This window comes from Artibeus jamaicensis, unplaced genomic scaffold (assembly GCF_021234435.1).
Source record: "Artibeus jamaicensis isolate MK-2021 breed Jamaican fruit bat unplaced genomic scaffold, CSHL_Jam_final scaffold_369, whole genome shotgun sequence".
Taxonomy (NCBI): Eukaryota; Metazoa; Chordata; class Mammalia; order Chiroptera; family Phyllostomidae; genus Artibeus; species Artibeus jamaicensis.
The window spans coordinates 23904664-24481379 of NW_026522042.1; the positions used below are offsets into that span (position 1 = coordinate 23904664).

Below are 576716 nucleotides of genomic sequence, written 5' to 3' on the forward strand. Positions count from 1 at the left end.
TTCCTAAGCAGAGCCAGACATTTTGTGAAGGATTGAGCAATCAAAGGTTAGTTAAGACAAATTTCTTGTTTTTAAGAAGGCTACATTTCATTGAGAAAAATATTCTTTAAATGCTCAAGCAATCTACAAATCCAAGACGTGATTGTTATATTGCTTATTATTTTTCTTATCCCTTCTCTGTTGACACAAACTGCCTTTCCATATTTCCTGTCTTATTTTTCTCTAACCTGTCAATCAATAGCTCTCATTCCTTCACATTCTTTACCTGAAATAAAAGGTAGTTACACTTATTCACTGTGGAAAAATAATTTACTTCAGAGAGACCCAAATTCACTAAGCCCTGTAGGCAAGCATAAGTACTTGTCAGTTGAAAAGAATTAACCTTTCTTAAGTCTATTGACAATTATTTTATTTATTTGTTTTTCTCATACAATGAACCTCAGGATATATATGTCTCAGTACCAAAATCCAACACCAACATTAATAAATTACATGCACTTCCAAATAAAAGCTTATCATGGATATTTGTCTGACTTTATGTTTTGCTACAATCCTCCAAAGCCCCATCTATTCATTTTTTCTTCAGCATGGGATCATTTCTATAAATGCTCACAGCCTTAAAGGTTCTCTTTCCCAGACACAGTCATTATTCAAAGTGTAACCCAATAGAATATTTTCGGAACATTGTGCTACTGTCATTCGCCATGCTATTTTAGCTGCTGGTCCTCCTCTGCCTCTCCTTCTCCCCTTGTACCATGTCCCTGGACCAGAGCAAACGTTCTTTTCCTTGGGTTTTCCCAATAAGAAGAAATAATGCTAAGTGTGCATAGTTTTACTCGTTTTGCAACAATTTATCAACAATACAAATGGCAGCATATTGGCATGGAGAATCACCTCAGGGACACATCCACACCCACAACTGCCAGGAGGGCTGCTGCCCCGTGGTAGGTAGGCTTCACCTGCCCTCCAGTGCCGACCTTGGCAATGCCTCTGGGGAGCTATCTTCACTGTGCCTTGTGGAGGGCCTCTGGTCTTGGTCCCAAGATCATATGAAAGCTACTGGATTGGTCACTCAGGTCTCCTCCATGCTCTTGAAGACTTTCTTAACTTGAAGATATTTTCACATTGAATGAATGATTAAGTGCCTATGGCCAGTACCATTACGCTGTCAAAGGAGGCAACCAGCAGGGTGGAATCGGCAGCCACAGCCAGTTAAAGGGCAGGTCACTTACTGGTCAGGTGCAGTGCATTTTTGTTATTTTGGTCATCATGTGCACCTGAACATGATATCCAACATTTGGGCATAAGAGCCAGAGAAGATGTGATGCACTCTGGGAATGGGAGATGCTGTCTACTAGTGCTGGCCTTGGGGGGCGTGTGGGGAGGTGTGCCAGAGAGTCCTGTCAATGGAAGAGTACAAAGCACCCTGGGTAAAGAAAAGAAGACACTCTTCGTACAAGGCAGGAAAAACATGAAGGTCAGATCTGGAGGGATAGGTAAACAAACAAAAAACAGGAAATAAAAGGAAGGCTACAAGATATCAGAGGTTAAGGACAAGGCACAGAAAAAGCAGAGATGGAATGAAATTTGAATTAAAAAATTATTTTTGTTCAATTAGACTTGTCCCAGTTTTTTCCCAATTGCTCTCCCCTGCTGTGCCTACCCCCTCCCATGTCCTTGTGCATGGGTCCTTTATACATCTTCCTTGACTTGACCCTTAATCCCCCACTCTTACTGGTTCATCTGTCGGGAAGCTTAGTATACAGTGTGGGTTAAAAGGGGAGGTCTTAAATTAGCAGGCAGCAAACATATTCCACGTCTTAATTCTGCAACTTAAACAAGTGGGTTCAGTAAAAGCCTGCTTCTGCTTCCTCCTCCCCCAAGTGTGTGAGAAAACTTTAGGGGATTGGCTTGTCTGTTGATGCCTTATGACATTCTGATTAAAAGAGAATTCAGAGGCTATTTGGGTTACTCTCTTGCTTTTAGGCAGATCTCTCTAAACCATCCAAGATTGCTCTTCATGTTAATATGCTGATATTATTACATAAGTAAAAGCAGACAAGTTAAGGCCCCAACAGACATGTGGTGAGGGCATTATCTCTTCTTGAGAATGTCTTATCAGCAAAGTTTCTGGGGCTTGTCTATCCATTTTGATAACATAGATCCTACGATAGACTCTCTGAGACGGATGACACTTATTCTTACCTCCGTCCTCCCCTGGGCTTTCCAACGCTCAGTACATAGCAGGTACTTCAGAAATGTTTGTGGCACAGAGGAAAGACTCAGATGCAGATCCTTGGTGCTCCTGCAGCTGAATAGGTCTGTTAAGAATTGTAACGACACTAGCCATGGAAATCCTCATTGCGCAGGCTCTGCTCTTGGAAAATGGAATCCAGAATGTCCCTTATGAGGAGGGAAAGTGGTTTGCACTTTAAAAATATTACATAGATGTGGGCTGTGGTGAATGAGCAGGTGGAAAAGAAAGAAACAAAGGCTTCTTGGTCAAATCAAACATATTCTGAAGAATGAAAATTAGCAAATTGTGCCTATGACAATGAGTTAATATACAACAATGTTACGGGACAATTTCTATGCTGCTCTACAGCAGAAAGGAGCCTGGACACAGGACGCTGGCTTTTTGCACTAAGTTCCGATGCCAAGTGACTCAGGAGGGAGGGTGGAGACTGTGAATGAGATGAGCTGGACTTTTAAAATTGTTTTTGTTTTTTTCTAGTTTTATTGAGATATACTTTACATATGGTATGCAATGTAATGATTTGATATATGTATATATTATGCAAAGATCACCATGAGAAATTTAGTTAACACTTATCATTTTTCATGTCATTACACCTTTTTTCCCTTGTGATGAAAACTTAAGATCTGCTCTCTTAGCAACTTTCAGATATACAACACCATATCAATAACCATCACCACTATGCCATACATTATATCTCCAGAACTTACTTATCTTACAGCTGGAAGCTTGTACCTTTTGACCACCTATACCCACTTTCCTCATTTACCCACACCCCCATTCCTGCAACCACTAATCTGTTACCTGTTTCTATAAAGTGAAATTCTTTCAGATTCCACATGTAAAGAGTCACAAAGTACAGTAGTCCCCTATTATCTGTGGGGGTATGTTCCAAGACTCTCGGTTGATACCTGAAATGAGGAAATTTTATTGTTTTTCCTATACATATATACATACTCATGATTAAGTTTAATTGATCAGTTAAGCACAGTGAGACATTAACAACCGCCAGTGATAAAATAGATGATTATAACAATATACTGTAATAAGAGTTACGTGAATATAGCCTCTTTCTTTGATGACAGATTTGATAACTGAGATGGCTATTAAGTAGGGAGATGCTGGACAAAGGTATGGTTCATATTCCAGGTGGGACAGAGTGGCCCAGTATGAGACTTTATCGAATTACCCAGGATGGCATGGAGTTTAATACTCAACGATAGTTTAATTCTGGAATTTCCCATTTATTATTTCTGGATGCAGCGGACTATGGGTAACTGGAACCTCAGAAGGTGAAACGCCAGATGGTGGACTCAGGGCAGTTACTATATTGCTCTTCCTCTGTCTGGCTTATTTCACTTAGCATAATGCAGTCAAGACTCATCCATATTACTGCAAGTGATAGGACTTCCTTCCTTTGTATGGCTGAATAATATTCCATTGTGTAGTCTGACAGTTTTTCCGTATCCATTCATTTGTCAATGGACACTTAGGTTGCTTTCATGTCCTGGTTATTGTGAATAATGCTGCAGAAACCTGGGAATACTCCCAAAGAGATACAGAGATCTCTTTGAGATAGTGTTTTCACTTCCTTTAGATAAACACCATGAAGTGGAATTGCTGGCTTGTATGGTAGTTGTATTTTTATTTTTTGAAGCAACTCCATACTCTTTTACATAGTGGTTGTACCATTTATATTCCACCAACAGTGTATAAGGGCACCTTTTCTCCATACCCTCAGCAGAACTTTCACCTCTCGTATTTTCAGAATAGCCACTCTAACAGGTATGAAATGATATCTCATAGTTTTGATTTTCAATCCCCTGATGATTAATGACTAGTTTCATGTACCTTCTGGCCTTTTGTATGTTTTCACTGGGGAAAAAAGTCACCTCAGGCCCTTTGTTCATTTTTAATTGGATTATTTATTTATTTTGCTAAAGAGTTGCATGAGTTTCTTATATAGTTTGGGTATCAACCCTTTATCAGATATGTGGTTTGGAAATATTTTTTCTATCATTTTGTTGGCCATTTCCTTTGCTGTGTGTAAGCGTTTTTAGTGTGATGTAGTCCCACTTGTTTATTTTTGCTTTTATTACTTGGGCTTTAGGTGTAATATCCAAAAAAAAAAAATCCACTGCTAAGACCAATGTCAAGGAGATTTTCCCTTATGCTTTTTTAGGAGTTTTTATGCCTTCAGGTTTTGTATTTAAGTCTTTAATCTACTTCAAGGTAAATTTCGTGAGGAACTGGCTGGTGCTTTTTGATTTTGTGGCGAGGGGATCTTTCTCTGTAAGTCAGGGCAATTGTGCTGGATGTGTGCACATACCAGGCTATAGGAGGTCATGCAAGACACTGACCGGCCCATATCCAAACATCTTTGTATTAGGAAAAGGTGCCCACTCACGGTGGAGGCAGCCCAGTGCTGAGGTGCACAGTCAGGGAAGCAGGGCATGAGCTGTATTTCAGTCCTCACCACTTTGGTCAGTCTCACTTGCACAGGGCCAAACCCGCACTTCCGAGTCTGGTGACCTTGGGGATGGAGCTTACACTTCCCAGGGTTCATCCTGGAGGTCAAGGAGATGGAGGGATGAAAGATTTCTGGGTGTCTGTTTTCTGGTGTTTCCCTGGATACAAGAGAAGAATTTGAGCTTATGTAACTAAACTTAAAAAAATAATTTCTTTAGATTCTTGAATATCCACAGGCAGAATCTTTTAGGGCTTCCCTAAATTTTTGAAAATTTAGATAGCCTTAATAAGCATATGAATATAGAATTCTTTTTAAGAAAAAGATTTCATATTTTCCACCAGTCTCAAAGAAATCTGTAACTCCCAAAGGTTAGAATTACGGGTCCAATTATCTTTTGTAATTTAAAGATTAAACCAATAAACATGAAAGAGAAGAAAAAATCTGACAAGAACCTTTTCTTCACTTTGCTTTAACTGTTATGGTCCAATGAAGGTGATATAAACATGATATGAACTTCACGAACAGCTGTCCACTCAAGGAAACTTGCTCTCCCTACCTGCTTCACACAGTCTGGATGGCAACTCAGGGCCACTTTAATGAATAAGTTATTAAATGAATAAATCTGAAATTCTTCCAAACAGAACAAAAACATTTAAAATATGCAGTTCTGTAGAGATGCTGGCAATTGACCATGTGCCCTGGGCAGACAAAAGGAAGAGCAGCTGCTCTTTGGAGTCAAATGTAGTTCCTGCCCTTGCCATTAATGAACTGGGGGCTGTGGTGGGGGTGCCTCAATGTATCCAATTTCTCATTGGGAAATGGGGTGAACCAAAGGGTCTGCTCACCTCACAGGATCCTTTGACTGGGGAAAAAGTGATACTACATGGCAAGTGCTTTATACAATCTTTGACACATAAGAGCTCTATAAATGTGAGTTGTTTGATAATTTTATTATTATTTTTACTGCAAAAAACAAAGCTATTGGAATCAGATTTGGGAGTTTTATAGTGTTTGGTGGAAGTTCCTTTTCTCAGGGCTAGTGCCATTCTTTGTAATTTTTGAAACAAATGCCCAGATTTCTAAGGTAAGATGTACATCCCCCTTATCACACCTTTGAGATCTGTTAAAATTAATTTAACCTTTAAATCACTTAATAGCTATTAATGAAGTCCAGTAAATGGAATTTAGAAGAACAAATTTTGACAAATGGGGAGAAAGAATAAGGATAAGTTGGCAGAAGGAATAAATCCATTTGGTAAACGAATGCACAAAGATTAAAAGCAATTTTATTTCCGTTGGATTTGGCATTAGGGCCAACTTTAAACTCCTTAGGTTTGGGAAATCCTTTTGAATTTAGAAAGGCGCAGCCAGTGCATTGATATCTGAGTGTCAGAGAAGATGACGCCTGGCTTGGTCCTAAAACTCCCTTCGGGCCCCGGCTGACTCAGTGTGGACCGCATCCTCACAAGGTCCAGGACACTCGTAAGCTCACTGTCCTAGTCATTTTGCTAGTGCTAGTTGAGAGATTGTGCCTAGGTCCTGGATGCATTTATTTTAAAATCTTCTGAGATGTAATTCAGTTACACTCTGGGGAAAGGAATGGAGGTCAGAGTTTACAATAATAATTAGTCAGGTGGCACCAGCAGGCAGTAAGACACTTGTTCTTCCCATGCTGTGCATCATGACCGATGGGCACACGTCTGCTAACAGATATCCACGGGCCTGACCCGAGCCGAGGCTGTATGGTAAGTCTGGGTGAGGTGGATTTCCTTTTGGAGATGTTCCCCAAAAAGAAGAGAAAAAAATATGTATTGCTTTACTAGGAAAATATAATCAAGATAAAATTGGTGTACCTTTTGAACAATAGCCAATACATAGACACTCACAAGCCTCAGTGGTAATATGCAGGCACTAGTACAAGCAACATGAGCTAGAGAACACAGGGGCATGACCGCCTGAACTCTGCATAGGATAGGACTCAAAACTGGAATATGGTGATGGAAGGCACATCTCTTTAACAGGAACAGAGGTGTCAAAGGGAGGCAGAAGAATGTCAGGTTCCCATGGGTCTTCCCAGTGCTATTTCTATTCTATTCTGCTCATTTATTTATGCAAATTATTTATCCCTGTTCCACTGTTGAGATCCAAACGTGACATATATATAATCTTGTCTCACTGCCCAAAAGACGTAAGTATAAGGGTACACACCTACCTCAGAGTGGTCCTCACATTTCAGGCCCCAGGCCACTGTGACTGGTGCAGAGCTGTGCTATCCAATATGGTTGCCCTGGGCAGTCCTGGCCGCACAATTGGACAGTCCTGGATCTCAACAACAGTCTTTTTTTACATTTTTTGAAACAGAGTTGGCAAATAGAGGTCCTTTCTTCATATATGCCAAAGATGGAAGCTATTGAGTACCCTGGGAAATAGATCCTGAAACAGAGATTAGTTTGCTGGAAGGGTTTTTTTGTTTTGTTTTGTTGTGTTTTTCAAGGAAGTGCTCTTGAGATCAATAGCTGTGCAGGAGAAGGGAAAGAAGCATCACTTGGAAAGTAAGCAGTTGGAAATGCTTGGCTGAAATGTACTGTCTGTGAAGGACTTGGCTGACCACGTGGAAGCTCTTTAGTCAAGGCAATTCATGAAGACGGCTGACAGTCAAGGCACCTGGGGGCATAAGTATTCTAGGCATGGAGACAGCATATCACAGAGTTCATACAGAGTCTTAGCACTGCTGAGAGAGAAAGAGGGAAAAACCGAGGAGATCCTGATGGCATTGAGTTCACAATTCTACCCATGTTTGTACTTGCGGAGCTGTCTACAAAAGCCAGTCAGGCTCTTTGTTATATCTGACCTAGTTCAGATCGGGTTTTCTTCATCTTCTGCTAAAGGAATTATGTTTAAGACTATTAAAAATATATCTGCTGGGAAATCCATAAAACAAAGAATGGAAGCATGTCAGAAAATTTAGCCATGGGAATGGGTAAAGGAAGAAAGTAGTAAAATTATTACCGACTGAGCAGACCATGGAGGGTGTTTTATAGACACGGTATAGTTCCAGTTTAGTAACTTGGGCCAGAGGAGGGTTCTTCTTCTTTTTTAAACAATATTTAAAATTTTTATTCTGAAATCTTTCAGACACAAAAGGAATAAAGAATAATATAAAAAGCCCATGCACTGACCACTCGGTTTAAAAAATAAACCGTAAAGAACAGTGCCTAACTGAAAGCTCCCTCTTCCCAATCCTAGTTCTCACTTTTTGCCAAAGGAGATCACTCTCATGTTCGCTGTTCTCATTTTTGTGCATCTTTGTCGACAGACATGTATAGATCCCTACATAATTTTTACTAACCCATTGGTGCTTTTAGGCTTTCAGTTTGTCAAAACACATCTTTCTACAACTTGCTACTTTCAACATAACTCCCCAAAACTCATTGAATTTTCTTTTACTTTATTTTTTGCTTTTTCCCATGCTGGTTTTGTTGGGTATGCAGGTAGTGGTTAGATGATCATATACATTGGATAGTGTTCCCCTTGATATTTCCAGAACCCAAGTGGTACCACACATAGTTATCACAATATTATTGACTATATTTCTTATGCTTTAATTACTTCCCTGTGACTATGTTGTAACTACCAATTTATGCTTCTTAGTTCCTTCACCTCTTTCACTTAGCCCTCAAACCTTGCCCCTCTGGCAACCACCAGTTCTTTCTTAGTACCTACGAATTTGTTTCAATTTAGTTTGTTTGTTTATTTTGTTCTTTAGATCCCACGTATAAGTGAAATCATATGGTATTTGTCTTACTCTGACTGATTTACTTCACTGGGCATACCACCCTCTAGATCTATCCATGCTGTCACGAATGGTAAGATTTAATCCTTTTTCATGGCTAAATAACACTCCATTATATATATATATATATATATATATATATATATATATATATATATATATATATATATATATAATGGAATGCTCCATTACAGTTGTCCCCATTTCCCCCATGATATATATACACACACACATATATATATATAATGTGTGCATACATATAATGTGTGTGTATGTGTGTGTGTGTGTGTGTGTGTGTATATATTTTATATATATATATACACACACTTTTTTTTAGCCACTCATCTATTGATGGGCACTTGGGTTGCTTCCACAGCTTGGCTATTGTAAATGATGCTGCAATGAACGTAGGGGTGCATATATTCTTTTGAATTAGTGTTTGGGGTTTCTTCAGATAAATCCTCAGAAGTGGAATCACAGGGTCATTGGGCAGGTCCATTGTTAATCGTCTGAGGAAAGTCCATACTGTTTTCCATGGTGGCTGTGCCAGGTTCACTAAGGTTCTGGAGGAGGATTCTTTGAGGGAATGCAGTCTCATGACCACCTGTTGGAGTAATATTGGCCTGAAAGTAGAATGGTATTATTGACCAGCTTCTCTTACAAGTTGCTTTTCCCAACAGTGGAAGAAATAATTCAGAGAATTTATCTTATGGCTTCAATTCTGATGAACAAGGGGATTTGATTGCAGAGGAAGAAGTTAGAGAAATCATTGAAGAACGTGCCTTTATTGCTTAGGGGATATTTTGAAAGGTTGGAAAGATAAGATTTGGTAGGACTGGGATAAAACTTTAAAGAAATAGATAATTGCATGTTATGAGAATTGGTCAGGGAAAGGGCTCAAGAGAATTGGGATGCTACCAAAACTCAAACTCTGAGTATGCAGCCCCGACAGCAGGAAATACAGAGGAAGCAACGTTATATTCCCAAGATGAATAGAACCTTTAAGAACTGTGCCAGTGGAACTCAAACCCTTGCCTTTGACTGAATGTTTGTGCCCCTCTCCCCAAGCCATATGCTGAAATCCAATTTTCTCTCTTTTTTTGATGGCTGACTTTAAATATTTTTTATTGTTGCTCCTGTTTTTCCCCAATCACTCTCCCCTGCCTACCCACCCCCCACTCCCACATTCAATCTTCCCTCCCTGTTGTATTTGTCCATGGGTCCTTTATACACATTCCATGACTTTAACCTTCCCCTTCCCCTCTGCTGTCAGTTGTTCTTTATTTCCATGTCTCTGGTTATATTTTGCTTGCTTCTTTGGTTTGTTGATTAGGTTCCATCTATAGATGAGATCATATGGTATTTGTCTTTCACCTCCTGGCTTATTTCACTTAGCATAATGCTCTCCAGTTCCATTCATGCTGTCACTAAGGGTAGGAGCTCCTTCTTTCTTTCTGCTGCATAGTATTCCATTGTATAAATATACCACAGCTTTTTGATCCACTTATTTACTGATGGGCACTTAGGCTGTTTCCAGCACTTGGCTATTGTAAATGACATTGCTATGAACACTGGGGTGCATAGGTTTTTTTGAATTGGTGTTTCCAGATTCTTATGGTATATTCCCAGCAGTGGAATCACCAGGTCAAAAGGCAGTTCAATCTTTAGCTATTTGAGGAAATTCCATACATTTTTCCACAATGTCTGCACTAGTCTGCATTCCCACCAACAGTGCACCAGGGTACCATTTTCTCCACAACGTCACCAGCACTTGCTGTTCGTAGTGAAATCTAATTCTCAATGCGATCATATTTTAAGGTAGGGCCTTTGGGAAATCATTAAGTCATGAAGCTAGAACCCTCCTGAAAGGGATTAGCACCCATAAAAAAGAGGCTTCAGACAGCTCCCTTGTTCATTCTTTCTGGTGAGGACACAGCAAGAAGAACCAGGAAGTGGGTCCTCACTAGACGTGAGATCTACCCACACCTTGATCTTGGGCTGCCCAGCCTCCAGAACTGTTAGAAGTAAATTTCTGTTGTTATAAACTATACAATCTATGACATCTTTGTCATAGTAACCTGAACAGACTAAAAAATACCCCTAAAGACAGTAATAGTGTCCTTCTGATTTCTCTTCAGAAGAGAATGATTACAAAGGGATGGTTTTGTAGTTTGAACATGCACCTGATATAATTGCATTATATTCTGGATGACAATCTAGTTGTAATATCACAATTCTCAATGACTATTTTCTTTTTTATTTGTAGTTTAAGCATAAAGAACCTTCACTGGTATGTGGAGGCTGAAATACAAGATGTATGAATAAATGAAAATGAAACTTTGGCTGTTGTACTTTCTTGGCTCAGACCCTTGCCTTCCAAGGACCAGAAGTAATAATAGCTATGATTTATTGGATACTTACAAAGTTCCAGGCATTGTGCTAAGTTCTTTATGTGACTTATCTCATGTAATCATTACTCAAATTCTCTGCAAGTAGGTATTCATTAATATGGTAAAAATCAGGCCTGGGAAGGTTGGATGACCTGTTCCATGAGGGTAAAAATGAAAGTTATGATGAAGCCAGTGTTCCAGACTGCTGGACCGAAAGCTTGCAAATGAAAAAGGTAAATCATTTTTCATGATCGTTAAAGTACTGTGAAAGAAAGAAATGGTGCTCTTTAGGATAAGAATAGAGTGCAAGGCTGCCAGAACAAAGGTGTCCAGTATGGGCTAAAATGTAACCAACTCTGTGTGTGTGGGCAGGTCTCACTCCTGCAGTGGGACTGCGAGAGCCCAGAGCAAGTGGTTCTTCTTTCTGGTCTACCACAGGGGGTCTGTTTACAACTCCTCTGCCTAGAAGTGAAAACACCCTCATGTACACAAAAGTACTTTGTGCTCTAGAGGTCCAGAATAAAGAAGAGAATCAATCAATAAAGGAATGAATGTGAGAAAACTGTTAATGTAGTTTGCAACAAGATGAGCACTGCATATTTGGAGAATTAGCAGACTTCCATTAGCAATTAGAAGACTTTCATCCTGGGAAGATTCCTAGAAGGGCTTATGATGTGAATGATTTGTCCTCTACTGCTTAGCTTGTCCAAGGTCTTTTTAAAAAAGTTGAGAGCAGGGATTACATTAGGGTGGATATACACCTACCCCAGCAGAGGAGGTCTTAGGTGGTCTTAGCATGTGTGTTTAAGATATGTATCTGTGTATGTTTGTATTTATTTATTTTAAGATAATAGATGCTCAATAAATATTTTTGTTGAAGAATAGGTAAATGTACACTCTGAGAATAAGGTCAAAATGAGTTCCCATATTGATATATCTCCTTTGAAAATTAATTTAGTCATAGAATCCATTAATTGTTATAGTAACAGCCATGATCTCATTCAATGTCCCTTCCTTTAAAAAGCCTTCCTTGATTTCAAAATCTCAGTCAGATCCCTCCTATTTAGTGTTCGTTAAAGCACCCAAACTGTTTGTCTTCATTTTACTTCTCACACTGTGTCATTTATTTCTATTCACTTGAAACCCATATCTGAGCACTGCAGTGGCTGTATCTTGCTGTTCACTATTGTACTTCCAACACCCAGCACAGTGTCCAGCACATAGTAGCTGCCCAATAAAATTATGTTGAGTTATTTCATTCATATATGGAATCTAATGAACAAATAGAACTAACAAGGAAAATGGGGAGAGATTCATTGGAGAGCAGGATGACAGCTAGCGGTGGGGGGTGGAGGGACTGAGCAAAAAGGAAAAGGCTCATGGGCATGGACAACAGTTTGGTGATTGCTGGGGGGTGGGGGGTATGAGGAGACTAAATTGTAATGGAAAAATACAATAAAGAGTAAAATTTAAAAGATAAGAATAGAATAAAAGAGGAGGTAACATCTTTGCTTGGTAGGTCAGATGACAGTGGTTATTGCTGCTGTTCTGGATGTCACAGTTTAAGTGCTTATGGACAAAGAGGAGTATGTTGAGAACAGAAGAATAACCCATTATCAAAGTTAATCCTGAGCTACAGAGGAGACTTAATTCTAAGTTATGTAAAAATGAAATCATTTAGCCCATTGATAAAAGTCTCAGGTCTTGGACAATGACAGCTGTCTGTCTGTCTTCAGATATCATAAAGGTGGTCTCTGAAGAAGTAGATATTCACACACACATATGCACACACTTTTAATGTGGCCTCAGGAGTTTGCCTGAAACCCATGCTGACCTCAGTGATTACTAGAAGGTGAACATTAGAGTTTAGTGTAAAAAATTATTTTTAGTAATTACATGTGCTCCCAAATAGATTGGACTGTTTTTGAAAGTCTTAAAATCTTCAATTAGACAAACATATTAGAGTGAAGATAATTAAGGAATGGTATGAGAGTCAGAAAAGCAGGATACGGCACCAGAGAGTTCTGGCTTGTTGCGGCTTCTCTGAATGTGTGGACTGCTTAGATGGTCTCTGGATTTTTCTAACCCCCACATTCATAAATGATAAATTCATAGAGGAAAACCCATAACTTCTTGGAACCTTTATCATCCGTGTTGCTCTTAAATGGGCTGGGTAGAAAATCTGGCCTTTTATGTCTGACGTACATAGGGTATATCACTGAAACTATGGTGCTCTCTAAACTCGAATGAATAAAAATCTAATAACTTCACTTTTTCAAATGAAAGATGAGAAGTCTAAGCAATTGCCCCACACTTCTAAGTATTTACCTGGATTTATTGGTAACAAAAGCAATTACATATTCTTGGTAACATAAGCCCTATCTAGACACAGTATTAGTATTTATGAAAACAATTTTTTTCTGTATAGCAAAAAAGAAAGTGAACTATTTTTCCCCAGCAAACCAAAATTCAGCAGCTTTTTGACTAGCAAATAATACTGTTACACAGAACTATGAGTATGTAATTCACATTTGTCATCTTGTCCAAACCCCATAAACCTTGATTGAATGGCTGTAAACAGATCTCCTAGGAATAGATGCAGTCCCGGCCAGTTGTCTTGTTCTTTCTCTTTGTTTACTAAGTTTAGGTCATAGCATGAGTGTTTCAATAGACTGAAAAGTTCTTGTCCTTGTCAACATGTAAGATGATAAAATGTTTCAATAATTTATTTTATCATTCATGTGCATGCACATTTATTTTCCTCCAACATCCCACATTCCTCCAACCATCTCACCAAGTCCTAGTGGGAAAGAGAACAACCTAACACCTTTTAGAATCTATGGTGTTTGTGGCGATCACATTATTATTCTTCTACCTTTTATGCGTTCTTTTATAATTACCGAGAATATTGTGTAAGCAGTCACTACGCGTCAGATCCGTTTGACTGAAAGCCACGACCAGACATCAGACAGTCTGGGAGACACTTGTCTTATGCGCATGATGAATAAACATGGCCTAGATTTGGAAGGGATGTCTTCTTCTCAATTACAATCAATACTGCACAAACTCCGTTGCCAATTTTTCTGAACTCATTTTTTTCCCCTTCACATTTCTTTTTAATCTTATTTCTTTCCCACAAATTATGAGGCAAACTGGCTGTGCTGAGGCAATCTTCAGTACCAATAAATCAGGGGTCCCCATAAAACTGTACAATTTCTTGCTGTTGGCTCTTGAAGAAGAAAGTTATTAAATCATTACTCATTTAATATGAATTTTAGGATGCTCTAATACTTCTCACTACATGCTTTGCCTAGTATCGTCATAGTGTAGAAATGTAGATATTGCATAGGAAATCCAGGCAATTTCTTAGTGATTTTCAGGTTTAATACTTGGCCTGCAGTTGCTAATGACAGAATAAATGAGCAGATAATTTTTAAGAATGCTCGTTTTCCTTTAACCGCATCAGCCAGAACCAGGTACCATGCCGCATGGAAAAATACACTGGAGTCCGGGAGTGCAGGTATGCCACACTTGCTGGGGTATCTTACAAACTAGGATTTTCCAGTGCTCATCCCTGCATTCCCATGGCTTGGTGCCACACACAGCACATTGCAAGAGTTTGGTGGTTGATGAGTTTAATGCTTGGTCATTAGCTAGGAGAGGAGAGACACAAAACCATATAGATGAAGGGAGAGCTTCATTTTCTTTGCAAGTGGGTTGACCCTTTGCTTTTTTGAAAGTGATGTGGCTAGTGTGGTGTTGTGGACCACTCTGCCTGGTTTCAGGAGTTGTAACTACTTAGCCCCATGGCTAAGGATGAGTGAGAGACCTCTGGAATGCGAGCCACAGGAGACAAAGCTTAATTAAAGTAGTGAATGGTAATGAATGCTGCCTCAGTTTCCTCCTGGCCCCCAAAGCATGGTCGGAAGTCAATGACAGGTAAGTCTCCTCACAGAGAGAGGGGCAATCTAAGCCACACTGGATCACTTGGGAGGCCATCATGGAAGGACTCGGGGGGGTGGTGTGGGCTGCACAAAGAGCAAGCAATGGACCCTTGCCCCTCGGCTAAGTGTCATAGGCCGAGTCGCCATGTCCTCTGGGAGAAGCACTTCCTGGCTCTAATCCATTGAAGCCTGAAAACCTGATGGGGAGAGGTGCAGCTCCTTGCCTTGCTAGAGTGGATCCAGGGAGAAATCTGGCATCACAAAGAATTCCTAAAAATCCTGTGAAATCTGCTTTGCTAAGGGTGCTTTCATTCATATGTTAAGGGACCAAGCAAGAAATGAGTATGTCTCCCAAAGTTTCTGCAAACCCCCTTTCCAGACAGACTCTGACTCAGACTAAGCCCTCAGATTTATTTGAAATGTTATCTACTATTTGATCCTTGCCACCCTGTATTCCTGTGTATTATAACCCAATAAAGGCTCCTGAAGGAAGGGGCTCGCCACCTTTTTCCTCTGAGAAACCGGCCACCGCTCAAGTCCTTTTTTTCCTCGGAGAAACTGGCCACCTCTCTTCCCCAAGCAGATCATGTCTTGGTAGTGTTTTCTTTCATCCATGGCAGATGGGGGGACTTGCGGGAAAAGCCGCCCCCACAGAGTGGGGTTCCCTGGAGTGGGGTACCTCTAGGCTCTGCAGCTGGGACACAGACTCCCCTGCATGGGAGAGGACACGGTCCTGAGAGCACCTGAGGTGTGATTACCTGACCGCAAGACTTCAAAGTTTTATTGACAGTTCACAGTCAGGAGGACTTAAAGGACAAAAAACACCTGCTCAAGGCTATATTTTTATAAAAATCTTCTCTACCATAAGCTCCAGGGTACATGTGCTTCTCTGTAGACAGCAAGAAAATTTTTCAAAAGTTGACTTTTAGTCTTTAGTCCTCCACAATCCCACTTAGTAAATTGCCGCCCAGAAAACTGCCTGGTGACCTCCTGCATGACTTGTGTTGAGTGGAGAGTCCAAGAAAGCTGAACATTTTCACAGCATTGTGTCCATAGCATGAGGACTTTTACAGCTATAATGTCAACTACATTGATTTGAACATTAAGTAATGTAGTTTAACCAGCTGCACAGCTAGAACCAACCTGTTGGAAGGCTGCAAGGAAAACATTTGAACCCCAAGTATCTCTTGCATTTAGGAACCAGTCCTTAAAAAGCTACTGTTAAGAATTAATTTCTTTGCCTTAAATGTAGTCCTTGTCCTCCAGCTCCCTTTATCAAATAACCCACTCGTATATTAATGTATTAAGTCACTAACACCTTAGGGTTAAAGAGTTGGTTAAATCTATGGACAACAGAAAAAGTAGGGAGATGAGAAACTTAAAGCATGGTAGGAGAACACAAAAACAGTCATATCAAAAACTGATATTTTGCCTGGAATGGCAGCACAAAAACTCATGTCTAAGCAAAAGTTTCAGGTTCTCTTGTTCTCAAAGCTGAATTCCTCTACCTTGTCATTAGGGTGGGAAAATTCTTTGTTGCATAGGTCTGTGTTGTGCATTGAAGGATGTTTAACAATGTCCCAGCCCCCTACTCACCAGATGTCAGCTGCAACTCTCAACCTGGCTGTGACAAGAAAAAATGTCTCCAGAAGTTGCCAAATGTCCCCTGGGGGTGGAGGGGCTCACCTCCAGTTGAAAACCACTGGTCTAGTGTAAATGATCAACTTCTAAATGTTAAGGGTAGAAGTCTGTGTAACTGATTTCTCCCATAGGTGGAGCTCTTGTTCAAGTAAGTGCTTCATTAAAAGGGCAATGGCGACTCTCATAACCAGAAGGAATAACACAGTTCACTGGCAGCTCAATCAACTGCAAAGTGTCCCTTGGTTTTGCCCTACTTCTGAATCAGCAGGAAATGGACAGCATTGGAAAATTCTGGTTTGTAATGTCTGTCATGACCCTCAATGGGCCCGTGAGAAAGGCTGATTTTGAAGGTGCAAGGTGCTAGCTCTCCAGACTTCATCCAGAGAGGCTCCCAGGCTGGGCTGGAGGAATGCCCTGGTTAGCTGAGCATTGCCCAAAGCAGCAGGTCACTGACATGCTTTTCATATTGCAAAACTGTCCTTGTTCCCCTATATAGTTTGTCTCTAAATTGCTTCCATGGTTTTTTTATGTGGTCTGTGGTAGACACCTCATTTCTCTCAGCTTGCAGACATGATATGTCCAGCATTTAGCTCATTTAACAAAAGTTCCCTGTATTTTTAGGCCAATGAGTTGACATTAAGTTAAAGAGTGAAGGTGAGGGGTGTGGAATATGAAGCCCTGTGGTGGGTGGCAACTAACCACTTCTTATAAAACATGTTGTTACCCCAAAAGAGAAGGAATATTCTTTAAGCACACAAAGTGTTGCTAAGCAAGTCTTAAAACTCTCTTTGACATTTTGATGAGATTCCATGGGACTGGTTATACAAATTTCAGTTACCATTTACCAGGTCATGGCAAGGTCACACTACTCAGAAGTAACAAGGATGCACCTTCCAGATGCATGCACATGGCAACCCTAACATTCCCTCCTACCTGTTGAGTGGGTTGACAGGTACAGGGTACAGTGCAGAGTCAGAGCTGACATTATCCTTGTCACTTGCAGCAAAGTGTATAGTGTTAGGACTGGGATGCATTGTAACTGGGAGGTGTTGCCCAGGCCCATTTATTATTTATCATCTTTAACAAATTCCACAAGGACTCCAGTTGGTCAGATAAATGTCCCAAAGGCCAGAGATTTGGGCCTGTAGGAAATTTCTTTAGATTCATTAATTTAACAAGTACTTTTTTGAGGGTCTACTATATATAGATATAAACTTTATTCCATCTTAGGCAATGATGTCGCTCCTAAACACCAGTGCTAAGCATAGCCTTGCCTGGAAGCATGTAAACCCATATGCAGGACACCACCTGGGCCAAGTCTTCTTGTCAACACTCCAGCGTCTCCTCAGAGCCTCTGTGGGACTTATGCCTTTGTCCATAGCAGCAGTGGAGGGCCATGGGCTGGGATGCTCCACCGTTCATTGGGTGAAGAGTTCAAAAAAGCAAGTCATATGTGGTCTTCCCTCATTAACAGCATCCTCCATCAACAGCAGCGACAGAAGTGGGAGTTTTGCAAACTAAGGAGACTGATTCAGGCTGAGGGGCTTCTTTCTGTTTCTATTCTTCCCTGGATGTCTCCCGTAGGCGCTGCTGGCGTGGACCCCTTCTTTTGAGACAGAGATTCTCAGCCCTGGCTGCACATCAGAACTGCATGGGAGAGCTTAAGAAACATTGTTGTCTGGACCCTGTTTTTCAAGATTTCTGATTTCATTAGTCTGGGGTGGGGTTTTCTCCATGGAAAAGAACTAACATTTACATCAGTGGTTCAAAATCCTGGCTGTACATTAAAATCAGCTGGGGACCCTTTAAATATCTTGATGCATGAATCCCATCCCAGAACAATTAAAAATAAATCTATAGGCTAGAGCCCCAGCATCTGTACTTTTTAAGTTCCTCAATGCATCCCAGTGCGTAGGTAAATTTGGGTCCACTGATGCGAGTTCTTTTACTTTCATGTGGAGACAGCCTATACCAACAATGAAAAGGGCAGAAAGGGTCAGTGAAAAAACAGTCTGACTGGGATGGTCCTATGTGCATAAGGTATTTTTTTTCTTTTTTTAAATTTTATTTAGTTATTTTTCAAGTATAGTTTTTTGTCTATTTCTCCCATCCCAGCCCCCCCCCCCCGCCCCGTGCTCCCCACCTTCCCTCCCATTTCCTCCCCACCTCCCGGTCCTCATCTCTGTGTCTTTCATACTTGTTCCTCAAAATCCCTCCCCTTTTTCCCCCTTAAATTCCCTTCCCTCTCCCCTCTGGTCACTGCCCACTTGTTCTCTATTTCAGTGTCTTTGTTTTTATTCTGCTTGCTTGTTTGTTTTCTTGTTTAGCTTCCTGTTAAAGGTGAGATCATATGGCATTTGTCTTTTACCACCTGGCTTATTTCACTCAGCATAATGCTTTCCAGTTCCATCCATGCTGTTGCAAAGGGTAGTAGCTCCTTCTTTCTTTCTGCTGCATAGAATTCCATTGTGTAAATGTACCATAGTTTTTTGACCCATTCATTTACTGATGGGCACCTAGGTTGCTTCCAGCTCTTGGCTATTGTAAATTGTGCTGCTATGAACATTGTGGAATCAAAAGCTAAACACATCTTCTGGAACTCTTGAAAAGAATGTGTGTGTGCATGTACTTGTGTGCATGCATGTTAATATAAGATTGTGCATATGTATATGCCTAGGTGTGTTTGTGAATCTGTGTACATGTATATACATGTCATTTATGCACATACATGTTTGTGTATGTGTATGTGCATGAATGCACACAAGTACATACGTGTGCATGTGTGTAAGTATATATTAAGTTCTGTCTGGAAAAAGTCCAGCAATTGTTAACATAATGAGAACATCCTGTGTGACATCAGTGTAACCCAGCAGACAAGGACAGAGGACTGGAATGCACACGTGTGAACAATGATGACTTTAGTGTACTAGTCAGTGGGTAGATGTCATTGAGTGAACATGAGTACTGTGTGGCTGTCATATTCAAAATGACTGAGCTAGCAGAGTAATGAATTAGCATCATATTTTGCATTAAGCTTGAACATTCCTCTGTGCCAACTGTTCAGATGATTCAGAAGGCCGCAGCTATGGGCAACTGGTGATTGGCGGCTTCGTCACTGCAGTGCACCCACTCCTGCACCACGTCTTGTCCAGAGTTTTTTTGTGAAACTAATGTCTATTAATGCCTCCTCCATGCCAGGGCTGCCAGGGAAAGTAAGGCATGACTGAATCTCTCCTCCTGATTCAGAAACTTGCAATCTCTGGAGGAAATATTGCTTTGAAAGGCCTACCAGAGTCAGGACAAGGAAGAGAAAGGAATGAATTCAGGTTCATGTACCAAAACTTGTCACTTGAGTGACCTTGGAGGAAGTTCAATTCCTTTCTAAGCCCTTGTTGCTCACCTGCTGAAGGTCTCATTTAGATGGGAGAGCCTGTCCTACTGCATTCTCTTCTTCTGTATAATCTCCTCTCTTCTAGAAAATCTTCCCACTGCCTGACCCCATATAATATGCACTTACCTGTGTCCTGAGGATGTGGATTATTTCAGAGCTGACCCTTTTCTGCACCAAATGATACACCCTGTCTTTCTATGCTCTGACCCCTAAGGATCTTATACTTGGAAGTCTCCATTGACAATTGATTTGGCCATGCAACTCTTCACGGGTAAAATGCTAATGAATAATAATGATATATTTTGTTTCCTCCCTAAGCATTAGTGATTGGGAACAAAATGTTCAGAAAATATATTTTCTGGTGGAGGTTGGCAAAACTTTGGGGAAAACCATGGACTCCTCTGTGAAGCTCCTTAACTGACTCCTGCAAGAGAGTTGCCTGTTCTGCCTTTGATGGGCCTGGGTACATTGTCACCTCACTCAGGAAGCTTAGGCCCCACTGCAAGGACTCATGAGTCTTTTTCACACTGCCAGGATTTGTTAATGTAAGAAATTCACTAAGGTCAAAGCCCCAGAATTTTATTCCTCTGAGAATAGTAACTCCTGCATGGGCCAAAAAGTCCCTTCAGTTTTTCCAATAAAATGAAAGACCCATTTTTTCATTTTCACCAATAACTACTGACTTGGATACTTTGAGTATGTCAGCTATCTCCCATGTAGTATAATATTAATTGTTCTCAATTAATGTCTCGATTTGATCACTATCAACTTAAACTGGTCTATCCAACCCTGGACAGCATTGTCCAGTGAGAAATCTCCAGCACGAAACTTCTCAAACCACTTGTGACATGTTTGATCAATCACAGCATCTTCTCTGTATACTGCATGAATCTTTTTTTGCATTCCAGTTATTTTTGTATCTTTCTTGAAACAATAAAGAATAATATGCCAAAAATGTTACATATTTTCTTTCATATTCAATATTAAAATGGCTACACAAAAATTCACCAATTTTAATGTTTCTTTTAAATGCATGCTGATATGACAGCTGTCATAATACAATCTAAAAAAATTGTTTTAATGAAGTTAAAGACAACTAAGTGCCACTAGAACTATCTTACAAAAAAACCACCAAATAAACTTTTTGGCCAACACAATAAATAATTTCCAAAAAAGCCTTTTTTTTTCAGTTGAACTGATTCCAGGGCACTCTGTAAGAAAATAACATTTTTAGAAGCAAACAGCGATATCTCATCTTTTTACTAAGGTGATGGAAAAATACTACTTACCTTAGTTCGTACATCAGACCAGGATCTTGTACCATCTTTTTGATAAAACCTGTGTTATTCCAGCAAGAAATGATTACTCCTTTCTCTGAAATTTCTATCTAAATTTACACCTGAAATTAAGTTTCATTTTAAATAATATATAACTCATCTCATATGAAAGTTATTTGGGTTCTTAATGTATTGTTTTGAAGGAAACTATAAACCCTTAAGGGGAAATCCCATTTCCAGAATGGTGGTGTGCTCCAATGTTGAGCAGATCCAAATGAAGGCAAGAAATGTTTATGTTTGCATGTTAATGTAAGAAGATAGAAATAAACCCCATCACACATATAAAGGGGGAATATTCACACAAAAATGAATTGAATTTGCCATTCATGTCATAACATTTTAAGTGACTGAATCTTTGGGCATTTACAGCAAGGCTTTCTGTGATGTAAAGAAAGCTTTTGTGTTCATTGGAGCAAAAATCAAGGTGTCAGCCAAGCCAAGTTTTTGTCTGGAAGCTTTGAGGGAAAAATCTAATTCCAACTTAGAGTTCTTATTGGTGGCAGAATTCAGTTCCTGTGGTTGAAGGACTGAAGTCCCCATTTCCCTGCTGGCTGTTCACTGGAAACTGCTTTCAGCTACTATAGGCTACCAAGGCTCTTGTCACATGACCCCTTTCACCTTAAGCCAACTGTGGCACGTCTCATACTTCTCATACTTCAAATCACTGACTTCTTTGTCTCCGACCTGAAACTCAGATTTAAAGGGCTCGTGTGATTTAGATCAGGTCTGCCTGGATAATCTCCCATGTTCAAAGTCAATTGTGCCACATAAGATGACTTAATCATGGATGGAAGATCCATCACATTCGCAGACCCTGGGGATTATACAGGGTGTGGACACTAGTGTTGGACATCTTGGGATTTTGCCTACCTTAGATTTCTGCCTATCACATCACTCCTTTGAGAAGCTTTGCTATGAATAAAAAATACTGAGAAAGATAATCTAGAAGGAAGTGGAATTAAGTTTTTGGAAACCATAGTCGAGAACAAACCTTGAAGCCCTGGCTGGTGTAGCTCAGTGGATTGAGCGTGGGCCTGCGAACCAGACAATCAGGGTTCGATTCCCAGTCAGGGCATATACCAGGGTTGCAGGCTGGTTCCCTGCAGGCCAGTTCCCAGCAGGGGACGCACGAAAGGCAACCATACATTGATGTTTCTCTCCCTCTCTCCTTCCCTTCCCCTCTAAAGATAAATAAATAAAATAAAATAAATAAAATTAAATTAAAAAAAAGAACAAACCTTGAGAATATTTACATGCTGGAAAAAAGAGAAGGGCTATAGAAAAGGGATTAAATCTCCAGGAGAGGGAATAACTACAAGAGGAATTGAGAAGATGGGCTCCCAACACAGGATTCAGCTTCAAGGAAGGACAACCTTTGCCTCAGAGGATGGACGAGAGACTCTAAGGGTGGACACAGAGGTGGGAAATGGTAATTGTAGGGGCAGGAATTTGATGGAATATTGTCAGATCACCTTGATGCTTTCTCTTAGAAGTAAGAGACAGAGGAAAAGCAGGGATAGAGATAATAGATAGCACATGGAGGAGGTTGAGAGAGAGGATGTTAGAAATGTGACTTGAGAGGGATGCTCCAGGACACCCATGAATGCTTGAAGGATTAGTAAAGTCATCTAATAAGCAGAGAGATGTTGGAGCTGCCTCACACCTGCCTGTGCGTGCTTATTATGTGCATCTTTTCCCAAACCTGCGTTCAGTGGCATGTCAGTACTTTGCAACTGGCCACAGTGGGGCTATTTATACCTTGGATATTGGCAAACACTACAATTAGGGCTTTTTAAATAGAGCTGATTCTTAAATATGTACTAGTGCTACAAGTGCTATAGAAACTGCCCTTTCGGTTCCAAAGGCATCAGCCTACACTAAATTTCATCTGACTGTAAACTCTAGTTCATTCCACAAACAGGTCATAGGAGCATCTGGACAAGGGACACAGGGAGCATAGCTTACAAAGAGGTGTCCGAGGTTGCTAAAGATTTCATCTCTCAAACCAACTGTATGTGCACTAATAGTGAGGGGGATAATACTAAGGGGGGGGCCTTAGGATCAGGTCTTTTATCTCCACAGAACACTGATTATAGATTCACAAATCCAAATAGGACATTCAACCGGGCTTGACGATACCAGCAGTTCTTAGATGTTGAGATAAATAGAAACATTTCCTTCCTTCCTTCCTTCTCTTCTCCCTCCTTTTTTTTTTCTTCCTCTTTCACAAATGTGAGTTTGTAAGAGGAATGTGGTATTGGGACTTCCCTAAGAAAAGTAGAAAAAAGGCAAAAGAAAAAACTGAAGTAGAAATGGAGCAAGGTGAGCTGCAAAAAAAAAGCAAAGAAAGGTACAAAGGTACTGTCAGAGTTATTAATATAACATGCAAAAAATAGAATAATTTCCAATGATGAAATTAATTAAAGTCTATTTCTTTTACTAATTTCTAAATAGCCAATGGTCTTCCTAAGATCAATAAGGTTAATACACTCTTTGATTCTTTGGTTGATCAGTCATACTCTCAGCGCCTTCAAATACTCACAGGGCAATCTGTAGTATGAACGCTTCTTCAGGAAGAAGCACAGAAAGATCTCTTGATCAGTAACAAGAGACTCTTGTCACACACCCTGCCCACCCTGCAAAACATCCTCTGTAATTCACATTATTCTCTGCTTCAAGCAGCTCTCTAAAAAGAAAATACTGAGTCCAGGGAAAGCCAAAGCAGGCAGAACATTACAGAATTTTGACTTCTGTACAATATTTTAGCCCAATGTTATTTGTGATGAAAGAGGGTACTAGAAAAGTACAACAATAAAAAATGGGGTTTATCACTGACACCCACACTGTTCAAAAGATTCAGGGCCTTTATTTGTTTTTAATCTGAGACAGTTGCCCTTTACCGATTCTTAAAGTCTCACTAAAAAAGGCAACATGAAAAAACCAATTGTAATAATACGAGAATGAATTTTATGTTTTTATAAGTCTACTCAGTGAGATCAGCCTAAAAGTCACACTTAACTAGACTCTTAGAGAGTAAGAAGCTAAAGGAAAGGCTGAATGGCAGAGGGGAGGCTATGTCTTGATTTTCCCCTGTGCCACGATAGTTGGCCTTGGCCTCCCTTGCTCAAGGGACTTTGAGTAACTCAGAAGTATCATGAAGAGTAATTTGGATTCTGTTCTTTCCTTCACATGTCTTATGTGATGGGCTCTCCCCTCCTCTGCTTTATTAAATAATTCACCAATGTTCTCAAAGGTTGCTATGTGTATCCAAGTGGGATGTTTCAGTGGTTGTACAAATTGAAGTTCATTCAGGAGTCTAGACAAATTTAAAAAATGAAGATTGCTTTTTCTGTAGGGCTGTGATTTTATGCAATAGGATCTCTACAGTAGAAACTTATTATACCAGTTTTATGACATTTTAAAAGAAATGTATATATCCTCCCAAAGGTAGACTACCAATCACTGATTCCTCAATTTGCTCTTTTAAAAAGTCTAAGGAGATTATTTAACTTCTGACAGTTAAAGTCATGGGAGGAGTTGAATTGTAAAATTAACTTTGAGTAAATGTTGAATGACATATTATATCAAAATATCCAGATCGGAATAATTTAGAAATTTCTGTATATAAATATAAACATATAACATAAATGTGAAAGTAATTATTGACTTTATCTAAAGATATGTTAAGACCATTTGTTGAAGAGGCTATTTTTACTCTGTTTTGTGCTTCTTCCTCCTTTGTCAAATATTAATTGACCATGGAGACTTGGGTTTATTTCTGGGCTCTCTGTTCTGTTCCATTGGTCTATGTGTCTGTCTTTATGCCAGTACCAGGCTGTTTAGATTACAGTGGCCTTGTAATACAGTTTGATATCAGGCATTGTGATCCCTCTTACTTTGTTCTTCTTTCTCAAAATTGTTACAGTTATTCTGGCTCACTTATGGTTCCATATAAATTTCTGAAATGTTTGTTCTATATCTGTGAAATATGTCATTTGGTACTTTAATAGGGATTGCATTGAATCCATAAATCGCTTTGGCTAGTATGGCCATTTTGATGATGTTAATTCTTCTAATCTATGAGCATGGTACATGCTTCCATTTGTTTGTGTCTTCCTTAATTCTTTCTTCAGTGTCGTGTTGGGGGCTGGGATAAGCCTGAAACAGGCTGATACAATCAGACCTGAAGGTTGCGCCTGAATAACAGGATGCTGCGGTTAGGAGCCATAGAACTCCCCCTCCTGGACATGCGGGTGGCACACCAATCAGTGCCTTGATCACGCGCCCGCCATGCACCCCCCCCGGCCAATCGCAGGCTAGAGCACGCCTTGAAGCCCCCTATCCACTGCACTTCCTCCACTGCCCTCCTCTATATAACTCCCTCCATTTTGAAATAAATTTGCAGCTTGATCAGAATCCTTTGTCTTGCTGCCATTCTTCGCGCCTCCTGTCCCATCCCCCTTCATCCGTTACAGGTATATCGGCGGACCTCGTTGACTGCCTCGCGGGCCGAGGCAGTGTCGTATAGTTTTCTGAGTATAGGTCTTTTACCTCCTTGCTTAGGTTTATTCCTAGGTACTTTATTTTCTTGTTGCTGTATCAAATGGTATTTTTACCGATTTCTATTTCTGATATTTCATTGTTGCTGTACAAAAATGCCTTTGTTTTCTGAATATTGACTTTGTATCCTGCTGTTTTACCAAATTCATTTATTAGGTAGAGTAGTTTTTTGGTGGAGTCTATAGGATTTTCTATGTACACTATCATGTCATCTGCAAACAATGGAATTCTATGCAGCAGAGAGAAAGAAGAAGCTCCTATCCTTTGTGACACACGGATGGAACTAGAGAGCATTATGCTGAGTGAAATAAGCCAGGTGGTGAGGGACAAATACCGTATGACCTCACCTTTAAGTGAAACCCAATCAACAAAACAAACAAGCAAGCAAAACATAACCAGAGACATTGAAATTAAGAACAATCTAACAATAGCCAGAGGGAAGGGGGGAGGGGATGGTGGGGGAAAGTGTTTTCAGGAACTAGTATAAAGGGCACATGGACAAAACCAAGGGGGAGGGTGGGAGCAACAGAAGGAGGTGGGATTGGCTGGGGTGTGGGGGGAGTGGGGAGGCATGCTCGTGACTGTAATTGAACAACAATAAAGTAATTGAAAAATAAAATAAAATTATCTTTAAAGCAGGAAAAAATAAAGATGTTAAGAATCAAAACAAATAATAGATACTAATTTTAGTCATTAATTAAGAGTAAAGAAGATACAAACACTTGGTTTATACTGCTGGAGTACATCCTGACCCAACTTCTAAGAAAGACTTTATGGAAGATAAACTTGGTGAATTCATGTATGTCTAAAAATGTTTTATTAGACACTCTGGTTAAGAATTCTACCTTAGACACTGAAATACAGAACAGGTAGTCAGGGATCAATAGGGAGAGGGGAGGGAATTTCAGGGGAAAATTTTCAGGGGAAAATGGGAGGGAGGTGGGGAGAACTGGGGGCATGGGCTGGGATGGGAGCGAAAGACAGAAAACTGTACTTGAACAACAATTAAATAAAAAAATAAAAATAAATAAAAAAGAATTCTACCTTAAATTCTTCATATTTTATTTTGTATCTTGTGTATATTACTTATTTTTTAAGATGATCTTTTTATTCTTATATAAAATATGGACACTTCTCATTAATTATTCTAGCACTTAGGAGGCCTTTCCAAATGTAAGCCACTTATATTCCTTCATCTTTTGTAATTTTTTTTCTTTGAAAATTCCTCAGCTCTATTTTTGGCCTTACCACCTCTTTTTCTTCCCTTTTCTTTTTTCTCTTTACTGAGTTCTTATTGTTATTAAGTTGATATTGTATTCTATAGCATTATTTTCAGATATTATCTGAATGTTATAAATGAATGACATTGTGTCATTCATGAGTAAAATGATACTATCCTAATGTTAAATTATATTAGATAAAGTTACATGTTTTCAGGTAAATAGAAATCTGGCTGATGTGGTTCATTCAACAAAATACAGTTCTGAATTTTTCTATTAAGTCCTCTGGAGGTAAGAGGTCTGAGAGAGCAATTCCACAATGACACAGAGACCCAGGGTCATTCTCTTTCCCCTAGTGCACACCTGAACACGTACCAATTCCCCTCAGCCTCCAAGGTGGCTGCTCCATCTGCAGGCATTCCTTCCTGTGGGCAGGTCGAGAGTGGAGGGAGGAGTGGAGGAGAAAGGGAAAAGCCATCAAGGGTGCCCTCTACTCTAAATGTTAATAGGGAAGAAATAGAAAATGATGTCGAGTAGGCAATTATCAGTGTTTGCTAGACTTCCCGATTTAATCTCTAAGTCCCCTATGATATCTCCCATAACTATGGTCTCTATTTCTTTTTGTTCTTATAGATTTCCTTAAAAGTATTTTCCAACCCTCTATTGAATTATTTAAAGATCTGAGGAATCATGATTTTAATTTGTTAAAGTTCATCTATACTGGTTTTATGAATGCAAAAATCTTTTTACATTTCTCTGAGGGACTACTGGAAGGATTTATTGATAAAAAGTGTCTTTAGCTATTTGAAATATCTCTCTTTGTTATGGGCCACAATGTTGTATCCTGACCCTTCTCCTTCACGTCTCATGTTTTCCCAAATGTGTGGTTGGGAACTCTGCACGCAGCTGGGGCAGTCAACCAGTAGACTATTGTAAATACAGAACGACAGCCCAGCAGTCCAGTCCCTTCTCCACAAGCCTTGCACCCAGCACACCCCTGCTTAGGCACAGACCCCTGGAGTCCATTCTCTTTTGCTGCACATGGCATTTACTGGAGTGCAGGGCCCTGTGTAAGCAGGATCGGACAGTGAAGAAATGTAATGCTACTTGGAAAATACTATATTTGAGTTCCCTTTTAAAACACAGAATCGTATCCTCCTTGATCATTGGGATCTTTTTGATCAAACTCTTTCAGAAATAAATTAGAGGTAATTCAACTTAGGAAATCAGTGAACTAAAAAGAAAAAAAAAAGGAATGACATTTTGCAACTCCTAATGAAGGCATTTAGAATGAGAGCCAGATTCTGGAAGTGCTTGAGACCCACTTGAAGTTCATTTGGGTATAAATTATGGGGTAGCTGGCTCAGGCAGCACCTCTCATGGACCTAATTTGTACCATCTCAGCATTTGTTGTAATTTGTTTTTCTGAAAGAAGTAGTACTGCTGGAAAAGGAAATGCAACAGAGTTTGATGAAGTCTCTTTTGCAAGTAAAAATGATACTTTCCTATAAAAAAAGAACTATCACATTTTTAAATTACTTGTACATTTAGGTGGCCACATATATATTGTGCTACATATTGTGTTTGATTGCAGCATGATTATGAATAAGAAGGTGACATTGGGGTTGATTTATAATATTAAATAATAAAATCTTTCTGTGCTGGTTTGTTATTTTCTTTTTGTTTGCTCATTTTGTTTTTTGTTTTTGTCTATTGCAAAGTATCTCATGAAAATCTCTTCTGACAACATCATTCCGAATGGACTTCAAAGCTTTTCAGCAATGATAGGAAACCACTTTCTCTCAAGAGTGACTGATCTCACACATGCTATATCAATTTAAGGTTTACATGGAAGAACAATCACCATAACACAGCTTTGGCTTTTTATTTCAAAAGCAGAGAAACTTTTAAAAAGCTTAAGTACAGAAGCTATAAAACCTGATAATATCAGTTATTTAAAATACACTTGAGTTTTATGCTAAGTATTAGCATAATGCAGAAGAAGGGTGGGAGAAGGTGGGGGAAGAGGGAACAGGAGAGACAGATGGGAAGAGGAGACAAAACAACAGAGTTGGAGACCGGTGGGAACAGAGAGGAGATCAATAGATTAGCAAGTGTGAAATTATTTTTGTTACAGGATACTGTCTCCTGGGGCTGAGTTGTGTATGAACAGCATCTTCTGAAGCATTCATTTATTAGCATCTGTTCACACATCCATAATTATTCTTGATTCTTAAATGCAGTGAAGAGTCACAGTAGCATTAGGGCAACTAAGGGAATTTTATTAAAGAGCCGGCACCTAGATCCTTACTTTCTTTTTTTTTTTTAAATAAACTAAACTGCAGACTTAATGAGATATTATTAGTCTTCCCACTAATGTTCTTCTGTGGCCTGTGACACAGCTCACAACTCCACACTGCACTTAGTGTCAATGCGTCCATATTTTCTCCCTGCCCATGATAGTTTCTCTCTCTCTCTGCTTCCAGAAGCCTGATACTTTTGAAGTGTACTTTGCAGACTGTCCTGCCATTTGGATTTTTTGCACGTTTTTTCATGAACAGAATAAGTTTGTGACTTTTTGGTAAGCACACCACAAAGACCATGGCCATTCATAGCGCCCTGTGTCGGGGGGGCAAGATGTCAATATGTCTGCTCACCTCGATCCCTTGGCTAAGGTGGCATCTGCCAAGTCTTTCCATTTTGCAAAAACTCTTTTTGGTAACTAATAAATATCTTGGGGGAGATAATTTGAGACTAGGCAAATACTGTGTTTCTTCTTAAAGTTTTTGCCCATTAGTTTTTAGCATTCACCAGTAGACATTGTTACTGTGGTGTTCTTCTATCCCCACCATCATTTCTGCATTTATCAATTGGAAGAACTTCTCTCATTTATTTATGTATTCAATTGTTTATTTATGTCATTGTGGGCTCAGTGATGCTTATTATATTTCACTTGTTATAATCCAACCTATTATGACTTATTTTGTTGCTAAACTTGTTCCAGCTTTGGACACGGGGACCCCTTTCATTTGGGCTCCTGTGACTTCTGACACACTCCAATCTTTTTTGTGTGTGCACTTCCTTACTTTCTGATACCACAAGATGCTCCAAGTTAATCTTACATTTTCCCTTCCTCATACTTGGAATTGACTACATCAGCAAGGAGTTCTGGCTTCTTTTATAGGAAAATAACATTTAGAATAAAAAATCTGGTCTCCAGGAGTGTTCATTAGTACTGGGAGGTCACTGATTCTGCACTCCATCAGTGGTCCATGCTTTTACCCATAAAATGTTGTCCTGGTTTGTGTGGCTTAACATTAAGTCTTAAAATTATATAGTAAATGTTCCAGCTTTGTTTTCAAAATTATTTTTGTTTTTCTAGTTGCTTTCCCTTTACATGTAAGTTTTAGAATCAGCTTGTCATTATCTATAAAAAAACTCTTGGGGCTTGCATCAGGTTTGCATAGATCAATTTGGAGTGAACTGACAGCTTAAGAATATTGAGTCTTCCAGATTTTCTCTTTTAAAACTTTTATTTCTGTATAAGATTCAAGCCAATGTATGGAAAGCTATTTAAGGAAGCTGAGGTCAGGAAGCAAGCCTATGTACTAAAAACAGACCATAATGTTAGGCAATCCAAGAGTTGGGTAGGAAGTAGTTCACAAACTCATTTTTAAAAAATATGGAGTACTTCAAAAATTTGAGTGTCACAAATTCATTTTTAATTGGATTGAAAAAAAGATTCCATATGGTAGAAGAGTAAAGGAACTAATAGCAGAATTTTGCTCCTCTAATGCCCTTGATAACACCCTTACCAGATGTCCTGCCAAATATGAAATATTTAAAAAATATTCTCCATTCACATAACTAAAACATTTCTCTTTTGCTTTGTAAACATTGAAAGCAGGCTTCCTGATTCTTTTCATTTGTATACTCCCGCCATATATTTTTTGAAGGGAAAAAACTGTAGGATAAGAAAACAAATGAGTAAAATTATTTGACACCAGAAATTCACCATTTGTTTAACCACCTTGGATTTCATTTATCACAGGAATTTTAGAATAATCATTCCCAGTGCATTCATTATGGTTTGGAAACTAAGGAAGGCTAGCATATGGGTTTTTAATCCTGTTTATATATTTGAGATTTTCTAAAATTAATATTTTCAGCTGACATTTTCTTTCAGCTTCATCTTATTACACACAGTTTGGAAGGATGCTTGATGGGGAGATTCTAAGTAAGTTTCTGTGGTGGTTTAGAAATTAGTCTTATGAAGGCAGAGGTCATTCAGAAAAGTTTAACAGTGAAACTCCAAGAAGCGATACACTGAGAAATTCATTTCCAGAAGCCATATTTCCAATGATGACTTTGTAGAAAATTTGTGATGGAGCAAATCATGTTGTGATGTCGTATGTATGTCCTTGTGATTTTGGCTGCTGGTACCTTGGGCCAAAAAATAAAAGGAATATGATTAGCTTTTGAAGGAAAGACACTTTTTTGATAGTGCACTTTACTATTAGTTCATAAAGAATTGCTTATTTAATTTTTCATTTTGGTAAAACACACATAGCATACGATTTACAATCTTAACCATATTCAAGTGTATGGTTCAGTGGTAACAAGTACAGACTATTGTGCTGCCATTACCATCCTGCATTTTCAGGACTCTTTTCGTCTTGAAAAAATGAAGCTTTGTACTACTCACTCAAAAAGTATCTCTTCTTTCCTCCTTCTCCCAGTCCGTGGCAACCATCAGCCTCTCTGTCTCATGCATCTGATCACTTCAGATACCTCATATTAGCGGAATCATGTAGTAGTTGTCTTTTTTAACTGGCTTGTTTTACTTAGCATGATGTTCTTGAGGTTCATCTGCATTGTAGCATGTGTCAGAATTTTCTTTCCTCTTTATGACTGAATAATAGTTCAATGTATGTGTATCACATTCTATTTATGTATCCGTTCATCCATTGATGGATACTTGGGTTGTTTCCATGTTTTAGCTATCAGAAAAATCTTTCAATGAGCATGGGTATACCAATATTTTTTTTGAGATCCTGCTTTCAATTCTTTTGGGTATATACCCAGAAGTGGAATTGCTGCATGGTAATTCTATTTTTAATTTTTTAAGAATTACCATATTATTTTCTACAGTGGCTGTGCCAGTTTACATTTCTACTGAGGAGTTTCAGTTTTTTGGAAAGTGTCCCGTGGGTACCTGAGAAGAATGTATATTCTGTTGTAGAGTATACTCTACACATCTGCTGGATCTAGTTGATTTATTGTGTTGTTCATGCTTCATATTTCCTTAATCATCCTTTGTCTGTTCTTCTATTCATTATTGGAAGTCAGGTACCGAAGTCTCCAACTACTACTGTAGAACTGTCTACTTTTTCTTTCAGTTTTGATAAATTTGCTTCTCATGTTTTGATGATATGTCATTAGGTGTGTAGATGTTTGTAATGGTTATATCGTCTTGATGAATTGAACCTTTTATTAATGTACATCTTTCTTTGTCTCTAGTAAACTTCTACAATTTAAGGTCTATTTTGTCAGATAGCATAGCCACACTTGTTTTCTTATGGTTTCTATTTACATGGAATACCTTTTTCTATTCTTTAAGTTTCAGCCTATTTGTGTCTTCAGATTTAAAGTAGGGGTATAGCAGATGGTAATTAGTTTTATTTATAAAATTAAAAGTCAATAGTATCTCCCTCAGTTTTGAAATTTTACTGCTGCGTGAATTTATAATGATGGATAAATTAATTTCCCTCACTGCTTTAACAAATTAGTGCAAACTTGGTGACTTAAAACGAACACTTTGCCCTGGCTGGTGTAGCTCAGTGGATTGAGCACAGGCCTGTGAACCAAAGGGTTGTGGTTCGATTCTCAGTCAGGGCACATGCCTGGGTTGCAGGCCAGGTCCCCAGTGGGGGGGCCAATGAGAGGCAAACACACGTTGATGTTTCTCTCCTTCTCTTTCTCCTTCCCTTCCCCTCTCTCTAAAAATAATAAAATAAAATATAATAAGAATATTTCATGATGTATAAAAACAGTTTAATAATTAAAAAAAATGAACACTCTTATTAAACACCTTTAAAAGTCCAAAGGACAAAATAGGTCTCATCAGACTAAAATCAAGACGTTAGCCAAGTTGCTTTCCTTCAGGAGGTTCAGTGCAAAGATCTGTTTCTTGCCTTTCCAGTGTCTAGAGTCTGCCTTTATTTCTTTGGTCATGGCCTCCTTCTTCCATCATCATAGCTAACATTGTAGCAATTCAAATCTGTCTCAGACTTTCCTGCTTTCCTCTCTCACTAATAAGCATACTTGTGATATCACTGGGCACACTCAGATAATTCAGGATAATCATCCCACCTGAAAATCAGCAGGTTAGCAACCTTAATTCCCTAAGCAATTTTAATTCAACCTTGAAATATAACATGACTTGCTCAGAGGTTCCAAAGACTAAAATGTGACATCTTTAGAGAACTGTTACCCTGCTTACCATGTAGGGAATATCCGCAGAACATTTCAAGCCTCTGGGTGGCAGTGAAAAAGTACAACTTGGTGTGAAGGGACAGTGGAGTGGAGGGAAGGAGCCAGGTAGTACAGAAACTTTAAGGGCAGGTCAAGGGCCTGGCACTTGACCTACTGGGAAACCACAGAACTCAGGTTCACCAGGTACATCTCTTTTGAAAAAACATAAGGCAACTGATTATGGACTCTAATTACATGTTAAAAATCAGTTCACAGCAGCACCTAGAACAGCATTTGATTGAATACTGGGGAGATGGGGTATGCACGCTATCACTTTGTAGCTCCCTTTGTTCCTCCCTCTCACTCTTAGGAGAGATATCCTTGTAGCTCATCTGAACCACAAATATACTAGAAAGGAAATTCTGAAGATCATAGTTCAGCCTGGCCAAGCTGACTTATTGCAAAGCTATCACAAGGAGAGAGGAGTGAAGGACATATGAAGATTCTTGTTTGAGTGACTGGGATGGATTTGGGGGAGGCAATCATGCCATGAGGTACAGCAAATTACATAGGTAAGACATCCTTTTCTATTTTTTATCCTTAGTTGCTACATGATCCCACAAAGAAAAGTTGGGGGTAAGGGAGGGTAAGAGAATAGAAGGCACACCACTTCAAGATCCATAAGCCTCATTATTGGATGTTGCCTCTTTCCCACTGTTTGCAGTGACTCAACCAGGAGTCCTAGGCAGTAGCCCGGGGTAGCTGAGTGATGACATAATGACAAAGACTTGTAGATTTTGTCTGGAATTATACTGCCTGGTAATAATATTCACACTTCTTGAATTCTTGGCCTCTTGAACACTATAAAAATGGCATCTTCTCTACTCATCTCTCTGGGGTGCATTCCCAGGAAGCTGGAGCTTGTTTTTGAAGAGGGTGGTGGTAGAGGGGATTTAAAGCTGCCGCCTTGGTGTCCTGTTGCATTAGAGGGCACAGATGGGTGCTCCCAGGAGTCATCTACTCACTCCAGACCACAGACAAAGCTTGTATAGTGTGAGAGGGCACGGCTTTGCTTTCCGATGTCATCAGTAGACAGCTAGAAATATACCTGCCCAAAGCACCCCTTTCTTCCTAGCACCCATGCAATTTAATATCTTATATCTTAGGGTAAACAGTGCTTCACAATGCTTCCTCATACATTTGCTCTAAATTATTAAATTTCATGATTTTTAAAACTTTGATTCTGAAATTTAGAAAAATGCTTAAAACCACCATGCATGGAGCATGAACTGGGTGATGTTTTTGGTATACATCTAATTTTTTTTCTCTACAGTCAATCCAGAAGATAGGCATTATCACTCACATTTTGGAAATAAGGAAACTGTCCAGAGTCACACTCTAAGTTAATGGCAGAGTAAGGATTTGCATCGATGTCAGTCTGAATCGGTGAGCATATTTTATCTCCATGACAAACTTTGCATCTAACCCCCAATGTCAGTTCAATGGCTTCACTTTAAAATCAGGTAATGCATACTGATAGCAGTGATAAACTTGCAAATTAATAGACTGTCGTCCTCAAGTACTCTGTTATTGAAAATTGTCATTGAATGTAAGAAAAAAAAACATCACAAACTACTGATGAAAACTAGTGATAAATGGCTAGGAAAGTAATCAGATCCAATTGTCAAGTAATGACAAGGTCTGAAAACCTATTTATTTAATAATTTATTAATTTGCATAAATAAATACATTTATTTAATGAAAAGACAATTTCTTTTGATTTAAATGAAAAGACAATTCTGATATAAACTCTGAGCAAAAAGAATTTTGTGTCTGAGTGGGGGAAAAATATAGGACATAGATTTCATAGTGTATTGTAGGAAATGCCTTTATTCCAAGGGAAAAGCGGGTAAGGTTTTTTGGTAAGATGGAGATTTATAGAATAGGCACCAAGTGGCATAATGTTGACACTTCCAGCCAATCTACTGCACTGTGAATTTCTACAGTTGGAAATGTGGTCTCCCCAGATTTGAGCTGGACAAGCATATGATCCTCTTAGTTTATACTGTATGGCTGGCATACAGTGGTAGAAGCACATGTAATATATAGTAAATTAAAGTCTCATAATGGCCTTATAAAGGCAGGGCACTTTCAAACAGTGCTTTTAGGTTACCAGCATGTAGGTTAGCCAATGCTTGGTATGGTCTGGGTTTGTTGGATAACTTATTCTATTCTCAGACTTTACGCCAGCATTTAAATGATGATGTTGATGATGATGATGATGATGATGATGACAGAGAGAAAGGACAGAAAAGACAGAGGTATGAAAGGGGATTTTATTTACAATAGTAGGCTCTAGGGACAGTATCAGCAAAATAAATTCAGACTTCTGTGCCTTATCTGAATTCCAAATTATACCCATATTTTGACCTCTCATTTTCTTAGTTGATATTCATACTTCTCTTGCTTCTGCGATTCTGAGTATGAACTCATAGCCACACACTTCTAATAATAACCTTCCTGAATATTCGTGCTCTGTGAGCTGGTTGTTTCTCCAGAGCTGGTTTTAGGTCTCCCCGATCAGTTCTAGCTCTATGTCTGGCAGGGTGAAGGGTTGTGAACATTCTTAGGGATCTGATTCTCTGAGGCATGGCAGCTTCTACCAGAACTGGTCCCATCCCTAAAGACATAGTGGCTTGTGCCTTGAATTCACTTAGAAGTTCATTTTAAAAGACAGGAATCCTTTTTCCTTCCTATTGATAAGAGCAATGTTATACATGGCGTTGACACACCCAGGGAAGCTCAGGGAAAATAACAGAAGGCACAGTATAAGCATGTTGACCCCACCCTCATAAGTTTAAGTGTTTTGTTTATTTCTAGAGAAAGTGCTACCTTCCTAAGTTTCAGTACTTTTCTTAATTAAACCTTGCAGGGTAACACAATAACAATAATGAGGCTTCGAGCACCCAAAGGACTAGAAGAAATATCTCTTCATCTTTCAGAGGAAAGCTCAAAGTTAAGGCAAACCACCCGGGGCATTTGCTCTTGGGAACAGAATACAGGATCATTAGAAAAGGCTGTAGGACACCGACCAAGGCTGGAATGTTGTAGGTAAAAAGAATTATGCAAGTGTGTGGACTGAGGGACAGTGGAAAAGCATCGGCATGTGCTGTGTCAGCTTGGTTAGGCAAAACCATACTTCCCTTGTTTCACATTCCCTGGATGGTCTGGGGCTGCACTTGGCCAGACATGAACTGATGCTCTCTTTGAAAGGCAGCAGTTTGAAGGCTCAGGCATTATGCCTGAAGTTGTTGTGACTTCCACATCCTTGCCCTGAGCTTCCCCTTTATAGACCCACACTGATGTCTAGACACACTTGGCTTCACAGGTTGACTGGCTGGTGACTCTCTTCATCATCCAAGTTCTCTCTTTAACCTTCACTTCCCATCTCTTTTCACAGTTGTATAACATCCAATCCCTACAGTAAATACTTAGTCCCACAATGTAAGAGTTTTTCTACATGCTTGGGTGAGCCCTGACTGTTACAGGAAGTGACAAGGGGACTAGATGTTACCATCGGGAGAACTAACCCTACAGAAATTATTCAAGGAAAGCTTTTGCTTATCACTGGGAAAAACAAAAAATAAAACTGGAACATGAGTTCCTAGGTGGTAGTGGGTTTTCATTCATTCATTCATTCGTTCATTCATTCATTTGGTATGTTAGCAGCTCTCAAAAGGTGTCAGGTACTCTAGGTAGTGAAGACACAATTAAACTAAAAGAGGGTCACCGTACAATTCATTGTCCAAACCAGAGCTGTTTGGGAGTGAAGGGACATTATTAATAAGTATACCAGAAAAAAAACAGGCACAAACTGGTACTGTGCCACACAAACCAGTATACAGATAAAAGAAACCTGATACTAGTCTTCATGGTGCTGAGGGTCAAGTCCAAAAAACAAATAATTTAAAAATAATCTCAAACATAAAATGTAAACTTATGAGGATGAGAAGGGCTAAAAAAAGAGGTCGACAGAACAACACATCATAAAGTGACTGACCTATACCAGGTCAGGAAATGCTGTGGATTGCACTGATATTCTGGGTGCTCTCACCTCCTCCTCCTGTTCTTCCTCCTCCTCCTCCTCCTCCTCTTCCTTCTTCTCTTCCCGTCCCTTTTCTCCTCTCTTCCCTCTCTCTTCTCTCTCTCTCTGCCCCCGGTGGATATTATGCAAAAACTAATAGAAAACCAGGTTTGCCAGGCATGTGGGTCATTCACATGGGGAGTCAGCATGCAGGTAAAAATTGACAGAATAAAAATGAGATGTTCACGAGTTGGGGGGTGTCTGGAGAGAAAGAGAGCCCTTCTCTGGAAGTTTATCTGGTGCAAGTAAACATGACCTGACCCCGGGTGATTTTTATCTTTATTCTTTTGTTTTTCGAACAAAGGTTTTGATCTAAATGCCCATCTTAGTCTTTGCTGGCGTTTAGACAAGTTTACTTACTGGTTTTTATTCCCTTTTAGCCTTAGAATACTCATCTGTAAAGCAGTTACCATAATAATACATCTCAACATTGTTTCAAAGATAAAATAGTACAAAGAATGGACATTCTCTGAGAGTGCGTGACACATAATGGGCTTCATATAAATATTACTTCTTGTTGATATTATGATCTTTATTATTATTGGGTCATAAAAGTCCTCAGTGAAATTTTTATACAGTTATTCCTTAAAGATAAATCATTGTTAAAATGCTTTCGTGTTTTTTCATTAATCCCTTATAGATCTAAAACATAGTTATCATCAGAATGTCTAAAATATCATGAAAATGAAGAAAGTAAATTTCCCATATTTCTACATCTTAGAGATAAATACTGTTAACACTTTGATTTATATTCCTTCCATCTTTGTTATGAATTTTTTATGTGGTTGAGTTAAAGTATATAACATATTGTATACACTGAATTTTTAAAGTTTGTTTTTTTCTGACTTAAAAATTATACATGTTTATTATAGAAAAATTAGAAATGCTTACACAATTTATACTGGAAACAAGGAAAATATACAGCTGCTAGTTAATATTTTGAGTATATTTTCTTATAGCCTTCTTTTAATCCTTACCCAAGGACATGTTTTCATTGCCTTTACAGAGAAAGGAAGGGAGAGAGAGGAACAATGATATGAAAGGGAAACATGGATTGGTTGCTTTCTGTATGTTCCCCGACCGGGAATCGTATGCATTCTGATGGGGAATCCAAGCCACAGCACAGGTGTGTGCCCTGACTGGGAATTCAACCCATAAACTTTTGGCTACAGGACAATACTCCTGCTAACAGAGCCACAACGGCCAGGGCTCTCACTGCCTTTCTCTATGTGTTTAAAGAAACATACTTGAAATCATACTGTGTACACGGATATTTAAGCTTCAACAGGGGGCCCTTTATAGGGACTTCATATGAGAAATGTTGTGAAGAACTATTCAGTAACATGTAATATCAGCGCCTCGGTGGGTTTGTTAGATTTTTCCTAATTAAAAATCTCTAATCACTGCTGTCTTCACATGAATTTTAAAGAGGCCCCAAATTATTACTGAAGTAACTTGCATTATACTGTGTATGCATCCCTAATTTTATGAATAAAGAAAATTTTTAGAGCTCTCAACTTAGTGCCCCCAAATAAGCAAGAATTTAGCTAGGGTTAACAAGGGTAGGTACATCATTTGTTCAGATGCCATCAGCCGTGACTGTGGGGTGATTATTAAAAAAACAGATTACCTGTTACTGAGGTAAAGCCGAGGGCAACACTCCAGGGTCAGTTTTCACCCCTGCATTGCAGAATAGATGATAACAGGGGAGCCTTCTCAATTTTAGGTTTGGGATGATTGGTGCAGAAGGGACAACTTGGCAAATCTTTTATACCCTTTACCTCTACTCTCACTGGTCTAAAATAATAAGATAAAAAGATGGTCAGGCAGATGTGGCTGGGTTACTTTCTAGAAAGCATTGTATTTATGTTATGTTCACATAAGTTATGTTGTATTAAGTTATGCTACGTAGACTATATGTTAGATTTACATTTTGATTTACCTCTCATCTATTGAAACTGTTCAAAATGCTTTCTGGGCTGTTTCCATGGCTGCATCCAGAGTACATTTAGTTGGGTAACCTCTCCTTCTATAATGTTCTTATTCAAGCCTCCTTCTTATTGTTGATGAGTTTCCTGGAAGTTTCTGTCCCCAGTAAATTTAATCATAAAGGTACTGCCCCATTTTCAAAATCACATGTAATACCTCAATTGGCATTTCCATGTAGATAAGAAACTATGGTCCAATTTTCTGACTGGTGCCATCCTTACCTTTTTGAGTCAGAAGCAGAAAGTATGTAAGTTTCCATCAGCTTTTCAGTCATTGAAAATTCCCTCATTTTGGAAACATTTGCCCATCAGTTCTGCTTTGCAGATCCACATGAGTCATTACTAATTCATCGATTGACTGATGGATGGATTGATCTTCAGCCAAAAAGATCAGAAAGTGAAGAAAAATGAGGAAGCTGGGAGATGTTTTTCAGGAACTGTTAGCCAGATGTCATTTTAACACTTGAAATCTGAACCCATCCTGCATGATAAGGGGATGGGCTTCAATCCCACTTGTATAAGCTAAGCCTGCCTACTAAAGCAGACACTTGATTGAATCAAAGTGAGCATCTTTTTATTTTCTCCTTGGATGCTCTGGCTAATTGCCTCAGTTCTCCATTCAGTGCATATATTTTGCAGAAATGGTGTTCAAGGTAGTGGATGATGGTAGACCTAATTATCGAGTCTGGTTTTATAAGCAAGCTTCTTTCATCTTGTTCTTCCTTGGAAATCACAAGGTTTGTAAAATTACTGGAAATACATGTCTGAACATGTAACCCTCCCCACCTCTCTCCTCATGATTTCATAAGCAGCTGGTGTTGCCGTGGTAGTTTAACAGAATAAACTTGCTCTTTTGGGGACATCTGTATCCAATATAGACTATCTCTGGCATGCTTGTGTCCCTTCTCTGTGTGTAACATGATGGAAAGCAGGCTCGGAGTCTTGGGCCCTTGCCCCGTGTACTTCTTTGTATCATGAAGTGAACAGCCACTTCCTCTCCAAGTCTCATAAATGCTAGGGGGATTTTCATTTTCCATCAAGAGGATGAGATTTTCTTTTTCCTGTGATCTCAGAAGTCACTGCAGCTGGCACTTTACAGAAAGTGAAGAAAAGGTCTTTAGGCCCTTGATTGTATCATTTGCTCTGCGGCCTCATGATTGTGAAAGCACAGTGAGTCCCAGCTTTTCATTTTGGTTTTCTAAATAAAAACCATAGACATAAAACAGGCCATAATTGATATCCAAAGCTGTACCAGTCTGGGTGATGCCTACAAGATCAAATCAATATCCATGTTCTAGATTTGTCCTCTATTTTCTTTTTTTGAATTTTCCATTCAGAGAAATCAACTTGTAAAAGAGTCTTGGAAGTATAGCTCTGCTTATAAATTCTGATAAGTTATTTGAAATAAGTCACAAATAGATTAACGTATTTTTAACCTGAGCTTATTCCATTTAGAACAAAGGAGTTCACTTAACAGAGAAAGTATTTACCAAAGCCAATGGTCTGTAACAATGGTTCTCAGTGTGGTCCTCAAGCCAGCAGTATGAGCATTCTCTTAAAGTTGGTTACGGATGAAAAGTCTCAGGTCCCGACAAAATCAGAAGATCCAGGCATGGGACCCATCTGTCAGTGTTCTAACAGGCATTCCAGGTTATTGCAATGCAATTTAAAGTTTGAGAACCCCCAATCCCTAAAGACTAATTGATGAAGTGGAATTGAAAATAAAACTAATATGTCTACAGTGTGTTTGTTTAGTGGCAAAATAATTTTAGGGCTGTTTTACTTTTCTTGTGAAGAGTAAGTTGAGTGCTCTTCTGCTTTACCTGTATTGATTTAATTAATTCTCCCAACAATCCCACGTGGTAGGCACTGCTATTCTTACTTTCAAGACCAGGAGGCTAAGATTAAGTACCTGCAGCACAGTCACGCAGCTTAATCAGCATCCAAGTTGGGAAACCTGGTGCTAAGAAATGCTTATCCTACCCTGGATTTGCTAGATCTGGGAAGGGGCTGGACTTTTCATAAGGAACCCAGGGGCCCCCTCTAGGAACCTCAGGAGAGTCTGAGGTTGCACCTATTCCTCACAGGACAAAGAATGCTTCTCAGAAAGCCTAGGATAGAACTTTATGTAGCAAACAGCTATTGCTATCAGATGTTTAGGCAGCTCTGTCTCTGGAATTACACTCAGGTATAGCATAGATTTGTATAGGTAAGTCCATTTCTCAATGTTACAGCTCAGTCTCAGAGGAAACATCTCATATTTTACTTCTGAAGGAACACTTTCCATAAATTTCAATTTCCAAGTCCAGTGTTACTGAGGGCTAGAAAGTTCTGCATCCTTGTGGGGAATAAAGCTCCTGGTCGATTGGATCTCCTGGGGATTATTTCAAGTGTGTAAGCTAAACCTCCTTGTGAGTGTTCAAAAGTGTCTACTTATACTTTTTAAATTAGAGTTTAGCTTCTTTATGCTCTGACCATGTGATAGAAACCTCTGTAAGAAAATAAACTTCCATTTGTCTAGAATAAAACAGATGAAAATTCGAACTTTAAAATTCCTCCTTGATTGTCACCATAAAGCACCATTACAGTGTTTGTGTATTATTGGTAAGAACATTTTATTGTATTATGGATGTATGGTTGAGAAAAAAAATCAGGAAATCAAGTTCACTGTGGGAAAAGCGTGCAGTTGTGATAGAATGAACATTACTCTGTGCTTCCTTCTGTTGTTGCAAATCCATCGTTTGGATGGCTCCTTCTCAGTGGCACCCTTGGACAGCCCAATCACAAAGGCTCTTCTAGCCTTTCAAAAGCTAGTTAGCAGAACCCATGAGCCTGGTCTCACCTTTCTGCCCAACACACACTGAGTAGGTGTTCACCATCTCCTCCACAAGCCCTCGTTAGTTTTGGTCACCTCTCCCACCTTCGGCTGTGGCCTACACCTACTCACCACAGCTGGAGCTGCTCAAATGCCCAGAGCTGCGGACTGAGCACAACCCCTCAGTGTGGCCGGCAGGTCCCTTCTGTCCTCACCGGCAAATATGGCCAGAACCATCAGCAGTGGTTAGAACCTCCATCAGGGTTGCCTGGGCCTCTCACTCCACTGCCACTTCCACCTGCTCTGGGCTTTTCTGTCACCACCATGACATTGCTCTCTTCCATGCTTTTTCCCCATCAGAGGCCAAATCAAAATAGAACAGAAGAGAACACATAGAACAGGAAAAGACTGGAGGTAGCTTCTCAGGGCCAAGAAGACCAAAGCACCTGGTGCCCAATCTTCCCATCCTCCACACAAAGCCCTTACTGACATTAAAGTGCCTCTTTACTGACAGCTTCTTTGAGTAGGAAAGTGATATGTTAATAGTATGGAAAGAAAGGCAAGATTTAAAACATACTGGTAGCTTTATGAACTAAATCGCAAAAGATTAAGTTAACTCTACATTTTCAAGCTGCACTAAGCTAATTGCTTACTCAGTAGGTGAAGAATTACCATTTACCAAGACATACAAGTAGTCAGCAAAGCCTATTCTCGAGCCCAAAGCATGTTAAAATCAAACTTAAGGATTTTTGAAAAAGAGCATCATTTTGGTATGCAGAGATATAGATTATAGATTACTTTAGAATTAAAAGAAAATTCCCACTGGAAGTGGGAGAGATGAGACTACTGAGGAATGAAAGACTAAGCGACCTACCAAGGTCATATAGCTAAGAAAGCATAAAGATAGCATTTCTGATCCGAAGCCTGTTGGTGTCTCCATGATTCCAAGCCATCTCAGGAGATGACAGTAAATGCCTCACTTTGGCCACTGACTTTTGTTCCAATAAAATGATGAAGGAAGCAGTGACAGGAAGCAGCCAGTCACAGGAGATGAGTGTTGATGACAAAGATAGCATTTTCATTGCCACCACTTATACTTGCTTATTGCCCCATCTAAGAAATGGTAGTTGATGAACTATGCTTATCAGTCCTGCTATAATTAAAGAAGACTGATAAAGGGATACACCACCATTGATATTTCTAATGTACATATGTCTGGCACCTGTGTACTTGAGTCAGCAGTTACACACCCTACTCTCAAAGGCTTGCATCCTTGCATGGAGGGGTTCAGCTGACACGTTGTGGAAAAACTTCGCCATGTACATTTAGCAGAGATCAGAAGACAATGGATCCAGGCCCTCACTTATCAAGGTTGGCCACGAGAACATGAAAATATCTGGAATAGCTGTGTCTGTATCACATTCTGAAGATGATAATAGAAGCTCAGTGTCACCAGCAATGCCATCTTTGGATGCATAAATATTTACATCCTCTTTCTTTAAGGCAAATACTATTGTAGTTTTTTTTTTTTAAAGGAAGAGGGGAAGAAAAGGAAATATCTGTGTGCCTTTCAGCTTATCTACAGGGGGCAACTTTTTCCTGGTTCTGAATTTTTACTCATAAACTCTCCCCTCCCTCTTCCCAACAGTCCTCACTTTACTAGACTGGAAGATCAAAGTAGATGCTGAAAATGCTCTCCAGCCATGATTTTAGCAGACTTGTGCTACTGCAAAATATCCTCTGGGCCTGGAAGTGCTCTTCTGTCTCTCTCCTTGAGAAGCAACAATGTGTCAATGGGATTTTAATGTGAATATTGATCTGTGAATCCCACATTTCAAGATCTCTCCCCCAGACCTAGGATAAAGTCTTATGCCTTCCTGCCTATCTTCATGTTTAACACAGGCAGGGATTTAAGACATTTCTAAAGATGAATAGAAAGTGGTCATTGGTAGGTTTGCCATAAGAGGATATTGCCAATGATGGTACTTAAGAACCAAATGGGAAAGCACGACCTTTAGGCCAAAGAGGAAACAATGTTCTCTTTGATACCCCCTTCCTTTTATTAGCATTACCTTACCCTGGAGAGTTCATCGAAGTGAGTTTTTGATTAGACTGATCCTGCTTTAACTATTTCCCAAGAAGTTCACTTGGGACGTAGTTGATACCTGAAAGCATGGTTGGTTTCCGGCTCTATTTCCTGTGCTCAGACTCTACACTGATTTCATATCCTGAAACCAATTGTGGCCAGTTATGGTTTGACCCTATTTATGAAATCATTGGAGGCTCCAGGTTTTACTCCTCTGCAGGAAGACATAATAGTGTAATGGTTTACTGGGCCCGCCGCAACAAAGTACCACACACTGGGTGACTTCGATAACAAAAGTGGATTTTCTTACCATTCCGAATGTTAGAAGTACAGGATCAAGGTGTCCGTCGTTTTTTTTTTAACTCTCTCCAGAGCCGTTTTCTCCTTGTATCTTTAGATGGTGTTCCTTATGCACATGTCTATGTCCCAATTTTCTCTTCTGATAAGGACAGCGGTCATGTCAGATTAGGGCCTGTCCGAATGAACCTGTTTTAACTTAATCACCAGAGTAAATATCCTGAACCAAATACAGTTCATTCTGAGTCACTGGTGGTTGGGACTTCAACACATGAATTTTGTTAAGGAGGATACAATTCAGATAGAACAAGTGGTGTTTGGGTTGAGTCAGAGGAAGGACGATTCTGAATCATCTCTTGCTAACTCCATGATTTTCAAGAAAGAACTCATATAAAAGAGTGCATATTTCTCAGGATGCTAGAGGGATCCGAGAAGAGTTCTTCTATTTCAGTAGCACCACTGGAACTGAGTGATGGTGACAAGATTTGGAGCTTGAGTCGAGAATCATTTACTCTTAGCAGAAGTTGGTATAATTTACTATTATTTGGAATATAAATCCTGTGTACTGCAAAAGGATTGGAGATGGTGTATAACTTCAAACATAATGAAAAAAAAAGAGAAAACAAATAATCATATAAAACTTCAAGAGTGAATAAATGTTACCAGTTACCTGGAGAAAACTAAAGATTGATCCTTAATTATTTTCTGGATTTCCTGGAAACAAACAAAGACAGAGAAATACACTGATATATGTCATTTTCATGGGCTGTTAAAAGAAAGCAGGCAAGCTTGCCTGGAGAGTGAATTTTTTTCTCTGAAACAAAACCCAAGGAAAAAATTTATTGCATGAGACATTTCACAGCAACTTGAGTGAATTAAGAGTGTCAGATGTTGAACAGGGAAAGTGGATTAGAAAATAGATGTCTTCAGATAGGTTTAATGAAATTGATTATTTATAACAAAAAAGCCCTATCACATTTTAATGTTATAAGGGGAACATTTGTCATAATTCATATCTTTTGGGAAATAAAAATTTTAGGAAACCCTCATTTCTTTGCAATGTTTGGAGTACCTGACGGTGTGAGAAAGAAAGGCTGAGATACTAAGTGAGCTACCTTTTCACAGCAGAGGCCAGAGAGGAGTCTTCGGAAGTGAGATCGCCTGTTTAGAGGCGATCTGGTTTGAGAGATGAGAACCATTAAAGTGACTTTTCAATAGAAAATGCAGAGGTTTATCTTTCTTTGCACTTAACTGGTTTTCTTCTCTTCCTCTATTTCCTCCTTCTCCTCCACCCTCTCCTCCTCCTCTTCCTTCCTTCTTCTCTTGGCTCCTGGGAGTTGGATCGGAAGAGGTGGTCAATGACATGACCAAAAACACAAGGGCTGAGCAGCTCCCAGCCTCCAAGATGGGCTCCCAATGAACCCGGACTCCAGGCATTCATGGCTTTTGTAGTTTCCTTCCACCCTGTATCAGAGTCCATCTGTGTGACTAATAGGGTATAGCAGGAGTGACAGTATGTCACTTCGAGGAAAGGTCATTAAAGACACATGGCTTCTGGCTTGCTATCCCTTATCTTCTTTCTGGGGTCACTCACGCTGGGGGGAAATCAGCTGCCAGGTCATGAGCAGCCCCATGGAGAGGCCCATGTGGCAGGGCTTCCTGCCAGTCGTCACTGAACGCAATGGAAAGTGGGTTCTCCAGCCTGGCAAGCCCTCAGATGACTGCAGCGTGGGCTGATATCTTACTGAGAGAACTTGAGCCAGAACCACTCAGCTCAACTACTCTCAAGTTAAGTGAGATAAAGAAGTTGTGATACAGTTCTATGACCCACAGAAACTGTGAGATAATAAATGTTAGTGGCTTTAAGTTGCCAAGTTGGGGGTTGATTTGTGATCTTTAATAGGAAACTAATAATAACATTCAATTGCAAATTGTTTACATTGCTATCTAAAATAGAGCTCTCCACCTCCTTGGGCATTCACTTTCCCCTTTATCTACTTTAGTTTTCTTCATAGTCCTTATCACTACATGATAGCATGTTACGTTTTATTTGTTCATTGTTTGTCTTCCTTTAGGCAAAGAAAGTTCGACAAGGGTAGGGAATTGTCTGTTCATATTGTCAGCACCTAAGAAAGTGCTTGGCCCATGTTGACGTTCAGTCATAATGGTTGAACAGTTTAAGTGGTTAACTAAGTCTTTGATAACTGGTGGCTCACAATGACTGAATTTTGGGAAGAGCAGTGCCACTGGGAGGAACCACAGAAGAGATGGCCAAAGGGGCCTTGCTGAGGGCAGGATCAGCCAGAGTCCAAAGCAGGTTGGTAACGGGAAGTATCAAGCAGTCTCTGTGGCTTTCCAGAAATTTCTTTGGGAAGAAAACTAATAGTGGCGACTCCAGCATTTCTATAAAGAGGTTTTATTGGGAGGCAGATCTGGTCGAAGATGAGTTCCCATTGCCTCTCATGAAAGACTGAGAAAAACTGAGGTGTCCATGAGAAGAGAGTGTCTTGGTGGAGGGTTGGCTGGAGCCGTTCTGTGTACGATCTGCTCAGATTGCCAATGTGGGTAGATGAATGGACTTCCCCTCATGAATGTGACCGATTTTGAGGTTTTTGTCATGCAGATAGCACAGCAAATAATGTCTGACTTTATTTTGTTGTCCCTCCCAATAAAACCAGAGCTTGTTTCAGTTAGCGTGGAGTCCTCTTTGGATTGCTCTGTCTCTCAGTCTGCATCCAATCTGCAAGCTAAGCCTTTTAGTGTTATCTTCAAAACACCCAGAATCTCACCACTTTCCCCAAACCGGATTCAAGCTACTCTCATCTCTCACTTAGACTGTTGCAGTAGTTTTCTAGCAGGTCTCCCTGCTTGTGTCTTGTCACTTAAGTCTTCTTCCTTACAAAACCTGAAGTTACTCTTTAAAATATATAACAAATCGTATCATCCCTTCTGTTTCATAACCTCCAGTCTTCCTTGGAGTAAAAGCCAAATTCTTTGCTATGGCACCAGCTTCCCACGGCTGTCCCATTATCCCTGTCACCCCATCTTCCACTTTTTTTTTTTTGCCCCAGACAATTTGTTCTCCTTTCAGTTTGTGGAACAAACTAGCAGGGTCTTTGCTCCTGCCTCAGGGTCTTTGGACTTACTGTTCCAGCTGCTATTCCTCTCTGAACATTTGCCTGGCTATCCACATCATCTGTTCCCTCACCTCTTCAAGTCTTTTCTATAATATCACCATTTCAGTGAAGACTTTTCCATTACATATTGAAACCTCTCCACTCTGTACTCCCTATTCCCTCTCCCTGTTTTATTCTGCACCATAGAATTTCTCATCTTCATCTAGACATACATTCTCTTCATACACACACACATATGTATACACACATACACAATTCATTTTATTATTTATCTGCCTCCAACACATAAGTGCTTCTCCAAATTTCATTTGAGGATCCTATTAAAATGCAGAGTCTGAATTTTTAATATCCCAAGGGTTGTTGATGCTGCTGGTCTAGGGACCATAATTTGAGAAACAAGTTTCTAGAACTGTGCTCTCCAATATAGCAGTCACTAGTCACATATGCTCATTTCAATGTAAATTTATGAAAATTTATTACAATATAATACTCAGTTCTTCAGTCACAATAGCCACATATCAGAAGCTCACGAACCACAGGTGACCGGTGGTTGCCCTGTCAGCACAGATACAAAACATTTCACTACCACTGGAATTTCAGCTAGATAGCCCTGCTCTAGAACCACTCTGTTCAATATGGTAGTCACTGGCCACAAGGGGTTGTTTAAATTTAAACTAATCAAAATTCAGTAAAATTGAAAAGTCAGTTCTTTATCCACACTAGCCACACATCAGTACTGAATAACCACACATGGCCAGCGGCTGCTGGACAACAGAGATATAGAACATGTCTATCATTGCAGAAAGTCCTGTGGGATAGGACACAGAATATAAGCTCCATAAGAGCAGGGACTTCTGCGTGTCTCGTTCACTGCTCTATCTTCGGTGCTCAAAACAATAGGACCCACAGGTGGGCCTTCAAAAAAACCTTTATACTTTGGTCCTCCCTCAGGAGACGATGTTATCTTGAGGAAGTAATTGTGATCCCTCTTTGCTATGTGTCCAACTGTTACTGCTGGAAGACCATTAATAAACATTCCCTAGACTGACTGTTTAGAGCACTTCCCACTGTCCAGGTCCTGAGGAATGAATGTGCAGCAGGACAGGAAGGTATGCAAGCTGGAAACTGGGCACAGGCGGCCGTTAGCCTCTAGCTTTGTGACTCTAGGCCTCCTTCTTGGTCAGAGACTGCTCAGGGATGCTGCCTTTCACATTTTCACAGAAGAACTGCACAAGTCAGCTTTTGAAGCCAATGCCCCTGGTGTCCCTGAGCTCGTGCAAACTCTAATCTGAACAAATATACATTACAGTCCTTTCTGTCTTCTTAGACATGGCTCCACACTTCCAGACAGGCCACTTTCTAAAAAAAAAATATGCCCTTCATTCTGAAATAATAGCTAAGTATGACCTACATAACCAAGACTTACTTCGACGTCTTTAGAATATATGCCCCCTCCTCAGCCCTTTTATTGCGCCTTCACAGTCAGATCTAACTGCTCTGCAGCGAAGAAAACACTAAGAACACGCACACACAAAAATGTAGCTGTGTTCTTTGGAGATCGTTTCCCTAGAATTCTAGCTGGCTACTTCTGATTATCAATGGTATTCATCCTGCTGTATTTTTCCAGGAAAATAAATCTGGCTAGGGAATTTTAAAAATCAGTACAAAAGACACATTTCACTACTACCACATTGGAAAAAATATTGTGTTTGGCAAAGGAGAGACTTTTGGATGCCATTAATAAATACCCTCATCGTTGGTCCCAGGAACCTGAACTGAGAGAAGAATCTAGGCCATGAAGTCTTGTCTGCATCCTAATTCAGATGGGTTACTTACCCCCTTGGCTTTCTCCTCCAGCGTTTCAATTTCATTGGCTGAGTCAGACATCTTTTTCTGTCCTTATTCCAACATCAGTAGAGTATCTGTGTGCTCTTTTATTCTTTTTAGTTGGCCAGACTGGCAGGATTTAGAATGATTTTGATGAAAACTGAGGGAAGATGCAATATTCAATATTTTTGATAGATGTGACTCCACTGTTGTTTTGCTTTGTTTTTTGCCTTGAAGCTAATGTGTCTCCCAGAGCTAAATCCAATACTTAGCAAGTGAGAATCTCAAGAATGCCAGTAACTTTAATGAGTTGGCATCAATGCCGGGTAGTCCCCGACCAAATGTATGTGTGTCTGTCTATTTAACATCTGTCTACCTACCTATCATCTATCTGTAATATGAGAACTAGGTCACCATTTAAAATATGAATAATGACAATACTTCTAAAGAGCATGGCCCCTTGAGCATTGCTGTTGTCCTATCTTCTAATATACAGCTAAATTGATACTTCCAAACAGGAAGGGAAAAACAGCGGCAGAACCAAACAGTAAATTTGGGACTGTGAAATCCTAACCTAACCTGACCATGTCATGAAAAGTTAAAGGCAGCTCTTTCTCTTTATATCTACAACATGGGCTGGGCAGTTGGTCAGTGTTTCTGAGTTTGGGGTCTGAGGGAGGGGCATTCTCTTTGTACAGAACCACATTGAAGTTCTACTCCCATGGCCTCCTGGTGTTGAGAGGAGGGCTACTATGGACTGATATTACTTTAGAAAGCCCCTTGGAGATGTCCTGAATGCTGGACCAAGGCACATTCAGGGCCACTTGGACATTTTTAATAAAGAAAATGAGAATGAATGAGCTGCCCCTGGGCTAAGTCTTTTGGCAGTCCTCTCTGCCTGGAGGTTAGAGGGGTGGGAGAGATTCTAGGAAGCCTGGCATAGGGCCTGCAGGGTGTTCTACTCTGTGCTCCGACTGTGCGAAGTCAGAAGGACAGTGGCGTAAAGTTTTCCGGAGGTGTCCAGATGGGTGGAAACCTTACCGAAGCTAGCTGCTTGATCCAAACTCCAAGCAGACTCAAACTTATTCAAATACTAACAATGTTTTGAAATAAAATCAGTATCTAGAGGTCTTCTACTGCATGATCTATGTGTTTGGACTCATTACAAGCCCCAGAGGAACAGTATTTATGTAAAGCAGTGGCACTAGCAGGTATACGCATGGCACAGGCAACTTGAGTGTGAAATACCCAATTACAGTCCTTTCCACCGGAGTCGGCACACTTCCCAAATGAAACTTAGTGTTTTAAAAAGTCAACTCTTTGTATTTCTAGTCTATTCCTGGACCTATGGAAACAACGTATTTGGGCGTTAGAAACAAAACAGAATCCATACAAACCCCCGATTCCTGTCCTGTTCTACCCGGGAATAAACACTGGAAAGAACCTTGACACATTTCTCTAACGTGGCTTTTTGAAGTTGCTCAACCACCTGTGCTGAAGTGCTTACCTTCAGTTTTATAATGGTTTTCAAGAGGCTTGCTGATAGCTACTGATCCTTCTCATGAGGGGCTCTGGATGTGAACAGAAACAAAATGTACCTTTGGAGATGAGGCTAAAACAGAACCATGCAGGAAAATGGGGAGGAAGTGGTGAGGGACCAGTGAACAGGTACAAATAGATCAGGGAGTAAAAGGCCCCACTTTGCTTACGGTGATGGGGTAATTAAGACTCTGAGATGGTTTGGGTTCACCTGCCAGCAGTGAGCGGGCTAGCTCAGCAGTCTTTCAGACTGAAGCTTGTTAAACGACCAGTATCCTCTCCCCCAAATCTCCATGTCTCCAGAAAATGCACTCTCACATTCTGACAGTGATATATTCTGGTGGGCATTAGGTTATCCCCTCCAGCAACGTCGTCTGAAAAGCTCTTTTAAATCACCACAGACTTGCCCGCCCCCTGCCTGTGGCACTTCTCCTGAAAATAGGTACCACACAAAAGCGGCCCATCCCCCTAGTGCAACTAAAAAATACAGAGGAAAGAAACACGCAGGACCCAAACCTGGATTTGTATTTCATCAGTGGCGGCAGAGAACCTAATGGGCAATACTCTACAAAAGGAGTTGGGTACATGAAATTTCTCGCTGAAGTCCAGAAAGAGTAACCTTAAAAAAAAAGGTTTAAATGTTGCATTTGCTGTTACCATAAGAATTACCAAGTGTTTCCTCCTTTCAGCCAAAGGAGACGTTCGGTCTCATTTTCCCAAGGCCTTGGTTGGATTCCAGTTCCCACAAAGTGTGACTCTGGGTTCCAAGGCCTGCAGAGCACTGTGCAAAGAGCAGAATAGGTTGCATTGTTTAGAAAATCAGATAAGAAAGGTCCGGTTTCTTCCTGGCCAGAACAAGCTATTGGCTGTGAAGTAGGCATTAGAGCCCCGAGGCCACAGGCCCAGGAAGTTAGGTGAGGGAGGTTAAAGAAACAGGAGCACACCTGAGACAGTGTGGCTTCCCTTTTCATAAAAGCACAAGGAGCCGGCACATCGCAGGATCACCCTGGAGGTTATTTGGCCACCTGCATTTGGGATGGAGCACAGGTTTCAAAAGGGAGGGAGACTCTCCTGTGGCTGTGTGTGTATTTCCTGTGTGCACTATTTTAAAAAGAAACATTACACACAAAAGGCCTCAGGCGATGGTACTGGGGGAAACAATAGCTGCTTGAAAATCGGAGGGGACTCTGGTTTTCATTATGTGAGTGAGAGGTCATTATTTGAATCCTTCTCTCTTTTTCTTTAGATCCACAGCCTCTTGGTCTCCAACCCTCCAGTGGGCCCATGGTCCATTATTCTTTGGGTGTTTTGATATTATAAACGTGGTGGAGGAGAGCCAACCAGAGTCTCCCCGTCCAACTAGCTGACGGCAAGCCTTTGCTGCGTCATTCATAAAGATCAAGTGAATCACCTATTGGCCTGTGGTTGTAAGGAGAGCAAGAGAAATGGTCTGAATCCTGCCCCTATGCTTCTTCTACTGCGACAAGGATCGATTCAGCAAACTGATCTTTTCAGGGGCTTTTCCTAACTGGCAAGGGAGCATGAAAAACCATTTCTCACATTTCTCGATCATCAGGGGGTGGCATTGCATCTGGAGGAATTAATTGTAGAGTTGTAATCCAAAGCATTTGTGCAGGTATCTGGAAGTATGGAAACTGTAATGTTTTACAAAGGCGGTTACATCTACTTTGGTCTCCAGCTCCAAAAGAACGGCTTCAGGGTAAAGTGAAGGCTGTTTACCAGTTGTGACAGTGTTGTCCCTTTACATAGCTTCTCATAAATGAAAAAGCCTATGACAGATCTGTTAAAATTCTCAGTGGAAGCACCCATGAAGAATCCCTTCATGATGTGAAACCTATATTTCTTAAAATTGTTGTTCAGTTACAGTTGTCCCCATTTCTACCCCCAGGGTTCTCCCCCCACCTTGTTGTCTTTGTCCATGTGTCCTTAATACTTACTCCTTGACTTGGGTCAAGTCACGGAATTTTTTTGTTAAACTCCATTTGTAGAGGGAGGCTGCATTCTTTAGCAGTTGGTGGTAAGACTGGAGAAGAAAGAAGTACCAATTAGTGGTTATTCTTTCTAATTGGACATCCTCTCTCCTGTATCTTTTGTGTGATTATCTGGAAGGGAGCTTAATAAGTGTACTGTGACTTGGGGAGACATTTGGGGCTCCGAGGATAATAATGAAAAATAATGAGGATAGTTACCTTTGACTGCAGCCAAACAGGGATTAAGAGCCTTCCTGCTACACTTTCTAATAGCTTTCATTGTTTAGTTTATTGTCACTGTGGGCAGATAATTTCATATTCACAACCCTGATAATATCTGAGGTTTCAAAGAACCCGTCCTCAGTGGGTTTACAAGTACAATCAATTTCTTGGTCATTTTAATGGCTACCTAATCAATCTTACTTGGGCTATGTACTATTTTGCAAATTATTAACATAGTCTAGTTTTTAATAATCAGACAAGGTAAGTTGAGATACCTCAATTATTCTGTTACCATCCTAAGTTCATAACAATTAGAATGATAGAAAAGAGCACCCACGTTGGCTGAAGAATCCGAGGATCACTGAGGGAGGGAGCTGCGGCCATCCTCACCGTGAGCCCGATTCAGGGGAAACCGTGATTCAGGTTCAAAGGCGTGTGGTGTGTTTGGACAGTGGCTATTGCATATGCTGTTTGAGAGGACGGTCAAGCTACTTTGAGGTCCTTAGAGCTTGTCCAGGAAATAATGTTTTGTTGTTATTTTCAGAGAATGTCCTCATCCTTTAAAAATATTATGTGAGTGTGAGTGTGTGTGTGTGTGTGTGTGAGAGAGAGAGAGAAAATATAAGGATTGAACATGAGTCTTAATCTATGGAATAACAGAACCTGCTATTTCCATATGACTAACTCAAGGCCATGACGAGGTTAACTTATAATTAATATTATGATACTGCAAAGCTATGGTAGAAATTGCCTCCTGAACTGTATCAAACATCTCCCTGAGTGTGCTCCCTGTATGCTGGTTTGAATGTGTCAGTGCATCACAGCTTGTGATGCTCACCTGGTTGGAGTTACAAAGTCCAGCTCAGGGGTCTTCTCTGAGAGGAGACCCCAAGCTTCATCCCTCTCTGTACGGTGATGAAAGTGGTTTCTTTGGTAAATGCCACCAGAGGAAGATTCATGGAACCAGCACAGCGCCAGGCACACAGTAGGTTCTTAGTCATTACTTGTCGGATGAGTGAATGAATGTTGTCACTGTTTTTATATTCTTTTTCCCGCCCTCTGACTCATCACTTGATGCCAGTTGATCCGAGTTCGATTGAGAATATCTTTCTTTTTCATCCAGATTCTGTCATCATACCTTGTCAATGAACCTTTGTTAAAGGAGTTGAGGGTTGCTGAGTACCATCTACTCCTTCAGAAGAAAAATGATTGGTATTCCTTGGGAATTCTTTGTTCATGAATATTGATTTCAATTTCAGTCTCTATCATATGTTCATCATCACATGGGCCAGGATGGGTTTCAGGCATGTTGATTTCATCAGTATAAAATTCAGTAGCTCCTCCCTTGACTGTAACGAGAAACATTCCACAATATGGAAATGGCTAGTCTTGGAAATACTTAGGTCAAGATTGTTGTGGTTGTTGTTTTTAATGATTCTTCAAGGCCGTCTTTTAGTACCTAGACGCTGCTGTTCGCTGATACCTGAGCAACAATTTAAACTTCATGGTAGCCTCCATGGGTGGTCCGTGAGACCGGCATCCTCTTTGCAGATATTTCCTGGGATATTTCTGGAGAAGCCACAGGTGTGCCGTTAACAGGCAGGGACTGTTTCATATCTAGTTCTCTAATGGAGAGGTTCTGTTCATCACATGTGATTTCTTTTTTTCTTTCTTTTTGCATTTTTTAAAATATATTTTATTGATCATGCCATTACAGTTGTTCTATTTCGCCCCCTTCATTCCCCTCCACCCTGCACACCCCTCCCCCACCATTCCCCCCTTTTGTTTATGTCCATGTGTCTCAAGTTCTTTAGATTCTATATTTCCCCTATTTTTCTTGCCCTCCCCCTATTTTCTACCTACCATCTATGCTACTTATTTTCTGTACCCTCTCCCCCCTTCTCCTTCTCCCACTCCCCTGTTGCTAACCCTCCATGTGATCTCCATTTCTATGGTTCGCTTCTGATCTAGCTGTCCTCTTAGTTTGTTTTTGTTTTAGGTGTGGTTGTTAATAACTGTGTTTGCTGCCCTTTCACTGTTCATCTTTTTATCTTCTTTTTCTTAGATAAGTCCCTTTAACATTTCATATAATAAGGGCTTGGTGATGATGAACTCCTTGAATTTGATCTTATCTGAGAATCACTTTATCTGTCCTTCCATTCTAAATGAAAGCTTTGCTGGATAGAGCAATCTTGGATATAGATCTTTGCCTTTCATGACTTGGAATACTTCTTTCCAGCCCCTTCTTGCCTGGAAGGTCTCTTTTGAGACATCCACTGACAGTCTGATGGGAACTCCTTTGTAGGTGACTGTCCCCTTATCACATGTGGTTTCAAATGCAAGCTGATCTGCTGACTTGAAACAAAAAAAACAAAGCTTTAAAAAATGGACCTGTGGCTTTGGGAGATGGCGATGCACTCAGGGGAAAGGAGTGATCACAAGGGTGCGTTCCTGGGTGGCGTGTTCCCAATATGAGTGTCTCTGGAAGTGTCTCCTCCCTCACAGCAACGGCTCTGCACACCTGGTGGACACCTTAATGAAATCCGCCTGAGTTGCTGTTGGGCAACCGGAGCTGTGTTTCCGCAAGTGCCAGTGACAGCACCAGCATCCACTGCACACAGCCGGTGACAGGCGCTCCCTTCCCCCTGCCCCGCTCCTCCCTGGAATGTAAGGACAGCTTCTGGTGTAGGGGTCAAGAAGAAGAAACCATTCGGCTCACAGCACGAGGAAAACCAATTTGTTTCACAGATTTTCCAGGTAAATATTTTCACTGCAATATTTACCTAGTCTTTATTCTGTCTCCTTCTACTGTCTATTCAGCATTTTATCAGAATAACTCCTCTTTCAACTAATCATGATTGTCAGCTGTTGAACAAATGAACCGCATTTGGTGACTTCTCTGTGAAAATTTAGAACTGGTAAGCAATGTATTGTATAACTTTCCCCTTAAAAATACTCCATATTTTTGGTTTCATGTTGCATGCTCTTGGACACCAAACTTCTTGAAACTTGTCCTAATTCTGAACACATGTAAAGGAAAAATAAATTTAATTTACTGCTAGCCTTATTCTGAGATCTTGACAGGATGCAGGGGACCACCTCAGGTTAATGTTCCAAGGAAGTTAGCAGCCCTAGTGGTTTATATGAGGGCAATTAAGCAGCTCACATAGGGTGAGGAGAAGGTTGAGCACAAATAGACTTAAAATCGATATATCTTAAAGCCTTTTTACTTGCTAAAGATGAAATTTGCCTTTCATCTGTCAGTACTTGCTTTCTGTCATATTGATTTCTCAGAGCTAAAGGTCTAAGTGAGTAGAGATTTGTCATTTCTCTTTTTCCAACGGACTGATAATTTTTCCTTTTAGGTCAAGTTGCTATATTATTCTTTCAGGTTTTAATGCTCTAAGACTTTTTAATTTTTTAAACTTGTAATAACTAATGGTCAACATAATTTTGAAGATTTCTCCAGTGTCTGTAATCAGTGCCAGGAGAAGTATAATTAGGTGCATAGTTATTTATCCATAATTCTGAAATCCAGAAAGATCTGAAAAAAACAGAAGTTTTAAAAAATGTATGTTTCACACAAATTAATTTGGTGACAGAACCTGACTTAAAGGGATGCAAGCTATGTACAGTTTTCAATAATCTTATGCAGAAATATTAATACATTTAATAAAGGGTGCCATGCCAGACTCTACTAGGTGTGTTACAAAGTACACCCCTGACAGCTTCCTAAAATGTGAAACAATATGAATTCCAAAATATATCTGGCAAGTATAGAATTGAAGGCCTGAACTAAACTGTGATGATAAAGACTTTTCACTTACTTGTTCATTTCCAGCCAAAGTCACTGAGCCAAGGGAAGTGACAAAACCAAGGATGCAACTTTACAGGGACGACGGCCGCAGTGATCTGACTTGCTCTTGACTTTAACATAAGGCAAGTTTCTTGCCCACTTTTCTGTGTCTCGTCTGAACACCAAGCTCCTATGGCCAGGATATTAAATGAGGCTTGACCCAATTACCAACATATTGCTTTATTTCTTGGTGGTAGTAAATTAAGGCTTTCTAGATTCATACAGCACGCAGTGATTTGAACATTAGGATAAAAAAAACAATGAGCATTCAATTTAGCAGAGGCAGGAAGGAAGCAATGTTTTAAAACAGATAAATTTTCTACTGAGGCCTTTTGTTTGGTCTCTAAAAATCTGCTGAGCTATTTCCCCAGTTCCCTCTGTCAGAAATTCACAGCCCAAGGGGAAGCAGAATAGAAAGGAAGACTGGGGGGACGGGGAAAGTGGGAAAGACGGTATGTACTGGGCAGTAAGGATGGCAGTTGTCTTTGTCTCCCAGTTGGAAGACAGTGTAGATGTTGTAGTCAAATGGCGGTGATCGAAATATCTGCACTAGGACTCCCTTTCTCTGATTTGGGGAACCATTTTGGACCTCCCTTCTCATTCTGGGAGTATGAAAACAGCTCACTGGGAAGACCCCAGTGCCAAGGGTTAGGAACAGTCCTTTGTGACTCTCAAATTCTAAAGCTTTAGACAAGGTCACAAGTCACAGAGCAGGGGAATGCTACCTTGAAACCCTTTCATGATTCTAAACTCTATGGCTATCACTAGATATTATCTCCAGCCAGACATTTTATCTATCCACACACCTGGGCCCCTGCCCTATGGCCCTGATTGCACATCTGATTTGTTGATTGTGTTGACTGGAAAGAAGACCGTATTTCCCATGATGCATGAAAGAAATCTCCTGGGCAGGCACCACCTCACTCTATCTCCTTCACAACAGAAGACAAAGGAACGCAGGGAGCCTACAGTGGGAGTGCAGTTGTCGAGCGTTGTGCAAGCTTGGTCTGAAACTGATTCCACATGCTTGCCTTGGAGATGCAGAGGTTCTGGGTTTGGATGGTGGATGCTTTGAGAAAGGAAGGATGGGTGATTTGAACACTGATGAAGGAGGGGCGTGGCCACAGAATAATTTGGGAGAGGTCATGTGTTTATCGACAAAAGGCAACTCAATTTGATGAAAATAAGCAATGGAATTTCTTCTGGCATCCTGATTTCACATGAATGAGGCTAGCAAATGGGTTGCTATCCAAATAGGACCTTTAAAATTCATACTTGGCAATGACTTTAAGGCTCTATTCCAGGGCTCTGGCTGGTAAACCAGCGTCTAAGCTCTATCAATGTGTTCCCTCGTCCATTTGTCTGGCATTTTCAAGCGAACAGTATTGGAACACCTGGAAGACTGCCCTGCATTCTTTGACAGAGAACACGCAGACAGCCACAGGGGAAGGCACACGAAGTGGCAGTCTGCACAATTTAACGTTATGACTTAACCCCAACAGGCTTCATGTGATGAAGTCTGGATGCACACAAAAATAAATAGATGAGAAAAGTAGACATGTGATCGGAATGACAACGAACCGAGGTATCTGTTCCCGTCAGCTGCAGGGCAGATGTGCCTGCTGCAGGCCTTGTGTGCAGGCAGAGGAGTCAGAAAAACCTTACAGGACTGTGCTGCCTGGGGCCTTGTTTCCTAGTTAAAAATCATGAGGGTTTTCCCTCCATTTGAAAGATCAGCTTGACGGGGGGATATGGGCTTTGCTGTGATTAGGGATTTCATGGTGCCACGAAGGGGCTGCTCTAGCAGAGTGGGAGAAGATGCCCAAGAGACCCACTCACCCAAACAACCAGGGGTGGGAGTGATGCTCAGGTTGGAGTGAAGGACTCGCGGGACACTGGTGTTGGCACTTCTGAATCTCCTGAAAGCATCCCTAGAATCTGCACCCTTGGAGGAGGTGGTAGATCATCCGTGTGCTCTATGCCAAGGCACTTTTGTGTATTGACATCTCAGTCCCCTCAGTTCTGAAATGGGCATCAAGCCAAAACTCTTGGGCTGGACGGGCTCTGATTCAGTGCTGGAAACTAAAGCCCAGAGTGGTCAAATGTTTTGTTCAAAATCACAGAGCTGGTCAGTGGCAGAATGCAAATCTCCTCTCTACTGTGTGGCTTGTTGAAAGAGATTCTTTTAAAAGGTTTCAAGGTACTTTGTGTCTACCAGGTGCTGTGACATGAATTTAATAAGAATTTGCTTGGATGTAGGATGGAGGCGTGTGGCTTAGGCCAATTGAGCAGAAGGAGGAGGAGGAGGTATGAGTGGAATTATTATTCTGATAAGTTGATGTAGCTGCTGTTGGAGACAGAGGGCTGGGGGATTGAGGGATGGGGTACAGAATCCCAGAAATGTGATCAGGAAGAGAGAGAAACAGAACCGGGCATCTCCAATGACAAGAAATCAGCTTTCTGAGGTACATCTGTGGTGAGAACAGAAACTGCCTGCAAATGACCTGAACAGCAACACCATTTAGTGTAATAGAACTTGACCCTGCCCACCCCAGCCCCTTCCATGACCTCTGCTGCCCCGGGCAATTAGAAAAAAATAAAAGCCAGATGCCTAAGAACCTTCCTGGGAGAAAGAGCTGTTATGAGTGGGTGTCGGTGCTTACATATGCTGCTTTAGAAAAACACATTTCGCTTTGTTCATGTTTGTCCGAAAACAGCGCCGGATAGGAGCTGTCCCTTCAGAAGAAGGCGGGGTTGGTGTGCTCGATGACGCAGCGCTTGCAGTGGCGCTTCACAAACCGCAAGGCCTCCACGGACACCTCGCAGTCCTGGACGTTGAGCAGCTGGAGGTCGAAGCAGTTGGCCGCCACGATCTGCAGGCCCTGGCCCGTGATGCTCTCGCAGGACTTGAGGCTGAGCCGCTTGAGATTGAAGCAGTTCAGGGCCAGGCACTCCAGGCCCGTGTCAGAGACCAGAGGGCACTTGCCGATGTCCAGGGACTTGAGTTTGGTGCAGTTCTTGGCGAGGTACTCCACGCCGTGGTCCGTTATGCCCTCGCAGCCCCTCGCGTTGAGGTAGCGCAGCTTGCTGCAGTACTTGGCGACATAGCGGATGCCCACGTCGGTGACCCGGCCACAGTGCGCGATGCTGAGGTACCGCAGGCGGGACTCCAGCTTGGCGATCTCCCGCAGGCCGAAGTCGCTGACGAAGCGACAGTCGCTGACGCTCAGCTCCTTGATGGACGTGCAGTAGATCATCAGGTAGCGGAGGCCCTCGTCGGTGAGGCGGACACAACGGCGCAGGTACAGGTGGGTCAGCTGCGTGCAGTGCGCCGCGATGGTGTGCAGGCCTTCGTCCTCCAGCACAAAGCAGTCGGTCATGTCCAGGTAGCGGATGGAAATCTGTTTACCATGCAAGGGGGACAGTTTAATGGAGGCCTCCCGGGTCAAGCTGATGCAGGTCACTTTGGAGCACCCTACACAGAGAGACAGAACACACGTTCAGAGCAACCGCCGGAATAGGGTGGTGGGCTCACCCCTGGATGAGGCAAGACAGATTCCTGCCTTCCTCCCAAGCCAGGTTCCCCATGTTACCCCTTTTTTAATTAACCTTTACAAAGAAGGAGAGCAAGAATGGGTTCTTGTGTTCATTGATTTTTTTAAAGTACTTTGGGGCTTTAGGGGATTCACAGGCTTTAGAATCAGAAAGACGATGGCTCCAGTTCCAGACCATCACTAGTTGCCACACACGAGGCAAATCGAGCCTTTGTCTTAAAATGGGGACAATGACATTCCCTGAAAGGTGACTGTGAAGAAGAAATGAGACATTTGTGTAAATATCTTGCCTTTGTCCTGGAATGTTCTAGAAGGTCAATAAAAGCTGGTTTTCCCCTGCAATGGTCTGCTGCAATGGCTTGGGCACTCTCTGGTCCAAAGAAGTATCATATGTAAAAGAAGCCTTGGCCTTGGCCTTGGTTTGGCAGAAGGAGCTCTGATTGGGAGTCACAGATGTTTCAAGTCTATTTTTATGGCCTCAGGCAAGAGGCTTAACTTTTCTGTCTCAAGACTTTCCTTATAACATGGGACTCAACAGGAGGTGTGCCTCTAGCTTTTGGAAGAGATGAGGTTGCAAAACCAGATAATGGGTGGGGATATGCTCCAAAAACTCTCTGGGAAACGCCTGTAGTTATTAGTCTAACAAGGTGACCATCTGGGGATTCAATTCAACTCTCCTGTGTAGAGAAAGGGTAACTGTGTCATCTGCATTGTTCTAGCCCCTCTGCCAGTCTCCCTGCCCTGCCTTGCCCCTAACCTTCTGGGCTCCTCACAGCTGCCAGAGAGATAGAAAGAACTGCAAACCTGCCACTCTGCTCACAGCCTTCAGATGGCACCCATTTCACTCCCAGTGTAAAATACAAAGCCTCAGAGGCCCGGAAGGACCGGCAGCCTGGGCACCCGACCATATCTCTTTCCTCACTCCTGGGACCCCACCGGCCTTCTTGCTACTTTGCACACTCCTCACACATCTTCCTGCCTCAGGGTCGTGCACTGGACAGGGCTGTCCAAGATCTCCATGGACCCACCCCCACTTTCTTTGGTCTCTGAGCACAGGTCAGTTTACTGGACAATTCCTCCCTCCCCTGCCTGACTCCCTTTCATTTTCAGCACTCTCTATCACTTTGTGACATCCTATATTTATTTGTTCACTTTGGTATTTGCTGTCCCCACTCTGGAATGTCGGCTTCTGAGAAAAAGGACTCGGCTGTTCCCTGCTCTGTCCTTCACACCTGGGTCCTAGCTGGTGCTCACTAGATACCTGCAGAATGAAAGAGTGAATGGCCTGTGGAGTGAACACGGTCTTCTACAGGAAGATCAGACAGGATAATCCAATTTCCAACATTTAAGTGTCCTCAGGACTGCGACCCTGGCTGAGGTATATCTATGCCGAAAAACAGTTGTCTACTTTATTATAATGCATTTCATTTATGTGGAATTATGAAGTCTTCAAAGTGTTTTTATAAACATTTTTTTACCATATTTTAAAAATAATCCATTTTACAGATAAGGAAATTAAGTTCAGGAAGGTATCTTTGGATGCCTCTCTAAACATTGTTTTTAACCCTTCTTCCCCTAAGAACATGTGTGTGTATAAATTATATACACACGTACACTACATATTATATAATTACATATTTATATACCATATGAAACATTTTGTTGTATAATTCAGTTCACTATATATTACCATGTGAAATGTACACAGTATATTTTTAGTATGTGAAGATTAATATGCACAGTCCATATAGTGTATAAACAAATGCATATGTATACATAGTTCATTTCACTACACAGACTGCTCACTTTCTCTCTGCCCTGTCCAAGTCCCTCTGGCAGATCTTAAGCTAGGTGCCTCACCCCCGGCACCTCTGTGCCTTGTTGCTTAAGTATTATCCAAGGCTTCCAAGCAGCTGCACAATAGCACTAACTGGGACTTTCCTCCCACTTCCTGGCAGGCTGCCCAGGAAACTCATGTAAAATTCAGGTCCTGGGAGAAACGAGATTCAAAAGCCACGTGCTACCAACTCAAAAAATTTCAGGAAGGAGTAAAGCATACAATGCAGCATTGGAGAACAAAGATGCAACTCATCGGAGGCTCCCCACACAGTGGGCTCCCTGGTTTTGTAGAAGGTGGTTGGTACTTCTCAACTTTGGCTTTGAAATCTTCCTTCGTTTTGCATTTCTTTTTCTAGATGAACTCTGATCCTGCTTCCACTGAATTTGTATGTCCATAGTGTTGGTTGCCCGTCTATGGTGCCTGTGAAGGCATTATTTCTCAAGAATGTATGATAAACTTTGTTCCTGAATACTTAGTTTTGTTTTGCTATTTTTATACATGTATATTTTAAATACCAAGCAAAATTTGTTGCCCTACAGAAAAATACTAGCTATACTGTATTCGGGCAGAGGAAATACATGCGTTGTTTTTGAAAATTAGTTCCAAATTTAATGAAATCCTAGTTTAGCTCAGTTTTCGTAAAGAAACTATTTTCACATGTTTATTTTCAATAATAATTTAAAATTTTAACTTTAGCTTTAATACTTAAGGATTGGTTGAGTTTGGGTTAAAAAGACATTGGTCCATGACTCAGCAGGTAATACCTGTGGCTAGCTCATGCATTCATACATTACAGGCATAGAGAGAACCTTAAGAAGTCATCCAATTTAACCTTTGTTTTTTAAAGACGAGACGTCCCAGGCTCAGTGAGACCAGGGCAGAGTTTCTCGACTCTTGATCCACTGTTGCTTACATTTCTCTGGAGAACCCCGACTAAACATTTATAAAAGGTAAAATGTGATCATTAAAAAAAACACTATTGCTAGTTATAGTAATTTTTACTGACTTGAAAAGATAGCTTTTGAGGTGGGCATTTTCTGCATTGCTGGAGACCGAAGAGGCAGCCTCATGTCCTCTGGGGCAATTAAGATCCAGACCAGCAATGAGTCTCTAGAGTCAAGCCTATTGCCTTTGAGAAGGTGGCCAGTATCAGAGTCCAGCTGGAAAAACCAAGGAGAACAAGTCACAAGTGAAATCACCTGCGTTGGCCTTCTGGCTGCTCCCTGTATCAATATAACAATTTCCAGATTCCCTCAGAAATGAGGGCGCCTTTCAGAGGTAGTGTTACGTTCATCCTTATGGCTTATTGGATCTTTTAAGTCCATCTACCTGAAAATCCTGCCCCCACCCCATATCTGAAATTTTGTGCTCTTGGTGAGTTACAGGGTCCCCTTGTTTTGTTTTTTATGTGTATATATCACAGGAAGGGTTCTGGGAGACATGTGAGGACCTATACAAATACAGGGTTCAGCACAAATAATGCCTTTTTAAATTACAAAGTCTTTTATTACAAAATCATAAGCATGTAATTCTATAATATAACAATATCACACTGAAGCACACCATATGACATTTTAGGTGAAATATTTAAATTAAAACGATAAATTATCACACCCATATTATTACCTTACCAAACATGCTCAAGCAGGCGTTACTTCTGCTAGACCCTGTATATTTGGATCTGCAAATTAGTCCGATTGGTATCAAGGAAGGGCATCGAATCTTCCATAATGGTTAGTCAAAGAGGCTCCCATTGAGTGAGTGAGGTCCCACTCACTCAAGCTAGAAGCCCAGGAATTTCCATTCTCAAGTAGCCAAAGTAGTTTTTGCATTGAATTTCAACAGGACTCCAAACGACAGGGCACAATTACTTGCAGCCTGTGCTAAGGTTGTATGGGGAGTCCTTTATATGAAGATGGGGATTCCGAAAATAAATAATTTCCTCATCAGAGAAAAGAAAAGAAAATGAGGTGTTTATAAAAGAGGCCCATGATGTCCAGAATCTTAGAATGTTACAGAGTCCAACCTCCTGCTCCCCCTTTTTTAAAAAAACTGAAGATGAAACATATCTAGAGAAAGCTGCAAATTGTCCCAGATCACAAGGTTTTGAAATAAGTTTCCACCACATCACAGTGCTTTCTCTTTCCAGAATTCCTTGGAGGAAAAATGTAAGAAAATCTCTTCGTTTCCTGCTTCTTTATGCCAATGGCTGCTCGCAACTGAACATATGGTTACTATGGTTTTGTACTGAAGCCAGCTGAGGAGGGGAGCAAGGAGTTGCTTGCCAGCGAGGGAAAGAATCTGCACAAAATAATTGACTGTCATCTGAAATATTTTCAGATGTCGGCTTTCGAAAGAGAGAGCAAGCTGAGAGAGCTGGCTTTTACCTCGGGTTTTTTTCAGAGGGTGTCATGTACCTCAAGTGCTTGTAAAGCCCGAATTCTGTTTATTTGCCCATCACCGTGGTTCTTACTTCTTGACCCTCCCCCAACTCTCCCTGCCGCCGCGGCACACGCTGCTCATTTCTTGAACTCCCTGATGCATTTTACACATCTCAGCCCCTCAAATGCTCATCTGTTCACCGGGCAGCAGAGGAGATAAAGGGAGGCTGTGAGTCTGGCCGGATCCACGTCTGGCGCCAAAGTGTGAGTCTGGGTTTTAATTCTTCCTGCCTGAGAGGGGTTTTCGAGCAAAGCAGCCACGCTGGGATTTCCCTCCATGTTTAAAAGAACTAAAAGCCTCACTCAATAGGCCTTACCTTTGGCCTATGTAGTTGAAAGTGTTGCTTAAGAAAAGATACAGAATCAACCCATGGGGGAGGCAAGTGCAGTGAGATATAAGGAGACACTCACCTTCAGCACTGCTCTCAGGCTCGTGGAACATAAACCCAGGGATGTGGGGTGGGTTTAAACTCCCTGTGCCTCTGAGTGAGACACTTGGTCCTTATTTACCTCTGATAGGGTACTCGGTTCCCATTATCTATGGTTGCTCAACTGACTGTGAGAGTACCGGGAGGAAAGATGTTTAAAAGTCATGCTAACTTAAAGTGCCAGATAAAGAGATGCCTCTAAATTCTTCTAAGAAGTTGACATCATTTGATGGAAGAGACAGCTCTGGCCTCCGGGGTCCTGATTACACAGAGCCAGCTTCTCTGGAAGTCGGCTCCTTTCACACCCACCCTCCATCTTTGATGGTTAACCAGAGGCGGCCGCTCCCAAGTGGCAACGGCATCTACTGCCTTGGGAAGGCCTCACTGGTCGGAGATTGCCCTTTACCTGACACATCCAGGTGCTCCAGGTTGGGGCAGAGGGACACCACGTCAAAGACAGCCTCGTTGGAGATATTGTAGCAGCCTGAGACTTCCAGGCGCCTCAGTTCTGGGCAGCGCTGGGCAATGGTGTAAAGCCCTCTGTCCGTGAGCCGCCGGCAGCCACTGACAGTTACGGTTTCCAGCATGAGACAGACGTTGGGTGTGTCCTGGCACAGCCTGCGGGTCAGCACCTTGAGGGCGCGGTCCACGTTGATGGTCTCGCCCGTCAGGCGGATAGTCCTCCAGAGGCGCGGGTCCCAGGCCAGGTTGTACCAGCGGCGGCACACGCGGGCGCAGCGGCACAGCTGGTTGGTGGGCAGGAAGGAGAAGATCTGCACCATGGAGTGGTCCGGGAGCCGCTCTATGCTGGCCTGCTCCTTCTGGGGCTTGGAGGCCAGCCGGATGAGCGGGTGCGTGAGGCGGGTCGGGGGCGGGGAGTGGACCAGGGCCACGGTCTCCCCTGTGATGGAGGACGAGGAGGTGGACGAACCCCTTCCATTCTGAAAGCCGGGCAAGTTCGGTGGACATATCAGGGCTGGGCTGGGCGTGCTCAGTGTGCGCATGCTCAGGTCGGAGTCTGGCAAAGGACAGAGAGCAAAGGGTTAATGGTGGTCCCAGCCCAGCCTCGGAAGGAGGCCGGTGCCCAGTGACACTCTCATTCCACTGATACCCATCCTGGGCAGACCCTGCGGAACCCGTCACCAGAGGCGGGAACTCATGCAAGTTTCACCAGTTCCGGAAAGGGGCTTATCCTCTGTACCGGGGGCGAGGGGTGCTGGGTGGGGGGTGGAGGGAGGTAGGCAAACTTTTCTGTAAGGGGCCAGATATGAAATACTGCAGGCACCGCAGGCCATACGGGCTCCGGCTCTGTGGCAATTACTCAACCCTGCCAGTTGTGCATAAAGCTGCCGTGAACAATATGTAAAAAACAGGAGTGGGAGTTGCAATAAAATTTGTTTTATGAGAACGAACCAGCTGGATTTGGCCTGAGAGTCAGTTCACTGACCTCTGATCTGCACGAAAGGTGATTATCTAAAGGGCACAACTTCAAAGTTTCATTATTTCTATTCTGGGAGTAGCCTTCATATATTATGAACACAAACTGATTTAATTTTTTAATTATATTTTAGTGAGGCAAAAAATATGCTTCATGTATAAACGAGGAGAATGAGTTTCACAGAGGAACTCAGGCCAATGGGGGTAAAACAGTTCCTGTCTTTGCCCTTACCGGGGTCCCTAGTGTCCAGCCCCCCACCTTTTGGTAACTGCATCCCCAACTGTGGGGCCCAGGGTCTGTGGAGAACCCCCTTTTTGGCTAGATTTCAGATGGTGCTTCCAAGCCCTGGATATCTGTGACAATATTTATTTTTCCTTCTTAGTAACAACCCCTTTCCTTTGCACTTGAATAATTTGAGTCATATTTTGTTCCTTGGAACGAGACAGCTCACTTGATGAGGACACAGTGGTGTTTAAGATTATGGGGGGTTATTTTTTTCAGAAAACTATTATAGGGAGTCTGCCATTTCGTATCCCCCCACCTCTCTATGTATGTGTGGGGAAGAATGTGTATCTATAAATATATATTTTACATCATTGGTGGATATATTTATCTAGGAAGTCATTTATTCTCTCTAAATATGTGTATATATCTTACACATCTTACACACACACACACACACACACACATACACAGACAAAAGGACAGTTGTTTTCTCCAAAATATGGATTTTTTCATCTGTGAAGCAGTGAGTTGGACTAGATGATTTCTAAGTCATTTCCAGTTCCAATTATAGCTCTAAAGACTTAAAAATTCTATCCTTGTGTGTTTTTCCACATTTCATACCTTGGGGATTTTCTAACACTTGTTTTTTTCAGAGAACTTCCAGTAATAACATATAACATAAAATTCTAACACCTAAATTTCCACTGATTGCCTATTTGTAGTTTTCATACCCAAATACTTTTTTAATGCAATAATTTTTCCTTTGAATGTACTGCTTTATAACCTAACACTGCAAATGTCCTTCACATGTCCACAACTTTGCTCACGGAGCCTCTTTGAATTATTGTCCGCCTCTACCCACTCTGTCTTCCTCTTGAAACGCAAACACCTTTTGCAACTGAGCACAAAGGCCTCCTTCTCTAAGAACATCCTCCTGATATCTTTGAGAAATAATTAATTCCTTCATTCTTGAATCCCCACCCATTGTTATACAGGCATTTGTAAATGTATCTTTCCCTAATGAGCTTGACTGTACTATTTTGATCAAGGTTGCACCCCTCCCTGTACCCCCACACCCTTTGTCACATGACTTTGCAGCTTCTCCTGGTGATATTGGGCTTGGCCCTCTGACTTGCTTTGGCCAGTGGATTCCAGGGAATGTGATTTTCCCAAAGCCATTGGTATGGTTGGGCTTGCCCTCCGGTGCTTTTCTACCACTATGAGAAAATAAAACATCCTTGGCTAGTCCGCTGATATTAGGATGAGGAGAGTCCCAAGGAGCAGGCAGAATTGGCCCCAACCTGCTGCTGAGAGCCAAGCTCCACCAAGCCCAGCTGGGGGCAACCAATGATGGCACACAGATACATGTGCTAAAATACTGAGTTGGGGACTGATTTGTTACAGAGCATTACTACCTTTTATTACATTAAAAATGTCTTTAAACAAGGACTAAATCCCCTTTTATATGTGCGCTGGCAATATCTGACACGGCTTACGGTACAAACTAGGCGCACATAAATGTCTTTAATTGAATGAAAATACATATTTAAAAACAAATAATTTATAGCTCAGCATGTATTTTTCTTTGGCAGGTAGTATACATACTGCATTTTAAATCATTCACTAGAAAAGAAACATGTACTTTTCCCTTTTGCAATCAGCTCAAATGAATAGTAAAATTTCAAGGAAAAACATAAGTTAGGGATTTCAGAACTGCCATCCAAGCTACCATGGTAGTTGTGAACTCCAAGAACTGCCTCTGAAGTTGAGTTTTTGTCAGGCAGGGACCATTTATTTTGGGCCAGGAGGGAAAGGCAATCTTGGACTTTGAGCTCTGACATTTTAGCAGTCGTGAGGGCTCTGAAATCTCCCCCTCTCCTCCTTAAATTCCATTCATCTTGAAAGAGAAGACATTCGACGGTGCTCCAAGGGGACCAGTATAGCTTGAGTTAGGCCCTGAGGGATGAAATCTATTTATGGAGGAAGTAGAGGTGGAGGCCTAGAACCTGCCTCTTTCAGGGATTCGCTCATCTTCACTCTTTGACGCTCCTGGCCCTAACGGGATAATGGGGGTGCACCCTCAGTGCCTAGCACTGCTGAGAATGCAGTCGTGCTTTCTGCTTTTCTTTTCTTTGTCAACAACCATAGCTTAGTAGTCCTGGAATTCACACTCAGAGAGCAATGGCGGCCCGACACATCTATGAGGAACACTCTGTGCTCGGGAGGACTCAGGAGCACGACAAGAGCTCTGTTGCTCTCCTGGCCAGAGCGCAGTAGCAGGATTCTCAGCAGTCATTCCTGGCTGCTCCACACTCTCACTGAAGTGGGGACACCAGCAGCGGAGGCAGGGGATTTCCACCAGGAGAGCTGCATGTCTCATTTACTAGAGAATACACCAAGATTGTTTTGTTCTTTTCTTCTTACTCTTTAGCAGATCAACAACCCTTAGGGAATTTTTGAAAGGATATGATTTGTCATCATTGAATAAATAGCATTTGAAAATTAAAATTAATAAAGAGTGATGAATCATGTGATGGTCTGAATGTTTATAACCCATGCAAATTCTTACGGAAGTCCTAACCCCTGTGGTGTTACTGGTGGATGGTCGGTTGGGGCCCGGGGAGTCTCCCTGCCTGGCCAAGATGGTCGCAGGGGGAAGCTCTTACACTGAACATATGTAAGGCTAACAAGATAATTGGTAGAGGGAAAAGCGCTCCTCCTCACCTTCCAGAACCAATGGTGTGTGGGACCAGGGAAAGGCAGGCACTTGTGCCATAGAAGTTAAAATGACAGCAGGGGGAGGTTGTGGACCAAAGAGGCCTCTCAGCCTAACCTGGGGAAAGATGGGATTGGTTGGGAGGAGGACCCACCCAGAGCATGAGAAGGCACCTGGACTGTCCCACATCCAAGCTAATATGGTTCCAGGGGAACAAAAAAATGCCCTCTGGCTCTTGCTTGCTCGTGGCTTGCTGCCTAAAGTCTTGCTCTGGAACGGTGCACTGACATGGGCCTTAGCAGCCACGTGGCCCACGGCTTCCAGAAAGGGGTCTCTCTCTCTCCCTGCTCCTCCCACCTGGTTTGCATGCTCTCTGGCCTGGGGGTATGTGACCTTGAGGCCCTAGCAGCTGCATAGCCCATGGCTTCTGGGAAGGAGCCTGAAATGGACAGCAATCGGAACCGACTAAGCTAAGTGGATGCCCACTTAGTGGCCACCGGCCTGCTCCAAAGCACTACACTTTGATTTGGAGCAGAAACTCTGGATACTGGTTTGTGTGTTGGTGTTGCCGAGGAGGTGAGCTTTTAGACAGGAGTCCGCCCGTCTCCCAGGCTGCACAGCACCTGGGTAAAAGCTCTTTCCTTTTGCACCAACATCTGCCTCACAAGTTTGGCTTTTGGGGCGACGGGCAGCCAAGCCTCTGTGTTTTCTGTTTGGTAACAAGGGTGATGGTATCAGAAGGTGGGGCTTTGGGGAGCTGATTAGGTTTACGAGGGTGGGGTCCTCCTCAAGGTGATTAGTGTCCTAATGAAAGAGACCCAGGGAGCTCCCTGTCCCTTCTTCCCTGAGAGAACGCAGTGAGAAGACCGCTGACCGAGGAATCAAGTGTCTCCAGACATCAGGGCTGCCAGCATTTTGATACTGAGCTTCCAGCAACCGGAACTGTGAGAAATAAATTTCTGTTGTTTATAAGCCACCCAGTCTGTGGTATTTTGCTATAGCAGCCCAAATGGACTCAGACAAGTAACAATAATTTACCTAAATATATAATATAAATATTTATATAATATAAAAATTTAATGAGTCTTATGTATATTTGTATTATATATATTTAATATTATATATTTAGTATATATTTATATAAATATAAACATATATATTTACTCCAAATACACACACATATATTTTAATTTAGAAATAAACAGTATTATGAATAAAATATGCATGTCTGCCACACAGCCTTTCTTTGATACTAGGAGCTATTTATTGCCACTAGGTACGATAGATAAAAACAGAAGTGTCTCATATAGAACTATCAAGAGCCCCAGAATATGAATGTCTTTATAGTAGGTAAATAGAGTATGGCTTCACATTCAAAACAAGGATCGCATCCACCTTCCAAGTAGGAGGTTTCATTTGCGCAGGGCATTGCAGAAAGGCCTAGTGCACCCTTTGCACATGTTTTTTTCTCCTACGTCTCTTTCAGAGTGCCGGCAGCTAAGTGGACATTGGCAACAGCTGCTTTTTCTGATAGAGTTTAGAAACAAGGATGCTGATGCTTGATTAGTGGCTATACCCTTGGAGAAGACAGGGTCTAAGACAAGTACTAAAATGATAGAAGAAAGCTGGGGCCCTCCTCCTGGCCTTATCACATTGCAATATAAACAGAAGCAGAAAGAAAAAATACGTATTTAGAATATTTTGGAGGCATGGACTTATTTTCATACCTGAATGCTTATTCCAAGCAGATCTCTAACTCTGTAATTTTTTAGGGCAACATCAGCCTGCATCACTTAGGTGATACATGTTGGGCTAAAAGATGATTTGATTAAAATGCTGAGGGATATTACTGCTGATTTTAATACATTATGTACATTTGTACACATTTATGTAAAACTTGGCCATTATACTACATCTTTCTAGCTCTTCCCCTAGGCAATGGTGAGATGAAAGTCTGTGGCAGGTCCCCACACTGCCAGACGTTATTTTGAGCAGGAAGAGTAACAGGACTTGCAAAATGTGCCAAATGCCTCTATCAAGGACCGAATTCTCTGATGCCACATCAGTGTCCTTAAATCCTGAGAAGGCCTTTTGATAACTGGAGGTGGGAATCGTGATGAGATGGCACAAAGCAGTTTGTTGAGCAGCTTTCCTTGCCTACACCTTCCGTGGTATCCACGTGGCTACAAGGAGAGGTACCACTCGCAAAGCATCCTGGGCAAGACACATTGCTAAGAGGTGCACAAACACGCTCTCAGTCATTTATTTGAAGATAAGATGTCCCTGGAAATGTCAAGAAAAGGAATGCTCAAACTGTTAGGAGAGGAATGTACCTTCATAACTTATAAAATATTTCCAAAAAGGGAAAAGCAAGAGGCCGTTTTATCTACCAGACCACGGTTTTCCCTACAGATAGTCTTTGAGCAAGCTTTTTTCCACAAGAATAAGTACATGAATTCATAATGTAATCTTGTAAAAGGTAGGCTCTAAAAATTTGGTGGTGAAATGGATGGGTGCGTGGAGGGATGGATAGAGACAGACACAGGCGTTAGAGAAAAAAACCTGCAAAATAGGACATGTCTAGGTAACTACAAAGATAAGAACTAGAAAAGAAGTTGCTAGTTATGAATATGTAAGACTCACGGAAGGATAGAGATAAACATGTAAGAATCACAAGGCAGAATGGGAGAATTTAAAGGAGAAATGATCACATAATTTGTCAATAGGATGCAAATTTTGTGGCCTATGTCACTTATTGATATCAAGAAGCTGGGTATATTCAAAAGGCTCAAATAAAACAAATAACATACATACCACTGATATTCGCAGAAAAAAATACAGATGGACTACAAGGAATACACAGGGACACACACTGGGTGGTAAAACTCTGCAATTTGGACTGTTACAGACGCTCTCTACAGTAACAATTTCTTCATTCGTTGGGACATTTAACACACATTGTTACTACTGCTTGAGTGCCCAGTGGGATCTAGGAAGGGAGGAGTGTTTGCATTTGACTGGATTACAAAGCAAATTTCTAGCCCACCTTGCTTTGGCCTCCACCACAGCCCCATTCGAGTACCGCCCCCTAGACTCTGATCTCCAATTTCTTTTTTTTCCTTTAGGGAAAGAGAAGAATGACTCTGTTGACAATGCACTAAAATCACACAAAATCCAGGAGGTAAAAAATAGAAAACCAAAGTGAGGTAGGATCAAGGGTGGCAAGCGGGGATGGCTGGGGTTGGGGAGTGGGCTGGTAAAATGGAGACAACTGTACTTGGACAACAATTAAATACAAAAAATTAAAAAAAGAATAGGAAAGTTTGTACAAGTCTAGGGGGGAAGTCAGTTTTCATTAAGTCTAAGGTGAAGACAATGAATAGAGAATCTCACAGGACTGAAAAACATTTGAACTAAACAGTATTTTTGTTGAGCTTTTGGATTTTCTCGAATCTTTGTTCCACACCACAGAGATATGAAGTCAAATAAACATCATTATACTTTATATTGATATTTTCAACTGCTGTCTAAACGAAGAGAGAGTTGATTCTTTAAAGTAAGAGCTTGTGGCTCCATTAATATTTCAATAATTGAAAACATTTCCAAGTATGTAATCTACACAAAGCCACTATGTTTTGTGTTCTTAAATTACTTTAAATATGCAAACAATACCAAAAAATAGCTGTCTTTTTCTGGGGGAAAACCCTAAAAACTCTTTTTCTCATGGTTTCAGAAGTCCTGGAAATTGTACATCGTTAGTAATTACAGTGCAGTTTAAAAATATTCGAGGCATCTTAGGCACACATGCTCATTAGACACATTTTCTTCTAACTAGACAGCTGCCTGTTTTGTACAAGTTTTTATTTTCAAACCACTGCTGTTTACACTCTAGGAAGTCATATTTACATTACGCTGGCTTTTCAAAGTCAAAATTTGCAAAGCTACTTTGCATGTTCCCTCTCTGATTACCAAAACTTTGGTGCAAGATGCTTTCCATTATAAGTGGTCTTTCTACTCAAGAACTCTTGCCATAAAAAGCAAGGTTTCTTTTCTTAGCTTGAACTCAAGCTTAAAAAAATACATCTATAAAACCCAGCTTGGGAAAAAATACCATCTGAAGGATCTTTTTTCTTTTTGTTTTATTTCAAAATATTTTTTCTTAATGTGGTTCACATTATATACGCACCTAGACCTTATTTAAGGAATTGGTTGCAATAGAGTGGGCATTAACAGAGCCAGGTTATCCCGCATTTTGCCTGGAGGAGTACATTTCAGGACTCCGGGGTTCTTGTTGGCAATGCCATCCAGAAGGTGACAACCACCAGGATCAGATCCTAGACAGGACTCTCTCCAAGAACAAACACCCACTTTGTCAGTCACTTGGACTAGTCCCATGAGGGCAGAGCCATGGCACGTGATCCCTGAGATCTTGAGGACGATGATGATGCTCCTGTAACATCAGAGTACTTGGTCCTGCCCAGTGACTGACTTCATTTATGCCTGACCATCAGATCCTCAGTGCTATCCCATTTCTGACTCTGAACTGAACCAAGGGCATGGATTCTCTTTTGCCCTTTAGCTCCTTTAGCTCACAGAAGTGAACTAGTTATTGCTAAGGAAGCTGTTAAACCACATTTTTCTAAAAGTCATAAATGTAATCAATGAAATGTTTAAATGGCCTGTGTTTGCCACATGCATATGTAGAAAGAAGCTTTCAGGAAATTTATGCCCGATGAACTATCAAGTGGCCTCAGAAACTATATGTAATTCATCAGCCTCCTTCTGGTTTTCTTTTATGTTGAAAGGATAACTTCTCAGCGCCCTCCTTTTGCTCATATGTAACATGGCAAAGGGAGATGATCTTATACTATTTACTTTTTTAATGGAGAGCAGGACGTTTTACCCCTGACACTGAGAGACCCCTCTCTTCCGTGTCACCCTTCTCAAAATGCAAGAGTTGAGCACGTTTTTGGAATCTCTTTCAACATTTATTAACTTTTTTTTTTTAAAGAAAGCAGGCCTTAGGTTCAAGGTCATTTACAGACAGCAGCATTTAGCTAGCATTTAATAACACTATTGTTGCCTGAGGTTTTATTTTTCACTATAATTTATTTTTATTTTAAAAAACCACCCTCTATTTCTGGCAAGTAATACTGGCTTTCCAAGTAAGGCAATGTTGGAATATTTGGTTTCTAAACAGTGATTGAAGTTTACTTTAGAAAAATACTGAGTGAATGAAAATCAGGATGGCCTCCGTAAGTGTCTTAAGTCCAGGAGACGCTGTTCAGGTGGAAAGAACATGGAAGAAGACGTGTGAGCTGGACTCCTGTCTCTGCTCTAGCATGTGCAGTTGCATCCCCTGAGGCAAGCTGATGAGCCCTCCCGAGCCACAGGCTCCCCTTTTGTAAACGGGAAACAGCTCTACGTACTTCTCAGAGTAGTTAGGTGAAATCTGTAAAAGTGGCACTGTCGGTGGAGGCATTCAAGAACAATCGTGCAGTCTCGCTGCGAACGTCGTGGGCCAGAAATTCTGGGCTCTCCTGCTACGGGGCTATGTTTTTAGGGGCATGGCATTGTGGGCTCCCTGGGATAGTCCCGTCTTTATAAGTTTCTTACCGTTGTCCCCAAAACCCTCTGCAATGTTTTTCACATCAGCAGGAGGGGTTGGGGGGAAGGAGGTGGTGGAATAAAAATAAAAATCCATCATGACAGCACAGTGTAGTAACTCTGGGTGAACAATATATGGTCATTGCCCCTACTGGTAAATGGACGTTGTAACTGTGAAAGCCTTTTCTCGTAGTTTATTTAACAAAATCTGTTTCTTTCTACAATGCGGTGCACTGCTCTCTCTTTGGAGTTTCCACTGTTCCTTTCGCAGAACCATTCTTTCTTCTGCTTTTCCTTTCTCCTTCTGGGGTGTTGCTAGCTCACCTTCGCTGTGGTGCATCACTTACTCACACGCTGAAGTCCCCAGGGGTTTCATCCTTCACTCTTCTCTGTTAGCCTCTGGCCTCCCCCTGGGTGGCTCGTGCCCTCACGTGGCTTCCACAACTGCTTATACGTTAATGACTCCCAAATCTTGATTTTCAGTACAGACCACTCTCTCCCCCCATTTTTGTAAGTCTCACAGACATTGAACACATGTATCCAAGTGCCTGCTGGACCAGTGCTGTCTGCTAGGGTAGCCCCTGGTTAGGTGTGGCTATTGGAAATTAGATGTATTACAATGAAATCAACAATTCAGATCCCCAGGTGCACTGGCCACATTTCGGGAGCTCATTGCCACAGGTGGCCAGTGCCTGCTGCGCTAGACAGCACATATAGACAGATTCCACCTCTGTAAAGATCCTACTGGACAATCCTATGCCAGCCCTTCTCCCACAGTTGTATGGGATGTATCTCCAATACAATATATCCAAGGCTGGATGTATCCATATCTTTTGCAAAACAATCTTCTTTCTTACATTCTGTGTTAGTTACTGTTACCAGTATTGCCATTCGTCAAGTCTGCCTGTCTAAGCTACACAACCTGGGAATCATCTTGAATCCTGTGTATTTCTGACCAGTTGCCAAGTCCTTTATTTTGATTAGCTTATTGATCTAATGTTTCCCTCCCTTCTCTGTCTCTGTTGTTACCACTCCAGTTCAAGTTACCATCATCTCTCTCTTTCAACCACTTAACTGAACTGAGACCCCCAACTTTGACTTTCCTTCCCAACCCTCTACCACTCTAATGCAGCCTCTGTCCTGCATTTAGAGAACACTTTCTAAATTATGGTCCAATTTCCCTGCACCAACACCTGGAGTGGCTCATTGGTTTTGTTGTGGGTTGAATTGTGTCCATCACAACAATCTGTTCAAGTCCTAATCCCTGGTGCCTGTGAACGTGACCTTATTTAGAAAGAGGGTCTTTGAAAATGTAATTAAGTTAAATTGAAGTCATATTTGATTCAGGTGGTCCCTAATCCACTCTGTCTGGTGTCCGTATGGGAGGAGAAGGCAGAAACACAGAAACACCCACACCGAGGTTGGAAGGTAGTTCAAGGATGGAGGCAGAGACTGGACTTATGTTGCCGTAAGGCAAGGAATGTCTGGGGTCACCAGGAGCTGAAAGAGGCAAGATAGTATCCTCACGTCCCTACCCCCACTTTCATTTCAGGCCATTAGCCTCCAAAGCTGTGAGACAATAAACTGTTATTTTAAGTGACCTGATTTGTGTTACTTTATAACAGTAGCCCCAGAAGCCAATACACTTCATTTCACACTTTTTTCTTGAATGCTTCCTATATGCCATACATTGTACCTAGGGAATAAAACCCAACTTTTTAGAGTGTGTAGGAGACCTTCCCCCACAATTCACAATCAGAGCACCTGCTGATGCTGTTCCCCTGGCCTAGGATGTCTATTCCTCCAGACTAACTGGTCGATGCTCAGTCCTTTTGCAGGTCCCAGGTAGGAGGTCAGCTTCTGTCAGGACTTCCCAGGGACACCCGGGCTGAGTTATTCTGTTACTATTACTGTTTGCATTGAATTCAATTATGTCAGCATCATAGCCCTTTTCACATAGTGTCTCTACCCCCACTAGACTGCGACTTGAGGCCAGGTTCTGTCTCATTTGTGTTTCATCAGCCCAGAGTCTTACCTGGACTCGGCCACCCAGAGAGCGTTCAACTTTGCTGCGGGACCAAGAATGCATGATGCTTGGTCCTGCAGCAAATCCTTTTCAGGAGCCACTTTGAGGAACCACTTGGAAGAACCAGATGCTTCACGTTGAAGGATTTGAAACATCTCAGTGCTTCATCAACATTTTATTTTTAGGTCTTTTTTTCTCTCTTCCCCTGCACTTAATTTAGGCTGAAAGTAGTACATACACTTAGTTCAATAAGATTGGTCTCCTCAGAGGGTATTTGAAAAACACATGCACACACAAAAACCATCTCTTGCAGCAATATCATCAGCCAAAGGGGCTCAGAGCCAACTTCCTGGTGCTTCTGCTCTCATTACACCTGCTGTTGTAGATTACCTACATCACTGTTCACTCTCAATAACAATAAAACGCAAAAATGCACAATAAATAAAAAGAATAGCGCTTTTACATTGGCCTAGACTTTTAAGACTCTTCCTGTCTAAATTTATACCTAAGATGGAACAGGAACTGTTTCTCCCCCTCCCCAGAACTGATTCATGCATCAGTTGTGGCGGTCAGAACGGGCTTTTCTATCACGGTGCAGGAGAGACAGCAGTGTTTACTCACTGTCCTCCAGAGAGCGCACAGACGGCTTTGCAAAACGAGGGATGTGAGCCAGCTCTTGTCTTGACCAGAGAAGAAACATAGATTTTCGCAAAAAGACTTGCAATCTATAATTTCCAACCTTCACGTTGCACTTTACATGGCAGCCTTAATTATTTTCTATCTTTAATTGTCAGATAGAGCTTTTGCCTCAATTCCCCACAAATAGTTAGGAAACTCCAGCTTTGTATCTTTCAAAGCACAATACCTAGGACAGTATTGAATTCAGATTCTGTAAAGAGAAAGTTGTAAATTTTCAGTTCACTGCAGAAGCAGGCCCCTCAGGGAGTGGCAGTCTATCTCACAAATTCAGCTTTCTAGTAAGAAAAAAAGAAATTGCAGTAAACTTATAAACATGTAAAAGATCAATAATTAATCAGAGTGTTCTTAAAGCAAGCAAATCCTTGATTTCCTTAGCTATTTGAAAATGTAATCCACCATTGTTTAAATAATTTACAATAATTTCTTTTAATGTAAAATATGTATAAAGCATTTATTATCTACCAGACACTGTTCTAAGTACTGTATAAATATTGACTCATAAATACAATACCCTATTGTCATTTTTAAATACTTGAAAAAGCCAACGACCAAATGATGTGGGGGACATTTTATTGTCTCTATATTACCAAAAAGAAAAGGTAACAACTAAAGGAACTTAGTACATTTAAAATTGCTTTATTTACCTGCTGAGAATCTTGGTATCCTGGTGGGTGGATGGACCCCTTTCACTGACCTGGCACACATTTTGCATGGGGAGTCCTCTAGGCCTATTACAGTCCAAGTTCATGATCTCTTCTTGAGAGACCCCGGGGCCACCCCAGACCCTCTATTCAGAAGCATGAAAACTGACTTTCTCAGGCTGCCAGAACTTTACACGGCCAGCTCACATGGCCCCAGTTTGGACGATTTCATTTTCCAAAACTTAAATCACATTCTTTAAAGGAGGCCATCATTTTAAAGGAAAATTAATAATAATGACCTTTCAGAAATTCAGCTGCAGAATAGAATTCAAGCAAAGTGAAATACTTCTGGGGAAGCCTCCTATACCGACTGCATAATTATGTCTCCGTAGAATTAGGGCCTTTCGTCACCTTGCCAGTTTACCCATGTCTCAACCAGTCCTAATTTCTGTGTCATGTATTCTCTTAAGGAAGATATCCATACATTCATATTTATTGAATATATGTCTTAACAACATTTGGATCAAGATTCTGAAAAAGGAAATCTAAAACTCATCTCCTAATCAGAGCATGTGGCACTACTCAGTACTTAAAGCTCTCACTTAGTCCCGAAGTCATTCAAAAAGTGATTCTTGGAATGGAGGGGATGAAGTCTACATGTGATACATTGGAGATCATCTCTACTTAGGATTGTTTTCTGGGCCATCTGTGCTTTTAGTTCCCTTTTTACCCAAAATTTGAGTAAATTTATACTTAGTCCTAAAACAAAGAAAATAGTAGATTCTGGTTCATCATTTATATAGATACACTTGACTCCCCTCATCCCTGGGGGATGTGTTCCAAGACCCCCAGTGGATGTCTAAAACCAAGGATAGCACCGAACTCTCTCCATACTGTGTTTTTCTTAAACATACGTGATAAAGTTCAATTTATAAATGAGGCACAGTAAGAGATGAACAACGATAACTGAGAGTAAGATAAAACAACTATTATAATGTTGTGGACTGCTCTGCCTGGTTTCAGGAATTGTAACTCTACCTCCTCCAATACCCCGTGGCTAAGGATGAGTGAGTGACCTCCGGAATGTGACCACAGGAGACAAAACTTGTCTCTGGTAGCAAATGCTGCGTCAGTTTCCTCCCTGTCCCCAAAGCATGGTCTATGTTGTTGACGGGCAAGTTTCCTCACAGCAAGGAGCAACCTAAGCCAGACATGACCACTTGGGAGGCCATCATGGAAGGACTTGGGGGGGCTGCAACAAAGAGTGAGCAATAGACCCATGCCCCCCGGCTGTGTGACATAGCCTGAGTTCCCAAGTCCCCTGGGAGAAGTGCTACCTGGCTCTAATCCACTTAAGCCTGAATACCTGATGGGGAGAGGTGCAGCTCCTTGCCTTGCCAGAGCGGATCCTGGGGGGGAAAAATCTTGCATCACAAAGAATTCCTGAAAAATCTGTGAAACCTGCTCTACTAAGAGTGCTTTCACTCATATGTTAAGGGTCCAAGCAGGAAACCCTAAAGTTTCTGCAAAACCCCCTTCCTGACAGACAGGGACTCAGACTAAGCCCTCAGATTTCTCTGAAATGCTATCTACTGTTTGATCCTTGCCACCCTGTATTGCTGTGTATTACAACCCAATAAAAGGCTATGAAGGAGGGGGCTCGAGGCCCTTCCCCTTTGAGGGATTGGCCACCTACCTCTCCTCCCCAAGCAGATCACGTCTTGTTTGCTTTCATCCGTGGTGGACGGGGGGGACTTGCGGGAAAAGTCGCCCCCACATTAGAACAACATACTGTTCCAAAAGTTACATAAATGTGGTTTCTCTTTCTGGCAACCAATCTGATAACTGAGATGAGTGTACTCTGCGTGGAGACGCTGGGCAAAGCGATGATTCCCGTACCAGGTGGGATGCAGCAGGACTGCATGAGCTTTCATCCTGCTACCCAGGTTGGCGCACCATTTACAAACACGTATTGCTTATTTCTGAAATTTTCCATTTAGTATTTTTGGACCATGATTGAGCATGGGTAACGGAAAATGTGGAAATGGAAAGTGTGCATTAGGGGACGCTGCTGTGTACCATTCACTAGAATGTTTACCATTGAGTAGGTAACAGATCTGGGAAGCTGTAGTTTGATCTTGCGACTTGGGTCAGGCAGGGTTTGGGGGCTGATGAGCACCTGAGGAGGGCAGCGCATCCCCGCCACCCTCTCATCCCTCCCTCGGCTTCCCCAGCCCTGCTCTCCTCGGTGGGACACTTTGTTTACCTTCATGAATTTAGAGCTGAATTTAAAATACTCCATTTTTCCAGAAAATGTTAACACTCTGACATTTATATTCTGGGCTGGTGGCCTGAGTTTTTCTTAAATTTTTTTGTTGTTGTATTTTTCATTTGGTTTTAGAATATCTCTATTAAATTAGTGAAATCAAAGATTACCAAAGATGAAAAAAACATTTTCAGTTCAGTCTTCAAAGGTTGACTAGATAGAAGCCTTGGGGCAGAAACTGCTTTGGTTCATTCAATATAAACTGTCTTAATAGATATTCCGTAATCTGGGCCAGATTATTTGCAGACTGGCCTCAAAGCAGAAAGTCAGTCCTTTCTGATTAAAAAAAAAAAAATCAGATCTCTTATAATGTTTCAAGAAGGGAAAATAAGATGAAAGCAGCACCCTAGTTTTCAATTTTAAAGAGAAATTTCAATGCCTTATTGTTTTGGAATTAATTGTGGGTCACTTTGAACAACAAAAAAAGCATGATTTATAGCTAAAGAATTGCTTCGTTTGCTTCATGGATCAGGCAAATAAAAAGATGATTATAACAGCATTTTTCAAAATGGTCATTTAGCTTTTTTGGCCATATCAAGAGCCTTATGAAATAATACAGCCCAACATCCAGCGATTGATTGACTGTTACAATACATCGGTACAGCGCAGAGTAGCATAAGCCGCAAAGATGTGGTAGATATTTGTATTTCACATTCCTCTTTGGCCAGTCATGTTAACTAAAGGACATTCCTTTTCTCATTATTAAGAAAGTACTCCACATAAGTATAGTCAAATAGTTATGAAATAGAGATTTTATTTTCTTGGGGAATATTTAGGAACGTCTTGACCAAGATTAATGTGCAAGAGAGCAAATGTGTAGCTGTTAATGAACTTCCTTTTTGTACCTTACATTCCTGAAAATAGTTTTGAACTTTCACCAGAGCTATCCTTTATCCCTGGAAATAGTTTTACTTCTTACAGTTTTAGTGTGTGAAGATCAGAATAAAATTAGAAGTAACCCATTGCAACCATAATCCAACTAAGAGTTAATCATAGCAAGGAACCTCGTTTTTGCTACAAAATCCACAAAGTCTTGGTTTATCATCATTTCTCTCAGACTTTGGCGTTGATGCATAATGAAGATAGTGAACAAAGAGCATTGTGTCTTCACACCAGCACTATGAGTTTTGTATGTTTTAATTGTGAACAAGTACACAGAATACGAGAAAACTGTTGGCTGCAATTTACATTAGATTGATAGATTACCCAGGATGAATAAGATGGCTCAAACCTTAGAACACATATATCAAAACACAAGAATACATGTTTAAAGCAAAGTAGCCATGAAAAATAATGCCTGAAGTAGTTCCATGACTTTAATAATAAAAATTTAAATTATAACTACAATAGAAAACTATGAAAATTTAGAGATATTAATGTATTGTACCTTGAAATATAGGATATACCAAGGGTGTTGTATTTCACAGTGCCAACCTTAAACAAAAAAAATTGTTCCAATGCTTCCCTTCTTTTTTCATAGACTGTAAAAATATAGTCTCCAAAAGTTAAAGAGAAAGCCATTATCCAGACTTCTGATTCCTAAATTCTGAAAAGGTAGAGGATAGCAGTATTTATTCTACTGCTCCTGTACTGGACTTCCTTGAATGAATTAGAAGCACTTTGACCTCTAACCTGTTTTTAAAAAAATTGAATTCGATAGGAAATTTTTAAAAAATTAAAAAACCACTAAGGCAGTTGCTTCATCGTGAAGTTTTATAATAACCTTTAAAGGAGGTTCCCCCAACATATCTATTAATGTTTCTATCTTTCTAAATTAAGGGCTAAAATCATATATAAATAAGCCATATGAATAAATTCTGGGTTACCCTACCCTCTTTGTATTTTTTCTTAAAGATAAGGAAGAATTCTTGCTGGTCAGCAATAACCTGTTTCCATGTGGACAGAAAAGGATAAAACCACATCAACTAAGAAGGTGTTATTTATTGTTCTGAAGAGAAGTGTGTCGGAATATCGAAGGACGAGGAGAGCCTAGTCAGATTTTTCGGTGTTTACACCTAAGCACCCTGCTCCCAACTCCTGTGTTTAGCAGTCTGTGCCCAGTGTGTAAATCTGCAGAGAGAGCGTGAAGGGGGTGGAAAATCAGAGAACAGCCTCAGGTAGGCATCCTTTGTCGGAATCCTTCAACTAAAGAGTTGAGTCAGATCTTTAAAAAAAAAGCATTTCCTTTCCATGATGGGTCCCGTTTTTCACTCATTTATTTCTGAAATGTGGTTAACACATCATTTGAAATGGCCTCTATCCCTCAGCGTATTCATAAAGCTTACCTGGCTTTTAGCCTGCTTGGTTTTCTTCGGGGGCTACCACCCCTGCTCAGAGGGCTACTGCTGTGCCTTTTCTCCCAGCACGTCTGGCGAAAAGCTTTCCAGCCTGGACGTTTGGTGGGCCAGACACTAGTCAATCCCGCAGGACTTGCTCTGCCCTGGTCGCCCAGACAGACCACAGGTGGCAAACACAAGGCCTGCAAGCCGAATCCAGCCCCCACCTTGTTTTATCCTGTCAGGTACCTTGTTTCTACCCCGAGGCAGCACCGAGCTCTCACTTAACTGTTAAGGAGTAGTTACACGTATGCTGTCCTAAAATTACATTCGGCCCTTTGAAGGCAACTGCAAGGCTGACATGGCCCCTGGTGAAAATGAGTTTGACGCTCCTGGCCTAGACCTACCACTTGAAACCTTCTCAATCAACTTTATCACAACTTTGCTGAGGGGCTATACTGTGCCCACCTAGAGATCAGAAGGGCAAGGCACTGATGCAATTCCTGAAGGACTAGCAATGACAACATGGTGTGGATTTCTGAAGACAGCTCCAATAACTTCTCCAAGTTCGGGGGACTTGGTGAAAGAGCTGTACTGAATTGCTGCCTCCCGAACTGTACCAAGCCAACCTGAAAACATTCTGGGGTGGGGAGCAGGGGCACTAAAAAGAAAGCTAGCAAATTCTCGTTTAAAAAGTAAGCGCTCCTGTAATTATGATGTGCCTTGGTGTGTTCCTTCTTGGGTCCAACTTCTTTGGTACTCTCTGAGCTTCCTGGATTTCCTGGAAGTCAATTTCCTTTGCCAGATTGGGGAAATTTTCCTTTATTATTTGTGCAAATAAGTTTTCCACTGGTGGCTGTGCCTTTCCCCCTTCTGGTACCCCTATAATTCGGATATTGGAGCGTTTAAAGATGTCCTGGAGGTTCCTAAGTCTCTCCTCATTTCTTTGAATTCTTGCTTCCTGACTCTTTTCTGTTTGGCCATTATTTGCTTTCTTCTGGTCCACTCCATTGATTTGAGTCCCAGTTTCCACACCTAAAATGAAAGCAAACTAAAAGGACAGCTAGATCAGGAGTGGAAACATAGAAATGAAGATCTCAAGGAGGGTTAGCAACAGGGGAGTGGGAGGAGGAGATGGGGGGAGAAGGTACAGAAAATAAGTAGCATAGACAGTAGATAGAAAATAGATGGGGGGGCAAGAATAGCATGGGAAATATAGAATCTAAAGGACTTGAGACACATGGTCATAAACTAAAGGAGGGTAATGGTAGGGATGGGGGGGTAGGGTGGAGGGGAATGAAGGGGGGAATAGAACAACTGTAACAGCAAAATCAATTAAAAAAAAAAAGTAAGCGCTCCACTCCAGCATGGGATGCTGTGAGTACCCACATTGCTAATTACGGCATAGTTTGGGATTATAAAAGCAGATGGAAGTAGTATATCTCGTGTGGAAAGCTGGGTTGGAGCAACTTCCTCAAGTCATCTGGACACATTTTTCTTTTAATCAAAGCATTGACTTCTTCCTTGTATATTATTCAGTTGTCTTCTGTCAACATAACAGCAGCAAATGGTGAAAATGTGCTGGCTCAAAACATTCAGCCATTTAGATAATAACTGTGTAAACACAGATGCAATGGTGGGCACTTTCTGCAGTGAGGACATTAAGAGCTCTGGGACTTTGCATGTTGGGGCATCTGTGCCTTCTAAGGAAAACAAACTGATAACTTCGTAACTTTAAACATCCTGTACTGTCCCAAATATTAAACATATGCTCTAAGGGGGAGAAAAGCACATGTGGGAGCAAGACAACCGATATAAAACTGTCACTGTGTACTCTACAGGCACAGAGAGGCGGCTAGGAGTGACAAGATGGGAGGCAGCTGCACGGGACTTTTCCCATTCAGAAAACTGGACAAGAGTAGAGAAGCAGGGTCCCTGGGAGTAGGAGTAATTTGGGGTCCGAATTAAATGAAGTTTTCTGGTCATCCTGCAATTACATTCCTTTGATAGTCTACACAAGGCAAGTGAACTCTTTACCGAAGGGTGAGGTTCAGTCCCCCACGCATTTGCATTCTACAACGAGTGAGAGAGGAACCCTAAACAATAAGCCTCTACAATACACAGCGAGGCACGGCAATCACGTGCAGCTTCCGTGTCATTCAGAATGCAAAGCTAATCGTTTACAAAGTCATGGCTGAGTAGTCGGTACCTGGGGCTGGGTAGGACTGAAAAATCCTTCTAGAGGTGGGAGAATGATCTAGGCCTTGGTTCTACTCAAACAGGGTAACACATTGTGTGAAATTTTGTGATATGACCTAACTGAACTCATCAGCTTCTTCCTTGTTCTAACATTCCGTAATTCACTTAGGAAAAATATTGTGGGGAAATAAATTATGACTTACTAATTAAAAGCAGCAACAACAACAAAACAGTAAGAGAGGGAATACTGGTATTTCTGGCCCCATTATGCAGTGAACTGTGTGGCAGAGTACACGGCTTTTAGAAACTGAAGTTGCTAAACTTCACCAAAAACTCTATTTCTGGAGTGGCAACTACGGAACCTGTTCCTGAGTTTTATGATTTTTTTCAACACAGGATTTTGAGGTTAAGTGGGTTTCTACTTGATACTTTATGAAAGGATTTGGATTTTAACTAGAATCCAGGGGTTTCTCCCTTGTAAAGATTCTTAATTTCAATTGAGCCCTTTCCACAAGTTATTCACCTAATTTACCTTTGGATCGTGAAGTAAAATTGTTCTAAAGAAAATTGGAAATCTAATTGGGCCCACGGGTGCAGATGCTGATAAATATTATGAGAAGTTATTGTAAGAGTGATTTTCTCCTTCTTTGAACCAAATTGTTTACATTTTCATGCTTCAATTTCTATAGTCACCGGCTTGTGTTTTTAATTGGTTCATTTATTATTTGATTGGGAATATGCATGGTATATTCCAATGTTTTCTCATAAGATTCTAGAGTTTATACATTTGATTTATTTTCATATGTTGCCTTGACTCCAATAGAGGAACCACAATAACGAGTTTTCTGGGAATTCTGAAGTATTTCACCTAGAAGGTGATAGAATTCTTATTCAGAGGAAGTGATGCTCTTGCTTACTGTCTCCACCTGTCTGTTCTCTCACCCAGGCTGGCTTGGCTGCTAGCACCATGAACAGACCTGATGGGCCCGAACACCAAAAAACTAAGAATTCCCTTCTTTCTTTGCAATTCTTCAGTACAGATCTTAATACAGTGATGCAGGGCCCGCTGTATGAGAAAGGACTGTGTTTGTGATTTAGGAACATGATGAGGATGGCTTCCCTTTTCTGTCCTCAGTAATGGGTTTCTGTCTTTAGAGATGCCCTTCAGTGACCTCAAGTTAAATGACAATGTCTCTGAAACAAGTAAATGCAAAATACTAACAATCACTTATTGCTTCATGTGAATAAATTGATTATATTCTTGTGGGCATAGATGATATAACGTTTACTGTGAGAAGAGTCACTCTTCAAAAGTTCTAATAGCCAGTTAATGTTTCCATCCCCACAGGAAAGTGGCTTTTGAGTTCATACATCACACTTTATACCATTTTCTGTAATTCTCAGTACCGGGGCAAATTCCTACATAAAAGGCCCTGAAACAACATTTGGCGACATTTCCTTAGATATGTATCTTTAAAATAGAATTAAAGATTCATTTTTATCCTCAGTCATTACCATCAATGTTCTTACAATAATAAGCCCATTCAAAGTTCCATCCCTTACCAATTACAATTGTAGGAAGATTCTTACGGGCTCTTGCTAGTTTTTCTTTCTATAAATAAGCTCTTGCTTATTTATCTTGTTGTGTTTTGTTCCTCTTTCTCTTTAGGTCTCTCAGTATCTACTGACAGCGCTGGACTGCATGGCTTCCTCTTCCAGGTCTCTCTCTCTAATACACTGATATGGCTGCTTTCTGGGTCCTCGGAATTGCAGGAGCAAAATCGGGGTTTTTGCACTTTTTGTTTCCTGTATTTTAGCAGGTTATTCAGATCAAAATTTTAAGCTTATAAAAAGTTTATTTTTCAAATCTTTTTATCTGAATGACAATGCCCATGTAAATGATCTTACCTGCTATCGTTTTAATAAGCAGAACCCTCGAAACATGAGTATTTTGGAACATTTAAATTAAAATTACTGTATGGTTGATAGCATGATTGATACATTACGTATGTATATGTATCTTACATACGTTTATATATATCCTACCCAATTTATGTGTATAAAGATATATACATACTCTCATATACTTAAGAAATACATGTGTTCTTACTTTTGAATGTGCTATGAATTATTCATTCCTCTTCAAAAATAAAATCAAACAAAAAATCCCTATAAGAAACAGAAATAGCTGGCTGAAAATAAATACTTGGTAGGAGATGAGCAGGTGCAGTGCAGTGACTTCCCGGCCGAGAAGGAAAGTAAACAGAGGACCTGCCCTGCAGATGCACGTGACATTGGCAGGTTCACAGTAACTGCCGAGCTGCAGCTCCTCTGCAGGTATAATGCAGTGGGAGAGCCGAGAATACACTGAGTTGTATCCAGGAGTCTGCGGAAACTATTTCAGGGGGGGAGTTAAATCCACTGACACATATTTTTAGCCTGAGGCCGAGATCTAAATTTTAACTATGAAAATACTTTTCACATAGCTTCGCCCAGGGACAATTTTGTTGGAATCAATGCATAAATGTTCTTTGAGAATGGTGAGTGCTCAAATCGGACTCCTCATTTCTCTCTTCTTCTGACTGACGCGCAGGGTCTCTTCCTCTTTTCCTCTCTCTGTCGCACACATAAACCTTACGGATCTGTCAATCAGTCTGGCTGCTGGCTGGCATGGCTCTACAACCAGAAATAATGGCTGGCTTTACAGATTACTGTTGCTTATGGCTTCGCCTTCATGTCTTCAAGTAAATCAACAGAATTTCCTAAGTGGTTGGGGAGAAAAAAGGCCAAGCCATTTCTCCTCCACCGGAATTCGGCTGCCGATAGGTTCACTGCTGCCTGAGCAAAAATGTTCTAGCTTGTGAGGTTCCTGGCTGTGGCTGCAACACAGGTTTCAGTCTTTTTTGCTCATACTTCCCATGGTGTGGCCCACCTTCAGAAAACTGGACTATTCACTGTTTCTGGGAGCATGATCTAAACTCTCCCCCACCCAGGTTGTCCCCTCTTCCTTCATGTGAATTTATGTTGTTTTAAAATCTTTTCAGGCTTGATTCAAGTACTGTCTATTTCAGGAACTACTGCCTGGGTCCATCAACATATGATGCAGCATTATAGCACTTTCCATCTTGATTAAGGTATTTTTTTACCTTCCTATTTATTAGGCTGTAACCTCCATGATGATTGGTACCCTGATTATCTTCCTCACAACTATTTTCCTAGCATCTTACAGCAGTGCCTCATTCTTAATAGGTATTCAATAAGTATTTGCTGAATAATAAATACTTATTATTTGCTTAATAAATGGGATGAGTAAAGGCTTTAGGTTTAGCTGAAGTCTTTCTTTTTATCTCTTGCAAGATGAGCGATTGCATAGAAGACTTTAATATATATATTTGTTGAATTTAGAAGTCCCTCAGAAATATTTGTTAAATCAGAAAAAAACTGCATTTTCACATGATAGTGTATAAAGCACTTTTAGGTATAGTATTGTTATGCAGACTTAGTGCCTTGCTGTGGGCAAGTTAGGTGTTTTTCATTTTTCACATTGAGTTACTGAGGCCTACAGAGAAACAGCAAATAGCAGCCCTGGGATAGGACAATGTCTTCTGGTGTTTGTCAACAACAGCAGATGGCAGAGTGAGCTGTCCAGGAAATCTGTGTTTCAAAGGGTCAGAGGAGGAAGCCACTGGCAGGAGTTGTTGCTCCATTAGTCGGCAGGCGCACGGCTGCAGAACTGGGGTCACACGCCTCTCTTGATTTTCCATAGCCAGGGTAAACAGACTGGCTTAAAGGTCTGTTATCTTCACAATAGGTGAGATTCTCCCATCCTGTCAGTGGAACTATGAGATAGGTAATTTCAGAGACGATTTTGCCCACCTTAGGCTCTCCGGACACTCAGATGGTTTAAATCCCAACTTTACAATTAGCCTGGGGCTTCAAAATATGAAAAAGTACCCTAAACACCAGAACTGGATGATCATTTGTTTAGACCACGAAATTTCAAGGATCACAGGTAGCTAAGTTGCAATGTTTGCAAATGAAACATCCCCTAAAGTACAGTGCATCTTTCCATTGTACTTCCAGCTTATATCTAGCACCTTCCTTACTTACTACACTTTAACTTGACATTGTTTTTTTCTGGACAAAAGTTTAAGGATTTTTAAAAGCTTTCTGTGAGAGTTTCAACGTGTGTGTGTGTGTGTGTGTGTGTGTGTGTTTAACTGTGTGCCAACCTCTGCTAGACTGCAAGCTTAAAGGACTTCATCTAACTTTGGTTTCCTGATGGGTCCCCAGCTCCTACAACAGATTGAGCTGACACAAAATATGTGCTCAAAATATGTGTTGAGTGGATGGATTCTAAAATATAGAAAACTATATGCAGGATTTTTCTGTCTTTCCAAGACTTTAAATGGTAAAGGCAGTGACTTAACATCAACAGAGACCACTCTGATCTGTGCAGTCAGGGGCAAAGCAGACATTCGGTCCTTAGTTCCTTCTAGCTTGATACCTGTGTTGGTGGCCAGAGAGCTGTTTCATGCCTGGGGCACATACAATTTAAAAAAATTAAAAAATTTAAAAAAAGTAATTGGTATGTCTCTGACATGAGCAAGAACTTGAAGACACTTAAAAGATTCTACTTTTCTGATGTGGCTGAATGCATGTGGTCAAATTGGGAAGTGATGAATTACTCAATGCTATTGCAGGTCTTTTCAAATGCACTACATCTCAGCTGAAGTATCTAAATGGTAATAGGTTATAGCAAAACCATATAAAAAAGGGTAGATTATGCAGACAAAATAGTAGTAATAATATGGCTGCAATTCGGCTTGATTTCTTTCCCCACAGTTTATAGGTTTTAGCAGTTCTTAGATTCTTCTAATAGTGGAGATTATTTCTAAATATACCTCTAGCAAGTGATTTTATTTTCTCTAAAGTATTACCAAATTTTGTATAAGAAATAAGTTAATAAACCCCTGATCTCCTTATGAATGTGTTTATAGCACATTGTTTATATATTGAAAGGTAAGGTGAATAAGCCAAAATTCTTGTTGAAGTCTCATGTGGATTTCCATTTTCAGATCATCTTCAGAGGATACTGAAGTTGAGCTCTGTCAATGTTCTCTTTCCTTGAAAAGAGATAATGAAGTCTGATACTCCCAAGAATTTTGTCCATTATAAAGTAATGAGAAATCTTCCTCAGATTATGATTGGTCCACCTTCCTCCCACTTCATTTCTTAAATTGGCATGGTTGGATTTTTGTTTATTGTTTGACTTTGCAAATCTTACCCTTGGTTTTTATGCGGGGGAGGCTAATGAATAATCATGTGTTTGTGGAAGGAAAGACTAAATGCACCCTGGAGGTTGAGATGCTCTCGGTAGGGAGCTGTGCACCTGCAGAAATTTACAGGTGCTCTGTTTAGTGCGGGGATTCTCACACTTGACTGTGCAGTGGAATTACTTGGGGAGTTTTAAAAAATGACAGTGATGCCTGGATCGCACCTCTTGAGACTATGATTTAATTGGTTTGGGATACATCCTAGGCACTAGAGGCTTTCAAATCTCCTGGGTGTTCTAACATGGGAAGGGGTTGAAGAAACAGTGATTTAGAGAATGTGAACATCACCCACATGTATTTAATGCAGGTTTCAGCTGCTTCAGGTCACATGTGGCTTCTGCTGCCTTAACTCTAAAAATACCACTGGTGCTCTCATATTCCCTCACTTTGGATCATTAGAAAAATTCCCGTTGCTCAGTGTTTTTTTTAAGAAACATGAGCTCCTGCTTTGCAATGAAGAGGACAAGCCTCCTGATCAACTTCACAAGGAAGGATCTTATCTTAATCTCAGGTGGGGCTATTTGGGGCCACATCAAGATGGTTGGACCGAACACCTTGAGGAATAAATGCTTGGCCTGTTAGTCTTCAACCACTAACACCCACAGGGAAGGGTTTTCATTGGCTTGTAGCCCTCTATTGATAAAGTCCATAGTGTCTGGTACCACCTACTGTCCCTGGGAGGGTGCTGATACACCCTTTACACCCACTTTTCTCTTCTGCTTGTTTGTCATGACTGCCTGTCATGTAGAGAAAGCAGGCCACATGCACACACAGGCATGGACAAAGAAGGAGGTCTAACCAAGGGAAGGAGCTTTGGTATTGCCTGGACTCTAGGCTCCAGAAAAGATCAAAACCAAGTTCGTCCTTTTGCATGAAATAGAGGGAAATTTTCATAAGTGGTAAAATGAACACCAAGAATAAGTTGCAGAAGGTTATTTGTCTTGGACTTCATCTTTTTATTAAGAATTTTCCAAACCTGACCAAGTAGTTCTCTTAAGAACTTAATAGTTTAAAAATGTCACCATGCTAAAGTTAAAATAATGGCCAAAACTCAATGGTTTCAGGAAGGACATTTGTATTAGCAATTTTAGGTGGAATTTATAGGCGGGTCACAGTAACCACTTCAGCAGAATTTGGAAGGCAATATTAATAGGTATGAGTAAGTTCTCGGATGATAACGCAACATAGATTAGATTTAGTTACTATGAATGCACTTTATGAAATCCTTTTAAATTGGCCTCTTGGATTGTCCAGACATGGGGTTTTGATTTAGGAAAAGAGTTCAGGGACATCTGGAGCTGTGGCACCATAATGATGTCAGACACGAGGAGGTTCAACTGTAGAGTTTGGTGTTCGGGTGGCTGGAGAAGCAGGTGGGTGCTCAGTGGGACAGCATGGCGGCCATCGAGGACACAGAATCTCAGAATATGTCACCATTTGCTTTTCGACATTGGCATTCCCCCTCTTTCCACTGGAAAAACACATAAGTATTTCAAATAGTTTCACAGACACTAACACACAGTCGATCCTTCTGAGTTTACCAAAATAACCACGAGCCATCCATCTGAATTCCCACAAAAGTGCTATTTTATGCATGATTATAAGCAGATTCCAGAGTGACAACCGTCATGAGAGGCAGAGTTAGTGTCATACTGAGTGTGTTTAGTATGGTACTTATTAGCTCACTACTTTCAGGGAGACCCCTAAACAAAAGCTAGGAAATGCACGTGGTCAATATTTACATTTGCTAGACACATCGGGCTGGGCTGGAGTCATTTCCAACAACAGCTGTGCAAACGGTTGATGTTGTGGTACATTCTCAGACTTAACTCTCCATTTGGCAATTCCTACATATGTCCAAACACTGAGAATATTTTCGCTTTTAATATGTAGGAGAATCCAATTTGGGATTTAAATGCCAAGGGAAGAGAAATCGTCCCTTCTGCTTTCTGTTTCACATGCTACTTTGTTTTCCTCCTGCGCTGTCCTTCTCAGTGACGGCGTGCTCAGCCACGACTTCCCCTGGAGAAATTCCCAGAGCCAGCTCTTTTGTGCTGTCATAAACAGAAGGGGTGAGGCACTGGCTGGAAATGTAAACTTGGATCAGGCTTCCAAAACACAACAGAACAATTGGTGGTCTTGTCGGGCCCAGTCCTTTAATTGGAAAAAACCATAGCCTTGACTCCGAGGTACTGTTTATAAGGCTTATCCCCACATATAAACGATTTTTAAAAATTATGGGAGACCCACGTTTATAAATGCAATGAGTCTTTGTTTTTTAAAAAAGCAATTTATCTGTCTCTTGAATTGTTAACCATTTTCTTTTTCCTTTTTCCAGCCCAAAGCAAACAAGGAACAGTTTAGCCTTTCCCCCCTCTTTTTAGCAGTGGAGTTTCCCACATTTGTGGAAATTGCAGGAGTCAGTGCATTGAGAGTGCAATGGGTAATCTCACCCTGGGACAACCACCTTCGTGGTCATGGTAACTCCCCGGCCAGGTACGTATAGTTGGGTCTTTTAACTGAAGGTGAGCCACAGGGAAATTGCTGAAGGCAAAGAGGTCTTCATGACACTTTAAATCACTCTGGGGAGAGTGTAATGTTAGATCAGTTAAGTTGCTTTATGAGCCCTGACTCTTGGAAAATGTGTGCTCATGAGTTGGAGGTGCAAGGGGTCCGTGCAGGAGCACATACACGGGCAAACACACATGCAGCTTCCAAAACTTGACTCTATTTGATTAGAAAAGGATTGTCACCTGGGCTCTGTGTACACGGCTTGTACCCTGCGAATTAAGGGATGTGGAGGATCTTTGGTTTATGGGGTGAAAAACCCTACTGGCAGGATGGCCATCCAAAAAGCAGCATCATGAAGGGGCCGAGGAGAAACAACTGAAATTGGGCTCCATCCGAAGACAGCTATAACTTGGGAAATGCACGAGTAACATCCACTGGGAATGCCAGCAGAGAAAAAAGAAAACAGCACACTTTAGGGACAGAAAATGCCCTTTGGACACTGGACTAATGCAGGCCTCTCCAACTTAGTCGCTCTGCCCAGTTTTGCGGCCCTACAGAAAAAGGAGCAAGGTGAATATACACAAGGTCACCCACTTTTCCCTGCACGTGTTCTCACTGTAACAATCCCCATGGCCGCACACGCCTGTGAATGAATACACACATGCGCGCATGGACACACACAAACACATGGAGCTCAAAATGATTTGTTGACAGTCCTTTCGGCTGAGCCCTAGAAACAGTAACCAGGGCCCATATCCAGGCTGCAGTTACTACAGGCTCTTCCCGCTGTTTGCCTGAGTCCTTTGCCTCTCCTTTCGGGCTTGCCTCTGGTAATTAACTTACCCACATTTTAAACAAAAAAAATGTCATTTTTAAGTGTATAACAAATGATAATAGGATTGTTAACTTGCCCAGTTTGGGCTGTATATATGGTCATAGGAAATGAATCAGGTCCTAGAAACACCATGATGTGCATGTATTTTTAACATTTTTGAGGAAAGTCATTGTGGGAACTTGAATATTTCTTTGATCTTCTACCTTTCATTTTGTCACCACTGAAGTGGAAACCGATCTCTGGGTGTGGCAGGTACCCTCTGACATGGGTTCCATGATTTTACCTCCTGTGTAATCACTTCCTCTGAAATTACACCTCCTTTTGAGTATGGACTGGTCCTAGTTATAGCCTCTAATAAATAAAGCTTGGAAAAAGTGACAAGATGTCACTTCTGAGATGGTTATAAGAGACTGTGACATCCCTCTTACTTGTACTTTCTTCCTTTCTTGCATGCTCACACTAATGAAGCAACATGCTATGTGTGAGCTGCCTGATGAAGAGGCCCAAGAAAATGCAGGAGGCCTCTGGCTAACAGCTTGTGAGGAGCTGAACTCTCAGCCCACCACCTGCAAGGAACTGATCCTGCCAACAAGCGTGTGAGTGAGTGCGCAGTGGAACCGTGTCTGCCCAGGTTTGAGATGGCTGAGGCCCAGCTGACACCTCCATAGCTATCTTATGAGTTAAGCAGTGCTTGATTCTTGACACGCAGACACTGTGAGGTAATAAAAGCTGTTGCTTAAGCCATCAAATTTGGGGGTAATTTGTTACACAGCAATCAGTAGCCGATACACCATTCTAAAAAGAGTTTCCATCATTCATTGGTAGACTGAATTTTTTAAAGGTAAACACACACTTGTACAAATTATTACAAGTTTCCTTCCACATTTTTTCTTGCGATGAGAAGTATTATTTTGAATCTCACTACTTTTCTTTTTCTAAAGGAATCTGTTAGATTAACTGTATTTAAAATGGTAAGAATGCTCCCAATGAAATAAGACCGTTTACCCACTGAATTCTGTCTTTTCTCTAGTAACATCTTGAATTTGATATTTTAACTACCTATGTTGAATTCACTTACAAGTAAATTGTGATTTTAGCCCAGTTTTGTTTATTTTTTTAGCAACAAAGTAATAGATAATCAAGAAAAATAATGAGTGATTATTGCCTTCTTTGCGCAAAACTAATTCCGTAAACATTTATTAGGTAGTTAATTCTATTTGAATCTGTATTATACATGTTAGGGGATAACTTGGTATTTATAAACAAAACAGATGATCTTTACTTGAAATAGTCTCTCAAAAATAGATGGGTCTTAGCATTTAATTAGTTTTAAGATTTTAGCCACATACTCTTGTCCTCCGCCACCCACTAAAAAATTGTCTCCAGATGTTCAAGAAATAACCAACAGAAGTGGCAATTTGGCTAGCATTGATCTAGGACTTAAGGAAATATACCCAAGACCACATCTTGGATTGTTGCCAAAATCATTCCAACAAAAGGATGCCTGTCCCCCCACCTAGACAGTGGCGAGTGAGTTCACAGTGCCCAGTTTAGGGTTACAAAAGCCATTTCTTGCAGCACCAAAAACTGGTATGCATATAACTTGTGATGCGAAACCAACCCGTGGGAAACCTTGTTTGGTGAATAATAGCTTTTCTATAGATGGGTTTAAAAACCATTGAGTATCTCATGATCTATGTCAAATAAGAGGGGAACACACTGGTAGTATTTTCTCTTCTGGGAAATACCAAAAACTAAATAAAAGCAGATTAAACCTTAAAACTGTCCAGTTGGGAATCAATACTTGGGAATGTGCATTCTTCTGAATTTCCTGCCCTGTCACAGTGCACTCCATCAGCATCGACCAGGACAGTCACTATGCCAACACTGGCAATGTAGATAAGTACATGCTAACATGTGAATGATAAATGTGAGAAGGATGGTTTTAATTACACTGAAGAAGTTTCCACATGCATCTTATTTCTGCTCTAGAAACCTACCAGCTTCCCCTCAAGGCTTTGATCAAGGAGAAAAAACAGTTCTGGAACCACTGAGTAAGGTTTTCCTCTCATGGGGAGTAGACAGAGACGGATGGACGGCATTAAGTGCCATTTGACTTCACAGGATTCATTGCTAACATCACCTTCCTCAGAGCATTCATATTTTTCTGGTTCTGCATGGAGACTTCTACAAGGCCTGAAATGTGGGTGTTCTAGAAATCTTGGCTGTTTATGAAGAATGGGAAGCTGGTTTGCTTCCTGGTCATGAGAGCAGGCACTTCCTGCCTGGTGTGGCCGCACCTTTCACAAGTCAGATGCCCAGGGAAAGCTCTGCATTCGGACAAGACACCAGTCTGGGGCCCGCAAAGGTGCTTCGTGCCACTCCTGGCCCTGACCCTTCGGGCACGGATGTACTCATCTTTCCCAGGTCACTGAGACCAGCAGCACAGGTGACCTGCAGTGAACACTTCTTGCCTGCCTCGTGGCACCTAATGCTCAATAGCTCCACTTTCTAGAAGAGGCAGAACAGAGACATGCCTGGAATTTAAGTCTCAGTGAAGAATTCTATATAATTTGACAGAGAGTCACATGATCTCTGCAAAAAAGTAAAGGACTGACAAAATGAACTTGCTTGCATTTGGAAACAACGATAACAAATCTGGCAAAAACAATAAAATCATCCTTTTTTGCAAACCATTGTCTTTTTAAAATGGTTTTTAGCTTACTCAGAAAAATAGTGAATCTGGCCCTCAAAAGAACAACTTTTGACAGTGAATATTACTATTAAGTTACCACCTGGCAGCCCTTAGTTAGGGGCTTCCATGCAAAAAGGTAGTGTGGCTTGGTGGTAAAAGTAAAGTTTCTGAAAAACAGATTGCTTGGAAAGTTACTTAACCTCTCTGCTTATTTTATCATCTTAATAATTGGAATAGAAATAGTACCAGCCTCATAAGGATAGTAAGGCGTCAATGCTCATGCAATAGAGATAGGATAGAATAAGTACTCAGTATATGTATTATTTTTATTATTAATGGAAAATATAAAACTTTCCCTGGCATACATGACTTGAAATTTATTTTACTAAGTGAAAATTACAAACCAATCTATTTATATGGTAAGAAATAGTGCTTTTCAAATTCTATGTTGAAGAGCATTTTTTTCCTTCCAATCCATCACAGACCAATACTTCTGCAAAATTAATAAAAATGAATTACTAGAAAAATAACATAAACGTGGGACAAAGATATATTAAAACCTAAGCCTAAATTTCAGAGTCAAATGTTTCGGAGAGCTTCCTCTGGATCTCTGTGCCCGTCTCTTTGCCATCTGGTCACACAGTTCGTAGATGAACACCTGTCTGCTGACCCCACTGGGAGCCACACTGCTGTAAAAGACAGCTGGTTTTCATTGGGACTGCACCTGTTTCTCTGTGAGGGAATTCTTTTCCTCTTCAGGGGGCAGTCCCCTCTAACACAGAGATGCCCAGACTTGGATGGGAAGCTAGATAGGAGAAGAAGCAGAGGAAGCACAGAGTCGATTCTGGGAAATGGTGCCGACAACAACAGCAGTGCCCTGAGCCTCCAGAAGCAGTGGTAGCAGTGATGCCAGAAGCAGCCTGGGAGGCGTAGGCCAGGATCCTGCCGTGACTGAGGTCCACTGCACTTGGCGGGGAGCTCCTGGGATTTGCTCTCAGATTCTCCTGAAGAGTTAGTGATCTATTTAATGTTCTCTTAATGAGTTCTTTCTGCTTAAATTACTCGATACATTTGTACTTCTCAAAACCAAGCACCATGAGTAGTTCACAAGGACTTGAACAACACAGTCAAGAAGATGGGCTGTCCTGACACTTAGCATCCCGTTGACTCTGGCCACCCTGTCTGTGGCTGTTTACAGACACATTTTAGTATTATCTCACTACTAACCCTAGCCCTGCTGATTTCTTTTTCATCTTGTTCCCTATGCAGTAGTCATACATATAAAGACACCCTTCAGTTTAGCTCCAGAACCACACCGAAAATCAATGAACATTTTGTACTGGCAAGTTGATGTGACATGGGCCAGGAGGTAGGCCACCTGTCACATTTCTGAAATAAATTGGACTTCCTGGGGTGTCGCAGAATTTATACTGGGAATTCACTCTTCTGTGGTCTTAAGCAAAAAATGTAGCCCTGCAAAGCTGACTTCCCATGTGGGAGACAGTTCAAGTGACCCTAAAAGATGACAGAGGTCATTTTCTGCTCAGTCCATCAAGACCTTCTTAACCCCTGAGGAGGCACAGCCTGGTGTGAGCTCACTTCAGGCTGTGGACCCTCCAGAGAGTGGCCCAGGGCTTGCGAATGCTCTCTGTCTAGACTCCTTTTAGGGAAGTTTCAGATTTATAAAAGGAGGAGATAAGGTCTGAGGCTTCCTTTCCCCTTCTTAATCCTGGGAAGCTCATTGCTATTCTTAGAGTTTTCCTCTGGCCACTGAGCTTCCCATTTGATTAGCTAGCACATCAGAGTGTTTCCTCTTGTGTGATCTGACAGAAAGTCAAGGATTAAAACATGAACTGCCTGAGATTACGAAGATATGATTTGCATGGTGGTATGGATTCCATATCAAAATGCAATAATTATTAAGAGAGGAAACACCTATTACTGGGAAAAAGCAGGGATCCATGTTTCCACTCAATCTTTGGGTAGGTAGCTAGCTGACAAACAAGTTCTTTTGAGAATGAAGGAGTTCAGGGCAACGGTTCTTGACCGTGGCTGCATATTAAAAGAACACAAGTACCTTGAAAAATGAACCATGTTTAGTCCCACTTCCTAGAGAGTCTGATACTGTAGAGAGTTTTCAATGGATAATCCTTGAAACATAGAACCCTCACCAGTTTCTGCACATGAACCTCAAAATAACAAACTTCTTTCATTCTTTTTTTAATTTTTAAATTATTTTATTGTTGTTCAATTACACTTGTCTGCATTTGCCCCTCCCCACTTCTTCCCCCACCCAAGCCAAATATTATCCTGCATCATTGCTTGAACCTTTATGCTTTAAAGTCAGGTATAGCTGTAGTTCAAATTCCACTTATGTTTGATAAATGTCAGCTTCTATTTCAATTTCCTTAAAATACATAATTCTTTAAAATAAATAATTACAAAATCAAACACAGGTAACACTTTTATTAAGCCAGAAACAAGTTAATTGATTAATGTGAGGCACAAAACCCTGTCCACAGGAGATACATATTTAATGAATTGATGGATGAAAGACTGAGAAGACAGCCTAAACATAATTTCATTTGGTAAACCTTTATGTTCAACAGCAGAGATTTACAATATTTAACCTCTCTGCAAATTTGCTTCCCTAGAGAAAACTAAACTTCTTATAGATAACTGCATATTTCAACTACCTTTTTTCCAAAATTCTGAAAGGTCAATTGTCTTGTGTTAGATCACACAGTCCTCTTGAACTTCCAACTTACAGTAATCCACTCCTACTGAAAGCCACCACTGGGTTCGTCTGACACCAGAGACTGTGCTCATTCATAGTGGCTTCTCTTTAATAACATGTAGACATTGTGCCAAGTATCCAAAAGTTCCCTACTTATTCTATGATTATATTTTGATTATGAAAAGAGAAAGATTTAAAGATTTGAATGAACAATTTTGCTTAGTTTCTTTGCAGAGTTTGTATTGACTTTAAAATATTCAAAGAAAAAATTAGAATAATGTGAATAGTAACAGAGATATTAATTTCCTTCATGTTGCTTGTTAATTTATGTGAAGGGTCCATTTAATCATTTTAAAATTCCATAGAGATTAAAGAGATGCAATAGCAAAAGATGAATAACCTATCTTTGTCATTCTAATTCCTTGTTGTATAGGTCTGTGTAGTTGGCAAGGTAAATAACACTGAATAATAAAATAATTTAAAAAATATTACTTTAGAGCCATCTCATGGTGGGTACTAAAAGATAGATTCTGTAATAGAGGAAATTAACAAGCCAAACAGAAAATTAATTAACATTAATGTCTAGTCTGCAATGATTTCTACATTGTTGAGCCCATCTGCAGTGCTGGTTTTAAAAAAATTTGGAGCTCTTCCTTAACTCCTGTTGATCTAATCACATGGTTGCTGGAGAAGTTGCTGTTTTTTTAATATATCTGCAAAATAGAAGCATTACCATTATAACTAGTTAAGTCTCTGAAAGAATATCAATCTTTCACTCCCATTCATCTCTAAAGGTTCATCCTGCTCTGTGTCTTCACATATGTTCTTGCATGACCTCTTGGCAGACTTTCAGTCCTGGTCCTAAAAAGGGTTTCAGCCTCAAGCAATTGTAGCTTGACCCCCCAGATGCAGACCACAGCCCACTAGCTCCCCAAAGTGCCTGACCACAAGGACAATATGAGCATGAAAGGACCATGTGAATCCTTTAGTTGTTCTTGCAGACAAAATAGAATACTCCACCCTTGAGATTAGCCACATCTTTTTGAGTAAGTTCCAGGGAGATGGCTTTCTTATGGAGTATGAGGAACTGAAGCCATAACTACAATGAAAGCTGTTTATGTAGATGCCATTATTTCCGTAAATAAAATCCCTATACATGTACATGTGGAACCACATGATAAACTTAAAGTGATGTTCTTTAGATGATGTCTATTTGAGCATTTAACCAAAGAAGGAGCCCACTGATGGTGTCTTCTCTCCCAAATCTCCATGTTTCCACACACTCCTCCTGAAGATGGAAGATTTAGCAGCTGCCTGAGACAGCTGCGGTTCAGAACTTAATCCCTAACCTGCAGAGCCTGAAAGTGATCTTCAAATTGTTTATAATTCATTCTCAGATAGTACTCTAACTTCCACATCTTCAAGTCCTTGAGGAATTCTCTAATGCTTAGACCTACTCATTTCCTGTAGGAACCCCATTTCTCCTGGTTGTCTTCCTATTGACCACATGGACATCTGTCCCAACCAAAGCGCCATGCATGCAGGCAACCAAGGTGTGAAGGCAGCCAGGCTGAGCTGTTCTGACCCATTAAATTTGGGAGGAGGTAAAATGTACCTCTCTTTTAGACGAGATTGGGCACGTTCAGGGTGGTATGGCTGTAGACTGTACCTCCCTTTTAATACAGCCATTGAAACCAGTGGTGGTCCTATCCTCCACCTCCTTCCTCTTCAAACTTCCTGTAGCTGATTGATCTTTTTTTCCCCAAGCTGGACAACGTAGAGCTTATTCATCAGTCTGCTGAACTGGTCCTTTTGCAGAAGCACAGATATTATCCAAAAATTTTCTCATATCCTTGTCTTCAACTGTTGTGTCTTGCTAAATCAAAGCAGCTGAATTTGATACAAGTTCAATGTCATTTCCTTCAAGAATATACTCATCTTTCTGGGTGTGAGATACTGAACAAACAACATCTGACCTAATCTCGACCATACAGTTATGTTTTTTGCCCAAGAAATTTCTAATTTCAACAAGAGAACAGTTCTCCTGGAAAATTGTGATGGAGAACTGAGGGTCCATGGACCTCACCTTGTAATGGAAGCCCAGTGTGACACCCTTGATCACTTTCTGTGACTGTACATTGTACAAAATAGGTGTCCAGTGCCTTTCTATTTCCCCACCATCTGTCAACCTGGAGCCTTATTTTTCTTTCCAAAGAAACTGAACTCTATGTTGATGTGTTTGAAGTCTCTCCACAGGGTGCCTCTGGGGCCCTTCACTATAGCTGTTGACATTTTCTGGAATGTCAGCAGTCTGATGGTTGAGAATGGTATTCATCCTCACAGTAGATGCCTGTCCTAGGTATTCTTAATGCCTCCTGACTGACCTGAACCTGGCTACACCAGCTCCAAGAAGTAAAAGCAGAACCTGGGATCCCCACCAGAAACCAGAAAATGTCAATACTTCCAAAAAGCTTCCCAGGTGATTCTAATGAGAGCCAAAGACATGGCCCCCGAGCACCTCTGCTTCCTGTATTCACCCCTCCTCTAATTGCCTCCCCTCGGGTATGGGCCAGGCCTGGTTGACTGCCTTCTGAGAAACAGAATTTAGAGAAAGTGATGGGATGTAGCTTCTGAGATTCAGTTATAAAAGCATGTGACTTCTGTCTTGTCATTCTGTCTTTCCTTCTAGGCCTGCTCTTTCTGATGAAAAGCCCATATGGCAAGAATCTGAGGTCAGCCTCCAGCCCACAGCCAGTGAGGAACTGGGGCCCTCATGCCAACAACCCATGCATGATGAACGGACTATAGTCAACAACCGCCTGAGCAAGGTGGGAAGTGGCCGTGTCTCCAGCTGAGCTTTCAGATGACCAAAGTTCCAGCTGGCACTTTGCAGTCTTGTGAGGGACCCTGAAGCTTAAAAACCCAGCTGACCTGTGCCAGGACCCTGACCCCAGAGACAGTGAAAGAAAAATATGTATTTTTATCTTTACTTGACAAATAAAAAGTATATATTTAAGGTGTTCAACACGATGTTTTAATGTACCAATACATTGTGAAATAATTACGACTATTAACCTAATTAACGTATCTCTCCCCTCTCCTGGCCATGATATTTTTTTGTTGTGGTGCAAACACTTAAGGTCAACCCAATGTGTACTGGTTTAAGTCAGTAGGCCTTGGAGTAATTTGTCACACAGCAATAGATAACTAAAACACACAGTCACTAGTGATAAATGTTTTGGGAAAAAATAAAGCATAAAAGAGCTCTAGAAAGTGATGGGAATGGGAGCGAAGGAAGGAACTGAAATTGTAAATAGTGTTACCAAGGAAGGCCTCATTGAGAAGGTGCCATTAAATAGAGACTTGAGGGAGGTTGGGGAGTGAGTCATGCAGACACCTGCAGGCAGATCCTTCCAGACAGAGGGGCACAGATGTGCAGTGGGGTAGAAGGAAAGATTCTCATGGGTTGGCCCTATGTTGAGTGCTTTACTTGTATTTTCTCAGGCTACCCACACAGAAGCCTAAGAGATAGACATGAGATTATACCCATTTTCAGATGAGAGCTGTCAGGCTTAATACCCCAGGAATACACTACCACAAGATTGGGGGTGGGCATTAAACATGGGGCAGTTGAGCCCATATCTATGCCAGAGAATGCGTATTAGTTTCCTATTGCTGTTATAACAAATTACCACAGACTTAGGGGCTTAAATAATGCAAATTTATTATCCAACAGTCTTGTAGATCAGAAGTTCAACACGATTTCTCACAAGGAGAAGATCAAGGTGTTGGTGGGGCTGCATTCCTTTCTGGAGGTTCAAGGGGAAATCTATTTCTTTGCTTGTTTAGGTTGACAGAATTCAGTTCTTTAGGGTTGTAGGACTTTGTTTTATACAATAGGTTGGAGGTTCCAGCATAATTATGATTATTAAGAGATGATCAAACCTTTTATTTTAGGTGTTATTTCCAAATTTTTTCATTTTTAGCTTAAAATCTCAAGAAATTTCCTTTTGCCATTCTGCTTGCTTCCTTTTCCTGTTCTTATCTCTTAGCAAAGAAGTCCAATGTGACCAGGTTACCAGTGAGGAATTCTGATTAAGTGTTGCACATCATATTGGGATAACCTAGTGTTAGTGATAATATTTGACTCTTCGGGAAGCTGAGTTTGATTTACTTTCAGATGAGCTTATTCAACGAAGGAGAATGCTAAAACGGGCCACCCTGCCACACTGAACAGGGGTGTGCCTCTGAAGCAGCTGAATGAGATGGGAACGTGCAACAGGAAAGGGAGCGACCTTGAGCAGGAATTGCAGCTGGGGAGTGCTGACCTGCAGCAGAAAAAAACCCCGATTCCATGAGTCCATGTGCTTACTCACATGATACAAATGGAACCTCTCCCCTCACTCTCTTCTCTATGTCATGTCCAAGGTGAGGCTGACATGGCTGCTCATTCCCATCTGAGAAAGCTGCTGGGGGACTCCAGCATTTTCTTGTACATGCATGTCAGTGTGTGTTGAGGGAGTGAACTTCTGTATGGTTGTGTGTACACATCTCACAGACATATCTAAAGTGTCTCTATTCCCACGTGCTATATATGGCAGAAAGTTTACACAGTGACCTGCTCTACTAAAATTTCCCGGAGGCGCTGCCAAGTGGCAGACCATCCACTCTCAATTACATCTCATTGTATCTGCTCTCTCGTTCCAGTGCCAATAAGTAGTAAAAACCCAAGAGTGGAAAGCCATTAAAGGGCTGAGAAAAATCCCTAATAATTAAGGATTTCCAGTATTAATCTTTTCCACTTGGAGCATGTGCTTTCCAGCCATCACTTTATTTTTAGGGCCCGTTTTTATTTAAGAAGATGGAGTGTTGATATCTTTTCTTTTACCAGAGAGTATAGAGTTTTAGTCACATAAATCAAGGCAGAAATTTGATGAGTGCCAGGCTAGTCTGATCCGCACGGACTTGGTTTTAAAAATATTTACATGGGAACCTTGGAGAGTGGTGGCTGTGGTCTGTCTTTGCTGACAAAATTCCCCTTACTGCCCACCACTGCTTCTCTGCTGCTCTTACTGTTTCTGGAAGCCCCGTCACTGATCTTCCGAGGCTGGAGTGAGGGCAGGAGCCACTGCTGTGTTATGCTCTAGACCTTAGGGCTGGGTGTTGAGGGCTCAGAAGTGATTACAATGGACAAAATTATAGGATTAGCCCTCAGGTCTTCTGGGGGATGGGGGAGGAACAAACCTTGGCAGAAATAAGGTATCATAAATATCACAGAGCAAGTAGAGAAACTTGATGAGAGAAGCCAGAATGCAGAAATGTAGCCAAAGAACATGGGTTACGTTTCAGTTGGACCAAATCAGTGGATTTGGCAGAACCAGTAGGTTTTTATTTCTTATCACAATCAGACTTCTAGAACATATTAAAGAAAATATTTCCACTATAAGAAATAGAGAGCCACCTTCAACTAGTCTTCAGGTAAGATGGAATCTCCTGGCTGATGTAATGACAACGTTCTTGGTGGCTTAACTTTAGGCTGGCCAAATTCAGGTGTTCTATGAATGGTCTCGGAGAACTGACTGTTCTCCCAGGACCTGGCTCTGATTTCTACAGTGTTGTTTTCAACCACTGAAGGATTCTCTTTACGTGATGGGGAGGATTAACATTTTAAAGTCATGAGATCCTAATAATTCCAAATCTCCTCAGAAAGGAAACCATTTCTGGCTCCAAGCATCCATTCCAGTCCCCAGAAGGCCTCTACTGGGCTAGCAAGCATCATTTGTCCAGCTTCTGTGGAAGAGGTAGAAGCCCCTGATTGGCAGCTCCATCCCACTCCCTTGAGTGGGGATGAGCGGGTCCCGAGAGGAAGGGTCCAAGGAGGGCCAATAGGAACCACAGCCTCCCCTGGAGGCCTGTAGGAGATCCTGGTCCCACAGCAGGAAGACCACCTAGAAAGGAAATGGGAGCTGACCTGGATATAGAACAAGGGCATTCCCTGGAGTGCAGCCTCTCATAGAACCAAAGGGAGAAACATTTGGATTGGTATCAGATTTATTAGAGAGATACAGAAGCAAAGATGATTCTGCAACTGTAACTCCTATACTGCATAGAGCCGAACTCTCCATCAGCACTTCACAAATCTATGGAGGAAGCTAGGAATTGATGACAGGCCTCGAAATCTCAAAATATCTTCTCTCATAAACCCTCACATCCTCACTCAGCATTTTGCTTACCCTATTCTTGGTTTCTGGGTCTCCCTCTCCCTTCTCCCTCCCCACTATGCTCCCACCCCACCAATACATTCTCTCTTTAAAATAGCTCTTTGAAAACAATACACAATAGTACTATTTGGGGAGGACAATTACTTTCAATCCACTTTTACTTAGAGCTGTTTTCACCATAATTGTTGCTGAGATGAAATACCGATCTTTCCATGTTGAGAAAATTAAAAGTGCCTCAAGGGTCAGAGAAAACAATCCTCTAAATACTAGCTTCAGGGAAAATGCCCACATAAATTGACTGCTCCCTTCCTGACACCACAACATGTAATTCTCTAGTTTTCCCAGAAGAATAGATTCCGACCCATTCTTATTATCTTCAAAGATGCCAGCAGTGGGACCCCTCAGCCCAGAAGGCCCACAGTGGCCAAACGATTCTTACAAACAAACAATTGTGTGGATTTTTTTTCTAAGACAAAATCTACATGACCAAGGATGTTATGGGAGAAAAGGCTCCCTTTTCCCAGAAATGGGGCACAAATGGGAGAAATGTAGGTCTTCTTTCAGTTATACAGGGCACGGTGGCAATTCTAAATTTTGTCATATGCGGACACAACGGTGAAGCGCAAAACAGCAATTACAAGGTGAGTGAAGCTGGTGAGTGGTGCAGAGACAAGACGTTTTCCTAACCATTGGTGGAATTAGTTAAATGACTGAAGTCAAGGCCTAATACATGATATGCCTAGCAGAGTAAACAGTAATACATTTATAAGTTAGAAATATATACTTATTGACACATGTGTATACACATATGTGCACATATTCATGCACAGAGCTGTATGTGATCAGCAATATCCAGATGTCAATTTAATGAGAAATGGTTCCTGCATTTGTAAATTTATCTGTGACCTATCTGTTCTGTAGGAAAGACCCAATTTTTGTCTAAACCTAACCTGAGAGTTCAGTTAGAAACTTTAGAAAGATACATTATGGTAAGAAAATATATTCAGAGTGTGTTAAGGCATAGAGAAACACGTATTTTCCAATTCACATATAAATCATATTTAAATCTTACTTAAGTTGAAGATCTTGTAAATTTACATCTGTACCTTTCAGGATAAACTGCCAGTACAAACTGCACACTAAAGCCCCTTCTCTCAGACCTGCAACTTCTCATTCCCTCCCCTTTCTGAAGGCAGGTGGTGTGAGTTATTAACATGTAGCTTTGAATCGAGGGTGCTGTTTATCAACTCAACGACTTTACTTAGGTTCCTCTCTCTGGAAGGACCTGCCCATCAGCTCTGCCCTTCTCCTGACTATCCTGCAAGACTTAACTCAAGTCTACCTCCTACAGAAAGCTTTTCTTGACCGTTACCCAGTCTAAGGAAGATGGTGGCTGGTCCCATAGATAACATTTATCATGTAGACTGATCACACAGACCAATCATAGCAGTGACTGATTACTTGTTGTTCAGCTCCAGCATAGCATCTGTGTACCTTCAGTAATTCTGACAGCATTTCCCCAGACATCCCTCTGTGGTAAGCAGAATAATTGCCCTCAATATATCCACAGGTCAGCCCCTGGAACCTGTGAGTGTTACATTTCATGGCAAGAGGACTTTGCAGATGGAATATGCATATCAAGAAAATGTCTTGACAGTCTCCAAATATTCAAAACTGTCTATAATTGAATGTTGATCTATATGTTCTGATTTTCTCACTTAGTACCTGAGAAGAACTGAGTCTCATTAATGAATATCATCACTCTATGAGTCTTTCACAAACTGTGGGACAGGCTTTCTATACCTAGTGCTATTGAAATTTTGAGTATAATAATCTAGGCAGCATCCCAAGTTTCTTCCCAGTAGATACTAATAACAGCTTTTAGTTATGACAACAGAAAATATTCCAGGCACTGTTCAACATGCCCCGTGGGGCAAGATTCCCCCGGTGGAGGATCTCTGAATTGGGGTATGTATGCTTTCATGTGTCACAGGCAGGATGGAATGAAAGAAGGCTAAGAAGCTCCTGGAATGGCCTAGGCCCAGTGGTTGCCTGTATACTGTGCCTCTAGTCCTGGTGGAGACACTGGGACCTTCGCAGACTCGACCCCTCCACTTCTGGAGTCACTGCGCCCCCTACTCAACATGGGCATTTGGGCTTCTGTGATTTCTGCTCAGCAGCTGACCATGCTCACTGGCTTTCAAAACCTAACTTTAAATGACATTGATGAGGAAGAAGAGGAAAAGGGTCCGTGGTATGTTTTTTAAATCCCAGCATATTAAAAAAAAACATTATATGGAAATATTTCTTAAGCTACATTAGTGGACATTTTACTGGGCCATGTTGTGTATTAATCATATTCTAGTTCATAGCCATAAACAGTATTTTATTACACTAAGTTTCCAGCAACCCACCATATACCCATAAGTATAGTAAGGATGGGCCTATAAAACAATCCCCTAGATAATTTAAAAGTAAAAAAATAGTAAAATCTGAAAAATAGTTCTACTTTAGATTTGATCAAAAGGGTAATCAAGCTACAATATAAAAATGATGTAGCTCTTTTAAAAAGAAAGAAAACAAATGATAAATAATAAGCTAACACTTGGCAGAGGGATCTTGCTCCCTTAGGAGCTGGCTGTTGGAAGTTACTAAAGACAAAGTAGCACAAATGATACATTGGACACTTCCCTGCATCTTTGCAAAGGAAACTAACGGACACGTGAAGGTATGGCCTGTCCTGTATGGACACAAGTACTTCCTAATAAATGCCCTCAGAGAACCCTGCAATTCTGCGATCCCTTGGAGCTACCCACAACTGAAAGGCTTAGGCCGCAAAACCAATGGTTTTCTCCTAAAAACCTTTCTTTCACCCATTGATTCCCCCAAAAGAACCAAAATGCCAGCTAAATGGTTTAGTGTAGAATAATCCTTTATTTTTGCTATCAGTGATGATGTGTTACTTCTGGTTATTTTAACTGAGTATCTAACTCATCTTCAACAAGTTTTATATAGATTTATTTCTATATATCAATACACACGCATATATTTTCTTCGTTTTTCATCTTCTAAGAGTTGTAACGTTGAAATTTGCTATAATTCTCTCAGGGTGTAGTAGAATTTTAATGAGAAAATAGAAATAAAATAAGTCTGGAATATGAAGCCATGAACTTGGAAAGAAATCCAAACTGCCATATTGATGAACACTACATTTTCTTGAGCCCGTGTGCCAGCTTGGAACAATAGTTTAACTTGTCTATTTCCTCAATTTATGGCTTTTGGTCCTTGAAACAGAAACATTTAGAATATATGCATCAAATAATTATATATATATATACAGACATACATCAGAAATTATACGTTATATATTAAAACCCACCCTTTGTAAGCCATCTTTGCATATGTCTGTTAGCAGTTAAAAAAACGTTCAGAACTTTATTGGAGGAAAAAGGAAATCATCCATTTCTGCATAATTAAAACTAAGCTCGAATATGTTTTCTGGTCACAATGCAGTTGTGTTGGTTTCTCACTTTGCTTTGGACCACAAGAAAATAGTCATCACTTTTACCGACTTACTCCTTTGCTAATCACTTTAAACACAGCTCCTTGTTTCTAGAACAAGGTTTGTAAACTGTGTTCCTAAGAGCTCCAGGTTCCCACGCACCACTGCGGGCACAGGGGCTTCCTGTGGAACGAAGGAGAACCTTTGTAGCTGGTTCAGGACTTCTCTATCCAGCAGTGCAGCTTTGAATCAATCTGAATAACAAATGGAATATTTATATTCTTTAGATTTTCCATCAAAGAAATTTCAAAGAAGGACCCACCCCAAGAACCAAGAATTACCAGAGCTTTCAAGTGCCTTGTGGAATGACAGCTTGGACCACAGAATGTGAATTCATTTCACTAAAATCTTCTTCAACCTGGGTCCATATTAAGCCTGATTTTAGGAAAGGATGAGAGAAGAGCAAAAGGGGAGGAAAAAAGGAGAAGAAGGAGAGTTTAAAAAAAAAACAGAACTTGTAGAATGTGAGTGGAACAAGGCATGTGCTTCCTCCGTCACTAAGTCCTGTGGCAACTGGCGAAGGAAGCCTGGTGGATCATTCTCTGGCTGCGGTTCGCAGAGCATCAGGACTGGAAGACATGCCAGGGCACCAGGAGATATTGGAGGAAAATGGTCCCGAGCTGGCAGAGCACTGGAGGGAACCACTGGGATTCCCAGGGATGCTCCGGGAAAGGAAAAGAATCCCAGAAATGTTGTGGGCCTGCCTGTGGAGACACAGAGAGCAGGTGCTGGTGGGCTTCAGCAGGATGTGCATTTTGTTTAACATAAAGGGGAAGGCACGGCTCCCCCTAAAGAAGGCAGGCAGATAACGTCTATCTAAGTTTTCAAGAGGGGGCCACGCACCTTGAAAGAGCTATGAAGGAATGAAATCCCTGTACACTCACAGGATAGACATAGAAAACACACATTGAGCTGTGTAACCAATTTGAGTGGAGAGTCTCAACTGATTGAGGAATAAAGTTGGAACACATTTCTCCCATAGGAAACACCCTGCTGATACCTCATTTTTAGTAGCTTTCAGTCGTGAAGATTTTTCCAGTCCCATTTGTACCCCAGTCTCATGTTCAATTCAAAGCCTTTCCTACCTGTCGCATTCGAGTCTCGAGTGGCTCGCACAGAGGGGGGTCTGCAGTCTCTGCTCTCCCTCCCAGGAAATCCCAGATGGAGTTCAACACTCAGAACCGAAGGCACATCCTCCTCTGATTACCCAAGGTGACTTACAAACGTTTCCCAACACACACAGACACACCCACAGTTTGGGTTGTTTTAGACTCAGAATCCATGATTCTGCTGCTCTTCCTCTACGTTTGATAATACATATGAATTTTTATACTCATGATTTTTTAATAGACTTGGGCAACTTGGTTGGAATAACTCCTAGAAACAATGTACTTTTTAGAAAAAAAACGTATAAAATAGAAATGCAGTGTGCAGGTTAAGAGCACGGGCTCTTGGGCCCTGTTGTCCAGTTCTACCGGGTCGGTCTGAGGGAGAAGCCACTGAGCCCCTCAGGCCTCAGTTTCCTTATCTGCAATCTGGGCATAGTGCTTACACATAATTCAGACGATTGTTGTGAGGGTTAAATAATTTTATAAGTGTTTTGAACAGCAGTTGGCATTCTGAAGTGTTTGTTGCCTGCCATCATTACTATATTTTATGTGTTAATATTTGTTGCCATAATCCTTGCTGGGTTTGAACCCAATTACCACTACGCTTAAGACGACGGGCAAACCTTTAGCACCCCTTTGGCTCAGCAGTACTCTGGTAGGTAAACGAGAGGGATGACTGTCCCTTCTCTCCCTTCTCTGGTTAGGGTTTACAGACCGTGGCTGGGGCAGTGGAAAAAGGGGCACTCATACAGGACATCATGGGAGTGAAACTGGTGAAACCTTTTTTGCAAGGTCACATTGTAACACTGTTTACAATGTAATGTTTGCATGCTTTTAGTCTCAGGAATTTTTATTTTTTGTGATTTATCTGACAAAAATATTTGTATACATGAAAAAACATAAATATACAAGAATGTGTATTGAAGCACTGCTTGTAAAGACCCAAAGCATGCATTCATTAGAAATTGGTTAATTATAAATAATGCTATATTAATTTACAGTAATTAAAAAAGGTGTTTGATACTCACGGAAGTAAACGGCCAAATGAACAAAAGGGTAAGTTGTAAAGCAGTATGTATATTATGACCCCATCATTTAAAAAAAAGGACATAAAAGAAAAGAATGAAAGCAATAAAAATGCATGTGTGTCTTTGTATCTGCACAGACTACGAGTTATAAAACTATTTGGCGGAATTACCAGTGCTTTTATCTTCCTGTGTCGTATTTTAGCAGTGTGACTGTGGGCAAACTATTGAGAATCTCTGAATCTTTGTTCCCTTAACTGTCAAATGGATAATACTGAATTTTCCTTATTATTGTAAGGATTAAGTAAGATAGCGGATTTAAATTCCTTGCCCTAAAGCCAGGCATACTGTAAATGTTTCATAAATGCCAGGTCTCTTCTCTCCACTCCCTGGTAAATTGTTTATTGTAAAAAAGGTAGAAATAAAGTTTCTTGACAATGATTTCCATTTAGCTATGTGAGTAATACAAATTTAATATTGTAAAATAAATTTTTGACAACTCTTACGTTAAATGCATAATTTTTCCTGGGATTATTTTTATTTTAGATGGAATAAAAATGCATGTAACTTAAGGTGGGGAAAAGTGGTTAACTACTTGTAGTATTTTGTAGTTGGCTGGCCCTCTCAGGACAAAGAATACACAAAATTTTTGTGTCCCAACCCATTTATAATCCAGTAATGTAGTGTAAAGTAAGACTGTTACTGTACTCTAAATGCTTATATATTTATATGTTTATTTGCATGAACATATAAATATATACATATGTAGATAAAACTTCTTTTTACCTTAATAGTGGCTATCTTTAAGATGCAAAATTACAGGCAAAATTCTTTCTGTTTTTTGAACTCCTCTATATTTTCTATATTTAAGAAACTTAAAATGTATATTTTGAAATAAAAACGCACAAAAATGTTGCAAATTTTTATTGACTTATATCTAAACTATGTAGAATTCAGCAATAATAAAAAAATAAACCAAGGTCTTTGATAATACTTTTGTTTTTATTTTCTATTAAAATTATGGGGGCAAACTATCCAGCTAAGTGTTTCCCTAATTTGGATGAGGTCAATTGAACTCTGCAAAGGAAGAGAGAACAATGGATTTCGACTTGTTTCTAATATTAGGAAATGCACTGGTCTTATCGCAACAGCGGACTAGTACCCTGGTTTCACTGCAAACAGTTAAACAAAACATGAGTCAAGAAGTTGCTAAGTATTATTTAGAGAAGACGATCTGCTTTTTGTTTTGAGACTTGTCTGGATTTGTTATGATCAGATTAACTAGTGTATTTGTGAGAAACAAATATCTATCACAGTGCTGACTCCAGATGGAACTCAACTAAAAAGTGTGGGAAAATTAACATAATGGGCAATTCTTATAAGAAGCAGGGGCAGTTTGTTGCTACTTTTGTCCAGAATGACCTACTCCATGCTGAAAGCACAAATGTGTAGCAGGTGGATAAGCATGTGGGAAAAATACAGTATTATACTCTTAGCATGTTCAAATTCAAAAGGATTAAAAAATCGTCCAGCTCAAAGTCTCTTTTATAGAAAATACCTGATTTAAACCAGAACTTTTTCTTGAACTTGAACCTGAACCAGATATCCCAGAGTCAAACTTCTTCCTTTTTCCCTTCTCACTAAAGCATGCTAATATAATTAACATTCACAGAAGGTCACATGGCCAACAGGCCTGAGTTTACCTACACAGATTCCACATTCCATTGAATGGGACAGTTAACACAACGGGTAACAGGATGTTTATTAACAAAATGCTTTGGGCATTTGGTTTTTTCATGTTTAAGTTGACCTATTCATTATAGTCAACTCTTAAACATACACACTTATGAGGACAAACACTTGTGAGTGTTGCATGTCTAAATGAGCCTAGCACGCCTGGGCTCCCTATAAATACTTGTCAGATAAATTGATAACAGATGGTTATTTGCTATGTGGATTTCACAGCTCTTCTACCTCTCTCTCTCTTATTTCTGATTCATATTGTGGTGCCAGAACCATTTCTCTCTAAAAGCAGAAAGATGAAATCAGAGTAAGGAGTCTCTCAAGTAGTCCAATTTATCTTATTGAATATTTTGGTCCAATGGTTTGGCAGTGAGGAACTCAGTAAATGTTGATGAAAACAATCTGTTACATCTTTGTCACTGTTCATTAAGAGAATTGAAAGGATCATATATCTGTACGTCATTCAAGAAGATAGCCAATGCTACAGTTGATGTGGAATTTAGAGTTGTGTCCTTAACAAATGCAAGCTCCATACAGCTGCCACATTGATTTTCCTAAAAACCATCACTATAGGAGACATTTCAAGTTCCTGATCATAAACACAAAACCCTCGTGATCGCACCCCTGCTGATACCCTTGATACCCTTAACTTTGTGCCCTGCCCTTTCCTGCTGTGTATTTAAGAATCCAGGGCTCCGAAAGCCTTTACTCTGAAGTGAGCACAAATATAGATGAATGTGGCCAAGGATGTAAAGGGCTCAGACTGCAGGAAGACAGTGTGATATGTTCCTCCAGGAGGTCTTCTCTCAGATACTCCACTTGACCATTTCTATTGCCTCCCTAGGACCAGGACTGAGTCCCACTGCTCTATCCCTCCTACCAGCCCCACCAGCTCCCACTATCCCCTCCCACCAGCCCCCAAAGGTCTCAACTCAAAACCTTTGCCATGTGGCGCCCTTTTCTTGGTAGGCTCTTGGGTCTCTTCCTTCAGCTGGCAACCACTTTCTCATCCTTTAAATCTCCATTCAAGTCATGACCTCCCTAAAAAGACAGAAGTACAGATAGAGACTACACCCTGAGTCCAACCTCCCCAAACCTGCCATGTGCTAGGCCAGATGTCTCTTCTCTATTCTCCGTAGTGCCCAGTGGCTCCACGTGTAACCCCTCATTCACTGTGTTGTCTCGGAGCATAGCACTTCTGAACAGAGTCTGAAACCAGTGCTCCTAGGCTCAGATCCTGTCTCCTTCCCTTGCCAGTGGGTTCAGTGCCTTCATTTGTAAAACAGACGTGATAGCAGAAATTCACTCAGAGAGAGGAGGATGAAGTAAACCAATATACAAAAACCTTTACACCAGTAAGTCCTCATTGAGTATGAGCTATTAATGGTGTTTATTTGTATTTGTTCTTCAGCCTTGATATCTTGGTTCATATTCTCAGGGGAAAATACCTTAATTGTTGTACAGCTCTCCCTGCTCATATCATGCTTGGCTAGTAAGTTCTGTATACGCTGAACTTCTAAGTTACCAGAGTGCAAGAGGGAGTGGAGGGAGGTAGAAGAGGATGAAGGAGGTCAAATATATAGTGACAGAAGGAGACCTGATTTTGGGTGGTGAACACACAATACAATATACAGAGGATGTATTATATAACGACACACTTGAAACCTATACAATTTTATTAAACAATGTCATACCAATAGATTTAATAAAACTTATTTGAAAAATAAGAGAATAATTTTAGAATCATGGAATCCTGGAATTCAAAGTGTGTAAGCATCAACACTTAGTTCCAAGTTCATGGAGCAAGGAAGCACCATGTAGGCGTGGAGAGCCATTTTCCCAGAGAGGGAACAATTAAGCATTTCAGATGATTTTATCCTTGAGTGTAAACATGGCCTCCTTCATCGACACAGTCCTCATAGAGCTTCTGATTAATACTCAAAGGCTTCAAGACCACGCAAGGTATTCACTTGTAGTTTTCAACAGCAAGTGTCAATTACAGGATGTCTGATAAATTCATCCAGAAACGTGAAGAAAAACAGATGTTATTTTCCAAATCTTATCAAACGATTCCCTTTCTCTTTACTCACTAGGGTAGTTTTGGGCCAAATATGATGGAAAAGTCATTTGCCTGCCCCCCAATCATATGCACGCTCCAGAGGGAGGGGCTGTCAGAGTAAGTAAGATATTTGGATTTCCCACACTCTGAGCTCTTCCTTCTCTGGGTGGTTAAAACAAACAAAGTATTTGATTTCCCCATTTTTCTACTGATGAAAGATGACAGATCCAATAGTTGAGCTCATGAATGGAAATCTTGATATTGTATAATTACAATCTTTCTTTCTATTTCCACTGTGACTAATCCAATGTCAGAGAGATGTTCCAAAGTCTACAAAGACAGAGCTAAGGGAGAGAGAGTCTAGCACCAGGACGTTACCTGCCTGCACCCTCGAAGTCCTAGCTGGCTTTGACCTGGAAGAAACAGACCATGTGAGCAGAGGAGAGAGGATGGATCGTGTGTACTTAGCTATTTGTATTCTAGATAACTGTTCATTGTATTTTAGACATATTCTTCACTAGAGAAGAGGGAACTGGTTATATGTCTATCTGTGAATCAAAAATCTTCCTTAGAAGGAGACCACTGGATAGCTTCAGGTAGGAAAAACTGCTGTTTTTTTAGATTATTTATGCATTTATGAAGTTTGCAGGCTCATTTTTTCTATTTTGCTATTTATTTCCTTGACTATAACAATATGCAAGCTCAGATTTGTCCTTAGCTCCCCAAATTCCATCAACTACCTGACTGTTTGAAGGAATTAAGAAGACATGGAAACTATAAGCTGAGGTGCATGACAAGGAACATTTATTCAATTCGTGTAGATTTGACCTGGAGAATTACTGTACACTAAGAGACCCCTGTTGACTAAAATTCTCACTCTTAAAACAAGACAGAAGAGGTGTCATTGTGCTGAAAAGCAGGTTTTAAATGACTGGAATGATCCATTATTCCATCAATTCAAACAGATTTCTGTTGCCGATAAAATGAGTTTTACCCTCATGGAGGTCAGGGGAAGAAGTTCCTAACAGGGGTCCTTCCCATGCTTAGGTGCCAAGTGCGTGCTGCGAGTGATTCTGACTCTGGGCAAGCCTGCACTCCGCTCCGACTCCATTTTCCTTGTAGGCTAAAGCAGGAAAAGAGGCCACTGAGGCGTCATTTCCAAATGGGAAGTACTTGATGGACGAAAAATTCTCTGAGCAGTGGTAAGACTCTCCAAATAGACAAGGGAATGCCAAAAAAAAAAAGGAGCGATCGTGCATTGAGCTGGCAACATGTTCTCCAGGAAATGGCTGGGTGTGTGTGTCCTTGCTGATTACACATATAATAGCTACACAGCAATGCTCTCTATCAAGAAAGACTGCATTTCAAAGCTGTGTTTTCAAAAGGAAAAAGAAAGAGCCCTCTCGTTGAGCCCTTGGAAAGAGGTAGAGCGGTTTCAGACACAGAGAAGAAATGGGGAGTCCCACGGGATGGCCTCAGTCAAACCAGAGGCGAGGAAAGATGCGCAGGCGCACAGGACAGGTTCCAAAGGAAAACCCAGTGCTGACTCACTAGCACTACAACACTTTAAAAAGTGATTCAAGCAAATCAAAAACGCCTCCCTGTTTGGGAGGTTCATCTCTTTTTCTCATTTTGTGAATGGGATCTCTGAGGGGAAACACAAGGTAAGGGTAAGGAATGTAGGTACAGGTAAGACATGCAGATTTTAAGTCACAACCACCGTATCTGAATGCTGAAAGATAATAGAAATGAACTGCCTGCCATCCCTAGCCAACTGCGGAAAAAAGGGTGTGAGAATTAACTGAGAACATGTGTGAAATAACTTGCTAACGGCCCAGCAGTTAAGTTCTGTAAACAGTTAATGATTCCTAATGATAACAATAATTATAACAAATGTCTGGGTTTCAAGAGGCCCTTCTACCTCCTTTATTCTGAAGATGAGGTAGAAACAGTCACAGTATGTACAACTGTGTAAGTGGTCTCCCTGTGGTCTCCTTGTCCCAGGGCTCACTTGCCTGATTGGAAGGTCCTTTCAAAGAGATGTTTCCTCCTCTACAGAAGTTGTGGTCCAAAGGAACCATCGGATACACACCACCCTGCAAGGAAGGACACCAGGGGCCTGGAACATGAGCTTGGTTCTTAGAGTCCGAATGGAGAATCATAGTGCACAGTTTCTTTTCAAAACGACTGCTTTTGACCTGGAATCACATTTGCACACCTCCCTTGAATTTATCAATACAAAAGTTTCAAATATACATGCCTATTGTAACCTGTATTACCTTAATCTCCTTCCATGCTTCTCACCACCCCTCAACATTTATGTAAAGTTTTTCTACATTAAAAAGGAATCATTACTGGTTTAATATAAAACTGTACAACAGTGTTAATTGGTGACACCCTTTTATGACTTAACATATATGAGTATCTAGAAGTCTAAACTTATGAATATCTAAACTGTAATGTCTCAGTGTGGGATTGCTTCTGCTTGAGAAGAGAGGTCCTGAACCAGCCTGCTGGGGTTGGAATCCTCACTCCAGCTCTACTGACCTAGCATGTCAGGCAAGCTGAGCAATCACTCTGTGCCTCAGTATTCTCATCTGGACCATACGAGTACTTCATTCCTGGGAGAACTGACTGAGTTAATACTTACAAGTTTTGAGAACAGGTAAGGCAGAAGCAGGAAGATTTTAAGGGACTTCAAGGTTTTACAGGTAGACTGAATTCAGGGAAGCTGTCTTAATATCAACAGCGTTAATAGTCTCATTACAAGATATAAAAAATTAACACAGAAAAAGTTTGGGTGTTGAGTTAGTAGTGATTTGTTTCTTCTCATTCATTCATCTATTCATATATTGACCAACTGTTTATTAAGCTTCCTCTGAATAGAAGGTCTCTTGCAGATAGCAATGAAAAGAACAAAAGAAAAAAAATTGATACTAAATTTTACTAGGCAGATCAAAGGAGAAATCGTACACTGCATTCATGGTAAAATCAGGTGCGTTTTTGTAAATATTTAAATCACAATCCAAAGGATAAACTATGGGAGGAGGTCAAAGCTAAGGAAGGGTTTTAAATCCATGGAAGAATCACTTCCGTAAACCATATCATCAGTGAAGTTCACTGAACTGCCCGCTACCAGAGCAATAATTTACACTTTGAACCTTAAGAATACCCAAAAATATATTTCATTTTTGCAGCTGCCATCTTGGATTTATATTTCCAGAAGAGGGAATCATGTCAGGAAACATTAAAGCATTAACTTTGGCTTAGTTTCCTTTTAAACAGCGGATTCAGTGTTCCTGAAAGTACCATTTGAAATGACAATGAAATCTCTGGATTTTCTGGAGCAGCAACTCCTCTTTCATGAAACGAGTTTTGGGTTCTCAGCCTCAATAAAATCCTGCAGTTACCTTGGTTGTATTAGAAATCTTAACTTTTGAAGTTCTCCCTTAGTTTAAGCAATTCCATTAAAACAGGCATGCATGCATGCATACTTCATTCACTTTTTGTACCCTTTCTTTTAATTTTGCAATAAGTTATCTTTGATTTCATATTTGAAAAGAAAATAAGTGATGATGTACTGATGTTTAATCCAATTTCAATATGGCCCTTTGCATTTTACTTTATCTGAGTTATTTCAATATTGTTAAGTAATGTTTTATATTTGAGGAATATTCATTGGGCAATATAAACTCTCTCCATTCCTTCAGATGAAGGGTGTTAGCCCTAATTTCCCCAGTGGGCAAGAGGAGATAACTAGGTCTTAGTGAGTCTGCTACTTGGCCAGCAGTCAGAGAGCTGGTTAGCACAGAAAATGGAACTGTAAACACATGTTCAAAATTGTATCAGAATATTGAGTCTACGCTGTCACCCACAATGGGAGCGTACTGTGTTCATGTAACATCAGACTGGGGTAGTATGTGCAGAAAGATGAATTAGAAGCGCTGGGTCAACTCACTGCACCAGGAGAGCACAGAGGTACCTGCTAAGAAGACAAAGGAAATCATCCACACATTTTCCCCCTCAAGTTGAAAAAAATCATTTCTCAGAAGCACCGATTTTTGTGAGTTCACGCAGTGGTTAACTCACAGGAATTAGCACAATGAGGTGCCAAATTGCACAGAGGAGGAGGCAAGAGGCTGCCCATCTTGCAGGATGGCTTTGTGTTTGGAAGCATAGCATAGAAGGCTGGTGGCTAACCTGGACGTCAGGTGCATCCTACTCAAGGGAAGGAGGGAAAAAGAGGGATTCGGAGACCAAGGAAAAAGACATTTTCCTACAGGGTCCCTAGCAATCTGGAGATTCTTATGTTCATGACTCTATTATTTCTAAAGTCGTTTTTTGTTTTTTGGGGGGTGGGGGTTGGAGGTATAAGTGATGGTGTGCAGAAGGTAAAGACACCAGAGGAACTGCTCCCCTTCTGCAGCCCTGATGATTTCTCTTCATTTAGCCCAATTTGTATGCACACTCATGCAAGTAATGCATGCTCATGCACACTGTTGGCTGCCTTCTAGCAGTAGGAGGAGATGGCTGCACCCCACCTGGCATTATCTCGCTGTTCTCAGGCCAGGATTGGGAAGAACCCTGGAGGAGTTGCCCCAAGCCGTCCCAAGGGCTCTGTAGCAGACTCAGAGCAGAACTGACTCCTGAGATGTTACTGCTGGAGTTTGGAGTCTCTTTAACTCATCTCTCAGTGGATTTTCTGGGGTAGCTGCTCTAGAAAGAAGGCAAGACTCCCTACGGCAGCTAAGTGGAAGCAGACCTCCGGTTGAAGCAGTTGAGGTAATACTTCCCCTTCCCTGGCACTTGAACTGAAAGGACTGAAGCAAAATAAAAGGGCAATCTGTATGCAATTAGAAGCTTCTACTGGCAATTGCTTTTTTCCCCTTGTTAAAACAGTAGAAATCCAAATTTTCCACCTTCTTGGGCTGTCCCCCCTTCAGCTCTAAACTGCCACAGTTGGGAGCAATGTCTCTAAGCAGTGCTGGCAAGGGTAGATCCATCAAAGAAAGGTAGGTTTTTAAAATTAAAAAAAAAATTAACATATGGCATTTCTCCAAAGCAGTAGTTACTAAACTTTTTAGCCTAACCTTTGGAAAGTGTGTGTGTGTGTGTGTGTGTGTGTGTGTGTGTGTGTGTATTTGTTGCCCCTGTGCATGCATTCTTCTTTTAAAATTACTGATCTGATACCCTTTGGAAATTTTAACTAAGTTTAAGATTTTAAATCTTAGACTGCTCTTCCCAAAAGAAAATAAACTACATCAATTATTCAGCAATTTGTAATCTCCTGAAATTCTTAAAATCCAGAGGCCCTGCAATCCTCTTCTCCCATTCAGTGTACAGAAAGTTGAAGGGAGCAACGGTGCACATTCATTTGTCCTCTAAGCACTTGCTCTTTGACTCCTTGGGACATGGGACTTGACGCACGGTTTTAGTTCTATGACCAATCAACCCCACAAGAGGAGAAACTCATTTCATTTTATTCATTCAAATGTTTTCTGAATTCCCACTATGTGGTAGGGATACATAAGGAAAAAAGAGGGACAAAATTTCTACCTTTAGCGGACTTTCATCTAGTAGGACAAGATGGTCAGGCAGACAATAAGCCAAGAAACCCATAGATGGTGAGTGTATGTGCACTGAAAGTTAGTTTCAAGGAAGATGCATTGCGTTCTGGGTCTTTGACCAACTTGACTTCTAGCCATACTTAGCTCTGACAACACTAATCATCATAATAATATTAACCAAATAAAAAAAGATTAGGTAATAGATTATCTACAGAGGGTGGTCTTAGTCAGCTCTATCTAAAATTGGCTCAGTTTTCCTTTGCTGGATTCCATCTCAACATGCTTGTCTTGAATGTCAATTGTAAGCAAACATAAATGTCTTGTTAAAACAAGTTTATCTTCATTCAATTTAACTGTGTCCTCTGATTAGCTGTTTGGGACTTAACTAAAGCATATTTATGGCTGTTTTTCCCCTTGATGGTACATTGGCTATATGTGATCAAACCATGTGTCTCTGACTCTTTAAAATGTCCCAGACTTTCTTCTGTGAACTTTGAAAGCACAGGTGCCACACTTCATTTTATCCAATGCATATTGTTAAAGATAAATTCAGTGTTTACTCATTGATGAAAGGATTTTTTTCTGAAAGGATTTACTATTGAGTTTCTAATAAGAACAACTACCTAGTTTTATAAAATAATATTATTTAAAGTCTTTTCATTTAAGTTGAATTTTTATATTTGATTGCATGATGGCTTTAGTCAAGTTGGGCAAGTGCTCTGGACTTGTGCTCTAGATCGAAAGTCTACGTGCTCCCCCAAATTCATATGTTTAAACCTAGTCCCCAATGTTGGTGGGTATTAAGAGGTGATTCGCCTTTGGAAGATGACAAGGTCATGAGAGTGGAACCCTCATGAATGGAATTAGTGCCTTTGCACAAGAATTGCCCAGAGCTCCCTCAGCTCTGCCTCCATGTGTGGACACAGTGAGAAGACGGTATCTATGGTCCAGGGAGTGGGCCCTCACCAGACACTGACTTTTCCAGTGCCTTGCTCTTGGGCTTCCCAGCCTTAGAACTATGAGAAATTTCTGTAGTTTACAAGCTCCCCAGCTTATAGAATATTTGTTATAGCAACCCAAACGAACAAGACAACTTTCATCAAAGAATCAGGGATCTTGTGGCATAAATTAGTGAGTGACATGTTTTAGCCCTAGGCTACTTAATCCTATGTAATTCTGGGCATTTGTTAGAAGACAGGGATGTAAACCAGCAAAGTCTGGAGACTCCAGTGCTTTCTTCTAATGAAGTAGCAGAAGACGCCAAGAGCTCACAAGATGTCCAAGAGGGCGTCCTGCCTAGACAAAGGATGAAGCTTCAGATGACTGCTAGTTTATCTCAATTCTCTTACAGCCACGGTGTTGGTTGACAATAGGCTGAAACTGGACAGAAGCCAGGTCACATCACCCTCTGCTCCATACCTTGCAGGGTTCCTCAGACTAATTGGGACATAATATGTCATATACTGTGACCTCCTATGACCCAGTTCTTACGACTCTTCCTCTTTTCCATTCCAGGCTCCAATGCATCACTTGCCATTGTTCCTGGAAGATGTCAACCACACGCCTGCTTAGAAGCCTGGCACTACCTGTTACCTTCGTTGAAATGCTCTCATCGTGAACATGTACATGGCTTATTCCCTGCCATAGTCCTTTCATGCTGCTATAACAGAATAAAATAGACCAAGTGGCTTATAAACAAGAGAAATTTATTTCTGACAGTTCTAGGGCCTAGAACCCCAAGATCAAGATTTAGTGTCTGGTGAGAGCCTAATTCCTGGCTCAGAGATGGCTCCCTTCTTTTTGTGACCTCACACAGAGGAAGCTGCCAGGGAGCTCTCTGGAGTCCCTTTTCTAAGGATACTAATCTCATTCCTGAGGGCTCCATCTTCATGATGCAGTTACCTTCCAAAGTCCCCCTTCTAATGCCATCACATGAGGGGTTAGGATTTTAATATGTAAATTTGGGGAAGATATAAACATTCAATCTATAGCATTCTTCGTCACCTCATGCAAATATGCTCAAGTGTCACCTTCTTGATGAGGTTTGCCTATGACATCTTAGTAAAAATTGCAGTCTGCTTCCCTCCCACCTTGATCATCCCAATCTCCCTGAGCATGGACTATTTTTGTTTTCCTTTTCTCTCTAGAGTAATCATTGCCTTTCAAAGTACTATATAATGTTCCTTACTTATCATGTCTATTGAGTGTTTTCTACTTTCCTTTGCCAGAATTCATGTCCCAGAATAGCAGGCATATTTATTTTCTTCTCATAGCTGTATCGTACCCCAAAGCTCTGAAAATAATTTCTGGCACATAGTGAGTGTGCAATAAATATTTTATGCATAACTGAATAAATGAAGAAATGAATGAATGAAAAGTTTAGAACATTGTACAGTGATAAGCTATCAGGGCAGAGACTCCCTGGATTTTGTTCACCATGACATCCTCAGCACCTACAACAGTTCCCAGCAACATGTTTTTATGGAGAACAGTGAATGAATGAACATTATTGGGTGGGAGGAGGGGGCTCATAAATCCTACATAAATATTAGTGAGAAAGAAAGGCCTTTGGGCCAGGATTGAGGTACTTTCATGCCCCCAGTTCTTCCCCAAATTCTTTAGCTGGATGCAGGTCATAAAATTACCCAATCCTCTTCTGCAAAAACATCATTCTTTTTAGCCATTGGAGAACTCCAATGGCTTGCCACTCACTACTAAAGAGAAAGTCCTCACAGATGCGGCAGCATGTATTACATGAAGAAACAGCACATGAAAATGATCCATCCAGACAGGATTCTGTTGCTGTACGGGCCCTCTCTGTTCAGGGCGGCTTTCTTCTGTGATTGGAGATCATGGGCTGCGGAGTCAGATTTCCACTCTCAGAAGGTCACTTAGTGTAGACCTCCATTTCTCATAGTTTAAAACAATACCTTGGCTATCATAAACAAAGCAACAAACAACAAATGTTGGAGAGGTTGTGGGGAAAAGGGGACTCTAGTTCACTGTTGGTGGGATTGCAGACTGGTACAACCATTATGGAAAACAGTATGGAATTTTCTCAGAAAAATAAAAATCGACCTGCCTTTTGACCCAGCAATTCCACTGCTAGGATTATATCCTAAGAATCCTAAAACATCAATTTCAAAGAACCTATGCACCACAATGTTCATAGCAGCACAATTTACAATAGCCAAGAGTTGGAGGCAGTCTAGGTGCCCATCAGTAAATGAATGGATCAAAAAATTGTGGTACATATACACAATGGAATTCTATGCTGCAGAGAGAAAGAAGGAGCTACTACCTTTTGCAACAACATGGATGGAACTGGAAAGCATTATGCTGAGTGAAATAGGCCAGGTGCTGAAAGACAAATACCATATGATCTCACCTTTAACAGGAAGCTAAACAAGAAAACAAACAAGCAATCAGAATAAAAACAAAGACACTGAAATAGAGAACAAGGGGACAGTGACCAGAGGGGAGAGGGAAGGGAATTTAAGGGGAAAAAGGGGGAGGAATTTGGAGGAACAAATAGGAAGGACACAGGGACAAGAACTAAGGGGGATGGAAATGGGAGGGAGGTGGGGAACACGGGGTGGGGGGGGTGGGCTGGGATGGGAGAAATAGACAAAAAACTGTACTTGAAAAAAACTAAATAAAATTTAAAAAACAAACAAAAAAACACCTACTTTTCAGGACTGTCATGAAGCTACAAAGGATGTGTCAAATAAAATGCTTAGTAGACATCCCCAAATCCATCACTATAACTTCTATGTCTTTCCAATGCATAACTCTAACATTTCTATTGCGTAGTAATTACATCATATGCATAATAACACGTGGTTACATATTAGGATTTTAAATAAGATTTTGTGTTTTCATCCAAGGTCTAACCATTGCACCACTTTCTTTATTTATTTTATTCCTTCATTTTACGCTGAAACTATAGTAGAAAAATACCATGAGAAATTGGAATTAACACCGAGGCCATTTCATTTCTTTCCTTGGTGCAAATCTAGCTGGTGATAGCCATGAGTGGTTATTAATGCTGGATTCCTTAAAATTTATAGCATTGCATCAGAATATTTACTAAAAGGGCAAAGCAATGACTCATAGGTTACCCACTATTTACATCTGAAAGAAGCTGGTGGTGTATATATCTCTGATACTTGATGACTTATTACCAAGCCAAAGTGACCATTAAAAGATAAAACTGTAGTGTACAATGCGTGGCAGAGTTCCATTACTTGGACATATTTCCTATTGAAATGTGATTAACATTTAGCTTCTGAAATGGAATAAGCAAATTAGTAGCCCAGGAATTTGCAAAATTTTTTCTGTGGCCTACTTAGGTCTTCATAGATACCCCTTGTGTGATGTAAATCTTACTGAGAAAGCACTTCTGTAATCTGCGTACTTCCAAATGCCAGGTTTTCAGCTTCAAGGCTATAAAACATACACACTGTAAGAAGAGGAGGTGGAAGTATGGAAGAACGGGAGACTTTTATACGTCCACGCAGCTTCTCTCTGGCAGAGCTGTGATGGGAACTTCTTGAAAAAGGAGCCAGATGAGGCCGAAGTATACGTGATCGGAGAGCAGTGCACTAGGGTTTTCTGGAGGGTTTCCCGTCCCTCAGATTCAGAGTTAGCAGTACTCATACCCACTTTATGTTGTGTTTTATGGGAAACAAAGATCCTACTTAAAATCAATAAACCACTTATGCTATTTTCAAAAACCAAAAAACACTCCTTTCATATCCATAATGAACAAAACATAAACATTGTCTTTATCTCTTTAGTGAGGGAACTGATACAGTACAGAAGAGAAGGAGAACATACGCATAATGGAGAAGAAATTTCGTAGTAAGATTTCTGGATCAGACGCGCAACTGAGTAATGGCCTACAGGGTGGGTCATTTTTCTGAAAACAGAGGTCATTTGACTTTTACTGGAGAAAAATCTACATGTTAGCATATAACTTCATGGAATCGAGATGTTTAGTCAGTAGTACTTAGCAAGTCAAACGAAGTCACACTTCCTAGGTAAGCACAGCATCCTTGGGTGGGCCTGTTAGAGGACGCTCTTGTAGGACGTCACAATGGCATGTTGCCTTGCTTTGCCTGTTTTCTGAATTTCAGATGACTTTTCTTAACTTTTAGTGTCTTGCTGGGAATTGAAAATAGATTAATAACTACAATGAAGACGATGTTTAACTTACAGATGGCTGTACAGTTTACCATTTTATAATTTATAAAATTACTTAGATGGTGGAAATGATACCTGGATATGTCTGATGCAAGAGGGCATGACTGCTACCTTCTAAGAGGAGATACCAGATCCTACCTATAAGAAGTGTTACCAAAATACATTATTTCAAAGGAAAATGATTATTTTGCTCAAAGTAGTAAATAACATCATGAAAATTTGAGAATGCCCATGAGTTCCTCTCAGACAGCACTGAGAAGTCAATGCAAAGGAGGACAAGTGAAAAATTGAGAGTGATTTCTGGGAAGATAAACAAATAGTCTTTTCAGCGGTACAGCCTTCTTTAGCTTGACCACCGGTCTCTGTGCATTCATAGGGAAAAGTGACGAAACCTGGCCCGACACACTGCAAGCGAAGGCAAAGGTAGGACTGAAAAACCTTGTCTCGTGTGGCCATTGCTTTAGAGAAGAAGCCTGGATCCAGGTTCGCTGAATGAAATTCAGAGGAAAGGTACTGGTTGGTCTAGGACAGCAAAGCCGAATGGAGAATTCACCAGACTCCAAGTTTCTGAACCGGCCACGCCGATGCTCCTGACAGCTCTTTGCCTGGGTCCCTCTCTGGATCCGGAGAGAATTTCTAGAAATACAGGGTGTTGTGCGTCACCCCAGTGTCTGTATTCTTTCACTCTTCTACCTGCAAAAACTTCCTTCGTTGGACTAGCTGTTCTCACGAAGGTTCATCTAAATACCCTGTAGGATAAATTGGCCCAACATGGAATCAAGACGTTTTTAATTATACTTGTGAGAATTAGTCAAAACTCCACTACTTTTGAATTCGTAACTTCCCACTGAGGTATAACAAATGTATTTATTAAGGAACAAGTGATGTTCTTGCTTGATTTATTCTCCAGTAAGTATGATTTCTAGAAACATCCTGTAGACAGATGTAGAGAAATCATATTTTATGATATGACAAGGCTGCTGTTCCCTGACGTTGGTTCCTTGTTCTATGATCCTTTTCTCCACTATTTAGGCTGCATGAAAAGCTTCTTCTATGAACTGCCCTCAGGGAAAGTTATGCAAGAAGAGCTTCAAAATAGGCTTCATAGCAGAGACAACTGTTTTGAAAGTAGGAATAATTTAAATTTGCAAGAAAGGTATGGGACTTTCCTGGGAAAGGAAAAGGTATGGGTTCCACCAACCAGAGCCTGGAGCATAGAGTTTGTACTATGGTTCTGGAGCAGGGAGGGCTGTGTTGACACTGATGGCTGCTTTCTTACCTTGAAGCTGAGAGGGTGCGATGGGAAGGATGGTGGAGGTCCTGACCATGGACCATCTTTTACAAGTCACAATATGGGGCTGCCGTGTTTACAGATAAGTAAATGTTCCTTATCTCCTTCCCTAATGAGAGATGTTACGTATGTCTCTGCCACACCCCCTCTCCCACTGCCACCCCAGGCCCACTTATCCTGCCACGTCACCCACTATCCCCTCAGAGCTTAAGTCATTTTCTGCAAAGGGGAATATCCTTTCTTCCCTCCGTGACAGCAGCCTGGCGTGACAGTGGAACAAGGTTTCTTAGGGTGAGTTCCAGAGAAGACAATTTGGAAAACAGACTTCTAGACTCACCCTGGACATGTAGCCTCCTAGAAATTTTACGAGCTCCGTGTGGGACAGGAGAACGTCTTAGTGTTTCCCTAGAGTATCTGACCAGAGAAAATCCATGAAAACACAGATACCTCCTTCCCTGGAATTACACTGGTGTCCTGTGAGGCTACTGGCTCGTGATTGTACTGTGCAGGGTACCGAACCAGCTCTCTGGCTGTGGGCTCAGTGGATCCTGGGCTTGCCTTCTGATGTGGGTTTTCTCAGAACAGGTATAACGCCACTTAGTCTGGTGGGCAGTATCAGATGAGGGGTGCCATGCAAATTGTTCAGAATCTGGTCCTGTCTGGGTAAAGCACCCTGTCCCTTTCCTCTCCTTCCCTTTTTTATATACAGACTGCCAAGAGCATTTTGACTTGTATCCCCTCCGGTCTGCCTATGTCCTCTTCTGCTGTCACCTTGAGAGGACACCGTTAAACTCCAGGAAGAGTTTAGCGAGTCCTCTGACATGCAGTCTCCCTTAAGCTTCCAAAGCACTTGGTTTCATTGAAGTTAGAAGAATCCTGGAGGTCTTTAGTATAACGAACTACTCCTTTGATTGCTGGCACTGAAAACATTCCTCTCTATATTATCATTATCTGGGTATAAGTCTATATTCTCCATAGACAGAAATTTCCTTGAAGACTGAGACTTTAGATGCATTTACGGTATCCTTGAATTTTATGCATCTAGATTCTACTGGGATCCTGGCCTGAGAACTTTGTGTTTGGGTTTCTCCAGGTATAACGATTGGAGAAAAATATGCCCTGTGAACAAAGGAGTGAGGTAGAGGAGGTGAACAGCAGGGGAAGGGCCCTCTCCTCACATCCCCACTCCCCTACCATCCCACTTGCCCTTGAGGCAAAGTTCATAGGGACCCAAAGCTGGCTCTAAGAACATGTGACTGCTAAATGTAACTTAAAAAAATATTCAGCCTCGCTTGTAATCCAGGACATTTAATTAACCCAATTAGCTATATCTTAGCAGCAGGAATGGAGCCTGGTTTAGTGTGGTCTGGGGCTTTTACATTTGGGTGGCGGGGATGGGGGGTAGGGGGGAGGGGAATGAAAGGGGGGAATAGAACAACTGTAACAGCATAATCAATAAAAAATTTTTAAAAAAATGGAGAGGAGAGCTGGGAAGAGATTGCGGTCTTACTCGATTGTGATGAAGTATCTTCTGCAATTGCTTTGAAGTCTACATAAATGCATTTATAAATGTCTCCTAGGACCTTGGAAGAACCCAGGCGAGTGGGGGCCTTGAAGTGGAAGCCTTATGGGCCTCAGGATAAATCCAGCATTTCTGGGGAGGGTTTTAAACAGGGACAGATGTGGCCAGCGAATATGCTGAATGAGTTCACCTTTGTTCGTTTACCCAATATGTAATTCCCTGGGTATGTCTCCAGATATCAATGATTCAGATTTCGATTTTACTGTAAATTACCAAAATAACAGTATTGTACTAACAGAAGATGGAAAATCTGAGGGCTATCACTTTTCAGGTTCTTTGCATGGAAAATACCCAAGTGCCACATATTCTCATTTTGCTAATAAAACATTAATATTTCAGAAGCAAACCTTGATGTTCAACTTTCCAAAGTTATAATCCCACTGCAGAATAGTAATTCATATCCCTACTTTCAGGAGCACTTCTATGAAAATACAGACCGAGCACGGACTGGCGACCTTATATGCCGACTGGTGAATTTTAAAACAAAGACAGCCAGTGCTATTACGATGAAAATAATTGCATATGATCTGGAATCCTAAATCATTACCATATGTTACTTGGGTGACTCCCAACTTAGAAAATATGTAAAAATGAAGAAAAAACCTTCCATGTTTTATTTTTAACCATTTATTTCTTGAGATGGCATTGAAACCTGAATTTTAAATGCACTTAGAGGTTCAAACTTTCCAAAAATATGAGAAAACTTTTTAAGAGTCTATAAATGTAGTAATTTTTGGCATTAAAAATTTTCATGAATAAATAGCATAGCAAACAAACAAATAAACAAAAAAAATTGCCACTAATAAGCTGCGTTAAAGAAATCAAAGGCAATTATTGTACCACAGAGGGCAAGAGTAGGAAGAAAGGCTTAGGCTGGCTCTAAAGTCTGAAAGGTTAATTTAAGGTTCCTATTAAATAACAATATAAAAATTCACTGTTACTTAATTAGTTGACTAAGGAAACTTGGTAGAGCAGGCTGTATTAAAACCTAATAATCCAGGGCAGTGGCCCAGGCTTCTGAAGGTCATAAATTACCATTTAAATGAAGGGTTTGTTATTAACACAGATCTTTCTCCTACTTCACTTCCGCTATTTCCTTAAAAAGTTGAATACCCAAGGCAAGATACATTCTCAGAAATTGCAACGGATTAGCAAGGTAGGGAAGCTGGCAGGCACAGGCTCCCTCTGCACTGTTCCCGCTGTCTCCACGCCCCGTCTCAGACCCTGCCGAGCTGTTTTCGACTTGGCTGACACATCATTTGGTAAACACGGTGCACAACTCTATCACTCTGTCTAAGATTTATACTCCACCTTCAGCTCGGCATGGTGGGGTTAGGGAGAGACTGACCCGAACACCATGGTTGGCACTGAAGGCCACTGAATACCTCAGAACTTTGAATCTGTGGTTCGCCCAGAACTCCTGACTCCATTTGAGGCACCTTCCTCACTACCTGAGCCTATAGTACAGCGGGTAGAGAAGCCATCTCAACGTGTCCCATCAGTTAGAGAAGGTCCCTGTGGGCGGGGCTTCATATAGTCTGTTCAGGTGATTAAAAACTACCCTTGAAAGCTATACTCCTAAACTGCAACTAAGTTTGTTTCATTTATTCAACCCAACCAGATTACATACAGGACACCAGTTAAAATTAAATTTCAGATAGTAACTCCTTTCTCAGCACTGGTATTTCCTGGATATTCGCACGGAACGTATGTGTAATAAACACATAATGCGTTGTTTTCTTAAGAGTCAGACTTACCTGGGAATCCCATATTTTTATTTCTAAATGTGGAAGACTAACTCAATCTGCCGTTAACATCCTGCTGCAGCAACACGGCACCCACTGCACCAGGTACTCCACCTGTTTTTATCTCCTGCAGTGGCCCCACGAGGCCGTTACTGCCTCCCTTCGACAGGTGTGAAAATGGAAGCACAGAGAAATAAACATTCACTTAAGAAATTAAATATCCTAAACCTGAACACTGCAAGCTTAGGTGGCTTCTCGTCTTGTGGAGGTTTTCCAGAGAAAACAGTTCTGAGCTGCTTGAACACAAGGACAACCGCTTCATCCAGATCCTTAATGATCTTTGGCATGGAGTATTGTTATATACTTTCAGTTTGGAAAATATCCACAGCAGGTGTTACCAATTGCCAGCCGCAAGCCAAAAAACTCACAGAACCCTGAATTTTAAACAAATTCTGGGTGAGCCTTCCAAGATAAACTGGGTACAATGCATGCCGCTTAATATCCAAATTATTTGACTTGCTATTTGTTTAATATAAACTATTTAAACGAGTACCAAAAACAGCCAAAATAAAGATTTCTATTCTAACACAATTCCCGTTACTATGCACCTCTGATGTGTCAGATCTTGTAGAAAGACACATAAAGAAATACTTATTTAAATGCAATATGAGGATGGAGGCAAAAACCAAATATAGTTATAAAAATTGTGTATTTACTCTTACACATTTAAACTTCAGTCATCTTCAAAGTACTCTCCATTTGATGCAGTATTTTCCACTTCTCAAACAGTTTTTAAACTTGTCAATTTTGATGTCTTCTAGTGCTGTCATTTTTTGTTTCACCTCTTCCACATTAGCAAAATGTTTCCCTTTGAGAACTTTTTTCATCCGAGGAAACAAAAACAAAAAAACAGTCACTTGGGGCAAGATCAGGTGAAAAGGGAGGGTTGGGCACTGGGCTTATGCCATTTTTGGTCAAAAACTGCTGAACACTCAGCAGGGTGTGGGCAGGTGCTCTTGTAAATCACCCACCATGAAATGGGCAAATGTGTTAAAGGAGTCTCCAAAAAAATTCACTGAAGCAGAACGCAGCCTCTCATAGCAATGCCAGCTGGTACACCGATACAGATGGGTTCCTGGAACACTCACTTAGCAGGGGAAACCTGTACTACAAGGGGTCTGCCCTCCAGAAGATAATTCCAGTATTTATAGGGTCCTCCCTTGTATACTGAATGCTAGTGTGGGGATGTACACAGCAGCAATATAAATGCAGAGCAGAGCAGAGCTCTCCATCCCATGATGAGGGAATAGCCACAAGCTTTTCATGGAGATGTGACTACACTGAATCTTCAAAAATAAGGAAGTGCTCATGGAGTAGGAAGTTGGAAAAGTTGCTGTAGGTGAAGGTGATGGAATGAAATGGAGACTACCTTGGCTTTCGTCATCATCAAGAGCCAGATCCATCATTCCTTGGGCAAATTCCCAATATTTTTTAAAAAATGAGGCTGTAGGGACAGTATAGAAGGAAGTATTTGATTCTTTGTAATATCAGGAGACTACCAGAAGGAATATTCTCTGCTATCTCAGGTTCTCCACTTTTTAACATTGTTTCCGATGCTGAAATAGACTAGGAACATGATCAGGTTTCAGTGCATGTACAATAGAGCAAGAGAAGTTCATAGAGAACATTGGTGCTACATTTCCTTACTTTGTACTTAGACTGAAATACACAACTCTTAACTACTTTCTGAAAGCATTAAAATCTTTTTTAAAATATTTTTTATTGTTCAATTACAATTGTCCCCATTTTACCCCATTACGTTCCCCTGCTCTACCCACTGCCCACCTTCCACTTTTAAAGCACTGAAGTCTTAAAGCTCATATATTCTCCTATGTTTTCTGAGTTTCTCAACTGGAGACATTCAGTATTAGATGAAAGGTCTTTAAAATATTTTGAAATGTGAATTCTTTCTAGAATTTTCAAATTGTATGTTTGTAGCTAAGGAGTGGAAAAATAAAGATTTTTGCAGAAGTATGAACTAATACAGATATTGGTTTGTCTGACCAAAAATACCACACAATGTTGGCTTTGGTACCATTAATTTTGCATTCAAGAGAAGTCTTATTCTAAGCCTGACTCCATATTAACTAGAAACAAAATGTGAACTGTCTTCAAGCTCCTGTAAAATTTCTCTGGTCACTTTGAAGTTCACCAAAAGCTCCATAAAGAGGCTCAGGTGATGTATCCTAGGCAGACGGTATGAGAACTGGCCCAGGAGTCAACAGAATCTGAACTTGCTTTTGGTTTTGTTTCTTACTTAGGCAAGTCATCCAACCACTGGGTTTCTCCTTTTTTTGCATCTTTATAAAAGGACAATTGAGATCAGCAACTGCTAGGATCCCTTTTAGCTCTAAGAATTCTATGTCTATAACTGAAGTCATTAGAAGAAATTACTTTTACCAATTTGCATTTCAAGTTTTTGGAATAATAAGATTTAGCAAAATTGCAAGTGACCCAGGATAGTATCCAGAGAAAAGGTGATAATTCCTCCTCTGATCCAAAGGCATACGAATTCAGAAATGAGGTAACATGCTGTTCATTAGAATCCCCATATGAGTGCAATCATATGGTATTTGGCTTTCTCTGACTGGCTTATTTCACTTAGCATAATGTTCTCCAGCTCCATGCATGCTGTTGCAAGGGGTGGGGGAGAACCAAACATAAACAATTAGGTAACTTTTAAAATAGAATCTCCAAAGCTTTACATTTGCAATAGGAGCTGGAATAATTGCCACTTCTGACAGAAATATGATGGGCACTCCAAATGTGTGTGTATTCCTTCCTCCTGTTGGCTAACAACCAGTGAAAACCTCATGTAATTCTAAATAAGGAAATGGAAAAGTTGCTCTAGTTAGCACTATAAGATCTATTCAGTATTTTACAACATATGTCGTGTTTTACTGGATGAAGACCTTATACACCCTATACAGTCATATTTTTAACCAAATAAAGATGATTTTACTGGATCAAATTCAGATAATATTAACATTTACAAACAAATTCCAAACTTTCTTTGGTTTCTAATAATCATAGATGAGTGGCTATGACAGTTCTATCAATGTATTTACTCCTGTCAGCAGCCACATTAGCAAGAATAACAATAAAACACAAGAAAACAAACACCGAAAATTGGACTTTCAAGGAATCCATGATAGCCAATGAATTTTAGTTAATAAATGCCAAAATAATTAAATTACTGCAAACTTTCAACTAAATGTTTAGCATTAATTTTGGCTTAAAATAAAAACCTGGGAAGTTGATAATATCTCATGTTCCAAAATTAATACTTGTGATTTCCTAAAATGAAAACATATCACAATGAATTAGGTTCACACTGGAAACTTGCTGACTGGCTCCGACACTTGGAAATTCTTCTAACTTCTCGAAACCTCAGTTTCTCACTTCTACAAACCCTGGCCTATTAATTTTAAAAGTGTCTTCACACTCTGCAAGTTTATGATTCAACATAACAGCTTTCGAAAGAGTAGGGAAAGGATCCTGAAACCATCTTGTTAGTTCGAGTCCAAAGATCTAATGTAGAAAACACCCTGTGTTTCCAACATCAGCCTACGTTACTGGGAACAAGCAATGCTGGTTTTGGGGCGAGCAGTGTTTGTCACCCACGAGGAAGACAATTATTCCTGTTTTAAATCAGCAGATGTTTTATTCTCCTTTGAGTTGCAGTTAGCTGTTTCTTGGAAAATGCAAACATAACTCTGAGGAACAGCAGAGGGCGGCACAATCACAACCAAACCACACAAAGGAAAACCTGGGCATCAGATGGACCCAGTGCCAGCAAGTCCTAGGCCTGCGACTGAGCAAGTGAGCCACAGCCAGGTGAGAGCCAAACATTGCCAAAGTGGATTTGAGGATCTGCCAGCGAAAACGGTTTACATTTCATCTCAGTCCCATTCTCTGCCTTGGGTACCTCAGGAGCATTTCATCACTCTGGGGCACTGAGTTAGACAGAGGCGGCAATATCAGGATAGAGCATTGCCAGCGCAAAAGGCAGGACGGGGGCTGTGTTGGACAGGGAGTCCCTGGAGAGGAGGCAGGCACAGTGTGAGGTTAGACTCTTTGGGGTGGCTCATTTGTTTATGAAAAGGTCTCAGGGGAAGCACAGAAAAGTCTAGTGTGTCACTGGAGGGCGCAGGTCTAGGACCACGAAGGGAGTTCACAGCTGGGCTGGGCTGGGCTGGAGAAACTGAGGGGAGGAGCCTGGAAACATGTGGAGCTGCCCAGGGCTGAGCAGGATGACTTGGGGCATCTCCAGGCAGGCCCCGCTGACTGTGCTTCTTTCCCAGATCGTGAAGATTTACAAGTCTGGTGAGAGGTTGGAGCTGATAACTAAGCATCTACAGTTCTAATGCATTAATTACACTTATAACTATGTCAAGTCGTGTAGAGTCTGATTTACTTCTAGGAAATTAGTATGCGATTATACATGCTTTTAAAACACAAGCTCATTATTTCCATATAGTAGGTTATAATGACTGTGATGAACTCAGAGATCTGTTATTAAAACAAACAGTTATAGTTGTTCCATGTGTGAGAACGGTTAAGGAATTTAAACAGGTTAAAGAACTTGCTAGTGGTTATTCTCTGTTGACACACAGTTGGATTCAGTGAGGTGTCTGGTTGTAGACACCTGTATATTCATCCACTCAAACGCGCAGGGGCCCATGTAGACAAGCATATTTGTGTGCAGAAAAGTAGAAGCTGCCTTACAGGAAACACAGGCATTCTTCTTGTGCAGGTGTATTGGTCCCGTCCAATTATTATGCAGGCAACACAAAGGGTTCCTTGTCAGAGTCGCTTGCCTGGGTTCAAATCTAGCCTCTACCTCTTATTAACTGTGGGGCCTGGGCAACTCACACCATCTCAGTGGCTCTCGAATGTTTCCAGGAAAAGTAGCATTAACATCAGCATCCTCTGGGAACTTGCTAGAAATGCAAATTCTCAGACCCCATCCAGCCCTCCAGAATGAGGGACTCTGGGGGTAGGACCCAGAAATCTTTCTTAATGAGGCCTCTAGGTAACTTCTGATGCACATTAACACCTGAGAACCCTTGTTCTACCTCCATGTGTCTCAGTCTCCTCATGTATGAAAAGTGTATTGTGAGAAATAAATGAAATGGGACAACTGTAATGGCACAATCAAGAAACTATATTAAAAACAAACAAACAAATAAATACAATAATAAAAATACCTGCAGTGTTTAGAACAGGGCATGGTACATGCTAAGCAGTATTAAGTGTTGTCTCATTAACATACAAATCTCAATAGCCATTAATACAATAAAAGAGTAACATCAACTACAGTGTTAATGCTATTAGGAAGTTGAAACAATGGAAGCACTTTGATTTTGCTGAGAGCAAAAGTTAAAATAATTAAACCCACGGAAACACACAATAGAGAAGTATCTAGGCTTTGCAAATGCCAGTAAAACTGTGCTCATCAGAAAGCAGCCAATCACACTCGCTGCCTGGGCCGAGCATGACCTGATGGACATTACTGGGGCAAAATTACTCACACCCCAGACAGGATGACTTTTACTGAGGTAGCCAAAGGAGCTGGCCTTAAGATATCACACCTTCATGATCATTATTAAGATACATGTTCATCAGCTCTGCACTTCTTCATAATTGAGAAGTTAGAGATGAGCTAGTCCAGGGGCTAAAGGACAGGGAAAAATGAAGACCTTCTCAGGCACTTTTCAGCTCATGCCCGCAAATCTCGGAAAAGTTTGTCCTGACTTTGGTGGTTATGAATTTCTTTTAAGTGTGGGAGGTCTTTAATCCTGTTTCCAAATATATAAAACAGGATGGTGATAATGATGATGATGGTGATGATGATGATGATGAAAATATGTTAATGCTCTTTTCCTCATAGGGCTGTGAGGGTCAGATAAGAGGACAAAATGGCAACCACCTGGCAAGTGTCCCCTATGTATTGGTCATTACAGAATTATTCATTTTCATAGCTAATAAAATGACATTTTGAGAAGTTAAGTAGATCGCCCAACATCCCACAGCCAGTAAGGGGCAGAGTGGACTTCCCAGCCTGGTACATGGGCTCCTAGAATGAATGTTCTCCCGGCACAAGGTCTTCCTGAGGGCTTCCATGTTAGAGCAACTTGGGACTGGTCTCCCTTAGGAATTACTAGAGATGTAATTTGCACACAATTATGAAATCAGACAAAAATCTTGACAACAGTTTAGGGAAAGGTGTATCTAGGTAATATAAAGAAAATTATGATTCTAATCGATGAAACTGCCAATGAATTCTTACCTTTGGAAATTAATTCACAATGAAGCTACCTAATTGGAAACCATTTACCCAGGAAATACCACATGCCAGGTCCTATTCAGTGGATGGGAAAGCAAAGTTGAAGGGGCTTCCTTGTCATCAGGGACCTGGCCATTCAGTAAGACAGCAGTTCATTTCTATTATAGCATTTACTACTCCAGACCAACTATATCAAGATTTGGGGGTCTTGGGAGAGAAAGGGATAGTTGTGGTACAGGCATTAGCATTTTCTAAAATTTCCTTAGATGATACTACAGTGCAGCCGGAGCGGAGAACCATGGTAGGGGAAGGGAGCTGTTTTGTTCCTGGACCCCAGGCCAGTCCTGGATGCATTCTCTCTTCAGTGCCCTGTGTGTGGGTTAGGTGCCCCTTCCTGACTGATAATCATTCCTGATGGGAAGGAATCTGGAACTATGACTAGGTATTGTGGAGTGATTCAGTCCTCAAAAATGAAAGCATAAGACTGGGAATTCAGTTGACTGAAAATGGGATAACTCAAATTGCATGCCATGGAAACCCATACATGTCCAGGAGACTAGAAGAACCGAGATCTAAGAGAGCTTTCTTATGAAGAGCTTGGACCTGAAGGTGAGGCGAAGGGCAAAAAATGGCACCTGAACTGTAAGCAGGAGGGAAGGTGGGCAGGGGAATGGAGAGAAAGAGAATTGAGAAACTTGAATGAATTTTTGTGATTCAATACGAAAGTAGAAAAGGTAAGTTAGAATGAAGCCAAGGCAAGTGTAACCAACGGAGTACTCTCAGAGAAGAGAGGAAGGGACGGAATCCAGACTCGGGTGCAGCAGATGCTTCTTTCACTAGAATCAATGAGAGTACCTGAGAGCAGACAGGAGCAGGGCCAGAGAGAGCAGGGGCAGTTCAGTGTGAGCGCAGCCCCATGAGTGCTGGTGCCAACCGGAGACCTGGGCAGTCAACAGCGTTTCTTACATGGTGAAATAACAGTAAAGGTGCTTCTAACATGAAGTATGAGGGACCTTCCAGATATAGGCTGCAGTTCATTCCACAGACAAATACACAAACCGACAAAGACTTTGTTTTCCAGCATTTGTAAGAAATACAAAAAAGATCCTAACATCCTTTGCTCTAGAATAATGTTTATTTTCGCTAAATATCCAGATCTGGTCTATTTCATTCTGGAATTCAATACGGCGCCCAGTTTTACCTTCCAATAAGATTTTGAAAAGGCAAAGCCACAGTTAGGGTTTATCACACATATTTTCCTCATGCTATCATTTAAAACGAACAGCCACAACAAAACCCAGGAGAGCATGATTCTGCATCATTCCTCTTTCTGAAGTAAGGGCTCCCTTTGAAGGTTGCCTTTCCAGAGCTAGAACTGAGATAGGGGTCAAGTGGAGAGTATGTGGGCGGCGGCTGAATGTCTGGTATCCTGGGGCTGGTCAGACCTCCTAACAAAGAATTTTCAGTTTGTGACCTGGTGAATATCAACAAACTCAGTGCTATTGTGGCTTTAACCATGGTGGTTATAAGAGAGTGTCTGACATTCAAAAATGTATTATCTTTTACTAGAGACATCTTTGCCTCCATTGGCCTTTGCTTTACAAAACATCAGATTAGAAGTGAAAAGAAAAAAGGTACAATTTTACTTTGTTTCCAGCTTTTAAATACGTTGAGATCACTCTTGGAATGAAGTACACAAAAGCTTAGCAATAATCATAATGATAACGTAATAGGTGTTTTTTAAACTTTAGATTTCCAAACACCCAGATGTTTGGCCTTTGCTAAAGGTATCCAGATGACTGATCGGGGCTTTTCTGTTTTTATACAGCTACAAGACTTCTTGGAGCCACAAGCTTTTTAGTTGCAACAATGTAATTAGAAATCAAAATTATCCTGCTATCACGTAGGACCCCTGTGAGCAAACTGCGGTCTGCAGGCCAAAGCCAGCCCCCGCCATTGCTTTTAACGCCTCGTCTCTGGCGCCTTTCATGCTGCAGAGGAGACCCCACGGCCGCCACGCTGAAAATATTTACAACCTGGCCCTCCCCAGGAAGAGTTTGCCAATCCTTTTTGTAGGTCGTCTCCTTTCCTTAGCTAATTGGCTTTCTACGATTGCCTTTAGGAAGTTCCCATAAATCGGTATACTTTATGTGTCTATGAATGATACACTCTTCGAGAAACTGCACTGATGATTTTTGGCCATTGTTCGGAAGTGAGCTTCATGGGATTTAATGTTCAGGAGGTCACAGGTTAACTGCTCTTCTCCTTGGAAATCATTACGCATTCGGTTGACAAAATGGCTAACTTTAGTTGCACAGGTAAAGTAATAGCTAATATGTTCTTCACAGCTTCCGTTTTTATATTTCACCCCATGGAAGTTTCAAATGATATATACTGCAATAAATAATCTAAGGAACATTCAAATTCACTTCCATGTCAGGATTTAAGTCTTACTGCATTTTATTATGTATGTAATAATTATTACTAACATGCTTGTTTAATAACGAGTATTAAATTGACATTTAGATACAGAAAGCTCAAGAATAAAGAAGGCATTTTAAATGATGAATTAGATTACTATTTTTCTATATCGTTTAGAAGTTAGTTTTGTAAAAATCCGTTTTTTGGCTTATTATTTAGTAATTTTTTAAAAGAAAGAATTAATTTAGCCATTTTAGTACTCACAATTTATAATAAATCTAAATTAATGAGTATTTACTTAAAGCATATAAATAAGCTTCTCCTGCAAGACATATTACAAAGAAAAAACACAATGTTTTGCCTTCTATTTCAATGTCTAGCTATGAAAAAAATTTAAAGTGATCCTTTCTTTTCATTGGTTTGAAAAACAGGGAAAAAAAGCCAAAGCATATTTCCTGTCTATCAAGTCTTAGATTCTCCTTTAAACATGATCTTGGAGTCTGTTCTAGTATAGGCAGTGCTTTGTCAGAATTTACCTCTCCATACATACTACACACAGGATTTACTGTAGTAATATATAATGCTAGCATTATATATATGTGTATGTATATACATACATATACATATATACATACATACATATATACATACATATATATACATACACATATATATGATGTCTGTCCAGAAAAAGTCCAGCCAATATAATGAGAACTGTGTGTGTGACACTGATGCAACCTGGCAGCCAAGGACTAGCATGCATGAGCAGTGGTGACTTCACTGTTCTAGTCAGTGGGGGCAGTAGATGCTGTTGAGTGAACATGTGTACTGTGTGGCTGTCACATTCAAAATGACTGTGCAAGTTGACAATGGATCTGTATCAAATTTTGTGTTAAGTTTGAACATTCCTCTGTGGAAATTATTTGTGTGAATCAGAAGGCCACAGCTATGGGCAACTGGTGGTTGGCAGCTTCATCACAACAATATGCCCACTCATGCATCATGTTTCCTGCAGTTTTTTAGAGAAACTTCAAATCACCCAGGTGACTCAGCCCGGTTATAGCCCAGATTTGGTGCCCTGAGACTCCTGGCTTTTCCCAAAACTAAAATCACCTTTGAAAGGGAAGAAATTTCAGACCATTGATGAAATTCAAGAAAATACAATGGGGCAGCTGATGGCGATGGGACTGAGGTGTCATTGTCCTGTGTACAATGTTTCTTGCATCTTGTATCTTCTTCAATAAATGTCTCTATTTCTCATATTCCATGGCCGGATACTTCCTAACAGACTTTGCATGCATACACACACACATATACATGTGTATACTAAGTGTGTGCATAAATTATTGAAGATGAGGAACAGTATTAATGCCTGCCACGGCACCAGCTGCTATCACGCAGACCTTCTCTCTGGCTTCTGAGTGCTAGTTTGCTATGAAGGGCGTACAAACACTTGAAGCCACATTGTAAAGACACATACCTTCTTTTGCCCTTATTTCCCAAGTTCAATCTGCTAGTATCCAGTTTCTAAATTCCATTCTCTACTTATTTTTTCATTTATTTAATCCTTACACTAATATACTTACCCTAAACTCGACTTATCCATTACGAACCTAGAAAATTTTACCAGCTGGTCAGGTACTGTGATCCAGACAAAAATATAAATATTTATTTTTTTAAGTTAGCAGAAGTCATGCATTTAGGAAAGAAGGTCTCTCTAACATCACTTGTCCTTTAAAAGCATTTCTGTCTGCTCCCTATTACACATGCTTCCAGCATCAGCAAGGCCTCAGGCACCTGCCTCAGGCACCTCCTCCCATCACTTTTGACCTGAGGAAGGGAGGCCATTCCCAGTTCACAGAGGAGAGCCCTGGGGTGCGGTCAGAGTAAGTAGCTTTGCCTAAAGTTCACAGCAGAATCCAGGACCTGATCGCAGGTCTTTGAGATCTAAGCCCATCAAACTTACCATTACTTCATATTCAATCTTAGACTTCTCTAGAGAACCAAAACCCTACACACAAATTAGAATTTTCTTCTTTCAAACTCTGGTTTTTTGATAAAGATTGATTTGCAATGGAATTACATTTTATTTTCTGACTAGACTGTCAAACATAATTATTTTGTATACAATAACATAATAAAATTATCAACACTTTCAATAGATCACAAACTTCATTGCTTTTATCATTTAAAAAAACGATAGTGGAATGCAAATTCTTTAAATCAGTTTTGAGTTTAAGGGTAACACCTAAAATGAGTCAAATATTTGTGTTGCAGTAGTATAAACAATATTAAACAAAAATTGGGATGAGGATGCTAATACATGGCAGCAAGGAAGATGAGGTATCATTGAGGCACAGTCTTAGATAATTTCTCATTTTACAGATGAGGGAAACGTGGCCGGGAAAGGTCAGAACTACACTCACAGCCTTTAAATCAGATCCAGTGCCCTTGCCATTAAATTGTGCTGCTTTACTGCCATGTTTCTGTCAGGGTTTGGCCATCAAATTAACTACGTAGAAAGGCAAGGCTCTTCCAGGTACCCGAGCCGTAGGACAGTCACAGCACGAGAAAGACCATCGGTCTCCAACAAGAAGAGAAACCCTTCTGCTGATGGGTTTACCGTATCATGGGCTCTCACACACTCACAGCTTCCTCAAATCCACAGTGAAGAAAGGGAAAATAAATTAAACACTTGGTATTTGTGTACCTAAGAACAGAACAGAGTAGTGGATGAATTAAAAGGAAAACAAGTTATTTCGGTAGTGTATTTTTACCAGTTAATTTCTGAGTGTTTTCTGTCAGAGTGATAAGGTCAAGTATAAGAAAATTCTACTAACAGCTTTTATTACAATAACATTTTTGAATATCCAAACGTATTTTAATTCTGCTTTATATCTAAAAGTCTTGAGATAGATGTAGAAAATGTGCATCGGACTGGTGAGAATCCAATAGCACTTTTCACGTACAAACATCTTTTTATACTCTCCCTAGACAGTTTGAAATGAAACATATATTACGAATTAATCTCAAATAAATTACTTTTCTCAACTGCAGCCATTGGCTGTCACCTTACTAAAAACACCATTTAGCCAAAACTCAATATCTAGCTATTTGATTTAGTGCAGGCCGCTGAGGTTTGATGAAAGCAAGAAAGTGTGAAAATTTAAAACCCTTAAAGCAAATACAGAACATTTTATAAGTGATGAAAATCATTGAGTATGAATCTGTATTTTATTGCAATTTTTCACAAAATTGCCCTGTCCTAAACAGTCAAGTGTCTTGACTGAATGGACTTTAATATTCCAAAAATGACCTATCAAGGCAGAGTTTTCCCATCAGCAGCACACAGTTCTCATCACCTTCAAAGACTTCCCACTTCACAGGGATCAATTAGTTCACGGGGCCCTTAATGCTGAGGTTCCACTGTCAATACCCAGTAAGTTCAGGGAAAGCTGCTAACATTGTTATCAAAGGCGCCGATGTCCTAAAACGCTTAATCAGTTTGTCTGTGTAATGAGTCCATGAAGAATTTGGTTTCCGGGGAGGCTGGACAGCTATTCTGCATTGGAACCTTGTTCAAAGTTGCACTTTTACGTTTCCTTCCCTTCGAGGGGCATGTCATTGCATCTCTTCCTTTCCTCATCCCTTTTAAACAATGAGGTAATAGGAGGTAACAATGTTATCAAATGCCAGTTGTTAGAGAGAAAGATTCGAGCACAACCTCCAAACCTGGAGTGAGGAAACGGGTGAAAACACTGGTTGATGGAAACCAAAGGGAAAATCGTAATTTATGAAGAATTCTTACATGTCTAACAAAAAGTCCTGTGTCAGATGAACTATGTATCTGAGAAAGAGTCCAGAGTTGGGAATGACAGGCTCATCAGAAACTGGACTCCTCCGGGGTTGCTTAAGGTCAGGGAAATCAGCAGCCCTTTTAACAGCACCACCAAAAAAGCAGGGCTGCCAGCCCAGTGCTGGGTCGCCACGGTGACATGCCCAGTGGGTGACCCCGGGAGGGTCTTCAGGGGTGTTAACAGAGTATCCTACTGACACAGGCTTCCCCTCCCAAAGTCAGCATCCTCAAGTCTTCTCTTGAAGATCCCTTGTGTATGGTAGCATATTAAAATAATCTTTTATTTTAAAAACATTTTATTTACTTATTTTTGGAGAGAGGGGAAGGAAGAGGGAATGAGAGTGAGAGAAACATCAGTGTGTGGTTGCCTCTCGTGTGGCCCCAGCTGGGGACCTGGGCCACAGCCCAATCATGTGCCCTGACTGGGAATCAAACTGGTGACCCTTTGGTTTGCAGGCTGGTACTCAATCCACTGAGCCACACCAACCAGGGCTAAAGGAATCTTTTATATTTGGTCTTACCAAGTATTTGTTAAACCAATCCAGTCACGGGAGATTTTCATGACTGTATTGTTATGAGCTGAATTGTGTCGCTAGGTTGAAATGCTAACCCTCGGTAGCCCAGAATGTGACTGATTTGAAAGGAGGGTCTTTAAAGAGATGATCAAGTTAAAACGAGTTCTGGCAGAGGTGGGAGTGGAGGGCTCTAATCCAACACTACCAGTGCCTTTTTAAGAAGAAGTCAGGACACAGCCGTGCGCAGAAGGAAAACCATGTGAGGACACAAGGAGAAGGTGGCCACCTGCAAGCCAGGGACAGACGTCTCAGAAGAAACCAACCCTCCTGACACTTGCACCTTACACTCCCAGCCTGCAGAATCATGAGGTTACAAATTCCCGTTGCTTAAGCTACTAAGTCTGTGGTACTTTGTTATGACCAAACTAATCAGTTGCCAGAGCAAACTAATAGCACTGTCAAGATTGTCAATGAATTGTCAAGATTCACTGAACAGAATACCATCGTACAGCAAAAATGTCCCTACACTTGTAGGAGAGTGTGGAAGGTCCACGGCCTATGTCATGGTTGCCTCCTACCATGTCATCAACGGCTACAAACACATGATTAGTAACTGTGAGGATCATTGTTTTTGTATGCTTGTGCATGGAGGTTTAGAGACGCCTTTGCAGTTTGTTTTAATTTTGTTCAAGGATCTTTTCATTGTTGTTGTTAGGAAAAATAGAAAGGGTAAAAATGCAGATGTAATGTCTCCACATCTGCAAGTGCCTACACACTCCGAGAACTATGCTGCACATGGCAAAGTAAAGTAAGGCCTGCTTCTTGATTGCACAGTTGGGAGGAGAGGGAGACGTATTAAATAAATATTGCTGCAATTTATTATTTCATTTCAGTTTTGATAAGTGTTATAAAAGAAAAATATAGTGGCAGCTGAACTATAATTACGTATGACAGCTTTTACTGAACAAATCCAAGGCAGATAAAATAATGTTGGAAATAAAACTTGCAATCTTGCTATTCACATTAATATATTAAAACCTATATTATTCTTTTTAATTTCAAATAAGCTTCATTAATAATCATCATTTAGTGGTACATGTTTATTCACCTTCTTATTTTTGATGAGAGAAAGATCTAGAAAACATTAGGAAATAAGAAATACACTTCAATATAAAATATTTTCCTCTATTATTTTTTCACATAAAATAGAAGTGTGGATCATTATTATCTGATTTCATTACTAATATGTATTTAAATTTAAAGAATCATACCAGAATAGATTGCTATTTGCTAAACTATCCAAAAAACTGTCCTGTGTTTCCAAAGAAATGCTGGGAATCCAGATTCCCATGTGTATGCTGCACATTGGAATGGCATGTCATTTATGACACTGGGGAAAATAGGATTGCAGCTTGGCTAATAAAATATTGTAACAGTCAGATACTCTGTTTCAAATGGGCATGCTAACATTTCTTCATTTATGCAAAATAAAAGTTACTCTCAAGTCATCTGTTTCCACTTTTGCCTTCCCATTTCAGCTTTGTGCCTCAGCTCTCTTTGCTGCCCAGCCGAGTAATCCTGGTCTCCCTCCTCTTTTGTTGCAGCCTGGCTATTGCTCTTCAATGAAACATATAAAGCTGTTTTTATCTTTAAAATGATTTGTGTTCTAGGAGTATAATGCATTTATGTGCATAAATAATTATTTTAATAATACTATTAGTTCTTTGACATAGCAGCACAATTTACAACAGCCAAGAGTTGGAAGCAACCTAGGTGCCCATCAGTAAATGAATGGATCAAAAAATTGTGGTACATATACACAATGGAATTCTATGCAGCAGAGAGAAAGAAGGAGCTACTACCCTTTGCAACAACATGGATGGAACTGGAAAGCATTATGCTGAGTGAAATAAGCCAGGGGTTGAAAGACAAATACCATATGATCTCACCTTTAACAGGAAGCTAAACAACAAAACAAACATGAAGCAGAAAAAAAAGACACTGAAATAGAGAACAAGGGGACAGTGACCAGAGGTGAGAGGGAAGGGAATTTAAGGGGAAAAAAGGGGAGAGATTTGGAGGAACAAATAGGAAGGACACAGGGACGAGAACTAAGGGGGATGGAAATGGGAGGGAGGTGGGGAGCAAGGGGCGGGGGAGGCTGGGATGGGAGAAATAGACAAAAAACTGTACTTGAAAAATAACTAAATAAAATTAAAAAATAATACTATTAGTTCTTTGAGAATCCAGTGATCATGCATCACATAATGTTGATGGCTAATAATTATCAAGGGTTCATTCTGTATGAGGTCCCATGCTAAAATCTTTACATACCTTATTACATTGAACCCACCTAATATCCCTGGATATCAGTGGTCATTGATTCTATTAGTGGCTGTTTTGCTTTTTTTTTTTAGTAGGAAATACATTGTAGGGAGGTAAACAATGAAGATTCTAATCCAGTCCCATTGGATCCCTGATCCCACATCCTGAGTTCCAAGATCACTGACTGATGGAGTGAGTGAGAGGTTCAGTCTAGGAAGAGGCTACAAGCTCTGAAGGACGGTGATTTTCCACAAGAAATTCTCAAGCTCAACATTCAAATAACAATGTGCATAAATTATGCAAGATATATGCACACATCAGCCAGCTTTAAAATACACAGTTCTACAGAAGTCTGTGATATGGAGTCACTGACAGACATTTTTGTTAAATTTACCACTTCACATGATGATGATTATGGGTTGACCACTAGCAAGAAAACATTTGTGCATAGTTAAATCCACAATGGTGGCTTAATATTAAAAAGAGGACAATTCTCTTTTTGAGTTCCACTTAAGGAAAACAGCGGGGTTTGGATTGTTCATTAGGGTAAAATATACCCAATTTTCTTCAGAAATCCAGGGTGGGCAAAATGATATAGTTAATGCAATTAATGCAATGAATTCTGCAGGGCAGCAGTTTTCAGGACAAAACACACCTACACAAGCTCACCAGGTGTGCTGTAATTACAGTGTTCACCGTGAGTCCCCATGATGGGCCAGGCACTACCCAAGCTTTGGCAACACAGCAGAGTTCAAAACCACCCCAGCCCTCGCTCATGTGGAGCATCCAAGGTTTCACTTAACAAAGGAAACATAAGCAAAGGGGGTCACCAGTGGGAACTGGCCACTTGGGAGAAACGTCTCTTAAGTCATAATTTATCAAGCTTAATTTTTTCTTTATGTGTTGGGTATGAATAGAGAAAGAAAATGGACAGAGGCTGTGTCATGTTCCTCATCACTCGCAGGGCTCAGCCACCAACCTTCACTCCAGTGGTTACTGAAGCACTGACTCAGACACCCCATGGGTACCTGGTGGGAAGTTTGCAGGTACAACACAGCACCAGGTGAAGACAGGGAAGGGGCTGGTCCAGGCTGAGTGTGAGGAAAGGACTCCGGAGGAAAGTCCCTGACCATCAGAAGTCCATGGTCACATATGGAAGGATTTACAACTGAAAATATAGTTGAAATAAATTCAGGAGTCCATTTTATTCCACTTAAATAGAAGACAGACGAGTGTAAATGGAACACTTGGCCTAGAGATCTTCAGAATCTGATACTACTTTAAGAAAGCCAATAAAGGAAATCTAAAGACAGATGCCCAGTGTGGACACAACGGGAAGCAGGAACACTTCCACACACAAATTTTAGCTTATTTGGAAAAAGTAAAACAGTAAATTATCCGGTCCTCAGAAGTGCATGAGTAATTTCCAGCACAGATGTGCCCCCTGCAGCTGATAGGCCTGGAGTGGCTGTCTTGTCTCAACAGCCAAATCCTGGGCTGTGGTCACAGACAGAACTGTGAATGGTCTGAGGCCTCTGCACCTAGTAGCCAAGTCTTCACTGTCACCCAGCTGAGGAGCCAAAACGTGATCAGCTCTGGACGAGCTGTGCATCCAGAGTGGAGTGAGTTATAATATCATTTTGCCCAGCCGGGCCCAGCCTCAGACACTACTTCCAAACACTGGCCAAAATACTCTCCCCGAACTCCTGCTAGAAATCTGTCATATTTTGTGATTTCAAGGAGTAAGTGGGAGCTATTTCTAGGAATGATGTTTCAGAGTTTGGAAGCTGCATTTAGGATACCGCTCCAGAAATGTAAAAGAATAATAAAAAAATAAACACCGGTAGTTAGGGACAATGTGATTAAAACCAGTTTGCCACTTAACCTTCTAATCAGGAATGCTGAGTTTTAGTATTATCAGACGGCTCCATTTAAATCCTCTGGCTTATGTTTCATCAGGACGTGCAGGACTCTGCCCACTGGAGACGGCAGAGGCTTTTTCCTCTCCAGCCGGGCTACTTCCTGTTTCCCGTGGGAGCTCACGGGTCCTCCCTCTGCGTGGCCCTCTCCTTCCTGGAACATGCAGGGCGATGGCTGAAGCATAAGCAAGTAGGGACTCTGATGGCAGGGTGAACTCCTCATGCCAACTCTGTGTGTCTCACCGCATCCAAGCGTTCATTTTTTTGTTTCTTATCATGGTATGTACATTTTACTGTTTAGAAAGGGAATCGTGCCATGGCTTTAGAAATGTTTAGAAATGCAAGGTGCTTCCCGGGGCAGTACACACTGAACAGATGGATCCAGACAGGTGGACTCAGGAGGCCACAAGGCAGATCACTGTGCACCGTGCTCTGGGCTGCTTCAGCCCCTTGTGCAAGGGAAGAGCTGCTTCTGGTCAAGCCTGCGCCCCTACTCTTTTTAGTTGTGGCACTGAGAGACGCACTTACCAATCTATGATTGGTTCAGTCTGTCCCAGAGTTCTCCGCTGGGTCAACTTTCTTGAAGAATAGGGGGAGCCTATGTCCAAGTCTGGGGGAAAAGCCTTGTTTTAAACTTGACGTCTCAACTTGGTAATTATCAAAACACCTACACTCTCACATGAGCCCCAGTGTAGAAGATCAGTGCGTGGTGCAGCTCTAATGGTACTTCCCCACTCAAAATCTTCTACTCCTGCTCATCCACTGCTAACTCCCTAATTTTGCAAACTGTTTTAAAACAATGATTGATTAGCATCAGCACTTCCAGCCAAGATGGAGGCATAGGTGGAAATACTGTGCCTTCTTGCACAACCAAAATTAAGGACAACAAAGATTTAGAAACAAAAACACAACCAGAACAGACAGAAAATTGAACTATATGGAAGGAAGTCTGACAAGCATTCAATCGGACCAGTAAGAGGGGCGGAGTTAGTGGCCTGTGAAGAAAGAGGCGGTGGCTGCCAGACCCAGGAGCGCAGGTGGTGCGGGGCTGACCTCGGTCACAAATTCCCTCGCAGATAACTAGACAAAAATGGGCAGTGAGACCAGGCAACTTAGGGCTCTAGTGCCAGGAAATGAAGCCTGAAAGCACCGATTGAAAAGGTGCCAGGAGACACTCCCAACCTCACAGGAGAATTTGTTGGAGAGACCCACAGAATCCTAGAACGTACACCAGCCCACCCACCCGGGAACCAGCATCAGAAGGGCCCAATTTGCTTGTGGGAAGTGGCAGAGGGGACTGAAATCCGAGAGAGAGCTGAACAAACGCCATTGCTTCCTCTTTGACCCTGCCCCCAGTAACAACCCAGCAACTGAGCTGACCTGCCCCAGTAAACACCTAAGCTTCACCCCTCATATATGTAATAGGTGTGAAGAGACCAAAACATTATGGCTCAAGCAAAACAGCTCAAAGCCCCAGAGCCAATACTTCTAAGCGACTCAGAGATAGCCAACCTATCGGATGCACAGTTCAAAACACTGGTGATCAGGACGCTCACAGAACTGTTTGATTTTAGTTGCAAATTAGATTAAAAAATTAAGGCTACACTAAGCGAAATGAAGCAAAATGCACAGGGAACTAACACTGATGGGAAGGAAACTGGGACTCAAATCAATGGAGTGGACCAGAAGGAAGAAAGAAACATCCAACCAGAAAGGAATGAAGAAACAAGAACTCAAAAAAATGAGAAGGAGAGGCTTAGGAACCTCCAGGACATCTTTAAACGTTCCAACATCTGAATTATAGGGGTACCAGAAGGGGAAGAGGAAGAGCAATAAGTGGAAAACTTATTTGAACAAATAATAAAGGAGAACTTGCCCAATATGGCAAAGGAAATATACTTCCAGAAAGTCCAGGAAGCTCAGAGAGTCCCAAAGAAGTTGCACCCAAAGAGGAACACACCAAGGCACATCATCATTACATTAGCCAAGATTAAAATGAAGAAGAGAATCCTAGAAGCAGCAAGAGAAAAGGGGACAGTCACCTACAAAGGAGTGCCCATCAGACTGTCAGCTGATTTCTCAAAAGAGACCTTGCAGGCAAGAAGGGGCTGGAAGAATTATTCCAAGTCATGAAAGACAAGGACCTACAAGATTGCTCTATCCAGCAAAGCTTTTATTTAGAATGGAAGGGCAGATAAAGTGCTTCTCAGATAAGGACAAGTTCAAGAAGTTAATCATCTCCAAGCCCTTATTATATGAAATGTTAAAGGAACTTACCTAAGAAAAAGAAGATAAAAAAGATGAACAGTGAAAGGACAGCAAACTCACAGTTATTAACAACCACACCTAAAACAAAAGCAAACTAAGAGGATAGCTAAAACAGCAGTGGAGCCACAGAAATGGAGATCTAGGAGGTTAGCGACAGGGGAGTGGAGGGGGGAAGGTACAGAGAATAAGTAGCATAGGTGGTGGGAAGAAAATAGATAGGGGGAGGGCGAGAGTAGTGTGGGAAATGTAGAAGCTAAAGAACTTATGACACATGGACATGAACTAAAGGGGGAAATGTGGGTGGGAGGGGGTGCGCAGGGTGGAGGGGAATGAAGGGGGGAAATAGGACAACTGTAATGGCATAATCAGTAAAATAGGTTATTAAAAAATCCAATGATTAATTTATAACTTATTTACACTTTTTCCCAGGCTGTGCCAGAAATTTATGTATTTATTTACTTTTGTATTTACATTTGTCAAAGCTAATTTAACCAGATACATAGGAAGGAGATTTTGAGATGAATTCGCTGCAAATCAGCACATTGAGTGCAAGGGTTTGGGGAGTTAATCTTTCTGCTTTGACTAAAGAAGCAACACACACCAAAGTGGCAGACTTTACATACATTGCAGACTTTACATTACAAAGGTTGGAGACTACAACCTTTGTAGCCTATAAACAAGCAAACTAAATAATTGTTGTAACAAATTAAACTGGTGTGGTTTAAAATTTTAAATATTTTGTTAAATTGTTTGATCTATTGTTAAGTCAATATGTTTTTCTTGGGTTTTGGTTACTACACCTATAGAATATAGGATTGGATCAGATGTCTTAAAGAACTTAATTACTTGTACAATTTGGTTCTGTGATTGCAAAGTTTTAGGCAGGTCAACCTGACAAACAAACGTAAAAGGTTCTACGACAAAAATCAACCTTCACCTTTCTCTCTATTTACTCACAGCCTTCAAAAGTAAGGTGAGTATCTCTCTATCTCCTTCAATACCCAAGTGATTTTTCAATTAAAATATAAATTAATAAAAGTGAAGAAACCTTTTTATATCCATCACATTTAAATGATTAAGTAAATCCCATCAAACAGTCGTTATCATAAAGAACTTAGCTTTTAAAAAAGTCCTATGATTAAATAACCTCTTTTCCCCCTAAATGGATTATTTTTCTCCTGGAATTGATTATGGCTGATACACTCAGTGACCTTAGAAGTCAGATAGGGGCTTTGGGGCCTTGTGTCAACTATTTATAAAGCTTCTCAGTTTTTATAGTGATACAGTTTCTCAAAGACTTTGTGAGTAGGAGTTATGATATGAATCCACAGTGATGACTTTGCCCTTAGACCGCAAGTTAAATCCACAAAAAATTAAAAATCCATAAAAAATAAAGTTATGTCTTAATATGATATTCTAGTATATTTAATAATATATTTTCTTTTAACTCCAGACTGTGGAGTATATGTCACCAAATTCAAAGAGTGGGTTTCTACTCAGGAAGGGTAAAGTTTCAGGATCTAAAAGATACCATCTCTCCTCACTGCCTGCAGATGGTGGCTATGCTGAGGGATTCAGCTGAGCATGCTTCTGTTTAGTTTCTCTCTATGAAGTCATTATGGGTCGATTTGTGTCCCCCCCAGACTCAATTCATATATTGAAGTCCTAACCCCCAGTACCTCAGGATGTGATTGTATTTTTAGATAGGGCCTGTAAAGAGGTCTTAAGGTTAAATGAGGTCAAGGTTAAATACGGTCATTAATGAGGTCATGAATAAGGTTAAGGTCAAATGAGGTCATTAGGGTGAGCCTTACCACAGCATGATTGATGTTCTTGTAATAAGAGATGAGGGCACATACAGGCACAAAAGGGAGACCAAGTGAAAGGGCAGAAGGCGGCCACCTTCCAGCCAAGGTGAGAGACATCAGAACAAAGCACCACTGGCAGCACCTTGACCGAGGACTGCTAGATTCCAGAGTTATGAGAAAATATGTTTCTGTTATTTAAGCCACCTAGTCTGTGGTACTTTGTTAGGGTGGCCTAGCAAACTGATACAGCAAGCAACTGTAAGATTTTCCTTTACACGTGGAGTAGGATAAAAATAATTCAGTGGAAATAAACTATAAGACACACATATCCTGGTATTCACAGACAATACTGAAATGTAAGATCAATTATTTTGCTATTTGGGTTGGAAAAAAGTCACAGATACCGACAAATAATGATGAGAATCTCGTGATGTCTGCTTCAAAAAGAAGAGTTGCCACCATTCTACTGCAGGGCTGACTGTTTCTTCTTTGAGTGATGTAAGAGGTGGGTGTGGAAAATTCTGGTGGGCTGCTGTGAAATGTCAGGTCCTGTCCCCACAGGTGGTGACTCCCACCTGTGTGAGTGCCTGCACCTCTCCTGGAGTGCCAGACTTCCCCCTCACAAAGTGCCCTTCCAATGGTCCAGGGACAAGCATCTGGATATAGGTAATGAAGTGAGAGGCAGGAGCGTGAGAAACTGATGCTGTTAAAAGTCGTTCCCCCTGTTTATGTCTAGGGGAAATAATGGAGCCTTTGGTGAAAGGTAGAGACCACCTGATGAACTTTCCCATCTGAGGCTGCATGGAATGTGCCAAATCCTGAAACAATGGGGGGGTGGGTGCAGAGAGAGGAAAAGAGGGAGAGGGAGGAGAAGGGAGAGAGGGAGGGAAAGAAATATGAGAAGCAAAGAATACACAACTTGGGGTGACATGCAACTGTAGTCCCCAAATTCAGTATGAAATGTGTGGCAAGATAATTTATGCTTGGTTTCATGAAAATTGACTGACTGCCCTTCAACCATTCATCTGCTGAAGCTTTTCTTTTCTTTTAAATATATGGAGAAGATGTCATTTGCAAGAAGAGGGCAACATGATTACGGGAGACACTAAAATAGGGTTTTATCTGACTCAGACCCACTGTTTTGAAGATAAGTATCCATGGAATTGGGGGGGATCAATGCTATCTTTAGTATATTTATAGATAAATATACTAAAATATTTACCAAATATTTTTAAGTGGCTTGTTTTCAAAGTCTGAGCATAAAACTGCTAAGAATCAGTCAGTCCACAGGCATTCAACAAATATCTATTTTGGTTACATATAGGTCAAGGCTCCGAGGATACAGCAAGAACCAGAAGAAGTCTGTGTCTTCAAGGGTCTTACTTTCTCCCAAGGAGTGACAAATAGATCTGAAATCCATCAACAGACTGAACTGTATGATTTCAGATACAGAAAAGGAAGAACTAAAAGGAAAACCTGCAAATACAGGAATTGGTGAAGAATGACTCAGTGGTTCTGTCTGCAGCGCTAATTTAGCTAGGAGGGCTGAAGAAGGCACTTGGAGGAGATATTTAAGCTGAGATGGACAGGGGAGAGCCAAGTAAAACTCTGGGGGAGAGATATTCAAGAAAAAGGAAGAGCCAGTGCAAATACCCTGAGCCAAGGCCAACCTTGTGGCATGACCAGGGAGAAACATGAATGGCTGGGTGGCATTGAACAAATGGAAAGTCAAACATAAGTGTGGACATCTGGACTCAGGTGGGTGAGATCATACAGATCCCCCTTGGCCAGGCAGAGGAACATGGGTTTTACCTTAATTGCATTTGATTTTAAGCAGGATTTGACTTGATCTGGTTCATACTTCTAACACACCCCTCTGGCTGCTGGGTGAAAAATGGACTGTGTCAGGTTAGAGGATAGGGTGGGAGATTCAAAGGGGTGAATCTGACCACCTCTCAGAGTAGGTCATCACAGAGGTGGGGAGCAGTACTCAAATTCAGGGTAGAGTGTGGAGGTAGAGCCAAGTGGACTCATTGACGAATTAAATAGGGAGTGTTAGGGTAAGGTGGGAATTGGAGAAACTTAATCACATGCATGTGGACTTCTGTCATCTTGAAAGCTTTCTTTTTTCTGTTGAGGTAAAATATATACCATCAGCCCTGAGCAGTGTGGCTCAGTTGATTTGGAGCATTGTCCTATAATTGAAAGGACTGTGGTTTCGATTCTTGGTCAGGGCGCATATCCAGGTTGTGGACTCAATCCCTGATCCATACAGGAGGCAACTAATCTTTCTCTTTCACATTGATATTTTTCTCTTTCCCTTCCTCTCTCTCTAAAAGTAATGAAAAAATGTCCTCAAGTGAGGATAAAAAAAGAAAAAAATAATAATACCAGCAGGCTAAGCCTTCTTAATTTGAAATGCTAAACATCTTTGAATTTCATGGGTAGAATGGAAATAAACCTTCTCTTAAAAAGTTGACCAAATGCTTCAACTATATCCAATGTATTAGTAATACCTGGAAAACTAAGCTCTTGCAGGAATATGGAATGGGGTTATTACGGTGATCATGTGTACTGAGAATCGTCTGCACTGTTAAGTAGATACAACAAAAGACAATTTCAGAGGAGACAGTCAAAAACAGAAGGACACCCCTTTCCCACCTTTATCCACACACACTCCAACCCTCCCTTCAATAAACACTTCTAATGCCAGGAAAGAATGCCTAAAACTCTGACTTGCTTTTTTCCACTATAATTCAAGGAGGACTCTGTATCCATTAGTAAACAAAAACCTACAGTGAAGAAAATTCCTTCTACTCTTTTAGAAATGACATGTTTTGTTTTATCTCATCAGAATGGAAGGGACCCAGTAATGTTCTTTCTTGTATGGCACTGAGCACGTCAGCCATGACAACACATTGATGCTGTGTGTATAGACTGCTCATTTACACTGGGGGCTCCTCTGCGCTGAGTGAAGGTCTTGTTCACTCCTGTATTTAACTGGTTGACCAGTGCTGTGAATGTATCAACCATTTATTGCTTATTTTATGAATGAGTCCTAAATACACTGGATTTCCACTAAATAAGAAAACATGTGATCATCTGCAATAAACTCTGGCAAAAGGTACTGTCTCACATGCCATGTTATGCCACAGAGTCCTGTATATGATCACATTGGATTTTCTGTCTAGGAGAGAATGCTCATTTGCAGGCAGGAATGTTAGTCTCCGTCAAGCTGAGCAGGCAAAGTTAGAGGGGAAGTATCTTTAGATCTCTGACACAACCATGTCAGTCTCGTTCTGTCAGAAGATGGGTATCCTTCCAAAATGCTACCAAGCAAGAGAGTGTGGACGAAGCATTTGTTCAAGTTTCTGCTGTTGTTTTGCCTGTGATTTAAAAAATATTTTACCTTAAATTTTTTGAATAGGTAACAATGTCACATATACTGTCAGTGAAAAAAACAAAACAAGATACCCAGCAAAAAGTCTTCTTCCAACACCATCTCCTGTCCAGCAAACGTTTCTCAACATCACTATGGTTGTTGGTTTTTGAGATCCCAGTAACTTTTTCACATGTGCAAATATAAATGATTATTTCCCACTTTTTTTCACAAAATGGTACTTCATTATTAAAAAGTTAATTCACTAGTGCTGAAGGAAGTTTAAGACAACGTAGAGGAATGATCGGATTCATAAATGGAAGAAATTAAATTGGCCCAAAGGAAAAAGGGGAACTGGAGGAAAAGAAAATCATAAAGTGCTTAAGTGATTTTTATTTCCTCTCCACCATCCTTGAGCAGAAGAGAGAGTCTCCACGCAGCACACTGTGAGGGTTCTTGGCAAGCCTGTGGGTGTCTGTGTGCTTGAAGGCATACATGTTTGGTCATCAATCTTTCCAAATAAAAAGCTTAGGGACTGCCAGGAACTTGAAAACAATAGCAGACTGGTGGTTTGCTGTAGCTTGTGGTCAGAAGAATTACATGAAATGGCACCCATGCTCTCTATAGGATGGCCACTTTGCTTTACTCCTCCATCTCAAAGTTCCTATTTTTCTTTGCTACCTCTTTTCTGTCATCTGGGCTCTATTAATGAAGAAATGGGGAGGAACCACAGCAATTATCTGGAAAATTAAATGGAAAAAGTCCAAATTACTTTCCCCTGAAAGTTCCAGGCAAATCTAAAAGCCAATATTCCTATGATTGAGATGACTTGAAGTCTCAGAGCATATAGCTTCTTTCAGAAGCATGAAGCTATATTTTTTAAAACACAGACATCACAAATTTCTTATCTAAATTGCAGGCTATTCTTAAGAACTCTCTTAATTTGTTTTTATTAAAATATAATCTTTTCCAAGTATCCAAAATATAAAAGTTCCACAAATACAGATTTTTAGATCAAGGCTGAAGGGTTGCATGTACTGAACAGGATAAATCCCCGTGAACTTATTTTCACTACTGTTACCTTGTCCAATGCCAAAGTATATGGTTGCACTCTGACAGGCATTTGGCCAGGGGTCCCAGCTTGGGGCTGAAATTCAGTATGCTATTCAGTGTATGCTTGGAGCAAGGCTGTATCAGCTCAGAGAAAAGAAAGTCTATCTTTAACTGGCCACAGGAAGTAATGTCTTTTTGTAATTCTCATAAAGGCTCTGCATGATCTAGCTCAGCCAGGAAGTGAAGCATTTTCAAACCATTTGCAGAAACAAGAGCCATCAACAATCATGTTTATATGGAAGACTAGACATCAGGTTTGTCCTGGATAGTCCTAATTATATCTGTTGATCAACTTAATTATTTCTAGTGTCCCCTCACTCTTAAAAGTGTTTGGAACTAGATGACCTATTATACTGGCCACCCTAGTCTTGTATGTTCTATAACACCTCTGTTTTCACAGAAGGAAGCTTACCAGGCAAAACTGAATCCCTTTAAAAGCTACACTCATGGCAACAGCCAAGATAATCTCTTAGCTGAGTTGTTTGTCTTTTTGAATCTACTTTGTAGTTTAGATTCCTACAAATAATTGTATTCTTAAAAAACCGGCTAACAGAGCATACTGCTTCATAACTGTGATAGTTGTGTTCTCTCTCTGGCTACCAAATATATACAAGAAAATATATAGTCAATGAGAGTAAACAACCATTCTTCAGTGCCTCTCTGAGTCTCTCACTGAGTAATTCTGGATCTCATTATGCACGTTTTAAATCTGTTCTGGGCCACTTTGTGTCTAATTTGGTACTGACTTGGCCAACCTGATCAGTATCTCAAGCAACTGAGGAAATTCCATAATCCTCACTGTTGTAGCCCAGTGGATCACAGTGAATACTGAAATGTGCCAGTAAGAGGAAAAATATTTATTGCAGAGGTGCTTAAGGTATGGATCTTCTTTGAAAATCATATAAGAAGAAATGGATATCACGGCAGGGTATAAATCCCGACTGCTTGGAAGCTTTTTTCTTATGCTATCACCAGTGTCTGTATCTAGGACTATTTTCATTTGCTAGTTTGGGTCAGGAATTGGTGCATATTCTAAATAGACACGCTGATAGCAAGGGTTGGTAAACTTTCCTGTAAAGCTACAGAGAGTAAATACTTGAGGCTTTGCATGCCAAAATCTATTGCCAGTACTCAACTCTATACTACAGTGCAAAAGTGGCTGTAGACAGAGTGTAAACAATTAAATGTGACTGTGTTCCTATAAAACTTTATTTACAAAAGCAATTGGCAGGCTGAATTTGGCCTGTAGGCCAAAGTTAGGAGACATTTCTGCCCTGTGGTGTGCCCCACTGGCAATTTATTGGAAGATATGTTCTTATCATCATTATGCTTCATAGCAAAGTCCCTACACCTTGCCTTTTCTTAGCTAACAAGACATTCTTAGTTTCTGTGGCAGAAGACCATTCAGAGATGTTCAGAGTTGATTTTGACCATCCTATTACATCTCATTTTGTCATAATAATTTAACAATTTATTCTACAGGCAATCTATTTGTGGAAAAATTCACATCACTGAAACATTATGAATAATACAATGGCTTAGCATCAAAGGACACACTATATTAGTCTTAGTTACCTAGGATAAACACTCTGTAAATTCATAAAAAGAGATTGGGGATTATGTATTATCTAGATAAATAGATTACAGATGATCATGAAGACATTTGAGAATAAGAAATTTGGTATTTGGGGTCATGCTATTATCCCAGTTTTAAGATGTGACTGTCTCTCCGTTCACCTGTTGTGTTTATGGTAGTAATTGAATGAATGTGCCTTTGAAATCAAGGAGATGTTGATGGTGTTCAATCACCATCAGCGAGATTGAGGTGTTCAATCTCAGAACAGGGAAAAATATTAAGATGTGTGCTCACTTCCTTCTAACTTAAAATAAAAAATATATTGCTCTCCTCTTTTTCGCACTTTCCCCAAATGGTCCCCCAAAAAGAACAATAAAAGTTCTTGAAAAATATATATAAAGCAAAACCTTGAGCTGATTTCAATGATCAAATACACCATTTGTGGATAATTAGCAATGGTTAAAGGACATGGATTTAAAGTTATCACCACAGAAAGGTAAATGGATGATAATTGTACTAACTGGCTTTTAGGTATACCTTCATTAGAATTCTATACAGGCTTGCAGACTGCTTTAGATTTTGATAATTATATTGAGCTTCCCAAACAAATAAACATTAAAAAACTCTCATGTGAAAAACAGAATCATTTTTTACTATATCCCTCTGAACTCCAGACAGTTACATGTTTAGAAAAATGTTAGTCAAATTATCAGAAGAAAGTCTTTCTAGTTCTGTGTGTTACTACCTTGTTATTCCACTTCATCCCCCCATCGTTTTTCAGAGGCCTACTCTTCATCACAGCCATGGATTTTCTAGGCCCCAAGTTGGATTCCTGGAGGTATAGAAGGCTATTGAAAAACCAAACACAAAACCAAGACCAGACTGGTATGATCTTACCAGCAACAAGGACTCACAGAAGCACACATAAGCCTTCCTTTGGCAAAGCTGTTATCCACCAGCCTTAACCTTAAACTGTCTTTTAAAGTTTCATGAGCACCTCATGTTAAGGCATCACACTAAGAAAGGAAGCTAGAAAAGGTTGAAAAATATTTCCCACAGGAAATGCGCTCTAGCCTGTACTGAAGCCAAGTGTCTATCTATGGAGGAAGGATCTTTTCTGTTGCTTTTTTTTCATCCCCTCTCCTTTTGTACATTATTATTAGGTTGCAAACAATAGCTTTTTTGTTGCAAATCAGGAATAAAGGAGCCTAAAATCAGCATACAATTGTGTGATCATTGGTTAGCTTTGTATCCCAAAGTCGTTAAGAAAAAAAAAACAAAGATATACTATTCACAAAGCTAGTCATTCAATTCACACTAAAAGATAAGAGAAGGCCAGGGAATCTGTGAGCAAAAACCTACACTACCCTGTTTATTAGGCTCTGGAAATGTTTTCCACAAGGGCCTGCCAATTTTAAAACACTTTTCCTTGCTTAATTTACCCATGTTTAGTCAAGGGAGACTTTAGTTCTGATCAGTCATTCATTCTTATGAACACGAGGAGCAAAACAATAAGAACCTATAAAATACCCACTGTCTTAAAAGAAAGCATTTGGCTAGCATCTCTTATTTATTTATTTTAAATCTTATTCATAATTTCCTATCATTTTTCAACCAGTTATCTCTGACCTTGGCCAGGAGATGTCACTGTAGCTAGATTAAATAATTAACAGAGAGGTCTGAGTATTGCCAATGTTCTGTGGAACTGTCATAAATGTGTAGAAAGTCATTCTGGAATAAAAGTGGACTGTGCATACACAATTCTGCTGTTAACTAACAGATAAACAACAGAAGAGAATGCTCATCCCCTCCCTCCTTGCTAAAATGCAAGCATACTAGATAGAACAAGAAAGCATCCCAAATGCAATGATTTATTCTGGGTGAGCAAAGGTTTTAGTGAATACAGGCATGAGAAAGTTTTGTTTCTGTTTTTCACAGAAATAGAAAAAAAATCCAAAAATGTGTATGAAACCAGAAAATATCCCCAATTGCCAGAAGAGTCCTAAGAAAGGAGAACAATACGGGATGCATTATACTCCTAATTTCAAACTATACAAGGTATAGTAATTCAAACATTACAATATTGATGTAAAGATAGAAGCGTAGGCCAATGGAACAAAACCCCAAAATAAAACCTTGCATATATGGTCAACCAATATTTCACAAGAGTACAAAGGATACTTAATGGGGAAAGGATAGTCTCTTCGATAAATGTTGCTGGGAAACTGGATAACCCCGTACAGAAAAAATGGAACTAGACTCTTATGTTACACCATACACAATAATCAACTCAAAATGGATTAAAACTTGAATGTAAGACTTGAAACCATAAACCACATAGAAGAAAATATAGATGGTAAGCTCCTTGACATTGATTTTGGCAAGAATTTCTTAAATTTGACACCAACAGCAGAGTCAATAAAAACAAATATAAACTGAGACTACATCAAACTAAAAGGTTTTTCTGCACAGCAAAGGAAACCATCACAAAATGAAAAGGCATCCTATGGAATGGGAGAAAACATTTGCAAACTGCATATCCAGTAAGGGTCTATCTAAAGTATATACAAAGAACTCATGCAAATCAATAGCAAAGAACCAAATAACCTAGTTTAAAAGTGGGCCAAGGACCCAAATAGACCCTTTTCCCAAAGAAGACCTACAAATATTCAACAGGTACATGAAAAGATGCTTAGTATCACTATCAGGGAAACACAATCAAAACCACCATAAAATATCAACTCACACCTGCTAAAATGGCTGTCTTCAAAAGGTCAAGAGATAACAAGTGTTGGCAAAAATGTTGATAGGAATGTAACTGGTGCAGCCAGGATGGAAAACAGTATGGAGGCTCCTCCAGAAATGAAAAGAGAACTACCATATGGTCCAGCAATTCTATTTCACGTGCTGGTACATGATCCAGCAAAGTCAGTTTTTCCTTATGACAGTCCATCCTTCAGAAAGGTAAGACTGTAGCCCACTTATGTCCATAATGCATTCTGGAAAACATCCGAAAGTTGAATGTCTGAAAGTCAAGCGATAGATTTCATGCCATTTAGTGTGGAATATGAGAAAAAAGTACTTTTATCTCTTTTTCCAGATTTATTGAGGTATAGTTGACCAGCACGTGGCTATCTTGGTATGTAATGAATGCGTGCTAAGTCAAACTGAAAGAAAAAAGTAGAGTGAAAATACCCTAGTTATTGCTTTCTCCCAACTAGATACTTGAAGAGCATCATTTACTCATGAGGTCAAGGATATGACAGAAAATGCTTGACAGCTAAGCAATCATATGTATTATAGTTTCTCTTTTCTGTTATTTTCCCGGCCTTTATGAATACACAGAATCAAGCCAGATCTTGCCATTTATTATTATAATATCACAATGGTTAGCTATTAGCGATTAGTAAAGCTCCAGAAGACAAAATAATTCTCTCTTTAATTACTAACCAAAAATACCTATTGTTCTTGCAAAGTAGTTAGCAATTGATTTTTTTTCATGGGACACTCTTTGGAATCATGTTCTACATTTGTTCTACCAGATGCGCTCTGAAATCTTCCATACCCTGCTCTGTGCCCAGGATTCTAAGGATTACCTCTAGACAACAAGGCTCCTTTGTTCTCTGGCTCCTGGTTGCAAAAGAACAGAAAGGTCATGGCATTTACCTGACACCTTCCACAGTCAGCCATTCCTCTACCCATCAAAAGATGCTCCTTTGGCTTAGCTCCAGCTCCCTCCCAGTTCTGGCAAGTACCCCCGGGGAATGTCTGCTTTTGTGCTGTCAGGCCTAGGATCTAGGCCAGGGTACCACCCATCTTTGTAGGGTCCCTTTTAATCTTGTCTTCAACTTTGTAGTGATCTCTGTAGTAAATCTTCTCTAATCATTTTATTTGAATGTTCTACATACATACACATCATTTCTGGAACCTAGGTGGCACCTGAAGCATTACTCTTCAGATATACAAGTAGGGGTACATCTTGATAGGTGCCTCTCATCAGGAATACAATAGTTTTTATTTGAATTATCAAGTCCAAGTTCTTCATGGAGAGAAGAAAGTGAAATAAGACAACAGAATATTTGAAACAAAGAACCCCAGAACTAAACTTGTTAGATCCAGTCATAGGTTTATTTTAAATGCTGATTTCATTTTATAATACTAAAAGTGAAGTCCAGAAGAGGACACTGACTACAGAGCCTGCACTCCGTCCACTGTACTGCTCTGCCCTGTCACAAGGCACATTGAATTCTCAGGGACTTCCCATGGCTGAAAGGACTTGAAGAAGTCTGGAGCTCAATTAACACAAGCCTGTTTAATTTTACTTACTCTAATTTTCCAAACAGATGCCCCCACAGAACCATTCACACAGAAGACTTATGAACAGCTCACTCATGAATCACAGTTTGGAAAGAAGGTGTTTTACTTCTGTGCGTCTACCTCCTGCATTTCTTCTCCTGGAGTCGGGTCTATGCCCACCATTCCTTCCGGGGTCAGTGATAAACTTTGGAAAGACTGCTCACACTTCAGGTGCGCTGCAGAATTCCAACCCCGGTGTTGTTTTCAAAAAGGATGTATTACGTCTGTGAGATTTTCAAAGCAACTCATAATTTAATGATGATAAGGAAAAGGAAAGAGGAATCTTCGTAAGAGGAAGTTTTCTTTAGCGCTTAATGATTTGGGCAGTGACTAGGCTAGCGGTCATCTGATAAAATGATTTGCTGAGAAAAATGCTAGTGTGGGAAACTTTCATAATAAATGGGCACAGAAATAATAGCTAACATTTCAATCAGCACAGAAAAAGTGCTAGGCAACACGTTCAGCTCTGCATGTGAGCTACTTCATTTAAAGCTGATGGTCTGCTTTGAGGCAGGTACGATTATTAGTCCCTGATGTTGCCGTTGAGAAACTGAGGCACAGACAGGTTGGACAAGTCGCCACTGTCAGCTTAGAGGAGACAAAGCGCCCTTCGGCTGTGGGTAGTCAAACTCCAGGTTCTACACTCAGAGGAAAGGCTTCATCTGCTTAAGTCAACTTACTACAAGAATGAATTGACTTTAACAACATAAAATGTGGTCAGGTTAAACTTTAAAATCAGGTCTGATATTGAAAAAAGCTAGCTTGATGAGTTCAGAGAGTTAAAATTTGGCATCATCATAGAAGTGACCTAGAGATTTCCTCAAAGTAATCTAAATAGAAACAAACAGTGTCAGAAGGTGGACAATGGGGTCTCATACAGCATCAGAGGAAGTTCAAAGTTTAGAATCTGCCCTTCATGAATTCTCCAAGGCATGTCACATTACAAAAAGCATTATTTTATTTTGAGTGTTACATTTTAGAAGGTCTTTGTTGAGAGGCAAGTCATCAGTATAGCGAAGCAATTCATAGCCTCATGTCATGGTCTTTGTACAGCAGCTCTGTCCACTCTACCTCTCGCTTACTGCCCCAGAGCTGGCCACAAGCCATGGAGCTAGAGCCAGGGAGCTGGCTTCGAATGGAAGTTAAGGAGAGATGCCGAGAGCTGAGGGGTCTGCAGAGGACGGGAGAGACCCATGTGATGGGAAAAACACAGCCAACACGCACATAGAGGCCACACCAGGACAAGAGGTTATGATCCCAAAGCTAAATTTGGAGTTTGTTAGTGATGGAATCAGGACATAAACAGCTTGGAAAACTGCCAAGGTTGTGGTGGCTGATGGCCCTGAACATCATCACTCTGTGCTTCACCTATATGCTCAGCAAATATGGGGCCGAGGAGAGCACTGGCTGCCTTAAGGTGCAGAGTAAATTCCCTACAGGACAAAGGTAGTCTGTTTAGGTGCAAAAAGCCATAGGTTGGGCATGATGATAGTTTTAAAATACCTGAGAAGCTGTCATATAGAAGGACCTATAAAGCACTCTAGATGCTGAGGATACTTCTGTGAGTATATTAGGCAAGCTATTGTCTCCATGCAGCTCCTGGTCTAGGGGAGGCAATATACATTAAACAATGATTATATTCAACCCTACCCTACCCAGCCCCCACCTTCCACGTTCAATCTTTCCTTGTTGTCTTTATCCAGGGGTCCTTTATAAATGTTCCTTGAGTTGACCCTTCCCCTTTTCTTCTCCCATTATCCTCCTCCTCTCTGGTCACTGTCAGTTTGTTCTTTATTTCCATGTTTCTGGTTCTATTTTGCTGGCTTGTTTGTTAGTTGATTAGGTTCCACTTATAGGTGAGATCATATGGTACCTGTCTTTCACTGCCTGGCTTATTTCATTTAGCATAATCTCTCCAGTTCCATCCATGCTGTGGCAAAGGGTAGCAGTTCCTTCTTTCTTTCTGCTGCATAGTATTCCATTGTGTAAATGTACCATAGTTTTTTGATCGACTCATTTACTGATGAACAATTAGGCTATTTCCAGCACTTGGCTATTGTAAATTGTGCTGCTATGAACACTGGGGTACACAGGTTCTTTTGAACTGATGTTTCAGGATTCTTAGGGTATAATCCCAGCAGTGCAATTTCCGGGTCAAAAGTAAGTTCCATTTTTAGTTTTTTAAGGAAATTCTATACTGTTTCCACAGTGACTATACCAGTCTGCATTCCCACTGACACAGTGCACTAGGGTTCCCTTTTCCTCACAACCTCACTGGCACTTGTTTTTTGATTTGGTTATGAGGGCCACTCTGACTGGTGTGAAGTGGTATCTTATTGTGGTTTTAATTTGCATCTTTCTGATGGCTAGTGATGATGAGCATCTTTTCATGTGTCTCTGGGCCCACTGTATGTCCTCCCTGGAGAAGTGTCTGTTCAGGTCCTTCGCCCATTTTTTAATTGGACTGTTTGTCTTCTCGGAGTGGAGTTCATGTGAGTTCTTTATGTACAGAGCAGGGGAGAATAATGGGGGAAAATAGGGACAACTGTAGTTGCAACAACAGCAAATATTAAAGAATAAAATGACTTTATTGTTAAAAATGTGGTTCCAGTTTGTGACAACAGTGAACAAAGGGTGGCCATCACTCCTGTGAGGGCATTTAGAGAGATGTCGCCTTTTTGAAGAAGTGCCATTTAGGCTAAGAGCTAAGGGTATGGCATTAATTAGGTGGGCAGTAGAGAGAGGAATGTTTCAGATAAATTTGACCTGGAGAGGTTGGAAGAAGGCTGGGGCCCAGGGGACAGGCTTGCCTGGGCTAATCTTCCAGGGCCTTGTAGGCCCTGAGACAAATTTTCCATGTATACCTCTAAGCAACACTTCTCTCTTCCAACTCCCTCTTTTCCTGTTTTCCTTCCCATGTTTTATTTTTTTTAGCAATATCACAGAATTAATGAACACGACAGGTCTATTTCCTTAGTCGACACAAATTCAACGGTTACCGATTTTACATCAAACACAGGGCTGGCCCTATGCATCAGATACATGGTGAGTTGAAGAGTGTTCCCCAAAACTTGTGCCTACCAAGAACCTCCGAATGTGAAACATATTTGGAAATACAGATTTCTGCAAATGTAAGTAGTTAAGATGAGGTTATGTTGGATCGGTTTGAGGACTGAATCTAATAACCAGTAACCTTACAGGGGAGGAGGGTACCCAGAGGCACAGAGAAGGCCATGTGATTAGGGAGACAGAGAATGGTGTGACGTGGCCACAAGTTAAGGAACTCAAGGCCTGCCAGGGTCACCAGAGCCAGGAAGAGACCAGGACGGATTCTTCCCTAGAGCCCTCACAGGGAGGCTGGCCCTGCTGACAGCTGGATTTCAGACTTCTGGCCTCCAGGAGTGTGAGACGATATATTTCAACTGGTGTAAGCCACCCGGTTTGTGGTAGGTTGTTGTGGCAGCCCAGGAAACTGATGTAGGCTGCACCTCCCTGATCAGGTAGGCAAATGAATGAAGGAGACAGCTGTAGAAATCAGTGCTTGCTAAACACTTTATAATAGTGAATATCTAAAGGTATTATAGAACTCAGGACCCGATGATCGTATCAAACTCATGCTAAACCACAAACTTCATCCTGGTGTATAATTATATTTCTTCTGCCAATTAACTTTATCATCGTATTCTTCAGATCATAAGACGCACCTAGGTTTAGAGAAGGAAAATAGGGGGAAATTTTTTGAAGCAAAAAATGTGGTAAAATGTTTAATAACATAAATAATATTTCACCAATGTAAATGTAAATATAATTCAACAGCAGCATTAACAACCATTATTCCTCCCAAATTTGGGGATGGGTGCGTCTTATAGTCCAAAAATAAGGTAGATATTGAATGACTTTTCCAGTATCAAAGAGACAGTTGACATTGTAACTGACAGTCTTGAATATTGTCATGACATTTAAAGAACATTATCTGACAGAAAGGCAACTTAAGAAAATGGGAAATATCAGAAACAATGCTGATACACAAAACTTTGAAATCTTGGTAGTGATAGACCTAATTTGAATTCCACTTCTACTTACTGGTTGCCCAGTCATGGCAAGTTCTATAATATTTCACTTTTATTTTATTCTTAGGGTAAGGAAGGGAAGAAGGAGAAAGGGAGCGAGGAAACAAACAAAAAAACACCACACCAAACCTCCTAATGTATTTACCTTTAAACAGTATTGCAATTCACCTGTGTGAATGTCTGTCAAAAGCCTAGAACTGGGGAGGACTCCAAAGTTAGTAGCATTTGTACTAGGAGAAAACAAGTTATAGAAAATTAGGTTACAAGCCAAAGCTATTTTTGCATGTTGCTTTTTTTCTGCTTACTTTATAGTGACAGTCTAGCTTAATTAGTCAGATAAATAAATTCCAATATTGAATAGTTTTGTATAAAGTAGTTTCTGTTCCTCATGAAAATTAAGAAGTGTCATTGTTTCACAGATGCCACCAGAGTCACACGCTGCTCCAGCCAAAGCTGGGAATTTCACACTGTTGCAAAGTTAGAGCAAAAGTCCACAATACATACCAGACGCAGCTGGGCTGAGATATGGCTTAAAAGGATTAATTGAAAAAGTCTTGAATCTACTTTGCCCAGGAATTGTCACTGGGACCGTGTGCTCTTTGATATGGTAATACAGGCAGCTGCTAGTTCATGTATGTTTCCAATATGGTGTTCCACGCTGCTTTTCATCTTCTTTCCATCAAGCATGTGACTTTCAGTATTAGGAGGACTCATGATTCCACGAATGAGGCTCACTTCTGTCCTCTAACTGGGAGTGGGGAAGCAACGCGTAGCTTATACTCTTGGAAGCACAGAGAGAGGAAGGCACCGTTCTCATCTACTGTTTCTCTTGTTCTGTGTATCAAACACTCCAGAGTAACTTGTCTGAGTTTATAACCAACCGCTGCAGAGGGGATAAGGTTGTTTCTGGAAGCCTGCCTCATAGTAGTGTCTGAGTGCGTGTGTGCCATGCACGTGTCAATGTGGAGCTCACCCGGTGCTGCAGAAGGCCACCCCGCAGGTGGCCTCCACTCTTTCTTCCTGAGTGCTGCCACAGCTGCTGGGTGAGAGCAGTGGGAGCACCCGGATGCTTTCTCGCATGTGCTGATGGGCGGTCATGAAGGCCAAGCAGTGAGCCTTTGAAAACTCATGATCAGAATCTGTTTTTCGGAAATGATGCTAATTGCATAGCTCTCGTGCTGGTGAGATAGAAGTTTGTTTTACCATGCCCAAGGCTGTGTTATGAACTGATTTGTGCAAATAGGCACACCTACTCTTCAGATGCACAAAGGGACAAAGGGGAAGGAATATAAAAACATAAAAGAAAATGATGATGATGATCGACAGATGCGTTTAATGCATTTATGCATAAATGTGTATTCTTATATCTTTCAATTACAAATGGCAGAGTAATACATATACCCCAAAAGGAAGCCCATCCACTGTGTTTCTTTATAAATCTAATATTCTTGAGTACTTCTGTTTGATACAATAACTCAAAATCCTGAATTTTAAAATGCTACAAGCATACTTTCGTGTGTTTAACATTATAATCACAAAAACTTAAACCAGGACTACCTACTTTCCTTCTTTAATGGAGAACCTGAGACTCACAGAATTACATGATTTACCCAGGTTACCAGTGACAGTGGGGACAGAGTCACACTTGCCCCACGAGGCTCTCCTCTCATGGCTACAAGGCATCACACTATTACATTCTTTAAGGTGACCTTTACCAAAGGGATGGCAGTGACTATCGTGGGAGGTGGGGTACGGCCACCAAGAACGGCTGCAACATCTGCTGTGGGAGGGACATTCACTGCCATGGTACCAAGCTAAGTGTCAGGGGCACCGTGCCAGAGCTGAGTGCCCATCTGCAGATAAGCACAACAGGACTGCTTCATCATTTACCTTGGCCATTGTTTACTTTGGCCATTGTTTATCTTGGCCATTTTCAAAAGTTCAAGCTTCCTGTGAAATCTGATAACCCTCATCCCTGTTCCCATACATCCCTCACGTGACCAAAAACTTCACTCATCCGTTCCCTGCTAACCCTTCCCGATATATCCACTGGTGCTCTCAGCCAATAACCCAGCACACACCCTCCCCTCCTCAACTCCTCTGAGTGCTCCCTTCACTGCAGGTTTTAGCCTGAGAGCTGTCCTCTGAGCCCCCTCCCTTCTCTGCAGCCCTCTTCAGTGAGCTAGGTATTTTCTCCAGTAGTCCCTGGGCTGCAGGGCTTGGACTTGCTCTTATCGCTACTCCTTTCAACCACTCACCATCAACCCCTTGTTCTTGCAGCATAGTGCTCCTTGAGGCTTGCACCAACCAGTGACACCACACTGCCCCCTCCTGGCTGTCAGGATGGGTATCTATCTCATTCATGCATGACTCACGATGATCATTCTGGGAAACCTCAGCATCCAGTATCCTGGCCTTTTAGTTCTCGAACCTCACCTCTAAGGGCCTTTTCTCCCACCCTGCCGTAGTCATGTCCCAACATCTCCAGGGCCTTCTCATGTCCAAGAGCTGCACTGACTCCTGGCTTCCTAATACTCCTCTTCTCTTCCAGCTCATTGCTGGAAGTGATGACAGGTCCATGATTCCATTTGTTCACCATCACCGACGCTCCAGTTTACTAATTGCACCACTTTCTCACTACTCCTCGGCCATCTTCTGTTTTCCTTCCTCCTTTGCCCGGCCTAGATTCCCTGATCCACCACCAGTTTCACTACCATGCAAAAACCTTCACTCTCCTGCTTCTCTGTTTGCTGTTGGATGCATGTGTCAAATCCCAAATCTCATTGCTCTTACGTTCCATCCTCTCTCTGCCTGCACACTAGTTGATTTATGTTGCTGGGGAAAAATTATATAGCTATTTGGTTCCGCTTTAAATTTATGATTGCATATGTTAAATAAAGTCTCGATATTGCCTGGCAACTCTACTACATTTCCTTCCTCATTTTGCTTTTTCTACTCTATGCATCATTTCTTCGTAAACATCTCCCGCCCCCTGGCCACACGCCCAGTAGTAACCCCTATCTTAGAATGGAGACAATACCCCTTATCCTTTCACAGGCAAATGCTTTCACTTTGGATACAGATCATATCCCCCTTCCATTCTCAAGAATTGTGTTCTCTGATCTTTCTCTGTTTCTCCTATGTTACTAATGTCCCCTTCTCAACTCTTTAATCCAATAAATAAGAAACACAAACACCAATCCCTCCATCCAAACAAAAGGTCTTCCCTCATCTCAGCGGGCCCATCTTTGCGTTCTCCTTTACAACAAGACTACATAGATGGTCTCCACTTCCTAGTCTCTCAATTACACTTACATTTCTTACTGTTTTTAAATCAAAGTAAGGTAATTACATTATTTTAAAAGTTCAAAGCTTTCTTCCCAGAGGCAGCCACTTGAAACTTTTTTAACTGACTCTCCCAAGATTTACCTTAAACAAAGGAATTTACAAAGTACATCTGTTTCTCAATATTAGACACATTGTCTCCCTATTACTGAACGAGCCATTTTACTCCTTTATAAACACTCCCAACACACATGCACATGTGTGTGCACACACTTCTTTCTCCACCCTCCCAATGTGGTTATTATGTCATAGTTTTTTTTGATAAGCTAGTTTTAATAACATGGCAATACTGTTCAGAAATGAGACTGTGGCTTACTGTGACTGCATGTGAGTTTTTGAACTTTTTAATTTCTCTACAGTTATCAATAGCTTCAATTTTCTGATTATTTTTCTATTTATCACAAATAGAGATTTGTAGAACTTCACTTAACAGATTCAAATATAACAGATTTACTATCTGTACTGATTTCTGATAGTGAAATCCTTCCTGTAGTCCTTTACCCTCTGACTCAAATGAGGCCACAGGGATACAGGGGAGAGATATATTCCCAGAAGCCCTTGGGAACCATGGTTACGACCACATGTGCAGCAAACCTTAGAAAGAGGGTTTGGCCATGAAGTGTGAGGAGGTAGTAATGAGATCATGAACAGTAGCAGCTTCAGGACACACAGAATCAGAGAGCTAATCCTTTTTACAGCCAAAAGGAGTTATTGTACCTGAAATAACAACAACAACAAAAATCTTTCCTAACTTTTTGGCAGAGGCAAACTCAGTTTCTGGTGGTTAAAAAAAATCTGACTAAATGACTGCTCTTGCTTATTGATTTGTGTACTGAATTCCAGTTCACCCATTTCTATACTAAGCTCTTCAGAATATTAACACTGTTAGTATAGATTCAAGGGCAATGTTTTATGAAAAGTCTGAAGAGAAAAATCACTGTCTTAATCTTTGGTACAGTGATTCCAACTACAATTCCCTGAATTTTTACTCCCTTCGAACTCAGAAGCCTCCTGTGATGGAGGTGCCTACTGAATAAACAGTGCAGGTGGGTCCAGCCTCAAACCCACTCCTGTCTCCATGTAACTCTGGGTTAGTTTATGGGATCAATATACTTAATGATTTTGTTTTCCCTAGAGAGTAAGGCAGGTAACCATTGGGCAGTTTTATATCAAATTATGGCATGTTCTGAATTAGTGGAGTGTGAATGATATGCAATGTAAAAATATATACATATTATATATCCATATATATATATATTAATACATGGAAAACTGAAAATGTGTATTGTAGATTCTACCTCAGATTCTTTCTAGTAACACAAATATGGCTTCCTTCAATTCAGTAAATACAAACAAGTTACCACAGCTAAACTTTGCCTTTTTTTGAATATAGTTAGATACTGAAAATTTACCATTAATCTCGCTATTTATTTAGTGAAACAAACCAGAATTTTTTTTGTTTTCATCAGAGAAATATAGACACATATTGGAAATTGTGACCCAGCCACACATCCTGCCCACCCTCCTTCACGGATCCAGGCTTCCCGTGCCCGCCTCGTGTTCCAAAGGATAACTGCACAAAGGCAAACCATTTCTCATTTTCAAGCCCACGCGATGTGGTAATCGGTTTTCAAATACATTTTGACAGACACAAGCAGGATATCTGGAATGATGGAGGGATGATTAGGCTTGAAAAGAAAAGAACAATAAGTGGAGATTTCAGAAATCTTTACCAAAGAAACAAGTATTCCAAGAGTAAGTGGCTCTGTCTCTAAAATAAATTGCTTTTTAAAATAAGAAGAAGCTTATTGAGTTTTGCCACAAAATAGATTTTCCATGATTACTCTTGGGCAAAAGCTATAAATCAATAGCTTAAGCCATTTTGAAAAAGACCACGTAATGTCTATTGTATATTCTTATTATACTGCTATTAGTTTGTTGACTATATCTACAAGAATTTAAAAATCTCAGATAAATGTTCAAATTTATTTTGCATAATTTAATTCAAATACTAATTTGATTAGTATTCAAATACTAAAAATTAGTTTAAATACTAAAAATTAGTATTTTTAGTTCAAATACTAAAAATTAGTTTAAAGCCATGTAAATTTTTATCTTAGTCAGCTGAAAAATTTTTAAAAAATATTTTAAATTATGGTTGACATACAATATGATGTTACTGTTATGTGTAAAACATAGTGATTCAGCATTTACATGCCTTGCAGAGGTATATGCCATAATAAGTCTGGTAATAACTATCTTTGTAGATAATTATTACCATACTATGAACTATATTCTCTGCACTGTACATTACATCCCCATGACTTGTTTTATAACTGGAAGTTTATATTTCCTAATCCCCTTCCCCTCTTCTGCCCATCCTCCCACCCACCCCGGTAGCCATCACTTTGTTTTCTGTATCCCTAAGTTTGTGTCTGATGAAACAGCTTTTTAATGGGCCATGGATGATTTTCCTTACAGCTCAGAATGGCACAGAAACCAACAATTGTAAAGGTACATTACTCAAAAAGGCACTCCCTGTGAAAGACAAAAGAACAGTTGATCCTAAGGCACCCTTTCCCATGCTTAATGACATGGCTTTTATACTCTGCTTCAGATGTAGTAATAAAATCCACTATGATAGTATATGCCATTAACTGCACTGATAATTTTCAACACATAATGATCTTACCCATGAGCTGGGAGAAAAACAAAAGGCCAGTTAAATGTAATCTCTTTCCTTGACCAGTGTAGCTCAGGTGGTTGGGCGTTCTCCCTGAAAATGAAAGGTCACTGGTTCGATTCCTGGTCAGAGCACATGTCTGGATTGTGAGTTTGGCCCTTGGGGCATGTTGGAGAGGCAACTGATCAATGTTTCTCTTTCACATCAGTGTTTCTCTCCCTCTCCCTCTTTCTAAAAATAAAGAAATAACTCTCATAGTGAACTTTATATCACTTAGACAGTAGCAAACACATCCCTTTGATCTTGGGAAGAGGGGCTCTGCAATCATAAGACATTATCGCCGGTGAGATCATCCTTTCATTTGTACCTTCAGGCAGGTTCCATTTTCACTTTTGGCCAAAATCTCTTACTGCTTCTTTGGGTTTTGAAAGTATAACCTTCTTAAGCCATTTCAACTGGGCTGGAAAGCTGACTACAGGGCCTGCAGATTTCTATACATTTTGTGTCTGTGGGGGCGGGGTACGGGGACTTTGGGGCTAATGTGGGGAGATGTGAAAAACTGAGCTGCTTGGGCAGGATAAGAGAAATAAACCACTGGCAAAGAAGAATGATGGCAGTGAGAAAGAGAGGTGACTCAGGGAGCCGTGCCCTTGAGAAGGAGGCCACACGGTCTTGACCTCAGGTGAAGACCTTGTTTTGACAAAGCAGAGGGACATTCCTTCCCAGGAGAAAGGATCAGTGGTTCTCAATCCAGATTTTTAACTTATCGGTCCAGGGTAGGCCCAGTGTGCACTCAGGGGTGATAACTACTAAGAAAGGAAGAGTAAAATAAAGGGGTGTTGAGTCGAGAAGCTGAGATGGAAAAGGTAGTAGAATCTATTCCCTCAGTAAAGGAAGAGATGTAGTCATCATTTTAGTCGGGACCTGTGTTGGTGGTTTGAAGAAAGTGAGAGATATTTGAAAGAGAGAAGGTTAAAAATGCAATAGGACTTTACAGAAATATCTTTCAAACAACCTAAATATATATTACAATGAATAAAAGTTATATAATGACCCTTTACAGTTGAGAAAGGATACATGCATTTTCTAAGCATCTTAGATACCCATAAGTTTACATCATAATTACTTAATATTAGTTATAGAATATGGGAAATATATTTTAGTTATCTCCTGCTTGCACTTGCAAACTTTGACAAATTTCATATAAGATATTATAAGATATTACATCTTTTCTCAAAATATTTCCCATGTACATGAGTAGTTGGTGTGGGGGGCAGAACTATGTGCCTTGTTTTCCACATCGCCCCAATGTGGCTACGGGAAGATAACTGATGCAATCCTACGCTGAAGGTGATAAAAGTGCTTCTTGCACAGAGGGATACCATACCAATATAAAAAGTCATTCAACCTTGGAATTCACTTTGAAAAACATAACAGGGTGTTAGCATACTGTATACCCCATTTCCTTAAAAGATAAATTCTAGATGTCTCCTAAGATCCCAAAGATCTGTGTTAAGCTTTAACATTTTGATTAAACCATATGTATTTGTAGTTTTATGTCGGGCAATCTCACAACAAAATTTGAACACAGCCACTGTGTATCATTTCTTGCTAATTGAATGTGGTCCCCACCATTGTCAGTTTTACTCTTTGAACTTCCAATCACTTACATACAAATAAGAGAAAGACGCAGGCAGACTACAAGGAGTATCATATATGTATATTGCTAACTGATGAGTTTTACCGATAAGCCCTTTTTGAAGTAAAGATTCAAAAGCTACACTGTTTGATGTATTAGTGGTCAAGATCTAGGTGCATTTAATTGTAAGGTAGCTGGAAAGCCATACTGTAGAGTGAAAATAATGCTAGGTCTAGAGGTACAAGATTGAGGTTTGCCCCTAATTCTACTACTAACCACAAAGTGTGATGTCAAGCAAGTCCCTGAACCTTTTATCGAATATATCTCAGTTTCTTGACATGCTAAATGAAAATACAAATCATCCTTCTTCACTAGGTTGTGAAGAAGATGAATAGGATAATACATGTAAAATACATTTTAATGCGAATTATCTTCAATTTAATTCTCTATTTTGGAAATGTGTTATCTTTGCATATTGAGCTTCCTGAAAACAAAGCACACAGATACAGAGCAATTAGGAGATTAAAATTAAGATACACCTGTAATTAGAGTTCCCCTGGTGTACAAGGATTAAACATCAAAACTCCAAATTAATGGTCCACATATTTCATTTAAGCTCTATAATTCTAATTTTCCTAAACATAAGCATTATGCATTGTTATATATAAACAATAAACATAGGAATATTTAAAAGACAACTTATGAATACACTTCTGAACTTAGAGTTAGCTCGCTTAAAGTTCTTTTCCTTCTCTTGTGTTGCTGTTGGTGCCATGTCATTATAAAAAACATATGAGAGAAATTATCCTAAAAAAAGTGAGAATTTTTTCCTGCCTCACCATCACATATGTGGAGGCCCAGACACAATTATCCTTTTAGAATGCATTACAGATGCAGCACTTAGCAAATGGCTGCAAGATGTTTGTTCAGATCTAAACTTGCAGGCCAGTGCTAGGAGAAGCTGGCAAAAGCTTTTAGCAGGCAATGTTTCTCGTAGGTTGCCAATCTAGGTCGATTTTTTCCTTTCTCCCTGAGACTTTTGGCAGCTGTCTTCCATCTCTTCAGTTACACATCTAATTGGTTGTTTCCATGGAAACACGAACTTTAAATTTTATTCTTCTTTATTAACTAGCTATAAAATAGAGCTGTGCCCTAAGCAAAACTGGAATTTTGGGGCAACAGTAATTAGGATAAAAACCTACTGCATTTTTTTTGTATGATGCTAATTCTGCAACCAAGAGTAGTACACTCACAATTTTTTAACCTGAGTGTTTGTGGACTTTTATCCTGACTTCCTTCTATAATGTTTCACTTAACAAAGGGCTCTGGATTCAGACTTATTTATTTATGAGCCCACTTATTATTACTATTATCATAAAAACAAAACTTCGGCTCACACTTTACATTAAGAAAACTCACAACATGTCACAGGTGTCTATTTTTAATCCTAAGAAATGAAAACAGAAATCTGTTTTAAGTTTTTCTAGTTTAAGTCCCAGTGGGGAATTTCAGGTGGAAAATTACATAATCAAACTATTGTTGCATCCATATGTCTAAAGTCTCTGGTGTGTCCAAGTAAAATCTACAATTAATATAGAGTGTGGGAGAAAAAGCAGATGTTTTCATAATGCAAATACAATAAGGTTGCTTTGACAGGTCTTATCAATGTGTAAAAAGACTGCGATTGTTGGTTTTTATTATCAAAATGTATGTGAAGCACACATGCCTTGCCCATGCTCCATGTCTGCATCTTAGCAAAGTACTGAATTAGTGGAAAAATGTGTAATTGCTGTTTTTTGTGATCAAATAATGTGAGTTGTAGACATCCAGCACCCCAAATCCATTCCTAATTTCCATTCTATTCCTAAAGGTTGGAGGTTTGCAAGATCAGGAGGTAAATGTAAATGAGTCTCCCAGACAAGGTCAAGAATCAAAAGTATAGTTTGTGTTTGGTGGGGTGGGCATGGATGTGAGGGAGATTCCTGAAATGGTGTTATCTTACCATGATGTGCAATGTTTGTGTATCTGGGAGAGAGGGGGTAGGGCAGACGAGGAATTCCAGAAACATGACAGAGCTGTCACAAACATGACATAAAAATGCAGGTAATAAGCTATACAAGGTAGTGTTTTCTATCACAATGCAAATGGAAAACATGACAATTTTGAATATTTTTGTGCAACTCAACTAATAATCACTATGTTTTTACCTCTGCTGTTTGATGTATGTACCTTTTACACCGTTCAATACACAAATGTCCTAACCCCATTTAGTTATTTGATATTTAAACAATGGTCAATTGTAGTATCTTTTTGTAGTTATAATTATCTGAAAATTGTGTCGTAAATGATTTTCTGTTTATCTGACAACTTACTAACGGTATGCCTGTCCACCAGCCTCTGCCCATTTTATACTCTCTCACTAAGCTCCCTTCACAGCCTGCATCATTTCCTTCCTCAACTACACCAGAATTTTTGGGATAGACAGAGAAACTGGACAGAGTCCTTCGTGTCTCAAGGGTCAAGAGAAACAACTGAATCCTAGCATGCACGTGGTTCAGGACCCTGGACAGCAACCGTGAGGCACCTGCCTTCACCTCCAAATTCAACCCCTCAGGATCTGACAAGGTAAGGACAAATGGGTGTTCAGATTAGTTGGTAATTAGTCAAGGATTATTGTCAAATTTTTATTTTTTTTTATTTCTAGGCTGTCAAAATTTCCTCTACAGCCAGGTTAACACGACTTTTGTTAAAGTGTCACCTCGTTTGAAAACAACAGGCTAGCTAAATTTATCAGGGCAGGCCAGAAATGTGATCTCTCCATTATGGGAGAGGGTATGCCAAGCTCAGAGGCTGAATTTACAAAAGCGATAACAGATTCTGAAGTCATAGCCAAGTGAACTTGTACACAGAAACTCATAAAGGAATAGTAAGATCTAAACACACACACACACACACACACACACACACACACAACTAGGTCTATACATGTGGTAGGCTGAATAATGATGCCCCCTCAGAGACACAGGTCCTTATCCATAGAGAGTGGTAAATGGAATGTGCAGATTGAACTAAGGTTATTAAGAAGAGGACTATCCTGGATTATCTGGGAGGGCCCAATTTGATCGCCAGGGTCCTTATAAGAGGGAGGCAAGAGGGTTGGAGTTAGTAGAAGGAAATGTGATGAGGAAGGGACCATCAGTCAATGTGGCTTGTCTCTAGAAACTAAAGAATACAGAGAAAAGATTCTCCCCTCAGGGCCTCAGGAGGGTCCCAGTGCTGCCATCACCTTGATTTAGACTTCTGACCTCCAGATCTCTCAGAGAATAATTTGAATTTTTTAAGCCATTAAGTTAATGGTAATTTTCTACAGCAAACATAAAAACTAATATGATATGCACAAGAAGAATCTATGTGCAAAGAGAAGGCAGGGGAATCAAGCAACATGGGCATATTCAGGAGTGGTAGGGTTTCCAGATCATTATTTTCTTTTGTTCACTTCCTTAAACTGACTGCGACATCCAATAGGCACACACTTCCTTTACTCCTCCATCCCATTTCCCCAAGTAGAATAGATTAGAATCATATATGTTTTGCCCTCACTAGCCTATGTAACAAGCAATGACAATCAGCATGGAACTCAGTAGATTATATTCTACACCACTGATAATTTCTTTCATTATTTAAAAATTCTCTAAGTTTCAGGAAAATGTGCTTAAAGTAAAACATTTAAAGTGAAGCCCACGTCAATAAAGTTGGGTGGGACTGAATGAATGCAATGCAAATAAAGAAACATATTTTATGAATCTGGTCTTTCCTTTCCATTTAAATTCAAACATTTTATACCTTGATAAAATGGTCACATTATTTTTCATACCTCCAGTCACTACTGAGATCTTCAGGGAACTGAAGAGGCTCTAAAAGGCTGGAGATAGAACCAATATGGAAATAAGAAGAGAAGCAGTGAAAGGTATTTGGGGTGAGGACAAGTGGTGAGTAGAAGATTGGTGTGGTGGGCACTAGCTCTTTCCTCTGCTACTTCCAACCACTTATCAAATCTAAATAGACACTGCTCTAATTTATGTCAATATTTTTTAAGTTCATGAAATCAAACCATGAAGAGGGTATTACTACTCTCCTTTTAATTGGCATAAAGGTCTAAGTAACTGGCTCAAGTTGACATAGCTTTTGTGGCTGAGCCATGGGTTCTAATTAAAAAATATCTGACTCCAAAGCCTGGCTTTTTCAATCATGCCTTTTAGTGATGAGCATACATAAAGCCTTTTAATGAACTCTTTGTCTCCCATGCCTCGGAAAGATAGGATCTGGTCTGCTTCCTCGCCAAGGGAGGAGGGCTTTCACCAAAGTTGAACAATGATTCAGAAGCCTCTAAGCCACCAACTGCCTCCCCACTTCTTGCTGATATAGCCAGTATTCCACAGATCAGCCTCCCAAAATATAAATGCAGTTACCATCTGTAAATTTGTGTGCATAGTATCTTCCTTGGGTTTAACTATCCTGTACCATTAACTGGAGGAGAAGAAATGGAGACTACTAGAAAAATAGGAGTATAGAACATGTGTGTTAATATTATTCTTATTATTTTCACACATGACTTATCAATTTATGATACTTTTAGTTCATTTATGGATAGTTTCTTTTTTAAAAACTAGTTTATCCTTTGACCTTCTTCTATTAGTCCAGATAATTATAGTTATGGAACCGAGGGTCTGGTTGGGATGGGTCGCAGATAATTTTTGAGCAATAATACTCCAGACTCCCCTTCAATATTGACTTCCATTGTTATAGCGACCAGCCTTTTAAAAGCAGAGCTGGCTTGGAATAAGATCGCCTAATTCCCAGTCAGCTTCTACCATTTAGAGCATACTGATATTTGTCCTCCTCCCAAACTTCAATATAACCCCCAGGGTACTGATGACCACCTCTCAGATCCCGTATACATATCCTTAGTGCACAGACACATTAAGTATGTACCCAATGAAGTGTCATCACATATGAAAGTGTGTTGGACATTATTTTTCTAATTGGAAAGAATATTGAACTAAAACCCAACTAAAATATTCAGAACTGAATTTCTCCTCTATTATAAGTCATTTGATTTCCATTTCATTGTAGGCAAGACCATTTTTATCAATGGTGTCTGTGAAAGGTATTGTTTAGGGGAAAGTTTGCAGGAATTTAAGATGAAAGTAAACGTCATGCATTAGAGCAGACTAGCAGGGTGACAGGAAGCCAACATCCCCTATTAGGTCTACTGATGACCACCCTGGACTGGGCATACAGCTTTGTTGCAGAGAAGTCTTCATTATTAATTCTGGAGAAGAAAGCTAGTTCTATTCCACAGGGGAGTGCAATGATAAAACCATATCAGAGATGTGGAAACCTTTTGTATGCATTACTTGTCAAATTATACAAAAATAAAGCCAGGTTTTGAGGAAGTGTGGAGTCTTGTCCTGATATAACCTTTACTACTTGGGTAACTCTGGACAAGTATCTTAATCTAGCATTTCCACCTTCATGTAATGTGTTAGAAGTAACCATGTAGAAGCAGTGTGGTATGGTGAAAAGGGACGAAGCTCAGAGCCAGGCACATTTAGATTCCAAGTACAGATCCACTCATACTTGTATGACTGTGGATAAGCTAATTAATCTCCATAAACCTCAGTTTTCCAATGTGTATAATGGGAAGAATGATAATAATGCCTATATCAAAGGATGGTTGTGAACATGAAATGAAATAGTTCATGTAAACCTTTTGGATCCATTAAAAGTGTTTTCAGCTCCAAAAACACATCACTGGACCAAACTAATAAGGATTTAATTTCACCCCACATCGAAAATGTCTGGAGGTAGGGAGCTGCTGGTTCATCACCCTGGTGTCGGCACCTCTAGTTTTCTTGGGCTTTGCCTCTTGGCCACAAGTTGGTTGCCAGAACTCCATTCATCAAAGCTACATTCAAGGTAGGTAAAAATAAGGGTAAGGGAGGAATCGGATGTGTCTGTTTCTTTTATCAGGAAAGAAAAATTTTCCTAGAGTTTTTTCCTGCATCTTCTCATTTTATCTTATTGGCCAGCACTGGCTCCCATGGGCCATCCCAGTGTCATGGGAGATTGGACACACATGGCCCTGAATGAAGTCAGGGTTTGGATGTCAAGATAGAACAGGCAAGCAGATTCTGGGCAACAGCTAACAGAGCAGGTTACAACCTGGCACCTAGTAAACTAGTTGTTAAATATTGCTTTCTTTATCCTTCCTCCATCAATAAACTAAATAAATCCTTCCAGGTTTAACTGTCTATGATTCCATATGGATTATTAAATTATAATTAGTGATCAATACTGTAGGAAATATTCTTTAAAATTTATTTCACTGTCATGTTTATTTGAAGATAAACATGACAGTGAAAAATCTGATTCACGGAATATTTTAACTCTTTATTTTGAGATAATTTCAGATTTGCAAAAAAGTTGCAAACAATAGCACAACAGGGTCTCACACACCTTGGTTCTGTTCCCCAAAATGTTAACATATTATATGAGCACAGTATGATGACCAAAACCAGGAAAATAACAGCGACCCAGTGTTACTAACTAATCTACAAGTCTTGATTCAAATTCCATTAATTGCTCCACTAATGTTCTTTTCTTGTGTAGGATCCAGTACAGGATCCCACTACATTTACTGGTCATGCCTCCTTAAGCCTCCTCCAATATGAGTAAGAAATATTTTTAAAGAAGGGCATATTTATTATTTCAATAGTGACAACAACAGAACTATTTGTTTTAAAGTATTTTGAATGTGTCATATTGAATTTTAAAATTACATAACTATATGGTGCCTGGAAGATTAAATGGTTGATTTGCTATTGCTGATTTGTTTAATAATCTTTTACAAAGAGAATAAACACACATTTCAGAATCGAAAGTATAGATGATGAAGCCACAGCTGAGTACCATATAGATGCCTGGGGGCTTTCTGCATCTCGTTCTGGGTCGTACTGAATTTCTCCTTGGACCATTCTCTTACCCATGACATACACATTCATCATGTCATAGTGGGTCGATATTGAAGGTTCCAGATGGATGCATTCAAAATATACCCTCAAATAGTGATAATTAGCTAAATAGCTACAGTACCACTTATTAGAGGATTTTAATACCAAGTGCTTGGCGATGCCTGGAATAGCAGGCGTCTCACATTCCTCTGTGAGGTGGCAGCTGGCAGCAGGGCAGGTCGGGTGCCAGAGGCCATGTGGCAAGGCAGCAGGGACTGAGCCAGGGCTCCCCACACAGCCTCCTCCATTCTCTGCCCCACCGCCTGCCTGCTCATGGAATTAGAATGATTTATGATCTTGGCAAAGAAATTTAAATATTATGCCAATATTTTGGATCAATTCCTGGGGGCATTTCCCTAAACAATGCATCTTATTGACTTTTTCACCAGTTTGCTGTTTTGATAAATTGTGCCTTGTCTGCCTTGAAATGGGAGTCAAATAAATCAAAATGCCCAAATTTCTGGGCTTTGATGTATATTTACATCTCTATGTTTAGTCCATACTGACACCCCCTGGTTGATGCCTCCAGCACCACTGTAGCCACAGTGCACAGCGATGCAAGGCTGAGTGGAGCCTCACCTGGCTCAGCACTACCAGTGAAATGCAACATGCTGAGAGCGCACCTCCATGCCTACACCATCACCGCTGACCACGCAGCCTTAGGAGGAGACAGTTCACCATCATTCAGAACTCTAAATGTTGGGGGCTTTGTTTCCACTAGTGTTCTGTGCCAAATTTCTGTCTTGGATATTAAGAATGAGCAAATCTGAGATAGTGTAGAAGACCTCAAGCACACACAAAAAAGGACAACCTTGTTTAACGTTATTCTTTTTCCTCTACATCAGTGGAAAAAACAAAGACAACAGATTTCTGACTCTGATAATGGCTAAACTGTGGACTTGTTAACCAAAGGAATGGGACATGCATGTCTTGAATATTTTTGTTATGAAGTTGAAGAGGTAAAAAGGGAACAACTGTTCTTGAGGCAAACATGGCCCAGAGTACTAAAAACGTGTGAATGGGCAGCATTCCTGGCCATATGAACACTTATTATTCCTTTTTTAGATTAAAAAAGCTATTTTACAAATAAGCATATAGTATATTTCAATATAACCTCTGTGCTTGCTTTCTCTAGTGGCATTTACTTTTGTTATGAAATATTTATCTTCTGTGTTGCATGATATTGGAGCCTGATAGTTACACATGACTAATAAAAAATGTTGAAAATCATAGTAAATTAATTAGCAAAGGTGAGCAGTAAAGAATAAAAACACAACTTCTCCAAGAAATTGTCTCCTTTTTTTTTAACTCAATGAATCCTCTCCAAATTTTTCACCTGGTATTTACATATGTGCTTGCTGGTTTTACTGTCTCAGTTTTTCCTCATCCCTAGAGTAGCCTGATACATTCACAACCGAGTTTAGGACAACATACGCTAAACATCCATGTGGTTCTTGGGTTTAGGGAAACAGTTTCCCAGAGCTGTAGTCGTAGCCTACACACACTGGGAGGGTTGCAATTTTGGTGGCACTTACAACTCTCAGAATAGCAAATCTGAGCCCAGTCTTAACTTCCGTCCTGCTGTGTGCTATGGCTTGTAGTAAATCAGTGCTAAATTGCTTCATAGTAATTTAAGGCAACCTCCTGAGTGAAAATTGTAGATTTTTAACACAGAAGACAAAACAAGGCTGTTTAGAGGAAAACTACCCTCTTCTCAGACTGCCCCGCCCATCATGGTAGAATACAGCGGTGTGCTTACAGTGTATTGAGTTTCTTCATTGGTGTCTATCAACTAGAAAAGTTTAGTTCTTTTTCCTACAATTTCTTTGTTTTGATGAGGGCAAAGGGAAAATACAAAATAAAACGCGAGACAATAGTTTGCTTCCAGACTTCACCAAGGTCAAGGCTGTGAAGAACCAGGAAGCCCAGGCACAGGGCTTGAGCAGACAGATCCCTCTGCAGCCCGGGAAGAGCAGAGATGCGTGGGCACGAAACTCCAGGTCCCGTCTACGCGCGGGAACATCTTTGGGAGTGCGGAGTTCCTGTTCACGGAGTTCTGCTTCCTGAAACCAGACTGTGATGTTTTTGGCACCAAGACAAGCCATAAACAATTATTTTTAAAGGGAGGGAAAAGGAAATTACCCACTGAAAAAATTAATGCTCTAGATTACTCAGAGCAACGCTGAAGCAATGGAAAGGAAATGGAAGAAACAGATTGCTTCCAACGTCAACATAATCCTGCCTCTTAAAGACTTCTTCTGTCCACACGCTCACACGTTGTCCCTGCCCAAGACAATGGACAAAGCAGCCGGGCTAGGGAGGTGGTGGTCCAGAGGAAAGATGAATGATTTTCATGCTTCCTACCTTTCGTTTTCCCATTCATGTACAAGTCTTGTAACTGTCTAATAGCTCTGGTTGCACTGAAACACAAACGACTGGTTATTTTTTCTGCTTCATTCCCTAGCTATTTCTAGCCCATTTCAGGTTTCTAAAATACTTCTCATTTGACAATTTGCTATGTGGGAGTTAGTTTTTTTGTTGTTGTTCAATGAGCTTGCTGTACTATATAATCTATGATTTAGAAGATTGTCCTCATTGTCCTCATTACTACCACTTTTACCATCCCATTCTCTCCACCATTCATTCCAGCAGACCATGATTCTTGCAGTGAAAACCCAGTTAATGCCCAGGCCCCTGCCTTCCTGGCTCAATGCTGGCTGTGGGGATAACCGGATGGCATCTGTGCTCCATAAAATAGTAGGTTCCTGGGTCCAGAGAGCCTTATCCCTTAGTTTTTGCATCACATCACTAATTATTCAACCCCCACAGCTCCCAAAAAACCAGCTTGGAAATCCCAGTCTATTTAGTGATGATGAGCCTGGGAAAAACCTCAGCAGAAATACAGTTGAAACCTGGTGAATCCTAATAATTTCATCCAGGACTCTCATCTCCTCACATTATTTTTCTGCTTCTACAAAATGCAGACCATTCAACTGCACTGTGACAAAAAACAACACACATGTTCCTAAAAATGAATACATAGTTAAGCATTCTAAGGTAAAATATATTTCAATACCCCATAGAAGGAAATGCCACAGCCAATGGTTTTTCTGTGAGATGGATAATCAGAAAGACTGGCTGTGGCCCATACATGCCTTGGAAGTGTGCGTAACTTGGTGTCAAACCACCCAGACAATTAATTAAGGAGAGCGGCTCACTCCAGGCCTGCAGGAGACCAGTGGGGCCTCCCATCTCTGCCCTGTATCTACTTTGTGACGTTCTGGACCTTAGTTTCTTTGTCTTTAAAAATCAAATGTTTGGGGCAAATAGTCCCAAAGATCTCTTCTGGCTCTGCAGTTACACTTCCATGGCAGTCACTGCCTCATTTACTGGCGTCACAGAGTAAAACGCTCTGTACCTTGTTCTACTCGTCTTCCATTTTCCAAGAGAAAGGCCAGTTCCTCCTTGGGCACAGCACAGCACTGCTGATGCCAAGCTCTGTCCTGCTGGCTCCGCGTTCCCATAATTTTTCCCATGGGAAGTGTCTACTTTTCTTTTTTACCATGCAGCATTCACTGGCTTTGCTGCTCTCTGGTTGGCTTAGGTCTCCCGCTGCAGTGCTGATGACGGCCTGCGCAAACCTTTATATGGGAGGTACCACATTGCACTTGAGGTCATTTGTTTCAATCTGCCTCTTCCCCAGCTAGATCCTCAGCTCCTCATGAGAAGCCACCAGTCTTCATCAGAATTCAAGTTCCGTGGGGGCAGGGACATTGTTTTTTTCCCTGTCATATTCCTGATTCCCTGGCATGCACTGGTAGTTAGATAAACATTTTCTGAACAGGAGAATGAATGAACGAATGTGTTCATTAATATCTAATTAATATCTATATACATTCATGTCATCAGTACTCTTCTGAGACTAGCATTTTATAAACACTGCACAAATAATTGGGGTTAATGTGAAATAATTTACATTTCTAGAACACATACTACTAAGTCCAGAAAAAAATTTTATTTTAATTTTTTAGAGAGAGAGCCTTAAAATGTTTTTAATTTTTTGATTACAAGTTACATTCAATATTATATTAGTTTTAGGTATACAGCATAGTGTTTAGACATTTATATGACTTACAAAGTGATCCCCCGATAAGTCCACTAACCCCATGACATCACACATAGTTATTACAATATTATTGACCATATTCTTTTTTATTATTTTCTATTACAGTTGTCCCAATTTCCCCTGTTGCTCTCTCCTGTTCCACAGACTCCCCAGCACTCAATCCACTCAGCCACGCCAGCCAGGGCCCAGAAAAAATATTTTTCATAAAGCCTAACGTCAAAGCGTAATTATTTTGTGAGTAAGTACCAATAAAAATGTTTCTTCAACTTTAGAAGCTTGTCAGCATCATATACTAAGTTATTTCAAAGGTGGCCAATGGAATCTAGGAAAAATCCCATCTAAGAAAGATGAAAAGTAATTTCATTATCACATTTTCCTTTCATGACCCTGGTTGAGTTTTAGTAAAGTGACAGCCATGAGCGATTTTATGAAATCATTTGATAGTGCTGGAGTCCATAATATTTGTGGATTCCATACTATTTATACTTTACTTTTCATGTTTAACAGGCTTTAAAAATGTGGTCTGCCATTAATAGAATTATATTAACACAGGATTAAACCAATTACTTTAGTGTCTGACAACCTTATTACAATTTTATAGGCAGGAAAAGCCTAAGAAAATAACTACTAGTGTACAGAATGTAGCTTCACTTTTGTAAACATCTATGCATAGATCAGGGGTGAAAGGGCCCACTTCATGCTTACATGTGGGCCACAACTATCGTAACAAGTCCAGAAATGATAGTAACCTGTGAGCAAATGTGTGCATTGTTGTACTTCAAATATGCTATTCTAATAATATATATATTTTAAAGACTTCATAAAATAATAATAGCAGTCTCTCATGTGTTATCTCAATCAATAAATTCTAAAATTATAACTCATGTATAAACCTATCATATGATTTTAAAATTTACCAGGGTTAGTTTTATTATTTTTTCTTAATTTAAGAGCAATTCAAATTAATTATGCTATAAAACATATTTTAAAAAATAATTCGCTCACACACAACTAGATAGGGACAACCCGTGTCAATATCTGGCAATGGATACATTTTATTAAGTCTATGTTTCACCCCCAAATGGGATCATACTACTTGTGACTGGCTTTTTCTAATGTACGTTTTCCATATCATTACATATATTTTGGTTACACTTTAATTGCTGCAAAACTGTCCATCATATAAAAGCACCATAATGTATTTAGCTAGCCCTTTGTTTTTGGATATGTAGCACATTAGTAAACATTCATGTACACCAGGATTTGCCACCTTGCATATATGGAACACCGTGGGCTGGATAATTCTTAGTTTTGAGGGTCTGCCCAGGGCGCTGAGGATGTTTGGCAGCACGGGGGTCTCTACCCACTCTGTGCAGTAGCACCGCCTTCCCCAAGTTGTGACAACCCAAAATGTCTCTAGACATTGCCAAATATTCCCCGAGGAACAGAATTTTCCTCAGTTGGGAAGCACTCCATGGAAAAATAATTGCATATATAGTCAATTATTTCCATCAAATGTTTCCCAGAAGCAGAGTTGCTGGACCAAATCATGAGCCCTGTAAAGGGTTTGCATGTGTGTGGCCAAATGGCTGCTTTTTGAAGACAGATCATGTCAAAATCCCATCCGACTGCAGTGAGATGTTGTGTTTCTCCCTCTCACCAGTTACTTTTTCAAAAAACCTAAGTTAATCAGAAAGTATCCCATTGCTGTTGAAAATGCATTTTTTAAACTATTGGGAAAATGAACATTCTAAAGTATGTGTAGTCCTTTCCGTCCTCAAAATAATATAAATATTAAACTATAGTTTCTTATTGTACTTTAATCTTTTTCCTGTTTTTAACAATATTTAAATAGTTTAAGCATTTGCCTGTTTAATTTTTTAACTAATGGGGTGATTTTCAAAATATTTTGATGTTGAAGGGGGTTGTGATTTTTGGATGAATGAGATCCGGGACCAGCTCATTCACTACCTTTCACCCTGTTAGCTTTACTTGGCTTGTTTGAGTCTCCGATTCTTCCTTGCTACTTTTTTCCAATAACATTTGATCAAGAAAGAGGTACTGGCTGAGCCAAACAGAAGTAACTGGAGAAAACAGAAAGAAACAGAAACCATCTGACTTATCTGTTCACTCGAAAACAGGAATCAACGAGTTGTGGGCAGAAAGGAACCGGCACAAGAAAGGGGTTGATTGAGAGATTACTGGAGCTTGGCTGAATTAAGCCTTATTCCCACTTGGCTCCATCCTTCAGCCCTTGGAGATTTGCAGAGTGCCTTAAGTACACAAAGCGTTTCCACATATGTAACCTTCTTAACATCCTCAAAAGAGCCTGAGTGGAAATTCTGGTCACTCTCAGTTTACTAATGAGAGCACAGCAGTTCTGTGGCTCCGAGCCACTGCTCGGCTACTGGGCGTCAGGGCTGGAATGCAAAGAAAATCCTTCATTCCTCGGGGTCGTACCACCTCTGTGTCTACTGCAACGCGGGTCATCTTGTCACAAAGGGTTTTTGTTGTTGTTGATGCTGAGGAAATAAATCTATACAGGGCTTTGGCAGGAATGTAATTCAGCTTTCTGTTTGTCACAGTGAACTGATGTCTTCCGGACTTGGTGACTGTACTTGGGATTAGTGTCTGAAGTCTGAGAGCCTCCTAGGAGGTTAGCAAGAATTTGAAACCTTCTTCAAAAAATGTAAAGGCATTTAAGCGCCCAGGTCGCAGAGCTGCACAGCTTTAGTCAATTTCCTCCTAATGGCCTTGGAGTTACTTCACCATCACTTTGATAACTTTTCCTAACCACAAAACCTACTTTTCAAGGAAAAAAAAATCCACACTCTTCTAGGAAAGGATTCTAAGCAGGAGAAAGATGTAGAATTTGAAATGACAAGGCAGCCATTGTTCATTTATCCCTGATTCCCAAGTCTACACACACCGATTTACTTTCTGAGCTTCACAGAAATACCAGTTAATCTATTCTCTGTAGGCACTACTGCCAACTAAAGGAGAACTTCCAGCCTCCAGCTCTCTTTCCAGGCAAAAAATACTTAGAAACCTTCCTATTTACCCTTCTGCTCAAACTACTGAACTTAGTGCTATATGGAGAATAAAAAATTAGGCAGCCAATTTCTTTTTCTTAAATTGGTAATTTGCAAAACATTTTGCCCTTTTCTTTCTCATTATTTGCCTATCAAGGCTATTTCTAGTATCAGATAATATTCAAGAATACGGTTAGTTCACACTTGAGAATTAGAAAAGAATTGACTAAAAATGAATCTAACGACTTCTATTATACATTTTTACAAGTGGCTCTTGGCAAGTCATTAGAAATGACCCACTTGACACCCAGAGCCCCCTTTTTATTGTGGGGAATCGATCTTTGAAGTCTTTCTTTTCCCTCATTAGTAATGGTGCAGCTAGTAAAACTGTGCCATTATTGGCATCCAATGCTGATATTTCACAAATGAGCCATTTGTCTCACCAGAGAGGGACTTACTCTGCAAGACTTCACACTGCTACGACAGGACAAGGCTATTAGGACTGTCCAACTCAAACCTGTGTTTTCCTTGGGGACACTGTGGACTGAGAACAATTTGGGTATAAGAAATATAATCAGAATGCACAGTTCATTATTTGTAGCCCTTTGCTATCCCACATTTTTTTGCCATCTGGAAGCATCATTACTGACCACACCAAATATTTCCAAATGGGTAACAATTGATTATTAAAATGAAGAGAAGACAAAGAGTAATATGCTTTCAGCTAATACTGAAGTTCTTACAAGGAGGGGATGAGATTGAAAATAATAAGTTATTATACAACTATATAAAATAATTCCATTTTATATGAGGATAGAAAGAAGTGTTTAAAAACATGTTTTTTGAGAGGGTTGGTCTTTTTTACTTTCTCTTGATGTGAGGAATTGTTAAAAGTTATGTATGGAGCTTACATTTTTGGAATGAAATACACATGAGTAAAATATTTGAAAACTCCACCTAGACTTGTGACAACAAAGAAAAGAATCTGAGCCAGGTCTTGGGACAATCCTTTGAGATTTCAGAAAAAGGCAAATCAGTAGCTAGACTGGAGGGCTTCAGGGCTCACCCTGGAACTATGGAAATTCTCAGGATACCTGGAGATAACAATGATTTGTTCTGAGACAAATTCCCACGAAGTAGATGTCTTTCATGTAACTGGCTAGTAAGGGAGTCTAGAAGCTGACTATTCACATTCATTCATTCACTCATTCATTCATATTATCTTCCTTCCCCCCTTTTTACCTTCCTCTCCCCCCTCTCATCTCCCCCTATACTACTATAGAAAATCAGAATGCAGTTGATTCAACAAATGTAATAAGTTTTTTTCTGGCTCAGGCATTGGAATGCAACAGGTTCCTTCTGTGATAATCTTTCTCAGTTTATGTCAGCAATTATCCCTGCAACAATCTGTAAACTGTCCATAAAATTTTATAGTGTTCTGATTGGCTAATACTATGTGTCTGGTTATTTCTTATTGATTAAGAATTTGTATTGGCTCAGTGATGCTTATTGACAATTTCCAGCCCAGTGATACTTAACGACAATTTCCAGATATAATGGGAAATGTTCACCTTGGCAGAGAAAGAAAGGTAAGAGGCCAAGGCTATTTCTCCAGGATACATCTTCTGAAAATTGTCTTTGCTTAAATTGTAAAGTGAGGCTTCCTAGGCTTGGCTGATCAGGCAAAGTACAGATATTTGCTGAGAGCTTTATGCTTCCTGAACTGCCTTCTTGTGATATGGGTGGGACAATGTAATTTTTATTTGTATCTGTCAGAAAGAGAGAAAGAGAAAAATTCCCCCCTCAACACACACACACACACCCAGCAGAACTAGTCAGATCTTGGAAAATCCATTTTTATGCCTTCTCCTTCATGTTTTTTACTCCTTCATCCTTTCCTCCCTTTGTTCTTGCTTTTTTCTCTTTTCTTGGCTGGGATTTACTGAAAATCCTCAATCACATATCACATTTTTTATTGTTGCCAGTACACACAGGTCCACTTTTACCTATTAAATTATAAAATTAAATTCAGCAGCAGATGAGATTTTGTAAATACTAAGAAATAAACTTAAGCTATTCCCCTTTATTTTCCCATCATTGACCATTCAAGAAAGAAAAAAATTATGTATCTATGAATTGGGTTAACCAGTTCCTTTGTCATTCCCCTATTTGCATCTAGAAGTCATGTACTTTGGCCCCTGCAGTGAACAAGGGTTTTCCTAATAGCAGGAAGTGAAATGTACTTGAAAACAACTTCATAATATTGAGGGCAACTGTGAAAAAGCCAAGGGTTTAATCCTTTCCAGAATCACTAATAGAGCCTGTTGAGTCCAAACAACAGAGAAGAAAGGCAACACTCTCTGGAGTTGATACTGTTTGTGTCGGTGCACGTGTTTTTATTTCACTGCTTTATTTAGCAGTTTATTTCACTGCTAAAGGATAGCAGTGCTACAGACACAGCTCCGCGTTGTTTCTCTTAATTTATGGAACAGTATAATTTTCTCATTCATATTAAGTTACATTAATGGTAGAAGTTCAAAAGCACTGGTTGCTTAGTTGCAGACTTGTGAATTAATCAAATTATTTTTAATCCAATATGTACATAAACTTATTGAAACCTATTGCATCACTTACACTGAATTCACCACTTCAGTGGCGTGTCCACCTCCCCACAGCCATCACTGTGTGTTCTTCCTGCCACTAAACTCTCATATACCAACTTTTGCAGTTTTTCAGCACTAAGTTCAGGGCTACTATTAATATCTTGGGCTTTCCCACTGTCAAACTGATCCAAGTTTCTGCCCTTATTAAAGTCTACTGGTAGCATGTCCCCAATTGTACCTGCAAGACAATGCATTCAGAAACTCCATTTAGGCTACAGTGTGCAGCCACGGGGCATGAGATAGCCACCTAAAGTAAATGCTGGAAGAGGTGAGAGAAATGGCCAATCCAGTGATTCTCAAAGTATGGTCCTTGCAAAGCCAGTAGCAACATCACCTGGGACCATGCTAGACAGGCGACTTCTCAGACCCCCACCCCAACCCTGCTGAATCTGGGAGGCCCACTGGTTTGCATTTCAACAAGCCCTCTAGTAGATTCTGTTGCTCATTCATGTTGGAGACCCACTGATCTATTATATCCTACCTATCTTACTGGTGAGAATGCTGAGACTCATGAAAGTTAAATGAGTTTACCCACAACTTTAAACTGCACTGGTTAGAGATAGTAAGAATTGAAGGCTGTTGCTCTAAAGCAGTATTGTCCTTCCCTGACCCTGCTATTTTTATTCCCCCTGCAGATAGCTACAACTTCTAGGAAACAACATATGCACAGTGAGAAAGAGATCAAATCACTTAACTAAGTCTGATTAATAGTGTGCAATGAGAACACAAGTAATAAATTTGTACTAATTAAAGTTCTGAAGGGGGGAAAGCAATACAGTGTAGATCTGTAGATTTGATCTCTAGAACAAAAGAGCTGTGAGAATCTCCTGTCCACACCTCCTTATCTGCAAATTTAAAAAAAGTCACAGAATTTCGACAAGGAGGAGGGCTTTTCAGACTTGTTTTATGTGTGCACTTTAGAACTGACGAGTGCTCACAGAAAGCCAGTTGCGATCAATCGCTCTGCTAAGTCACACATTCTAACATTAAAAATGTGTATCATCTAAAGTTGAGGTCAAATATTCCCGTTGATTGCCCTTGAGCTTGTTCAGATAGCTGATTATTTCTGGCACTTGCCAAAATAAGCTCTCAAATAAACAAATGGCCTGCTGAAAGAACAAAGTAGGAGATAGTCAAGTGCTTGGTGAATTCATCAGTCACAAACACTAGAAGGGGAAAGCAAAGATAGAGAGCGTGTCCTAGAGAGCTTGCGCCTGGCAGCGCCCGGCCCACGTCTACTCCCGAGGCTCTGTCCTCTGTGCAGGCGGGACTGCAGCCCTCAGAGTCTGGCAGCTTTCTGACAGCCCAGTGCAACTTGAACTGCAGTAACAGAAATCTTCAAAGTCTTATCACAACAGAAACAGCTTTGCCCTAAAGTTAACATTTTGCTGAAGAAAAAGATTGATTAAACCAAGGACAAATCCCTGGACACATCATTCTGAAACAAGAATGATGGTGAGTGAAAGCACAGTCATCTCTGGAGCGGTTTACAGTTCCCCAAGAAACTTCTAGAAGGATAATTTATTGTTGGTGAAGTTGGACATGATTGTAAAAGAAGGATTGGGGGCTGGGGTTAGGGGTGAATTTATACAAGTCTCTATCAATATAAGTACATTTATGAAAATGAAGCAATAAACAAGTACAGTAAATGATGTACTGTGTGTTTTAGTACATAATAAATCAGCAATCATAACACCATGCTGCTGAATTCCATTTATCATTCCTCGATCACATCTATTTTTTAAGATCTTCCTCTATAGATTCAATGTCTGCAAATTATTTTGTTGCATAGTAAGATGCACATTTTTCCAGGTTTTAAAAAAATCTAAACTCCTAATGCTTTTGACATTCTCAAGTCTCACTTCCTGTTACTTGCCTTGGTACAGACGGGTTGTAGAAATGCAATGGTATGAGATTTAGATAAAAGAAAACAACCAGCTCTGTTAATTATTTCTTAAACTACATTGCCTTTTCCTGACATTTTCTTCCCCTGAAAACTTCATGACAAAGCTCAAGCCAACAGCCCTCCCATCCATCTCAGCAACTTTGTGTCTCCGGAGAACACCACCACAGCACGTATCTCCTTTCATCCCCCCCCCCACTCCAAGATCTTATTTCAAAAACCTCCAGCTCATTCCTGTGATTAAAAAAATATTCTACTTTCTATTCTTAACCCCAGGTGCATTTTCCATGAGGAGTGATTGTGTGCTCCAGAAACGAAAATTCTGCAGATTAACAAGAAATAAAACTAAGGTATTAAAAATTTTTGCAGGGCAACTCACTCTGACTCTAAACCTTAAAGTTACTTACTGAGGTGACGTGATTTGTCTGTTTCTCCATCTCTGGTGTGTCCAGAGTGACACTGCGGATTGGCAGCTCTGCTGCACGTATCCTGAGTGACCGTGTGGGTTATCCACTTTTAATCCTTTACCAGTTTCCTGACTTCGGAGCTGCAAGCTCCTGGATTGCCCTCCTGCTCCTGGGCAGTCATTATGCACCCAGGGAACACATACCTGCTTAGGTATTAATCTGATAAAAGAATATGACCTCCCATATAGGCCCATACAAAAATGAGAACAAATACCCCAAACACTAAACACAAAGGCATTTTAAGAGAAGCCATTGTCGCAGACCATGCCCACTGCACTCCTCTCCTCCTTGACACATGTTATTAAAAACTGACACCAAACTCTGAATTCCACCTACTTTTGCCTATTATAATACTCACTCTCCAACATAACAGGAAGAAACATGCTTTTACTTAATTTTCATAGGAATCTTGTGGTTTATACTACTCTCAAGGTTTGAAAACAAGTCAAAATTCACCTAGAAGACACCAAAAATTCTTAGTAGATTCCAAAACAAACATAGCCAAGGGCTTCCTGGGCCAGCCCATAGCTATGGATGGTTTCCTTGTATAACGGGAAGTCTGGTCTGTCTCAAGTCATGTGAGTCCCAATCAGACCCTCAAAATCATATGAGAACCCTTTTTTTAAGTTCGTGTATCATAGTATGAACATTCTTCAGTCTCCTAGTGGTCTCCTTTCTGTACTCCAAATACTAGTTACCACCTAGCAACTGATCAAGAAAAGGTGAAAAGGGAAAGAGCTTTAAGGGAACAATAGGCAAGTTTTCAATAATAGTTACGCTGGTTTGGTTCTATACAAGGCTAGTTTTACTGAATAGCATGCAGATATCTCCCTAAAAGCACACAATCTTCAGAAATTATAGCACCTCAGAATCAAAAGACAGAAAGAGAAATGTGTTTGAATGACAGCATCTGAATGAAATCTTTTTTGAAAAAAAATGCATTCATAGTCTTCTTTTTTATTGATTTTGAGAGATTAATTTATTGTTCCATGTATTTACGCATTCGTTGGTTACTTATTGTATATGTCTCGACTGAAGATCAAACTCACAACCTTGACCTATTGGGGCAATGTTCTAACCAACTGAGTTACGTGGCCAGGGTCTCATTTTCCTCTCTCAGTGTAATAGGTATAAATTGACATATTTTAGAACAGACATGACTGAGCTCAGTAATTTACATCATGTAGATGTGGGCATTGTTTTCTTCTAGATTTTAAAGGAAGACAGAGGGTAATTCATACTCTGGCAACCACATTTGCATCTGTATTCCACTTCCATGAGCTGCTCACTGCTGCCTGCTTTATCAGCTCTATCTTTAGGTTTTAGTTCCTTTACTTGCTTTGCTCTGGGACTACGGGTAAAAGGATGGTGGTGTATAGAAACTGAAGTAAAGCAGCCACTTATAACATTGGGCCAACAGAAACCTCAAAACCCTAAAATAGAAAACACACACACACACACACACACACACACACACACAATCTTTGAATCAATATGGCCCAAGACACAGGCTTTAGGTGCCCAAGGGCCAAAAAGCAAACAAAAAGCAGGAAATGTCTCATAAATTCAGAATGGCCCTTTTAGGTAAAATGTTCAAATAGAGACTTGCCAGGAACTGCATGCGAAGCTGCTGGAAGTGTTCAGAGTCATGCAGGAGTAGAATGCTTCCTTCATCACTAAACCAGGCCATTAGGAAAAGCTCGAGGTGAGAGAACTGTGTTATAGCCAGTGCTGCAAGAAACCAGCTGCCCTGAACCTCAGGATGAGGTCAGTGGGTACATTCTGCAGCAAGAAGAAAGCCCAGTTCAAGGCAGTGGTAAGATTTAAACCAAGTCACTACTCTCTGCACCTAACAATTAAATTCCACAGCAATTTATTATTTTTCACCTTGAGTATACAGTTATTATGAGCTTTATATCATACACTTTTAAAATGTAACCTCCATGACACTGTAACCCCCAACCCCCTGCAATATAAGTGCTACAGGGCAGGGATCTTTACCTACTTTACTTACTGGTGTGCTCAAGTGCTTACAATAGACACATAGCAGACAGTTAACAAATATTTATGCAGTAAATAAAGAACCCCAAAATAATAATAACCTTTATCACAAAGATATTGCTACAGCAGAACTGTTGCATACCCTTCTGCAGGCCCATTCTACATAAAAGTGCCTGGCTCAGCTGGCAAAGTGATGCTGGATCCCATCCAGTACATACCACCAAAATCTGGCTCACAAGTGGAAAGCTCAGAAAGGAGTATCTTTTTGCAATTTATCTGCCCAATGTGATCCTTTTTTTTAAATAGAGATCCCTGGGCTCTGCCAAGGAAATCTTCAAGTAAGTACTTTGGTAAGCTGTGTAGGTCAAAGCACAGAGGCACTCAGAAGTAATTGTGTGCCCTTCATTGAAACTATCCTCCAATTCAGACATTTCCTCAGTTCCTTTCATTCCAAGGTCCTTTTGCATCAACATCGATGTGCAATGATGGAGGGTCTACTTTTAACAAAACTGTCAAGTCCTTACAAACTTAACTCACAAATTGAATTTGAAGTCTTGAAATGATAAAGACATGTTTGCTTGATACCTCACAGAATTATATTAATTAGACAACATGCTACTCTGTGCATTTGGATCATTTTTGTCCCTTTTTATTATACAATCAGATATAATTAGTAACTGAAAGCATCGTGGTATTAAGGGAAAAGAAATATTACCATGGAGAATAAAATGGTAAATGAATTAATAGCGAGGTATACAGCAAGATTTCTCACTTCAGCACTACTGGCATCTGGGGGCAGGTAATTGTTGTCAGGGGCTGTCCTGTGCATTGTAAAATATTTAGAAGCATCTTTGATCTCCATCCACTAGATGCCAGTAGCATTCCACCCCCCAGCTGTGCCAATCAAAATGTCTCCAGAAATTTCCAAATGTTCCCTGGGGAAAAAAAGTCCCCCCTGGCTGAGAACCACTGACATAGGTAACACTGTCATATTGGGATTGGGGTAAGCCAGAAGACATTTAAGTTTTCATGGGTAATTAAGAAGAATTACAGCAGTGTACTAGAATGGGCTTCAGCCCTAACATCAAGCTGGGAAATGGTCCAGGTTCAGCTACAGAGAGGGATGTAAGATAGTGGAGGGATGAGCAGAGACAAGCACCAGGCTAAGCCAGAAGTGCGGGGCAATATTTATAAATGAATGCAGAAGTTATAGATGGAAAACCCAGACTGCAATTCCATTTCGGCTCCATACCAGGTAGAAAGCTAATGTTAGAGCTACATGTGTGCATTTGAACCAACTAACCGTTGTCCATAGATACATTTTTTCTTTGCCTGATAAACAATTTTAGCTTAGAAATCAAGAGTGCCACTAGAGTGTTGACCTGATTCAGAGAACATGTTGACTGAGATAATATCTACTGCTAATAATACATAAGAATGACCTGAATAAACACAAATGATTGATTTAATAATGACTACGATGGCCATGTTGACCTCCCAGCCTCCAATCTAAGAGTTAGCCCACTTGGTTTATGTTTTTTTGGAGAAGATGTGTAAAAGTTGGATCTAATTTTAACCTTGGGGATCCTATTTCTCTCTTTTTGAGCTTCTTCATTCAGGCTTGTCCCCAACCCATCCTACAACAGACCATGCATAGACAAAGTTAAGACCGGTAGAACTGTATCCTCATGAAAGCTTATGGGGGAAGAAAGGAGTAAAAGCACCTTAACAATAGCAACAGTAAAAAAGTGAAAAAAAAAAAACAAAAACAGAAAAGAGTAAAAGCAAAATAACACCTTTGCATCCATTCTGGCCTATTTTACTATTATACTTGATAGCTAGGAACAGTTATTTTGCATATACTAAGTTTTGCATATATATGTGTGCGCATATATATATATATGCGCACACATACATATGAAGTCTGTCTGGAAAAAAGTCAAGCCATTGTTGATATAATAAGAACAGTTTGTGAGGCACTGATGTAACCCGGCAGCCAAGGAGAGTGGACTGGAATGCGCATGTGTGAACAATGGTGACTTCACTGTACTAGTCAGTGGGGATGGCAGACGCTGTCGAGGGAGCATGTCTGCTGTGTGACCTTCTCATTCACAATGACTGAGCAAATAGAGCAATGAGTGTGCATCATATTTTGTGTTAAACTTGAACATTCCTTCACAGAAACTATTTGAACGATTCAGGCCACAGTTATGGGCTACCGGTGATTGGCAGCTTCATCCCCACTATATGCCTGCTCATGAATCACATTTCATGCAGAGTTTTTTGGTGAAACACCAAATTAATGAGGTGATCCAGCCCCCCCACAGCCCAGATTTGACACCCTGTAACTTGAGCTTTTCCCAAAACTAAAATCACCTTTGAAAGGGCAGAGATTTCAGACCAATGATAAGATTCAGAGTAGCTGATGGTGATTGGGAGAACTGTATGAGGTCCTAAGGTGCCTACTTTGAAGGAGACTGAGGTGTCACTGTCCTATGTCCATTGTTTCTTGTATCTTGTATCTCCTTCAATACTTGTCTCTATTTTTCATAGTACATGGCTGGATACCTCCCGGATAGACCTCGGTGTATGTGTGTTTGTATTTGCCCCATTTTTCTTGAAATAACATCTTCATCTGGATTCTAGGAACCAGTCTGATGACTTCCCCTTTCCCCCCTCATCTTGCTGAGGGCTACAGTTGGAGGCCCAGGGCCCCTTCTCTCCTCATACATCCAAGTGAGCCTCTGTTTATCAGTCCAGGGCAACATAAGGACAGAATGCCAGAATAGATGTTTAGAAACTTTTACAGCTATTTGTAAGGACAATTTTATACCTTTTATATTTAATAGCATAAAAGCTCCACCACCACCAACACCACCACAAATGCGTATTTTGCATGTCTTTATTGCACTTATACTTCATTTTTTTATGTTTTATTCTTGACTCTAGTATAGATGTCTCACTTTTCTACCCCTTAAACTTTAATTTCATTTTCTCTTTAATTTGCTTTTACTGTATTCAACAAAGTATTAAGTCCACAGCAAACTGGAAAAACAGAGAGCTCCTTCAGCCGAGATCAGAGATATTTTGAGGAAAAAAAATCTTGAGATGATCTTATTGAATCCCACGGTTTTAATAAAGTTATCTATATGTTCCTGGCATTCACTTTTATTTCTTTAGTCTCAATGTCCTGAGATTCATTTGTCCAACTGCCTTACATCTCCACTTGGAAGTCTAAAGTGTGTCTCAAAGTTTTCATGCTCAGAAGTGAAGTCTTATGCCCCTAAGTCCTGATGTCGTACTCATTAAATGGCACTAGTATCTACCCAGTGTTTCAGGTCAAACACATAGGGATCCATTGGACTAGTATCCTTCTACTTTATCCTATGCAGCAGAAGTACTACAGGCTCTCAAACTGGACCACTTCTCGCCAGTTAAAATCATCACCTGGGAGCATTTCTCCCTGTTTCTACTCACCCTTTACAGTGATTTGCCCCAGCAGACACACTTGTTTTTTGAAAGTATAAACCTGATCAAGTTCTCTAATTCCAAAGTCTCTGGTGAACTTCCATCATGCGTAGAACACAGCTCAGCATGACCACAATCCCGGAGACCGCACACAATCTGCCTCTCCATGATTCTGCTGTCACCTGGGCCCGGCCTCCTGCTGGCTCGCTCTGCTCCAAATGCTGGGCTCTCCTCTAGTTTTGTAAACAAATTGAGCACATTGCTCTCTCAGGAGGTTTTGCATTTTGCTTCCTTTTGTCTGAAACATCTTTTTTCCTAGACATTTGCAAAGCTTACTCTCTTGCTTCCCTGAAAACATTTTTCAAGTAGCACTATTACCATGCTTCATCTTAATCACTCTATTTTATTTCAGTTTACTACATCATGACTAATTAATAACATATTTTAGTTACTTTAAAATTTGTTCATTCGTCTGTCACTTTCTCCTAGATTGCAAACCTCATGAGAGCAAAGAATTAAATTTATTCATTGATATCTCTCCTGTATCCAGAATACTTGACACAGAACAGAGGCCTCAAAATATATTAGGATAAATTAGTTTACTTCAAAACTGTTCACGAATACATAAAGTAGTAAAAACACTGTATTAGTTAGCCCAAGGGTTTGCTATGTAGGTTTAGCACTCATCCATTAATTTTATTCCATATGTATGTAGTTGTTAGTTTATTTTTATTGTATTTTTTCCATTACCATTAAGTACCCTTATACTATACACCCCCTGCAATCACCACACTGTTGTCCATGTCCATGCGTCCTTTTTCCATTTTGCTCAACCCCTCCCTGCCTTAGCTGTCATCCTGCTCTCCTATAATATTTTTTTTGTTAAGAAACTATGCACCTCACAGTCACAGTTTCCAGAAAAATAAATATTTGTAACTAAATATTTAGACTATTCAGCAATAAGCCACAGACATGTCAACCATGGAAAAATGTATTCATTCAGACTCACTTGACTTATTTCGTGACAGCAGTTGGAGTTTTGTTCAGGAAACCATGGAAAATTCAATATAACAGTGTATATAAGACTGAAAAGAAATGCTTTCAAATTTTCAGGGATGCCAACTCAAATGTCAGGGAAGAAGTCATAGAGGTGCAAATAATCTCGATGCTAAATACGATGTTGTCTCTTCCATTCATTAGCACCGGTCACCCACGGCTCTACTAGATAACATTCATTCCTTCATACACTTTGCTACTTAAGCTTATCTCTCATTCATTCATGTCACAGGTGCTCACTGAAAACTCCTAAGTGCTGGTCACTGTTCCAGGAGGTGAGGAGGGAATAACATAGCCGTCAACAAAGCAGACGAAGGCTTTTCCAGGGAAGCGCTGTTATTTCACACGCCTGTTTTTGAAAGCAGCCTGACTACTTCTCATCAGCCAAATTCCGTAATTCAATGGCTTCAGGGAGTTTGAGAGTCCTCTTACTTAGAGATGGGTTTGCTCTTTTCTCCAGACTTGATATTTTAAGATGTCTGAATAGCTTCAAAATTAAGATCTATTATTCTCTCACCACCGCAGGGAAAAACATTTAGGAAATGTTTTTCAGATTTTGACTCATTAAAGTCAAAACCATTTGTATTTTTCACGAGGGAGTATTTATAAAAATATCCCCTTTAGGTAATCTCATTAAGTAATTTTGAATGAAAACATGTTAAAAACAGATGAAAGTGTCCATGAAGTAGAAGCAGACTTAAGAAATCTGTGTGCACAATTAATAATTCACTTCTCTTCTTCTGAGCTGTGGTCAGCACCAATGTATTGCTCATTCTGGCCTCAGTAAACCACTGCCTCTAATTTGTATTCAAACCTGACTGTAACCACAATGAGGCAGAGGGCTTGGTGTATTTGTCACCTGACCATGGTGCCCTTGAGCATCCAGTGGATTCGCTTTATATCTGTGAGGTAATCCTCCAGCTGAGCTGCTGTTTTTTTCAGGAGGGGAAATCTTATTTTAACTCGTGTAAGTGGTGTTACAACTCTTAAGAATGGTTCCATTTTCCTTATACGATATCTTCCATCCTTCTTTTCCTCATCTTGCTTTTTCAACAAGACAGCCCTGAGAGCACACACGTTAGTTAATATCCACTGCACAGAGCCAGATGCATTTTAAAAATTTTTTATTTTTTATTATTTTTTAATACCTGAGAACAGCATTTCAGGGAAAGAAGAAAAACAAGACCAAGGGAGAAGATTTAAATATCCTACAAAATGTAGTGAATGCCAAAGAATGACTTCCTGTATATAATTTCACCCTACAGATAACCCCGGTTTTTAAAGGAAAATTTAAAAAAAATTTAACATTGATGTGAAAACTATATGAGAAAAAAGTTACAAGGCAGAACTTGTCATAATTGAAGATATCTACTTATAGACTTAAATTGGGCCTGTGTTCCTGTGAAGGGCCACAACAAGGCGATGTCTACAGCAACACTAATAATTAATATCATGTTTCTATTCACCAGAACAACAGTCCTTGGCTTGTGCCTTCTGTTAGTATCGGGGGAAGCTCCAAGAAAGAGCGTGGGTGTGTCTGCAGCTGACGCGGGCGGTGCGGCCTTTCAGTCTTCCTCTCCTTCCCCATTCCCGTTATGGACACACACAGGTGACAGGTCTCTCTTAGAAAAATGCATGAATGTCCCCAGCAGCTACATTCTTTATGTCTTACAAATATATCAGACTGTGACACTGTACACCCCTCTGTTTGGGCAGTCAGGGAATTCAGCCATACCTGTGACCAACTTGGACAAATGTGCCAAGCATTTGTGAATGTTACTGATTCATCGTTTTTTCCCCGTCTTTACTTTCCTTTTGCCCAATTTCTTCTGTACTGATTTTATTGCTCTGTGGGTTAGCGACCTCAAATTTACTTTATCCGAAACGTAAGGATTGTAGAGGATATAAGAAGACAGAGAAATATACACATATTTGCCAGCAAGAGTAATTTCTCACTAGAGATAGAAATACTCTCACTTGTGATTCATGACTATTTTCAGGAGTCTATTTTTTTCAGGGAAGCCAGTCATATAAAATGTAATTCATTTTAAGGGTAAAATAGAGAGGGTAACACATTCTAGTGAAGTCTGAGAAGGTCTGTGCCCATAATAGGGAGCTGTGGAGAGAGAGTAAATAGAAGATCCGTGGATCTAAAGGTAATTCATTTGTAATCTGATGTTAAATGGACATTTCAGCTGAGGCCTGAAGAGCCTACACCCAACACGAGAAAATAAAGGGTCAGATCCCAGCGTGTGGAGCTTGTGGAAAGGAAATTGGGGAAAACCAGAAAGGTGGCTCTTAAATCCCTCGTCCTTGTTGAGAGAAGGTTGGAGGCTGTCATGAAAGATAATAAAGAGTTCTGGTGAGGAGGTGGAGGAATTGGAACCCTTATACAGTGTTAGTGAGGATATCAATTGAGCACCCACTGTGCACAACGGTCTGGCAGTTCCTCAGAAGGTTAAATAGAAGAGTCACCAGGTAACCCGGAATTCTCCTTCTAGGTGCGTACCCAAGAAAAGTGAAAACATATGTCCACACAAAAAGCTTGCAGCATTATTCGTAAAAGCCAAAAATTAGGGATAACCCAAATGTCCATCAACTGATGAATGGGTAAATAAAATGTGGTAAATCTATAAATAAAATATTACTTGACAATAAAGATAGAACGTATTGATATATGTTGCAACATGGACGAACCTTGTAAATACTATGCGAAATGAAAAAGGCCTGTCACAAAAGACTACATATTATATGATTCCCTTTATATGAAATATCCAGAAAGGCAAACCTATAGAGGCAGAAGGGAGATGGATTAGAGATTGCTGAGGGCTGCGGGGAAGGGGAAAGGAGGAGTTAATTCTAATGAACATGGTGTTTCTTGTGTGAATGATGACAATATTCTAACACTAGATTGTGGTGATGGTTGCCCAATTCTGTGAGTAATGTCAAAAACATTGGAGGACATGGGTGGATCATATAGTATATGATTGTATCTGAATAAATATGTTATAAAAATAGACCTTCTGAAGAGCTAAATGTCTAATTGGGGCAACAGCTGATGAGTTCCAGTTGGAAGCATCCCAAGGGCAATACCCTGAAGCCGACCCAAGTACAGCGCAGTGGTTTGGAAAATAAAGGTACTTCATGCATATTTCCTGCGGCCCAGAGATAGTCAATGGGCAAGTGAGAGTCTAAAATCGAGACTCTAAATCCTGACCCTGAGGCCCAGCTGGACATGTGAAGAGGCCGTAGTGGATGCCAAGAGGCTAGGGAAAAGCAGACCAACAAATCCTGTATAATGGTATTTCTCATTGGACAGAAGTATGTCAAGTGGCCCCCTGTGGCTGCAAGAGAGGCTGAGAATTTGAATGTTTCACTTCCAGTTTTTAAGCTGGATGAAGACTAAAGGAATGGTTACTGAGGAGACTTTGAGGGGTACGCTTGTTTAGCTGTTAGTCTAGCGTATGAATTTTTTTAAACCAGCCAAGGTTAGAATCAGGGACAAAGCTGATGAGGCAAAACCCAACCAGTGTACTTACATTTTTGTGCTTAGAAATAATTTGTATATATTTGCTGTTTTATGTTTTATCAAATTTAAGATTGGGTAATTTATTTAGATGTCATTTTAATTATAAACAAGAAAAATTTACTAGTTTATAAAACAATATTACAATATTTATGGAAACTTAAGGGTTACCATTCTTATAATTCAATATATTATATTTATGTGGATTACTCCAGAACTTATGACTGTTCAGTTTGTTAGACCTTTGAAAAGCTGAAGAAATAAAAATGAGTATATTAAATTTATGAATGCTATTTAAATATTTAATGAAATTTAATTTCCAGGTCCCCCAAAAAGTGATTACTAAACTGTATTAGATTTATAAATAGAATAAGGAGAGCTTGAGCTGAACTTAAGAACTTAACTAGGTTTTGGAATTTGCAACTTTCACACAATGAATACTAATTTTAAAAAACCAGAAGAGGTACAAATAAATTCTTCTTTGGACGTAACACCCAGAAAGCTGGCGAATCTTACATTGATACCACTGGTAGGAAATGAGCCTTGATTTAAAATCCTGACATCAAATTCTAGAGTTTATATTACCCTGTCCTGCGTAGTCAGGCTCCTCTTCTGATTTCTCTGGATCATTGTTCACCATTCGGAAAATCAGTCTCACCATTCCTCAGAGCATCTCATCTCCGCCTTTTTCTCCTGACACTTACTATCCTTGGACATTTTTTACCTCAAATTCCACGGTTTATATTCATCATCACGTTGGAAACACAACTTCCCAAATTGCCAGCTGGCACCTTAACCTCCTTGAAAGCCCCCTTCGTCGATGTGTTGCATCTCCATGACCATGGCAATTCCATCCCTCCGGTCACCGAGCCTACCACCTCCATCACCTCTACTACCATGACATGTGTTGCTCGCTCTACGCAATTAGCTGGAGATCACAGTTCCTGTTTCAACAGCTCTTTCCATTTCATGTGTCACTATTCCGATTCAAACCCTCTGAAATGGGTCCTTGGCCCACCCACAGTCTTTTCTACCTATTCAGTTAATCACAAAAGCCATTTTCAATTATCACCTCCCTGGAATATACGTAGGACATTATTTTTAAAAATCTTCCAAGAGCCCACAATTCCTAACACAAGACGAACACTGTAACCGAGGACGCAAGGCCTTCATCTTTCTGTCTTTTCCACTTCTGTTCAGACTTCAAGACCTACATCAAATGCTCTTCTGGAATATTTCTTTCATGCCTCCGATGGTCAGAAATCTCTTTTTTTTTTTGAATTTTGCCCAACACATCATGGAGCCTTCTTACACTTCAAAAATGAAATGAAGTAAAATAAAATAATATATCATAAAACAAAGAATGAAAACAAGTGGAGCAAAAGGAAAACAAGCAAGTAGAAGAGAAAAAAGGAGGGAGGGAGGCAGGAGGGAAGTGAAGGTCAGCGGATGTGACTGAATGGGATTCTGCTCTGGGACAGGCCCTGGCAGGATCTTGCTCACCTGTTACCCACTGGATACTTAACAACTACCAGTCCTATAAAATCTTATAATGATCCATATTTCTCAGAAGGGGATACAGATCCGAGAAATTAAGTACTTTGCCAAAGTCTAACTGGCTGGGAACATTTAGTGCAGGGATCTAAGTCCATGACAGTGGCTGGCAGCCCCAAGTACATGGTAGAGGGAACCGAGTCAAGAGGGCATGTGTTCTCTCTCAGGGCCCATGGAGAAGCAACCACGTGGAGTGTCAGAAACATATGGATGACAACCATGAGGAACTGTCGTGGCCATGTCCTTCCTAGTCAGCTTTCTTGGGGAAATTGACAATGGTGGGTCACTCAGCCCAGCCCAGAGGCAGGTTCCTTTGGGAGGGAAACCAGAGGAAGCTCCTGTAGCCTGTAGCCTGCAGCTGCAGGAAGGCGTGGGTTCAGCCGCACTGGAGGCGGCAAGCCCAGGCACTGTGCCGCAGCAAGGGCATCAGCAAGTTACTGGATGGAAATACATATATAAAATAATATGCTTGAAAACCCCTAACCTGCAGTTTGGCACAGTCTTTTTTTCTTACTGTCGTCACTGTCTACCCGTGGAGGGGCGTTGCTGCCTCTGCTCTACCCACCCTCGACAACAAACGTTTCAGCCTCATTAAATCTGCGCCAAACCCCAAATTCTGGCCTCTGCCCCTTCCACAGACAGACAGACAGGTGGTGTCATGACAACTATGTCTGAGTCATCTTTGCAGCATTAATTCTCCCCAGTACAGCGCTCATTAACATGGCAAAACTCATTAAATATTTTGTTAGATTCACAAGTTTTATTCAGCTATTATCAATCGCTTTATAAAAAATATACCAATATATCGATTTCTTTATTCTGTCATTGTAGTCACATTAAATATAAGTTCTAATATTCTTTCTTGGTCCACGTCAATGAGCACTGTCATAGACAGCACTCACTCTCCTCCTTGTCAGAATGAGACTATTTCTATAATTTTTTTGAGTTTTACCTCTTTTAAGCATAATAGTTCTGTACAAAATTATGTTATGATACCAAAGAGAATCACCTAATAATTAGAATTATTAGGTGATTCTCTTATTAGGCCGACATCACCTAATTCCCAAAGAGAGGGAAGTCAGCAGGTGCAAAGCTCCTTTGTTCTTTCTGCAGTCAAGTCCAAGGGCAACGCCACTACTCTGGATGGCATTTTGTTCTCTGTACTTAACTTTTGGAAGCTGGAGGAGGAAATTGCAGGTGAGAGGAAATCCTTTTTGACAAAAACTTGTGGTTCCAAATACACAAGTTTTGCAGTTTAGACAAAGTGGGGTTGCTATAAATTGTGATCTTAAAATATATAAACCATTGACTATAAATCTGACCTTCAGCCATGCTACTTCTAAAACAGAATTGTTTAAATTAGGCTCACACATGACTCTTCAAATTAATAAATACAGGAAGACTATGTATTTGACATGGCAGGGTTTATTACTCTTACCTAATACATATTATTAAAAATATAAAAGAGAAAAATAAGAATAAACATTAAAGGCTACATTTAATTTACTATTAATAGTTTCATTGCTATTGTATTATTTAGTACATCAATTAATACAAATTTTAAAACATTAATACTCCTTTCATATTAGTCAAACTTCTCTCTTTTTTTTGTTTTTATATTTTGCTTGTTCATTTAACAGAGTGGCTCTTAAATCTAGAAAAAAGGACTAATTATTGACATGTCCTGGTTATCAAGAACAATAATTTGAGTATTCAAGACATGAATAAATAAACACATCTGTGGAATTAACATAAGAACCATCTGGTTAACTTTGCCAGAATCAACTTTCAAATACTGAGTTTTCTATCTGGAGGAAAAAGTATTAAAGCATGGAAAAGACATACCATGGGCAAAAGAGCTTGTAAGATGCACCAGAGGGGAATGGAACAAGTAAGTTCGTCCATCTGTTCATACCTCTTTTTCATTGCACTTGGAAACATGCTGGACAGAGATAACTTTGTTCGATCCTGAAGTGCGACTTGACATGACTGTTGTTTCTGGCACCCGACGCAGCACACAGGACCCATGAAGTGCAAGGAGCAGGCCAGCAAAAGGCAGCTGCCAGTGACTACAAGGGAATCGGAGCCTCCAGCTCAGCTGCCCCCAGCTCTCTCCTCCCAAGCACACTCCAGAACTCAATCCAGCAAGAAAATCCATCATCTGCAATTCCTAGCAGTGAAACTGTCGCAATGAAAAGGTGATCGTGTGCTGCGTGACATGCCACACCTCCCCAAGATGATTCACCAGGGGCTGTCAGGAGGCTCATGCTCTGCGCTGACTTATTTTGGTCGTCTGTGTCCTGTGCCCATTAATTTTTTCATCCAGAAGCAATATTTTTTCCTCCCCCGCCCTACCCCATGGATCCTTTCTCTTCTCTCCTCCCAAGGATTCTATGGAGCAATGTTTTTTTTTCTTTTCAGCCACTTTCTCTATAGTAAACAGGAATCGATTCAGCAGGCTGTCTCCCAGGGTCAATGCTGCCTAGAGAACCCACGCCCCTCCCCCCTGCCACATGGATAATGACGTGCTCCAGGTATGGCTACCACGAAAGCTGAGCAACCTGGTTTAAAATGGGATCTCAACTGTCTCTGAATAATCAGCATGGAGTTTCCATCTCCGAATTGTTCAAGCAATCAATTCTGAGGTCACTGAAAAGTTCTAGGGATCAGGTTTGTTACTAACTAGGTCATCCAAAATAATACTATTTTATAAGCCACGCAGTACTCTGGAGAAATTCACCTTTAATCGTTATTACCAAGGCACCAGAAAACCGTCCCCTTTTTGTCACACAACTAATTAAGAATGAAAAAAATATCATCTAGAAATAGCTTTATCAAAGCAGGACAAAATTTATTATTACAGTAGGGTACATGGTACAAGGTTTTGTGTAATAACATTGTCAACTCTAGGATCTGTCCCTAAAAGAAACCAAACTAAACTAACCCTCTCTCTCTAATTTAACAGTTACGAAATCTCAGTAATGTATATTTATTATTCTTTTTTAAATAAAATAAGTTATTTAGTAATGGTATATTGCATATTTTAGTTTTGATGCATTTAGTCCACACCTCAGTAAGATTCTGAGAACTGCCTTGAAGGCATTTTTATAATACCACAGAATGAAGAGTAAATGGCTCAAGAAATGAGAGCTCAAGAAAAATCAGGCAGGGAAACAATAGGAAGCCAACATATGATTATTACCAGGATGTGCTAAAATCTTATACAATTCTTCCAGGTTCTGCACTTTTTGGTAGCCACAGAAATAGGAAAACATGACCAATGATTAAAGTTCCTAGTACATACTGTGCAAGAGAAAAATACATGAAAGTTTGAGAGAAATTTCTTCCCAGTTTCTCTGCCCATATAAAGTGGAGACTACGTGAAACAGGAAAAAGTTTATAATTTATTTTATTTCATTAATGTGCATACCTCTTCCTGGCCACTGAACTTGTGAACCTGAGGAGGCGAGAGTAGTGGTCTAGTTGTTTTGCAGTTTGTGAGGCGTATTGTTGTTTCTCACGGAAACTGTTATTGATTGTATGTCATATAACAGGATATCATACAGTTAGGAACGGAATCTGGAATGGACACGGTTATCGAGCAGGGTGAACTGGTCGACCTGCTTCGTTATCTGCACATCATTTCTCTCATCTGTAAAATGGTGATAATGCTAGCACCAACACTTTAGGTTTATCATGAGGATCAAGTTAACTCACTTCCAATACTCCCTGCAGCAGAATAAGCACAGAAAATGTGACTTATGATTAACATGATTATTATTTATTAGCAATATTTATGTCTGTGTACTACATGTAATATATATTACCACTTAACTATTAATGCTTATGTCCACATAAGCATTTAATAATGTACAACCATAGTGATAACTCTGCCTTAAAAGATAAACACCATTACCAATAGATTATGCAATAGCATCTATCCCAAATGAAGTTTCTATGTTTATTAAATTCATTTAGTGCTGGTTTAGAATAACTGTATTTTTTCTTTTTACTGTATTAGGTAGTCATAGTCCAAGAAAGAGGCTAATAACAAATATTTTACATGTCCCCCACCATTTGGAACACAGGTCATTGCAAAAGCTGTCATTGGGCAAAGGCCCCCATAATAGCATCATCAAAGGACCCTTGGCTCTCTGCTGGTGTTAAAAGAAAAAAAAATGCTAGAGTATCCAAAACAATGAATTCAGGAACTGAAAAATAAACTTTCCACAATTGGCACTATCTGTAGGCACAGTTGATGTAAAAATAGTCCATAAAGAAGTATCCGCGAACATTTTTGTCATTCTTCCTGGTGTGTTATGTCCAGTGGAGAAATGGCTTCTTTAATTATATATGTTCTAGTTCCCGCCTCACTGCATTTCTGTTATGCATTAGTTCTGTAGAGATTCCTTTGTTCATTTAACTAAATTAGGTCCATACACACAATAAATATTGCAGTCCTCTGTGACACTAATAAGTCACTCATCATCCAGTCCCGAGTGCTACAACACTGAGCAAAAGCAGATGAGGTAAGGGGCAAATCATGTGGTTGTTTCAGGCAGGGATTCATGAAATGCCTGATCTATGCTGTATTGGAAAAGAGCTCTACAAGGAGAAAGAGAAGACTTTTGTTTATAGCTGAGCTTCACCATGACAGATTTGTGATTTTTGACTAGATACTTAAATCTCCCAGCCTCAATCGACTTAACTCTGAAATGGGAAAAATAATGATCACTAATTTAAGACATGTTGTGAAGATAACATGAAGTATTTGTAAAAAGCTTTTAAAAATTAGAAAACATTATATGTAAGAAGAATCATAGTTCATAATCTGACCCTCGCTTATAATAGTTTCATTCAGAAACACAATCCTAGTGGTTTAGGCGAGGATCAAACTCAGGGAAAATGAATCACAAATTAGAATCCTAGTTTTTACATGTAAATTGTAGGACATAATTGGTCCAGGCTTTCTTCAGAGAGTACTTTTTTCTGATAGCCCCGTCTTCTTATGCATTAAAAGCCCCCAAGTTATGCATTAAAAGCTTGCTTTATGAGCAGAGAATTAGAGAAAAAGTAGCAGAGGACTTTTCCAGAAGGTAAGGGTGAAACTGTGGGATCAAACTGCTTGAGTTTGGAATCCAGTGTTTGTTTGTTTTCTATGCCCATTAATATCTTCATGTCTCAGGTTCTTTATCTGAAAATATGGAGGGAATAATAGGACCTAGTAAAATAGTTGTGAAGACTAAATGAGGTAATAGGAACGAAATGTGTAGTGGGGTGCTTGGCATATACCAAATAAATGTTCAGATAATGCTTGCTCTCATTATCTAGTAACAGATCAAAATCCTTCAACATGGAATGAAGAATAATCTATAGTGAAAAAGATGAACTACTTCATTTGAGCATGCAGTTTAAGAAAGGACACAGCATATAGCAATGAGGAACAACCAGGTGGAGAAATGACCTAATGTTTGTAAATCAGTCAAATTATTTGTGGTTAAATGGATCACAGAGATGATGGAATCATTTACTTCATTGTGTTAAAGGTTTTGTTTTAAAAAATACAAAGACAAACATTTCAAGATTGATCACAAAAGAAGACAAAATCTCAAACAAAAATGTATTGTTTTTAAAAAAGGAATAAAATAAAATAAAAGAGAACTAAAATAACAGTTGGAAAATAAAATTTAAAAGAAGTGAAATGGAGAAAATACTAAATGTATTTGTAATGTAATACAAAATGTAACTTAACAAAACTGACTCAAGAAAACCTGGAGGGTATACATAGTGCTAGTGTCTTGAAAATATTTGAATCTGTTTTACTGAAAGGAGTAAGCAAAGTACAGTCTGAGAGCTAAGCTGCCAATTTTTTGTAAATAAAGTTTTATTGGAACACAGTTGTGCCTATTTGTTTACATGTTATCTATGGCTGCTTTCATACTACAGCAGCAGACTCGAGTAGTTGTAATGGAGAAAGTGCATGATCTGGGAACCAAAAATATTTATCATCCGACTCGAAGAAAAAGGTTGGCATCTGCTCTATGAAGCCAAACTCACTTATGAACATATACACAAAAAGAACATTAAAGGAAAAATTGATTACCAATAGCTACAGTAAAAAGCATTCAATAAAGTCAAACTTGCAATAAAAAGAAATTTCCTTATCCTAATAAAATCTTTTTACATAACATGTATGGAAACCATTAAACTTAATGATGAAATATGGAGACATACTCCCTTTAAAGGTAAGAGAAACGTAATTACTATTATAATTTCAATTAAACACAATATTCTGGCTAGTATAATAAGACAAATAAATAAAGTATATAAGGGCTGGAAAGGAAGGAATCCACTATGTCTTTATCTACAGATTCTATTATTACTCACATTAAAAAAAACAAAAGTGTCTCAAATACATTATTGGTTTTAACAAAGGGTTTAACAATAACTGTGAGTAAGATAATTTTCAGAAAACATACATGTTACTGACATATACCAGCAAGTCCATCAGTGTAATTTTTGAGAAAGAACATTATGCTGAGCAAAAGGAGAAAATGAGCATACTGCGTGATTCCAGAAAATTCCCCAACAGGCAGAATGAATCTATAAAAACAGAAAATGAATCAGTGGTTTTCTGAGGCTTGGAAGGGAGAAAGGATTTGACTGACATGGGCGATAAGCAACTTTTCTAGGATGACAGGAATGCTTTACATGCTGACTGTGCAGGTGGCGAGGTAAGTATATACACGTACAAAATACAATGGAAAGTTAAGCATTCCATTGTGTGTGACTTAAAAAGAAAATTGAAAGGTAAAAGTCTTTATAGCCACAAAAAATACAAAGTATGAAAATGAATCTAAAAAATTTTAAACATTTTAAGGTTATAGTAAAGATGTAAAAGAGGTCTGAAAATGGAGTTATGCAGTATTAAGGCGTAAGAAAACTCAACATCATATAGATCTCTGTGCTCACCAAACTGACCTGTCATTCAATGCAATTTCATTAAAAGTTTCCAACTTGCTTGTGAAATTCACAAAATAATTGTAAAGTACGCATAGGAGAGGGAAGTGGCAAGAGATCCCTCAAAAAGAACAGCCAGTTTTCGTTTGAAAACGAAAACTCTAAAGGGCTTGTTCTTTCAGATATTGTGTTGAATTTCAAAAATGAATTAATACAGTGTTGTATTAGAGCAGAAATGAACAAACAGCAAATAGAATAAAAGAATAGCAATCCCAGAAACGATCCAATACAGTATTTAGTTCATGGTGTTGGGCAACACTGTGTGGAAGCTCGTTTCAACCAGCTCACAATAGTTCACTGTTAAATTTTTTAAAAATTACGAGCTATTTGTTAATATGGCCATTATTAAAAAGTAAATTGTATAATCAAGTACCTGACATTATAATAAAAGAAATAAATACTCAAAACTCATCAATCAATTATTTTATTACATTTTATTAAACTCCCTATTTTGAGCTCATTTATGGCTTTAATTTCTATGGTGTGAACAGTATGTAATGTGTACATATTTCTTAACCTTGTGTTCAGTAATGCCAATGCAATGGCTTGAAACTAGCAATTTTTGGAGTATTTTTACCCTCCCAAATTTTTAGTTTTACAAATCATGGCTTAATTTATTGTTTTGTGGATTGTCTTAGACTTAAGAGCACAACAGAAAAATATTAATAATGCATTCAAACTTAAAAGTAAGTTATGTCTATAGCCATTATATTGTAAGTAGTATAAAATTTAAGAAAAATTTTTTTCTGTATTTAAATATTATTATCTGAGTCAACCAAAAAGTCACTAATGTCACTGACAAATAGTGAATTTTCAACACATCGTGTTTCTCTTTTGTATGAGTTGTTAACATAAACAAAGATATCCAACAATCAGTACTGAATTCCTTTACCAATTGCAATGATAGGTTGGCTACAGATCCAACAGAATCAGTAACAGTATTCTGTGATAATCAGTTATATAAAATTTACCATGAATAACTGTTTATATTTATAATATGAACATATTTATTTTCTCTGCTTTATTATATTGCATTACATAACACATATTATCTCACCTCCTGTCAACCAATAACTGAATTGCTCACAGATTAAAAAAGAAAGGTTGGTATGAACATTCCTAGTACATATGTGCAAAAAGTCGTCCAGCCAAAGGGGTGTGTCTACCTAAAGCTTGCACCTTGTTCTTGCCCACACTCAGATGCCATGGACCTGCCCAGAGGCCCTCGCCCAATTCCAGGGATGATGTGAATCGATTCCCTGGCTTTCCTCTCCCAGCAGCAAACAGTATCATTGCTGCATATGTAAGCACTTCCAAGCTGAGGGATAGTCAAGAGCAAATTATCTGTGGGGATTTGGGTGGAGCTTGGAATTGCAGGTTGTGTGATGTCCAAGTGTACACATCGAAGTCTCCAGTTAGCATTGGACAAAGTGGCGGGGGTGGGTGGGTGGGAGAGCAGTCTCTGAGTATAAATGAGACAGCAAGAACCCTAATTTCTAAATTTGAAAGCTAATATTCCAGGTGGCTCTGAAGATATATTTCTCAAGGTTGGAACACACACTTCATAAGCGTGACATATGTCTGTTACATACCTAGCAAATGGTAAGTAGGCTTAAATTTGTACTCATGCTGTGGTCTCTGTAAGCCTACCATCAAAGGTGTTACTAATAAAATACTTCATAATAAAATATGTCCTATAAAAAGAAAAAATATGCTAAGTACAAAATAATATACATTCTTAGTCAATACTAGCAGTTTTTATAATAAAAATCCAGTATCAATAATTTTATGATATACTTTTGAATGATCTGGCTAGACAAATATGTGTATAGTACAAATCCTACTTATAAGAGTATCTTTATCTGGGCGAAAAGATGCCTGGGAAACATCACTGCAATGCTAATAACTAAAACACTGACACAAAATATGAGCAGTGAGGAAATGAATGAAATATGAAAAAATATTTGAGAATTATAACTATAAGGAAGAGCTGAGAATTGGCACAGTTAGAAGGGTCTTAGAGTTAAAAAAAGATTAGCTCCCTTTTCTAAGTTGGAAAATATTTATTTTTGCTTCTTCATGGAATAAAGAGAGATAACCAAATTGTAGATGGTACACAGAAAGGAGGAAGAAAGAATATAAATGATTTTATTTAGAATGAAAATAACAAGATAGGTCCTATAATGAATAATTTTCCCTGTATGTTTTGTTCTTTGTTTGCTGTAATTTCAGAAATGTTTGCTGTAATTTTCTAGATTTTGTGGGTGACCTTTCTGATTCTATAACTTCAGAAGCTTGGAACTCTTTCATCAATGTTCACAGGTCTTTTAAAATCAGATGCCTAAAGGAATTTAGAGAGAGATTGTTTTGTTTGATAGTGTAGATTTCACACTGAGAAACAGGTCTTTGAAAATCTAAGATACAGTCTAAGAGCAGAAAATACTGTAAAAATGTACTTAGTCCCCACCGTAAAGTAAAATATTGCACTTCAAAAACATGTGAATGAGCATTACATACACTACCTCCATTAGTTACATTTTTCATAAATATTCTATCATAAAAACAAACCTGTATATTTGAAATTTAAGAAAAGGACTTTTTAAAGACTAAAAATAGTCCAGAATTAACAACAGATATTGTTCAAGGGCATGATTACGAGGGAGAGTCTGGCTGCTGGGTCACCCTCTAGGGGAACTTTGACCTGGTCCAGTTAAAAGGCTCCACCCTGAAGAAGGAAGGCCCTTGAGCAAAATGGACACCCGACGGCCAGTCCACTGAGAGTTCCGGTGGCAGGTGGAGTTCCCCTGGTGTGTGATCTACTCAAAAACCCGGGGACAGAGGGGTCAGACTTGAAGTTCTTTGCCCCTGGTGTCGAATGTCCAGTTATGAGGCCCTGAGAACAGATGAAATATATAAGGTGGTCCTCGAGAGTTTCCTTGCCAATGGTGGATGGAGATGGATGGACACCAGGTGATAAAAGAAGAGGTATTACAGCATAACTCAAGTGGCCAAGATAGTACTGTCGTTTCTCAGTACATCACAAAAATGAAAGTAATTTATCCAGTAGATGAAAGTCGGATCACGTTTTTGGCAAGAAGTTGTTGCTATCATGTAAACTTTTCTCTAATATTTCTCTCAGTTTTAGCAACTGTCACTGTTTTCTACTAATAGCCCAAAACTCTCCTTGCCATTCATGTGTGAAACTGCATTTTTTTCTCAAATAAGATTCAGGTTTGCCTTTCAGGAACTGTCTTCGTAATGGCATATACCATCCTCCCGGGCTCCTAGAAACTGAGCTTAGGGGATTACAAATGGAAAGACACAGACAGCATCACTCAGGACAGACAACTCCGTGAACACACAGGAAAAGAATTTAAAATGAGCCTTATGAGGGGAAGGCTGAGCATTTTTAGTTTACATATGTAAATTTTAAGCTGTTCAGAATGATACTTAATGGTTTCCTCTCTTCATAATTATCAACAGCCCCAAGTTGGTGGATGTCAACTCTCTGGTCTCTACCTTTTTCCCTTTTTTTTTAGCAACTGTTGTTACAGTAAGTTTAACAGACTAAACACAGGGTACTATTCTCTCTTGTGCGTTTGATGATTCAGCAGGTAATGGGACAGGCCAAGTCAAGGGGCTCATTCACACAGAAAGGGAAGAACAGGGCACCCAGGTCTGATTTACATTTTAGAAGAGAAAACGCTAAAGGACATGCAGATTTCCGAAATAGATATTTGCTAAGGAGTAGCAGCCTGGTGCCTCCTACATGGTATTAGCTGTTTATCATTTGACGAGATTCCACCAGTTCTGACTTTATGCTCTTCCCTCCCTTTTCAACTTGAAGGTATCATGAGAAAAGGACATTCTAAGACAAGGTGTAATTCTAAACTTGCACCTGCCCGACACCCACCCCCCAGCAAGTGTCAGCACTGTACTTATTTGAGGCACATCACAAACCCACCTGCAGAGTTCCTCCCCTGACTATGGAAAACCTAGCAGGAGACAAGGGTTGATTTTTAAATGGTATACAACAGAAGTTTGAAGTCAACTTCATCTCCAAATCTGAGCTATCACTCATAAATCATTCTCAAGTCTAGATAGGAGACCTCTTTTCTACCTGAGAGAGAACCTCTCTGAGTGGGTTTTCACACCCGCCTGATGTGGGGATATACGCCCAGAGAACAAAAAGTTCTTACGATGGTAGTGGGCCCGTGTGAACCTGCTGCATAAATGGTCCATTCAGAAATGGAAACCTTCACCTTAAAGAATAGTGAACACCCTCCAACAAAGAGAGCAGGGGAGAGAGAAATAGGGCACACCTACAATGACCACAAAATAAAACCAAACCAAACAGAGACTTGTGTGGACCATAGGGAGGGAGGGAGGAGTTTCTGGGTGTTTGGCTATTCTACGTCTAGGTCTCGTGCTTGGTCACTCAGGCTTGTTCAGTGTGTGAAATCCACTGAGCTGTATGTTTATGCTACATACATATTTCCAAATATATTTATGCATAATCAAAAGTTAAAATAATAAAAAATAGTGAGCAAACAGCTAGAGGTTTGGAGAAAGAACATGTTTATTTCTTAATGTTTATAAATATTTAGTACTGTTGATACAAAATATAGTTTTTCATTTCACAACCTCTGTGTAAAGGTTGTTGTTGTGGTAAAATAATATCCTCAGTTCTATGTGCATATACATTAGCTATAAATGAATAAATGTCTCAGATTTTAAGGAAAATCAGAGAAAGGTGCATTGGGGGTAAATTTTTAATGCTTGGCCTAGTGAAACAGGATAAATCCTACTGGAGCACAAACTTTAGAGAACATTTTTGTAAGTTTTCTAAATAAGTGCACTTGTATTGTGCAGTGGTTTAAGTAATGACCTCAAAACACTGCAATTGTAGGTTCCGAACAATAAGGTTTAAGATAGGCTCTTAAAAAATTAAAAAAGTAAAACAGATATTCTTCTTCAAGGAAAGTTACACCACAAATATAACTTAATTAAGAAAGAAAATACTATATTTAAAAATTATTACTTTTAAATATATTTTCCATGTGACTCATTGTTACCTTTATTTAACAAATAACTTCACTGTCAAACTTTCAAAACACCCAATTTTTTCTAGAACGAGCCCATTCTCTGAGCCTACTATGTAAGGTTTTAGAATTTTGGCACTTTTCTCCCAGGTTTTTATGACTTTTTCAGAGAAGCAGGGGCAACTACTAATTTGGGTCAAAGAACTCATATTAATCTGTTATATACATTGCATGATTATATGATATTCTACTCTTTCCAACAGACCAGTTTGAAATAAAATAGCTAGAAACACATGGTATTGGATGAAGCCACTGTTGCCAAAGCTGATGTCTTGCTGTTTAAAATAATGGGCCGTTTTATAAGAAATAATGGTGGTCCAACACACTTCAGGCGTGAGGATGGCTGAATTTATTAAATGGAAGAAAAATAAAATAGGCTAGGTATAAAAACCAAATCAGACTTGGGATTTAAAACAATGAAGTTTTAATGAATTATTAAAAGTTTCCCCAACATTTGTAATCTATATTCATGCTTCCAATGGTTCTCAATAGAAATCCTGTAACCAGGCACAATGTGGTTTTATAAGACCATTTTAGACATGGAGAAGGGTCAAAAATTTACTCAACCATCCAAAGTAAACATAATCAAAGCTTAATGTTTACCACATGAAAGTTTCCAATTGGTTATCTTTAACCTTAATCCTGAAAGTTGTCTGGGAAAGATCCAAGGAAAGGCTGCAAGAAAAATGTCCTTGGGGCATCTATAATGTGGGATCCTTATTACTATACATGGAAGATAGTGCTAACAGTCATGATTGCTGAAAAGGACTGTATTGGTGTTGGTATTATGGTTTATTGCTAATACCCTACTTTATACAGGCAATTCAACCGAGATTGCAAAGTTAGGCTTGTAGGCAACTGTGATGCTTCTTCTGAGTGACTTCAGTACAGACTCCAGTGCCTGGCACAGAACCGGTGATCATGTTTATTGAATAAACTTGAAGCAGTAGCTACTGATGCTGAATATGTACTCAACTTTTCACCTGCCAAGTTTTTTTTAGTCAGTGAATGGATATCTGTTGATAAGCCTTATTACTTCAGTATCTCGTGCCACTGTTCTCTCCTTTCCAAAAAGGATTCTTGCAAATTCGACTGAATTATTTCACCATCTTTGGCCAAAATCGAGGCAAGCTACCTTGACATAATCACTCCTGTAGAGTGTCTGGTATTTCCTTTGGTCAGTGGTACAGATTTCAATTGACGAACAGATTTCCATCCTTGTTGACACTTTAGAAAGATAAACACATTTCCAAAAGACCTAAGTGAGCAGCTGGTAGAAAAAAAGTAATATAATTGCCACCTTAAAAGAACTTGTTTTGATCTATTTGATTACGTATTTGTATGTGGTAACAAGTTTTAAATGAATGACGGAATAAAACAAAACAAATGTCCTTAGCTTTTAGGAAGCAGTCTATTGTTGCAGTGAGAGAAAGACTTTATTATCAGACCAACTCCCATTTACTAACTTAGGTGCAAAATTTTCCTTCTCTGCAAATTAAGATAACATTTCCTGTTCTACAGGGCTCTTGTGGTGTTTGTATAAAATAATTGTAGGTAGTTTACCTAGCACAATGTCAGAAACATTATAGCTACTCAAATAATGATGTTCACTATAACTCTCAATTTTGTTAGTTAACGAAAAAAGAAAAGGTGGGAGCAGAATTTAGGGTGACAACAGAAAAATTATCTCTTCTTCTTGTTTAAAGATTTATCATGTCAGATTGTGGGACTTTTCAGGAATAAAGCCTGAACTCATTACTATTTCTTCATAAGGAAAAAAATGAGGGTGTAAAACCCACCCAAAAGATGTCCTCAAACCTTGTGCTATTCCCTGGAGAAATGTGTGGGTCTTTTTAAACCCCATCTCGGGAAATTTATAAAGGCAACTGCATCGCTCAGAACAACCTGGTTTGAGGCAATTCCTAGGAAGTAAGCGATGGCATCCCCTGAGCTTACAAGTCCATTCTGAATTGTGTTCAACACAGAAAATCAGGATTTTAGCAGAAAAATGTAGCCAACATGCTTGGATAAAATTCTGGGCTTATCCTTGGGTGAAGGCCATGAATGAGAAGGGTCTCAGTGCTGTTTAAAATGATGGTGAAGCCCTTTTGTAACCATCTTTGTAATCACCTCTCACAGAAGTGAAATTCTGTCTCCCCAATACATATTCATGAATCCTTTGGTTGATTTTATTGTTTAAAGAAAAAAATAAAGGTCACTTATGTTTGCTCAACATGGCAAAATTGTACTGATGATATTTATTTTAAACACCACCATGTATTTTTCCTGTAGCAGAAAAACCCGTTATTATTACAGCTGAAAGCAATAACTCCCCAACTGGGAAACATTTCCAAATCAGGATGCCTGGCTGTGTCATTTTATTTGTTTGCTTATTTAACAGGCATCCCTTAAAGGGTCAAATATATGTGAAGACTTATTTATTTGGCTAGTCTTCAGCTGCCCTGTCTATAAGTACAAAAATATCCAAATATTATAAAAGATTAGAACAGATTATTTATTTTAGTAGCTTGCAAATTTTCCACATTAGTTTATCTGAACCTTAACAAAAGCCGGAGGGAAAGACCTTTGGAGATTTGTTGTCTTTTTCTTCCTAAATTATTATTTTGAAAAATGTCAATCTTATGGAAAAATTAAAAGGAGAGCATAAAATTTAACAATTGCTAACATTTACTATATTCTCTCTCTCATTTACATTTACAAATACATGTAAGTATGTATGTATGGGTATAAACACACGTACATAGTCTCTTGTTCTAAATCACCTGAGAGTTAGCTGCAGATGATGTGACTCTGAATCCCTAAAATACTGCAGAATGTACCTGCTAGGAAGAATATTATCCCACATCTTATCAATACAATTATCACACGTAGGAATTTCGTAATGACTTGATACTTTTATTAATATATACTCCACATGTAAATTTTCTTCATTGATTCAATAATGGCCTGTAAAGCTAGAAATTTTTATTTTACTTTATTTTATTTTATTTATTTCTTTTTCCAGTGGTCTGCTCTTTTTGTCATATGGAGCTTGACATTCACTTGCCCAATGTTTAGCCTTGCCACACAGTGGGCAGGATTCACTGGGGGGATTTTTTTATTCTATTCTGTTGTCTGTTCTAGCAGTCCTGACGGGTGTGCCCCAATTTATTTTTGAATGCAGGATCTAATCAAGGATCCTGTATTGCAGAACATCTCCTGACTTCAATGACATTGGCATTTGTTAGGAGCCCAGGGCAATTATTTTGCATAACATTTCTCCATTTGGATCTACCTATTTTCTCACACTTAAATTCAGGTTATACATCTTTGGCAGGTATACATAAGCGGCACTATTATGGAGCCAGGTCTTATGTCTATTTTTACCTAATTATTTGATCTCAACTTTTTTATGTACCGTTTCTCACTCATCCCAATATTACAATACACAAGAGGGCAAGCAAGCCCTTTTAGTGTATTTTCCTATTATTCATATGTCCTGACCAGTGATCTGCAATCTTTCTGGGCATCAAAGATTTATTTCATAATAAATCATGGTAACCTTTTCAGTGGAGTGGATGCACAGGGAATTTAAAACAGTTATGTTTAAGTATTCAGCACTTACTCGAATGGACATCCTCAGAGCAGTCTGTGATGAAGTCTTGGTGGAATTCTACTTTTTCTACCTGCGGGGTGGCTGAGAGTATACACTGTCACACCAGAACAACGGCACAGTCATTATACCTACAAGATACCAGAGTGCGAGGAGCAGGAGTTTCTGGTTACTGGAAAGAAAACAGATATACACTGCCAAGCACAGCTCTCATACTAAGTGGTATATTTATTGAGGCCTAGCAAATGGGTCGGATCTTAATGGCAGATTATTTAGACTAGAATCAATCCATGTCAGGAGACCATGGCGTTGCTTTCTCTGTCATTCTTTGAAGATAATAAAAATCCCTAATCATCTGGAATAGTTTAGGTGAAGTCATGCCAAAGTTGAAAATATTCAGGACTACCTCTTAATTATCCTATGTTTCCAAGACACAAAGTGCTATCATGAAATGTAATTTTTAACATAAATGACAGCTGCTAAGCAAAGATGGAAATAAGAGTAATTGCTTTCTTTAAGATATTCGGGGAGGAGGTGAACATGCTGTAACTTAAAAGGTATAATAAAAACAAGAATTCCATCATAAACCACTAACACATTTCTCAATATAATGTAATATACCTATATTTAAAATCCAAAGAAAATCCCTTTCTCAGAAATGGGAAAATCAGTAAGAACATAGTTGAATTCCATAACACCATCAATCAATTAGATATAATTGACATCTACATGCTACTTTATCCAACAACAGCAGAATACACATTTTTGAAGCTCACATGGAACATTCACCAAGATAGACGATATTCGAGGACATAAAATACCCTCTAAGAAACCTCAAGCAATGTAAAAGTACAGAAACCACACAATGTCTGCTCTTAGACCACAATGGAATTAAACTACAAATCAGTAACAGAAATATAACTGGAACATCCCCAAATATGTGAGATTGAACAGCATACTTCTAACTAACACATGGGCCAAAGAAGAAATCTCAAGAGAAATTTAAAAACATTTTGAACTAAATGAAAATAAAAACACAACTTATCAAAGTCTATGGGATGAAACAAAATTGGTGCTCAAAGAGAAAACGACAGTTTTGAATGGGTAGGATAGAGAAGAAAGATCTCAAATCAATAATCCCTGTTTCTGTCTTGAGAAACTAGACAAAGAAAAAATTAAGTCCAAAGTAAGCCAAATTTTAAAAAAAGAATTAGAGCAGAAATCAATGAAATTGAAAACAAAAAATCAGTAGAGAAAATCGATGAAACTGAAAGCTGGTTCTTCAAAAAATAAATAAAATTCACAAGTCCTTAGCAAGGCTAAGAAAAAAAGAGAGAGAAACAAATGAATAATATTAGAAATGAGAAAAGTAATATCATGACATATCTCATGGAAATTAACAGCATAATAAAAGAATACTATAAACAACTTCTATGCCCACAAATCTGATAAGCTAGATAAAATGGAGCAATTTCTTCAAAGACAAATTCTGCCAAAATGCACATAAAGAAGAAATAGAGGATCTGAACAGGGCTGTATCTATGTAAAAATTAAATCAATAATTGATAACCTCACAAAATAAAAAGCATCTGTTCATTTGGGTTCATGGATGAGTTCTAAAAAAAGTAATTATAACAATTCTGTAATCTCTTTCAGAGAACAGAAGCAGAGGCAATACTTCCTGATTCAAATATATGGCCAGCAATATCCCAAACTAGATAAAAATATTATAAGAAAACAAATTATAGACCAATATTTATCTCATGAACATAGATGCAAAAACTTCAACCAAGTATTAGCAAATCAAATCCAAAACTGTATAAAAAAGTATATACCAAGGTTAAATGGGATTTAACCCAGCTATGCAAGGCTGGTTCAACATTTGGAAATCAACTAATATAATCCATCACATCAACAGACTAAAAAAAAAAAAGGAAAAAACCTCATATGATTATATAAATAAATACAGGAAAAGGATTTGACAAAATCACATACTCATTCATGATAAAAACACTCAATAATTAGGAATAGAGGGAAACTTTCTCAACTAGATAAAGACTATCTACAAAAACCCTGTAGCTAACATTATTTATAATGTTGAGAAACTTGAAGATTTCTTATTCACACCAGGTACAACAAAGCAAGGGTGTCCCTTCTCACCACTCCTTTTCCGAATCACACAGGAAGTCCTAGCTTCCTGTACAGATAATGTACAGAGATTTGGGAAGAAGAATTAAAACCGTCTTTATTTGCTGAGGACATGATTGTCTATATAGAAACTGAAAAAAATCAACAAAAAACCCCTCCTGAAATTAATAAGTGATTATGGCAAGGTTGCAGAATGCAAGATTAATATATGAATTTAAATTGTTTTCCTATATACCAATAATAAACAAATGAAATTTGAAATTAAAAATGCAATGTCAATTAATTAGCAACTCCCCCAACCAAATGAAAAACTTAAGTATAAGTCTAACAAAATACGTACAAGATTTGTGTGAGGAAAACTACAGGGTGAGCAAAATCAAATGAGAGCTAAATAAATACATAATCTTGATTCACAGACAGAAAGACTCAATATTGCCAAGATGTCATTTCTTCCCAATTTGATCTATAGACTCGATACAATCTCAGTAAAAAAAAAACCCAGCATTATCAGCTCTGGTTGGTGTAGCTCAGTGGACTGAGCGCAGGCTTGTGAACCAAAGCATTACTGATTTAATTCCCAGTCAGGGCACATGCCTGGGTTGCAGGCCAGGTCCACAGTATGGGGTGTGCTAGAGGCAACCATACACTGATGTTTCATTCCCTCTTTTTCTCCCTCCCTTCCCCATCTCTCTAAAATAAATAAATAAAATCTTTTTTAAAAACCCAGCATTATTTTATGATAGCAACAAACTGATTTTTAAAGTTTATATGAAAAGGCAAGAATCCAGAATAGCCAATATAATGTTGGAAAGAAATGAATTAGTAACAGTGACAGTACCTTACTTCCATACTTAATATAAGGCTACTGTAATCAAGATAATGTGGTACTAATGAAAATGTAAATAACAGACTAATGGAACAATACAGAGATCCCAGAAATAGACTCCCACAAATATAGGCAACTGATCTTTGACAAAGGAGTAAAGGCAATACAACAGGAAGAGAAACAGTCTCTTCAACAAATGGTGCCAGAACAACTGGGTATTTAAAATATGAATCTAGACACAGACCTGACTTCCTTCACAAAAACGAACTCAAAAGGTGTCATAACCCTAAGTGAAAAAACAAAACTGTAAAACTCCTAGAAGATAACATAGAAGAAAACCTAGATGACATTGGTACGGCAGTAACCTTTCAAATCCATCACCAAAGGCAAGATACAGGAAAAAATATTGATAGGCTGGACTTTTAAAAATGAAAACCTTTTGTTCTGAAAAAGACAACATAAAGAGAATAAGAAGACAAGCCACAGATTTGTAGTAAACATCTGTGAGGCTCCTCTGAGTGAAGACTGTTACCCAACACGCAGAGGACTCTTCAAATGCTACAATAAGAAAATTACCCAGTTAAGAAAACAGACACCTCACCAAAGAAGATACACAAATTCATAAAACGTATGAAAAGATGCTCCATATCATATGTCATCAGAGAAATGCAAATTAAAATGACAATTAAATAGTAACACACCCTGTTAGAATGGCCAAAATCAAGTAAACTTACAACACCAAATGCTGACAGGGATGTGAAATGTCATGCACTCTAATATATTCCTGATGGGAATGCAAAATGGGACACCAACTTTGGAAGATAGTTTGGCAATTTCTTACAAAACTAAACATACTGTTTACCCTACGATCCAGCAATCATGCTCCTTGGTATTTCTCCAAAGGAGGTGAAAACTCACGTCCATGAAGAAACTATGGATGCTTATGGCAGCTTTATGCATAATTGCCCAAAATCTGGATGCAACCAAGACATTCATTGCTCAGTCGATAAATGAGTAAATAAATTGTGCTAAATCCAGACAATGGAATATTATTAAGCGCTAAAACAAAATGAGCTATCAAGCCACGAGAAGACATAGAGGAAACTTAAATGCACATTAATAAGTAAAAGAAGCCAATCTGAAAAGGTTGCATGCTGTATGATTCCAACTATGTGACATGCTGGAAAAGTCAAAAATATGGAGACAGTAAAAAGATCAGTGGCTGTATGTATGGAATGGTGGGGAGGGAAGGTGAATGGGCAGAGCACAGAGAAATTTTAGGGCAGTGAAAACACTCTGTAAGACATTATGATGGGTATATGTCATTACATACTTGTCCTACTCCATAGAAGGCACAACATCAAGAACAAATCCTTAGGTAGACTATTAACTTTGGGTAGTAAGGGTGCATCGGTGTACATTGAAAATGTACTATTCCGGTGAGGGTGTGAGTAATGGGGGAGACTATGCACGTGTGGGAAAAGGTATATGGGAAATCTTTGTACCTTCCTCTCAATTTTTCTGCAATCCTAAAAGTTTTCTAAAAAGATAAAGTCTTTAAAAAATCCAAAAATGAATCAAAATAAGTAAACCTAGTGAAAAATAAGCTAGGAAAGATTTATTGAGTATTATACTTAAGTATTATAAACTATAAAAAATTTAAGCTAGCTTCTGAATATGGGCATCGGTAATTTAGTAGGATACATGCAAAAATCATGGAAACAGTGAAGTTCCATGTGACAGTAATGAAGTAATCTACATGTAGACCAAAGTGATGTTAGGAGGAATGGCAGAAGAAGCAATGATGATGCAGGTCTGATCGCAGAGAGGGCAGGGCTGAGTCGGAGCGATTACGGTTGGAAGTTAGAGTGATGGGCAAGGAGGAAGGGAGAAGGAAGCCAGCAGGCATGGGAAGGGGGCAGATGCCACATAATCCTGATTTACACTCGATGAGGACAGAACTGTATTTGGCAAGACGGGGGTAAACAGGCTGTTTTCACTGGTGACACCTGCGCAGATGGTTGGGGTCAGGTTCACAAAGCAGAGAGACTCTAGTACGAACCCAGCCTAATAAGCATCCCTGCGTGCAGCGATTTCTCTGGCTAAAAATCACACTGTCTGTACAGCACCTTCTCTGCTGAGAGAACATGTGCCTCAAGAGAGATGTCCCAGGGAGAAATTATAAACAAAACAGTGCTAGCAATCCTGAAAGCTCTACACAAAAATGTGGTCTTACAGTTTAGGTTAATCCTCTGAGGACAGTGCTTGATGAAATACATTTTTATGAGCCGTGCATATACTTAGCATTAAAAATGCTGGCAGCTCCCTGAAAATACAGTATGATCTTCTCACTGGAGCAAATCAAGCTGGGGAAATTTACTACCACTATTGACAGCTTAGGAAACACCTTTTACAGGTATAAATGCTGAGAAGTTATAGGTAACTGTGGAGTGTTAATAATGAGCTTGATCTTTACAGATAAATGTCTAATGTTTCTGGTTGGAGAACCAACTATGGACCATTGGCAAATGTTCTATACCTAGTTCAGTGGGTCATGAAACACACTTAAATAAAAATCAGATGAACTACAAATTAAGACAATAAATAATTATGAGACACAAGTTTATACCATTTATCAACAAGCTAGAGCCTATGGGCCAAATCCAGTCTATTGCTTATTTTTGTAAATAAAGTTTTACTGGAACACAGCCACATACATTTATTTCATATTGTCTCTGGCTGTTTTCACGGCAGAGTTGAGTAATTTTGACAGAAACCATATGACCCACAAAGCCTAAAATACTTACTATCTGGTCTTTTACAGAAAAGATTGTGAACTCTTGGCCTCTGTTTTTTTAAATTTATTTATTTTAATTGTTGTTCATCCTGGCCTCTGTTTTTCATTGTCAGAGCCTTAATTTCTCTTCCTTAGAATGTGTGTGCCAGCTTCCTGTTACCACTGTAGCAAATTATCACCAATTAAGTGGTTTGAAACAACACAAGTTTATTATCTCACAGTTCTGGTAGTCTGCAGCCTGCATCACGGTGTGAGCAGGTCTGTATTCCTTCTGGGGACCCAAGGGGAGGATTCATTTCTTTGTTTTATCTAAGGCCACCTGTAGTCTTTGGCTTGTGGCCCCGCGCTCCACCTACGAAGCCAGGATTTTAGTCTCTGTTTGTTCCAGTCACCATGATGCCCCTTTCCCCCTCTTTGCTATTTTGTCATTTCATCTCCTTCTCAGGGTCTAACTCTCTTCTGAGGACCCTTGTTATCCACCACATTGAATCCAGCCAGATAGTCCAGAAAAATCTCTACATCTCCAGCTCCTTGAACTTAATCATATCTGCAAAGTCCCTTTTGCTGTATAAATTAACATGTAGGTTAAGGGACCACTTTCAGTGGGGGAACAAGGTTTACGCTCGCTCTCCTTAAGTTAATCTGTTTAAGTTAATCTCATTAAGTTACTCTTGGCATCCTTGGGTACCAAGCATTGTCAAAAGGAATAAACAATAAACAAAATCCCTGTCCTGGTGAGCTCATGTTCTTGCAGACAGGAGCTTAAACGTGTATGTTTCAGTGTTCAGCTTTTCTCATTGAGATTGTCAATCTGTATCCATGAATTTGACATCAAAAACAAAGTATTATGTGTTTGTGAAAATCCGAAGCAACATTCCTTCAGATCACAGAGGGCTGGGAGGATGCAAAATTAAAGGCTGAGGCAGCTTTGAAGATCCGGGTGTCATAATTCTTTTAACTGACTTAAACCAGGTAAAAATTGCCCCCCCAATTTTTTTTATCTAATCCACCCTACCAATCTGAATGAACTGCCTATGCATAGAAACCTGCTTTATGCCCAGGATAATTACTGGGATTCAAGAGAGAGAGACAGGAAAAGAATGCCCGGGGTGAAGGAACGAGGTCAGACAAAGGAGACTGACTAAGCCGAGCCCTGCCCTTCCAGCGCTCTAGTAACTTACACCACATTTCAGACAAGTGAGTTCATTCCCGAAGTATTTTAAGTAGTTTAATATGTTGCACTTTCAAATGACAAAGAATTCGGGTTTTAAAAAATAAATAAAAACATACCGCCTAGTCTCCAGCAGAATTCAACCCCAACTAAGGGATAAAACAGCAGAAATGCTGTATATCCTGACTCAGACACTGCTGATGGCGGATGAGCAACTTTCACGGGGTTTAAAACTAATTGTGGGATTGCAATCACCACATTGAACTCTGCATCCTAGTTCTTTCCTGAAATCATCTTTCAGAATCTCTATGTTGAATGCTAAGGTGGTACCTCACTAATCTCAGAAAAAAATTTAACCTCCAAAATTGCCTCATATTCAAAGGTCATAATAAATAGACTGTACTTTAAGTGATTAACACAAGAAGAAAGGAAGGGAAAAAAGACTTCTACCATTGAATTATAGAACCCAGAGTCTGAGTATCAAAGTTGAAAGATGTCATTTTGCCAATTCCTCATTTTACAGGTAAGAGAACTGAGATTCTGAGAGGCTGAGCAATTTCCCTATGTCACCATGCCAATGAGCAGCACAAGCAAGGTTTAAATTTGATGACTTGAAAAGCGACCACTTCCCTCTTCCAGAAAAACCTGCTGTCTTTCTCACCTTCCTCCTCCACAATGATCCCCGACTCTCCTTCCATTCTGCAATTCCACCCTGAACCACCAGGAGCAGCAGAAGGAGCAGAAAACCAGGCATGGAGAGAACAAATGTGAAGCCAAAGGGCTCAATGCGATGCCAGCCTACTAGACAGGGCAGAAGGACCCACCACCATTGAGTGTGACCTTGTTTATCTGCTCACCACAATATAGGTTCGCCGCATTTCTGTGTTCTGGGGAAGACACAATTGTGTTTGTTATTACATGTTGCTATTTCCACGTTAGCCCATGTTAGTCCATGTTATTACATGTTGCTATGTCATTAATGCTATGCATATTTCAAGTTATGCTCTGGTCATTTTTACTTAGGAGACTGAAATTGACATTAATTATATTATTAAAAAATAAAATCCCAAGACTCCACTGTTGAATCAAAGTGGTCACACCCTTTAAAATCGGCACCTACTTGCTGTCATTTTGCTCTGGGTTCACTGCCAAAGGTTTCCTGACCTCGTGGAATCCATGTGGCATGGGACCTGTTGAAGAAGCATTAATTACTGGCCCCAAAAGTTAGAAGATATTTTTGGAAGGCTGTGCCTAAAATTTCCAATTTATCGTATGTGGCTGTAAAATGCACATTTACATAGCAGTCAATGACCCATGACTTTTTAATCTATCAATCAGTGCTCTGCAGAGCTAATTTTACTTGTTCTCAGTTCCAAGTTGCTTTATGCATATAAAGGGTCAAGCAATAACTGTCATTGTGTTAGCTCCCTGAGCAGAAGAACTTCACACAAAGTTAAAGGATGCAAATTTTAGGTCAATATCATCAGATTCTTTCAATGAAAAATAAAGTTAAGTCAGGTGATAATTTGGTTTTCTTCATCCAATTTTTAGAATCAAAGTAAACTTTGGAAATCCATTCTCTTGAAAGTGAAACATCTGACATTTTTGTGAATTACTACTGCAAATTTAATTAAAAATTTTAGTACTGTAAATAAAATGTAAAGGTATTCAAGCTAAAATAGTTACATATTTTCATACCAAACTTAAAATTAAGACTAAACACTGTCTTTGCTTTTCACTCATTGGGTGCCTAACCAGTTCAAAAGAAGATTTTCTTAAGTAAAAATAGTTTTATCACCCTAACTGGTGTGGCTCAGTGGATTGAGTGCTGGCCTGCAAACCAAAGGCCACTGATCTGATTCTCAGTCGGGGCACATGCCTGGGTTGTGGGCCAGGTCCCTAGTTAGGGGTGCACGAGAGGCAACCACACACTGATGCTTCTCTCCTTCTCTTTCTCCCCCCTTCTCTCTAAAAGTAAACAAATAAATAAATACTTTAATATACAAAGAAGAGTCAGTTGGAAGTGTCAACAATTTGCAATTTGTTAACCATAGAATACAATGTGGAAGATGAATGCAGGCCATTTTATAAAAAGAAAAAAAATGGCCCTATTTAAGAAAACACAGGATCCAGCAGAAGAAAGGCCTGCTTGACTGTGGTTGACAGGGTAATAACATGGGCATAAAAATTTGTACTTTTGATTCGAACATGTCACCTAAAATGACATACAGTGTGCTTGATAGTGTGATACTGTTTTGCTACAGAATTACATGCTTATGATTTTGTAATAAAAGATTTTGTAATTAAATAGGGCGTTACTTGTGCCGCGCCCTGTATATTGTTCAGTAATGTACTAACAGCTGAATACTGGGGGAAGCCTATGTAAGAGGAAGCAGAGTGAAAGCATGGAGAGTCCCAGAGACTGAGATGAACTCAGAGTGGCTGCTGACGGTCTGTTCTCAGACACCAGACACTCCGTGTTATGTTTCTATGAGAAGCTCTCATGCCTTCCAGTGGTCTCATTTTTATTTGAGCTTTTTGAGTGGAGGGTCTTTACAAACCAAAGAACCTCACTTTATTTACATCTCCAGTGCTCCGGCCTCTCTGTGCCATAACAGCCTTCAGTTCTCAAGGCAGCTCTCTTCACGAAGCCGTGGTCATTCACTTACCCGTCTTCCTCTCAGCCTGGACACTTTTGGGGTAAAAATTAGGTTCCAGTCATTGTTACCACATGCCCAGTATGTGGTATAAAAATCAATAATATCCCCCTCAACTAGGAGATTGTCCATTTCACAAGGAGTGTCTTCCTACCCATGGGTTTCTTATATTCTTCCTTACACATGTTTTACTGCATTTTGCTCAGGTCATTTATCATGTTCTGACATCGGAATTTTTCCTCATAGATCTAGCTCCTCAATGATACTGAGAGCTCTTCTTAAGTTGTGCAACCCTCATGCATGCAAGCAGCAAATATCTGGAAACTAGTTAAGAATTAACTGATCAAAGCACAATGAAAGAACTGAACCCTGACAATGAACATGTGCCGCGGCCAGAAAGAAACCACGACGACCGAGGGACAAAACCCAGGGACTCGATGGTCAGCAGCCGAGGCATCTGGAAACTGAACTGCACACTCTCTTCGCTTAAAGATGTCGCTTCCCACTGAAGGTCTGAATATTTATGAGGAATGCTGTCGACAGTCTCTGGGCGACATGGAGTGTTATTTCAGCTGGGATTTCCCTGCTTCTCTTTGATAACTTTTGACCCGGACACACAGAGAATAGCAGATCTGTCACAAGATACAGCTAACACTTCTCGAAGACTCTGGACAATCAGGGTTATCGTCTCATCGGAGACTAGATGAACCAGAAAGATGTTAGGAATAGAACATTTTTTTCTCTAATTGTATCTCCGAACTTGACCCTGAGAAAAGTTCACAGGCTTCATCTGCATTGTCACACTCTTCCTAAATCTGTACGTACGTACGCTGTATAGGAACAGATTAAACATTTAACTAATTAACACTAAAAACACTTTCTATGAAACAATAATTGAAGAAAAATGCTTTATGTGCCAGACTTATGCAAGGAATCATCAGAAGTCTGTTCCTCACTTCATCTGCAATATCACCAGGAAAGCAAACAGACTGGGGGAAACTTTACCATCTACATTCACATCAGTAACAATGGCTCTGTAGAAAAATAAAACACACAAGTCTAACTAAAAACTAATCAAACAGAACTATGACTCTAAGTTGTTCAACTACTGCATGCTTGTCTTTTCAAAACACGGTATTCGAAACCACGCAACTACATAATACAAGTTATAAAATTCACTCAACATGCAACTCAGTGAATCCGAGGGACAGTTGTTAACACTAAAGTTGATTCCTCTTGCTGAGAAATGGGCCAAATGCAAAAGTATAGTTTGTAAAACACTTAAAGAGCCAATCCTTTGCTCCAGCATGGCCACTTCATGCAAGCAGCCACTGGTAGACTCCACTTAATCTCATACTTAAGGACGTGCAGTGTGAATTATCTTAGTCTCCAAAATCAGCAATTGGTTCCACAAATAAGCCTGCAATTACTCGAAAACAGACAGGGATGAACAATGTATGAACAGTTAGTTGAGTGCGTCTGCTACAAAGAGCACTTTTGGCTTCAGTCTATCTACATTATATCTGCATTCTCTCTTGAAAAGAGGGTTTTTAAACATGTCATTTTGATCAAATATTTGACCTCTTTAAGTCCTGAGAGACTTGGATGAACTCATCCTCACATTTTGGTTGCATTTCAAGAAGAGCCTTTGCCACTATTAAAAAACAATAGTGAAAATGGGAGTGAATGACCCAATTTTCATTATCCCTTTGATAATTAAAATAGTGGGAAAATGAAAACATTGAAAATGCATTTAATTTGGTAAGAGATCATTCTTCAGAGTAGCTTTAATTTTACTTAAAAGCATGGGACGAACAGTTAAACAAGCATAATCTGTGAACACCGCTTCCCTGCCCCTACCAAAGAGGATGAATGCATGGTGGCAGAGCATCTGAAGAGGTTGTTGCGTAAGTTTTACGAAATTACAATGTATCATTTATCCAGTATGTTCTGTAAAACATCAATGAAACATACGCTTCCAGTAGGCTTCCTCAGAGTGGAAATTTCCTTCTGATCGGTCATATCATAAAAATTCTAGGTATATTCTCATATTTTCTAAGTCAGAATCTTCAGGTCAGGTGAGAGGAACCTGTAATTTCAGTCTGCTCTTTAAGAGACCTTTAAACAGTCACACTGAACTAGTTACTGACTCTCGTGTGGGAACCACTGACCTGTTCCAGCCACATCACCTTTCTCCCTCTGCTACGGATTAATTTGTGTTTTCCAAAGATACATGGAAGTCCCTGCCTCCAGTACCTCAGAATGAGACCCTTATTTGGTTGTATATGTGATCAGTTTAGTAAAGATGAGGTCACACAGAAGTAGGGTGGGCCCTTAACCCAATGTGACCGGTGTTCCTGCAGGAAAAAGAAGGAAACGCACAGGAAGAACATGACGGGGTAACAGAGACAGACACGGAGTGACTGCAGCTACAAGCCAAGAAAGGCCAAGGCCGGGTGGCCACCAGCAGGACGGAGGAAGAGACAAACAAGCACTCTATCCAGTCTCGGATGGGGAATAACCCTCCTGACACCTTAATCTTGCACTTCCAGGCTCCAGGGCTATGAGACATTACATTTCTGTTGCTTTAAGCCACCTAGTTTATAGGATTGGATTGGACAAAAAGTTGATTTTTTTTTTCGGTAAGATGGCTCTAGTAGTGCTCAGTTGTCTTGAACTTCATTCAAAAACAATTTTGTCAGATTCTATTGTGACAGCTGTCATATCAGCATGCATTAAAAAAACTTATCGAAGTTGGTGAATTTTTGTGTGGTCATTCTAATATTGAAGATGGATGAGAATATATGTAATTCTATCTATGAGAATATATGAAGATGGAAGAAAATACCCAACATATTTTGGCACATTTTGCTTTTTTGTGCCGTGAAAAGTAAAAATGCAACTGAAATGCAAAGAAAATTTTGTGCAGTGCACGGAGAAGGTGCTGTGACTGATCAAATCTGTGAAAGTCATTTGCAAAGTTCTGTGCTGGGGACTTCTCACTGGATGATACTCCACAGTCAGATAGACCAGCTGAAGGTGGTAGTGATCAGATCGAGGCATTAACTGAGAACAGACAACGTTCTACCATGTGAGAGATAGCCGTCCAAATCAATAAAGTTATTGATGAATATGAAAAACGTGTCTTCTATTTTACAGAAAAAACTAAAAGGACTTTTTGGCCAATCCAGTACTTTGTTTACACCACCCCCAAAACTCATATACCCCCAGTTACATACCAGGAAGAAGATTCAGGTAGTGAATTGTAGAAGGAGACTTTCAACCATCATCAACTTTGCACTAGAGGATCCTTCCCAAACCTTGCACAGACCTGGATGTTTATTCTCTATCACCTGGACCACGACAGTGACCTGCTCATCATCAAAGAGTGCTGCTCTAGGACACCTATCTCTGAATCAGTCTGGGATCAGCTTAATACAATAAATGCATGTTGCTGAGTTCCATCTATGACCCAGTGTCTCTGAGCCTCCCACGGATTGGGTATAAGAATCCACAGAGTTAAACGTCTAGGTTATTCCAATAATCATAAGTAGTTTGCAAACCCTGTCTAAAAGAATCAGGTTTCTGGAGATTAATTTGACTTAGAGTTAATTGAGTGTTATTCCAGCCAGGCTTTGATTTTAACCTTGGTTATGGAAAATTGTTGTACACTTTCACTCTAAAAATCTTTCTTAAGTGACTGAACCCAATCATGCTAATTGAAAGTCCTTGTATAACAAACACACTTGAGATGTTTGGATTTTACAGAGGAAGAAACAGAGAGAAAGAGAGAGTGAGAGAGAAAGAGGAAGAAGGAAGCAATATATTTTTTAATTTATCACCAGTTTTTAAAGTTAAATTATGAACAAAAATGAAGAGTTCCGTGTTTACAAAACAGAGCATATCACCCTTATTCTTCTCATTTCACTATTGTCTAGCAAAGATAAAAAGGTTAGTTCCTAAGAATCACTACTCTAGCTCCATACTCAACCTTTTAAAGCACCACGGCTTCTGGGGTAAGCTAATGAAACTTTTGTCAATATATTCCATAAGTGCATTTGCAAAATTAGTACGCAGTGCCATGCTGGAGGTTCAAGATGCAAGTTAGATTCAGGCAACGGCTACCAGGTTGGATAGATAGGGACTTTACCACATTCTGAAAGTTATTCCTTCATAAAAATCCTGTATAGTCATTAAAAACCCCAACCACTAGTTGTTATTTTTTAAGAGATTACAGGTGATCTGCAGTGGGTTTTTTGTGTGTGTGTGTGTGTGATTTTTCTAAAAGGATTCCCTCCCTATTGTTTTTTGCTAGGCTTATTGCTGCTTATCTCTCAGCTTTTGGAAGACACATTAAAAATTAGAAAGAAACATTTTCCTTTCACATGGCAACTCCCCCTGTTACTTAATGTAAGGGGTGTGAATCGTCACCAATTTTCCCTCTAAAATATCAGTGAGTAGGTACATCTCAAGAGAAAACTGCTACAGTTAACGTCTGGACAAAACAAGGTTTAGGGGTGTGATATCCCCCTGATGTACTGTAAAAAAATCCACACATAACTTTTGACTCCCCCAAAACTTAACTACTAATAGCCTACAGTTGACGGGAAGTTTTATCAGTAATATAAACTTCCTATGAACACATTTTGGTATGTTTTATGTACTATGCACCATATTTTTACAATTAAGTAAGCAAGAAAAATATTATTAAGAAAATTAGAAGGTTCATCTGTGAGTTTTTCCAAATCTTTAAAAAAATTCTCTACTGTATTTAATGAAAAAACATTCCACACCTGTGTGGACCCTCACAATTCAAACCCATGTCGCTAAGGGTCAGCTGTATCTGACCCTCATAGCAAGTTTGAAGCATTTTATTTTGTAAAATAGCATTTTTAGTACTTTGCTTGAGGATGCTTATTGGTTTTAGTAAAGTACAAAACAGCACTGGCTTGAAAGTTGAAAGTTGAGTTTCCTTGTTCATATTTAAACACACTATGGAGAAAAACAAAAAAATTCAATTTTGCCTTTCAGGGAAGTTTTAAAATATGTAAGACAGAGAAGCAAGTGAGTTCCTTTGATAGCTTAATTAAGCCTTGTGTGTATAGATGGTCTGCCAACTTGAGAAAAACGTGTTCGCCACCTCAGCCATCTGTCTCCACTCCCCTACTCCCGGTTTACATCTCCTTACTTCAAACCCGGAATGCTAAAACAGACTGTTCACTTATAATCCTTAGATACGCTACACACTATGGTCACATTAATCTCATGGTACTTCTTCAATCTTATCATTTTTTGGCTCAAAATCCTACATTTGCTCTCCAATTGCCTTTAAAATTAAATATAGCTCCTTGGTCAGACATTGAAGAGCCTTGAAAATGTGTCACCGAAATGTGTCATTTTCTCACTCTTCCTGTACAAGTTTCTATCTTCTACTCACATTCTATTCTTGAGTGTGACTTGTGTGTCTAGGCTTTCTCTGGAATTCCACTCTATCAATCTCACCTAACCAGAGATGATCTATTCCTTAAGGCCCAACAGAAATACCAAACTGCCCTGGAAATCATTCCAGTTCTCGAGAAGACGTGACCTCGCACTTACACGTACCTTGACGGCATGGTGCCTGAGGCCCGAGGAACTTCCCACAGTCTTCCTGGTGTTGAGAGACCAGTGAACTTCTCTTAACCACCTTGCTTTTTTTGGTAAAAGCATGTGTATTCATTCCTTCACTCAACACAAACAGTTATTGATCATCTACTACAACTGGGGCATAACATTACTTAAACAAATCTTTACATAAGAAACGTACACAGCTGGTGTGGAAAAGGTTTAGGAGGGGCATTCAAGCCACACGGGATGAGAGAAAATGCTCCCAAAGACGAACTGGAAGTGGGCGTGTGTCCTGTGAATGAATAACTATGGGACCTGGATGAGACTCCAGGAAAAGGAAAGTGATCCACAGATTCTCAGTGCCCACGTGGGAGATAATCCAGATCTTACTCTCATAGAAATCAGTACTGAAGTCATTCTGAAAAGAAAAATCTGCTGTAGGTAACAAGGCCATGTTAACAAGGTAGACGGAGCATTTATTTAATAGAAGGTTCCCTCTGAAACTCCACCAAGGCTAAACCCTGACTATAAGCAATATCCTGAGGAAGCTGGAGACGGTCGCATGGGATGATTCTGACGGCAGAGGTGGCTCAGGACAGAGTCTTAAATAAAGAGAATATACACGGAAGTTCAATGTTTGAAATTATGAGTCACTGACAACAGAACTAGTTCCTATCATGTCTTTATTTATTTTAAACTCTAGGATGGTCTGGACACTCTTCAAATTCAAAACAATCCCTTTCCTCCCCTTCAAGCCCAATGTATAACACAACAGGGAGAAAATGGGTGTATAGAAAGACAACTGCAACTTTAAAGCATGACAAGGATTACTTGTTTAAAAAACAGTAAATTGCACTCATTTAATTTCTGGGCCAGTAAAATGTACTGGCGCTTTTCGGAATAACAGAAAACCCTGAAGCTGCAGTTAACCGCACTACACCGTACACATTGCAGTAAAGCAGCCATTCACTCCCAGACAGCAAGAGCTTTGAGGCACATGCACTTGAGGACAAGGATGAGCAAGAGAGGCATGAAGGACGAGGGTTGGCAAAAAAAAGCAAAGAGAACCTCACGTTTGGCCTGGGGACTCAGTCGGTACACTTCTTACCCAAGGAAGCAAACTTCTTGAAGATTTCTGCCCAGCAATTGCAATCAGGCTTAAGCACAGAATAGAAGCAGACCTGGTATCGGGCAGGACGGAAAAAGCCACTGCCCCCAAACTGATTGAGCTCGATTCTTCATCCGTGGGGCCTTCGTTAAACTCTAAAAGCAAGTGCTGTCACATTGGTTTTTTTTTTAATAGGGGTTAGGAGCTTGACTTCTGGATTCAGACCCACCAAAGTTGATCCCATCTCCGACTTTTACCTGTTATATGATAATCTGGATATGACCCCCCCATCTGTAAAGTGCAGATAATAAAACCCTACACGTGGTTGGGGGATGAGGGGGCAGTCCATACACGGTACTTTGTACGATGACTGGCCCCGTGAGAAATCCATAGGTCACGGCTGTTGTGATGAGTTACTGAGAAATCATCCTGGTGCTTGACTTACCTGTGCAAGCATTTTCACAAAGGTCTCATATTCATATTCAACCATGGACCTCTTCAGATTAACTTATAAAAGCCTCTTGGTTTTTATTTTGTTTTTAATTTTATTAAATTTAATGGGGTGACACTGGCTGGTAAAATTATACAGGCTTCAAGTGTACAGTTCTATAACACATCATCTGTATATTGTAGTGTGTGTTCACCACCCAAAGTTAAATTTCCTTCTGTCAAGCCTTTTGTATACAAAAGTACTGTCATTTGGAACTGATTCATCCTCTGGCTAAAGATCTTCCCTGCGAGGTAGGGCTGAATCACAGACTTGCTACAAAGTAAGCAAAGAGCCCTGGGGCTTAGAGACTCCAGCTTTACACACTCTCCCCTTCTGAGGCCCTGGACGCTCCCACTGACTTCCACTTCCTCCAGCCCAGGTGTCCTGGAGGGTCTCAAGTGGGGAGCCGTTCTCTGCAAGGACTCCTACTTAGGCTTCGGGACTGTGCAGACCTCAAATTTAAAAAGTCACAGATGAAAGCAGATTGAAGTTATTTGTCAAGTTCAAGGTCATCTTTTCCTTTCCTTTCTTTAGACTCTAAAAGCAAAACAAGTTATTAATTACACCACAATCCTGGGAGAGAACCCTCCTAACCCCGATCAGTATGGAGTTCGGTCAGACGCTCAGGCAGCAGTTTCTGTTTTTGTTTATTTTTGAGCAGGTCTGTTGCCTATGTTTAAATTCTTTTGTTAAATCTCTCTGTTTTATAGCTAATCACATTTTTATAGCAGGCATGAAGCTCTCTACAAGGCCATTGCTGAGCTGTTCCTGTAAATCAAAACCTTACTCGGCTGCTCTTGGAGCTGGCAGGGGAACAGGGTTAGTTTTACCATTTATGGTTGCAAAGTCCATCCAGCCTTTTTTTTCCCCTTGAGCGTTTTGCTTTTTTTCCACTCAACCCCTCCCCTCCTCCTGCCCTAGAAATGTATATTCCAGGCTTAGCTATAACAGCATGAATAGGTTATTTCATTCCTTACCATGGCACATTAATAAAGGTGTCAAAATGACAGAGGATGCGTGGCCTGCATTCCGATGTCCCGGTCCTGGTCCTTGAGAGCAGGGGCAGTGACGTGGGAGAAGGGGGTCCACTGGGCTCCTGGAAGCTGACTTGCGATGTTTATTTGAGGTGTTAGAACACTTTCTAGGAAAATGCATTGACAGAGTGGACAGGGCACTTCAATGCACCTTGTCTTCCTGGGTCACTCACTCCTGTACATTGTCATTACTCTCCCGCCTGGGCCCTGGGGACAAGGGGAGCCTGGCACTGAACCCGAGATCGCCCAGAGGAAGGACTCTGGCTGTAGGTGGCCCATCTGTGTTAAATCTTGTGTTAACACTTGTGTGAACATGTGTCCCACTGCTTTGCTAGTTACGGTGAGGCTGACATGAAAGAAAGGTGTGAAGCTTCATGAAAAAGGTTGAAAAGACATATATAAGTAAGGCGGGATTATTTTTGGATAGCAAGTTAAAAGAAAGGTAGGGAATTAGGGAATAATGATCCCATCCAATATTTCTTAAGAAAACAAAAAAGACCCCTCCCACACTCCAGGGGGAAACTGTCCTTGTAGGAATAAGAGAAGGGAAAAATGATGACTTCGGCCTGTCAGTAAATCCCACACCTGTTGGCATCCACTGTCACCCATTCCAGGTGGAAACCTCAGCTGGTCCTGCTCACAAGAGACAAGAAGATTATTTCTGGTTGTAGTGATTTGCCAAAACAGGAACAGCATAACATCAGAAGGAGCAAGACACCAGCAAGTCAGCCCTTCGCAGGGAGGCTGGGGAAGCAACTACACAAACATGTTTATGCTCTAGCTGGAAAGGTCAGAATATGGTAATCAGTCAGTCCTCACTCATGGTTATAATATGTAAAACATCCAATGGGTTGATGACTTTCCTTGTAGAAGTAAATAACACCCCTGGATGAGGCCCCTTGCTGGGCAAACCCCTGGTGTGCCTGCCCTATGAAATCCAGAGGAAAAATGGCTGGGCAAACCTGTCCTCCTAGGCCTTTGTCCTGAGCATCCTGCACAGGAAAAGGGTGACACGATCGACCAAGGAAGCCTGGAGGAGGATGAGAAGGGTATGTGGCTCATGGGAAAGGTCCCACTTCTGAAAACTTTTTAAAATGAAGTATTCTAAACAAAGATAAAGAGGTATCCCTTCCCTGAAGAGGGCCAATAACCTCAGGCAAGCTGACAACACTTGGTGCACAGAAAGCCCCCCTCACTCCCCTCCAGCCCCTCACCTGCTCGCACTGGCAGCACTCAGCGCCCCTGCAGCCCCTGGTGAAAGACCCCCGCGATACCTGCTCAGCACTGCTTGCACTCCCACACTGGGAGCTGGGGAGTTCTGAAGAACAAAGTATATTTATTCTAATCACGGACCACAGGAACAGTTTCCTAGCTGTGTGTCATTATTTATTTTAATTGAATTGGGTTTTGATTATAGCTGCAAAGCTGATTATTTAAAGGAATAACATAGTTTGAAAGCTGGAAACCAAAACTTCTTTTCCAAAGTGAAGAAATGCCTCATCACTTAGTTCATTTGTTTAAAAAAATATGGAAGAGGATTTTCCTTCATGCTGGGCATCAGGAAAAGCACAGAGAACCATTGCTTCCATCAGTGGTTCTCAACCAGAGGCAAATCTGCACGTAACCTCTATCCCTGGAGACGTATGGCACTGAATGTCTGGACACATTTCTGGGTTGTCACTGCTTGAGATAACTGGCATCTAGAGGATAGGAGCCAAAGATACTGCAGAATGTCCTCCAATGCACAGAATGGCCCCACAACAAAGAATCACACAGACCAAAATGTCAGCAGTGCCAAGGTTGAGAAGCCCTGGCTCAGATACACCTGGATCTACCCACTGTTAGCTGAATGGCTCTTCATGGACCAGTCACCTAAAATCTGTGAGAGTCCCCTCATCTGCAAAGTGATGTTAAGACTGTTGTGAACAGATATGGCTAATCTGCTTTTAAAACCATTACCCTACTGAATTTAGTGAGCACCTACTATGTGTTACATACTGTTCTATGAGGTTTTGTGTATTTTCAGTTAATCGGTTAAACTGCCTTATTATTGCTCCATTTTACAGATCAGAAACTGAGGCACGAAGAGGTAAGTATCTTGCTCAAGGTAAGTAAAAGCTGGTAGAGGGCCACAGGGCCTGGAATATAATATGCGCATCATTAAAGGTCATGTCATTCCTCATCTTAGATGCTAAATAAAATATTATACTTAAAAGACAGAGAAAAAGGACACCCCAGAAGCCTTGTGTCAAGACCTACTGATCAGAGGAGGCAGCAATCGCTCAGAAAGCCAGGTCTTTCTCTCCCATTTGCTCCTTCTATCGCATTGGAAAACACTGTTTTGAGGGTTTTTCTAAAATATATAATAATTTGAAAATGTCAACCCGAGAGCAAGCAATAGTAATATCACTTAGGAGACAAAGGAAGTGAGTAGGAGAAAAGAAAGAGACAAAAGTCTCTTTTGTATGATGTCGGTGACACACAGCTATTCAGGCTCGTGGCAACAGTGCCTGTCACACTGCCCGTCCTGGCCGGTGCTGGGGTTCCTGCTGGGAGCCTGGGGAGCAGGACGTGACGGTGGTGATGTCCTGGGAGATGGAAGACAAGGCCTGAGTCCCTAGTTCTGCCCTTGAAAGTTGGGTATGGAGAAGACCTTCCTTTCTAGTCCCATTACCCAGTGCGGATTCTAGAATGTTCTGCTCCCATTACTCCGTATGTCAGTCTTCCTGAGCCTTTTCAGTCCCATCACTACCTCACCAAACAAAACTGCCAGGTGGTCCCTATGTATGTAAACTTCCTCATTCCGGGGTCAGCCCCACTGTTGTCAGACTCTGAGTATTATCAGAAGTGGAAACCAAGGGGGTTCTGGTCTTGCTGATGGTTGGAAACCTTTAGTCTCAGGAACACTACACTGTTCCCCAAGTTCACCATGCACATTTCCCAAACAAGACAATGCACAGGCGGAGCTCTTGGGTACAGTCTGGGGGTCATTACAGGGCACAAGAATGAGGCCTTGTTTTAAAGCAGTGGCAGAGCCTCTGGCTGGAGGCAAACTGTGGGGCAGCTGTGAGCATCATCTAAGTCACTGGATCTATACAAGTTCAACTACCAGTTCCCAACTACAAGCACTTTTCGGACCCACACCAAGCAGGCCGCAGTCTTCTAATATGTAACTTGAGATAATATTGCCTAGCACTTAGGGTGGCTACATATAATCACAGCACCTACATCATAGCACTGGAGGACCGATAAGCACTAGGCCAGTGGCTCCCACCCTCAGTGCAATCCAGCACCCCTCCCTGTACAATGTTTTGGTTGTGTCCCTTTGTTATCCTTCCAAAGAAATAACATAATGCCCTAACTACATAACGAAGAAGAAATAGAAGGAAAGCAAATTATAAAAATGTTATGCATGTAAATGTGTGATTGGTTGAGCACTTCTGCACGGGAAGATTAAAAATCAGTGGCACACTTCACCTTGAATGCAACAGCTGCAAATGCAGATGCAAGTGTGAGAAGTTGGTATTGTTATATCACCAACAGCATGGCCACAGGGACGGGGCTGTCTGAAATAGTGAACAACTTCTGGGAAAGGCCTGACTCTATAGACATGGTAGTTTCATTCTTGGGAAGTTCAACATATATTCACACTGCATAAAAAATACTTCATGATTACACATGGGAGTCAGATCCTAGACCCAAATCCTTATTAACAATTGCTTCTAACTTTTGCGAATGTCCAATAAGCTGACCAACACTTCTTTGTCTTTGCTATGCAAGACTCTTCTACACACGGTAGGCTACCGGCACCCCTGTCCCCTCCCCCTGGGTTCCAGCAGCACCCCTCCAATCACGATGACAGCCAGCTACATGCTCAGAGCCTTGAGAGGGGCACCACACAGTGGTCTCCGCTAAGAAGCCATTACCCCAGAGCAATGGTATCACAACTGCAACAAACACAGAAGGTCCTCCAGGTCCATAAAATGATCATTATCTACTTGTTTTCCCACGTGGCATTAACTGCATTTAGAGTTAGAACCAACTGGTGAAAATCAAGCCTGCGCAGGCCTGTTGATGGAGCATGAAGGGCTGTGAAGAGCGAGGGCAGTCCTGAGTGGGGTCGAACCACTGACGGCCCACAGGCCGGGCTCCTGTCCTCTGAGTGTTTTTCTCTGCTGCCACACTTTGGGTTCACTAAGACTAATTCCAGGACAGCCAGAGTTAAGTTCAGACATCTGAAAAGGAAAAGGCAGTAGTTATATGTAGGGCTTTTGAATTCTCATCAGCCATGTGGATTTATTTCCGATGATTTTTCAAATACAGGGTTTCCTGTGAAAGGGTTCTGTTATTATGATAGCCACCTATACTAATCCAGGGTGGCCTTGGATTGTAATTCCCTCTACTGCTGCCGCTTGTTATGCTTTCAGTGGGGGCAAGAGAGAATTTTATTATGGAGGCAAGGCAGCGTGGTATTCTAACTCATTCATCAAACATGGAAGATCTACAACCTGCCAGGCCTTGAATTCAGATATTAGGACTGGCTCGCTTGAAATACTACATAGGTGCTAAATCGACATGACTGGTTCTAGCATTTCTCTGGCCCAGATAGAAATTGTCTTCACTTAATTTTAACTAGCCTAGGCCTGGAGTTTAACAATCACAAATCCAGGTTTGAAGCCCCAATGGGTGGTCACCAAGCTCCTTGGCTCAGTGGTGCAATCCATTAAAAGTTAAGTAGGTCACAATTTCCGAAACTTTTTCCTTCCAAAAATTTACATTTTCAAGCATCGCTGCACTTCCAAGCTATTAAAAATCTAGCAACTAAAGATTCAAGTCCAAAAAAGTTCATTTCACCTTCTAAATTACATTGAAAATTATATACAGTGAGGTTTTTCTAATTCTGTATGTTTAAGTCTTGGATAAAATACAGCAATTAAAGTAATATCCCTAGAGATCAATATACTTTGTTCATTGCTACACAGGGAGAGGTAGGGAGAGAAAAAGAACACAAATCGTATAGGAATAAGACCCCCAAACCTAGATAATATGGCTTTCAAAGGAGGAGGGGTCTAGACGGAGGGGCTGCGGAGGTGTTGTGTGGTCTGACGCTGAGGGTATTTGCTGTGCAGCTAGAAAGGAATTTAAATACTATCAAGTGTATCTCACATCAGTTCATTACGTACATGCACTGAACCTGTCCAATGTGGGGTTTTAAGCACTGCCAAGGTACCGAAAAGGTAAGCTCGGTTCTTTATGATCTTGAAGGATATCAGTGAAGAATTGATCTCCCTCACACATCAAGGGCAGGAGAGGAAGTCGTTTCGAAGCTGCCTGCATCTCGAGCACTTGGAATGAACAGGTGGCCCAGTGAACAAAGCCATTCAGACAGTGAGATGAATGCATTTGGAACTACTGTAAAACCCCAGTTTGGGTTCGTGGAATCCATAACCCACATATATGGGCTTTTCTGAAAAACATCTATTCACTGTCTCTGGCAAGCGATCAACAGTCATTGTTAAAAACTTTGCATATCTGCTCTGCTTTCAGCTACCTAACTCCAATGCCAGGTTGATGACTATGGATTGGAGAATAGATCATGATAAGAAATTTGCCAGATCTAATGCACAATATTCTATAACAATAACTACATTTATCGAGTGCTTCCTGTGTGCCAGGCATAGTGCTAAGCCCTAAATATATATTCTTTCATTGATTCTTGGTAACAACACTGTAAAGAGAGTATTGGTACCCCATTGTATAGATGAGCACTCTGAGTCACAGGGCAGTTCAGTGGCCTAGGTCATACACATAATAAATAGCAGAGCTGGGACTTGAGCCCAAGTCTGACTGTCTTAAAAGCCCACACTTTGCTCTGTAGCTGGAGCAGCTTATGTTTTGCTAGCATTGTAGAAATAGATGGAATATTCTATCACCCACATATTTCTTTCTGATATCTGAGCTGTACTAGACACCATTCCTTTTACCTGAACTATTCTCCCAGGTCTTTCAGAAATTATTTCCATTCTGTGCTTCAAGGTGCTACAATCGTTCCTCTCCCTCGTGTTACCCTGAGACCCTCCATCCCATTCAGCTGCATCCCATTCAGTAGCTCTGGTTGCTTACAAATTTTTTATCCTCCCACATACAAATCCATAAATGACTTGCAAGATGCATTTGTACATTTTAGGTACTTAATATCATGTTCATAGTGTGCATTCCAGGTTATAGTCACACTATGAACGTAATTAAAAATTTGGAAAAATTAGTTCTCCAACTGCATTCATGAGTTTTATTATTTGTCAGTATTCAAGAGAAAGGATTTTTGTTGTTGAAGTCATACTTCTGTCTGGATCAACACTTTTTCTACCTAACATACTGTTGCCTCCCTCTTATGAGGGCCTGCATGATGACATCAGACCCACCCAGATAATTCGGGATAATCTCTCCACTTTAAGGTCTTCAATCACATCAGTAAAGTCCCTTGTCCCTTCCATGTAAGATAATACATTCAGAGGGGAGTAGGACACGAATGTCTTTGGGGGCCATTATTCTGCCTACCACGTTTGCCCATTGTCAATTTTTTATTTTTAACTCTCTCTGCTGTAATACTGCTATTTATCCTGTGGTCACCCACCCTAACCTGACCCATACACAGCCCATGTAAGATGAATCACCCATGTCTTCTCTATACTACCTTGCATACATCTTTCTCATAGCACATATTATAATACCATACCAGACCACAAGACCACTGGACATCTTACCAGTGCCTAAGTTCCCTGGAAGTAGGTACTTAGGTTTATTCATTCGCTCACCCTACCAGTTGTCACAATGATTTTGAGGACAGTATGAGAAATAACTGTTTCGGATATAACTGCATTGGTGAAGGGAGGGCTGGATGAATGGGTAAAGAGTATCAACTCATAGTATTGGGTTGGCCAAAAGGTCCATCTAGACTGTTCCTCAAATAAAAGACACATTTTTCATTTTCACCAATAACTATTGATTTGGATATTTTGAGTATGTCAGCTACCTCCTGCTATAAGCTTCTAGTGGGTAGAGGCCAGGGGTGCTGCTAAACACCTTCCAATGCTAAGACAGCCTAATAGCAAAAAATTATCTGGCCAAAATGTCAGTAGTACCAAGAAACTTCACAAACCACTTTTGACAAATTTGATCAGTCACAGCACCTTCTCCAAACACAGCACAAAATTTGTCTTTGCATTTCAGTTGCATTTTTACTTTTCTTGAAATAATAAAGCATAGTATGCCAAAAATGTTCTTCCATCTTCAATATTAAAATGGCTGCATAAAAACTCACCCATTTTGATAGGTATTTATTAAATGCATGGTGACGTGACAGCTGTCACAACACAATCTAACAAAACTGCCTCAAATGAAATTAAAGACAGAGAAGCCCTAGTCGAGCCATTGTCTGGAAAAAACCAAACAACGTTTTCGCCAACCCAATAGCATATCACGAATAAAATTTAAACGATATCATATATATCGAATCATTATGTTGTACACGTACAATGAATATAATGTTATATGTCAGTTATATCTCAATTTTAAAATACTTAAACTATATTGAAAGTTGTCCAAAACATCTCAATGTGGAAAAATTAATAAAGTGTTTTATTAACTTTTCATCATTTCACATTTTAAACGGGCTTTGTGTTCTTAAATTGTGCTCAGCATACAGCACTTGGGAGGTCCTACAGGCCTCTCCACACAAACACAAGTGAAGAGATCCAAACGCGTATAAAGAAAGTGAGAGAAGTGATGGACTTCCACTTCCCAGCTCTGAACTCGAAGTCTTTCAAGGGGAGGAGTCCAGTAAAATTATGTGCTAAGCAATTTTTGCTTTAACTGGGATGAATGAAGTAAAGGATCATTTTCCTAAGTCTACAATGACTCAGCTCTCCGAGAAGCCACGCCCCTACACCTGTCACTGCCAAGCTGCCCAGTTACGCCTGTGCTTTCAGGAGGACCTCTGCTGGGAAGCAAGTTTCCTTCCTTTCCAAACACACTAAAACTCCCAGGCTCGTTATGCTGCCCCGGAATTCATGTTTTCTATCTCCTTGAAAAGGGACTCATTCGTTGTCCCTGGAGAGTAGATGCAAAGTATCAGAAAGCTTCAGACGTGTCCAGTGTCCAGCCATTTGGCATCTCAGGGCCACACTGGAAGAAGAAGAGCTGTCTTGGGCCAAACATTAAAACACTCAAACACTAACGAAAATCGATAAGCAAAAAAAAGGGTATTAAGTAATTTACCATTTTGTGTTAGACCTCATTCATAGCTCTCCCGGGCTGCATGCGACCTGCGACCTGCGGGCTGCGGGTTGGACACCCCTGATCCATGGAAGTTCCCACAGAGTCTAGGCTCGGGGTGACAGTGGGCATGGCCCTTGCAGTGTTAGGTGGTTCCCTGAAGTTGTTCAACTCTGACACAGCCCAGCCTCACTTTCACACACAGTTAAAGCCACATGACCTAAAAAGTGCCTCACCATAGTAACAACACTTGAACAGAAGCATTTTTAGCTGATTAATTAAAAATGGCAATAAACCACTCTGAGCTGAGAGCCACAAGAAAAGACTCATGTTAGTTCTCTAAAGACTACTTCCAGAAGCTCCTGAGGCAGTGGCTAATTAATTCCACCTTGGAAACAGAAACTTTCTGTGTTTCAGATGAGTAAGCACTATCAGCAGTAATACCTTCACCCTTTATTTTGCTCTCTTAGTTCTATTTACACCCCGCCCTCAGGTTTTATAAACATTACAGGAAGGATAATTAGGGCTACAGTTTATTTATGACGACCAGACATTGCCTGAAGCTCTGGATCTGAAAAATGGAACCAGGTGATTCCATTTGCTCAAAACTTATTTCACTGCCATCTTCAACTAATAGAATATCTCAGACGGTAAAGTGTTTTTCCAGCGTCTGATACAAGCTGAAGAGTTTCCAATCAGACATAAACACTTCGGAAGCCAGGGCTAACAGACTGTATCCATCAGTTCAGCTGTCACATGTCAAACAGGTAGTTACTAAACAGCTTTGCTCTTAACCAACAGCCATTTGGGAGCCGTGTGGAGGAAATGTGTTATGTTCTGGGGCACCAATTACTACTCCCTGATAAATAAAATTAGATTTTCTCAGCTGGATGTAAAGATTTCACCACAACGTACTATAAAAAAGAAGGTATTAAACGAGTTACAAAATCTCCCATTGATGAATATTTATATTATTCCAAATGTTGTGTTTAGCAGAAGCAATGATACAGTGAATAAACATGTAGAGAACTCTTTGCTGCCTCTCTAATTACACATCTTGGATAAAATCCCGACACTGAGCTGATGAATCTGAGAATATGGTCTTTTAAAAATATAAAGCTTTAGAGACAAATTGCCAAATTATCCTCCAGAAAGGTTGTACCAATTTGCATTTCTACCAGCTTGTCATGTTTATCACATTGCTCCCTAGGTAACTTGACAAATTTATTTTTTTTAATATTTTATTCATTTATTTTTAGAGAGAGGGGAAGGGAGGGAGAAGGAGAGGGAGAGAAACATCAGTGTGTGGTTGCCTCTCACTCACCCCCTACTGGGGACCTGGGCCACACCCCAGGCATGTGCTCTGACTGGGAATCAAACCAGCAACCTTTTGGTTCTCAGGCCAACACTCAATCCGTTGAGCCACACCAGCCAGGGAGAGAAATTTATTCTTAAATGCTATGCATACCCATTTGTTTGTACTCTTTAATAATCACATTTTCCCAAGTGATTCTTGCTGGCAATAAGAGAGGTATTAATTACTTTTTTCATTTACTATCTCATTAACAGCATGGACTTTGGGGTGCACATAAAGTACTCTCTCTACTCTACCCTAAACTTCAATTTCCTCATTTAAACAATGGGAATAACTAAAGCGGTAACCCTCATGGAATTATTACAGCCACTCACTAAGAGAAAGCATTCAGCCTGGTATCAAAGAACCTGTTAAGCAATTAATAAAAGTCAGTAAAGTGATACACTGACCGAGCAGCCTCAGACATTTTCAGAAGTCCATGTTTGGGTCAATGTCATTGGCAGAGATTAGAGCTTGCTCCCACTCAGCATGTCAATGGCTTCAGCACACATATAGCACAAAGTATCTGCTTAAATATTTCTAGAGGCCATCTCATCTTTACAATTGTTCCCCCTTTCTTTCCACGTGTTAATTGGAAGTCTAGTGAAAGCCAACCAAAGCCAACAGAAGGCCATGTGATCACTGTAAGTCTGGTTCTTCTCTCTCCACTTGACTGTGGGTCAGAGAAGTAACACTACAGCTGTGTGATGCATGAGTTGAGCCGTGTGGTGCAGAGTCGGCCTCAGTCAACAACAGAGGGAGCATGTGAGGGTGGCCCTATAGGGTTAGCATGTGGCTGAAAAGTCCCTATGATCACAGCCATCACAGGAATTTAACACATAACATCCTACACAACACATTCCTCACATGTCCGTGGTGATGCTGGTGTGAACAAACCTACTGCACTGCTGCTGGTATAAAAGCGTAACAAGTGCAATTATACACAGTGTATAATACCTCATAATGGTAATAAATGACTACGTGTTTATGTACTTACTATAATAGACTTCTATCATTATTTCAGAGTGTACTCTTTCTGCTTCTCAATAAACTAGTTTCTGTGAAACACTGTGCTGTGATACCCTGTATGTATGTGGGGCCCCATTCGTCTTGTGTTGACTGTGTCTCTTGACTGTATCACTTCCCGTTCTGCTTGATTTAATCTCATGCCACTTTGTACAGTAACCTGCTGCACAGGATTGCAGCCGAGGGGCAACAGGCCCTCCCACGAGCCCGAGGTGTGCAGTAGGCTATCCCATCTGGCTTTGTGTAAGCATACTCTGTGATGTCTGCACAATGACGAAACCGCCTCACAATGCATTTTTCAGAACATATCCTCCTCATTAAGCAGCGCATGAATATAGATGGAGTTCTGACTCCCAGAGTAATTTATGCCCTGAAAGAGCTGCCTGGTGCATTTGCTCAGGTTGCGTATTACACAAGGGCACCGTGTCTAACGGGTTATAATTCACATCTAAGCCATCTGTTTTTCATTATAACTTCATTGCCTCCAGAGATGAGTGTTTATTTATTAAGACAATTTTCTAAAAAAAAAAGGTAGTGCATTTTTTTTTACTAATGAACTTAGTAGAACACTTTTCTGACACCTGGAAATAAAACATTTGAGTTTTTCTTTTTAAAATGCACATGAAGGCACCATGTGTCAGTAGGACTTGTCTTCGGGGCCCTCAGTGGTCTGCAGCAGTGGACGTCCGAAGCACTGAATAAAGCTGGATTCAATCACGACCATGAATACTCATTCTGTGGAACTGCACACAGTTCTCCAAGGCCTCACCAAAACCAGGGAAGCCAGAAGCTGTTAACACCTAAACATTTCAGTCCACGCTCAAGTGTCCGATAGACATTGGCACTCTAGTAATTGCTATTTTTGTTTTAAAAAGTTTAATTTAAAAATATTTTATTTATTTATTTTTAGAGAGAGGGGAAAGGAAGGAGAAAGAGTGGGAGGGAAACATCAATGTGTGGTCGCCTCTCATGTGTCCTCTACTGGGGACCTGGCCTGCAACCCAGGCATGTGCCCTGACTGGGAATCAAACCAGCGACCCTTTGCTTCACAGGCTCGTGCTCAATCCACTGAGCTACGCCAGCCATGGCAAAAAAGTGTAATTTTTCACAAATGTGTTTGTAAAACACATTTTAGCTTTTGTATTTGAGTGTGACAGCAACAGTGTTATAAAAATATGACATAGCTTGTGGGCACTGATATTTTCCAGTCATGAGTAATACAGACACACCTCACTTTGTGGTGCTTCCCTTCACTGTGCTTTGCAGATATCATCTTATTTTACAAGTTAAAGGTAAGACCCTACACCAGCAGAAAAGATCATGACTTGCTGAAGGCTCAGATGATGTTAGTATTTTTTAGTGATAAAGTAGTTTTAAATTAAGGTATATACAGTTTGGGCCATAATGCTATTTCACACTCAGCAGACTACAGTGAAGTGTAAACATAACTTTTCTGTGTCTGGGAAACAAAGAACTTGGGATTTACTTTATTGTGAGGTTCACTGTACTGCCGTGATCTGGAGCCCAGCCCACAATATCTCTGCAGTATGCCCGTAGAGAGACAGTTCCAGCAAAATCACCAGAATGGGGTGCAACTTATTCAAAAAACAAACCAGAAAACTGTAACCAGGCGTTGCAGTCACATCTGAAACAGGTAAGCTACGAAGCACTGCAGCAGACTGGCTAAAGTACAACCCACTGTTAACTTAGACGTTTAGCATAATTAAATGAGGTTTTCTTTGGTCTTATCTTTCAGTGAACATTGATAAAAAATAAATAAGATTTTCAATTAATCTGGTACCAAGTCACTCAGCGTTTGCACACAGTTTTGTAGGTAGCTGTGTTTTTTTTTTTTTCCAGAGCTGCCTGCCAGAAAACCGTTGGTCAGAAGAAAACTGGAGTCAAGGGGTTTAGTCAAAATCACTTCATGTGGCATCGACATCGAAAGAGAGAACAGAATTTTCAGCAGTATGGTAACACGGAGTGTGAAGAAAGAAGAGGACCACGCCCCAGCTCAATTTTCTCAGTTTATAAAAATGAAGACCAGAAGTTCAAAGCCATTTGAATCTGCCTGCGATTGTGTGAATCCCAAATGCCATTTTCCCCTTGCATGTTAATATGCTCAGAGAAAGAGCTGGGGTCTTCTCCTCTTAAGGTGCAATGACTGTTTCCCAGGATGGCTTTCTGTTGCTAACTCACAGGCCCCATCTTGAAGATGTGTTCAACTATCAACGACTGAGGCATATTTCTTTCATATATAAACATTAGCAAGGAAACCAGATTTCTGTAGGTTTGTGTCTCTGCTCTTCCCTGTGCTGAACCATTAAGAATCTGAACCCGTCTCATCAAAGCCCAGGCAAGAGGGTTTTGCATGCTTCCATCTTCTATGCTCAAGAGCAACACATCCACGCTTTATTTATCCTTGGAGAGGATTAATTTAATTTTGATTTCCTTTCTTGGTGTTTGCTTTGGAGGTGTTCACATATACTGCTGAAATGGACGAGAACTTGGCAGTGAGGAGGCTGCAGTGTGATGTATATCCCTTCAGCCTCGCTCCGCCGACTTGGCGAGGCTGTCCGTGGAGTCAGGAGGACAGCCGCATCTCCCAAACAGGAGGCAGAAAAGTGGGTGAGAAAACAAAGTCAAAGTCCTCTATCAACGATCACAGACAGCATTGCAGGAAGGTTGGCACACTCAATGTTTCAGGCGAACAGTGTCCCCCATGCTACTACCTTTCTTAAGACAGGAAGCTAATCAGACTGCAAGAGAAGTAAAAATTCAGAATTCCCCACTGTCCTTTTCTCCCACTGCCCAGGTGTTGGTATTTAAAAAATGGCCAGTCAGGGTGATAGTTCAGAAACTAAATCCACGCGTAACTTGAGATACAGATCCCGAGACATGCCGTTCCACCAAAAAACTGTTTCTGACTTTGATCAATGACTTTTAATAAAATTCTCTCCAAACGAGGTTATTTCCACATCTTGGCTATTGTGAGTAATGGTGCAATGAACATGGGGTGTAAATACCTCTTTGAGACTCTGATTTTAATTTTTTTGGATAAATACCCAGAAGTGGAATTGCTGGATCACATGGTAGCTCTATTTTTAATTCTTTGAGGAGCTTCATACAAGTTTTCCGCAGCGCCTGCCCCAGGCACACTCCCACCGGCGGTGGGCGAGGGTTCCAAGTCTCTCCACACCCTCGCCAGCACTGGCTATCGTGTGTTTCGTGATCATGGCTGTCCTAACAGATGTGAGGTACTATTTCATCGTGGTTTTATTTTGCATTTCCTGGATAAATATTTGCATCTCCTGAAGCAAAAGTGGTATATACTATATACTAACAATACAATGTTATTCAGTTTTTAAAAAGAAATTCTGTCACATGTGATAACATGTATGAACCTGGAAGACATGATGCTAAATGAGGTAAGTTAGTCACTGGAGGACAACTACTGGGTGATTCCACTCGTGCGGGATCTCGAACAGTCAAACTCATAGAAGCAGAGAGTGGAATGGTGGTTGCCAGGGGCTGGGGTTGGAGGGAAATGGGTAGTTACTACACAAAGGTTATGAAGTTTCAGTTAAGCAAGATGATTAAGTCTAGTATTGCACACTTTAAAAAAGTTCTCCCTAAGCTAAGAAAAGATTTCATTGAGAAACAGATGAGAATTAAAGCTCACACGTTTTAAAAATATCTATTGACGCATTCAATAGCTCCCCTACACAGAAATATCTTAAGGACAGTAACTATATTCCATAAGCACTGAATACCTCCAAAATAATAGTATGGTACTGATGAGCCATAAATCATATTGCTATTGATAAAGATAATAAAAATTATGATAATGTAGCTAACATCACCAAGCCCTTATTATATGAAATGTTAAAGGGACTTATCTAAGAAAAAGAAGTTAAAGAAACATGAACAGTGAAAGGACAACAAACTCACAGTTATTAACAACCACACCTAAAATGAAAGCAAAGTAAAAGGACAGCTAGATCAGGAGTGGAAACATAGAAATGAAGATCTCAAGGAGGGTTAGCAACAGGGGAGTGGGAGGAGGAGAAGGGGAGAGAAGGTACAGAAAATAAGTAGCATAGACAGTAGATAGAAAATAGATGGGGGGGCAAGAATAGCATGGGAAATATAGAATCTAAAGGACTTGAGACACATGGTCATAAACTAAAGGGGGGGTAATGGTGGGGATGGGGAGGTAGGGTGGAGGGGAATAAAGGGGGGAATAGAACAACTGTAACAGCATAATCAATAAAAAATTTTAAAAAAAAGAAAAAAACTTTTAAAACGTTCATTTTCACAAGAACTTAACAGTTCGACATCAAAGGTTGCTACTTTTAAAGTTAGAGACCATATTTAATTTTCAACTTTGCAAGAAAAGAGTATCAAATGGCAGGTGTGCAGTGCTAGGCCAGAGGTTCCCCAGGTAGGATGCTTAGTGAGAAGCTGCTCTGCTGCCAGCAGGATTTATCATGTGGAACATGTTCTTGGGGGCCAGTTCATGAGCTCTTTCTTAGCTGAAACGCATTTGTTTCATCTTCTGTTTCAAATGTCAAGCCAGCGTTTCCCTTGGCCAGCCCCTCCTGAGGAGCAGTGCCCTGCGGTGCGGTGACCCCCGGTCTCACTGCTGTAATCGGAGCCTTAAGCCAGAAAGAAGCGTCCTCAACACACAGATGAGCACTTGCAGAAAATCAGAGAGGATGAAACATTTAACTGAGTAGGAGGGTTTTTCCATCTCTATAAGAAAATTCAAGGAGTTCATCATCACCAAACCCTTATTATATGAAATGTTAAAGGGACTTATCTAAGAAAAAGAAGTTAAAAAAAAACATGAACGGTGAAAGGACAGCAAACTCACAGTTACTAAGAACCACACCTAAAACAAAAGCAAACTAAAAGGACAACTAGATCAGGAGTGGAAACATAGAAATGAAGATGTCAAGGAGGGTTAGCAACAAGGGAGTGGGAGGAGGAGAAGGGGGGAGAAAGTACAGAAAATAAGTAGCATAAACAGTAGATAGAAAATAGATGGGGGGGCAAGAATAGTATGGGAAATATAGAATCTAAAGAATTTGAGACACATGGTCATAAACTAAAGGGGGGATTATGGTGGGGACGGGGGGTAGGGTGGAGGGGAATGAAGGGGGGAATAGAACAACTGTAATGGCATAATCAATAAAAAAATAAATTAAAAAATATATTTCTTATAACCAAAAAAAAAGAAATATTATCAATAGGACTATCTGAGATAGACATTAAGACCAGAAAAAGTGTTGCTTTGAAAACTCTGAGTGAGTCTTAAAAAACCCACTAAAACAGAAACCTTTATAGTTGTTTTCTAAAAACACTGCCATATTTCTGCTTCCCAACTTAAAAAGTCTAGTGAAAACCTTGGCATCCACTACTGCATTTTAAGGATCAAAGAGCAAGGTCGAGAAAGAATCTGAGACCAATCAGATACGAGAGCAGGGGGTGAAGAAGAAAAATATCTCAAAGTCTTCCCTAGTTCACTTGCAAACCAACTCATTACCTAAAGGTCATCTGCAAAGGTGTTTAGAGTCACAGAATTTTGGAGCTGGAAAGCACCCGCAGAGATGGTTTTGGTCTAATTTTATGAATAAGCAGACTAAGGCTCTAGGAAGTTAGACATCACGGTCAAGATTAAGTAGAAAAATGAGCAATCTTAAACTTTCTGACTTATTTCTTTCCCTTTATACAATATTAGGTAAAAATGTAAACACAGTTAAAAGTGTAAAAGTTGTAATTTCAGAGATCATAGCACAACCCTTGACAGCCATTCGTGGGCTGTGCATTTAGCCATTGCACACTGATGGCCTGCTCTGGGCAGGCCAAAGCCTGGGTAAGTACCTGACAGACAGCAGGGCTCAAACTGCCTTTATGTTGAATAAGAGAATATTCCAGACACTAGGGAAGCACTGAACATTGAGTGCTGAGCACTGGTTGGGATTGTCAGAGAAGACTCTCAGAGGTAGGTAGGGATGCTCCAGTTGCATCTTAAAGAATTTGTAGACCTGAGCCCTGGCTAGTGTGGCTCAGTGGTTGAGTCCAGACCTGCAAATCAAATGGTCACTGGTTCAATTCCCAGTGAGGGCACATACCTGGGCTGCAGGCCAGGTCCCCAGTAGGGGGCACATGAGAGACAACTACACCACGATGTTTCTCTCCTTTCTTTCTCTCCCTCCCCCTCTCTAAAAAATAAATAAATAAAATCTTTTTTAAAAAGTGAGTAGACCTGAAACAAATACAAAACAATATTTAGTGTAAACAGTAATTGAACAATAAAACAAAAAAATTAAAAATAAAAACTTCTTGCAATAAAAAGTTAACAAAAAGAATGAATGGAAGTTTGCTTACAGGGTGGGGAGGAAAGAATAATTTAGAAAGGTGGGAACATCATGTGATCAACCAGCACAGTGGTATTTTGGGGAGAGTTTAGGTCGGTTGGTCTGGCTAATATGTGTTGTACAGAGCAGAATGATAGAAGGTGAATTTCAAAGCGAGGCAGGGGCGTTGTATCACATACAAAGGAGCTACAGCTTTATCTTAGAACCTATCATTTTCCAAAATATAGGGTGTGACCAAAGAAGGCTTGTAGTTGTTCGTATGGAAAATAATATGATAATTGATAAATAATGATAGACAGTAAACTCTGTACTGCACATACTCACAACTGGAAGCCCACTTTGCTCAGTCCTGTGTATGTCCCAAAGTACTAGTCTGAGATGGTGATCTACGGAAAAACAAGCAAACAAAAAACATCACCCACCCCTGAAAGATCACAACTCCTAATACTGTATTTACAGTTTGAACTATCCAGCAAAAAAGAATGATTCTCGATTTTGGTTTTTCCTAGCACTGAGACAAAGACCATGTTTTGAATAAACAGCTAAATAACTGCTACTCAGAACACAGTTTGGGAAAGGCTGCTGTACATGATGAAGAGTCAGTGGAAGGTATTAACAAGGGGAGTCTTTCAGTTGGACTTGCGATGAAGAACACCAGGTGCAGTTGAGAATTAAGAAAGACAAAATGAGAACTAAGTGGAGCCATTGAATTTCAGATGGAGAGGGGAGATCCAGGAAGCTGGAGCAACATGATTTAGAGATAGTATGTGGAGTACATGATTTATGGAGAGTACACACAGCCAGTTGGAAGCAGTGAAAACTCTCCTTAACAACAGCCCTGTCTCCAGTGTCCCTTGTGTTCTTAGTCTTGTAATGTTGCCATTACTCTAGATTCCATTCTGATGTCCAAGTTCTATCATCCCAAAGTCATGAAAAAAATAATAAAGGAATAAAACAACTGTATACTTCTTCTGTTTGATGGTCTCCCAAATCTAGCTCCAAACCAGGGAGTGAGCATTCACACAATAAAAGGAATGGTCCTATTAAAAGCAATCAAATACTCTCAGAATCCTTCAAATTGCAACAGGAAAGACTGCCCAGGACCTACAGAATGGGGAATTTACGGACTGCAGGGTAGCAGGAGTTTCACCCCGCAAATCTGTGGGGATGAGAGCCCACTGAGAGAGGCAGCCGCAGTGGGCGCCGAGGGCTGAGCAACAGAAGTGGCATCCTGCTGTGTGTCTCCTTCCAGTGGATAATCCACACAGAAAAAGACCTTATATGTGGGCTCAGGAAGGAACTACTTTTTTCGAGCACTTATATAAGCTAACCTGAAACAGTGAATAGAAGTGATGAAATAGACTTTTTCAGCCTTTAGAGGCCAAAACTTTAATCCAAAATATCCAGGAAATTGAGATGATAGGAGATTGCTTTATTTGTTAAAATTTTCCAGATAATGAGTTGTCCATCTTTTATTATTTATTTCAGATAACGCCTAAATTCAGGAGAAAACCTTGCATATACAATATTTTTAACAATCAGAAGACATAAATATAGGCGTCGTAAAATCTGGTCCTTAAAATTGAATTATAATAAAAATACTTTCAATTAGTATCTAGGTAATATAATACAACATTTTGAATATAATGCATATTTTGGCTCAATTGTTGTTTTAGGGAGTTAACATTCCATTGCAGGCACTGCAACTGATGCGGTATTCACATGATTGCTGATTTATTTTGTGTTTCAATATAAATGCAGATAATCTCCCTGAACCGGAATGCTGCAGTTTGAACAGTTCTTTGGGGCAAGCCCGCTGAGGGCAGGTTCGTTCACACAGCCAAGACTGGAGACCGACATGGACACACTGCTCTGAACTCCAGGGATCCTTCTAGAAGTCACTTTGGGAATCTTAATGATCTTTCTGAATGAAATGCTGTCAGTCCGTCAGAGCAAGCAAAAACCTTCCAGTTAACTAAGAAAACTTAACATTTTTCAATAACATAGCAACACTAAAACCTCCTACAGATGGCAAAATATCAGAATCACCTGGATAATTATCAATTTTGTTTTTGTGGTCAAGAGAGATTGGGTTGAACTGTAACCCAATGGTGGGGGGGGCGTTGCTGTAACCTTGAAATGTAATAATTTCCCTCTTCCTACCCCTCTTTGGTAAACCTAAAAATTCTTAAGGAGAACAGTGAAATTCCAAACTATGTGCATTACAATCATAAACATTATAGATTAGAGTTATTCTCTCAAGTGATGGAGTAGTTCATACAGCAAGCTCCTCTTCTGAAAAAACCCTTCAGACCCAATCTGGTTATCTTTGCTATGCATAATTCAACTGTCTCTAAATATCCTTTTAAATGTGAGAGCCGTTTTTGGCAGTTTTCTTTAATAACCTTTAATAACCTTGATCTTCGTGAAATACAACTTTTAAGCAGTCAATAACTGGGTCTGATCCTTCTTAACAACTTTACAAAAAACCCTCATCATATATAAGAGCTGGTATTCAATAAAATAGCTATACCAGCAAGAAGCTATGTGAAGTACTTGAGTTATGCACAGACTGTCTGATGCCAGTAACACCTTTTATGATGTTAATCATAAAATCGTATGATGTTAAGGCCCTACTGCGCCCGCAGTGTCTGGGGCCATTGCAGTGGGTCACTACCAGACCTTACCCTAGTTTGCAAGGTAGATCCTCACAATTCCACTTCACGGCTGAGGAAATGGTAGTTCAGGAAGAAGCTTGCTATTACACAGCAAGCAGCAGAACTGCCTTTGAACTAATCTGCAGAACTCTTTAAAGCCTGTACTTATTTTCCTCTCCATAACATCACAGTGCAGTGGGACTGATTTCTCCATCACACCTGACTTACAGCCAAATGCATGTTCACACGTGAAGATAATTTGCTCAGGAAATTCCCTGCTTTGTCCAGTGTGCTTCTACTTATTCACGTATTTTTTGAACTCTTCCTTTTGGAATTTCAGAGTTTAAAACATAAATGACAACAAACCTCTGTTCTTTAAATATATGGTTAGTAAATACTACAAACACAAGATGTATAAATAATACGGGTTATTAGGCTCAGGATGCTATTCTGGGTTAAAAATGAGCTATACATAGACGCAGAGGATTAATTACCTTCTGTGGTTGATAGAAGACAATTCCAAGGAGACCCGAAAATGTTTAAGCAGTGGTAACATTGTTGGACTTGGTGCATGTTCTTACCATGTGACCACTCCAAAGGACAAAATTCATTTTCAAGAATAATGGCGACTTTAAAACATTGCTGGAATCGGCGCATGCTGTTACCATGTGGCCCAAAAGGAAAAAATCACCTTCAACAATAGTGTCTACTTAAAACTTTATTTCTGTTTCATGGTCAGTGTTTACTATAAGTTAGCCACAAAGACTCATTCCTGGACCTGACTCTGAGAACTAAGGGATTAACACATGTCTACCTTTCTAGAGTATTATAAGCCATCAGCAAAGATGAGAGTTGCTTTCAGTGTGATTATTTAGCATTTTTCTCTAACTTCAATGCCTTTTAAAGGTTTAAGGAAATTCCATTCAATATCTTTTTCAGCATCTCTCTAAAATCATACTTTGGAACATCTGGAAAATCTGGTAGGAGCTTAAAAAGAGGCTAAAAATAGCAATAAAATACATTTTCAAAATAGAAAGGAAAAGGACAGGTGGACAACTGACAAGGATTAAATTTAGGAAAATAAATTACAAAGTCACTTTTAAATCTACAACTTCAGATTTTAAAAGACCTCCTAGAATATTATTTCCACCATAAAATCTCTCTATGAAAAGAGAATCAATTTTAGAAACTAAATGAAAACACTATTAATATATCTAATTTTAAACATAAGGAAAGAGATGTAATACTGGCCAAAGGTGTTTCAACCACATAAAACAAACTCCAAGGATGTTTTAAAGACTTAGAGTTCTTTAAAATAATACCTGTTTGAAGTTGTTTAAAAGGTATTACTTGCTAATGTTCCTGGAATACATCCATGTAGAGACATTAAGAATCTTGAAAATATACCTCTTTTTTTTTGGTATTCTTATATTGCCAAGAAATAAAGACACAGGGGCTAAGTACCATGGTTTTCTCTTTCCTGGAAAAGCAGGAAAAAAAGAAGTGGAGATCCCTGTCATGGACAGAACCTAGAATTTAGCATGGCATAAATGCAGGGTTTTTTTTCCTAATTTTAAAATTATTTGTATAGCAGCTAACATTATCCACATTAGTAGCTCCTGTCAAAAGGGGCAGTTTCAAACCTACTATAGATGCTTATAGCAAAAGAGACTTTTGTTAATAAGACTTTTCTTTGACCCAAGACACTTAAAATTCCTTATAAAGGTAATATATGTTTCTGTGTCTGTATTTCCATTCATAAAGCCCAAACCTTCAAGACAACCCTAGAAATCAAAGCTGGGTCTTCTCATTATTGAATGAACTAAGTCATCTAAATACTTGTTTTGGTTTTTATTCAACAGTAAGCCTCTAAATTGTACCACAGTTGACACAACTCTTGGACTTTGCTACACCACTCATGTATTTGGTGGTCACTGAACCTAAAAAGAGCCATTCAGAGGGCCCTGGCCGGTGTGGCTCAGTGAATTGTGCATGGGCCTGCGAACCAGATGGTTGCTGGTTTGGTTCCTAGTCAGGGCACATGCCTGGGCTGTGGGCCAAGTACCCAGTGGGAAATGTGCGAGAGGCAACCACACATTGATGTTTCTCTTCCTCTCTTTCTGTCTGGAAATAAATCAATAAAATCGTTTTTTAAAAAGCAAAAAAAAAAAACTCATTCAGAGTCAGACAAGAGTCAGTTTTATCTCAAACCCCAAATCTGAGTTAGGAACATTCTAACCTCAAGTCCTAAAAATTAGAAATATTTATTAGCCCAAGCCTCAGCATGGCTAATTATTAACCTAGAATTAGTGTGAGTACCCATTTATTTTCTAAACTTCTAATATTATGAACCAGAGACTAGAATTTACTATGGTCCATCAATATGTCCCCAGAAACTTTCTTTTACTTGTTAAAAAAAGAGAAAAATGTATTGGAGGTTTCCAATTTTCACCACAGAGTAATAGCACAAGCAAGGTCATAATGTACCTTGTAATGACTGCTGATGTTAAAATCAAAGACTTGGTGTCAGATTAATAAATGGCCAATTAAGGTCAAGCCAGAGATAAAAGCTCTGCTTAGAGCCAACAGATAATATGAAAGGACAAAGAGAGAGCTCCCAGTTTACTTTTTGTTTTCCTGGTAATACATATGAGATACTATTTAAAAACAGTGAAAATAGGTAAATGTATATGAATCAAAAATAAGAATAAAGAAACCTAGAGAATAGTTACTATATGATCCAAGAGTTCCTTTTCAGCTTCAGGTTAAATAATTCCCAGATTACCAGTAGAATATGCACCTAAAAATCACTGAACATAATATTTAAATAAGTATAGAAAATGCAAATGATGCCAGAAGAAGATAATATATGCATAAGTTTTAGGATTTTCAAAAAATGAGCCAGTGCGCTCCCCAAACCAATATAGTAGACACTACAATGGAGTATTACAGGATAGTGTGGAAGTAGCTCTAAGCTGAAGCAGTAATCACTAATAGTAAGCATGGCTTTACTATGGATAACTAGCTCAAATTTATTCTTGGGTAACTACACCTATATATATATATATAGTTTGTAAATCTAGTAAACAGTGTATGTGGACTTCTGAGAAAGCAACTCAGAACTATCTATCATGTGCTCAATTTTATGACCAAGAACAACAAAGGATAAAAACAAGGTTATTTAGGTGGATTTTATCAAGTTGAATATACCAATCCAGGAATCATTGTCAAATTTGGGAGGACTTATTTCTGGCAGATCTGTCTTCAGACTCCACTGTGACCTACTCAATAGTCCATCAGTAACTCACTGAAAGAACAGCAACTCTGTTGAATGAAAGAGCAGTATCTCTCAAATATGGATGGTCTGAAATATTACATTAATCCCCAAACTATAATTTAAAACAGCAATTTTTAAACCTTGCTCAAGGACTCAAACACTGAGTTCCGAGTGCAGGGTTGGGAAGAAATGGTTAGCAATGGCAGGATACATGAACAGACTCTACAGATATTTTGACAGTAAACACATTATGATTCAATGATCATAAGTTGAATCGACACTGAAAAGTATCTGAAAAATTATTTTTATTTGGGTGTAATTTAAGTAAGTGGTAAACAAATTATAATCTGTTCATAAAACAGCATCTAGAATGATGAACAGCCTCAGAACCACAGCAAATTTCGATGCAGAAAGTTGCAAGATAATGTTGTTCCCACTGTAGCAATGAGGAAAAGACAGACAATTGTGATTCTTATCTGAAAGTTCAGCTCATAAAGCAACTGATTCCCAGGGGAGACTGGAGACAACCTTGGGCGGGATGCCAATAGTAAATGCCTACAGCCATGGTCACCATACAAATAAGAAGAAGAACGCTAAAAGGTCAACGGATTATTAAAGACCACATTTGGGCCAAGGGGCGAGCTTAAAATAGCTGGAAGTCCAAGAGACAGGGAGATTTTTACTCATTAATATGTTTTTGTACTGGTTTCCAGGAGGCATCACAGTAAAAATTTGGGGGCAGTCAGTGGTGCTGGTGTATGAGAGGTAATCGGCTACTTCTGGGGACAGGCATCAAACAAACATTCTTTCTTTTCCTGAATCTTTATTTTATTAAAAGTATACACTGTAAGCCACAAAGGAGAAAAGTACCTTAACATGCTGAGGAATGAAGATAGAAATAGCAGCCAACTTCTTGTCAGACTCCATGCAAGTCAGAAGACACTAAAGTAACATCTTTAGTGGACTAAAAATAAACAAGCGAACAAAGAAACTGCAACTAACACTGCACTTGATGGTAGGTACACTCATCTCAGAATCCTACACCCTGTGAAAACATCTGTCAAAAATGAAGTAACAGTTAACACTTTTTTAGACAAAGAAAAGCTGAATTTATTACCAAAAACCAAAGAGAAAATGTTAAAGGAATTTCCTCAGAAAGGAGTATGCTACCAGATTAAAATTTGAATCTTCAAGATGTAACAGTGAACTCCAGAAAAGATAAAAGTGAAGGTGAATATTAAAGGCGTTTTTATCTTTCTAAAGATAATTGAACATCTAATAAACAGGGTTACATGAGTTATAGGGTTTATATAATAAGTACAAATAAAATCCCTGGCCATAGTAGCACAAAAATTGGTAGATTTGCACTGTTACAAGGCTCTTACACTACATGTAAAAACCTATGGTATTCTTTGAAGTAGACCGCAATAAGTTAATGATGTATCTATACTGTGAACCCGAGAGAGAGAATGCCCTCAAATAAAGAATTAAGAAAACAGAGATAACAGAAAAACAAGAGTATGATAAGGTGGGATTATAAAAAGCATAACAAAGCAACACAAAAGAAGGCAGGAAAAGAGGAAGAAAATCATAATAGAATAAAAAGAAGACACCTAGTAAGATAATAGATCTGAAGCCAATCACATTGATAACTACATTAAATATACAGAATTTGAACACCCCAATTATTAAAAAATAAACTGAAGAGGTAATAAATGGACTTTAAGAACAAGATCCAATGATCTCAACAGATGATCTATAATGGCAAACAAAGCAATTAACAAAATCCAACACCTATTAATAATAAAACCTCTTATCAAACTAGGATTTTAAAAGTAAATTTTCGTCAACTGGATAAAGGATGTCTACAAAAAAACATACAACTAACACTAAATGGTAAAAGACTGAGTGTTTTCCCCAATGATCAGTAAGGATATATGCTGTTATCTCCTCTATTCAATATTGTACAGGGTCCTACTAATAAGGCAAGGCAAACGAATGAAATGCACACAGGTTAGAACAAAGTAAAACTGCCTTATTTACAGATAACAATCACCTACCTGAAAAATTCCAAAGAACTGACAAAACAAGCTATAAGAACTTGTAAGTGACCTTAGCACTAGTAATTTTAAGTTATATTTGTGTCATCCTAATGACCAAAAGGTGAAAGGTAGAAAGAATTAAATGACTATTCAACATACCAGATTGCACCTAACAGTCAGACACATGGAAAAATCACATAAACTACTCAGGGGCTTCAAGAAACTATAATTGCTCCATCCTACAATGGCATCTGAAAGGAATTTGAAAAAAAAGAAGTAAAGTTCTCAATCCTGGACGCTGCCACAATATGTCATAGGAAGTACAGCAAAAATAAAGAAAATGGAATGAGAATCACTTCAAAATCATTACATTACACTTCGAGTTCTACAAAACGGACATAGATGCGTATAAGACTGTGAGGAGCCTAACGCACTATCAAGTGTATGCACATCATCTAACAGCCCAGCTCAGCTGCATCATAAATTTGATCTCAAGCGAATGTGTGGGCAATCATATACATTAAACTAACAATAAATTTGTTTGCTTTCATGTGACGGGAGTTTGGCAAAATACAGTGGATGGCTACACATCCTTAGGAAAGCTACAGGGAGGTTTGAGCAGGTCACTCCCCCACCCTCCCAGTAAATTTCTCTTCTTCAAATCCCAGCATCCAGCCCTTTCCTTGGAACTTTGATCTACTTCAGTGATTGGTAGTAATGGCAATGGTTCTGTTTCTGGTGAAAACTGAGAAAGCAAGAGAGTGAGGGAGTAAGAAATGTGCTCTTCAGAAGAAATGGACTGGGAAGAATCAAAATGCTTCCATCAGAGCTCCGCCTACCACTGAGCACCCGTGCCTAACGGGGACACTCTTGCTGACTCGTTCTTCAGGGAGTTACTCCAGGGAAAATAAAGTGGGTAACAGGACCTCTCAATTGTACAAATAATATCCTGCTGGGTAGAAACTGTGATGGTAATACGAAATTCACTATCATGTATTTTTCGTAGTCATTTTGATTATAAAATCAACTGTGTCAAATATAAACTATACAGAATCATCTAAAGTTTAGAGTTTCTCTCTTCCATATCCAATATCTCCTCCAAATTAGAAGCCCAATTTGGTGTATATTTTCAATATTCCAGGCATACCTTGAATTATTGAACTTTGTGTATTGTGCCTTGCAGATACTGCATTTTTTTTTACAAATTGAAGGTTGCAGCAACCCTGCATAAATCAAATTTATAGGTGCCATTTGCTCACTTTGTGCCTGTGCTACATTTGGGTAATACACGCAATGTTTCAAAGTTTTCCATTATTAGTATATGATATTTCATTAACATTATTATATTATGGTGATCTGTGATTAATGATCTTTGATGTTACTAGTGTAATTGTTTACAGTCAAAAACCATGCCCGTATGAGACTTCGAACTTAAATGATAAATGTTGTATGTGCCGACTTGCTCCACCGTTTCCCCCCCCGCCCCTCCATGGGCCTCTCCACTCCCTGACACACAAAAGTATTGAAATTAGGTCAATTAATAGCCCTACAATGTCCTCTAAGTGTTCAAGGGAAAGGAAGGGTCACATGTCTCTCACTTTACATCGAAAGCTGGAAATGATTAAGCTCAGTGAAGAAGGCACCTTGAAAGCTGAGAGAGGCCAAAAGCTAGGCCTCTTGCGCCAAACAGTTGGCCAAGTTGTGAACATTCTTGAAGAAACTTAGAAGTGCAACTCAGTGAACACTCAGATGGCAAGAATGCAAACCAGTCTTACTGTTGATGTGGAGAAAGTTTCAGTGGTCTAGCCAGAAGATTTAACCAGCCACAATACTCCTGTTAAACCAAAGACTAACCCGGAGCAAGGCCCTGACTCTCTCCAATTCTGTGAAAGCTGAGAGAGGTGAGGAAGCTGCAGAAAAAAAGCTGAAGCTGGCAGAGGCTGGTTCATGAGGTATAAGGAACTTAGCTGATGAAATAGGAGGCAGGGTTTGAGAACGTTGGCCCCAATTTTGAAAGAAGTTCTAGTGTGGGTAAGATGCTATCAAGCACTATTACATGCTTCACAGAAGTCCTTTGTGAAAGGAAGGGCCGATTGATGTGGCGAGCATCACTGTTGTCTCATGTTAAGGAACTGCCACAGCCACACAGCCTTCAGCACCCACGCCCCCACCCCACCCCGATCGTCAGCAGCCACTGACATGAAGGCACAACCCTCTGCCATCAAAATGGGTATGGCTCACTGAAGTCTCGGCTGATGGATAGTATTTTTTAACAATAAAATATTGTTTTTAGACATATGCTATTGCATACTTAATAGACTAAAGTATAATAAAAACATAACTTTTATATGCATGGAAAGACCAAAATAAAAAACCTTGTGTGACTTGTGTTATTGAGATACTCACTTTATTACAGTGGGCTGGAACCAAATCTGCAATATATCCAAGGTATTAACTTTTCTTATAAAGTGTTTATATCTATGATCTTTTGTATTGTAATGAGATTATACTTTCATGTTTGCATTTTATAAAAATCAGAAACCTTTAACAGGAAGCTAAACAACAAAACAAACAAACAAGCAGAAAAAAAAAACAAAGACACTGAATAGAAACAAGGGAGCCAGGGGAGAAGGAAGGGAAGAAGGGGAAAATGGGGGAGGGATTTGGAGGAACAAATAGGAAGGACACAGGGAAAACTAAGGGGGTGGAAATGGAGAGGGGGAGCAAGGGGCGGGGGAGGCTGGGATGGGAAAAATAGACAAAAAACTGTACTTGAAAAATAACTAAATAAAACAAATTAAAAAAAAAAAAAAAAGAAACAGTCTTCCAAGGTGATACATAGAGACCAGCTTTAACAGCACCGTAGAACTCCAGACAATGGATATAACCCTCCTTACGCCATCACTCTCCTTCCGATGACCATTTCATGGTTCCCATATTTCCTATTCCAAAGAAGCCTGTGAGAAACATCCCTGTTTGCAGTTATGTGTGCTTGTGTTTGTATATCTTAGAAATCAAGTGCATATTTTTTGGATGAATCTCTGTAAATGAATGCCAACGTTTTAACTGTACAAAGTATTGCCATTTCACAAAGCCTCATGCTTATACAGTTCTGCCAACAGGGTATAAGAGCATTTTCCTACATACTTACAAGCCCTGAATTTTAACTGTATTTTCAGTTTTAACAAATATGATGGCTGAAACCTGTGATTTTATGATTGTTTCTCTAATTATCCAGGGATTATGTAGCTTCTATTTGCATGGGTTTTTTTTTTAGTGGATTGTCAGTTATATAACATGTATTTTTTTCCTCCTCAGTTGTTTTGACCCTTTGTTTGTTTGGATTGTAATTACCTTCTCCCAGCCTATGATTTATCTTTTGAACTTGTATGTGGGTGACTCAGCCAGATTTTTAGTTGCAAATGTAACTTACTCTTCCTAGTATAAGTAGAAAAGGTCTTTACTGAAAGGTACAAGGTAGATTACAGAAGTTCCAGGGAGAAACATACAGCCAATCTCTGAGGTTACAAAGCTAAGGAAATTAAGCCGCTGCACTGTTCCACCAGGTACTTGTTCTGCCCTCTCCCAAATCCCAATGTGCAGAATGTCTCTGCCATTGCTTATTCCAACAGGTAGATGTTTCTCTGTTGCTCTCAACATTTGTCCCTTGAAGCACCTCCTTCTTTGCATCATGCTTTTCTGAATCAGAATTTACAAGAGGTGCATCTTATTGTAAGGACAAAATCTCAACACTAGCTGCAAGGGAGCCTGGAAAAGTGGATTTCTGGCTTCTACCTAAGTAAATAGAATTTATAAAGACTATAATTCTTCAACCATCAAAATGACACTCAAAAGTTGCTAGTCAGACAGTAAACATTGAAGGATGATGTCCATTAATGAAGTTTTGGCTTCACAAATGTTTAAATTTCTTGAAATCAGTGTCATATTTTTTCTTTATATAAATTTATGGTTTTAGTCTTGCTTTAAAAAAAAGACCATCAGCACATGATAATTACACAGATTTTTTTGTGTCTTCTAATACTTATTTTTAGTATTCATGTTTTTCATCTAGCTGTAATTTTTGTTGTATAATAAAATATGAATAAAAATTTAATCTCTTCCAAAACCACAGCTCTTTTTTCCAATTGTATTAATTAAATAACACGTAATTTACTCATTGACTAAAGCCATCTTTAATATGTTAAATAATCTATTTGTTTTATAGAATTGTTTATTTATTGCAGTCCAGTAATGTAGTATTGTGTTTAAAGTAGCTTTAGTTAGGGTTTCATATCTAGTAGGGAAAGTTTCTTTACTGTTCCTCCATTTCAAAATTTTCTTGGCAATTTTCATGTTTATTCTTCCATATACACATTAGAATCACTTCTGTGTTCCAAAAGAGGGAAAAAATGAATTCTGATTGGAACTGCATTAAATTTATTTTAATTTCAAAAGGAGTGACATTTTTATGATATTAAGTCTTCCGATCCAAAACATGGTCTGTCTTTCCATTTATCTGGGTTTTGTTTTATATCCTTCAATATAATTTTATAGTTTTCTTCGTAGAGTCTTTCTCATTAAATTCATTCCTAGGTATTTCATGGCTTTATTCCTACAATATTATGAATGGGATTTCTCTCATTTCCATTTTTATAGTGTCAATTTGGACTGCTTTTCTAACTCCATCTGATTCTATAGTATATAAAATACATAGTCTACCTTTCATGCAATTCCCAGGTAATTTAATCTTTTTAATATAAAATAAGTTTGATTGGATACATGACCATCTCCTAATTGAAATGACTGCTTCCTTCAAAGAATTTATTATTCCTTCAAATCAGCACATTTATTAGGTATTCACCTTCTAGAGCCTATAGTTTCCATTTGTTTTCACTGTAGTAACAGCTGTGTACATGTGGATTCTTACTGTTTACACTGGACACTTACATACGTACATGTACGCTGTTTACAAAAACAGCGTTACCTTTCAATTGCACATGATCATAAATACTGTGATTCACATGAACTTACGCATTCACAACTTCTCAAAGTTCATTTCTAATCTGACCTACATATTTAGCAAATATTGCAAAAGAATCTGTCTCTCTTTATAGAACCTATAGTTGCCATTTCCAAATAATTGTGAAATCGGGGGTCACAACATAAACAAAGAAGTTTTGTTTTTTTCCTAAAATGCTCATAGTGTTTTAAACAAACAAAAAAAGATTACAAACACATATTTACAGAAAAAATAATTCTTCTCCTCCGCACAAAATGATCGAGGTTGGGGGCCCTGGCAAGTGCCGGGTTCTGGAGATGATGCGGGAAAAGCACCGGACGGCAGAGTGATGGCACTTCCGGCTGCAACGGTGACCTGGGGCCAACAATCCAAGTCACGGGCAAGTCTTCGTGTGTCTCCAAGTTGTATAACTCACTTATCTTCTCCATGTGCAGTTGTACATCATCTATTAAATAAATGAACTATTTTAATTCTCACTGGGGTCTCTCTCTCCATTTTCACGTTCCAAAATACCAAGTTTTAGAAGTGGACCCTGTTGCTCCTCCAAAATCATGGGAAATGGTTGACACATCTGAATCCATGGAAACAACAATTTCAGAAGCATTGAAGCCACAAGTTTTATACAAACTGATCAATAGAGTTTGTTGGTAAAGGCACTGTACCATAGCCTGGATTGTGGCTGATTATGGCAGCATACACAGGGAAGCGCTGATTAATTTAGTCAAAAGCTTTATTTCTATATCAATTCGAACACCACAGAAAGAAATATAGCCTTTGCTTATTTGCACACCTTGGAATGGCTGACACAGGATGTTTAAATGTGACTTGGACTAAAATGTGTGTGGAAATTAGAAGCCATCTTGCTGTGCCTACTTCAGGAGCACGCGTGTTTCTGAAGCCAAGCACTCTGCATGTGCCATGGCCAATTAGCCATCCCCAGTTTACAGTCAGATCCGCTTGAGCCATATTCTGAGAAATTTTTGAGCATGTGCATAGTATGCAAACATAAAAATGAACATAGACAATTTTCAACATGTAGTTTATATTCTACAGACTTGTAATTACAAAACCCACATGTATATGTCTAAATAAAGTAAGGCTTATGGTAGAATCCTGTTACATGACTTTTAAAATCTAAAATGAAATTTTAAGCTCTCCTCTTCCAAAATTTATCCAATACACACAGAGAAAAACCACCAAAAATGTTAGACAATATTTCTTATGCTTCAGTGTTTCAAGAGGCCAAAGCAGGAGTCTGTTTTTCTAATCAGGAAGTTTCTCTGTTTCAGAGATTAGAGCTTTGGGGAATAGTCAAAAGTTTTAAATCCTTTAAATAACCTTGAATCCTTCAGGTATTAAATTCAAGACAAAAATGAGCCATAAGTAATAGACACCAAGAATTTTAAAATTGAGAGGTGGCTACCAAACATGTTTTGGGCACTCAAACAATTATGAAGTCTATGGCTTGGCAATAAGTAAACTGCTAAACAACAGTTTGGGGAATTTGTTCTTGTTTCATAAATTTCCCTTATATCTAAAATTAAGAGGCAGACCATCATCCTTTTTTAATCTCATCTTTGAACAAATGGATTCCCAGGTTCCTTTCTCAATTTTGTAAATGAGTCTCAGCTAAGACTCTGCTATTTACACACCAAAGTAACCATATGTGAATTACTGTTTTCATTTAACCTAATTTGAAAACCATTCAGGGGTATTCAAGGAGTTACAGACCCTTGCCCTAGAGTAAAAATAAACAAACCCTTCTCTAAGAAATCATTGGTTCCACTGTCTGTGGGAATAAAACCAGTTTAACTAAGTCTAATCAGTTCACTGTTTGGTGTATTTGACTCAGATGTAGTAAAATGGACATTTGCATGGCCATGAACCTGATTTCCATGTGCTGACAGGTTTGCAGCTGCTACATGCTGTTTACTGGTTCTCCAAGTTTGTGTCAAAGTCATTCATGTTTCCAGTAAAATTCCAGAGCAAGTTTCTGTAAATAAATACCACACTGAGGAAAAGCGAACTCAGTTTGGTCATACAGAGTCAGGACAACTGAAGGAGCATGTCATTTCTGGTAGCTTCTGTGCAGAACTCCCCAGAGGGAAATGACAGCATCACTATAGATAAAAGTAGAAAGGACCAACGGGTGCAACAAGCCCATTTTATTTCATTAACTTTTCCCACTAAGGGTGACTTTTTTGAGAATTGAAATCAGCTTCACATTTCATCTTGCTCTTTCTATTGGCCAATGGCTCCTTCATTGTTAATTCTGCTCCTCAAGAGCTTCAGTGGACCTACAACACTGTTCCAGATGGATGAATGGCAGAGGACTTGGGAAATTTTGATAAACTTTCTCTCAGAAACATAATCCCTATCAGGGAAATCAAGCTCAGAGGTCACGAGTTCTTTGACAGTGGACCCGAACAAAGGTTTTTCCAGACAAGCTGTGAAATGAAATTAGAAGGCCTTTCTTTCCTCTGGGTAATAGCACAAACTTCCACAGTCTGAATGAAATCTGCTTACAAATTGTGCATGAATGAAGCTAGAGGCTGAGGTGTTGGCCAACGGTTTGAGAAAAATCCTTTATACTCAACAAAAGGTGCTAGAAAGGAAGAGAAGAGAGAAGCCCAGACAGAATGTAGAAGGTACTTTTGAGTAGAGACGTTTCCAAGTAGAAGTAAATCTCCAAGACTGAAAAACAGCTGATGAGAGAGGGACAGAACTCTTCACTTGAAAGACAACCGCGCTTCATAGACACAGTGCTGCGTTAGATCACACAGGGAAAAACTTGCCATGTGCAGTGCATGGGTTATCACGTTCCATACAGCCATCTGGAAATGCAGGAGCTGTTTTTATCCTATTCAAATGAAGTAAAGAAAATCGAAAGCAAGGGAAAGGGGAGGGAGGCTCATGAGCAAGGAGTGAACAAGTGAAAACAGAAACACAGGTGTGAGTGTGAGCACTGAGGTGCACAGAGCAAGGTGTAAAAAGAAAAGATTAGCAGAAAAGTCAGATGTGAAAAGAAGATATGTTGGCATTTATATTTCAGATTAATGTGAGGGAAAGAAGAAATACACAAATGAAGAAAAATGAAGCCAAATAGAGCTTAGGAACAAGAGAAGAAAACAAAGCAAGTATAAAAAATTCACACCCGATACCTTATAAAACAAAAATCCAGGTCTGTGTTCAATCTTAAATAATAAATATCAAAGGAAATTTGAGGTGATTCCTCCCCTACTTGAAGAGTATCCATGGATCTACAGCATTTCAGCACCAGTTAGCAAAATGGTCTGTTACTGCAGCATGTCCTTCGATTTTGATCACAGCCATGTCACAGACAACAACTAGGCAAGTTTTAGAGGTTAATGTCAGGAAAAGATTTAGCAACTGATGAAGGGCAAACTTCGGGGTGGGCAGGACAAGCAATGGGAGCATCTTAGGCTCAACAAATGAAATAAAGGGTGGTCTGGAAAATACTGGTTTAGGGAGCAAGGGGACAGTACCCTGCTCTTTGGGTGCATTGTCATGGCTAACAAAGGGCAAGACAAAATGATAGTGCAGCCCAACGGGGGGTGTGTGGGGGGAAGCACACCAGGAAGAATTCAGTGGTAGGCAATACTCAAAAACAGAAACAGGCAGGTGAAAGCAAAATTGGAAAGAAAGTATCAGACCATGTAACCTGTGGGCCGGCTGAAGCAGGTCCTGTAGGTAGCAGGTGTCACATACGATGCTAAGAGAGGAACTCAGGAGGGGGACACATGTTTCCTAGAAATGAGATGCCAGGAAGAAAGGGCATCACAATCCACTTTCTTTTTTCTTAAACTGTCATCAGTAGGATACATTAGCACTTAGTTGATGGTTAAGTAAATTTTTACTTTGCTTTATTGAAGTATACCTGATATCCAATAAAGGCACATGTTTAAAATATACAGTTGGGTGAGCTTTAATACATGTATACAGCCTTGAAATCATTGCCACAATCAGGTAAATGGACATAACCATCAGCTGCCAAAAGTCTCCTTCTCTCTCCTCCCTCCCACACTCCTCAATGTCCCAGGCAATCGATGATTTACTTTTTTGGTCATTAAGATTCATTCACATTCTCTAGAACTTTATAGAGTCATACAGTATGCTTTTGTCTCGGTTCTTTCTATCAATATGATTATTCTGAGATCCATCCATGTTGGCGTGTGCTTCAATAGTTTATTCTTTCTTTATTTGTGAATAACAGCATTCTATACTATGGATATGTCGTAACCTGTTTATCCATTGAACTACTGATGAACATTTGCATTATTTCCAGTTCTATGCTATTATAAACAAAGCTGCTATGAACATTTGTATAAAAGTCTTTGTATAGAACATGCATTTTGTTTCATTTAAGTTAAGTGCTTAGGAGCCAAATGGCTGGATCATATGGTTGGTGTATGTTCAACTTGCTAAGAAACGGCCAAATCGTTTTTTAAATTGTGTATAGCATTATACATCACCCCCAGCAATGAGTGGAAGTTCCAGTTGCTCCACATCCTCACCTACACTTCATATATTCAGTCTTTTCAATCCTTTGAGCCATTCTCATAGGTCTGTAGTGATGTCTCATTGTGGTTTTAATTAGCATTTCTTTAATGACTAATGATTTTGAGCAAGTCCTCATGTACTTTCCTGAAATTCACATGTCTTCTTTAGTGAAGCATCTGTTGAAACATTTACCCTTGTTTTATTGAGTTTTACAACTGAGTTATAAAAATTTTTGCATATTCTAGATTCAAGCACTTGTCTGATCTATACTTTGCAGATATCTTCTTCCAGGCTGAGGCTGACCTTTTTTTCTTAACAGTGTATTTTAAAAAGCAAAAGATTTTAAGTTTAACCAAGTCCAATTTACTGATTGTTTTTCTTTTATCATTTAGACTTTTGTGTCTTATTTAATAAGTCTTGGCAAACCCAAGATCACTTGCAAAAATTTTGTATTGTCTGTTTGTCGCTGCTGTTAGTCTTAGCTTTTTACATTTTGGTCTAGAATAAATTTTGAGTTATTTTTGTATACAGTGTAAAATAAGGATCAGGATTAATTTTGTTGCATATGACTATCCGATTGTTCCAGCACCATGTGTTAGAAAGATTACTCTTTCTCCATTGAATTGACTTGGCACATTTGTCAAAAATCAATTGTGTAAGTCTATTTCTGGACTCTGTTCTATTCTACTGATTTATTAGTCTACCTCAGCATTAATACGGTCTTGTTTCTTGTAGCTTTACAGTCTTGTGATCAGGCAGCAGTCCACTTCCAACAACTGAACACAAGGTCAATACCAGATAAAAATAGGTGTCATTTGGTGAAGAGGCCTATGGAACTCAGTCAGAATTCCTTATATCTCTCCAGCCAAACCCAGGGCTGGCTCTGGAGACCGAGTAAAGCCAACATTACTGGGAGGACCTCAGCAGTCTCGACCACAAAGTGGAAGCGCATGAAGAGATTACATAAGACTGTGTAAGGCCTATAAATGTTTGACTTCAGACCCTCAGGCGTAGATTGAGAAGATATTGGAATAACCAATTCAGCATTTTTTTCCATGCAGTGACGCCTAGATGATGCATGGACAATCCGCTGTAGTTCTGTGCCTCTGTAAGGTAAATATCTAAACAACCAAGATGTGAGAATACCTTTGAATGTCTCTATACACCACCAAAGATGAACACACTTGTCTGATCACAGGAACAGGACAATTGAGAGAAGTTTAATTAGTTAACTTAGAGTTATCTTGCCAAAAGGCAATGACTTCTTTTCTTTCTTTTTATTCTCAGGATCTTATAACATAAATTTTCCTTAGCTGTTCTATTGTTCCCCAGGTCTAAACATAGCTTTTATAACTATAAGACTTGTTCATATCAATAACTCGAACCAGTAATATACTCATTGAACAACCAATAAGAAAGGTTTGTTAGATTTGCAATGTCAAAGTACACATGTATTGTAATAAAAAGAAAATAAGTATATCAAAAAAAGGAAATGAAAATATATCCATTTTCTTAAAAGCATAAGAACAATTCTGGCTCAAAAAAAAGTTAAAATTAACTTGGCTGGAACTCTGATGAGCACACTCTAGGCCAATAAAACAGTTACAGAGTCTGAGTTTAAGTGGTCATTTCTCCATAGTTTCTAGGGAAGATCATTTCAGCTGTAGTTCATTGTACAATAGAAGTCTTCAACAGAGCGTAAGGCTAGAGGATGGGACACATGGAAAAGTACTGTGGCTAAGAGAGTTGGAATAAAAAAATAAGATTCCCACGAATGCACATGGAAGTCGGTCACAGAGACCTTATCTTATAGGAATGTGGTTCCTTCAATCAGCCAGGTTCGAGCCATCCTGGGGCCTGATCAGCTTGGCTCCATGGGTACTGAACAGTTAAGCTGGGTTTTAGTTCAGACAGAATAAAATGATCACCAGGAACAGGAATGTTCCAGAGACTTTAAAACTGTACAAATGGCCATGTTACAAGAGAAGACCCTGCACAGAAAGCCTAAAGTCAGAGTTCGCTGCCCCTTCATGTGTGTCTAATTATAGATCTCTTGATTTTATGCATCGCAGAGGGTTTTATATCCATTCTTTCCCCTGTATTTAAAAATGTGGACTTCAGTGACAAGCAGGTGCCTTCATTCCCAATTCATATGTAAAAAACAAGGCACAATATTGAAAAGAGCACCACATTGGATCCTTCAGAACTAATAAATTCACCACCCCGACTTTAATTCCTGGATGACTTAAATATTAGTGAAAATGCACTTCAACATATATTGTAGGAACATCAATAATGAATGCATTTAAGGCAAACTAAATTCAGGAGTGGGTAGTAGCAGGAACATGAAGAAGTACACATTCAAAACGTGGCCATTCATTCATTCTGTCTACTCCGGGTTCTTGTTTTTTCATTAAAGTTTTCATTAAAAACGTGTGCTGTGGCAAGGGTTAATAACACATTGATACACACTGATACTTCTTATCACCAACTCTCAAGTCCAGGTTTCAGAGAGCTAGCACGAGACAGTAGACACAAGACACAAATTCTAGAACAGATATTGTCAGCTGCATGAGCTGCGCAAAGTACTTTCCCTTCTTATCCTCAGTTTATTCATCTGTAAAATGGAGGAACCATTGCCTACCTGGTTTGTGGTGAAGACAAAAAAATACCACCTTTCTATAGCCTCCAGTGAGATGCCAAAACACTCCAATATATGTTATTGTCCCTCTGTTCCCTCCTACTCTATTACTGGTAAAAATAAGTTGGATATCAAAGTGTTTTTCCTCGGGTTGTTACCATTGCCTACTCTATAATACTGAAAAGGAATAAGCATGAAAGGGCACACTAGATGAATTCACTGTATCCACCCTGAATTCTTCGTCAACACTCATTTTTCAGGTCCCCATTTTTCCAGCCACTTACTTCTCTGCCTCCTGGATTTCTGACTTTACTGTGTTCTATTTGGATTCGGGAGGTAACATATTAGGAGACAGCATGGAAAACTGACAGTTGTTTTTAAGTATTGACAGATAGCAAGAAATAACAGAGATGCTGTATAAGGCAGTAAAAATGTTTGGTGCCTGAGGCTTGCATTTAAGTCCACAGCAGAACATTTATTGCTTTGGTTTTTCTGAGTCTTACCTCCCACATTAGAAATGTGGCTAGTAATGCTTATCTTGTGTAAATCATGAGAATTGGGAGGATCGGATACAACCTTTTGTGAAATTTCTTTATAAGTGCTAAATAACATTCAGAGATGGACACTGTCCTTGTTATTACAAGGTTACACAGACAGCCTGGGACGATTTCTTCCCACTGTCATCTTGCTCCCAGGCTGAAGTTAGTCCAAGCAAACTGAATGCAGAACTTCCACAGACTCTGAGCTTGCCAGAAATGGCCTTGGAGAACTTCAACTAGTGCCACTTAATACCCAAATACCAGACTAAATGTGTGACTGTTTTGTGATTTGGGCCAACGGGCAGAGTGAGCACATTGTCTCTGGTCAGTCTGGTTCCTCAAAAAGTGATCTGAACCCTCAGCAAATTCTAGAACCAACCAGGCTACTTCAGGTCCTTGAATTTTCTCGGGGCATTGCTTGATCACGTGCTACCCAGGGGACTGTCAGCTGGGCTCACCATAACACAACCTCAATTTCCGAGACTCATGGTCCACAATGTCTCAGCATGTGGGGATAACAGTTGTTCATTAGAATCACATGGTAACACACCATTAACATTATAACAGAGAGAGAATTTTAGGGGACTGCAAAACAACAAAATAAGTTAAATCAACAATGTGGTGTTTAAACATTTCCAGCAATTCCAAGGCTCTGACACAGCTGAAAATGATTTGAGGAATAAGATCGGCCAAGGAGAATGTCTAATTTCCATTAATGCAGGAGTATCTATGCAGCCCCTGCCATAGCCAGAGAGGCAGCGTTTAAGACAGTTTTTGAGCCTGGTTCCAACTAAACGGTGAAAATTATTTCCTGGCATGGCTTCAAGTTCTTCATTCTGGAGCCAGACTGTCTGGGTTCAATTCAAAAGCTGACCACTTACTAGCAATTTAACCTTAGGCAAGATCCTTATCCACTTGAACTCAGTTTCTTCATCTATAAAATGGGGGTAATAATAAAGCTACCTGAGTATGAGGGTTAAATGGGAAGTAACGACAATAATTCCAGACAAAAAGCTGTTCTTAAGTATTAGTTATTACTACCTTAAGTGGTATGTAAGTGCTCAATAAGAAATAACTTTTAGATGCTCCTTTATACTGTACCAAACTGATGCCTTCAAATGTCTGAGATGTGAGGCATGTGCCATTCTCTTCGACTTTTAAAGGAAGAGAGCGAGTGTCAGGAAGGCTGGATCCCTGACATCACCCGGCAAGTCCGTGGGTTAATCGTGATTTTCTAACATTTCCCCTCCCCCTAGGTCCCCCACCCCCATTAAAATTCAATGCTTCCAAGAGTTTTAAACTTTCTTAGAAACACGAATGAAGTAATCACTGCGGGTGACTGTTAGAACAGAGAGCGAACACTAAACAAGCCAAAATTCCACGTTTGAAAGGAAGGCTAAGCAATTACATTGTCATTTTCAAGTGAGCAATACAGCCAAGTTATTTTGTTATTGGACAGAACTTTCAATCTGTAAATTTTCATATAGAATTGAACCAAGTAAACCCTGTTGCAAAGAGGACAAAGAGCTAGAGGGATACTTTTTTTAAAACAATCTAAGTATGAAAACATGAGATAGCTGCCATATTCTGGAGGTCTGTACTGAGGGGAGGGCCCCTTGATGTCAGGGTGTAACTATATATGTGCTGCCTTAATGAAAAGGAAACAAGAAAACCAGCAAATGAATGTCCAAGAATCCACATACAGAAACATGTCCAGATTGTGGTAAAAACTGCCTGACCCAAAACGACTTCGTATGCCACTTTGTCGTTGAGGATTGGTTATTATCAGAGTAGATCAGCACCTTAGCTGGGAAAGGAGCAAGGCAAATATAGAATCCCAGGACTTTGAGCTCCAGATTGGCACAGAGGTGCTTGGCTTCCGGTATCTTCTGCTCTGCCATTGCCCTGGGTCCATCCAAAAATAAAGGCGCTCTGACCACATGTTCCGTCACACAACCAGAGCACACCTGGGCACTGCTGCCCTCCTTCCTTGAGGCGGCCAAGGGCTTTACTGCCGCAGGAGCACATGCGGTTCTGTACACCCAAAAACCAGACACTGAGGAGCACTTCAAAGATACCGTTAATTCCGTTGAAACAGCAGGACCTATTAAGACTTCAAGCTTCTCCCACACCTCTAATGCACTCAAATCCAAAGCAAGTGTCCAACTGAAGTCATCTTCAGACTGAGGGAGTGTGAAGCATTACTCAAGTAATCAAATATGATGGGTAAGTTCTCTTTCTCTCTCTGCTTCCCTCACACTCTTGGTGGATGTGTCAAGAAAGAAGGAATAATTGATATTTTAACATTGCCGTTGTATCATTTCCCATGTAAAAAAAAATAAAACAACTATTCTTGAACTCCCCCCTCCAAATCATCAGCATAACCAGCAAAATATCAATGAGGACAGATTTGCAAAGGAAAACTCTAGGGAGGTTATTATGGCCTGACAAGTTCATTGTCCTTTCTAATGAATGAAAGTACAAATTGTCAAAAAAAGTTTAATTTCAAAAGTCATTGCTTTTGGTTTTATGATGGTGGAAAACATTGAGTTAGACACAGATACAAAAACTAATTGGAATATAATTTCTCTCTGTATTTGTGAGGTCACAATATGGCCTAAGGTCAAATCCAGGTAGCCACGTGTACAGTCAAGAACCAGATTATCCACTCACAACAGATTATTCACTCACAGATGATCATTGTTTCCAAACAACAGACACTTGACGCACATTACATCAACTGTACGTGAGGGAACTACTTCCTCTTTCTTGACCAAACCCGTCTTCATCTCCACTAGTCTTATATTGTAGGAAAGCAATAGCTTCCTTTAAACTCTCTGAGCTCAGCATTCAACTCTTGCTTTATCCAGGATAAGCAAGCAAAATTTGAAGTTCCCCACAATATTCCAAAGAAGTTAAACACTTCATCCACCCACCTTTCAAACCCTGGCAGTGCAAGATGTAAAGAAAGTAAAAAAGAAAGAGAGATAGAGAGTGAGAGAGAGGGAATAATAAAGGTTTTCCCATGTCGCTCCATCCAAGATCTGTCTGTATATCCACCTTTCATGTATGAGTTTTTATAGGCATACACTACAGGGAACATGGTGATTCTTGGCTACATTTGCTGGCTCTCAAAAATCAGAATTCATACAAACTTCTAGCTAGATTTAGCTGGTTCCTCTCTCCTAAAATGCTGCAAGGGGGAAAAATGGGGTTGGCTAGACTAATAATAAAAATATATTGAAAAAGGGAGCTCCATAAGCAAGCCTGAGGATGGCAACCTTGTTGCTAGAGAGTTCATTTAGGGGTAATAAAACGTGAACTGTCTTTGTATGGTTCATAAAATTTATTACATGCAAAATTTGCCTACTCACTGTACCATCCTTTGCAGACCTATTCTTCTTAACAGTTCTTCTAAAACAAAGAACTGTTCAACACATAAAGGGGTTCATGTATGAAGCAGGAAAAAGCAAATGAAACCCATTAAAGAAATTATAATTGAGATGAGTAACATGGTACCCTGTTTACAAGAAGAAAGGTGGAAGGTGCTCAGAGTTTTGCACTTCATTTATGAAAGACAAAAGCAAGTTTTTTCCCTTAAATGAAGTCACAAAATCAATCAAACATGTGAGCAAGTTGTCCTTGTGGGGTACAGGGATTTGAGAAGGACTGGACGTGCCAGATGGCCAGCGGATGAAGGCTCTGACAGGCACTGTCTCTCCTAGTCCATCCCTCCCGCCTTGCCACATGGAAGCCTGCCTCGGTCTGTCTTGTTCGAAGGGTCCAAAGGCTAATCTGGTTTGCACCATGGCATCAGTTGAGTTGATAGCAAACCAAATTCCTTTCATTTAGAACCACCCGAAAGGCTCAGCTCACACCACCTGAGGGTTTGGATTTAGGTAAGGAAGAGCAGGTTTCACAAGCCACGGGCATGTCCCTGATGCCAATGTCTGTGTGTCAGAAGTGCAGTGGTAGGCAGGGCACTCTCCCTCCAGTTTTGAGTTGAACAGGCGCACAAGCCCTGAGATCTGTGACCCTCAGAGGCTTGTTAGCACTGAAACTGGCTATGGGGGGGGGGTGAGACAGGAGGGGGCATTACACAACCTGACCACTTTCAAAAGGGATTTGAGTGATTTTCTTTTTCTTCTCATAACAAACAGAAAGCACTGGGGAAACACATAAAATCCATCCTCGTGTGAATTTTTCTGCACAGCAAAACATAAAAGCAGCCCAGAGGCGTGGAAAGAGCTCACTGGGCAAAGGTTGGGTAGAACATCTCTAAGATCTCATCTAAGCTATCAAATACCAATTATTTTAACTGCTAAGTTGTTGAAATCACATAACAGAAAGTGACGCTCCTTCAAAGTCTCATTTAGTCCCCAAATATGCCAACAAAGATCACATTTTAGTTGGGGTTCTCAGACAAATACAATCAACAGGAGATAATACATATAAGCAGATTTATTATTAGGAACTAGATCATGCAGTTAGAGAGGCCGAGGAGACCTGAGACCTGAGACCTGCAGTTGGAAAGCTGGAGACCCAGGAGGGCAGGTGGGATGGTTCCAGTGCGAGTCCACAGGCCTGAGAACCAGGAGGGCTGATGGGGTAAGTTACAGTCCAAGTCCAAGTCCTTGTCCAAAGGAATGAGAAGATGGATGTCTGAGCCTGAAGACAATTAGGCAGAGAGAGTTCCTTCTTACTCTGCCTGTCATTCCGCTCAGGCCTTTAATGGGTTGGATGGTGCCCACCCACACTGGGGAGGGCGATCTGCTTCCCCGAGTCCACCAGTTCCGAAGTTCGCCTGGCCCACCTGCACTCTCACACACCCAGAACAATGTTTAGCTGAACGTCTGGGCACTCCGTGTGGCCTAGTCAACTTGACACATGGAATTAACTGTCCCAACTAAAATGGTAGTTGTGACGGACTGGTAGAGATGACACTTACTCCCCCTTCCTCCTATTTCCCTGTGAAGGGATTTCCATGCAACCAGAACTTCCTGCCCTCCCTGACATCTCCCACTCCCTCTGAGGGGAGAGGTGAATTAACTGGCAGTAGAGTTTGGAAGGAACAGGTGGCCTTAAGTGGCTTCAACTCTAAGGTGGGGTACATTACCAAACTCAGACCGTGAAGCCTCAGCAAGCACCAGCCATGGAAGCCTCGGCGATCTCACTGGACCGTTCCAGGTATAACATGTGAAATGCTGCAGTTCATTCTTAAACTACTCCGTCTCCACTTGGCCTGGTGACACAGGGAAGACAGAGGATACAGAAGAGAGCAGACTAGCCTCCTAAGACTCTATGATGGGTAACACTGCAAGCTCCAAAAGATATGTTGAAGCCCTAACCCCCCATGGCTTGGAATGTGACCCTATTTGGAGTGGGGTCACTGAAACTGTAATTAGTTAAGATGAGGTCATAGTGGAGTAGAGAGGATCCCTAATCCAATGTGACGTGTCCTTATAGAAGAGAAGAGATGGGGAGGCACAGACACGTAGGGAGGATGCGATGTGACGACTGAGGCAAAGACTGAGATTCTGCAGCTGCAGGTCGAGGAACCCCAGGGTCTGCAAGGAAGGATTCTTCCCTACAGATTTCAGAGCTAGTGTGGTCCTGCCAATACTGTGACCTCTGGTCTTCTAGACTCCAGAACCACGAGACAATAAGTTTCTGTTGTTTTAAGCCACCAGGTTTGTGGTATTTTGTTACAGCAGCCCTAGGAAATTAATATAGAGTAACATAACATCATTCCTTACAACTCTAGACAAACACTGAGACATACAGAAAGGTTCCTTATGGTGCTGTAAAATGCAATCCAAGGCAATATCGGCCTTTTGCTAAACATCCTAGGATAAGTGCACATGCCTCAGTTAGGGGGCAAGGTGCCTACATGGCCCTCGGTTGGGTGCAGCAGGCCAGGCACAGCCAGGCAGAAGCAGCAAGAACGTCCGAATGCACCCACCCAGCACTCAGCACTCCACTGCCAGGGGCTGGGTGCTACTGTCTGCTGACCTGGTCTATCTGTTCATTATTAAAACTAATGACAACTGTTCACAAAGCATTTTCCATGTGTCAGGAAGCAATTCAGCAATCTTTACAGAGATTTTATTCTGAGACTTGAAATAACTTGAGAGGTAAGCATCTGTATCTTTATTTTTAGGAGAGACTAAATCTTGTATGGGACCAGCAGATCATGGGGCCTGATTTTGAGGACAGGCTGTCCTGAGCCCAAAGCCCAGCTCAGTCATTTTTGGACATGAAAACACTTCTGGACACGAAGAAGCAGGTGAATTCTGCAATTTGAGCACTGAAGGATAAATTATTAGAGTGTTAGGGATAACACAATACAAGCCTCCCTCAATATTATTCATGAACACATTTTTCAAGACATGAGGGATCTTCAATGATCAAAGTAAGAAATCACTGTTCTTACTGAGAGACTACACTGAAGCAGCGTTATCTGAATGGGCCAAGAAAAGTAAGACTAGGCAGAGAAGTCAGGCATTGGTTTCTATAGCTCGCATTGTATTTTAAGGTCCAGAGCGGTGAGAAGGAGAGTGCCACAGGACTGGTTTTATGCTCAACCTGTTATCCAGTATCACAGATTTGGGAACATTACCTTCTACAAACACTGTGGAAACACGGCTTTTGGGAACTACAAACAGGTTAGTATGCAGACTGCCTTGCAAGGAGCAGGCATATAAACTACTGTGCAACTGCACTTAGATTTCTCAATAGGTCATCACCGCCCTTGGGATACAGTCTGAAGTCAGCCTGACACGTGAGACATATTTGTCCGTCCCCTCTGTCCCCCACACTCCAGCACTCCACCCACCACCCACAGGCATTACTTCCCACATGTACTCAAGCCTGGAACCACACACTCTGCAACAGTGTTTTCTCAAACTTTAATGTGCCTGGGAAGCCCCCGGAAAACTTGTTAAAATGCAGGTCAGAAGGTCTGGGGTAAAGCCTGAAATTCTGCTTCTCTAACAAGTTCACAGGGATTCCTGCTGCTGGTCCTAGATCCTAGGCTGGGTGATTCAGTAGCCCAGGGCTGGATGACCAACCAATGTTCACAAGCTTCCTGGCACTTTAACACCCTGAGCATTTCCCCACATGTGGGTAGGACTCCTTCTTCCAACTCCCACTGTGCAACTCCCATCAAGCAAAGCCTAGATCAAACATCAGCTCCTCTGTGGGGCTTCAGTAAGATCTGCTTCCCCAGGCACCGCTGAGCCTTCCTCCCTCTGAGTCTATCTTGGTTTCTTGAGCAACACATGAAAGAGAATTAGAGATCTCCTTCATTCCTTTGTCTTTGCCATAGATTGTATTTCTGGAGGGCAAGGATGATGGCACTAGTCGGCAACTTCTTATCCTTGCCAGTCTACACAGTGCCTGACACAAAGCAGGGGGTAAATTGAGTTAGCTGAATAAATGAAACAGATGGAACAGGCTATGATTTAAAGAGTTTACACTGTCCCCATCCTTCAAAGTCAGATCACTGTTTTATCTCCAATTCTTTTAGTCCTTTGCGCTGTGTTTGATTCAGTCTTATTGACTTGTACTCATTTTTTACAGATTCTTTTAAAAACTGTGTCATTACTTTGGGTTGGCTGTAATTTTAAATCATAGAGCCTTACTGTGAAGAATGGCATCCAGAAAAAAAAATGTGGCTTAATTCAAGTCACTTAAGAGCTGTGTCATGCTAACCAAACTGGGTTTGCTTGCTGGCCCGGTATGCTTACTTCGAAAATGGTTACAATACTGGCACCTGCCCCATCGGTTCCGAGGTTAAATGAATTAATATATACATGCAACACATTTAGAACTGTGCAGTGTAGAATGATTCTGATATCCTTTATACCTTTCAGTATTTATAAAGTCATGCTCCTCGCTACTGAAAGTATTGAAGACTAGGTCTGTACCATTCTGCTTTTCATCATGTGCTAAATGATAGGATCTTCACTTTCCTGCATAACTTCAAACAACATGCTGTTGTGTAGTTTTCTGCTTTTGCAATCTTGCCTGTCTCAGCCCATTTGTGATGTTTCTCCTATTGATACTATTCTTATATTGCAGTCTTGCCTGTCTCAGCCCATTTGTGATGTTTCTCCTATTGATAATATTCTTATAGATTTCACATTACTTTCCCCTTGATTCTGCACCTGTCTTTATCCCCTTTATTTGGGGTTTAGAAATCTGAGCTCATAAGAGATCCATTCACACTGGCTTCAATTTCTGCTCATTGGAAATAGTCTCAATTAAATTATTAGAATTTCAGTTTTTAGTTTTTTATTTTATAACCTTTCCCATCATTATGTTTTCTAACTTCTGAGAGATAAAAACTGTCAGCAAAGAATGTCTGAATTTATCAGAGGCTCTCTGTTAGCAGAATGAAAATGAACATATTTGAGGAAGTAGGTGGCCCACCATTCATCCTTTCTCACTGCTACAACACAAGGCTGTGTCACTCATACATCTAATACTTGCAGATAATTACTATTTTGGCTTTTTCTCCTTTTATTACAATAAACATGAGTTACTTCTAATAGATAGGTTAGAAATCTATTTCAATAGATAGATTGAATATCTATTATTCTAATAGATAATCTACTTCAACAGATAAATTTCTAATTAAGTATGTAAAATATCACTTTGATATTGTATCCCTCCCAATTCTTTCTCTTGGTCTGTTACTTTTGAAAAAATAAAAGTGTATTTCATCCCACCAAGTTTAAAAATATCAAAACAGATCATTACTAAGGATACATTGCTGTATTACCTATGTAAGAAAAACTCTGCAGAACTCCAATGTGTTGCCATATATTCAAAGAGAAGGTTTTAAGCTAACTTCAAAAGACTAAGAAATGAAAATGCCTTGAGTTAAAAGAAAACATTTACAGTTTACATATTAATTTGTAAATGATTCCCTGTTTTAATCTATTTTTTCTAATATTTGCCAATCACAAATCTGGCCCTGTCGCTTGTGAGCAAGAAGCCTTCCTGCATGGTTAACACACCCAGGGAACACAACACACCTGTGCAAAGACACAAGACATGATGAACAAATACTGGCAAGATTGTTATGAAATAGCAGTCACATCAGGAACTTTAACAGATTATTAAAAATGGCTATATTCACCAGGGCAGGGCCACCGAACACCTAAGGCTCCCCTCCTCTTACATAACAGGCTCGAACAGATCAAAACATGGCTCAAGAAGAACTCAAACCCCCAGAGCCCATAACTCTAAGCGACCAAGAAATTTCCAACCTATCAGATGCACAGTTGAAAACACTGGTGATCAGGATGCTCACAGAACTGGTTGATTTTAGTCACAAATCAGAGGAACAAATGAAGGCTAAACTAATTGAAATGAAGGGAAATGCACAGGAAAACAATAGTGACAGAAAGGAAACTGGGACTCAAATTAAGGGAGTGGACCAGAAGGAAGGAAAAAATGACAAAACAGAAAAGAATGAAGAAACAAGAATTCAAAAAATGAGGAGAGGCTTAGGAACCTCCAGGACATCTTTAAACTCTCCAACATCCAAATTATAGGGGTATCAGAAGGGGAAGAGAAAGAGCAATAAGTGGAAAACTTATTTGAATAAATAATAAAAGAGAACCTTCCCAATCTGGCAAAGGCTATAGACTTCCAGGAAATCCAGGAAGCTCAGAGAGTTCCAAAGAAGTTGGACCCAAGAAGGAACACACCAAGGCACATCATCATTACATCCCCAAGATTAAAATGAAGGAGAAAATTCTAGAAGCAGCAAGAGATAAGGGGACAGTCACCTACGAAGGAGTTCCCATCAGACTGTCAGTGGATTTCTCAAAAGAGACCTTACAGGCAAGAAGGGGCTGGAAAGAAGTATTCCAAATCATGAAATCCAAAGACCTACAACCAAGATTGCTCTATCCAGCAAAGCTTTCATTTAGAATGGAAGGACAGATAAAGTGCTTCTCAGATAAGATCAAATTCAAGGAGTTCATCATCACCAAGCCCTTATTATATGAAATGTTAAAGGGACTTATCTAAGAAAAAGAAGATAAAAAAGATGAACAGCGAAAGGACAGCAAACTCACAGTTATTAACAACCACAACTAAAACAAAAGCAAACTAAGAGGACAGCTAGATCAGGAGTGAACCATAGAAATGAAGATCACATGGAGGGTTAGCAACAGGGGAGTAGGAGAAGGATAAGGGGGGAGAAGGTACAGAAAATAAGTAGCATAGACAGTAGGTAGAAAATAGATGGGGGGAGGGCAAGAATAGTATGGGAAATATAGAATCTAAAGAACTTGAGACACGTGGTCATAAACTAAAGGGGGGAATGGTGGGGGAGGGGTGTGCAGGGTGGAGGGGAATGAAGGGGGGAAATAGAACAACTGTAATGGCATAATCAATAAAATATATTTAAAAAATTTTTAAATGCATAAACTAAAAAATGGCTATATTCAGGACCTCAACCACCACATATTAATTGAGCAAACTGGAACAAGTCTGACCTCTAGTTCAGTCTGAGGAACCCAGCATGTGTAGACGTAAGAGTTCCTTTTCTATAAGAAGAGTCCAGGGCACCCAAGGGAGGTGAGGATATGTGCTAAGGTAACAGACTGTTCTCTAGAAGGGCTGCTTCTCAGTCTATGAGTTGGGAAAAAAACCAAATTTTTTCAAATTCCTAATTCGTATGAATATTTTGTAAAATGCAACAAAATAGAAAAAAGTAAAAGCTAAAAAACCAAAAACACACATCATAAAAGTCCACACTCACCTCTTCAGGTGTCACAGCATGGTAAATTGTTATACAGGGTGCTGATGGCCTGTGACTTCTGCATTTACCTTGATATAGACAAAGAGTTCACAGACTATCACAGACCACACTTTGATTATCACTCCTGTATCATAAACTACTAGAAAAAAATCTGCCTGAAAATGAGTCAGAACCATATCCACCCCAAGTACTGTTATTTCTCACCTGGCCTACAACAGACTTTCTTCCAGTGGGCTTCCCTCAATGCCCATTCCATGGCCACACAGCATCCAGAGCAGGTCTGTCCCTGCTCAGGGCTCCTCCTTGCTCTTAGAATAAATCCATAACACACATGTGGGGTAGAAGCTCCTACAAGAACTGTCCTGCTTCCTAGTCCAGAGTCATCAGTTCTCTCTTTTGTTACTTGTTCCAAATATACACAGGACATTGCTCAGAAAAGCCCCGAACTCCCTCCAGGTCCAGGGTCTTCCCACACATTCATCGTGGAATTCTGCACCAACACTCCTCCACCCCATAGGTTCAAAACAGCTGCAACTACATCACCATTCATTCCACAGAGTGCTGGAGTCGATGCCCCCATGCCCAAATCTGGGTGGTTCTGTGACTCTTGTGACTAACAGAACAAGGCAGATGTGATGGTGTGCCAATATCTGAAGCCAGGCATCAACACACTGGAAGCTTCCACTTCCTGCCTCTTAAAACACTCTTCCTGGAAACTTCAGCAACCTCAGCAACCACATAAGGAGTCTAATTACTCTGAAACCATCATGTGAGAGGGGTCACGTGCAGGGTCTCCAATAGACAGCCCAGCCATCCAAGGCTAGGACCAGGCACACGCTGTTGACCTTCTATCAGAGGTGTTCAACTGTTCGGCGTCTCTGGGTCACACTAGAAAAGAGGAGTAGTCTTGAGGCACACATTAAATACAAGGTGACACACAGTCACAAAATAATGTCATACTGTTTTAAGTAAATTTATGATTTTGGGTTGGGCTGCATTCACAGCCATCCCGGGCTGCCTGTGGCCCATGGGCCTCAGGTTGGACACCTGTAGACCATCTTATCCACCAGCCGAATATTACCTGTGTCCACAGTCCATTCCACATGGAGCCACAGAAATACAGTCAAGCCCCTATTTCTGACTGAAAATAAATTGTGAGATATGATACAATAGCTGTTAAGTCACTCAATGTCAAAGGCAGAATAATGGCTTTCCCAAAGATGCCCAGGTCCTGATCCCCAGATCAGTGACCATGTTCATTTGCATGGTAATAGGGACTCTGTGGATGTGATTACATTCAAGATTTTGAAATGTGAGATTCTCCTGGATTATCCCAATGGGCTGAAAGTAATTACAAAGGTCTTTACAAAAGGAAAGCAGAAGGAGCGGAGTCAAAGGGAGACAGATTTGGAGATGTTATGCTGCTGGCTTTGAAGATGAAGAATCAGACCATGAATCAAGCCAGGAAATGCAAGTAATGGATCCTCCCCTAGAGACTTTGGAAGAAACATGACCCTGCCAAGACCGTGATTTCAGCTTTCCGAGACTCAGGTAGGTCTTCTGACCATCGGAACTATAAGTTAAGAGATTGGTGTTGTATTAAGCCACTAAGTTAGTAGTAATTTGTTACCATATCAACAGGACATGAAGGCACTCAATTTTAGGGTAATTTGTTATACAGTAATAGACAACCAGGATATAACTTTCCCACTCCATCACACTTCCCCAAACACAGACGTTTGCTTAAATAATTACCTGGCTAATTCCTGTTCATCATTCAGACGTCAGCTGAAATATTTACTTCTAGGCATGTATTGAAGGATATATTCTTAGTGTGTAATTTATTTTTGAGATCAGAGAATATCTGTGTCCCTACAAAATGAAAAGTTCCAGAAAGTCAGGTCTGTGTCTACTTGGCTCACAAAGGAGTCCCCATTCCCTAGGCATGATACTTTCAGTAAATAGATCATGAGTCGGCAAATGACTGAGTAAATGAATACAGAATACATCAGAATACATGCAATGTAGTGGAACCTTAGTTTGCAAATGAATATAAAGGAGAAAAATTGTGTTGGAAAAAGAAATGTCCTTTAAATAAATTATTTTTTTAAAAATCACGTAAGCCAGTGACCACCACATAGATGGTACTGAGCACATATCTGAGTACCCGGGAGGCGAAATAGCAAAGGGGATCTTTATTCAAAAATCTTAACCAATAATGAAAAAATCCAATAGTTGAATTTTGGGTCATATTATACTCAATAAAATTCCAAAGACAATTAGTCAAAGAGACATTTTCATCCCTTAAATAAGAACCAACTTGAATTTTCTATAAATTGTTTTGTAACAACAAGGAAAGTTGGACAATACCGGGGAAAAAATCTATAATTATGTAAGTCAGTGATAATTGTTGATAACATCTTGAAATATATCCCCTCAAATATTTTCTTTTTCTGATATAATCCTATGCACAATTGGGATCACCTAGGAAATGCTGCTTAATAATCTGCATTTCTCATAAATATTTCCTCACATCATTAAAAATTGCTAATACACTGTATGTTTTTAATAGCTAAATAGGGCTTTGACATCCTACTATCTCAATATTTTACCAACATTTTTATAACACGAAAATTAAGAAGCATAAATTTACAAATAAATTTGTGTTTTTAAGGTGATTTCCTACTGTGAAACTTCTAGGTCAAAGTATGTACACATTTGTCAAGACTTTCGATTCACATATGTTAGCATTTCCTGGTTGTGCAAAATAACAGCTGTTTGAGAAATAAAATATACTATCTGAAGATTAACAACATACACTAACACATCAAAGCTCTAAGAAACGGAGCAATAAAAAAGAAACTTGTGTTGAACTTTGCTAAATGGAAAGACACACGTTTTTGACAACGGAAAGCTCTTTCCAGCCGCCAGAGCTTGCGCTGTGCGGGCACGTGCTGGGGACTTCTTTAGCTTTCTGGCACCTTTGTTTTCATGCTTTGAAAGGTTCTTCTACCTCAAGAATATATATATAAAAATCCATCATATTTAATCAGAGCACTTAAATCTTTCATCCAACAAGAATTTTACTTTGGCATCAGAAACACATTACCGTCCTCATGTTCCTTTTTAAAATGAGAAGCTGATCTTCCTGTTAGTGTTAGGATGTATCTCCCAAGCTTACCTCCCTTATCCATTCATAAGGCCATCCTTCTCATACGCTGAATTCCCATTTGTAACTAAGTCTACCATGAGCCCTCTGAGTCATTACACTGAAGTCTACCCTACCATATTCCTTAAGTATTTATAATATATATTTTTATGACATCAAGAAAATGTTACTCTCATTACTCATTTCCCAAAATTTTCTGGATATCCTCATATGTAGATGGATTCACTCAACAAATGGGTTCAATGTACTTAAGTAATTCAACATACATAATGTCATACATATGTAATTAAATTGAATTCCATGTCCACATACGGTAGATTTATTCTTCCAGGTAAAGAAAGTAGAATTTGGTCCAGTTTTCAAATTAAAATCTTAGTGGGTTTCCACGGGAATTATGTTGAATTCATTTAAGAGAGACTTTTCCATACAAAGTCTTCCTGTCCCAGAAGAAGGTAGGATATGGAACTTACATAAAGTGGCTGTGATTAAGCTGATGAAACTAAACCAACTAATATGCAAGGGCTTCATAATATAAATATAGATATAGATATAGATATATCTTTTAAATTCAATCCTCAATGACACATGAAATTAATATTATTACTCCAAGTTTACAGAGAAGAAAACTAAAGCTACGTAACTTGTATTACACATAAATAGAAAGTAAAAAAAAATTAGAAAATTTTCTTTCACAGCTTTTGTCCTCCTCTCATTTAAATTAACAGTTCACTGTCTTACTTCATCTTCCAAATGGATCCCTTAACCAAACCTTAACTCTTTGTAAATCTCTGAGATTGGATGAATTTTTTTCCAATCTCTGTTGACTAGCCCTAATCCAGCTAAACCAACCATATGAACTTTCTCCAGCTAAGCAAAACATACAACTTTATAGTTCCCCAGTTTTTAGGAAATAGCATGTAGCTAGCAAGAGATAAGCTGAGGTCAAGGTTGGTTCCAGGTTAATTTCTTTCTTAACAAGATATTATTTTCTCCTTTAGGAATACTTTTTCTAACATTTTCTTCATAACAACCAGTGAACCCAAAAGAACCTAAACACGTTTGTTAGCTGGACAGCCATATTTTGTGCCAATTTAATGAAACTTACTTCTCCAATTTCATTAGTTAAAGAACCACAGGTTCTAATTTAGTACTTTAAGATATCAGTAAATGAAGAATTGAAACAATTCAATGCATTGAGGTTAAGAGATTAAAAAAGGATTTGATAAAATTAAATAGGTGCAGGGAAAAGAATACTATTGTTTTGCCCTTAAAATTAAGGCCCGGAGGCTGAAAAGGCCTAAAATTCTAAATTTCTAAGTTTATCTCCTTTGGCGATCTCAAAAAAATTCTCTGAGAGAAAATGGTTATTTATAGAGTAAGTATTCATAGACAACTTCTTTCTGTATAAAATTATTAACACAAATGAAAACATAGAAACTAGAACTCTTCCTTCCAATGTATCTATTCTCCGTACAGAAGTTATTTGTTTCCTAACACAGAATGCAACCAAAAGTAAATTTATGGGACTGTTCCCACAATGTGACTTCAGTTTCCCTAATAATAGCATTCCTCTTTATTTTTCTGAAAAGGAACTATGCTTCTGATATATTACCTTGGTTTTGCAGAGCTTTTAAGAATCACAGTCTTTATGACTACAGTTGGAAAACTCAAGAGGGCTACTCCTTCTCAAAATCTCAAATAAGAACCCATTCATTTATTCAATAAACAGTTACCAAGTGCTTATTATATATCATATATGGTGAAGGCCACTGGATATACAAGCCTGGATAAAACACAGTTCCTTCCTCAAAGAAGTCCAAGCAATTGCAGAAATGACACAATGGAAGTCTCAGCGGAAATCATGCACAAAACTCTTACACGGTAGATACCACGATGGAGCTGTAGCCTATGACTTGTCTCTACTGCAGATGATGCATGTCTGGGAGCATTTGGGGGCCTGATGGGGAAGGCCCTACAGAAGTCACACCTTTTGTTGCTGAATAATTGAAACTCTTACTGGCAAATGAAACCTCATACTATAAGAATATAATTAAAGTACAAGAATTTATAATATATGATACCGTAAATTGATAAAATCAGTGTGTACTGGTTCCTTAAAAATGCATTTTTCTCCATCTCTAACATCACTAAAAGCCAGCCCTCAACAGGAACCCTTTGCTTGATTCCAAGATTTATGTCTTGAAGACATTTCTCCACTAAAAGGTCCCAGACTCTTTGGGCATGACTGATTTTGTGCCTCGGGCAGAAAAAAAAATTGAGTGGATCTGGAACATTCTTTTGTGGTCAGAAAGTAAGGATTGTTTTACAGCATGACTGTCTGTGCTGGGAGGACAAAGGAGATTCTTAAAGGTTTTCCAGAGAAGAAGTTGTGAAAGTCAAGTATCAAAGAAAAGAGTAACTATTAATAATTTAAATAATATGTTTGTAATTAGACTCAAAAGAGAAAAGTTAATATAAATACTAAGTTAATTTAAGTTATATAGAATACTGTTATATACAATAAAATATAAGCATCATAGAATGCTTAAATCTGTGTTAACTGTAATTGTAGGGGAATGTTAATTGACAAATTGCTCAGAAGCTTGCTTTTGTTGTATCTTTTTAAGTTGGGTGATGACAAAAAAAGGCAAGTGAAGTCTTGAAATCCAGCCCTTCAGTGACTTCCACAGGAAATGCACCCCTGCCAAGCATTTTGTGAGTTTAGGAAAGATTGACTAAAGATTTTAGGGGACGCAGGAAGGTGTCACCTTAGGAGCTCTACTCCCCACGATGTTGAAACATCTCTTCAGCTCTACCACCCCCCATCTTCCCAACCATGTCCCCCTTCAGTCTCCTGGGTACCCCCTGACTCTCCTTCCTTTGCAGCCCAGAATCTCTCTACTGTGGAGAGAAATCTGTTTTTCTAAAGCCCACGTCTAAAAACTCAAAACACATGCAGATACTTGTAAGAACAAGTGCCCTTCAGTGCACAGACTGCTCACCCCACCCTGGAGGGCAGTCCCCATTAGACAGTAGAAATCCTCCCAATTCCATTCACAAGTAACTGCATTACTATCTGCTTCCTACGGACTATTCTTAGAACAATCCTTCACTCGTCTCTTAATGATGACAAATAATGCCTAAGTTACTTGTACACTATTCCCTCCATAATGTGGATTTGCTATGCTTAGTAAATATATGGGACGTAGAGGGACGTGCTTTACAACTAAAGTGTTTTTCTCCTATTACTTGTTAATTAGCCCCACAGCCTTGGGAAGTGAGGACTTCCTGAGGAAGTTAGTTTATCCTCAGCGAGCTATTTCCTAGTCAAAGAGGAAGTAAACAGACATGTTAACCTGATTTTTAAGGTCAGACTGTGTCCGAGACTGTAAAGGTCAAATATTTCCAGTATCAGGACATTTATTCTAAAACACAGCTACACAATCCCCTCCACATGCCCCCTTTGCCTTAGATGAGTTCAGAAGCCTTCCCGCTAGTGTAAATCCTTCCAAAGGGCCCAGAGAAAGGTGGAGGAGTGCCGAGTGTCATAGAGTGATGGCTATTTGTCACTGACGTCTCCAACTTCGTGTGGTCCACTGAAAACCTAGTGCAAAGACTGCGCAGCCGCTTTATACTACATGGTTGGGTGAAAACTGGATGTTCAAAGCACTTGTAAACCTATTCAATGTCTCCGGCAGGTGAGAGGGGGTCTGTTTAAAAGCCTTCACTGTCCCCCATGTGAACCCAGATGACTTTTTCCAAACTCCTCATATCCTTACACATCACACAATATCCTCTCCACCCTTCCACCTTCTACTCACACAGCAAAATGCCAAGTCCAAGGCTGCCAGGAGGCCTATCCCAACTCCCCTGCTTCAGGCTTATCCTTCTTCCTCTCCAATAACAGCACTTGCTGGGATGCAGTTTCATACCAAATTACTATTACTGTTTAGCTGTTTTATAAATAGTTACATCCCCCAGCAATTACTAAAGTTCTGGAAGCAGTAGATTCTGCCCTAAAATCAAATCCCATAGGGAACCAAATCACAAACAGCATTATAGCATGAAGGATGCTTGTTTAAGACAAGAGGCAAGGATGGGGACTCAGAAACTACAGGGTGGATGTTCCACCTAAATCCGTTCGAGTAAACCCAAAGGCAGTTCTGAAAATTCTTCCAGGAAGAGAAAACACAAGTGGAAGTCGGCATCATTTTCTGGGCTGCCGGTCTGTGAGTGACACACTGTGTACCCTGTAAGTGCCAAACACGTATTTGAACCTGGATTACATCCCTTAATCCATTCCCATTGAATTAAATTACTAAAGGTCTCAATAAGAAATCTTAGGAATAATCTAAGCCTTCATTACGAACAGACTTAGCAGTACTGGCATGAATCAGAATGCCTATCGCTGGAATATTTTATTTATTGAATGCTTTTTGGCAAATGGCAAAATGTAGGTGAGAGAAATAGACAGAGTAATTTGGCCATGAGATTAGAATATTAAAGCGCCAACTTTTTTCTCTCTCCCAGCTATACATAAAGACACTGAGAGATTCTAGGTATCTCAAGTAATACTTTAAGACGTCCTTAACTGAATCTCCTTCTGAGCATATTAAATAAAATTTTTGCCATTCTGGATGGTTCATTTTGGAAGGTAATTCCCTCAAGAAACTAAACTTAGTTCTTGAGTCTAAGGGGGTATTCAGGATTTTATTGTATATTTGTAGGCTTATATAACAATTTTGTGGATACTGAGCTGATAAACTTTCCACTGCTTCAACTAATCATCAGATGCAACTTCGACTTCTTTACTAAACTGGGTAGACTGCATCTGTAACATGTTCAAACCACCAGATGTAACTGGTGCCATTTTTCAAAAATCACCTAACTTGCAACTAGGCAGTAGCTTAAACAACAAAAGAAGCTTGGTGACCAAGGATGAGTTGCTAATTACCAAAACACATTCAGCTTCAGCTAAAGCCTCTCAAAAGTTTTCCTCAAAGATCCTGAAATGTTCAGCAATAGTTTAAAGTTTACATGTTAATTTTTAAAGGCAAAGCAAGTCTTTACATCAATCAGTCATCCCCCTCCTCATGCGAAGACTAAAGGCTCCTAACACTATATTTCATATCTTAGAATCTCTCTCTCCCCTGAGGTGCCCCACCCAAATTTCCAATTAAAATAGGTGTCATTTTATAAGTATTTTAAAAGATACTTCTTTAATGTCATTTTCTTTTCCCAGTTCTTTGTTTTTGTTTCCCTTTCCTGTGTTATCTGTTTTCACTCTATCTTCTTTTGCATCACACATAGAACGTCTGATTGTAATAGACTGGTTCCAGGTACACACCAGTCGTCCAAGGCTCATGCTCTGAGATTGCCATCTTCCACTTGTGTACATTTCAAATTAAAGAATAATTCCCTGGCTCGGTTTTAAAAGGAAACAAGCAATGCAACCATGCAGTACTCTTGTATTACATACACTACAGACCCTACATTATGATTAACTTACATATCAATTTCAAACCCCAAGTCTATCTGGTGTCGTGTGTTAAGGACACTGTTATGGTACCTCCAAAACTAACCCCCAACATAAAACCAGCTTGGAATATTGACTTTTGCTTTTGATAACTAAGGATTAAAAGTCAATTTATAAACTATGCATAGGTCATGAAAGTGTATGCTTGTATATACTGTTGGAAATCTAGACACAATTATGAGTTGGCATTTGAAAAGGAACTTCTCTAAGTATTTTCAAGATATACTTTTATATAAACTTATAAAAATAATTAGTATAAAATTCTCAGTAGACTTGCATGCTATTTATAAGGCAAGCATTAAAAATTAATCTTAGAAATCACAGCTCATAGCCTATCTTTGCTCCTTGCTAAGTTCATATGACTTTGGGTCACCCTGATTCTTTCTGAGTCTTCTTGTTGTCGTGTGCCGAATGGAAACTTTTATATCTGCATCTCAAAAAAAGTGTGAGGATGGCTGAAACAAAGTCAAATGCGATAATGCTTTTATAAGAGCATGAAATAACGCACTCAGAAAAAAGTTGAATTTGTTGAACAGTCAAAGAGGCTTTTTGGAAAACGGAATACACCTTGAGTTAAAAGCATCATCCTTTTCTTCCCGAGTGACTCCTGTGAATTTTGTCTGAAGAGTACACTTAAGAAATAGAAAGAAGATGATGCCAGGAAGACAAAGAGAATAAAAACAAAGCCAGATGGCTAAGCATTTTCCAAATAAGTCTATTTAAAATTGCTCTAATTTGGGCACTGAAAACATGAGAACCCATGACTATATAAATAAACTGGTGATTTTAGCTCCCATGAAAAGCATATTCCCACATATTTTTCACAAATCAACTCATTTCACATGGGTCAAATGGAATATTTTTAAATGAACTCCTTTCAAGGAGTTAATTAAATGGGCAATTTCACAAAGTACTATTAAGTGAATCTATGGAAAGGTATTTTAAAACCATGAGCTGTCTTCAAAGTAGTTTTTCCATCTCTAGCTAAGAAGCTAATCTACTCAAGTAGGTTAAGATCCTTTTACCATTAAAGAAGTAGTTCCCATTGGAACAACTGATCTCCTTGGGCTCAACAATCTTTCTCAAACGTTTCAGAACAGCCTGCCCCAGCTCCGTAAACAGGTCAAAAAGACAGTTAGAAATCAGGTGGACAAAGGAGAATTAACCAGTTTCATGCTCAGAAGGGAACCACTCTTTTAAAGGCTGTGCTTTTTCCTGATTTGACCATCTTTCACCAGAACACTCCAATGTCAAATTCCTGCTTGACGATTTTTTAGATGTATCATCTTGAGCAAATGTTTTTGTTTCTCTGTGTCACATGTATTTCTTTGCACAATAACTATATTAGATCAGAAAATAGTCTTTTTGTAGCTCTAAAAACCCTATGATTCTATGGTTGTCTTGATAAGCAACCTTTATACTCAGCCATCACATCTATAAACTATGTCGTCATTGAATTCAATATCTGAACTTGAATATGGCTAAAGAGCAACTGGACGAAGCTGACTTTTCATTAGCCAATTACAGTTTGTCTTTGAAATAACCGCTTCACCTTCCTCCAGCTGGAGAGAAGACTGAGTTGCTGGGATGCTGCCTTTAAAGCCACATCCACACACCCTCTCTTCCGTGAGAGAAGTCCAGGCACAGCTCACTGTCTCTAGGAAGAGTTGTCATAATTTAACCCAACCCAGCTGCTCCTGCTCAAGGCTGGCTGTTGTGTTCTCAGTTCCAGCCATGGGCTGGATGTGACTTTCAGAGCTGAAGGTCAAAGCCCATTCTTTCCAGTACAAGAGAGAACGCTGTGTGGATAAATATGACTGAAAAAAAAGGGGGAAGGAAAACAATACTAACACAACTGTAAAGAATTATGCTGCGGCTTATGATGTTGGAATGGAGATTCTGCCTGGAAAAATGGAAAGTTTACAACTTTCCACATTTAAACCCATGCCCCCTATAGTGTCAGGATACCAGGAACTTAAACAGTCACAAGAAAGCCTGTGCCACTTATTAGGGACAAAGCACCACAGGCTACCAATTCCTTTAAAAGGGGTATGGTTTTAGAGTCACGAAATTAGGATATGCAGAATTTGTGCATGAAACTTTGGACCAGAACACTATTATCGGGTCAAAAATGCCATTCTCTCTTGTATTAAAACCAAATTGTGCCTTGGCTGCTGTGGCTCAGTGGATTGAGTGTTGGCCTGTAAGCCAAAAGGTCACTGGTTCGATTCCCAGTCAGGGCATATGCCAGAGTTGCGGGCCAGGTCCCCAGTAGGGGGCACGTGAAAGGAAACGACACACTGGTGTTTCTCTCCCTCTCTTTCCTCCTCTCTTCCCCTCTCTCTAAAAATAAATAAATAAAATATTTTAAAAACTAAAAATAAAACCAAATTGTATCACCATCTGTGCCCACCATCCTAGGGAAACAGCTTTATGACCTCAAGTGGGTTAGTTGGAACACTGGATAGACAGCAGGGACACGAGTCCTTAGGAAAGAAACAGACTTGCTAGAGCACAGGTGGCAGACACAAGGCCCGCGGGCCGAATCCGGCCTCCTCCTTGTTTCATCCAGCCCGGCACCTTGTTTCTACCCAGCAGCACCGAGCTCCTTGCCCTTAGTTGAGGAGTAGTTACATTTACACAGTCCGAAAATTACATTTGACCCTTTGAGGCAACCACAATGCCAATGTGGCCCCTGGTGAAAATGACTTTGACACCCTTGTGCTAGAGTGACTGAATGGGATGCCTCAACCACTACGGCTGGGTGCTAGAATACTTAAAATATGAGCCAAGGTTAGATGTTATCCAGGAAAAGCTAAAAAAATGTTTGGAGAACCTGTGGATCTATAATCTCTCATGTTTTCAGATATGTACTATGATAAGTCAACTCTGAGTAGGTACCACGCACAGGGCTATAAACACTAATCCCAAGACTCATTACTCTGGCTGCCAGGCTAGTTCTGGCCCCAAAGTCAGAGTATCTCAGGGAGTCTTTCAGATGGCAGCCCTGCACTTTGTACTCACCCTCTTAACAGGTCATCTTGCTGTTGCTCATGACCTCATTCCAAAGGGCAGCAGCATTTGCAAAGTATAGTTTATGATGATTTGGGTACAAGTCTGAAGGTCCTGCAGAAGCAGCAGCTCCCCTAACACTCTTTCTCATGCATACAATTCAATGATTTTCAGTAAACTTTCTGAGTTGGCAACTATCACCACAATCCAATTTTAGAACACTGTCGTCTTCCCAATAAGATCCTTCGTGTCTGTTTACAGTTAATCTCCATTCCTACCAGCAGCCCCAGGTTCAGCAAAGGCTCTGTGAGTGCCACCCCCTTCCCTCAGCTCCCACATCCTCATTGTATGTGCCAACATATATTGCGCAGAGCAGTTACCTACACCTTCCCTGGTAAGAAACAAAGCTTGTGCCATTAGCCATCTTGTGGAGTCTGGGAGATGTTCCACACCACTGCACGATGCGATGCTTCCGACTCAGCTATTACAGGTATGGGCACAGTATTCAAAGGGTACAGGAAAATTGAATAGCATCCTTCACAATAGATACCATTCTTAGAAATCAATATCACTCAGACCTTGAAGCTGGGGATGCTGCCTATGCGTCCTTGCCTCCTGCAGATGATATTGATGAATTCAGAGGTGGAAAATCGTAAGAGGATCAAGGAACTGAAGAAAATAACCATAATTAAATAGCTTCCACAAGTACACCACTCACTCAATATTTTCTTAACATCAAAAGTTAAACATAGTTCTAGAAAACAGCGGGGAGTGAATCAGAGAAGCATTTTTAGGTTTACTCCTCTGTAGCATCTGTAAGAAATCAAAGTACACCGTCTGTTTCTTTGCCAGCATTTTGCATAGACATATTTTTCAATAGGAGGAAATGTGCCTGCCGTCAAGGAAATTTGCTCTGTGGAGGCTGGAGGATGTGATACCCCAATAGCTCGTCCGCAAGGTGGACCATGACTCTGTCGTCTGTGCACTGAGACAGCCTTCGCGACTGTGCTCCCATCATGCAAACCCAGGATTCTCAGCCCAATTACGCAGCAAACATCTCTGAAACACATTCTGATGTAACTAATACCAAATTTATTATTAATGGTTTTACAATTTCATTGACTAACAACAGTAAACAATTCATACAAATAGAAAATCAATTCTTGTATAGGTTTTCAGATATACAAAAATATGGAGAGCATCTTTTGCAGGGATAGGGTTTTTTGACTTACAAATTGTAAAAAATTTCATAGTAACTTAGGCCAGTAGCTAAAAATCCTGTTTCATGGGAACACAACATTTTCCCATTTTTCCTCTCCTGATCTCACCCACAGGGTGACAGAAATGTACAGAGCATTGGCTGGGCCTGCACCAAAGAAATCGTTTGAAGGAAAAGCAGAATAAGATAACAATTTTACATCTCTATAGTGTATTTTTTGAAACATAAAAAGCAGACTTTTTAAATGCATTAAATCCCACAGTCCCTTCCCCTAACCCTTTAAATACAGCGCATATACTTTTGTATTTTCTCTTTTTGAAAAGGAGAATAAAACATCAAGAGAACTTAAATCAGGATAGGGAAGCACAGAGGGGATCTTTAATGCACTTTTAACTTTCTATTTTCACAGCCACTCAAATTAGACAAAGGACTATGACAAAAGTGACTAAAATAATGGTGGAAAAAGGTAATAATCTTACAAAACACAGCTTTCTGAGTGCAGAGGGCCATGAATACATTAAATTGATTTCCTCTCTGGCTTCAAAGAATGAAAACCTCAAAGGTGAATGTTTGGAATCAATTTACCTGATTTGCACATTACCTTAACTGAATTTTGAGAATGATCTAATGCCCACATTTGAATTAACAGGCAGAAAATGAAAATTGGATTGCTACCTGGTGCTTCACTGCACAGAGGAGAACACCCCGATCTGCTTGCCGTACAATGTGAGCAAAACAACGCTAAGGCATTAAACACAAGAGGCTATAACCCATTATAAAAGGTATGTATGTTTCAGCCTGGGGATAATTTACCCAGGGAAGGGAACCTGTGCTACTTGAAACTCACGCAGCCAAACAATAACCAAAGAGAAGACAAACACAGAGAAGAACACCACCATTATTAATGCACGAACTGCAACGCAGAGCAAGAGCGGTCACTCAGCTGAGATGACCAGCTTCAGGCCAGGAGTACGCTTCCCTGTATCCCAAACAGCAGAAATTCAGCCTCTGAAACAAAGACTGAAAATGTGCTTCCATAACACGCTGTACTCTTTAGGAAAGCAGGCTTTACACAGTGTCACGAAAATCAGGTGACATCTCCCAATCTTTCATTCTAAATGGCAGTAATGTCTCAACATTGGACCTTCATTCAACATTTAGTTTAAAAGTACTCTCCAGAAAAGAAGCCATTTAATTGTGTTTAACATTAAAATAAAAGACGCTGATTCCACCCTGGGGTCAACTTTCCTCTAAATAACTAACACAGAAACAATTATTTCCACACTCAAACAAGTAGGCAATTATTCAAAAGCTTCTCAACTATTTATTGGGAAGCAGTGGAATTTCAACATGTACTACGTACAGTCAGATTCTTCATCAAGAATACCAGTGTGACCAGTCCCTGTCCTGATTGGCAGGATTTCTCAGTTTTTCTGTAAATAGTCCAACGAACCTCTTTCCTACTCTCAAACACTGGTTATCAGTTCAAGGTCTACAAATCACATGACTAGGACCTGGCCATTGTCACAATCCTGAACTCCAGTGGGCCTATTCTGAAAGTTCTTGCACAACTTTCAACCTCAGCACAAGGATTTTTTTTTCTATACCAAAAAAAAGAGACGGGTGGTATCATAAATGCTTCTCCGAAGTCAGCCTACTGTATCGTGACAAAATAACAGCAATTGCCTTAGAATCCAGACGCTTCAACGCCACTGAAACAACTGTAGTGGACAGTGACGCAGCACAACAGAAAAAGAAACCTGGGAAAACCTTTGCCTTCTCATTTTTAAGACCCTCCTATGCTCCCATTCAGTACAACAGAACTCAAACTCACACATTTCATTTGTCTTCCAAAAATAGCCAGCACTGTGAAGAGAGGGCAGGAGATAATGAAGACCAGGTGCCTACCTTCACTGGTAGCCACATTCTTCTGGGCTTGGGTTGGTGTGTGATCTGTACTTGAACTCACGTCGGATGAGATGCTTGAGCTGCCTTTGCCTAGAAAAAACAGGAACGAGCAGCTTTTGAGTTTTGTAATTTCAGAACTAACCGTGACTTTCACCCTGTCCCATACCAAGCCGCATCGCTTGTTTCCAAGAAAGGAGCCATAATACCAAGGAAGGACTTTATTGGGTTTCTTGCCTTATGTATTCAGTATCTTCGGGGAAATGCCTGAGCCATGCAGCGCAGAACTGAAGCCCTATTATCATCTCGCTTGACTATAAACTCAGACAAGATTATAAAACACAGTCAAATGCGATAACATCATTTAATTTTGATGTCCACGTGACTAAGAAAGTGCATGCATGAAACACATCTATAGCATTAATTTTTTATTTGCAGCTACAAACCATACATTTTCCAGCAAATGACAAATGCAAAGCTAAGAATGAGGCCTTATCCAAGAAGGAAGAACCTACTGGTTCCAAAAAACTGCCTCGCCTTAAAAAAAATAAAATCCCCTGTTTTAATAGGTTTTCTTTATTTAAAAAACCTGCTTCATTTTTCTAATGCAGTAATTCTGGGGGGCGCTTCTCCACGCCAGAGGACATTTGGCAACATCTGGTATAATTTTTAGTTGTCACAACTGGAGAGCATAGACTCCTGGCACTGGCGGGTGGGGGCAAGGATGCTGCTTGAACACCTTAAAATACACAGGACAGCTACCCCACCAATCAAGAATGATCCAGCCCCAAACATCCATAGTGCCAAGGTTAAGAACCCTGGGTCTAAATAATCTTACCTGAGCTGACAGCTCAGTTTCCATTGCTCTGACCTTCTGACTTTTAACAAGAACATATAGAATGATATTGCTAAACACTCTCTAAACGTCACACGAAAACCTACAAATATGCACCACGTGCAGTGCCTCGTGAGGGAGGTGCCAATAAGGACGGTGGTGGGCAGAATTCTAAGATGACTCCCGTGGTACCTGCTACAGACTAAATGTTCGTGTCCCCCAAAATTCATATTCAAAACCTAATCACCAAAGAGATGGCATCAGGAGGTGGCTAGCCTTGGGGAGGTGACTAGTTCACACCTGTGGCAACCTCATTAACGACACTGTAGAAGAGAGCCCCCAGGGAGCTCCCTGCCCAGGTGAGGAATCGGGAAACCATGGCGGTCTGTGAATCAGGAGGCAGGCCCTCACCAGACACTTTGATCTCAAACCTCTCAGCCTCTGGAAACGAGAGGATCAAACTCCTGTTGTGATAAACCACCCAGTCTATACAGTATTTTGCTGTAGCAGCCCAGCAGGTCTAAGACAGTGCCCATGCCCTCGGTAATCTGCTCCCCATGATTATGGGCAGAATCTGCCATTTGCCACTAAGCTATAGAATATGATGACGGTAAGAGGATTTTGCAGATGCAATTAAATTTCCTAATGAGTAGAATTTAGTCAAAGGAGAAATTATTCTCGGTGGGTCTGACCCAGGTAGATAAGCCATTTACAGGAGTCTAGAAGAGACTTCCTGCTGGTCTCGAAGAAGCAAGTTATCATGACTTCTACAGCTGCAAGGCTATGAATTCTGCAATGCCCACATGTGCATGGAAGAGGCCTTGAGTCCCTGATGAAAGCCCAGGCCTTGCCCATGCCTTGACCTCAGCTTTGTAAGACCCTGAACAAAAGTCCAGCCCAGAGTTCTGACCCAAGAAAAATGAGCTAATGAATGCATCTAATAGTAAGCTGCTGCTAAATTGGTGGTAATTTGTTATGTGGCAATAGGAAACTAATATAATGACCAACCATATGAACTCTTCTTGTCCCACAGGTTATGATGAAAATTCTTACATGCAGCTGAGAAACACTGTTTTCCAATAGTCCTCCCTACTCAGTGGTAAACACCTCACTTAGGTGGCACAAGCTTACAGTCTGAAAACAGAGTAGAAAAGCACAAACGGGAGATTTAAAGAGTTTCAGGGATTTGCTCACTAATGTTGACAGTAATGGAACAATCCAAGTACATGAGTGTCATAACCTAAACAGGGAAGCTCACTGTGATTTATGATCTGAAACAAGTTTGTACTCCCATCACCCCACCCATTTGTCACCCGCCTCCCTCACAGGTAGCCAATATGGTGCAGAAACTCCCATTAGTTCATGCTTAGCCTGCTTCTGTAGTCACCACTTACCTGCCTTGGTTCACCTTTGGAGGGTGTTGACAGGTTGGACTGGGTACCTAATCAGAAATATGTCAAACCCATCTCTGACCTCAGTCTGCTGCTCCCTTGCTTTTTGACCTTGGACAGTGTCCACCTCTGATAGGGGAGATGGACTAAATCATATCTAGCAAGTCTAACAGTTTATGATTCTATGAGTCCATTACAGAACTCTACAAACCTACAAACATTCCTTTTAACTTGGAAAAAAATTGTTATTGTGTACCACAAATACACAGAATTAGATTATTTTTAGTATATTGTTAATTAGCAATGCACAAATGAAAACTAGAAATAAACTCCCTATGTATTAGCTGTGACTCAACAAGACCAAAACAAAATAACCAATTACACACAAAACAATAAAACCCATTAAAATTCCAATTAGCACCATTAATTTCATGTGGCAGATGATGTTATTTTGCTGACATTAAAATGCCTTTCAAAATATAAATATAGTACTAGCTGCTAATGCCTATGTTCTCTGGGTTCTCACATGTCCGCGCCACCTTGGGCTATATGAGGACTCGGCCTGCCCACCACGGTCCTCCTCTAGAACTCAGACCGTCCTTCCTGCCACGGCAGGCCCTATCAGCCGACCTTCACTTGGTCTGACTGTGTTATTCGCGTTTTATTGTCTGCTCCCCTTTTCTGCTCATTGGCCCAAACCACTGAAGCACAGCTCCTTCCTCAGAAAACAAAACCGCAGGTCAGAACCTGGCCAGGTGGCTCAGTTGGTTGGAAGGTCATCCCGAACACCAAAAAGTTGCATGTTCAACCGCCGGTAAGGGTACATACCTAGGTTGTGGGTTCAATCCCTAGCCGATTGATGTTTTTCTGTCATATCAATGTCTCTCTCTCTCTCTCTCTCCCCTCCACCTTACTCTCTCTAAAATCAATAAGAGCCTCAGATGAGAGTTAAAAAAAGAAAACCAGGTAGCAGGACTCTGTTATGAAAAGGAACCAGCAGAACCAGTATACAATCATTTATTATTTTTAAGATTATCACCAGAAGGAAAGCACAGCCCTGGCCGATGTGGCTCAGCTGGTTGGAGTGTCTGTCATCTCATAACTGAAAGGTTGTGGGTTTGATTCCCAGTCTGGGTGCATACGATCCCCTGTCTGGGCACGTTCATATTCGAGGCAACCAATCAATGCTTCTCTCTCAAATCAATGTTTCTCTCTCTTCCTTCCCCCTTGTTAAGAAAGCAATGAAAAATATGTTCTTGGATAAGGATTAGGGGGGAAAAAAGGAAATCACAAAATAAACAAATTTCAGAAGATGTTCTCAGTCAGGTCTGAGAATGTGCATGCACACCCTTCAAAGGACCACAAACTCCACTTTAGAAATGCTGGTGAGTGCAGAAAGGAGAGATTGAAGACATGTGTCATAACACATTACACGGAGAGTGTATGCTGTGTTGTGTGGTCTAGTAAACACCTCAGGTGCATCATCATATTTGCATTGTGCCTTACGGTTTTGTTTTTCAGTCAGATCTTGTTATTGCTCTCTCCCCAAAGAAAGGCTGTAAATATTTTTCTGTAATCACTCCCACAAATAAAATTGCACTATCACAGATATACTGTGTATCGTATTATGTGCACTGTGTATATCTCTATTTTTTATATAAAAAGCATAAAAGTTTTCGACCCCCCATTTTTGTCCCTTTCAGGGTAATATTGCCCCCCACTGAACATGTATACCCTTTGATAAGTACAGTTTTAAATGCCTGACCAACGAATGGAGTGATTATGGACAGCGAGATAACAGAGACTCAAATACAGTCCATTCCTGTTATTCACGGTAGTTACATTCCATCAAGTCACTGCAAACTCAGAACTAACACTACTGGATCGTTGCTCTAAGGGGAAACACAGGGTTAGGATTCTGCATCTTTCTGGTCAATTTTGTCACCAATGCATGTGTTTCTGTTTGAAGACACCTTACTCAATACATTTTGTTGATTCACTAACATTCAACCGCAGGCCAGCAGCACTGGAAGTCGTGCCTAAATGAAGTTTATCTAGCACAAGTAAGGCCCATCACAGCCTCCCTGCAACTGTGGAACAGCAGACAATTCTTACGCACGCTACTTGGGGGGCATTTTAATAAGTGAAATCATCAATAAACAAGCACCACAATGTGAAAAATGTGGTACGAAATAGGTCACAGTAAGGACGCTCATTTCCAGTGGGAGAGCTGACCAAGGAGGTGGAGTGCTGCCTGTTTAACCTCAGCTTGGCCCGCGCACGTCGGATGGCTCAGAAATTCTCACTGCTCTGCACGGGTCTACAGATGATGACCAAGGGATAAAAGCTACTGATTTGGGGGTTGCAGTTAAATTTTAGTAACTGTGCAAATTCACAAACACAGAGTCCACGAATAGTCGGGATTGACTGCACATGATCTGGTATTAAATAAGGCTTCACAGTCCATCACCAGCTTTCAGGGGGCTGCACATCTAGAGCGAGGAAGCTGGGTTTATGTCTGACTCCGTCACTTACTAGTGTTGGCACAATCATTAAATCCCTCTCTGCTTTACTTTTGGAAGCTGTAATCAGAGTAGAGAAAACCAATTCCTGCCTCACAGGGCTGCTTTGGGCATAAAATAATGCTAGGATAATACCTTTAGGAAATGCTAAAAAATCTTAGTATAATGGGATTCATATTTTGGATACTATCAACATGCTCTATTCTTCTGCCTTGTTTCTTGAAGCAAAACCACCACTTCGGGAAGTTCGGGCAGACAGGGAAAAGGTGTGCGTATGGTGGTGGTGGGGTGCTTATAGATTAAATGTTAGAGAAGGAACTCAGGGGTGATATTTGGCTTTCAATAGCCAAAACCACATGTGTGCAGTATGACAATATTCTTACAACACAAGCTACTGCATTAAGAAGAGCCTGCCTACGTGTCTCAACTTCAAATAGTGTCTGATTAAATGACCAGGTCCTACACCTTGGCCCAGGTGACACACGAGACGGTTCATCAGAGTGTCAGACTCACAGCAGTTTAAATTCCATATTCACCACTCGTAAACATGTGGTCAGAGGCAACCTGTCAAATTCTCTAAGCATCATTGTTTTCATCTATAAGATAGAAATGAAAACAAACAACAAACAATTACTTATATCCTACTAAAAGTGGCAGACTTGTACCCATTTATCAGGGCTTGTTGGCGGTTATTATGAGCAAGGAATAGTTTATGGCTTCGTAAGTGTTCAATTACATGCCAGGCCAGCAGGACCCCACGCCGCACTGTTTACTGCTGACCCTTTTATCACAGTCCAGTTTGTGTCAGGGGTCAGAAATGGCATTTAAAACCCTAATCGTTGCTTTACTATTCCATGCACACAGAATAGTAAGCAAATATTATGCGTGCATATAAATTAAATTACACAAACCTTATCTATCCGGCAGAAATCGGTCAGGTAAAAGCAAAGTTGACAATTCTGCTCTCTATCTAAGTGCCTTACTCAAATGAAAGCGTATTTGTTTATTGGTCATTAGGGGGTTTTAGCCCATCAGAAATGTGCCCGTTAGATTTGATAAAGTAAAATTTTGCATTTTATTAATTTCCTCCCAAGTGGATTAAAAGACCCAAATGAGGACAACTGAACAATTAGGCATCAAATACAAATAGCTATCAAAGCAAATGAAGACTAACTGACACACTGATGCTGGTAAACACAATCTGTAACACATTAGTTAACACAGGCGTATAATTCTGATCACAGTACATGAAATTAGTGATGGTCGAGCATCGAGGTCACGTGGGACACGGGGGTAGCCCAGCAATGCCAGCGGAAGAATGTGCTGGTCTTCCATTCCCCTCACACTTCCTGTGGGCTTGCTGTTAGAGTGTGCCATGTTTTCCCAAGGCTTGAAGAGAAAGAAAATGTTCATTAAATGGGGATTTTCAGTCTCTTTTAATTAAAAAATTCCCACAGGTAAAATAAGTTTCTTCTCTCCTCTCATTACCAGTGCCCAGGCTGATTGTGCAAATGCAGATATTTAAAACAAGACAGTCACACATTCCATGTTGATTTACTGACAACATGAAGAATATAAGCAGAGAAATAGAAGAGATCAATCAATACATGACAAAAAAATCAATCAACGGGCCCTATGATTTCTAACATTCTGAAGAGTCCAAGAAACCACCGGCAAACTTGATTCCCTGTATCGATTCCAGATTAAATGCACTGAATGAATTCCTGTGACTTTCAACCACAGACTTCTGATATGAAATCCAGAACTCCACCCCTGGACTCATGTGGCAGGTGCTTAGGCACCTAGTTCCTGTTTCTTTCAGTTACCTTGTTTTCAAGTTGCTGTTGGAGCACCGTGGTGGCCTGACTTCATGTTAAATGTCCACACCAAAGGAAAGAGAATTTTTCAATATCTCAGAATTAGATTAAGAAAATAGCTGGTTATATTATTTTCCTGATTGTAGGGAGTCGGCCAGCAACTGTCCCTTGACAAGGTCAGGAGGTTGAGATGCATCTGCAAGGCAGAGGCAACTGTGGCTGGAATTCCTGTCTATCTCTGCTTACATGTTTGTTTTGGTGATTAAAAGGTGCTGGGATTGTTAGACACTTGTATTTCAGGTTCATTGATTAGTTCATTATTCCAATGAACTCGTATAAAATAATTTCTTGACCAGAGAACAAAGTCCCTGTATGTCTAAAAGTTGTTGGAGTAACAGCCCCTCCTTTACCTTGAATAAGAATATATATCAATTAGACAGGCAAAGAAATAACAAAAGCTGGCTAGTTATTACAAACTAAACACATAGAAACAGTTACTAAAGAGTCAGAGTTTATAGTACACAGAGAAACATTTTAGACAGAAAAGGCTAGATAGCTAAATTAGATATCACAAAGGCCTTATCATAAATTTCCTACTACCTCTACTCAATCTAGCATATCCTTTTGACCCATGACAAATTCTGAGAAACTTTAATATACAATAAGACATTCAAATTCTGTACATACAGCTATTTCCAATTGTCTGATTTATGGCTCTCCTGGTCAAAATAATCTTTGTTTATTATAACTGAATCTATGGGAACTTTTGTATTTTTCCTGGTTACCTCTGTATTAATTTTTTCTGCTTAACTGATCATGCTATACTGCAAATGTTAATCACTACCTAAAATGAAAATATAAAAACCTGCTTGTACTTGCAATAAACAGAACAGAGCTTCGCTGTCTTTTGAGGCGTGTTGTCGTCTGTTACCCATCGCCGACGCCTTACCCCCCTTCGGGAACCCCTGGACCCTGCTGTGGCTGGTCCGAGGCACCTGATTATTATCTTATGTAACAGTTTCTTACCTTCTTTGATCCAGACTTCAATGTCTGTACATACATAAAAATAATATTAACTATCTCAAAGGATTATCTGGCTTAATCCCTGACCCAGGTGCATATTAGTTTTTGGAAAAAAAAAAAAGAAAGCTGAACACACATTGTGAAAGCACATTAGCTCTTTCAGGCTGACCAACAGGGAGGAATTTAGTAGATGAATGCCCAGACTCAGAGACTTCGCAACAGAGGGAGAGGAGGAGACATCGAACCCTGAGCTTCTCTGCCTTGTCTCATTGAGTGCAAAACCCAGAAGATGGTGTCCTACGCTTTTGCTTCTCTTATTCTTTTTCCTCTCCTGGTAAAGACTGGAAGTATGGGCTAAAAAGGACAAGAGGAAGAAAGGAAATGAAAGAGAGAAAATCGTTAGGAGTTCTTTCTTCCTTTGAAGACATCTGATGTCCTAACTGGAACTTTCTTTACACCAGTTTCCCAAAACTGTAGTAAACCAAACTACCAAACAAGTGATCTCATGGCCACCGAGCAGGATACTCGCTTCTGTAACTGGGGGATGGAGAGGGGATGACAGGGGCAAGGTCTAGGGGATAAGTTATTCCCTTCCCCTGAGAAGCTGCCATTGTGATGAGCTTATGTCCAGCCTGAGAAAAGCCAGGGACCCTTTGTAGCATTTGCCTCATTGCTGAGAGATGCAGTCCCTCTTCAAATGCAACACCTGGTGCAGATTGCTGGCATATTTTTCTTTACTTTAAAAATATACATAACATAAAATTTGCCATTTGAACTATTTCTTAAGTATTTAATGCAGTGGCATTAATTACATGTACAATGTTGTGAGAACGTCAGTATTATTCCTAGAAATTTTCATTACTTGACACAGAAATTCTGTACACATTAAGAGATATCTCCTCACTCCTCTCTCCCTCAGCCCCTGGTAACCTTGAATCTGCTTTCCATTTCTATGAATTAGCTTATTCTACATATTTCTGGGTGGAATCGTACAATTAGTGGTTCTTTTGTGTCTGGCTTTTTTTCAGTTATTACAATGTTTTAGGGTTCATTGAAGTTTTGGAGCATGTCAATCAGAGCATGTCAATCTTCGTTCCTTTTTATGGCTGAATAATACTCTATTGTGTGTATGTGTATACCATGCTTTGTTTACTCATTCATCTACCGATGGGCATTGGGGTGGTTCCAACCTTTTGCTACTGTGAGTAATGCTGCAACAACAGGGTGGTGGCTTTGACTGCTTGTGGTTCTGAACTTTCAAACCTCTAGTGCTCCTTTCCAGCAGAAATCAGATCCTGAGAGCTGTGGCTGGAGCAGATGAACAAAGTACACAGAGTTCTTCCAGGAGAGAAACTGGGACAACCCCACTGCTGGGTCAGCAATTCCTCGAGAGCCATTAAAACCCTGCTGTATCCCTGGGGTGGGTGGAGTGCTGGGGGTATGGAATGCAACACATGATACCTCTGTGGGTTGTATTACCTCCAGGCAGGGCTCTGTAGCTGGTGCTGCGGGCAGCTTGAATCTAGACGAGCTAAACAGCCCACAATGCACATACTCACAGAGCAGACACAGGGCTTCAGGTTCCAAACACACACCTGCTGCAAAGTTCTGCTCTGCAGAAGCCTGGGGGGCTTTGACTGGAACAGGACAGCAAGGGGACTTGAGGCTTCTGCTTCCTCCCCTACATGGGGGCTGTTTTTTAAAAATATATTTTATTGATTTTGCTATTAAAATTGTCCCAATTTTTCTCCTTTTGCCCACCTCCACCCAGTACCCCCACTCTCCCAAGTAATTCCTGCTTCGGTTAATGTCCATGGGTCATGCATATAAGTTCTTTGGCTTTTCCATTTCCTATACTGCTCTTAACATCCCCTGTCTATTCTGTACATAGGTAATTTGTACTTCTTAATCCCTGCACATTCTCCCCCTCCCTTTCCAAATGATCTCCATATCTATGATTCCGTTCCTGTTCTGCTTGTGTGCTTAGTTTGTTTTTTAGATTCACTTAAAAGTTAAAGATAGAGAGAGAATCTTAAAAGCAGCAAGAGAAATGGAGACAGTTACCTACAAAGGCATTCTCATAAGACTGTCAGCTGATTTCTCAAAAGAAACTTTGCAGGCTAGAAGAGACTGGCTCAAGAAGCATTCAAAGTGGTAAAAAGAGAAGATCTACAGCCAAGATTACTCTATCCAGCAAAGCTATCATTTACATTGTAGCGCAGATAAAGTGCTTCCCAGACAAGGTAAAACTAAAGGAGCTCATCATCACTGTGGTATTATTATATGAAATGTGAAAGGAAAATATATAAGAAGATCAAAACTATGAACATTAAAATGGCAACAAACTCACAACCACATGGGGACTGTTCATGTTCGGTCCAGGACAGGTAAGAACTTTGGATTCCACTCAGAGAGCCCAGGAGGGGATATCCCACTCTCAAATCATACAAGCAAAACCTTGATGTGAAATGCAAGGATGGCTATCATAAACAAAGCAACAAACAACAAATGTTGGAGAGGTTGTGGGGAAAAGGGGACCCTAGTTCACTGTTGGTGGCCCCTTTGCAGACTGGTACAACCATTATGGAAAACAGTATGGAATTTTCTCAGAAAAATAAAAATCGACCTGCCTTTTGACCCAGCAATTCCACTGCTAGGATTATATCCTAAGAATCCTAAAACATCAATTTCAAAGAACCTATGCACCACAATGTTCATAGTAGCACAATTTACAAGTCAAGAGCAGGAAACAACCTAGGTGCCCGTCAGTAAATGAATGGATCAAAAAATTATAGTACATATACACAATGGAATTCTATGCAGCAGAGAGAAAGAAGGAGCTACCACCCTTTGCAACAGCATGGATGGAACTGGAAAGCATTATGCTGAGTGAAATAAGCCAGGGGTTGAAAGACAAATACCACATGATCTCACCTTTAACAGGAAGCTGAACAACAAAACAAACAAACAAGCAAAATAAAAACATTGAAATAGAGAACTGGGGACAGTGACCAGAGGGGAGAGGGGAGGGAATTTCAGGGGGAAAAAGGGAGGGATTCAGAGGAACAAGTATTAAGGACACAGGGACAATAACTAAGGAGGGTGGAAATGGGAGGGAGGTGGGGAGCACTGCGGGGGGGGGCTGGGATGGGAGAAATAGAGAGAAAACTGTACTTGAAAAATAATTAAATAAAAAAAACAAGAAATGCAAGTCCATGGCTGAAACGCCAGCAACCCTGAAGTAAGTTAGCTAATCATTTCGGTAGCATTAACTTAGAAGCTGAAGGGTAGAAAGAGAAAGAATTAAATAGAAATAATTTGAGTTGATCAATAATCATTCTATATCCTAGCATCACTCTCTTTTTCTTGGTACAAGAAGAAAGCATCCTTAAACAGAAATCTCAACTAAAACCACTCTTTTCTGTATTACTCTTAGAGGCTGTGATCACTAAAAGGAAAAAAGGGGAAGAGGGTGTGATTTCGACACAGCCCTCTTCCATCCACAGAAGGGAGCAGACGGCGGCAGTCTGTGGGAAGCATGACGTGCCGCCTTGGAGGACATGGAGCCTGACGCGGGACTGCATGGGCTGGCATCTCGGCTCTGCCGCTCAACTAGCTGGATGAACTTGAGGGTTACCTTACTTTCTGAATACTCGCTTTCTCCACCTGCAAAATGGAGTATTGTTAAATATAAACCAATTGAATAGTTATGGAAATAAAATGAGGTTAATAAGTCAATTGCTTATGATAGCATATATGTAATAGATACTTAATAGATGTTATAATAGATTATTAATCATCCTCCCTATTAATATTCTTTTTTTATAGATTTTATCTATTTATCTTTAGAGAAGAAGGGAAGGAGAAAAGGAGAGAAATATCAATGTATGGTTGCCTCTCGTGAGTCCCCTGCTGGGAACTGGCCTGCAACCCAGGCATGTGCCCTGACTGGGAATCGAACTGCGATCGTGTGGTACACAGGCCCGCATTCAATACACTGAGCTAGACCAGCCAGGCCTATTAATTTTCGTAATCAGTAACTCAGTTTATGCAACACTGCAGCCACCCTGAGTCCACTGTGTGCAAAGGATTATGATTAGCACTAGAAAAACAAGACTGTGCATATCAGGTTGGGGAGATAAATCACAGACACGTGAATAGAAGTATTGACAAAGTTTTTAAGTAGGACCATTAGGTGATATTTCCAAATACTATTTGATTCCCACAGTTTTAATACTGTTCTGTGTAACTGCTTTTTATTCTTGCAATGATGTGAAAAATACATAGGTTGACCACAAACAAACACCATGTCCGTCTCTTCCACTGGTTCCTCAGTTTCATGCAGGTAAGGTTCCGTACCTGCTCTGCTCACAGCTCTATGTCCCCACACAAACACTGCTTGGTTTACCACGGGCACTCAGTACACACGTGTTAAAGGAGTTGGAATGAGAGTGAGGGTCTGGTTCAGTACATAAACTGGAAATTTCTTCCTAATGGAAGAGCCTTGCTCCCACAATATCTCCTAATAACTGCTGTCCCTTTCTTACAGGCAACACTCAGTCCATGTTTACCCCAAAGAGTCCTTACACAAGCATGGCGTGCTCAGAGTGCAAAACACAACTGAGAAAGTTCACACAGACTCTCAGGGGTGACGTGCGGCACGGTGCTCTGTTAGTTTCCTCCGGCTGCTGTAACAAACGGCCTCTAGCTGGATGGCTTAAAACAACAGAAGCTTACTGTCTCACAGCCTTGGAAGCCAGGAGTCTGAAATCAGGAGAGTCTTCTCCGGGCACCTCTCCTGGCTCCTGGTGGTTGCCATCGGTCCTTGGCATTCTTTTGTTTATGGAAGCCTAACTCCGGTCTCGGCCTCAGGCACCACATGGCCATCTTCCCTCTGGGTTTCTCTGTGACTCTTCTCCTAGGGACACCAGTCATACTGGAATAAGGGCCCACCCCATTCCTGTGTGCCCTCGTCTTAACAATTACATCTGCAATGACTCGATTTCCAAATAAGGTCACATTCTAATGTTCCAGGAAGGACACGAATGGGACAGGGTGGGGTGTCTCACTGTTTAGCTCAGTAGATACTTCCACACCACTTTCTACAAAATTAAACAGAAAGCAGAAAATTGCACCCCAGTGCTATCGTACAAACATTTACTCAAGTCACATTTCAGGGCAGTATTATTATGGATTATTATTATAATCCTAAAACAAGGATTAGCAGTAAGATTTAATGCATCGTGGAAAGCAAGAAGTCTTGGAAAGGCCTTCCCGCTTGTGAAAAAGGAAGCACTTGGCATGCCATCACAGGTGATCTCAGGCTGAAAAGGCTAGGAGGTATGTCACTAACAGTACCAAGGCAGAGCCTGCGTCCCCAGCCTCATGGCCACCTACGGACCAGCAGACAGTTCCACAAGAGTTAACACAGATGTCAGCTGACACAAAGACAGATGCTGCTGCTGCTGACAGATGGTGCGTCACAGCTGGGTTTCTGAGCAGAGCAATGAGAGGATCAGACCACAGACAGGATAAAGGGTACGTGCATCAGCAGAATTTCCACTGTACCGTAAGTCATCTGAAAGACAGTTTTATGCTAATAACAATAGCACTACCATTTTTACCAGTCATTTTCCTCTGAAGTTCTGATGGACCGCTGTGACCCAAAGATCAGGAGAAGGCCATGCTTTGCTTAACCCAGATGCACAAGGAAAGACAAGAGGGGTTCTTTTTTAAGTTCAGTGTTGTTTCAGCATGATCTGAGCCAACTTCAGAGCCATGTGTTCATTTCCTGACATCAAGAGCCTCTGGTGTCAATAAACTCATTACTGGCTCTTCTGATTCACTCATTCATTCATTCAACATCCCATATGCCAGACACAGACACTGTGTTAGACACAATTCCATGACCAGGCTGTCTTAGTAATAGAGGTTGCTTTTCTCCAGGGTCTTAAAGGTAGAGAAAGGGTGTAGGAAACAACTCCACCTTCCAAAAGAGAACATAGTAAGGGGACAGGCAGTGACGTCCTTTGAATTTTTGTGACTTCACATGACTCAACCCCAGTAAAGTCTTACAAAGTTCAGACCTTTATATCCAACTGCCAGTCATTGATTTCAGGGTTGTTATACATAGTGTGTTTACCACAATTATCAGAGATGATCAATCTCAATTAATGGAAATTCTGAATAATAAATAATTCGTAAAAGGGTATGATTCTCCTCCTTTCACACATAAGCCTTAAACCTAACAAAATGGAAAGGGCTCTGTGTTTTAAATCTTAATCTTATTTAATACAAAAAAACTCTTGGGCTCTAATTATGTTTCCTACCCACATCACCCATTTATGAAAGAGTCATATGCCAAATTCTGTATAAGGAAAAGAAAAAGATCCAAGACCCCCTACTTGGTAAAGTGGATTATAATGAACAAGTTTTTCTACCATAGAGAAGACACAGGCAGCTAATACTGTTAAGAAAGCACTGAAAAGGAGAAACAGAAGTTCAGAACTCTGACCCACACTTACTCCTTGACGAGCTGGGAAGTGCAGAGCAAGCTACCGAGACTTTTCAACCACAAGCCTAGCACCTCTGATTGAGGGAGAGGGACACTGAAGGAGGGCATCTTCAAATCCCTCTCCGCTCCCACACTCTTTACTCTAATCAGTGCAAAAAGTTATTGACCCTCTACCACAACTACAGACCACTTTGTAACCACAACCTAAGATCCAAAGAGAGTTAAACATTGTAAGTCAAGGGGAAGAGACAGAGTTGTTAAACTTCCTCCTTCTCCTACTGATTGAAATTATATATATATATATATATATATATATATATATATATATAAAATTTCCTATAATTAAGAAAATATACTTATATATTTACATATGCACATAGATACATATACAAATATATCTGCAAAAACACACGCATATTCATGTCACCAAATAACAGCTGCATCATGCCAGTGCTGTGTTTTGAGTGTAACTTCTGACCCTGCCTGTCCAGTTTGATCTTCTTAGTCTCCAAATGACAAACCCAATTTTATTGTCTGCCATGCTCTCTAAGAGTATAATTATTCTTTTCTTATATCTCTTCTATTTTCGTTCTGTTGAGAGGAGGTTTCCTTGTAACCACAAAGGGAAGCTACAGTCTATCTCACAGGAGTAATTATCCCACCAACAGGCATATCCAATCACAGGGCAGCTGAGGAAGTATAAATGGCAGCATCAGTGTGCCTCAAGATGGGCGGAATTCTTCTAAATCAGAACTTGAACAAAGGAGAGGCTAAAGCGGTGCACTGAGTCCAATGATTGCCCCCACGTTTGAATCCACCCCTTTCCCTGATTTTGTGTAGCTGTCACATGATTGGCTGAGAGTAGATTCACCATTATCTCCAGCAAGGAGCTCTGCCTGTCCTAAGCCTACCAACAGGAGGCCATCCTTATTGGCAGTGACTGGCCAGGTAGTGAGGGGCAGTCAAATGGTCAAGGTTGTTCAATAGTAGGAGAAGACATGCTCTTTCTCTTTGGATTATAACCATAGAGTTATTAGCAACCATGTTATACCAAAAAGCAAAAGATGCATGAAGATGCACAGAGCAAGATGGAAAAATAGAAAGAAGTTAAATAATGGTACCACTAAGACATTACCCAGTTCACATCGGTGCTGATGCCCATCCTACTACCAGATTTCTGGTCTGTGAACTAATAAGGGACAGAGGAAGTGTTCTGCCTCCTGCATCTGCTGCTGCACACTGGAACTGCAGCAGAAACTGTATGCTTAGAGATACAAGTTGGAGTTCAAGAAAAAAATGTCATCCTGAAGATATTTTTTATGTGAAAACAGCACTTTCTAACTGTAGAGACTGCTTCTAAAAAAGGTTGGGTAAATACGAAGTAATAATTTAAAAGTGATTAATTGTAATGTTTTCAAAAAGCACAACCAAGTAGAAATAAGAAGCAGTATATAGAGAGCCACATGTAAATCTGATAAGGTTTCCAGACCCTGGGAAAGAGCAGAATATGCTCTGAGCAATGAACAGATGACTTGATAGGTCTTTCTTCTTTTACAAACTTTAATTCATCTTCCACCTATAATCTAGGTTGTATTTTACAAAGGTCTATGCATTAAAAAAATTACTCTCCCTAAATTTTGCATTTGCAACCCTTTTATCACATAAACTGAGGTCATAACCTAACTTAAGGCCTGCAGGGGCCACTGAAGGGAAAGGTATGGTTTCTATAAAACAAGATACACTAAGCAAAATAAATCTTTCCTGGAACTGGAATAGTTCTTGGATACAGCAATTTAGAAGCTAATCTCTCTCCCCTTTTGAAAATATAATAGCTTTGCATTTTGGCCAAAATAGATCAAATACTCCAACCATAGCTGTTGTTCCTCTCCTCGTTCTCTTTCTCAAAGGACCGATACTCAGTCAATAATTTTAAAACTCTGTAGACTTCGTCTCCCAAACTCTTCTAGCACAAAGGCATGGCTTCATCCAGAAAAGTGACAGGGACATTCTGGCTGTCCCATCTGGTCTGAAGGAAGAACAGGGCATTAATGTCTTCCTCTTACTCCAGAGGAAGTAAGAGGTAACTTCATCACTTACCCTCCTGTATAACTCATTACATTCATCTCAAAAAGCAAGCTGCATTGGAGAGGTACATTTTGTGGAACCCAGATGGAAATTCTAGAGTATGTTTATGCTATGAGTATGTTCATAAACACTTTGGAATGCAATTTACAGGACTTTAACTTGTTTAAATAAAACGTAAAAATTTCAGGCATTTGTAATGCTGTTTTTTCTCAATTGACGCTAGTATCTAGGGAGACGCTTTCAGATGTATGATTTGGAACGGGCAGAATAATCTTGCTTGTCTCAAGATGTCTATCTTTTATAACACAGAGATGAAATTTAATATGTTGACCCAAATACTTTCCCTCCCGCCCTCATTACCCTCTTTCCACATCCTTTCACAATGTCACCCAGCAACACTGATGCTTGCCTCAACAGATCATGTCGCCAGCCACATTTAAAACTCCCTAACAGTTCCCTACCGGGGTCTGACTTAAGCCTCACTCTCCACTGTGGACGGCAAGGCTGTGTGTGATAAACACCCTCTGCCGTCCTCTCAGCACACCCCGCAAGGATCCCCAGAGAAGGAGCCCGTCCAGCCAGATCACTGCTGTCCACAGTGCCAGGAGCTCTCGGAGAAATTCAATAAATACTTGCTGAGTGAACTAGGTAATACTTACCATGTAAATACAGACTTGTTTTTTTTAACTTACCCAAATTACAAAACTAGCCATTGTTTTAAAACACAAAGAATCTTCAAGGACAGAAAAATAAGCAATTAATGCAGATCAATATGAGACAACAGTTTAGTGGAAAGTCTGAATGTGACACTGGAAGGAAAGGCCACTCATATCGCTCTAGGTCACAGCCAAATTACTAAAAGTAGCTTATGGCCAAGCAGAAATCTGATAGGGACTAAGAAGAAAAGAAACTCAGAATAGATCAGAAAATAGATTCGTTGGAGGTAAGGGAGGAAGATGCTGGGAGGAGAGGGGTAAGAACCCAGAGGTGCGGCCCCTGAGTAGAAGCTGGTGCCCACGCCTGGACATTGACTTGGGCAGCCCCTAATATTTTCATTTTTGCTTAGAAGTCAGATAGGGAACTTGGCCAGCTTTGCTCACGCCCAGCCTAGCCCCGCCCTGCCATTGGATGAGAAGGAACACAGGGCAGCAGACGGATGCCCCACTCCTGGGGTCCAATTTCTCAATGTCTCTGAGATCAGGGAGAGCCCAGAAAAGGGACATGAGATCGTGGATAACAGTCAGGGCTGCATGTACATTGTGGGATAAATCAGGCATATAAAAGACAGTGTGAGAATAGTAATGCAGAAAACTTTATATTTGAAAGTTGACATTCATCTTTATTTTAATGCAGGAAGAAACATTAAAAATACAGAAGTGAAGAATTTGTAACTAACTCTGAAAACTTAGAAACAAAACAAAATAAACTCTCGCTGCACACAAACATGTATCTTCATATTACACATTAAATTTTATCATGATTTCTCCACCGAAAGCAGAAATTACTTTAAGATGCGTTTTTCTTGGTTATTTCAAAAGCAGGCTTTAGTCCATTTGGCGGGACCATACATTCTGACTTAGCAGGTTGCATGCTGTGGAGAAAAGGGCCCTTGTTTGTACAGACAAGAGCACTTTATCCTAATCCTAACTTTGTACTTGAACAAACCACTTACTATCTCTGAGCCTTCACTGTTTCTTTTGTGATGCAAGATCAGGGTGTGAGGTCCCCCAAGCTCTCAGAGCAGCCAGTCCCCACCGAGTGTGTACTCCCACCTGGCTATCCCATGCCGTGGGATAGGGCCCACGAGGTACCCACAGAGAGAACCAGGGCACCGACGGTGTTACCTGCCCAAAGCTTGTAAGTGAAAGTACCAGGCATTGCAGGCCTGGGTCACCACACTACAGCATCTTCTTGGATTTTTATTATAATCTCTTGGGGAAATGCCCAAGTGCACTGGAACGAGGGCGCTTGGATTTGAATCCTTTGTCACTGATCATACCTCCTTGACCTTGAAAAGATACTTAACTCTGCCTTGGTGTCCTAACTTACCACATGGGGATCAGAGTGGTGGGCTTTCTGTGAATTAATGTATGTGAAGGACCTAGTTCTATGCTTTGGCATATAGAATGCACTTATTTAGTAAATGTTACTTATTAATACTGTTCTCAGAGTATGAATTAATCCAGTTGTATTCTACTGTGAAATTAAGGTCCTAGACCAGCACTTTAATCCAAATAACTTATTCTTCAACAATAATCAAATTAAAAAATTCAGACCAGGTTTCTTTTTCTAGGTGGTTCTGTTGCCCCCGTATTGGCCATTCTGGTCTGTCGACGGTTCCCCTAACTCACCTCAAACTTTCTTCTAACACTTTTGCCAGTTTAGCAAGGCATCTTGTCCCCTCCTAAATATGACTCTAATCCATTATAAACTCCTCCGCAACAACCTTTCCTGAGTTTCAGGGACCCTTCCCCAACTGAAATGCTTGTACCATTTACAGTCATTCAGTACTTAAAATTATACCAATTATAATTGACATTTATAGCCTTCATGGGATTATAGCAATTGGGTTTTGCATTTGTTTTTTCACTGTGCTGGCCTCCTTGCCTTCTTGCGTGCCCTTGGATCATAGCTTCTTGTGCAATGCAGGAGGCAAAGAGACCACACCCTCAGGAAAAGTTTACTGCTGATAATGACAACGCTCTGGAAGGCAGGAAGTGAAAACGAGAAAGTCACAGTGGACTTCTTCTCACATACAGGTATCATTTTAAAATGCAAAGAGTAACCAAGATTCTACATCGGGGTGCACAGAACCATGGAGAAGCATCACAAAGTAACTGCCGTTAGCAATGCAGATGGGCACAGAGAATTAGTGGACAGGCCCAGCATGTCCACTGCAATACAGAACATTTCAATATTCAAAGAAGAAGGCTGGTGCTGGCATTTTTGTCAGCAGCAGCTGGAATCTAGTGTGTCACAGGGACAGGTAGTTATGGGAAAGGCCAGTCTACAATTCTGAAAGCCTGAACCCTGGATCAGGTCCAAGGCCATCCAGAAATCTCCATTTTCGGCCACTTTAGTAGCATCACTCTCTTTAGGTACCTTAAGCTCATCTTCATCTTTATTATCTCAGGCACAGTCCAAAGGCACACTACACATTCATCTCCATCCCCAGTGGAAGCTGGGAATAAGAAAGCACGCTCCTGTTCCTATCCCTGAATTACAGGCATCAGGAATTGAGACTGCCTGGTGAGTTGCTAATGAGCATTCCCATTCATCATGCAGAATATACCTCCTTCACCACCCAGGAAGGAACAGAAATACTATTTCAAAGGGTAGCTAAGTTTACTGGCCAAGACCGCCCAAGATCAAAACAGATACACTTTTAACCTTTTCAACTGTTTACTTTTCAAATGCCTTACCAAATTCTTGACCTCCTTGACCTACCATATGTCCTCCCCTCATATACTATGAAAAGGCTGGACAACCAAGACATTAAATCTCCTGTTCAGCCATCTCAGCCTCACGATATTTAACTCCCAATCAACTGCATGGTGTAGACAGCAATGGAAGCTAATGCCTTAAATTCTACCTAATCAGTATCACTGAGATCAACTCCAGGCCCATTATCCAATCAACAAAAAATATTAAGTGCCTCCTGTACATGGAACATACTATGAGCATGGGAGAAAGTAATTTACACAAGAAAGAAATCAATGGACTAGATTTTTTATTACCATGTAAAATCCAAAAAAAAAGCCATTCTGTAGGTAAAAAAGGTCAACTATTTCACTTGGTTCAGCCTAATAATAAACATTTCTTGAAAGTTACAGGATAAGGTTGGTGGTGAGTATGACGCAACTAGGGTCCATTGGATGGTGCTCAAGATACAGTCCCTTACACCGAGTTCTTCTCTACAGCCTATGGTGTCATAGTGAGTTACCAATAAGCTTATTTATAAAAATAACACCTATTCAGCACGAAAACAGAAAACAAACTTCCAATAACAAGCATGAAAAAAATCTGTCATATTAATTAAACAAATAAATAATAACAAAACCTGTACCTTTTTATATCAGTCTTTTATGCTGCCTAACTTCTTACAAAACTCTTGGGAAAATCAGCTTATTAATTTCTAGTCTAAATCTGTGCGCCAGAATACTGAATGAGAATTTCACACTGAGCAGACAAAGTTCTGCTAATTTCCAAAGAAAAGGCAAGTGAAAGCAGCATCTGGAGGAAGTGAGAAAGAGGAAGGACCACATGAGGGAACGAAAAGTGAGCAAACGTTCACCAGCTCTTGTGCTGCAGTGAAGCTACCTGGCCTTCAGGCAGCCAATCCTCATTTGAAGGATTCTAGCATTTCAAACGTTAGCTAGGAGTGTTGTTCGGTTATGAGAATGGTTTTACTGCTTATCCTTAAACACTTCCCAGTGCCCAACTACATTGTGTCCATGTAGCAGCATAAGAAAGATGACACTTCACCTGCATTTGAATATGCAAATTTTATCCTGGACTCTGATTCATTCTTTCTGTTCATTTTCAAACACAAAATTTTAGTTCTATGCTAAAATGCAATATAAGCATTGCATCAGTTGTAAATTTCTCCAAATAATGAAAATCATCTCTTGGTAATAAAATTTCTTTGCTCTCTGTATGGCTAAAAGGTTTCCTTTCCCTCCCCTATGTGAGCTAAATGTTGTGAGAAAAATTCAGGTTTTTTTCTATTGTAGAAAACCTGCTTGAAGGGCTTGGACTACCTGTATAGACACACAAATGTCCTCCCCTCTCTGATGGTCCAGGCCTCCAAATCAGACACCAGAAAACACACAGTCAGGAGCAAATGATACATCATTACTACAAGCTTTCAGGGGGACCCTCATTCTAAATGGGAGCGGGAACTGAAATGGCTAACAGTGTGGATTTCAGGTATTCCAAACAAGAGGAAAGAATGAATATCTATGACGGTGTCTGGCAGTATGTTAGGGGCTTTATGTGCACAATCTAATTGAATTCTTCCTAACAACCTTATGAACCAAGTGTTCTTCTCTCCATTTTCAAGGTAAAGAATTAGAGCATGGAAGTCTAACTGACCCAAGGTCACAGTACAAGTCCCTCGCAGAGCAGAACGAGAGCCATCTGATTTCATTATCTTGTGTCACCATAAACGACATGGATAACTATCAAGTGTGGAGAAGAAGAATATCAAATTGGAGTGGAGGAAGAACAGAAAAAGACCCTAGATTCCAGTCCAATTTTTAGAATTTTCTAGTTAAGGCATTTACCATATTTTGCCATGTATTATGCACACTCACATATTTGGACCCAACTTTCAGGGAAAAAAAAGATTTCATTTTTATTTTTTATTTAATTATCGATTTATTTATATTTAGATATTTGTTTTTTGAATGACAAAGGTATTTTAGCATTTATTTTGGAACATATGGATATTGTTATTGCTTTCTAGAGTTACGCTTTTAACACATAAGTATAAATAAAAGAATTAAAAACATTTATGTAGATATGGAATTAGTACTACCCACATATAATGCTCATCCTTATTTTTCCCTCAAAAATTAGGGCAAAAATGTGCACATTATACACGGCAAAATAGAGGTTAAGTTCTCCGAGCCACAGTTTCCTCCGAGCATGAACATGGCGTTCAACGAGCACTCAGTGAGCCCAAAGATTTCTGGGAGTCTCCGAAATGACTTCAATGCGGTGGCCTTCAAATGGCCTTTTACCACAATGGGCAGATGACTAAATGTGAGGCCAATCTCGTTTCTCACAAATTTCAAAACTCAAATCACAGGACCCAAGGCAGAGGGGATGGATGCCATTGAGATCTCCTGGCTCTTCTAAGTGTGAGAGTAAAATGAAATCTGACATGTCCAGAGTCCAGCTTTGGTCTAAGTTTAGGCATCCTGGCTACTTCTGAGATTCCCGCTTTGTCCTCTCCTTTAACGAGGAAATTATTTCCATTGCAAAAGGAGAAATCTGCACTTCAGGGCATGCCCCATGACCTGTAAAGTTCTCCAGTCTTATCTGAGAGCCATCACAACCCACTACTGCCCAGGGCCAAACGGTGTTGTGATCATTTAGGCCTGGGGAGATGCTGAACTCCAGGAAAACCAGATTTGAATCTCCAAAACACCAAGGGAATAAACAGGACAAGCTGTGGTCAATGTGGTCAAAGACTCATTCACACAATTTAAAAATGTGCCTCTTTTACACAGAACTTTTCACACTACAAAGACAGAAGAGAAATGAGTCAAGAAGCAAAACAATACAACTGTTAATTAGAAGCATTTCCTCAAACACAGCTACCTGACTCATCAATTTATACGACAGATACTGATTTACTCCCTGTTTTACAAGTAGGCATTAGGAGCTGGGAACCTACCAGCAGCATCATCTCTGCTCTCAAGACATGTACCATCCAGAGGAGGACTAACCTGGCAAACACAACCATCTCCACAAGTGCCATGAATAAAGGCAGGGCACTCTGGAAGTCACTGCTGGGCCACCTGCTGCAGACTTGGCTGAGGGAACAAGATGATCTGGAAATTTAGACAAAGGTGGATGCACGTCCCAAGCAGAGTAAAGTCCAGAAAGAAAAGAAAACGTGGAGCGATTGGGAAACACATAATTTAGTGGAGCTGGAGAAGATGGAAAAAGGAAGGAAAGAGGTAGGAGATAGTTGCGAAGCAGAGTCTCACAGATCCTGGTAGGGAACTCGGACTCTATTCAGAGAGCAGTGAGGCACCGTTCAGGGGTTTGAACCAGAAGGCGGGCACATCCAGTTGCAAAGAGGCTGACTGAGCTGCATTGAACAGAATGGACCAGAGAGGGTATAATTGGAGGCAGTGAGACTGCTTAGAGAGATATTACTGGAAGTAGCAGTGGTGAGTGGAGAGAAATGAATAATTTCAGAGACGTGAGCCCATCAGAAACACCAGGAATGTGTGATTGGAAAGTTGGGGTGAGGCAGGCAGAAAAGTCACAGGTGGCACCTAAGATCATCTTCTCGTGTTCAAAGGAGTAAATGTCACCTGGCATGTTACATATGGACACGTGAAGATGGGAGGTTCTCTGAATCACGCCTGCACCCAGAGGCAACCAGAGAACAGACTTTAGATGGTACCACACACACACACCTTGTGAGGACTCCCCTCACGCTCCCCGTGCTGGTGCAGTTCTCACACTCCAATACAGGCCCGTCCTCTTCACCTTTAGAGCAAGCCCAACTAGGACTCAATGGCTCCCCTCTCTTCAACTTGCTTCTTCCACGCCATTTTCATACCAATGTTGATTCTTAAAGTCAAAGATATCTTATGACATGTTATTAAAAAAATCACTCTCTTAAGAAAAAACATGGCATGGTCTTGAGATGATAAATGAAGTACCAATTGTAGTTGCTTTAAAAAAAACAGAGGATTAGGTGTCAGCCAATTTTTCACTGCAACATTCATTAGCTGTAGAGCAGATGGAGAAGCCACTGAAACATGTGGGCAAAGTGTCCACAACCGCCAACTGAATCTCACTGCGCCTCTGACTGCAGCACCAAGGACTTGTGGGCGGAGCCCACAGCTGGCTCGGGAAACCCAGCAAAAAACCAAAGCAGCTCCACGGGCCACATGTTGGCCTGACACTACCACCACCAGAAGGCGTCTTCAAGGACAGCTTCCAAAGCCAGTCCGTCCGACTTAGAGATTTACCAGCAAATTAAATAACACAATCCATCGAGCCTTTTTGATCACGAATATGCTATTTGATGATCCCTCTCACGACCGCATGCATTGTGTCCACGTAGGTGCAAGCGGGCTGCCTACTAATACCCAAGGGAACACAGGCTGCTTGGGTCAAGGACTGGATATTTTTCCTCTTCCATAATCATCCTTCTTTCTCACCTAATATATTTTGTAGGTAATTCCATTAGTTACAACAAGAAACCCTCTGACATTCCTATTAGGAAAAGGATTTTTGTGTTTCACTCGATCGAGTTCACTGGTTCCCATACGAAGAATCATGAAGCAGCAGATGAGTGATGTCAAAAGAAGCAGAAAAATGACTTGAGTTTAAAAAAAGAAAGAGATTGGACTAAAATCTTCAAAGTTTGTGCAAAGCAAGTTTCTGATGGCAGTGGCCTTCAAAAACTCATATTTTAGTAATTATTCCATAATTTGCATGAAAATGGAATATGGACAGAGAGGTCAGAGTAACATTTTAAAACTGGGGGAAAATCAGCCCTGCCTGCGGGGTTCGGCTGGTTGGAGTGTGAATCTGAGGCCAAAGGGTCACGGGCTTGACCCCCGGTCCGGGCACACACAGGGCAACCAGTGGAGGATGCTCTCACATCAGTGTTTCTCTCTCTCCCTTTCCCTCCGCCTTCCCCGCTCCCTAAAAGCAATGAAAAAAATGTCCTTGGGTAAGGATAAAAACCTGAAGAAAGTTCACATATAGTGTATATATGTACATGTATGTATATCCCAGCTGCACATAAACTATTATTGAACTGAGATTATAACATTACTTTGGCCTCGGGCCACAGTTTTTCTAGGTGATGACCAAAGTCATGGATTTACACACCAGTACTTTAAAATGTGTAGTCAAATAAGCCTAAAATATTTTTAAAGTGATAACTTATTTTGGGAATAATAGCACAGCACTCACTTTAAAAATTTTGACCATTTCGTTCTGACAGTAAATAAATCCTACAACAGTCTCTCCGAAACCTACCAACACTAAGTAGTAAATCTCTGAGTTCGACATTATACCAGACATAATGCTGTAAAGTAAAAGTCTAGCTTTTACTCAGTGACCTCAGTTTTGCCTCTGCTGGACAGTAAATCTGATGCAAAATGAGCAAATATGGGTGGCTGAGTTTCAACCTGGCATAACAGTGAGGCTTTGTCAAGGATCCCAGAATTTAGAGAGTTTTTACGAACAAAAAAAAACAGTTCGAAAAACAAAAACATATGCTAAACAGCTGGGGATCCGGGAAGCAAAGAACGAGAAGGGCTTTCGCTTTAACTTGGAGACATTCATTTCATGACAGTCCCTTTAAACTGGCCCATTTTAAAGTTTTCCTTTCTTTTTTAAAGATTTTATTTCTTTATTTTTAGAGAGGGGAAGGGAAGGAGAAAGAGAGGAAGAGAAACATCAATGTGTGTCTTACTTGCCCCTCTCACTCGCCCCTACTGGGGACCTGACTAGGCCCGGGACCCAGGCATGTGTCCTGACTGGGAATCAAACCAGGGATGGCAGGCTGGTGCTCAACCCACTAATCTATACCAGCCAGGACTCTAAAGTCTTCTTTATTAAACTCTAAAACTGTTCTCTCTAGAAGGCACATGTCAGATTAATAAAGATGCATTCATTCAATTAAGATATATCAAAGAGTGTTTTCATTTATTACTAGCTTTGGGGCCCTGAAAAAAATAATACTTAACTTCGCTGCACTTCAGTTGCTCCCTCTGCAAAATGGGGACAACACTGGTACCTAACTTACAGAACACTTTAACCTTGCATCCTCTGTATCAGACACCATGCCAAAGCTGAGATTTATAATGATGAGTAGAGCCAACGAGATCCCGTTCTTTAGGGAGGCAGAAGACATAATTAGGAAACAAAAAGAAATATAGAATTTCAAATTCGACAAGTACCTGGAGGAAATGCAGAGGGTACTACTGAATAAAATGGGGGAGCCTATGTAGATGGGGATCATGGAAGGATCTGATGTTGGGGGACCTCTGAGTTGAAATCTAGAAGATGAGAAAGTCAATCGTGCAAAGAGAAGAGTCAAGTACATTCCAGGCCAAAGATTTGGGATCTGCCCTGGTGCTGGAATTTGCCGGGATATACGAGGAACTCAGAAGAGGAAGGGAGGGAGCAAACCATGCAGTACCTGGAGGCAATAATAGAGGATTTGGTTTTAGTGAACCTGTCTGGTTTTCTATGGGGAGAATGACAGGTTTTTTGCTCTGAAAGATGGTGCTAGCTGCTGAATAGTGAATGGACCGGTGGGGTTCAGAATGAAAGCACCAGGGAGGCTACAGAACTCATTCCAGGGGAAAGTGATGACTATTTGGCACAGAAGTGACAGGGAAAGTGAAGAGAAATGGATAGAAATGAACAAGCCTCCTGAAATCCCAAAATGTCTACCTTGGCATTCTCTTCTCAGATAGCCCAATGACAAGAGAAATGGCTCAAAAGAAAGTTTAAATAGACCCTATTTTACTGAAGTTCTTCAAATGGCTCTCCTTGTGGAAGCCAGTGGCCAGTGAAGTGAACAGAGTTTTTCACAAGATAACTTATAGCCATCAAATGACTTGACAGGTCTGGCTGACTTCTTGGTGTAGGTTAGATTGAGAGCTGTAAGACCCATTATTTGGAAAGTAAAATCAAGATGTATAATGGCACTAAATCCACACTGTAGACAATTCTTCATTGTGCTCACTGTAGATTGAATTGTAAGTTGTCTTTTGAAACAGGAGCTGGAGGTTTGGTGCCGTCCAAGACTCATAAAGATTGGTTTCCCCATCATCGCTTCCTGGTAAAGTGTCAAAAGCAATAACTTTGTTTTCAGCTTTCCATTCACAAGTTCGCATAGGGAATACTTCTTGAAAAGTATGTGCTTCATTCCAAACTATCACTTTGTGCTTTGGAAAAGAATAGAGAGAAGGGAGGGGGGAGAAGGGAGGAAGAGAGAAAGAGATGGAAGAAGACAGGGAGGGAGGGAGAAAGAGAAGGTGGGAGGAAGGGCGAGAAAGGGGAAGGGAGGGAAGGAGGAGCAATGAAGGATGGGAGACAGAATATGAATATTAAAAAAGGGAAGAGCTAAGGCATGATTTGTCATCACCCAGAAGTGCTAACGCTGGCTCCCAACCTCACGCTTTGACTCCTTCATCAATCTTAATACCCCCCAGATTCTGTGTAGAGCAAATATGGAAAGAAAAAAAAGTTCTTAGCCAAATATTAGCATCTAGCTTGGAAAAATGAGCTTCGAAATGACAGCACGTATTTTTAAGGGCTTATTGGGATCTAACTAAGGGGACTGGCTTCAGGCCTTGCAGTTCCACATGAAAATGATTCCTAAGTAATCATTTTTACGTCATCTGCTTTAAAATAAACCAAAGGGAAGCTTCCTCCAGGAATAGCCATTCACTGGCACTTCACAATTAAAAATAAGATCACATTTGTGCAACTATCCTTGAACAGGAATTTGATTTAGATTTAACAAGATACATGCTCATGTGTAATGCATACCAATGAGTCTGACAAGAAATATTTAATATAATATGACTCTAGCATAAAACTAAATCAGTTCTAACAACTCATCAGGATTTACTAGGCACAATTTAAGCAATGTGACAGAGTTACAGTTAATGGTATCTAAGCCTTCCAGGGAAGAAAAATGAGGATAAATTTTTCCTCTTCCTAGCAACATATCTTAAGCACACAATCCATGCTTTTCTCCATTAATAACACCCCAAAGAAAAACAAGATTAAAAATCCAACTTATACAACGACATTTAGAGTATCGGGAAGTTTGTTAACAATGACAATTGAGATTCCTAAAATTTAATGTTTAATTTTGAACATTTAATCTCTGCTTTGAAAATTATCTTCCAGGTGTTTTAAGAGGGCAGACTTTCCATGTGGTTCCTTTATCCCTTGGAAAATAACATGAAATAACAGTAACCAAGGCTATTCTTATTCTTCATCATTTCTAAATTGTATCATTGATGTAACTCATTCGGTTGGTCTCACCTTTCTCTCTCTACCAGCAAAGGCAATAAGTAACCACGTGGTGCAACCAGGTTCATGGTTTTGCCTCAGGATAGTTCTTTTGGTCTTTCTTCTTTTGTCTAATGTAAATTACAAATGTGCCCCCTTCCTTCCGATGTGTTGCAGGGCATCAAATTTCCCATATGGCAACCTTTCTCTACCTTCATGCTCCACTACTAAACACAGATACACACTTTAAACTAAAAGGAACAGTAATAATATAATTTGTTAATGATAAATCGTAGGATAGAAATGCATTCGATTGTTTAATACCCTACAGCAGAATAGCTGAAAGGGGTTCCAATTAAAAGCTTTGCTGAACCAGTATTCACAACACCACAAAACTAATTGGCATAGTAGCTTATGATTGCGGGCAAATGAGACCTGTCTGTATTTTTGACGGAAATCCTTTTCTCAGGGGCATTCATCATGCTCCCAGGAGCCTCCTTTCCAGCCCAGATTTTCCAATCCAATGATTTCCAATCAGATCAACTGTACTTATAGTCCATCACAGTTTGGTGTCAGGACATGCCTACCTGAATCTTCTGATGATTTTTCTTCCTCTTCCCACTGCTTCCCCTCAAAAAGGAAAGAAACCTGGAAGTTCACTACTTCAGGCTAAGGGCAGCATCATGGGCAACTAGAACATCTGTTGTGGGATTCACGGACCAGCATAAAGACCCTCAAGAACCACACGAGTATCAGGCAAAACGAGATGAGCTCCTGCTGGTGACTCCCATGTGCTATGACCAACCAATCCCAAAGCATCATCGACTCCAGGAAACCTCATTATCATGTCTGGTTCAGGGGGCAGAACAAGGTCAGGAATTACATGCGTCTGACTCCGGCTTGTAAACCAAAGGAGGCTCCAGACCCAGGACAACCTGCCGCCACATCTCTCCTTCAGAGGTGCGTCCCAGGATTAAATGCAGCCCACCCTTTTTTATTATGTCATACATGCTCAGGTAGTACAGCCTAGTATCCAAAAAAAGTAAAAGAAAGAATGTCCATTCATTTATTCATCTGCATCCAATAAATATCTATTAAGGGCAACCTCATGGCTGGTGATGGGGATATAACTACAAGCAAAATCAAGCTTATACCTGATTTCGTCCTGGAAATGTAGAATTTCCAGAGGACTGAGGGAGGGAGATACCAATCCAACTATCACACGTACAAATACGTGTAATTATAAAGAAAGTAAATGTAGTTCTGTGAAAGTCACTTAAAAAAGCAAAGCTATGCTTGGAAGTCAAAGAGGACTTCCCTTGATAATTAAGACGTAAGCTGAAGAGGAGTTTGGGGACAAAAAGGGTGTCAGGCAGAGGGAACGGCCTGTGCAGAGGGTCCGAGCGAGGAGGATGCCGTGTCGCAGAGCTCCGGAGAGCTCACCGCTGATGACCAGATGGCAGTGACAGGTATGGGCAGGGAAGGATCATGCAACACGCACAGGCACGTTCAGAGGGCTCTGTCCCCAAAGCAATGAGAAATGCCCAAGTGTTAAGAAATATACTCGAGTTACATGAAAGATCAGTCCACTGTATGAGTGGTGTGTCAAATTAATAAGTGGAAGGACAGACGCTTCAATAAATATTTTGGGACAACTGGTTAACAATTTAAAATAACACAAGACTAGACCCGGCCTCACTCCTTCCACTAAAATATATCACCAACGGGCAGACAGCCCCAGAATATTACAACCCTTTTAGAATAGGGAACTATACATTCAATGTCATATAAAGGCTAATGGAGGCAATACTTCAGATAAACGAGTAAGTAAAATGCGCACACTGAAAACTGAAGGGTCACTGGAATTACATAAAAGTTTTTCTACTCTGGATGAAAGAAATTTGTTTAATCCTATTAGGAAGGGCTAAAATCACATAGGAAATGATGCATAAATGTGATCCAACAATAAAGCAAAACTTCTATGTAATTAGGAAAAAAAGAAAAACACTTAGAATAAAGCACACAAACACACACAAATAAAGTAGGAGGAAAAGAAGGAAATAAAATCACCCCAAAACAATGACGCAGAACGTTGAGAGATTTTTAAAACTGCCAAAAACATTAATAATACAATTTATGGGCAAAGAAGAGTTAACAATACAGAATCAAATCCCCAACAGAAGAATGAGCAGTGGATGAGAGTGGGCTATTCATCAAAGAAAACACAGAAGCAGTCAGAGAACATGTGAAATATTGCATCTTATTAGTATTAATAAAAATGAAATTAGAAATAAGAGGACATTTGGCGTGTGGCCGCTGGGGAGACTACACGAGATCTGAAAAGCCTGACCGAACCCACACGGTCAGGGCCCCAGGCACTGGGCAGCGCTCGGCGTGAACTGCTCCACGGTGTGAAGGCGATTGCAAATAGGTGTCGAGATTGGAAGTGGGCACAGACTTGGTCCCAGTGAGACTTCTCAGAGTGTAGGCTGAGAAACTGCACAAGTTCAAAAGATTCATCCCTAAGGCTATATATTCACCTAAACACTTGTAAGAGTGAAAAAGTGGGAAGAGGCCCTGGCTGGTGTAGCTCAGTGGATTGAGCGCGGGCCTGCGAACCAGACAATCGCGGTTCGATTCCCAGTCAGGGCACATGCCTGGGTTGTAGGCCAGTTCCCAGCAGGGGACACACAAAAGGCAACCATACATTGATGTTTCTCTCCCTCTCTCCTTCCCTTCCCTTCTAAAGATAAATAAATAAAATCTTTTAAAAAAAGTGGGAAGAATACAAAACTGGTTGAGGAACCTGCCACTTACATCCAAAGGAAGATGACACACACATTAAAATTCGAGGCATTTATTGACACAGAAAGGTGGCTATGACACAGTTGAATGGAACAAGGTTAGAGGGTAGCATGTGTGACATCGTTTTGCATGTACAGCGTGACACGTATGTGGTGACTTTTGTAGGAACAGACAAGGGCGTTATCCTTTTTTTCATACATAGGACACAGAAAAGTTCCAATTGAACACTGCCTGTATGCTTTCCTTATATTATTAAATTATATCTCTCTAACCCAGAATATTTAAAAATATATATGCTTATGCTCTTCTAGTACTGCTTCAAATTTCAGTTTATGCCTTTCAATCCTTCATCTATCTGGAATACGTTTTAGTACAAGGAGTGAGGTCGGAGCAAGCCCGTGTTCAGAAGGATTAGGTCTGGATTGTGGGACTGGGCTTCCGGGAGGGAGCCGTCAGGAACTACCCTGCTTTCTCACCCCCCACCTCTCCTGGGCCCACAAACACTCACACAAACCTATAAACAAAGGGAGGAAAGGAGGAAGACATGCAGAAAAAGAGAGGCTTTTATTTTTTAATAATTTTTTATTGTTGTTCAATTACAGTTGTTCCCATTTTTTTAATGGGGGAGTTGGGGAGTGGGTAGGGCAGCGGAGAGAAAAACAGATTCCCATTTATCAGAGCACGTCTGAGAGTCTTCGGGCTACAAAGGGACAGCCTGTTGAGCAGGCCTGAATGTTTCAGCTCTGAGAGAAACTCCACAAGGTGCCATGAAGCAATGGCTACATTGTTACCCCCACTCCTGTGGTTCAGGACAAGCCCTATAGGTTCTTCCTCCAAATGCAGGGTCCTGGACACGGCAGGGAGGGAAACTGGTGGGTCCCCCAACTTCAACAACGGCACCACCGTCTGGTGCACCCAGGGCTGAGCAGGAGGGTCGATGGAGGGTGGGCATGGGCATCAGCTCACTGTTATATGAATTAGGTCCTTCAGGCATCCTCTAGCTCATGGTAAAGGGTTAATCTGAAGTTAATTTATAAGAATTACATAAAGAATAGCTAGTGAATCTGTCAGTAGCGGGGAATTGTGATGCTGATCATTACAAATGATACTTGTATGTCCAATGTTATACTCATACACATCAAGGTAAAATTAATATATTGAACTTGGCCCCTAATATGATTTTTGAGGAGTTTTAAAACATGATACCCCTTAAAATGTGAACTTGGTTTTATGTGAGGAAGCAAATGGGCTCTAGCCATCAGCTGGTGACACGTGTATGTGAATGATGGAACTGTTTCCACCATGACTGGTGGTTCACAGACTCACAATCTGGGATCTAGAGAGGGGTCTTCGCTGGGTCACCTTGGGAGCCCAGAGTGGGACTGATGCAAGTTCCTACCTCCTGTGTGCCATTTTTCCTTCTACCACGCACTGAAATACATCGCTGCATCAGTCCGTGTCACAAGACGTCCTGCCAGGCCGGTGGCTGCTTGCCTTGGACAGCTGAGATCAACCACGAACAGCCAGGAGACTCTCCACGGCCTCACAACATGTGCCAGTAACAGCCTCACATGTGTGAGCAGGGCAGTCTGTGAGATTCTTCAGGATCGTCACCTCCCCTTCCTGTTCTCGCAGCTCCCACATTCCCTGGCCATGAAGTTTATGTTCAGGTTGACCTCAGTATTTTCCCCCGGGTGAGCATGGCCTGGGCACCTGACCTGGGCACATGAGAAAGAATGAGTTAAACATTCCAAGCCTTATTCGAAGACAAAAGATGGTCTTTAAGTTTGTTCATTCAGAACAGAAACTACAAACCTGTTTTTAAGTAATTATAAAGCAAAGCGTGGTAGACTGTATTTTTCCCAAGATGACCACCCATCATTATCTGCTATTCCACTGCCCTCTGGACCTGCCGTGACCCTATCAAGACATGAAGTCTAATTTCCCTCGTCTTGAACCCAGGTGGAAAAGGACACTGCATGACCTCTGACATAGTCCTAACAGGCAATGCTGTCCCCACCTTGGACACTGGAATAAACCACTCTTGAAATCTTTTTATGGTGTGTAGGCAGATGGACTCCATGAGACGGCCATTTTGTGAGGAAGCCCAAAGCAGCCTTTGTGGAGGGACCACAGGAGAGGTCTTGGGATGGGGGTGTCGGGGGGAGAGAGGGAGACAGACCAGCCATACCCAGAACTGCTCCAGCCTGGTGTTCCAGCTTCGGCCACTGCCAGGTCCCAGAATCACCCCACCCAGGCCCTGCTGAGTTCCTGATCCACAGAAAGTGAAACAGGTCACAAAAGGATGGCTGTTGCTGCAAGCCATTGAGTTTTCAGATGCTTTGTTATGGCAGCATCAGTAACTAGAATGCACTGTGACATAAAATAAAGAGACTAGAATTGGTTTATTTGCAATGTAATTTGCACTATTGTGATGCGTTTTTTTACCTTAGAAAAGCATCTGTGTTTTATAACTTCAATTATTTTTCTTTAGATACATTGTGGGGTTTTTTTGGTCTGGATAAGGAATTCTGAGCTATATTCTAGAGCTATGTACTAGTAGACAAATTTTGCCCTGTGGGAGAAGCAGCATCCTGGGGTCTCATGTCCCGCTAAGATGCCAAATATTCAGAGTCCAACAGCAATATACCTCGACTTCCCCTAAGGGATCTACTTCCCACAGTGCTTACGGCCAAATACTGCTCCGGAGCAACTCCTCACTTAAATGTGGTTATACACTAGGGATGGGGTAGAAAACCTCTTCCTGTCTGTTTTCATGGACAGTGAGGAATATCGCTGCTTCCTTCTCTCATATAGTCAATCTCCCATGTCGTAGGGTCCTGTAAGCCTACAGATGCTTACACCCAGAAATCTGAAGAGATGAAAATGCCAAAGAACATGACATGACACTATTTCATTTCACCACACAAACATACTGGCATTTACCAAAAGGCAACGGACTTGTGGGCCACAGCTGTACATCTACATGTATCTGTTTGATGTCGACTCACTTGCAAACAGGGAATGACTAAAGCAGCTTAATGATTTTCTTCCCATTGAGATGTTCTACGTCATGTACGATCAATGTAAACATTTAGCCTGTCTTGAACATTCCATCTCAAGTTAATGAAACCACCAACATTTTAACAGTTTTTTGGAAGGGAAGGGGAGGGGGCAAGAAAAGTTGAACATATCCGTTTTGTAGACTAGTACACCTGTGTTTGCTTTATATTGGATTGGAATTGTATCAATTTTAAACATATGGTGATTGTGCTGTTTCCTGCTTAAATTATTAAAGTAGTTTGGATCTCTCATAGCATCGAGGTGGGGAGGCAGGAAAGTCTCACGAGGGGTCAAGATGCATTCACTGCACTCAGGCTTTCCAGAACAACGTCTGAGGCCATGGCGGTGGGGCGGTTTGTTTAGACTTGACTAGGAAGATACAGAAGTTCCAAATCCAATGGGCTTACACAAAACCACCCAAAAGGCCAACCAACCAGTCAGACTCACTGACGTCCTTTGATATTTGGTATCACGCCAGGAACAACACTGTTTTTCTCTGAGATCAGGTCTCTCACTTCTGGCAACCACATCCCCATCACTGCTCTGCGGGGACTTTTTTCAAAGCACGGTTGTATCTTGTCTTGAGAAATGCATTCGTTATTTCAAAACATGGCCAATATGCTATATTCTCCACTTCTCTGTTTTATATGAGGACTTATTTTTTTGGCAGAAAGTTTCAGAAATTTCTCTATTCTCACAAGAATAGCTCGAGGCACTTTCCCAGTATAATAAAGAAGCATTTTATGTTATGGGTGATGGCCAGTTAACATTTGTGTTTCCCTGACGAGCAACAGCATTCCTATCAGCCAAGGGAAACACCTGCGTAGCCCTGTGTTCCTAAATCACACCCACGACCCCACATCCCATAAACAAGGAATCAGAATCCAAAGGAAAAATCACAGGTGCTGGGGAAAAACAGCTCCTCACAAATCTGCAGTATGCAACAATCTCCTCAAAACAAACAAGATTGTAAGGTGTAACTATAGTTGGGAAATATGGACATCAGCCCCAATAACGTGCAATTATTTTTATAATGCGTAAGGTTTGGACTACACATGACCACAGATGAAAGCATGAAGGCAGAGTTCCTTGGAGACATATGGTGGCTGACAAACACAACAGACTGTTTTTGTAAAATAATTAGCCAGACCCTCTAGCTTCTTTTTCTTATTTTAAAACACAAATCTGACCAAAGGATATGTGTAGAGCTCAACACCTCTAAACTACTACATCCTTAGCCTCTCAATACACACACACACAATGTTTTCTCTATTAATGCTTCACACAGGAATTAGGACAACACAATACCCAGAAACTGTTTTAACTTACTTGGAAATGATTATGCATCTGTCTTTCAGAAGTCTTACTGCATGACATGCAATACCGCTCACTAGTAGGGAACCAGTTACTTTTTGTCATGTATTGAATTATTTCCATTTTACCTGACTTTCAGGAGAACATAAGTGACAGCCACAGAAGCTCACACACACCAAAGGAAGAAAATAATTCCCCTCATTCCACTGAGGATGATGGAAGCCAGCCTTTTAAAGAACCTAGATATTGTGACGTATACGAAAAACGACAAACGAGGCATTAGAAACCACGTTAAAATGATGTCATCAGGCACCACGTTAAGCCAGAAGGTCTGGGATGAGATGAGGCTCATGACTAGACTAGAGAGAATAAGTGAACAGGCTACGCTTGTCAAAAGTAGTTTCATGGTGGGCAGGTTAAAAGAAAACAAGTCTCTTAGGAGGCACTGTCAACAAGGCGGCTTCTCAAAATATTTTTCCATAAAATCTCATAACTTGGGAGTCTACATTTAATAAACATAGACTTTGAGATTACATTTATGGCCAAAGAACTGATACTGTTTTCTTTCAATTCAGCTTTTACTGTAAAAAAAAAAAATAAATGATTGTATCTCTGTTATATTCACATCACTATGTCAGGAAAGGCCCAGGATACAAAGATAACCAGAAAAATCTCCTGTCTTTTGAACAGTTATAAAATAATAGGAAAAACAAACCAACAGATCATCTGTGTATCAGAAATTAGTGATGACTGCTGTAATAAGATGTACAAACATCTGGGGGGTGACTTTTCAGACTGATGCCCTGCACCCCAGACAGCGAGCTACCTCCTCTAAACTTTATGGTTCCAATGAGTTATTAAGAACAAAAAAAAAATCAGTCTTTTTAAAGGTACCTTAAATGTCAGTGATGTACACCAGCTGTTCTGCAAACCCTCTGGATGAACCGTTTCTTTGCCTGGTGAATTCTGCCATACCCTGAGCACTAACAACATAAATACTATTCTTAAGTCCAAAGCCATAATGTCTTGCTCATTTATAAAGTCTAGCTACTTAAATGTTACCATCCTACTATAAAAGTTTAACTGTTACATTTTAGAAGTCACATCTTTCATAAGGCTATGAAAGGGGTATGCTATAAACCCAGCATGATAACTTAAAAAATGATAGAATATTAAGAATTTTTCTGACAAACGTTATTTTTGACATTATTTAATGTTCCAGTTCTTATTTAAAATATAAGTAAAACTCAAAACATTATAGGGCAGAGTAAAGCAGGGGATGGAGAATGTATTGTTGAGGACCAGAAATGTGAGTTGCCAGTAACTTAACTCCAGGTTTATAGGTCTCTAGTTGTTCCTTTGTAGAAAACTGCAGCTACTCACTCCCTACTCTAGTGAGCAACGAGACAGGCATATTGCATGTGCTAAAACAAAAAAAGAACAAGTAGCTAGGGATTGTACCTTATTTCCCCAGAGATGTAAACAAACACTTAATGCATTTATTTCAACTCATATTATTGCATACCAGCTTGAAAATAATTGAAGTGTATTTGAAAAAGATAACTACTATTACCAGCCATCCGTCACCGAGAATGAAATGTCCTGCTAAGCAGCCCAAATACTAAGGAGAAAGAAACACAAACTATATTTAAAGCAAAGCAATACTTACTTATTATCACAGACTTAAAATATAAAGCCACCAAGAAAGAAACATCTAATCTGAAATAATAAGACCAGCATTTGTTCCTCGAACACAAAAGGATAGTCTTTTCTGGTCACTAAAACAGAAAGCTATTATAACTGAAAAACCAAAACAAGAAAATACCAAGAAACCCTGTTTCAAGTGATTTTAAATTCCCCCATGTGGATCACCCAAGAATCGAATTCCAGATTTGTTTCATATTTTAAGAAAAGACAAAGCACACGCACAGATGATAAAAGCACATTAATAAAAGCCCAAGGAGGAGCTTGTACATGAAACCACATCCCCATGTCAGGATAAGAGAGGCAAGCCTTGCACACTGCGTAACTCAAGCTGAGAGAGATTCAATGTGGTTTTGGAAAGTTGGCTTTTGTAAACCCAGGGCTTTTCAGTCACAGCACTGTACCTTTTTTAAAAAATCCTCATCTGAGGATATATTTACTGCTTTTAGAGAGAGAGAAAAAACATTGATGCTAGAGAAACACCGACACAGGCCCCAACCAAGGATTAAACCCACAACCCAGGTACATGCCCTGCCCAGGAATCAAACCCACAGCCTTCTGGTGTACAGGACAATGTCCCAACCAACTGAGCCACCAGGCTGGGAAGGCAGCGTACATACCATTATGATCTGAGCCAGATCATTCTTTGTTTTGAAAGGCTCTCCTGTGCACACTGAGGGGTGTTCAGCAGCCTCCCTGACTCCTACCAGCTAGATGCCAGAAGCACCTCCTCCAATATGTGACAGCCAGCAATGTCTCCAGATCATCAAATGTTACCTGGGGAGCAAAACTGACTCCACTGAGAGCTACTATCCTAACCCAGTGATGACAAAGTAAATCCCATTTGAGCCAGGTACCCTTCGATTGTTTTATATCGCAGGTGCAATTAGCCTATCTCTGTCCAAGGTGCTCAAGTGAACCCACTATGTTCCTTACTTAAAGAGACAGTGTCTGGGACAAGAAAAAGTGGGAGCTACCTATATGAGTAAATCCTACTGAGCACACATCTAGATGATACAGAATCTTTGGAAACGAAGAAAGAGAAGGAGAGGAAACACATCTCACCGTCATAAAAAATGATCAGAAAACTGAAAGTTCTAAAAAATACTGAAAGACACATTTGCAAGATGCCCCATGTTTTTTAAAAGACAAATGATCGATTCACTTAATAAATATGCATTGGAAACATACCATGATTCACAGCATGAGATGCAAAGATGAAAGAGAAGTGTATCCTGCCATTTTAGGGAGTTGAGGGGCCTGGGAGATCTGAGTCATGCAGACTAGTGCCATTCTGAAACCCAGCTGTATATGCAAATCACCTGAGGGAGCTTCTTCAAATTACCAATGACCAGGCTTGCACGAAGGCCAAGTTCATAAGCATCTGGACCCTGGACAATTCTTAACACCTTTGGGTTAGACCATGAAAGCTGGTCTGGGACTTGGACACAGATGGGGTGTGGGGTGGGGATGGTATTTCTAGTTCGAGAAATGACAAGAGAAAGATCACATGATGAAAAATCAAGGACATATTACAGCGAAAGAATAAAAGCAAGTCACTCAATGGCCTCCATTCACAGGCTCTGACAGGGCAGTAAAAAAGCGTAAGGTAGATGGAAATCAGAACCTGGGGGATGTTAAACTTTGTAGAGAATGGAAACCTCTGAATATTTCTGAGAAAAGAATAAAACCATACTTCAAAAAGTTATCTTCCAAAATCTCTAATAATAGAGGATACAGATATGACGAGATGGAGGGCAGGAAGCCAAGTTTCACGTCTGAAGCGATAGCCCAAACTAAAGCCTGGGCTTCCCTGTGTGTCCATGAGAATTGTCCTGGTTGACTCCTCTTCAGGTAGTCTTCCTACTCTGGTTTTTCTCCCCAGTTGATCCTATGTTTGTGCATTCGATTTTCATCTGTATGTACACAATGTGAAAATTCTCCACCAGACTCACCTCACACTCAGAATGGTAGCATGAACTGCCCATTTCCCATTTCCCCTGAGATTTGCTGAAGTAACCTCACACTCACCATGTCCAAAACTGAACTTAGGATGTGCCTCACGAAGCCCAGTGTTCTGTATATCCCTTTTCTCTGGAAATAGTACCACATTCTATCCAGTCATATAGGCTGGTCACTCTCGATACTGTCCCTTCACCCCATACCCAATCTACCATCAGGTTTTCAGGATCTTACCTTGCCTACCTTTCTCAGATTCTGCCTGCTCTCTTCTCCTTTACCAGCATCTTTGAAGCCCAACCTGCCACCCTTCTTCAGTTGACTATTTCCATAAAAGTCTTGACTAACTGGTTCAAATTCAGGTCTTGCTTTCCTATTGCCAACAAAAAGTCAGTACTTCAAATTCTAAAACTAACCACATCACCACCACTTTACTTAAAATTCTCCAATAACTCCCCACTGATCATATAATATGTGCAAAGTCTTCAGCAAGGCCTGCCTGTCATCTCAAACCAGCCACTAATGTTTTAGTTCTGCATATTCACTTGCTTGCTCCAGCTTCAGAGCCACTGTACTTACAGTTCCATCATCCAAACTTGGTCTCCCTGTTTGGACTATTAAACTTTTTTTTTACTCACCCTTCAGGTCTCAGTAAAATCATCACTTCCGCCAGGCCTCCTTCCCCGATCTCCCTGACTTGGCACAGTCTCTTACAGCACACACACATTGCCTTTTAAAGCATTCGACCTGGGTGCATCCTACCTTTGGTTGACTAACACTTGATGAAAGCATTTGGCTCATACCTGTTCCCCACCAGTCTTACCAATAAGTTGTCCCAGTAGAAGGTAGGAAGGAACAAAAAACGTATAGGAAAGAGTGTGAAGGCGATAGATTCAAGAAAACTTCTAATGTAGATGTACTAAATTTAAAAGGAAAGAGAAGAATAAAAGGTGACTGCAAAGGTTTCACATCTGGATGACTAAGAAACATGAGCAACTATCACAAGAACTGGTTGATTTTAGTCACAAATTAGAGGAACATATGAAGGCTAAACTAATTGGAATGAATGGAAATGCACAGGAAACCAATAGTAATGGGAGGGAAACTGGGACACAAATCAAAGGAGTGGACCAGAAAGAGGGAAAAAATGACCAAACAGAAAAGGATGAAGAAACAAGAATTCAAAAAAAATGAGGAGAGGCTTAGGAACCTTCAGGACATCTTTAAACGTTCCAACATCCGAATTATAGGGGTACCAGAAGGGGAAGAGGAACAGCCAAGAGTGGAAAACTTACATGAACAAATAATAAAGGAGAACTTCCCCAATCCGGCAAAGGAAATTGACTTCCAGGAAATCCAGGAAGCTCAGAGAGTCCCAAAGAAGGTGGACCCAAGAAGGAACACACCAAGGCACATCATAATTACATTACCCAAGATTAAAATGAAGGAGAGAATTCTAGAAGCAGCAAGAGATAAGGGGACAGTCACCTACCTACAAAGGAGTTCCCATCAGACTGTCAGTGGATTTCTCAAAAGAGACCTTACAGGCAAGAAGGGGCTGGAAAGAGGTATTCCAAATCATGAAATCCAAAGACCTACAACCAAGATTGCTCTATCCAGCAAAGCTTTCATTTAGAATGGAAGGGCAGATAAAGTGCTTCTCAGATAAGATCAAATTCAAGGAGTTCATCATCACCAAGCCCTTACTATATGAAATGTTAAAGGGACTTAACTAAGAAAAAGAAGATTAAAAAGATGAACAGCGAAAGGACAGCAAACTCACAGTTATTAACAACCACAGCTAAACCAAAAGCAAACTAAGAGGACAGCTAGATCAGGAGCAGAACCATAGAAATGAAGATCACATGGAGGGTTAGCAACAGGGGAGTGGGAGAAGGAGAAGTGGGGAGAAGGTACAGAACATAAGTTACATAGACGGGAGGGCAAGAATAGTAGGGGAAATACAGAATCTAAAGAACTTGAGACACGTGGTCATAAACTAAAGGGGGGAGAATGGTGGGGGAGGGGTGTGCAGGGTGGAGGGGAATAAAGGGGAAAATAAAACAACTGTAATGGCATAATCAATAAAATATATTTAAAAAAAGAAACATGAGCAGCTAGTTTAGTATCCACATTGATTCCAACTGATTTATTTCATTTTTATGCTATTTTTCTTTTTTCCCACCATTCCAATTCCCACAACAAAAAGCTCCAATATGTTATTTAAAGCAAACGACCAAAGGGTGGCTGCTACCAGAACATTCCACCCAAAAGCCCAAGTGCAATAATTAGTACTCCCACAGTTAGACACACTCTCTTGTTCTCCTGGCATTAAATATTAAACACCAACATATACTGAAACTTTACCTTAGGGCAAACAGAACTTTCTTCATGTAGAAATGTACAGTGCACGCATGAGTAATGAAGGTACTGTCTTCCTTCAATCTTTCATAGTTCATTTTTAGTCTTAATCTAATTCTAATCATACCAAAATATTAACACTAGTGTCTACTATATCCCAAGACATTTCTTCACAAAATAATTAAGCACATATCAAAAGACTGCTTAGATTTGAATATGTTTCACCCTAAAAGACGCCCTTCTCTTTATGCTAGAAAATATTAGGTTGAACCTGTATTAGTTTCATGGAAACTGGTAAGTTCCTGCTCAGTATTTCTGTTGTTAAACCATATTTTATCCAGTTGTACTTTTATGGTGAAGGCATTCAAACCTTTTTAAGACAAAGCTGTTATATATAATAAACCATTCTGGAGATAGTACAATTTATGCATTCATAAAATGTTTCTGAATTTAAAAAGATATATATTGTTATGGAGTTACTGCACCTACCAGTGTTGCCAAATATTTGCAATATTTTCCCAAAAATAAAAAGGACAGATACAGGCAATAAAAAGCTACCAAAGGATTTCTGGGGAAAAAAACCTGCAGTCAGAAATCTTAAGGAGTTTCCTAGAGGAAACCAGGGGCTTCGTCTGTCTCAGGAAGGCACTGAGTGCAAGGCTAACACTCAAATCTATCTATCACTTTTATGATATGTCAATACGACTCCAAAGTTTCCAGCTCCATTATTTTTTCTCTGGTGGCAGAGCTGAGGATAGTGGTACAAAGGTTTGCTAATGCTTACCTACATTTATGATGGCATAAATCAAGGACACGTAATAAATCTTATACTCATGGACTCCAGACACGTGAGACCCACTGCCATGACTCCTAATGGCTGACCGGCTGAAGCAGGGCATCCACGAGGTGGACAGGACATCCCCCAGCAACATAAGTGATCTGATTTATGTTGGCAGAGTTTGTACAAGATGATGTAGTTTTGGAGGGAAACAAAGAAAATTCCAGCACGAAACAGTAAGGCTGCCTTCCTGTGCAGTGTGGAGGGATCGCCACTGCACGATTCCACTCTGATCAACGTCACCTGCGCTAAAAAATAAAATAAAATAAAATAGAACATTGTTACTGCCCTCTTCCTTCTTCATACCAAGCAAACTGACACTACCATTTCACTGTGACTTTTTTAATGGAGGAAAACACCTTTTCCTTTTTCTGAGCTAGGGTGACTACCTTATTGGCAAGGCTGAGAAACTTTCCTTGAAAGTTCCTCCTGTAAGACTCCTTGCCACCCCCTAGTTCTCTCTGTTTAGAGTAAACGAGAATGCGTGTCCTTTTGTAAACAGTATGCATTCTTCACAAACTCGAAGACATGGGAGGGCCCAGAGTCACTTCATGCAATTAAGAAAACGTGTATTGACTGACTGCATTGCTCACTGGGACTCAGAATAAAAAGTAAATAACATCTGAGCCGTCTCCTTTCAAAGACTTCACAGTCTATTATAGCAGACAAATACCTGCTGTAAACACAAACGGCGAAATACCAGAGGTGTGTCCAAGTGCTACAGGACACAACAGAGGGATGGGAAATGCTCAGTTTCGTCTGATGAATTTTGGACCCGGCAGGGTTTGTTCAGGATATATTCACTGCATCCGTTCCAGAGCCTTCCCTAACAACAACAACAAATCCATGTTTATATCACTAAACTCACATTAATATAAATTAAGAGAGTATTCCTTAAAGGTGGAAATGTAGAAAATAGAGTTAAAATATATTCGGGCTGGATTGGGAGGGCTTCGCCATGAAAAAAAATCAAGGCTGATTTCAGGATTCCAGTGTCCATGCCCCTTTCTTTAAGCCATCTGCTTTCTGAGTTCATGGTCAGTGACATCCAGCCAGCTGACAGCAGCCCATTTCCATGCTCAAAGCTGGGAACCGAAGCCATCGCCCCGAATTCCCACACCCCAGGGACACAGCTCTCCTGAAATCTATAGACTGTAATCTGGACTATCCTTTCTCAAAGTCAAAAATGACACTCCATAAACAGGGCTGCTGGCTACCATCTCTGTCTGCTATTTCAGTATGAGAGCTGGGTCGGCTCCTGACCGTCGGAGCTGAGTTCCCTCTCAGTGAGAGGAATGCGGCCCTGAAACAGCTGGCAGGGGGTGGGGCCGCAGCTGGTGGTTCTGCTGAAGCCGCTCTGAATGCTAGTGGATTCTGTCCTTGCATGTCACGTGTAAGGCCACTAAAAAAACTCTGCAATTACATACTGTTTCCACTTGCCCTTTCTGATTGTATTCTCATCATTTTCTAAAGCAAGCATTATTGTTTCCACCCTAAAAACTGAAAACTAGGCCTTAGAAGATTAAATGGGAATGTCAAATTTCTTCCAATGGTAAATGTTAAAAACATTTGGAGGGACCGAGGAGCCCTGACACCCAAGGTCGCAAACGGGTGAGTCACAGACATTTTTGGTTTGGCCCATGTGGTGTTTTTTAAAATGAATACTAAAATTCTTTCTAAAGTATTTAAAAGTTAGATATTTCATATAAAAACACAGATTTCTCAGATCCCTTGGAAAATTGGAACCCAGAAATTCCTGACAATTCTGGGATAATTTTCTGCACTAGTACCAGAGTTGGAGATGGGGCATTTGCAGTGGCCACAGTCTGATCTCCACCCACTCCACCCACTCCACCGCAGATGATCTACTCATCCACCTTATTTGCCTGGCCCATGAGACAAGCTTGAGTTTGCCACTCCACTGCTAAGCTCTGTTGCAATGGGAGAAAGCATTAAGGAAGACAGAGACCTACAGTCACAGAGGGTGCCTCACCCAAAAGGCTGTACGTATTCTCTTTTATGTCACTGATGCGGTCCCAGGGTAATCCCACACCCACCACACACTTCATCTAAACGTCGTCTGCTCAACAACTCAATGCTACCACCTCTTTGGATCTACACAGTGATAGAAAAATGGAAACACTTCCTCTGAAAAAGTCTGCCTATACTCTGGTCAAATCATCTTATTGTTATAAACTATTTACGTATTTGCGGAGGGGAAAAGCCATTGAATTCAAGTCACTTTCTCTAGCCCTACTTCTACCTCCTTATTTTAAATCAAACGACTTCATCTTCTGGCATCCTGCACCTGTTCATTCTCCGATGACTACTTGACAGGTCAAGGTTAAGAGGTCTTAGAAGATTCCCCCAAAGTCACTTCCATTGTTACTAGTATAATTTTAAAGAGATGATGGCCAAGCTAGGACACTTACCACAGCTTCTTTCCTACTAGTTAAAAGACGTTGTTCAAAAAGAAAAAACTGAAAGCCCCATTGATTTAATTGACGGAGTGAAACTCTTGGTCAGGTTTTATGATTTCAATTCCACTTTGGGACTTGAATCTGCTGTAGAAAACAGATGTTTAGCTGGTAACACAATGACATTTGTAAGTTCCATTTCATAAAAAATTACAGCACAGCTATAAACCAGAAGCGCCACAGGAACCGGCCCACACAGTGATGGTCAGATGAAGGACAACTGGTCTCCCAGGTCTTAGTTGAGGAGCCGGCGGAGCTGCAGAAAACACACACCCCACAACCTGACACTTTTTTTCTCACAAGCTGGAAAACACCCAGGGACTGCCCGAAGCAAGAAGTGGACGGCCCACGATCTCGAGTATTGCTGGATGGCCGCCGGCCCTGGCCACCTTCTTTATCTTGCAGGCGCGCACACTGAATTCAGCAGAATTGAACAACTCAAATGACAAGGAAGACACAGGCTTCAGAAAAGGAGGGGGTCTCAGCGTAGATCATCTAATTCCCCAAGTAATGGCCACTGAATGTCAACCTGTGGGACAGACACTCACATTTCCTAATTAATTCAATTCAACTAATATAGTTTTATTGAGAAAAAAATAAACCTCAGGGATTTTGTTTTCCAGCAGACCAGGGACGTTTTTAGACATATTTCATTTATATTTGGACAAACCAACTAATGTTTTCTGGCCTGTTTTCTAATGTGTAAGATGAAAGGATTTAATTCAGTACCTTTCACTTTCCTTCCAATCTAGTTGTATGAGTCTATGGATCTCTATTTAGTTCATATATTTTAGAAATAGCAAAAATGAGGTTTTTTTCTCCCAAATGTTTGAAATATTTACTATTCTTATCTACAGTTTGGGAGAAAAAACCCAACCCCACTTTTACGAATGGATAAAATGTATCTGCCATGTAAAAACCACAGCAGTCATTAATTATCCATAGGAATAAAGTCCCAAAGATGGGGTACAGGGTGGGATGAATAGGAGGAGCACAGAGGATGTTTCGGGCAGTGAAACTACTCGGTATGATACTGTGTGTGTGGATACATGTCATTCTACATATGGCTGAGGTCACAGAACGTACAGCAGCAAGAGTGAACCCTAACGTAAACTGTGGACTCTGGGTAGTGGCGTGTCGGTGCAGGTTCATCCACTGTAACAAGTGGCCCACTCTGATGGGTGATGTTGATGATGGGGGAGGCTGAGCCTGTGTGGGGGCAGGGGGCCTAGGGGAAACCTCTGGGCCTTCCTCTCAGTTTTGCTGTGAACCTCAAACTGATCTAAAAAATAAAGTCTTAAAAAAAACAAGAAAGGAAAGACATAAAGCCCCAAAAGTGATACTGATGAGCTGCTAAAGTAGTGAAATTAGTGTCTGGGAGCCCTGATGGTCAATAGGTTTAAAACTGTTACATGTGCGGCAATGAAACAGATCAGCAGTAAATGCGAAATCACTCACACAAAAATGGCCATTCTCTTAGCTCCCCCACTGGAAGAGGCCTGTGTGACTCAGTGCCTAAATTGGGGGAGAAAACAGTTCTGCAACCTTTCTCTGACAACCTTTCCACACATTTAAATACAGCATCTATTTCAAAAGCGATTTGCAGGTTTCCAGGAGAAAGGCGAGTCACTACAGATAAGTCACCAAAGGCAGGAAGTAGTATGGGGCACCAGTACGGAGAAGCCCCTGCCATTTGAACCACTTTTGGAGACAGCAGTAAAGCAGTCATTTGCTTTTTTCAAGTGCTTGTAATATTTGTTCATTTGCGATAAAATATATCTCTTGAAAACTTGCTTCTTGTAAAAATGTGGGGCTTATGGGGCTGCAACTAAGTGTCTGAGTCCTGAAATTCACGTTCACATTTAAAAAGCCAGGGTCCCTTCTACCCCAGAGTGTTTGCTCTGAGTCACGTCCCACATAACCGTACCTAGCTCGGAGCTGAGCATGTGGTAGTTACTCAAGTTTGCCAAGTTGAATTAAATGCTTTGCAGACATCCTTGGGGAAAATTACTCAACTATTGTTTGGCATTCCAAAATTGGCCTGCCCAAATAAAACAAGAGAAGCCAACTGCACTTATAATTGAAATGCTGGTGGTTCGTTTTTACTACTTAAACTCAAATTTTTTTTTAAAAAAAAGGGATACTGGAGCCCAGGTTCTGGGAAACCTGCTCAATTTAAGTCTTATTCCCATCCAAATTCTCTTCTAATATAGTTGTGAACTTGGACCCTGAACTCTTCTATCACTATAACATAAAAATGTCTACATCCTGAAGCATTTTACTCCATCTTTAATCTATTTTCAACACAGGACATGGAAGAGATATGAATTTTCCAGGATGGATTTCTGTAAATGTCTTAAGTCTCCAGTCTTCCATGTCTTTTTTCTTTCTATCCTTTAAAAATAATATATTTTTTGACATGTGGATTGGTCAATTTTATGTGTCAATTTGGCTGAGTCACAGGGTGCCCTGTTATTTGGTCAAACATTATTCCAAACGTGCCTGTGAAATATTTTGAATGAGATTAACATTTAAATAGATAGACTGAACAAAGTAGATGACCTTCTCTAATGAGGGTGGGCCTTATCCAATCAGTTGAAGACCAGAATTGAACAAAAAGGTTATCTTCCACCCTGACCTGGTGGCTCAGTTGGTTGGACCATAGACCCTTACACCAAAAAGATTGTGGGTTTGATTGCTAGTCAGGGCACATACCTAGGCTGTGGGTTTGATCTCCGGTTGGGGGTGAGGATGGGAGGGAACTGATCTATATTTCTCTCACATCTGTTTCTCTCTCTCTCCCACCCTTTCAAGCTCTCTCCTCCCTGCTTGCTCCCCTTTCCTCTACCTCTAAAGTCAATAAATACATTCTAGGGTGAAGAGGAATTTAAAAAAAGAAAACGAGGCTACTCTTCCTGCAAATAAAAGGGAATTCCTCCTGCCTGACCATCTGGAACTTGAACTTCAGTTCTTTCCTGACTCTGAACTTGAGCTGAATCATCAGCACTTTCTCAGCCTGACACCAGCTCTTAGTCGTGGCGAGTGAGGGAGGTCTCAGGCCTTCGGACTCAGACTCAAGCTCCGTCACTGGTTCCTAAGGGTGTCCATCCAGCTCACCCACTGCAGACCTTGGAACCTGTCAGTCCTCACAGTCATGTGAGCCAGTTCCTAGGGTGTGCGTGCATATGTGTGTATAGTATAATATATATAAAATATATATACACATGCATGTGTGTGTATGTATGTATACATATATATAATAATTCACCCTTAGCTGAAGTTTAGCTTTCCATGGTTACATATGCATGTGTGTGTGTATTAATTCATCCTTATCTGAAGTTTTGCTTTCCATGAGCAAGTTTCCAAAACTTTACAACCATGATGGTTGTACAGTTATCATCAGTCAACTTCAGTTGAAAATAGTAAATTGAAAACTCCAGAAATAAACAATTCGAAAGCTTTAAATCATGCACCATTCTAGGTAACATGGTAAAACCTGTGTCCACCCACTCTGTGCACATAGGATATGAATCATCCCTGTGTCCCCGTATGTGCCACCTGCCCATTGGTCACTCAGCAGCTGTCTAGGTTATCCATCAATTATCGGGGAAGGAGACCACATTCACATAACTTTTATTATAGTATATAGTTATGTCTCTATTTTATTAGTTATTGTTGTTAATCTCTTATCATGCCTCTTAAACTGTATCATAGGTATGTATGCATAGAAAAAAGTAGTATCAAATAGGCCAGGTTTGGTACCCATAATTTTAGGCATCCACTGGGAAGCTGGAAACACATTCCCCATGAATTTATTGGCTATGTTTCTCTTGAGATGTACAACCTCCATAATCATCATGGGTAGAAAGACAGATATATAGATATATAGACAGATATATAGATGATATAGATACACACACACAGTTGAGCCTTGAACAATGCAGGAGTCAGGAGCACCAAACCTACGCACTATCAAAAATCCATGCGTAGGGCCCTGGCTGGCATAGCTCAGTGGATTGAGCGCGGGCCTGTGAACCAGAGTATCGCGGTTCGATTCCCAGTCAGGGTACATGCCTGGGTTGCAGGCCAGTTCCCAGCAGGGGACGCATGAGAGGCAACCATACATTGATATTTCTCTCCCACTCTTTCTCCTTCCCTTCCCCTCTCTCGAAAAATAAATAAATAAGATATTTTAAAAAAATCCATGTGTAACTTCTGATTTCCCTGAAGCTTAGTTGTCCCTCAGTATCCACAGGGGGTTGGTCCCAGGAACTCCTGCAGATACCAAAATCTGTGGATGCTCAAGTTCCCTATAGAATGGTGAAGTCACTGCGTACAGTCAACCCTCCAGTCAATCAATCCATGGACACCAAACTTCAGTCAAAAACAGCACAGGCACTTACTGAAAAAAATCTGCATATATGAGGATGTGAGCAGTTCAAGTCTCTGCTGTCCAAGGGCCAATTGTACACATAACACACACACCTGTATATATACAGCTACAAATACAAACATCCTATTGGCTCTTCTCTCTGGAGAACCCTGAATATTACAACAGGACATGAAGGGTCTTGAATAAAGACCACATTTGTTGCTTTTCTCCTCTCACAAATACGTATAAGCAAAGCATAAGCTCATTTTGCTGAATGAAAATGAAGGTTTCCTTTCATTTAAATATTACTTTTCCTCAGCTTCATATTTTTACTGTAAAAACATGGTGTCATGTTAAAAACAGCCTAAGTTTCAACAGATATTTCCTTCATGGAAGCTTGACAGACTTTTCTTAAGCACAAGCTAATCATTGTTTTATGGCTGGAAAAATCATATCAGAAAGACAGGAAAATGTAGCCAACTGCCATTCACCTGAATGCCATTTTTCACTCTAAAATAGGAAAATCTACTATTCCTATTCCCATTACTTTCAGTAGTTGCACACTGGAAGCAGCCATAAATGCTTAGTTTTATTTAGTGTTATCTTTATTTCAAAAAGAAGCCATATATAAAAATACATCATGTTTTTATGCATTGAAGGACTTAAAATGCTCACATTTTTTTACAAAGGCCATGGAGCTGTTAACAGGTCTTTTTAACATCGGTGCTGTGCCTCATCACTACAGAGCCAAACGAGCAAACCTCGTAACTCGTGGATGTATTTCAGGAATATTGGGCACCAAACTGCAATTCCATCTGTGCAATTCCCGCTAAACGGACGTCCGTGGATTTAGTGTCCTAACGTTCCTGGATACTGGACCACATTGAATGTAAGAGGGGAGAAGAAGAAAGTGCTCACAGAAGAGTTAAGTGGTAAACAAGACACATTTTCTGTATTGAATTGAGGTTCATGCTTGTTTCAGTTCCTTTTTCATTCCTTGCTATAACCAATGTTGAGAGTGTGCGTAACCATTATTTATTTATTCAATAAATCTCATGAACACTGGCATTTACTTTATGGAAATGTTTCAAAATGTATTTTATTTTACTTTTCTATTGAATTAATTGGGGTGACACTGGTTAAAAATTATACAGATATCAGGGGTACAATTTACTTTTAGGGTGCTCTATGAGAACACTTAGCAGAAGGCCCACTAAGTACATCAGATGCGCCCACCCATCCATGAGCACATCAGATACTACTGATGCTGTGATTTTCTGACCTAGACTGAGGTTGAAAATTACTTTTAAAGTCTAAGGCCAGAATTTAAGGATGATGACCATTTATACCAAAATGGCAAAAAAGAAAACAACCCCCACAGCCCACAACATTCTGTTGTTTTGTAGGCACATGACAAAAATGCACCTTGTGTACCATGCATGCTGAAAACCCTTCCATAGCAAGAACACTTTATCCCAAGTTTTAATGAAGACAAGTAAGTCGGTCACTAAATGGTTCTATAGATCAGGAAAAAAATCTAAGCAATTCCTAAGTAAAAAATTAAAAAACCACTCCCAATTTATCTGTTAAACGATTCCCAATGACCACATCTAACATGGCTTTATGAGAAATGAATTTATTTATTTTAAATGCTGAGCCTGGACATTTTAAAACATGATGAGACTTTCATACACAGAACGTATGGATACAACCACCCAGTTTTATTTTAAATATTTAGAAAGTAAAGGCACAACTCTGGGGCTTGTCATATTTCAAGAGTATTTCAGCCCAGAACTTCATTTTATGAGGCACCAAGCCTTCCCAAGCCCAAATAATTCCCCAAGTACCTTAGATTCATTTTCCACAAGCAAGAAAGGATCAATTTTAAAGTGCAACATTCTGCTTGCCAAAACATCAGCCAGTCAGGAATGTTCAAAGGGGCAAGTTCAAGTGGAGACTTCTGATTCCACACGGGGAGCTGGAGAGCACTGTCTTCCGGCAAGCTCCAGAAGCCAGGAGCATAGAGGCAAAGGGGACGACATCCCATAAAGAGAACTTGGCTTCTTCAAAGGTTGTTTCGAACAAGGAGAGTAAGAAATACTTGCAATAAACAGCTGCAATCGACTCACGGTGCTGCTTTTTTGTTAAAGAGGCCTTAGCAACTCCAGTTGTCACAGCCAAAGGGAACAGAGCAAAGCTGGGAAGGCATTCTCAGAATAGTCTGGCCCAGAAAATAAATGGAAGGCTTGTTTCTGCTTTACCTGCAGGGCCCAGTGCATAACAGCACAGCACACTCACTATGACAAAGGGGGTTTCAAGGATCAGCTCCTGTTCTTGTTTGTATAATAAAGTTCTACTGGGTCAAGTAGAAACATGAGCCCAACTCTGTGCCATGCACTATGCTAGGTACTGAAGATGCAGAGAGGAATGAATCATTATCCATGGAAAACCATTTGACATATATAGAAAATCCGGAAGTCCCACCCCCAGGAATATACACTTGGGAGATACCTCTGCGCCTCTGTAGCAGAAGACACATAAAGCATTGTTCAAAATGGCAGGAATATGGGTAAACAAGCTGTGCCATCCTTTTCAATGCCGAAAATCATCCCTGCAAACCAGTCTCCCTGCGCCTTTCATGCCTTACTTTTTTGAAGAACAATTGTTGATAGCTAATATATGAGCGCTGTAACCATTTATTTTGTTTAGCACCTGTGTGTCCACCTGAAACTTCATCTCCATGTGGACAAGGAGCCTGTCCTCCACACATATTTACCAAATTCTTTCCACGTGCCCATGTTTGATTTATTGCTGTTTCTGGCCATGGAGCCAAGAACAATGTCTGGCACGTGGAAAGAATTCAATAAATATGTGTGGAAGGAAGGGAGGGAGGAAGGAAGAGAGGGAGGAGCAGAGAGCACAGACAGATAAGAAATTGCTAAAAACAGTGAAAATAAAAGAATTGTGTGTAGCTACAAGCTTCAACATGGGCAAATATGACAACTATAAATCTAATGGGAAAAAAGCAAGATATAAAAGAATACATACAGTATTATTTCACTTACATTAGATTCCAAACATGCAACATTATTATTATGATATGTACATAAGTGGAAAAACTGTGCCTAACAGAGGTGTGATAAAGACAAATGAGGAGGCAGATGGCCCGGAGGGGCGATGGGGCTGCAGAGGGCACAGAGAGGACTTGCACGGGCTGGTAATATTCCATCCCTTAAACTGGAAACATTATTATTATTCACCATGCCACATATGTAGTAAACATGCTCATGAATTTCATAACTGATGTAAAAATACCATGTCACCTACGGAGCCCATATTTAGTGAGAAAGTCACACCGGACAAGATATACATTCCAGAGAGGGTGAGGTCTTAGAACGGCGAGCAGGCGGCTGGTCAGGCTGGAGCCACTATAGTTCTAAATGCTTTCTTCCGTGGTACCACAGTGGGGAGGTGGGCCCCCGTGCTCACTCGATGTATATTTCTTAAACCCATAGTTCATTGGCTACTATCACTTATCAAGATAAGCATTTTAAATAACTGTTCATAATATTTTAAAGAAGAAACCTCTTTAACCCAGCTTAAGGAGCATTTGGAAGGTTAAAGCAAATACACATGGCAATATTTTACTAGGTATTCTTAAGGTCACTTGGGTAGGTGCTATTAAGAACTGATGGATTTACCTTAAACAACAATAAAAAAAGAACCGACTGACTTAATTGCATGCACAGACTTGTTCCACTGTATGTTCATTCATTACTCGTTCAGAAACTGTGCCTGAGTATCAGCCATGTGCAAGATACTTGCTAGGTACACAGGGACACACAAACGTCTGAAGGCTGTCTTCAATGAGCTTACATGCTAGTGTTGACGTGTACCTAACAAGCATATCGTGTATGCAGGTACCAAGGATACCCCCAAACTATGAAAGTGACTGTGGTGATGGGGTTCTATGTGAAGTCACAAGGGTAGAAGCAGTTCGTTCTCATGCAAAGAAAAAAACCACTTCATGCAAAGAAAAAAAAAGCTGAATGCCGCCTTGGCGTGCATGTTCGGTATCAGTTGTAATCTTACCATCAGTGTAAACAGTAATCGTTCACGCTTCCCAGTGTTTTGCTGCTGAAGCAATCTGCATATGCTCCAATCTTGGCCCTAACACCACTAATCTTCTTCTTTCTTCTAATTTTTGTCAAATATTTTGCTTTATCACATACTTGGTACATTTTGAACACTTAGGTGTTTGGCAAAACAGCTTTTTGCCCCTTGTTCGTGAGATACATGGAAAACTTCCCCACAGAATAATGAAAAACATCTTCTACACGATATCTCTGAGTCATTTTTAGTGAATGTTACTTAGGTAAGTCACTTAAGTTCTGTGATGGCCTTTTTATTTACAAATTAAGAGAGTTAGACTACATATACAGAGACCTTTATGAAACCCACACACATCCATATACAGGCACACACATGATATTTTTGCTGTCAGTTTCTTGACTCTGTGGTCTTTAAGTGGTTATGATATATACGCATGACCCGCAGCTCTTTCAGAATCTCACATTAGATTAAACTGAATGGCAAGCGTTGATGGGCTTCCGGCTGTTTCAAACACGCGCCTCCTACCAACAACATCACGACTCCTAATGTGTCCTCAACTTCCACCTTTTACCTTCCTATGAATTCTCCTTCCTGAGGCACAGCTTGCTCCTTCTGGAGTGTCCAAACGAGCAAACATACTGCCACAAAGACCACCTCTAGGACTACTGCTGAGAATGGCCCATGTGGATGGAGCACTTGTGCCAGGCACTGCCTTGACAGCTTTCCCTCTATCAACTCATTGACTCATTTCACTCCCGTGACAACCTACAGGAGTTATGCACCTTGCGGAGGTGACGGGGCCCCTGTGTGAAGAACGGAGGATCTGAATCCCGCTCCAGGACATCTGCGCCTCACTCACCACTGTCCATGTCAGAAGTGTGGATTTGTGCCAACGTACACACACATTTGATTCACGTATGAGACTCAAAAGGATAAAAAAGCAAACTCAGGATAAGACAGAAGAAAATAATTATTGGTATAAAACCAATCCGACTTAAACATCATACACTGTGGGTTTAATTCCTCCTCCATGGCCTCACCCACAAGAGGTTGCCATTGCTTGGAACTAGATGCAAGGCCCCAGGTTACTGAGGAGATGTGGGTTTATTTTTGGAATCCAGATGCAGAGAATGGGCTATTTCCACATTCAATCCCTTGGGCCTAGAGAACAGGGTACTTAGAGACCACATATGCCATTTAGAGTCGAACCCAGCCTGGCACCTGTGTGACTGATTCCCTTGGCAGGCTCCCTTTGGCCTGGCAGCAGTAAATAGCAGGGCAGGAGCCAGAATCCGAGCTCTGTGTTCTGAAGGGAAGTGAGGATTTATCCCCTTGGAAAGCAAAGGAAAAACCCGCCCAACCTCTTCTGGCTTCTGAAGGGAGCAGCTGAGGCCCTGCTACCCACCGCTGCCGCTGTTAATAAGATCTTCGCTGTGCAAAATAACCCACTTCATGGTTGTTTTCTTTCCTTTTTTCACTTTTGAAAAATGTTTTATATTTAAATACAAACTGTATATAATATGTAAAATTGGGTAAAATCTGTAAAACAAACAATTGCCATATATGTACATCTATCTTGTTGGTTCCATTTCTCTGGAGATCCCTGACAAATACACCTGGACATTACACCTTTTTAGTATATGAAGTAAAATGACATTTCTCTTTCTATGGGCAACTGGGAGACCATCCCTCTGCTCTTCTCTGCTAGCCAGGCCCCAATATTGCTAAAGTCCTGGGCAGAGAGCTGCGACCTGGCTGTCACCAGCTTTCACGAATGGACTGTAATGATTGCGGGGTGGGGGTAGGCTTCTGGGAACAACAATTTCTCCCTGACAAGAGAGGCCATAAGAAGAAATTTCCTTTCCTGGTTCTTCCTCCTGGACACTGCTGTGCGACAGCAGCCATGTCTGTGGGGAAGGCCAAGGAGGACAGAGAGAGCCCTACATCCTCCGCCGTCCATACTCCAGCTAAACCAATCTCACCCCGGGCCACCTGCAGAGGCCTGATGAGCCCCCACATCAGCCCCTGTCTGATAGAGACTCTGCCAGACAGACGGCCACGTGCGGCTGAAGGGACCCTAACTGCCACACAGCCGCTGCCTCTGGCTGCTGCGTCTCACGTGAACCCCGCCATCAGCTCTCTCCCCTTTGGCTGGACAGCTAAGCCTACAACATAAGTCTTTAATTTGTAAGAAACACGGGTCGGGGGGAACTCTGTCACAGAAGTGAAAATTTAGTTTTTCTGCTTTAACCAGATAATGTGTGTGTGTGCATGCATGTATACACACGTGTGCCTGTGCGCACACAAATGAACATATGTACATATTTGTGTGTTTAACTTTAAGAAGAATTGGGGGAAAGTTTGTTGATTATAAGTTAAATTTGGATCAACAGAAAATGGAGGGATGGCACCGTTGAAAGCAAGGATAGGAGGAAAACGTATTTTGGACATGCCTGCACTGCATAATCACTTCAAGTCGTATTCAATCTGGGGGACAAGAGCAAGCAATGTGTTCTCCAAGAATAACAAATTTCACAGGGGGGCTCTGGTTTTTGTTCTGAAAGTACTTTATTGATTCAACTCATCTTTTAAGAATGCTCACATGGCACCAGACATTTTCACATGTATTTGTGTATCCTCATTGTCACCACTCTGCAGAGGAGCAAAGAGGGGACATGGGACATCAACTACCTTCCACAGTGGGAGCCTTACTCGGAGCAAAATTAGAACTGGATCCTAGGAATTCTAAACCAGTGCTTTCCCCCTGAATATGCACATGAACCAGCTAGGGATCTGGGGATATGCCCGTCCTGACCCACTGCTGAGATGAGGCCTGGGGTCTGCGTTTCTAACAGGGTCCAAACGGGCCCGAAGCTGCCTGTCTGCAGACCACCCCTCAAGTATCCAAACTCTACAAGAACAGCCCATGGAAGATCTTTGTAAGCACAAGATTTCAAGTGCCCTATTTTTCATCACAGTATCTAACTTCCCTTATTCTCAGTTTTCTCATCCAACAAAAGAGGTATAAATACAGTGCCCCTCACTGGGCTGTTACGAAGTTTAATGAGAGAAAGCATTTAAGATGCCTTAAGATGCATTAAGATATGGGACACTCACAACTGGCAGATATGCCTGTCATACATCAAAGCACAAGTTTTACTGAAGATTTCAAAGTTCACAGATGAATTAGTCAGGTTCTGCTTGGGTTAGGGGACCATGCTGGGAAGTTGGATGCAAAGAGCTACGCTGGGATGGAAGATGTTTTGGGGGATAAGGGGAGTGTCTGACCATCCCCACCCATCAGCTCTTACAACCTGTTCTCAGGACGGGAACCAGGTAGCTCTGACCCACCCAGAGCAGTGTGGGTGTAGAGTGGGCAGAAAAGATTCGGAGGCAAGGCCCAGCCAATCTGACCTCTTTCCCAGGGACTTAACAGGACAATAATTGTTTCACATTTTTCCCTGTGAGTCTGCTGTTCACAGACCTCAAATGTGGTTGAAATCGGGGGTTCTGTGGCCATCTCCACCAAACAGAACAATAAGATGAACAGAGAGAAGCAAGGATGAAAACTGCACACGGTGAGGGTAAGAGCCTGAGAAAAGGGGCAGGAAGAAAGGACAGAGACACAGCGCACCGCCCTCCTGGTTGCTTATGGCTTCCTCTCGTTGGTTCAAATCCGACACCTGTATTCTACGTAATTACCCTGTGCCCCACTTTTGCCCTTTGCTTCAGCCAATGTGTGAGGAGCTCTGGTGCTTACAACTAAACAATGCAAGTGTAAGCAACTTAAGACAGTTTCCAACTAACCTCTTTAAGTCTCAGTTTCTTCATTTATATTTATTCAGTAAATATTAAGTGTCTACTATGTGCCATGTACCAGCTCGGTAGTGGGAAAGTGATGGTTAGAAATTTCAGGGAATATCCCTATCTTTGTAGACTTGATGACAGAGTAGAAAAATAAGTCTTAATAGATAAATTGGTAAGAATAAAAAGAATTGCAACTAGAGAAGTACATGACATACTAACATATTCATAAGGGGCTCACTTATTCCAAGATACTTATTCTGAGATTCTAAAATTAACCACTATTAATTTTAAATAAGGTGTTAAGTCAAATCTGCCTTTGAAAATGTTCCGGCCACAGGGTGAAGAACATATTGGAGGAGGTAGGAGTGCACATGAGTGGACCAGGTAGGAGGCTGCTTGAAAGGTCCAAGGCAGAGAACCAGTTACAGAGGCAAGAATCATGAGTTTGACTTAGGATGTATTGAGCTGAGTGATCTGTGAAATAGCCTAGACAAAAGTGACACTGCATGTCGCTAAGCTACTATATATATGAGTAGATCCTGGTGGGAACATCTAAACAGGACAGAAAGTTGTGTGAGTCAATGAGACCCATGTGTAGCTTTAATGGAACACATGGGTACAGGTGACTTTGCCAAGGGGCAGATGATGGTGTGAGGGAAGGACAGGGCCTGCAGGGTGACCGGGGGCACTAATTACCATACGAGGGGATGGTCAAGGCAAGACCAGGAGACTGCTGTGTCATAGGTCAAGGATGACAGTGTCTCCACCACAGCAGGAAGCAGTAGCCAATGGTGTTCATCAAATGACATGATGGCTAACGGCCTTAAACTAAATAATTTATTTCAGTGTGCCTGAGAAAAAGGCAATTACCATTCTGGATGGCTGGCGACTTTATGAGCATCACTCTAGACAATCATATGTCAGAGGACCTGACGAGGAAGGCCTTCAACAGATGTCAGCGGCAACCCGCTTCCCTTTTGAAATTCAGATGATGTTTTTATTCCATAAATTCCTCCAAGAACGAGGGATACCACAGAACAGGTATGAGGATGAGATGGACACTGAAGAAACAAGAAGAAATAGGGAGGGATGAGAGTCTTTAAACAAGAGAAGCAAGGAGGCCTACTGGAGACGTAGTGGGGATGAAATCGGCTTCCCGGCTTTTCCCAGTGCCAGCCCAGGACAGAAGCAGAGGGCTGCGTTCACAGCCACGCACTGAAACGCGCACACACAAAATACGGCATCACCGTCAAATCCAGAAAGATAATATGTAGGCACTAAATGCATTTCTTCAGAAAAATCCTTAACATGTTTCTTGAAGTTGCTAATCACTTATTCCATATCAAAAGAAATATGTTAAAACTGCTTTAAAAGCAGGGTAAAGATCAACAGGCAACACAGCCAGGGGCAGCGTGTGACTGGGCAACCACTTAACTACTCGGGGCAATGGCTCATTCTTGTGTCTGCTAAAATTCCTTCCAAGTCCAAATGGTAAAATTCTTGCTCTTATATCCCTTTAATACAGACAGGACAGACCCCTGGTGTTACTACCAGTTGGATAATTATGCAGGAATGAAGCACTGTTCCCAAGCTTTGTAGAGAAACTTAAAAAACCCTGAGGCTTTCTGTCTTGAAAGGGAAACCATTCAAATGTTGGTGCCTAACAGCTAAAGAAAAGGAGTTCCATGGCAACATAGATGCTCCGGGGTCAAGTGCATGTTCTGAGAAAGCAAGGGACATGCAAACGCACACAAATTGATAGACCAAGGCCTGCACTGCCCACGTCCTGTCTAATCAAGTCCCTGTCATGATGTAAGGTGACGACTCTGTGGCAGCACCGAGTTAAACCCAAACCCTGCAGGGGGAGAGGCGGGGGCATCCTGGTAAGAGGTTTTCTGCCTCATTTGCCCAATCCAAAAAAGTGGATGTTCGTTTTACTTAAAATTGGCAGAAAATAATAACTCCCACCCTGTTTTGTATGGCTAAAAGCCCAGATTTAAATTTTAACATTTGCTCGTATGCTACTGTTTAAGTCAAGGCTTGAACCGTTTCAGCTGCCTGGAAGGGAAGGTCAGAAATGGTGGGTGGGCAAACTCACAGCATGGGGGGCTCCCCCTGAGTCAGGATCCAGGCAGGGTGTAAGGTGACGGCGGTCTCATTACCTGTGAGCCACTCCCAGAACAGAGCGTGAGGCGCTTTCATAATTGTTACCATGAAGAGATCTGAACTTGTTTTAAATATTAAGCAAATTTCAGAAACAAAAGGTGTAAAGCTGTTAGATGGCAAACTATATAAAGATGCTTGCATGAAGCCCAGGGTCCACCTCTTGGCCTCCATCCAGCTTGGGCAAGACACTCTTCAAGCCTTCGGGGTCCCCATGTCTGCATCTGTGAACTGAAAGTCGACAACCCGAACGTCTCAATGGAGGTGCCTTCCAGGCCTCAGTGGCACCCTCTAGCATTCCATCCCTTTGGTCTGTTTTTATTTGGTAAAACCAAAATTGCCATGGACTCCTCATCACTGATCACACCATCTCAGCTACCAGGGCCTGTTAAACACGTTACAGAAGCCATTTGTTACATGACTTTTATTCCAGGCACCAGCTATCTCCCAGCAGCTTAGTGGTGTAAATGAGTTTTCCAAGCCTTCTTCAAGGGAAAATAAAAATACTTGAAGTTGCTTTTGAAAAGTCTTGCCAAGCTTCTAGGCTTACATCTTTTGAGGACATTTTTTATTTAGAGCACCCCTGAGAGGTGGGAAGAAAAGCGTAATCTTGGAGAACGTTTCTATTACGACAAACTCAGCCGATGCGCCCGAGCAGAAGAGTGCTCTGGACGTGTACCTGCCTGGGCCTTGGCACAGGGGCTCCTGCTGGTCACAGGCTCCGGCCCAAGTCTCTGTGGCTATGTTACAGGTGGCAGCACTGTGAGGGCTCACAGCCCTGCTCCTGGAAGCTTCCTCCTCCTTGTCTGCTTGGCTTCTGTGCCCTGCACCCGATTTGTAATGACCAGGTCTCTGGTTTTGAAAACTTCCTCCCACAGGGACCACCCCAGTAGCTAATAAAAAGGGAGGCGGTGACGGAGTGATCACGGCAGCTCCAGCAAACATTTTCTGGGAAGAACCAGAAAGGAGTCTCTTAGGCTTTATGCCTAGTGTCAAAATCAAGGTCACTAGGTAAATATGTATAAAACAAGAGGGAAAATGCATCACGTTTTTTACTCATGAAATCTAAAATGCAATAATAATAATTGAGTACAACAGTTTGTAGAATACAAATCTACTAATGAGAGATTGGAATGATTTGGGAGCAGCAAGGATGACATTTCCTTTCATTTGGGTTCAAAGGTAATGTTTCCAATCATCCGCTCAATCGCAGTGTCCCCCGCCCCCGACCCCGTGAGAGCCATCCTGAGCGCCGGAACTCACAAAGGCCGAATCTGGCCCGTTCTCTGTGCTGCACTGCGTCAGGGTGGTTCAGGGCACAAGCCTGAGATTCTGGTCAAGTTCAGCCTGAATACTGGTCCTACAACTGATTTCCAGCTTCCTACTTCCTTCCCCAACGCATCATTTTCTCATCTTTATAAAGAAGCCAAGACAAATGTAAGCATTCCATGAACTAATGGCTAACATTAGTCAAATTCCTACTATGCCTTAGAAATTATTCCATGGGCCTTGTGTCCCTCATATATTACCTTGGTCAGTGATCAAAACATTCCTACAAGGCAGGTATAATTCTTATGCCCATTTTACAGGCGAGGAGACTTAGGAGCAGAGTAAAATGCCCATGGTTACCACCTGGGTCCAAACAGACAGACAGAGTACTCTTCACCACCCTGCACCCACAAGCTGTGTTTGATGAGTATTAGCTATCATCACTTTTCTTTCTGTTAATGAAATATGTCAATGATATAATTAGGATAAATTTTTAATGTAGATTTCAGAACATAACAGTTCAAGATGAATTTTGGCTTTCCAAGGAGTTCACCTTTGGAAGCCTTCGATATTCCAAATAAACCATCATTCAAAATGTTCCAAGTGTTCCTGGTTTTACCTTCAAAACTAGTTTTCAAAGGTCCATGGGCATTCACTCTCACTATCCCTTTTTCTGAAATTTCCTTTCTAAACTGTAAACTAATACATCAGTTAATGAAATACTAGACTGTCTCGTAAGATAGTGACTAGTGTTGGCTTAGGAAAAAAAGCATCCTTTCATGGTTAAACAGAAAACTAAAATGCCAGCCTAGGATGTTTCCCAATTTGTCATTTTCTGTCATTCTGACCCCCTCACCAGGATTACCCCTCACCTATCCTCCTGCACCTCTAGGCAGTCCAGGCAGGGGACCAGCATGCACAGCCTGACTCATACCCCCCTTTGCTGCTGCACGTGGGTCTGTCATTCATCTCTCATGAGTTCCCGCTCTTCACACCCTTCACACAAGCTGCAGACATCCCTCCCCAAACATCCGCTTAGTCCCCTGTCAGTCCTTAGAAACTAAACTGAAGAGGAACATTTCTCAGGAGGGAATCAGCTTTCTCCATTTTTGTTAAACATCACAAGCAGAATAAGAGGCTCGGGGCAGAGGCTGCAAATCTTTCGGGGAAGCTGCTCATAAACAAAGCCCCAGGGGTCACTGCAAGGCACCTTTCCCCTCTGAGAACCGCAGGTACTCTCCATAATTTTAAATGCAAAATGACATCCATATCTGTAACCTAAATCTCCCCTCCAAGTCAAAGACCCCTCTATTCTGCTAGACCACGCCCACTGGATTTCCCACTCACCCGAGAAACTCGATGTGTCAACTATGAAGTGCTCAAAAAGCTTCCTTCTTCTGGCTTTCAACTTGATTTGTGATCACATCCTTGCAGCACCAGATTTGGTCCACCTGCTTCCCCTTCCCTGCCCCCCCCACGCCGTTCAATTTGCAATGCCCCCTCCTATCTGTACGCATCGACCCAACAGACAGAAGATGTGAGCAAAAACTGTGAGCTTTATATGCAATTTTGAATATTCTAGAAGCCACATGTAAAAGATTTTAAAAGGTAAAACCAGTGTTAATATATTTTATTTAATGCAGTACATCCATAATGTTATGATTTCAATATGTAATCAATATAAGTTATTAGAAGAGAGTTTACATTTTTGACATACTAAGTTTATATAATACAATGTACATTTTATGCTTACAAGTCTTGATTAAAATTAGCCATATTTCTAGTGCTCAGTAGCCACATGTAGCTATTAATCACCCTAGTGGGCGGTGCAGATCTAAATTCTACCCAGCACTCAGGACTGGCTCAATTCCTTCCACCCTGCAAGATTTCTCTAGTTTCTGTAACCCTTAAGCACCTTTTCCTTCTTTGAGTTGCCTCTATACTGAAAAACAATACACACTGTTGGACACTTTTCCCCATGTATTTCAGGACTATAAGTTTTGTCTTCACAACCAGGCTCCAAAAATCTTAATAATTACATCTGTTTCATCCCTAGAGTATCAGTCATAATCCTAGACATAACCACTCAATAAATATATATTAATTTGTTGATGAGAAATCAATATATTACTTGTGAGTGGTAAATAAAGGGGAAATTAAGGGTAGACTTATTTTAAATTAAAAGAGGTAAAAACAGTGACATTAAGTTGATGAAAATGACAAATACATATGAAAATACATAATTATCCTTCTATAGCACTATTATTCAACTTAATATGTATTGTGTATATATATATATGTATACATTTCAAATGCTGGCATATTAAAACTGTGCCTTTAGTTTTACCTTATCTGGGAAGTACTTTATCTGCCCTTTAAATCTAAATGATAGCTTTGCAGGATAGAGTAATCTAGGTTGTAGGTCCTTGCTTTTCATCACTTTGAATGCTTCTTGCCAGTCCTTTCTAGCCTGTAAAATTTCTTTTGAGAAATCATCTGACAGTGTTATGGGAACTCCTTTGTGGGAAGTAGCTATCTGTGTTTCTGAACAGCAGATAACGTGTTTCCAAGTAAAGTAAAACTAAAGGAGTTCATCATCACCAAGCCATTATTACATGAAAAAGTAACAGGGAACTATATAAGAAAAAGAAGATCAAAATTATGAACATTAAAATGGCGACAAATTCACAATTATCAACTGAATCTAAAAACAAGCTAAGCAAACCAGCACAACAAGAACGGAATCATAGGTATGGAGAACATCTGCAGGGTTATCAGCTGGGAGCAGGAAGAGAGAGAATGGGGGAAAGGGTGCAGGCCTTATGTACAAATCGTAGGTACAAAATTAACAAGGGGATGTTGAGAACAGTATAGGAAATGGAGTGGCGACAGAACTTACATGCATGACCCATGGACATGAACTAAGGTGGGGGACTGCTAGACGGAATGAGGTAATGGGCGGAGGGGGATAATGGAATAATTGAGATGACTGTAATAGCATAATCAATAAAATATGGGGTCTGGCACAAATATCTCCCCTTTTTATTACAAAATCTTTTATTACAAAATCCTAAGCATGTAATTCTGTAACCTAACAATATCACACTCAAGCACACCATATGACATGTTAGGTGAAATGTTCAAATTGAAACTATAAATTATTACACCCATATTACAACCACACTCAAGCAGGCATTACTTCTGTGGGACCCTGTATATTAAAATTAAAAAACAAAAACTGTGCCTGCAATCCTCAGTGAATATGAGAAATCCCTGGAGAAAAGGTAGAAATGATAACATAAATACAAAGATTGATTGGGAAGAAGCTCTTTATGTCACTGTTCTGGGGCTTCCCCGATTACTGGGAGAGGTCATCACTAGACAGTGGTGTCCACTAGGGACTGCCTGTCTTGTTCATGTTGCATCTTCAGCTCTTGGGACACTCAGTCTCATTTTGCAACTATTCCTAATTTCCCTTTCTAAATTATAAAATAATATATCAGCTAATAAAACATTACACCACCTCACAAAATATTGCTAACTTAGGGGGGAAATGGTGAAGTGCCTGGCACAGGGCCCATGTTCAGTAAAGGTTTGTTGACTGAATTAGTAAGAGAGAGAACTGGTACCCAAACCACGGTGATAAAAATTAGCATGGCATGTGTGATGGGAAAGACGGAACCAGTGTGAGCAGAGAGGACAGCATAAGAAGAAGGAAACTTGTCTCCCTAATCGTTGTAAGGCTATTCCCATGAATCAGAATCAGAAGCACCTCTACCTACAAAAGCTGTGCAGAAGGTGGGAGCTGTGTCTTCAGGCAGGTCCTTCCTTTCCCTCCTCTGTATATAGAAAAATCTCAATAATCCTTCATAGTAAAGCAATGGTAGATTTTACCTCGGCACACTAATGGGGATATATAATGAGCCTCTGAGTCAAAAATTTAACAACTAAAAAAATAAGATGGGCTAAAACAAATGAGGTCAGATGAAGGTGAAGTTCACATGATTCATGGAGAAAGACAAAGTTCGCTGAGTAGTTAATAGGACATTATGTTGTACTCTTAAGCAATAAAGGGGTTCGATAAGCATTTCAAGTGACCTCCAGTGGGATGTTTAATTTCCCTAATCACAAGCAAATTCTGTATCCACATCCCACTCTGAAATGAATCATGAACATAAGCCTAGGCCCCAAACTTGAAGTAAATATAATATATTCTTCCTTCTTTGCTACTTATTGTTTGTGTCATTTAAGGTGTGTGTGGAGGGGAGATATGTCCATATGTGTGTCTTTGTGTGCTGTAGAGGTTGCACCAAAAAAATGCCTCAGTTGGAGGCATACTGGATGCTTTAATGACATATTAGATGCTAGAGACAGCTGTCCACTGTCAGTCAAATCAAACCAAGGAAAATAGTAATCGTCAAAACTGGCTTACAAAATAGCTAATTCTTAAGAGAACACTTTGACTGTCACATTTAAGAATTAAGTGTATTTCCAGGGAGTGTTCATTTGGAGTCCCCTTGACCTACTAATATAGGCAAGAGGCACGGACGGATAAGCAAGGGCGATCTAATTGCTGACAAAGGACATAGCAAATGCAAGTTTGGCAGACCTAGTACATTTATTTCCTGGGTCCATTAGTTTTGAAAACTATTTCAAAACAGTTGGAAAACTTTAAAGAAATAGGCCTCTCTTCCACAGTTCAATGATCCAGTAACTGTCACTACTCAATGGCCCTCCCACTGAGCTTGACCCTTGGCTCTTTACCCTTCTGTACATGTGACTGATAACCAGACCCTGGCTTGTCAGATTCCCACTGACCCACCAGCTGTTTATCTCTGCACGTTTCCAGTGTCATGAAGATACAAATCTGCGTAAGTAAGCTGGCTTTTGCTACACTAGTTTTAAGAGTAGCAAATGTGCTTTATTCATCAGTTTATCCCCAAAGCCTAGCTCCAAGTCTGTTAAAAACAGTATAAATGGCTGTTGGATGAAATTGGGATTGCTGATTTTCTTTCAGAAATATTGAAAGAAGATGATTCTCTTCCAAGGCCAAGTCTCCTCTGTATTATTGACAAATGGGCATCCATTAAACCTATATTTAGACATTCACCGCTCAGGAACCTCAAATTTCCTGTTAGTACGAAAAGAGCGTCTGGCAGATCACCCCATTCACTGCACTTTTTCTAGTTTGGGAAACCAGAAATTCTGTATTCTGAAAGCCAATCGCCGTTATTATTTGGGTAAAGGGTCATTAAAATCATGGGGATATTAACATAAAACAGAGTAAACTTGTTCACATTTTAGTGAATTGTATGATTCAAAACAAAACAAAAGGACTCTTCGGTTTGGAACATTTTAGATGTGTCTCAATCAAAATGTGCCAAAGGACTGGTGTATATCTCTGTGCCGTGGCTACACACAACACACAGGGTCGTTTATGACTAGGACAATAAAAAATCAGGAGTGTGGAACTTCTGACTCTTCAGAAATACTGAAATTGTGCCAAAGGAATAATGATGGTTATAGATCTAAGTGTCTGGAATATGTAATCAGACTCCCCATAGTTGAGATAGTTATGATTACATTAGGAAAAATTAAGTTGTAGAATGTACTAATATTATAACTAAAAATAACATGTCATTACAGGGTTGTAGAAGAATGTTCACAGGTAAGCTGATAGGTCTCATAAAAGAAAAGTCTCCTATACTTTGTGTTCCTGCATTTGTTCATCAGTGAAAATGGGAGAAGCAAGAAAACACAGACATATGCACGTAATCTCACTTAATGCCGTTCATAAAATTAGATGAAAAAATATGCATGAAAGTTATCTGAAAATACATAAGTAACAATGCTGTTATATTATTAGCCAAAGATATATATTTACAGGACTGCTATTTTTTTCTTTAAATAAAGTAAGGTCAATGGTATAAAGTATAATGATGCATTGATTCTGATATTTAATTCAATTATGTTATTTCTTAAAGAGGATTATCTGTCAATTAACAAGTCCTTAATTAGAGAAGATCTCTAGGCAGTTATAGAAAATTATATCCAGAATACATTGTCAAACACACACACAAGAAGAAAGCTCCATCTAAAGAATATACAGCTTGTTGTCTTTTGTGTGACTAAGAAAGGAGAAAGGAAAGCCACACTCAAACACTACTTATCTTTACAAAAAGGAACAGAGGAAGACCACACTAAGGAGTATGAAAACAGCATCCTATCCAGATAAATGAGAGCAGGGGAGGAGGTAGGGGGATGCACATGAGAGCAATGGTCCTCCCGCTGCCAGTGCAAGGGCACGTTCTTGCAGTGTCACAAGGGAAGCTTTCCAGGAGACCCATGATATGGGAGATTGGGGCACAGTAAGATCTATTTGTGGTACCAGATACAAAATCAAAGGAGGGCTTCACTGCCCCCAGACTCCCAGTGTTCTATCCCTATCCATCCTGCAATCAAAAAGTCCAATCTTGCCTTCATCGGGCCCAGAAATAGGTCTAATGTCCAGATATTTTGCGCCATTGGCTCAGTCCGGCTAACAGCGTTTGTTCCTTGCTGGTGCTGTGTTGAGGCCCATGCACTCTGCCACAAGTCCAAGGAAGCTGCTGGGGTCACACAGCTGCTATGGAGAGAACATGTGAATGAATGGGGTGAGTGCATGTTACAAAGAGAGAGACACAGAGAGAGTCAGGGACAGAGACAAAGAGAGAGAGAGCGCGCTCTTTGTTAACCTGATTGCATTATCTCAGGCTTGGGAAGGACCAGGCCCTTTTACAAAATAACCAGTAAACTTTCTGAACTTTCTTGGGCTTCTGATGGGTCCAACCACTAGCAAATCTATTTCCTAGATCTTTGCAGGGTTATGTCTCTCATCCAATACAACCCCTTTTTGAGGCTAGACAGGCCTCCATGGTCGCCATCTTGGCTGCTACAGTGCCTGTGCTTACCTCCCCCCTTTACTGTTCTATCCCACCTGTGGCTCCCTGCAGAATGTGTGAGGCTGGAACTTCCTGGGGAAGCAAGCAGGCTTCTGCTCCCTAGTTTATTACACTTAATAATGTCTGATTCCCTTCGCTCCTTTCTTTTATTACTATCTAGCTACCTAAGCTGACACTCTGACTATAAACACTTTTCTATATATACAGTGTTTTGAATTTTGAACCATGTAACCACTTCCCATATTTAAAAATACAATTAAATTAAAAAAAACAATGAGAAAAATAAGCTCTGTATTTGAATATAAACAGTATTGGGTGGGACATTGGCACTGTGATTAGCTAAAAGACTTTAGATTATCTAAAAGCCTTTATTCTCATGCTGAACTATTTGGAGGTGAGGTGACATTATAGCTGCAACTTACTTGCACATAATTCAGCCCAAAAGAAAAGTGTATATGCAGGTGCAGTCTCACATGGAAGCGGGCGCACACCTACACATGCACACAGAGGGAAACACATAAAGTCAATGAGACAAAAATCTTATAATTCAATGAACCCAGGGAAGCTTACCAAAAACATTTTACCTTTATTCTTTGTCTCCCACAGTTGGACAGAATTCTCCCAGGAGCCCAGGAAAGCAGCTAAGGGCTGGCTGGTTGCCTTGGTAGAGGTTGGAGGGATGGGGGATCAGGGAGGCAAGAAAATTGCTCCTTGGAAGATGAAACTGGGCTGTGGAGACTTTAATGCTATGTAGAAATATTTGGACCTAGTCCTATATGGTTGAGGAAAACAAAAATAAAAATCATGGAACAAGTCTTCCTGCCTGTCGGAGTCCTGGAAGTCAAATGGCTCAGTAAAAGTTATGCAAATTATACATTTTCATTGTCAATAGCAAATTGCCTTACGAAAGGACTATATAACCACCCAGTAAAATGTATTTTGGGCATTTTATTTTAAAAAGGGTTCCTTCACTTAAACAAATACTTGATTAGAAGGGCAAGAAAAGAAAGTTAACATTGAGCCTGATTCCTGAGCTTTTTAAAGGTAACATCCCTGCCAATCAAGACAAAGTGTTCTGCTCAAGGCTTCTCATCCCCTCAAACCAATTCTTCTGTTTTCTGCTTTTAAAACAAGCAGAATGCATTATTTGCATCTTTACCTGGAGAAAATGAATAATCAAGTCATTCTGGGGAAAAAAACTATTATCTTAAAATAATAAGAAACATAACCAGGAAAACAGATTTTCACTCAACTTTGTATTTCCTAAAAACTCATAAACAGAGTAAAATGAAGGTTCTTTATTAGGAATTGTTTTATTTTTTAAACAAATTTTAAAAAGAATAACTTTGAGTTAGAAATCTGCTGTTTTGTAAAATAATCAAAGTATTATTTACATAATATTCTTCATTTTTTCAAAAGGAAGCCTGGAAGATACATATTGGAAAAATGACCTTATATGGGGTCAAAGGAGAGGGGTGAACTCCAGGAGAAATAGCTGCCCGCACAGTTTTAAAACAATTTTACAGAGTATCCAGTAAAATCTCTCTTTGAGGACACCAAGGGTCCTCAGTCTGTCTCCCTCATCCATAGAAACTTTTACTGTTTTTTTAAAAAGCGACACAGCACAAAAGATAAATTCACAGATGACTTATAGTCAGCTCTAAAAAAGGTGGCCAGTAAGCAAAGTACTGTGTAGACTAGCAAGAATAATCCAGTTTGGGAAAACCTTTCTGTGAAATCCAAGGAGATTTTCCAACGTATCTGTCCTCCTATTTTAGAAGCTGTGCTTTTTTCGCTGTGGTTCCCTGTTTACAATGTCACTCATCACATGTCTGCTGAGATGTGGTTGCCATCAGTCATCTGAGCTCAACCCTACAAAGCAATCTAAGACACCATATAAGTCATTTGCTATTGGGCATAAGGAGGTGATGCTGTTGCATTTTTATTACCATTAGAATAAATTGTTCACAAGAGAAAGATGCTTCGGCTATTAAAATAAGTGAAGGGGAAAAAAGCCCAGGTATATAAAATATATTTTATGTGAAATGCTCAGCTGAACATCTGCAAATCATTTTAGTTCTGTAAGCTAATAAAAAAATGTATGTGCTTTTTCCTCCTGTTTATCCTTCGGATTTTTTTCTGTCTACCACTCATAAGAATACATTTTTATTTTCTCCATCATCAACATTTTTTTTTACTGGCTCCTCTAATATGCGCTGTCTAAATCTGTTCAGAAGAATTGCTCAAACATGCTTTCCGAGTTTGTGTAAACCCACAAGTAAGCAAACAAACTGATTCTCCCCCACATTTCAGCTGGAATCACACCAATACAATGCCAGTGACCCCCTGCTTCCCACTGGTCCCTCCAAGCGCACACTGGCTTGCGTGGGGCCTTTCATAATCAGAGGAGATGCATTTAAATAGATTTAAATAACAGGCTCTGCCAGGATGCATGGAAGAGAGAGTATCAGATTCCCTAAGCACATTTGCCATTAATATTCTGAACTCATGAATGCCAGTAATTTCTTGCAAACTTGACTTTCAATGTCAACTTGAATCTGTTGATTTCTGGCCTATGATTTAGCAAAAACCAATTATTCTACCTCCTCCAATTGTATAAATTCAACTGCACTGAGAAAGGCACAAAAGGGGGTTCTAGCATCTTCGGTCGGCCCCCCTGAAGATATAAGCTTTAGTTTGAATTTTTAATGAAAAACAAACCCCACTGAAAAGCAAATTTGGGGTATTTCTATTCTGTATTAGCAGATAGGGAATGCAGAGTATTAGTGATTGCTTCTAAAAGAAAAATCATATTCTCAGCACTAAATCAGATCAAGAATTTTTTTCCTGTGGGTAGTTCCAACCTTCCAACTACTTTTCACACAGTACCACCTTTCATATGAAACTGGCACACTGAATAAGCAGGACTCACAAGGTGCAATTTATTTTGGTCCTTCACTACCAATTTAGAATCTATTCAATATGGAAAATTTTTCCCCTTGCTCCTGGATAAAAACTCAGGGGACTGAGTCCTATGGGAAGGAGAAACAAGATAAGCAGAAAAGATTTTACTTCACTGGCGCTGACAGAACCTGGGTCTGGCTAATACGTACTTCATTTTTCTGAATTCTATGGGCTACCCCTCCTCGCCGTAGCTCCATATATCTCATGGCAGTTCCCTTGATATGGAAGAGCCTATTTCTCTAGCTGACCACTTACCCCATCTATAGCCCAAAGTAACATGATAGCCCTGGCTTCCCTCTACTGAAAGCTAGTCGCCCCCAGGAGAACCTATTTGACAGTATCTAAGACCATCTGTCCCTTAGCTCCCACTCGTGGGGGCTCACATCCTTGGGAAATACTCAAGCATCCTTCTGCCAATGAAATTACTCTGCTTTGTACACTGAAGTAGCTAGCCAGGGAGATTTTCCAGGCAGGAGAAAACCCTGTACCTCAGTCAATCCTCCAAATTCAGGGAACAGTGCATGCTGTCTGGCTGAACCTTTCTCAGTGACCTTGAGGGAAGAGCAGGCAACCTGCCTGTGCCCGACAAGGCTCGAGAACAGGACCCACGGAGCACCAGTAGCTCTCTGTAAAAATATTCGCTTTCATTATCTTCTCTTTTAATCTTCAATAGTCCAACCCTTTTTAGTGTCTGTGCAATGACTGATTCAAGGGTTTAAAACTGGTGTTTGAAAATTCATTTAAATATTTGGATTTGGTCTGGAGTCTTTGGTGTGTCCTATCTACTGTGCTTTCATGACTCAAACAAAACTTAAGAACTTTTAAGAACTTAACATGTTCTTAAAAATGCTGCTCTCCAAAGAAGATATACAAGTGGAAAACAAGCCTATAGCTCCACATCACATGTCATTAGGGAAACACAAATTAAATCAAGATTGAGATATCACTGCACATGTATTAGAATGGCCAAAATCCAGAACACTGAAAACACCAAATCCTGGCAAGGATGTGGAACAATAGAAATTATTGTTCATTTCTGGTGGGAATGAAAATGGTACAACCACTGTGGGATGTAATTTGACAGTTTCTCACAAGACCAAAAATACCATCTGAGCCAGCAAGCACAGTCCTTGGTATTTACGCAAATGAACTGAAAGAGTATGTTCACACAAAAACCTGAACATGGATGTTTATGGCAGCTTTATTCATAATTTTCAAAACTTGGAAGCAGCCAAGATATCACTGACTAGGTTAATGGGTAAACTGGTATACCTGACAATGGAATATTATTCAGCACTGAAAAGCAATGAACTATCAATCTTTGAAAAGACATGGAAAGACCTTACTAAGTGCAAGAAGCCAATATGAAAAGGGTACATATTGGATGACTCCATTATATCACATTGTGGAAAAGGTGGAACTATGGAGACACCTAAAAGAACAGCAGTGGCTAGGGGTTAGTGGGGAGGGAAGGAAAAACACACAGGGTACAGACTACATTCAGGCAGTAAAACTATTCTGCATGACACTATTGGAAATACATGTCATTATACCTTTTTCAAAACCCACAGAGTGTACAATACCAAGAACGAACTGTACTGTGAACTATGGACTTTGGGTAGTAATGTGTCGATGGAGGTTCATCCACTGTAACAGCTATACCACGCTGATGGGAGACACTGATAATGAAGGAGGCTGTGAGCGTGCGAATAGGAGGTGTATGGAAACTCTGGACCTTCCTCTCAGTTTTGCCGTGAACCTAAAACTGTCCTTTAAAAAAACAGTCCTTTTGAGAGGAAAACAAAAGGAAAAAACACTACCCCTACAGTAAATAATAAGAAATACTTTGTTGAATATTCTCAAAAGTACCTTCCTAGTCTCATTATGTATAGTAAACAAGAGTGAATATTCTGGCTAAAAAAGTAGCCAGCTTTTCGAAATAACCTCTAATCCTTCTTACATTCCTTATCCTTCCAAAATTTCCACACCTCGAATTAATCATATTTTGGCCTTTGATTCTGCCAATGCACCCCATGAAACTCCTGACCCCCAAATTCCTCCAACATGATGCAACCCTGGCACAGTTCAAAAATGTATAGCCTGGAGGAACTGGGCTATACATCGTTTAAGTGATTTTCCTGGCCTTCTGAGTTCTTCTGGCATGATCTTTGTTCTCTTCCTTTACCTCCAAAATAGCAGGCGTTTATTCAAACATTTCTGACTCTTTGAGGATCTGATAAAAATTATGGCCCCTTTACCCATTTCTGTATATAATTTCAAGTCTCTGGGCTCTCCTACACTCATTCATAAATACCCTCAGCTTCCTACATGTAAGCAATGCTTAATAGTACTCATAACCACATGCCATACCCTCTTTATCCTACCACAAAAATGTTTTGTCATGTCTCTGGAGCCAAAATGAGAAAACAATTTATCCCCATGAGCCAATCAGTTGTTCATCATTTTAACAAAATGTTTATAGAGCAGCCACAGTATGCAGAACATTAAGACAAGAGTATGGTTTATACTCAACTCACAGTGTGATTCTCTAAGAAATGCTCTCCTGGGCCAACCTCATGCTCGTTAGTTATTTCAACTACAGGACCATGCTCCCAAATCTCTCACTCAGATTTTTCCCCAAGCTTTAAGCTTGAATGTTCATTGACCATCCCCATATGGGCACCCCACATTCACCCCAACTCAGCAGATGCAGAACATGCTGTCTTGGCCCCAAATCGTGCTTCTTTTGCTGCATTTCCTCTCTCTGTGAATGGCACCCCCATTCAACCATTCGACCATGTCAGAATTGCAGAGGACTCCTTTACTTTCTTCATTCTGACATCCAGTCAATCAGCACACTTCTGTCGATGTTAAGCCTTAAGTGGTTGTTGAATCCACTCACATTTAGAACCACTGGTCTGGTTGCATCTGACTTAAAACATTGAGTTTAACTCTGATAAGTCCCCCGCTAAAGGCACAGATGCCAAACCTCTTCAGTCTCGGGCTAGAGGTCTAGAAGGTACAGTCAAAGGATAAGTAGATGCTAGAGAACAATGATGGGAAAGGAGCTCATGAGAGAGGACATTGGTCACTGAAATTTTATTTCCGAAGACAAGATAATTGGGATCCCCATTGGTCAGTAAGGTCTTTAAAAGGATGATATTTTAGTTGCCCTTAATTATATCAATTAAATTCCAACTTACCCAAGGAAATATCTGACTGGTACAAACAATTATCTGTCCCTTAGAATATACCCTCAAGGAATTATCTTAGCAATGTGGTCTTTATCCAAGTGCGAGGTCCAGGAAAATGAAGAGACTGTTGAAGAAACACTGTCACAGCTTCTTCCCCTTAACAGTCTTAACTATTGTCTGAGCCATATTACTTGAAGAGTGTTACCTCTCACTTCAAAGTATTTTTTAAATCATGGATGGCAATAGAGAAATCTATTAATATGCTAAGAATTTTCAGGGAACCAAAGCTCTTCTTCATTTTAGTGTCTACTAGAGATAGATATTGCAAGAATACATATTTGACTATGCAAATACTTAATGGATTTATTCACCAAGTATATTTGGATACACATGATTTAGTTTGAATAACAACCAGCCATGAAAAATGTTTATCTAACACTCATTATATATCAAACAGCATGTTAGCATTTCATTACAAAACATGTCATTGTCACAGAACCCTACGATACTCATAATGACACCATCTCTGTTTCATAGTTGAGGACATCAAGGCTTAGAGAGATTAGTAATTTATCAAAGATCACACACTTTTGACCCCAAGGCAATACTACCAACAAAGGGTTTCTTTGAACATAACACTGTATTGCAGAGAAATGGCCAAAAGACGAGGCATGTAAATTAAATGCTATAGTTCATGTCCTAGAAAAGGAGGGAGAGGGCAGGGGCAGGACTATGGCAGTGTACAAAGACGAACTTGGTGCTAGGTACACAGGAGGCTTCAATAAACTATGACTAGGTTGAACGTGTAAGTAATTAAAGATAATCACAGTACATTCGGGGAAGTCCCCAAGATGTCCTGCCCGGCATCTGCCATGTGCCCTGGAGTGTCAAAGTGAAAGATTCTCTCCTTGACCGAATTCTAGTTAGGAAAGGAAAACAGTTATCTAGAGAAGATAGCAAGAAGAATGTTGCTTCTGGAGATCAACAGGCAGAACTCGAAAGAAAACAGATTTTGTGCTGACATACAAAGCATCTTGAAACAAGGTTAATTTGACAGTCAAGACACTGGCGTACGCAGTGACGGTGGGATGGGAGACGCTCCTTCCTGGATCAGAGGTTGTACCACGTGATCCCCTGCAATGCTGTGATTCCATGATGTTCCTTAAAAACAGTTCTATGAATAGTTTATGAACCACATAACTGGAATGAAATGGATTAAAATGTTAATGGTGATTATCTCTGGGTAGTGAAACTATGGTGACTGTAATTTTCCACTTTTTGCTTACTTATAGTCTCTAAACGTTTTTGTAATGGACATTTTAGACCATTTTAGAGCATGCCCTTCAAGGTGAAAGGATGAATTCTGTCTACCTATACTTGAGAGGTAGCCGTAGATAAGCCACTAGCATTTTAAGTCACAGTGGCTTCAATTCCTGATGAAGTGAATTTAAAATATCATTGTGGCAAAATAACATTGAGAAAGTAATTTCTAGTATTGGTTAACACACAAAGACAAATATTTCATCATGTGTCATGTTGATAACAAGAAAAAATAACCATCTTGCATACTTCGTTTACCTCCTCAGTTCACTCTTGCGGTATTAAAGGAAGTTCAGGCACTCTGACACTGGACTAGAGTGATTTAAGGTGGGACAGTGTGCAGGCCTCAGTGTGCAGTGAGATACAAGAGGAAGGCTTATATCTCACATTCCTGATGAAGGCTTCTTTTCCAAGACTCTGACCTCACTTATGAGTTGCTGTAGACTCAAAGCAGATTAAAGGCAAAGTGAAAAAAACCTGAAAATGGAAAAAATTCACAATTTTTCAATGTGTATTCCAATGGGTACCTCGTCTGAAAAAAACGAATCAACATGTGTCAAGGTCAATAATCCAACTGAATTACTGCAATGCGAACAGTAAGCAAGATTTAGCCCAGCTCCACCCGACTCTGAAAGCATGCAGATTCCTTCTGAAACAAACCCAGGAATGATGCTGAGAGCCCAGGCACCCTATGCACTGCGGGAAAATTTACAACAGCTTCAGGTACTTTCTCGAAAGGCTACACTCATTTCTTGGCAGAGATGATCCTCACAGGCACTGGAAGGCCACTGGGCCAGGACGGTCTAAGTGAAGTATGCATTCGTATGCCCCTTAACTCTCTCAGATTAGATTTGCTTAGGAGGTTCCTCATTCCCGGTGATGACGTGCTCCTGCACTCCTCACTTAGTTGGGGTTGGATTTATGCAGGAATGTTCCTCTTCTATTTGTGGATGTATTGTTTTTATTTGTTTGTTTGTTTTCCTTTTTTTAAGCAGGCCTCCCTCTAGTGGAACAGCAAGCTTTAGCCCTATTCCTTTGAGTGGCCAGGGTCTGTTTTGAATAAAGGCTCTAATTGTTTTGAGATTTCGACATGAGATACTCATTGTTTTACACTGATTAAATGGCTTCTTGATCATTCCTCCCAGGGTTGGATGTTAACCAAACCTTTAAGGGCAACCAAAAGCACCTTCGGAATTCCTGTTCCCACAAATGAGCACTCTGCTTTTCTCCCCAGATGAGGTATAAGCCAATGAGTTAACATAACAGAATCCTTGGGAGAGTTTTTGCTAAGTGAATTGGGTATTCTATGTCAACACTTCTTGTACACTTCGTGCCCAGGATCCCCGGTCCAGCCCACAACCCTGCCTGCTATTCCCCAGGTGGAACTTATTCCCAAATGTCCACCCCATCACACATTCCATCCCACACATCACTCCCTTCGACCCTCTGCATTAACTTGAAATCCAGGTTCCCCTTGCAGGAGTCCTCCTTCACCCCACCCATTGCCGATGACCTCATTCACTATCCAGTTTCTTTCACCACTTCTACCTCATTTCCAACCAGCACACAGAACACCCTTTCACTTGTTGGTGGGTGACTTCATACTAGGAACTGTTCACTGTGTGTGTGTGTGTCCTCTACTCTAGAAAACCCAAAACCCAAGCATTCAGTCTCCTAAACATCATGCGGCATATGTTCTCGTGCCTCTGTGGCCTTTCAAATAGCATCGTGCGGTACTTTGCAGGCAGGAGGCTGCTTATTTCCAGAGGTGAGTCAGGGAGATGCTAATGAGGTAGAATCTTTAAAGTGGGATCCAGGTTGGCAAATCTCAAAACATTCAAAAGTCTCTTCCCATCACATTCTGTGGGCTCCTCCTATGTCTATGCATATTATGATTTCTCTCTCCTTTACCTTCTCTTATATTGATACAGAGCCCTTGGCTACAAATGTATATATGAATGGACGTATATGTAGGTACATACACACAAACACAACTAAGAGCAATGCAGACACACACAGGCCAAAACACACTACTGGAAAGCAAGAGAACGCGGCTACGGTACCATCCAACACCTCTGTACCTTTGCACTACACTTCTTCACCTTCAATGACCTCATTTGCTGAATGGAAGGATACAGCCAAGGCATTATAGAGCAGGTAGAGTCTTATTCTAAACTACCAAGATAAAAAGGCAGCACTGTTATGATTTTTTAAATGGATGCGGTCAGAATCATTCATCAGCGACAACAAAAGTAAAAGAGGTTTGAAGAGACGTGCCTGTCCAAGCATTCTCCAAAAGCAACAGTTTCTCTACTGAAAGATGTGCCTACATTGAATAAATACAGAGAATAGCTGCCACTTACAGAGGGCTTACAGTGTTCTAGGAGCTTTCAATTCACTTTAAGAATTTTTAACCTATGCAAAAGGTGAAAGGGATTAAGAAGTACAAATTGCCAGTTCTAAAATTAGTCACAGGGCTGTAAAGTACAGCATTAGGAATGCAGTCAATAACACTGAATAACTATGTAGGGTGTCAGAACCCAGACTTACAAGGGTGATCACTTCATAGGGGATAGAAATGACTAGTCACCGTGTTGTATACCTGAAATTAAAATATTACATGTCAATGTTAATTGAAAACAAGTTTAAAAAAATAATCTGAAATAGATTTTCAAAAACCTCACTTTTGCCCTAAGAGTGAGGCACTACGATTCTCATTTTAAAGACAGGGACACTGAGGCACTAGAAGGTTATTTTTCTGGCTCAAGGTCAGCAGCAGAGCAGTATTTCAAACTGCGTGATGACGGGCATACATGTTACATAGAATGGTTTCTGTTGAGATCTAAACACTAGAAATTCCTGACACTCTAAAAAATGTGAAGCTAATGGGAAGATGATGAAAATCACAGGCTGGGGGACCTGGGGAATCTGGCGACATGGGTCCGCCAATCCTCTCACTCGGACATCTTCGAGGTCCATAGGCCCCTGGCTGTTCTCTGACCCTCCCCCTGGGACGGGACCCAAGTTACGATGTAATAATACAGCTGCAGAAAGATTAATACAGGCAAGTTAACTATATTATTACTCAATCTCCTATGGTACAAGAATAAAACAGAGTCTAGAACCATCTAGGAAGAGATAAAATTCAACATGTTAACAGGAAAACAGGGAACTTCCTGACCCACAGTAATTAATGCAATTGCACGAATTATTGTCCCAAGCTCTAACCAATATATAATCCCAACTCTGCACAGTACAGTCTAACACTTGATACTCCTACCAGGTTTGGGTTAACAGAGGGAAGGGTAAGCAGCACATAATTGAAAAACCAACACAGATGTAGAAAGAGAATTATCATTTTGAGAAAGAGGAAAGTAAAATATAATTCTACTACTTGAAAAGAATACCTTCAGTTTCTCTAGAAGAGGTTTATCGGTTCATTATAGAAACGAACCTCTCAAGCAGAAAGTGTCATTTACTCACACTAATAGACTATAAAATTTACTCCTTTAAAGTGTATTTCCCTGCCTCAGGCAAGCAAGCCTTTCACGTAGAGTAGCAAGACTGTCAGTGTCTTCAATCTCCCAATGGACCTGGCACTGAGAGCCCTGGGAAATCACGGCCCTGTGGTTCTGGTTCCACCTGAGACACAGAAGTGAGCCACTGCCCACACTCAGGTTCTCTGCAGGTGGAAGAACAAAACCTGGTGCATAAAATGTTCCACTTTACATCACTAGAACCGCATGTCCACACTTACTTAGAAGATAACATGAAAGAGCTGCAAGCCAACCACTACTGAAATTAAATACACATGTCTCCTAACACGCAAATTAACTGTAGCAAATAAACTGTCACCTTAAATATCATATTTTTATATAGAATATTAGCTTACATGGTAAAAAGTCCACTCTCCTCTTCTTCCACATTAATAGACTAAGCTGCTCGCATGCTGCCAAACTAATTGCAATATTTCCCAGCCTCACACGCACCTCTGTGTGGATATGAGCTCCACGTAGGTCAACAGGATGTGAACAAGTGATGTCTACAATGTCTCAGTCATTCTCAATCTGTAAGAAAGCCACTTGCCCCAAGTTCCTCTTGTTCTCTCTGTAGATGGGAGCTCACTTGGGCAGGTACACCATGGGAAAGGTGGGCCAGAAAGACAGAAGGAACCAGATCATGGTATGACTTAGGGAGAAGAGCACCACGTGTGATCTAGATGGCTCATGGCTTGGATAGTGATAAAACTTAAAAAAAAATTTCATGTACCTATTTTGCAGTCTCTTGTGGAAGCATCTTAGTTCTAGCCTAACTAATCAATCAACTCTATGAAATCTACGCAGCGTCATTTAGCCTGACTTAGATCCTCCCTGGCAGCGCAACCCAAGAGGACCTTCTCAGTGGTGGCACATGCATTGGCCAATACGGTAGCCACATGTAGACACTGGGCCCCTGCCAGGGGCTAGTGTACCTGAGGAAGTGAATATTGAATTTTAGTTCATTGAAGTTAAAAATTTAAAAACCACAGATGGCTACTTGCTGGTCACTTCTTTACTGGGCAACACAAGCGTCTGGGACATCAAAAATTGTGACGGCGCAACCACTGGGAAGACCCATTATCATCACAGAGACACCCATGTGCTAAAGCTCAGCATTTTTGCTAGAATGTTACCAAGTATTAGAGGGCCTCAAACCACAGTTTCTCAAAGTAGAAATAAACTGTGAGCTAAGACTGTAGTATGACGTGTTTAAGGTTGTTATCGTCATTTTAAAGCTGACACTAGCTTATATTTCAACATGAAGGACACCTGGGATTCTTTTATAATGTCATCAATGAATTTATCTTCCATAAAACTAAACTCAGCAGATTATTTCTGCTGAGGAGACAAATGCAAAGCAGTTAGCAACAATCAGGCTAACCAATGAGTCGCTATCTTTCTGCCATTACACAGAGGTCTGGGACAGTAAATTAATGTAGGGATCTCTGGAATGCCTCCTGATCCATCTGGGTATTCATTTAGTGAAACCCTGTGTTGGAAAGGTCAAGTTTGCATTTAGACTTTAAAACTCTACAAAACTCCAGGAAACAAATGACATTTCAAACATCCATCTAAAACATGTAACTGAGTCACTGAATACAATGATGAGAAACAAATAAACCAAACTGGGCAGTCTGCCCAGAGGCCACAGTAAAATATAAACTTTGGAAAGAGATAGCAACGAAGGGAGGGTTTGAGGTCTATGGGGGGGGCAGGGGGGATAAGGGCAAGAGAGAAGGTGAAACCATGGATGGATGAGGAAGGAGGGCAGGGAGGGAGGGCAGGCAATAAAACAGTAGTGAAGGAGCAAATCAGACAGAGAAGTCTGGCCCGAAGCGCTAAATGTATTCACAAAAGCCCTCCTTTGGGCACTCCAGTGGGAGGTTTACAAAGGCATATATACATGCCATTTACACGGTTTTTGCCCCAGAGTGAGTTTATTAGTAATCTTAACAAATGGACACTCCAGCCTCCTTTGTTGGGTGAATTTTAACGGCAGTGAACACAGCATTGTCTAATTACTATGAAAAGCTTCAGATGAATCTCAAAAAACTGTATCATTCCTTGAAGATTTAATCCATGCAACTATAAAGCAACAACAGCAAATGGAACAAAACATGCGAGGGTCTCACACCCTCTTTGCCGGCAAGCGGAGCGAGGAGGCGCATTCTTTCATGGGAACTTGGATGTTTCTTTATGGTCCTGTCCCCAGTAAGATAGGGCATCAACTTCGATGTTTTCCGGGACTTGGAAATATGAAACTTAAGTGTCACAGTAGTTTTAAGTCAAATGATATCCTCCACAGAGGCGCAGTCTCTGTGTGCTCAGAATAAACAGCTGAGCTTTTTATTGCCCAAAGTGAAAGTGTCTGGAGCTGCAGTTCATAAACATTACCCAGATGTACAATGTAGAACAATGGACTGAGGGGTGGACTGGGAGATGTAGCTCCCAACTCCAATTCTGTCTTAGGTCAGCCTGATGATGATGATGATGATGGTGATAGTGGTAATAGCACCCTTTCCAACTGATTCTAAACCCCACCCTCTTAACATCACCTTACAATCAATATGATCTTAAAATCACTGTGGCAAACTGTACTGTAATTTTGTGAAATCTCCCACAAAACTGTGAGATGGAGAAAGCAGCAGCCTGGTTCTATCTTAGATTTAATGAAATGCAGACTATAGTAGACCAGTCAGCAGCTACCGTTACGTGTGTGCACTATAGCTCTTTTTAACTTTGTTTTTATTGCTGGCACTATTACAGATGTCCCCATTTTCTCCCCTTTGCTCACCTCCACCCAGTCCCCATCCCCCTTTTCTCTGGCTGTCACCACACTCTCCCAACAGCTCTTGCTGGAAAAAAAATTGTTATCAATTTCCTTTCCCAGATGCAGAACTGACGCACGGAGAGGTTAAGTAACTTGCACAAGATCACACAACTAGGAACTAGCTGAGGCAGTTTGAAACCCAGCAAGCCCAGCACTGGGTCTTTGCTCCTGTCCCTCAAGCTCATGGTTGCACTTCATGTGGGACTTTACACAAGTCTTTTCAAGCAACCAGTACCTCAGATTCCTCTTAGGCCCCAAAGTAAAAGCACTGGACCAAGTCATCTCCAGAATCCCACCTGGTTTTCAAACTTACGGATCCGGGGCATAAAATAAAACCCCTCACATCCCTTTACAAGACAGATACCATGTTATTAAAGAAACTAATAACACATTCATTTTAATTATATTTCTTTACAGAAGAATAATGTATTTCACTCTGGCTACAGGACACAATAAACTTATAGAACAAAACCGAGACATTTTTGTCACCAGTTAAATGATGGTAGTTTTAAATAGAGCAAATCCTATCCTTTAGGAAATCTGATCAGTGTCTTTGTACCGCCTCCTGTCTAAGTAAGCTATTTTCTTCAGTTTCTGTAACACTGGGGGGCAAACTAAAATCAGAGCAAAATGAATGTGCCAAAATTGGGCAAGCACATGGCATCTAATTTGATCTCGTGAATACTGAAATAAGAATAGAGTATGCATATACATACATGTCACACACATGCATGCACACAGTTTCTGTGTGTGAATACTATTGTACAGTGAATTGAGGGGTCTTGAAGCAAAGGAATTTTTGCCACCAATTTTAAAGTCATTAAGAAATTTCTTATTATATGAAATGGCATAGAACACTACAAATCAGAGTGTTCCACCCTATTATACTACGTCTGTCTTCAAATCACACTAACACCTAACTTCTCTACTTCTTAGGAATGCCCAAGTTTGCCATAATAAAAAAAATAGTTCAAACTCTTTTTGAGATCTTTCATGCAATAGGAACTCAGAATAAGAACTTCACAAAAAATAAGCTGCATTCTAACATCCCTCCATTGAGTGCTGATGTGAAGGGGTTGTCCAGAAGAGCAAGAAATAGAGCATAACTCAGGATGCTCATGTGATAACGGCTCTTAGCTATGGACAAGAATTTCCTGTTTTAAAAATGAATTCCAAAAACAATTTCCTCAGTTTCTGGCAGAATTTGTTGATAGCCAATCCACCAGTTTACTGGGCCAAGTCAGGAGAATTTAGAAACCATGAGACATAGCATTGAGATGAACACCGACACAGTGACCTCGAAAATGAGACTATGATTTGACCTGCATTCAAACGTGGGCCACTGGTCTCTAGAGCTGCCTCACTGACACCTACTCCCCCAACTCCCACTGGGTGCTTTTCTGCCCCCCTCACGAGACTCAGAGTCCATAGAACATAAACTAACATTTTCTTCATCCCTGTGTCTCATGGGCAGGCACAGCAGAGTGCCGACACCCAGAAGGAGATTAACAAGTATCTGCTGGCTCAATGAATTACTAAAAGAATGACCAATTTAGATGAACAAATGCCCAAGTGTATCAGTCCTGAAAAAAGTCTCTCAGATCCTGGGCGGTGGTGACGGGGCAGATGAGAAGGCAAACTAACTGTCTTGACCTCAAGAACCAACTCAGTGGACACTCCCAGGTCAATCAGAAAGTTAAGGTGTATGAACCAACGAGACACCCAACCACCCAACCAACGTGACACCCAACCATCTTTCTGGCCTTCTGTCACATGCATCCCCTTCAGCCAATCAGTCACCAAGTCCTCTACCTTCTTTTCATCGCTGAAACCCACACCCTCTTCCTGCTGTCACTCAGCCTGCTCCCACCACGCCCCACTGGTAGTATCTCGGTGAGGTTCAATGATTAGCACCTTATTTTCCCACCCAGCTGCAAAAAAAATGAGGAAATAGTAAGGGAGGTGTGGCAGATAGAGAGAAAAATGGCACCTCTATTACTAGGATCTTCAGTTCACAGGTTGTGGTTTCAGGTCTACAGTCCAGCGGCTAATACTGAACCCAAGTGTTGACATGGAGTCCAAAGCTGGTCTAATCGTCCGCCAAAGAGCTTTGTCCAAAGGGCAACTCCCTCCCAAGAGGAAAATAGAATGGAGTTGAGATGTCAATTTGAATTCCTCCAAATTTGCCAACTCCTGGCCAGGAGTAATATTAGTGAGTAGAAAGAGTAGTCCACACACAGCTCCAGGGATCTCTCTAAATCTTTCCAAGGCTGCCCTGCTCGATACATGCTGCTAGCTCCCTCCTGCCATCTACCTGCCTACACCCCACTTTCATAACCATGTGACCCTGCCTACCTCTCCAGGTGTGAGGCTCAACTCAGATCATCCTCTCCTCCCATGCAGCTTACCCACTGGCCTCGGCCCCCTTGTCTGATCTTCTGTTACTCCCTCTTACTCACCTTTCCAGACTCTATTCAAAGTCATCCCAGATAATTAGTCTCTGTGAACATCCCCAGTGAAGCTCAGCACTGCCAGATTGGTGTCTCCCATCATGTACTTGGTGTGCCACCCATGGTCACTCTAATATTTTATTATAGTTTATATTTTTTAACCTCCCAATACCTAGTACAGATCCTGGTATCGAACACCTACAAATACTTATTAGGTTAGAGAGATGCAAATAGCTAAATGCAAAGTAGGACATAACAATTCCATGGAAATAAAATGTCACAGTGGTTCCAGGGAAGAGAGAACAAATGCATGTGAGAGAACCTGACATGTTTTCTCGAAGAGGTTACGCATTGTAAACAAAGATATAGCTAGATACATCTTTGGGAAATCAGAGAAAATTTCGTTTTAAAAAGTTAAAATTGAATTGAATGAGATTCAATGGATAAACATATGAAAAAAGTATTCTAAGGGAAAAAAGGCAAAAGACACCAATCTGGAAAAGCAAAAGATATACTTAAGGGACACCTGAGTCTCCCAATTTGTCTGTGTTTAGAGAGCAACCTGAAAGAAAAATGGAGTCAGAATCTGGCCAGAGCATTCACGAGGCCTTGAGTACGCAAATAAAATAACTTTCGACATAATTTACAGACAATGGGAATCAAAGAATGTTTCCTGAAAGAGTAGCTTTTAATTATGCCAAGGAAACTATAAAATCTGGATCCTTGTAGTGGTGATAATAATCAACCAATAATTTGTTTTTTCAGTTACTTCCAAATTTTTCAGGAACATAGTGACTGAGAGCTTATAATAGTTTGATCAATCTCAGTGGAATAGTATCAGAGCATAATAAAAGGAATAATAAACTATTTAGGATGATGATCAGACTACATAGTAATTTGTAGTCATTTTTCATTTTGTTTATGATTCTTTCAACCCATCCCTGCATGCCTCATCTATCTAATGACTGTACTTGACACTGGTCTATCCTGTAATAAGCATTGCCTATTTCCCAATTCTCTTAATAGCCAGGAAAACAAAAGTGCTTATTCCAGGTGATAACAACTATAACCATGTTTCTACTTCTCTATTTTTTCTTCCCTAGTCTGTACTAACCATGGTGAGCTTCAGAGATCACTCTTCAAAGAACACTAGACAATCAGGAAAACGGGACCACGTAGGAATCATTGAGATGCCTGATTTCAGTGCTAGAGTTGAACACATGGATCAGACAGATAAATGGTCTCTAGACCCATCTGCAGTCAGTTCTGAACTACAGCAGCAGAACAGCTCTGAACAAATTCCAAGATGGCTCTTCAAAAAATGGCACCAATAGCAGCAGCTGGGGACTGTAAGCTCCTCTACCAACTAATTACGTGCTATTGGTCAAGTCACTTTAGCCTATTGGGCTTGATCTCCTAATCTCTGCAATAAAAGGAATAAACAATGTTCCCAAGCAGAAAACCAGTGCATGTCAATTAACTTTCAGCTGAAGACTCCGTTTTAAGGACAGCCAGGACTCCCAGGAAGAAGCCGATTTTCCAGCAGTGGCGTCCTGCCTTTGACAGCTGCCAGAACAGCATTCCAGTCCAACTTCTCCACTGTCTTATTTCGGGTTCCCCAGTAAACACTCTCAGAGACGATCTAAAATGCAAGCAGTTTCTAGGGAAGTACCCTCACTTTTAAAGGGGATCACACTTATGAAAGGCAAGGGACGAGGTGGACTGGACAGAGACAGCAGTTGGTCTATGATTTTTTTGTTAAAAAGGACTCAGCCAACTCCTCAGGGAGTTCTGGACTAACAACGGTCCTTCGGAGTGATCTCAAATTGTACCCCTGCCTCGTCCAGTCATTGGGTGGGGCTGCTCCCCCGCCTCGAGTAAGAGGAATTTCTGGGAGCTGTTAGTCATCCATGACAAGTCTTCATTCAGCTCGGGGTACGAGGGAGTCATTCCTGGAGGGGCTAACTGGACAGAGAAGTGGCAGAGCCACTACATCCACCCCAAATGTTCTGAAAGTAAGAAAAAGAAAAGCAGGGTGAAGAAGAGAAATGGATTGGAAAGAAACGGCTGGACTGAAGAAATCAATTTTTCTATCGTAAAGCTCTGGTATCTGCACGGCCTTGGCAAGGCTGTTTCATTTCTTCATGCTTCAATCTCTTCCTCTGTAAGGTGGTCCAAGGTCACTTTCCCCACTCAGATATCCAGGATTCTGCTCCACAAGTCATTCTTGGTCAATTTCCAAAGCCCTTCCGTTACCTGCCTCAGGCTCATAAATACCACTAAGGAAGAAAAAAAAGCCCACACATACCAAAAATTTCCAGTAGCATTTGAATCCATCCTTGTTAAGTGTGAAGAGATGACCAGCAGTAGCAGCAAATGCAAATCTACGCACGACAGTGGGCACACAGCAATCCCCGATTAAATTAGATTTGCAGGCAGCAGCTTGGGGATTTTGACATTAGACTGAATACGATTATTCAGTTGGTTCTATCTTTATTACCCATGCTCCCCCTTGTGAGGCAATTTTCCTTATTGGAAGTAAAGCAACCCCAACAAATGCATTTAAAAATGAGACTTTCCTGTTCTTATTAGCCTGTATTAAAAAAAAAGACTATTTGAAGCACAACCAGGGGGAAGGAATTGGCTCCTTATTGCAGTTCATGTTGTTACTGCTTTAAAAGTGAAGAAAGACTCCCCAAGGAAATACTGTCTCTCAGAACAAGCTCACGGGGTCATCAACAGGAGAGGTCTTTCAAGAGAGATAGGAAATAGGGAAAATTATTAAAATGTAATAAAATAAGCAAAATGGACACAAAACAAGAGTGAAACATAAGCTGTTCGGGACAGAAACGCCACATCTTGAGATTCACTTTCACAGTAATATTAATAATATTGTTCAAATAGGGTTTTACAGAAACCTTTCCAACCAACACAGCAGCTCTCAGTCCTTGAGATAAAAAACCCCAACCAAAAGGAGCACAGAAATGTGGCCTATACATGTGAATTTACACTCTAGCACTTTAAAATAAATGTCCACCAGGCTCAGTATCACGCAGAGTGGAACTCCCACCAATGAGATATTGTAATAGCTATTCCTCTGAGCTAAACACAGATTCAAGTAAACAAACTAAAATCTACAGTTCCAAGTGGATGGATAGCATGTCACGGAACCATTACTAGTTCTTCGTTCATAAACACGGCGACCTCTATCCCAAGCTCCAAGCAGCCCACGTGTTGGGCTCTGGGCTTCCTTTGCTTGATTCTTATGGTGACCCTTTGTCTGAAACTGTTCCTCTAACAGATACCAAATTACTAAAGAAACAAATGACACTCTCATTTTTAATGTATTTCTTAAATTCCTTACAGGAGATGTATTTCTCTCCATTTACAAAAATAGACATGAGGAATAATGGAGTTTGCTTAATTTACAGCAAAGGGTTAGTTAAATACAGTCTCATGTATGTTACATATCCACATACCCTACAGCTCAATAATATTTTTCTTTTCTCATTTTAGTAATGTGGGAAGTCACACAGAAGCTCTACTAGAAATCATTCCAAACATACCAGATGTGTATGATAATTTTTATATTTTATATAACAGAAAAGAGATTATTAGAGATGTGATAAAGTAGCTCAATATATGAATTTTAAAGGAGTCATAATCGTATGACCCTTTATTCCCAAAAGAGAACACAGACCCCAAAAAAGATTAATTAACTTAAATAAAAATTTTTAATGTTTTCCAGATTAATGATTTACTTAAAATTGTTGTATAAACCCAACTTTCAATCGATTAAACAAATATTACTGAGCAATATGATTTTCAATAAAAAATAAACAGTAGCATTCTACTCAGTACTAATTGAAAATAAGTTGACAGTATTGTAAATAATTAAAGCTGAAAAGTCTTTAGCAATGCTTAAAGTACATATTTTATTTTTCCTTAAATACAAAAGTTAAACTATTTTCATCCATAAGGGTGAAACCAAAACATCAAAAATAACAGTCCAAGTTAGGAGATCCTCAGAAGAAAAGATGCCCAGAGAAACACTTTTTAAAGAGTAAAATGTCAAAGTTTAGGGAAAAAGTTCACTGAAAACACAGTAGGGTTTTCATAAGTCTTTTTTAGACCAATAAAGATCGTAGTTTCAGATTCATCTTCATTTAGTTGTTTAACAAAAGATGGAGGACCTACTGTGGGAACTGGGTTACATTTACGTCATGGTGAGCATGTGATAGGATTAGCAATGGAGAATGTACAAACAAACAGAAAAATCAGAAATTAAAATACAAGATAGAGAATAAAAAGGAAAGCAATTAAAGCTAAACGAACAAGATGGATTTCTAGCACAACCATGAAGGAACCTCAATGACTTTTTTTTTCATTGTTGGCACGATTGCAAATATGCCCATTTCTCCCCTCCCGCCTCACTTTGCCCTTCTCCACCCAGCCCCACCCCCAGGCCCTCACCACCGGTGTCAGGGGCCATGGGCCACGCCTACACGCTCATTGACTAATCGCTTCCAGTGCCCTCCCCGCCCCTTACCCTCACCTCTGCGATCTGTCAGTCTGCTCCGAGTGCTGATGCCTCTATTTTTATTTTGTTTATCAGTCTATTTTGCTCATTAAATTCCACATAATAGCAGCACTATTTACAACTGCCAAGATCTGGCAGCAGCCCAAGTGCCCATCGTAGATGAGTGGATAAAAAAGCCATGGTACATTCACACAGTGAAATACTACCTGGCTGTAAAAAAGGAACTCTCACCCTTTGCAACAGCATGAATGGACCTCTCTGTCTTTTGCTATCAACTCATCCTAAAGGGCTTGCCCTTTAGGAGACAGGCCCTTCCAAAGACCTCTGAGAACTGTGGCTGCTCAACAGCAGAGCACACGAGAGTGAAGAGACTCAGGACTCCTGTGATGCCGAGGGTTCTGATTTTAGAGTTGATCCTCTGACCTTCCCGGTGCTAAAATAACCATCGACGCCAGTGAAGGTTTTCAGAGGAGGATACACCTCCTCAAAGCCCCAGCTGAGTTTACGGACCAGCAAGTGCACTCTAATGAACAACGCTAATTTGTCAGGAACATTTATCTAACAACAATTCACTCCGCAGTCTCACTGTAATACGTTTATCACTGTGCAGCTGCTGCCCCGTGCCGTGGCATAGCTCTGTGGCCACCACTTCAGGGAGAGATACAAAAGCAACTAAAGGACATGTGTCTGCAGACCCCAACTTTCACCCTGGGGTGTGAGCAACTTAAAATACTCTAGAATACCTGGTGATAATCTTCTAGCCTGACTATATCCTTGTTTTCCTATAGCACTTAAAATGATGGCATCATGGAAACTGTACTAAATTCAGAATCAGAACGACTTCATCTAATCTTCACTAGAAAATCAAGGCAAATCATTTAATCTTCCAAGGCCTCAGTTTCCTCACCTTTAAACTGGGGACAGTATGGTCACCCTTCCCAGAGTCCCTCTGATGATAAATGAGATTAACTTTTGAAATGCTTTATAGTTTCCCAAGCAATTTCATGTACAAACCCATGAAGAAGTCTCCCAGGAACAGGTCAAAGAAAAGGGCAAATTCTCAAGTAGATATTGGAATAATTCCCCAGATTAATGGCTGTCTCAAATCCATAGATTTGAAACCAGAGGAAATACAAGATAGGAATTATAAACTATTTACCAAAGAAAGAAAATGGATGCACCTTTCTCTATCTTCCATTAGCTCTGATATGTGGGCACGTACCAAGGCTATCCCAGAACAAAGATAATTAAAAGTCTATCACCCTCTGCAGAATTGGGAGGAGAGTCTCTCAGGTCTACCTTGGGCTCTGTAGACTCTAAAAAATATGCTGATTATTTTATGCACTAAAGTTATTATAGACATTAGCTAGCCTGCCAATTTATAAGTAGATTGTTGCCTAATGAACAGTTAATTTGTCCTTGGGAAAACAAGTAATAGGAGTTAAATGTTTCCTTCAAAAGATGTCATTTTGGTCACCTAAACCATAAAACTTTTTTGTGTGCTGGTTGGTTAGGCTGCTTCTCCATCACTGCCAGTCTTTGAAGCACACAAAACAAAGACTGGGAGAACGTTGGCTGCAGCAATGACAAGAGAGGCAGGGTCACGGGCCCAGTGGAGAGGGCACAGACTGCAGCACAACCATGGGGATCTCCGGCATGACTGGGCCACCCACCAGCTGTGTGCCCTGGGCACGGGTTAGGCTGTCTCTATGCTGTCATGCCGACATTTTTAAAATCGGATCATCAACTTCCGGTCAAGATGTCGGCACAGGCAGACGTGGCCCACCTCTTCACACAACCACATCAAAATTACAACTAAAAAACAGAACAACCATCACTCAGAACTGTTACAAATTGAGTTGAATGGAAATCAGACAACTACAGAATTAAAGAAACCACTTCTATCCAGACTGGTAGGAAGGGTGCAGATGTGAAACAGGCTGGTCCTTCACACGTGTGGTAGATAAAAATTCGGAAGTGATATCTTGGGAGTAAGGAGTCCCAGTCCCTCACCAGGCCCCCCCAGCCCAGGATATCAGCACCAAGAAGACAATTCCCCACAACTTCTGGATGCAAAAATTAGTTGAGATTAAGTTGATGGAAGAAACTTCTGGAGCCCCAAGCAGTTCCTCTTAAAGGGCCCACATATGGACACACCTACTCAGACCCACTCCCTCTAAGCTCCAGCACCCAGGTAGCAGCTTGAAAGGTACCAGTGGCATAAAGGGAGGAATTGAAGTGTCTGGCATCAAGGTGAGCAGAGGCCATTGTCTATTTTCTAGGCCCTCTCCCCACAGAGCTGGCAAGTAGGTACCATACCTGAGACTCCATCAACCTGGCTAACGCTGTTTGACCCACCTAAGAGACCCCCAGAAAACCCGCCCCACCCAATTTATGAGCCCAGCCAAGCTGTTTTTCCACATGAATGGATGGTCTTGGCTTATGCTTCACAATTTTCTAAATCCTCTCAAACAGGCAATTGCTGGCCTCAAGAAGCCCCAGGCCCAGCACTACCAGCAGCCAGCCTAGATTCACAGCTTGGCTTTGCCTGGGACTCTTCACCCCAACACAAGTAGCAACCATCTCAGATTGCTTCATAGCTCAGGCAGGGTGGCCCCACACAAACCATAGGTGGGGGGGCTAACCTTGGTCTAAACCACCTGGAGAATCCCCAGGGCCAGCACACCCAGTGGACAGCCACAAACCACATGAGAGCCCCATCACCCTGCTCCTACACAAGTGACCCTCCACGGAAGGCAGAGGCTGGTGGTCAGTGGTCACAGCCAATCATTGTACCTGACTAGCCTGGGTAACTTCCTCCCATTGCTCTGCCAACAGTAATTAAGGCTCAACTACAGGAGGATGTACTCAGCCTAAACGGAGAGTGCACCTGGAGTACCAGCTTGAGTGACAGGGAAGGCCGTGCCACTGGACCCTACAGGACACCTACTACATTAGGCCATGTTACCAAGACACGGAGTCAAAGCAACTCTACCTAATACATAGAAACAAACACAGTGAAGCTGCCAAAATGAGAAGACAAAGAAATAGGGTCCAAATGAAAGAACAGATCAAAACTCCAGGAAAAAAAAACCCTAAATGAAATGAAGATAAGCAATCTATCAGACGCAGAGTTCAAAACACTGGTTGTAAGGATGCTCAAGGAACTTAGTGAGGACATCAGCAGCATAAAAAAGATCCTCCTCCAATTTACCTGCTTTGTCATGGTGGTCGTATTAGAACACACGCGCATCCTTTAGGAACTCTGAGAACTGCAGACACCATCCAGCACTGTCGTTATTCAGAGAGTAGCTCCATTCTTCCGTACACTCTCGCCTTATCACTGACAACTCCACTTAGCACATCAGAGGAGAAGCGGGCTCTTTCTGTGAGTGTGCTGCTCGTCTCGTCCTGAAATCTCAGGCCTCCCCGCCCGGCTTCTCAGTTAGACACTGAACTTTTAGAGCAAGTCTTATTCTACCTAGAGATTTAATGCAGTGAGCAAATGGAAGAAGTCGTCTACATTTCTATAACCAGAAGAAAAAGCATAACTACATCCTGGGAAAGGTCAGCTGATGTGGACTTCATTACCATGTGCTGCTCTGGCTCACTCTGTGGTTCTGGTCGATTTGTAGCTTTGGTTCAAAGATCACTAACCAATAATACCAAATAAATGTCTTAACATGCAAAGTTGAAACATTTATTCAAGATGTGGAACATAAACACAATTAAAAGTTCTTGCTTCAAATTTAGTAGAGCTTACTTGTTTTAGGGCAATCATAAAAGTAACAGTAATGCTAGAGATAGAGTCTGTATCCATTACTGCACTGAAAAGGGTTTCCCATCTTTCTCTTGTTTTAAACATGCAAAAGGTTCCTCAAATCTCTGCAAATACCTTCTCATTGTCAGACCACAGATGGTATTGTTAGCTACACTAACACTTGGATTCGAATGGAACAGTGGAATCAGTGTTGCTTATCTTCTGATTTTCATCAGAATAAAATTATTTATTGAAGACAAGAGACAAAAACACACTTCTAGATAAGAATTACAGAGACCTCTGGAGGTTACGTGTCCTGTAAATCAGCCAACATCTGCCCATCGCAGAAAGAAGAGCATGTCCTAGGCTCCCCTTTTCTCCCCCCAAAAGCAGCCGCAATGTATCTCATATAACTGGATAAAATATATTTGCAAAGGCTCTAGGCAAATACACACACACCACATACACCCAGTAGCCAGACTGACTGTCCCATCCCAACTGACTGCAGAGGACTGAGGATGCCACCCTTGTATAAAATGATTGTACCCTCCAGCATAAAAGCACATTCACCTCAGTATAACACAGCAGTTCACAGTAACAGTCACCTGGCCCCTGGATCCTTGAAGGTCAGTCCTTCACACCCATTAAGTCTTAGTGTACATGCCAACTTTTCAATAAGGCTAATTAAAATCACAAAACCCTTTTCCTCCCAACTCCCAATAACCTTAACTTGATGATTTTCTTTATTCAGAAAATTTAGCCACTTGGAATGTATCACATGGTTTACTGAATCATTGTGTGTGTGTGTACACATGTTAATCCTTTTACTTCGCCTGCTGACACACACACACACACACAAAGGTAAGACTGATGAGGGCAGGATCTTTATCTGTTTACTAATATATCCCAAGAATCTAGAAGAATCCCCAGCACATAGTAGAGAATAAATCAACATGTAGTAGTTGAATGAATGAATAAAGGACTCGGCTTAGACTGACCTGGCCCTGAGTCCCAATTCCACCTACACTTGGTTGCAGGACCCTGGGAAATGGCCATCCGCTCTGCAGCTGTATTTCCCCAGCTGTAAAATGGGGACCTGAGGAGCCCCTGCCCATGGGATCCTCGTGCAGACTGGGTGAGTCAGTGAATGTCGAGGGCTTAGAATCATGCTTGGACATAGTGAGCTTTTAATAAATGCTAGCTGCCATCATTATTATTATTTCAAGATATGTTTCCCAAGGCAGTGATAGATTTGTGATGATTTACATGCTCAGGCCACTGGCTCTCTTCATACCTGATATCACAGATCTGAGATTGTGCAAAGGGACCCAAGGCTCCTGATAGAGCAGCAGAGCTACCAAGGGTCAGACACCATCCTTGTGACCTCATCAGCTGCAATTCAGTAACTGGCGGGATTCTGCAAGGAGCTGTTCACAGTGGAAGTATAGTTACTGTCTCAGACCTGCTGGAGTAGAGTCAACATAACAATGAAACCAATGAGTAAGTGAGGGTGAGGCTCAGAGACCTTAAAAGGCAGGGAAGGCAGCCCTTCTCTTCCTACTTGAACAGACAGATTTGTTTATTTGGCTTAGCAGGGGCTGAAACTCACACTTTATGATAGAAGATAAAGGAAAAAAGAAACAGCCCTGTTAAAAAATTTACTTGAACATAAAACTCTAGAAAGCTCACAATCAGGATTGTTACTGTAACTTATTCCTGGAGCAAAATCCTAGTTTGTGTAAAAGTTGAAAACTGAATCATTAACTTAAATGTTCACTAAATATTTAGGAAAACAAAACACTTCGGAAACACTATTGATTTACAAAGAAAAAAGCAGGGAGGTGGGGGGTCAGAACTGACTAAGTGAGGAGAAGGGGCGAAATTGAGTGATGAAGATAGAGGTGAGGGATAAACAGGAGGACAAAAGTGAGGGGGGCATCGGCTGACTTCCTGGCGATCAGAGTCTTAACTTCCCTATTTATTATAACTTGTCTCCCCACAAGGCTAATCTCCTCCCATAAATTGTCCCTTAAGAGCAAAATAAAGTGAATGACTACATGCTCAAGGATTAGATCATGACAAATCAGGCCAAAAAGGAATTTCTCTCCTCACTCTAGAGAAGACCCTAAGATTTTGGGGAATTGAGCGAGGTCACGGTAGCTAACTTGAAGCTGGAATCAAATTTCCAGACTCCCGAGTCAATGCTCTGAGCTCCACACATGAACGTCCCCAAACTCCAATGTGCACGTGATAAATGATCCGGTAGTTCCAGGAGGAACCCATGATTCTGCACTTCCGACCGTCCCGGGTGGTGCTGAGGCCACTGGACTACACTGAGCAGCAGGTCTCTGCCCGTTTCACCTGCCAAGGTAAGTTTAGTAAGAATTTTTTGTTGTTGTTTTAATTTAAAAAGAGGTGTTTTCCAGGAGCAGGAGAAAGCAGCTTACATATGAAATGCTGAACTTTTAAACTTTCTAATAACTCTACACTATTAGTAAAATTGAAGGGGGTTCATATTTACATGGCGATGTCAACTGTAAGATATAATAATAAAATTGCAGGTTTTTCATGTTGAGCCCTCTCACTGCACTCTATGGATATGCATTTATTGATAATTTCCCCTTTATGTTTGAAATACGCTGTCTAAAGTGCACTCAACCTACTAAACCTGTCTTAACTCTGTCTCCTGTGATAATAGAGATGCTATGTCGAGGGGGTGCTTCCACTTGCTTTGAGACTGGACATTTTAGGTAAGAAAATGCGGCATGGACGCAGCCAGTTCCAACAGGCACAAGTGGGCACAGATTTTACCTGCCACTAACGCAGCGTCACAAAACCGACCACACCCACTCACGTGTGTCACAGCCTTGTTGAGGGGACACACAGCGTAACGGGGGGAGAAGAGATCTGTCTGAACTCATCACTCCTGTTTCTCTATTTTCTCTTGTCTATCAGAGGAGAGCCCATGCTTTTGAAGAGAGTTGATGCAAACTAAGCACAGTATGTCCTCTCCAGCCAAAACTCCGTTAATCTCCCCGACGTTCCTATTGGTCCCCTTGGATCAGCTGAGCCCAGGAGATGTTTCCTATAAAACGTCCACAGTGCATCTCAATCTGATCCCAGTAAAATTTCACTTCAGCTGAAGTGAAAATGCAGAGGTAGCATTTACGGATAACAGCTGGAGAACATTAGTTCTCTGTCTCTCCTTTTCTCTCCCAAGGGTTGAAAACTCCACTGTTCAGACAGGAAGTCGTCACACACCACACACTGTACGATATGAGAACACTGGGATATAAGAACAAGTTGCAAAGGATTAGGGGGAGTGTGCAGGGGTTTTGTTCAGGAACACAGAACAGCAACTCTGCGAACCTCTCAGGGTCTCCTCTTCCCCCACAGTGTTCAAGCAGCATGATGTATGCACACCCAGAATTGTCATGCACACACTTCATTCCCTGAAAGCTTTTTAATAACTCAGAGGAAGAAGGATTACTCTTTCATTTTTAAAACACAAACTCCAAGAAGTCTGGGGGAGTGGCTAAGCTTCTCCAATAATCTTTTCTGGCATACTTTCATATTTGCTATCTAAAAAAAGACAAACATTTATCTTTTTACAAATGAAAATTGTCTCTCACACACACAAAACTCTCACATAAGTGCCCAAAATAAGGAAATATATATGTATCTCACATACATGTGGAATTCAAAACATGATGATCTGGGAGAGAATGATTTAAACAAAAGGTTCTTGTGGGTATGGTTTTTAGAGTTGGTTTCTGCTATAATTTCACAAAGCTGCTGAGGACCAACACAGCCGCAAAAAAGGAGCGAGGCATCCACATTCTGTGGCCACAGCTCAAAGTTTCGAGTAGGATGATAGGAGTTTCCCAAACGCCACAGGCTGAATAGCCATTCTGCATTGGACCCGGTTTGTAACAGCCTGTCCTCTGGGGGCAGACTGTAAAACCAACCCTGTCTCTTCCACGCACGCCCCTCCGGCCAAGTTCAGGACAGACAACCTTCCTAACTTTTGATCTACGAAAATGCCTTTGCCATATGCATATCAGGGGCATGCTGTTAATCAACGTGGTGACAACACTACGGTTTTATGCAAAGAAGGGGAGGAGGGGCGAGGGGGAAGCCAACCCACACATCCATCATCCTTTTAGAAGGAGGTGGAGTTTAAAGTTTCTCCAACTTCCAAGTTCCCACTTGACAGGCAATATTTCTGTGCAATTTCCAACCCCATGGAACAGATGGTCCTTTGCCCGTCTTGAGCCCCGAGAGAGCCCAGACAAAGCCCCAGCCACTGCTCCCCTCATGGGGCCGATAGGTGGTCAGTTTCACGAAGCTGTCAGCCCAGGGGCAGTGAGTAAGGAGAATGGAAACATAACTATATCTTCCAGAAGTTTTTCCTCGTACAGGAGAGCAGAGGGGACTGGGACACAAAGGCCTGAGAAAGTTTTCACTGCGTTATTTTTGAAAATCGTCTTCCACCATCTACCAAACCATCGTCCTAAAAGCCCAGATGCCCGGGGTGGGAAAGTTGAGGCACACGCGTTCAGAAACACGGCAGCAATGCAACCTGAGCCGTCCGGAAGACAACCTGGAAAGTTGCTTAAAGAGACCCCCACGGCGGGAAAGCATCCTCGGGCGACCGACCCACTCAGTGCCAAAGGGGAAGGTGACGGACGGCCCAGACAGATTGCCAAATGGGTGTGTGCCATCGCAGTGGCAAGAACCTTCCTTCCCAAACCAGAGGGCGAGGGGAAGGGAGGGGGCGCGATCCGGGAGTGTGAGGACTGTCGGCCCACTCACCCTCACTGCCGTACTGTTTGCCATTGTTCGCGCCCATCCTGCCGCCGTCATGCCCGCCGTCTCCTGGGACACTCCATAGCTGGGGCGCACCGATGCGCGCTCCGCCCGAGGAAAGCCCGCCCGACGGGACCGTTAGCTTCGCATACCCCGCGCTCGAGGGCCGTGGTCCAGCCGGGAGCGTCCCCTGCACTCCGTTGGGAGGGGGCGCTCGGTTCCCTCCTGGCACCCCCGAGGGCTCCGGGTGGGGTTAGGGGCAGCCACAGCTCTCAGAATCCGCGTTCACGGCCGGCGGGCGCAGCGCCGGGGAGAGCCCGCGCCCCGGGGCCGCCCAGAGGCTCGCCGCGCCGCCGCCGCCGGGTCCCCATCCGCCCGCCCGGTCCCCCTGCGGTGGGCGCAGAGCCACACGGGTGGCCGGGGCTCCCTGGCTCGGCCACCTCTTCCCGGCGCCCTTGCGCGCCCGCGGCTTCCTCGGGGATGGGCGCGGCGGCCACTTGTTGCGAATGTCCCGACCGAGCAGAGTCCCGCGGCCCGGCTCAGCTCGCCCGCGGGCCGGACTTTTGTTAGCGCCAGGCGCCTCCTCTCGCCTCCCAGCGTCAATCACAGCTGGAGCCCGGGGGAGGAAGGCCGGCCCGGAGATGCGCGGCCTTTTAAAGGGGCAGCGCTCCTTTTCGGGGCTCTGGCTCCCAGCCCCAGCCTCCGCTCAGGCCCTCGCGCCACCCGCGAACTACTCTGAGCGAAGGAACGTGCTCTTGGCTGCATTTTACTATTGTTCTTTTACGGCCTTGGCCCCCTATTTGTAAGATGAGCTTCCAGGCGTCGTTTGGAATCCCTTGGCTTTGCCTGCAAATGTGGCCTAGTTTAGGTGTGGGGGCGTTTAAAGTAAACATGCCTCAGAATCTCATTGTGTCTGGGAATTTCAGGTATATATGCTGGCATTCTTCTGTGGTCCCACGTTTGGGAACTGAGGCGGAGAATGGAAGGGCGAGACAAGGAAAACTTGAGGGGAAATTAGCAGAGGGTCTCTGGAGGCTTCCCCCCCCCCCCCCCCGCCCTGGTGCGGGAGGTTTCCTGGCTCAGAACTTTTAAGAGCTTCCCAGCCAGGAAGTGTATTTTCTCCCTGGTCGTACAACTTTTTTCCTTGTGGTTGGTGTACCCTTTGTTTAATACATTACTACCTCTTTTGGAGATTTATATGGTACTTCTAGAGTCTTAAAATGACCCTATGGTGTTCCCTCCGTTAAATGGAAAAAGAAAATTCTTCTTAATGTTTTATTTCCTTTCCATGTAAATACCTAGAATTTTATAACATTGCATCTTAGTAAAGACCCAGACAGTCCCAGTGCGAATTTCTTTGTACTGAGGCAAGCACACAAAAGTTTCTCCTTTGATGCTTTGAATTCAACATATATAATGATTCTTGTGTGTATAATGTATAAGAATGTATGATAACTGCATGGAGAACGAGGGTTCTTGCAATTGCCTCTTTCTTAAAAGGTTTGCAATCATATACAGAGATTGTTAGTGATGTGACTTCCATCAAATTCTATTTTGGTAACTTCCTTTTTCTGGCACGAGTTTCTTTCTTAAAGGTAAGATACAACATCATGTATCAAACATTTAAAATCCAGTTTTCTTGTGCAGGAGAGGTTATGTATTGAAAGAAAAAAATTGTAAACTTACCTATTGTCCTGGACAGGATTAAATAGTTTTGTGTTGCACTGGTGACATTTCAACTGTCCCAGTGCAAAGAGATGAAGGACTGAATTGCAGTTTGTCTTTTGGTATCTAGAATCTAGTTCACTGCCTGGCCAACAATATGTGCTTCCCTTATCTGCTGAGTTAAATTAAAATCTCACGGTATGGGCCCTAAATAGGAGATATGGGTGTCACAAATTTGGAAGGGTTAAATGAGTTTTCAGAGATTCCACCTAAAGGAATAAACCCAACCTAGAAATGAGCCAATATCTACATTATCTTCACCCAAAGTAGGTTTCTGTTTATCTGACCCTTGTGGTTTTCCATCAACTCTTTGTTTTTAATTTTATTTTAATTGTTCAAGTACAGTTTTCCATCTTTTATTCCCATCCCAGGCCACCCCACCTCCCTCCCATTTCCATGCCCCCCAGTTTTTGTCCATGTGTCCTGTATACTTATTCCTATAATTCCCCTGAAACTCCCCTTTCCCCCTTTCCCCCCTTCCCCCTTTCCCCCTGAAATTTCCTCCCCTCTTTCATCACCTTTTAAGGAGGTGTACTTAGTCAAAGAGCAGCCCTCCATAAAGTAGTGGGCAAAGGAGCTCATCTCACGACCTTTGGTGTCACCTTGGCAACGTGCTTGTTTGTGTGTAATCTCCCTGATGCTTTCGGATGGAGGTCTACAAGTCAGGAAACTGACAACAGAAGAAACACGGTCAGACTGTTTAGTGTATACAGTCACTCAGTTAGTTAGTGCCTGACTGACGGACTCAGGTTCTCAAACCCTCTCTTCCCAGCTCCACAACCTGTCTTGACCTGGTTATTAGTCATCTTTGGGTCACTCTTTCCTTTTTAAGGGGTTTGAGTCACCTTCCAGGATTTCTAATGTCAAAGCAAAGCTGATGGTGAAAAGTAAATTGTAGTGAGGGACTGCATCTATCTCCTATGAAATTAAAGTCTGTGGTGTGCAAATAGGGGGAGGGGTGGGGACATCCGTAATAGTGTCAACAATAAAAATAAAGTTAAAATGTTTTTAAATATAAAGTCTGTAATATGTTCAAGGCTCAACCACCTGCTATAAAAGGAGATAATGACACATCAGTTTAAGAAATTACAGTTTAAAGCAAAATACAAAAAGAAACTTAAATCTTCCTTCCGATTATAAAATATAAATACAATTTGTCATAGTCACTGTAAACGCTTATGTAAGAAGCATGGGTCAACAAAAAGAAAGAAAGGCACTATCTCTTTTTAAAATAAAGGTGTATTGACGTTTTAATTTTAATATTAAGATATTGTACAAGTAGATAATTTTAACTAAATTCCCATCTTCTTACCCAGCTTCCAAACCAAACCCTTCAATTTCAATACAGATTTGCAGAATTCTTGAGGGAAAAAATACAGTTTCACCAATGGGCTCCCAATATCTAGCATAATTCCTAACACAGTTGTCACTCAATAAATACTCACAGAATGAATGAATATTGAACAAAGGGATAAAATGATTTGAATGTTACTCTACTTTCTCTTTCTGCCCTTTGTAAAAGGCTGCAGTCCCGGAAGGGATCAAAAATCAGTAATGCATTCTAAGTCACCCAGAAACTGAATAATAATGTATTAAGCAATTGATGTTTTTCTCCACACAATACCTGTTCCTCCTGGTTCTGGGAGCACCAGTTTCTGTATTTGGGGAAATTGTTTCACCCAAATTCTAACTGTGGGCTTCCTGTGGGAGCTTATTAATTGTGGTCATTGTGGTCAGCATCCTGGGCAAGTGAGGGCCCACAATCAGCCTGACCCAACTACAAACCACCTGCCCCAGTAATGGGAAAGTGAGCAAGTGTCTCTCTCCCTCCCTGCTAGGCTGGCATCAGAGAAGGACTGGTGAAGGGTCAGGAGCATAACTATCGGATTGGCCAAAACACCTGTTTCATTTGTTCCATAAAATAAAAGACATATTTTTCATTTTCACCAATAACTTTATTGATCTGGATATTGAGTATGTTGGCTATCTCCCATGTAGTATAATATTAATCATTCTCAATTCATGTCTGGATTTGATCACTATCAAGTTTTATGGGTCTACCCAACCTTGGAGCATCGTCCAGCGAGAAATCTTCAGCACAAAACTTGGCAAACCACTTTTGACAGATTTAATCAGCCTCAGCACCTTCTCCATACACAGCACAAACCTTTTTTTGTGTTCCAGTTGTGGCTGTACCTTTCTTGAAACAATAGAGTATAGTGTGCCAAAAATGTTGCTTATTTTTCCATCTTCAATATTAAAATAGCTACACAAAAATTTACCACTTTTAATGATTTTTAAATGCATGCTGATAAAACAACTGTCACAATACAATCTAACAAAATTATTCTGAATGAAGTTAAAGACAACTAAGTACTACTAGAGCCATCTTTTGGGAAAAAAAAACAATGAATTGTTTGGTCAACCTAGTATTGTTCAGGATCGCAGAAACACCCTTACCACAGCAACAAGGGAGGCGAAGTGGGTGGGGAACCAGCCGTAGGGCGCAGGTTACAGAAAGTGGAGAAACTGGGTTGCTAATGTCACCTAGGAGTTGTAAGTTGGCATATTTAAAATACATGCTTTAAATATGATCCATCATCTCACAAAATAATATGAAAATGTTTAGGTTTCAATAAGAAAAATCACTCACCGGACCAAGAATCAGGAAGATTTCGAACTATGCCAGAAAAGACAAGCAATGGATGCCAACACCAAGATGGCCAAGATGGCAAGGGCTTAAGAATTATCAGAGATTTAAAGCAGCCATGGGGCAAAAAATGCTTCAACAAGCAATCTCAAAAGTGTTTTAATAATAATTTTAAAAAACAGAAAGCCTCATCAAAGAAAAGAAAAAGAAAAATAACCCAATGGGAACTTCAGCGCTGAAAATTATAATAACTGAAATAGCAAAGCTCGCTGGATGGGCTGAACAATGGATGAAAGAGACAGAGGAGAGAATCGGGGGATTGGAAGACAGAACAATAGAAACTACTTAATCTGTATAACAAGGAGAAAACCGACTGAAAAGAAAGAAAACATGACAGAGCCTCAGAGACATGTGGGACTATAATGAAAAACCTCACATTTGTCTCATCACAGTCCCTCGGAGAGAGGAGAAAGGAGGAAGAGCTAAAAAAACCCCACTTGAATACATAATGCTTCCCAAATTCTGGAAATGACAAGAGATAAAGCTGGAGAACAGAATCGCGGGTGCACATGTGAAGGAGGGTCTCAGATGGAAGTGAGTGTGGTTATTGAAAGGCAACAGGAGGGATTTTCACGGTGAAGGAAATGTCTGGACCTTGACAGGATCAATGTCAGTGTTCTGGCTGTGACAGCTACCAGTTTTCCTTGTGACCATTGAATAAGCTGGGTCAAGGGGAAACAGGGTCCCCTGGAGTCATTTCCTCTTACAAGGGCAAATGAATCTATAATTATTTCAATATCAGAGGTTCAATTTGACAAAAGAAGCCTTTTTCTCACCAGAAGAAGCAGTTCTCCGTATCCTTTCTGTACCATCAGTTACGATGCCTCCCACATTCTCTTCACACACATACATTCATCTGAGAGGTCAAAAATCGTAATGGTAAATGGTTCCCAGTGTTGGTCACACTTACACCTGTGTCGACTCAGCATGGAGTGATTTAGACGAAGTTGCGTAAAATTGTCCATACCCAAAACATTGGATTTTGGGTTATCAAAATTAACAGACTTACATCGATTAACTGGCCAGCTGCTAAAGTAAAGTCAATTGCCCAGTTACTTTGTACTGTGTGAACCTGATGTAAAAAAGAACAACATAAAAAGTAGAAAAATCTAAGTTTGAATTGATATTCTATTTGTCAGGGACTAACTCGGTGGTTTTTCAGCTCCTTTAATAACTATATCCACCCTCTGAGTACTGAGCACATGTTTTCCTGGTGATGAACGGGCTGCTAGAATGGCTTTAATGGAGCCATAAGCCCAGGAACCAATCAGCATCTCTCTTTTCTTCAAATGGATGGTAGGTTGGCTGCCCGGCCTGTCTGGGAGCCAATGATTAACCACACGCTCCCCTATACAGGGCTGTCCAACCTGCGGCCCACGGGCCCCATGCAGCCCAGGATGGTTGTGAATGCAGCCCAACACAAGATTGTAAACTTACTTCAAACATTATGAGATTTTTTGTGTGGACAATTATGTGCTGCAATGTATTTAGTGTGTGGCCCAAGACAACTCTTCTTTCAGTGTGGCCCAGAGACTATGAATGGTTGGACACCACTGCTATAGACCAAATTAACTCTCCCGTGAAACTAATTTGGGGAAACATTCAAAGCTAATTTACAAAAAAATCATAATTTTTAAAAATCACAAAAATATTAGTTTGCAAAGGAATGAATAAATAGACCAATCTTAGGTCATACAGATTTATGTTGACTATTTTCCTTCTTAAACACACTACGTTGTCTTAAAAAAATCTGAATCACTTTATCTTTAGTTATTTTCACATATCAGAATATGATTGGATTTGCATATTTTGTTCTAGAGTAGACTTCTGTTGAAAGATATATGCTATATAAAAAGGAAATATTGTTTTTACGTAATATCGATTTGTTATCAAAATATACAGTTGGGTTCTTGACAACACATATGTATAGAGAAAATGAGGCTGTAAATGATTATTGTGTTCCCGAGAACATTTAGTATATTATTAATCATCAGTAAAATTAGAGAATAAAAGAACATGGACTAACTTTATTTTATTATGGCCACAGTACTGTTTTGAATTAAGTGTTTTGCATGTCTCAGTTAATGCTCAAAACTTAATGAGGCAGTGCTACTTGACCCAACTTTATGGATGAAGATACTGAAGCTCAAAAAACTGAGTAAATCCTGTAATGATGTGCAGCAAGATTGGCACCAAGAGCTATTTGCAAAGTCTATGAAATTTCTCACTATTTTCTGCCACCAATATCATGCCATTGCACATCAGCCTCCTTTTGGACCAAGCCCAGTTTTCAGCGGAAATAGTCTTTGATTTAATAAAGACTGAAATATTTTTTTTACATCTGTGAAGTTTAATTAGATTTCAAAACAAATATTTATTCTGCAATGTGAATCTTCATCACATCTGTAATGAGTGGCTAAATGTTTTAGATATTTAATTTAGATGTTTTAATAATTATAAAGTAAACACTTAGCTTGATAGAATGCTTATATTATACAGGATTCTTGAAACTGTTTCCTCACAAATGTTTCCATTCCAGCTCTGAGAAACTAAGTAGCCATTTTCTCTAATTCCAAATATTACAGTACTCACGCCCTCTGCCAAACAGTTGCAATTCATCTTTGATTCTACATTTAACATGTAACTCCATATTGCTTTCTCATTGGTACTTTATCAGGCAACTATCTTATATCAGAGGGCTACCTGAGACCCCACAATAGCCCAAAATGGCATCACAAAGTTTATGTGCTTAGCTCAGAGTATTGTAATATTCATTCTGAGTCCTACCATACTTAATTATCTGGTTTCTTAGAACACAGCCAATAAGAAGCAAGGGTTTAGAAGGAATATTGCTCAACATATCTGAGAAACTGAAAAAGTCTTACAGCTAGATATAGGGAAGGTGACGAGAAGAATTATCTATAGGGAAAATGGAAGAACCAAACAAAGCAAAACAGAAACAAAAACAAATGAAAAATTCGGGGCAATGTCAGCATGTGTTACTGCCTCAGATAAGGTACTGATAGTGTTTACAACACATAAACCTCTGGATTTTAGTGATCTGTACTAATACAATAGAGATCTGTTTCTGGCTCACGGGACAGTCCAAGCACATGTTACTAATCCGCTGGAGATTGTTCTCCACTCTGTGACTCTGGAATCCAGGCTTCTTTTCTTACCCGCCTACAATTGGCAGAAGGCACACGGAGTGAGTGAGAATCTTACCACATCGAATCTGCTCCCATCCCACTAGTGAGAACAAGTTCAATGGCCACATGTGGGTGCAGAAGAGTCTGGAAAATATAGTCTATGGCTGGCATACTGCGCCCAGCAACAACCCACACCGAGGAGGGGTGGTCATACCGGTGCATGTAGCTTAACATTCCTTATGTCCTCCTGAACAGTAGCTTCTGGAGATAACACGTTATTGCTCCACAGTTCATACACATAACTGTTGTATTTCACACACTGTTGGCTGCCACCCATGACACACATTTCCCCCTCTTGTCTCCCTTGACTTGCCCTTCCCTCTAGGCCAAAAGTTTAATACTTATTTTCCCAGAATCCCCAGAATTTCTAAGAATGTCCAAATGGCCATGTTCCAGACAAGGAAATGTAGGCAAAATTCACTAGGAGCAACTGGAACGGATTTGGCTATTGAAATAAAATTCAGAGGTAGCTCTGCCACTATTTCTTCTCTCTTGTCTCTGTCTTCACTCCACTGTATTTTTGAAACTGTGGTGGCCATTTTGTAAACTTAAAGGGAAAGCCAAGAGAATTGGGATGATGGTGACCCAGAGATGTAAAGCCACCAGGACGTCACCAGAGACCTCCTTCCCCCGAACCCCCTGTGGCAGAAGGGCAGGTACTACCTTTAGTGCACCATTACCTGGCTTTTCTGTTACTTAAAGCCAACTGCAGACCCGAGAGATGCACGTTTTGTTCACTGAAGGAAGAAGAAAAAACAAATAATATAATAATATTTCCATTCATAATCATTAAACTGTATTAAATACACTGTTACTTACATGGGAAATTTTTAGTTATGTAGAAAATATACATACACAAAACAGCATATTTTCCACAATACTGACCCCTTAAAATGGCTCTCCCTTCACTTTCTATCACAACTAAACATATTGCATATGTGAGTAACACACCTTTATTCACCATGAAGAAATTATGATTTCAAGGTCTTTATCAAGACTCAGTCAGTACATATAGCCAAAATCTTAGGTCATATAGGGAAAATGTAAAATAACAAAAGACTGTAACAGCACATTTTCTCTCTCAATTATGGACAATATAAAACTTTCCTGGAATTCATTTAAGATTTATTTGAGTTTATAATTTGTTTTTAGGGATAACTTGTATATTTGTTCTCTGGTAGCAATAAATTAACTCCCTGCTGTAAGTAGTTTTCACATGCATGTCACCTTTCTCTGCAAAACTCAAAGACTTTTGGTACTGAACCAACTACCTCCATTTCCAGCTATAAGTGGGCACAGAAAAGGTTGTGTATCTTCAGCCTTGTGGTCTTTGAGAGCCACAAAAATTAGGGTAAAAGCCAATGGTCTTGTAACTGGCAATTGCAGCCAGCTTCACAAGGTTCCAGGATGGTCCAACATCCACAGCAGAATAAATTCATCTATTCAACACTGTTCCAAGCCCTGCAGGCACAGCAGTCACTAAGGTACCAATCTCTGCTCTCAGGGACATGCAATCCTTCATGGTGGAGACAGGCAGCAAACAGTTTAACATATAAATAAATAATTTCAGGTAGTGGAAAAATGCTATGTAGAAAATAAAGCAAGATAATGGTGTACAGGAGATGATTTTGTAGCAATGGCTAATGTGGTTGGAGTTATCAGAGAATGAGATTTTGTGGATGTGATATTTATGCTGAGACTTGAACAATGAAAGAATATAGACTTGGAGAGATTTGGAGGAAGGAATGTTCCAAACAGAGGAAATAGCAAATATAAACCCCTAGGACTGGAAGGAGCTGGGCGTATTTCAAGGCCAGTGATCAGTGTATCAGTCAGCTATTGCTATGATAATGTTACATAACAGATTATTCCCCATACACAGTGTATTTCTCATATGTCTTGCTTACTGGTTTGCAGGTCACTTGGGGCCATTTAAGTTCAAGCATGTGGGTGAGCTGGGCTTGGTGCCAAATTTCTGGACAAGTTTAAGTTTCCCCCGCAAGTCCCTTTGGAGCCGAGACCAAAGGGGCTGAAGCTCAATAGTGTGTGTTCTTCTTATGGTGTGTCACAGGGCTCGAGCCAAATCCTGAAAGCTTGTTTTAAATCTTTGCAAGTATCACACACACACAAAAATCAAAGTCACTAGGCCAGGTTCAAGTCCAATGGATAAGGGAACTACTTGGCCCACTGTAATGCATTTCAAGGTCTCATGATAAAAGGAGGGACTGAAGGATTAGGAAAATAATCTATTGAAGCCAGTATGGACAGAATGTTGTAGATAAATGGAACCTTTCAGGTTTGCCAGAGAAGGGATAAAAAGCCAGGTTATGTAGGGTTTTGTGAGCATGACAATCATTTTGAACTTCATTTTAATTATAATGCAAAACAGGTAGGTTTTAAGTTGGGAACTGATCTGATGTGACTGACATAGTTCAGATCAGCAGGCTGTCGTGTGGAGAGCTGACAGACTCTTCAGAGCCAAGAGACCTGTCCAGAGGACTCTGCTCCTAGAAAAGGTGAGAGAAGTTTGACTTCAATTACCACAATAGTAGAGAAGGTAAACACTGGTCAGATTCCAGGTGTATTTTGGAGGCAGAGCCAGCAAAACCTCTTGACTGTGTGTTTTATGAGAAAAGAGGAAAGGGAAAGATGGCATCTAGATTTCTGCTTGAGCAAAAGGGTGGAGGAGGGTGGTTGGAAAATGTGGCGGAAAGTACTTTAGGACTGGTTGTCAGGAGGGAGGTTTTGGTGACTGGAAACTTGTTTTGGAAATGTTCAACTTGAGAGCAATTAGACACACAAATGAGATGTCAGGTAGCAGTTGAGTCCATGAGTCAGGCATCATGACAGGGAACATCATTGGATATATCTATCTGGAGGCTTCAGCACATAGACATTATTTAATGGCATGGATCTGGATGAGGGGGAGTAGGAAGAAAAGTAGCTGTTGTATACACTAAGGTCAGAGCCTAAATACATGTCAACATTTTACCATCTCACAGAAGAAAAGTAACTGGCAAAGGAGATTGAGGAGTGGGTAACAAGGTGGATGAAAATACAGGAGAGTGTAGTGTTAGGAAAAGAAAGAGGAAAATGTTTCAGGACCAAGAAAGCAGCCCTGTATGCCAAAATCTGCCAACTGATCAAATTCAGTGACAGATCTTGGATTTAGCAGGTGCCCATGGTGAGTTCATATGGAGCTACTTCTCTGGACTGGTAGGAGAAAAGGCTGTGTCATATTGAGGAAGAACAGCCCTGGCTGGTGTGGCAGAGAAAAGGGTTTTGTTTGTTTGCATGGGCTCTATTAGGTGATATTTGTATACTGATTGGAATAATCCAGTGTAGAAATGTATAATGAGAAAGAAACAAAATCCTTGAGCTGAAGAGAGGGATTGGGACCTAGAACATAAGAGCAAGGTTTGGTCTTGGCTAAAAGCAGGAATAAGCGCTCCATCCAAAGAGAAGGAAGATGGGTTCTGGAATCTGACATAGGTAAGTGGTTGGATCTAGGGGTGGCGATGTAGATTGTGCTGGTCTAATGACTTTCCTAAGACAGCACCTACCAGTGGAGAGAACATCACTGCATACATCCATGTCGGAAGCTCCAGTATAGAGAAACATGGCACTTTGCTAGGCAGTCAGGCTTATTGCCAGAAGAACATCTTGCCTGGTGCTCACACTGTCCCTGTCAGCCCAGACCAGCTGCCTGTATGCTGGTCCAGCAAGGAGACTAGTCAAAAGAATTCCACTTGGGATGGATTTCCAGGGCTCAGCTGCTGCTAAGCAGCATCACAGTCCCAACAGCCAGTGGAAGTCCTGGCCGACTGCTCAACCTTTTGCCATTATTTCCACCTCTCTGGTCTAAGCCACTATCATCTTGTACAGGAATTATTACTATTATAGTCTCCCTACTGGGCTTTTTGCTTCTCCATTTTAGTATATATATTTTTCAGACTACATTCCCTAAAAATGTCATCCATAATTATGCTTTTTTAAAAAAAGTTTAGACCATGCTCCTCCACTGTCTCAAACTCTCCTGTGTTCTCCCTTCTTATTCAGAGTAGCAGCCAAGTCCTTATACATGCCACATCTGTACTTCCCTAATCATCCTGACACCTGATATGGACTTACGACCTGCTCTTTCCCCAGACTTTCAACCTGGATTCCTGACTTTGCTCCCTAAACTTGCAGACTGGTCATTGCTTACATCCCCAGACCCAGAGTGCCTGCTGGTCACCTCCCTCCAGCTCTCCACCCCATCTCTGTGTCCTTTATGACTTAGCCCCTTTTTTTGCCTGGAGCCACCTTCTTTCTCTGTGCCTGTTCTGATTTTTTTAAACCTTTAATAATAATTACTTTTAACCTCTGTGGTTTGGGCAGGGGTACCAGCCCCAACCCTCTCTCACTATGCTTCCGATTTTTGTCTTGACCTTCTGCTGCCAGTTTCTGCTTTACTTCTTACTCTGATGTAACTGTGATGATACTCGTAGGAAGGTACCTCTGTATTCTCAGGGACAAACAACCAGCGTAGTAGGGTGGTTTTGTTTATTGGATCGCTTATCACACCTTCCTGCAGACTTGCAAACCCCAGGAAGACAATGCCTCCTGGATATTTATCAAGGCCACAAGTTTAAAAGGGTAAGACATTTCTCAGGAACTCCTTCATTATAATGCTTTTTGGGTTGCCAAGAGTTGGAAATTAATGCTTTCATCCTCCAGTTCTCCACAGGTTTATCCCCAGGCTCTTGGCTTAATTGTCCTGCCCAATTGCCTGTGCATCCCTGGGATGGGCTTTGTCAATTACCAAGTCAATTACTTAGTATATATGTGAAAATTTACAAAGCCAGTCATTGAACCTTCTAGTTTAATTATGATTGCACTTGGCGCATCTGCAGAAACTCCTAAGTTTTTGGCAATTTGTTCACGTGAATTCATTAGTAAAGTATTTGTGATAATATATACAAGACAAGTTTGATTAAATATCTCTTAACACCTTCAAAACCTCACCAGTCTTGAAGTGAGTACAGTTACTGGTTTTAAACCAAAAATGCATCCCATTTTCACAACATTCCTGTTTCCACCCATCCCACCAACATTTGTTGCTATTTTCTAGTATACAATACACTGCACTTTTGCATTCTATAAACAACATTTTAAAGCTCCAATTAAAGTTCCAGCATATCCTGGCTCCAATGGAGCAGTGGGCATCATGCTTCAGCAAAACTGTGAAAACAACGACAGGGTAATTCTGATGAACCAACCAGCTGGTTAAAAAGAGATACTACTTGCATTTTCTTTGGGAAATGGGTGCTTTGAGTTTTACTATCTTCTGTGATGTAAAGGGATTTTCTTTTATTTCTTTCTGTCTTTCCTTCTGAACCCATTATACAATGACAAGGCAATTCAGAAGGATTTGGAGGTAAAGAAGAATCAATATGTTAGGAAAGACTTCTACGGATTCTATTTTCTCTATTAATACTGTCTAGATTAGTAAGCAGTATAGATTATAACCTGAACCAACCCTTGCCCCTGGCCTCATTCCTACCCCCTAAGTACCTGCAAACCCATATATCTTTTTACTTGAAGAGTATCCACTTCTTTTTCAACAAATATTTCTCATATTTTCTTCATGTTGAAGGTGTGAGTAACTTTTCTCCATCTGGCCACTTACTTTCCTGTTCACACTGTATTTTCCACATACCACTACTTATTATTGTTGGTCATTTACATATATCCCTTCTGGACTCAAAAAGAAGATTCTCAAGGGCAAAGGCCATGATTTCTCTTTGATATTAAGTGCATTATATTCAATAAGCAATAAATGATAAATAAATTGATGACAAACTGCATGAATGGAATAGATTTTATTACCTAATGAACAAGAAAAAATAAAATTGGTAAAAGAGAAAATAGACTTCTAGATATACTAGATAAACTAGAACAATTGACTCTGGGATGAAGGGGAAATCCTGTATTAGTTCTATCCTCTTAACATATGAGTATTTATTTGTTTCCCTAATTGTAGAGGTTGATGGACAAAACATACAACATCAACATTTTTTATAATCTCTTTTTGAGAAGACCTTGGGTCAGAATGGCCTTAATTTTCACCTGGACAAGCAAAAGAAACTATGACCATAAGCCAACAGAGAATATACATGGGATCATTCTTCTTATTCTCAGTGAGAAAAGCTAACTTTGGAAATACAAAAGCTAACTATTGTATTGCCAACAATACAATATTGGCACCAAAAGAGAAGAAAAGGGAAGCAGTAAGGTGAAAGTGAAGCAAGCTATCATGGGAGAATAAATCTGTTGTTATCCTAAGGAAGATAGGGAACTACAATTCAAGAGGTCAGGAGATGGACTCAGATGAAGGTCAAGATCATGACTTGGCACCAGTATGTAGTACGTTTTGGTGCTGACTTTCAATCATAGATGAGAAATGTAACCTGTACCCCTACAATACAGGTGGCAACCACAAGGCCAATGGGCTGAATCCAGCCCTCCACCTTGTTTTATCCGGCCTGGCACCTTGTTTCTACCCAGTAGCGGCACCGATCTCCTTGCTCTTAGTTAAGGAGTAGTTACATTTATGCAATCCTAAAATTACATTCAGTCCTTTGAAGGCAACCATGAGACTGATGCAGTCCCCAGTGAAAATGAGTTTGACACCCCTTCCATAGAAGGATTAGAGCCCATCTGTGGCTCAGTAAGAATTGTCTAAAGATCAGCTTGAAGATAGTTGAAGCAGAACAGGGGATCAGGGCACACTGGGAGGGATACGAGCCCTGCTGGTTCAAGGAGAAGAGCGAGAGTAGAATGAACAGAACCACATTTTCCAAAGGGTGTTCTCTAGACCCCAATCCAGTTATGTGTTCCATGAAGAAGGGTTCCTCAGACAAACAGCCAAACAAATGCTGCCCAGCACTGACTCTGCTTGGTACTTGGTACTTTCTAAATGATTTCTTATTCTCAAGGGATAAAATATGAAAAAGATATAATCCCAACATGACCGTTGATTCTCCCCCTGAGCAAGGAGGGTCTGCATTGCTTGGGCCCCCCTCACCACACTCCACACTGGCCCCAAGTCATCCAATGCTCTCTCTAAAATGATTTGCTTGTCTTCCTCAGGAGATATCTATCTGCCAACCTCAGCAGAGAAAAATGTTTTCTTTCTGAACTGACTGATTCAGGCTGTTGCAATAACCTGGAAGTGACCACTTGATTAGTAGCTAGAACTTATCCTATTTCTTACCTCTACAAATTGCCTTCAAGCATTTTCTAGGGTGAATCCCATGGAATGTTTATTCATGTTTGAGTAGGAAGAAAAAGTCTGTGGAAAAACAAAACAAAAACAAAAAAGTATTGGGCAAACTTTGAGTTAGAGAGAATTTTGTTCTGTAGGGCCTCTCAGTACTTTTTGTGAACTGTTACTGTCCAAATACCATCCTCATCCTCCTCCTAAACAAGGCCTTTGACCTTTCTTTGTTCCAACCAAGCAGCCATTAAATTAAATAGTGAAACAGACAGCTCTCAAATGTCATCTGTGGGGCAGGGCCCCAAAGACCTTACTCATTCAGTTCATCTGAAATCCACTGAAAAGCACCCACCAGAATGGAACTCACCATCCAGTGCCAAACTGCAACCACTCTGGGGCTGACTCCTTATTGCGGGTCGGGAAAAGGGTCTGGAAAGGCTATGGAAAGTCGGAAAGAGTTTTGATTCAGTTAAGCCACCAAGGAAAATGCTTTCAGAGCTGCCAGTCACCTTTTCCCTTGTGTAGGCCAGCAGCAGAATTTTCTCCCACACGCCTTATCATTTCCTTGCAAAACATTAGAAATCTGCCAAACACTACCAACTTCTTTGGTCCCAGACATTATTTTTATTGTTTTATTTAAAACTTTTTTAAGTTTTAAATAAACTTAAAAACAGAAACAATTTTTAACAATTGTTTTTGTTTTTTATTGAATTGACTGAGGTGACATTGATGAATAAAATTATATATAAGTTTCAAGTGTACATTTCTATAATACATCACCTATATATTGTATTGTGTGTTCACCACCCAAAGTGGAGTCTCCTTCCATTTACCATTTGCCCACCTTTACCCTTTTCTACCTCCCCCAGGCCCCTTTCCCTTGGTAATCACCGTGCTGTTGTCCGTGTCTGTGCCTGTGAGTGTTTGCCTGTACTTAATCCCCTCACCTTTTCCGCCCTGCTCCCTCCCCATCTACTTCCCCACCCCACTGACATACAGATATCAGTCTCTTCTCTGTATCTGTGGGTTTTTTTCTATTTTGTTTGTTAGGTCATTCCTTTCATTAGATTCCACACATGAGTGAAACTATATGGTATTTATCTTTCTCTGATTGGTTTTTTCCTCTTAACAACTTCTAAAACCAAAGTTCTTGAGAATCCAGTAGTTCTTGGGCCCAGCACTGTCTGGTTTTCATGGACAGGAGACCTTAGCAACAGTTCCTGGTCCTGAATTCTCATTGTTTTGCTAGTACTTTCACTCCGAGTAGTAACACCTTGCAGCTCTTGAGAAGAATTTGGATAAGCTCATATAGCTGTTTTACTAATTTATTCACAGGATATTACTGTTAGGGAAAATTTAGAAATGTAAACTTTCAGGATTTGAGGTGACTTTAGAGATTATCTTTTCAATGACTTCCTTTCTGATAATAAGAAAAGTGATGCCTATAGAAGTTATGAGCTTTTGTAAGGACCCTAGCAATAAGCAGTTTTAAAAATCATTAACCTGGCTAATGCATTCTGAAGGAAAACTTCATGCAATGTCTAAATACATATTTTGAGTAAAAAATTTGGTCTACTTTCATTTTTCTAATGTTAAGTTTTATTCTGAACGGGGAATTAACTGCTAATAACCAACATTAAAGGTTAATAGTAGTCCATAAATTAAAAAATACCCCCTAAAAAGTGTCTTTGTCTTGAAAAGTACAATCATTTTACACTTAAATGTTTTTATTTTTAATGGTATTCTAAACAGAAAATTAAGATAATTAATAATATGCTTAAAATTGTTAAAATTTACCAGAAAGGTAAAATATTCTTTTTGAATTATCAAAATCTGAAATTTCTAATTCTTGAAAAACAGAGCATAGATGAAATGGGCATTAGCTCTATAGTGTGATCTCATCAACTGAAATAACAATATGAGGTTGGTCCTATCGTCTCCCAAATGGCTCCAAAATCCAGAAATTTCTTTACATTTAATTCATTCCCTTGAATCACACAAAATGGAGGGGGATCATGAGTCCAGAGTGTCACTTCCTTCTCCTCCTCTCACCTACAAATCTATGTCCCCCCTCTTCCTAAGCTTTCTTCATTTGTCCATCTCCCAGTCAGTTTTGAACTCCTTGAGGGCAAGAACCAAGAGCCATGCCTGGCACATAGAGGAGAACCTACCATTGCTTCCCCAACAAATAAATGTGGGTAGAGGCTAGGGAAATCACAATAGAGTACTTCTATGTAATTGACATAATGCAGCCATTGAAAATAACATTTCCAAAGAGGTTCATATTGTTGGAGAAGGATTAAATATTTCTAACCGAAATCCAGTGGGTATATAGCAAACACAAATTTACAGATAGTTAAGAACAGGATAGGTTATGGGGTTTATACAACTGTTGCATACTTCACTTACACTGATGTTAGACAATTAGGTGTTTCTCAGTCCACCATGGATGTCTGAACATTTTCATACTTTTCCTTGTCTTTATGGAGTCTCAAGTTAAAGAACCTCCTGCTTGCTCTCTGCAATTGTTCTTGCACATAGAGGATTCAGGTGAACCTCAAATAGTAGTTCCACCCAAGACCTAGGACGGATAGGACAGCTAGGCAGCAGGCCTTGGCAAATGCAGTTTCAGCGTTGTTCTTCTTGCTTGGGTGAGTTGCACGTTACATGAGACCACTTAAATTTCCAAAATTAGGTCTTAAGAGTTGAAAAGAAAAGGAGGAGAAGAAAAATATTTATTAATGAGCATTAAATATTAGTTTTACCTCTCCAGTCTCTTAGTAGAGAGCCCTAGAATATCTGATTTTCTATTAAAATGCAAATCTCTGTATAAAATAAACCACAATTTCATACTTATGTCTATAGTCCTACTGACAGAACAGCAATAATTAATTGAATGCCTCTACACAACTTCCTTTTTTTCTTTCAAGAATAACTCAAAAGCACCATTTGTATGGCAAATGCTGACACTAGACAAAGGTCAATGGGATACTAGATTATTATAGTCTTCAATCAATAAAATCTACTATTGTTCTCTTTCCCTTTGCCTGATTCTCATTCTAATTTGCTGCTCACAGTGTTTTCTTTGGGTGTTTATAAAATTCTCTGTCCTCAATGAGGTGTAGAATTAGATATTTTACTTTAGGGAAGTGTGCTATAAATATTTGCAGTGGGTGATTATTTAAATTTTGTCTGAAAACTCAGTAGTTTGCAGGGAATAGAGACTGTTGCAACAATTAAGCTTAAATCTTTTTGCAACCTGAATGCACATAGAAAAAGAATCTCCTTCAGTTCTTTCCCTTCTTTCATGCTTCCTCCCTTCTGTTCTTCCCAGAAATGTTTTGTGTGGTTCCATTGAAGATCACTGTTTGCAAAGATATGCAAACACCTGGACCATGGCTGGCTTGACTTGACCTCCTCACCTGTGCTCACCTTAGCTGCCTTCCACCAGTGACTGATCTACTTAGGGTAGAAGGCTCTCGGACCAAAAGCACATTCCACTAACTGTAAAACTCTTCTTAAGAGGAAAAAATAAGGAGATATGTTTTTTGAAATTTAATGTGAGAATTTGACTTTGTATAATTTCTTCTGTAAATCATTTCTATTCTTAATTAATCTCCAGTTTAGTCATGTTTGTTAGTCTTTGCTTCTACAGGGCCATTGGTGACTTATCTTGATGCCATACTGACTCCCATAGCTTTTGCTTGATTCTGTGGCCACTCAGTTACATAGGCCTGCCCCTGAAGAGACTATGATAAATTAGCCCTCTTACTTTGGAACCCTTTTCTTGTATCGTCATCATGCCTAAGTTATATGTGCTATTTATACCTATGCAGACTCTGGTCATATTACATAAGTGTCTAACTTATTATGCATCCTTCCTGACACGTTACTTCTGTAATAATGTTCATCTTTTCAGCTGTTAGCCTTGATGAAAGGGAATGTAATCAGAGTGTCTGACGTGTTAATCACTAATAAATCTGAAAAACATGTGTTAGATCAAGACCATCTTTTCCCTTCATGTAATTCTTACTCTTTTTTTAACATCAGCAAGTTCTTCTGATACTCTTGATTTTCTCTCTGACATTTCTAAATAACCAGTGTTGATTTCAAAACAAGCACTGGCTAACATTTTATTTATAGTAAATTTGTGGTTGGCATTTGCATTAATAATCGATCTTTGTTTATTGCTTGATTTATTCAGAGTTTCTCTGTTTTCAGGAATTCTGAATAAATCAAGCAATAAACAAAGATCGATTATTAATGCAAATGCCAATATATATATTATAAACATATATAATTTCATTGAATAGAAGATACTGAAATGCAAATAAGTGTATTTCAGTTACAGAAAGCAGCTGTCAGAATGCATTTATATTCTAGCAGCAGAAAAGAAATTAATCTTACAGTGGCTTCAATTCAAATTGGTATGATATTCCTATAATAAATTCCCTGCCCAGATGGAATCATTTTCTCTATCATAAATATTTTAAAGCACTTGATCTGTATTAAAGTTGTACAGGACTGAAACTGATTTTAAATATTTTAAATCAAGCCCCAAATAGGAAAAAAACATTTTGGTTACATAGAATCCATTTACAAAATAGTTTCAAATTTTATAGAAGTTTGCCATCATGTAAATTATTTAACCAAAAAGAAAAGCTCATCAAATGCTAATTTTGTCTGACTTAGAGCATACAAAAAAGTGTACCTGCATTAAAAGTATAGTCTGCATTAATTGCATGTCTGTCATGTGTTTTAATGACACCAAGGCATTCTTTTACCATTAAAACAAATTCTGAAAATAGCTACAGTATAACTCTATCCCTTTGTTTACAGGCTAAGTAGAATTATGTTTCTAGTTGGTTTACTGGTTTGCCTTTTAAAGATAAATTTTTTCTTAATGTTAAAATAAGGGTTTTTGTAGTGAGGAATCCCTACTGTCACATACAAAAAAATCTTCTCCACCCCCAACCCCCGCTGTAATGATCTCAGTATGCTCAGGATCGTGACCTTAAAGAGAGCAGACATTGGCTTCATCAGACCAATGGGGAGAAGCCAATTCCTGAGTTAAAGTTAATCAGTTAGGAATTGCCAGCTTGCAGGAGGTAAAATTCAGGACCCATTGGCTTGCATCAACCATCAAGATGGTATGTAGAGGGGGAAGCTGTCTTCAGGATTGCCAAAATCCAAATCACATGTGCTTTTACAGATTAACATCAGCCCCGAAATTATATCTGGAAGTAAACTGGAAAGTAGCCTGGTGTATTCAGTGAAAGTATTACATAACCAAACGGGCAATCCAGAAATCAATGAAAGGTTTCAGGCACTAGCAGATGTTTTGAACTATCTGTAAAAATAATCAGTCCCATGCATAAAACAGGAAAACTGCTCCCGTGACATTGACATACAAGTTTGTCCTTGTTTCATAGGCTGTGCACCAATTCCACCTCAGGTTTTGGTTCTCACACCTTGAAAGACTGTGAAGGCAAAGAAGCACTTTCTCCAATGATCTCTGGGCGTGCAGCGCATTCTCAAGTGGGGGCTATGATTCATCTCACGAGAATTCATTGGTGGGATGGTTTCAGTGAGATGAAAATGCCCACAAAATTATCAGTTTCAGGTAGCTCTAGAATTTCAGATCACTGATGTCAATCATAAAAACTGTACTCAAGAAATTTAATCTTGGGAAAAAGCCAGATATTAGTTTAAAATTTTAAATAGAATTGAAAATGAAAACTGAAACCCTGGCTATGTTAGTGTTCAAATAAAGCTATAGTTTCTTTGTTGCCCTCGATATTAATTCAAACTATGGGTCAGGACCATTTGAGACTTAGAATTAGTCATTTTAAAGTAACCTAGACAAAGCTTAAGTCATGATGCAGAACAACCCAGGCAGAAGAGAAGAATGAAAATAAATTATTGTTCTCACTTGTTTCATGCCAATCTCTTATCAATGGAAAACACTTATCCTCATTTAACAGGCCTTCAGAAAGGGATAGAAGATCCCACAACCTTTCCAGGAGACATCTTCTGACACATACTGCTGGTTATTGAACAATACAGGTTTGAACTGTGCTGTTCCACCTATAGTCAATTTTTTTTGGTAAATACATAAAAGAAAATCGCACTTCCATATGATTTTAATAATGTTTTATCTAGCTACTTTATTGTAAGAATACAGTATACAAAACAAGTAACATATAAAACACATGTTAATCAACTATTTATATTATCAGTAAGGCTTCCAGGCAACAATAGGTTATAGTAAGGTTTGGGGGAGTCAAAAGTTATACACAGATCTTCAACTGCTTGGGGGTCAGTCACATCCCTAACCTCTGTGTTGTTCAAGGGTCAACCTTACCTCACAAGGGACCCGATGCACATTCTCAGTCTGTCTACTCAGAGTAGCTGGTCACTCTCTTGTGCATTTTGTACATTATTCATGCATCTGTCAGCTAGAAGATTATGTCTCCCTTTCATCCTTTATTTAATTGCAATATTCCCTGTGCATGTTAATGATGATATCAAGAAAATTGTAATACTTATCAGTTGTGGGCCTGAAACTTCAGAACATGTACCAAGCAAGAATCACCACCAACTCTTCACCTCATGTACATTCTAGATTAAAGAAAAACTACATCAGTTCAAGATGAAAGCCTGTTGGGTATCCTGAAGATGATGAGGCTGTGGCTATGTTTAACTTCTAAAGCTCAGGTTAATGGGTTTGACGTTTCACACCAAGGTACTTCTAATTTAGTGCTACGTGCTGCCCCTAGGTGGGGTGGATAATTTGGTATTTTTCCACTAACCACAGTGCATAGATTTCTTTGATACCTATGAGTCTGTTTCTATTTTGTTTGTTAGTTTATTTTGTTCATTAGATTCCACATGTAAGTGAACTCATACGACACTTGCCTTTCTCTGACATGCTTATTTCACTTAGCATTATACCCTGCGGGTCCATCCATGCTGTTGCAAAAGGTACTCCTAGATATGGAGAAGAGAATGACGGCTGCCAGAGGGGAGGGGAGTTAAGGAGCTGGGTTAAAATGAAGAAGAGATGAAGCCAAAAAACAAAAACAAAAAAAACCCCACTTGATAGACACAGACAACAGGATGGTGGTCACCAGTAGGAAAAGTGGGTAGAAGAGAGTAAACAGGAGATAAAAGGTGGTGAGAGGAGACATGACTTGGGGTGGTGAATGCACAATACAATACAGATAATATATTATTATAGAATTATATACCTGGAACCTATAAAATTTTATTAACAAATATCACCTCAATAAATTTAATTTAAAAAAGAAAAACTGCACACAAAACATGAAATCTGTTTTATGAAAAAAATTTTCTTTGCTATCAAAGAAATACAGTAGAAACAAAAGTCGTGAACCAACTTAGAAGGAGGATTGAATGCAAGATACATGGAAATGTTCCTCCAAGCCTGATGGAAATTGTGGAACAAGAAGAGGGTAGCAATGATCACAGAATATAAATGTTAAGAAGAATTGTTCTGCCCTGGCTGGTGTAGCTCAGTGGATTGAGCACGGGCCTGCGAATCAGACAATCGCGGTTCGATTCCCAGTCAGGGCACATGCCTGGGTTGCAGGCTAGTTCCCTGCAGGCCAGTTCCCAGCAGGGGACGCATGAAAGGCAGCAACCATACATTGATGTTTCTCCTCCTCTCTCCTTCCCTTCTCCTCTAAAGATAAATTTAAAAAAATCTTTAAAAAAAAAAAGAATTGTTCTTACTATTAGATTGCAGAAAAGGAAACTGTGGCTCCACAGAGCCACAAAGTAAGTAAAGCAGCTAACAGCAGGGAAGGGATGGTAATATCCAATGCCTTACACAGAGTTTAGTACACTGTTCAATGGTTTTCACAGTTTCAGGCGAACAGTCTTAGTATGATTATATGTATATAACTTGGATTTATTATATATAATTGGGTGACAATTCCTTCTGTCTAGTTATTACCTTGAGAGTCTTTGCAGCCATAAGTGTCCCACAAGCATCATAAGACAACAGGAGAAGCAGGAGACATGCAGGCCCGTAGAAACGACTGTTCATACCTTTTGGCTTCCCTGGTATGTGGATCAGGAATTGGCGCCTTGAGATACTCTGACTGGCTCTAGCCATCGCCAGAGCAGGTCTAGACTGCCCGGAGACTGGTGGCTCTCATGAAGCACCACAGCTCCGTCTGTTTTCCAAACCAATACTCTGAAATCCTCTAGGTGGTAGGTAGCCCAGAAAACAAACACACACCGCTGTGAGTGTATGTCTTAGAATCCTCTCTTGACTTTGATTATCAAGCCAACTGGACATGCAGATTTGGACTTTTTAGTCCACTGTGACAATCATATGGCTCAATTTAGGAGACATTTGATGAGATCACTAAAGCTATGTTGGTCAAACAATGAGTTTCCTGAAGCTGGATGTTGAGTAACCTCCCAACCACTGCTGCTGTTCCTCCTACTGAAACCCAGCAGGTTTCATCACTGAAGAACATACCAGAAGTTGAAGAGCAGAGTTCAAACTCTGAATTCCATCTCCAAGCATAAACTCCAAGATAAGGTCCTTGCTGAATACCACACAAGAGGAGAAATGAACTGAGCATGTATTGAAACAAGGAGGAATGGACAAGAATTTCTCAACTCAATCTCTCAGTCTCTCAACAAACAACTCTTCCTCACTATAGGTTTAAAACAAATTGATATTTCACTTGCTAAGCAGCCCATGTTTAGCCTACATCTCAGATGACAGCATATTCGTTTGTAAAACTGATAACTGGAAAATCCATCCATTTTTGGAAAATGATACCAAATTTTTAAAAGATCTGAGTCATACAAAGTTCTATGTTTTCCAGACTGTAAACTATTAGGAAGGATGAGCTATGTCAGATAAACCTATTTGGAACAGGACCCATATCGGCTTATATATAGGTACTTAAAGATTTCTGGGCAATTGAAGACAGCACTGAAGGACTTCTGCACCTTTGTCTTTTCTTTGACATTGGCTGCATGTGTCTTTGGCCAAGTTACTTTACCTTTACCTCTCTGTGATTTGATTTCTTCATTGGGAAAAAAAGGATCCAGTAATTCAATCATCCAAAAGGTATCTCAGAGCACTGATTGCCTTCCTGGCTTTTCATACACTACAGAGTTGTGTGAGAAAGGAAAATGACTTTCTATTTATGGGAAGCCTTTTGAGCAGCAAGAATCATTGAATAAATAAGTTACCAAAATTACCTACCTTCTGCTAAAATGATCCCTAGAGGAGAGTAGGCCTAAATATTGGTAGATCATACAGAAACCAAAAGTGAAATCTGCAAATAGTGGACTTATAGATTAATGTAGAATTTTGAAGAAACCTAGATAATGTTTCAAATTTAAAGTTCAGTCCAAAGTTTGTGCTGATTCTGCCAGTATGTAATAGTGCAAGTAATCACTTCTTGACAGTCTACTGTGTGCCAGTTAAGGGCTAGGTACATTATGTATATATGTAGCACAATCCCATTAAGTAGATATTATTTTAATTACCAGTGAGGATATGAGGCACAGATAAATTGAGCTGGTCGCTTGGATTCCCACTCCTAATAAGTAGCAGAACTGGGACTTAAACCTCCAAGAGTCAGATTGCAAGACCATAGTCTTGTCCACTGCTCTACATGGCACTGACCTGAAAAGAAACAACTACAATGAAATGTACTATAACTTTAAAAGTCCATATGAGACCCCTGGTCAATGGGCTTTGTTACTGTGAGGTCTATAATTGAGTCAAAAAATGTCTTTCTATTTCACATCTATTCCCTTTGTGCATCTAGAGGATAACAGGGCAGCATTTAAATCCACATTTTGAAAAAAAATGAGTATTATTTATGTAACAATCCTATTTTAAACTTTCTAACACTGTGCTCAAGAATAAAGGCTTTCAAGGCCAAACATTATGGCAAATTTTAACTTGACAGTGAATGTCTTAAAACTCTGCACAGTCATATTTGAAAAGAAGCCAAATTTGTTGAAAAAAATGTCCACTTCAAAAACTTAATGAAGGCAATTTGTCAACAATTTCACACATCATTTGCTCACAACCTTTGAATAAAAGGTTTCCCATTTACCTTTTTCCCATGTGAACTTCTGATGAAATGCATTTAGTGATTCATTAATCATATCTTCCCCAGAAACTGAGATGCAAGGAGAATATAATCCAAGAGATCTATGGAAATATATTCATTGTGATATGCTTAGTGTTTTGTTTTGTTTTTTTTTTACATAATGTCAGAGAAATATCCATGGAGTAACATGAGTTTTTCAGATGATAGACTGGTCTGAGACTTGGGGTGAATTTTTATATAAAAGGTTAAAACAACTTAATGCATCTCTTAGCGTGTCTGGATCTTAGACTTCTAAAAATTCTATGGAGAGGTAGAGAGAGGAGATATGAGGAGAAAAATAGTTATAGATAATGAATATGACTTACATGAGAACAAGGAAAGCCTCCCTGTGGCACTGATTCTTTAAATAATTAACAAGAAACTCTGCAAAGGGACCTACTTACCAAATAACGAACCTGAAGCCATTACTGTCGATTGTCTGCATGCTTTTGTAACCAAAATGCCTGAGGAATAAGTTGATGGAAAGTAATTAATACAACCAAGAATAGGTTTACTGCATGAAACTGATACTATTTTGTAAATCTGGGACTCATAAAGTGTTATACTGATTGAGGGAGGAGATGCAGATGTTTCTGCTATTTTAGTAAAGGGAATAAGTGTACAGCACTCCAGCCAACAGGAAAGGGGGTGCAAAGCATGTGAGCCGTAGTACTTACCGCAGAAAATATTTTCTGTTCCATTTTTACCGTTAGGTACAACTTCCCTATCTCATACTTGGGAGCCCACATATGGAACTCAGGTGTGACATCTACAATGGCAAATAAAGCAGTTTTATAAAACAAAGTGACATACACCATTGACCCAGATGTCTAGATAACTTGGCAAAAAGGAAATAAATGGAAAGACTGGTGGAGGATGTGGGATGATTATCCAGATGATTTTTGCCCTTTGGTCTACTTCTTTCACCATAAAGAAAAATTGGTGCTGGTGTTGAATTTTGCATGTGTTTGTGTGTGTATTTCTGTGCACACATATTTATGTTTATGCTTATGGGTGCTGTGTCAGAATAAAATGTTTGGGCTACACTAACTCCCACCTGATTTTATTTAGTTTTTCCAGATACTTACTGAAATCATTAGAGTCCTTGATTTAGAGATGATTTGGCAAAGGGCAAGTTGTTGCTAGCTACATTTAGACGGATGTGAAAATATGCATAGGTGTTGGGGCAGACAGACCCTTGGGGAGCTCTCCTGTTCATCACGGGGGAACCTGCTTCCCTTGTGTGGGGGAAGGATGTATTATTTAGTTGTTCCCAACCAACAGAATATGAATAGCAACAGCGGTGGACTGTCACTGCCATGATTATATCACCACGCATGTGTATGGCTTTGCCTTGGACCATCTGCGGGTGGGAGCTTGAACCACACAGAAATCGTCATCACTGAGTTTGAGAATGTACCAATTATTATTGCTTCAGTGCTAAGCAAAGACCCATCGTTGGGTCAAAATGAGATACACAAGACAATCTCAACAAGGAAAAACAAAGCAGGAGGACTCATTCTTCCCAATTTCAAAACTTACCCGAAAGCATCAGTAAAGAAGACAGAGTCGCACTGGCACACAGACAGCCGGGCCGCAGAGACCGAAGGAATGAAGTGGACGTTTCAGGAAGGCACCCACACATCTGTGGTCCACTGATTTTCAGTGCCGGTGCCAAGACCATCCAATCAGGGAAAAATAGTCTCTACAACAAAGAGTGCTAACTCACTGAATAATCACATGAGGAAGAGTAAAGTTGGACCTCCACATCACACCGTATACAAAAATTAACTCATAATGGGTCAAAAACCTAAACCTAAGAACTAGAACACTAAAACTCTTAAAAGAAAACAGTGATAAATCTTCATGATGCTGGATTTAACAAAAGATTCTTGGGTATGGTAACAAAAACACAAACAACAAAACAAAGAATAAAAAGAAAAATTGGACTTCATCAAAATTAAAAATCTTTGTGTTCCAAAGGACATCAACAGAAAGTAAAAAACCAATTTATAGAATGGGAGACTGCATATAAAAATCAAATCTCTTGTAAGGGACTTGTATCAGAATTTGTAAAGAACACTTAATAACTTAAAAAAAAAGACATCTCGGTGTTTAAAAAACTAAATCTGAATAGACATTTCTCCAAGGAAATTATACAAATGACCAATAACCACATGAAAAGATGCCTTGACATCATGCAGTCATCAGGGAATCCAAATTAAAATCACAGTAAGATACAACTTTACACCCTCCAGAGTGGTTAGGATACAAAAAGGCAGACAATAGCGTGTGTTGGAAATGACATGGAGAAATCAAAACTCTCACACTGTTCCTGGGAACATAAGATGGCAGTGTCACTCTTGGAAAGATTCTGGCGGTTGTACAAAAGATAAAACATGGATGACCCAGCAATTCTACTCCTGGGTATATCTCCAGGAGAAATGATAATGTATGCCCACACAAACATCCGTGCACCAATGCTTATGGCAGCATTATTTGTGAAAGCCAACAGGTGGAAACAACCTTAATCTCATCAACCAATAAACAAAATATTGTATATTCATACACTGGAATGTTATGTAGCCATATGAAGGGATAAAGTACTGGTACATGTGCAATATGGAAGAATCTTGAACACATTATGCTAAGTAAGAGGAGCCAGTCACTCTAGACCACATATTATGTGATTCCATTCATATACAATGTCTAGGACAGAAAATACACAAAGAGAGAAAGTAGATTAGTAGTTGCCTAAGGCTAGGAGAAGGGATGGGGCAAAAGGGGAGTCATAGCTAAAGGTTATACAGATTCTCTTTGTGATAAACATGTTTCAAGTGGGCTCTGCTGATAATTGCACATATCAGTGAACCTACTCAAAATCATTCAACTATACACTTTAAATGAGTGAATGTATGTTGTATAAATTATATCTCAATAAAGCTGTTTAAAGTGAGATAAAGTAACCAAAATATATACACCTTTTTATATCAAAAGTGTAAGTGAAGACAGTTAAGACACATCTTGAGACACTGCTCTGTCATTATCTTGGCACAATTGACTTCTGTTAATATACAAAGAAGTATAATGAACACAGGAAAGAAATCTAACTTGAGGATAATGAAGTGAAATAATGATAGGTCACTTAAGGTTCTTGTTGCAAAGTTCCTGAAACCCAGATGAGGCAGTTGGTGACCATTTTCAGGATGAATAAGTAGGGTGACACAATCCCTGAGTTAATACACAATTGGCAGAGACATATGGTCATCAGGATTTGAGATCATCTGAGCTCTCTAGAGTAGCTCTAGTATTAATCCTGACTGTTGGCTTTTCTTTTTGTAGCACAAGTGTGCAAATTATCCTTTGACTGCCAATAGGTAACCACTCCTGGGAAGTTCACCTCAAAGATGGCTATTTCCATAAATACATAACCAGCCACTGGACTAGACTAAGAGCCAGCCAGTCCATGCCCACTCCTTCCCCAACTTCCTTTGTTTAGAGGTGAATAACTGACCATTTTAGCCACTTGTTTTTCTCTCTTCCTGCACTTTAAATTTTCACTTATGTTTCAAATTCGCCAATGAAGATTGAGCCCATGAGACTCTAGGACCCTACCCTCAACCCCAGTGAAGATGAGAAGCCCAGGCTTGCTCACACACTGTCTCTCTTTCTCTCTGGTCACGACCTCTCTGTGTGGCCTCAGCTATGCTATGTAATTTTCAGGGCGTGTGAGTAGTAACCCTCTTTTCCCCTCTCAAAGTTTTCTGGTGGTTATTGTTGGGGGCATCTTGCAATCATAAAAAGAACCACAAGGGTCAGTCTAGCCACAAGAGTAGCCATTCACAATCATGAAACCTTTCCTCCACCATGTGATGTTTGTGTACATTTGATGTGTTGTCTTGGCCAAAACTTTAATCTGTTCCAAGACACACATGGACTGCACTGGCATTTACTATTATTTTTCCAGTCATTGGGAAAACCATGCAAATCTAAAAAGTGAAAGAAAGGAACTAGCATGGTCTACATGGTGACATAATTAGGCGTGTTTTTACTCTTACAAGATCATTCAAGACTATTCTAATCAATAATTTTTTACTTCCATGGTTAGCTCTGCTAAGTTGTGTGAAGTCTGTTCATTAATGGGATCACTCAGAACTGGTTGTTAATTAATACAGTTCTAAAGCATTCTACCATTGTCATTGCTATTTGATATTGTGTGGGTCAGCATTAACATAACATCTTAGATGAAGAGTCAGTGGTTAAGAAAGAAGAATTTTGTTTACAGAAACATCCCACCATAGGCTTGGAAGCCTATACTATTTGATCGTCAGATAATAACCTGATGTAGACAAGTTCAAAGACACAACCTGCCTTTCTCTTGCACATCTGAAGAGGCTCAGCAATGATCATCTTGTTGGAAATAACAAAGATGCATGAAAAATCTGGGGTAGTTTGAAGGTATTTTTGTTGTTGTTGTTGTTATTGTGAGCATTTGCATTATGCTTGGGACACACTTGTATGGAGTGAACATCAGTAGCGTTGTGCCCTTGAAGTTTTATGGCTATTCCTAAACAGAATTAATTATTCACTATACTCTTAATTCAGTCAAGCAAGTTGTTCTTGAAAAATTGGAAAATTCTAAATAGAACTTTCCAATTTGATCTCCTTCTCCATAAGTAACATTACTTATAAATATATCTGTGATAACAATAGTCACCTTGCTGTTGAGAAGCCAGGACAATGACAGGTCCTGACAGGATCTTTTCTCTGAGAATAAATTACACAGAGACTATGGGCACTGCTTTGTTCACTGAGCACTTTAAAGCTTCATCCAGCCCACGTTTATTTAAGAACTGGTGCAAAGGAGTGCCTTTAGGAGCCACCAACTGTAACTGTTGAGTGAGAAATATTTTCTTGATCCAGTGCTATTGCTCTCCTTCGCTCATAGAAAGCAACTGATCAGTGACAGGAGGTAGACACGTGCTCTTACCCTGTAAACACCCAGGTCTCTGGGGAAGCTTGTTTGACAGCTTAGTCTGGGTGACTTTGCTGAGCTTGAGAATTCTTGGATGAGTATATTATTTTGTTGTCTCTCTGCACTCCATGCTGCTTATGAGCAGTCACATGACATTCTCCTCCTTTCCAGCTTCATAATTGATATGCAGCATTGGGTTAAGTTTAAGGTGTACAATGTTTGAGCTGATACACTAATATATTGCAAAATGATTACCACCATAGCGTTAGCTAACACCTCCATCACGTGCCATAGTTAGCTTTTGTGTGTGTGTGGTAAGACCATTTAAGATTTACTTCCCTGGCAACTCTGAAGTACATAAGACAGTTTTTTTAATCTATAATCACCATGCTAAAGACATGTATGCTTTCAGCAACAGTCCAGTATAGAGACAACAGGTACTTTGCTCCACACTGTTACTGACTGAACGCTCGTGTCCCCTCAAAATTCGTGTGTTGAAATCCTAACCCCCAATGAGATGGTATTAAGTAGTAAGGCCTTTGGAAGGTGATTAGATTGGGAGGATAGAACCCTCATTAATAGAATTAGTGCCCTCATTAATAGAATTAGGGCACCTATGAGAAATAGAATTCTCATAGGTGCCCTGATAAGAAGAGACAAGAGAGTCCTCTATGAACCAGAAAGAGGCTCTCGCCAGACATTGGATCTGTCAGTACCTTGATCTCGGACATTTCAGCCTCTAAAAATGTAAGAAATAAATGCTTGTTTAAACCACCAAGTCTGTGATGTTTATGTTATAGCAGCCGGAATGGACTAAGACAAGCACCATTCTATTTTGCGTAGCACTCAGACACAAACTTTTAAAAAGAGAACAGTCATTTGTTAATCTTTAATGATGTTAATATAATATTTCAGTGGTTAATGGTGGGTGTATTTCATGGCAGAAAGCTAAGCTGCAGTTGGAAAAACTTTGAGCCTTGCAAACAAGTTTGGGGAATTCTAGAATTAGAACAAAACAAGCAGTTATTTTAAAGTATGTTTATCAAAGCTTACCCTTGAGTTTCAGTTACTGCTCCTGGCTATTGTTTGTGGTGGTGCTAATTGCCATTTCCACTTGCCAGTCCTATTCTTTCAGCTTTAAAAAATGCCCAGTTCCCCAAATATGATGCTTCAGAAAAAGACTCATTTTGATGAAATTCTAGATTAAAAAATCAACTAGTCCAATTGTTTCATTTAAATACAAGGAAACTGATTCCTAAGATTTTAAGGGGTGTAGCCAACGTCTTCTAACTTTTTAAAAGCAGAGGACAGCCTTTTTTCTAAACTCTCCATTCTGGGAAGTAGCACAGAACTTCATTGCCAGCACAGAGATAATTCCTGGGAGGAAACCTGGAAAATAAAATGAATTGCTTTTGTAAGCAGATTTCTGAATAATCCTCCTCATTTTTATTTTTTTACTGTTATTATAATATGTTGTTACAATAAACAGAAACATGAAAAAATAAAAATGAAACAAACTGCAAACAATTAGGTTTACCAGTTCTTCACAAAAGAACATATTTAACATATGTTTCTCTAGATTACAGTAGCCCAGAGGAAAAACTGTTTTGAAATAACAGTTGTAAGGAAGTCTTTTTCTGACTCAGGCCTTGCCCACAGGATTGTGAGAAATTTAGCCTCCCTCCAATTCCCTCAGCTAGTTCAGAAAGCCTTCATCTGGGGTGTCTGGCACAAGCACCTATTCTCATTCCTGAAGCTCCCATGCGAAGCCTACCAGCTCTTATTATTCTCCGTTCCCTGCTGTGTCTTCTCTGGGTCAGGTATTCGGACACCCCCTGCCTTCTTCTATCAAGAGACAGATTTGGGAATCAGAAGGAATTCATGGAGATGGTGCCACAGATCCTGGATGGCTGTGTCTAGAATTTTCTCTGTTAATGCAGTGGCTTTTGTTAATGATGAAAACAGTTATGTCAAGGAGTTACTTGCTTTGGGCCCAGAACACCTTGAGATATTTCCCTGAGAAGTGGGGTCTGTGTCCTGGCAGTGGGAAGACTTTGCCGTACATGATTTGAGATGAAGCATTCTTCAGGTGAAAAATGATGCTGCACCATGGTATATTTGCTTGTAGGTCAACAGGCGTTCGACTGATCTTATTCTGTTTTCAGTGAGACCAAAACAGACACAGAGAATCCACTCCCCTTTCCACTGGGGTGACAGTCCATGCCTGCTTCTCTTGGAGCAATATCGAGGAAAGATCTGAACTACCTCCTAAAGAATAAGTTTGAAAATCTCAGGTCGAGGGAGCAAGCCAGGTAGGTTTAGAGGGGTTTTTGAGGGAGAGGGTTAGGTCATCAGACTGAGAAGGTCAGTAGGTTTGGGAGTGAAGGAAGTTCCCCTGAAACACTCTGAAGACACACTGAGGTTGTCCCCCTCCTAGCAGGAACCAAGGACATTCTGTGAGGTCCCTACTTCTTGTCTTCCCATCTGGCACTGTTTCTGGTGGATTTCCTGCCTCTTCAGTAAAACAAGAGCTTTGCCTCCCTCTGGGTCAGTGTGTGTGAAGGTGGAAAAGATGGTGTGGAGGTATTTGGGAGGGACCCAATGCCTGGATGGGGAAGAGGAAGGAAGAGACAGGGTGAAGGGGCCCTTCCTTTGCGAAATAATCCATGGAAGAAGGAAGGGACTGCCAAGTGCACACAATTTGAGTCCTTGAATCACTCAGCACAAAACAGTTTCCCTGACCTTTTCCCCACACTGCCCAGTTCTCAGCAGCAGCCGTTCAGATCAGCATCCACGAGAATGGCGTCCCCTGGAGGCGTGACATATCGATTTGTATTGCTGTATAACTGATGACCACAGATTTCGTACTTTAAAACAACAGGTTTAAACATACTGTTAAATTACAGTTCTGTAGCTCAGAAGTCCAAAGTCATTTTTAGTAGGCTAAACTCAAGGTGTCAGCAAGCCTGTGTTCCTTTTGAAGGCCGTAGGGGAGAATGCTTTTCCAGCTTCTGGGAGCTTCCTGCATTCCTTGACTCAACGCCACTTCTTTCATCTTCAAAGCCAGCCGCGTAGCATCTTCTCTCTGACCTCTGCTTCCCTCTCTGTATCTTCTCACTCTGATTCTGATCTTCCTATCTCTTTCTTATAAGAACCCTATGGGACTTCGTGGGAACCATCCAAATAATTCAGGATAATCACATCATCTCAAGATTCTTACTTTAATCACTTCCACAAAGTCCCTTCACCATGTAAGGTGAAGGGGATTTGGATGTGGGCATTTATGGAGGGGGCATTATTCATTATACCACATGATGCACATTCTCTGCAGACACATGTGAAGGTCCTGGATAGGTCCTCCCTCAAACCTTGTTGGGACAGAGAAGCACCAGGCTGGCTCTGGACTTTGGTCATTATGACACTGCTTCTCATGTGTGGGTCTCCCAGGCTCCCAGCGTCTCTACCCATTGAACTGAAGGCTACATCCCTGTCCATTTTGTCTGATCATTATCGTGTGGATCCCAAAATGGTACACCTTCTGCTTTTTCACAAAAAAATCTGAGTGGTATAGTCAGACTGCCTTTTTTCTCCATTGACAAATCAATACTTGTAGACAAATTTCACACTCCGTGACATATCCTTCCCCAGGATGACCGTTTCTGCTGGGCTCTTCCCTGTGCAAAGACAGCCCTTTCAGGTCTGAGAGCCTCTCTGTGTCTGAATGCTCACGGTGCACACAGGGCAGACCTTGGAGATAAAATCCTGCTGCCACCATGGATCAAGTTAAAATTTCTCAGGCTGAAAATACATACCAATACAGCAGCCTGGGGATATTATTTTCAATAAAGTAACTAATAATTTTTAGGGGTAAAGTTGAAACAAAACCTACTTGATATCAATTGAAATAAATTAACTATGCAATTTGGAAAATTTGCATTTGGTATCAGTAAATAAAGCTTTTTTTCAATAGCACTATAAAAAGTTGATTCTGTTCAAAGTTTATCACTGTAAGAGAAATAGAAAGCAGATTTGTCAAGAACAGATCAGCCTCCATACTGGTGCTGCTACTAGTAAATAGTAATAAGATCCTCATCATGTTGTGCTCCAGTCTCTTAGCCCCATTGGCTCACACACAAACCAGGAATAATGAGTGGCATCCACATCCATCCTGCTTCATATGCCAATTCCTGACTGTCCAGGGTTAGAATGAAGTAGTTGAATAGACATTAACTTGCAGTGCTGCTTTTAAAAACAATATAATATAAGAAGTGTCATGAGGATGTACGATTGGCACATCAATTTCAAGTCTGGACCCCGCAGTACACACGCACACAGGGTCGTTGTAGGACTCAGCAGCCGTGATCTTGCAAAGAGGACAAATCTGACAGAGATTGGAGACACACACAAAAAATACCAAGAGGAGAGAAACAGAAAACTGCAGCTCAAGTGCCTGAGATTAAAAACAAAAGACTATAAAACAGCTCTGATTAGTAATGTCAACCCATGGTCCTTGGCACCAATTCAGTGCCAACCGGAATCCCCAGTTTGGGGTGTGGTGAAGGAGGGAACTTTATTCAGTGCAAAACAGCTCAGTTGTAACACAGCATGGTTGTGAGGCAGCCCTGGGGCCAGATGACCCTGGGGCCAGGACACTCTCCAGCTTGTCAGCTCTGCTCTGCACAATGGTCTCTGCTCTGTGCAGTTCCACTTTGCACTGAGTAGTTCAGCTCTGCTCTGGTAAGACAGCTTTGGTGTTTCAGCTCAGCCAGGGAGATGAAGTTTTCAGCCTTCAGTGAAAAGGGGAAGGACACACCCTGAGCCGTAGGGAAGCTGGCTTACATGTACAGGAGTCTTCACAACTCGACCCTGATCTGGCCTCGTGTAAGTGAGGCCGCCCAGTCCTCACAGTTTGGTCCAAAAGCACTGTCCTAATTATTCAGAATAGAGTTGCTCTGATTGGCCGGAGCTGTGCAGCTCCAACTGGATGGGGAAAGCCTCAGTCCTATTGGTTGAAATAGGATTCCAGGACCTTTTTTTTACAAGGGTTGGCTGAGGTGGCAGAAACAGAGTGTAGGCAGGCAGTTAGTTCAGCACAGAGGCCGGCAGTCCATGGCAGACTTCTTCACGAAGTACAGTTTGCATGAGAAGCCCCTGTGCAGAAATGGCTGCTAGGTTGTCTTTTTAAAAAGCTGAGCCCAGTTAGCCACCAGGAGCCCTTATTAGTAAATGTCTTTCTCCAGCCCCCCAGGGCTCACAGTAATAAGTGAGGACCAGTTTAAGAAAAGGTCTTCTCCATGAAAACCATGTTTGAGAGACAAAAAGAACTTGAGCCACCCAGAAAAGAATGGAAACCAGAGCAGACCTATTATCCTTTCATCTTTCATGTGAAGAAACCAAGGCTGATATCATTGACCTCAATGTATCTTTTCATGTCACTCACATGTAACAAGTTCTCATTCTAAAGGAGGGTGTGGTTACTCCTAACATAAGGGACACAAGTAGCTACACATCTCTAAAGATTAAGAGAGGGAGGTCTCTTAATCTTTAGTCTGGGAGGTCTACTCTCGGTATTTTTTGTGTGTGTCTCCAATCTCTGTCAGATTTGTCCTCTTTGCAAGATCACGGCTGCTGAGTCCTACAACGACCCTGTGTGCGTGTGTACTGCGGGGTCCAGACTTGAAATTGATGTGCCAATCGTACATCCTCATGACACTTCTTATATTATATTGTTTTTAAAAGCAGCACTGCAAGTTAATGTCTATTCAACTACTTCATTCTAACCCTGGACAGTAAAGAAATTCCAGTGTATTTCCTTTTCAATATTCAATTCACTGCTTCTGAGCCCTTTTCACAAAGGTGAGCAAATCAGCAATCTGAAATCTTTAGTCAATTAATTACATCCAAGTGTATAAGATTTTCTGTGGGTATTATGATATAAAGATCAGGATCAGGTGAACATTGTCCATCTAGTAGAATCTTACTTCTTGTACCCAACCTGGAGAAAGACATGGAAATACCTTCATGTGCCACAGAATTCGGCCTCAGTGATATTGACCGTTCTGTTTAGGTTGCATTAGATATCTCCTCTCTAGATAGACAAGACAGCCCCGACCTGACCGGGGGCATTTCGAGCTGACTATTTTGCTTAGTAAAATGAAGGGAGAAGAGCTTGCTGGAGTCCCTCAGATGCTGAGATCTAGGAAAAAAGAGAGAAAGGGAAAATGTGAGGGGAGTTTGGAATGAGTAAGATGGTAATATGAAACCTCTCCTTAGGCAGGACCTGCTTACATATTTAAATACTAGGTGTGAGTGCCTTTATTGGGGTGAAAGGGGTAGCAGAAAATGAGTCATGTTCCACATTCAAGTCAGTGTGGAGCAGAGCAGTAAGAGAAATTCTGGGAGGTCAGAACAAGAGCTTGGTAGGAGCCAAAGGTGACCAGGGGAACACGAGGCCCCTGGGAAGTATACACTGAGGGAAGCTTTGACTTCCCACTATGTGTGGGTTAAAGCCAGTTTGCATTTCTTCATTTCAAGAGATTGGATGGCCTCAATGGACATCTTAATTACATTCATTTGAGGAAAATTAGTCTCTACTTTGGAAAGAAAGCATATTTTATAAACCTCATGAAGCAAAAGCAGGTTACGAATCCATTGCACTGGTATCTTGAGCTAGAGAAGAATAGGGGGTTGAGTACACCGAGGACAATTCTGCGGTCAAGACTGGGGAAAAATGTGGACACGGCAGCAGAAAGGAAAACAAGAGTAGTGAGGGTAAGAAGGGAGAAGGAACGGACAATGCCAGAATGTGGTAAAGGAGGTAGCAGGCAAGGGACACCCCGACACTCACCACGGCAGTGGTAACAGTGTGAGGGTTCCTTTTGCAGAGCAATGATGAAACAGAGAAGGAGGTAGAGTTATTGGGCGTTCCTCCATAATCACACTGACAAATTTTGAAGGGGAGGAAGGTCTAAGATTTAACAATCATTTTGAAAACTCAACTGAGTTTTGGCTATCATTTTGGTCAATTGTGGCAATTCAAGTTTGTTGATCTTTCTAAACGTTACAATATGTGGCAAAGTGGAAGAAATTTTCAGACAGATTGAGTTACTTTTATACTGAGTAACATGGGAAATCTGTCAGTGAAGGTAGTAAGTTTCAGACTTCTGAATGAAAGACAATTAATAACTTTTCTAGCACATGAATGAAGTTAGCCAATATAATTACAGTAGATCTTGAGGAATTGGCCAAAAACATTCCAGCACACTGTTTGGGGAAAGAAAAGCTTCCTCACTCCAAGCCAACCTAATCAACAATAAAAACTTACTTAAAAAAACCCTCTTTTTAAATGGAAGCAAATTACAACCAGGAGGATCTGTTTTAATGATCTATTTGGGTAGTCATTGAAGTAAACCTTAATATGTTTTCTTGATCAATTAATCCCTTTAATATTATATGTACCTTTCTTTATTCTTCACAACATTCCATGTTTGGAAATCTACCCTGCGTGATACTAATACAGTCACTGCAACTTTCTTTTTTAAAAAAATATTTTATTTACTTACTTTCAGAGAGAGGGGAAAGGAAGGAGAGAGGGAGAGAAATATCAATGTGTGGTTGCCTCTCATGTGTCCTCCATTGGGAACTGACCCGCAACCCAGGCATATGCCCTGACTAGGAATCGAACTGCGATCCTTTGTTTCACAGGCTTGCGCTCAATCCACTGAGCTACACCAGCCAGGGCTAATTGTTTATTTTTTGTGATGTTATAACATTTACAATACATGTCTTTAACATACTACACATTTGCCTCAAACACTGCATCACTATATATTGAGTAAGTCTTGCAGCATTATTCTTTTACTTCTGTCTCTGATCTTTGTGACATTTTTACCATGCATTTTATTTCTGCATGTTATAAACCCCACAAAACACTGTTTTTTATTTTTGTTTTAATATATTTTATTCTAAAAAGACTAAAATGAGAAAACCATTTTATATTTGCCCACTTATTTACAATCTGTAAGTCTCTTCAACCTTTTGTGCAGATTCAGATTTCTTTTTTTTTTTTATTTTCTCCTCTGTAAAATTTCCCTGAGAATTCTTATAGTACAGGCTTAATGACAATAATGTCTCTAATTTTGTCTTCTCCAAAAAGTTTCTATTTTTTCTTTATTTCTCGAAGATATTTTTGCTAAATACAGAATTTTGAGGTGACATTTGCCTGTAACTGTTCTTTAAATATATCAGTCCACTGTTTCCTGGGTTGCATTTTTCCTGACAAGAAGTATGCTGTTATTCTTATCTTTGCTCCTCTAGTCTTAATGTCTCTCTCTCTCTTTCTGCTTTTAAAATGATCTCTTAATCACTCATTTCCAAAAATTTAGTTATGGTACAATCAAATATTTTTATTTATGTTTTCTTGATTAAGAATTTGTTAGAATGCTTGAATTTGTGGGTTCAACAAATTTGTAAAACTTTGGCCATTATTTCCTTAAACTTTTTTTGTGTGTTTCTCCTCTCCTTCTGGAACTTTAGTTACATATTTATCAAACTGTTTGCAGTGTGCCTCACTGATTTTGATAGTTTTCTCTCTGTAATTTGAGTGCTTCTATTGTTATGTCTGCAAATTTAAAAAATACCATCTTCTTCATCTAATTTTATCCTGTGTAATAACTATTTATTTATTTATTTACTTACTCACTTATTTATTTTCTTCCTGGTAGGTTGTATTTATTTTTTAAGTACATTTTTTTCATTGTTGTTCAATTATAGTTGTCCTCATTTCCCCCATTACTTTCCCCTGCCCAACCCACCCTCTACCTCCTGCATTTAATACCCACATTGTCTTTGTCCATGGGTCATTTACACATGTTCCTTGACAATCCTCCCCCTGTATAATATCCATTTTAGATATTACATGTTCAATTTATAAGTTCTCTTTTGTTTAAATTTCTTTATTTTTGTCTTTATCATAATCGTGTTTATTCTCTACTTTTTTGAACATATGGAGCATAAACAATAGCTGTTTTAATGTTCTTGTTGGCCAGTCCCATTATCACTGTCATTTCTGAGTTCTTTCTACTGCACTATTTTTTTTATGGTTACACATTTTATTTTCCTGTTTTCTCTCACGCCTAATGATTTTTTTGGATGTCGGATATCATGAAATTTGTAATTTGGTTTTGATTGCTATTTTTTATATAGCCTTGAACTGTTTCTAGTTTATACATTATTATTTGCAATAAGCATGATCCTTGTGAGGGATGTATTTGTGTTTTGTTAAGGTATGCCAGAGCACCCTATAGTTTAAGACTAATTTAATCTCACTGCTAAAATGATACCCTTTTGTGGACTCTACTTGATGAATCATTTCTTACAGAAAGTTTCTACTCTGGTTGATGGGCACACGAACTATTCTCAGTTCTTTGTGAACTCTGGGAATTGCTCTGCCTGTACATTTTGTGTGGGTTTTTCCCTCTGGTCTTGGGTATTTTTCATACCTATATATAGAGATCAATACTTAGTGAAATACTTAAGGTATCATTTCCATGAATACCCAGACCTATCTTTATGGTGATCCCTCCTGTCTGGCATTCTTTCCTGAACATTCCAGCCATATCTTCCTCCATGAAAGGGACAAAGCCTCCAAACTGGGTCTGTGAAACTCCGTGAAGATATTTGGCTCTGACTGTGTTCCTTCTTCTTTCACCACAGCCTAGAATTGCAACCAGATAGTGAGCTTTTGCCATCATAGGGAACACCTCATTTGTTTTTAATTTTCTCAGAAATCACATAGTGTCCAATGTCTGAAAACCATTGTTTCATATATTTTGTCCACTTTTGTAAGTGATCAAAGGAAAGCCATTATTCTATCATGAGAAAAATCAAAAGCAGCATCTCTTCATAAAGAGCTTTGGTAAAGGTCATAGGGAAACTTAACTTTATCTTGAATGTAAAGATAAGCCCCTATAAGATATTGAGAAGGAACATGTCATAATCAAAGCAAAATGAGAAGAACTTCCTAGGACTCTCTTGGTACCCATCCTTTGAGAAGATGCAGAGCTGGCATCAGTCCCAGAGAGGGACTTTGATGCTGGAAGAAAAAAACTTTATTTGGCATTGGAATGCTGAAAGTGAGTGAGTTCTGATTATGCCAGCTACTAATTACATTACCTTGGAAAGTTTATGAAGTAGTTACTTAACAGGTGACACTAGTCAATGATTTTGTTTCTTTACCAGCAAAATTGTGGTGAACCTATATATTTTATAGGGTACTTTGGAGAAGTAGCTGGGCATAAGAATGATCAGGTATGTAGATGTTGAGATATGAGAGTTTCAATTCCATTTCAGCCATTAACATACTTTATTGACTAAACTTTAGAAAAGTTAACCATTGGGAGATATCTTGTATTTCATCTTTTTTAAATTACTTTTTAAGATTTTATTTATTTTCATAGACAAAGGAGAAGGGAGGGAGAAGGAGAGGGAAAGAAACATCTATGTGTGGTTGCCTCTTGTGAGCCCCCTACTGGAAACCTGGCCTGCAACCCAGGCATATTCCCTGACTGGGAATCAAACCAGTGACCCTTTGGTTCATAGGCTTGTACTCAATCCACTAAGCTACACCAGTCAGGGCCTTGTATTTAATCTTAGTATATTTAATTTGTAAATAAAAATTCAGAATTTGAACATGTCTACATAATTTATCATTTTTATACTATTAAAATTGTATCAAGATTCTAGAACTAGGAAATAAAAACATTTTTAGACTTCAGGTTTTGACAGACAAAATATGAATATTTATTAATATTTTTAAAATGTTAAGAAGGCAAAAGAGAGGTTTTTTGTATGGCTATGAGTTTATTAAAAATGTATATTCAAAATGTCCATAAATTTTCTTATGATTGCAAGTGATAAAGTTGGAAATTAGATAAGAATGTGAAGGGAAGGCATATGACTCACTTTACTCAGAGAAAGTATGAACTGGGAATAAGATATATAGTGCTAAATATTATCCATATTGTATACCAAAATTTGGAACAAATAAATTCAAATGTGACCATAAATGAAAGATACAGCTACTATAAAACACTTAAAATATTTGTAAGGGAGAAAACTTGAGATGGGAATTCAGTGGAATCTCAAAGTAAAAATAAAACTCTAGTAAGAAGACCTAGCTAGGAGTCATGTTTTATGACTTCTTGCTTAGTGGTGAGCCATAATCCCATTGTAGTCACAATATTAAATTATTTTAAAATCATTTGTCTTCTTACTTTTTTACTAAAAATGAGTTTTTGTTATTTCTCCTTCCACAAATATATAATAGGTATACTTCCCCCTATTTCTCCTGCTAAGTAAAACTAAAAAAACTGGACATTACATATAAAACAAACAGAAGAATACTTTGAAATTTAGAGAGAAGGCAGTAAGTAGTCAAGCTCAGATCTGAGAATTCAAAGAACATAAATGTGAATTTCCTGAGTCTTTTTTTTTTTTGTCTTCAATATCCTGCTTGGAAGTAAAGAAGCCAGCAGTATGGAAATACCAAAAGATGCAAACAAAAAAAGCCCCAACAAAATTCACTCTCTCTAGCCAAAAGTCCAGAAAGTGGGGAAATTCTCACCAACAAAAACAGAGTGGACAGCCTGAATTCCATTCTCACCAGTCCATAATGAAATGCCCCAAACTCCTGCTGGAGTGATGTCAGAGAAGGCTGAGCAGGACACAGGATTTTATGCAACTGAGCAGTAATGAGAGGCCCTCCACCAACCTGGTGGACTGATGTCAGAGGAGACTGAGTGGAGAGTCAGGACTTTCAATTCTGCTCAGCAGCAACAAGGCCACCCACTGGTGTCACTGGAAGCCAAGTGGGGAACAACAATGAGGCACTTGTATCCTCCAGCCCATTTAGGACATTTAGTTGGGCATGGAAATTCCCATAGTGCCCAACACTAACAAGGGTTACCTCCTTTCAACCTCAAAAGAGGCTGAGAAGGGAAACTTGAAGTAATAAACCACTCTCCCCCACATTTCTCCTGCCAGAGTGGTGCCAAAGAGGAGGTTTAAATAAACCAAATTCTCATAGCATAATTCTCCAAATGTCTAGGTTCAATAGAAAATCACTCATCATACCAAGAATCAGGAAGAGAGTAAGCTGATTTTTTAAAAAAGATAATACCAAAATAACAGATGTTGGAATTATCTGTCAAATATTTAAAGCAGTTATCAGAAAAATGTTTCAGTGAGCAATTATGAACATGTTTGAAACAAATGGAAAATAGAGATCCTACGCCAAGACGTAGAAAATGTAAAGAAAAAATTAATGGAAACTTTACAGCTAAAAATATAATAACTGAATTAAAAACTCAGTGGACAGTATCAGGAACAGAATGGAAGGAACTGAGAAAAAAGTGTAATGGGAATACAAAACAATAGGAATTACTCAATATGTACAACAATATGGACAAAATACACTGAGAAATAATATGAACAGAGCATCAGACCTGTGGGACAGTGATGATTAATTTTATGAGTCAACTTTGCTAGACCATAGTATCCAAATATTTTGTCAAACCTTATTCTAGATGTTTCTGTGAAAGTATATTTTAAATAAGATTAACATTTACATCAGCAGACTTTGAGTGACATATATTATTCTCTATAATGTGAGTGGGCTACATCCAATCATTTGAAGTTCTTAGTCAAAAAAGAATTACCTTCCCAGATAAAGGTGGTTCTGCCAGCAGATGACCTTTGGACTTGAACTGCAACTCTTTCCTGGGTCTACACCCTGATGACATACTCTGCAAATTTTGGACTTGCCAAACCTCCACAATTATGTGAGCCTACTCCTTGAAAATCTATGTATTGTATAGATATAAATGATTGTTATAAAAATAGGTCAATAGAGCTACAGGTAGGCATGTAAGAAGGCTGAAAATGAACTAAAAAATGCTGGCTGAAAAGTTTACAAATTGAGTGAAAGATGTAAAATACAGATTCAAGAAGTTGAGTGATACCCAAACAGGATAAACTCAATGAAACACACACCAAGACATGTTACAGTCCAAATTCTGCAAACTAAAGACAGAGAAAACATCTGTAAAGTAATGAATAAAGAAACAGCACCTTATTAATAGGTGAAATATAATTCAAATTACAGTGGATTTTTCTGAGCAGTATCATGAAGAGCAGAAAAAAGTGGCACCGTATTTTTCAAGGAGAAAAACAAAATAAAACAAACAAACAAATGAATGGTCCACCAGAAACCTACCATCCTGGCACCTTGACTTTGGACTTCTGATCTCTGAAACCATAACAGAGCAAATTTCTGTCATTTAAACCACTATTTGGTTATGGGAGAAGCTGAGTAGGACAGGGATAAATTGGGTAAACGGTTCATAAGTTTTCTCTCTGCATTATTTCTAACAACTGAGTGTGAATTTAGAAGCATCTCAAAACAAAAATTTTAATTAAAAAGTAATTTTTACTGATATTTGAAAATTAATCTTATTTTAGAACTGCTTTTAGAATGTCTTAGTGTACTATAAAATCAATACTTTCCATCTATATGGTACTTCGACCTTGTTCTTGGTGTTTTTACACAATCTCTCTCACCAGAAATTTGTTACATGCTGGGGAGCAATTGAAGTCCTTTTAGAGATGAGAAAATTGAACTTCCAGAGGTAAACTAGCTTGAATATAATTGTATAACTAATAAGAGATTGAAGCTTTGATAACTACTCAGGAATTTTTTTCTATTTCAACAAACCTACTGTGGGAATTATTAGTTCACCCAGCCATAGATGAACTGTTTATATAGTATTAAAAATAAAATGAAAATCATTGAAGAATTGCATAATAACACATTAGGGCCAGGCTGATAATATCAAGAGCAGTATGACCCCATCTTCTGGGAATCAATCAAAGTTGATTTGATTGGCCCTTGATTGGAAATGCTTCTGAACTGGATGCCTCTGAGAAGGCAGAGGAGGTACAGATCCAAGGGCTTCAAGAGCACACAGGGTTAACTTCCAGTTAGTTATTCTAGCCCCAGCCCTCCAGATGAGGCTTTCCTGTGCACACCCTCTGAATGCAGAACTTGCAGGAAAAAAAACTGTCTCTACAGAATACGTTCAAGTATAAATATGTAAGGAATGCATGGGGGAAAGTAGTGATTCTCTGTTTGCTTTTCATTAGGAATGGATTCCTGATATTCACTGTCCCAAGCAGAAAATCAAGGCTAGTTTCTAAAACCCAACTGTCTTTTCTTTGTAGGCTTCTGTTAACTTTATAGAAAACATTATTCAATGCAAAAATAATGGAGCTGGGCTTTGTGTTCTCTCATTCCAGCTGGTTTCCCTGTGTTGGAAATGAAATAGTAGGTTCTGCCTTTCAGCGAAGAGACCAAGGTTTTATTGTGCATTCGAGAATTCAGAACAGAAAGAACTTCTCTAGTAGTTGTTATTTTGTGAAAACACACAGTGAGCTAAATTTATTGTAAAAAGAGCCCACTTGAATTTAGAGATTGGTGTGTATGTGTGCGTGTGCATGTGACCAGCCACAGCATTTGGCCCACTGCTATTACTTTAATTTCCTTTTTCAGGATATAAACCACCAACATGCTTTGACAAGAGGCTTATTAAATGTAGAATGGAACTAAGTTATTCACCATGTTGAGTACATCTATGCAAAGCAAAATTGATCATTCAGTTAGTGTGATGTCTCACTTGGACATTTCAGATAACAAGAGGACCAAGTAGTGAGAAGATTACAAATGTTAACCTGAATGTTTTACCTGATGGCAGTGTCACAAGCCACAGACAACTATCTTTGAAGTAGTGCCTCTTGGGGCATCACAGTTAACACAATCTTTCTCCAGATCTACTATCAAGACCTATAAATCTAGTATTATCATCACCATACTTTAGAAGTCCACTTAAATAGAAGGCAGGGGCTTTGCTCAAGGCATATATTTCATCTAGATCTGACAGTTTCTTAATTCTTGGGTAAAAACCATAGTTAACTAAATTGCAATTATTCACCAGGCACAGGGGTAGGTATTGTGCATGTATTATCTCATTTAATCCTCATGAAAACTGAAGAGGTGGCTCAATTAGCATGATGTTACAGAGGAGGAAACAGAGTAAGTAACTACCTGTCCTGGGACTGAAAATCTGACAAATACAGAGATTGGACTTGAATACAAAACTGGTTCTCAAGACTGATGCTTTTGTTTTTTAAATTCAATTCAACATAGTAGTTAGCCCTATAACTCTTCAAGAGCTAAATCCTTGAGTGATCTAAAAATGATCATGTTGCAACAGTGTCCGAGTATTGAATTCTGATTCTTACTCTTGACAAATCTTAAAACCTCAAAAGCTGCTCTGACATCTCCATGTGTGGCAAAGAAAAATTCATTATACTGATTTAATTACCTTTGAACAGTTTTTTCAGGGTTACCTCTATTGGTTGGTGGCATTTTATTCTTCTAAATTAAGGCCTGGATATTTGACTGGTCAATATTTAGTGACTTCAGAAACCCAGTGTGTTTTAGTGGCAGCAGCACAGGGTCATATAAGCTAGGGCACCTGGGTTTTCATTTCATTTTCACACTACTTTTACAGTTACGACACAAAATAACTCAGTCTAGCAATCTGTGCTGTAGTTCTCTTATATATCAAAGGAACAAATATCTGCATTACTTTACCAGTTAGGAATGTTTTCAGACGCAAGTAACAAAATACATGAATAACAGTAGTTAAGGGCGTAAGAATATTTATCCTAAATAAAATGTTTGGTAGTTGGAGGCCTCAGGATAGGTCAGCAACTCAACAATGGTATCATGGACCCTTTTATAAAAAATATCCATTGCACTCCACTATTTGCTGGTTTTTCATCATGTTTATTGTCTTATGGTTGCAAAGTGGCTGCTGCAGTGCCAGTATCATATCCATACTCAACAAAAGACAATTAAGGGAGAAACAGAATCAATAAATTCTCCCTTGTAGCTCTTCTTTTCATCAAGTAAGCTGTATTTCTCAGAAATCCCATGCCACACTTACCTTTACGACCTCATTATCAAAATTTAGGTCACTTGACCATCCACCCACAACCAAGAAGCCAAGAAATCAAGTGTCTGGCTTTTTGGTTCCTCTATTGGAAAGCAGAAAGAGAGAAAATGGTTCAGAATGGCTTTTGTATGTAATCATCATTGTCTTCCATATTCATGACATCAAAGGATTTGTTTCATCAAACAAATCAAACAAAACTGTCCCCCTTTGTCCCTCTCCATTCTAAATCATTTGTAAACAGTGTTTTAGATATTGTATATACCCAACCATTTTAATGTAATATTTCATATATTTGAAGTACAGAAATACTAAGTGAATACCATAGGTATTTAAGAAATGAATGATTTTAATGCCAGAAAATGTTCACTTGTGATCTAGTGCCCAATACATTTTTCATGTCATTTGAAGTCACCTCTTATGCTTGTATTCTCTTCCTATGTCAATGAATAGTAAACTTGACATGAGCTATGTATAAATAATGCCAGAACATCTGGATGAAAAGAAAAAAAATCAATTATCTGGATGTTTTGTCTATATAACATCACAACATGTAGCATTGTGTAGACAAAACATCCAGATGATTGAATATTTTCTTCTTCATCCAGACATTTTGTTGTCATGTGGACAAAAAGGATTGCCAAATTAGGGACATACGAGTAAAAAACAAGAGTATAGTAAAACTTGCCTTATTTGTACAGTTCAAGAATTGTTGCTAAGTTTATCATGGGAAAGGAGGATAATTAATGGGATACTATGCCAAATTAATTTTCAGAATTTCTAGGCTATATTGGAAGAAGCTTCTTACTATGGGTTTATAGTGACCATAGTAAATGATTCTTCCATTACAAGACACCTAATGGAAAACACACAAACCACTTTTTTATTTGACATTGTATTTATTTTACAAATGAAGCAATGCATTCACAGAAAAGAACAATGACTACCAGAACACTCCTTTATATTCTGAGAGAACAAAGAGAGAATCCCATTCCAGTTGTTGAATCAGAAGTCAGCTTATTGGGCCAGTTGCTGTTCAAATTTTACAATTATTTAATGTTGGTGTTCCAGGTACTGGGCTGGTCACCATTTAATTTAGTCTACATTAATTCTATTTGCTTGTTATTGTTGTTCCCATTTTATGAAGTGGGAATGTGGATCTTAAACATGAAGGAAAATCTCCCAAATCCCACATGTTGCTTATTTCCACAAGTAACGTGATGCTATTTTTTTAGCATGCTGTTTTTTTAGCTTTTCTATGTAAAAAGAAGGGTGATAAAATACCAAACCCAAAGTTTGGGTATCATGATTGCAAAAAAAGCTGAAAAATATGGCTAATGCACTCAGATATGCTATTTTATTTTGTGTATTTTCTATATATATATTTGATGTTCTAAATTAAATACACTTAACTGAGAACTTAACTTGAGAAAGAAGGATATCAGTATTTGACAGGAATCTTTCATACTTGAAGAACCTGATAAGACAATATCCTTAAATATTGGGCCTTGCTAAGATAACAAACTGTTTTATGACTTATCATCCCCATTCCTTCTTAAGCAGATAGTTCCATATTCAGTACACAGAGGTCACTAGGGAGATAGTCTGTCTTCAAAGTCGGCCTTATATAGTCTCTCATTCTTCTGGCAGTAGCTTGGCTGGGCAGGGTAGTAAGGGAGAGCTAGAACATTGTTTGGTACCCAAAATTGTGTGATCAGGACCCAATGGTAGGGATTTTCCAGGTCAAAAAACTCATAAATAACACCAAGGGAAAAAAAAGAGGAATGGATCTGATCAGGGAAGGAGTAAAATTTTCAACTTTGACCATAGTGGTATATTACTCACAACAGAGAAACTCATTCTTGTGATAACCCCTGAGCTTTGCAGCTACTTTGTTAAATATAGGGTTCTCTGATTTATTACTGTGGTGTGGGGGCTGGAACAAGTCTCTTTGCTACAGCAAACACTCACATCGAGTTCCAGACCAGGAGCTTCAAGGTGAACCCCTTATGCCGCTCATGCATACATTTTCTAGTGTTAAAATCCAACATTTTCTAATACGATGTGCTTTAAACCTGTACTGGCTTCCAAAATTAGATAGTGAGAATGGTTGCACATCTCTGAGCAGATACACAAGTTACTGAATGGCGCACATTAAAAGGGTAAATTTTATGGCATGTGAATTATATCTCAGTTTTAAAGCTCTGTATTAGACTAATTCAGATGTCTTCTTGGACATCAAACAGATCTCACAAAGCAATATTTTGGTGATTTAAATGTAAATGAAACAGAAACATATGGAGTAAATTTCTGCAAAATTGCACATGATTTCAAAAATTAAGGGGGAAACGTTCTTGGCAAAACTTAGTTCGGTTTTATCTAATCCAAAATACTTGAAAAATAAATTGAGACATTTCATAAACCAAAATACAGCTGGTTTCTCCATGCAGCATGCATTTGTTACGTGCTGTCCTTCTCGCTAAGTACGTTTCCACTTATATTGGAAAAGTACAGGTAGTTCAGGTATCCAGGTAAAAAACCACGAATACCTACAGCATCATACAGCATAAAGCAAGGTCATGTTGTGGAAATTTTGCTACAGTCTATTAGACACTATTTTCAAGGAAATATTTCTTATTGAAACAATTAGGAGATAAGACCTTTTAACAGTCTCCGAGTTAAGTTGAAAAGCACAGATTAACTGAAATCCCTGAGGCTATTGTTCAGAGTCCACCCTACCCTCCATTATGTGTGAACAATCTCTGGGCATATCAGTACTGTTGTTACAGAAAATGTAGTCTTTTATATAGCTTCATAAAACCCAGTCACAAAATAAATGGTAGACATTTACTTATATGTCAAATTTTTCAGGTCTTCACACAAAACTTTGAAGTCCTTTTTAATCCATACATCTTTTAATTTCCTTGCTTTTCTTTTGTTACAACTTACACTGTAAACTCCTAAGCAGCAACTGTGGGTGTCCTTTCCACAGCTGATTTTCAGTGCCCGATGGATCCTTTGTGCCCACAACAATGTGTTGGATAAATGCTCTTGATAGAGTAAAATTTTAACTTCCTCACTTCTGCTCAAATGTAACATCTCTAAGAGACCTTCCCCGACTACTAATGACAACCAGCTCCCACTCTATCCACAACCATTCTTTCCTTCCAAACAGGCCATAACCTGCTGTTACATCGTTATATGTTTACTGTCTGATTCTCTCAGTGGAATAGTATTCTATCAGGCAAGCCGCTTAGTTCTGTTCACTGCTGTCTAATAATCTGAGGACAAACTATCAGAAGATACCAAGAAGCTGGAGTCTAAATCAATCGTTCAGTGGACATTGGTCATGAGACCACAGGAAGACATATTGAAGGAGCACCGTCCTTGTCACAAATAGCCATTTCTAAATTACCAGACTTACAAAGGGAAATCTCCACATAAGACCACTGGACACAGAGTATACCCCTGACAATTCTGCTCAGATATGGCTGTCCCATGGGCCTTGGGAACACACCCTGCTACTTCATGTTTTTGCTGTGATGGTCCAGCCCTGCTATGATGCTCCTACATATCTTAACATCATTGATTTTAACAGTGTTTACCAGGGGCAAGGGCCTTTAACAGTGGGAGATTCAGGAACTCTAACTTCTACATCCTACCCAATCGGACTCACAGAGGCCCTGGCTTCTTCAGCAGTTACACAGGCAGACTGATGCTAACGCCCCAGGGAGGGATATTTGAACATTTAAAGATGAAGAAAATCAGGCAGATCTCTATCCCTCCAGACCTCCCCCACGGAGTCTCCTGAGAGGTAAGAGCTCCATATGAGCTGTTAGTGAAGATAGTTCACAAGTTCATATGATCGGCTATGTGTTCTTGTGAGGCTGTGACCAGCTTGGGAATGCACAAACTTGAATTCGTCTTCTTCTTTCCCCTCCTTGTTGCTTTACTGGATGAGACTTGAAACATCACTCTACACTAACTCCAGGTATTTAGGCTAAGAGGACCAGTCATAGAACGCAGCATTGGCATAGGATTTTGGAATTTGATTTCCCACCTGGCTGAAAGTAATGCAGTGCACAAATGGGGCAACAACAATTACTAAAGCTTTCACTTATTGATAACTGAGTTGGTGTGCAGGTGGAAACCAGGGCACTGGGAGAGAATGTGGCTGCTGTTCTTGATTAGTGTGGGGGATGCAGTAACACTGAGGACTGGTGTGGGGAGTGGATGCTTGTGTTAGCAGTGGAAGCTTGTAAGAAAAAGACCACATTCACATAACTTTTATTACAGTATATTGAATAATTGTTCTATTTTATTTTTAGTTTTTGTTGTTAATATCTTAGTGTGCTAATTTATAAATTAAGCTTTATTATATATATGAAAAAGCAGAATCTATATAGGGTACTATCCATGATTTTAGGCTTCTTGGGATGTTTTGGAGTATACCTCCTGCAGATAAGGGGGACTCCTGCAACTGAGGAAATTAAAGAATAGACTGTATCTATAACACTGTTAGAGTAGTCCACAACCCACCTACTTTCATAAGCAGGGTCTAGTTTTGTAATCATTTCTGAATTTTTAGTTATGCAGAAATGTCTCTACTAAAATTTTCAAGCAATTTCCCTGAAAAAGATTTTGATGGAAAAGAATCTCCCGTGACCACATGTAGAGCCTTAGCAAACTATCTTCAGATGGTCAATAGATTTGGTTTTCAAGAAAATAGTGTATCTTCTGTGATGAGCTATAAGCAGAACCATTTCAAAGCTGTCTCTAGGTTCTTGGTGAGGCATCTCTCTGGCGTGCCTAAACTTCATCATTGAGCAACCCGAATAAGTTTATTGTTTTCTTAATTCTCCCTCACATGGCACCGGCATTCTCCTGGCCACTCTCCACTGGGACTTCTGTCCCACTCGGTGGCCCTTCAGGACTTCACAGAGCTTTATGCAACACAAGACTGTTGCAGTTGGAAGTCACTGTTGTATTAACAAGATTTATGGCTTTGACATATATACAGACACAGAGATTTAAGTCATTAATACAGACCATTTATGTTTAAGTCACATGAAATTAACAGCCTACCTGCCTGAGCTTCATTATTGGTACAAGTGTTTGCCAGTCTGTTGTAGAGTAGGCACCAGCACCAGCTGTTGCTTCTTGCTTTCCACCAAGAAACTGGGTCTGATTTGCTTGATAAAGTTGAGCACTTTTCAAAAAGATATTTTTTAAATAGCTGGTAAATCATAGACTTGAAATATATTTTCAGTTTACCAAATTTTTTCTACAACCTAAATGGAGAGTCATGCAATATTTTTCTAACCAAAATACTATAGCATTTTAACTTTAAGAGAATCTCTCTAAACAGTGTATAAAATTTTTAGCGTACATAAAAAGAACTAGTTTGAGAGTCATTTTAAATATCTTCAAACTGTTGGTCACCTACTACACCTACCTGTGTGAGAAATTCCAATAATGCACTGTATATATACTCATAATAAACACACTATTATGGTCTGGGTCTGTGGAAGTTTTTCTCAGCTGAATACAGTGGAAAGTGAAAATTACTTATTCAGTGAAAATGTCCCATTTTGTGAGTAATTAATTCAAGAGTGTTTGGTTAATTTGATTGGGAAGGGGGGTGCATTTTTACAAATCCATTATATTTACCCAGAGGATTTTTGGCACTGACAGCACATTAAAATCAGCAAATAAATAAATAAATAAATAAATAAATAAATAAATAAATAACACAACTATCTAGCCTAAGATTGGGAAGACTCAATTGCATCCAGATGAGAAACAAATCCACTCCATATTTTCAAAGCAGAGTATTAATTTCAGAATCCTCCATAGGTTCAGGGTAGTTCTGAGAGTACAATTAGATGACAGTATTTACATGATGACATTTAAAAATACATTTTTTTGTCTCTTTTGGGTCAAATAAGTAAATGTGGATATGTTATTTTAGTTTAATCATTCAAACAGATCTTTATTTGAAAATAAACCCATTTTTACTAGTTACATAAACTCAGGAAGCGATTTTAAATAATTTTATATTAATTATTTTTTAAACCATAGTAAAAACATAGACAAATTTCTATCCTGACTGAATAGAGTCTTCCTATTTCTTTGGATCTCTTTAGCAATGTCCATTTACTGTGTACCATGCTGTTTTAGTACCAAAAAGTACCCTAATATGCCTTATGCAAATAATATCTTGAAGAAATATATTTTATTTTTAAAATTCTATTAGGTATTAATCTGTTATACAATGCTCTATACAAGATGCCAAAATAAAATTCACATAGTTCTGATGCATACACCCTTAAAATAAATCCAAGACTGTCTCTACACAATGCCAAATAGCTAGAAAGAAAGACACCTGAAATGATATAAGTTAATATCACTGCTATGAACCAATACTTATGAGGTATATACGTCAGACAAATAGATCAAAATTTTCAATTTTCATTCAAATATTATATTTGGTATAGTATCATGTAGACAGATTCTATACCTTAAGTATTTCAGACACTAATCAAGGACATTACATTTATCCATTTATCTGGTGTCAGTCTGTTCAGGCCACTATAACAAAATGCCATAGGCTGAGTGGTTTATAAACAACAGAAATGTGTCTCTCATAGTTCTGGAGGTTGAGAAGTCAAACATTAAGATTCAGTCATAATTGGTGTTTGGTATAGGCCAATTTCGTGGCTCATAATCTTCTCATATGCCAATGGGGGCAAGGGGAGCTCCTGGGGTCTCTTACAGAGTATGAATCCCATTCATAAGGGCAGAGACCTAATCACCTGACAACAGCTCCCACCTCCAAATTCCATCACATTGTGAATTAGGTTTTAACATAATGTAGAAAGACACAAATATTTGGTCTATAGAAGCTAGCAAGTGTTTACATTGTACCATCAACTCTGGGCAAAGCACTGTGCTAATTTGTGAAAGCAACTTAGCTTTCTTATATTGGGTTGGTCTGAATAGTCTCTAAGGTGTCTTCCTAATATAAGATTCCATGATTTAAGTCTACAACAAAATTCTGTAAAAATTATTTAAAGTAGAATTTTAAAAATAAACATTGTTGAACATCTACTCTGTGTCAGTAACCCTTGTGATATCACCTCATTATAGCAGATGCTGTGGAGCACTGCTCAGAGCCCCCCCCTCAGGACTGGTACTCATTGTCCATCTTCTGGGAGTGTTGGCAGCTATACTGATGGCCAGTTCTTTCTCTAGAAATTGCCCTTGACCAAAGCGGGCTGTCCCACTCAAGGCTATGCCTCCTTCCTGGGGGAGCCTAATCTAATAGATAGATGAGATCTGCCCCTTTGCCTCATTTTCTGATAATACTACCCATCTCAGTTCTGTAGACACCTCATGGGATCAGCTGGGGCCTCTGTTGCATCGCAGTTCAATGTCTCTCTCTACCCTACACTGTCTCCCTCACTTCCTGACAAGCATTGTTGCCAGTGAAGTCCCTGATCAGCCTCCTGCACACAACACAGACTCTCATTGTCTCTTCCAGGAAAGCTGACCCAAGACCCTCATTAAGTATGAAGCATATCATTTGATGTCTTATGGCAAGTTAAGCACTTCATTTTTTAAAAATTGTTGGGATGAAGCTAATACTTCAGCAAGGAAAATCTTTTTAAGGAGAGTGAGCCAACACTCACTGGGCAGTGAAAATGGAGTTTTTAACCAGTAGTATTGTGGGCATGTGTAGACTGTACTCTCTAGAAAGCTCCATGTTCCAGATGGTCCCTGTATGGCTCCAATCCAATGTGAAAGTGACTGTCTACCAAAATGAGTAGCGATTGACAGAGCTCCCCAGTTTCAGATGAAAATAGAAAACAGAAGTTAAGAAAGAGAAAACTCAGATTAATGATGCTAAGAAATACAGCACTATCCACAGAGACAGTACTAGAAGACATTTCCAATTAAGGAGTTAAGGTTTGGTAGGTATTTTGCAGAAGCAATGTCTCTAGAGACAACAGATGTTATATTAACAGTGAGTTTTCAGTAACTGTACCTGTAGAGACTGAGAACAAAGATGGTTAAACAAGAGAAAGACTCTCCAGGGTGACAGGAGCACAAATAGCTTGGAACACAGAGAAAGGACCCACAGAACCTGAATTATACAGGCAAATCAGATATCTCCCCTTTCAAAGCAAGTCAGAGACAATTCTATTTAATTCACTCTTAGAAAAGGTATCCTGCTCCTTCAAAGAGAAGTATTTGACATTAATACTAGACAACCCTTTCACTTTATATATAAATTCACTGAACAAGAGATTGTCTTCTTTTACAGTGGAGTTTTCAGTCATGTTCTGTTCATTGTTCTGTTGTCTAAAGCCCCATGTCAAAGAACATTTTCAGATGTTTTTATAAAGAAATTATTTGTAATTATGCGGCCTTCACCAAGATTCTGGTACCTCAACTGAGAAGGTTAGTAGGGTCTTTGAATAACTGCGCCTTTGGCGGTCATTATTCCTGCCTGGGATCACTACCCATTGCATTTTCAGAGCCCTGTTCTTTCTTCTTTGTTGGCTGATTATCTCATTATTAGAATAATAAGAGGCATGAGGAGGCAGAGAACCCAGATCTTCTGGTGCTCCCTGGGGTTTATAGTGGGACACTCCACCATGAGACATCAGTTTGTTTGTTTGTTTGTTTAATCTGCATCTGCATAATCTAGGTTACTACTAACCAATAAACTCATACCATGATGGAACTATTCTATATTCTATACTCTCCATATGGCAGCTCTAAGCCACGTGTATCTATTGAGCACCTGAAACATGGGTAATGTGATTGAGAAACTTAATATGAAATTTTATGTGATTCTACTAATTTACATATATGTAATATGGTTACACATAGCTGGTGACTACATTATTGGAAAGTACAGATGTCGGTTGACATTTAAGTGCTAAAATTCTATTTGCCATCATTCTAAGAAGTTTAGAGAGTCTGCCATTCACATAAACAGTTATGAAATTCTGTGCCAGGTAAATGCTGCTATGTCATTTCCTCTTGATCTGATTTTGCTAACAACCAAGACTTCTCATGACCTAAAACCCTAGTTAGCAAACTATCATCCTAAGGCCAAATCCAGCCTGATGTGCCTTTACCGGGTAAAAAAGGGAAACTATATCAGCTGTGTTGGACACTGTGCTGCCATTTGTCTCAGTGCTGTCTGTGACTGCTTTTGTGCTACAATAGCAGAACAGAGTATTTGTGACAGAGACTGTGTGGCTGTCAAAGCCAAAAATATTGCTATCTGGCCTCTTTACAAAAACAAAACAGTGTACCTTTGACTTACAATAAGGGAAATTTGCTCTTTCCTTGTATATTGTAATGATTAAATGCTTATTCTTTCTCTATCTTTTTACTCTGTTTTAAAGGATAAGACCTTTGTACTAGAATTTTGAGTGCCTTTTTATTTTTCTCCTCCAGTTTTTCATTGGACACCAGTGAAGTGCCATTGGTGCAGTTGAATTAGCACTTCTTGTCTCACTTTAAATTTTGACCTTCTGATGCTCTGCGTTAGGCAGTATCTGTTCCAGTAAGTTGACCAGACATTGTACTAACCTAGTAATGATTTCAGGGGACTTTAAAATCTTTCTAGATGATGTTCTCTTTATTTGTAAGAATATCAGATCCAATTCAAGTCATTGATTTTCGAAATTTTGCAAGATGAATTTATTCACTGAGAAAACTTTGTTAAGTGTTGTTCAAAATGCCAGTATAATTTTACTTTCTCATTAGTACCAAGCTTGGGACTTGCATAAAAATGTTCATTTCATCTTTGTATTTTTTTACCCAACCCAAAGTCATTATGCTTCTCAATCCAAAGTAGGGCAACCTGGTTGCTACTTCAAGGAAAGATGTGATTATTTACATAGCAATTCACAAGCTAATAGCTAATATCTATTAATGTATTTATAATTCATTAATATATTTATTGTATCATTATACATTAATATATTGATATGCTTATGAATAATACCTAAGATACCTTAATAGTAGGTAAATGTCTGTGCTATCATTTTGGTTCTCACTTTTGTGACTGTAATTTCTGTTTGCTATCTAGAATCTTGAAAAATCAGTCATTGTTCAGAATAAATGAGTCCGTGTACTTGTGGTTGGGCTTTCTGCCGTACTTCCCAACCATGGCCTGACCTAATAGAGGCATTGCCTCCAGTGAAGGCAAAAAGAAGGCCATGCCCAAGGTGCTAAATAATTGGCAACACAGTCATCTAATTCATTGACAGTCAGCATATTACATTAAAACTTATTGCCATAACTGTTGGTCACATTGCTGTCTTATGTTATTTTAAAAGTGTGAGACTTTCTTTTTAAAAACACTGTCCTGTCTCTCATCTAACATAATGTTTAGGACAGTGTGATATTGCAGCTCTAATCTCCTTCATATAGACTCTATTTTGGGAAGAAAAATGGATTCTTCATCATTATAATTACAGTTTAAAACAAATCTTATAATACCTTAGTCTATTTGGGCTGCTGTAACAAAAATACTGTTGACTGGGTGGCTCATATACAAAATAAATTTATTTCTTACAATTCTGGAGGCTGGAAATTCCAAGATCAAAATGCATGCAGATCTGATGTCTAGTGAGAGCTGAATTTTTGCTCATAAATGGCTCTCCTCTCACTGTCTGTCACAAGGCAGAGGGGCAAGGGAGCTCTCCTCGTGTCTTTATAAGGCCACTGATCTCATTAATAGGGATTCCATCCTTATGCCCTAATCACTTCCCAACGGCCCCAGCTCCAAAGACCATCACATTGGGGATTAGATTTCAAAACACAAACATTGAGGACACAAACATTGAGTCTATGGCAATCTCCAAAGAAGCTGGGCATCTGTTAAAAGGCAGTTTTGTGCACTACTTCCAGAAACATTAAAAGACTTTTATGGATTAGTTAAACTTGAAAACTAACCTATATCTATTTGTATTCTAATAGACATTAGCACCTAACATTTTCTGAAACTTGAACCAACACAGAAATTGGACAGTAACGACTTCTTCCCAGTGTTCCTTTAGCACTTTGCCCATAAGACTAGCATGGAACTTGCCACATTGCACTGCAGTTTATTTACTGAGATCTGGAAGCTGCTGAGTGCGGGCAGGGCCAAAAGACAATTCTGCCCATTTCTGCAGGTTGGACAACGACTGCAGAGCCATCTCTCGGATCAAGGTGGGGCCTCCGCTACAAGAGGACCCTAAAAGGTAATTGTTCACTTGACTAACGTCACTAGGAAAGTGTCTGTAACACACCCTGCCAGTGCCAATCTCAGGTGCCAGCCAGCTGACTGTGCAGAAGCACCAGTCTATTGAGGACTTGGACCACAGACTTCCATCTGCTTTATTACTTCTCTTCCTTTCCTCTGGGTTTGATTTGTAAGATGCATCTTCCTAACACTATAGTAACTTCTTATGATTTTGCTTTATTTCAATTTTCATTTTTATCACATTTAAATTTTAATAATCTATAAATTCTTCCTTTTTGTTTATTACTTTTCAATCTTTTTAAAGGCAATGGAGAGGCTCTGAATCCATCCATCTACCCTCTGAAATGATTTAAAAAATAGACAAAATTTGGCCTTTTGGCTATGCTTGACCATCAGAAGATTACAGACCTAGAGCAGAACTCTCTGCCCACTGAAATGTACTTTAACACCACGCCACTGCTGGACATCAGGCACTATGACTCAAAATAGACCAACAAAACTGATGATTGCATCTATTATAATGATGTGGTTGAACATTTGACCATAGCTTGCATGGTTTTTCTTTATGAGTCCCATATCACTTGCCCGGGCCTACCAACCACCCAGCAGAGAAATTTCTCTGAGAGCTGGTTTCTATTCCAGGGACTCTTCAAGACATGTTTACTTTTTGACATATTTAAGATGACAGGTTAATGACAGTCACTAAGTATTGAAAACCTTGATTAACTTATCACTGTTATTTTCTTTTAAATATTCAAGCACTGGTAATGCTTTTAAGACCATCTTTTTAAAAATATGTGCTCTAAACCTGGTTTTTCCAAAGTATTGACTCGGTCAAAAAGTTTGCTCAGTTTTTTCTGTATGATGGCTCTAGCATCACTTAGTTGTCTTTAACTTCATTCAAAACAATTTTGTTAGGTTGTATTGTGACAGCTGTCATATCAACATGCATTAAAAACTTATCAAAAATGGTAAATTTTGTGCAAACATTTTAATGTTTAGGATGAAAGAAGGTATATAACATTTTCAGTGTGTTACGCTTTATTATTTCAAGAAAGGTAAAAATGCAATTGAAACATGAAGATTTGTGCAGTATATGGAGAAGGTGCTGTGATGGATCAAATATGCCAAAAGTGGTTTGCAAAGTTTCTTGGTACTATTGCCATTTTGTTCAAATAAATCTTTGCTCTGGGACTGTCTTATGCACTGGAAGATTTTTAGCAACACCCCTGGCCTCTACCCACTAGAAGCCAATAGCAGGAGATAGCTGACATACTCAAAATATCCAAATCAATAAAGTTATTGGTGAAAATTTAAAACATGTGTTCTTTATTTCATGGTAAAAACTAAATGGAGTTTTTGGCCAACCCAATATTTATCAGAACCTCCCGATTAGAATTTATTATATTGAATATTTCTGCATTTTTAAGATAACATTATTTACTGTGATCCACTTCATCACACTGAAGTGAATTCCACAGGACTTCGATGCCCGAGTCCTCTGCACTGTACCCAATACTCATTAGCTTCTACTCTGAGGTAGTGAGTCTTAGGTAAGGGTCATGCACTTTTTTTAACAGCGCAAACATCTCTGAAAATAATTTAAAACAGAAAATGATTGCTACTTCATCTCACTGAAATTATGGAGGAAATTCTTACGTGGTCCAGACAAAAATCACTTATATTAGCCCTGAGCCAGAAATCCAAGTTGACTTGACAACCATGTTCAAATACAAAGGAAACTTTTGTAACCACACAAGTTTAAAACCTTTGTTTTATAATTCCAAGTTTTCTTTAAAAGTTGACAATAAGCTTCATAATCATTTACTCCATTTAGAAGCAATATTTTTCAGTAAAGTCCTTCTTAAGGAGTTTCAAAGAAAAATATAAACTCTTTTACTTTAGGAAAATGATGAGAAAAAAGAGCAAAGGATGAGATTAGCTGTTGATATTATTTTTTGGCCCTTAGCTGGCCCTTATTACCTCTTCATTGTCTGATATTCTGCAGCTGTATTTTAGTTTCTCAAACACTCCAGGACTTCCCACATTAGGATGTTCTCTCAGTTTCTCACCATTTTTCTCTGTTTGAGTCTTAACTTGCCCTTCTAGTTTTATTTTAAATGGACCTTTCTTAGGGAAGCATTTGATGGTCCCAACACTAGGTAAGGGCCTTACTGTTCTTCACACTTAGAAGCCTGCGCTTTTCCCTTTTAGCATTTATCATTATTATGATTATATACACAATAGTGCCTTTATTTTATCTATGGAAGTAATCACACACATCCCTTACTGCAGAGCCTAGGAGATAATGATTCTTCAATAAATAGTTGTTGATTGATTGAATAAATATTACTTGACCAAGAGAAAAATTTACATATAATGTTGATAATTTATTTATTTTTATGTTATGGAGCATGAAAGTTATGACTAAATTTGAAAGATTAAATGGCTTTCCTTAAGTAGTCAAACAAATCTTGTCAATGTCTTTCTTATTTATGTGTCTCTTTGTCAATATACCAATTCGTAGTTCCATATTTCTATAATGTTTTATATTTCAAGAAAATTAGAGGACATAATAAGACTATCTTGATAGAAATTGCCCAAATGTCCAGAGGAAAATGAAAGCATTGTTAAAATAATCTTCCTCTGACTGCTATATGAACTGGTTTTTAATGGTATTTTAAGATAAATGAGTATCCAAATTCCAGAGACCTCACAAAATTGGAATTCAGCAATAAAAACCTTAATTCTGGGTAGCTGGTTAGCCAGGAAATGCCTTGGTATATTGGAATAGGAGTCTGGAGACTTTGGTCAAATCTTAAATTTTCCCAATTTTTTTCATCAATAAAATGGAAAGCTTATTTATTCATTTAGCAAGTATTTATTTTGCACCTTTTATGCAGCAGCATTGTGCTAGGTTATAAAAAAGGGGCCAAAGGAAATACTGTGCTGGCCAAAAAGTTTGTTTGTTTTTTTCATAAGATGGCTCTAGTAGCACTTAGCTGTCTTTAACTTCATTCAAAATAATTTTGTTGGATTGTATTGTGATAGCTATCATAAGAACCTTCATTTAAAAAACTTATCAGAATTGGTAAATTTTTGTGTAGCTATTTTAATATTGAAGATAGAAGAAAATAAGCAAAATTTAGGCATATTATGCTTTATTATTTCAAGAAAGGTAAAAATGCAACTGAAATGCAAAATACAAAGATTTATGCAGTATATGGAGAGGGTGCTGTGACTGATTAAACATGTCAAAAGTTTTGTGCTGGAGATTTCTCACTGGATGATGGTGCATGGTAAATAGATCAACTGAAGTTGATAATGATCAAATTGAGACATTAATTGAGAACAATCAATGTCATACCACTTAGGAGATAGATGACATACTCAAAATATCCAAATCAATAAAGTTATTGGTGAAAACAAAAAATGCACCTTTCATTTTGTGGAAAAAAACATATGGGCTTTTTGGCCAACCCAATCAATATATTTGTGGTAGCAGGAGTGGGCTGGGCAAAGGTGGAAAAATTGGGACAACTGTAATAGAATAACAATAGAAAATAAGTAAGTATACACACAAATTAATCAGTGCTATAGATATAAAGGAAAAGTTGAAGTCTGGAGACACTGGTACAGCAGGTTCCCAGGCCTATGTTATAGATGTCAAATTAGTGTGTTCTTAAAGTGGTGTCTATGTTTGATGAAATTTGGAGAATTGTGCACACTAAATTTCCTGTGGAAAGCAACAGGATTCATATAACCATAACAAATTCTCTCAGAATTCTTGCAATCATTAAAATGATTCAGTTTTATTTAATTAATATTTTCCCCAATTTTTAACTACAGATGCATATCTTTCTCCTAAAATAACCTGTGGCTGGCTAATCTATGTTTGAAGGAAACTTACAAGAGGTCCAAGAAAACACTGCATTCAAATCCTTGGGAAAAACCTAGGTTTGAGCCCATAATGATCATGAAGAATCAGGGAAGACTGGGGCCTGTCTGCAGTTCCAGGTAAATCAAAGGATGAGATTCTCCAGATGGAGTGGAGACAGAGTCTAAAGAGTATTAAAAGTTCCCTTAAGGCACTTGATGATTACTGGTAGGCAACCAGTTACTTTTGGTGTTTTTTGATCTAGAGGTGTGGCAGGAGGAAGACTTTGATGAAGCCAGTGTTTCCAAGAAACCTTTGGGAAAGAGTGTTTAGTGTAGTTGGGGGAAAAGGGGGCATAGAAAAGAATCCGGAAGCTCCTGTTCTAGGTGTTCAGGGATGATTGCCTGGGGTAGGATAATTATAGAAATGAGAACAACGTTCTTGAACATCTCAAGGGACACGACTAATCATGAGGAGGAATAGAGATGAAAGGGGGCAAAAAAACTAGAATTACTTCCCTGATGCTGCTTTCCAATGATTAAAAGTTTGTTGGTCCAGGGATCCTGAATGGCAGCTGGAGGAGGAGCCTTGAACTGGAGTGGAGAAAAATGAGTAAGACTGTGTGGCAGAGATGTGACTAGCCATAGGAGTCACAGCTGAAGTTGGGGTAAGAGAGAGAGAGACTGAGAGAGAGAGAGAGAAGCAAGGGCTAAAATCAACCCTGGGAATGTCCACAACTGGTGATGAATGGGGAAACAAGGAAAAGGTAAGACCATTAAATTCTATAGGCATTCATCAAGCTATGACTATTGCAGGCATTGTTACCAGCTGTATAAACAATGATAAGGTGCAATGATTTGCAATCAAATATCTCATAATTCAACAAGAGAGAACAAACACATAATGTCTGTAGCAATGGACCTTGATGAATCAGATTGCCTGTTATTCATGCCCTGGTGCAGACCGCTTCACAATGGATCTGGGACAGCCCAAAGTCTACAAAGACCAATGGAATGTGGTCAAAGTGAAGCTGTGTAATTCTAAAGCTGAACCTTAAAACATTTGCTACTTCAACACACCCTCTTAGAACTCAGTCCCTCTGTTCTGAGAAGCTTGATTTTCATGAAAAGCAAGCATTATACACATCCACAGCCATATACACGGCTGACATTCTCATCTGAGCTTCCAAGTGAAAGGATCTACCTCTGCCAGCCTTCTGAGTGAGCCACCTTCTATATCCCACATCAGCCAAGCTCCTAGATTATTTCAGTCCCAAGCCAGCACCATGTGTGGCAGAAGAACCACCATGCTGAGCTCTGTCAATCCAAAGAAACATGAAACGTGACCAAAATGATGCTTTTTAAACCATTCAATTAATGATGGTTTTTTAGGTACTATAGACAAGTGAATATGTCCAGTTGATAGAAGAACCCCAGAAGTGATTACTTATGCAAGGTTGGCCAGGAAATCTTAGAATAAATTGCAACACTAAAGACTGATTTAAAGAAAAAGTAGGTATTTGCAAGAGAGAAGAAGGGAAAGGCATTCCAGAAAAGTGGCAGCATCAAAATAGGGACATTTGGGAAACTGCATAGGGTAAAAAGACTTAAGTCTAGAAAGGTTGTTGAATCCAATTTCCCAAAAGTATTATATGTAATAGGTACAAAACTTAGACTGCAGGTGTTGGAGCAATTAAAATAACTAAGATACAATACAGCAGAAATCACATATTACAGATTTATTCAATAAGTACTTATTGAACACCTGTGCAACTGATGCTGTGACTCTCGTGGAGGATAGATAAAATGATAACAGCAGTCATGATTCATGACTTCATCAAGCTTGCAATATAATCAGAGAAACAGGTCAAATAATTATTAAAGTAATGTAACATTATAAATTATAATTGAGGCTATGAGGAAAAGGAAAATTATGCTATGAGGGATGCATTAAATAAATTCCTAGTACCATCTTGACATCATAAATCATCAATAAATGGTGAGAGTATAAGTGACAGACTGCAGAGAAAAGAAAATATTGGAGGCAAAAAGAATAATTGTAAAACTACTGCCATAATCCAGGTGAATAATGGTGACAGCCAAAGATAGAACAGTGGTAACAAGAAAGCAGACAGGGAAGTGATATTTCAGAGGCAGAGCTGACAATTGTGACAAACTGCCTTGAAATCTAGATAACAGAAAGAAAAACTGAGGACAACTCCGGTTTTAATCTTGAATAAAAGGGTTTTATTCACTGAAATAGAAAACACACTAAGAGGCTCATATGTGGAGAGGAGAGATGATAAATTTCAGTTTGTACGAGTTGAGTATGAGGTACTTTACGGAGATTTTCCATTGATTGTGCAGACTGTGTTATTCCATTTATATAAAATTTAGTAAATAAAAACCTGTTTACAGTGACAGAAAACAGATCAGTGGTTACCTGGAGAACAGATTGGAGGTATTGGAAGTGACCCAATGAAGAGACTGCAGGCCATCAGAAACATTTAAGTGGTGATAGATATGTTTATTATTTTGACTGTTTTTCAAAACTTATCCAAATGTATAATTTAAATACATTCTATTTATTTGTTTTTAAATTTTATTTTATTATTTTGTAATCGAATTTATTTTGTTATAGCTCAATAAAGTTTTTATATATAGAAATGCTGCATAAGAAGAGATTTATGAGGATTAACACAAACATTTGCAAACAAATATTACACTAAAACAAATATAACAAGATTGGATATTGATGATAATTATTTCTGCTAACAAGAAGTAAAAGAAAATTTGAAAAAGTTGAAAATAAAATGATCAGAAATAGGAAAGCAGGTTAAAATTAAATGATGACAAATTGAGAAATAAAAAATGTGTCAGAAAAGCAGCCTTGACAAAGAAAAGTCATTGTTCAATGAGAAATAAAACAGAAAAAAGAAAAAACCCACAGAAATTGTCTAATGCATGTCATACATTCCTGTTTGTTGTGAGTATTGGCATGGCCTAGGGAAAAAGCACTATGTAACATCAAAACAGAAGTGAAAAATGGTGAAAAAAGAAGAGTGGAAAGAAAGGCCATTTATTGAATAGAATATAATAATAACAGCAAATTATGTATTATAATTACATTGAGACTAAGATAATAATCCCACAGAAGAATAGTTTGAGGCCTCTGAATCTCCTCCAATTTCTGCAAGACCAATCTCAATATCCATTTATTTGTTTATACACAAAAATATTTATTGAAAGCTTTCCATGTGTCAGATACAGTTCCAAGGTTCAAGGTTATATTAGTATATAGAATAGATTAAGTGCTTACTCTTAGGGAACCTACATTTGTTTATTTTACTGATAAATGATAAATTACTGAAAGCATTTGTAAGCATGTTAAAATAGTGTTTTATTTGAACAATATTACAAACTTTCACATGATGTTTGTAAAATATTTCTTCTTTTTCCCATGAATGCTAAGAGTAGTGATATCGACAGTACTTAATAAAACTATTCTTGTTCTTTAGCTAAACCAAAAAAAATGGAGGAGCCATCTTTTTCTATATGTCTCAAGAGAATAAAGCTAAAAAAACTTAAAATATTATCATTATTCCTTTTCATTCTCTCTGACATTGCTATCATATCAATCATATCTTGGTTTTCTTCAGTTAAGAGAAGAACTGAAAATCTTTTGCCAGATGGGTAGTTCAAAAGTCAGGATTGTAATATCATTGCCTAAAGAATTCCCAACACCAGGGAATCTCCCAAAGAATGCTGAAGCCCATGTTTCTCTGCAGCCCCCGCCGTGCCTTGCAGGCAACAGCCTGGTTGGACTTTGGGCTGCCAACAGAAACATGAAAGTGAGAAATTATCTGCAAAAAAAACCCCACAGCCATCTTATTGGGACTGCTTATCCAAAATCAGAATATGCAGCTCAGCTAACCCTTTAGGTGTTGGAAAAACATTTTTTCCCATTATTGATGCTAGATGTGCCTAGTTGGAAGTTTGGCTGAACAACCAAGAAAAACAACCCTCCTTTTTTTTTTGAAAGTAGAAAAAGCATTCTATAGCAGCAAAATATGGAAACACTCAAAGTATTTTTCTTTCAGTACAAAAGATTCCATCTCCTTATGCAGTGTTGCCTCTATGGGAGTTGGCTTTGAATTGCATGCAAACAGCAAAGAATTGTGGCAGTCCTTATATTGGAGAGGGTTATAATCCTGCCATCATGTTCATTTTAAGTAAAGTGCATGACTCCCATTTGCCTTCTCCTTCGTCCAAATAAAAATCTCTTGATCCAAGTTCAAGTTTAATTGTATTTCTCATTTGGTTCAAGACCCTAAAAATCCTATAATGTATCCAATTATACATAAGAACAGACAATTCTACTTTTAATATGGCCAAGTTTTTTTTTTTAGTCCTGATGAGATACACTTTAAATGTTAGAAATAGAAAATTCTAAAGGTATTTCACCGTCATCCCAGACATTCATACCCCTCGATGCAAAAAATAGAGAAATAGAAAAGCTATATTCTAGATAACTTTAAGTATGTCCTTGCTCCTAATAAATTTTTATAAAAGTTAAACCTTATTTCCTGCCAAATTTTATTTATTGACCTTTAAAGTGAAAATCAATGTTTCCTTGGCATTATGGCTGCCAAATCAAGGAAATCCACAGCATAGGGATTCATGCGGGCTGCATAGGAAAGCAGGAAGCGCTGTGACCTTGGCCGTATGTACTACGTTTGAGAACAATCATTCAGTTCTCCCTTTATTTTTGGACGACCGATGATGAATTTTACAATGAAAGTGGGTTTCAAATGCTCTTCAATACAGAGAAATAGAAAATACAAATGAGGGCCCACCTAAAGAGAAAAACCACTTTAAGACAGAATTTAAAGTAAATGCAAGAAGGTCAAAAGATATTTGGTTTGTCACTTTTTATGAAGTGCTAACAAGGAAAAGAGTACAATTGCAAAAACCCTATTCTTTACATGTCTTACTGCTTGAATTTTTCTGACATGAGGCTATGGAATACAAAGGCTCTTGAACAAATCTTTTAATAACTAGAGCCTACATGTTGCATTTAAAAAATATTGATTTGTCTCTTGGAAAAGAACCCCCAAACCATAATTGTCTAACGTTATTTAGCTTGGGCTGAAAAGCAAATCCTGTACCTAAGAACATGCCAGTGCCCTCCAAAATAACTCTTTAACTAAACCAGTTACTTTTTGCCAGAAACAAAAATGATCACAAAGCTCTTCTAATGTTCCATCATTTAGAACATGTAAAAACACAGACATTTGTCAAAATCCTATTGGGTTGGCTCAAGGGGAAAACGTCAGTCTAGAGGTCTGAGACCAGTTTAGGAAATAAGAATTCCCATTTTCATCTCCGCGAAACCTCCCACCTCCCCCCCCCACCCCCGCTGCCTTGCGGCAAGCTACTGAGGAGTCCTGGGGAAAGCAAACAAAGCTCTTTGAATTCAGCTTCATCATCTACACTCATGGAAAATCCAGTGTCTTTATTTTAAATTCCTTTATTTATTTGAATTTGTTAAAATATTCAATATCAATAAAACAAAGTTAAAAGAATGGTGAGAGATGTTCTCCGCTTTTTGTTCAAACATTTTAAAGGGATGCTGAGTGTATCTCTATAGATTAACTCTAGAACCCCAGGAGCTGTGACCTGCCTAGTCACAGCCAGCCCGGTTAGCAGAAGCCACTCAGAAGCACCTGGCATTAATATTGAGTGACAAAATGAACATGACCATCTTTTTCATTGATTTACTCTAGACTTTTTGGGGTAGAAATTTAACAAAACCTGAACCTGTAAGTAGCTCTCTATGTTTAAAAGTTACTATAAGAAAAAGACAGTAATAGATTTTTTCCTAGAAGGAAAACACACAAGCTAAAAGGAGGAGCCAAGATTTATTTTTATATGAAGCACGAGGTAAGAACATGTCTAAACTCTTACTTCTCACTAAATGACTAAGTTTCTTTTCTCATTGCAAAACATGTATGTTGTCTATAAAACTTCATTAGCTCCTAGAGTTATGTTTACAACTTCAGATAAATCCAACTGGACAATGTTTTCAAAAGTTATCATAAGACCTAAAATAACTACAGACATCCTGAAATATAAATTAAAAATGTGGCGTCCAACCAAATGGGCTGTAAGTGTAAAATACACACATGCCTTTAAAGACATAGTACAAAATGAATGTACAGTATTTTTATGTTGATTAAATGTTGAAATGATTACATTTTAGATATATGGGGTTAAATAAAATTTATTGTTAGAATTTTAAAAATACTCTTTGAATGATACTGTAATGATAAATATATGTCATTACACATTTGTCTAAAGCCATAGACAACATCAAGAGTAAATTTAATGTATATTAGGGACATTGGGTGATAATGACATGTTAATGTAGGTTCATCAGTTATAGCAGACTTACAACTCTGGTGGAAAATATTGATAATGTTTGTGTGTAGAGGCCAGAAGTATACAGGAAATCTCTGTATCTTCCTCTCAATTTTCCTGCAAACCTAGAGCTGCTCTAAAAAACATAACAGCCTTTTTTATAAAGTTAAGATTAAAAATTTTATGTTGTGCATATTTTACCACATTAAAAATTTTAAATGGTATAAAAGCAAAAAAAAAGAAACCCCAAACCAACAGTATTATAAATCACTCCCTGAAATTCTAACTTCACTTGTTCAACATTCAACTTCTTTCTCTTGCTCCATGTCAAAAAGAATGAAACTGAATAGGTTGTAAGGTGGGCTTATACTCCAGGAGCTTAAGCGAGGCTCCACAAAAACTATAAATGGAAATTACTTTTAAGACCATATATATCCTTTTGCCAAATTGACCAAATTTTCCCAAACCTGAAATGAGCATGAACGTCTCTGGCTACACTCAAGTTTAACATGCAGAACAATTATGATGGAGTTTGTCCTGCGTGCACTCCATATGCTGGCCAGATGTGTGTGCACTACAGCCCATTGGCCTGTTCGGGGATGTCTGGACATTTATATCACAGTCAGTGTCTATTTCAATATCATTAAAAGGCAATTTGCTTAAAACAGGAATTATGGAATGTGATTACTGTCACTTGAAAGTGTCATATTGTGGCATGTCATCGCTTCTTTGTCTCTTCAGTACTTTAATATGGCTTCACACTGTTCAATGAATTGACAATCCCTGATCATCCTTAAAGACCCAGCTTCCATGCAGGGCCTTTGGGAAGCCTTCCCTTGGTTGATGCCATCAAACCTCTGGTGGATTTCCACTCTGCTCTATGTGCTGCAGGTTTTCCTATAAATCACTTTCCTTGTCTACTCCACCAGAAATATATGCCATTGGCAATTCATGCCTATCCCTATTTCATCTGAAGAAGATAGATTTATGAGCAGAACCCCATTGCCATCCATTCTAATAAACATTTCCACCTCCTTTTCCAGAATCCAAACCAGGGCACAGCAGACAAGAGCCCCTGTGCCCAACCCAGCTTTCCCCTCAAGTACAGCTCAGCGGGTTACAGTGGTGTTTTATATTTTAAATAGTTAAAAAATGAATTATATTTCATATTTCATGGAATGTGAAAATTGTGTGAAATTCAAATTTATGTCCATAAATAAAGTCTTTTTGGAACAGGGCCACACTCATCTGTTTACTTATTGTCTGTGGTTGCTCTCTGTAATAATAATGTGTTGAGTAGCTGCCACATAGACCTCATGGCATGGAAACCCTAATTGTTTTCCTGCCCCTTATAGGTTTGCTGACCCCTGATTTGGATGTGTCTCCTTTCTTCCTCCCAGCGAAACAGAGGGAGATCCTCTCCTCCCTCAAAGGGGAGCCCTCCAGTGTGCAGCCCCTCCCTACATGATCACCTTGCTGGAATTTATCCTTTGATTCCTCAAGCCCCATCTCTGCTCCCTTCACAGCCAGCCTGTTGACAAACCACAGCTAAGTTTCTTCTTCCCCTTCTGCTTAATTACTTTCAGACTTATCAGTTCTTTGCTTCTCTTCAAGTTCCTCAGGCCTCTGTCCAGACTCCTCTCTTTCCACCCTCTCTGATTAGGTAATCTTATCAATCACTGGGACTTGAAAAAATATTCTTGTGCTGAAGCTTCCCAACTTGGTCTTCAGATTTTCAGCTCTGCCCTCTCCTTTAACGTGCAGTGTCTCATATCCAAACATTAAGTTGTCATCCACAGTCTTTTCAGTTTTCATGTGTCTTCGACTGAAGTGTGGTTGTTCCCCTTGTAAATCTGTCCCTAATTCAGGTCTCTCTCATCAACCCAGTTGCTTACGCCAGATATCTAAGAATTAGTTCGAATACTTGCCTCTCTGCTATTCCCCACATCCAGTAAATCCTGCTGGTTCCATTTCCAATATCTCTCCTGACTCTCTTTCTTCTAAATTCTCATTCAAGTCACCAGTTGTCCTTGGACCGTAACTATCTTCTAAGTGATTTGGTCAAGTCCTTCAGGTAGATGACTACTCACTTTCTGAATTAAAAGTGTACAATCAATTCTAGGTAGTGGGCTCCTTCCTGAAGCCCAGACAGGGAACATCTTGATTGCCATCTTATGAGGTTGCATATAAATCAACCAAATAGGGCAGGAAAATCAACCCAGGTTTTACTTACAACAGTAGTTTTCTCTCAATTTTGACTTCAAAAATCTTTTCCACTCTTAAAAATGATTGAGGCCCCCAAGGACTTTGGTGGGGGTGGGGGTGAGTTGTGTCCTTCTGGTTTACATAATAGCTATCTATAATTATCTTATTAAAAATTAAAACCAATAAGATGCTTCCATGGCATTTTTATTTCTAATTAGAAAACTTGTAACCATTTCTGGCTTTTAGAGAGCTCATCATGTCTGCATTTAAAATATTCAATTACTCTTTCTTTGAAGCTTAAATGATTGGTCTCAAAATCACGTTGCAAACTAGCACCATAATAGTATAAAACCACACTGTTGCATAAGACCCAATAAGATAAATTATTAGCATCTATAAAGCTGAAGAAAATATTGTTTTGGCATATTTTCATTTTTTATTTGCAATTTGGCCCGGTTTGTTTGGAGTGAATTCTTCCTTTCCATGGGTCAGAGAACTCACTGATATGTCAGTTAAATATGAAGTTTTCAGTGTGGGTTAAGAAAGCAAATCTTCTAATCTCCCTTTTTTAAAGCCAACAGCCTGTCAAATAAAAAACAAATTTGGATTTAGGTAAGGAGAAACTCTATTCAAAAGACAATTGCATTAAGAGGATGAGGCTATTGCAATAACACAAAATCTCAACATGTCTCAAAGGTCAGGCGGAAGGGCTTGTCTCTAATAAGGACAGGTAAATAGGTCAGCAAAAACTGGGTGTAGGGCAGTGAGATGAACTCATGGAGCAACGGAACTCTTGCCTAGGAAATGTCTTCCTTTGTGGCCAGCTGACACTCAGGAAAGCTGTTAAGGGGAGGATGCCCTAATCCCAATGCTAACTTAATCTCAGGTCGAGGCAAAATGATAGCCTACAAAGCCTGACATATTTATTATGCAGTCCTTTACAGAAAATGTTTAGTGACTCCAGTTCTAGAAAATAAAAAATTCACTGAATACATTTCCATCTGTGATAAAGCTATGGAAACATAATTTGCCAGAATATAAGCTTTCTGATGGCAAGGATTTTTATCAGCTTTGTACACTGCTTTATCCTGAGCCCCAGAATACTGCTTGACACATCATAGAGGCTCACTAAATGTTTGTTGAATAAGTAAAGAAATGTACAAGAAAGCAATTTTAAATGTACAATTTGATCTATTTCATCTCTGTTTTAGTTATATAGGAAAAAAGATCATTTAATTACTTCATTTAGTATTTCGTTGACTAAAGCAATAAACTTATTCTATGAGTTTTGGCGACTGATAGAACAGAGAAAAAATGGTGGACATAATGAATTGAAACAACGTGAATAATGGATTTCAGTTGGAGGATATAGTAACCTAAAAATTTTCGTCTCTGACTTGGTGTCTTGATATTATAAAAAAGTACACTTACTTTGGATTTCATATTTCCTACTCACTTTAACCCAAAGAGAGTAGAATATTTGGCCTAAACTATAGCAACCATGTTGAAGTCATGGAAGAATAAAAACATTATGGACACATTTTTTCTTCTATTTGCTCCCTCTCTTTAACATATTTTGACATAAATTTGCAATGTCTTTAGCTACCAGATCTGCCTTGGCTAATAATATAATTAATATAATTTTGCAGAAAGCACAATTTTGTGAAATATATCTCTATCTTTATCCAACTACAAAATAATATTTTTTAGGGAATTACCATGTGCCTGGCACTTTTCTAGCCCATGGGGTATAGCAGTGAGTGGGACACACAAAGTCCTTACTATCATGCAAACTTACCTTCTACATATCTATGTCTAAGAAGAATAGAACAATTTTACCACAAGTTTCAAATACTACTGGGGGTTACTCTTAGAAGTAGATGAACTGCAAATCCTCTTTGGACCCAGAAACCCTCTTTAAAAAACAAACAGAAACTAAAAAATGAAGAAGCCAAGTATGGAAGAAAAAACCTTGGATGTTGAACAAGGATTTTAGTTACTCAGCCCCACTAACTGGCCATCTAAAAGATGGGCAACATTTTTTCCTTGCCTGCAGATGTTCTGCACAGATGGCTACACACTCCCTAGTGCTCCATTAAAAATCCTCTCTGGCCTGTGCTTTTGTGGCAGGCCTAATTTGATCCTCATCATCATGGGGTCTGCTTCATCGCCCACCCCCGGGTGTCCATCATTGTGGGAGCTGCTGAGTGTCCATGGAGGCAGGTTCTTCTTACCTGAACTGCCACACTAGGAGTGCCAGCATTCTTTCTCATTTTCTCCCCTTTTTGGCTTACTTCTTACTGTCTTTTTTGTTTCCAATCAGTTCTGCCAATCTTGGCTTTGCCAAACAGCAGAGTATTTCATCAATTTATTGCAAATCAAGGTGCCTAGGGCCCATGAATATCATAATGTGGTCTTCTCAGGAGCTTCTTCTGTGGACCAGATCTAAGGTGGTGTCATCAGAATCTCCTGGTACCTCTTTTGTCTCTTTAGAATTCTCTGCTCCCCAGATCTTCCATCCTTTCATGCTAAAGTCCATTTTGTCATCCTTGCTCCAGTATCCAAACAGTTCTCAGCTTTTCTCCTCAAACAAAGCTTACCTGGCCTTGTGTTTCAGGATTTTGGTGGCTGACAGGTTCTATTCAAAAGATGACACTTCCCTAGAGCTGTACTTATTGGATGTAACTAGAAGTAGACAAGTTGAACGGTAGGGATAGTGTGTCTGGCAAAAAGGACAGTTGTAAGCTGTAGAGTGAAATATGCCAATGGAGGGATCCTTGCACACTGAAAATGTTGCCCTAAATGTCAACCAGCCTTCAGACTGTTTTAGTGAAAATTATACCCATTTGGTGGAATAGCAGTTATTTCACTTCAGAGTAACTATCTGAAAACAATGTTAAATATACTTATTACATTTTATTATGTTTTAAGAGGTGCTACTTCCTTTTCTCTTCTGTGTAAGATGTCCTACACACTTGTTCTTGGACCTAGAAGACAAATCTATCTCTCTCAAAGGTCTGAGCTTAGTGCTCTAGGGTTAACACCAGAAAATGTTTATGAATTGATTTAATCCTTCACAAGTTAAACACTGCTCTATTCTAGACAGGGAAATGGTGTAAAGCAGCTAGGTGCCTGAATTCTAAAATGTCATCCTCAGCATTAGGAAATATCACCAAGAATTGCCTAACAAACAAAGAAAATGCACATTCCCCAGCAGAACTGTAGAATTATTAGCTGAACATCACAGATTTGAAGCCAACTGGTATAAAACACATACCGCTTTATAACAAATCTACCTTCTTTTTTCTGGACTTCCTCAGCCTTGGCTTTCTCTACCCCAATAGGAGCCTACCAAACACAGAGAAAACACGCCAGATGCTAGTGTGCCACTTTCATCTGGTCTGCGTTATTCAGTATCCATTCTAAATAGGAATAAGCATCTTATTTGTTCTTTTGATGACTGTCGAGCACTTGGCAGCTGCTGGCATTGTTCTACACGCAGTAATTCTGACAACACCCTTGCTCGATAGAACCCAGCAGAGGGCATCGGCAAATCAGACCAATCTGTTTGAGAAAGCATGAAATACCCAGTCCAATTGAACTTTTATTTGTAATATAGCCCAAATCCTCTAATCCCCCTAAGTCTATCCAGTTGTCGTTTAAAATATTAATGCTGTTAAGCACTCAAGCCTGTTGTTTGGTAATCATACGTTAAACCAACACAAATGTGGTTCTGCTAGTATTTTGATTCAATTAGCTTTTTGTCAAACTCCAACTTGGAAACAACTGCAAGTGCAGTCCTCATGAGCAATGACAAGATACTGACCATTTTCCTTGCTCTTTCTTCCTTTTAGAATGAAAAAGCACCACAATAACAAACATAGGGAATCTCTATACAGTAAATGCTAAAAATTTACATGTCTTTCCCAATGACTTCATTTTATTGAGGGAGGGGCAAGGAAATTGCAAAGTTAAGAGAAGAGGATCAATTATATATTAGAGATATTTGTTTTTATCAAAGGTTTTACTTCTTGTTGTTTTCTATGTCATTCTGCATCAGTAAAGCAATGGAAATTTCTAGATCTCTGGCACCTCAGTTGAAGCCCTTTAAATGGAAACAGCAACCATGAGCCATGATCATAGGTTTCCCATTTCCAAGAGCAGTTGATGGTTTGGAGTCAGAGCACAGAAGGCCTTTGTGTGGGCGAGAACGGTTGCGGGGGCAAGGAGAGCTCTGGGTGGCACAAAGATTTGTTTTTCCAAGCCCTTTAATGTGTTTCCTTCCTGATAGAGCCTTATTTTTTTGAGCCTTATTTTATTTATCACTTAAACACACAGTGATCGAGTAACTCAGGCCATGGGCAAAAAAAACAAAAAAGAAAAAGCACTAAAAAGTCTCAGATTCTAGAAACTGTCAAAAACAAGCAACCACTGAATGGAGTACCAATGAGGGATATTCTCTGTTTTGTTAATGCTTTTCCCACCAAGGCTGTCAGGCTCTAACTTTGTAAACTCCTGCTTAAAGTCATGGTGTGGGGGTAAAGAAGAAGTACTTCCTTAATCATCTGCTTTACTCCTCTTCTTTGGGACAGTCCATGCAATGGCAAATTAACACCTGGCTCAGTCTCCTACCAACCAGCTTAGCTTTTCTTTCAGACAGATTATTGATCCATCATTCATTAACTTCTTTTAGGACAGGTGTTTTTCTAGAAATAGTATTGAATCATATAATTTAAGAATTGAGAGGGGCTTAGAGATCATAGTTCAATTTGTGGAGTTTACAGAAAAAGAATCTGGCATCAAGAGTGGACAAATGACTTAAAAGGGGATAGCTGGGCCCCTACAGTATTTTAAATTGTGGGTTTTTTTCTCTTTTTTTTCATCAAGGAAGATGTCAGAAAACCACATTGGATCACAGAGAACAGCTCTGCCTCCCCTTAGAACTTGGGGAGGGAAGCATGCCCAGATGTCACAAACACACAGGTGATACTCAAAAAAACTAGCAACTGACCGGGCAGAATGGACATCGGCCACACACATTGCATACCTGCTGTGCTGGGGACTAAATTTTAGTTACTGAATAATTTGACAGGTCTGGAGGGTAAAGCAGTCAGGAATGGGGCCCTTGGAAAACATGAGGCAGAAGCCATGTAGACTAACGAACATGGAAATATTCACATGTTTAAACAACTGGTATTGTATTCCATATCATCATGTGCCAGTTCAGCTTGGAAAAGTAAATTCAGAGGGAGTAGCCCATTACTTGAGGAAAGGTATGCAACTAATCATCTTGTATTCTAAGGATTTAATTTAAAGACTGGGGCACCTAGGGATATTGCCAGGGAAAAACAAAAGGAAGCAATCCTAGGTCTGTGGGTGGCATCAATTCTGATATGTTGTTCCACTTTGCATGTTGGAGTATGGCTGTGCAGGTGAACTCAACACAGAAACATTACAAGAAGGAATTGCTTTGAAGGAACCCAATGTCTGCCACAGGGTTCTGCTCCTCATCTGAAGGTCAGCAGTGCCAGACTTCACAATAGGCACTGCAAGAGAGCAAATGGCCCAACCACTGTGCCCTCTGCAAGGGTTGGAGGAACTTTATATGTAAGACACAACTTGTCAGCATACAGTCTACTAAACTGCTAACAACCTTCTTCATGGTTAGCATGGGGAGATAGGCCAGAACTAAGACAGGCTCTGGCCTCGGGACCATCAGAAGCCCCTGAAAAGCCCTGGACACACTGTAGGAATGGTACATTGAAACTTGGTTGCTAGAATATGCGGGTGGGAGGTGTCAGGTGTGTTAGTACTGGGTGTGAACTGAGACCCATCCACTGACCTGTGAGAAGAGTGGGAGACACCTGGCTTTCTCAAGGTGGCATGTAGCTAAATCCTTCTTCACCTGACTTCTGGTGCTGTGTTCTCTTTCCCACTACGTGATAATGATAATGGATACCACAGAGAAATTTCTATGAAAAGGCACAAAACTTGACTCTCCATACAAGGAGGCTTATAGGAAATGCACCATTACTAATTACTGGTTTCTGAAATTTTCCATTTACCCAGTCATTTACTTCTTAACAATGGCTCTAAAATGACTCTGGCTCCTATACTGCCTGGGATATTGCTGAATTTATTGTCTAAGTTTTGATTGCTCATTAATTAGTCCATCCATCACTTTTGTGTGTCAGCATCTGAGCCAGACCCCAAGAACACAAAGATGCTGTGACATGCTCTCAGCTGTGAGCCAACAGACTCCAAGTGTCAGCAATCTGAGGGGGCACAAAGGCCACTCAGTCATCCCACTTAGCCAGCTTTTCAGTTGTCATTACAGAAATTCCAATGACCCAGCACTGGAAGGAGCTGTGTGACATCGGTATACAGCTTGTTATTAAACACCTTAGACTTCTGATTTATTGTCCTGGTGCCAAACATGGATGCCTGAACTTTTCCTTTCTGTAGGATGAGTTATTGCCTACAAGACTCCTTGGTCTCTGTTCAGGGTTTGAATGGTCTCCAAAAAGATGTGTTCACATTTTAACTCCTAGGACATGCATGTGACTTTATTTGGAAAAAAAGGCATTTGCAGGTGTAATTACCTTATAATCCTGAGATGAGATTGTGCTATAGGAGTACTCTAAATCCAATGAGAAGTGTTCTTATAAGGAGTGAAAGAGGAAACAAACACATAGAGGAGTGAGCCATGGAACAATGGAGGTGGAGATCACAGCTGGGCAGCTACAGCCAAGGATGCTTGTGGCCACTAGAGGTCGGAGGAGCAAGGAAATGTTCTCCTTTAAAGCCACTGGAGAGAGTATAGTCCTACCAACACCTTGATTTAAGACTTCTGGTTTCCAGAACTATGAGAGAATAAATTTCTATTGTCTTAAGCCACCAAGTCCGTAGTAATTTGTTACAAGAACCACAGAAAACCACCAGAGTCTCTCACAGGCCTACTTTTCTGAATGCCCCCTCACCTACTCTCCATTCAGATATAACTTCAGACATTAATGGTGAGTAAATTATTTTGTGAAAGAATCTGCATTTGGTAATAATTCATTTCCACAGGCTTATGTGACTCTCCTTCAGATCGCCTGATTAGCATGAGATGACCAGTTTTACCTCCCAAACTTGAAGAAATGGCCTTTGCAAATAAAAGTACAATCCCTCCTTGACATTTAAAACACTGTAAATTAATATCAGGCTGTGGTTCCTGATTTTTCAGGCTTTAGGAGGATAGCAATCTCATGCTGGAAGCATTGGCCCTGGACTATATCATACAAAAAGGAAACTTTACATTCTCTTTATAGAATGAAAGCTGTCACCTACTTAAGAGTCTATTCCCAATTCTAACTTGGAATCCACTGAGTTTGCATTTTATTAGACTGTAGCACAGGATGTACAGGGAACTGGCAGGTAGTGGCCACTCCATAATTGTTTTGTTTATTTCTGAATCTATTTTCAATATTCTTCACATATTGTCCTCTCTAATTTCTATTATATTCTGTCAGGCTATCGCTTTTATTTCTCTTTTAAATCAAGAAATCTAAGACAGGCAAAGTGCTATGGAACCTAATACAGGGCAGAATTACTGGAACTTTTGCCAGGGGAGACTGAGACTTTCCTGTGCTCATAGGGCACCGTGTTTTTCCTTCTCCTGTGGCTCTGAGTGAGCTCCGATTTGTAGAACAGGTCTATGTGTGTATGCGCATGTCTGATCTCACAAAATCCTTGAGGGTAAGGATGTATCTCACATACATGTTTATAACCCTCCTCCCCATACCCATAGCATCCACCCAAAACCCTTCCATATAGAAAAACTGAGCCCTGGCTGGTGTGGCTCAGTGAATTGAGTGCCAGCCTGTGAACCAAAGGATCACAGGTTCAATTCCCAGTCAGGGCACATGCCTGGACTGCGGCCCAGGTCCTCAGTAGGGAGTGAATGAGAGGTGACCGACCACACACTGATGTTTCTCTCCCTTCTCCTGTCTCAAAACATAGATAAATCAAATCTTTAAAAAAAGAAGCTGAAAAGGCCTTTGCTGAGTAAAAGCTTCCAAGATGTTCTGATCTTCTCATGGTTCAAGGCCTCTGGCTGCCAGCTGGATAGGGTGGTTGATGATACAGGAAAAGCAATAATAATTATGGCCAAATCATGTTCCGTTTCTCTCTTATAAACTTTCCATTTCTGTCAGCATTAGCCTTGTTAATTCCCCCTGGTTAATTACAAACCAGGATGCTGCTGCCTGACTTGGGCTGCTGCATGGATCATTGGGGATCTCCTCCAACGAACACAGTGGAATGCCAAGCCGAATTTGTCTGCTTGGTCCCAACCATGTTTTATTTAAATCCAGCCTCTTGAAGTGTATGTATCTCACCTGGGTCCTTCTGTGGGATGCATGCCCCTGTGTGTTCTTGCCCTGTTTTCAGCCTCACATGCAAGTATGCTCAGCAATGAAATTTATCATTCTTTCAAACGCGAGCCCTGCTCTTTCACCTATGGTTGGATGGTATCACTTGAAGTATTAAGGGGAAGAGCATATATCTACATGTTTACTTTTTATATTTGTATTTTATATTTTGTATTTATATTTTGTCAATTTCTAAAAAAGAAGTCAAGGTTTCTTTTTTCCTTTTCTGTTTTAGTCTGTTTTTTTTTTTCCTCTTGGTCATTCTTGGTTTGCATTCCATTCCATCTTATTTTAGAATTTTTCTGAGATTGTTATTCTCTTTTTCCCCAAAGAGTGCTCTGCCTATCTTCATACACTACAATAATACAGGCATTTTAGAAGAATATGCACTGGGGAATCTTTTTGTTGTGAGAAAACTGACCTCTGGAGGTGTTGCAAAATTTAGATTGTGCAGAACTCATGGATTTTTCCTTCTACTTCAAATATGAGTTGTGGTGTTTGGATTACATAGCAAATGCTTTATTTGATTGTTCATGTGAGTGTGCAAGGCTTCCAAACACGTGTGAGTATAGAAATTTGAAAATAGGAAATGATAAATATCTAGCTAGACCATTGGGTTGTTTTTTGAGAGGCTGATCCATGTATGCAGTGAGTCACATATGCAGAGTAAATGATTTTGACCAAGATATTGGCTTCTCAGCTTTTAAATGACCTTAGCTACTCTAACAAGACACAAAGAAGAACCCAGCAATTCCAATTCTGGGTATTTATCTGAAGAAACCCAAAACAGTAACTTGAGAAGACATGATCTATCCCTATGTTCATTGAAGCATTATTTATGATAGTCAAGATACAGAAGCAGTCCAAGTTCTCATCAATAGATAAATAAATAAAGAAGAGGTGATATATACACAATGGAATGCTACTCAGTCATAAAAAAAGAATAAAATCTTTCCAGCTGCAACAACATGGATGGACCTAGAAGGTATTATACTAAATGAAATAACCCAGGGAGAGGACAAATACCATATGATTTCACTTCTATGTGGAGTCTAAAAACCAAAATAAACAAACAAACAAAACAGAAACAGACTCATAAATGCAGAGAGCATTTTGATGGCCTCCTGATGGGAAGGCATTGAGGGGGTGAGAAGGAGAAAGGATTAAATGGTGCAAATTGCCAGTTATAAAAACAGCCAAGACACTGTAAAGCACAGGACAGGGAACATAGTCAACAATACTGCAAAGACTATGTCCAGTGAGTACTAGACTTATCAGGGTGGTCATTTCGTAAGTTTCATAAATGTCTAATTATTGTGTTGTGCAACTAAAACTAATATAATACTATGTGGCAACTGTAACTTAAAACTAAACAAATTAAAAATAAATTGGCCTTAGCTATGAAAATGTGTAGCCCAGGTAAATCACACTATGTCTGTGCAGCCTGGCTATGATCAACCTAAAACAAACTGAAAAATTACAAAACCCTTTTTACTTCCAAGTGCTCAATAAATGTGTATTCAAATCAATTAAATAAATGAAGGCTTGAGGATTTAAATATTACTTTGATAAAATAAAATAAATTTGCCAACCTTCGTTTATTTTTAGAGGAGTTAACAAGTGTACATTTAAATCATTCATCAGAGAAAACCTTTTTTTAAGCTCCATGCTACAGTTTGAATATTTGTACCTGCAAACAGTGCTGTAACCCTGGTGCAAGGAAAACTGCACATGATTTCAGGCCCTCAAAGAGACACCTCAACCCCAAATCCATTCATGACTAATGTAGATTTTAATAGAGATTTCACAGGGCAGCACATATCACATAGCAAATGTTAAACTGATTTCCCCTGCCTCTTCTCCCACAAAACCCGTTCCCACAGACCTGTCCCTCCTCCATCTCTTCTCAGTCCCTTCACAAACTGCCCCATGTCTGTTGCAGGGACTTCCAGGTTGCAAGGGTGAGGTCCGTAAGGGGAAATCAGTGGTGCTATTTTTTAAGGCTAGTATTTTCCTTACTAAGATAAATAAACTTTCACCCCAAACTAAGCTTCATAGGGTGCAGAGCAGATTTTAGAGGAAGGATAGGGAACTGGGCTTTAGGGGTGCCCCTGGGGGTCCAGGCATGGATCACCCAGAAGCCAGTCTGGATTTAGAGTTTCCGTCCGAAGTTGTTTACTCCCCAGGAGGTCCTTGCCCACCTCTCCCTGGCACCTCTGCCAGGCACTGCAGGGTCTGACCTGCATGTGGAATTCCCCAGCCACTTCTCAGGGTGACTGTAATGCTATACCTCTCTCCTCATGGGATAGACTCATCCCTACTCATTCCTGCTTGGATTTCTGTGAGACTGAGAAAGTTTTCGATAAGCCAAGCAAGATCTGAGGATGATCTTCCTGTAGCTCAAACATAGCCACGGCATGGTGTAGCTGTGTCCAACTGAGTAGGCTGATGCTCAGCATGAGCCTCTGGCTTCCATTTCTTCTTAATTAGGGTCAGGGTTAGCACCCAAATGCCATTGGGTCTATACCCAATACAACAACCGGATATGGGCAGCCAACGCTCCTGCTGCGTGTGTGTGTAACTGGCTCCTGCTGTGGGACTGAGTATCTGCAGTGGGGTTTACCTCCCACTTACCTGGAGATGGCCTATCAAGAAGGTGACAGGTGTGGACATGACCAGCTTCTCTCACTGCCAAGCTCTTGTCATAGAGTAGCTAGACATCCTGGTCTCTTCTACCCTACATTTATTTCCTATTGCTGCTGTAACAAATTACCACAAACTTAGTAATCTAAACCCACATATAGTTTTGGAGGTCAGAAGTTTTAAATGGGTCCACAGGGTTGCATTCTTCTGAAGGATTCATCCATGGCCTTTTCCAATTTCCAAATGCTGCCCGTTTACTTTGGCATGTGGCCCTCCATCACTCTGACTCCTTCATTCGTTGTCACACCTCCTTCTCCGACTCTCAGCCTCCTACTTCCCTATGATAAGGGTCCTTGAGATTTCACTGGGTTTCCCAAGATGGTATCCCCATGTCATGGTCTCTAACTTGATCACATTTATAAGTCCCTTTTGTCATGTAAGGTAACATTCACAGATCCTGGGAATTAAAACATCTATATCTGAGGCCATCATTCTACCTAACACGCATCCCTCCTTCAGCTTCCTGTGCAGTGACAGGTGCTTAGTATTGCTGAGCCCAATCACTGGCAAAACCAGGGAATCTCTGCTGGAGTCTTTCTCATTTCCTAAAGTTTTCATGTTCACCTTAGTGTTTCTGTCATCAGCAGTGAAATCTACCATCTTGAAGAAGAACATAACCATCTTCTTCAGAAGCAAAATAATAAGATGGGCATTTTAATTTCTCTACATTCCTAGGAGTTCTCAGAAACTCTTCCCTTTTGTGACAGGCCAGTCAGTCTACTCATTATTAAGAACCTTTCAAGTGCATGACTAAATGATGCTTAGAGTTGCTAAATCACAGCCAAGTTTGCTTTCAAAGTCCAGATAATAGTCTAAGCAATTTTTTAAAACTCTACTTAAAACTCTCCTTCCTCTCTCTTCTCACAGTGAGAGTTGCTAGTCTGCTGATGCGGAGGCTTAGAGTAAAGAAGGGTGGGATCTGTTCTCAAACACCCACCTTCCCTTTTCCCTGGGCTTCTCTGCAGAACAGGTAAGGAGTGAATGATATTCCTTACCTGACTGCTTGTTACGAGGTGGCATCACTCTCCTAGCTTGATTCTGACTCCCCTAACTCATTGTCTGTTGGCTTAATGAGAGAAAGTGGTGGCCAGGTCTACTATGCACTGGAGGCTCTTGAAGAGACTCAGATGTCTCTAACTGATCACTAGCTAACAGCATCATACTACAGATCTGTTAGCAGTGAGTTCTTTTGTCCTTCCACTGTGGGTTGCTCTCATCCAGGGCAAGCTCGTAGCACAACATCTCTCACCCTTCATAATCTTATCTACCATCTCAAGCTCCACCTCTGCACCTCCCAGCAATGAACAGGATTCATCATCTACATCTTTCAAGAGCAAGGAATGGGAAAACAGTCTTGCCCTCTCCACCTGGCCATACTTCCATACTGGTTTTTACTAATGCAGGAGCTCCTGCAGGAACAACACAAGTGAAGGTTAGCAGGCCTGAGGAGCAAGCAAATATCCACCCATAGAATTAAATGTATTTCCATTCTTTGCAGATATCTCTTATGCTATTTTATAAGTGAATCTCTTACAGTCTTTCTCCCTAGACTATGGAAAGGGGAACGAGTTTTTCTCAATGGACACTGCATAATGGTGCTAAAACTTTGTGAAGTTAACCTTTAATAATTCATCCTCTCTGCAAGCCCACTCTACTGCTTTTTATTTGTTGTATTCTTAACTACATGGTGGTATTTATTTATCCTTTCACATGATTAAATACCTTAGTCTTTATCTTTATGGATTTTGAATTATCCACCTTGAAATTATAAAAATATATTTTTATATTTTACTCCTAACTTAAATTTCTTAACTTAAAAATTTAGATATTTAACCTAAGGGGAACTTATATTTCTGTATGGTGTGAGGTAGGGATTGAATCATACTTTCTCCACTGTCGTTTTCGTGAAATCAAGAATCTTTTGCAAGATTTGCAATTTCAATTAAGTTTGACTCATCTAGTTTATACATTTCTGTTTTCAGCAATGCACAGCATCTGCCTATAAGCTAGGAAGGGCTAACAGTGACAGAGATACTGGCACAACTGGGGATGAGTTGCTTCCAAAAGGGAGATAGAGAAAACATATTTCTTTGTCTCAGTACTTTACTCAACACTTTTGATTATCTCTTTCTTCAGAATGTAATCTTGATGATATCTTCATTCTAGATTATCTTTTAGATGTAATGAAGCTTGTAAAATTTGCAGAGTGCACAGTGCTGTGATCTCCAAGCAGCTCCACACTCGGTCAGTTTCTTTGGGTGAAAAGTGGTGCAGAGTTGTGCTACCAGAGTAAGGTGGGTGCCAGGAAACCCTCCCAATATTTAGAGCAGAGGAGACTGGCATGTTGCACGGTATGGCCATAAAATTTTCTAAAATCCATATTATTCAGTGATCTCCCCAAAGAAGGAAAAAACCAAGGGCTTTTTCACTTCAGGCAATAAAATGAATCATATAGATAGAAAACATGTATCTTGACAGAGAAGAAACTGGTTTATATGGGACTTAATTCAAGTCCCAGCTACTAATTTTGTATTCAATCAATAAATACCAGTTGAGTGTACTTCCCTACCACCAATTTGCAAAGCTAAACGGTGAGGAAAATTATGAGGTACATAATAAGTAGTCATCATTTTATGTGTTTCTCTTTCCACAAAGACCTTTTTTTAGGTATGAAGGCAAAACACTTATTTATGAAACATTAAAAGATTATGCAGGAAAATAAATTCTATGAGAGTAATGCATCACTAAAGGCAGTGGTTACCAAGCAGGTTCATAGAGAAGGCGAAATTCACTGAGCTCTAAAGAACTAAGTGCATAGAGGAAGGAGCAGAGGGTTTTTTAGAAGGGAGCAACATAAACAAAGAAAACAGTGAAAGATCATGTGTTGTACTTCCATTTGATTTTATTTTTCAAAAGTCAAATGTGAGGTAAGAATACCATAGTTTGCTTTAAAATGTGCTTTCAAATTTAAGCTTAATTTTGTATTCAATAAATGTTAATTTAAAAAATTTATGAATATTTTCCATGTTTTTCTTGAAGAGTATTTGTTCTCTAAACAGAAGCTGTCCGATTTTGTTATTAGTGTAGTAAAATCTCATATACAATGTTTTAGTACCCAAGTTTACAGAAAATGAAAATTATTTAGGAAACACATGAAATGGGATCTAAAAGGCACAATTCTTAAACATCTAAAATAGTTACAGACCACTCCAAAGAATAATCATCTCTGGATACACTATTTGACAGACAAGTCTATTGAACATAAGGTGTTAGTGAAAGGGGCTTAAGCAGAAAGCGACAGAGTTGAAGTAATAATAGAGTCAGCAGTTCATAAAGAAAGATGCCATGTTTATTCACCATGCATAATAACACTTTGAATGGGCCCCCGAGTTCTTCTCATACCTCCATCAGCAAAGTTTCGGTTTTGAATCGCATACTTGCTTTGCCTTTAGCGTCCAAGTGATTTTCTACCTTGGTGATGCATCTTTTTTCCACTTTCAGAGCTCCTGGCAACTAACTGAACCCTTTGCAACATTCTGGCTTTTATACTCTCCTTCCCTCCCTTCCCAATCCAGTTGCCCTGGCATCTCCCACCTACCCTTTGTCTCCGGGAAACTCCTGCACTGTGTGCCAATTCCAGTTCTTGGAACTACTTCCCAATTAATGTACAGGGGCTTTCCCCACCCCCAACTCCATTTAGAGTCCCTTGGGGAACAAACGCTCTGCAAAGCATTCCAGCCCCGATAGCATCGCCCGGCAGCTTTTCTTTTCTACTGGTTTATGCCTAGGCTGAAATGATCAGGGAGGCATGAATAATTCTTTTTCCCGGGTGCCCTGGGAACACTTAAGGTGCCGTGTAATTCATACAAAATTACCATGGGAGAATTCTGTCCCCTGAGCTGCTTTGTCTTGTACCCCCGGGGAACATGTCAGTCCCATGAATGGCCCTGGGCCTCACAATTCCAACTGCAGTTCTCCCTTTGGATGTACCTGCTTTATTGACTTTTCTAAAACCAGCAGCTTCTTATTATCTTTCCCTTCAAGCACAAGATGCAGACACAGAGGTTAATGGCCGGAGGTTAGGGTCTTTGGGGGGGCCCATCCCAGCGTCCACACACATGCAAAACATCTGAGGGCATTCAAGAGGGGGCTGGGGGCCTGTGCCTTTATTTCTGGTTTTAAACCTTTTGTGAGGTTTGCCTTGCTGAGCTTGGGTCTTTTAATGTCCTCTCAAATCAAACTGAATCCATACAGTGCTGGCAACCACCACAAAATCTTTTACCCTGGTCAGAAAGGTTTCAGGGGAATAAAATGTAGAGTAGAAATTCTCAGTGTCTTAATTAGGAATGTAGAACAATTTATGTTTTTCTTATTCAGAATCAGTGACTAGTAAGTCAAGCAGACTTGCTTTAGTCCACAAGGAAGGGTGTTGTCAGTTTAATCTGTCCCAAAACACACTGTGTTCTTATGGTTTGTTTCTGTAAGCCTTCAAATGCTTTAAAAATGAATCTCAGATCATTGAATGACAGGGATCAACCTGAACAAAGGGGCCAGCTTGGGGCAGGGCTGGATCTCCCTCTGAACAGTGGGAGATCTTGGGTTGTCATTTCTCTGACAGCCTACAGTCTCTGCCATATCACTGCTGTTACACCTGCATTCAAGGACTCCTGTTCCTCTGAGGCTCAGGCCATCCAGCTGTCCCACCCTCTACACTTCTCCAGGACTATCTTCTAGTGACCTTCTGGTCAATTCTATTTACTCATTGAATACTTTAAGACCTGATCCACTTTCCTCTTCTCTGACAATTCTTAAAATACTTACCCGGCATATTCTATTGGGTTGGCCAAAAAAGTCCACTTAGTTTTTTGCCGTATGATGGCTCTAGTAGTGCTTAGTTGTCTTTAACTTCATTCAAAACAATTTTGTTAGATTGTATTGTCACTGCTGTCCTAACAGCCTGCATTAAAAAAACATTAAAATTGGTGAATTTTTATGCAGTCGTTTTAATATTGAAGATGGAGGAAGATGCACAATATTTTCAGCACATTATGCTTTATTTTTTCAAGAAAGGTAAAAGTGCAACTGAAATGCAAAAAAAGATTTGTGCAGTATATGGAGAAGGTGCTGTGACTGATTGAATATGTCAAAACTGGTTTGTGAAGTTACTTGGTCCTATTGACATTTGGGCAAAACAATTTTTTGCTGTCCTCATGCATTGTAATAGGTTCAGCAGCAACACTGGCCTCTACCTACTAGAAGCCAACAGCAAAAGATAGCCAACATACTCAAAACATCCAAATCAATAAAGTTATTGGTGAAAATGAAAAACATGTCTTTTATTTTACAGGAAAAGGTAAACAAACCTTTTGGCTAACCCAGTACTGTTAGAGCTATGTAGGTATTGCCTTTCTGGGGAAACTTGATGACCTCCAGGTGACTTCTTTCTATTCCTGAATGACCGGGCCATCTAGAAAATAAATCTGCAATCCCAGCCTCGTCTTCTTAACTTTAATGACTACTCACTCTGCATTTTATCACTTGTTGGGAGCCACCCTGCCTGGTTTCAGAAGCTGTAACCTCCGGTGGCTAAGGCTGAGTGAGTGACCTTTGGACCATAAGCCACTAAGGAGACAAAGCTTGTCTCCCTGGCAGGAGTGCCACTTCTGCTCCTTCATCCATAACTAGCCTCCAATGCTTGATCAGTTAGCCAATGATGGGTAAGATTTCCCAAGGGGGGACCACCTAAAACAGGCATGGTCATGTGGAGGCCCCAGGGAAGGACTTGGGAGGTTGTGGAGAAAGGGGGTGATGGATTCTTGCCCCTTGACTTTGACAAAGCCTGAGTCCTCATTCTGTCTATGAGAAATCTCCTAATCTCTTGGCTGCCTTACTGCCCCTGCCTGACTTAAGCCTGAAACAGTGACAGAGGGCAGTACAGCCCTGTGCTGGAAAGGGCAGGTGCCCCAGGTAATCAGACCTAAGAAAGAATATGTAAAATTCTTCTTTGTTAACCTGCTTTGTTAAGAATACCCTCAATTAAATAATAAAGGCCCAAGCAGGAAATGAGTTTGTTTCCCAATGTTTTGTAGCCCTTTAGCTAACAGACTCTGACACATAATAAGCCCTCAGAGTTTTTTGTATATTATCTATTGTTGGATCCTTACTGCCTAACAATGACTGATGAGCTTTACCTGTATTCTTGTGCAAAATGAACCTAATAAAAGCCCATTGAGGAAAAGGCTCTTGGCCCTTCCCCTTTGAGAAATCGGCCACCTTTCCTCCCCAAGCAGATCATGTCTTGGAAAACTTATTCTCATTAGTGGTGGCTGGGGCCGGGGGTGGGGTGGGGGGGCTGTGGGCGGAGCACCCCCACAGCCACTTATCATTTCTAGGCTTATATCCAAGATCTGGTTATCACCTAAAAGAATATTGCCTCCATCCACAAATATTTGAAGTTTCTCTCATTTTAAAAATAAAATTCCTTCTTGGATTCTCTAGTTATCTAGATTTCACCTTGCACCTAACCACCTCTAAATAGTGTTTTATACTTGCCATGTTCCTTTTATCTCTTCCTATCATTCCCAACCCCCGTGAGACTGGTGTCCTTTGCCACTGACCTGTTGAACATGTGTTCTCTGCAGAGCCACCCAATGGCTTTATTCACAAAGTTGGTGGGTTTGTTTCTGAATAGTTTTATAGCATATGCAACAGCATTTTTGTTTGTCCTGCATATAGTTCTCTTGAAGATATTTTTCTTTCCCTCCTTCATGAGTGTCTCTTAAATGATGTTTTCCTCTGGGTCCCATCTTAGATCTTTCTCCAATTTATTTTCCATTATGGTTTCTCTGGAAGATCTATTTTAATCCCAAGCTTCAGCTAATTTATGTACTATATAGCAATAACTCCCAACTCTGTATAAGTAGCTGTACAGAGCTCTTCAAATGTTAGAGTCGTAAAGAATATTACCATCTCTTAGATATCTCTACCTGCTCTCACACATCTCAACAAGTGCAAATCAAAACTCATCATCTTCCCTCAAAATGGCCCTCATGTTGCTTTGTGCTCTACTGGCTCTGTAGTCACAGACAGTGACAAAAGCTAGAAGAACAGGCTTATTTTTATTTCTTCCTGTTCTCCATTTCCCACCTCCAAAGGTGGGAAAATTCCTTCACAAGAAATGTGAAGTCCTTAGCATGGCACTTGGCTTGTAATAAGTGCTCAGTAAAATTTGGCAATTGACATTAAGGACCAATTTCTAATTTAGAATTTTGAAAAAAACAGATTAATTTGAAATGCTTAAGTCTAAACATGTGGCAGGTTTGGTAAATAGTTGGTCTAATTTCTAATTTACCTAAGACAAGTAGCAGGTACTATATGTGGTGTTAATACTAACTTATATCCTTTCTCTCTAGGGAAGTAATGGGACATTTCGATTCTAAAAGGTTTGCTTTCTTCTAAGGTGTGCTTTTCTGCAAAATGCCTCCTGAGTTTCATTGTTGCGCATTGACTTCAGATTGCGTGTGCCATGCTGTGTTATCTGCATGCCTCTGCACGTTCCATAAGCTCTTTGCCAACTTGAACTGGTGAGTTTTATGTTCTACTTGGTGTTCTGCTAGAAAAAGGAAACTTCTAGGCCAAGTGTGGTTTTTAGTGACCTGCAAGAGACTTCTTTTGAATGTAGAACTCATGGACTCCATGTGCTTCTTAGCCCAGCATTCCTGCTTGTTGTAGATGCCTGGGGAGAAGAGAAGGTTGCTGTGAATGCTACACACTACTCACTCATCATTTTTAAACTTTCTAATCTTTTGAAGTCTTTTAACCCACTAACAATCAAGGGAATGAATTGAGAGCTTTACAGACAAAACTGAAGGACTATAACACATTTGTACATTGTGTATAGCACATTTAAGGAATTTAAGCAATAAGCCTGACGTCCCAGCCTCAAATCTCCCTCACTAGTAATATTTGGTTGATATCTGTCCATCTTGAGGGAAATTCTTTTCTTCAGCATTCCCATACAAATTGACAATGACTCAGTGACTTCCACTGCACTTGGCAATGAGACAGTATTAGGACGTTCAGCTTCTGTGCCCGAGAGTCCACATTCTGGTTACTGATTTTGGTGGATAATTGTTAACTTGTTCTACTTGTAATGAGACTAGTTCTATATCTATATCTGTTTTTGGCTTTGGCTTCAGGTGTTGATCAAGGACATATAAAACCCCTTGGCCACAGGGGTTTGTGGATGATTCTGTGTGTGTATTAACTTGACCACCTTCAGGGCTTGCCTCCTGATGGTAACCACTGGAGTGTGTTGTCCAGTGTCCACTCCCATTGGCCTCTTCTTTTGCCTACTGATGCTGTTAATATTTTGATATCACCTCTGGCCATCTCTAGTTTCTATCAAAATCTTGATAACTATAGGATTGTCCCATCATTTCTCTATACCAATGTGCCTCTAACTCACATTTAATAGATGGAATCTACTTCCCATGGACTGATTTATTTATTAAAATTGACTACCAGGCCCTACATTTTCAACACACAAATTTCCTTAACTGTCTCCATGACATTTAGAAAGTTTTAGTCTAACAAGCTTCTTCTGCTAGATACAAATTATTACATTAAAGTCCTAAGAGTTAGGATGCCTAGGTGCTATTTACCTGCCTGCAAAGGTATCCACTTTAACCTGCTGAAACTGCCTACAATTTTATGCATGTTAGCTTAGTCAGCTCAAGCTGCCATGATAAAGTACCACAGACTGGGTGGCTTGCTCAACAGAAGCTTATTTCTTCCAGTTCTGGAGGCTGGGAGTCTGAGGTCAGGGCACCAGCATGATTGATGTCTATGGAAGGCTTTCTCCCTGGCCTACACTGTCCACTTTTCACTGTGTCTTCCTATGGAATGGAGAGAAAACCACCTCTCTGGTGTCTCTTCTTATAAGTACAGTAATGCAATCAGACCAGGGCCCACTCTCGACCTCATTTAATCTTAATTACTTTCTTACTCCAAAGATAGTCATATTGGTGGTTAGGGCTTCAACATATGAATTTTGGGCAGGAGACAAGTCAGTCTATAAAAGCTGCTTTCTGGTGGTTACAGGGCAAGTGAACTGTAAACAAACTGAAAGATTCCCAAAGAGAAAGTGGGGCTCAGAGAATAGGTGATGTCAGTTTTTAATGGAATCATTAGCACAGTGAGATGTCATTTGCAACCACTAGGCAGAAGCTCTGCAGCAAAACAGTGAAAGAGAGGACATATTTTATCTAGGGCTGAAGGTGGACAGTGTGGTAAGATTACACACAGAATAAGAAATTAAAAGTTAAAAAGCAAAGATGAGCAAAGCAGTCAGAGCCATTTATTGCTAAAAGACCATAAATATCATCTCGCCAAATTTTCTATAGGATCCAGGTGAAGAAATTCAGACCCTTCTCTCTAAGACAGAGCATCCTTGGCAAATCAGGGGGAATTGGATATCACATTTTTCCAACATGGCACAAATACTATATGCAGGTAAGAATGAAGACTTTCCTCAAAGAATATTAAAGTCCCACGTTGAACTATGATGCTATATGACAAATACAAAACTAAATTTTTACAGAAAATTCTTCTGCAGAGACTGGCAAATTTGAAACTTCCAACAAGTTTCCCCCACACATGGGGCTTATTAGAGGCCCTGCATTTCCCTTGGCAGGGGAGACAAGTTGCATTTAAATATTAACTGGAGCTGCTTTCCATAATGTATGCAGAGTGGGCTATGGCCATGTGTTGGAATGACATCAGCAACCCTCAGACCCAGCTACAGAGGTTCAGAGTCATTGCATGCCAGAAAGATGAAAAAGAGTGGGAGGGCCCCGTGTCAGGGAAAAACTGACAAACCCATCTACTCCAGCTAACAGAACTCACAAATTTGCCTCAAGTTGAATGGAGTCTTGAAAAATCTCTGATCTTAGCTAGAGCACTTGTTTATACATTATTCAATACACATGAAGATGAAGTGCTGGGAAATAAGTCCTTCATTTGCATTATCAAGTGAGTTCATAGTAAAAGCCATATGAAAGCCCTGATACATTGTGGATCTGCTCTGGGACCCCAAAATGTGCACCTCAAAAAGTGGACTAGAATCAGACACCTTCCTGAAGGCCCCCCAAATGTGCACTCACAGGAAATAGACCAGAATCAGGCACTTTCCTCCAGGCTGTTCCAGACACAAAACCTTCTTCCCAGAGCCCAAATCTTGTAGCTAATAAGATTTTATTTAAAAGAATAGACTAACACTGGGTTATCTCAACACTTCTTTAAAAACAGACTTTCCAAGTTTTCACTAAATAAAATGGTTCCCACAGCTCCTTTGGACTGGTAACGTTCAATCAATTTATTTTTCTTGACTGTGACGGCAGTTCTGATACCTGCCCAGAGGCGGGTATAAGCCAAGAGTCTGAAACTTTTGCTGACAGAGAAGAAGATAAATTGACCAGGCTGCCGCTGTTCTATCTTTGAGAAATATTTGTGTTAAAAAATCATGGCTGATGAAACAAGTAGACTCCTTCTTCCTGCTTCAGTATGTTACATGCCATAAAGACAAAGAGAATTTCACAGGATTTCTAAGCTGGGTGTGGAATTTTTAATGTTTTCAGTCTGGAAAGAGCAAGATGTTTAAGGTTGGAAAACTGGTTCAGAATTGCGTCTTGAGTTATTGGCTGTATGACTTGTCAGGTGTAAAGTTTCCTCACCCAATCCAATGGGAAGAGTGCATTGGGTCATCTCTTTGGTCCCTACTACCACTGAAGTTCTATGACACTAAGGTCCCTGACACTGTATTTCAAAGCACCAGGGAAACTGCTTTTCAGTCTTTTATGCAGTACCAGTATGAAGACCCATGTAAGCAGACTCAAAGGGATGAGCCAAAAATTCTGATACAGACTAAATGTTTGTGTCTTCTTGAAATGTGTATGTTGAAATTCTAGATTCCAATATGACTGTATATGGTGATATGACCTGCAAGGGGGTGAAAAAGGTCAAATGAGGTTATAAGTGTAGGGCCCCATTTACCATTTTATCTCTCGGGTTGGTAAATTAAAACACATGCATGTTAAGGGGGGGCATGTGGTAGTAAAGAGAAGCAGTAGGCACAGAGATTCTTGGTTCTGGTCTTGGCTTGACACTGTGTGTCTGTGGTAAATGACTTCTGTCTCTGAGCCTCAGAAAAGAAATGGACAATTTTATAAATCATAACAGCATTCAAATACTTGTATGTGTGAAGGCATTCATTAGTTATGAAAGGCTACTTAAATATTAAGTTCTAATTATTCACCTTTTAGAGCAGATCTGGCTTTTCCGGGTTTTAAATCTCTTTTGCAAAAAAAAGCATGCTTATAATGATGAAATTTGAGGCCTGGGAGTGGGTCAACACAAAGGGTATTTTGGGCAAGTGGTCATTATTTCAGTACATTCAACTTCACCTTGGTATCAACTCACCATGACTTAGTTTCCACTGCATACATGCACAAGGGTTCAGAACTGAGCTGTGATAACAGACCACTGAAGGTCACAAACTACTTTCCAAATGTTGGAGGCTCAATAAATTTCCAGATGTATTTGGCCCTGAGCAAGTTCATTTTTTTAAAAAACCCACGTGTGTTTAAAAAAATGTATCCATATGTTTTTGATTCATTTACACTTCAATCATTAAAATTTGGTTTATTTCATAGTTATCTAATGTCCAAGAAGGTTTTCTAAAGTAAATGTTTAAAAGTACTTTTTAAAAGTCACTCTAAAAGAAGGTCAAATAACAGGAAGCTGAGGTTTGCCAAGAGTAAATAAATTTTACACACCCAAAGTTTCCATTTTGAGTCCAAACTGCAAACCTGTCATCTCTGTGTTGTGTCTAAAGAAACCTTAAAAAGACAAGTTTTACTCTCCAAAATAAGCATAATAGTGCCAGGCGAATGCAAACTTAAAATAATTAACAAAACATGGTGCTCAGATCCACAATTGCAAACATCTACCAGCTGATTTGTAAATAGATATTGGCTCCATTGCATGAAACCAGGAAGAGAACTTAGGTTATTCTGTTGTTGTTATTCCGTTGTCGTTGGTCAGTCATTAACTTAATAACACGACAATTTTCCCCTTAAGAATACAGAGTTAAACAAGATCTGTCCTATTTATGTCAAAGTGTTGAAGATAGGGTCAAGGAATGCATAGGGCATTATAGCCCCTTGGAAAATATAAAGTGCTATGTAATTACATTATATCCAAAGAACAGTAGTAAAAACGTATAATCATTACTGTGGATCAAAGAATTTTGCACAAACTTTTAGTTATAAAATGGAACACTATTAATGAGAAAAAGAAATTTAAATTCAGATTTTTCCTTATTAACTAATTAATTAGTTATTTTAAAATAATTTTTTTATTTTAATGACACTTGCCATGCAATATTATATTAATTTCAGATTGTACAACACAGGGATTAGACATTTATATAACTTACAAGGTGATCACCACCAAATTAAAGTATCCTAGTTTTTGGCTGCTTTAATCTATAACCATCAATTTTATGATGCTGTGGCATTTATGCACTCTTAATTTTTCTTGATCCAGAGGTATCCAAGAACAACTTTTAAGGATTTTAAAATTACAGGGTTGTAGTATATACCATTAAATATTTACTAAATGTCAGCTGCTTTAATGTACGGTGTTCTAGTTCATCCTCACTTAATCCTGGGAACTGACATCATGAGCCTCAATTTACAGGTGAGGAAACTGAAAGAAACCAGTTGAAGTTTACACAGTAAGTGCACAAAACAACAGGCAAACAAAAGGTAGCCTTTACATTTCAGACCTTTTACTTCCTTCCCAAATTCTCAAAATGTAAAAAAAAAAATTCCAGTTTTAAAACAGCATTACTCTTCCTGGAAACATGAAGGTGGTGAAAATAAATAAAACAACCACTTTTAATATTCCCCCGGTTTATTCCTTACTTGCCAAAGATGAATGGCCAATCATAATGTATCCTCGGGTACTAAGTTTAGCATATGGGCATTCGGTTAAACCTTGCTGTGATTTGATTAACAAGGGAAATGTCATTGCTTCTATAATAATGTTGGGGTTTACACTCCGTTCGTTACCTGAACAGACATGTTTATATTCTTCAGTTTATAACATGCCTTTGATATTTTTGAAGATTACGTTAAAAAGCCTATATACTTTTCTAGGGCAGAAGGACCACCCCAAGAAATATTTTTAATGGAGTCGTACAGAACCAGCCTGGTTATCAGCTGCCCATCTATGTCCTGTGGTTTGTGTGTCTGAAGCCTGCACACGGTTTCCAGCTTCTTTAATTCACCAGGATTTTTTTAAGAGCCCTATGTCCATTAGCTTTACTGGCATAATAAATGACCTCACAATCTAAAAGCTTGAAACAACATTTATTCAGTCCTTAACTCCATGGATCAACTGAGGGATTCTTCTGATCTGGGTTGATCTTTACTGAGCATGCTCACAGGTGTGGAGTCAGCCAGCTGGCCAGCTGGTGGCTGGATGGCTAGGATGGTTTCACTGAGAAGACTGGCAGTTGGCATTGGGGGTTAAGAGTGACAGAGTGACTGGGCTGTGTGAGTCTCCCACACAGGCTAGCCCCAGCCTCTTCCTATTGAGTCAAAGGCTCCAAAAGGAGAAACTGGGGGCCTCTTAAGGCCATAGCTAGATGCTTGCTTGATCTTCCTTCTGCTGCATTTTATTCCCCAAAGCAAGTCACCAATGTAAGGGTGTGGGAAATAGAATCCACCTTTTCCTGAGAGGAACCATAAAACAAGTAACATTTTTTGCTGTTTATCACAAATTCTCTCACTCATTTCCCAAATATATTACTAGTCCCTGAAGCTTAATAAACTGTATGTGATTTAAAAGAAAAATGAAGACATTCACTCTAAACTACCTTTGGTATTTTGTTTTCTAAAAAAATGAAAAGAAGTCTTATGCACGATCCTGCCCCTTGCTTCTGAATTCCCAATTCAGTTCACTTAAAGACAAGTAGGAAAGCAAACATTTGAATTTGTCGCTTTTTTAAACCCCAAATACATCATCACTAAGTTCTAGTGCAATGCCCCTGGTGATATAACTAAGATGTTTTAGCCTTTTGGAGATGGGGGGGAAACTGAGATGGAGGTCAGGAAGTTGAACAGCTCCTTCCCGTTCTCTGTGGGAGTCCAGGGCTGAGAAACAACTTCTGGGTTGTCTCTTCACCACCCACACTCCCTTCGCTAACCAGCTCATGTAAATATACATATTATTCCAACTTTATATTCTAATAAGTAAAGTGCTCTACCAAAAGTATTTTGTGGATGATAGTAATTATTGTTTCATGTACTATTTTTAAAATATACTTTATTGATGATGTTATTACAGTTGTCCCAATTTCCCCCCTTTGTCCCACTCTGCCCAATACCCCCCCCTTCCCTCAGCAACCTCCCGCCTTAGTTCACATCCATGGGTCATGCATATAAGTTCTTTGGCTTCTCCATTTCCTATACTATTCTCGACCTACCAATTATGCTTCTTAATCCCTGAACCTTTCCCCTCATTTTCCTCCTTTCCCTTCATTTTCCCCCCTTCCCCCCCCCCCCCAGCTAATAACCCTCCAGATGAACTCCATACCCTTGATTCTGTTCCTATTCAGGTTGTTTGCTTATTTTAAATTCAGTTGTTGATAGTTGTGAATTTGTTGCCCTCTTAATGGTCATAGTTTTGATCTTCTTTTTCTTAAATAAGTTCCTTTAACTTTTCATGTAATAATGGCTTGGTGATGATGAACTCCTTTAGTTTTACCTTGTCTGGGAAGCACTTTATCTGCCCTTACATTCTAAATGATAGCTTTAATGGATAGAGTAACCTAGGTTGTTAGGTCCCTGCTTTTTATCACTTTTAGTGCTTTTTGCCAGTTTGTTCTTCCTGCAAAGATTCTTTTGAGAAATCAGCTGATAGTTTTACAGTAACTCCTTTGTAGGTAACTCTCTACTTTTGCTGCTTTTAAGATTTTCTCTTTATCTTTAACCTCTGGCATTTTAATTATGATGTGTCTTGATGTGGTCCTCTTTGGGTTCAACTTATTTGGGACTCTCTGTGCTTCCTGAACTTATATGTCTATTTACTTCACCAAAGTAGAGAAGTTTTCTTTCATTCATTTTTCAAATAAGTTTTCAATTACTTGCTCTTCCTCTTCTCCTTCTGGTACTCATATGATTTGGATGTTGGTACATTTAAGTTGTCTCAGAGGTTTCTAAGTCTATCCTCGTGTTTTTTAATTCTTTATTTCTTCCTGCTATTCTGATTGAATACTTTTTCCTGCCTTGTGTTCCAAATCATTGATTTGATTCTCAGCTTCATCCTTTCCACTGTTGGTTCCCTGTAGATTTTTCTTTATTTCATTTAGTGTAACCTTCATTTTTTCCCTTAACATTTTTGCCATACTCAATGACTTTTTTGATCATACTAATCACCAGTGTTTTGAACTCTGCATCTGATAGGTTGGTTATCTCCGCTTAGTTTTCCGCTCTGTTCTTTCATTTGGGTCATATTTCTCTGTTTCAACTTGGCAGCTTCCCTATGTTTGTTTCTGTGTATTAGGCAGAGCTACTTTGACTCCCTGTCTTAGAAAAGGCACCTGTAAACTGTGTGGGGCAGATCCTTAGGTAACCGCCAGGGCAGGGCAACCTGCTTCACCACTTTGTGTCTCCATGTGTGCAAGAAGTATCAGAAATGGGACAAGCCACTGCCTGGCTTCTGGTGGTTTTCCTGGCACTTGCCCCATTTCCAGTCATTTTACCCACTTCCCATATGTGACTAGTGCCCTTCCACATATTGCCCAGGTGGTGAATTGGTGTGGGTGAGTTTGTGTAGATTCTAAGTTTGTGCAGACCCTTTAAACAGACTCTCCTAAAAACCCAAAGTTCCTGCCACTTCCCCACTGCCCCCTGGTTTTAACAGCCAAGAGTTATGGAGATCTATCTTCCTGGAGCTGGAGCCCTGGACTGTGCTGTCTGGACTAGGGCTGGGATCACTTACTCCCAAGGTATCCCTCCCAACTTTCATCTGCCACATGTGAATGTAGGACTGCCTGTTCTGCTGCCACCTCTCTGTGCCGCACCAGGTCTCCACGCCTCTCAGCCTGTCTCTGCAACTCCATACCTCCTACCCATCTGGATGAATGTGGCTTTTTAAAATCCTTGTTGGACTTCCATATGGTTTGATTTTCTGACAGTTCTGGTTGTTGTTTTGAGATATAGATGATACTCTTTCTGTGGTTGAGCAAGGAGGTGAAGTGTGTCTACATACACCCCTGTTTTGACCAGAAATCTCTCATATACTATTATAGTAATTATTTAGAATTGAAAAACCTAATCATCCTACAATATGACACCTCTGTAAGAAGTTTTATGGCTTACCATGAATTTATTTCATGTAGCACAAAGGTAAATTATATAAAGCATATTTTAAGATTCAAAGGTACCAGCATTTCAAAGATTAGTTTATTATTATCTAAATATATTTTATGTCAATGTCTGATTAGCCACGTTTTATGTTATTTTTCAATCCATTTAAATGAAATAAATTTAGTTTAACTTGGTGTAGCCAAATATATTTTTATGGGATTTTTTCCCAATACTCAGGCCAGCATGCATTTTACCAAGAGCAAGTTTTACTTCCTGCTCTCTAGGTTCAATTAGCATGATGTCCTCCATGTCATGGATCAGTGTTAAGTCCTGTGGAACAGAGGAGTGATTTACATCTGTGTAAATTAGACTATGAGAAAGAAACTGCTAATGATCATTGCTAAAAGATATAGAGAAAAAAGAACACTTTCCAGACCAATACATGCATAGTAGCAGGTAGCAAGAGATGTCTTGATTTGTCTTGCAACAGTGGTTGTCATTGGAGTGGTAGTGGGGGAAGGGGACTACCCAGAAGACATTGGCATTATCTGGAGATATTTTTGGCTCTCAGGGAGTGGGAGATGCTTCCAACATCTAGTAGGTAAGCCAGGGATGCTGCTAAACATCCTACAATGTACTGAACAGACACTCACAACACAGAATTATCTGGTCTAAGATGTCAACAGGGCCAAGTTTGAGAAATCCTGACCTATAGTAAAATTGGAACAGGAACAGAGCTGCAGTTGGAGTCAATGCCTGGTTCAGTTTACAATATTCCACTGTCATCTTCCAAGATCCAGCTGTCTTTTGCACAGGCCAAATGAGGAATCTGAATGGGACTCTGGTAATAATTAGTACCCTTGAATCTTTCAAGTTCTTCATGGTGGCACTCATCTCTGCAATGCCTCCAGAAATGTATTACTTCTGGTTTATTGCTTAATTAGGTAGTTGTAGTTCCAGATGCTTCCCATTGGCCTTTCCTACCTTAACAGTCATTACTCCAGAGATCAAGGAGCCCAAATGGAAATTCTGTTAGTTGTTCACTGTGCTTGTTTCAAGTTTGCATCTCAGAACTGGGACAGTAACCACAGAATAGGCTCAGGGACCCACTGGACAATTTGCTAAATGCAACCCTTATACTGAAGAGAGAGAATACTAGAGAGGATTTATAACATAAGGTCTGTTTATTGGTCCTCTAAATATGTCCCCTAGGAAGTCCAGAGGGCATTCTCTTTAACAAGACTGTGAGATATATATATTTGTGCAGGGAGGCTTGGCATCCTTGAAGAGCTCTGTGGTTTTTATTTTCTATATGCCAAAAATAACAGCAGGAATGGCTGTCCTCAACCGGGCTCCCTGAACTAAGCAGGAATTAAGGAGTCTGGAGGAACTCCTTGAGGCTGACATAACCTCAGGCTCCAGTGTTTATCTAGGCTCCATAAACTTCCACTTTGATTGGTAAAGAAGTAATTTTGAAAATAGATATTTGGAACAAATGTCCTTTGTTGTACTTTTGTTGGCAAAAATGATGTATAGCTGTCATTTATAAAGACTCTCATGGTTTTACTTAAAAACTGGAAACAAAACTTCTCAGCTACCTAAAAAATCATTTCTAGAATTTCAGGGAGTTTTAAAGCCACTTAATTGATATTTAATACTGTTTTATTACATGGACACCTTGAAAAATAAATATTCACTAGCTAAACAGCAACAACAAATTACAAAATAGAGATAGACTGGAAAATATAAGCCAATAAATGACTAGTGAAGTACAGTAGGATTTTCTGGTAATGCCTACCTAACATTTACAGTAATAAATTTTGTCTCTTTATGAAGTTTTAAGATACGTCCATCTTTAAAACTAAGTAACATCGTGAACTGACCTTAGAACATGTCCTTGAAATTACTATATCCTGTGTTTAGATGAGATTTTTTAGAAGTCATATTAGTTTCATCAAAAGTATAATGAAAACAAACATTTCTAGTTTTGCTTATGTATTGTGTTACATGACATATGAATATGATTATAAATGTATACGCCAGTACTTTGTAAATACATAAATATCTTTAAAGGAGGTATACATATTAGTTTCCTAGGGCCGTTATAACAAAATACCACAAACTGAGTTGCTTAAAACAACAGACATTTATTGTTTCATGATTCTGGAGGCCAGAGTTGGAGTCTAGGTGTTGGCAGGGCTGTGCTCCTTCTGAATTCTGTGGGGGAAACACTTTCTTGCCTCCTCCTGTGTTCTGGTGATTGGCTGGCAGCCCTCGGAGTTCCTTGGCTCACACCTGCCACACTCTAATAATGGGCCTTCATCGTCACATGGTGTGCCTGCCTCATGTGTCTGTGTCTCTTCTCCTCTTTTTATTAAAAGACACATGTAAAATTAAAGGTCCTACATAATATGATCTCATCTTAATGAAATGTATCTGCAATGATCTGGTTCCGAACTCAGATCACATTATAAGGCAGCAGAAATCAGGACTTCAGCCTGTGTTTGGGGGCAGAAATTCAACCCATAATGATAATATGGTGAAAACTTTTGGAAACCACTGTCCTGGGTGTTATTTCTGAGGCTACTCCATCTCAGAAATCTTTGTTGTAATTACTGTCATGACTTATTTCCTCCTCATCTTCACTCTTCCTGGCATTCCTACACTAAAATATAGTCAACCCTATCAAGTGTTTCAAACCACAGGCCTTTCACTATCTCATTACCCATAAGGACCTTTATGGTTTTGCTTTCTTCCTTTTTCAACATACTCTCAAATTAAAAGTACAATATTGCAAAAAGCCCCTTCTTTCTCTTTCTTTTTAACAATCTCACATAGTAGATCCCAAACCTACTAGATCTTCTGTCCTCTTACTAAGCACTTGTACCTTAATAGGTAAATAATGATGGCTGACCCTCTACTCAACGCTTTTTCTACTACTTCAAAAAGTAACTTTTCCCTCACATGTTCACATGTATGTGAACTCATGACCATGATAGATTTCTTTTCTAACCCCTCTGGCCTAATTGCTGTGGCTCTTTGGCTGTACTTTGTGAATGAAAATGGCATAAGAAGAAAGACAAGTATTTTATGTGCAACTTAATATAAAACATTTTGGTTAATTTCATTCTCCCCCACGATACACTCAGAGGTCTCCTCTGAGCTGAAAATAAAGATATAGCTTTAGAACGTTCTGTAAATAAAGATATAGCTTCTGTAGTAAACCTTCAGCTTTCATGACTCAGGGTCCAGCCATCAATGGCTCAAGTTCCAAACTGCCCAGGAACCCTTTCTTTAGGAATCTTAGAGACACTCCCCAAATGGCAAGCAGTATGTTTTAAAAGCATTTCATCTGGGCCCCCGCAGCTGTCTCTGAGCCTCTTTCTTATTTGTGTGAAGTTTCTGACTGTCTGCTTATTTTATTCCACCATATGGGCTAAATTACACATCCCTTTAGATGTGTAATTTAAATCACCTTTCCTGTCCGGCAGCTTGTCAGATTTCGGCCACCTGTAGGGGCCTAAAGAGATTACAAGCTCAAAATACTGAGCTTTAGGCCAATCCCAGCTCTACTCCTGAGCCTGAGGCTAGGTAATTTCACAACTCAACATTTCAACAAATATTTATTGACGATTTGAAAGTACTGTGTAAAAGTTACTTGGAGGATACAGAGATGAAATTCACCTATGTCCTCCAGAGATTCACCATCTGTAGAACACATATGTGTTTGACACTGCATGAGGCTGACTTCTACCAGCCTTGGTAGAAGTACAGTCTGAAGGGTGGAATTTGGATGGGTTCCTGAATGACCCAAGGCACGTCAAATGTGATCATGAGGACGGGAGGGTGGCAGGGTGTGTTAGGGGAGTGGAAGAATTACCACTGTCACTGAAGTGCAGGTTTGCATGTGTGTTCAGAGAGTGCAAGGCTGGAAAAGAAATTAGGAAACCAATCACAAAGTGGTTTGAACTTGAACCTTCAGACCAAGGCCCATATTCTGATGCAATGGTGACTTATACAAATTTTGAGAGGGAGGGTGATAAAACACCAGGCCTGTGTTTCATGAAGAAAAAGTGCATGGGGAGGACAATTTGAAGCAGAGAAAGCCCAGAGACAAGAATGGTAGTAAGTTGGTGTAGAAAAGATCTGCTGCCTTTTGCCTTCTCTACAACACCAAGCACTCATGACCTTTTCCTTTGAAACAGTTTCTCAGGTTCCCTATGGGGAACGATTCTCCCAACCAATGCACTTCAGGTGGCATTGACTCATTGAATCAGATTTGGGTTCCAGATGTGGACATTTGACTTAATCAACATTGAAAAAATGTATGTTCCCCTAACTATAAATGATTGGATCTATAGTAAGTATGCTGGGCTTTCTTAAAGAGAAAAAGAAGATTATTCATTTTGTAATTGCACTTGGAAACTAGGATTGACTTCCGAATTGTACATGTTGAATGATATATTTTTTAATAAGTTAAAGCAACCATTTGCCACTCAGAAAAAAAGAGGGGTTGTGGAGAAAGTCTGGAAATGGACCTAAACTGAGATGGAGCAAGAGGCACTAACACCTGATGACATTGTTTGAATCTCAAGTCAGGCCATGCTTAAACTTGTCTCTACTCTAAAACTTTTTGCCAATGAAAAACTTATAACTGAAAGTAAAACATCATAAAACCCCAAGAAAGGTGTGCTAGCTCAGGGATCTAGCTTCAAACAAGGGTGCATTGGTATCAGTCAATTATTGACAACAATAATCCTGTGTATTAAACCTTTTCAAATTCAGTGGCTTAAAATAATAACGATTTATTTCTGTTCTCATGTCAGCGAGTTGGCTGGAGGATAGAACAATCAGCAGTGCAAGTGGCATCAGGCTGGTTGTTTGACTCTTCCTGACTCTTCCCTGGAGAGTTATCTCAGGTCGACCCCATGTTTCTCTATTCTGAAGTCTATGATTGGTTGATAGTCACACAAAGCAAGTTTTTGTAGCGATGGCATAAATGTAAGATGAGGTAAGTGTGGGTCAAGTCTGTGCTTCTGTCATAACTACTAACTTTGTTTTGTCCAAAAGCAAGGCACATGGTTGATCCCAAGGTCATGAATTGGGAAAGTTCATTCTACTTATATGAGGTCAAAATAAAATTCACCTGGCCAAGTCCAACAACACAGGAAGAGATACTTATACTCTGCATAAGAGTTAGAGGAGTAAATATTTTTAATAAAAACATATTCTGATATTTTCACACTAAGCAGATATGAAAATGGATAGGAGGTCCTTCTAGAAATCATCACAGTACAAGTCCATATAGACCCCTACTGCTTCAGTCCTGATCACAAAATAATAAATCCTCAAATGTGCATATTAAAGTCCAAGTACAGTGAGACATACAGCCAAGTGCAGTGGACATCACCATGTCTATTAGAAGGTCGGAAATAGTGATTAATAATGTTCTAGGAGAAAATTTGCACATTGTGAAACAAAGAAGTCAAGGACAGAAATTTGTGGGAACTCTACATCCAAGGAGAGGTAGAGAAGCCAATCAGAAGAGAGAGAAACTGTGGTTAGAAGGACCAGACACCCAAAGAAAGGCACTGACAGAAGAAAAATACAACTTTGAGATAAGTGAAGTATTTGTTGAAGGTTACAGTGTTAAAGATTTTTGAAGAGCTCAAAAAATGACATCCCTAGTATCTGAAAAGTAGATTATTAAGAGAACAGCTAGGTAGCAAATTGGATTAGAAACCAATTAAAAAGAATAGGAGAGAAAATTGGAGTGGAGGAAGTGAAGAGCTATTGGTAATATTTTAGAGAATTTTCTTTAGACATTTTCTTCTTTTTCCTCACAAAAACTCTGCATTTTGATTTTTTAAGTTTATATCATAAATTTTTATGTCATTACAAATTCTTTGAAAGTACCATTTGTTTAAAATATGATACCTCATGAAACTAATGTGATCACTGCCTTACAGTAGGACATTTAGATTTTTCCCTTTATCCCACGTGGAGAAAACACTGTCATGTATCCCTCATGGAAATATAGCCCATATTTTTATCGTTTCCCCGGGAAAAATTTTCTGGAAAATAAATTACTTGATCAAAGTTCATGAACCCATTAAAGATCATCATATATTGTAAACTTTCTGAGCCAATTTGAAGTCCCACTGGTAGAATGTTGGAAACATCACCCTTGTTACTATTGAGCATTTTTTATTCTAAATTTTAGATTCTTTGATATGTAAAAATCAAACTCATTTTATAGTTTTTTTACAGTACTTTTCAAATTTTACATAAATGTGTATTTATTTATTGGATTTTAAAATCCCTTCCTTGTTGGTTATCTGGATTTTTTATTCATTTCTCCACTGAGAAGAAGTTTTTTCAAAATGATTTATAATATAAATTGTAAAACTGTTAAAAATATTGATTGATTATATTTTCTATAAACCTTTGATCAACTGTATCCATCATCAATGATTGAAATAACACTGCATGATAGACAAATCAAACACTCATTAGCTTACAATGAGCACTTACTTCCTGTACAGTTCTGCAGGTAGATAGACTGTGTTTCTTCAGGGCTCAGCCAGGATTGGCTGGACCTGTTCCAGGCTGCAAGGTGGATTCAGATCTGCTCTATTTATCTTTGCATTCCCTTGGACACTGGTGACATAGGACATCTTCTCATGGAAGATGGGTGGAATGCAAATACATTTTCCTACAAACCTTTGATTGAGTGCATTCACAGCAGTTGCTGCAATGATGCTATACAGCAAACAAGCCCAGGGCTCAGTGGCTTACCTGTTCCTTGTGAACAGGACCGCTGGCAGGCCGAAGCACTGTTCGTTTCACCTCTGCTAACTTTCTATCCATAAAATAAAATTATAAAGCAAATTCAGAATCAATGAGGCAAGGTATGCTTTTCCTCCTCTCGTGGAAGGTGCTGCAGAGTCATGTTGCAAACAGCATGAATATTGAATTCTATACTAAGAAGGAAGAAAAATATTGGGAGAATGTAATCTGCCACATAAAAGTTATTGGGGTTATGATTCTTTAATGTTAACATTTTAATGAGATCAGGCTATTATTTTGTGTGAATAATCCATTATATGTGTAAATATATTTAAATGAAATGCTTTCCTTAATACTCTAAAAATAATAATTATAGATTTAATTTCTCTTCAAAATAATACTAAGTGGAGAAACCACATCAAAATTTCTAAGTTGGTGGGGACCTTTATTAATTTCTGCTGTTAATGTAGTCTAACCAGAATATATATTAAATGTAATTTGTGCTTTTTGCATTTACTTCCTATTAAGGTTTTATTTGTGAGTAGTATATGAAAAAAATTATAACTGTAGTATAGACATTTAAAAAAATATATAACTTCTACAAAATAAAATGTTACATCTGTGCTTATCTCTTTCACTCTTTAAATAGCATTAATCAAATTTCCTATTCTTGTTTGATTCCAACCTCTAAAAATATTTTTATCAGTGGGCCCTTTTACTCTTATCATATTTTTATTTCTGTAATTTCATGCTATATAGCTAAACTAATTATAACTATGCTTTGTTTCATTACTAACTGTAAATGACCCTTTTTCAGCCACTTACTTTTCATTCTGGAATGTAAAGTTCTTTTTAATTAAAGTATAGTTGGAACGCAACATTATATTAGTTTCAGGTGTACAACACAGGGATTCAACATTTATATATTTTATGAAGTGATCACCATGAAAAGTTTAGTAACCATCTGTCACCATGCTAAATTTTTTGACTAAGCACATAATTTTTAAATATTTATTCAGTACAAGCTTTATTGAGAAACTTAAGATAAAACACATTTACCTTTAATAATTTACCTGAAAGCAGGAATGGCACCTGAGCAATCTGGAAAATAACTTCTTCAAATAGCATGCTTGTTAAGTGAGCAATTTGCAGAAGTTGATAGATCTTATCATGATGGAATTTTCTAGCATGCTTTTACGTCTGTGTGGTTAAAGTGGGAATTCTATGTTTTAGACATCATTGAGAGTGGGAGAGAGTTTCCACACAGCTCTGAAATGGTCAGTGCTTGGATTGTGTTTTTGTGACCAAGAGGGCTCACCCAACTCAAATCAGAAACAGTATTAGCACCTGGTGAAATTTGTCAACCAGCTGACATGTGTATTTACAATGCAGAACACATTTCATTAGGAGATTTTGGTTCATTGAAAACTTTATCCTTTTTTCAAATGGCAGATCTCATGTCTAAATTAGCAACTAGAAGCAAAAATTATCATTCTCTCTCACAATAAAGAAGATAGTTACCACTTGCAAGGATGCCAAAGGCAAAATTCTCCTCTAGTAGGTACATTAACTTTATAGTCTTCACACTTCTATTTCAAATTAAGGGCCTATATGGGGCAATCTTACTTCTATGTTGACAAATTTTCCAAACATGAAATGTGCTTAAATTGACTTGATATTCAGCAATATTTAACAAATATACAAATGAGAGAATTTTTAAGTCAATTTACATAAGTTACAGCACTAATAACATTTTCCCAGCATTTAGCATGTCTGGAGAGTATCAATTACAACATACTTTGTCAATTAAAATAATGAATAAAAGTTACTCCATGCTGCAATGCTATGCTAACTAAACATTTTGACTCTTCTTCGATTATACTGCAATGACTTTATTCTCATTGTTGGGACCTTTTCCCTGTCTAAAGGCCCAACTTTGATTGTGGAACTTGTATGGATCATTTTACTGTCTATCTGCACTCAAATTGCCAACTTCCTGAATCAAAATTACATTTTTTTAAAATTCTCAGAAATAGGTGTCCTTCTCAGATATCTCTTCTGGTATACAAAGGTGAGATACACTTTGCTTAGTCCTTGATTGACACAGAAGGAATGAGAAGAGTTTAGATTCGATGGCACCATCTACTGGAATTTCCTTGTATGCTATTTGGTACTATTGTGGTTTTCTTCCTAGGGTAGGACATTATTAGTAATAGTAAATTGACGATAGTAGTACAAATTTCTGGTTTTCAGGTTAGATACAGATAGATGCAAACTAAATATATAAATATTAAAAAGTCATACATAACTTTAAAACTATTTCAAAAGAAAGAGGGGTAAGAATTTGGCTTCTTTTATTCTTTTTTGTAGGAAAGTAACATTTTTAAATTATATTTTAACTGATAATGCTATTATAGTTGTCTTAATTTTTCACTCTTTGCCCTCCCACTACCCACCACTGCTCATCCCCTCAGGCAATTCCCCCACCATTGTTCTTGTCCATGGTTCATGCATATGAGTTATTTGGTTACTCCATTTCCTGTGCTGCACTTTCCTGTAAGTACCTATTTGTATTTCTTTTTTTTTAACATTTTATTTATTTATCTTTGGAAGGAGAGAGGGAGAGAAACATCAATGTATGGTTGCCTTTCGTTCGTCCCCTGCTGGGAACTGGCCCGCAGGGAACTGGTCTGCAACCCAGGCCTGTGCCCTGACTGGGAATCGAACCGCGATTGTCTGGTTCGCAGGCCCATGCTCAATCCACTGAGCTACACCAGCCAGGGCTCTATTTGTATTTCTTAATACCCTTACCTCTTCAACCATTTCCCCCACACTCCCCTCCCCTCTGGCAAACATCAAAATGCTCTCCGTGTCTCTGATTTTGTCTTCATTCTTCTTGGCTGCTTAGTTTGTTTTTTAGATTCAATTGTTGATAGATAAGTATTTTTGGTCATTTTATTGTTCATAGTTTTGATCTTATTCTTCTTAAATAAGTCTCTTTAACATTTCATAAATTAATGGTTTGGTGATGATGAACTCCTTTAGTTTTTTCTTGTCTGGAGAGCTCTTTATCTTCCCTGATTGTAAATGATATCTTTCCTGGGTAGAGCAATCTTGGCTGTAGGTTCCTGCTTTTCATGACTTTGAATATGTCTTGTCAATCCCTACTAGCCTGAAAAGTTTCTTTTGAGAAATCAGCTGATGGTCTTATAAGAATGCCCCTGTAGGTAACTAACTTCTTTTCTCTTGCTGCTTTTAAGATTCTCTCTTTATCTGTAATTTCTGGCATCTTAATTATGATGTGTCTTGGAGTGGGCCTCTTTGCATCCATCTTGTTTGGGACTCTCTGTGTGTCCTGGACTTTCATATCTATATCCTTCACCAAATTGAGGAACTTTTCTTTCATTATTTTTTCAAGTAGATTTCCAATTTTTTGCTCCTTCTCTGCTCCTTTTGGCTCCCCTATGATGCAAATGTTGGACCTCTTGAAGTTGTCCCAGAGGCTGCTTGCACTATCCTCATTTTTTTTGGATTCTTTTTTCTTCTCATTGTTTTGCATGATTGTTTTTTGCTTCCTTATGTTCTGAGTCATTGATTTGATTCTCAGCTTTATCCACTCTATTATTGTTTTCCTGAAAATTGTTATTTATTTCAATTAGTGTATCCTTCATTTCTGGCTGTATATTTTGTATATTGCTGAGGTCCTCACTAAGTTCCTTGAGCATCCTTATAACCAGTGTTTTAAACTCTACATCTGATAGATTCCTTATCTCCATTTTGTTTAGCTCTTCTTTTGAAGTTTTGATCTGTTCTTTCATTTCAGCCATTTCTTTGACTTCTCATTTTGGCAGACTCCCTGTGTTTGTTCTATGATTAGGTAGAGCTACTTTGACTCTATGTCTTGGTAATATGGCCAAATATAGTAGGCATCCTATGTGCTCTAGTGTCACAGCCTCCCCTTCCACCCAAGCTGGGTACAGGAGGTATGCCCTTCATGTGGGCTTAGTATACCCCCCTCTTATAGTTGAGACTTAGTGGCTGTTGGCAGATCATTGGGAGGGATTTATACAGTACATACAGCTTCAAGGATTGGCTGTGACTATTTACCACCAACCTCCGCCTTCCTTGGAGGATCAGCTGCATAGAGGCAGGGTAGTGGTGCTCCAATGTGGTCTATAGCTGTCCACTGGATGTGTTGGCCCTGGGGTTTCCCAGGCAGTTTAGGCTAAGGTCAGCCCCCACAGGTGTTTTGCCCTGGGACTTCCCTGCCTGAGCTATTAAGCAATCTGAGATGGCTGCTACTTGTGCTGGGTGTAGAGATTCCCAGGCAAAGACAAGCTGTGAATCTAGGCTCGCTGAAGCCAACTTTTGCTTTTTTGAGAGGATTTAGGATGTGGTGAAGCATGAGCCAAGACCAGATATTCATATGAAAAAGTAGCTTAGGTAAGCCCATAAATTGGGTGGGACAAAGTCTTTGGAAATCTCCAAAGAGGGTCAAACAGTGTTAGCCAGGTTGATGGAGTCTCAGATATGGCACCAGGTTGCTGGTTTTTTGGGGGGGAGGGTTTCAAAAAGGGACAATGGCCTCTGCTCACCTTGATGCCAGACACTTCTGTTTCTCCCTGGATACCACTGGTGCCTTTTAAGCTGCTACCCAGGTACTAAAACTCAGAGAGAGGAGTCTGAGTAGATGAGTCTATGTGTGGGTTCTTTAAGAGCAACTGCTTGAGGCTTGAGAAATTTCTTCCACTGATTTATTCCTCTGCTGGTTTTTGTAGCCAGTATTTGTGGGGACTTATTTTTCTGGCACTGGAATCTTAGGCCTGGGAGCCTGGTGTGGGACTGGGACTCCTGGATTCTGACGTACCCCTCCCAAATCTTTATCCACCACATGTGGATGAGGGACCAGCCCATTCTGTGCCCCTCCTATCAGTCCAGATAGATGTGTGTTTTTTTTAATTCTATAGCTGTCAGACTTCCATTCAACTTTATTTCTGATGGTTTTGAATGATGGTTGTTCTATATTTTCATTGTAATTTTGTGAAGAGGTGAGCCATGTCTGCCTACACTTCCATCTTGACTGAAAGTCTCTGAATTCCGCTTCTTTACTTTGTGCTTTAAGTAAATGTGTGTGTCCTTAAAAATTCAGACATTAAAATCTATCCCCAATGTCATGGTGGTCAGAGCTGGGACTTTGGGGGGTGATTAGGTCATGAGAATGGAGCCCTTATGAATGGGATTATCCCCTTTTAAAGTGACCCCAGAGTGATCTCTCACCCTTTCTGCCACCTGAGGGCTCAGTAAAAAGCTGGCCGTCTGTAAACCAGGTTGTAGACCCTCACCAAATACCAAATTGCCAGGACCTTGATCTTGGACTTCCCAGCCTCCAGAATTGTGAGAAATAAATTACTGTTGTTTATTAGTCACTCAGTCTATGGTATTTGGTTAAAGCAATTCAAATGGACTAAAACAGCCTCCCAGTATAAACAGCTATAACATTGGTCAAAATATATTACAAAACCATTTTGCCATTATTTAACTGGCATCTACTTACAGTAATCCTTAGAAGAATAAAAATCTGCTAAATTAATTCCATATTTCCTTCAGCATTCAGACCACAAACACTTTCCTCACTAGCACAGAGAACTTGTACACAAGCAAAATAAAATGAGAGTTTTGCTAGCTTGAGGAGAGTAAAATAAGACTTCCTGGCTGTTGATTCATATGAAACTGTGTGTCAAGATACTTAGGAGGAAAAAGTATAGAGAAGAGCCCTGAAATCTGTATAGGTTTCTCTTGAGCCCTTGACTGGACCTGGGCTGTCCATGCCCAGGAAAGACTATGTACCATTGGGCAGAGAGTAGATGCTGGAATGAGAGCTTCACAGACACAGAAATTATGCATCTCCAACATATGGGAACTTCTGTCCAGCTGGAATGAAAAGACATGTCTGAGCAATTTAGACACTTAGTGTAGAACCAAGAAAGGTGATGTTTTTAGAAACAAGAGTATGCCTTAGAGAAAGGAACAAACTCTAGGAAAAAAGACAAATTCAGTAATACAGGTATGCCTTAACAAAGCATCATTTGAGTCTGTTAAGATCAAGAGAATGTTCCAATAATCTAATTGCTGTCAAAAGTCGACACTCTTTAAAGGAAGACAACTTACTCCAGACATCTTACAACAAAATATCCATAATATCCTGCATACAGAAAAAAATAAGGCAGGCAAATGAAAATTCACAAAATGTGACCAACAATCAAGAAAAAATTAGGCAATAAAAACAGGCCCAGAAATGAGGAAAGTATTGGAATTAGCAAGCAGGATGCCTAAAAATATATAGTAATATAACAAGGAATCATAAAAGAAATATTATGAGAGAAATGGTAAGTATAAATAAGAACAAGTGGAAATTGTAGACTAGAAGAGTATAATACCTAAAAATTAAAAAGGTGCTCAATGAAATTGAGTGGATCGTGGGAGCACTAGTTCCAAGATGGTAGTAAGAGGAGCTCTGTGGACTCCTCACCCAGAGAAATGAGCATAACTGGTGAAAAATGTTAGAAAAACCTAACATGTATTGTCTTGATAAATTGTCCTAAGGGCATACTGGAAACAAAAAGATCAAGAAAAGCTATGAAAACTTAATTGCACAGTGAGAGTGAATGACATTTGAACTACAACCACTATTTTCTTCAGTCCTCCCAGCTCAGCATAATAGATACTCCAGTCCATGTAGGTGAAGACAAGAACACAGGGTTCCTTCTTTTTTCGGGTCAGCTGAGGTCTAGAGTATTGTTATGGTGTGAAAGTTCCTGCCCACCCACCTCATTGATATGTTGACATCCTAACTAACACATGTGATGGTATTAGGAGGAGAGACCTCTGGGCGGTGCTTCAATCATGAGAGTAGAATTCTCACAAATGGGATTAGTGTCCTTATAAAAGATGATCCAGAGAGATTTGTAACCCCTCCCACCATATGAGGATACAAGGAGAAATCTTTAGTCTAAAAGAGGTCCCTCACCTGACCATATGGGAACCCTGATCTCAGACCTCCAGCTTCCAGACCTGTAAGAAATAATTTTCTATTATTTATAAGCTATCCAGCCAGTGGTACTTTATGAAGTATCTCAAATGGACTAAGACAAGTACCTTTCCAAGATAGGCAGGCCACTAGCACTTCTCATCACCTCTGCATATGTGTTACAGAGACAGACTGAATCCCAGATGCGTGTATCTGAGAGGGAATCCCATCTTACTACTGGAAATAAAATTTAGCAAAGTCAGCCTTGGCTTGTGTGGTGCAATGGATTGAGTGCTGGCCTGGGAACCAAAGGGTCATTCATTCGACTCCCAGTCAAGGCACGTGCCTTGGTTGCAGGCCAGGTCCCCACGTTGGGGGTGTGCAAGAGGTAACTTCGCATTGATATTTCACTCCCTCTCTTTCGCTCTTCCTTCTTCTCTCTCTAAAAATAAATAAATAAATAAAACCTTTTTTTTATAATTCAGCAACATCAGAAAATAAAAGGTAAACATACAAATGTTAATTGTGTTCTCATATTCCAGAAAAAAATAATTTGAAAATTAATTTTAAAGTGCCACTTAAGAGAGCACCAAAAGGATAGCTTCAACAGATGCAGCAAGATGCTGCTGTCAACCTGCAGGAGCAGGCAGCGTTTGAGAGCTGGTGGTGAAGTTTGTTGGCATAACCAGGCAAGGAAAACTTACTCCTGGAGTCTCTGTGGGTCATATACTTGGAGGGTTTTGTGACCCCTAGCTCCCAGTCTGGCACTGTTACAACACTCAGACTGCCCAGAAGTGAAAGAGGGAAAACCGTGAGAGCTGTGCTTTTTTTGAGTCTGAGTATGAAGATGTTGCCAAGACAGTGGCTGAAAAAATGAACAATTACCTTTTGGGGAAAAGTATCTTGAAATGTCAGATTTATGTCATATGAAAAATACCCAAAGACATTTTTAAGGACAACAATCTTTCATTTTCAAAGACATCATATACTATTGGTGAAACAGTATAAGAAGAAATAACTATATAAAACAAAATCTCAGAAGAGAGAGAATTTTTTTAAAGAAAAATAAAGAAATAATAAACTAGAATTAAGGTATGATTTTTCTTCATTAGTTTTATGGGGGAAAAAGAGATCTCACACATGTATTGTCAGACTCCATGGATTGCCAGGCTTTATCAAAGGAGAGAAAAGAGGCTTTAGGCAGTCTGACTGTGGAGAGCCAGGCTGCATGGCCATGTGTGCACTGACATTTTTAGAAAAATGAGCATTGCTGAGTGGCTGAAATGAATGGTGATGAGGAAATAGTTTTCAAATAGACCATATCTGATGTAAAAGAAGAAATTGTGGCTCAAACACCTACACAATCAGGAGAATCAAAAATGAGGAAAAAACATCAGTATATATTGACATGCATTCTTAATGTATTATATACGACATTTCTTCTGAAAATGTGGTTGTTTTATTATTAGGGCTGATTCTTTACATTTTGCTAGGGACAATAAAATGTGAGCATTGACAAGATTTTTGGAATAGAAATATATTGTTTTGAGTAAATAAGAGCAGGAACAAGGAATTTATTTTCTGTCCACCCTTGCTGAAGTATAAGGACACATGCCAAGTTCCAGGGACCAGGCTCACACTGCCCCTTCTCCTGTTGGTCTCCTCTAGTCTTCTTCACAGATTTCATAACTGTTCTTATCTACTTTACCAAAATAGAAAGTTCACAGTGTTAACTGTAGACTTAGGTACTGACCTCAGGAATTTTTTATCACCACCAATTCTGCCGGACACCTAGATGTCATGTTAGACCTATTATGCAGGGTTCATTTAACCATGAAGGGTACTTAAGAGTTCAAGATCAATGGTTAATTTAAAAGCTAAATTAAGCTAGAGAATTAGGAAGCATTGCAGATATTAATACAGATTCATTTATGGGTATATGACTCGTTTTTAGCAACACTGTCAAATTTGTCTTTAATGGGCTAGCATGAATCAGACTACCATTTTGTAATGGCTGCATCCAGATGGAATTACATTCCAAGATTTAAACACTGCCCAACTCATAAAATTTTTCTATAATTTATTTGAATGCAAGTAGGACTTAGAAATCTTGAAATAAGATAGTAGTATTTTCCTTTCTCAACTAAAAATAGAGCATCAAAAAATAATGCTTAGGAATAAATTTAACAAAAAATGCTTAATCTCTTTACTGAAAACAACAAAACATTGCTGAGAAAAATTTTTAAAAGATTTAAATGAATAAGGGAAAAAATTCATATTCATAGCTTGAAAATAATGTTGTTCACATATCTTTTATCCTGAAATTAATCTATTAATTTAATGAATTCCATGGTATAATTTGACAATCAGGTTTTAAAGTTTATATAGAAATGAAAAGACCTAGAAGAGCAAACAAAGAGAAAAACTACCTTGAAGGAGGAGAACACAACTTCAGTCCTTATACCCTCTTGGTTTAAAGACCATAAAACTGCAATAATCAAGACAGAGTGAGTTTGGCAAGATAGATAAATATAAATCAATGGGACAGAATATGGATTCCAGAAATAGACTTGCATAGACATAATGAATTAACTTTCAAGAATAATGTCAGGGGAAGGGTTTTCAGGATCATGTATAAAGAATACATGGATTAAACCAAAGAGGGGTAGGATCAAGCGTGGAGAGTGGGGATGGCTGGGGTGGGGGGGATTTGTGGAGGGAAGTGGAGACAACTGTGTTGGGGTAGGCAAAGAGTTCTCAGGGACATTAAAAAACAAACAAAAAAAGGACCTTATAAAAAGTTAATGCTTCTGCTCTTAAGAAATACTAGGAAGATAAAGACTAGTCACATTCTGGATGGAAATTATTTTTTCTATCTATCTATCTATCTATCATCTATCTTACAAAAGACTTATATCTAAAAATTATAAAGAACTCCTACAACTCAATAATAAAAGTGCAAGCATAGACATAGACTACAGAATCTATATCCAATATAGATTCTAAAACACTTTATAAGTCATTGCCACAAGGTTGCTGCTGTTCATGAAAGTGATGAAATGCTAAACAGGCAAAGAGCAAGCTGAAAATCTAGAAGGCTACTGTAGCTATTTGAATGACTGAAGTCGTAGGTACTTTTCTTTAATTATTTTTAAAGTGTAAATGATATCCTCAAGGATGTTAGAAATATTACAGAGCAAATATTTAGAAAGTGAACCACAATCTCTTCAAGCAAGATTCTGAATTCCTCAGGAATGAAAGAATAGGAAGACCTCCGCATGGGAAGCTGAAACACCTGTGTTCTAGAACCATCAGTGCTGTGTGAGATTTTACTGTGCAAAATAGGCCAAAACAAAGCTTCACCAAACCTCATTTTCCTTTTGTAAAATATGGAATTTGAATAGTAGGACTCCTAATATTTCTTCTAAATCGAAAACCCTGTAATTTATTTATCCATTCATTTGGTTCATTTATTTATCAACCATGTGTTGGTGTCTACTATCTATATTTGCTAAGCACAGATGAATAAAATAATCTGTACATTTACTGAACCCAATCCAGTGGAGAAACACAGATAAACAACTGAAGATATGTATAAACTGCTAAAGGAATTCAGACCCAAGAACTGCCCAAGCAGGGACTGAAGTTCTTGGTCCCACGTGAAAGTCATGTGGTGTGTTTTAAATCTGCATAGTGTCACTCAAAAAACACTGACACATTATTATAAATACAAAGATTTTCCAGACAGCTTGTTTAAAGGACATGGAGGAGAGTTAGCTTGTCTAACTAAAAGAAAAAATAAATATAGTCTTCCCTGCTGAAAGTAACTATCACTCTCATTTCCTTCTCCTTTTCTAATGCAGAAGATAGCGTTCAAGATAGAAATAAATCTAAAAGAATAAGTTTTCAAAAGGGGTATGTTTGGATCTGTAATGACTTTTATAGCACTAAATTTGTTTTTTTCCCCTGCTTATGTTGTCAAATTCACAGTAAGTCAAACTGGCAGAAAATTTAGCAGTGTATTGTCTTGAGACACCAACATAATAAGTAGGCTTAATATTCAAGCAGGCTAGTTAAATCTATTCTGTTTTCATTATAGCTGAACCACTTGAGCTATACTTTATAATATACAATATGTTTATTTACATGTAATCCATTTATGCACTACCTAAGACACCGATGCAGATAAGCATCTACTTGTTCATTGTGAAATGTTCGGGGGAATACATTTTCAATATTCACACCATGGTCTTCAGCGTAGCCAATGCCTAAGCATACAAATAAAGATAATGTGCATTTATCAGTCAGAATTTGGTCAGAAAAATAGGAATTATGCTAGGTATTTTAACAGGAAGGACTGTAGCATAGGGAAGTACAGTCTTACACAATTATTTCAAAGCCAAGGAAGGTCAAAATAGCAGCAAACAATCAGAAAACAGAAGAATCCCACTAAACTTACACTGGTGACCTATGCTTCCTAAAAGCTCCTGGCAAAACCCATAGCTGCCATCTGCAGATGTCCAGCTGCTCTTAGAGAAAAATGCCTTCTCTCTATCTTCCACTTTCAAGTCTTGCAAAAATGCTTTACATTAGCAGAATTTAAATCGAAGCCCTGTTGGCCGGTAAATTTGGTTAGTGTGGCTTGTATACTGTCATGTGCCATGTCACATGATAGAATTTAAAAGAATAGGGATTGTAGTCCTTATAAAGACACAGTATCTTGTTTTGTTTTCCATCATATATACTTAAAGTCCCAAACAATAACATTGTTATGCTTTTGACTGACCTGTTGCCACTGTCCCTCAATCTAATGAAGATGTGCTCACACTCTTCTTTAAGAGGCAAGTCACAAAATCCCAAATGTTACTGTACCTGGTTATCCATGTTTTTTCAGCTCAGTCACAGTTCCTATTTAATATCCTGTAATTTGCAGACTAAGCCATAAGTTCAACCAGCATGAATACTTCTATATAAACTAGAAGAGGAATGAGAAAACTAATTTCACTAATATAATCTATATATAACACAGCAAGTAACTAAGCATAGTTACTACAGTCCTTTCTTCTGCAACTGATCATAAAGCTATAACTGGTTTAGAAATTTTTCTATTACCCATGCCATATTCACTTTGTCCATAGTCAGCATCTCAAGTGGATATGCGGACTCTTGCCTGGCAGAATAACCCTCAATTTTATTCTAGAGTGGTCCAAGCTATTAGTGGACATGCTTCCTTTGAGTAGCTGTAAAATTTCATTCACAAAATTGGAAGCATGAAGAGGCACACTCAGACAATGACCTGAATGCTCTGCATTCTGCTCTCTCTCTCTCTCTCTCTCTCTGATAGTGGCATCAGCCTTATTTCCCCTTAATAATCAGGATCAGTCATGAATCAGAATATTTATTGTTTCCCTTCTTTGTTGTCATTTCAATGGCACTGGAAGTCCAGCATGGCTATGTTGCAATCTGAACTTCAAGGTCAATGTGGCCCCTGTAAAAACTCTCCTTTCTTGGGAACCAAGATCTCAATATCTAAAATTCCCAATGTTATGGAGACAGGAAGCATAACTTTTGAGGGAAGCTTATTAAGTGAAAATATTGAGGAGAATTATGCCTGCTTCCATTCCTTGTTTCCCAGACCTATGATTTCTTCCTGCAGGAGAAAAGCACATTATACACACAGGCATAGACATTTTGTTTAGCTTCTGCAAGTTATTGTCTTCTGGCCAGTATAAAACCAAGTCTTCAATAGGCTATTCAGTTTTCCTACTGGGCTAGCTTCTATTATTGTAAAACTAATTCTTTGTTTACAAGTGGTGAATTCATTATTACCATGATCATAGTCTTCATTAAATCTATAGATGATGGTACAGGAAGAAGCACTGAGAGCACAGAGGCTAATCCATAACAGGAGGAAATACCTATTCCAGTAAGGACACATCACTACCCCTTCCATGATAAAGGAGGTCTCTCATAATCCACCTGTCATGAGAGGGCCAGTTAGTGCTCCTGTAACCCACCTAACATGAGAGGGAAGATTAGGCCACACCAGGGTTTCAGTGTTAGTTTCTGCTGTTGGCAGGTTGGAAACCCAGTGTGATCATGCCCACCTCACACTTGGCTAGAGGAAGACCATGTTTCTGATCCTAGCAATAACCTCAATCCCATTGCCATGGCTATTTAGTTCATGGGCCCATAGGCAAGCACTGAGGTGGCTGGGAAAAGATGCTGATGGACAACTTACAGTGAGTAACCTTTGATTAGCATTCCCATGGAAAACAAATATTTTCACCATTTCTGAGAACTCCATTCTTCTACCTTCCTGTGACCTATCCTATAGAATAATTTCTTTCCAAACCTTGACCATCTGGCCGAGTTGTTAGATATCACCCATGCATCAGTATAGAACTTTATCTCTGGTCACTCTCCTCTCATGCACAATAAAAGCCAAGATGCTTGGAGTTCTTTCCACTGAAAGTACTTCTCTTCACCTTTGCAGTAGGGGCATCCCCTGGGAGAGATGTGAAGCAGCAGCAGTCCAGTTGTTACCAGTACCAGTAGACCTTGGGACTCCAATTTCTCAGTCAGTTGTAAGAGGGAGCTCACCATTAGGATACAGCATGAGTTGAGGGAGAGGTAGCAATACATCAGGAATCATTTCATGAGAGTCTGAGTGATCTGCTCATTAAATTTATTAGCCTTCACAGACTCCTTATGGCCAACTTTGTACCTATGTCACTTCTACCTGAAGAAAAGTACTTCCATGCTGGCCCAACATTCTGTGTCTTTTTGAGATGTATCAAGGTATCTTGCTATAGCAGATAAATCATTTTATGGTCATGTGATCAAGTTGTGTATTGTGACCACATAATTACACTCTGTCAGCACCCAGTAACAAACCAGGAATGATTTCTGAAGAGAGGAAGGTTGAGCCCTGGCCTGGTAGCTCAGTTGGTTAGAGCATTATCCTGATATGCTAAGGTTGCAGGTTTGATCTCTGGTCAGGGTACATACAAGAGTCAACCAATAAAAATATAAATAAGTGGAAGAACAATTTGATCTCTCTCTCTCTCCCTCTCTTGTTCTCTACCAATAAATAAAAAGTTATTTAAAAGGGTAAAAAGTTTTGTGTTTAAGAGGCCATGACTTTGCTCTAAAATCATAGGGTCCTCGCAGTAAAACTTCTATTAGAGCCTGCCGGTGACTTCACACACGTTTCTGTTTGCAACATAGATAATTCAAGTCCCATTGGATCTATGGGTCATAAAGACATGGTTGGCAGAGTGGCCTAGACAAGTTATTCTCCTTAAGGAACGCTTAAAGCAACATATTCAAATGTAGTATAGGTTGCCTGCGAAATGAAACAAGGCTTCCAGCAATTCATTTCTTTATTAGGGATAGGGAGTTAAAGCTTCAACAACCTGTTTTTCACACTGAATATAATATGTGACATCTCAACCAGACCTGACAACTAGGCCACTAAAAAATTCACTGAGGTGACAGGTCACTGAATTTTAATAAAGCTATTCCTCATCATTCATCATATATGCATCTCAGCAAGGCACCTACAACACTGTCAGCATCCCACTCATCGATTTTATCAGCATGATATTATCGGTACAGTGGACAACCTTAACGTTTTGTGGGACAGTGACACAATCTAAACAAGTTGCACAATCTAATCAAGAAGTAGGTTATGACTGATGACTACAAAACAGACATTGCCCCAAAATGAATCAGTTAAACTATATTGCTATTTCTTTAAGATGAAAGCAAACTGCCTCTTATTTCCTTTATTAATTAATAAAGATCAAAAGACATTTTCTAGATCAATAGCTGAATACCATAAGTTGCTCTGGCTAAAGCGAATATCTGTTTCAGTTTACAAGAATCTACTTATTCTAAAGACCCATCTGTCTCTCCCATGGGCCATTTAGGTGAATTAAATGAGGAATGTAAAAAGACTCAACCCACAGTATCTTTCATGCTCATATCTTTAATATCACCCTCAAGTGATATTAATCTCTGCAAGCTCCCCAGGGCTGTGTTGTCTCTTGTTTACTTTTTGGTGGCAGCTGTGAAAATTCTGCTTATCACTCCCTCTTACATTAGCCCTGTTTCCATAAGGAAATTCTGACAGTTCCTAACTATGTCTAAGTCAAGCAGTCACAGAGTTGCAAGTTTCTTCAGATGTTACTACAAGCAAATGTTTTGTCTCTGTACGCTGCGATCTACCAATAATCGCCCATTTTCCTTTCGCAATGGGATCATTACCACTGCCTTCAAATAACTAGTCAGATACCCAATTTCAGATTCCCATCTATGAAGTTCTGTACCTGGATGAAAATTTGGCACCAAATTTTATACCCAAGAGAAGTAATCAGGGCATCAAAAACCACTGCTGATACGTGTAGAGGCTTGCATAGCCATGGTGAAATGCAGGTTAGAAGAGTGAAAATCAGGAAAGCTGCTATTATCAAGAGTAGATCAGAAGTACTGGGATCCCGGAAAATAGGCACTGGATGACCTTACATGCCTGCATCACTACAGTAGTACATTCTAAGAGGTCATCACAAAGGCATTGGCATCTTCCCATAGCCATTTGTCACTATAGAGTAGAAGCTTCTTCTCTTCTACCTTGCACATCTCACTAAGAACCTCTACAGGGGACCCTGAAGGCAAGGAAGTGTGGGGCTTTCCACCCCTGCGACATGAAGAAGTGCTTAAAAGGCAGAGCTATTACCAAGTTTCAACAGAGAGCACCCCACATAGTAACCACAGACAGAAAGGAAAATCTCCACAGTTGGACTTCTTTTCAGGGTCTCAAACTAAATAAATCAACCATAATCAAATATAAATTCAGTTATATCAATTCCAGATGGATAAACTAGGGGGATAATATTCTTAACCTCTAAATTTTCATTTCCTCCTTTATAATTGCACTTAATTATTAAGAACTTTCTTAATTTTGTTAAGACAGCTTAATATGCGTATAAATAACCTAAAATAAATGTAAACAATCATTATTTAATATAATATTTCTTTTTATATGAATATTTTATATCTAAATATATTTCTGCACACATCACCTTTTTGTACTTTGAAAAAGCACAATTAGAACTAGGAATAATTTTATCTAAATAATATAGGCAGAAAAACTAGTATAAAATAAGAAAACTTGAAGTAACATGAGATTAACTTGCATCTATAATAATGCAGCTAAACTCAGGCCATCTGCCTTGCAGTATCTTATCTTATTTACTGCAAATTTGTGATGACATCAGCACTATATTTTTGTGCCTAGTTATATACGTTCCTGATTAAAATAAAATCATTAATTTTGAACACTTTGCCTTAGAAAAATGATAACATATGGATCATGAAAACATGATTAATGTTCATTTTAAAGCCAGAAATTAAGTAATAATTAAATTTGATAACTCTAATTCAAGATGTAATATTTGTTCCAATTCAAATCTCTTATGGGATTTATTCTAGAGTCAAATGGGCAAGTCACATTGTATATTCAGGCTGTGTTATTAAAATCAAGACTGATAAATAAAATTATATCTTTTCTACATTTATAAAGAAAGCTTTATCTGATGTTAAACAATGTATTTTATTGGGAAGCTTCCCATTTTACTATCCATATGATAATCTGAATTAGGCACCACTGAGCTGGAAGCAGAGCTACATATTTTATAACTTTGTTCATCTTTTCTTGTTTAAAGTTTTTATAATTATAGTAGTAGTCTAGAATGAAAAATGAGCAAATGTGTGCATGCAACCCATTGCATAATAAACTTTTACAGTCATCCATTTAATTATTTCCTTCTTCTATTTTAAGCTTATTTTCTCTAGTTACATGTTCCAAATGTTGATTAGGAACACTATTTTTCAGTGTAATGAATTTTTATTTTCTTTAAGGAAGAGGCAACAAAATACAAACGGCATTGTTTTCTGAAGGTGACATTTTGAATGGAAGGGATGTTACTTATCGATATATAAATTGCTCCTTACCGTTCTGCTCCACGAATGTTGTGTTCTTTCTCCAATGACATCAGAACAACCAGAATGCGTCTTAGAAACATATCTGTCAATATGAAATGTCAGATCAAGTTTTACAGAGATAAAGATGTAACTATAATCAGTTTGTCCTGAGATCTAATATATTACCTAAACTTCATATCATCGATGTGTTGCAAAAGAACATACTCTCTTAGGAAAGAAGAGTGAAAGCTAAGATCCAACACACAGAACTCTTCAGGTTAAGATAAAAGTCATCCTGAAGACCAGAATCTCTGTCCTTTAACAACATATGCAGAAAATTAACAGTATGGATGAGTCCTGAAATAAGGGAGGGATCACTTGGCATTGGCAATGATTTTTCTAATGGTTCCAAATTGATTGCATCTTGTTTTTCTCATTAGTCCACATGCTCCAGAATTATAGATACCATTTGTTTTTACTCCTTTGGGAGCCATTCTTGAGCCAAAGTAGAGGTCATACACATTGCACTTATCTCTAGCTTCTTGCCCTTCTTAGTTTAAAATAAACAACAACAACAAAAAAGGCAGCCTCCAAGCTGAAAGGTGGGAATAATTATAGTAGGGGAAGTGACTGAAATCCAGCAGAAAGCAGAGCAAGCACTATTGTTCCCTCTCAGACCCCTGCCACACATACAGCGTCACAAGCCAGTGACTGGGTTGACCCATCGGGGTGAACACCTAAGGCTCCACCCCTCACTACGTAACAGGTGCAATAAGACAGAAAAAAATGACCCAAATAAAAGAACAGATCAAAGCTCTAGGAAAAATACAACTAAGTGATGAAGAGATAGCCAACCTATCAGATGCACAGTTCAAAACACTGGTAATCAGGATGCTCACAGAATTGGTTGAATTTGGTTGCAAATGACAGGAAAAAAATGAAGGCTATGCTAAGTGAAAGAAAGGAAAATGTACAGGGAACCAATAGTGATGGGAAAGAAACTGGGACTCAAGTCAATGGACTGGACAAGAAGGAAGAAAGAAACAACCAAACAGAAAAGGATGAAGACACAAGAATTCAAAAAAATGAGAAGAGGCTTAGGAACCTCCAGGACATCTTTAATGTTCCAATATCTGAATTATAAGGGTACCAGAAGGAGAAGAGGAAGAGCAACAAGTGGAAAAGTTATCTGAACAAATAATAAGAACTTCCCCATTCTGGCAAAGGAAATAAACTTCCAGGAAGTCCAGGAAGCTCAGAGAGTCCCAAAGAAGTTAGACCCAAGGAGGAACACATCAAAGCACATCATAATTACATTACCCAAGATTAAAGATAAGGAGAGAATCTTAAAAGCAGCAAGACAAAATGAGAAAGTTACCTACAAAGGAGGTCCCATCAGACTGTCAGCTGATTTCTCAAAAGAGACCTTACAGGTGAGAAGGGGCTGGAAAGAAGTATTCCAAGTCATAAAAGGCAGGGACCTACATCCAAGATTACTCTATCCAGCAAAGCTTTAATTTAGAGTGGAAGGGCAGATAAAATGCTTCTCAGATAAGGTCAAGTTGAAGGAGTTCATCATCACCAACTTCTTATTATATGAAATGTTAAAGGGACTTATCTAGGAAAAAGATGATAAAGAACATGTACAGTAAAATGATAGCAAACTCACAATAACTAACAACCACAACTAAAACAAAACCAAAACAAACTAAGCAAACAACTAGAACAGGAACAAAACCACAGAAATGGAGATCACATGGAGGGTTATCAACAGGGGAGTGGGAGAGCAGAGAGAGAGGGAAAATGTACAGAGAATAAGTAGCATAGATGGTAGGTAGAAAATAGACAAGAGGAGGGTAAGAATAGTATGGGAAATGTAGAAGCTAAAGAACTTATAAGCATGACACATGGACATGAACTAAAGAGGGGGAATGTGGGTGGGAGGGGTGTGCAGGGTGGAGGGGAGTGAAGGAGGAAAATGGGACAACCATAATAGCATAATCAATAAAATATATTTTAAAGAATAAGTAAAATGTATCTAACTAAAAAAATAAACAAATAAATAATTTATTTAAAAAGAGAGATTTATTTTTAGGTGCCAGCAACCTGGAAGATGGGGGACTCATGTCTCAAAACCCATCTCCACATCTCAGTGCAGGTAGAGATTTTTATAAGGAGGGAGAGGGAAAGCAGAACAAAGATCAAGGGAGGGATTGCAAAGTCCTCCATGTGCAAATGAGTATAGTCCATTCCAATAAGGCAAGTGATGATATGGCGTGAGTCATTCTGGTTCAGTCAAACTGCCTTCACGTCGCCCTGGTTCCATGGTTGAAGGTCAACGAAGTTCCAAGAGGTAGGATGCCTGAAGGTTGGAGTCTGTATCTTTTGATGTTAGTTTCTAGGATTCTTATACTAACATGTTGTTTATTTACAAGCTACCTGTTAGAGTCAGTATTTACAGAAACAATGTCAAAAGAATGGTGGGGTGGGTTACAATTCCCTACTGTTACAATAATGTCATTTTGCTTTAGCTTCACCCTTGGGAACTTTCATACCCACTGAGCCCTTCTCCCAGTCAGGACGGGTAGGTGGGTGGGACTCCTCAAGTAATTCACAACGTGCAGTCAGCCACTTTTTACAATTACCAGATGTTTTCTGTGCATCTGCACACCTGACACCCCTGCTGCCCAGAAATGTCCTTATGCCGTCATCTTCCTGGCATAGCAGTGAGGCCACTGGTTCCCAGTGCTTCCTGGCACAACCTACACAACTTCTTGTCTCCATTGCTGCTGAAAGGCTGCCATTTCTTCATGACATCTCTGTGCCGGGTAATGAAACTGAGCAGCAAGGAACTATCTGTGGCAATGGTGCAAGAATCTGTCCTGCTAGAGCCTTGGGCCATTTTGATGGCTGTTTAATTGCAGACTCCAAACCTGGGCAAGAGTAAGGAATACATCTGATCCTCCTTTCCTTTCCTTTTACAACATGAGAGGTATACGCTTTCTTTCTGCGTTTCAAAAGCTAACTTTCTCTGCTTTCTTCCCAGCCCAATATGTCAGCTCAACTCCTCTCAAAAAGCCAATCTTTTTCATATTCACCTATTATCAAACATTTCTTATAGAGTTTGACAGTTAATTTGTCTCAACTTTTGTAGATATTTCCTAGTGAATTTGTTACAATGACTGCAAAAATTAAGTGCTTACTAAATTGTCAGTATAGATTAAGACTTTCATTAATTTTTGCCATATTAAGAGATTTTTCCAACAAAGAGACACTTGGTGATCAAAATATTTTCCTTTTTCTTTATTTTAGTATCTTCTAGCTCTATGCAAGCTGATTACACAGGGGAGGGTATTATGAAAAAGGTACAATTTGGAAACAATTGTTTTGTAAAGACTTCACCTGCAAGACTTATATTTAATTTTTAGTTTATCTCCATTATCTTGGACTCACTTTCACTAGATGGTGGGAGTCAAATCCTCTATGTTCTCAAGACCCGGCAGGACTATGTTCTCAAGACCCGGCAGTGAAAACAATGGGAAATTGGTAAGCATTATAGAAATGATCCTAAAAATAATTTCCTAGCCACTGACTATCTTCATGCTTCTTTTATTCATAAAGAAACCTAGTAGCATAGTGATGGAAAATAAATGTTTCTGTCAATGAGAGTAGAGGTCTCATCTGTATTATTTACTGTATTTCTATTACTTGTACCAATAACTATAACATATTAAACTCCCAAAGGTTGAATAAATAAATAAAGACAAAAGTTTATTATTGAATAAAGATGTTAATTTAAAAGTGATTTCATTTTGGTTTAAGAAGATATTAACATTGTACCTAGTATTTGATTTCTTTGAGTCATGCTTTACACGGTATCTTGATCTACACTTATTTATTAAATAAAAATATTTTAGAAAAAAATTTAATTATTGATATATGACCTTTCTGCATCTCTTTTGATTCGTATTTAAAGAGAAACTACTTCCGAATTTTTGTTTGTTTACTTCAGATGTAAATACATTGAGATGTAAAATGAAGGTATTAGACTTAATCACCCCTTAACAGGAGTGAGAAATTACTCAGTCTTCCTTACTAGAGTGATAGAGAACATTTCCAAGAAAATAATTAAGCAGGCTTTCACAATTATATCTTGCAGTTATAAATATAGTATAAAAAATCAAATATTACACATTATTTTTATCATTTTATGTATAAAACTTACAGCAAAAGAAGATTCTACAACTTACTCTGCGTCTCTTTCCAGGCTTCCAAATTCATTCCTTGATTCCGTCTCAGCAGTTCCACAGATGAGTCATTTGGCCACCTGTTCTGGTGACCCAGGTCTTCTCCCTGGACACTGCATGGTCAGCAGCCTGACTGGTCTAGCACCGGGACAACTCAGCACCCGGCCAAAGCCCTGCGTGGAGTCGTTACTCCACAAAAGGCTTTTACTTGATTTGGTCACTAGATCACAATGATACAGAGCAACTTCTATTTTCCTTCCTTTTTTTCTTGCCCATACTTTATACAGGGAAGAACCAAAGAAGGTTGTTCATTCGTTCAGATTCTATATGCAAAGATCACACACATTTTAAAAATATAAAATAAAATGGAAGAGTGGGAACCAGTTCCTTTTTTATCATTCAGAGATATACAAAGTATAATGTTTCATGTTATAAAGAATAACAGAATTGATTCCAAATGGAATTAAAATGGTTTAGATTTCAAGTAGACAAAATAGTTCTCAAATTAGCTTTTTTTCTGGCCCCGTCAATCAAATGAAATCCAATGTTTCCCTCCATAGTTAATTTTTTAAATCAGGATGATAAGTAAGTGTGAGCTAGAAGTTATCTTAAACTTCTCCTGCTTTCTAACCCTGTTCTCTAATATCCCCAGATCCTGTAAATCCTACTCCTTAATGTCCCTTAAGCCTTTTCCCACTGTCACTGCCTTATCTCAGAGCCATATCATGTCTCAGTTGTTTCTAACTCTTCTTCCTGAATCCCATTTCATTTCTGCCAATTTCAGCCTCAGATCTATATCTAAAATGGTTTTGTTACAATCAGAAGCAAGCACAGCACTCTTCTGCCTAAAATCTCTTGTTGTCTCTGAGGAGCCAGTGCAGTAAGCCCCCTGGGGAGATGTCATGTGAGAGGAAGAGTCTACAAACCCTGGACCCTGTGCTGGCTGAGGCTCTGTGGGCAGTCGTAGTAGGTACAGCACAGACAAAACTGTTACAGTGCATGAAACTGTAGGGGAGGAAACACAGTGCCCAGTGACAGGAAATTAGCTAAATAAATTGGGTACATCCCAAAGATGAGATACTATGCTACCATTAAAAGTTATTTTGAAGATGAATATTTAATGATCTATGGAAATACTCTTAAGATTGTTTCATGAGAAAAAAATCAGGTTGTTACTTCAAATTATTTCTCAGTTGAATATATGAGCTTGATAGTTACGCAACTTGGAGATGGGTTTAAAGTTTTAGGAAGAGGAGGAAATTTTCCGAATTGACCAACTAGGTCATTAGAAGTGCTGTTTTGTTGAGAAACAAGAGAGGAGAAGTTTCTAAGAAAAATGTTAATTTTCATTACAAAACCACTGACATTTTAAAAATACTTTGAAGTAGGTCAGAGAGACCACAGCTACAACATTCCCCTTTAAAGCAATTGTGACGTTCAAAGGGCGAAAGCCACCAGAATCTTTCAGAAGCTGAGAGGAGTTCAGGCTGCCTGAATCTTGCTGTCTGGATCCCCGCCAACTGCTGTAGTTCAAGTCCAAGTTCTGCAGCTTCTTAGCTTCCTGACCCTGGGCTACTACCACTTCACTAACCAGCCTACACCTCATTGCCCTCATCTATGCAATGCAGATGATGATAGTACTCACTCAGAAAACTGTTGCTGCAAAGCAAAATTCTCTGAGTGGGTGATTATACTCCCTTGGGGTCATCTGGCAACTCCTGGATACAGTTTTGCTTGTCACAACGGGGTGAAGCATGTTATAGGAATTTAGGTGGTAGAGGCCAGGGCTACTGCCCAAAACTCGGCAATGCACAGGACAGTCTCTCTCACTCCATCCTGTGTCAGTAGAGCCAAGGTTGAAAAATCCTGGCTTATACAGAACCTGCCATATAAGCTCAAACAGTAAGAGTTACTATCAGTATGTTCTCAGCCCCTGTACTTCTGGATTGTTTTTTTTCTCTGCTGACATTATTATTAAGACACAATCCTTATAAGGTGAGTGCTCTTTGAAATTGCCTCTTGGTCAGCAAAACATTTCATTCTTCCTCCTGCATGAAGTGTACTCACTCGCTGCCACCTCCCAGGAAAAAAACACAAAATCCAAACTTGTCACTATGTCCAGGATCTATGGGCAGCATGCAGTCCCACCCATCGGTCACTGATTGGTCGGTCTCCACTTACCACATGCCCCAAGCCTGAAGCCCAGCTCAGTGCTTCTCAGACTACCTGCGAGGAGGGATGAGTTTCGCTTGCTTGCTTGTTAGATTTTTCCCCCCTAATCCATCATGAACTGATACTTCAAATTTTTAATTAAAATAAATCAGTTGAAAAAAATAAAATAAAAAGGAAAAAGCATACAATACATAAGTATTGATCTGTTATATAAGATTCAAAAGTCACAATAGTACATTTCAATAGATAAAATAATAAACTTAGCACAAACAAGCCAAAAGCTTATAAAGTTATCCCCATTGCTCATTGAAAATGTATGCATAGGAGATTAATATAGATAATTATATTATACTGGAGATAAGCAAAGAATAATTCTTACTTTAAATGCCTTTATGTAAACTTTGAGTGAATAGTATACATATCAATATATAAAGTTTGAAATGTAAAATATGAGCTTGTTTCTGGTTTGTTAATTCACATAATCTAGGTTGGATTAATAGCAACAACTTCCAGTGGACAAGGTGTATCCAAACTGCTACTACGATTTGTTTTTATAATCCTCATAGCAGGAAGATTGTTTCCACAGTGGTATTTGATGGAAGCAGAACTCTTAGAGTAAATCAAAAGTGAAAAGACTTATTTTTTCACTTTTATCCAAAATGAAACAAGTGATGCATTGTCAACAGTCATTTTCAATTCTTCACCAGTTCCAATCATTTATCCTATAAAATTATAATAAAGTTTAAGTTACCTTTTCATAAAAGAAATGAACTTGCTGTGTATGTATTTTTTACTTTGATAAGCAAGATTCAAAATATTCTGTTACTGAGGACAGAGGAAAAGCAAAAATTGTGTGTGGAAGGATTATGGGCCAGAATTGCAAAGCTGTACATCAATTGCCAACACGCTGTTGGTGAGAATGAACCACAGGATACATACCACTGGAAGCTCTCAGAGATTCAGACCCCCCTCTTATACACTGATTGGACAGAGGGAGATCTGGATGCTCTGGAGTCATTGATAGGGGGACCAATAACCCTAACCAAAGCGCTACATCAGGAAAGGCTTATGGAGGTTACATCTGCAGGAAGTTGCTGGTTGTTATAACCTAAGTGTTTGAGCCCCCTCCCCTACATTTATAAATTGAAGCCCTAACACCCAATTATGACACTATTATTACAAGGTGGGGCCTTTGAGAGGTGATTAGGTGATTAGGTTATGAGGGTGGGGCCTCCATGATGGGATTAGTGCCCTTCTAAGAAGAGAAGGAGAGGCTGGAGCCCTTCTTCCTTCTGCCAGGTAAGGGCACGGAGAGGAGACACTGTCTACAGCTGGGAGGAAGGATCGCCCAGGACCAGAATCAACACCTCCTTCATCTTGGACTTCTAGCCTCCAGAACTGTGTGGTCCTGAACTTTGCCATTCCATTTCCACAATCACAAAGAATCAAATGAGAAGATGCATGTAAGAGTTCTCAGGAAGTAAAAGGTATAAAAATACCAGGATTGTTTTAAAAATGATGTGAACTGTATCATTCCATGTGTAATCAACATTCTCATTCTTTTTGCACCACAAAGCAAACTGGGGGTGGGTTTTTCCTGCATGAGGGAATAAAGGTGACTGGCAGCCTCAAGACTGGGCAACCAATTGCTTTATGCTCAAATTAAGTACATTTCCACTGCAAAATATGCACACATTCAGGTCAAATAAAGCCAGTGTCCTAATTGGAGAGCCAAAAACTGCAGGAAGGACTGAGGCCCTTGTCTTTGATCTGAGATATTATGCAACTTTGCAGGTTACAAATCTTTAAGCCACCTCTGGTAAGCAGCCCAAGGTTTACTGGGTTACTTGGCAGCTTTTCCTCAAGGAGGTAAGAGCTGAGAAACCATTCTATCTTAACCATTCAAGATAAATGTGTGCTTGTCAACCCTTTTAAAACTTTGGGGAATGGTGTTAATAAGCCTAAACTTTATTTGACATTTGTTGCCTTTTCATTTCATTGACATTTCCTACTAGCTTTCTCTTCTAACACTATTTTCAATTCTAGAAACCACTTTCTTTTAAGTGAGTTTGTAAGAAGGAGAAAATCTTGCAAGACAGATTAGAACCAGACACGGAGAACATTTTAATTGCTTTTTCTATTACAAAGAAAAGGTTATTTTACTTAGAGTCTATAGTTTTCTGGAATTGATGGTATTTTGGTTGCTACATTAATGTTAAGTTCATCAAGAAGGGACCAATGGTTAGAGGAGTTCCTAAATAACTGACTTCTCAGTAATGCATAGACTCAATGAAGATTTTTAATTTTCAGATTTATTTTATTGGGTCACATTAAAAGAGCAAGAGTGTTTAACTACATAAAGATAATGGAATCTTTTTACAGATTAAGATTTGGGCTTAGATCCTTATTTCCCAGTAATTCACTTCAAGGTTGATTTTCAAAAGCTATGTTTGAATGGGCTTAGGTATTAGAGATTTATGTTTTAGATTGTAACCAGGAACTGATATCAGATAAAGTTTTCCAAGAGAGATCTCTGAGAAAGCTAGTGCTTATATTATGATTCCTACTGCAAACACAAGAATATTAGTTATATTATACAGAATCCACCAAGACCAGAAATATTTTTATTGGTAATACCATAAAGGTTGCCTAAACCTAGAACTTCATGAATAATGAAACCCATTGAAAACTCACATTCCATGAAAACCATAATTATTGTTTATTAAATTTATTAAGTGTAATTAATAAACCAGTTTATTAAGTGTAGTTTCATAGCATGCTAACATTTTCAGATACCAACCAATGTATTGTTGATTGCTGCCATTTTCTTTACCTCTCAGCCCCTCTGTCACTCAAACAAGCAGACATTCTGCACCATTGTTTCCCAGAAGGGGAGCTGCTGCAGAAGTCAAGGAATGAGAGGAACCAAAGCTCCCATGCTCAGAGAAAAGGCACAAATGGTAGATTTGAGGGTATCTGTTGAAGAGAAGCACATCTTCTACTCTTGGTTCTCCCCTCTCTACTACAAACTAAGATGGGGAATTCTTCCTAATGCTTGGAGATATGAAAGACCCAGAAGGACAGCAATGAGATAACCTGGGTCTCTAGGAAGGAGTCTGGACACTGCCATTCTCCCCCTCCCCAGTTACCAGGAGCAGAAAGGCCTCACCTGACCGTGTCCAGAGAGATCTGAGGAGGCAGCAAGACCCCATGGTAGTAAGGGCTGTAGAATCATCTAAGCAGATGAGGTCCTAGACAATCACAGGGTGCCCTTAGTCCACAGTAGAGCATGAGCAGCTGAAAAATCCCCAGCTGGTTCCTGGAGGTAGTCTCAGATGATGTTCAATGCCCAAGCATGTCCAGATGGCTCTGAAATAGCAGAGAGAAAGATAGAGCTGAGGTCCTTGAGCTGGGCTTGAGGGAAGGGTCAGCAGCATCCTTGAATTGACCTTCATGGGCCAGATGGCACAAAAGAACAGGGCAGATAATTGAGTAGTTGGAGGAGGGGAAAACCAGTTCCTTCCTCCAGGCCAGCATTGAGCACAACCCATCTCCTCAGTGTGTAGACACACATTTGGAGAAAAAGAGACAGAGGTGGCATGATAAACTTAAATTGTCTGAAATTAAATTTCCACTACCTGATGGAATGGGGCTCCAAATAGAATAAAATTCATTTTTTTAAAAAATGGAGGTATATTACAGAACACTTTAGAGTGTGATTTGAAATCCATATCTAGTAACTTAAGAATCTATTTTACATCTTCTAAAGTCAGTCTACAATTTCTCTTTTTTGATGGAGCATAGTATAACTTTTATTATGTCTACAGAAACCCCGTTGGTTGAGTCTGGATTCTATTTAAAGTGTTCTGGGTGTTCTTGTCACAATACAATAGTATGTGATGGTCATATCTAGCTTTAAGCCTATGTTACTAAATCTTAGTAAATATATCCCCATACCTATTTGCTCAAAATACATCATTGAAAGACTGAAGCCTTGCCAATTAATTCAGTGGAAGGCTTTGCTTTCATCCAAAATTCTATGCAAAACTCTATCTCTGGCTGTGTTTCCTCATTGCATTTCTCTCTGATCTCAGACTCCTGTGTCCGCCAGCAGCTTCATTCAGTCTCTTGGTAGGAACCAGTGTACTCTCTCTGGCAGCTGTGTTCTCTCTGTATGATCATCAGTCTTCTGCAGGCTGTGGTGATAGGATGGATTTTTAAACTCTTTTGGCAGAAAGAGCCACTTCCTTCTCAGGGAGAAAGATGAAAGCAAACCCCACACTGCGCAGAAACGTGGACACCATGACACTTCCTGCAGAGCACGGTTCAGCTCCCACTAGCCCACCATGCGTATGCAGAACTTGACTGCCTCAGCCTTGCTTGACCTGCACCATATGAGCTACATCCACTTCTCAGCTGATGTTTCATCTATTCAAGTGAAAGCTATATTTGGCTACTCAGCTTGAGCCTTAACCATTTAGATTAGTTACTGTATTTCCTATTGTTATCTGCATACATTTTAATATAAGGCACCCTCATAATTGAAATGTTATGTACCATACATTAAAAAATAACTTCCATGAAATATCTAGTTAAAATCATTCATTATGGCCATGTTATAGAAAGAAGTGTTCAGTTATAGTCACTGATTATTGGAATGCACAGGAAAAATGCCTGTATTCCTGATTCCTTTCTGTGACCTGACTTTAAGTAAATACAAATTGTAGAGGAAGTTCATACTCTTTTTTCTGTTGTCTCCATGTATAGAAAACAGCTCATGGACGATCTTTGGCATGGTTTGAATAATCAAAGGAAACTGAACTTGTGGCTGGGAAAAGAGTCCTGGGGAGAAATAAAGACACCTAAGCCTCACGCCAGAGCCACCCATGTTGATGCTTCCTTGTCTTGCATTTTTACACATCTACAGCCATGAAGATTTGGGAGTTATCACTAGATAGTTTCACTTATTTGGAGAACTTATCCCATTCCACTCCCTTTCACATTCTCCCATTGCTCTAAATTGCTACAATACCTGCTAAACTGGAAGAGCTCAATAATGGTTTGAAAATATGATTGAATGAGGGCTCTTGGCAGAGCCTGGATCTCCCTCTGAGATCTTAGCTGACAGCCAGGAGCTTGTGGGAAGCATGCAGGTCCTTCTCCCAGACTGCTAGTTCTCTTTAGTCAAAGAGCATGCAGTCTGGCAGAGGGGAGAACCTCAAATATGTGGGATTTAACCTTTGGATATAAGGTGTCTCTCTGATGGTAAGAACATCCCACTCTCCTAGATGGCAGAGGCACCCCACCTCAACCTCTCCTTCCTGACCGAGAGCTCTTGATGATCTTGGAGGACCAGGACGAGAGACTCATGACCCTAAATAGAAGATGAGAGAGGAGCACCAACAGCTGTTTCCACTGATGGTAGTCCCTCCATTTATACTCAGTTTATTTCTGACGCTCCCAGATTGAAGCAGATGACTATAAAATAGATTATACAGATGTAACTAAAGTCTGATTCAGAGGCAGCCAGGCAGGCAATTGCTGAAATCATAAACCCGAAAGAAACGTAGCCAGATGGAGAAAACAGTACCTATCAAGCAATTCTTTGAGAACATGAGATTCCATCTCAGGGAACATTACCATTATCTGCTGCAGGTCCAGTTGACTTTGGAGACTCATAGAACCTAGGGACCAGAGCTGAACTGGTATGAACCACAGAAGAGGAATTAGAATCAGCTACAGTTTTCCTCCTTTCCCATGGATGGTTTTGCCTCCAATCCAAAAAGATAGTAAGTTGTTGTTGTTGTGTAGAGCATAAAAGGCATTCATTTATTAACTTCCTGGGTTCAGCCTGTCCAGAGTACAACATGGCATCCTTGCCACAATCTCACAGATGTTAGCTTACATTATTTTTTAAGTTTTTAATTGTACTTTTTTTCTGTTACCTTTTGGTCCCTTTACAATTCTCACCCCACCCCGCCCTACAATCACCACACTGTTGTCCATGTCCATGAGTCCTTTTTCCTTTTTGTTCAATCCTTCCGCCCCCTAACCCTCACCCCTGGCACCTCAGCTGTCATCCTGCTCTCTATCTGTGAGTCTGTCTCTATTTTGCTTATTTGTTCAGTTTGTTTTCTTCCATGATTTTTATGATTTCAGGTCTAACATTTAAATCTTTGATCCACTTTTGAATTTATTCTTGTGTGTGGTGTAAGAAGGTGGTCTAGTTTCATTTTTCTGCATGTATCTTTCCAACACCATTTATTGAATAAAATTAACATTTTGTTCATCATGAATTATCTCTTTTTGCATCAATTTTGATGTTTTAACATATTACATCAAAATATTGTTTATTTTAATTACCGAGTTTTCTGGCACCTTCTTAAATGTTGGGCCTGTATTAGTTTCCTGGGGCTACTATAGCGAATTACCACAAACCAGGCAGCTTAACACTGTATAAACTTATTCTCTCACAATTCTGGAGGCTAGGCATCCAAAATCATAGCATCAACAGAATTCACTCCCTCTGAAACCAAGAGAGAATCCTTCCTGTTTCCTTCAGTTTCCAGTGGCTTCAGAGGTCCCTTGGCTGTGGCATCATCTCTCTAATCTCTGTCTCTGTCTTCATATGGCCTTTCCCGTGTCTCTATGTCACATTGCCCTCTGCTTTTCTCTGATAAGGACAGCTGTCATTCAATTTGGGGCCTACCCTAAATCCAAGGTGATTTCATCTGGAGATTCTTAATTACATTTGCAAAGAGCCTTTATCCAAATAAGATCACATTACCAGGTCCCTAGGGTTAAGACTGGGATATATATTTTGGAGGCCACTATTCAACCTAAGGAAAGTAGTTCATTTGCCTCACCTTAATCTCAGCCCTGACACAAAAATTAATGTCCCTAATGGCTTCTGTCTCATCATTAGAGACTCATGGCTGGTCCTTTTAGGTAGCGTGGAATGAGTGGATGGGGCAATGAAAAGAGTGAACAATACACTCAAAACGAGTGGGGATGTTCTGTAGCCCATCCCATCCACACAGAGAGAATATGGCAAGGGAAAGAGAAATGATGTTTTTCTGCACTGAAACTTTGCATAAGTGTCTTGAAAGTAAGTTGTAGAGAAGTCACCAAACTTCTGTCATTACAATAACATACGTTTTGTGTTTTGTTTCACATAATTTTGTCCCTTGACTTATTTTCTTTCAATATTTACTTCATACATATATACAAAACTATTGATTTTTTCTAAACCACAGCTGCATGGCTGTTGTAAATTGAAATTCTTAGAGCATGATCTTCTTCCTATGATCGTGGGAAAGAGTGAGCTACTTTAAAAACACACAACTCAACACACTTCTTGACTCCATATGGAGATTTTATTCATTTAAATAGAAGCTTGGTGTTCTCCCAATTTCCCACAAGACACTCACTAGCATTGAGGAGATCTTTGCCCCTCAGTGGGACCTATTAGGATGATACCCTGTGATAAAAATCTCCCCATCCCTTGCATTGACTTCTAAATATATACACCCCTAGTCACTACCACAACAGTATTAGGGAGATAGAAAATGTGAGAAAAAAAAGTCCACCAATGGTTCTGTTGCAAAACTTACACTTTTTACCCCAAATATAATTTCAAATGAATCTGTATGTGAATTTCTACAGTTAGATAAACCATGAGTATTATCTCAGAAAACGTGTACAAATTTAGGGTGTTTGGGTAAACTTCTCATATTTAATACATTTAAAAATTGGCATCATATGAGCAAATTATTTGCAGATTCCTAAACAGGATGAATAATCTGACACCATATGGAGACTATTTATAAACCACAGCAATTTCCACACTGTTGATCATGTGTAAGATAAACAATGTAACTGAAGTGAATTATTACTTTTCCATTATTTTCTGGGTATATTACATGTCATGTTTAAATTGAGAGAAGCAGTTTTGAGATATTCTCTTATACACATCTTACTACTCATTAGTCAAGGGTGATTATTTGTATTTGTTATTTTGTGACTTTAACACAAAACATGTTTTCTTCTTCTTATATGCCAACTGGTATTAAGAAAAGGGTTAAATTACAGAACATTAAGTAAACAGCAACTTTTGCTCATATAATGTGTGTCTTAGAGAACTCACCATGAAGAAACAGGATGTGAAATAGAGGGTATGTGAGAATGGGTTAGTTGTGGGGGAAAAAAAGAAAGGGATTCTGTGGAAAGAAACCTCATGGGTGAACTGACCATAAATTCCTAACTGGGCAGGTCATAGTGGGCAGTCAATATGTACATGACCCCAGGTGTATAACTTCTTTACTACAAGGCTCATCTTTGCTTTAAGCAAGACCTGGCCATTGTTTCTGTGCCTCCAGGTCAACACACATTTAAAGAGCCATAACCATACTCAAGAGAGCACACAGTCTTGTAATCCAGTCTCATCCTTGCTTTTAATCTTCCATAATTTCAAATGCAAAACAGAAGCTACAGAGCTGCTATTTTCCAGAGCATTTCAGGTCTTGCTCCCCAGCATATTGTCATCAGTTTGGCTTAAACAAACTCATAAAAATTCTCTATGGGTTTGATGTTTCTTACATCAACACAGTCACAGAAAAAGGAGGATTCTAATTTTGTATGTCATCTTTCACTCAGATGGCTCCTCCAACCTAAACCTCCTGAGGTTGTGGATGGGAAGACAGGGTGTCAGTAAACATTGAAAGAGCTATTCAGGGACATCACCACAGTGCTAACTACTGAACCACTGACGTACCTTGTGATTCTGTGCTCCTCCAGCTTCCATGCTGCACTCCAGCCTGCATGCAATTGCTTTAATGTCATCCGAACTGCTCTCCACTGTGTCAACCCCTCTAACCCAGCCTTCCCACACTGCCAGAATAATTTTTCAAAACTGTGAATGTGGTATGTCATGCCACTGGCCAAATTTTTTCAATAGCCCTCTGCAAAATAAATTTATTTATTTTATAGTCCTGCTATTCTATAGCAGGACTCACAAGACCATAACTTCATGGTCTGACTCAATCTACCTTTCCAATCTGTTTCCTACACCACTGGACACATTGAATAGTCAACCATTCCAGGAACAGAGGGGGACCATAATGGTTTGGAGTGGCAGTGAGAAGTGAGGAGGGGGGAAATCCTCCAAATCATCAACAGGAGACTAACAGCATGAGCATAAGTGTTTCAGGTGAGTTGGTGGTGGCGGCATCCAGTAGGAGCAGGTCTTGGGCAAGTGTGAAATTTTTCATAACAAATATTTAATCCTTCCATTTTAATGTCATCCAAATGCTTTATTACCTTTCTTAACTATATATGTAAAAAAAGATTGCAAGTGTCAAATAGCTCTTTAGTATGGAACAAAATTTTGGTATTGGTTGATTGAGCTGCTGTAAGTTGCAGGCACCAATACAGAAACTGAGATGAACTGAATTGTAGCCCCTACATTTAAGTTGCTCACAGTCAGGAACTTTAAAAGCTTTGGATTTTCCATGAGAAATTCACTTATGGCAGGAAACTGTGGCTCAGTATCTCCCATCATTCTCAGATAACTAAAATCCTGGGCAAGGCTGGAAGTTTCTGGCACGTGGTGAAAGACAAGGGCATGGAACTGCCAATCAATGCTGGTTTCAGCGAGGAGATCCTGGAGGGCAGCACATGTCATCATTTTTACCTCTTAGAGGAACATTTTTTTCTACTTTCAATGTTTTTTCAGCTGGTCTAATAATTAAATCTGCCTGAGACAGGTTAAAACCCAGTTTAATTATATACATACATATTGGAACCCCACATACATGAGAGAGTCAGAGACCCCACATATATGAAAGATTCGGGGGTATTAAGTTAAAATGAGGTATATAAGTGTATAGCAGTCTAAGTTAAGGATGGGGTGAGGTGCCTTGGGGCTTCAGAGGGGAGGAAGGTCTTTGCAGGATGATAAGAGCAGATGTTCTTGACAGTTTGCTCTGCCTTATCAAGAGGTCAAAAAGATTATCTCTAGTAACCTCTTATATGTCCAAGGCTCCTCATTTAAATTATTTTAGGTGGGTGGGGGTGGGGCAGAAGGTTTCTGAGTCTTCAGAAAGGTCAGAAGGTTTTTTTCGAGTTTGCAGGGTCTCAGTTGTCTTTAGCTCAAAACAACCCCCACATTGCAGAGGCAAATTTTGGGGTAACTCATTCTAACCCCCTACAGAGCCCTTCTTCATATGAGTTTCTACTTATAAAGAATTTTATTAAATCTATTGGGAGGTGACATTGGTTATTCAGATTATTTAGATTTCAAGTGCACACTTCTGTAATACATAATTTGTATATTTCATTGTGTGTTCCTCACCCAAAGTCAAGACTCCTTCTGTCACCGTATTTTTTACCCCCTTTACCCTTTACTATCTCACCCCAACCTTCTTTCCCTCTGGTAACAGAGTTGTGTGTGTCTATGAATTTTGTTTGTTTGTTTGTTCATTTGTTGCTTTCAATTTTATATCCCACATATGAGTGAAACATAGGATTCTTGACTTTTTCTATTTCACTTAGCATGATATTCTCAAGATCCATCTATGTTGTCACAAATGGCAGTATTTCATCTTTTCTTATGACTGAGTAGTATTCCGCTGTGTATATGTACCACATGTACTTTATCCAATCATGCTGAACAACACTTAAATTGTTTCCATGTCTCGGCCGCCAGCAACAATGCTGCAAGTGTGAACAACAGGTGTATATACTTGTATATCATTACCAATAAATGTTTTCAAAATTTTCATGTAGATATCCAGAAAAGGGTTTCTGGGTCTTATACTAACTCTATTCTTAATTGTTTGAGGAACACCTATACTGTTTTACATAGTGGCTGAACTTGTTTACATTCCCATAAGCAGTGAACAGTGTGTAAGGGTTTTTTTTCCTCCACGACCTCTCCAACACTTGTTATGGCTTGTCTTATTGATAATAGCTACTCTAGCAGGTGTCAGGTGGTATGTCATTGGACTTTTGATTTGCAAACAACATCTCTGAAAGGGGTTAATATCCAAAATAAATATAGAACTCATACAACTCAGCAACAAAAATAAACAATTCAATTAAAAAATAAGACAGGGGACTGAAACATACCCTTTTCCCAAGAAGACATAAAAATGGCCAACAAATATTGAAAAGATGCTCAACTTCACTAACTATTAGAGAAATGCAAATTAAAACTACAAGCAGTTTCTATTTGAGTAAGAGGCAGATTGAAGCATAATTGGCCTTCCATCTCCGGAACCCTTAAATCTCATTCATAGCTTGATCCTCACCAGATCTGCTCTGAGTCTGTAGGAGACAAGAGACAACTTAAACACTGTCGTTGGAGCCATCTTCCTCTCCATGGATGATCGTGAGTACTTTTTCTTATGTAATGCAATGAGAAGTCAGATGTCGTTGTCTGTTGTCAACTAATGCCATGTAATAACCTCCCCCCAATGTCAGTGGTTTTTCACACAGCATTTACTTCATCCCAGGTCTGAGGATTGGGTGAAGTAGCTTTGGGCAGAAGTTCAGCTGGGTTGACCTCAGGTCAGGTTAATTAATATCTGTCCCACTTGGCCCATTCTGAGAACCAGGCTGAGGAACCAGTAGCTAACAGGGATGGGCTCTTCTAATTATGATCCTGGGGCTGCATAAGCGAGAAACACCGCAACTAATTTACTACCTCTGTCCACATGGCATTTGCTCAGATTCCATTGTCCAAAGCAAGACAAAGTCAGGGGGTAGAAAACACATTCTGTCTCAGATGGAGGGTGCAGTGTAAGTGCCTAGAATTAAGATGTTTTTACTATAATGTGTCTGATGTTAAGCTTTTGACTGCCGAGGCATCCATTGCAAAGACACATTACCGGCTGCATGACAGAGCTGCTGGTAAAACCAGTAGATAAGAAAACAGGCTGCCCCATCTATAACGTTCTCCTTTTAGAAAGGCCTTGGTGACCTAATGACTGACCACTTGAGTGACTCCACTTTTCCCTTCCTGGGACTTAATTCTTGCTCTTGTGTTTTAAATTTGACAATAAAGAAGGAGCTCGTGAAACCTTAGATACCACAACCTAGACTTCAATAAACACAGAGTCATGAGTCCTCGCTCCCTCTCTCTCTACCCATGAGTTCACTGTGTAGCTCTAAATGTACTGAGTACCCTCCAGGACTTGTGAGTAATGTTTTTTGTTTTTTGTTTTTTGCAAAGTTTCCTGATGGTTGTGGCTGAAGTGCATCTTGCAATCATAATGAAAACAAGGGTGAGTTGGCTACAAGACTGGTTCCCATCTGGAAAATGTCTGTGGGGGCTGGCTACAGGTAGTAAGCACCCAAGTGAGTGCCCCACATTCCTAGTTAACAACATCACTACTGATGGGCTGATATAACACAACACAGAGGGGGATTTTAGTGAAGAGGCATCAAACAACACTCCATTCTATCACATCAGGTGAGGCTACAACCTATGTAACCACAGGGCTGGCGTAGTGACTAAATACCACACCTACTACATCTGCAATGTCCCACCCTACACATGCACTTCATCCTGTTGCCACTGGTGATGATAGGAATTATCATGTTGCTACTGCGTGTCATAAATTACCAGTGTCTGATTTCCCCCAGCCACACAGTTATTTAAGACCCCACCCCATAGTAAGGATTACCCAATTCCAGAAACGTATTTTCAGGCTCTCTTTCCTGAAGCTACTCCTGGTACCAATTACGCTATCCAACACACACACAAATAATGTCATATCTGTTTTATATTCATAATGCTTTATGAGAAACCAAACTGAATATCCAGATTTTATACATCTCATTGACAGGAAAGAGTTGATATCTAAAAACAATACACCTAACCTCTTTATAAATCTTACTATTCAAAAAATACATAAAAATCCTTGGCATTATTCCCTTCTCAGGTTCTTTGTAACAGATACTGAAAATCCCCAAGATTGTTAAGCTATTAAAGATGCAAGACTTACATAATGCAAATTCTATAAATTTAGTATTAGTCAAAAACTGTGTTCACGAGAAACTGCAAAATAGAATATGTAGAAGAGCAGAGTAAAAATGGAAAACAATGTGTCTATTAATGTCAGTTGTAGTTGAAGGTGTTTAGAACAGGCTTCCCCGAGATGTGCCACTTTGGTATGTGAATTATTTTGAACTGAAGGCAATTGAGACCCTGTGGCTCATGAGAAATGTCTACCTCTCCCTTAAAGAATCTAAATTAGGGGCCTTACCCATAATAGGAGTTATTACCAGAGATAACTTTTTATGACCTATTTATAGGCCAGAGCAAACATCTAATTACTGAACAACTGCCCTTCTTATCATCCTGCAAGGACCTTCCTCCCCCCTGAAGCCTGAAGGCACCTTAGCCTCACCCTTATCTCTGTATGCCAGATGTGCCTCATTTTCCATGTCTGTCTCTGAATGTCACATGTATGTGGAATCTCTGAGTCTCTCATGTATGTGAAGTTTCCATATGCATGTATGTAATTAAATTGGGTTATTTTCCCTTTTTAATCTGTCTCATGTGATTTGATTGTTAGACCAGCCAGAAGAAAGTAGAAGGGTAGGGAAAAGTTCCTTCCTCCCTCACAGAGTACAGACTTACAAATTTCCCAAGAAATGTTATCAGTGTATCATCCTTATGAAAAGAAACAATAAAAGATAAGGTGACTTTGCTGGTGAAAATGAGAATTTACACAAGAAATCTGCAGAAACATTAATGGAGATCTTCATCATTCTTTACCTTAGATTTTTAAAAAATTATGATAAAATCTAGGATCAAAAATTCATTTAAATTGTCAAGGAATTAGGTTTTTTGTATTAGATCTTAGACTTTTTTTTAATTGCAAAATATAAATAGGTATCTCTTATCTACTGTTACAGAGAAAACCATAGGCCAAAAATGGCATCACTGTGCTAAAGCCCATGGTCCCAAACCTAGATTTAATACTTGACCTAGTTGCTGTTAACCTTTCCCCAAAATATAATCTTAATCAACCAGTCTGGAATTTTCAGATCAACGCTGATGAGGTAATCTGTCATTTGGGCCTTCTCCATCTCCCAAAGAAAGAAAAAACAATCGGCATGCTAAAACCTTTGCCATTCTCTTCCCCTAAAATGAACAGGCTTTGGTATAAAAATAATGATCTTTTTTTTGTTTATAACTCCCTTGCCCCACCCTTCTTCATATAAGACCTTGCACTTTGTACACCCCATCCCAGTGCCCTTCCAGTTGATAGATGATGGGATGCTGCCCCATCTGTGAATTGTTTAATAAAGTCAATTAAATAATCACATTTACTCAATTAAATTTTGTGGTTTTTTTAACACTATAAACCTAAAGCATAAAAACTCATGAAATGTATGCTTTCCCACATCAGGCAACTACTAATCAGAAGTATTTTTTCCTACCCAAAAAGAGGTACAGGGAGTGACAAGGGAGATGACTTGCCGATGAAAATGGGATTACCACATGTGGTGATGAGGAGACACCTGTGTCCATGTGTTCATTCTTACAGATACCTTAAAAGCCTTCAAAACTTACACAAGCAAACAAAAGATATTATGTTATCATCTGCTATGCTGATCAACTTCATCATTTGCACCTGGAGCTAGAATATCACTTCTTAAGGAAAAGGATTTAGGGAGCTTTGGAGCAGAATTCCAGTGCTAACCAACACTGACAGGCAGGAAGAGGGAAGTTTCCTGCCTCACACAACTATGTTCCCATCATGTCCGGGAGGCCCTGGGACAGGACAAGTGGCCCTGTCCCATCCTGTCATAACTCTACCTTCATGTAAAAGTAGATATATTCCCCAAGGTGACTGCAGGGACTGGATGAGAAAGGGCTTCTAATTCTCAGTCCTTCTAATACTTCTCATACTCAGGCATGATGGATATGGAGATACGATTGGGCAAGAGAACAGAGTACAGACCGCGGCTGGTATGACCCCGTGAGATTCTGGCACGTTTGTGACTTTCCTTGATAGCTTTTCCCTTCCTTCCCACAAACACTTCTTCTTGGGCATCGACTACAAAATCTTTATAAAGCAAATGACTTAGTAGATAGCAGGTCTACTTGCAGTTCATACACTTTATTTCCCAGATCTCAACTTTGTTTGCATTTTGAACCTCTCTTTATTCAGCAAGATGGCAGGAAACGAATTCACCTTCCTCAGGGCAAGTACTAGACGACCACATGTTCTGGTTTGCCTGGGGCAGTCCTGGCTTATGCTGTTATTTCAGTGTACTTAGAAGTACTCTCTAATGTGTTCTGGTGTCCACATGTGGTGACTCTGGTAAATCACCTCCCCATTCACAAAATCATCTCAAAGTTCCTAGAAGTTTGCACGCTTTAGGGTCAGTGGAGGGGACAGGGATACAATCATTAAATTACACAGGGTTTTTTTTTTCTCAGAAATGCCCATCATTTTGGCACATGTAGACAATAAGGTCTGTGGGTTGGGACTTTTTGCCACTTCTCTGCCACACTTGGTAAGTGCCACTGCTCCAAATCTGTCCATGTCCTGATGCAGAGTTGACATTTCCCTCTAGGGTCTGGCTGCTTCTCTAATGCAATGTCATTGTCCATGTGGAATCCTGATGTTCATGCTCCCCTCAACTGTGGGATGGACCTAGGGTCACACTTCTAATAGACAGAATACAGCAAAAGTGGTAGGACGTCACTTCCAAAGTTAGGTTATGAAAGGACACTGGCTTCCATGGCTCTTGCTTCATCTCTGATGGAAGACAAGAGCCATGTGGCAAACTTCCCTGTGGAAAGGCCCACCAGGAACAGCCGGCAGAGACCGAGAGGGAGCTGGATTCTTCCAGCTCATAAATGAGCTTGGAAGCAAATCATCCCCCAGCTAAGACACGAGGTGGCTGAACCCTTGTGAGGGACCTTGAGTAGATGACCCAGTATAGGGTGAATTTAGATCCTGACTCAGACAAACCATGAGATAATAAATCTTTGTTGGTTTAAGGCCCTAAATTTGGGGGTAATTTCTTACACTAAGAGAGCCTTTTCTGTTCCTGGGCTCAACACACCTGTCTTAGATCTTACTGATGCCAGGAATTAAGGAGCAAATCCCTTCTTGTAACAACAATGTCTTTTATTTTCTGTATTCTGATACTTTGACATCTGGGGCCTTACTGACTCAGTAGAGACTTCCTCCCCCAGGATGAGCCAAAACCTGGAGATAGTAAACAACTCGCCTTGTAAGTGTGCTTTTCAAATACGAAGCCACCAGTCCAGACCTCAGCCACCTTCTCCATCAACTCTTGACACCACAGACCAAAACTCCTCCTTTCTTCTTCCCTCTAATCAGGGATATCTTTTGTGGTTTTGTAGACTTAGAAGAAACTCCACTTTCCTTTCTGCTTCTGTCTAAATACCATACCTGTCTTGTTTACTTAACCCAATCACTAAATATCGGAAACCATAGGTGTTTCTCATTTTCAGCCCTGTCTATTGTCCTAATCTTCTTTGAATGGAAAGAGGAAAAAGGAGACATTAGGTGAAAAGTACAAAGTTAATACCACAAAATGTGCTTCAGTAGCTGTGCATTGCTTTCAAGCATGTGAGGCTTTTTCAAGGATGGTCTTGAAAGAAAAGGGCCCCAGGAAAGACCTGGGCAGAAAATGAATAAGGTACATCTTCAAAGTCCATTAAAAAGAAAGTGAATGCCTGCAGGAACCAGGCTGAGGCTGAAGGTGATCTTAAGGATCAGAAACTCAGCAAATGAATCAAAATGCACAATCAATGGGATTTTGTAGAGTATTTTTAAAAAATGAGTTTCTTCTATGCTCTGGGTCTAGGAAGAAGTCTGTGAGTAAAAGTAAATTCTGCCACAAATGTTGATTTCTGAACACCAAAAAGTCTTTTTAAGCCTTTGGGTATAAAATTAGAAGAAATATAAAAAAGGGTATGCTAAGTACGTGTATGATTTTCCATCCACATGCCCCTAGGGTAAATTTATATTGAGTAGTTCATTTAATAGAAGCCTTCTTGAAAACCACAGCCCATGTGGTAAGGTTTGTTTTACATGGGTCACTAATGTGGAAAGCTTTGATACCTTATGTTGAAAGTAGGGCAGTCAATTAATTCCATGAGTGTGAACTTGGCATCATATTCAATTTACCCTTAGGTGAAAGCTGCCAGCATTCCAAATACTGGTTTCTAAATAAAATAAAATATTTAGTTCTCTGACATGAAGTCAAAGAATGTTGCTTTAATTCAGAAGCATGAGCTGAAAATTCTGTATATTTTTTGCCTTTTAGTTTTCTCCAGGGCAAAATTTGACTTCAGAAAAAATAGAAATTCCGCTTTCTAACCCTCTGCAGAAAGATTCATGGCCATCCTGCTCAGACCTAGTATTAGTCAGGATAGGATGGGTTATGCTGCAATAACAAACAGCTCAAAATCTTAGTGGCCCAAGAGAAAACATAAATTATTTTTCCCTCATATAAAATATCCATCAGATATTTGCAATATTGTCCTGTTCTGCAGAATCTCTCAGTGATCCATACCAATAGCACAGCCATATTTCAAATGGTGTTTGTTTTATTCTAGAGAGAAAAAATATTCTGGAGGACCTTGAACCTGTAGATAATGACCCAGTCCTCACCTCACTGGTCAAATTTACTCTCATGAGCCCACTAAAGCATGGCAGGTCCAGAAATTCATTTCTTATGAGTTCTGAAGAAGATAAATGAATTTTGGGGAGTTGTCCCAATGACTACCACAGGTCCCCTTATGAAAACCAACTTGAACTGTGCAAACGTATAGCAGGCCATGTTTTCCTGCCTGTGCAGTGGATTCCATAACTTTGCAAAAGTTCTGGGCCACTTTTCTCTTACCCATATCAGTTAATCCATATTTCCTCTTTTCTTTGTTTTAGAATCCTCTCTTCAAACATTAAAATTTGGATGCTTCTGTCCATCTGATTTAGAGATCTGCACACATGGAGGAACATCATAATCACCTATAAAACTTTTAAAAAATAGTAATACTCAAATGTCACTCAAAACCAATGTCAGAACGTTTGGGATATGAGAACTGTCCACAGTTATCAGTACTTTTACAAATCTGCCAGGAAATTCAAATGTACAACAGAGATGAGAAGCACTGTTCCCATACCTCAAATTAATGGCCTCTGTGTCTGTCTCAGCATCAACTTTTCAGAAGCCTTGAGGGTGAAACATGAAGTCCCTAAACTCAGGTATCACACATTTGAGCAAGAGGAACTCTGCCCTCAGACCCTGCAGTGTATTCTCCAGTGGAATCACTGGGTCAAAAGGCAGATCCATTTTTAATTTTTGAGGTATCTCCGTACTGCTTTCCACAGTGGCTGCACCAGTCTGCATTCCCACCAACAATGCTAAAGGATTCTCCTTTCTCCACATTCTCACCAGCACTTGTGGTTTGTTGACTTATTAATGAGAGGGCATTCTGACGGGTATGAAATATCTCACTGTGGTTTCAATTTGCATCTCTCTGATGATTAGCTGACATTGAGCATCTTTTCATATATCTATTGGCCATCTGTATGTCCTCTTCAGAGAAGTGTTTATTCAGGTCAAGAGTTTTTAAATATTATATTCTACAAAAAAGTGTCAATTGAGCCCTGGCTAGTAGATTGTGTGTAGGCCTGTGAAACTACACTCAATTTGGTCACCTACACTCAATCAAAAGGTCACCCATTTGATTCCCAGTCAGGGAACATGCCTGGGTTGCTGACCAGGTCCCTAAGTTGAGGGTCGGTGACAGGTAACCACACATTCATGTTTCTTTCCCTCTCTTTTTCACTTCCATCCCCTCTCTCTCAAAACAAACAAATAAATAGTATCAATTGAATGTGTCGACACATATATTTATTAGTTATAAATACAACATTAAAGAATATGATATGTAATTTTATGGGGAAAAACTATGTTGAAATTGAAAGCTCTTTAGAAAGTACCAATGACATAGCATTAGAGAAAGAAATGCCTAGAATACTGAATGAGGTATGGGAACATGTTCCAGGAATGACTATTCTATTCATGTTATCTTAAACTTTCAGATGATCCATATGCAGTGGTCTCTTACTATGCTGTACATAGCCATGTTACTTTTTTCTTTAATAATTTTATTTTTTAATAGTTTTGTACCTGGCTGACGTGGCTGAGTGGTTGAGTGCTGGCCTGTGAATCAAAGAGTCCCTGGTTTGATTACCAGGCAGGGCACATGCCTGGGTTGCAGGACAGATTCCCAGTAGGGGGAATGCAAGAGACAACCACACATTGATATTTCTTGCCCTCTCTCCTTCCCTTCCCCCTCTCAAAAAAAAATTAATAATATCTTTAAAGAAATAGATTTGTAAATAGGACTGCATATTAGTCCACCAATGCAATAAAATCAACTTGTAATTTAATAAGTAAATACTTTAAGATGTTTAATGATTTAAATTTAGTGTTCTCTTTAACTCACAAAATATCTGTTTTGTGAAAAATTATATGATCACATAGTGAACTAGTGATGTAATTTCTTATTTTTTAAATTAATGACCAAAATCTATCAATTGGAATTAGTGTGATACATACATAATTCATAATTGCATTCAAACAAGCTGTCATATTCTATCATTTAGAAGGGAAGCTCTAGTGCTAAAATATATACTTTATATATTACAGTGGAGCAACTGAACTATCAGGAAATTTCCTTCTGTTCAGAAAAACTCTATTCTTTTCCTCTTCTTAATTTTGCCTGGACCAGTGCTCTGCATCTCTCTTCTCTCACAATCATCTGCCATGTTTGCAAAAATGCAGATTCTGTGGCCTCTACCATGGAGGCTTTCTATTCAGCAAGTTTGGACAGAAACCCAGGGGTCCTCATTTCTCATAGCACCCTTAAATGATTATAATGTGGTTCTGTAATTAGAGGACAAGGGACCACAATTTAAGTACTACGATGCTGGTTTCATGCCTGTCCCCAGTTCCACATGGTTATGAGAGTGATTCTTCCAAAGTCACAGTGGCATCTCACTGCAGGCTGGGTTTATTCTATAAACCCAGAACATCCAACAAGGTAGTGCATACAAGAACATCCAACAAGGTGGCTGATGACTGGCTTTCTCCACCTCCTCTGCACCTTGTTCAGTTTCCATCTACCGGGATACATGGTGTGGTGGCAACTGCGTGAATCTCCACAGTGTTTGTGTCCTCAGCCTCCAGTCCACCTGGAATCTAGGAGAACTGAGCATGCTCCCAAAGTTGTTTTACATCTTGGAAATTCTGGATTAATCCCTGACTTGTCTGCCTGAATATTTCTTGCCCAAAATGGGCTCTTGGCTAAAGAGAGATTTTTTGCCCTCACTGTTGGCTTGTCACAGAGTTGCCCCTTTAACTGGCAATGCTCGAAATCAAGTGAACTCCTTTCTGCAGGGATAGTTACACCGGCGGGCTGCCTTGCCAGCCCAGGATGAATTACTCCACAGACAGACCGGAGAGTTAGCAACAGGCCTGGGAATGAGGCCATACACTCATGCCATTCTTACCCTACCTTTAGTAGTTTTCATGAATGAACCCTGTTCAGTTTGTTGCATTCTTTTGATCAGATTCTAGAGTGCTAAACAAAAAGGTTGGTTTTGACCATTTTGTCCTGGGGGAGGGGATTTGTATTGACATAATCAGAAGGACTCTCATAGCAGATCTTAACCCCCATGAGCTCCTCAGAACAGCTTTCTCTCTCTCTCTCTCTCTCTCTCTCTCTCTCTCTCTCTCTCTCTCTCTTTCTCACACACACACGTACACTCTGTACTCCCTTGTTCCTGACTATTTAGTACTATTGATCACAAGTGAAACATGTGTTTGGAATTAACATCTCCCCTGGTAGAGGGGTTGGGCCACACAGGAACACTCATGCTCCTCTCATAGCCCCCAGAACCCAGCGGGGTGGCTGGCCAGGGCATGAAGCATTGTCTCTCTAGGCATCTAATTTTTCAGTACAAATTTCAAAGGCCCTTTGCTCCACCACCTCATTATGATGAGTGGTACATTCTAAACACTTGAGCTAAAAAATGCCTCCAGCTCACATATGAGGTTAGGGACCCCAAAACTCTACTTGCTCAAGTGCAATAGAACTTACTACAGCATGGCTAGAGCTTTCAAAGTGCTTTAGAAACCTTTTCCCTCCATAAATTTCACAAGCGCACACTGAAAACACCGAAAAAGCTCAACAACAACAAAAGAGATAAAGAATTGTTTAGATTAAAAAAACACTCATATCTCTTTCATGTATTGTCTAAGCTGATCTGATTAGCTCATGGGAATCACTCCTAACCCTTGCCAGAGCATAACAGGTTTTCTGCATAGGTCTAGTTGGAAAGAGAAAGAAAAACTACATACAGCTGTTCCAAGGCTGGGAAATGCTGTGCAGACCTGACAGCAGCTGTTTGCATGCCAGAGAGTTCCAGCAATTTCTAATTAAATCCAGCTCAAGAGAAATTTTATGATCCATGTCACGTGATTCTGTGTGTATCTGGGATGCTTTCTCTCCCTGTTTTGAAAGCCCCTCCAGTGAAGTTTGTCAATTGTCTTCATCTTCAAGGGCTAATTAATGCAGAGGCAGAAATATCATTGTATTGGTGAGGCTAGAGCACCCACAGGAGTCAACCACCAAAACTGGAAGGAAGGGGGATCCCCAACCTCTTGGAGCTAAGAAAGGAGCAATTGGGGTGACTGCAGTGAAAGCTCCTAGAGAAGCCCCTCCCTACGGCTCCTCCGTGGGGTCTCTGCAGCTGCTAAGTGAATGGCATGCATGTTTCTGCCTTTTTCGCTTTGTTTTGTGACTCCCTAAGAATCCTTAGTTAACTGTAATACATGGGTATAAAACACTTGATAAAGCACTTCCACACACATTGTCTCAGTTGTAACTTGAAACAACCACACAAAATAAGCCAGGAAGATATTATTATCTCCATCTCATAAATTAAAACATTGAAGTTCTCAAAGACTAAATGATTCCTGATCAATGTCAAGGTCATAGCCAGTTGTTGTCAGAAAGAGGACTTGGCAGCAGACTTTCCAGACCCAACACTATCACTTCTTCCACTTGGCCCACTCCCTCCATCACCTCATTAGCTGGGCAGACGAATCAATCTATCCCTACATTCAAGAGTGTTATCTTGCCTAAGAGTGTCTATTTATTCTGCAGGAAAATTATTCATATTTCTGATAATCTGTATGCAATTCTTAATTCCATTTTTTCATCTCTCAACAAAAATGTGATGTAAAGAATAACTCTCCATGGGGCTGACTGAAATGGAAGCATGAGATATATGTGAGTATGCATTAGTGAGTACTGAGTATAAAATTAAAATTAAGAAATATTCTTGCCTAGGTGTACAGGAGTCTCTTTTCTCTGGGATACCATGATATACATTTGCAAAATCCCTGAGGCCAAAAACTTAAAAGAACTTATTTCACACTGAAATAGAAGTCTGGCAGTGAAGAAGATTTCTATCACGTTAATCAAAATAACAACCTATAACCCTTTCACACATTTATTCAGGCTATCAATGCTTGTTTCTATGTGATTCCACATTCTTAGACTGTTGGTAAATGTTTGAGGGGCCTAGGAATACTTTTGTGCCATTATTAATGCGACCAGCCAATATAAAAATACTTAAGGGGACCAAATTTGATGGAGGTACTTGCCTACCAACATATTTGATTATTTTCTGAGCTTATTGGTCAAGATAATTAACACCAGCTGCTGCAACAGATGAACTCCCAGATCAGTGACTAATACAAAAATGTCTATTTGTCACTCATACAAATTGTGGTGGAGTTTGAGCAGCTCTGGATGGAAGGTTAGGAGATCTGAACTGATCTCAGGGGACATTTTCAAACGCCAGACCTGGGGGTAGCACACACCATCTCCATACCCAGTACAGTGACAGTATGATCGCCCCCAACCCACAGCAAGAGATATTGAGGATGTCGTCTTCCTGTGTTCCCATGGAAGGAAATGGCATGGGAGCAAACAGCATTTCTGCCCACACTGAAGGAGAAATTTCTATGTAATTGGTTGTCTTCTACAACCATGTCATTCTGGAAGCACCAAACGCTCTATCTGGGAGAAATGATATAAGAGGAAGACTGTAACCTTGTGAACAGAAGCTACCAGCCTTAGAGGGTTTTCTCTGTTGAGGAATTACTTGCAAAACTGCAAAGGCTCCTACTTGAAGGACTAGAAGAAGGAAGGAGATGTGTAGGGAGGAGGGTGTTTTCAGGAGTGGAGATGGCTGGGCTATTCACACATGTCATTTCAATTTCACAATCTAATAAAGGTTTTCTGCAAAAAGGGCACACATATATGTATGCAACTATATATACATGTACACATAAAAAGAGATATCTAGAAATAGATATAGACATATATGTAGGTATACAGATATAGATATAATTAAGTATTTCCACTGAGTTGAACGGAGCAAGCTTTGTCACATAACTTGGATGGCCATCTTGGAACCATAACTGTTGAGGGAACTCAAGATTTCGGCAAAGGACTATGTTCAAAAGGTGTCCAACACACTAAATGTTACAGGAAACTCATCTTTCAGTGTTGTATATGCTTTTTTTTAGCAGTGACAGTGGGTACACTCATGTTCTTATGCCATATGCAGTTCTCTATCTCAATAGTTTTTTTCAAGAAATGCATCAAGAACAAGGAAAGATCTGTATGGTAATGCCTGACTTTGCTTGAGCCCTGGTCCCTTAGATGCTTTTTCTTGGTGTCTATGCATCAACACTCTGTAGGTGTTCAAACGCATGACCTTATCTATTCAGTTTTTTTCAAAGCTTTGGAAACCAAAGTGCACAGGTTAGTTTCTTATACTGCCCAATTATTTTGTGTCTTTTCTTAATCATTGAAGAAGACAGAGCCAGTCTTAGTCATCCATATCCTGCCCTGCGTTAAACTTGTTTCAATAAAAAAAAATGAGACCTAAAATAATTTTACTAATCTTCAAGAACACATCTGAGGCAGAAGAGCTAATAAAACATGGGACCTTGAATTCCCAGTCATACCTGTCTGTTTTTGCAGTTCAACTGCTCTACTTCTAAATTTTGAGTACCTCAGACTCTAGAAATACAGTACGCATTTAGCTTTTGAAATAAATTAAATAAAGTTCTGTCAGTTGTCAACAACTCTATTCATTTGTTTACTATACATATTTCTTTCTCAAAGAGTGGAACAATTAATGTGAACCTAATAGAAATAGAATTTAAGTTTCTCAAAATACGCAGTATTTACCACATTGACATAGACAATATCAAATTTTCTCTAATATCAAAAACATTTCACATTCTGTGGCATGTAAAGCATATCATGAAACGTTTTCTTCAAATACCAAGGGTCGTACATTTTACATTCAGAGCTGAATCAGTTCTGTATGTTGACAATGCTGTACCACTGGGAATTTTGAATTTCTTGGGGAAAAAGTAGAAGTAGTCACTACAGTGGGTGGCTGTATCTATTTCCCTACTTTCCAAAGAGTATCTTTTTGGCTTAGAAAAATACACATGAGAAACCAAAGAACTGTTTTAGGTAATTTAACCACTCATATATTTTCACGTACTTCTAAGGTTATTATGTATTTAAAAGAAATAAAGAGAACCTTACATGCAGCAGAAAAAGAAACACTGTACAAATTTCTTTTTCGTTCATTGTTCATTTTGATTAAGAATATATTATGAATCAGCACAACTGATATTAATATAAGGCAATGCAGCATTTTCTAAGGCATTTTATGGAACATTTAATACCATTAAAAAAAGAACCCATGGCCAAAAAAAAGTCGGAAGTGCTTGGATGAATTAAATTGGAAAGATTTTTTTTATTGGAGGACTTTTCAGAGCCCTTAATAAATTAGTATACATTGAGACTCACCCAGATATATAGTCTCAGAATGCTGTATTTCCTAAACTTCCTTGGCCACCATGTATGTTTTGTGGCAGACCTCAGTTAACATCTTGAGTCACATTAGTGTTCTCCAGAACAGAATTTTGAAAGTTATAGTAGGGACTAAAACTAAACCCCCCCTTGGAATTGCCAGAAAATTTGTCCTTGTATTTACACAGCGTGGAAAGAATTCAGCAGCTAACTGAAAAAAATCAAAACAAATTAGTTCTCTGTGAAAGAGTTGTGTCAACACAGCAAAAATATATCAAGTCGTTACAATGAGGCAGCAGTGCCATCTAAAAGTACCTAATTGTGAAAATAATCTGATCGAGGCAAAACCAAACTCCAAAAAGTATGAAAGGATCAATGAAAACGAATGCATGCCTCTCAGACACACCTCCCACTGATTCATTTTACAAATAATTTAAGGAGGGTTCTGTAGAAGCCAGGCACTGGGCCAGTCACCAAGGGCATAGTGGTGAGCAGACACCCAAAGTCCCCTCTGCACAAAGGTTTCAGCAGTCCCTGGTAGTTCCATCCAGGTATCATTTTTATATTTTTTATCCTACTGATATACAGGATGGAGCAAAAGTGGTCTTGTACTTGTTCATATGGAAAATAATATATTATAAATAATAATACAAGAATAAACCCTGTGTTTTGCATACTCACAACTTTAAACCTACTTTACCCCACCCTGTATATCAGGCTTACATGAGGTTTAGCACAATAGAGAGGCAATGATAATTACCATTACAATAAACGAATACCAGAAATATTAAAACCGAACATTTCCTACTAAAAAGTTAGATGTAATTCAGCATGCAGATGATTTAATATTTTATTTTTAAACCTTTTTAAATACACATATGGTACTCTCTAAGCAATTAGTGAAGTTGGAGCCAAAAATGACATTTTTATCTCAAGTTTCTGTTGAGTTTACAAAACAACTTTGTACAGGTTTCCTCTAGACACTTTCCATCCCCCCAAACCATAAAGCTATTATGTTTAGGAAATGTCACAATATTCCCCCCCCCACACCATAAAGAACTGTATTACTCTACTATTTCCAGGCAGAGTCGTACATTTTCCAAACAAAACATGAGCTAATCTAAAAGTCCTTTTTCAATATGTAAACTTTCCATGTTTTCCATGCTTGCCAGGTTAGAGATAGGGCCAGAGAGATTACAACATTAATGGAATGTAACTTACTTTTGTAATATAGGAAACTGCCATCTTTTTTTATCAGGTTTAAGGGTGGGGTAAAGTAGGGAAAGGGGATAAAATTGAATTGAAATCTTTCTTTTCTTTCCAGCTTGAACCACTCCCCTTTGTCCATCCTACACTTTAGGCTTTGGTACTAAGGAGGAGAAGCAAAGGAGAGCAGGAATGGTCATGGAGGAAGATGCTTAGCTGTGTCTGGATTGGGCAGTGTGTGAGCATGCTCAGCAGTGCCTGGGCAAGGTGGAAAAAAGAAAAAAGAGGCACCTTCAGAAGCTGGCTTCTTTTTATTTCTACTGATGTCTTCTTTTACTGCAACCATAAAAACCCACCATTAGAGTGACAACTATGTCCAAAAAAATCGATCTCCCTATCATTCTGTGTCTCTGACTATGGTTTGCCTTACTGCTTCAGTGATCAATGTTCCCATGACAAAACTCACATGAAGTATGTTTTCTGCTTCAGGATCTCTACCATTTCCAGTGCTTCACTCTCTCCTCCCAGGGTAGAGGTCGCAGACTACTGGTCCACAGACCTGGTCTGGCATGATAGGTTTTTCTGGGCTTGGCTTTTCTTCTCTCATCATATGTGGACCAAAATAAAAACAGGAGTATATCAAATAAAGTCTAACCTTCTGGTTTCTTTTGAAGAACTCAAATGTCTTACCACCCATGCCCCAATATTTCTACAAGGTACAAGCCTGCTGGGGCTCGGGACCCTGAGAGCTCCAATTGCATCTAAATCCCACCATTCATGTAACATCTGCAGATGTGCTTAGTTAGGAAAGTCAGCTTTCTTCATGTAAACAATCTGCTTGATCCTTGGAGGCAGCAACCACTCATCTCAGTAAAGCTGACATTCACTATGTAGAGATGACTGAATGAAGCTAAGTCCTCGATCCCTGCTAACTTAGGTTCTCTTCAAAGCTCATCCAGCCCCAGAATGCTCTGGTCCTCATGTCCTCAGCAGCCCTCTGGACCTCAATCCATCAAGGATTTCTTCTTTCTTGTTTCTTCACCATTGTCTTTTCTGCTGATCCTCTCCAATACACAGTTTTGACCATCATAAAGGGAAAATAAAGCATTTCCTTTACACTTTGACTCCCTCGAGCTAGTCCCCTTCTCTTTTAGAAAAAAAAAATCATGAAAAAAATAATTGTGCCTTCCTCTTCGCAATTCTTCATCCACCATTCACCTTTCAAATTATTGTAATCTAGCCCCAGCAGACCTTGGAAATTAGTTTCACTGAAGTCACTAATAGCTTCTTTCTCCCAACCAGAGAGAGTTTTTATTCTGTATTAACTATATTAACTAATGCATTTCACTATATTAGCCTTGATGCAATACATGGATGGCTCCTATCTTGAAATTCTGTTACTGTCTAGATTTTATAGGACTGTCTCCTTGTTTTTATTCTCATCTTTTAGCTCTCATTTCCCAATTTCATCAAAAATTTTAAACATTTTTCAATTTTTAAACATAAAATACTAAGTTCTCTGTAGCCTTCAAACATATTCCTAATTCTTTCAATATTCCTTTCTAACATATATAAGGTTTTAGGCAGGTTATAAAGAAAGGTATTTATGACAGTGAATGGTGATTTGTTGGTGATTTGTTATTATTTTTTTATTTCCATCAGTCAAAGAGACATCAGAAAAAATATTGCTACCAGAAATGTCTAAGATTTCACTGCCTATGTTTCCTTCTAAGATTTTTATGGTTTTTAGTCCTACATTTAAGGCTTTAGTCCATTTTGAGTTAGTTTACACTTTTCCAAAGAGGATATACAGATGGCCAATACACATATCAGAACATGCTTACCATCACTAGTCATCAGAGATTTGCAAATTAAAATCACAATGAGATATCACCTCACATTGATCAGAATGGCTATAATCAATAGATCAACAAACAATTTGGTGAGGATGTGGAGAAAAGGGAACCCTCATGAACTATTGGTAGGAATGAAGATAGGTGCAGCCACTATGGAAAACAGCATGGAATTTCCTCAAAAAGTTAAAAATAAAACTGACTAATGACTCAACAATTCCACTTCTGAGAATATATCCAAAAACCCAGAACACAAATTCAAAGGAATACCTGCAACCCTATGTTCACTGCAGCTTTATTTATAATCACCAAGATTTGGAAGCAGCCCAAGTGCCCATCAGTGGATGAGTGGCTAAAAAAGCTGTGGTACATTCCCACAATAAATACTACTGGGACATAAAAAAGAAAGAAATCTTAACATTCGCAACGCCATGGATGGACCCGGAGAGTATCATACTAAGTGAAATAAGCCAGTCAGAGAAAACACAAATACCATATGATTTCACTTACATGTGGAGCCTAACAAAATAAACTAGCAAACAAAATTGAAACAGACTCATAGATACAGACACCAGACTGATAGCTGTTGGGAGCAGTGAGTTGAGGTGATGGGTGAAAAAAGTGAACGGATTAAGCAAAACAAAACAAAATGAAAACTCCTAGACAGGTAACAATATGGCGATTACCAGAGGGGAAGGGGGATGTGGGGAGGTAAAAGAGGGTAAAGGAGGGATAAACAGGGACAGAAAGAAACTTGACTTAGGGGAGTAAACACACAATACAATATACAAAGTATGTATTATATAATTGTACACCTCAAACCCATATAATTTTATTAACCAAATAAGTTCAATAAAAATTTAAAAAACATAAACATGTAAAGCAATTTTAAAAACTTTAAAAATTAAACACAAATTTGAAAATAAACAAAACAGATAAAATGCAATACAATACAGAAGAACTGAAAGTATAAGAAAACAGCAATAAAAAAAACTGGAAAGTTTCTATTAAAGAATATACATACTTCTCCAGCACACATGGAACTTTTAAAAAGAATTGTCTATGTGTTTGGCCATAAATCAAGTCCTAATGAATTTCAAATTATAAATTTTTTAGTGACCACATTCTTAGACAATCATGAAATTAAAATAGAAATTAGCTTTAAACAAGAAAATTAATTCTACCTTCATATGAAAAAATTTAATAACATAATTCTGAATGAATGATGATTCAAAGAATAAAATAATAGTAAGCATGTTAAGATAGCTAAAACTCTGTAATAGTGAATATTCAACACAATAAACTTGTGGGGCGAGGCTAAGCTGTTACATAAAATGTATATTCTTAAATACTGATATTAGATAAGAAGAAAGAGATTGAAATAAGAAACTAGGAGTTTGTAACTTGATGTCAGAAAAAGAATAGAATGAATTCAAGGAGATTAGAAGGAAGAAAATAATAAAGACAGGAGAATTCTTGTCATGGTAAATAAAAACTTAGAAGAGACAATCACTAAAGTCAACATGACTTCTCTAAAAAGACTAATAAAATTGTCAAATTTCTGGCAAGATTCACACATAAAAACAAGGAATCTACAAATGAACAGTTCAGATAAAACATGGTACATAGCTACCATGTGGTACAGTTTAAAAATAAAAATATTAGGGATGTATATTGAATGTACATTTGAATATTTGAAAAATATACATTTTATTGGACAAATATAACATAAAAACTAAGTTAAAAAAACTAAGCAGCTTTATAATATTTAAATAAATTTAGTCAATAGTAAGAAATATACCTATCAAAATACTACCAGGTCCAGAAACAAGTTCCAATCTTACAAAAACTTTTCCAAGGACCAGAAAATTAGAAAAAGCTCCTCAGTATATTTAGTGAGATTTGTATAACCTTGACACCAAAACTATTTAATAGATAAGAAAGGCACAAGCTACAAAATTACAGCAAGTCAAAATCATGAACAAACTATTAGAGGCTGTACCAAACTGTATCACAAGTGAATACTGTTAGTCTCTAACCCAGCCAATCCAGAAGCAGACAGCCAAGGTTTTTCCTGTGCTTGGTGGGGAAGAGGAGGTGGCTGAGGGGTGGGTTGGGATAAGCCAAGTGAGCTGGGCTCAGGAGCCCCTGTCTTTGCGTGCGTTCTATCTCAAGCTACCCCTTGTGATGGGTTTCTGCTTTGCCACTTGCCACGTAAGGAAATTGAGATTTAGAAATATGAAGCAGTCTTCCCAAATTAGAGAACTAATTGGAGTGGAGTGGGGATTCAAATTGAAGTCATCTGATTCCAAATTTACTTCTGCTTCTCTTACACTGTCATGCGCTGGCAAATGTTTAATAACCAGCTCCCCAGGAAAATAGCCCTCAACTGTAGCATTTGCTGATTTCTGTGGTGTAAATGTTCCCTTGGCTGATGTCAAGCTACCACATGATGCCACTGAACACAGAGATGGGAAGAGATGCTCAGAGCTGGTTCTCTGAGCTACTGCACTGCCCCAACCAGATGTAGTCCTGGCACGGTACTTAATGCCTTTACTTATTAATTCATATTCGTTCTTTACACACAGATTTCTACTTTCATTTGCATGTAATAATCCACAAATATTACTCATTTTACAGATATTTATCTGTTATCTACCATTCACTGGTCATTTTTCTCAGCACTAAAATCCAGTAGCTTTAAAAGAAAGCCTTGTTCTCAGGGCACACACATAGTAGAGGGACACATAGAAACTCAAACAAAACAAATGAATAAATGACCATGCATCAGAAGGTGGTAATTGCTCTGGAGAAAATCAAGCAGGGAAATAGTACAGGAAGAACTAGACCTGATGCATCAGTTTTAACAGAATGGGCAGGATAAGCCTCATTGGGAAGGTGAGATTGAACAAGGACTTAATGGGGGTAAGGAATCCAGGCCCACGGATATCTGATGAGGAGCCTCCCAGACATAAAGAATGAACATAGAGGTCACGAGGCACCAGAACACCTGGTATGTTCTGTGACGGCCAGGAATCAAGTGTGGCCAGTGCTGAGAGGGCCACCCAAGAATAAGCAGAAGGTGAGGTCAGAGGGAAAGTGGGGACTCCTGGCACACAAGGCCTTGAGGCAATGAAAGGTCTTGGCTTTTGTTCGAAGGGAGGTTTCCATGGAAACTTTTTTAAAATCAGTGTTTCCTTGTACCCATATGCCACATTAATCTACAGTTTATATCTTCCTTCATTTAGGGGAAAGTTCCCTGTATTACACCTCTGTGTGCTTTTCTCTGTTCCACTGGTTCAGCTTTCTAATTAAAGGAAACCAATTACTTCTATTTCAATAACGTTCCCTAGGATTCTGTTGAATATCATTTTCTTGGTAATGATTGTGGCTTTAGGACTGATTGTTGTTTAAATTGATGCAGAACCATTTGTAGTTCTTTCCTTGGCTACCAATTTCAAAATTTTTTACCCTAAAACTGTATGTTTCCCTAGTTTGATCGCTACTGGTAAATTTTAGCTTTTCTTTTTAAATTTTTTGTAACTTTTTTTATTGTTGCTCTATTATGGTTGTCCCAATTTTCCCCTGTTGCTCTCCACTGTCCCCCCAGTCAATCCATGGGGTGGGGGCAGTGGAGAGCCTCATGTTGTCCATGTCCATGGGGTGTTTATTCTTGTTCCTTGACTAGACCCTTCCCCTTCTTTCTTCTCTGGCCCCTCCCCACCTTCCCTCTTGTCGCTGTCAATTTATTCTTTGTTTCCATGTCTTGGGTTCTATTTTGCTTATTTGTTGGTGGGGTTATATGGTATTTGTCTTTATAGATATTGGAAAAATGTTTGGGATCCTGAACTATCCTTTCACTTTTACTCAGGTGTTTCTTCTTAGTCTAGTGTATTTGCTCAACTTCTCAAAGATTTCTCTTGATAGTATATGAGAAGAGACAGGAAATAAGAATGTGTCAGGAGACTGCATCAAGGAAAAAGAAATGTTTATTAAATTCAACTCATTGAATAATGTTTCTCAGTGTCATTCTAAAATACTGAGGGCTTTTCCATGGGGTTCTTTTTTTGGACTTTGCCTCTGAGCATTGGCCCTCCTGGTTAGTGAGTGGTCTCCAGGTGTCATGTATGGGGCATGTTCATCTTGAGTATGAGTCAAATGAACTTATATTATTTAGTGAATGTCTCTTTAGTATTCTTCGCATTATTAAGCATCTTTCCAGGATAAGAATTGCAAAATAAGCAATTTTTTAATCAGAAAAATACTGCAATAATTCTAGTTTTAGGTGCTCAACATTGTTTCACATCATTTGCTAAGTGACAGGGCTAACACCTGTCCCCAGCACGACTGATGCAGAGCTGGATGGAGACCAGAAGTGCAAATTGCAGTGGGTTGTTAGGAGCTCTGGACTCTGCTGTTCAAGGTGGGAGGACTTGCTTCTCTGGTGAGTGGTAAAAAGATCCTCTGTGTATTAAGACCTTTATTTCTCTTAAAGGATGAATGAATATTGTAAGTCCCAGGGATTCAATAAAAACCGTTATAACTTGAGTACAGCAGAGCATCCATCAGCCAATTCTGTGATTTTACTGTGTTTGTCTTTTGCAGAAATTCATGTGTAACCTCAAATGTTCCTTTTACGAGTTCTTTTGTTATGCACACATGTTTTTTGTTAAATTAGTGGTGGTTCAATCTGGAAAAGATATCTGTAATTAGAGTATGATTTTTGAAGTTAAAAAGGGGGGAGTTAGCACATTTTCTATCAGCTTTTCCTCACAAATAACTTGCTTTACCTTCAAGGACAGTGGCTTAAAATAGCAGCTCCTGGACCCTGGAGGGAGAGGCCTTTCCCTTACTGCCATGCTATTAGAAAAAGAAGAGATTTCTAGAACCTTCAAAAAGCTTTGTTTTTTTCTCCTCAAAACTCAAGTATATACTCATTATATAATAATTCATATCACTTTTATGTGTATAAGCTTTCAAAGGCCACATGCATAATTACTATTATCCTCATTAAAGAAAGAGGACTAGAAAAAATATGCCTTTTGTCAAGCTGAGAGAGACCAGGTGAACACTTACCTCTTGACACAGAAAACTAAGTCCTATTTCTTTTCCCCTGTGTGACCTCAGTGTCAAAAGATACAACATGCCCATGTCTCAGCAGAAAGAGGGCAGAAAGAGGGCAGCTCCAACATTCCCCCAGACATTACCAGACTGCCTTGCTGTGCAGTCCAAGAGAAGGACAAGGCTGCGTTACAGGCAGTACCACCTCCTTAACAACTGAGAAGAATGGTGGTAGAGAAAGAGAGCAAGGCTAAGTCTTTTTTCTACTTTAAAAGACTCTTGTGACAGCTTCTTCTCAGATTCCGAAACCAACCATCCTGCTACTTCCTTCCCATGACCACAGTGCACCTAAGATTGATGAAGTAGTAAGTGGATATCTCAGGTTATAAAGACCATTATTCCCTATTTCTTTATCCTCAGCATGCCTTTTCCATTTAATTCCTCAACTGCAAAATAGTATATGAATAATAAAAATTAAATATACTCATGGGAACATTTTAGTGTATGATCATATTTCTAAATTTAAACACAAGCTATTGAAAACACTGACAATACTTTTAAAAATATATGCAAAGTTGGGATCTGTTTTCCATTTTTTATGAAATATTAAACCAGATTTTTAAAGCAACTGAAGTATTACTCTATTGAACTTATGCCGTAAGTTGAGATGAACTATGAGGATAATAAAAATTCACATTAGGGTGAAAAAATTTCTAGAATAATCCTCAAAATAAGGTTTTTGGTAATTTCCCAAGATGACAAAAGTTATTTTTCTAATGAAGTGTTGGGTCTAATTAAGTGATATATATTTCATGTTTCTGGGTATTAGTAGTGTAAGTCTATATTGGCCCAAACAAGTATTCTTATGCACAATATTTTGGGTTTAAAGCAACATAACTGTCTGTTGTAGGATATTGGGCAGTGTCCCTGGTCTGTGACCACTAAATGCCCTAGCATTCCCCCCATTTCACAGCTGTGACAATGAAAAATGTTTTTATATATTACCAAATGTTCCCAAGGGGATGAAAATCACCTCCAGTTGAGAACCACTGGCTTAAAGCATACAAAAATTCATTAGTCTTAATATCCAGTGATTTTAATTATTCAAAATAGTTACCAGAATGAGCATTCAATTCACCAAATATTAATACGCTTCTGATATATTTTAGGCAGTATATGGGGATTGCACTGATGAGTATAACAGTCTCCATCCTTGGGAAAATATACTCCACTAGGCAAGAAGATTGAAGTATGCAAACAACGATTACAAAATAAAAATATGGTAAATGACATAGACATGTTTTTTCCTGCCATTCCACAAAAATAAAGTAGCCATTCATGACTAGAAAAAGAATAATCCACATAAAGAAAAATTGTTCATGGATGGTGAACAATAGCATATTTATCAAATGCTATGATCTGCAAAGTCCTTTCACATATTTTTTTATTTAATCTTAATAAATTTATTGGGCGGTTTGTTATTCAGTCTCTATTAAAGATAAGTTATAAGTTTTACCCATGGTCACGCAATAGGCAAGTGGTCAAGCCAGAAATCTATGCTAGACTGATGGACTGAAACTTCAGGCTTCCTACAGTTACAGTGAGATGTCCTCAGTGTCTTCTATGGTGTCATAACAGCAGTAGGAACCAACACCTTCGGGAGGAAAGGAGATTAAAAGGAGGCAATCGAGGTGCACATTTCATCTGATTCTTGTTGGACAGGAAGGCGTTATAGGACTAAGAAAAGTGAGGTGTTTCCAAATGGAGGTACTGGCAAAAAGTCACAGAGGATTCCGGCAGCTTTAACCTGGTATAGAGGGCAAACTTGCAGAAGACAAAGCTGGCAAGCAAACTGGAGCCAGGGTTTGAAAGTTCTTGAATGACAAGCTAAAAACTTTTGAATTTCTCTTAGGTTTTTAAACTATCAAAAGTCATTCTAAGATTTTAGGGATGGTAGTAATATCACTTTTTCCCATTTGGATGAGGTTTGGAGATGGAAGAAGCTAGGAAGAGGGTCCTAGGCAAGAGATAATTTCAATGATCCAATGACAGGTGGTGAGTGGTCATGAAGATTAGAGAAAACAGACCAAGCAGCTATCTAGAAATTAAACCTGACAAGATATTTGAGGATGATTAGATATGGAGGATGAGAGTGTCAAAGAAGACACTGAAGCAACACGATTCCATTTGCTGGAGCAGTTTATGCATGACAAAGTACATGTTTGGGGCAGTTTATGCAGGACGAAGTACATGTTTGGGGAGGCACGGTGGAAGGGCAATAAAAGACTAGTTGGAACCTTTTAAGTATAAAGTACCTGAGGGATAAGCAAGTTGAGATTTGCCTGGGGAAGAGGGAATTGTGGGTCTTGAACTCAGAGGAAGGGCCAGGTATGGTGACAAGAGCGACTGGGGGCCACCAGCACATGGGAAGTAGTTGAAACAAGACATAATGGGCTATGACAGAAAGAAAACTGAATTCTATCAGTGAAAGATGGGATGAGACTGAGAATAAGCAGGTGGGGAGCTATTTCAGTATAAGAAAGTCATCAGGGGTGAAGAAGAATGCGAGAAGGTGGCCAGTTAGAGAACAAAAGTGTGGGGTAATGCAGAAAAGCCAAGTAAGATGAGATATAAGAAGAAGCCATTGGATTATTACTTTTTACTATCTCCCTTCCAAACTTTGCCAAAAGGACCCAAGATTCTTCCATAAAATTGTGTTGTCTCTCTGCAATACACTGCTGGTTCTCTTGGTCAGAGGGAATCTAAGGCATGGAATTTTCTCAATTTTGCAGAATATGCCTTCTTCCTTTTTCAAAAAGGAAGGGAGGGAGGAAGGAAGGAAGAAACAAAGAAAATTAAAAGTCGGTTTCTCTTTAATTTGGCATCAGTAGGTAGGCACTTTTTAGAAAATCAAAATTATTTAGACATGAAGATCTATCTTAAGGCAAAATAAAATCCAGGAAAATTAAAAGCCTCTTTCTGGTATTTATTGGCTTGTTTTTTTGTTTCCCCAGAAATTAAACTGTTGATGGAAAAGTGAAAGCAGAAGTCAGCTGATAATGGATTGATGAGTGAATTAGGGATGATGCAATAAACAGTTTTGAGAAAAGTTCAAGTGAAAGGAAAAAACGGGAATATAAGTTGATAGCTATAAAGTGTGGCAGACCAGATGAGGTGCATGCTCACAAGAGCAAGGAGAAAAAGTTCCAGAATTATGGAAATGGTCATGCCCCAAACAAGCCTCCTTCAAAACAAAAATATCTCTAATGGGCCTCAAAGTTCAGATTCAGAACATCCCTCTATGAAGCCATGTGGACAACTCTGACCCAGTTTCTATTTAACTTCACTAAATTTGGATACCTGCTCTGACAGTTTTCTTCTACCTTATAATTTATTGCCATGCAAAAAGACTGACCACTTTCTGTTGTCTTCACTTAACATTAATCAAAAGAAATAGTCTATTTGAAAGATTTTGTTTTGTGCAGAGAATTAAACTTAAGCCTTTGGCATTGAGACATACTCTGTATAAATATAATAAATAAAATCTCTAAGGCCACTCTGAGTACTGAAAGAAGAGTTGCTTGTCCCAAGATTAATCAATTAAGTGTCTTTTAAAACAGGTTTCAGTGGCCTTCTCCAGAGAACGAGGGTGATCTTTTGCCAAGTCACAAACAGAACAGTGCGAAGGAAATAAGCCACTTTATCTTATGAAATGTTTTAAATGCTTCTTTGAGGAATAATAAAGAGAAATTTAGGTCCAAGACTGGAGGAAATATACAGAATTGACAAATCCATTGAGAATCCTAGAACTTGGTCTGCTCTTCTTACTTATTTATAGATCCCCTAGCTTGCTTACATTTTGGGTTTGGTTTAAATTTGAGGGCTACCAAGAAATATTCATAAAACACATTGCTGGTGTCTGAGAAAGAGAGAGAGAGGGAAGGGAAGGGGAGAGAAGAGGAGAGGAGAGGAGAGGAGAGGAGAGGAGAGGAGAGGAGAGGAGAGGAGAGGAGAGGAGAGGAGAGGAGAGGAGAGGAGAAGAGAAGAGAAGAGAAGAGAAGAGAAGAGAAGAGAAGAGAAGAGAAGAGAAGAGAAGAGAAGAGAAGAGAAGAGAAGAGAAGAGAAGAGAAGAGAAGAGAAGAGAAGAGAAGAGAAGAGGTTGATTTTTTTCTTTCTGTCATCGCCTTGGCTCCAAGTCCTGAAATTCAAAACCTCATTTACCCATTGTTGCTATATTTTTCTACTCATATAATATAGAAGATTAAAGACTGAACCTGTGGGAAATGTGAAAATTAATCTTACTTACAAAACAATGAATTAAAAAGCACGCTGCTGAGTATTTCTAATGTGTTAAAACCTGTCTAGAACAATGAAACAATAATAGAAAAAAATTGAACTCTTGAGAGATATGAGTAATGTAATGAAAGTAGCTGAAAATAGATGGAGGATGGAAACAGAAGACTCATATAGAGAGAAATCTTCCGTGGAAAGATTCTAAATTCAATATATCCTAACAACAAGCCTATGGGAAAGTTGTTTATGGTCTGTTGCCTTTTAACATTTTATCGTGTGGAATTCATTCAACAGCATTAGTTCGAACACCCACCAAACATATTCCAGTTGCTTAGGGGAACTCAAAATAAGAATGTGGATTTTTCTGCCTTCAAAACTCTTCCAAGCTAGTTGCATACACTTCAGGATTTGTCTGCATTTTTGTTCTCCTCTTTGATTTGTTGTGCTTGTGTATTCCAAACTTTGTCATTATTGTTAATATATGCATTATGGTAACTCATTCATTGGCAAACTTACTAGATACTTGGCTCATCTACAGTAAAGATAAGATGGCCTTTGTTTTATCCAAGGACATGTTTGATGAAGACAAGAAAAAAAGTGAATAAGTGAATAAATGAATGAATGAATGAAATGAATGAGTGTCGTATAAAAAGTATAAGGGTAATTCAAAGGCAGTTCAAGCACTGATATTAGAAATTCTAAGTGTGAAGCTAAACAATTAAGCATCGTTTAATGCCAGTGAAAAAATTTATATTGATTTGGTGAATACAATTTTGCTTCCAATAAACTTTCCTCAATCTTAACAAACATACTCTTAACAAATAGCTTTGCATCCAGTCTTCTTTCTGTATTTGCTCTAGAACCATCTAGAGGTTTCCTAGCTTCACTTAGCACACATTTTCTTGTCTGGATGAATTTCCAGAGCTGCAAAATCAACAGAGCCATGAATGAGTTCAAAAGACAACTAAAGCTGTGGTTTCTAGAAATCACTGCAGTGGTATACGACGTTATTTTGAGTATTCTGGGAATACTACTAACTTACACAAATGAAACCAAAGAGAAACCACCTTCTCTCTGTTTCCAAGATATCCTTCATCTTAACGTGAGGTGACCATCTTGCCTTCTATTCCCTGATTTCCATACCCCTTCCTGGGCACTGGTAGTAATTCAAAAATTTACCATTTCCCTTTGGGCAAGATTTCTGTCTCCAGTTGGCCCCTATTTACTGACTTGTGTTGTAGCATCGAGAAAGCTCACCCCAAGTGAATTAAATATAAACAAGAATTGAAAGTATTACTTGACTTACTATAAAAAATGTTTCACAGCATTATTTTGTGTGAGTTCATGTAACTCCAGTTATTACATTTCAGTGATACACTCTTGAGACAAGTTTGAGTCTTACAAATGGATGGATAGACAAATGGACTTATAAATAGCAATCTTTCAAAGTCTTGGTTGTCTAGTTTAAATTCATTTAATTATTTATTCCTATTTAAGTAAATTTAATATTACTATCTTTATCAGCCTCTTTCATTGAGTTCATCTTGGTCTAAATTTCCTTCAAAAAACAGACTCCAAGCTGTTTGAAGCTTGGAGTGGCATTGAAGGCTCAGTAGATTGTAGAGACAAGCGTTCCAAAACCTGGACCAGAGATTTCTAGATTTTTCAGAGTTCATTCCTAGATCTCCATCCCACATTCCCAGCAGAATCCATCCGTCAGTTGCCATGCTCCTTCACCTTCCCTGCCACCAAATACACTACCTCTAGAGGCCAGGAAGCCTCAGGTATCAAAATAGTGCTCTGGCTGAGAACATAGCTGGAGCAGGGAACAGCCTCTCTTCCTGCAGAGCAGTGAGGACAGAGATCAAAGACCATGCAACATCCACATAAAGGTTCCCACTGCGGGGCTTCCTGCACATAACCTTCTTGTTTTAAAATAACTCACCTGGGACCTATAAAATAACATCGCTTTTCCTACTTGGCTTCTCTGAATATGAGGAGCAAAACACTGATCTTCAAAGGAAGAAACAGGAAAAATTCTTAGGGTAGGTCGATCTGAGTATTGGTAGAAAACTATGAACTTTTTTTTTAATGAAAGATACATTTTCTTTAACAGAGACACTTCAGGCTGTTAACAGGGCTTGGAGATCTTGTTATGAAGATTTCTTCTGGGGAAAGCAAATAAGTATTTGGATTACTAGTCTGATAAGCGACCCTCCTGCCCCAACCCTGGGTACCTGTACCCCAGTGCATATGTTTCCAGGCTACCGCCGTCAGTCCACTTCTGGGCCTTCTCATGACCCCAGTTTCCAGGACACTGGCCTGCTTTGATTCATTTCCTCATACATTGCTTTTTTCAACCTAAAAATTTAGGATATAATATTGAAAGAAAGAAATAGTTAAAATTACAAGTTAAACACTCTACTAAAAGTCTCTGACTCCCCTTTACAGAATAGAATAGATGGATAGTCTTACTGATTTTTGTAAGACAATTAATGTTCATTTTTTTCTGTCTAACACGTTCCCTGCATTTTTAGCTATTGCAGTAATGACTGTGTTCACCAGTGAAAATGGCTTGTTCTTTGGGATATTAAAGTAACACAAGGTTTCAAGAAGTGGGTGGGGTTGATACTGTTGGTTCTGAAACTGACATCCTGCGTATTTTCTATCTGCCAACATCTGCACATGTTTGAGGTTCCTTTCAAACAAGAAAATTTCTGATTATAACACCAAATTGTTATTGCCATGACTGATACAAAAGGATATTTACTTTTATCCATGAGTAGTATCTTAAACATCCAAAGAAAACTCTGTGATTCATAATGTGCTTTACTATGAATAATATGTAATATTTAGAAATTTCTATTTTAAAAACTCATTGAAAATAAAATTATTCATTATACTTTTTTATCCCCTATTCCATCTACTTCTCCTTTATCTAAGAAAATAAATGTTACTGAGAAGAAAAAAATAATCCCATTTTAATCAAAAGGGTGTCAAAGCAAGATTGCCCGAATATATTTATACATAGAAGCTCCTGCAAAAAGAGTGTTTGCTTAATAAGCCTATTTAAGTATTAATTGTTTTATTTAGGAGGCTGTTCCATTTGTTCCAATTTGTGTGTTTCTCTACTTTCTCTGGGTCACATACAGAGTCACGATAAGAACATGATTAGAATTCAAATAATCCCACGCGGTTATTTAAATGCAGTGTGTTTTAAATGCAATGAACCCCCTTTTTTTCTTCCTTAAACATGAAGTCCTTAGACGATGACCCCACAACATGGGTGGTGACTGTAAAATAGCGTGCAAGATTTCTTTAACTCGTGCAAGAAAACAGTTCTGCCCATTTATCATGATGGCACCTTCCAAATAAGTACCCTAGAAAAGTAGAAAGTGGGAAGATTAAACCAGAAACAAAAAATTTAGATGAATGTATCAATTCTGAAATGGGCTACTTTATGGGTGTCAGTTTTTACAGATTCCATGATGAAAGCAGAAGAAACAGAAGCATATAACAACTGTAATCTGTGAATATTATTTCTAATGAGCCTGCACCCATAATCACTTTATAAATCCTGGGAGAATAAGCTAATCTGTAATAAGGAACTTTAACGTCAAGAGTTTAATTCTTTAGATGTTCTACTAGTTAACAGTACACAATATTGTCTTCCTTTTTTGAGCTTCTTTAGCAGATTTATGGCATTCTCATTTCCCTGTCACAAAAGCAAATTTAATTAGTGTCTACCATTTTTTCAGAGGTGGATAAAACCACCAGAGGTAGGTAAAAATAAGATTCCTGAACCTAATCACCTCTAGTGAATTGACATGAAAGGAAATTGGTCATTAAAAGCCAATTTCTCAGGGCCGAAGTTCTCTGCTGAAACAGCTTTCTTTTCTGGGTCACCTCAATTAAAAGTTAATTCCTCTGCAATACACCTAGTAGGCGATAATCCACTCTGGTTTGTAAATTGACATAAATCTGAACTGATGGTGCTACTTCCTGTGTTCAAAAAAGGTCAGGGGGTCAAGTACAATGGCAGCCAACTTTGTCTAATCTTTCCATCTATGGCAAGAAGTCTGAAATAAATGTTAATTGGGAAAACATAATGTCCGGTGGAGTCTAAAAGAAGTCTTGAAACTGGTTGCCTCTGCCCTTCCAATTCTCAGCATCTGTAGGAATGCAGGCTAACAGTCAAAGTAGGAGTTGCAGGTGTCTCACTAAGGTGCTGACTGCCCGTTCCAGTTTTTAGCCCGGCTGAGAGTTCCCTTTAGCAAGAACACACACACATCAGTTCTCAGATATCACATGCTTCGGTTCAAGTTATATCCAATCAGAGTTGGATATTAAAATATCGAACCCTGACCCCGTGATTCAGGTAGGAACACTCCTAACCTTACCCCTGCAATCCAATTGTGGGCAGGAGACCCATACTCACTGAATCATAAAATTCCACTCCAGGCCACTCCAGGTGCCAGAGATTGGTTCAAGGTTGAACATTCAACTCAAGCCAGGCCAAGTAGAGTGAGTCCCAGGTTGCATGTTGAGGGGCACTTTTCCTCCTTGAGGTCACTTGACTAGATTTGTCTTGTCACCATGAAGAAAAGAGCTGTCTCAGAGCAAAACCAAGGCAGAAAAAGCAGGACCAGGAGATGGGGAGACACAGGTTCCAGACATCATCCTGTGAGCCCCTGTTTTGGCCTTGCCTGGTATTATCCACATTAGGCCTGCTGTTGTCTGAGCCGACAAATCCCATTCTGTGTTGAAGACACTTTGAGTTGTCTCTGACACTTCCACTAAATAACTTCTGACAAAGGCAAGAGCCTGAATCTTCTCCTTTATAAGTGTTTGTTCATTTGATACTCTCTACATAAGGGGAAACATGTTATTTAAATATTTGCACCAATTACATTTTTAATGCTTTAATTTTAGTATATGTGCTGCAGAAGTGAGCACTAATGCTTTAATTTTTTATTTAATTTATCTATTTTTAGAGAAAAGGGAAGTGGGGAAGGAAGAGAGAAACATCAATGTGTGGGAGAAATTTTGACCAGTTGCCTCTCACACTTGTCCCGACTGGGGACCAAACCCACAAGACAGGCATATACTCTGACTGGGAATCAAACCGATGACATTTTCCTTTGCAGGACAACATCCAACCAACTGAGCTACACCAGCAAGGGCAATTCTTTAAAATGTATTGTAAATTTTTATTTTAAAAATCCCTCATAAAATATCCAGTGTTTTTTTTCTAAACCCACAGGATAAACCACCCTATTTATGGAAACATGCCACATTCCAAAGCTGAGGTGCTCAATTTTCCAGACATCCTCTGATCACATGTCAGAGCTCATCAGCTCCAGAACCCCCTTCATTACAGCTGCTTCCGCTGAGGTGTGCAAAAGGGTTTGGCCACTTGGTTTTCTGAAAGGAAATGTCAAAGCTGAGCTAAGACTGTGAAATTAAACCATCATCATTTCTCTCTCACTAGTGATTTAACCAGCCAGATGTTGTTTCTTAGGAAAGTGATGATGTTCTTTTTCTTATTTTAAGAAAGAGATTTCACTTTGAACTTATCTGAGACCAAGAAAGGACACCTTCAGTAAAATATTTCAGAATGACAATTAGATTCATTTCTCTTGTTCCTGCCTGTGGTGAAATAAACACATTTCTTGGATGAGACGGTGGACAGCTCTTACCCAAAGCCTTCTGTGAGGGCATTGGAAGTCTTTTTTAAAACAAAGCAAACATCCCTTCGGTGCAAAATGCGTGATTCCCCAGTTCTTCCTAAGGGACTGATTCATCTTGCAAACAGTCTATGGAAGTAGAAACTTTCTCACACAAGGAGTTTGTGTTATTAAAAACTTTATCTGTGCTTAAAATATGCCAATTTATATCAGAGGATGCTGATATGACCAGGAAGTTGACAGTTACCAGCTGAAGGTTGACTCACATAGGGCTTAGGTCTATACTGTTATATTTAAATTCTACTACATAATCCAAAACCAAACTCCAAACCCAACTGAGTCACAAGCCATGCCATTAGGCAAAAAGACTAGACTAAAAGAATGGGGTATATCTAATTCATTTATATCTGAAAACCTATATAATAACTGCATTTTTACATCTAATATCCATCTCCAACTTAAATGGAAAAAAAATATGTTCTTTCTCATCTCAGTAAATGAAAAGAACCACTCCTTTTCCTTCCTTCCTTCCTTCCTTCCTTCCTTCCTTCCTTCCTTCCTTCCTTCCTTCCTTCTTTCCTTTCCTTCACCGCATTCTTTTTCTTTTTTATAGTTAATCAGTAGATATGTAGTATAAAAATATAAACAAGTGTTTCAGACATGCGCTTGTTAGGCCTGTATGCTTTTGATTTCACAACACTGTTGTTAGACAGAGAGCAGTCCAGTCTGACGTGCCACTCTGCACCCTCACCAGTGGACTTGGGAGGGTCAACTTTCTGTACTCACACCAGCACAGGACACTCATTTGTTTTACCTTTATTATCGCAACAAACAGCAATGAAAATAACAGTACCAGTGGGGAACAATTGCAACTTCTTCAGGGAGACATTACACAACCTGCTCTGTCCTCCTGGAATTCAGTTTTTTGGTTCACAGAATGTTAGAACTGAGGTCAGTCATCTCATTTCACGGAAGAGAACACCGAGGCCAGCAAGGGAACGTGTCCTCGTCTAAGTCACTCTCTTAATTTGTAGCAGGACTGAGGCCAGAATGAGTGACTTGACCCCAGGACCAGCTTTCTGCCTGTGACCCTAATTTTAAAAAGGATACTTACTTTAAATCTGTTCTAATGGGAAAGAGTTAAGAAAACACAAGCAGTGCCAGTCAAGGTCCTTAGAAAAGCAGCTCTTTGAGAAGCTGAACAGAGAGGGCTGGGTCCACTGAGTAGCGGCATTGGGAACCCAGAGATGAAGAGTTTCAGGGTTATGCTCAGAGTTCACGGTATGGGCTTTTCCGACACACATGAAAAGCTCAGAATTTCCTCTCCTGCAAACATACAGCAGAAGACAGTTTGCCCAGCGCTGCCATGTGGCCACGCACCCCAGGACTGTGTGAGTAGCTGACGTAAGCAATCACTCCAGCAGTCTTACTGCTGTCTTCAAGACCAGCCCCTGGGCCTTTGTAATTTCCCCTCCATCACCATTTCTTTCATTCTTCCAGAGGGAGGAAGGAATTCTCCACCCAGAGATACCTTCCTGGCTGACTTGGCCTCTGCTTTTTAATGCTTCCTGCACTGATTTTTGCCGGATGATTCACCACAGTTGCTTCTACAACAAAAAAAAATGACTCAGCCTCTGTCTGCAGGAGATTAAGATCTAAACAAGCTTGACTGAAGGAATCCATGTTTTCTCAAGGAGAGGATCTTTAAGAGAGTGATATCACACAGAGGATTCTGGAGTAAGATTGTGCTGTGGGCCCTGGAGGGGGCCCTGGGCATACAGCTTCCTATAAGGAGAGCTGTAGAGACTGAAGCAGAACAGATTTCTCAGGATCTATGGATCTCATCATCTCTCACCTTCGCAAGGGCTTCAGTTCTACCCCACCAATTTTTGCCTTGCTCCTAAATAATTTTCAGCAGTATACAATCAAGCTCTGGTAAATCCCATCTAAACAATAGACTCTTTCTTTGCCCTTACATTTCTATTTCTACCTACCATTTACCTGTTTTCTTTCAAACAAGAATTTTCAAAAGCTTTGTCGATTGTAACTGTTTCCAATTTTTTCGCTGCCCTTCTCGACTCACTGCAATGTAGCCTCAGTGACATTGTTCCACTCGGTGATCTCACTGCTCCAAATACAGGGGCTAGTTATCCAGATTCGTTTTATTTCACATCTCAGCAACATTCATCTTCTTTTAACTTCCTGACATCACACCACCTTAATTTTTGGTTTTCCTTCTACAACAACAACAACAAATTCTTTTTAATCTTCTTCGATGAGTTCTCCTCTGAAAGATCTGGAGACGCTGGAAAGGCCCAGGTTCTAAAAACTTTTTGTTGTCAGTCCACCTTGTCCGTATAGAAAATATAATTCCCTCTCCTGGCTTAAAATGCCATCTATATGCTAAGAAGTCCCAAATTGAGAATTATATACATTTAAAATAGTCTATACATAATGGTAAATTAATGCAGAAGTAACCAATATCTATATAACATGAAGCAATTATTTTTCTGGAAATTTTTCTTACTTCTGAAGAATATGAAATGGAATAATAAGAGTAATTAGCAATCCAGTGTCCAGGGTTTCTATCAACTTAGAGATTTTATTCAAGGATGTCTCTGATATTCTATGTGATCATGTGTATGAAGTTGTATGCATGTGTGCATGTGTTTATTTCATCGTAAATTGTTCATAGCTTTTATCATGCCCTCTTTGAAAGCTGAAGTAAGCCTGTTTTCTGAAGCAGCTAGCTTGGGGATTATTTTACTAATGAGAATTTATGTCACTGTAATTTTTTTGTCCACTGTGAATACCAACACAAATTTCCTAGTCAAATCTACCTGGTCTAAATTTCACTACAATATTTCATTTGTATCTCCCTACAGTTACTAACTATTGTTAACTATGTAAACTGGATAAAGACACGTAGTGTTGTGTGTGCTCAGCGCAGGAAGGGTACTTTGGCAGACAGGATTCTATCACCGGACGAGGACTGGGCAGTCGTCTAGAACAGCTGCTTGACTGTCACAGAAGAAGGGGTGCTGGGCCATTCAGCCGTAAGTCTCCGCCTCAGGAGGCCAGAAGAGGCGCCGCAGTCCTTCGGCACATCCTCCGGCACATCCTCCGGCACATCCTCCATCCCTCCTACAGCAGGAGTCCCATAGCTGCTCCGGGACTTCGAATTTGAAGATTTCTCCTTTGCTGCTGCTTCTAGAGTCAGACCAGAAGACTTTCAAAAGCAAGCTAAGTGTTTCTGCCACATGGGCATTTTTACTGAAAACAAAATATTTCCATAGGGCACAGAATGTACTAATAGGGCAGCAGTGTTGGGACCTCTTTTCCGGGCGGCAGTGTTTGGCAAGTGGACGGCGGCTGCTATGGCACTTACTACATATTTTCTTTCAGCTCAGTTCTAAACACGTGGAAAGTGTTTAGAACCTGTACCATCGCCACTAATTTATGCTATAATCTGTCCTTCGTATTATGAAAATTGAATCCAGTCTTTTTTGCCCAGTTGTATCAGACCCAGGTGGATTTCATTTTAAGGTACCAATGAGGCTGGAAGGGGTTTTGAAACCACAGCAACTGGGTCGGTTACTCTCCCCAGCACAGGCTTCTCCTTGTGCTTTACAAAATTAAATAAACTTTACCGGTCTGGTCATGTGTAAGTTCTTCGAGCAACAAATTTCACTGGGGCATACAACATTCCAGGAAATACAGCTTCGTTACAACAAAGAAAGCCATTTGAAAAAGTATTCTCTCTTTCAGGACACTTCTTGATCCTCTGGAAACTAACTCATAGTTATATATTGACTCTTGCATTTACTTAACATTTAAATAACAGTTAAATCAAATCACAAATGACAAGATTTTGTACATGGTGCCATACAATGATTATTATGGCAAAATAAGGATCTTAAGGAGTGACAGGATCCCTGTGGACTATCAGAAGTGGATCAAACCACGTTATTTCTCTTTAGGGTTTGCACTGTCAATACATAATAATTAAATATTCAAAATGACTGGTTTACTGGAAGATCCTAATTTTAAGATTGTAGATAAGTGGAAATTTTTTATACTTTTATTTAGATATATTTAATACCATTCTTTGCACCATGAGTATTATACTGTCACTTAAAGAAATATTTTACAACATAACAAGTGTGTCTTATCAAGGACCAAAATGATGGAAACACCGTTTACACAGGGTTTGGGGTGAGAAGCCTACTCAGCAAATCCTACATTGGCTGAGCTTGAGTAAAGTGCACATTTGATCCTACAGATCACAAAGTTAGATTTCACATGGTGGGAAACACCTGTTTCATGTGAAGTGAGACTGCATTATATGTCTCATGCCATTGTTGATTCAATTCCATGTATGTGCTATTTCTTGAGGCTCTGCTGTGTGTACTTCATTCCTTTATTTTTTGTTGTATTACGTCATCCACCCCTTTTATTTTAACTTACTCATGCCAATTTTTCTCCAAGAAGCACCTATTTTTCTTAGCCAAGGAATTAAGTGTAGACTTGTAGTTCCGCTCTCAGTTGCCTAATCAAGAGCTCCTATCTAACACCAAGGAAAAAAATGTAATGAAGTATCTAGGCTTGGTCAGATAAGAACCCCTGGGTGTTTATTGTCAGGTACTTATAACCTTGTACAATCACCACTAAAACATGTCCTTGGCAAATAAAGAGAATACATCAGGCAAAATTGTTCCAATTACCCATTTTATATTCACTTTGGAGGTTTGGTCTTGGTGATTATGAAACCTTCTTCTTTTGCATCGTGGGATTTGATTCCTGTCCCAACCTAAGAGCCAACTTTCCATTTTTTGATTCTGGACACCTGTTTCTTTCCCCAGCCAAGGTCAGCAGTCCCCACTGGTCTAACTTCTCCAGGATCCTCCCCTGGGCACATGACTCCACTTCAGACCACAGTGAACAACAAACTCTGTCGCAGCCAGTGCTCAGTGTTTCCCCAGCACTACCTCAGGTCACTTTCCCTGCAAATGTGCCTGTTCCCATTCAGAATCCAAGCAGTGACACAATCTTCATTATTTTCAAATGATCTCTAATGATGTCATTTTATTTGAGTAGATGGCAGAGAATAAAAGCGAACCATCTCATATATATCCCTGCTTGAAATAAGTACCTAATATGAATAAACTCCCAAATCCCCTTAACAACAAATTATATGTTGTATTTACTGCTGCTCTCGATAATACAAACTTCCCAGTGTATTATTCCACACTCAAAACAGACACTGCACAAAAGCAGCATCGCTGCTCTTGAATCGGCCAGAAGTCTCTGGACACGAGCCGTTTAGCCATGTGTCATGTATCAGATAGTTCAGGTACAGAGATCTTGCCTCATGAAGATATTAGTGTCTTGTGGAATTCAGTCATTGCCTATTCATGATAAGTTTTTTTAAAGTGATTTGCTTTGGAATTAAAGTTTATTGAATTAACTCATCTACAACACTGTATTCAACAAATCAAATCCAAAAAATTCAAAGGATTAAATCAGAAGTTTGATTTCATCAGACTTGTACCACTTGCTGCAAAAATTTAAGCTTTTTAACTATCACTATTATTCAACATTTCCTGTGTTGCCTGCCAATGCACCAAAGCAGGGGGGAGGGTACAATTCTTGGAAAATAATTATTATTTCAAATAATATGATAAATCCATCTAAAAATCCAAGAAAAGTAATGAAAACTGTTCAAACCCCTAAAATCTATTAAGAATTATGTGTCTAGTGTAAGTTTAACAAATTAACATCTTTTACATTACCAATAGTCACTAAGATAATATAACAAAACCAAACCTACTTATATTACACCAATTAACATAAAATGTATAGAAATTAATTTTATGAGAAATATTCAAGCTTGATAGAAAGAACAAAATGTAAACTTCACCAAAAGCCATACAAGAAAAATTAAAAGATAGAAAAGTATTTCATGTTTCAACCTGGATAACCTTAATAACATAAACCTCCCAACTCATCAAAAATTTATTCTGTAAACTTAATACAATATCAACCAAAATTTGAAAGCATTTGGTCTGTTGGTAAACTGACCCTAAGTTTCATCAGAAAAATTTAACACTCAGATGAAATGGTGATTATAAATAAATTGGCCTGGGAACATGATGACAAGATTAGTATATTTTAACCATTTCATTTAGACATTTACATAATAATTATGTAAGAAAAATCAAATATTTTCCTGAGACATTCAGAAATGGAGGGATGAGAGATGTTGAAATCTAACATTAACTTTGTCTTTTCTCAACTCCCCCGCTGTTTCTCCAAGTAATTGATGACTCTTCCACGTGACATCTACTAATTTTGATACTTCTGCAGAGCCAGCCTCTTCGAAAGTCTCCACATCTTCATTCTCTCAGTGCTCCAAAACATTCAAAAGACGGCTTTCCTGCCATGCCCAAGAGCTTCAGAATGTGAAAAAAAACTTGCAGTTGACTATCAAATCAAATTAAAATGACCACATAGTTTTTAGGTGCTATAACTGGGAAGTTGGACAGATTTCCCACTAACAATATTACATTGTTATATTTCTAACACCTTGATATATTTCTAAAACCTCACAAAGCCTCAATTCCCTCCTTCTTAATGGGCTTTATAATATTACTTCATAGGGTTGTTGTGATGATTGAATGCGCCAAGGTAATGAATTGAAATATTGATTTAAGTTTTTGTGCTCAAAGACATAGAACACCAAAGGGAATAAGATAGTCTTCTCTCTATCCAGCCCAGAAGCTATACAAGACATTGTGTTTTTAGTCATGAGTTTCTTGCCTTGGGATTTTGAATCATGGACATGAAAATAGAAATGCTGAAGCAGCCATAACACCCAGGCTTCTGGATGTCTCTATATCTCAGTGGGCAGAAGTAGACCAGGGCAGAAGCGAGAGATTTTGAAAGCCCTTCTTCAGACTCAAAGGGTGGGTAATGGGGACATTATAGGTCCATGAATAGTAAGACCAGTGTCTGTTTTCTGCAATTGACT

General features: G+C 39.8%; 1 protein-coding gene across 2 annotated transcripts; it reads right to left on the minus strand.

Annotated features, from left to right (window-relative positions):
* Positions 1 to 57543: 57543 nt before the first annotated feature.
* On the minus strand, positions 57544 to 399503 carry FBXL7 (F-box and leucine rich repeat protein 7). Of its 2 annotated transcripts, XM_037154553.2 has the most exons (4): positions 398962 to 399503; positions 302441 to 302530; positions 66049 to 66660; positions 57544 to 60854 (listed from the first exon to the last, which is right to left on the minus strand). In XM_037154553.2, the coding sequence occupies exons 1-4, from the start codon at positions 398996 to 398998 to the stop codon at positions 60118 to 60120; spliced, it is 1476 nt and encodes a 491-aa protein (XP_037010448.1). In that variant the 5' UTR covers positions 398999 to 399503; the 3' UTR covers positions 57544 to 60117. The 2 variants fall into 2 exon arrangements, with proteins under 2 accessions (XP_037010448.1, XP_037010449.1); XM_037154554.2 differs by lacking the exons at positions 302441 to 302530; positions 398962 to 399503 and adding an exon at positions 302367 to 302418.
* Positions 399504 to 576716: the final 177213 nt, after the last annotated feature.

What these genes read in the sequence shown, in the direction of transcription:
- FBXL7 (XM_037154553.2), bottom strand. Translation starts at nt 398,998, where the DNA reads ATGGGCGCGAACAATGGCAAACAGTACGGCAGTGAGG. An exon ending in GAATGTGGCTACCAGTGAAG is followed by an intron (nt 66,661 to 302,440) that starts GTAGGCACCTGG and finishes GTCCTTTGCCAG; the next exon opens with ACTCCGACCTGAGCATGCGC. An exon ending in GGAGCACCTGGATGTGTCAG is followed by an intron (nt 60,855 to 66,048) that starts GTAAAGGGCAAT and finishes CTCTCTGTGTAG; the next exon opens with GGTGCTCCAAAGTGACCTGC.